The 521,007-nt window shown below is 28.1% G+C and overlaps 3 protein-coding genes across 3 annotated transcripts; all 3 read left to right on the top strand.

Moving 5' to 3' along the window:
- The first annotated feature begins 83,008 nt into the window (after window positions 1-83,008).
- On the top strand, window positions 83,009-374,570 carry LOC129962877 (lutropin-choriogonadotropic hormone receptor-like). The gene is made up of 15 exons (XM_056076877.1): window positions 83,009-83,187; window positions 260,552-260,626; window positions 266,610-266,684; window positions 267,980-268,057; window positions 272,561-272,638; window positions 288,147-288,212; window positions 289,384-289,452; window positions 292,764-292,838; window positions 298,174-298,493; window positions 306,327-306,515; window positions 334,110-334,481; window positions 347,049-347,454; window positions 365,781-366,162; window positions 369,473-369,596; window positions 374,338-374,570. Exons 3-15 carry the CDS (start codon window positions 266,674-266,676, stop codon window positions 374,568-374,570), a joined length of 2,403 nt encoding a protein of 800 aa, XP_055932852.1. The 5' UTR covers window positions 83,009-83,187; window positions 260,552-260,626; window positions 266,610-266,673.
- LOC129962879 (uncharacterized) lies at window positions 143,392-144,963 on the top strand. Its single transcript, XM_056076879.1, has 2 exons — window positions 143,392-144,225; window positions 144,568-144,963. The coding sequence occupies exons 1-2, from the start codon at window positions 143,392-143,394 to the stop codon at window positions 144,961-144,963; spliced, it is 1,230 nt and encodes a 409-aa protein (XP_055932854.1).
- LOC129962878 (uncharacterized) lies at window positions 145,273-146,211 on the top strand. The gene has a single exon (XM_056076878.1). It carries the CDS (start codon window positions 145,273-145,275, stop codon window positions 146,209-146,211), a length of 939 nt encoding a protein of 312 aa, XP_055932853.1.
- Window positions 374,571-521,007: the final 146,437 nt, after the last annotated feature.

The following is a 521,007-nucleotide window of genomic DNA, read 5'->3' as shown; positions in this document are numbered from 1 at the left end:
CTAATAAGATTTCATTGTTCACCTGAAATTATATAAATCTATGAACATGGTTTGGAATATTAGAAATGTAAATTAAAAATTTCTTATTTGAAGTTTTTATTAAAACTAATTAAAATACTTGAAGCAGTTTAAGTTAAAATTGGAATAGGCAACTTATTAAAATATTTAATATCCTTAAAATAAATGTCATTGCATCATTATAAGGGATTAAAAGTAACCGACTGCCATTACACATTCAAATATGAGTAAAGCCTGTGATTTCTTTTGTTCTGGGCTTTGATTTTTTTTTTTTTTTTGCAATAACATTGATTGCAACCTGAATGAACAATATCTTCCGAGTTTGTTTTGTTATTTCTTCCCCCTTCCCCATGTTTTTATTTCATCGGATAGTAGTGTTTAGGACTGGATTATCTTATAGATAACTGGCGCAGGACCCCAATATTTTTTGTTCTTCCATTTGATATACATTGCTTACGGGATCAAATTGATTCAAATTAAAATAGTTGAATTTCGGAAAATTATTCTTATATGAAATTTTTCGTGTTCAAATTCGTTAATAGTGGTTCACTTTTTTTTTGTATATTTGTTTAAAAATTTTTTGTTTTTAAATTAAAAAAAAGTGTGCAAAATATTGTAATAAACTATTAACGACAACCTACATTTATATTGATGGGGGGGGGAATCCCAACACTAAGAAAAAAATTTCTTAGCTTCTTATAACAGAATGATATTTCTGTTATACATTTCTCTATGAAACATATTTGATTAAAGTTTTAAAGTCAGGTTAATGTTAGAGTGAAGAGAACCATTTTAAATATGAAATGCTGATACATTAATAACTGGTGTAACTGTCAGAATTTTGAATGCAAAAATGCATGCATTCTGTTGTACAGGTGCGGACAGAACGGGCTAAAGGTTATCGGATGGAGTTCCACAAGCTGTTGTACTTAGTAGGTCAATACAGGGACGGTCAATGTTGGTTGTGCATGACGCTAGAGTTGTCTTCCAATGATGTCCCATACGTTGGAGAAAGATTGGTGATCTAGCAGCATCTTTCCCGAGTGCCAACATGTTGACACTCGGGAAAGCGTATTGTGTTACAACAGCGGTATGAGTGGGAGCTTTATCCTGTGGAAAAACGCACCCCTTGATTGCTGTTCGTGAAGGATAACACAACTGGTTGAATCACCAGACTGACGTACAAATTTGCATTTAAGATGCGAGGCTTAACCACAAGAGTGTTCTTGAAACCATACGAAATTGCCCCCCACTCAGACCATAACACCAGGTGTAGGTCCGGTTTATTTAGACCTGAAACAGGCCGGTTGCAAATGCTCACCTGGTCTTCAAACCAACACACGCCCATCACTGGCACCAAGGCAGAACCGGCTTTCATCAGAAAACGCAACAGATCTCCATTCCCTTCTCCAAGGAACTTTAGGTTGACACCACTCGCGTCGTAAAAGGTATTGGTTTGGTGTCAGTGAAATATACGATATAGAGCGTCTGTCTTGCAGTTGTCCTTGAAGTAACTGATTTGTATCAGTTCGTTGTGTTACTTTGGTGCAAACTGCAGCCCGAATTTTTACCGCAGACACAGTACAATGTGCCACAGCCATGTGCCTAATACGACGGTTTTCCCTCTGAGTAGTGCCATGTGGCCGCACGGAGCCCGGTCTTCTTGAGGCAGTACTTTCCCTTGATCACTGCTGCCAATAATCATGCCCATTGGATACATTCCTGCGAAGTCTTTATGCTACATCGCGGAAAGAAAATCCACCTTCTCCTAGCCCTACTATACGACATCGTTCACTCAGTGAGCTGTTGATAATGGTTTCTTTCTTTTTAAATGCATTCTTGACTAGCTTCAACTCACTACGTTAAATCTCAACGATAAATAACGCTCATGAATTTCATAGTAGGGTTTAGTTGGCACCAGGGGCAAGTTAGCACTCGGCTAATAGTGCTGTTAAAAACACTAAATGGCAGTAGAAGTGGAACACAGAGTGAGCAGGAAGTGTGACTTCATACACTCAAAGTTTTTTTTCAGTTTCATATGAATCTGCAGTCGCTAGAGGTTATATTGTTATTTTTTGCTTGAAAAGTAATTATTTACCACTTGATTTTTTTCTACATTATACAATATTAGCAATGAAGTTTATTGCTTGATACATTTAGTATTTTGACGTTCATAATCGCATTCATGAGCATGTCTTTTATTTAATTTAATATTTTTGAAAAAAAAAATGGAATCAAATTAATAATGGCATGATGGGGCACGTTGGCATCAGTGGGGCGGGTTGGCCTTGTGTTTTGAATGATATCGACGACTAATACTTTTTTTTCAGTCATTGTTAGAAATAAGAGGAGTAAGACAAATTGAGCATCGACTCACGGGAGGCCATTTTTGAAGCAGTGAAAGTGATATTTCGCAAAGAATTGTCGTATTCAAAGGTTGCTAACAGCATATGATACCTTTGCTTTCCCTAAAACGTTACTGTCAAAAAGCTTCAAAATTCGATAGTGCCTATCAGCTCCCTGTCAACGCTAAACTTTTCAGCTGTCAGGAGAAAGCATATCTCGCAGAATATGTAAAACGAGCTTCAGATGTTTATTTTGGTCTCAGTCCGAAACAAGTACGGACATTTACTTACCAGTTTGCTCTTTCATTCAAACGGAAGGTGCCTGATACATTTAAGTTTAGTTAGTTAGTTAATTTAGTTTAGTTATATTAACGTCCCGTTTTAAAGCAGTACTAGAGCTATTTGGATATGGGCTCGTAATGTCGTCCGGTCAAATGACGAGGACGACATCTAAGCTGGCACCCCTCTCTCTCCAAACGTCCATACCACGCCAATGGGAGAACGTTTGACCTAGACTGATTTAACATGCAGCAGATTCACTTACACGACAGTTCTTCGGTGGAATCGGGTATCGAACCTGAAACCCTCTTGTTTCGAAACCGAAGTCTTTCCACCAGGCCACCGCGGCCCTCCTGAATCCTGGAAGGGAAATCAATAAGTAGACGAGGATTGGTTCAGTTTATTTTTAAAAAGGAACTCTTCCTTGTCCATTAGAAAGTCTGAAGCAACGAGTCTCAGTCGGGTTCCTCATTTAATAAAACAAACGTTGTTGCATTTTTTTTAACGCAGTGTTACAATAAAAACAGTTTCGGATTTGGGGGCATATGGATCAGATATATTCCATATTCTATAGCCAAGTCGTACAGATTAAAAAAAATTGAAGAAAAGAAGATAAAAAACATGGGAAAGTGGCAAAAGATGAAATGCATGGAAAGAAAATGAAATTCAGGAGACAAATCTTTCATTCTGAATGGTGAAAAATGGGTGTCTCCTGATGAAGACGATTTTGATATCAAATGTGATTTGATTGAGAACTCGGCTTATTTGAATTTAGAAAAAAAATTCAGAGGTTAATGATTTTATATTTGTGAAACTGTTAATTGAAGATAAACAAAAATTTCAACGTTTTCGTGGTTAAAATGTTGAACCAAAAGAGCCCCCAAGAATGGCAAATGAGTTTCCTAAAAAAAAAAAAAAAAAAAAAAAAATTGAAAAATGACGAATGCACTTATTTTTTCCAATAACCCTGAAATAGCAGTTGTCTCAAGGGCTGATTTAAAAATGTTTCTGCCGCTACCTTAGAACATTGGGTAACATAGATGTAGAAACATTTTTGCAATTTGAAGCTAACCTCAGTTTATTGTATCTTGATTAAATGTTCCTAAATTCGTAAAAGAAAGTTAAATTTTTCGTTAAATTCAATTATTTAAACTTCAGTTCAATAAAAATTCCTAGTTAAAACATTTTTTTAAAAATTCTTTTTAAATAAATACCTACAGTAAAATTAAGAAAAGTACAAATATATAATGCCAACTTGCTCTGTGTATGGTGCCAACGTACTCCGGCCCCGGGGCATGTTGGCACCGATAGAGTTAGCTCATTCGACTCGAAATTGCACTTTTATTTTTTAACGAAATTGTTATTAATTCCATTTTATACTAACCAAAGGATGTAAGAATGTGTTGGAATACATATCAACTATTTAATCATCACCAAAATTTAAAAAAATGTTCAATCAAAATTGGTGTCACCCTTTCCCGGTCTCCCTTACGTATTTAATAAACCTTATTTGGATGTTCATAGTGGTACTACTGGCACTACATTTATGCGCCAGGTATTGAATTTGAATAGACGTCATCTTTTAAATGCATAAACATGCTTTTTTGTTATTTAGCTCAATTCCTTGGTGCTGGGATTTTTCTTTTTTTGTTCCTTCAGTGTAAATACTATATTATATCAATTTGTTTTAAGAATTATCAATTAAAAACTTATGTAAAAATAAAGTTTAAATCAGCAATTGCAACAAAATCCTGATTTTTTTCAGTTGGAAAGGCAGGGCAGGAAGAAGGGAAAAAATTACAAAATTACACGATTTAATCCGGTCCTGGTGGTGTCTTCTAGTGTGTTGCTTAGAAATGCAATGTTTCTTTTAATTTTTAAATTAAAAGAATTGAAGAATAGAAATTCTTTCCGGAATTTTATCTAAATTTTTATTTAAAACAAAATTTATGTTGTAATATATAATATCGAAGAAATTTAAATTATTTAAAGCCAGTCAAGCAACATTTAGTTTTGAATAGCACCAAAATAAAGATGTTAAAGAGAGAGATGTAATTTATGATGTTATACTAACATAGTAATGATAGAAAGAAAGAGAGAGAAACAAAACTCAAATTAGTTTTCGAAAAGTTTTATTAAATATATACAAAGCAATCTATGATGAAAGAAGCGTTGAATTCTCTAAAGAGTTTTATTCTTTGTATGTAAATAGTCAATTTTTATGCATTATTAAGATTTCCTTATTAAAGCCTTGATGAGAACAGAGCAGCGAACCGAATTGAAAGGCAGAAAGCAGGAAGGAAGATATGAGAAAGTATTTTTACCTTATGTAGTTTTTGTAAAGAATTTACCGACACAGTATTTATAATTATTATAAATACCACCCACCAAATTCAGAAGTTAAATTTACAGTGAAGCAGGATTTCGGTTTGATTAGAAAATTTTGTTGTAGAATGCAATTTAATTAGAAATTATTATATAGACATTTCGCTGAAATATCGTGTCAACTAATAAATGAAAGGAAGTATTATCTGAACCATATTTAATTAATTTCGTAATTTCTCCTACTATTCAAAAGAAAACACTGATTTTATTTTGATTTCATTTGTTGACTCATATTCCTCTAGTTTTGTTTCTGTCTACAACTGTTGTGAATGATTGTAAAGAGATATTTTATCGAAGAATTGAACATCATTTATTACTTTTATAGGCACAACTGATATTTGATATAGTATTCTATACAAAGAAAACAAAGTATTTTTTTGAACTAGTCACATATTGATTCTTCGCATAAATGGCTGCAGTGTCCTGGTGGTAAGGTATCGGTTTCGGAACCGAAGGCTTTCAGGTTCGAGACCCGTTGTGTAAGCGGGTCTGGTGCATATTATATCCGTTGGGCCAAATGTACTCCCGCTGGAGTGGCGTGGAAGTTTGGAGAGCGGAGGTGTCAGCTGAGATGTCGTCCTCGTCATCTGACTGTTGTTCAAAATTACGAGGTTCGTCCCAAAATAACCCTAGTATTGCTTTAAAACGGAACGTTAATATACTAAACTAATCTAAACTTCATATAAATTATAATAAAAACAACGTGAGGGGTTTCGCCCATACTCTCCAAAAAAGATCTTACCTCTTTCTCCTTCTCATAAAATTGTGGAACTTGGACTGCAAACGCCTTGCATGGCGTTATATAGATTTTCGCAGTGAGCATTTTTACTGAATCTATCGTGTGAAAATATATTTCGAACGGCCTTTTTTCTTACCGATTGAAATCAAAATTTGACGCGGAACTACAGCAATAGTCACAAGATCACACGCCGAATTTCACTGATTTAAAGCATTGCGTTTGTATAGATACAAAAGTATAGACCGGCAAACGATGAACCTTTTGACAGATTTGGTTCGAAATTTTCCTAGAATCTCTATTTTAGATGAATACAAGCATCAAATTTTATCTATCTAGCTCTTTATGTTTTGTAGTTTTCGAGTTTGCTTATTCGAAAAGCAAGAAAGACAGATTTAGTTCGTTCAAAATTTCATCGAAACCTACAGATTTCCAGTCCGTGTATCAAATTTCATTTGTATAACTCAAAACGTTTTAGAATTACCGTATTCGCAGATAGGCCACAATGCCATCGTACAGTCAATTTGTTGTGGCATATGTACAGTCGGCCACCACAAATCCTGTAGATACTGCTATGTTCAGTGGTGGCGGGGTGGTCGGCTGTACGCAAGAAGAAGAAGGCCACAATGCCAAAAGAGTGTTTGCCGCACTAGGAGATCTGAAACACAGATTCATCAAAATCTATATTTTGAGTTTTTTGATTATTGCAATGATTTCACTATTTTTATACGATAAAATAAAAATTGATTTCTTTTCTTGGGAAAGATTATAATTGTTTAATGACGTTTTTCAGTTATTATTTCAAGTTTAAATTTGTTATAAAAACAAAGCAATTAACTTTTTTTCTTTTAAATAATTAATTATTTAAAAGAAATGTTAAATAATTAATAATAATATCGGGGATAAATATAAAAGTAGTCCCGTTTTTATATTTGTGATGAAAATAATTATTATTTGATACGTTTTATATTTAAATTTAAGAAAAATTAAATAAAAGTAAGTTGAGTGATTTATTAAATTTCAAATGATCAACAATTATCTTGCCTTTTTAAATTAAAAGAATGCTGGCGTAGATTTTCCAGTAATTGTCGCTTCAGAATTGTAGAATATTGCACTTTTTATAAGCTAAAGGCTTGATAAGAATTTTTTAACTTGGTGCTATACCTACTTGAGCTTTTTAAATGCCCAAGCTATATAAAACAATTTTTTTACTCTTTAGATTGCTAGTAATTTCTGAAATATTTTTTCCCCCAATTTCGGTCTGTATAATGTTGTTTTTAACATTTAAATTTATGCTGCAGTTATACCGAAAAGTTCAATCACAAAGAGGAATTAAAAGTTTTAGAACTTAATAATTTGATTCTTGTGAAAATTAAATTTCAGACTTATCAACTAAAACCATGAAGAACGTGGAAATATTTTCGTAATACTTTTATAGTTGCTACAAACCTAAGAAATTATCAGTCCAATACGTATTCATTGTTAGAATATATAATAATTTAAACCTTTCTGAAACATCATTCTCTTACCAATTATCAAATATAATTCTTTTCAGAATATGGATTTTTCTCTCTTTATATATATACTAGCCGCCTTTGGCGACCAGCCGGTTCGCCAATCTTAATGTTCGTTAAAATTTTTATATTTAAATATTTTATGCAACTCCTACTTTAATAGCTTCTTCATCAAAATATTTTAAAACTTCAAATTTTGATAGGCATATAATTCACTCATAATATTATAAACGCCTTCAGTCATAAAGTAATATGTATCTCTCATTTTCTGTTGGCTCCCATAGAATTTATACTTTAAATTAAAGTGTAAATGATTAATCTGCAATTAATATAATAATATTTTTTACTGAAACAAAGCATTTTTTTAATACTATGATTACTGATAATAGAGTCAATGAGCGTTTAGACTTTATGGGCACTAAAGAATATCTTTCTTAATTTACGTAATATTTCAAAAATTTGTCAACAAAATTTTCTCAGATTCATCATGACCAGATTGATTCATTAACAATGTTTAATTTTAAATGCATCAAACACTAAAAAACAAAAAACAAAAACAAAAAACAAATCGTTTAAAATAATCGGTTGAAAACAGGTTAAAAAAAAACTACTTAAGAGACGATGGTCTTAAAACTATAAGCATACACAAAAAATATATAACTAACATAAATACACTTTAATTACAAAAGCATCCAACTAATCTAAAAATAATTTAAATCGTCCGTTGATATTGGTTGTCATGTCAACAATCAGACAACAATGCGCATGCGTGAATTTACAACGCTAGTTACGGTAACGCAAATGCGTGAGTTTTTCTAAGCCAGTTGGGGTAACGCTATGCAGATTAGAAATTTTTATTTCCTTTATTCTGTTTTATATTAATTCAAAAGTATTTCAGAATTAATCTGAAAGATCGATTATTTAACAATGTTTAATTTTAAATGCATCAAACATTACGAAAATAAACAGAATCCTTTGAAATAATCAGCCGAAAAATCTTAAGCCTAGCCTCATTACTGTTGGGGAAAAAAGAAAACGGAAGCCTTACTCATTTGGTGGTAGGGAAAATGAATAATTTTTTGTAGAGAAAGTTAGCTTTTAATTAATAATTAAAATTCTAATTAAAAATTCAAAAAAAGGGACCCCAGGTGCACATTCCCGACCTCTAAGGTATACATGTACCAAATTTGGTAGCTGTAGGTCAAATGGTCTTTTCTGTGGAGCGCCAACACACACACACATTGAACTTTATATATAAGTATAGATGTTTTTTTAAAGCAAGCGAAGAGGGAAAAAAACTATTCTAAAAAATTGGGTAAAGCAGGTGTTCTTATTAAATAAGTAATTTTTTTAAAAAATGACACGAAAAAGGGGAAAAGTTATTCTATAAAATTGTGTAAAGCAGATGTTCTATCTTAGAAACTGCTTTTCCCTTTCCAGCTGTGTTGCCATAGAAACCGGCTCACAGCTGTTTACACGTTTATGTTTATCTATTCAGATTTTATAACATCTAATCAGAGTAACGGTGAATATCAGTGTGTTCGTGTTCGTCAATAAATGTTAATAACATGATTAACGAAAACAGAGTCACTGAGCATTTAAACATTATGGGAACTAAAAAATATCTTTCTTAATTTATGTAATATCTCAAGAATTTGTCGACCAGCCGGTTCGCCAAACTTAATGTTCGTTAAAATTTTTATATTTAAATATTTTATGCAATTCCTACTTTAATAGCTTCTTCATCAAAATATTTTAAAACTTCAAATTTTGATAGTCATATAATTCACTCATAATATTATAAAGGCCTTCAGTCATAACGCAATCTGTATCTCTCTAATTTTTTGTTAACACCCGTAGAATTTATGCTTTAAATTAAAGTGGAAAGAATTAATCTGCAATTAATATAATAATATTTTTTACTGAAACAAAGAATTTTTTTATAATCTGATTACTGAAAATAGAGTCACTCAACGTTTAAACTTTATGGGCACTAAAGAATATCTTTTTCAATTTACGTATTATCTCAAGAATTTGTCAACAAAATTTTCTTAGATTCATCATGAGCAGATCGATTAATTAACAATATTTACTTTTAAATGCATCAAACACTAAGAAAATGAAACGAATCGTTTAAAATAGACGGTTTAAAACAGGTTTTAAAAAAACTACTTAAAAAACGATGCGCTTAAAACTATAAGCATATACAAAAAATATATAACTAACATAAATACATTTTAATTACAAAAGCATGCAACGAACCTAAAAAAAATTTAAATCCAGTCCGCATCCGTTGATAATAATTCGTCAACACAATGCGGAATTCAGAACACAAAGCGCATGCGTGAATTTTCAACGCCAGTTACGTAACGCAAATACGTGATTTTTTTTCTACGCCAGTTGGGGCAACGCTATGCGGATTAGAAATTTTTAATTTCCTTTATTCTGCTTTATTTTAATTCAAAAGTACTTCAGAATGAATCTGAAGGATCGATTACTTAACAATGTTTAATTTTAAATGCTTCAAACATTAAGAAAATAAACAGAATCGTTTGAAATAATCCGCCGAAAAATACTAACCCTAGCCTCATTACTGTTGGGAGAAAAAGAAAACGGAAGCCTTACTCATTTGGCGGTGGCGAAAATGGAAGATTTTTTTGGCGGAAAAGTTGGCGGTGGGGAAAAGGGAATATCTTTTTGGCGGGAAAGTTAGTTTTTAATTAATAATTAAAATTTCAAAAAAAGGGACCCCAGGTGCACATTTCTGACCTCTAAGGTATACATGTACCAAATTTGATAGCTGTATGTCAAATGACCTGGCCTGTAGAGCGTCAACACACACACACACACACACACACACACACACACACACACACACACACACACACACACACACACACACACACACACACACACACACACACACACACACACACACACACACACACACACATTGAGCTTTATTATAAGTACTAGCCGCCTTTGGCGACCAGCCGGTTCGCCAATCTTAATGTTCGTTAAAATTTTAATAATTAAATATTTTATGCAATTTCTACTTTAATAGCTTCTTCATCAAAATATTTTAAAACTTCAAATTTTGATTATCATATAATTCATTCATAATATTATAAAGGCCTTCAGTCATAACGTAATATGTATCTCTCTCATTTTCTGTTAGCACCCGTAGAATTTATGCTTTAATTTAAAGTGGAAAGAATTTATCTTCAATTAATATAATAATATTTTTTACTGAAACAAAGCATTTTTTTATAATCTGATTACTGAAAATAGAGTCACTCAGCGTTTAAACTTTATGGGCACTAAAGAATATCTTTTTTAATTTATGTAATATCTCAAGAGTTGGTCAACAAAATTTGCTTATATTCATTATGAGCAGATCGATTCATTAACAATGTTTAAATTTAAATGCATCAAACACTAAGAAAATAAAACGAATCGTTTAAAATAACGGTTGAAAACAGGTTTTAAAAAAACTACTTAAAAAACGATGTACTTAAAACTATAAGCATATACAAAAAATATATAACTAACATAAATACAATTTACTTACAAAAGCATGCAACTAACCCAAAAATAATTTAAATCATCCATTGATAACGTTGTCATGGCAACAATCAGAACAGAATGCGCATGCGTGAATTTTCTTCTCCGGTTACGTAACTCAAATACGTGATTTTTTCTACGCCAGTTGGGGTAACACTATGCGGATTAGAAATTTTTAATTTCCTTTATTCTGTTTTATTTTAATTCAAAAGTACTTCAGAATGAATCTGAAAGATTGATTCATTAACAATGTTTAATTTTAAATGCATCAAACATTAAGAAAATAAACAGAACCGATTGAAATAATCCGCCGAAAAATTTTAACCCTAGCCTCATTACTGTTGGGAGAAAAAAAACTGAAGCCTTTCTCGTTTGGCGCTGGGGATAATGGAAGATTTTTTTGGCGGAAAAGTTGGCGGTGGGGAAAATGGAAGATTTTTTTTGGCGGGAAAGTTAGTTTTTAATTAATAATTAAAATTCTAATTAAAAATTCGAAAAAAGAAACCCCAGGTGCACATTCCCAACCTCCAAGGTATACATGTACCAAATTTGGTAGCTGTATGTCAAACGGTCTGGCCTGTAGAGCGCCAACACACACACACACACACACACACACACACACACACACACACACACACACACACACACACACACACACACACACACACACACACACACACACACACATTGAGCTTTATTATAAGTATATAGATATGATATGTTTTAAAGAAGGAATATTATATGAAAAAAAAAAGGAAAAAAAAAAAAAAAACAGCAGGAAGGCTTTTCAGAAACTTGCACGCATACTGTCTAGTAAAAGTCTTATTGTAGACCTTGGATAAGGCCTTCCATGGCTTTGGCGAAAGAAAATTTACAAATATAAATCTTTTTGCGTGAATCTGGCATTTTTAATGAATCTGACATATGAATCTTTATTTCAGAAGGCATTTTTCTTCTACTTTTTGGAATTAAAATTTTGTGCGAAATGACAATTGTAGTCATAAGATCATCCATTGATTTAAGTCACTGCGTTTGCGTAAATATTTAAGTATAGACAGACAGATGATTAAACCTTTGTCAGATTCCAATTTTCAATAATCATATAGCTTTTTACAATATATATATAACTTCTCTAATATGTTTTAAGTAAGAAATGTTATATGAAGCGGGAGGTGAATGCTCCCCCAAAATTTTCTCAGTTATTATTCAATAAAGGTCTTATTGTGGAGTGGGTAAGGCCAATAATACCTTGCATGACATCCGCGAACAATAATTTACAAATATAGATCTTTTGGTATGAATTTGGGATTTTTAATATTTTTGGCCTGCGAATATGTTTTTAGGACGCATTTTTTCCCTACCTTTTGAAATTAAAATTTTGTGTGGAATTACAGTTGCAGTCATAAAATCATATGCTGAATTTCATCGATCGTTGCGTTTAACATAAATACGAAAGTATAAACCGATAGACGATCCTTTATTAGGTTCGAAATTTGATTAGAATCTACATTTTAGATGCTAAATTGTGTACCAAATTTTATCTGTCTAGCTCTATACGCTTTGAAGTTGTCGAGTTCATTTGTATTCGAAGAGCTGAATGGACCATTTTCTTACGAGAATTTTATTCAAGAAGATCAAGTTTTATCTGTCTAGCTTACAACGTTTTTAAGTTAGCGTGTTCACAGACAGATAGGATGCCAAAAAAGTGTTTTTCGTTTTCAATAAATGTCTGAAACAAAAAGATTTGTTAAACTCTCGAGTTCGAATTTTTTAATTATTAAAATGCTTTATATTTCGCATCCGAAAACGTGAAAAAAAATTTAATCTTATGTAACACTCGCACGCACGCACGCACGCACACAGGCAGGTAGACACACACACACATACACACCTAGAAGTCTGAGCAATAAACAAAGGAATATCATAGCATCAAAGCTATCTTTTCTTAATAATCTTGCGCCTTTTTCAACGCCAAACTCTGCAAAAATAGTTAAGTCGATCAAGTCTAGACATACATAAGGACTTAATAACCTATTCTTACCGTTGTAAGTATCTAAAGCGATTGAATTACTGGAAAGCGTTTTTGTCTGAGAATTCTAAGCGTCAGATGATCATGATTAGTCAGAAATGATGAAATCAAGAACTCGCAGTAAGCTTCTTAGAGGAATATGTTATCTGTCTTATAAGTAACGGAGATTTATTTATAGGAAAGGACACCTAGAATTAATTGCAAAATCATGAGTTAATTCTAAAAGAAGTTTTTAATATAAGCGATATCTTAAGGCAAGTCATATTGTGTTCTGAATATGAAAATCTAATTCTAAGAGTTAAAATGATGTTCATTTAATTTTTATATTGAAAAATATGGAAATAAGTGAACGTCAAAACATAAATTTTTTAAGTTCTTATTCGTTGAATTATTTAATAATTAATTTTTATTTGTGTGATATTTTGAAAAAATATACTGCATTTAATTTTGAATTCATTGAAGGAAATAAAAATAAAGGGATTCACCACTCAGTCAGTAAAGGGTAAATTTTTGCCTTATTATTTGATTGGGAAGATCAAACAATGAGATAAATTTTTGATCTGTTAATCACATATATGTACATTTTGCTTCCATTGAATATTCGGAAAAGAGTGTTGAATATAGAAAGACATGGTTAAACATTATAAATTATAGCGGGAATGGTCTGCCCATAATCCCCCCCCCCATACTCTCTAATAAAAGTCTTATCCCCTTCCTCTTGTATAAAGCTATGGATCTTGGATAAAGTCACAGATGCCTTGTATGGCAATGACAAACCATAGTTAAGAAATACAGAATTTTGGCTGAATATAGCATTTTTATTAAATCTTTGGCGATAATATGTATTTTGGATCTTTTTTTTTTGCCCGACATCAAAATTTGACTTGGAACTCAGTTGTACATCAAGAGTATCATCGAATTTTATTGTTTTAAGTCATTCCGCTTGTTAGTTATTGAACGTACAGATGTGTGAAAGTACACAACGACAGACGTTGAACACCACAGACTTGGTTCAAAATTTGATAAAAATTTATATTTTAGACGTTATACCTGTGTATTAAATTTTATCTATGTAATTCTTTGTTTTGTAGGTATTGAGTTCATTTGTATTCAAGCAGCCAGATAGATTTCCTCTGAATGAATTTCCTTGAAAATTTGAAAGAAACATCAATTTATTCTAATATCAAAATACCAAATTTCAATTGTACTTTAAAACATATATCCTTTCTCGCATATATAATATGGAAAAAAATATAGTAATCGTCAAAAAATTCGAACTCGAGATTTTGACGAATTTCCACGTTTTAGACCTCTCCGAGTTCGAAAAAGAGGTTTTCAAGAAATGTTCGTCAGCTGTGTTATCTGTTTGCGGCAAAGATAGCTCAAAAACCCTTTGAGCTAGACAGTTGAAATTTGGTCTACATTCCTTACATCCAATTGACAGATTTCTATCAAATTTTGAGTAAAATCTGTTCTGGGGAAGTCTAACTAGCTGGCAAATCTAATATAAGTTAGCACGATAACTAAAAAACGAAAGAAGCTAAATAGATGAAATTCGGTACATAGATTTAACATCTTTAGTATATAAACCTATCAAATTTTGAGCCAAATTCAACTATGGGTTAACTGTCTGTTTGTTTGTACTTCCAGAAACATGTAAAAGTAAGTTTGGTGTAAATTCAAAAACGCAATGTCTTAAATATATCGAATTCAGTATGAAATTTTGTGACTACAAGTGGAGTTTTGTATCAAATTTTTGTTTCAATCGATTGAGAAAACGTATTTAAAACAAAAAATTTATTTTTGGATGCTATTAACCACATGCCAGGGATTAATCGCCAAATAACTCGCCAAGGATGACACGATAGATTCAGTATAAATGCTAAATTTACACCGAAAGTTAACATTTCGTAATTATTATTATATAGTAGCTATTATATTTAAGGCATGGCAAATTTATTACAGAGTAAGCGAGAAAGTTTCTAGAAGACAACGCCTCCTGGTTGAATTATCGTGTTCACTAGCGGACGAACATACTGCCCAATATATATATATATATATATATATTTAAATCCAGGGGGGTCTGAAAATAGAGATCCTCAAAATCTCCAGTTGGAATTTTTTGAAGATTACAATACTTTCTTTATACTTCGTATATGAAAAAGTAAAAACATTAGAATCTTGAAAAGTATTCCTTTACAAAAATATTTTTGGTATACGTTAATGAATAATAGGCAATCAGTTTCTTATTCATAAATATATATACCGAAAATGGGAATGTAAGTAAAAAAACTAAGATTTCTTTTTAACATGAAAGCCCCTTCCCATTTCCCATGAACAGACTGAAATGCTGGCAGAGATTGATAACTTCAGCAGCTTGTGTAACAAAGGTTCCGAATTTTCAGTCCAGACACTACCCACTACTTTTGTCGATTCACTTTTGAAAGAGTGGCGAAACTAGTCAGAATTGCCATCATGATCTTCAGTAAGTGATTTTTGTTGTAGAAGGTGATTGAAGCTTTTAGATAAGAGTTTATAGTAGCAAACACTTTTCTATCGTTCCCAAACTTTGTTTCTAAGATCATATGGCGATGGAACCTTTATTTTTATTGTTTCTGAATGCATTTGTGGAATAAATAGGATTCTCGAAATAAGTCAGAATAAATTTCTTTTGTTCTAAAAGAAACAGTCTTTTATTAAATTAATTCATATCGAAATATAATTACTTGATTAATAATTCTGCTTATTATTAATAAAATTAGTATATTATATATACTTTGTTAACTAGACTTGTTCCCTGTTTATAAGGATACATTTTATTTTTCGATTTTTCATTCCTTTCCTGATGCGCTAAAGCTCGAAAATTTTGTATAGTTATTATATTTTGTTATGTATTCCTGATGACAATGCAATATTTTAATGTCCTCAGTACATAATTGTCATCCATAATTATATGGGGTGTCCACTTTAATCATGGTGCAATCGTTAATTTCCAAATCATAAGACATGCGTGTATATCCAATTAGGAGAATGTTCGAAATGATATAAAAATTATATTTTGTATTGTTTCATTCAATGAATGTACTTTTGGAAAAATGATGTCCCGATTGTGTCAATCGTATTTAATAAAAAATTTTTAGCATTAATATTCTAAATAAAAACTTTACATTTCTGCCACCAAAACAGAATTATGCACCCTTTGTTGAATGGCTGATCTTTCTCGAAGTGGCCATTGAATTGGTCCAAATGGACATTGAATTGGTAAAATAGCGGTTTTAAATGGTTTTAACTCGTTTAGTTGCTGAATGGTTCAGTTTTAGAAGGAAATTTTTATTTTTTAAACGTGTTAGCACGTGAAAAATATTTTCTTAAGTATGGCTTTTAGAATTGAATTCTGCTTAGAATTTAGATTTGTATGTCTTTCAAAATTACATTCTTTGCCTCAAACAATATAAAATGTAATTCTTTAAACTATTTAAAACAATTTTTTTTCTATTTGGAAGTATATGCCTATCTCACAAGGTTTAGAAACCAGCTATTTCGCAAGATCGATGCGTACACTCTCTGTACGCACTAAAGTGCAGAGAAATTTTACTTAAAATTTTTTTTTTTATCATCTTGTAGTTTGTGAAGTATACAAAAAAAAAAAAAAAAAAAAAAAAAAAAATGTGATCATCAAAAAACTCGATTTTGTAATTTTGAACATTCCTTAATTCGAAAACCTTTCTTCTGAAATTAAGTGTCTCTGTGATAATGATTATTAAAATACACTACAAACTACGTAATTAAAATTTGACATGTGTTTATATTCAAACTGTGGATATAAAGTTTTGGAGAAAATCTATCTGAAAAAAAAAATCCTATTAGTCCTTTTTTCTCTATGCATAGTGTAATGCAATTAAAATTCAGAGTCTGTACAAGCACGTGGACTAGAGTACCCCATTTGCAGCAATTTTGAGCATTCACTGCTCCAATTAAGATAAAATTCGTCTTATCTGACTACAAAGTATTCCAAGGCTATTCTGGACAGAAATTTGCAAGCAACTCTATATATTGTTCATGTCTTTAGAGTGCAGCTTTTGCATCAAGTGAACCTTGAATGTATACCATTCTAAAATAAACTTTAGAATTTTCATACCGTACACCAAAGGAGAGACACATCACATGACACCGCTCGTATATTTGTAGAAGAATAAACTCTCTTTTAATCACAGATTTCTTCCACACTTTCATTTGAAATCCATTTTCATCTTCTTCCAGGTAAGATGCTTAACTCTCCAGTCTTTTCAAATTTAGAAATAATTTTCAATCCATTCTTTGACACAAGCCCATTTCGCCATCCTCTTAAGCTTCAAAATTTTCACAGTGCAACTAAATCATTACTTCAGTTCTGATAAACCAATTTGTTCAGTAAAGCTAAAAAGTAAAGACCAGTAAATTTCTTTTATAAAGCCTTGGTAACGATTGATTTTATGGCACTGGCTATTGTTATTTTTAAAATTTAAATAACAATCCATCTATATTGCAAAATGAATACTACTTCTTTAGTTTTATTTTTCAAGGCTCATCTAATGCATTTATTAAATTTCAATGAATTCGTCAACCAGAAAGGGCTTTATGTATAACTGAATAGGATCACTTTAACTATGACCGCACTATATTTACTATACAAGACTTAATTATGTTTCAAATTTGGTAGTTTTACATTCCATGATTTATTCTGGAAGGCTTTTTATATGATTTTTTCATCGTGTATGTCGCATAATACTTGATAAAATTTACGAATATTATGCCTATAATCCTCATCATATTAAACACAGCAATCAAGCTTAATAAAATTTACCATCCCGTCTTGAAAGTAAAATTCCCGATCTATATTAAATTGAGAAATGGAACGGTTTCCAAATTGCATGATAGATTGTCTTCAATATACTACAGAACCAAACAAAAAAAGAAACCCGTCATATTGCATATTGTATAATTGATTGAAGATCGAGTATAGAGCATTTTTAGGTAATTTTCGAGAGTTCCGGCATTTCTAATCGGCTCAGAGAAGAGTTGATGATAAGTGGATCGAAACGTGACTGAAGATTGATTCACTCAGTGAATTGATTGAGTTTATTTTATTGTGATCGATCATACTTCGCTTAGAGAAGCGAACAACATAAGAAACAAGAAAAGACCAACAGAGAATGAAGAGTGAACAATCCCGCTGATTATTTTCCTTCACTAGCATTGTTAGAGCAGGCGGGGTAGTTGCAATTTTATCACCTCGACAAGAGATTCTTGGAGAAAACTTCTTTTCGCTTTTTCCCTTTTGTCACTAGACGAAAACGATCACATAGAAGATATTTCTGTCTGATTTGGTAGATTGATTTTTCGAAGTGTAAATTGGTAGAGTTCTATATTGGAATTTCTTGTATTGTTTCCTGATGAAGACGTTACTTGAAATATATGTACAACTTTTCCTTAAACCTCAGCACTACCCTATGTCACGTGGCTACTATCTGATTCAGTATAGATGCAGATTGACTATATTAAAAAAAGAAGAAAAATATAACTTTGGAATCAATTGCAAGCAGACAGATGAATATGACTATCTATAAAATTGACATAAATGATAAAAAGGAAAAATAGGGAACGTTTTAAGTACGGGAATACTGAATGAATGAATATAATAACGTATAATATGGATAGAAACATGAAACCTATCTTGTAATCTTATTTATAAAGTAAAATAAAGAATATGTGTCAAATTCAAATTTAAGGGAGAAAGTAATTATATAAAAATGAGTTACTACAAGGCAAAATATTGCGTTAAGTTAAATGAAAAATGCTGCATTATATGTTTAATCCAGAGTTTAAAGTGAAACCAGGTGTATAATAATCAAACAATAAAGATGAATTAAGCATAGATTGTGAATAAGGCGTGGGAATATTAAAACTCTCGCCCGAGAAATATAAGTTTTGCTTAGATACAATGTATTTAAACGTTCTTGAGTAGTTTCATAAGCGGATAGAATTTGTTGATGTGGGGGGGGGATAGCTGAATTTTTTTGGAAACTTTTACTTGCAAATTTCTATACATTTTGATTAGTCAGTCATTATATCTGAAAATAGTATAATATTTTTATAATAGTTTCAATAATCATATTTTTATAACTAATCACATTTAAGGACCATTGGTTCGCCTGGAATATTGATTGTGTTGAAATTTAATTAAATGTCTAATGTATAATTCTGGTCATAGAACTATAAAACATCGAAATCGTGTTATTTTAATAGCGTTGCTTTTCTGCCACTCTGTTAGACATGAAATCCACAAGGTTTTGCAATACTTCTTTCGGTATTTCTTGGTGCCAAACTTTAATTATTGTTTCCTGAAGTTCTCGTTTTGTTCTGGGATGATTCTCAGTTACTTTATTTCCTATTATACTCCACAAATTTTCAATGGGGTTTAATCAGGCTAGTTTCCTTACAGTGCGAGAACATTAATACCGTGTTTTAAAAATGCAGCCTTTAACTTAAAATAACGAATGTTTCGATATAAAGATCAGAATTGAATTGAAATGAAATTTAAAATTAATTTTAAGTTTTGTCTTACGTTTTTCGATGTATGGCAGGGTGCTAGATCTTGTTGAAATATCCATATCTGCCTTGTGAACATGTCGCGAGAACTACGAAGCAATTGATCCTTTAGCACTCCTACATGCATATTAGGCTCCCTATATGCATGTACAAAATGAAGTCACCCAGTTGACTGATATGACATGCACACCCACACCATTATGCTTTCTGAGTGTTTTTTGATGTACGAACTAGACATTCTGGTCTCGTGCTCTCCTTTGCTTTACGCCAAATGTGGCCAGGCTTGTCACACATTAAAGAAAAGGGACTTTCGCCACTGAATATAACTTGTCTCCATTCCGAATTACGCCAATTTTTGTGCTCCTTGACCCACTCCAATCGTTTTTTCCGCATTGCTTTCATCAGTACTGTTTTTTTATAGGTACTTGTGCCTTGTTATCAGCTTCACAGAGCCACCTGCTAACTGTTCTGGGACTGGCAATGACAGACATGGACTCATTCCATTCTCTTACAAGTGTAGCAGAACTTGCAAATCTATTTTTAAAGCATAATCGTAATCAATCATCAGCATATTTAGAAGATAACATTGGACGACAACTTATTGGCTTTTTATTTAAGGTTCTTTCGGTTTTAAATCTCTTTATGAGGTATGAAACAGTCGACTCACTGCAGTCGCACCGATGTGCAATCCTAACATTTGAAATGTTTTCTTGATGCATTGAAATAGCAGCCTAGCGCTTCTCACGAGTTAATTCAGACATTTTAAAAAGAAATGAGCAGTTGAAATTGAAAAGCAATGTGCTTCGAAACACTTCTACAGCGCAACAAACGAAATGAAATCCTTCGCAGTCGGAGCGACTTCATAATAAACTTCCGAGATGGCGCAATCGTTGTAGCCGATTGGTTCACAATGGATGATGCAATAGTTTGAAACTTCTATATCACATTTATACTAGAAAATATCACTTTAAATGAAAAAAATTCGAGTCCCTGTTTGGGCATGGTTATTCTTCTTTTGTTCTATGTGTGAGATGTGGGAATGTGCCCTCCTGTAAAAAGGGGTTGTCCAAGCGAATGAGTGACGTGTGAGTAGCAAAGTCGTACTCTTGGCCCTTGTTGGCGCTACTATAAAAACAAGAGACGCTCCCCCACCGGCTTAAAATCGTAACAGCGGGCTTGTCCATGGCAAGTGCCATAAGAAACAACAACAAATAGATAACTAATTTCATAAAATTAGTTCATAATAATTACATATTTTAAAAATAATAATTTAAATAAATACATAACAGATTTTAATAAGCAAATGGCAATTATCTCTTGAATTCAATGGCTGTACAATGAAACTTAAAATTATACAATACTATTATGTCTTTCGTTTTTAAAAAGAAAATTTATTGACGCAATTTATAGCTACGCAATTTAAGTTATAAACTACGTAGCTGGATTCTCAAGTTAATTCAAAGACTTAAAAGATCAATTATTTACGATCGCTGAGAAGCGTGGGCACATATTTAACTTGAAAACAATTAAGAAATAAAAACAGTTTTTTTACAGGTTCTTTTTATTTCAGTTTCAAGTTAACTTAAATAAATTCGGGTTTTAGGTGATGTTTTTTACCTTAAGTCAATTAGAAATTTAAGAGTCCAGGGAAAAAATGTTTACCTCAGAGAAAGTTTGAATTAACCAAGTCTCATTGCATTTAATTAAGTAGAGGTGCTTTCCATTAGAATTTTTTTAAGAATAGCAGAATTAATGAAATTACGTAAAAATATTTTCTAAATTGAAACTTGTAAAGACTCCTATTTGAACGGGGTGATAGATATATAAGCTTTTCTTTATTCGTTGAAAATATCTCATAAATGGGAGTCTTAAGTCGGCAGTATATTTTATTATTTAATTTTGAAAATATTACTTTTCTCTTGAGAAGATCAGCTGGAGTAGTCTTCCCAAAACTTTCTCGCATACTTTCTAATAAAGATGCCATCACAGTGTGCGCCTTACATGACTTTGTCGTATAACAGTTATGGAATATTAACCTTTAGTACGAATTTAGGATTTTTACTGAACCTATCGTGTGATTCTTGGCGAGCGTTTTGGCAAATTATCATTGGCATGCGCCAAACGCATTCAAAAATCGAATTTGAATTTCAGACGCTTTCTTCCCAACATATTGAAACAGAAATTTGACATAAAACTACACTTATAAGTGCAAAATCACATAACAAATTTGATATACTTAATTCATTGCATTTTTGAGTTATTACGTTTACATGTGTCTGAAATACAGACCGACAGACTGTCTATTCGTAGTTGGATTTTGCTCAAAATTTGACAAGCTTCTATATTAAAGATGTTAAATCTGTTTACCGAATTTTGTCTATCTAGCTCTCTTAGTTTTATAGTTATTGTGTTAACCTATATTCGAACAGTTTGGTGGATAATTTTTCTCAAAATTTGATAGAAATCTACAAATTTGGTATAATGACCATATACCAAATTTCCTCTGTCTAGCTCAAAGAATTTATGACCTATCTTTGTCACAGAAAGACAGACGGATATTTTCCAAAAATGCTTTTTCCGAGCTTTGGTGATCTAAAACTTGAAGATTCGTCAAAATCTCAAGTTCGAATTTTTTAATGATTGCTATACTTTCTCGATACTTCGTATACGGGAAAATAAAAAAAAACCTTTCTGCCAGTTTTATTAATGTGGTATTATTCCATGCTAGGTTTATTTAAAAAAAATAATGGAAAATTTGCTTTGTGAATCGTAGAATTGAAATCCTTCCCAACGGAGTAAGTGGAAGCGGAAAAATTGAAGATCTTCCAAAAATAATGCATGGGCACTTCAAACCTTAGTATTTGTCTGGATCAATATTTAAAAAAAAAAAGTTGTCGAGTGTGTAGTGTAAATATAAAAGAAATAACTTCGCCACCATTGACAGCTTTCATGCATTACTAAAATTTTCTTACTGTACAAAAATGTATTTTATGCACTAATGCACAGACTTCCAATTTTTTTTTTTCATAAAAAATTCTGCAGCATTTTTAGCTACTGAAAATTTTTTTAGATGGCTGTAAAAAATATTGCCCATTAGAAATAAAAAAAACTTAATCAAATAAAATATTTAATTTGAATTTCGTATAGAGAGTTTTACTATTAGGAGATAAAAATAAAATGGAACGTTCAAAATTTTATTAAAATTTCAGAAAAAATAGGTTAACCTGTTATTCATTATTTTTTTTACATATTTTCTTAAATATGAGTATTATAGCACATTGTCTGAAATAAAATGCACAAATTGTGCTTCGTTTCTTGTATAGCACCCCTAAATAGGTAATCTATTTCGGGGCTTATTAGAGATTCATTTTTATCAATGAGAAAAAATAGCTAAGAAAATCAATTTAAATAAAAATATTCTAATTAGTTGAACAACTATTTTAAATCGAATTCCTATTTGTTCATTATTAATTTATACTTGATTTCATATTTATTTTTCTATCACAGAAATCCTAATAAGTTTCTTCAAAAAATAGTGTAATGAGAGGAAAAATTTCTTCTAAGGACCATTTTTACTAGAAATAGTGAACAAATTATTTTTGGATTGATCTAAGAAAAGAAACTAATTCATTTTCTTTCATGGATAAAATTAATTCAGTAGTTTAATTATTTTGATTAATTAATTAATAATAAGCGAATCAAGGAATTTCCTTATGGTTTGAGATAGAAACTGAAGCATCTAGTCTTTTGTTTCGTTGAAAAAGTCGCGAGAATTGACACCAGTCTTCTTTCAGCTTTAATATTTGGTATAGTATTATCTCAAAATAATAATAATTAATTAATAAAAAATTATTATTTGAATTTCATTATGTGTCTTATTAACACTTTTCGAGGTTTATAATAAAGTTTTTAAAAAATAGTAGAGAATGCTTAACATGCGCATTTAAATATTAGTAAATTTGTAGTGAGCATATTTCTGACAGCGTAAAAAATGGTTTGATAGTAATTTACTACTTGTAGAATGCTTTCCTTTACAAAACAAATGAAACATAAAGAAAAACACCTTTGTTTGCAGAATGTTACCTTTAAAAAAAACAAAAACAACTGATTTAAAAAAAAATTTGTTTTGATTTTTTTTTGTAAAGAAATGAATTTATCTGGACAGTATTTTTACAGTTTAGTCTAACGTAGTGTATCTAGTATAAAATAAAAAACAAACAAACAAAAGAAATTAAACTAGCTATGTTTCGATTTCTGTTATTAAAATTATAAAAATTCATAGGAAAAACTTAATAAAAACTCTTTGAAAATTTTGTCATTATGTTCCAGTGTTTTATACGGAGTTCGTAAGGTTAGTGTCTGCATACTCCGACAAGCAACGAATGTTAATGATTCTTTTCTTCTTTCTTTCCTTTTCTCAGGAATAAAGATACAGTTTATTTTTATTCCTGATCATAGCAACTTTACCTTTATCATAGCAAATTAAATTTTTATACGGGATTAGAGCACGACACATAAAAGAAGTGACTGACAAAATATAATGAAATTGACTATTTTTAAAATACATCAGAAGTCTCACCAACTGATATTGTTACGATCTTATCTCAATAATTAGCACAAAAAAATTATGTGTTTCAATACTATTGAAATACTGTCATACATATTGCTCGATGCAAGTGTTATTTTTAGAGTTAAATTTACTATGTATAGAGATACTAGAGTCAGATATACTACATATGCAAAATGTCCCAAAAGAACGAAACAAGTGTTTACTTACACTTAACTATTGCAATTAAGCATATATTTTGAATTGCAAAATTTCAACAAATAAAGTACTATCTGTATGAAAATACTTAGACCTGTATATAGAGAAAATAAAAATGTACACAAATTAAATTTTTATACGGGATCCATAGCAAAAAATAAATGTCATCGTGTAAAATGTTTCTCTTACACTAATTTATAAGGATACTGAGTCTCATGCAGCTATGTGTAATATTTTCCGACGTCTTAAAAGATACGTTTATTGACATTTTTTTTCATACTCTGATCGATGTTTGGACGAGAGTTTCGTTGTCATTTTCAGGTATAATATGCATATTAAGTAAGATTATTCAAAATCAGAAATAATAACACATTTATTAATTTCCATTAAATTAAAAGATTGGTTTAAGCATTAGTTTTCGTGGCTTAAAAAATTGTTCAAAATGAATCTCTATATGAAGTTACATTTTTTTAACAATACTTGCATATATGTATCGAGTTCATTATTCGAGACTTTCGTTTTATCGTCCCTAAGATAAGCTCTTTTAAATTCGTCGGTAAATATCTATAGAGCGTGTACTGCCTAAGTCAATTCATCACTTTGTTCGAACTTAGTGTCAATCAAAACTAAGTGGATAGATTGGTCACCTTGAAGCATACTGTCATACAAAATAGAAATATGTCTTTCATTATTATAGAAAGCACACAAGCATTAGTAAAGAATTTTATTTTATTGTTCGGTTATTTTTTGTACTTCTCTGAGTGAGATATGTTAAATGTTCAGTCTTTCAAGTTTCTCTTCCCTTGTTTCCAAAATTGATGTTGCAATTCTTGGCTAAACAAAGTGGGTCACATATGCATGATTAGCAAATTTCTTTGAAATCATGATGATGGAGTATTGTACTACTAGACAAGTATTTACATATGATAGTTTTTCTGTTTTGAATAAACCTCTGAAATAAATGTTTTCATCTAAGTTTGTGATTAGTCCCTCGAAACTTAAAATAAATATATCTCTATAAATTTTGTAGAACAGAGATCTGAAACTGTGTTAGTGTACAGCTGAATGAAACTTATATATATTATGGGAGAGGCATAAAAATTGAATTTTTCTTAACCTTTTGCTGTCAACTTCCACAAAAGCCAAAGGGTTTTCATACAATTGTCCATCTTACTAAATGGAACTTTGTTACAGAAAATATATGTCTAGGTGCAATATTTAAAGGAATAAAATCTTGCTTAACAGTTTTAGGACCGGCTGTATATTTATTATTTAATATGAAATTCATCCGAAAGTCATCGAGATTAAAATCTGATGCTTCTAACAGTGCTACATCTGATGCTCCTAAAGCTTACATCTGTGTTCACGGATATTCAACGAATGTGACTGATATCATTTTGCGAAAGAATACGATTTATTTTTCTGTTGTTTCCTCCGGCACGTTCTTGTCTCCATACAAAAGAAGATTCTGTCACGTAATGAAGTGGACTATTTTTAGAAAAACCTCAGGAGTATTACCGGTAGATACCTGTTTCGTTTTTATCGTCCCTATTACTGCGAATAAATTACTTGAATTCTACTTTAGGATTCAATACATGATTTTATATGATATTTAAATTGTAAGTTAAATATAAATGTGTATTCATCATTCATTTATTATAAACGTTAATTAAACTTAAATACAAATTATTTTAAATTTTTGAAAATGTTTTTGAGTATTTTCAACAATTAAAAATTTAAAAGCCTTTTTAATTAAGTTTTAAACGACGTTTTTATCATTTTTTAAAATTTAAATTTGACATTTATAAAATGGTAGCAAAATAATGATAAAGTTCTATATGTTTATATATGTGATAAGTAAAATTATTTCTTCCATAGAATGAATTGAATTCAATAATAATTAATTGAATAATAAATTCAAGAAGAGATTACCATCGTCAAATTGATTGGCAATTTATTTATTTTCGCCTAAACCATCATCGATTTTGTAATACATATATCCGCTACTTTATTTTTGCAAGAGAGCGTTTCTGACATAATATTTGAAATTTATTTGTGACAGCTAATTTACTTGTATAACTGAAATAAATTCAGTTTAATTTAGTATTTTGATTGCCTAAGTTCGAAATAATTGAGAGGATAATTGAGAATAAATATCTCTGTTGATAGACTCCAGAAAACTTTTCACTATAATTGAAAAAGAAGGCAACACATGATTAATTCTCTTTTTATTTATGAAGGAAAAAAATGTTTATAGATTGTTTTCAGTATTATATTGGAAGATTTTCTTCATTTTCAATAAACGTGCAAAACATTTGACAAGTTACAAGTTAAAAAACAAACCATGTGAGATCAGCCATGCATCGATTGTTATTGAGCATTTTACATATTATTTTGTTTTAAAAAATTCAGAATTAATGAACAATGCCAGGTCAATAATAATAATAATAAGTTTATTAACTCAGTCATTTGAAAGAAAGACTAAATCGTGGTCAAACATAAAGCGTTGTTTACACAAATCCAGTTCCTTATAACTAGCAACTAGCAGAATTAAAAATATGGGAAAAAATTCTCTTTCTACACATAAAATCTATAAAAAAGTTATTTTTTCAACAGAAGCATTTTATTTACAAATTTGCTTTAATATGTAAATCTCCCCAGATCATTTTCACCTTTCAATAAATGGATATATAAAAATGCTGAAAAACTTAATTAAATGATTTATTCTTTAATTAAAAGGACATACGAATAATGGTCTATACAGTTAGCTTAGACTGTTATGAACTGAACTAAGGAAATTTATAATTTATTTTCCAAATACTTAAAAATACAATAGCGTAATTTTTTTCTCATATCGCTCATTTGATTATTCCTCTATTGTTAAAAATAAAATTATTATGTTCATTCCAAGATTTAATTATGTATTGAAAAATGCATTTAATAATTAAAGTAGTTGATATGTTTAGTAATTAAAATAATTAATATGTTTAATAATGAACAAAATTAAGCAATTTTCCATGATATATTTAATAATGATATAATTAAACTAATTTTTTTATTATTATAAGAAAAGAATAGAAATATTTAAGGTTTTAATCAGTCTCTCTTCTTTTAAATTATTTATTAATTAGGTACTAATTATTTATCTATATATCTATATATTCATTTGCTGAAGGCAAAGTGAGCCAATCAACAAAAATAAAAATTTTGTTATAAATTAATTTCTAGAAAAAAAAATGGTAATAAAGTTTTTTCAAACTCTAGAGCACTTTGCTTAGGATGACAATTTCTCAAATTTGAAAGTTAAAATAAAAGCTTATTTTTTATACTTTTTAATTTTAAGAATTGAAATACTTAATCCTTATAATTTAATTTACATTCTTTCATTTAACTTGACTATTCTATAGCTCTAAAGATTAAATATTTTATTCCATTTTTCCATTTAGAATTGTATTTTACCGATGACAATGAAATATTTTAACCTTTTTCAGAATGTGATTAGGAGAGTAAAAACATTCAGTGTTGGACTGATTCTCTAATTTAGCTCAAAGGTGTAACAGATCGCTGGTGATATTGGATAGTGAAGCCGATCAGCAGACTACTACAACCAACCAACTTAGTAAACAGTTCAAATTAAAGGCAGACTTTAAAACTACTTTAGAAATCAAATTCTCATAAAAAACTATTTGAATTTGAAAAATATCCAGCAGGATAAAATATGCAAACTTCTGACAGTTAGGCACAAGATACCATTATGTCATCTTCACATTATGGGAAAAAAAGGTACTGTGAAATTCGTGCCGCGTATTCTGCTTTCTTGCATTCAGAGCAAAATGCCACTTACAGGAAAATAATAAGGATGAATTGTAAAGATATATTACGCAAACGTACAAAATACCGCAGCTGCATTGCATATGTACCAAAGAAATCAACGGCTATGCAGAGGCTAAACATTTTATGAGGATTATCAATTTTGAATCCTAAAATATCTTGATACACTTGTTGTATTGATGAAAAATTTAAGTAGACCAATTATTTAAAGGAAATAAATAATAAAGCTTTAAAATGGCACAGGAGTATACAAATAGTAAGTAAGTATATAAAACAGTTACAGTAAGAACAACAGCCCATAGTGCTTCTGCTTGATGCAGAGATTTAATTCAAAGAAAATCTCGATCTTATGCAAAGACCATTCCTGTAAAACATAACAATTGCTTATTGAACAAATCCTATTCCGTCTTCCTGGCATAGGGGTAGTGCGTCTTCCCCGTGATCTGGGCTTCTTGGGTTCAAGTCCCGGTTTGAGCATGGTTGTTGTTCTGTCTGTGAGCTGTGTGAATGTGCCCTCCTGAAAAAGGGGCTGTGCAAGCGACTGAGTGATGTGTGTGTAGCAAAGTCGTACTCTTGGCTCTAGTTGGTGCTACTAAAAAAACAAGAGATGCTCCCCCACCGGCTTAAATTGCTGTCTTCGTAACAGCGGGCTTGTCCATGGAAAGTGTCATAAGAAACAACAACAAATCCAATAACTGCATTTCAAGTCATTTCAAGAATTCATCCTCTTCAACTAAAATTTTTTGCAGCAGAAGCAAATTATGTGGTTATAACCAGATTAAATAACTATGCAACTACATTAAATAACATGCATAACCGACTAGATTTTGTTAATATTCTCCTCATTGGATAAGATAACGAACTTATCATGTTATCCGATGAACGTATGAACTTATCATTATTGTCTTCACATGTTCTGTGCATGAACAAGGTCCATTTCTCGTTGATTGGTAATGTTAATTTGAAAACTGTGTGCACGGAGCGGGTAATAATCCTTATATTGTGTTTGCACTTCCGTTATTTGTAGAAAAAAGGAACTGCGTAATGCGGTATAATAAACTCCTTCATTCCTCCATCTTTACTTTTCGAAGAGGTTATTTGCTGAATCTACATACATGTACGGTAATGAATGCTTGCTATCTAGAAATATTGACTAATTACTCAATTGCCGAATTACAATAGCGAAGTGTTTATTTGACGTCGCGTGGAAGCAAGATGGCGCTCCTTCATATGTGGGGTCTTTTGTCAAATATTTTTTAAACACAATAATATGATGACAGAATTATCTCCCTCCATTTCACCTTTCCATATTTGCCAAAATCCCCCGATCTCACTTCTATGGATTTCTAACTGTGGGGATGCCTTATATTTCAAGTGTATGCATCTGATGTGAAAAATTCAATCCGATGTGAGGTTATGGTGTGTGTTGAAATGCTGTCCAGCATCTGCTGAATGTAAAGCACTATCGTGTGTAAGGGAAGGGATAAATTTTTTTGCTTCTATTGCTTCTCTGCCTTTATGGGTTATTTTCGCTTTTCTTTTGGTTTATATAGCATCGGTGATTTTCATGCTACAAATACCGTGCCAACTCTATGAAGCTCACGTTCCAATTAAAAAGTAATTGTAGTTTTAGAAATAATTGAAATTTTCGACTGTCGAATTTTGTCACTATAAGCGTAACTGTTAGAATTTAGTGGTTGTTTTTCATACGACTCTTGAGTGTTTACCTAAGAATATTTTAAACCGAAATTTCATTCAGTTTCTGTGAATGGAATGATTGTTAAGAACTCATATAACAGAACAGTACCTTGTATTCTAATAACTGTATAGTTTCATTGTACAGACGTCATAACAATTTGATTAATTTTTGGAAATACTGATACTTTTTAATCAATTCTGGTAAATTCTGCAAATCATGTTAAGAAGGGACGTCGAAAAAATTTCTATTCTCTTTTCCAGATATCTTAGAGCGATGAGGCAAATAAAAAAAAAAGGCTGGCTTTATACGGAAACAATCTTTCTATCATTTGATGGCCTGCAACATACATAGATCTAGGAAAGGGTTCAAAGAAAGAAAGGTTAGATCAGCAGAAACGGAGAAAAGATATGCTTTGCAATCTTGAACGAAAAAGAAAGTACGAGCTTCGAGTAATGTGAATGAACCCATGAGACAAAAGCCGAAATTCAGAATCTTGGAATAAAACGGTTCTGGCTTCATGTCAAAACATAAAGTATCATCAAGGGATGGATTATCAAATACACAAAGCTCGCAATTGCTTAGAGGCCCTGCAATTCTGGAGAGTATTGAGAGCACTTTTTGGATTATTTTATTTTGTGCATTCATTTCATTCACATGGGTCTTGTACTAGCTTTATTCGAGTCAACTCAAGTATTCTTTAAATTTCGGAACATTTATCTTATATTTTCATGTTTTGCAGACTAGTAGGTTTTATTTGTCTGCTACTGGCTGACTTATTTACAAGTGAAACTTCTGTAAGAGAATCTAAATTGTTTTGATACCTTAATAGAATAATACTCTAAATCTTCTTTGAAAGAGTATTTAGTTTTTTTCAATTTTATTTCAAAAAATCTTTAAACCTAAACGTTGTTTTTTTTATGCGTTAGATACCGAAATCCTTTTGAAAGTGGTCTTCAACTAAATTCTTCGTTACTTCAGTTTATCTCTGTATTTATTGGTAAATGTTTTTATATAAAAACAAAAATTATAAATATTAATTTATATTGTTGAAAATAAAAAAAAAGTTAAGAAGATGAAAAGAATCCACCGAAATTTACATCACACCTCTATTGAGTTCAATGTTGTTCTGGTGGCGGAAATTTAGTGATGGGAATATCAGGCTGCCAGCACCAGAATGAATTACCGGTTTTCAATAAAAAGGTGAAAGTGAATCATAGAAACTTTCATTAAGCTAAAGACTCTACAGAGTTTGATGCTGTTCTGGTGGCGGAAACTCAATGACATTGAATGATAAAAAGGTCGCCACCAGACTGAACTGCTGTCTTATAATAAGATGAAACAGATCCACCGAAACTTGCAGAGCACGAAGAACTCCTACAAAGTTTAACGCTATTTTCGAGGCGGCAGTTCATCGAGGGGTATGACTGAATTACGGAATCCGTACAGAGTTTAATATGTTCTGATTGTGGCAATTGAGTGAGGGGATAATCAGATGTCGGATGCAGTGAATCCAGATGTAGTCAATAAACAGGAGGAAATCAGGTATACTGAGGAATGGAATTGAGTACAAATGGCGAAGAAGACAGTTATATGAAATCATTCGTATACAGGCTACGCATTTTTTAATCAAGATTTTTTTTCGTTTTATTTTGCTTTTCTGAGCTTAATGATAATGCATCACAATTCTTGGTGATTATGTTGAAAAATAATGTAAATTTACTTTATGTTGGCAGAGTAAAATTTGTCTTGAATAAAAATGTCTCCTGTAGCATATTTGGGAAAACTATTATCCATTGTATCTTTTAATTAATTGCTTATTCTTCATCTTATTATACTTAAATTTTCCTCAAAATGACTTTTATATACAGGGTGATTATAATTACGATTTCAAAAAACGATAATATTAAAACTACTTGTCAGAATGGCGATATTTTAGCAGAAGAATTATGAGGCAATGAAATTTTGTTTGGCGAAGGAAAATAAATAGTTCCAAAATGTGATTATAGATGGCGCTGTCAGAGGAAAGACCAAAAATAGATTCGTTAAATACAGGAATATTGTTAGCCAAAAGGAAACAGTAGAGTTCAGGGGTTAACTAAAATTTTATTAGCGATAAGACAAGAATACATGTTTATAGCGACAGCAGTGATAATGACAAAAAAAAAAAAAAGCTTTATGGAACAAACACCTTACAGGTGGATGATTAAGGCATAAGTTGTTCGATATGTCCACCGCCATGTTCCACTACTAATTGGAAGTGCAAAGCGGCATGCTCCACAACAGATCAGAGGGTATCTGTACTAATGCAATGGATGTGGTGTGTCATGCTTGTCAAGATTCTGCTAGATTCTCAATCCTCCCGCTGTAAACCACATTCTTCAGGTACCCCCAAAGCCAGAAATCATACGGATTTAAGTCGAGGGAACGTGGTGGCCACGTTGTTGGAAAATAGCTGTTTATGATCCTATCATCTCCGAAATGAGCACTCAGCAGCTGCTTCACAGGAGTAGCAATGTGCGGAGGAGCGTCATTTTGCATGATTATTGTGCGATCCACTCACTGACGCTGCTGAAATGCCGGAAGGACATGGTTAAGCAAAAGTGCTTCATACCGCTTGCTAGTAACGATGCAGGTAACGGGGCCTGCAGGTATGATCTCCTCGAGGAAAAATGGACTGACGATAAACGCTGCCATTATTTTGCACCATACAGTGACCTTTTCAGACTGAAGAGGTAATGTCTGTAGCTGGAATGGATTCATGGTCGCCCATATCCTGCATATTTGGGTATTTATAGAACCGTGCAAATGGAAGTGGGCCTCGTCAAACCACATAATGTTACATAACCATCCGTTGTCCACTTCCATCCGGACAAGAAATTGTAGTGCAAAATATCACGTTTTTCCAGGTTAGCTAGTAGCAACTGCTGCACATGAGTTATCTTGTACGGATAACAGAGCAAAATGTTCCGTAGCACTTTAATTACCGTGCTGATCGGCATATACAGCATTCGGCCAACTGCTCGTGCACTGCTGATTCCAGCATCTCTGTTAGTCTGTTCTTGTAATGTTGTAGCCACATCTTCCACTGCAGCAGCAGAAACTGGTTTTCTTCCTCTACCCCGTTTCACATCAAATGAACCGGTCTCTTCGAATTTAGAAATCATTTTCGCAGACCATTTGTGGTTATTGGACCCGATTTTATGAATTCCAATGTCCGAAACTTCCCGATAGCTGTAAGTGCACAGTTATCATTCTTATAAAAATGCTTCAAGAGCAGAGCGCGATCCTTCATTGTCAGAGTCATGATGAAGCATTCAGGCAAAGAGCTGATGCTCTGCATTTTTATGGCAGCTATGTCTGCGGTGCGCATGTCACGTATAAGTAATTCGCATATCTCCAGATAATGTGAATCCTGACAGCGTCATCTAATGGCACATTTTGTAACTATTTTTTTCTTCCTTCACCAAACAAAATTCCATTGCCTCACGATTGTTCTGTTAAAATATCATGTCATTCTGACCAGTAATTTTAAAATTATCGATTTTTGAAATCTTAACTTTAATTATAATCACCCTGCAAACTGAATTAAAAGATATTTTCTTGCTCCTTTGTTAAGACAGGAAAGATTCATCAAAACTTATATCACATTTTTACAGAGCTTAATGCGGTCTGTAATCTGTAAGCCGATAGATTAATATGGTTACATGTTTTGTTCTAAATTTTATCATATGTTTTTTCCAATTCTTATTACAATTTATATTTTGTTTATCTGTCTGCCTTCATCCTTGTTACACATTTGGAAAAATAAAACTGTTAAATAAATAAATAAGAATTACCATATATGTAGAATGTTAATAATTATATCAACTTTCAGAATTATATGAAGTATTTTAAAACAATCATGTAGGGCTGATGTGAAGTACATAAAAGTTTAGTTGCCATATAGTTTTTAAATATATTTAACAATTCTAAATAATCTAAATAATAAATAATCCTCAACTAAATATTCATAAATATTTAATCAAAAAGTTGCGAAGAGCATTTTAAAGCAATATTTTTGTTCCTTTGGTGACATTTGGGAAGTTCTGCTGAAATGTTGACATTGTTACATTGTTTGACAGCAACTAATGAACTTATATAGATTATAAGAAGGATAAAAGATTCGAATTTCATCGTCTGAGTAAATAATAGATGAAATCCAAAAGTCGATTCCATTAAAAAGATTAATGAATTTATTCAATTCAACGTCTTCATGAATCACAAAATCAAATGCGAGCTTGTGATTGAATCGAATGAAAAATGGTCTTTTTAGTTAATGCTTGTCAACGATCTCAGAGAATTCAAATTTCTCATGAAAGATTTCATGCATGCCAACAAGATCAGTTCTTTTGAATTTCTCTCTCGCAAGGTTTCAGCTTACTTAATTAATTTTAATTTTCTTTTCATCTATTTTGCTTAATTTGACTTTTTTAATGTTTATAAAAATGGAGTCTTTATTATTCATGTTTCAATTACTTCATGACGTGATATAATAGTGAAACTTCGCGCATTTCATTGTTGTCGGTGAAAATGCACTATTTTACACACACACACACACACACACACACACACACACACACACACACACACACACACACACACACACACACACACACACACACACACACACACACACACACACACACACACACACACACACACACACACACACACACACTGTATTAAAATGTTGAGTACCTTTAATGTTAACCATTATAATTAGAATAACCTTTAGCATTAGAATGACATTGGCGTTCAGCATAAAACTTTCAATTTAAACTATCAAAAGCGAATGAAGTGATTCTGCAAGTAAGGCGCAAATTTCGACATTTATAAATTTGATTTTTTCCTTGAAAAACAACAGTCTTAATTTCATTTTTCATTATAAAACTTAGGAATGCTGGTATATATTGAGAGTTTCTCTAAACTCTTACAGGTGAATTTAATTCATAAGGACTGCATGTCACCGGGATACAAAAATGAAAAGAATTCCGATATTTCCATTTGTTTATAACGAATGAATGTCTTAGTCATATATACCTCCCCTTACGTTCATTAACAATTCATGGAAAGAGAGTCTGTAGCTTTCTCTATGAATGTATTCCATTATTGTTTTCAGGAAAACGATAACTATACTCGACAGGCGAAGCATTATTTTGTGTGGTTTTTCTTCCTCTGAAGTGGAGATGTCTTTCTTTGTCAATTTCATCCTTTTCCTCAACAGACGGTATTTATTAGGGAAAATTCTAATCAAAATAAACTGATTTTGTTTAATCAATGACTGATTGTGGTGACTCTGAACAATATAATTTATTGTCTGTATTAGAAAAATACTTTTATACTCAACACAGCGAAAATCCATTCAGTACAAGAAAATTAAATAATGCACATGCTCATAAAAACATAGCAACGGCATTTGCAAGAAAATTGATTTGACATACGTGAAATTATTTACTAATTTAACTACTAAAAATAGTAGGCAGTTTTGTTTCTGTTTAGTTTGAATTACTATTAAATTTCAGCAATCTCTCAGGGTATTAAAGTAATTTGAATGTATAGTATTTAATGTATTGTATAGAATATATCAAATGTGTATTGAATGTATAGTATAGAATGTATCAAATGTATATTGAATGTATAGTATAGAATGTATCAAAGGCCAATAATTGGCCGAAGTTGGCCAAGTATTAAACTGAAAGCATGAAAAATTTGCCTTTAATTGGATATCTTTATTAAGATTTTTAACATATATATTTTTTGCTTTATTGTTAAAGTCATTTTTTTGTTTTGGATGCCAAAGGTTTTTTTTGTCTTGTTTTAAATATAAATTTAATTGGTTTGTTCCATTTTACATATATTACAAAGGCGATATGAAAACATTAGAGTTAATGATGCTTTTATTGATGTAAAATATTTGAAAACTTAATAAATTATTAAATTGAAAATAAAGTTAAAATATGTAATAGACAACTATGAGCTTGATTTATTAATTTAAATGGCAATCAAACGTCCTCCCTCAACTTACTAAATTGATTGTTAAGGATTATTCACGGAAAATTCTTTCTGTTCAATAACTTAAATGATGCTCCAGTTGAAATTACTTTTTTCTTTTCTTGTACTTTTTTACTGCAGATCATGGAAACGTTAGTTTTTTTATTTGCCACGTCTTACAGTTAAAACTTTTAAATGCTTTTAATCATTTAATAATAATTCTAAGCAGTTTGATTGCCGATAATAAAATTTTAATGAAATAACTTTAAAATAAACCATTAAAATAACAACAATTTGAAACTTAAATTTGAATTCGAATAAGAAGGAGAGTAGTTTCAAAGCGATGGAAATGTTATTGATTTTCTTCTAGAATTGACAAAGGGAACAGTTGGCTTTTTTTTTTATTGTCAGCAGGAGGTAATTCAAATGAAAGACCCCGACTTGGGTTCTTGCCCATGCTGTATTTCTACTAAAACAAGCCTATTCATGGAACCCACCCATCACAATCGTCAGCGGGGGCATCCATTAGGTCCCTGTTACTAAGTCGAAGCAATTCATAATCCAAGTATAGCGTTTCCTGACTTCCCACCCACAATGCGATGACTTTTCCTAAGGATTTCGATAAGAGATAAGGCACCATGAATCATCTGAAAAGAGCATGCAGCAATTTACGAGACTTCCATGTTTTCTAAATTATGTTGTTGAGAATCAACAGTTCTGAATCATACGAATACTTTGTATTCAAAAAATGTAAATTTTTCAAATTGCTAGATTTCGGATTCATTTTTGGGAAATGAAATCCGATTTTAATTCCGTAATCTGAATTATTTTACTCCATACTTTTCTAGCCATGAACAAATTCTTGAATAGAAATAATAACATTATTCACTTGGAATGCCAACATGGTATATTAAAAATAACAAATAATTGGTGCAATAATATTTGAAATAATAATAATGATGGTTATCATTGTTGAATTTTTTTAGCTCAAAGCTTGCGTTTTGTTCTATTTCCGAATCTTTAATTCTTAAAATTAATATGAGAGGAAAAGAATGATTGGCTTAAGCAAAGAATTTGAAACTCTTCTATTTTAAACTTTCATAACATGTCATAATTCATTATTTACTAAATTGTTTTTTAATGCGATTCAATAAATTCAGTACTTTTGTAAGTGATCCTTTATCAAACAGTTTTCTTAGAGTATCAAACGTAAGCTTAGATAAAGCATTCTTTTGAAATTAATTGAATGATTTGAATCTTGTTTTCATTATAAAAACATCTTGGAGAGAAAAAGGATCCAAAAGGATCCAAATTCTAATGAATTTTTTGCAGACGATAATATTACATATGTATAAAAAATTATTCTTCTGAAATAATTTTTTTAAAAATTTTATATTATTTTAAACATATTTGAAAGAATCATTTTTGAATGTAATTAAGCTTTTTAAGAAATTTTTTGGTTAAAAAACAAAATCCTACTTAAATTTCATTTATTTTTCTTCAGGCGCCTGTTATGGATATAATTGTTCAAGTCATGACAAATGCCACCTTTCATTTATATCAACTACCCACATTTATTATTGGGTATTTAGAAGCCTTTTTGGGAGCTTAATGGTCCGGCCGAAAGATCAGCGAGTCAAAATCTAAGCCAGCTGCGCGAAAGAGAGCTTTTCCGGACACCTACGTCAGGACTGAAAGGAGCATGTGCCGGAATTTTCGGTCTCACGTGTTGCTTTTCAGTGCTTGCCGAGACCTCAAAGTTTTGAGATGTTCTGAGACCAATCGGACCTTTCGGATGTAAGCTCTAAGCTCTGAATTTCCCCCTTTCCCTGGATTTTTTCCGATGCCAGATTCATTGCTGATTCTCTGAATTTAGTGAATTAGAATGAAAACGATTTATTTCTACTCTGAGAATTAAATATTTTGACAAATTCTAGATAAAGAGAAACTTTAATAAACTTTTATAGTTTATTTGCTGTCATCGCGCGGAAGAAATTTTTGGAAGGTGAAGAGGAAAACATAGGAATATCAAGAATTTTAATATTTTTGGAATCAATTTTAGTAGAATATTATCAAACGGTGATAGTAACGAACAATGTTATTATTACTGAAATTTTTTTTTGGTATTAAGTATTTCGATTATTAAGAAATGTTCTAAATTTCTTAATTTGTAAAACCGCTCGGATTTATTTTAGTAGTTGCGTTGTCATTAAATATTTATTTATTAAATAATATACAATAAAACAAACTGTTTGTTAAAAATTATATTTTAAATTCGAGTTTGCCGTTCTATCTAAATATTTAATGTTATATAAATTTTCGAGTCTGTGTTCTATATTCATCAAGAAGAGTTCGTTTTATAACTTTTTGAAGGAACATGAATGGGAAATTGATCTAATCTATTATTGTGAAAGCTATTATTTGTGAAAAGGATAAAATAATAATTAAAAAAAAATTCGAAAAAATTCCGTCGAAGAAATTATCGTTTGTCTTAAAAGAAAATAGTTTGCACTTTGAAGATGAAGAAAATTCATTTACTGATATTGTGTGTACTTGTGACTTTCCTGCGGTGCGTAAACTCTCAGATATTTGAGAAATTCACCCTGCAATTTCGTGATGAATCAGGATGTAAGTGTGAACAAGACATGGATGACGTTTATTGCCACTGCAAAGGCAGAGATATAAAGGAATTTCCAGATTACTTACCACCCAACGTCTCAAAAATGTAAGTAGTTTTGCATTCAATTTTCAATTCTACAAGTAACTATGACAGTTATTTTTTCCCTTCATGAATGCAAACATATAAAAACAAGTTTTTGAAATTCATTAATTATTTTGCTTTTTACTTAGAATATTTTTGACACAAAATTTTCTTTCGGTTACATTTGAAGTAAAAGCCAGCTTTTTAGGTAATTTAGTAGTATTCTCGATGTGCTGAATACTAAATTGGCTCAAAGCTGAATTCAGCAGCTATTACAGTTTTAGTTTACATTAGATCTAGTGTCTTTTTAAGTACTTTTAGATAAATTTCAGAATATGTTTATACTTAGGAAATGAGTGTAATTAAATGATTTTATCCATATTAATTATGGTTTTATTAATTACTATTTTTGTTTTAACTTAGCTTGGGATTTCATATTCAAATTTGATTAAAATTATTTAAAAAATAGACACTTGCGATGCATATGAAGTTTAAAGTGATATTATATACCTGGGAACTTAAAATCACTTTGGATCTAAAATTAATAGGATAATAGCTATTATAAAATGTAAAGGGTGCTTATAAGTATCTATAAACATATGGGCATGAAAAATGAAAAACAGTTAATTTAATTTCAATGATCAGAGTTATTCTTTTATATGAATGATTCTGATCAAGATATACTAATTGAATATATTTCGATTGGAGAGCAAAAATCTTGGTTAACTTTTAATGTTTATCCCAAAATTAAATTAATGACGCAATTTTTTGCCACATGTTATCATAAGAAAGTCAGAAGGGGCTTAATATTAAGTAGCATAAAGGCATGGAACTTCGAATAATTGAATATAGGTTATAAAAAATTTCTCAAACGGAAAATAATTATGAAATTTAATATCTTTCTCAAGATGTTCAATAATATTGTATACAGTCATATGTACTATAATGTTTACATTTAATAATGGCGGTTTAAGGGAATAAAGTTGTTGTTGTCAAATACCTTTTTTTGTGTAATGTTAAGTTATGTAAAATGGTGATTTTTTTTAAAAAAGAAATTCTATATTTATATAAAATTTTATTTATACTATCTGTTAGTATTGAATTGCTGTAACTAATTTTTCGGCTCTGAGAAATAATTTCATAATTCATAATATAATCACAAACTGAAAATAAATTTAATCGCTTTATAAAATTTCACATTAGAAAATTTATAACTTCATATATCACATTAGCTGTTATGTTTTAAATGTATGAAGGTAATATCATGTCTATATGAAAATAAATTTTATAAGTTTATAAAGCCTAGTGTAGTGTTTTAGAGTATTGGTACCAAAAGCTGTTATCCAAGTTGTAAACCTCAGTTATGATCTCAGCCAGACAAATGTGTTGTCTGGCTGGTTGTATGTCTGTTGTAATAGACGGCAGACGCATTTAATTACAATATACAGTTGGAAACTGACAGATGCGAACTTCAGGTAATTCACCAGGTGTCAATTTATCAGGAAACTTAATTTGGTATTAAGTTGACAATTATATTTTGCATGTCTGCCGGATAAATTCTGTAAAGTGAAATTATTGATCGGGTAACAATTATTTATTTGAATTTTTTTTTGTTAGTTGTCGGGTAACCAGTACAAAAAGTAGCAAATTGTAGCTGTCTAAATATAATTGTTCACATTTGGTTAAATCAGATTTCAAAAAGTAATAACTTTTATGTTGAATTTTTTGATGTTCTGCTTTTTAACACTATTGATGTCTCTTCTTAATACATTGTATATTACAATGTCAAATTAAATGAATTATAAGTAAGCATGTGTTTCCACTTGGCAAGCATTGCGAAAGGAAGCTTGCATGCACTTACAACTCGAAAGCGGTAACTTTATCCAGGTTTACTGATGCCATGCATTTATACTTAAGTCAAATAATAATCTGTGAAAGAAATGCCAGTTTCTTAAAATGTAATAATATTATTATTATATAATTATATATAAGTAAATTATATTATTGGTATTAAAAATCAAAATAAATTATGATATATTAATTATTAAAATGATGATACATATTTAAGCCAATTTTTGTTGATAAGTGTAGATTATAGTGCAAAAAGCAAAAAAAAAAAAAAAAAAAAAAATTAACTTGCAATGCGGTTGTGTTTGAAAAGCTAGATATAATTGATTAAAAACATAAAAATTGAATAAAATAATTGAAAGTAATTTTTTTGAGTCCATAAGTATAATTCCTTGTATGCAAATAAGTATACCACAAAGCTTACAAACGTAATTCTGTACTCAGTCGATAGGGGAAGAAATTTGAAATATAAAGGACATAAGCACAAATGTAAAAAATGGAGGAATAAACTGCACAAATACAAACAAAATAGAAAATAATTGAAATAACTCTCAAAATTACAAATGAGGAAAGTTAAGATATGACTGATTTTGTCTGAAAGAAATTTTTTTTTTATCATTAATTCTAGTTACAATATTTAATCTTATATTGATGCTTATGCTGCTATTAAGGAATTCAACAAAAGTATTAATAGATATGGTCGTACAGAGAAAATTCCGAGTTCACATGTAAGGATTTAATTATTTTTACTCAAGCTAATAAAATGTAGAGAAACAAATTAAAAAAGCGGTTGATATTATGAAAAAAAAAGAAAGGTATCGAAAATAATATTTTCAGCAGAGAATATACATTATAATAGTCAATAGAGAATTTCATTACAATAATCCCCTATCAAATTAAGTGTTCTTTTTCTACCATTTCATACATCATACATCTATTCACAGTATTTCTAATTATTCATCTCAATTTGATGATGTAGTACTTCCACTTTATGTTTATTTTATGCTCTTAAGAAACCGTGAAAGTCTGATGATCAGGTCTCAATTTCGAGGATGGAGGGTTCAGGTTCTCTTTAACAAAAATCCTGAAAACAATTGGTCTAGTGTACGTTAAATTTGACATCGACGTTCACACGCACACCTGTTTACTTGGCTTGAAAGCTTGAAAAGGAAAAAAACTGATTGAGGTATGTGATATGGAAGCTTAGAAAAGGAATGCTGGCTAAAGTGCAATCCTCATCATATGATTAAGTCGGACGTGTAAACTCTCCTTTCGTTTCAAATAGCCATCTTTTTTCATCAAAATAGTATGAAGATAGTTGCAGTGATCACATACGGTTATAGCGTTCTTGTGAAATACGGCAGAAAAAAATATTGAGCAAATACAGAAAAAGTTTTGTTTGCGTGTCTATTAATGGTTCATTTTCACAATCCCTGGTCACGCAAAGAACATCTATTTTTTGGTATATTTGATCATCACGAAACGCATCTCAGATGCAGTTTTTTGTGTGCATGAACGTGGGATTAATACAGAGTCAACCATTTCATAAAATAAAGACACCAGAAGTAATTACAAAATATTTAGATGATCACATGCAGAGCACGTATGTATCCATCGACTCATTAAGAGCTGCGAATATGCTTCACGACTTATTTGCACTGAATTATTTATTGTATTCAAAATTTGATACCCACCAACAATTTTGGGGTAAAGATTGCTTGATTAACATTTTAAAGTCATTCTATTTTTGAATAATGACTTTCTCATGCATATGAATGGGAAAATAGAAAGACAACTCAGGGATGGATTTGATTTAATTTTAATATAATTCTGATCTTAATAGCATATACCAAATTTCATCTATCCGACTGTCTGCGTTTTTAAGTTATTGTATTCAGATCAATTAACAGACAGGCAAAATTCTCTGAGATTGATCAAAATTTGACTCTGAACTAAATTTTGATGTAATAAAACTACAATTTTCACCCAGTTTCTAAGTTTCATTCAGATAGTTAATTACGTTTTCGAATGATAGTACTTACCTATAGAAGTTTTATTTTCAGACTCAATGACATTTAATACATATAGATTCATCAAAATCTCATGGAGGAATTGTTTATCGGTGGCAACATTTTAATTTTATCATGCTTTAAAAATTAATACACAGCTGGTTTAATATGATTTCGCTGTTACATTAACAGATTCAAGGAGTTTTGAAACATGAAGATTCATTAAAATGTCATGATTGAATTTTTTGTCGATTGCTATATTTTCTTTTCTAATTTTCATTATACAAGAAAACAAAAGCATAATTAAATTAATATGCTTTCAACATTCCTGTTCATAAAAAACAGTCAACAATTCTAAAAGGAGAATTTTGTAAATAATTGTTTTTCATATTTCTACACTGAAATGTATAAGGCATCCTTTTTATAAAATTGCAAAAGATAATATAAAAATTACGCCCACTTCTTTTATTCTGAGAGATGAGTGGAACTTTTTTTTTACTATCAAAAATTTCTTTGTTAAAAGATATTCTTGCGTAATCAAGAACATAAAAAGAATCATAAAATATAATCGAGTTAGTTTAATGGAAAAATTATCGCTCGAAGAACAATGTTTATCCTTTGAGAAGAAAATTCTATTAGAAAATATCCTCATTGCAATGAATGATTTTTCACCATCTTTATATCAAGGATATAGTATCGATATATAATGTTCATAGATGATTGATTGTTTCTTTCTTTTCAAATTCTGTTCATTTAATGAGGCGGAGAATTCTTTTAGATATCTTTTCAAATAGTAGACCGAACAATTTTTTTTGTGTTCTTTGGCGATTATCTATATGCATTGTGTAGGAAAAAGGAAAAATGAAATTTGCGTGAAGTTTCAATAATCGAACTGCATTATTCATCAAAAATGAAATATAACTCAAGAAATTTTTTGCAACATATAAATGAATTACGAAATAAATATTCTTCAAGACCAAATAGACTGCGAAATTGATGGATATGATCAATTTAAATAGCGCGTTTTTTTCTTATATAAATATGTAGCTGAAATGAAAGATTTGTATCTCTATTAGTTTATTAATTTACTTTTTAGAAAATTTTTGAAAAAAAAGTAATAGATATAGTATAAGGGAAAATACAAATTAATTTCATCTGCATTAAAATAACTTGTGGATTTTTTTAATTTAATTTCTGGTTGCCTTTTGCGTCCAACTGATTCGCCGGGGATATATATTTTATTTTTGACTATTTTAATTTTCTTTTAAATTATTTAGATATAACTTCATGCCCATTGTCATGAAGTTATATCTAAATAATTTAAAAATTATGTCAAATTGTCAGACATTAAATCTGTGTTAATTCATTTGTTTTATATCAGCTGTATTCATTGTACACATGAAACTTTCTAATAGAAACCGTCCTATGGCATAATGGTCCTAATAAAAACGTTATGCAGAATTCATTAATATTCTATATTTCGCGGTATTGTAACCACACGTTTTTATTCTTCCTTCTAATACTACAGAATTATAAGCAGAACCCTTCTTGTTCTAGCTTTCAATAGTGGGAAGAAAATCATGCCATCAAATTTTTTTCTGAAACAATAAAAATAAGGTTAATTTCAGGGCAGCAATGTAATCTAATAGGAATGTTGTTTGAATATCTTTGGAAATAAAACTGAGAAATATATTTTAAAAATTGCTAAAATTGCACGACTATTAAATTGACATTATTAAAAAAAATCCATTTTAAAAATTTCGATACAGTTTGAAATTTATATTTGTACAGTAATATTTTTGGAGGATAAAGAGGAAAAACTTGAAAATTCTACCTAATTTGTAATTAATTAAACTTTTAAAACTTGTAACTTGTAAACTTGTAAACAATTAAAAAATTGTTTCGATGCTCACATTTTCACTCTTCAGAGTATATATGTGCCAAATTTGGTATCTCTAGGTCAAAAGTTCTGGCTTGTAGAAAGCCAAAACATTCATCTTTATTATTCGTAGAAACGAAGATGCAGATTGTTTATCGGTTTCAACAAGTGCCATATAGTAATTAAAAAGTGACATGAAATCTGAATTTGTTTTAACTTAATTGGGCTGTAAGCCGTTTCTGTCCTATAGATTTGATATTTATTTTATATAAGCTAACTGTATAATATAAATAATCTTTCATTGATTTTTAGTTATTATTCAAAATTATTTTTCAAAATGCATACAAAATTTGTATTAAAGCGTGATGGGCTTTGTTAAAAAAAGCTGAATAAACGCACAATCTATCTTTTGCATACACACAGTATAAGGCTTTACTCTATTTTATATGTTATAGATAACTCAGTTTAATTAAAACGAATTGATACGTATGAGACACTCAATTTCTTAAATGATGCATTTTAATTTCAATCGAACTTTCTCTGTCTCGCTGTTTTCATATAAATATTTCACTTTAACAATTTCCCAATTTAAGAGTGTCTGTTTGTGAAATCAAACTCTTTTTTTTACAAGAAAAAAAATATGCAGTGCTAATTTCTTCTCCATTCTTAACTTTCTATAAAAGTAATTTTCTGAACAATAGACTTTGTATCCTCCCCCCCCCCTCCAAAAAAATTAAGATCTGCTCTAGATAGTCAACACTTTTAAATATTATCTCAATATTTTATTTTAGAATGCGAAATATACAGAAGTATTACTTTCATCAGAATTAAAAAAATACAATTAAATGATTGCTTTTATCAGTACAATTAAGTGATTATTCGTATCAGTACTTACGAAATTATAATTAAATAACTACTTTTATTAGCGTTAACGAATTTACAGTTAAGTACCTTGCCGTCATCAAAACAATAAAAACGTTTTAATGGTTTCCTGTTCACTATTGATTCTCCGAACTTTGAAACCATTAAAATAGCTACTATCTTGAAATGGAATTAAAATATAAGAAAAGAGACGTTCATTCGAAGTTCAAATATCGGGCAGCAATTGAGTCACTACTGTGTAAAGGGGGAAAAAAGAGGGGGAGGGTGCTTTGAAAGGCTAAGATATTCCAACATTAAAAGAAGCAATAGTAAAAGTTAGGGCAATTTACAAAGTAAGAATGTAAGATTGTCTACGCTGTTGTCGGTTGATTAATACTTATCTACTACTCTCTTTTTCATTCATTGGAATAAATATTTATTTCCGTACTCTTTCTAAAGATGCACACTGTAATGTCCTGAATTTCAAGACAATTCTTTATTTTACAGCCCTATATATACAAAGAACAACTTGTTTTAATCTTGGTTAAATAAATAGTTATTTACACCTGTAGTAGGAGATACAACAGTCAAAGTCGAAGGTTTTTCTTGAAACTTAGTTCTCCATCACGTCAACACGACCACTCCAGGGGTAGTTTCTCAGACTCCGCACTCGTGGGCGTAGTCCAACCGTCTCCAGCAATTCGTTTCTTCTCTCCTCCTAAAAAAATCTCCGCGCTTTATCTCGGCGACAACCTCCGTCTCTTAATTTACTTTGGTCATTTGAGCTCTCTTTAGGCCAATCGGGGTTCAGAAATATGCTCTCTTAGCGGTGCCAGTGGGTCGTGGGAAGATCCGTTCACAAAGAGAAATATCTAGCACCCAGATGTTTGGACACCTCTTTCTCTTTGAAGGTACTATCAATACCTCTTGGACGTGGAATGCCACATGTGGTCTTTCATTGTAGTCGCTAATGAACAGATGCAAGACCACCTAGGTGAAAAGATCCATCATCTGGCTATCTCGAGGAGTTTAGTAAGTAACAGCGACGACACAGCTGGCTGTAAATGTCATATCAGTACTGTTAAACGGGGAATGTTACAACACATTAAGGCTTTCTAAAAATTTTATAAATAATAAAATGCAAGTTTAGAACTCAATTTTTTTTGACAATACTTTTTTGAAATTTCATTTTAAAATGAAATATTTTTCTTTTCCGCAATTATCTCAAATGATCATAATTGAATTCTTCGATTACGCTAAAAGAAACATGCTTTTTTCGCATCTTCAATTAACTTGAAATACAGCATGATTGTATTGTAAATTTCCAGGAGAAAATATATTGTGCAAAACCTTTATTTTTTGTGAAAAATATTTTCTGAAACTGGAAGAAGCTAGAGCAACTAATTTCTCTAAAATTTTCAACCTTTCTATAATTTTTGTTCATCACAGAAAATGTAAGAAAAAAAAAAGATTTATCGAAAGATTTAGGATGCTTAAGATATCTTCTAAATTTCCCGGAAAAATATATTTCTTCAATCGTTGAATACTATGCTAAACATTCTATTTCTTGTATCACTGAAAGAACTATGAAATATAAAACAACATTTTTTATGTGGCTTTTTCATTTTTTCCACGAAAAAGTAGATGGAAAGTAACTTGAAGTCACCTACGTGATGTCTAACTGTATATATGTTTTTTCAATGTATTCTAGTCTTGTAGTTTCATTCTGACTTTTGGTAAGTACGAAGCTCAGTTTATATTTCAAAAACTGCAGCGTATCATGGATTGTATGAAACATTCATCGTGTGTTTTATCTATCAATTTTCCACTTTCACTTCGAATAGCCTCAGGAAGCGAATGCTTCTGCGTGAAGATTTTCAGTTTTCGAACGCCCTTCAACCTTAGTTCAAATACTGTTTAGGTAGTTATTGTTTAGCAAATTTGCATTTCATAAAAATAATAATGTTAAACAAGCCAATTTAAAAATGAAAAATGCAGTTTTAAAAGTAATATGAGTTATGATTTACAACTAGTAGGAATATTCTCTTTGAAATTTTTTCGCATAATTGGAGACCCATCCTTCCCTTCACATGAAATTGGGTATCTTGGGCAAAGCCGCGAATATTTTGCATGAAACTGGTGAACGATAGTGACGAAATATAGATTTTTCTAGTATTTTCACTGAATCCATTGCGATAATATGTGTTTTGGATGCTTTTTTCATCGGTCAATTGACACCAAAATTTCATTCGAAACTTCACATTATAACATATGAACATACTGAGTTTCATTAAGTTATTGAGTTATTGCTCTTGCATGTAAGTGAAAGTATAGACCAGAGGTTCCCAAACTTTTTTTTCTCGTGGACCACTTTCAAAATTTTACTATTTTCGGTAGACCCCCTGCTGCTACATTTCTACTGTATTCTCAAAACTCCTAAAAAATATCACCCTAAATTGGGGGTGTTGAGAAGAAGAAAAAAAGTAGCACATTTTCAGTTTCAAAAAAGTAGCATAGCGCAAGTCGCATTTCATCCCTTTGCAGGTCTAAACAAGCATCCCGGACGAGTGGGCGCACGGGCGGCACTTTGGAAATCTCGACATGTGGTGTACACTTGTACTATTATCTATTGTTCTATTTAATTCTGTGTTTGAACTGAGTCTCGAATATTTCTGAGTACCTACCTAGTGAATGATGCTACCTACCTACGTTGATAGGTAAATCCAAGTCAAAATTTTTGTTCTTTATTATGAAAACCAGAACATTTTTCGTGGACCCCCACTTACAACTTGTGAACCCCTGTTTTCTTTTCACGTCTACGTGGACCCCCGTGTGGTCTCCTATGGACCCCTGGGAGTCCACCTGGACCACTTTGGAAACCTATGGTATAGACTGACAGGCAATCAACTGGTCAACGGATTTATTTCAAAGCGTTTTGGATGCTTAATTTGTGTACCAAATTTTATCTATTTATTTCTGTCTTTTTTCCATACTCCACATTCCAGGCGTGTATCTCAAAGCATTTTTGAGTTATCGTTTTCAAAGACAGGCATAATGTCAAAAGTGTGTTTTTCGGTCTCGGAGAATTTCGAGATTTTTCGACGATATCCATATTTCCATTATATTTCATATACAAAATGTAAAAATGGTGCCTTTGTTGAATGAGCTATTATTTTTAAGAGAAAAAGTTTGGTTTTCTTTTGAAAGATTTTCATTTTATATACAAGAATAATTATATTGCTGTTTATTAAATATATACCGAAGTTTTCATTTAAAAAGTTTAATATAATAACAAATTTACTATTCACCGCCATCAAGAAAAATTATCACAGGAAAAATACTTACAATTCATTTAACAACTGCATTAGAATTTCAATAACAGCTTAAGGCTCACGCTAATTTCATAAAACATTGTACAGTACTTTTGGACTATCGATATTTTTCAATTAAAAAGATAAGATCATTTTGCAAGGCATCTGAAAATTACCAAAAGTAAGTTAAGAATATTCCCTCATAAATAATTTTGTACTTGTTTTCGTAGATGGACCTTTTCTTGTGAGATTTTTGAGATTAAGAAAAGACATAGTTTTTGATATCGGTTCTGCCATAAGCACTATGTTCTAAACATCATATATTGAATGTTAATTTATGTTTTTTTAAATGTCTTTATCACCTATTCAAAGTTTGAACCAAGAGTTTTTAAACAATCTTATGGGTTTAATGTTAACTGAAAAATTCTGAGTATGAATGTTGTCAGAGTGAATAAATTTGCAACATACAAGAAGGAAAAATTAATCGTTACAACTTCCACGAAAAATTTAATCCGAAGATTCCTTACAGTTTTTTTATCATCATTTAACTCCATCATCATTAATTGCCTTGTCACTAATTAAAAAGATAGAATTAATTGTTTTGGTCATGTTTCATTTTATTTAATTTAGAACTAAAACATTTTTTTTTTTGCCCAGTGATAAATTTTCTTTATTTTTAGTCAATTTTTGATTTTTAATTTCTTAGGTTACTTTAATTTTCTATTTACTTTACTATTTATGAGTATTTAATTTTTAATATATTTGAATTTAGAACTCCGCTTGATTTTAAGCGTGAGTTTTTTTTTAATCTGAAATTCTACTTCGAATTTGTTTTATTTAATTTACTAAGACTACAGAAAAGTAGGGCTTATAATCTAGTAGTACATAAAATGTAGTGCATAGTGCTACAGAAAAGTAGTAGTGATATATATAAAAGTAGTGTATCGATCAATGTGATTAACTGGCTATTATTAATTGTAACTAATAATTATTAGAACTAACCAATTAGGCATATCAATCATAATATATATATATATATATATATATATATATATATATATATATATATATATATATTTTGTATATATATATATATATATATATACAAAATGGCTCTTTTCTATTAGTTAATGCATCTTTGTCTTTTAGTTTCTCATACACGAAGTATATAAAATGAAAATATTGTAGTCATTAAAAAAATCTCTACCACGAGAATGTGAGGAATCTTTACTTTTCAGACCTCTCCGAGTTCATATTTTTGGATCTCTATCTATCTGTTCATAAACATGGTAACAAATATAAAAAAAACCATATTGGTCTAAAGGTATGAAATTTGATTTGTGGTCCGAACCACATTTGTGGATGTCTCTCGAACTTTGAGCAAAGTACATTGAATAGAAGTCTGTCTGACCATGTGCATGTTGAAACGATACCTCAAAAAGGCAAAAAGTAAGAAAGATAAAATTTTGGGCATAATTTCTGCAATACGCATCTATATTTTTTGTGCAAGGAAATATAGATGTATGTTGAATTTTCATTAAAGCAAATTCACATGTCTGCATTATTTGTATGTATGTAAATCATGATAAAAATGGAATTTGGAATGTCTATTTTATGACTAAATTATAGCACCGTTTTAATAACTAAGCCTAATAGGTTAATAAAAAGGACGGAATCTAAAATTTATATGAAACTCATGAACTCGGAAGTCGAGTCGGGGCAAAGGACTTGAAGATTTTGCTGCCTCCCTTTCCACCCATTCTCAAGATACGACCAGGAAGTTACGGCATATTATGAAGAAAATTGAAAGAAAGTGCTACATTGGCTAAGTAATGAAGAAAGAAGATGGAGAGAATATTCTTTCTGTGTATCTGTTTAGGCATATACATGAATACTTATTTATATGTATGTATACTTAAAATATATTTATCGAGATCAAGTCTGGTACTGTGATGGATTAGAATAATTCGGATGAGATATTTTAAAATTCTAATATCTTTTTATTTATATAATGTTAAACGAAGAATTAATGTTGAATTTTCCTTATATATTTAACAAATATATAACCTCCCCAAAATTTTCCTTATATATTTAACACAAGGAATCATAATTTTTATATCCAAGTTCAAATAATTTTTTTCCCTATTTATATAATTTAATTTTTTTTGTAAATTTTCATGTTTTTTTTAAATGTTGAAAAAATCATTTTTCTTTCGATGCCAGTTTGATGATATGAGATACGTACAGTAGTGTTTGGCCCCAGGCCTTGAATTTTGGATTTCGCTTTCCGCAATACATTAGAAATCACGGTTGAGAGAAATGAAATTGTTGATACATGTCCTTTCATGATTTTTTCCTTGTCATGTAAATATCGCATTTTAGTCACTCCATAATGCTAATACTTGTGGTTCTACGGTATTTTGGTTTGATATCACATTTGCATATTAAAATGATAAAACTAAGTAATAATAAAAGATTGATAATGATGAAAGTGTCTTAAAGAAAGTAATGTTTCATACGTTTAGCTGTTTGTGACAGGACTTCACGAAGACCACTATTTAAAAATTTTAACAACGTTATAAAATAGCAGGAAATTTAATATATTTAAGGACCATATAATATATTTAATGCCAGAGTTTATTTTAATTAAATTTTTAGCTACATCGAGAATGATATCAGTAATCTGAATAGTAATTATGAAAAGTCTGAATGCTGATAAGTAATTTTAATTTAATTTTTAGAAATAAATATAGGTGATAAGGATATGTTAAAAACTCATACTTTAACTTTCGAAAAATTTTGATTTGAAATGACAGGACAATATGTCTTCTTAGAAGTAATTTTTGCAGACAATTGTATAAATATAACATTTCAAATGTTTATGAAAATTTCATTTCAGAATATTTAAAAAAAATATTTAATTTGTCAGAAAAATATTTTAGTATATTAGTAAAAAGGATTTTTTCTTATTTCACTCCAGCTTTAAGGGTGAAAACATTGAAATTTCTCTCATTTATGCATTATTCAAGACTTTCTGAAACTTGGACAGTAAACAAGTCATTAAACTTGACATTGCTGACGTAGAGCAGATTTGAGATTCTGAAATATTCGCGTTAAAACGTTAAAGGGAGAAAAGTTAAGAAGACTTCAATCAGTGATTCAACAGAAGAACTATAAAAAAAATTCAGTATCCTGTATTAATACTATAAAAATTTAATTTTTTTGCGGTGTTGATTACATTAAGAAAAATCAAAATATCTCCTGAATATTCTAAAACTTTTACAAAATAATATATCATTTTAAGGTCATTATCTTTTGATTATCAGACATCTTTAGACAAGAGTGTGAACTATTCAAACTAATTAGAATTTAATGAGGTTTTGAAGAAAATGCTAATTAGCCAGATTTTCTCAAGCCGAATTATCTGGATGAACAAGAATTCGGATGTTCACAGGATTTGAATCACTCATCTGTACTAATTATAGTTTAATTGCTTTATCCAAACCGATTAAAGTCTGACCGAGCGAGGACAGAGTACTGATTTTTCAGATTATTGAGACTATGGAAGGATAAATAGGGCCATTATAGTCTAATATAATTTGTTTTCCTCTGTTTTATTCCTATCCGAAAACCTACATTGCATTTATTCTTTAGAAAATGATACATGTATGGAATTCTTTTTCCCACATAATTTTCATTTGAATGCATTTATATAATTATCTGAAGTGTCGAAATTTATTGACAGTTTGATACTTGTGACTTATTGAAATTCTTACTTAATTTCTGGAATAAGGTAGGTAAAGAAATAAAAAATGACTCACATGCTTGAAATGATAATTAGGTTTTATTGAAACAAAAATATTGCAAACACCAACCAATAGATGTCTATCAATTTGATAATAAAAGCAATAATTAGCATAATAATAGATTTTTTTACAGACTATATTCTATATAACAAATGCACTGGGGGGGCACCTCAAATATGAGAAGCTACGGGTATGGTGGTTGGTTCTCGCCGTCTTGGTGGGTACAGATAGAGGTGGAGGTTGCTTACCTCCCATCGATGATGGGACTTATTTCCCTAGGAAAGGGTTTTGCCTTGACCAGTGATGGTCTTAAGGCCCCCTGTAGCTGTGGTCCGGAGACCTATCCGTGTGTCTATGGGCGGGTCGGAAAAGTCAATTAATGGTATAACAAATGCTCAATTTGTCGATCGTCATTCACCAACAATATCTATAGTCGAGGAATAATATTGTGAACAGCACTGTTCAGCATATATGAGGTACGATGAGAAACTATCGTCAGATGTTGTTTTTTAACATCCCTAATGAGGTCTGACGATTGCGATAGACTTGCGACTTCAGGTTATCTCACAACTAGCGTCAATCAATGAGTTTCCACGACAGTTTTAGAATTCTCGGTAACTCAAATTCTACATTTGTGGGAGTTGATAGACCCTAGGAATGTAAAATGGTTTTTGTCCGTTCACAGCATGTTACACAAACGATTATTATCTTTCTTATTTTATGAATTATTGAATTTTCAAACGTTTACGGACTTTTGAATCTCTCGGTATATATAATTAGAGCCGTGGATGGCGTCTCCGCTTTGAAATCAGAATAACCCAAATTTGAGAATCGATTTCAGTGAAGAACCTCCACATAAGCCGGGGCTGGTGTATAACGAATCCGCCGGAGAGAATGTCCCTCATCCCTGGCCGGTCACGGAAGCTTGGAGAGGGTGGCGCTAAACCCAGGTGATATTACCATCATCAGAATGTCTCCCAAATTTACGAGATCTATACTAAAACAATCATATATTGCTTTTTAAAGCCATAGTAGGGGGTTCTAATATGACTAAACTAACCTCTGTATAGTTATTCCTATATAAAAAGATTTGCAAAATGAATATTATTATTAAATTATTAGTTGAGAAACGTTATTTAAAAATTTTGAGGAATTTCTACTTTTTCGATTTTTCTTGAGTCCTAAAAATATTTTTGAAATTATATCTGTCTGTGAGCACAAAAACATAACAGGTAAAGTCATATAATTTGAAATCTAATTGAAAATTATAGATTTGCATCAAATTTGGACCAAATCGAGCAATTGGAAAAGGTAGAAAATGTGGATTATATTCTATTCATCATGCTACGAAAATAATCGTAAAATGCGCTTGTTTAATAATCACACTAGAAAATCGAGGGAGATGTTCTTTATTTTGATAGAAACAAGCATGACGATTTAGTTTCTTGTATTTTGCATATTCCAATGATACTTTTTTTTAAAAATTTCATTTTGCTTGTATCAAACTACTTTGGAAAAATCTTATTCGTTAAATCAGTTTAAAAAACGCCATATTTCAGAAAACGTGATTACAATTGAAGTTCAAACATCTCTCATTGTTTGATCAATGGATTGCCAATTCTTAATATTATATTTTAAAATGATTAAATAGTCTCCTTTATAATTTCAAAAACTAAATATTCACATTAATTATTATAGTTAAAATATAAAATAATGTTTATTAATTATTGGCTTCATGAGCAATTTTTCTAACTAAAGATCAAACTGCTCACGAAAAAGTAAATTACTGCTAACAAGAATAAAGTCTAACAAAGTGCTGCCAAAAATAATTCGTAAAAATCAGCATATGGCTTGGTACTAGTTTACTCTCATTTTTACTGAGCACTTTACTTTCACATCCCTGTTGCATATAAACAAGTAAAAGTCGATTTTGAAGTTGTGTGTTTCTGTGGTATGTAGAATAATTTACTATAATTTTTTTAGAAAAGTACTTGACATTTCAAGCTATGCATAATCATCTCAATAATGGAACTCGTTAAAATACTCTTACATCATCCATGAAATATATTTCATGTTGTTTAATTTTTTTTCAAATTTTGTATTCATTGAATGAAAAAAATTAGAATGATGCATTTTACTTATAAATTATCCATCATTTATTTTATTTTTAATTATTTTTCACATAAATGTTTTTTTGCATATCTTTGAAATCAATTTATCAGAAAATTAAAGTGAAATGAGATATTTTCAAATTTTCAAATATATTAATACTGTTGATTGCCAAAACAACTTTTCGATGTACAGTATTTAGTTAAATTATTATAAAAGTCCATAAGAATAAAGAAAAAGTTATTCAGTATTTATTTAATATTGTGTTTCTGAATTAAAAAAAAGACTTACCCTTTGTATTGATTTGCATATATTTTTTTTAATCAAATCGAGACATCCGGGAAGATTTTATCTTTGAATATTATTTACAAACTGGCATTTCGTAAGTTTTATTTTTCATATTCTGTTTTTTACCATACAATTCAAGTTTTTTGTCAAATCTTATAAAAAATTCTACCCTCATTCGGTGTAAAATCAGCAAGTTACCTTATCGAACTTTATAAGTTTTATTTTTAATATTCTGTTTTTTACCATTCAATTCAAGTTTTTTGCCAAATCTTATAAAAAATTCTGCCCTCATTTGGTGTAAAATCAGAAAGTTACCTTATCGAACTTTTCTTCGAAAGTTTGTCGTGAAATGTTTTTAGGAAGATTATGTTATTGGAAAAGAAACTAATAAAATGAGATAGTTATTTTCTTGCTCTGAATGCAATAACCTGACTTCTTTTGTTCAATTACTGTGAGACTAGCTAATTTATGTCATACAACAGAAGAGAAAAAAAAACTTATCACGAATAAAATAGTTATCAAAACAAGCTGCTTAAGAAAGTAAGTTTTTTTTTCTCTTCAAGGAAGGAAGTAAGTTCTCTTTCAAAGAAACAGTTATTATAGAAGTTTTGTAATAGCTATTTTTCGTGATGTCCTTTTAAAAATGAAACCATCATTTTTTCTAATTTCTTCCTATAATAGTCGATCAAAATTATTATAATATTTCTGATAGCTGAAAACAGAAGATGAAAATAAAGCAGTATGGAAAATATATTCAATGTTTATTTCCTGTGAACGATCTAGCTTCATTTTTCACATCCACGAAATTACTCTAAGGCTGAACAAATCAAATTACCTATGGATTAAATTAGCACGATTTAAGAGACAAAGTCCAAGAATTGACATTAAAAAATCGCAAAACGAAGCTGTTCTTTCACAGAATTCCCCGTGTTGGTGTAATACACAGAGTTAAAGTCCTTTAAAGGAAAAGTCCTTTAAATTTAAAACGGCATCTTGTATAGCCAAGGAAGTAACGCGCATTTACAATAAAGGAACTATGCTGAATTTATTGAGACAGGTTACAGCGTCCCTAGCAACGAAATAAGGAAGTTACAAAAATAATTAAAAAGATAAAGGAGATCTGCCAAAAAGCCAATTAGTAATATATATTCTATACCATAGTAAAACAATATACTAGAACAATATACAGAACTAATATTGTTTGCCAATGTCATGCAAAACATTCGTGGCCTTATCTAAGATAACAGTTTTAATCGGGTGAATATAGATAACACCTTTATTAAAGGGTAAGTTATGAAGGTTTAAGGGGACCACACCTGCTGGTTTGTCTTTAAGCAGGAAATTACTGGTTATTTAGTTTACCACCTATAGAATAAATGCCGTTGCCGCTGATGGTTATATTCTTTTACACTAACAGAAAGGATATCATGCTGTGAGAAGAATAATGGTTTCTCTTTGGTAATTGAGATTTAGAATGGAGTATTGAGCATTTATAAATTGTTACTTTATTCGAAGTTTTATTCTATAAGGCATTGTTTCAGCAACTCCAGAGAAAAAAAAAGTCAAATTTAATTGTGATTTAGCGCACAAATAAAATATGATTTCGGGACAAAAAAGAATTCGCCTTTGTTTTCATCTTTTTAAGCATACAGCCTTTTAATCTTTAATCATTTAATTATTATTTAATTTGAAATTTTTCTGACTTATTGGTCATTTTCTTTGAACCCTTCATAGCATAATGTATCATATTTTAAACATGGTTTATTACTCATATTAATACCAATTTGAAAAATTATTTTTACAATAGAATATTTTGGAGTTTTAAAAATATAAATGCAGAGTAGATTATAGAATAGAAAGAGGAATTTTTAAAATAAAATTTGAAATAGGAATAAAAAAAAAAAATCAAAATTTTTGTGATTATTTTTGTACATTTCTCTATTGTTATATGTAAATTTCCTATGAACAAAACTCTTTTTTCCTTGAAAGTTTTTGAAATTGTACTTTATAGTGTGAAAATGAATAACTCTCGAAATTTCACTTTCTTATGGAGCTACGTACATATCTGTATTAAAATTTCACCACATTTGTTACATTCGAAAGTCAATTGTCTTGTTGTTTAAAAATAACTGATAAAAATAAAGATAATGAGAATTCTGATTCTGCAATAAAGTGCAGAAATCCTGACCGCAATGAGCAATGGGAAAAAATATAGCAAGAACCAAAATAAAAATGTAAGAAAGAAAATCCAATTCTTCGATCACGAGCAAGTTGGGTAAAGAGACATTCTATCTTTTACATGGAATCTCTTTCTCTGTCACATGATAAAAAAATACTTTTACTTGCAGGAGTACATTATTTCTTAAATAAAATTAAATAAAAGCGCCTGCAATTTAATATCAACTTGCTCTATTTTCGAATGACTAATTGGTAATTTGAATTTCATTCAGTTAAGTAACAGTTAGGCAGAATTTGTTAAAACTCTGCAAGCACTCTCGTTAATAAGAGAAGTTTTCCGAGAGAGTTTTATATCTTTCTTTGATGAAAAATACTGCGGTGATGCAACTACACTGATGCTTTATGTACAGTGATAAAAATGATGGAAAAGAAAACGGAAAAACTGGATTTGAATTATGGTAGACTATCATGAGAAATTAAGTAACATTTATATAATACAGGACCCTTAAAAAATTATCCCATCCTAGCGAACATATAGTTCAAGGAAACGGAATAAAATTTTAAAGGAAAGTATTATATGGGCTCAAGAATGATGTGAAACACGGTAATCCTACTCCCACAGTAACGGTTATAATGACAAAATATCAATACATATATTAACACTTACTTTTTTCAAGGAAATGTGGTTCTTGCATTAAAAACTTAAGATGGATTTGAAATGTATTTTTAGTGCGGGAAATAAGACAGTAAAGGACGAAAAGTAAGAAAATACTTATTAAAAGACCGAAAAAACAATAGCAACAAAAACATTTTTATATTTCCGAAATTTTCGACTTGCTTGTCTTCATATACAAGGGAACTCGCATTTTGAATATTCCAAAAAATTTTTACTATGAAAATTGGTCTTTAATTTTTCATATTATTTTAGAAGGTATACCGTATAAAATTAAAAAAAAATTCTCGCATCCATTTTTCTTTAATAATCATACAGTTTTTCGTTTAATACGTGAACACCCGTTGGAGCACTGCAATTTAAACTCATTGACCTAGAATTATTAAATTTGGCACAATGTGCTTTTATGAGTGCAAATAAAAAACTTTATAATAATTTTAAGCAAAGTAGTTAAGGACTTGATTCCATTAAAAAGGTTCATATACATTATAAATAGATACAAGGTCAATTAAAATAATAAGTTAAATAAGGCCAAAAACATCACTCTTTTTTCAACTAAAAATTGCAAAAAATATTTAGTAACTATATTTAGACCTTTTCCCCGTCTTTAATTCAATAATACATTTCAGAATCAGATTATTAAACATGCTTTTGAAATTTATTGACATTTTTCATATTATAATTTAGCCATTGTGTTATAGTTAAATGAGTTTAACTTTTTGTTTAATTAAATTAATTTTTGGTCTCTTATAGGATTCTCTTAATTTTTTAAATCTCTAAATTTTGTGAATGAGTTTTTCTTTTTCCTAGCTACCAATTTGATTTCTATTTTTCATTGAAGACTGTTTCAATTTTAAATTTCCCTAGAGTTCCATATATTTATACATTAATTTTTCAATGTAATGTTTCTCTTCATCCTTGTTCGATATATTTTTGATTAGATTTATTACAGCTTCTCGTAATCATCATCAAAGATTCTAAATCTACAAACCGAAAATTAATAAATACGGAGTCGATATTATTCAGCATGTATTTATTGACAGGTAACTATTTCCTATCTTGTTTTGACCATTTCCTGCTCCTTGGATGTATTTTCATCAGAGCTTTCGGTTCTATTCAGCTTATAATAGATTGAATCACTTAAAAAAAATATTGATTAGCAAAATTTTAGAATTTGAAGCAAAGTGTTTGGTTTGAACGTTTAATGCCAGTAAATGATATTAAATTATAGAACACTAATGAAATTTAAATTATAAAAATGATAATTGTTTGTTGGTATAACGCACACACACTCAAGAAAATTGAGTCCCTATGAAGTGTAGTCAAAATGTTACCCGAGAAACCAAAATGTTCCATTTCTGAAGAAAATTAGGAACTTAATTTAGTTTGGATTAATGAAATGAAAAAAATGTAACAACTAGCATGTCCATCCTTTAAACAGAAAAAAAGTGTCTGCAGGCATTTCTGAAAACCTGTTGCGACTAATTAGATTATCTATATAAAGCGAAAAAATTCAAGTTTGTAATGACTTGAATTGTTATTATTGTCTTGACTGAAAGAAATGGCAATATTTGGTGAATTTTTCTAATATACAGGTAAAGAAAAATGCTTAGAGCATTTCTAGAATTCATTAAGAGAAGAAAAATATAATATATTATAAAATTTCAGATTTGTTGAAATTCCTTATTTGAAAAGTCATGGCGAACTCTACTATGGAAAATTAGAAATTCTTGGAAATATGCTCAAAATACATTTGTTAATACAATTTTTGGGAGTTAGAGCATTAACTCCCAAAAATGCCAGTAAATGAGCATTAACTCCCAAAAAATGCCAGCTCTTTTTAGAGAAATTCTTGGCGATTATTTTTAGAAACATTATAAGAAAATTTGAACATTGCAAGAAAATTCCATTGTTAAAAACGGCTAGTCATATAGAAATTAAATAAAGAGAAATGGGAGACGTAAATTCTTTTCAAAGAAAGATTTATTTAGTAACTTGTATTCAAAGTGATAGAAATATTTTTGAATTTATGCGTGAAACTGTGACAACTATCAAGTAAAGGAATTTGAAATTCGAGGCGAATGAATATCCACTAAATCTAACGGTATTTCAAGAAATTTTGAAAGAAAGAAACATACCACTAAAAAAAGAGATGCGTTTTATTCTGAAGAAGACTATTTAACGATAGAGAACTTGATAATATATTCTATTTAAAGTCTTTTAAAGAGATAAGAGAAAATTGGAAAAAATTATGTTGGAATTGCGTCTTAAACATCAAATTTGTAGGAAGGCTTTCTACACTCATGATTTTTTTAATGCAAAACATTAAGAAGAAAATTTTAAAAAATAGCACACGACTTTGGAAATATTCTTTACTGTTTAATAAATGAAAAAAAAAATTCTTGCGGAATTACAAGACTGCATAAACTGTTAATACATATACATAGAACGTAATGGAAAATTATGCAGCTAATTATTTATCTATCTAAATAGAATGAATATAATCCCCAGAGATCTGTACTAAATCGATAGTCGATTCCCAAGTATTGTCTAAGCTCGATTTTATTCGTTAAATTATAATGCACTGTTAACTGTGTTATCTTCATCATGCTTAGCAGACGTCATTGTTTAGAACTGTTTTGGAAATAGAATTAACAGAAGGACAAAATAACATTACGAATTACGAAATACCTCGAATAGTGTCTGGTATCAAGGTATTTAATTACTCTCTCGGGATTCAAAACTAATTGCATTAATTCGAAAAGGATAGCCAGCATTTTATTGTTTGACCAGCTGGAATACGCCCACTCAAAGTAAGCTAAAATTAGAATTGAGCAAACTGAACCTTGAGAACAGTACTAAGGATGCATCGGGCGCCCACACATTGTATTCGTTAGGCGTCAGTGATTCCGATTGCAAAATCAAATTCCAATGTGAGAAATAACATTTGGAGCAGGAAAAGTCTCAGGGATTACTCATTAATTTTAGTTGCCTCTGGGCATTGAATACTTATAAATTCAATTTGAAATATTCCTACAAAGCACCTATAGTGTGTTTTTCTTTGAATTTGATACCAAAATTTTTCTTTCTTTTACAAAATTAATTTGATGTCATTGTTTAAGCTTATCATAAAAACAACATAAAACGTTTATAGTTTTAAATAGTGCTTTTCTAAGTAGTCTGTTTAAATGAATTAAAGATTAATGAAATTTTCACTTTCGTCAATGAGCTTAAAATGTTGGTTAGCAGTAGTGACAAATGTAAGCATATATCCTCGGTATTAAAGTGTGGCTGATATTTAATATAAAGTGATTTTGATAATATGCTTCAAAGTAGAATTGCTTAGACTTATAACGGTAAATTCATTTTGATACTTACGTATTAACGCCACCGCAGCTGCAGATTTGGCGATTTTTGCGCTAATGCGCCAATAAAGAGCAATGTTTTGATTTTAAATAAAGTGTTTTATTTTATGATTTATCGCAAAAATTTTAGCTGTAGATTGGCGGCACTTAAAAACCGCCAAATCTGTAGCTGAGGTGGCGTTAATACGTAAGTACCTTCATTTTTTTTCAAAGTTAGAAATCGCAGTATACTATTATATGAAATTAATGATTTTTATAATTATTAATATGACGTCTTGTTATTTTTATAAAATTCATTGAAATTGATTTAAATTATAAGAACCACTTTTGTAAAAATATTTTATAAGCTTTACAAATAAAAAAAATACTTAAAAGAATTTTAAAATTTTGCTAGAATGTAATAACTGTTAATATTACCATCTTCAGTTACGTATAGGCATATTTTAGTTATATCAGTTTTAAAATATTTATATTAAAATATATTTTAAAACATCACAATTTATTTTAAAACCATTATTATTACAATTATTATGTACCATTATTGTAAAACTTCAAAGAAAATAAAAACTAAGAGTGTAATTCAAGATTTTTGAAAATACGTTAAAAAAATTTTAAGAATCCTTCTGACATGTAGAAGAATATGTAGCAAATCATTTATGAAACAAAACAAAAAATAAGATCGGAAATGCAAAGAGGAAGGGTCACTACTGGGGCGTTTTGTCAGAGTATTAAGTAAAAAAAAAGAATGTATCAATAAAATGTACAACAAATAATATGTGCATACAAGAGCAACACTACAATTCGTATGTAATATGGCGGATAAGATAATTGCAACTTGGAATCCGTGTCAACCACAATGGGAGTAAATAAAATAAGTGTTTAAAGGGCTTGCATTTGATATGATACACGCTTCTCATGTTGTCCTTTACGCAATTGGATTGTTGTGCCATTGTAAATTTTTATTCTATTAAACTTGAAATGTACATTTTACTTGATTTCCTTTTCTTAACTCACTTTCATAGAAACCATTGCAATGCCTTCTTCCTTTTCACGTTTTCATTCTATGCAAATGTGAAATAAATAAATTATATGAATATCTATAATGAATGAAATAAGCTATTTTTTTCTTCTCCAATGTATATAGAGGTTTTTATTTAGAATCCATATATAAAATTTAATTTTTAAAATATTCATCAGAATGCACTATGCGATAAAAATGCCCTATACGTGGCATGAAATCAATACATTTGTCACTGTAATTGCTTTTAATTAATACATTTTAAAGTAATGAATGCATTAAAATATAGGGCATTAAAATGTAATGCTTTACTTTATTTTCTATATGTGTTCATGGCAAAAATTGCTTCACATTTTCATTTTAACTATCACAGATTATTTTTTTCAGTGTCGCCAATATACGTGCAAAATTTTGATAAAGACATTAATACCTGAATATGAAAATATAATTTATCTTTTTGATAATGCATCATTCTGTCTGGGTGCTCGCGAATAAGAATAAGAAATTTATTGAATTTTATTTCTGTTGCACTCCTGAGTTAACCCAATTCAGCCACATATTTAAGACAAGGGAAAGGATAATCCATAACAGATGGTGTATTGACTTTTTTTTCAATCAGTATATGCTTTGTGCTGTTCTTAAGATAAATTGTTTTATCTCGATTTTTCTTCATGTTATACATCTCAATCTGTCACCTCCAAATGTCTAGAAATAATCACTGATTAAGTACACATCGCTGATTATAACTTTGCTCTCATTTAATAAGAAATATTGAAAAATTAATGAGGCCTGAAGACTAACCTATGATATGCATCTGACAATCTGTTTTCAGCACTGAACAAAATTTAGAATAATGCAAATGTTTGCCAATTGAAATCACGTTTCTTTGTTGTAATATAAAGTATCAAACTTCATAAATTTTTCTTTTCATATTAACGTACAACTTTATTTTGGAATGTTAAAACGAGTTTTTATCAAACAGTACTAAGAATTACTCGTGGTAATTCTCGAAAATCAGTACTTTCATGATCGATTTTCATTTACTTTTCAGTAGCTTATCCTTATCTGCGTCATTTATTTTCACTGTCATCATTTCCAGCACAGTAGACTAAGCAAATTAGTAAAACTATTGAATAGAATGTTTTTTCTTCTCGTTATTGTTAAAGGTAGAGATTTAAGTGCGATCTAGAAACAAACTTGATGAGTCTCTGAACTATGATTTAAGGAACGATTCAAATTAGTATACTGATTTCTATGAAAAAGAATTAATGGCATGTGAACTGAGAAATAAGCTATTCTGCTATTCAGCTGGAAGATGCAAGACGAAGCAAAATGATTTTAGAGCTCACAGTTCATTTAACTAGTTTTCTCTTTTGACTCAGAGTCATTGTCGTTTATTCTTAAAATGGACACATGAATTGTAAAATTGGATTCCTTAATTATAGTGAATATTGCCACTTTGGATGAAATCCGATTTCTTTTAATATAATGCAGATAAAAGAGTTCAAATTTGACAAATATCTCCGATGCAGCATTTGTACTCATTCAAGATATTTACAATTTAGGTTGGTATCGGATCAGTTATGCTGTGGGAGAAAGATGATTTACATGACCGGCTGAAGAGTTTGTGGTTATTGAAAATAACATTATAAAAATTATAATTTTGAGTTTATAACTAATATCGATGGATCATAAGGAAAAGATATTGAAGAAGTTTCCTTCAATATCCTGGCCACTAAATCTCTCAGACACTCAATGAAGTATTTGTGGGATTTTCATGGCATGACTCCTCAGTGTTTACGGCCTGCTGATTTTTAATGTATTCGAATTAATTAGCTACGCTTTGATTTTTTACAAGCTTTTCCTTTTAACATATACAAGAAACTTGTAACATCTGTTCTCACGTACTGAAAGCGGTTGTGGAAGCTTCAGGTGGGCGGCAATGCTTTGAGTTGGTGTTCATTGCATTTTAGCTCTTTAGTTTGTATGGTAAATCTAGAAATTAGTTTCAAAGTAGCTTTGTGAAAGTAAGTAAATAATTTGACAATAGTACATGCAGCACGAAAATATTACCGGCGCCGAACAAACTAAGAAGAAAAATGAAAAGCAACCAATAACCCAAAAAAGCAGAAAACATTTTGTTGTATTTCACAAATTTCTACGTGGTCTCCTTCACATAAAAAAGTTCTTTGCATGCGGCATATGGTGTATAGCGTTACAGCATGTACCATGACAAGAAGAATCTCTTGAAACTGACATCTGATGGTGTATTTCAAATCAGATGCAGTTTGCAAATTAAAGAATACAATCTAATTTTAAGCATCCTCAAAGTCAGAACTTACGTCCAATTTTAAGCATTCTCAAAGTCAGAAATCCTTTAAAGTGAGATTGGAAGCGTGAAATGGTGAGAGATAACTTAGTAACTAAATTGCTGTGTTAAGAAATGTTTGACAGAAGAACTCCACATTCGGAGAAGCACTAACATGCATTTTCACAACCTTCGATAGCACAATTCCTTGCTGCAATTCGGGAATGAAGTAATCATCCAACATTTCTAGATAGCGAACACTTGTTACATACACGTTTATAGAACTTAGGTAGCAACCTTTTCCCAAAAGTAAGTTCTGAAGATGAAGATGCTTATTATACTACACCACAGAATCCTTTTTTTTTGTTTCATTGCATTATCATGAAGTGAAATAACGTCATAGAGATTACTGTCTATCCAGTACAAGCAGTTCTTCGAATTAAAGTTACCGGTCAGTAAGAAACAGGTTTCATTCACCAACAGAATGCATAAAGACCAGCTGTTATCTTTGTTACGCCGGATTAGGAGTTCATTATCAATATCTATACGTAGTTAGTTATCACTCATTTGCAACATCTGAGCATGCTAGAACCGAAACGAAAATATATGAAAACGGAGCATAGAATTTTGTGAACCATAGAATTAGGCCGACGTAGAATGTGAGTAACACTGTGTGCATTCTCAAGATGAATTTTGTTTACTGTCTCATGGATTTATGAGGCTGAGATGAGTCGCAAATGCAGCCATTTTCTTCAGATTTTCATCCGGAGTCTCATACAGCTTTTACAGTAAACGAGCATTGGTATAATGTGTGACTTCTATGATAAACACTTAGTCTCTGCGGCATTTTTCTTGTTCAGAAAATAAATTTTCACCATTTCCCCATCCTTCTCAGGATTTTTTTTTAAATGGTGTGCTTCTCAGAGTGCAAAAACGCTAAATACGCAACACGCATTTCCACTGCCTTTTCTTTCATTTAAAGCAATGACGTCAGTCATGACGGTGTTCTAAGCCGAGCCAGGAAATTTGCTTAATTTGGTCTCTGAAAGGAGATCAACGTGGGATCAAAGTCAGAGACAAGGAGTGAAATGTGAAGCCATTAGAAAAGAAAGTCCTGCTTTCGCAGGCAAAACAATTGTTTTTTCTTTTCTTCTTCTAGGCCGGAGATTTTCAAGCTACAGATACCTTTAAAATACTCTTTATAGTTTTTCACTATGAAGATCACATTCCAATAAAGAATGGTGGGTGTTGAGATTTGAAATTCTCAAAATTTTATCACTGTAACTGTAGTTATTAGAGTTTAACTGTTATTTTACACATGATTCTTGAGCGCATATTTTAAATTACTTTAATACAAAATTTTATTCAATTTTTGGAAATAGCTAGATGCTCATACATCGGGATAGGTTTTTTTCTGATCATCCTGTGTATAATATCTACCAATAACACCAGAATGAATCAGATGAATAATACAATAAATAAAATTCTGCTTATGATTGAAGAATGTTTGTTTTACCAACAAAATTTTACAAACAAGTAATTTTATTGTTTCTGATTTACGTTATACTCTATCAGGGTTTTTAGTGCTCTGAAAATAAATTTAATTCAAATTTAATTTCTATGAAAGACGAACTGAAAAAAATAAAGTAAGAAATTTGCTTCAGCTCTGGAATCAACGCTATTCATACAAGTTGGAATAATGTTTTATTGAGAATGACTAAAAAGCGCAAATTTTTTAAAGCTTCTTTGGAACGAAAACAGTTTTAATGAAGCTTTTTCAGATCAATGGGAAATGTTTTTACCTATGATTTTCTCAAATATTTCCAGTCCATGATATGTCTTCTGTTTAAATTTACGGCATATTGAAGCGAAATAAATATGCATTTTAGAATAGTGCTTTTCCCCCATCGAAAAACAGGGTCTGAGATTTAATGCTGATTTATAATCTTAGTGCTATGACTAAAAACCGACTCTCATTGCTGTCATTATTTGCTCTTATCATTTGCCCTATTCACATACAAATGATTATGCAGATAGTGTACCTTTCAATGTTTTCATTCAAAAGTAACACATATTCATTTTTTATTAAAATTCTATAATTTTGTTTAAAATGAATAAATCACATGTAAACATTCCTTATTTTAATTCGTTGCAATTTTAAGTTATCATCTGTCTTTATACACACAGAAAGGTAATTTTTCGTTTTGGGGATTTTGTCCAAGACGTGATATATATACATTCTCAATCCCCCCAGAATTCCATCCCAATTTCTGCATATTTTTAATTAATCGAATTACAGTATATTGACAGACAGACCATTCCAAGAAGGTTAATTATTTGTTTGAAGATGTTCTAATAAAGCTTAGGTAGTCTTCAAAATCTTAAGATCGGGTTTATGACCAATATGGTGCTTTCTCTTTGTATATATAGTTTAAGAAAAGTGAAAATCAACTTCCTGACATTTTCTGACTTGCTGAAGAAATATTGCTCAGCTCAAATTTTATCACTGGAATATCTAAATTTATAGTTTTGTTGTTCTTGCATTGAGTGTTGAAAATTAGAGTATTATCAATTGCCGACATATTCAGCTTTCATTTGCTGAACAATTTGAAACATAAATAGCTTTCATTTGAGTTTCACTTAATATAATTTCTCAATCATCTGCTAATGGTATTACTTTTAAGTGACCTTCTCTATTGTCAAAATGGAGAATTATTATAGAATACTGCAACATTAGTTAGTATATGAACCAAAAGGACTTAATTATTTGCTATCCATGGCGGTTGAAAAGCGTTAGTGAGCAGGTAATGAAATTCTCCAATTTTTATTCAAATCATTCTTTGTAAGGAGAAAAGAAAAAAACATTTTCATAGTAAGACGAGAGAAAATATCTTTTCAGAACGATATTAAATGGCATCATTTTAATATCTCTTTAAAAATTTGTATAATTTATATCAGCTTATATCTACATATTCCAATTAAGATGACTGAACAAACTTCAGAAAATTTGTTAAATTACTATTTCTAGGGATTTATGGAAAATCTCTTTTTGATTTATGTATTTTCCCATATTTAATTGATTTCCTTACAATCCGAGAAAATGCTGAGGAGTATTTTACTTATCTCTTCCATGATAATTTCCAGAAATTGTTTCTTTAGATAAAATTAAAAGAATCTTGAAAATAAATTCTTAAAGTAATATATGAAAAGGTTTTGTTGTACTGCAACATTAAGAAAAACCATACATTAACCAAATATTAATGTAGATACTTTATTCGTTCCTTTATAAAAATCAGAGTAGATATTGTGCCATTGAATTTTTCGTATATTCTCATTTATTTGGATTTTTATCTTATTGTGGTGAGAATGCAGTATGGATTTTAGGAAAATACCACCTCCTTAAACAGCTATTTCCAAATATTTGATGCAGATCTAATTTTATGTGCAAGGGCCATAAACCAATTTTCATTCGTCTAGTCTTTTCCATTTTTGAATGGTATTATTATCAGAGATTTAGATATTCTACATTTTGGTTGATTTATTGCAAAATATAATGAACTGATGATAAAACAATTTGACAAATTTAATTAAGACTAATTGCATTTACACTAAATATAATTGTGTTGCATTGTTAAGGATTATTATTGTATGTACATGGAGATGTAGATCAGACTTCAATGAATTTTACTCCAAACTTGATACAGATAAAAAATTTAGTGTATAAGATCTATAAAAATTTAATTTGTCTGTTTTATTTCATTTTTGAAATAATTTACTTACAGATAATCGTCATTCGAAAAATAGCTTTTTTTTCAATCTCAGTCAGTTATAAACCTGGATTTGAAATTTTTTTGAATTTTTCTGTTATTGCGGCATTTATGCATACTTCGTATTATAAGAAATTGAAAAAGACCTAAACAATACATGTTAAAAAAAGTATGCTTCAAAAGATTTAGTGCATTAATAAAAATATCTATCGTTTTCTCCCGAAGCAGCATTCTTTCCCAAATAATATGACATATCTTTATTTTTCAACGTTCCGAAATTTGCTTTTAAGGATTTGAACAACAATTTGTTTCCGAAACCAGAGAAACATTTTTTCTGATGTTTGGTCTTATAAATTAGGGATAAAATGCAGATAGAAAATCATCAATTGCTATTTCTGAAATTGACAATTGTTCTTCGATAAATCTAGCAGAAATAAAAGAGAAAAAAAAAAGTAAACTAATTTTTTTTTGCACCAAAGACATTTCACGCCAATGTATAAATCTGAATTCCATTTCAGGAAGATATTAGCATTTTAAACTTTTCGCGTTTTCCTTTTTCTGCGATAAGTGATTTGAGATTCAATTCATTGCTTCATGTAAATTGTGTTGAATTTTTCAAATTATTTATATTTATTCTTTACAATCAGTTTCCTAAAACAAATTAATTATTTTAAAATTATTTAGTCAAATTTTTAATGTTTTTAAACGGTATCATGATTTTTAATAATGGAATAATGCATGTGAATTATTGTATTTTAAAATGTTGCCAAACCTAATTAATATAATTATTAGATCATTCTCTTTATATTACCATTTTCACCATGTTAAATTCTAATTGTAGAAGACCGATGTCTATATATATAGAAAATAAAATTAAATGCCTTAGAAAGGATTCCGAATTCTATTTATACCTATTAATTGAAGGATATTCTTTCTATAAGAAATGTTAAGTTTCTCCTTTGAATGTTATTTTTTTTTCTAAAAAAATCCACTGATTGAGGGATCAAAGACTTGATGCTGAGCGATATAAAAGGCGTCAAATTCTTGCGAAATTCAGCTGTTTTCAATCCAGCAGTTTAGTAAAGACGAGAATTCGTGACAAGGACTATTTATCTTTGAAAATTCCAACTAAGGCTTTCTTTCTGCTCTGAAGTTCTATATAACTAAGATAAATTCGTCGCTCCTTTATAGGGGTAGCAAACTGTGATTTTAATGTATTCTTCTTAAAAATCTACTACGCATATCTTTAATTATTTTTTTTTTGATTATCGAACTAAAAATATTGCTGCAAAATTATCCTTCGAAAAATTTCGCAATGGAAACCTGAAATATTTTTATGCATTAACGTGAAAAACCATCTAAAATACGAAATGCAGTGTTGGACAGATATGCTGAAAATTTTCACCACGTAGTTTATTAGATGGCATCTAAGTGCCCTGGAACTTAAAATATTTTTATTTCGCCATTTCTCTTTAATTATAGGCAGAGACGGAAATTAAAGTGTTCTTGAGTGAAATACTCGCAATTATTGCTGAAGTGCGAAATGCATCCGTAAGTATTGTCTTATTTTGTAAGATGCTCAAAATTAACATTACTTCTTAGGCACCTACATATGCAATATTTTAATCTAAGTACTACAAAATTTTATTTTCTTGTTGTATTCTTCTTCTTCTACTTTAATGTTTCACTTTGGCTTCCATCAAATTCCGCAAAAGCCACGTTCTCATAAGAATTTTAGAGAAAATATTGATATGAGATGCAATACATACAATGTATAAAGAACGTATATGATATAAAGAATTTCATTTTAATTCCACCTGAATTTTACTTAAAGTATGCTTTTACACATTGCAAATTAGTATAAATACCTTATGTGAATGCAATTGAAAGGTAATTAACATAAAATATTGCTGTTTGCTTTTGAAAATATATTAAATTAGGGTTACTCTTTCATTAATTTATCTCGAGGAGACCGGGACAAGTTGACAGCTGGCAATTTTAAATAAATTCATGGTAGAAAAAATTAATCTGGAGGCTGGTAATTCCAGTTCTTTGAATAAAATTTCAAAAATGTGATATATAAAGTATGCGAACCAAAGTGTATATCCGGAAAGAGGTTATTTGAAATTTTGTCGAAATATGGCATTGTTAGGAATTAAAAGAAAGAACGCTTTAAAAATCAAAGAACAGTTTAAAATTCTACTTATTTATATACTTGTGTGCTCTACATACATAACTTATCGGTCATTAAAAATATCATTATTGACATTACATTGAAATAACAATTATTAACAATAACATTAGATAATGTTACATTAACAATAATATTATTGGCATTACATTAACATAACAATTATTAACAATAACATTAGATTAACAATAATATTATTGGCATTACATTAACATAACAATTATTAACAATAACATTAGATTAACAATAACATTAGATAATGTTACAATAGCAATAACATTATCTAAGATTGCACACATCATATCAATAGAAATAAGAGACACATGGTTGATGATATTGGCTTTCAACTCCGTTTCATCAATTACTCACTCTTTATAAACGCTAATTTTAAGAAAACCAAACAGTCAGTAATCATGAGGGTCCTTGCTAGTCAGGTAAGTGGTAAGTTATCATATATATCTTCAATATATTTCTAAATATCTATACAAATAATCTCTTTTTCTTAATGTCAGAACAACATGGTCCTCCAGGAATCTTCTGTAAAGTTTACTTGTGATTGCACACCTAATCAACCCGTTCAATGTGACTTTTTCAAAGATGTAGTGGTCCAAAATGAAATTCGTCGTGAATCCGTACCATGCGATATAGGAATGCAATGGCTACTGTTGAAAATAGATACGGACTGGTAGAACACTTTATATCTAACATATCTTCAATATATTTTCTGGATATCTATGCCCTTTTCGTTTGATATGGAGCACTTTGTGAATCATGTAGAAAAATTAAGTAATAATGAATCTAAATCTTTGATAGAAAATAGTAAAATGCACTTGGGATAGGATGACGCTATCATGAACTTACTACGGTCATCTTGTCCCGATCGAAAGTTTTAAAACTCCTTGATTACTTGATAGGATTAACAAGAATAAGGTATAAATAAATATTGATTGCGAAAATATTTATTTATGTCAATGTAGTCGTGTATAGCAAAGAATAATTTAATATATTCCTTTTAGTATAAGTAATCTTGCGCTGAGGATTGTCAAAATTGCTACATTCCAGTAAAAATGCACGAACCTCCTCTAACAAATAATGAATTAATGCCAATGACTTCACTGTGTGAGACTTTTAGCGTCTAGTCGTATGTAGCACAAGAAATATCTTGTAAAATTTGAGTAATGCAAATATAGACTAAGCCATTCTTTACCTAGCTTTATATCATAAATAAGCCATTATCTGCCTTAATAATATTCCTTATTATAAATAAATTCTGCTCTTCCTTATATTAGAAATTTTATGCCACATTTATGTAAATATTAAGATTTAATTAGATATTAATGAAAAACTGAAATTATTTTAACCACCTTAACTACCAATTTGTAAAATCAATCAAGAATTCAGAATAAAATCCACAAAATTTATTGTTTACAAGATCTTAATGTTTGAAAAACCAATATGCTGTAGAAAATGATATATTTATATGTATTTTCTATTTGCTGTCTAGTTTGTAAAATTTTTCTCATTTTTTTAGATATTGCGAAGAACTTTGTACCTTCTCTGCTTTAAATAATCATCCTTTATAAACATGCATCGCATGATTTAAAATTTCATTTCTTCGTAAGAATAACTTAAGAAGATAACTAAAGCAGGAGTAACCGAAGAAAGAATTACTAAAGAAATTTGTTGCTTAAGACTAATGTCAGTCTTTCCTTTGGTCGTTGTCGAAATTAATAATTACTAATTTTATAATGCGGAATTATTAAATAATTATGTAATTTATTGATAATTAATTAAAATACGAAATAATTATTTTAAAATACGAAGTAATTATTTTAAAATACGAAGTAATTATTTTAAAATACGAAACATCCAGTTTCTATGTTATTGTGAATTCTATTTCTTCCGAATCATTGGAATATATGATTACTTAGTTTACTGTGAGCGCTACAAATATTCTTTGGAATTTGAAATATGAAAATTTGGAAATTGTACCAAATTTTACCAATATCTCTCTTTCTCTGTTTTTTAAACCGATGCGGAAAAATGATCAATTGCGATTCTTGAATTTGCAAGGCCTTATCGGAAGGCTAATGTGTACTTTCATTCATCATTATGGAAACTTAATTATTATAGGTTAGCGCATGTATCTCAGTAATTATACATTTATGTTATCATTTCAGCTTTATATATCATGTTATTTTATATTATCGTCATGTATTTCTGATTGTTCTGCCGATAATTTTCATACATTCAATACATTGAAAAACACTTCATGTTGCAAATTCATTCTGTGACCTTTATATTTAGATTTATATGCCAAAATATAAATATTGTATACATTAGTCTTGCACTATGCAATAACAATAGTTTGAAGTTTACTTTGTTGAGTCACTTGTCGTATTAGTAGTTATGGGAAAGAAATGGCCGTTTCGATAACCTCCTATCCTTATAAGCTTTCGAAGTACTTTGGCTGGTCAGTTTCTCTGTTTCTATTCGGAAAGGTGAACGAATTAAAACCGAACACCTCCAAACATACAGCATGCATGTAGATTTGATGCATTAAATCATGACACAAAGGGATGTGTGGAATGTAAATGCCAGTTTTAATTTTTTCATCTCACCATGCTTTGAAGCTTAGAAAATCTTTCCAAAATAATTCTCTTGTAATTTCAAGATGAGATAATTTGTCCAATTAAACTCTCTTTTCCAGTACGGTCATGTAGGAATAGAGCATCGTTGAGAGATTCCAAGCAGTAAGATGGCTAATAATGCAAATAAAGTTTGTTAAGGCTGATAATTGGATTTTCTAATATATATTAACTTCACCGTTCTACTATTAACCATGCGATTCCTCCAGATAGTCACTTAGCTGAAAATTTATCATACGTCATGGAACAAAAAGCATTATTTTTCAGAGAAACTATTTGTTCTATATATCAATGTCTCGTGCTTGTCAAGTATACACATTCCTATACCATGTCTTCGCTTCACTAATGAATATATTCTAGTACTTATCTATCAGATTCATCATCTTCACATGAGAGCTTGATGTGTTATATTTTACGTTTTTACTATACAGTTTTTTATTTTCACACTTTAACTGATTTAATTTTACACGCTTTAGCTCAACTATTTTATTTTGTTTTTAATAGTGTTATCAAAACGATATGTCCAGTTTTGAATTTCCCCGTTTTAAATTTAAAAATATTTTAAAAATTAATAGTCAGATTTTAAGTCGAATTAATTAGCCATATTAAATACTGAAATTTTTAACTTAATTTAACGATATTTTACTTTACAAATTCATTGGCAAATTACGTTCTCTGGGCCTGATGCGGCCGGCTTAGAGGCTGTATCCGATCTCTCGCAGATTTTAGAAGTATCGCAAAATAATTTAAAACAATATTTTATATCAATACATCTGGGTTAAATCAGATTATAAAGAACTAATAGATATGTAGTCTCGATTTCATTCATCGCATCGCATTTTTTAATAAATTGTATAGTCTCACTAATATTTTTTATCCCATTCCTAAAAGGATCTACTCAACTCTGGCATAAGCCATTCCTTAAAGCGAGTGGAGTGGAGGGCAGAAAAAGGCGAAGATCCAGATGGGGGCCGTTCGAAGCGAGATAAGAAGGGGAGGCTGAGGGGTTGCTTCTTAGTTCTTCGCCTCGGGACTCGGCTCTTTTCTCGGCTATCCTAGAATACGCCACTGGCAAAGAGCTACATAATGGAATCTAACAATTTCCATTATATTGCACACTTTCAATATGAATTCTCTTAAATAAAATTCCTGGTGTGGTGTGGTGTGGTGTGGAGAGGAGGGTGTCAGCTCAGGTGTCGTCCTCGTCATCTGACTGCGGTTCAAAATTATGAGGTCCGTCCCCAAAATAGCCCTAGTGCTGTTTTACAACGGGACGTTAATATAACTTAACTAAACTAAACTCAAGTAATATTCACTTAACTTTTTCTAGCGCCGTGGGAAGTATGCTTCCCACCAAATTTATCAATATTTGTATGAAATTATGTGGGTTGGCATAAGTTCTGACAATTTTTTTTACAAAGACAGAAACTTAGATGCTTCAGTTCTTTATCTAACACAAAGTGATGTGCCTTGATTTTTTACTTAATTAACCAAATTAATAAATTAATCAAATGAAATTTATCTAATAAATTAAATGAACCCCTTTCCTTATTCTAATTTCAAGCCTAAAAATATTTTAACTTAATATGACTAGAAAAGAATGGCCCTTTAAAGGGTTAAATAGAGTATGATCTGAAAATTATTTACGTAATTCATTTTGCCTCTTTTATGAATTTTTGATATTATTATTTAATCATTTAAAAATTATGATTGGAATAAAATACTTTGTGATTTTCTCGTTGAAATTGCAATTCTTGGGTCCCTTTTCTATTCCAGTGTATTTGTATGTTCAGTCATTAAATGGAAATTCAAAACAGATCCGCTTTAGTATTTTTGCCAAGAATATTTACTTTCTTTGTATTCAAAGTCTTCTTAAATCATATCCTGAAGCCATGTCGTAAGTACTTCTCGGAATCTTTCTTTCTTTTGCTTTATAAACTATACAAATATCTTCTCTGTAACTGAATATCTATCGTAAGAAATAAACTATCAAACTGTTTCTTTATAAATACACACATAACTTTCATTTTCTTATGAATTTGAAATCAGTATTTTCTTTACCTTTTCAACAATATTATAAAAATTTGTTACCTAAATTGAAATTTTTTTCTTTCAAAGAAATATTCTTTTAAGTAGATATTTACTTATGATAAGAAAGTTTTTTTTGTTTAATTAATTAAAACATTTTTTAAAAATAGATATATGGAAATTTACAGATGAAATAAATAAGGCAAATACAAATACAATAAAATAAAATTTTCATAGAAATTTATTTTTTTTACCACTTTCGTCATTTTTAAATAAGGAATTAACTTAATTCATAAGAGACAATTTTTTAAAAACTAAATATTAACTTTCTTTTTCTTTTAAACTTAGAATTATTGGGGAATTTTCTAGCGAAATTATTCCTTCATGAATTCAATTTCCCACTTAGTTATTAAATATTGCATACAATTTTGAAGCAATTCTCTAATTCTAAGCTGACATCAAATTGTTATTTTGATTAGATTTATAGTTGTGATAAAATTATTATCGCATGTTTTAATTTGAAGTGAGTATTTCAGAATATATTTCAATAAAATGTCTCTCCAGTTGCAATTAATTGAATTCTCAATTTTTCTTTTTTAAGAATGGCAGGGAATGAAATTACTTAATTTAAATAAATAATCCTGAAAACAAAAATGAAAATATCTGCGAATTATTTAATAAGCGAGAAAGATATTTAAATGGCACAGTTACCATCTGAAAATAATTTTTCGATATTTTTATATCAGTACTGAATATGAATAATGCTTACAGAAAGATGGACTTGAATTCTAAAATATCCTCTTTTAGTTTTTAAAATCATGCAATGAAAATTGACTTTAAGATTTTCAGAATATATAATTTGTTTCAAAACAGTGGCTTTTATTCTATAACATAAATCTGATAAAGAATAAAAGATTATTTTATTTCAATCTTTAAAAGTGGTTTTAAAAAAGCTATTTATGAAATAGAATTTTTATTAATATTCTAATTGAATTTGCAATTTATATACATTTGCATAATATTATTCTCGTTTAAATTCCACCGAGAATATCTGTTCTTATTTTAAGAAAGAAAACATCTTTTGAGCAGTCAGATTATTAAAAATAGATACATACATTTTTTTAAAGCATGTTGGATTGCTAAACTTGTTAATAAATCAATAAAATATGTTTGAAAGAAATAGATTTCTAATGTACTTGAATATAAATGCGAAAGAAATTTGCATTCAACAATATTTATACTAAAATAAGGCATATATGAAGAAATATAACACAAAATTACGAAAGAAATAACATCAAATTTATCTAAGTAATTAATCAAGAAAGGCTAATCATATTTATCATCATCATTATGCTCTTTGCCTATTACTTAACTTATTAATTTTACATATTTTATGTCACTTATAACATTTATTATTGGATTCTATATTTTTTATTTAATAGATAACAAAAATAAATCCGTGTCGAGGACCCAGACGACAGAGGTAGATTTCTTTTTGTTCGGAGACATACGGAAAAGAAAACTTCATTCCCCTTCCGCTCATAATATCATACGGCTTAGTAGACCTTTCCGGATGGGAAAAAGAAGAGAATGCAGCTACTGAGAACTTTCCATTGTGGTGTACCTTGTATAAGTTGAAAAATAGCAGATTATCCATTTGCTAGTTCACATTTATTTTATATTTCGAATTGATCGGACGGTTGTTTAAAACGCAGTCGAAGCAAGGTGTTGAAAAACAATTTAAAACCCTTTATGTCCATTGATTACAGTTATAGAAAAAAAAATTCCAAGCTGTTCTTTACGATAAGACATTAGATCGCCTAGTTTGATTCATCTTTCATTTTTCAATTGCGAAAGTGTTATGGGAAAAAACAAAAGGCTATTCTGCCTCGTCTCGAAGGCGCACTGAAAAATCTGAATGACGAAAATACTGTGGCAGTATTGGTGGAAACTGTTTTTAAATCTCAAGGGCCATTAACGGCCACGGTACAACTCCTCCCATAGGAGACAAGCCTCGTTCCCATTTCCCATTTTTGAGATGACCCCGGAGGGGATAGAATTTTAGGAAAATGACCGTTCTTTCATCGATTCTATCCCTTAGATCTGAATTATGAACTTTGCAAAGATTTTCTATCAACCTTACGCATGTTGAAATCCCAATAATTTTAGGTATTGTGTTCCCAAAATAGCATGATAAAATTGTTATACATATCTATATTTGGGTTCTAGAGACCATAATCGGTCAATATCTGCAATTTTTCCCAAATCCGTATTATGAAAACCATTACGATGCCATTAAGAGAATCATTATGCAGAACTTACATATAAATTATTATAGAGAAAGGGCAAATCATTTATTTAATCTTTCTTGCAAGATAGTCAACATTTTCTATAAATGATATCTGGCCATTTAGGATTGTTACTCCACACAAAAAAACTCACTGGTGTTTCAGCCAGAAAACTTGATCACGATTTGAAATGAAATAGATAATGGGAATCATATAGAATTTCTCTGTAAAGTGAAACTAAATTGTATATACTTGTGTAAAGGGAATCTTGTGTTAAGTACGCCACAACATTTCTTGTGTGTTCATTTTTATTTTATATAATAAAAAGCAAATCTTACGAACGAAATGACGAGAAACGAATGAAGCCTAAAACTCTTTTTTAGGATGTTTCGGTCTAGTGGTTGAAACCTCCTTACATTTATTTTATCTATACAATTTTTTTATTTTTAGCTTTAGTTTAGTTAATATGAAATAAATAGTTTGCGTTAAAAACGGTTGAGAATGTCCTCTGACAAATTAACGTGATGAGATCATTATTCTTTTGCTTTACTTTATTTCAAGCTTTTTTTCCAAGACAATCTGTCATTAACAGAAACCTGGATACGAGCTTGAGAAAAAGAATGGATCTTAAGCTTTTGAACGACAGAGAAGGTAATAAAAATGAGGTTAGATGAAATTTTTTTCTTTTCTCGAAGAGTGTTTTAAAAATCAATTGAACGGAAGAAGAAAGAAAAATCATTAAGGCGTATAAAATGTAGTTCATATAAAAGTAAAAGGGGAATCAAATTCCCAGTCCCAACAATTAATTTAATTTGACATCCAAAGTCTTAGAATCTTGCGGATTAACTAAAATAAATGAAAAATTGAGGAATGGAGCTAGGAGGTATTAAAATAATTTTTTGGTCACTGATTTCCAAAGATTTTGTTTTTTATTAATCAGAATATTTTCACCTTTTATCCGAGATTATGTTTAATTTGGAAACAAATCTCCGTTAAAATAAGAGTTCATTAATGCTTAAGTTTTCCTAATTTCGATGTGTCTTATTCACAGTTGAATGAAATATTTTTGAAGAGGCTTTTAATGCCGGCATGTGGAAATAATTTTCACGGAAATTGCAGTATTTTTGATGTTTAATAATGATATTTGAAAAGTGATAATGATCGCGAATTTGCTAAAGGATTATAAGAATATAGAAAATTGATCCATTCGTTTTGTAAGAAAAAAAAGTGATCGAGGATTCTGAAGTAGAAACGAAAAATGAAACATGAGAGAAATTCATTTCTATATTTTTCTCATGTTTCTTTAGAAGATTTCTGAGCTTCCATTCGATACCTTATGGGGTAGACAATTTTTTCCTTTCTTTATTAATAACAAACCAAACTCTCAAATATGTATGATATAAAGAGACAGAAGAGTAAGCTGATCTGTAGATTAGTTTAGTTTAGTTCAGCTATATTAACGTCCCGTTTTAAAGCAACACTAGGGTTGTTTTGGGACGGACCTTGCAATTTTGAACCATGGTCAGATGACCAGGACGACACCTGAGCTGACACCCTCCTCTCCAAGCTTCAGCACCACACCAGCGGGAGCACGTTTGACTCCGATTGATTTAACGAGCAGCAGACCTCTTACACGACGGTTCTTACCACCTTAACTTAGACTTCACCACCAGGCCACTGCGGCCCCAGCTAATCTGTAACCATTTATTGCAAAAAGTATCACTATACACAGTTTGAAATAAAGAATTTGTTTTTATGCAGTGACTTATTTTGCAACAACTAGCAAATTTTTTTTCCTGAAATATACTGATATAATGATTAATTTAATAAAATTTTTCAAGATAATGAATTCCCTTGCGAAATCCAGTTAAAATATTTTTGTGTTAATCTGAACCGTAATATTGATTTTGAGTAATTTCAATAATTAAAGTATATAGATTTTTTTTAAAAAAATATTTGTAGGTTTTCATCTTTTATTCTATTCAAAAGGACCAAAGCTAAAATTTAAAAAAAAATCATATTTGATAACACAGTCATTTTTGTTTTCTAGAAAAGTAAAAAAATTATTATACTTTTATACAATATTACTGAATCGGCTTAACAAAACAAAATTAATATCTTAAATTATTTTAAATATTTGCCTGCCTAAACATACACATTTAAAACGGTTGCATTCATTTTAGAAAACATTTGGAAACATTTGAAACAAAAATGGAGGATAATATCACCGACACAAAATAAATATGAAACAATATCAATTCTTTTCACGAATTCCCGAAAAAAATACTTGATTCAACAAAATGTTCTGGTATTGCAAAGTTTCTTGAAGGAAGCAATTTCAGCTTCTGAATAAAATTTCGAAAACGTCTCCATCGTGATATTCGTTTATCGAACAAAGAATCCAGAACAAAAGAATGAATTTTACTTCTTCATTATTTTGTAGCCCTAAGGAATGGAGATTTTTTGTTTCCACGATATTTATATCAAATGATAATTGCTGTAGATGCAGATATTTTTATGCACTGACAATTTTAGCGATCAGCAAATCTTTTTCATTACGCTAAAGTTAGTTTCCAAAATCTATCATTGGAATTAAAGAATGTTTGTTTATGGCACACAAGATGAATTTTATCGATCTTTACTCAAATAAAAGATTTTGAAAGAATTAGGTACTTTAGCAGAATATTTTATATTTCGCTAGAATATTTTACCTGTGAGACAAAATAAAATTTCCAACATCAGGGTAGAATTTATTATTTCTTCTTCTTTCATTAAAAAAATGCTTACATGTTTTGGAAAACAATAACATTATCAAGCTTTCGGTCATTAGCTTTCGAAAGAAATATTACATTCCTTTGTAAATGAGTGATTATTAAATAAATAACTATGTTTTTAATATAAAAAGAAGAAGAAAACGTTTTCTAATAATATACGTTTTCAATACTTTGCATTTATCTGTATAAAAAATATTCTTTATATTTCAAGCGAGTAATTTAGACTACTTAAGTCTAAATTTCTTAAAAAATATTTACTGATAAAATTTCGATATTTTAGTGCAACGATCATATGCCAATTTTTATTCATGTTTCATTAGTTCTTGTTACTGTTTATCGTATTCGCATATACCCGAAATAACAGACAATTCAGCGTAACTTTTAATGAATTATACAAAAACTATGATTTTTCTTGAAGTAATTACAGAGTTTCTTCATTTAGTTCGTTGCAATTTAGAAAGATCATATTCCCATAAGACACTTTTAAAGTCAATCTTCCCCTTGGTAGATTTGGAAATTCCATATTTCTCCCATTCGACTCATTCATTTCTTTTTGTTCATAGAGCCCATCTTCTATCAATGACTTCTTAAAATCTTGTTAAAATTACTATTACGATTTCACTGCGAACACTTAGTTTAAGATAAAGTAAAAATCCACTTCCTAATATTTTCCTTTGCTAGAAATATTCTTTTTGGAAATATATGAGAAATATTCAGATATTCTGGAAATATTCCATTCAAACTTTATAAATGGCTATCCGAATTCATAATTTTGTTATTCATGTTACTATTTAAATTAATTATGGATGTATTCAGGTTTCATTTATCATTTATTCATAAGAGGCGATAAAAGAGAATATTCTGAATGCTTTTTAAATTTACCCTTAAGTAAGATGATATTTTTTCATTTATTAAATGGTCTGCATGATCTGAGGAATGAATAGCTCAAATAAAGTTTCTTTTGAAAAAGTAGAATATGTTCCAAATTTTCTGAAATGTGAGCTTTTACTTCAATCAATGTTTATTATGATACTTCTTTGCTAAGAGATGAATTTTTCTTTTTGTGAAGAATATTGAATTGTTTAAAAAATTAAGATTCTTAACTTTATAAATATAAGTTAGTTGAAATATTTATGGCTTCACTAAAAATCAAATTTATATGTTAAATTATGGATGAGAATGAAATCTTGTTTTGACAAAAGAAGATTTAAGATTTATTTTAATTTATTTTTAATTTCGAAATTAAAACGGAAATTTAAAATATATTTTTGTCACCCTATTTCTTGCAAACAGTGTTAAAGATTTCTGCAAACAATTAATTATATGTTGATCATTGCAAAGATTGCTAAACATTTTGCCAAAGTAAAACTGGTTTGTAACCCCAAAGCTAATCTACAAAGGATACAAATATAAAAATTCTTTGAACTCGGGAAGTGTATTTTATCTATGTTGTTAATAATAGTCGAAGTAGCCGAGAAACTTAGCAATATAAATCCATCCTTGAAAACAATTAAAAAACTTGAATATTTTATCTATCGCAAAGGCACTTCAAATTGTCACTAAGCAATTTCTTATCTGCCACTCATCCTTGAAGTATCAGAGAAAAAAATGAGGAAAATTTAACAAGAACTGCAAACTGCAATAATAATAAAGCGGAACCTTCATAATTAATTTTAACCAAAACAATAAACAAATTTACCCAAAGCATGCAATGTAATACAACTTATAATCGTCACATTAACACGGAAGTAAACACATTTATTAATCATCAATGATTACGGCCCAACCCCTCCCGTAGGAAGTGCATTCATTTATAATAATGGAAGAGTCATATTGCAGGATATTACTATATTCCCTTCACCGAGAATCCGCATTATTCAAAGGGTTTTTCTAAAGGGTTACGTAATTTCTAAAACACCTGAATGACTTCCATCGTGATAGCACGGAGGCAGGTATTAATTTTGAGTCCTGACGGTCAGCACTGTCCAAGCTAGAAAGCTGCTTGTTGTTCCGGCATCGTATCTTCGAGTTACTTCCACAGGAAGACTGGGTGATGGAGGTCCATTCTGTCTTCGAAATGGAAGTGACTAGCTCCGGCAGTCTTACTGCATTTAACCAGGAAAAGAGAGCTAAACATCATATTCAGAACTTCTTCTCATCTGAGATGCCACCAGTGGGAGCATAATTAATCAAAATAAAACCAAGAGATTTTGTTAAAAATAAGAATTATACCAATTCAATCTGAAGCTCAATGAATATTAATTTACGAACCTTTCAATAATTTTTAAATATTTCAATGTATTTCATTAATATCGACTAATATTGATCTTTTTAATGACATCAAATACGTCACTTCTTGGGGGTACAAATTAAATATTTACATGCAGATCATAATACAATTTGATGCCTTTTTGCCCATTTCGAAAACAATTTATTGAGATATAAGACTTTACGGTAATCAAATAAGCAGGTCAAATCAAGCATATTATTAATTTCAACAGATAAATATTATCTTATGATTTATAAAATGTAAATTTGTAGAGTGCTAACAATTTCGAAGTTATATGTTTCTAAATTATTTGCTGTAGTTCAAAATAAGAAAAAGAAATGAGACTAAAAAAACATTAATAGGAATTCTTTTTATTTTCCACTTATTTAACTTTGAAAACATGCAAATAAATTAGAATTATTTAACCGATTGCTTTGGGAGTTTATATTTACGAAAACTCTATTCTGATTTGATTATTCTGAAAAAAAAATCAAAACGATATTTCGATATGATATCGTTTATTATCGTTATCGAAATGATATGTTGTTCCCAGTTTAGAAAAATAAGAAAAATGAATTTTTGCAATTTTGTAATATCAGCTTTTCTGTATATCGTTAGCTAAAGTTTTACGGTTCTTATCATCTCTTTTACTTTTCATTCCAAAGATTTCGATTTTTACTATAAAAAGCTCTAGTGAGCAAATAACCTTTTATATAGGTTTATTCAAAGTTTGCGACTTTTCATGAAAGCTCGCTGAGAAAATCAAAACCAGTCAAGCTTTAAAATGTGTTGATCGAAAATAAATAAAAATGTCACTGAATTTTCTACTAAGCTAATGGCAACAGTTTAGTTATATTTACATTTTATTTCGAAGCTACATATTTTGAGGTGGAGTTCGTAATTTTGAAATGTGATTTGCTGACAAGGATGTTATTTGAGACGCATTTTCTATGAATTGTGGGCCACAGTAAAAGAATACATTTAGAGTATTAATATGCTTAATCATTTTTCGATGAAATTGGGATTCAAGCCTGAAGTACTTCAAGTCCAACACCGAGATTTTACCACCGGAGTATTACAGCCAGGTAAGAGGTTCAAAACAATAATACAAATATAAAAGATACTCGAATTTTTTATTGTGTTTATAGCACTTGTCTTTTGCTTTTTTAAACGAAAGTATTTAATCAGTAAAAATTATACTTCAATCTATTATCAAAAACCTATGATTTAGTTCATTCTGTGAGCTTAAAAAATCTTTTGGATATAAAAAGGTAACTAATCCTTACAGACTTTAAAGAATGAAAATCGTTATCTAGTCTTTTTATTAAAACTATGAATTTCTATAAAATTTGGAAAAAAAAATCCGTAAGTGTTTGGAATCTGTTTATAAGGAAATACGATAATTCAATAATTCCACGAGTTAGATAGGAAAATTTATATATAGTTTTATAACTAAAACCATCTACCTATATTCTAAAATGAAAAAAAAAAAAACTAGATACATGCAATTTACTATGTGATATTTACACCAAAAAGAAGTATTTGAAGAAAAATTTTAAGTATTTTTAAGATTTTAAAATTAGTAATAATAAATGAAATAATTATTTCTTATTAATTAAAAACGTTGTTTCTTTGCACATTATTTAACAAATAAAATCTTGTTTAAATATAAAATATCCAAAACACGAGAAAGAAGATAATTAAACACGATTATTTTCACTTTATTTGCAATGAAAAATATATCTTTAAATTGAAAATTATTTAGAGATTTCTTGTTTAATTATCTGTTTTCAAACTTTTAAGTTAAATGAGATTTAAATTTACTATTGGAAATAGATATTTTTCTTTTTAATACAGTAAACCCGCATTTGAAATGTCACTCAAATATTTAATTAAGTTTTATATCATTATTTAAAATTATTCATAAACTACAAAATAATATTTTTGCCTTTTTTGGGACAGTTTGTAATAATTTTCTTTTAACAAGCTACGAGATTTTAAAGTTATTTGATGCAGTAACTTTTGCCAGTTTAATTAAAAATAAAATTGCAAAATAAAAACAGATTTTAACTAATATCAATATATTTAAAATTAGTATTTGTCCACCAAATACTAATATTAACTATATTTTCGTTTTCTCTGAAATATAATATGCATCTCACAGTTATCAACTGCAGATTTTTTTATGTAGTAACTTTAACCTAATCTTAATATATTCTTCAGATTGAGTAAATTAGTAGTGTTTATTATTGTTCCAACAAATTAGTTTTAAGCCTCAAATGGTAGTAAATAATTCACTTATTTTAATAGCCTTACACCTATTCAGTTTATTATGTACATAAACATAATTCGTAATAGCGTCATAAGTTTCTTGATATCGCAATGCCATTAAAAATTCAAATGAATAAGTAATCTACTTACACATTATTTTTAACGATAATTTCATTCCACATTATTTTAATTCCGTTTTTTACTTCCTCGTATCAATTGGGCTTATAATAAACCGAATCTTTCAACAGTGGAAGAAAATCAAGCAATGAAATATTTGTTGACACTATGAAATTGGTTAAAATTTCCTGGTTACAATGAGAATTGTGAAGAAAAATATGTGGAATAAATTGCTAAAATTTACGAAAAATTTATACTAGAAGTAAATTGGTAAAATTAAAATTTTTTTTTTTGAATTTTGAAATGGTGTAAAAATTAACATTCTACGATTTCTATTTTTGTGAGTTATCACAAGAAAATACGAGGATCATTAATTTTTAATTTATTAAAATTTAAAAACTATATTTCCTAAGAAAAATTGAAATGATTTTCTTCGTAAAATAATTTTTAAACTTTATTTACGTATTGTGCAAACACATTGATAAAGTCCCTGTCAAATTCACAAGATTAATTCTCTTTGCATAATACACATAGTTTCTGTTCTCTTAACCTACTCGCCTCCAATCTACTTTCTATGTTCACTATAACTTCGTATAGTCTACTTCTTACTTTTTTTATATAGTTTGTTCAAAGTTTCCTTTATAAAATAACATGATGATTACTTAATTAATGGGTGCAAATTTAAAACAAGTTTAGATGAGCTAACAAACATTTTCTGCGAAATTTCTGCACAAACCGTTGAATTTGACATATAATGGACAGTGATGGACATTCTTTCTGCTATGCAACAGCTAATATAATCAAGATAAATAAATGCAAACTAATTGAGCCTACCACATTATCATACAATAATATCTCGAACTAAAGGTTAGAAAACAATATTTTTTTTATCATAAAAGCAATTACAAAGAGGAGATTATTTTATAACTCTGAGGGTATCATTTTAAGGATATTTTTAAAACAATTTCCATTTAGTAAAAGAAATTTATGAATGAGAGCTCATCATTAAGCCATTAAGTATATAAATTATAGGGGCTAATTAATTTCCCTATTTTAGTGTCAATTAATTTATTTAATAAATTTGTCAATTAATTAATGGTAAGAAATGGTACGGATTTCCTTGGATTTATTTCATTTAATTGAAAACGATAATTGTCAATAAAGAGCAAAAATTAATTCCAATAGTTAATTATCCAGCATCTAATTAAAAAAATGACTGAACATTTTCAAGGTCGGAGTTAAAAAAATCACCGTGTCTTTCTTTCCATTTTCGAATGTAATGCTCAAAACATGCCTATATTTTGTAATTTACATTTCGATATGTTTTAGGAACTGTTTTGAAACATTGAAATTCTTAAAATTTAATTTAATTATTTTCCATTAGTTTTTAAATAGTATAGCCCAAGTTTTTGACTTCAGATGTCGCATCTGATTAAAAAGAAATTTATTTGCAGCTCTTTTAAAACATAGCAATTTCTTAACGAGATTAACTCTTTGCAGTCCACTATCCAGTGCTAATAGAATGGTAAATGAATGGTTGAACAGGACACTGTCTAGTACCTGCTGGAGATATTTTATTGATATGCTTATAAGGATTCTTTCTAGATTTCTTTTAAATTCCATTCAAGTCTACTGATATATTTATAATTTTAGCTGAATTTTCAGATTCATTTACCGTCTCTCTAATAATATCGATGTCCCGTAAAGGATTAAAGATATTTTTCTTTTTGATATAACAGACGTGATTAAAAAGCTGATTTTTATCTCTGAAAAACTGAATAATTGAGTGAAGATGGTGATTTGTCATCAAATTAAATGCTTTACTAATATCGTTTGCCTATCACCTCTAACTTTCAAATGTTTGAAACATTAAAAATAACCCATCTTTATTGATTTACAGATACTTTCAACAATTGTTCCTGAAAAAAATTTAAGTATTGCAGGAATTATTTGTTTGCCCTCTCCCTCTTTACCGACTAAGTTGTTCATCAATTTTTCTTTTCTCTACTGATTAAAATCTTGCTATTAGTGAACAGAATTATTAAAAGTATGGTAGGAATTAAAGAGAAGGACATCCTTTTATAGAGAATACAACAGAAATATTTGAATTCAGTATGGAGTAATCTAAAAAAGTCATACGAAGCATTAAGAAATAAAGGATTTTTATTTAAATCATGTTATACTCTTTAAATTACTGTTACTTTTAATTCAAAATCTTGTTCGAAATCTATTTACTCGGGAACACTACTTTTTTATTATCATATTTAATTCTAATGATACTCATGCCGTAAAAGGGATTTCTTTGAATTTGGAATCAACCACGAGGTTTTAATCGCAGTTTTTAATGATTTAGCTGAAAGGCCTTCCTTTTCAAATATAGAACTATTTTATGTGATCATTAAAAATTTTAAAAATCTGATGCTTACTTTTTAAATTCTATTTATCAGCAATATTTTAAAATATAAATTGTTTCTATATATATTAAGTTGTTACGTTCCTTGCAACTTTTTGTAAGGAGAATCGATGCATTTTTTCAAAGCCCTTGAGTTTCGCATTCTTTAACTAAATCCCTTCTCGTACATTTTGCCTTTTCTCTAACAATGTACTTTTCAGTTTTCGAGTTTTTATGTTTGGAACAAAAAGTTTGATCAATATAAATAGTTGTATATCAATTTCTGGAGGTAACATTCATTCAATAAACAGTTCTTTCTATAATTTAATGGATACCATCTAGTGACAGTTTGATCCCGCTTAAATTCTGAATAAAAGATTTTAGTTGGCAGTTGAATATGCAACAATAAATTAAACTTAGCATTTTAATATTGTCCTTCGAAATTTCAATATATTATACTCTTTAATAACATTTTTCCATCTATAAATTGTAATTTAAAATCTAACATACGGAAATTATGTATGGATATTGATATGAAGAAAAGATTTATAGAAATGCTTTATTATTAGGTACAGAAAAAATAAAAGCTTATAATTCGAAATGGAAACTCTTAGAATATTTATTTCTATTGTTTAGTAGATCAACTAACAAGCAAAGCAAATATAAGGAAAAGAAATATTAACCTAAAAGAAGTAATTCAAGTAATTTGAAAGAGTGTTCTTCTTCAAGGTCCTAATATATAATTTATTCCCACTTGTGTATTCGTTCCAATATTTCATCTTTATAATTTAATATATAGAATAATGTTTTGATTTTCAAATATTCAAAAATAATGAAATATAATACGAAATAGCTTTTTATAATGTACCACGATAATGGACCTTGTGATATAAGAATACGATCGATAGCATATGTGATATACGAATCGATAGCATTTGACTCGATTCCTTGAATGATATTTCATATGAATTCGTAAATTATTAGAATTTTTAAATTAATTACTAACATTAATAAAAAGAGACTGGGGCGATCCTATTTTTCCAATTTTAAAAGATTTGTAACAGTTAATAAAAATTTCACCTTTTTAAAGAAATAAATTTTATAAATTTTAGAGGTTATATTTGGTGCAATTGAATGTGTACATCAATATCTCATTTTGTTATAATAAAGTTAACTTAGAAAACTATAATAAAGTTATAAAAAAGTTATAATTTAAAAGTTTAAAGTTTAAAGTTATAATTTTGTTATAAAAAAGTAAAGAAAATTATAATAAAGTTAACATAACATAAGAGATCAAATGCGAGTATGTTTTATCAATAGAAAATTAAATTTCTATTCTATTAAATTTCAAATAGAATTTCCTTAATTTTATGAACTAAGCCGATATGTCGGCTTAAATTTTATGATTATCCCATTCCGGGGATTTCGTGGGGATCATTCAAAGAAACTTCTGATATAAGGACTTCTTATATTTTCTATAGTGATTTCCTTGAAGATTTTCCTTGAAGCTCAGTATGGAAATTTGCAATAGTGGTATGCCAGCTTTACTGATTCGTTTTTTAATCATGGTATGGATTTATCACATTTCATGCAGCTTTAAAAACGTGCAGTACTTTAAAAGTCAGACATTTTCCTTGCCCTTGAAATCAATATTTCGATTATGGCCTTTTGAAAACTAATTAGCAAATTAAAACTAATTAGCAAATTTCCAAAATTTATTAATGGAAATATTTGCACGAGATAACAAATGAATTAATTTTTTTCATTAGTTTAAAAAATGATAAATATAGAATACAGAGCAATTGCGAATATTTTTGAGATCATGACTGGCAATAAAGAAAAAGCAGATTTATTGAAAGCATGATTATTTTCATGAAGAAGAGATGTCTTTACATATTTTTTCATAAATAGCTGATATAGCATGATTTTAGTCTTAAATGTTCTTTAGACTGCTTATGACAGCGATAAAAATTAATACACTCCCTAAGTACGCACATATGGGAAGATATTAAAATAATAATCATGATATAATTAGAGCTCAATAGAAACGCACTAATGACACATTTTATCAATATGGCATTATAGATAGGGATCTATGGCACCTCAGATAGGGATCTTGATGGTGACCCTTGATAAAGTATTCAGGCCGGACTCATCATTTCTTTCTTTTTTTATTCAATTTAATTTATTTTTGCATTTAAACTTATTATTTATTTCTAAGTTGGCTGTTGAAAAAAATTAATTTTGATTTGTCATTAACGCATGGCTGTTCCATCATTTTTGGAGTTACATCATTTTTTTTAAATGACTGTATTAACCTCTTATATGACAAAATGTAGATTCGTAAGTTTTTATTGGTCACCATTGTATATGCGATTATTGTGAAGAGAATCTTACTTTTTTTTTCTTGTTTTAAAAGGGGGTTTATTTTCTTGGTTTTTAAAAATTCATAAATATTTTATTACATTAAGCTTAAGAATATCAATGCAATTGAAAAGAATTTCCAGAATTTAAGATACTTAATGATAAGAGAGTTCACAAAACCGAATATTTAAGATAATTTTTGATAATATTATTTTGAATGTGAGACGTAATATTAATAATTGTAAATTGTCAAGAAAATGGAAAATTAAAAACAGTATTTAGTTCAGAACGCAGCGTCCAAAATGAAAGGAAACTTTACGTCATATACTCATAATTAGTTTTTCTAAAGATTAGCTGCCAAATTTCATTCCTTAAAAATCGTATTTTCAGTATTAGTAAAGTTTTAACTGCACAATTTTAATTAAGTAACTGTAAGTTCAGTTTTCATTCTTTATTCAATAGACATGAAAAATTCTAATTTGAGAGCGCCAATTTAAACGGAAATGAACTGTTAGAAACTGTTTTTTTCCTGTCTAATATGAATGAAAAGTTTAAAACTTTGCGAACAAATGTAATAAAAAAAAGTTCTTTAAAACCCAAACCATTCAAGGAGATTGTTAATGAAGGAATATTAAAGTGATTAAAAGTTAATTGGGTCCAAAGCGTTTAAAATAAAAAGTACTTTTCTTGAAATATCTAATTGACGGGTTTGAAGAGTACTTACGGTAATGAATTTCATGAAGATCAATTTAAACCAAATAGTAGTAAAAATGCTATCGTAATGAAGTATTGCTTTTATTTAACATGACTACAAAATTATTTCCGTATCGGAACTAATTTAACTTGTCATTTATTTTTTTCTCAAAATATATGCATATGCTAATTTTATTGATTCACATGCTTTTGCGGTTTATTCTACTTCAGTGTTGAATTTAAACAGCAAAAATGGAATTGGCTGCTATAAAAATTAAGATCAGAACTTTCGCCTATTTTGCTATATAACTGAAACGATAGTTTTCGATATTTTATACAATGTTTATTAAAACTGATATGCTCTCTTTTTGGTAATTACTAATTCCTATTAATTAGGAATTATTGCGCAGTGCTTCGGTAAAATATATGCAAGAGATTTTCACTTGCCCTTTTTAAAAGTTAATTTATTAGCAGTAAGAGGATGAAAAGTTCAAGCCCAAGCAAATATATCAACTTATTGCAATCAAATTTCTTTAATATTTTAATAGTTTATGTCATTTATTTAATCCATCTAAGGATTCTGCTTTTGAAACCCTCATGCCACGAAAATTTGTTTAAATACCATGCAGGTTACATTTTCAGGTTCTGTAAATGATAAGAGATTTATTTAAGACGATATTATTTGCTCTCTTTATCTAAAAGATACGAAAATTAATAAAACAGTAAGAAATTCTCCCTAAATGATATAAAAATTCACCAGTTGTAAATAACTAACTTTCTTGTAAGCAAAGATAAGAAAATTTTGACACAATACAGAGAGGAACACGAAATTTTGTTTGCGCATATAATAATTTATATATGCGATTTCTCTTGATCATCGATGTAGTAGTCTGTTTTACAACAGACACTCTGAAGCAATCACTGTGTCGCATCCGATAGCTGCAAATATTTTCTGTTTATAAATATCTAAATATTAGAATTTTTTATTTCATCGAAGTATTGTAGAATATTTTTAACTCTTTCTTTGTCTGCAACAGTCAAATTGAAGAGAATAGCACATGTAAGTTTAATTTATTTATATTCATAGCTAGATTTTTAAAGCAGTACAAGGGCTATTTTGTAATACATCTCGCAATTTCAAACCGTGGTCAGATGATGAGAACGGCACTTGAACTAGTACATTCCCTTACCGAGCTTTTGTAACATACCAACGGCGGGCGGTCATTTGGCACCGACGGATTTAGTTTTGTTACACATTTCCTTTTCAGTAGAATTGGGTTTCAAACCTGATATCCTTCAGTCTCAAGGAACCCTACCACTGCTTCGAGATTAGTATAGCGAATGCTTTCCATTGTAGTGAAACAGAAGAAATGCAAATGTTGCACGTATGATGAAGGGAAATCATTTAGGACAATTTTATTAGCAAACATAATTTTAAGGTTCCTTTTGTTTAGTTTAGCTATACTTTCATTACATTTTGCAGCAACATTAGGGCTATTTTCGGAAACCTCATAATTTTGAACTGAGAGCAGACGACAAGGACAACGCCTAAATTGGTATCCCCCTTTTTGAATTTTCTTGCCACTCTACGGAAGAATATTTGGCTCTAATGGATTTTACGTGCACCATATCTACTTGTATACCGATTCTACTTGTATACCGATTAATAGAGTCTTGAACCTGGAACACTTCGGTTTCGAAGCCTAATCTTACCACCAGATCACCATAACTTTTTTCTTCTGTTTTATGGACAAGAATTTTCTTTCTTTCATTGTTTATAAAGGTATCATAATCATTTGTAATTATTACAAATCTTTTGAGCTATCTTATATTATTTCTTGGATATGTTGAATTTCCACTCAAAAATTTTCATTTAAATCATAATATAATCTCATATAGGTATTTTGTTTTCTTCTTAAAATTAAGAGATGCATCCTAGCTAATTTTGGCTATAATTATAATGTTAATAAAGAGTGCGAAGAACTGATACAAACTCTGTTAACTATTTGCTAACGGAAAAAAATTACAAATATGATAAATGCTTATAATAATGAAATATATAGACAATGATCATATTATTAAGAGGCATGCACAGGTTTTGACTGGAATCAAATATTATTTCTAATTCTTAATTTTAATTAAAATAAATAACAAAAATGTAGTTATTTTTGAATCTAGTAATTATAATAGGAATATTTCCATTGGAAAGTTTCTGCCATTTATTGCTTAGCAGGTTTCAAAGCCATTATAATATTTGAATTGCGTGAACTGAATTCTTGATGTATTGAATTCGGAAATTCTTTTCGGAAAAGATCTAAGAATCTTCGCTTTCCTTTTGAAAAGGAGGAGATTGAAAATATGATAGGGAGGCAGAATATAAAAAAGGAACGAATTTAAGACTTAAAAAGAAAAAAATTGATGGAAACTGAAATTTCAGAATATGCTTCAAAACTATTAATAGAACTATTTTATTTCTTTTACGGATTTATGTGTGCATTTTTTATAGTTTCTGATTCTTATATATCATTCTGATTTTATAGTTGTACCCATGAACATTATAATAAAGATTCATTATTGATTTTACTTGATATTTAACGGTGTTTTGTTTATGCTTAAATTTGATAACCAAATCTAACTGTCAATATAAATACATGTATGAAGTACTTATTTGGTAGGAAAGTAGCAGTGAAGTAAAAAAAAAAGTTATTCACACACACACACACACACACACACACACACACACACACACACACACACACACACACACACACATTGAGCTTTATTATAAGTATAGATGAAATAAAGTCTTTCTTACTTTTATACTGTATTTAAAATTAAAATTTTACCTCAAGTTTATGCCTACAGTTTTTGATTGTTTCTTTGATTTTTTTTTGTCCATAATCATATGCCCAAGAGCCGTTATTTGAAGAAATTTTAGGATTTTATTATTTTAGATAATAAATGTTTCTTTTAAAAATATGTCTCTTGAAAAAAATATTTTTTTTTTTAAATAAGTGACTTTTAACTATTTATATAGCAATATTAAACAACAGCAAAAAAAGATTTTCAGCGGCTTTATGATAAATTTTTTCATTAAGTAAAATGAAATCTTTAGTAAAATTAAATGCAAAAATGTTGGGTCTGCTATATTATCTAGTTATTTTGTCTCGATTTTAGGATTTAAAACACATAAATTGAAATAATATGGCAAAAAAAACAAAAAAAAACAACTTCCCTACAAAGCGTGTGATTACTTAAAGTGCATAAAAAAAAATGTAAGCAATCATTGAAATATTCCACAGAAAAATAAAAACATCATTGAAAATGAAAAAGGGATGAAACATTTTTAAGATGGTCGAATGTTTTTCATTTGTCTTCTTAAATTGTGCTTATTAGGAGATTCTTATTTTACAAATTTGTGCCACTATCGAGGAAACCACTAATTAATACTTTCTAATTGCTTTGAAGTTTTTCTAGCATCTCATAAAATTGATTTCTTTTCATCGTCTGCTCATTTATATTTTTTTGGGCTACTAACACAAAATACTTTGATATTTTATATTTTGTTAAACTTCATCCTTCTTGCATCAGAATGAAGATATTTTTTTTTTGAAAGTGAGAGAAATTCTAAATTACGTTAATTCTGAATTTCTATATAATTCTGAATTTTTGAAATAGCCTATGATTGCTCTCTATTGTAATTAAGAAATATCTGATTTATAAATATTATTTTTTTGTAACGAGGAAGAAAGAATTTTTTCTAATTAACAAATATGCTACAAAATTTACGTGTGAGAAAAAAAGAATAACTAAAAAATTTTTGATAAAAAAATTTAAATAATCGACTCAGTGAATTAATATGAATGCGATAAAAAATATTACTATATCATTCTTACTTATATAAATTATAAATTAAAATACTCATTGTTTTAATATAAATGGATAAGTGTATTTAGCTGATGAAAATCAAAATTCCGATGGTGGTTATAGCATATACAATTAAAATTATGAGCTCCTACTCATCTTTAAATTGGCTTTATATCCATTGGAAATGGAATTGATCAGCTAGCAGTATACAACAGCTGAACATTGTTCAATGAACAATTACTGCATTAACACATCCGTATGTATCAAGTCTATTGAGAAATCAGGTATCGAATATCACAACATTGCATTCGCATTTTCGAATTGGTGCATCCTAGTCACTACTAAGTACGAATACAACGGATCATATAGAATACTAAGAGTAAATATAAACCCAAATTTTGTAACCGAATGTCTGTAAAATATATTTATATTGTGTTTTAATTTAATATACAGTATAAAATTTATAGGAAAATAATACTTTTTTTACTAATGTTTTCTTTGAATTATTATTTTTATATAATACGACTTATTTCATGTTTGCAAGCGTGGAATTTTATAATTGTTTTTCACCATTTGAAATGAAGTTTTACATACTTATGCGCATGCGATGGTAAAACATTATTTTGATATCTTCAGAATTAAATTAAATTCTTTTCTTATTAAATTTATATTCCTATTAATTTGGGCCATCTAACAGTAAGTCTGATTAAAATAAATCGATATTAGATTTGTTTTTTTTTATAATATTGAATTATTAATTAAAACCTAAGCTTAATATAACAAGTTGTAAGTATTTAAAATAGCAATTTAAAGTTAAATTTTTTATTTAAGTTTATATTGCAAGCGACAGAAGCCACCGAGAAATAACTCTGAGGAAATTTGGTTACAAGATGCAATATTTATTATAGTGAATTTATCCATATGTAAAGAAACCAAAATAAAATAAAGTAAAACTAACTTAAAACAAGATTAAAGTGGATAAATAATGAAGTGATAAAAATAAATAATAAAAAAAAGCAAACAGACTAAAATGTAAAATAATAATTTTTTTAAAAATCCTAATTTTCGAACACTAGATAAAGTTTGTTCAAAGGATTTTTTTCTTAATATATTCTTCCAAAAATAGATAAATAATGAAATAATAAAAATAAATAATAAAAAAGCGATTAGACTAAAATGTAAAATAAATAATGAAATAATAAAAATAAATAATAAAACAAATAGACTAAAATGTAAAAATAATAAAAAAAATTTAAAAAAATTCTAATTTTTGAACACTAGCTGAAGTTTGCTCAAAGAGTTTTTCCTGATACATTCTCAATAAAATAGATAAATAATAAAATAAAAATAAATAATAAAAAAGCGAATAGACTAAAATTTAAAAATAAATAAAATTCTAATTTTCGAACACCAGATAAATTTTGCTCTAAGGTTTTTTTTCCCTAATATATTCAAATTTTAAGTTCACTTTAACAAATATTCTTCAATTAAATAAATTAAGAGAAATTATTTGAAAGACAATCAGGTGAAAGTGGAATTTGTTGTTAACGTCTCAGACTTTCTCTCATTCTTACCGCCATCACGATGATTTATTTGAACCCAGCTCCTGGAAAACCGATGGTGGAAGAGTGGCTTGAATCGATAATGTATTTATCGGACCAATGCAATCGTATTATGCGAATATTTGCTCAGACTGTCGTCAAGGGTTATGGATAAATGCTGCGCCTTCATCATTTCTCAAGAGCTTTAAGCTCACCGAGGAAGATTTGGAATTTCGAAGCCCGATCATTTACTGAGTAAATATGCTGACTTCAGATTGTTTGGATTTAACCACCAGGAAGTGCAAAATTTGAAATTTAATTCTAGACAGACATGCTTATTTCTGTCTGGATGCTCAGTACAAAGCGTGTTCTTTTTTTCCTTCCCATATCGAAAGTCTTTTATTTGTAAGTTAGTTTAATTTTTTAAAGAAAGATTTGATATGGGTTTATTTGTATTATTTAAAGCCTTCGTTGTTTCATTAGATACTTATCAAAATTTGCAAAATACTCTTAATTTTTTTTTCATTGCTTTACATCTCTATTTAATACAAATGTATGGGTTCAAATTTACATTTTTACATAACAGCCTTAAATTTCCATTTAATAAAAATGTATGGGTGTACGTTTACATTTTTACATTACAGCTTTAAATTTCCATTTAATAAAAATGTATGGGTTTACGTTTACATTACAGCCTTAAATTTCCATTTAATAAAAATGAAAGTCTTTTACATGTAAATTGCTCTAAGGTTTGATATGGGTTTATTTGCATTTTCATTGCTTTATTACAATTAGTGTTCAAATAAAAAGGTACGAAACGGCACTATGCGTAAAAATGAAGACTTTATTCAAAGTATATACCATAAGCCTCAGCACAACGATCCCATTGATTAACGAGCCGAAAGATAAAAAACGATAAAACGATAACGATAAAAATAGAAGCCTTTTACATGTAAGATAGTTTAATTGTTCTCAGGTTTGATATGGGTTTATTTGCATTTTAAGGCCTTTATTTCATTAGATATTTATCAATACTTGCAAAATACACTTAAAATAATTTTATAGACTTACATTTCCATTAAAAAAATGTAAGCCTCAGTTAGTCTCCGATAAAGAATTCTTCTTTTGATTCAAATTTTAAAAAGAGCAATCCTTCTAAAATAAAATTCAAAAGAATTTACACTACATATTATAAACTACACTAAATACTTTAATATAATATAAACTACACTATACTATTAAATGGCAAAAAATACATATCTCAGAGATATTTTAACTATAGGTCTGAAATTTTTGTACATCAATTCATTCGCACATGGAAAGTGTCAGAGAAAACTTTTGCATATCGGAGAAATTTGAAAATGAAATATTATATTTTCCAAAAGATTATTTCTTCGGACAGTTTAACAGATTCTGTAAACATGTCCTTTTTTGAATGAAATTTTGTATTTTGGAAACTATACCCGAAATTGTTAGTTAAAAATTAAATTAGAAGTGAATATTTTTCGATAACCTTATATTATTCCTCACATATTTTTTTCCTTAATTTTAAACTTACTTAAATTTCATAATAAACTGCCCATGCTGCATTTTCTCATACTTTTTACTTCGAGAGTTACCTATTTTATTTGGAAGACTAGAGATGCTGAACTCAGAATTCCAAAAGGCATTATTTATTTCCATTCTGATGTAAATCATTGAAATCACCGCATTAATGAATATAAATAGTAATCCCCTAGAGATATGAATCTATTCCTTCACCTTTTAACGCATATTATCACGAAATAAACGATATTCCACATTGTGTTGTTGAGGGAATTCGTGCATACATTATGCACATTAAACTCAAAACAGCATCACGGGATCCTTTAAAATTAAGATTGGAAGGAGGGTGTAGCTCTGAACAGCTTCCTAAATTTAACAATGGCGAAATTAGTTTCCATGGAATACAAAAGGAGTGTCTGAACTAAATTGAAATTCCCGTCGAAGAGCGAGAACATTCATTTAACATTTAGGTTAAAGCTGCACAGGACCTAGCAGTGTTTCCTCTTCTGGTTATTGGCTTTGCTGTTTCCTATCCAAGGATTAAGCATCTTGCATTGATTAAACAGTGAAGATTTAAAGTCAGGGAAATTAAGTGTTTTCGCTTTCTAACAATGGGCTAAATTAGTTCTATAGAAGATACATATTTAAATATTACGGGCAAGTGTGTACAATAGTTTGTGGGGATTCTTTTGGAACGTATTACTTCTGGTATTTGTAGGAGTTTCTGAATGAGAGAACAAAGGCGTCGATTGAATTGATTTGAGATATTCGGACGAAGCGGAAGTTTTATGGATTATTTTAGACAACAATTGATTGCTCCAGAATCAAAAGAGTATTCACAATATATTGATGGATCATTTCCAGTTTTCTAGGAAATAAAATGGAGCTTTCGTTGCAAGATATGTGACTTGTTAGGAAATTATTTTAAGATTAGGAAGATAAGGTTGCAGAATAATAGTTTTAATTTATGTTATTCTAAAATAATAGATTTTTCTCCTTCTATGAGATGAGAACTTAGAATATTCATTTCTGGTGTTTGTTACTGTGAAACATAAAACTACGCAATAAAATTTTCTATCCCATAAAATTTATTTTTTCCTTCGAGTATCTATAAAAATTCTTTTAAAAATTTGCTTCTTAGATTTAAGAATTTTCTTTTTCGATTGAAAAGTTTTGTTTTCATATTTTTTTTGAATATATACATGGTTAATAATTTTTAGATAGGCAAGATTATTATGTATGCATATCAAAAATAGTAGTAATAAAAACAAATAAATAAATCGTTTCGATTATTTATTTGATTTGAAATTGATTGATTATTTGATTGATTGATTGATTTTATTTGATTTGAAAGCGGTAGCATAGATGATTGCTAAATATGTTAAAAAAGAGAAATTGTTATAGATGTTCATTCCACTTTGTAGAACTTATGCTTATATGCTTTCTATTCTTAGCATTTTTGCTATTAGTACAAGATATGTTTACGAAGTTGTTCGGTACTTTAAATACTGTGCAATGCAGTGAAAATGTCGTAACAATATTGTAGGTTACTTTGTGTTATTAGGGTTGAATACGTATTTACCACAATTAAAAACAAGCTAGGAAGCAAATTAGAAAAAAATAGATACAAATAAATGATCATGTACTCTATGGACATTAGAAAAAAATAAATGAAAATGAATGATGCTGTACTCTATCAAGGAAAATTTTAATATTCCTTAGTATCAGTTAGATAGAAAGGTTTCCAAACTTGTGAATCCTATCACATATTAAGTTTTAACATTTCAAATTTATTCATTTATTTGAAATCCTTTTTATGTTCTTTGTCATAATGTTAGAAAAGTATTGCACTACGGAAATACATTTCATTAATTTCGATAAACTAATATTACTTTATGATAATTTAATGAAATGAGAATTTTGCTCAGAATTTTCTGTATCTATTTATTAAAATAAGAAGAAATTTATCTAGAATTATGGAAGTTATAAAGTTTAAAAAACATGCCTGTTTAACCCAAGAGAATAACATTCTAAAGAACGAAATGATACAACAGTTGTATCAAATCTATGGATTTTGATTATAATTATTATTTGATTTTTACGTATAGAAAAAAATTATTTATTGAAAAAGTTGGAAGGCATTTTTCGATTTCTGAATTCAATTATACAAATTTCTTAAAAGTGCTGAATTAGAAATTCTCCTTTAATTAAGTCTCGGTTTCTTAGGTAACTCTTCTCACTATCAAAGATATCGAAGCAATTATATTTTGGATGCTACAATTTAAAAAATATTTTGAAGAATAGAATTTTCTTGAAAGAAAATTCAAAATTAATAATTTTCTTTCTGAAAATAATTATTTTCAAAAGACTGATTTGAACCGACTCTGATATGATATGTGTTCAGTGTAAAAATTTTATTCAAAGATTTGTATTGCAGTAATCATTTATTTTTCAAAGAAATAATTAATTAAATTGTGATGAAAAATGTAGTAAAATACCCAGATATTAATTCAGGTTACACAAAATCGAAATTTTGAATGCTTACAAGCGGAATAATTTATCTGAAGTTTTTAATACAAAATAATTCAAATAATACTATGGTTTTAAAAAAGAAAATATTTTCTATTCTAGTCAGATTTGCTGAATTTTAAAAGTTTAAAGTCGTTAGAAAAGTCGTTTAGAATTTTGTATCTCTGATTTTAAATTCGCAGACAGAATTTTCAATTTCAAAACTCTTTATGCATTTCTTATTAAAGAAATTCCATGGAGTAAAATTTTTACTGCTTTACTTCGAATGATGTGAAATGATTTTTAGGAAATAAGTTATTTTTCAGAATTTTTTTAGATATTTGACAATTTTTATAAATAAAGATTATTGTAAAAAAATCTTTGCTAATTTATTATCAATTGTTACGAATTTATTTGGAAATGCTTATTTCTAGTTTATAATGTGTGACACAAAAATTGTATTCACCAGGAAATGCAAGAAAGTGCTTATTATAATTAAATATCAATCTAGAAAGATTTAAATTCTTTAAATAATAATGATAGGTAAAGATATTTATTAGTCTCTAAAATATTGTTTCTTATTAGTGTAATGAAATTAATTTTATTCGCAACAAACTAATTTATCACATTTTTTAAGCTAAATTATGGCGTTCAGTTCGCACTCTATTTTAATCTAAAACTATTTATGACGCATAAGACAATGAAATGTTTTTCATTATAATGTATGCTTTTGTCCAAAAATCGCAGAAAATCAGTTTTCAATTGCAAGTTTCAAACCATTGAATTTATGATTGAATTGGTATATTATTTTATGAGAAACTGCTTGCTGATTATAATGTATGTTTGCTCATTATTTCGTCATAATGTATGTTTTCATGCAAACATTTCACAAATCCATTTTTCTGTTGTAAGTTTTAAATGTTTCATACTTTAAAGAATTCACTATTTAATTTATATATTATTTTAATTGAAGCCACTTGTTTATTAAATTGATAAGGATAATAAATTAAATCAGTCAGTATCAGAGTTTTAGTGTAATGTTTCAAAAAATTTTGTAATATCTAGAAAATTTTTAGTTTCTGATTAAGAACTTTAATGCAATATAATTAGAAAGTAAAACATCAAGCTAAAAACTGATAATATAATATTATAGATCTAGTCTTATTACAAAGCAGAAAGTAATAATTAGAAATGCACAAACTATCAGAATATTTCATAATTGCTTTCTTTTGAAATTTAACTTTGTCATTAATCGTTGGAAACTAAAAATTATGAAAATGAATATGGAAACAATGATTTTGAAACGATATGATAGAAGAAGCTGCATATGATAAATCCTTTTCAGAAAGGAACAACGTAACTGCACTAAATTTTTAATAATAATATAAAAGCACCAACAAATAAAATTCATAACAATATTCAGAACAAGGAAAATCAGTATGATTAAAAGTTTAAATAGGCCAATGAAAAATGTATTAATTAAAGTTAATAATATAAAGTTATAATAGTTATGATATTTAATATAAAGTTATAATATTTGTGATGGTTAATATAAAGTTATAATAGTTGTGATGGTTAATATAAAGTTATAATAGTTGTGATAGTTAATATAAAGTTATAATAGTTATGTTAAAGTTATAATATAAAGTTAATAGGCTTTATGAATTTTTTTTTATATATAAGCGTATACTTGGATTACATCTCCTTCCAAATACAATTCTTATTCTTGGCGGCTGCACCAAATTATGTGAGGGTTAATACATTAAAAAAAAATAAACTGTTTTGGCGATTATAATGTTTCACCTCTGTATACTTCGTATATGAGAAAAAAAAAAGGAAGATAAACATACGAGATCCAAATAAAAATTATCTGTAAGAGAATAGAATGCAAATCTTTTCTTCCGAAAAAGTTATTGTACTTTTTACTATTGTACTAATTCAGTTTTTCCCATAATTACAAAATTTTCTCAACTTTCTTATCAAAACGGCAGAAAGATTTTTTTAAAATTTAAAGTTTAAGCTAATAATGAAACGAGTCGAATACCCATATTATTCTCGGATACCTTTTTCACCATGATCATGTCAGAGTTAAATAGAAGGGGTTTTGAGACTGTAGAGGAAGTGAAAGCAAAAGCGACCGAGGTGATGAAAGGACTTTCAGGAAATGACCCGAAGCATTTCTTCAAATAATGGAAAACTCGCATGGAACAGTCTAGAATGAGAGGAGAGAAGTACATTGTAGGTGATAATACCAAAGTTGGAAAAATAAAAATAAAATATTTTAAAGCATTAGTTCGGTTACTTTACTGTCACATCTCTTATATGGCTGTTAGTACTACTTCAAAAAATTGTATTGCCTGTTAAGTGCTATTTTTGCTATTTTCATTTCCTAAAATGTTACAATCAGAATAATATCAATTAATTTTTGATGGATTAAGCGGCTGTTAATATAAACTTTTTATTTTGTTTTTAATTGATTTATATCTTGATCAATAAACAACTATGCTTTCATAGTTGTTTATTGTAAACAACTATTTAGTTTTTACAAATTGATATCGTTATTGATTTCGATTTTTGAGAATTGATATCGAATACAAAATTGCGAGCATTAAAATTTTTGGAAAGATGTAATCAAAAGGTAACTTCAGCGACGAACAAATAAATGTTATCTAGAATTATTCGAATTACTTAAAGAAATTCAATTTCTATTTCCGAATAATAAGGAAGCCATGCTATTTGAAATGGCATTATTTGAATAATTGATTATATTACTTGTTTTGAGCAATAAATTAATTTTATTAAATTTTTCAGTCATTAATGATTACTTATTCTATTATTTAACTAAAAAATACAATTAATATTTATACTGGAATATAAATACCAAAATAGTAATGGCAGTTTATGTTTGGACAATCATTTCGGAACGATTTCATAATGTGAAAGTTTTCCGCATTCCTTGGAAAGAATTTCTACTGGCGGAATCTTAAATCGACGAAAAATGCTCCTCTCTGAACATTATTGATCGATTTTGCCAAAAATGGAAGATATGGACTAGAAGAGGTATTTGTTCTTTAAAGGAAGAAAACACACTTTCATCTGACTTTCTTATGGCAATGCTATTAGGCATTTGAAAATATAAATTGGCAATAAAATTTAAAAAAAAAATTAAATACCTACTTTTTTTTTACTTTACAGATAATAGAATATAATTTTCCAATCTAAAATCCTTGATTAAAACAAAAGTGATAAAGCATGAAGTTTCAATAGAAATACTTTATTTTAAATCATTCATATTTGAGGTTTTCTTATTGCTAAGGAATTTTTTTTTATAATTATTGTGGCTTAATTTATTTATACGAATTATACGTCCTGAAAATAGTTTTGTTATTTTTTTAGAATTGAAGTATTTTAAAGTGAAGAAATACATTGCAATCATAAAAGTAAAATCATTAGCTATATTATTGATACATTTGTCCTACCACAAAACCAATTTAAAGTAAATTTCACGTTAAAAATCAGAGAATTGTGTTTATAGAAAGCTCTTCACAATGTTTCACATTTCTTCGTTGCTTCCAAAGTACGTTCTGTTAATGGTGTCTACAACGCAAGAAAGATGGAAATATCTGTAAAAGAAAGACCGAGGATATAGGTTGAATGATTTAATTTCTCCTCCGATACCGCTAGTGTGTTCTGCAGTCCATTAGTATCATTTTCAAAGATGATCTGTAGGCATTTATGAATATATGAAACACTTGATCCATATACCCATTAACAGTGCACGACAGCACGAACTTCCATATGTGCTCATGCTTCCAGCACATGTCGTTCTCCCATACTTACCTGTATGCATAAATAAATGAGCCCGAGCAGGATGGTCTGCTGCTTTTCTCTCTTCTTATTACATTTGGTTATCGCTCTTCATCTACTCGTTCAGAATTAAGGGAAGAGTTTTTCTTTACGCCGATATCTTCTCTCATTTTGGTTTCCTCAGCCTTCCGATGGAAACAAGTTTCCGGAATATACCTTGCGATATTGTTTTCGGTGTCTCAAGTATTGACATCTTTGCTTACAACTCTAGATTTTTGATAAAAATACATTATACTTTTCAGAATAAAAAGCTTTAAATAAAAAAACAAGCATTGTTTATTGTCCAATTTATAGCCTTTAATTTGATATATTTTAACAAAAATTATAAAATGCATATTTTTTTTACAAATTCTTTCAAAAATTCCGCCATTTGTATAAAATCAGAATTTATTTAAAATGCAGCAAATAATTGATGATTAAATCCCAAAAATCTTAAAATTATACCATCGTTCAGAATACAGCTTGCACAGAATTAAAAAAAAAAAAAGACTCTAGCACGTCACTAAGAGAATGAAAATCCATTTTTCAGAATTCCATCATTTTACTTTCAAGATCTTATGTAAGAAGACGAATTACATAAGACCATGTAAATTTAATTAATCATTTCATGAAACGTCATGAAACTAATGTCGTAAATTATCACACTAAATTATAAACAATGTCCCTCGTTTCGTTATTAATGAAATTGTTTTAAAAAACTGGAATTATTCTTAGACGACCCAATTACATATCCAACGTACTGTACTTATAATATAATATTTAATTGTACATTATCTTGCTTTGTTCTGAATCTCTTCATTCCAGAAATATGCATTGTGGATTCTAAAATTAAATTGATTTCATAAGAAGGAATTGTTTGCACCTCCGAATTGAATTAAGAAACTTTCAGGTTTTCAATGCTGAATTAAGCTTTCTATTTCAAATTTTAGAGTGCTTCACTATATTTTAGCTGTTTTAGTTCCCTTTCAATAAAATTTACAATTTACAATTGATATTAAAATAATTTTATATTTGCTACCTATATGTAAATGAGAAACTGGCAAAAGCACATGTGAAATAATATCCAGAATTTAAAATAATGATATGGAATGAAAAGAGACGAGGCCGTTAAAAAGAAAACGATAATGAATTTTTTTAAATCAAAAATATAAATGTATTACGAAACAATCTCAGATTTTCAAAAAAATTTAAATTAAAATCTTCTTCCTTAGTATTGAGTGAAAGAAATGATTATGAAATTTTTTTTCTATCTTCTGTAAAAGTGGTATTTTAATGATTTATTTCTTTTCTGCAATTTTCGATTCACATATGGAATGCGATAAATAAGTGTTTCTTTAATAATTATGAGATGTAATGTGCTAAATTACTTTTTTTTGTCTTATCTGTGGAATTTTTCTAGTACAAAATAGCTATAATCTGAACTAAGTTCTATTCAAAAGTCTAAGCTATATTACATTAGGATCATATTCAGAATTAAAGTAACTCTATATGATAAAACCTCGTTTAATGATACACTTGCTATCACGCACAGTTGGTTTACATAAGCAAATGAGTCATAAATTGGAAATTGTCTATATCAGATACCAAATGAAGATGCCTTAAAAAATCAAATACCAGTCAGAATTCTCAAGAAAACTAAATTGCTTTTACTGCAGAAATAACTAAAAATAAGATATTTCTCTAAAGTAATTAGAAATTCATCCTTCTTATATAACCAATAATAAGGAATAAAAATAGCATCAAAAGTAAAAAATAAAAAAAGAATCCGGCCTGAAGACTTTCAAATTTCAATATTGCAATATTAATGGGAAATTCATTAGTAAAGTTTTTAATGAGATTATTTGTTGCTTCAATACAGGAAATTTTATTATTACAAACTCTTTTAATCCTGTTAAATTGTGAGAAAATTAAAATTTGGAAAATTTTGAAGTTTAGATTAGACTGATAATTACTGAGTTTAATAATTTTAAAGTTGAAATCATCCCTTTTATCGTAGATGCCAACTAATGTTTTACCATTAGAAATTTCGATTTTTAAATTCAGATAGGTAGCTTCAAGTTGATTTTTGTTTCAGTTAGAATTAAATCTTTAGGATAACAATCAGTAACAATATTAGTATTATCTAAGTTTACCAAAAGTAAACTCATTATATATTCAAGCGTTTATTAAATTGTGTTTAATTATTTTTTTTCTCATAGTAATGTAATAAAACATTGCCTAGAGCACTTTAGAATTTTTTTATACTGGTTATGTTCATCTGCGTTTTAGTAGTAGTAGTAGCAGTAGCATTAGCGCTCTCTAAATACAATTGTGCTTTTTTAGTTTGATTCAGAAATAATTTTAGTTTTTTTAGGTTGTTTCAGAAATAGTTTTTAATTGGAATTTTCATAATGCATATAGTTTTGTTTATATATAATATAGTACAGAATATAGATTTAATAAGTATTTGTTAGCATTGGTTTGTGACTTGTTAATATCTTCAATGTATACTATAATGCAACTGTTTTCGGGTGTAATAATGTAGCGTAAATGTGACTAAGTAGTTGATGGCTGTAAAAAGTAGAATTACAAATATACATCTGTGAATTAGCAACAAATTGCCATCTTCCTAGAATCAATTTGATTGCTAGATTATCTATGAGATATATGCACCTATAACATTTTAAGAAGATAATTAATTATAACAGATTTATAAAACTTGATGCTTATACAAATATAAAGCAACGAAAAAAAATTCTCTGAGGTTTTTATGAAAAAGTAAATTTTCTATTCATTTTGTGTGGCATCATAATTTCCCTCCCAGAATTAAAAATTTTATATGATGTTTTTGGAGATTCAAAAATGTATTGTGCTTTAAAATTATGAAATTATTTCCATCTCTCACCCGTAAATGATATCTTAATACGTCTATAGTAACATCAAAAGATCGATTTATTACAAAGTTTTTTCAATGCAGTATGTGGTTGGCAGAACAGCGAGCACACGAGTTCACTAGTTTTGAGCTCCCCCCCCCTCCACTTCGAATTTAAGAACAATGGCATTTATAGTCATAAAATTGTGCTGAAATATAGTAGAAAGTAAACGCAATACAAAGTGGAAATCGTATACCAACTCTCATATATCTAATTTTATACATATTGAAGTTTTAATGCTTATCTATACATGAACAAATAGGTAATTAGACGTATTTCTAAATCGTCTAATCTTCTCGGAGAAAATTAAAATATAGAAATTCATAAACATTTGGGGATTCTTTCTTCCTTTCTCTTAAATTACGATCTCCGTGTTCTACATGATCATTTTGATTTTATATCATGTTTGTTAAAAGTTAATTTAAAATTATTTAAATTTAAAACAATTTAATTTTGAATTGTATATTAGACATATGATACTATATATTATATTTGTAATTATTTAAAATGCCACAATAACGGAAGGTAATACAATAGTTGAAGCTGAAAATTTTTTAGAGATTAAATTAATTTTTTAATAGTTTATGCAATAATGTGAGTTATTCTCGTTTATTAACGTTAATTTTTGGAACAAAAAGAACAATTTGAATTCTATAAAATTGTATTAGTTCTAGTTCTATAGATTTTTATCATTTGGAATACATCTTTCCCGAAAGTACCAACTCAGTGTTGTAATTCACTTTACTTCACTTAATTTTTAAATTCTGAGTACTGATTGATGAGAAAATACGAAATGGCAGTGAAATGAAATCACGAAATGAATAAGTTGCATATAAATCCATCAATTCACTTCCACTAGTGGATCTCACTTTTAATCAATTAAGCTAAGATAAAGCCAGTTTTAAGAAAGAATCCACGCTCAGTTTTAACAAATTCCAGTGAAAGTTACGAGTACAATCGAACTCAATTTCAAATTATTGCTGCAGCTAACTTCCTTTCTTTGGGGAGTTAACGTCATTTGTTCCAGAGATAGGGACCTCAATGATTCCACTTTTCCTGGAAGAAGAAGGCGAAGAGAAAAGAACAGGAATTCAGGATCGAGATGGGGGTGGGGGCTACAAAGGGAGATTGCTTGTGTAGTATCTAGGCGCCAGCGCCTTGCTGTGTTCTGTCTCATTACCTGGGCAGTTTGTACGTTTCCGTTGAAATGAATGCTTCTTTTCTTATTTTTTTACTGTTGGTAAAGTGAAATGATACGAAAAGTAGGTTGCTTTGCCAGGAAAGCTTTATTCTGCAACTAATTCGAATTCGTAAAGTTGCTATTCTTTGAAAAAGCAAACAAATAACCTGGAATCAATGCTAGCGGAAATTATTTTGATAGCAATATGTAGGAACAGGTCATAACCAGTGTGTTCCTTTTTTTCAATTTTAAAACTGTTAAAGTAAAAAAAAAGCAGTTTAAGCACATATGAAAGTTACTAATATTTAAGAAAATTAAAAAAAAAATGGAATGTAAGAAATGCCATTATGGACAATAAAATAATAAATTTATTAAAGATTTACATTACTTATAGGATTGTGCGTTAAAAATAAATGAAAGGAAAGATTTAGGTATAAAAAGGTTATGGGGCTGAAATATTTAACTCTCAGTGTTGTTCATATAAAATTATTCGCTTTTAATATTTCATTTGAGAGGATTTTTAGATTTACTCTGCATTTAATGTGACTTCTATGTCCCCGATTGTATCGATTCCTAACGATTTCATGCAGCAATTGGCTCAAAAAATGTGATAAACTGAATTCAAAACAATTCCTTTATTGGTAAAATTTAAACCGTGGTTTATATTCTCCATTTTTATTGCTCCTTTTTCTAATGCGTTGTCGTGAAAACAAAGGAAGACTCCCTTTTTTGACTAGAATAATAAACAAACTTTAGTATTCTGTTTATAAACTAACACAAACTTTATTAACTACTTATTTTCTAACACAAACATATATTATGGTAAATACAAGCGCACAAAAAACGGTGAAGAGGTAGAAAAAAAATCAGAAAAAGAATGGTCTTTTCTTTTTTTCTTATCCGAATTTCTCTTATACAGAATTAATTTTACAGATGAAGAAATTATGACAGAATTTTCATAGTACAAATCGGAGTCTTCAATCTGTATTCAAATACGATAACAGTTTTTAATACTTTAATTCAAGCCAAAAAATCTTGAAATTCACTTTCAGTAGATTATCAGAAGTTGTTAAACATATTATGAAGTGTGTAATTGATGTTTAAGAAAACATTTGAGAAATTCAGCTCACAGAATCACATCAGATCTTTATATTTCCACCCCATCAGTGAGAAAATGAATGAAAAATCTTCTTATTACATACCGATGAAAAAATTTACAAGTTATGAAGCATTTTGTACTTTTGAAACCTTTTATTCTGTATGAAATCGCTGTATAAAATTAAAATTTTGAAAACTAGTTAAATATATAGAACTAACCGCCTTTGCCGATAATTTGATTCGCCGATAAGTGGTTGATAAAAATTTCATTTAATTAACTAGTGTAATTATATATTTATGGTTTCTCAGAAAAATATTTTTGATTTCAAATTTTAATGGATATATAGCTTATACTTTTTTTAATAAGATTTATACCGTTCAGTTCATTATACTAATTCTTTCTAAATTTCGTATAATATTGTCCCAATCATATATTTGCACAATACTACCCTCACACACAAAATACCTCTCCCCTCCCCGATACACATACACCCATCTTTATTCTTAGTACGAAAAAAGTTCTAGATTTTTTTCGTTTAAATTAGGATAAAGCTTTATTATTAAAACAGCTCAATTTTCCCTCCTATGAAGGATAAACAAGGTGTAAGGACAAATGTCTTTCTTTCAGTACGCTTAGAGAATTGGTATCACTCATAAAGTGGATTTCGGCTATATATTTAAAAATGAATTCCCAAGGATATCTGTATGAGATTTACTTTAGAGAGATTTATTTTTTCTCAACCAAATAAAATGTTTCCCTTCCATTTGCTTTTGATACAAAGAGATTCTATTCGGATCATTCATGTTTGATCAGTTGTTTCATTGGATGATGTTAACACTAAAGCGTATGAACATTAGTAGTATGCAGTCCACGATAAACAATATTTTGTTTCACGTAATTCCTAGAGGAAACATATAAAGATCAAACTTCAGATTAATGATTTATCTTTAGGTTACATTGCAATCATATTTATATGGGAATCAATATTTGATTTTCTTATACCAATCAAAGAATGCTATAATTATAAATCTGGTGCTTTATTTTTGAAGGTATAGCAATTTCAAAAACGATGTTTTTGGCTTTAATTCATTAAAAAAAATTGATGCTGACTGATTTCAAATATAATTAGATCTAGCATTTCAACTTATATGGTTTATAATTTGAGTAACAATGGTTACAATGAAAGGCGAATAAATGAATACTTAGTTATTTCACGGGAATTTATAAAATAGCTTTTTATAATCAACCATTGGAAATAAAGGGAATTGTTGAAGATGATAGAAGCCTCTAAAATCAAAACATCATTAAGATTTATGCTTGAGCTTTTAGAACACCAATTAAGATACTTTTCTTTTTTTCATCGTTGCTCTATTATTATAATTTATATCAACATTTCAGTACATTTTATTTTCTGTTTGTTTTTTTGTTCAGGATGAAGCGATTGAGTTTTCATTAAATGATGTAAAGGTCCAAGTGACCCCAAATTCGGAATGCAAATTTAGGGAAGTGTGATACATTTTAGTCGCCATCCCTTCATGAGATTCTCTACTTTTGTTACCACGCATTTAGTAGCAAAAATTGTATGAAATAACTAAAGTTATCTTTAGACAGACATTCTGATCATATAAAGTTTTACAAAAAAATTTGCATTTTTATCTTGTGATGATAGGAAATAGTACCAATAATGTTGTAATTGCATCTACATGTCGAATTGCCTAGCAAAAAAAAAAATGTGCTTACTTTTTACAATTACTTTCAAAAACTTTGTAATTTTGGTCTTTGCCTTACTGAAGCAGAAATACATACTTATGAAAAGCACTTTCCCTTTCCTTTGTTTACTATTCGAATGGACAATAATAAATCCCCCCCCTCCCCCGCGCACTCGAAAAAATCAATAAAAATGAATTTAATTAAAATTAATTAATTTAATAAAAATGCCCACACATAAATGTGCTCCTTGCGCGCACGTAAAACAAAGAAAAAATACGGAATATTTTCAGAAATATTTATTAAAATAAATTGCATTTACTTTTGTGCAAATTTAATTTTCAAATGATGAAAATAGATTGATATTAAATGTGGGAAGGTTTATTTTTTTAATATATATAGTTTAGTTTATATAAAAGTTTCAAAATAAATCTATTTTTCATTTAGCTCCAATGTGATTGTTTAATTTTATTGGAGATTTCGCATTTTCTATTTTTTAAAAGTGACACAAGGTATACTCAAAATTCTATCAAATAATGAAATATGTACACACAATGATTCGTGTGTTTCGTTAAATGATAATTTGAGTTATGATTCAGCAAAATTTTTATATTGCCTTTAAACGGCGACATGCTGTGTTTAAGTATCCAAAAATTTGTCGGCAGTATAAAAGAAGTATAAAATAATTCTATTTCCTTTATAGATGTTTTCATCATTCCATGTATCTTTTAAAATATGTTCCACTTCTTGTTAAAATACACATCATTTCTCATCAAGTCTTACAAGAAAAGTTTTCTTAGCTTATCCAATCATTTATATTCCGACTTTCCTAACTAAGAAGTAATGAAAGATGATGCCACATATTAAGAGAGATCAATTAATATCTCTAGAAAGGATATCATTTCATTCCCTAATCACAATTAAGTATAGTGAGAACAAAAGAACATCAGTCGATCGAATAAATCAAGTTCTCACTGCACTGATAATAAATTGCACAGTAGATTCCAGATGTACATAAAAACGCATTGATGACTCTATTTTCGTATTAGAATTTTATTATAATTACTGACAACTAAATATAGAGCAATCGACTTTATTCTGCTATTTCCAGTTTGATGAACTGTTTCAAATCTCTGAAAGAACAATATTGGAAAGAAAAAAGCTACTTAAAAGTTTCTTTTTATTACTGGAATTCAAAAGGAATGCAGCTAAATTAAAAAAGAATCAGTAACTGATTGATTGATACATACAAATAAGAATTATCTGTTATTTTTATCAATCCTAGAATATTTTTAAACAGAGATTTGCAAACTGGTTGGTTTAGTTAGAATAGTTTTGTCTATAAGAATTCTGAAGGGTTATACTGTGATTGATTTTGTAATTTAAATTCATGGTTGAATTAAAATCCTTTACCCACGCCACAATAGCGGAAAAACTTAGATGGTATTTATATGCACGAAATTCTTGTAAAAATAAATCTTTCTCTTTGTAAGAATAAAATCTCGTAACCCCCTATTCGCTCGCTCCCTCCCCTAGGTGAATTGTTTTACCAAGTCACAGCGGCACAAATAGTAACGAATAAGAAAAACCTCATATCTTGGTATGAGAAAGCGGAACCAAAAAATGGAACGAATGGAATTTGAATACGTACTGAAATTGAGGATACATATTAAATTTCCGACCATGTAACGTAAGGGTGTTGTACAAAATATATGCTCTATCTTTTCTTCAATGTATGAAAAAGTTAAAAACAAGACGTGTTATTTTATAGAAATATATGAGAAATATATTATTTATAAAATATATGAGAAGCCAAATTTCTTCTTCGGTAAGTTTTTAAAGGAGATGGAATTCTGAATATTAAACCAATAAGTAGAAAAGTTTCTTACTCAGTCAATTACTTTATCACTATCCTTTCATTAATAACATTAATTCTTTATTGTTATCATCTTGTTTTCTTTCAATTGTATAAACTATGTACAGAGTTGGCGTGAAAGAAAGCAATTCGCTTTCGCTTTATATTAATAAAATAATAAAATTTCCGTTTTTAGAAAAAATTATATTTGCATCACCTTTTTATTTATGCATTGTGTATTTTGGAAAACACTCATTTCATGTGTTTGTTTCTTTTATCTATACAATAGAAATCATTAATAGTAACACACGTTTTTCTTATGTACTTAAATATTCATTCTGCTTTACAATGCAAATATTATTTAGATACATGGACTGTTTAGAGAGAAAAAAAATTGAAAGCAAATATTACTCGGTAGAAACAAGATCCTGTTTATTCTGTAAATACCTGCTGATATGACCGTTAACTAACCATTACGTATTCTACGTATAGGTTTAATTAAACAATTAATTGATTTCAAAATTTACATTTTCATGTATTTATATCTACAAAATAAATAAAAGTAGTAAAATATGAATATATATTCTGTGTTTTAGGAATATAAGGAAATTTACGTGAAATTAAAAGACTCATTCAGCTTAAATGCTTAAATAAAAAAAAATTACGCAGTTAATCCTCTCTTTCTCTCTAGCGAAAGAAAAGAGCTTATAGAGACACTAGAATAATTAATTGTATATATAAAAGATAAATGAAATTGAGGTTTTAATCTGTGGTATTTTAATCTAGTTTTAGAAACAGTAAAAATACATTGGGATACTCAAAAATAATTGGAAAAATATTTGAAAATTTGTCAAATTTGTAAATTAAAAACCAAATTATATTTAAAAATTAAACTATTATTGCATAAATTAAATGAAATTTGCTAGTATATTTAAAAAAAATGAATGAGGCTCTGTATAACGCCCATTCGTTCCTGAAGGATTTTCTTATGGTAATATTTTATTGGTTGTTGGCCTCCTCTGACTATGTCGTCAAGATATTTGTTTTTATATAACCGGAAAAATGTATGATACGAATACAAACACGTTATGTAAAAAATTTTGAAAGTAAAAAGACAGAAGATACTTTTAAGAACAAACTTGAAATTCTAATTTATGCAATTCTCTGTTTTCGACTTTTATATTTGCCTGAAAATATTAATATAATACCATAATAAAAATCTTATTATAATACAAAGATAATTTAATGTATTTTTAAAGATAAATTAAAAATACATTAAGCAAAGGGATTAAATATTTATTCAAAAACAAAAAAACTTTTGGGCCGCCAGATCGCTATCATTTTTTGCGATTAAAGTTTATTCATTGCAACTTTGCAAGAAAAACACTTATCTATACTTATAATAAAGCTCAATGTGTGTGTGTGTGTGTGTGTGTGTTGGCGCTCTACAGGCCAGACCGTTTGACCTACAGCTACCAAATTTGGTACAATGATACCTTGGAGATCGGGAATGTGCACCTGGGGTCTCTTTTTTTGAATCCCCCCCATATGATTTTAGACAATTATGCTCCTTTTACCTCTTTTAGGATAAAGCTCAATAATGTTTTTAAGAGCAATAAAATAAAAAAAATATATTTATTTTGAAAGTGTGTTTTTAAATCTCAGTAAGCAGCATTTTTTAAAAATATATGTATTTAAAATAAACATTTTTACCTGCATTAGATATTTATTTATTCTTGATGCAAGCTCATTATGTGTTTAATTGAATAAATCTTGCTAGTTTATTTCTACTAAACTACATATAATTTACCATCTGATATCGAATATTTGAATGTTGGTTGGATGATTTATTTTTTCATCTTTATATCTGATGTTCCACTGATGATCTAATTTTCTGTACTACTTTTAGATAAAAAAAAATTGCTAAACAAAAAATATCTTAATGAATAATTGCACATAGTTACGATACGAGAAACCAGGATGAAATTGTCAGTTTTACTATATACTCTTTTCAGATACTTTCAGATAATACTTATAGAATGAGCTTTGGTTTCTAATTGCTAAGTTTCGTCTAATTATATAAATAACAATTAATAAATCGCCTGATAGACACTCCCTGCTGTTTTCGAATAATTTATTTTCCTCTCGAAATTTCAGTCATTTTTTGGATCCAAGAAAATTGGTAGCTAGGAATTGCTTTGGGGTCTTCTGTAACACACGTCTAAAGGATTTGCAGGTCAGATCCAAAACACCGTGAAAGGGCTTGATCCAAACACAGCAGGAACTTCAGACAAGCCGTGAAAAACTAATAGAGACAAGGGGTTTTGTTAAAGGAACGGAGAAAGGAATTGGAACGGTAAGAAGTGTCAAGAGACAGTATCGTTGTGATAAAAAGTGAACTCAACATTGACGTTTCATTACACGGTTAAAATGCCACTCTAAATGGAAAAGTTTTTCCAAATATATTCTGAGCTATGACAATAGGCGGAAATATTTGACATTTTTTGAATTTGATATCGTTATTCTGATGTACACTTAGCAAGACTTTTGTTCAAAATATATCAAAATACAAATGGGTATTAGTGTACAGATGTGAAACAATTCTGGATCGTTCCGGAGAAAATCATTTTGGCGTGTTTACATTGGAATTTAAGGCAATATTTCTTCACTTGTAAAATATTTCCATTTTATTTGAAAAAATGTGGGATGAAATATAATAAAGTTTCAGTAAGTCAATACCAATAAACGAATATAGAAGTTAATAAAATAAACACATTCAAACGAATAAAATTGTTTAACGAGTAACTGCTGTTTTGCATGGGGTCCATTAAATTGCTAAATGATTTTTATTTGAAATCTAAAAAAGTAGCTCTAAGTGAAGATTTGACTTATAAAACAAAATTAAATACAGTACACTCCCGATTATCCGCGGAATTGGGTGGCGCGGCCGCCGCGGATAACAAAAATCGCGGATAATCCGAAAAAAGCTATAAACGGGTATAGCAAAAGAGAAAACAGTCATTCCAACTTTGAAAAATCGTTTTATGTACAATAAAACGTAAAATAAACAGCAGGAAATGTTGAACTAACGCTTAATATTTTAGTATATCACTCAAAACGAACCTAAAATGCATTTTGTTAATGAAAACAGAAAAGTGCTTTGTATTTACGAGAGGCGTCAAGGATACACAGAAAAATTAATACATATGTACTGTTTTAATACTGTAATGTATTATGTAATTACAAAAGCATAACTGTAAAACTGCACCTTTTTGAAAAAAACAGTAAAAAAAAAAAAAAAAAAAACTTTGTGCGGTAGGCGCGGATAATCGGGAGTCTACTGTATTTGATTTTTATGTAAAAGTCTATATTCTTATCATTAGAAATTCTCTCTTCCAACACTTTTAAAGGCTACCCTAATCTGTGGTAAAGTCTTCAGGTAAGAATCTGATTTTTTTAATTTACGACTGTACAAGTGGGCTTGTGTAGGTTAAATTCATAAGAATTGTCTTTCAGTTTCTTTCATTGCATAATTTTAACTTAATGAAGCATGCAATCATACAAGAAAAACAAGTGATGTAAAGTTTTATGCTTTTATCTTAGAATGATATGTTCATTTTTTATAAATATTATATATAAAAACCAAAAAATACAATGTGATTATAATATTTTATAATTTTTTCCACAATGAGATAAAGATCATTACTTATTATATTTTAGAAAAAATTATTAAAAAGCAGAACATGTTTTGTTTTTAAATTCATTTGATAAAAAAAAAAAAAATCAATATATAATGTGTAAACTATTTTACAATTTATCATGAAATAAAGACTGTTATTTTTTTTATTCCTTAGAAAAAATTTTTTTATAAAAGAGACCGAATTGCTCAGAAGCAATTCAGAAAAGCCTTTAAAATTTTTATGCTTATAAAATGGGTGCCAAATTACAGAATTAAAAGATAGTTCGGCAATCTTTAAACAATTTAGTCTCTTGGGTTTTTTTTATTAAAAACATTATCTACAATCATTTATCTTCACTTTGTTTTTTTAAAGAGAATAAATGAATTCGGAGAACTTAGTGCGAATTTGAGATAATTTCAGTTTGTCTTACCAGTGTTTTTTAAGGATAGGTTTAGTGCGACGATTACATTCACTTTTTGAAGCGATAAGTATGGCATTTTGGATGAATCCGAAGATAAATGAGAATTTTATGCAATCTGGAATAACAAAAAAGGACACGAAGAAAGGTTTACATTATGAATGGAGGTCTTAAATCTCTGTATTATTCAATTTTAAGCTCAATTTAGATTCATATTTCTTTCGCAATTCGCTTTAGAACGCAAAGCATTTTCCACATCATGGAATTGCTTTCATTTGAGTTGAAAAATGGTTTTTATCGATCCGTGTCTTCCCAATTTCGAGCATCTGATTTTAAAATTCTTTTAGATATAAAAATGAATATATTTTTTATGCTTCTTGACTTGATGTAATAAAAGGTATATCATTAGTCATTAAATCCTTATTTACCTTTATTAAATAATTTATTTATGAAAATAATCCAAATATTAGATAAATAATATTGTAATTGCCATCTCTGCAAATAATAAGGGGGGATGTGTGTTCTACAAGACTATCCTGGACTACCGAATTGGACTAGATATACTTTGGAAAGCATATCTTGGCCAAATTTTTGGAACATATACAGAGTATATGCAGATATACGAGGCATATATGCACACATTAGGACATATATGCGGCGATTTTTTTTTTGAAAATTTATTTAATTATATATTAAGGGAAATTCTGGAGTTTTTCGCTATCACTCTCGAAAATATTATTTTAACAAAATTACCTTTACATTACTATAAATTCTGAAACAACGGTTTTTTCATAATTTTATTCCAATTCAATTGTTCAACGAAATTCTTAATTTATAATATATATATTTTTGAATAATTTTCAACAATAGAATTTATTGCTGTAATGAAATTCAATTAGTTTTCGTTGTTTTATAAAATATTTTATAGAGCGATTTTCTTTTAGTGTTGAAAATTAAGAAAGAAAAAAAAAATCTTCTAATTATATAGGCAGTTTCCATGACGAATCGGTAAATGAAATAACATTATCACAAATTGCAACTTGTTATATGAAACAGATTATCTAGACACGTGGATGTTTTAATAGACTTTAGGTAATTTCGATAATAAACGATTGTTATTTTAGGTTCAAGACATATTCCTTGAAAAGAGTGATATGCATACTTAAGGACTTTGTTAATTAAAAAAATAATGACGTATTTTTTCGAAAGCATAAATAATTTTCTTGTCAATATTTAATTTGTCAAAACTTTTAAGTTAGCGATATAAATTTGGCACTTGTTACGCAATCGAAATAGTTTTGTCAATATGAAGTTTTTTAAAAACCAAAGTTCTCAAAAGTTTGCAAATTCTTTTAAAAACCAAAAGAAGCAAATTTTCGAAATTTGTCTTTTTGATTAAAATGAAAAATATGAAATTTCGAATTGCGCTTGTATTGAATTTGAATCCAAAACATTAAATATTTTCGAATGAGATATTTATTTTTTCCCAAGGGAAGCCAGACTTCTTTTGTGAAAGATAAGAAACCTTGCGCCTGATAGTTTGCTATTTTAAACTAGCTTCTGAGAAATTAAATGATGCAATAAGAAATAAACAGAATCACTTTTAATAGAATCCTTGTTTACAGTATTTCATGCATACAAATCAAACTTTTAATAGGAACCTTATTTACAGTGTTTCATACATAAATAAAAATCAATTTTTATAATTCTCATTTTTAACTTTTTCTATTAAAGAGCATGTAAAATAAAATAAATCAATAAACTTAATAAAAATATTTTTTTCGTATATTCTTTGCTGCTAAAAAGAAAATATTTAAATCTCTATGGTTATCTAAAGAAGAAATTAGTTGACATGATTGTAAACAGACCTGCACCTGATTGCAGAAGGAAATTTTTCAGCTATATCCTGATTTTAAAGTCAGAAATAAAGAAGTATTTTTTAGAATTTTTTTTTCTTTATTCCAATATCATAACTTTGAGATTATATAAGGAAATAATTAAAGAAAACTTATATTTTACCGATTACTTCTAATTTTTTTCATATAAAATTCTTAAAACTATTGAGACATACATGTTCCTTGCAGCAAAATACTCAAGCAGAGGTTAATGAATTTCGTTTCGATATGCTACATATTTTCAAGCTTTCTTGCAACTTATTAATTGTTTTCTTATAATATCTGAAAACTATTTTCACACGAACTGTTATAAAATGTCAGCAAATAAAATTGATTTTAAAGAATTTAAATCTGACTTACTCATAAAAGATTATCTGGATTTTTAAATTGAGAAAAATAGATGATCGCATGAACTTTTTTAAATAAAATTAAATTGTTTTCTTTATTTCAAATTCATGATGAAGTTTCACTCTTTCTGTTCAAATGTTTTAAGCCCATTCTCAATAAAAAAAATCACATATTTGCATTTTATACTCCTAAAATTTCTTAAACTTATAAGTAAACAGGATTAAAAAACCGAGTTTTTAATACGTTAAAATGAATCCAATTCAGAATTTTTTTTAAAATTTAAATTTCCAAACTAAATATGTTATCTTATCATTTTATTGTTACAATTGAAAATTCCAAATTTTTTAAAAAATAAACTATAATATCTAAATATGAACTCGAATTTCCATTTTTCTTTAAAAAAATAGTTTTACATATCGTCAGCATTAAAAGGAAAGCAGAAAAAGACATCAACGACCAGAGATCAGAAACATGTGATCTAATTCACCTAAAAGATATTCAAATTTCTCCTCCAAATGTCGAATAAATTTTTAAAGGGATTTAGGAAACACATATCTTTAAGCCTACCCGAAATATAATACAAATGTAGACAATGTTATGAAGTCATCGCTAGCAGGACAGCCTTCTTCCACTTCAATTCGATTTTGCAAATTCCTTTTACACCTTCTTCCGGTCGTATTTCTCTCCCTCATCTGGAGCGACGGCGACCCACTTTCCGCATCAGCGCATCACCCATTCAAGTCACATCCGCAATTTCCCTCTCCTTCGTCTCTATTTACGACGGACCTTTTGTATCCGTCGGCTCAAACCGGGGATCAACGTTTACTGATTCATTAGTTGCAACACTGAAACGTCATAGGCCCCTGTTCACGGGATGTGGTTACTTTTTTTAGTCTACTGAAAGGTTTCGGATCGGCCCTAATATAAAAACGAATTGCTTTCTCCAAACAAAATCACTAGGGCAGTGTGTTTCTGTTGACATGAGTGAAAGAAGATATTTCACAGAAAAGCCACTTGTGTATGCAGAATGTGTCTGAAGGGCGATGGTCTGGAAACAGATGGTTGAGAATAAATCCAGGGAATGGGAAAATGCTTGACTGTTTTTAAACTTTGCCAATTCAGAGGAAGACGGGTACTTGGAGAATCTTTATGGTTTTATTCTGTTATCTTTTATGCAAGAATTTTAGTCAGTCCAATGTATAATGTTTTGGTAAGGTGACCTAACTATGTAGGTGAACTATTCTATGTATCGGGTGATCCAAAAGACCGTTAGCGCGTAAAAATTCAATAATTCATGGATTAATTTAGGTAGAGAGCTAAACATTGACACACTCGTTTGAAATGACATGGGATTTTACTGAAACCAAAAAAAGTACAATAACAGGGGAAGGTGACGATTGGTTGTCAAATGTATTGTGAACCAATAAAGCCTATTTCACACTCCGAAGGCTCTGTAAACTACCCCAGCTGCAAAATTTGGTCTACCGAAAATTCTAGAACTGTCCTGGAAACCCATTGCAAGACAGAAGTCACATTATGGTGTGGATTTACGACATTTATCCTGTTTGCACCCTCTTTCTTTGAGGAAATGTGTGGTTCTGCTTTTCAAACTGTGAACGTCACGAGTTCGAGGTACGCAGAAATGCTACAGAATCGCATCATCCCTAGACGGGATGATAAACAACTGCTGGAAGGTAGGACTGTTATTCAGGATGGCACTCCACACCATATTGCTATGCGTGTGAAAGATTGCTAATCAGCCGTTTCCGTCATGCTCGCTTTCTAGGTACCTAGATCTTAATCAGTGTAACTATTTAGTAGATTATTAGTCGTGGAGCTAACTAAAGGCGCAAATCTACTACGACAATCCGACCTCTTTAGGGATGCTAAAAGACAACATCCGACTACAATTCCTCTTCACACCTGCAAATATGATGAACAGTGGTATTCACAACAGTAGTTCTCGACTACATTGAACAGGTTCTCGACTACAGGTGATGTTCGACATGTTGATCATTTGTCATAAAGAATACATTCTTTGCTAAAAATCAATTATTATACTAACCATTGCCTTTGCTATCATATGAAGCGCCATCTGCTAGCCATTTTATGCACTTTTGGTCGCAATAAAACTGCATGTCATTTGAAGCATGTGTGCCAGTTTGTATCGTTCTACCTGCATTATTCCATAAATTATTGAATTTTTAAATGTAAATGGATTTTTTTAATCACGCGATAAATCTTTGCAACTTAGTTCACGATTCCTCTTTATGAATTTTTTTTATATATTCAAAATCTCATTGCGTTTCTTCCAATAAATCAACAATTCAAACTTCGTAAGTGGACTTCCTCTATAATTCCAATGTTTCTTGTTTCAGTATTTTTATAATAACAGTTGCAATCATTGAATGTTTTGGTTTCTATAAAAAATTTGTTTCAAGAAAGATGTCTGCAGTGAAGCTTAGATGTGGCTCCGGTATGAATTTACTGCATTTCTGTCAAAACCAATTATATGGGGTCACAAAAACACTAGGAATGTTGGGGCGTAAACAATGTTATGTCCTTATGCACATACAAATTTTTAGCAATTAATGTTCCACAAAAAGAATTTAAATAAATTTTGAACTTTAATTTAAAAGAAAGCAAGACAGAAACTACAAGAAACTGATGGCAGATTGCATATTAAACCAAATAGACAACTGATGGTAGGTTATGTATCAAAATAGATAAGTATCTGATAGAAAATTATGTATCAAATCATGGATCGCGGCATGCAATCAACAACTGGTTTCATTTCGTTAAACGTCAGTAAGATTTAACAAAATGGAAATCTATATTCGAAATTTAAAGTTCATCCACCTCGGTTTAGAGCTTAGCTACAAGTTTTCAAGAAAAGGGATTTCAGGTTTGAAATCGATTCTTTTAAAAGACTTGCCATCTGTGTCGGACTAGAGCACATTAAATCTGATGTCGAAAACCAAATATCTGCTTTTTTGATTTTCAAATTGGAGAGAGAATGCTAACTCAGCTATCGTCGTCTGATCATGGCGTAAAATTTCAAGGTTCATTGCAAAATATTCTTTGTGTTATTTCAAAACTGGACCTTAATATAAATAAACCAAGTTTACTGTTTCATGATGTGCACGCTAAGATAAACCACACCTAATTATAAAAATATTAAAATTAACGATTAATATTCACGCTCCCAAACGTGATTAATTTCAAAAGCACCTATAATAAATAAGTAGGAATGGTCCCCACTAATGTTTCTTGCTTACTTCTTATAACTATGTGATCCACTTTTCTTATTGCATAAGAATTACGGATTTGGGGAAAAGCCATGGATCTCACAAGTGCTCAGATTTTTATTTATGGAATTCCGCAAAAGAATGCTTTGTGTTTAGTAATAATGTGAAGAGATCTGGGAACATATTTTCAACTGATGGAAAGTACAGTTTGACGCAGAATTACAATCTAATTACAAAGTCACATTGTAAAATTGATTAATTTAAATTGTTGAATTTTTGAGTTATTGCTCATACTTGCAATGTAGTATCGCGCTTACGTGTAAGCTTTATGTAAGCGGACTGTGCGTAAAATTTGACAACTACCCTACAAATTTGGTGTTAAGGCAGTATAACCATATTTAATATGTCTATCTCAAACCATGTCTGAGTTATTGTGCACATAGACAGTGTGACATATAGAAATAATTTCAAAAGTGTTTTCTTCAGATTCAAAGGTCTTCAGATTCAAAAGTGCTTTCTTCAGATTCAAGGAGGTCTGGAACTTTCTGGGTCTAGAATATTCATCAAAATCTTGAGTTCGATTTCTTTGATGATGACAATACTTTATAAATTTTATATACGCGGAAATAAAAACCAAACCATGAATAACAAATTAGCTAGTATTTAATAACAACGCGTCACTATACCGAAATCACGTAACTTCACAAAGCATTCAGGAGAAGAAAATTAATTTGAGGATGAAGAGATGAAAACTTGGATTAATCAAATGGAGAATAAACCAGAGAAGTTCATTCATATATTTATCTTGAAAATTAACAAAAGTGTTCGTTGATATAGTATTAAAAAAAAGAAGCTGTTTTATGCTGCCGAAAATCTCATGATATGTATTAAGCAGCTTTCCAGGCGCGATTAATTAATTTTCACTTGAACTTTGATATTTCATCACCAACTATTTTAATTTAGTTTTGAAGCAGCTGAAACATTCCCAGTTTCGAAGTTATCGGTAGAAGAATTTTATATTTTGATCTAAAAATATAATAATGATATTTTAATGCTTTTATTCCACGATAAAAGGGGGAAAAATTGCTAATCAAATGCTATATATTACTATGAATAAATTTTTGCTCCATTATACCTCTGAAAGAAGCTTATTTTTAAAGACTGCTAAAATGGAAAAATATATTTATAATATATGCCATTTATGATTAATTACTAATGATATAAATCTAAATACGATTGATATGGAACTAGAATATATACAATTTATTTACTGTATTAAAATTTCGTAATAGTATTTTACGCTTATTTTTTAAAATTAATATGCTTCATTTTTGTTTCTTGTAGTGATTATTAACCAACTGGCTGGATTAATAGTTACATATAAATTTCATTTAAATATTTAATGCAAATACATTCGCAATTTCTTAAGCGAAGTGTTTTAAGATCGAAATTCTGAGAGGCATATAAATTTTATTATTTTAGAACCCTTGCTCCTTTCTATTTATTACTCTGTGCATATTCCTGATTTTCTGTCATATTATCTAAAGTTTAAACTTTAGTTTGAAATGGAGGTTAATAATCAAAATAGATTCTTTTTGTTTCTGTCTGAATATGCCTAAAAGAAGTGTAAAGATATAAAGTAAAACATTTTTCAGTGTTGATCGTTTATTTTCAGCATTTCACATCATAAATAATGCAGTTCTCAGATTTATTCAATAAATTTTCTCTGATTCAACAGCAACAAAAATTCCTTGTAATTTACATAAACTAATTTTCAATCTGTGAGAATTACATAACATAACGCCATCCTGTGCCCCCGGTGCCTATAACACTAAGTTATCTAACCAGTTGGATGTGCACAAGATGGAAGTGGAAAAAAAAGAAAGAAAAGAAAGAAAGAAAGAAAAAAGAAAGAAAATTGTTGATAGAAAGAAAAAGACGACAGAACATTCAGGGTTCTCCAGAGAAAATCCCATTGGTGTCAAATCCTACATGACTATATTCAATTTTTGGTGATGTAATAACTGGATAGAGGGGACAAGAATACTTAAACAAATGGTGACTTTGAGTTGAACTTACAGGGAAATGAGATTACTAACTGAAAAATTGATAAATTACATTGAGAATATCTGTATGACATGTATAAGCATATAAATAATCACTGAAGAGTCAGAAATCTGTAGCGTCCGTCTGATTCCTGTGGTTTTGATTTCCTTCGTGAGAACTGCACTTTTGAGGGACTTCTGAAGTTATAATTTCGGCTGATTTTGACAAGTGGCATTTTTGTCTCAGCTATTGTGTCGTCTTGAAGAGGTCTTAGTATTTATGAATATGGTTTACTATGGAGTGGATCTTGCCGCGTGAAAGGGTATTCGATGCAACTCTCCTGTACCATTCTTCCTCGAGACTTGTTTCTGGCTTTCTCATGTGCCATGACAGAGTCAGCAAGCATTCGGTGGCATAGTAAATTGGGGATCCTATCTCCCCACAGCTACAGTAAGGAGAGTTGGCCAGATGGAATATGTGTAGGTATGTCGGGAATGGGCCATGCCCAGTGAAGAAAAGGACATCCGCTCTGTTCCAGTTGGCCGCGTAGAGAGAAACTTTCGGTATTATATTGAATGTGGAGCGGCCTGTTTCGCCTTCTTCTCATTCCTTTTGCCATATTGTCATCATATCGGTTTGGAGGATGTTCTTCAGATGATATCTTGGGAGCTTCATTAAATTCCGATCTTGATTAGCATTAGCCGCTATTTTGGCTAGTTTGTCCGCCGCTTCATTCCCTTCATAGCCTACTTGTGGCTTGATCCATGAGATTTTAATGTGAGGATTTGCAAGAAGAAGGGTAAATGTATTTCTTGCTAATTGGCTATTGGATTTTGGAGAACTTGAGGCTTGTATACTTGCTTTATTGTCGACGTAAATAGTAGCTGGATCTGATGTAGGAAGAGAGGTTGCTTATTTGGCTGCTCTATTGAGTGCTAGTAATTCAGCTTGGAAGATCGTGTTTTCTTTCAATTGGCTGGTTGATGTGAGAATTACAGTAGTAAATTTTATATATTCAATTATATTAAAGAAAACAGCAGCAATGTTTGAAAATGGGTAAATTTTAAGATTTCTTATTATTGCTTAGTTGTGAAGTTAAACTTTAAGAAGCATACAAAATTTTTATTTATACTTCACTTTAAAGCGAAACAACAATATAGGAAATGAACTGTATCTCTCCTATCGACAATGAACGAATAATCCAGGATGAAATATTTATAGCTACAAAGAAAACGATTTGAGCTACATTGCAAATAATGCAGTATAATGTAGAAAAATACAGTTAGAAATGTCTTTTAAAATTAATATAAAATAGTAAAACTACTAAATAATTGTAAAGAAAACGTTTTGAATTTTTAAAAGGAATTCAAATTGTATTTAAAATTTTAGAGAGTGCACTTCCCCATCCTTCCCCATTTTAGAAAGTGCAAACACAAGATACAGTTATGTGTCAAATTTGGCAGCTTTTAAGTTGAATGAACTGACCAGTAGAGAATTAAAGTGTTATTTAAAATTTTAACTTTGAACCATTATTTTTGATTTCCGATGAACCACAAGGTTGTACTTTGTTCTACTTTCTTTAAATAGCCCTGAAATATTGGAATATTTATTTATGAACATCCTATACTCACACACGCTCGGGTTATTATGAATAAAAACTTCACCTAATCTCATATTATAGTGATGGTCTTTTAGGATATATGATTATGTTTTGTTCCATATGTATACTAAGTTAATAAAAAATAGAAATTCTCTCTCTTAGATTTGATCAATGGAAGAAAATTGCGCGATTAAATAATTGAAGCGACATTAAAGATGATTTGAATTTCATTACATAAATTATTAATATAAATTAGTATAGAAAGGTACCAAAATATTTTTTGAAAAATTATATAAAAATCTATAAAGATTAATAATTAAATTATTAATTATTAGTTATAAATTCGAAAAAATTTATCATGACTAAATTAGTATCGATAGAGCCAATTTTTTAAAATTTTAAAATAATGCAAACTAATTTTTAGGCTAAATAATTAAGGTTAAATTAAATTTAATCATATTTTAAAAAAATACTGTGAGCTGTGGGCAATATATATATACATACATACATACATACATATATATATATATATATGGTGAAAACAGTAAACGCAACCGAGTAGAAAATAGAAAACACTTTTTAATCCTTAATTTTCATTTATTTACCTGAATACATTTTTTTTTGCATTTTTTAAAACTTATTTTCAAAGATGAATAATTTACAAAACATTAAATATTTTTTCTAATTATATTAGTAATGACATAATCATTTTTCAGGGTACATTTTTTTATCATATTTGTTATTAAAAAATTATCATCTAACCAAAAAATGTTGAGAAAATGCAACCAAAGAATACTAAAACAAAGGCCATTCAACCAACAGAGAAAAGAAACAATCTTTAGAAATTCGAATAAAGTCTTACTCAGCTTTCCTTCTCAAATGCAGAAAAAAAGTTTTATTTGAAACAAAAAAAAGCCCTCACGACATCATACCGGAATTGAAACCGGAAGACAAACGCATACAATATTATGATGTCAATAATAGAATGAAGAAAACTTCTCCTGTTTCATTTCGATTTCGTAAATTCTCTTTATAACTTCATGCAGGTGGGAGTTCATTTCCCTCTTCTCTTCACTAAGGCGATCGACTTTCGCGTCGCGGTATTTTTCATCCCAGTCACATCCCCTATTTTTCTCTCTCCTGTCTCCATTTACGACCCGTCCTTTGTAACCAGCGGTTCAATCCGGGGATCAACGTTTACTGATTCATTACTCTGAACGTCTGGGGTGTCCTGTTCACAATTTGTGGTTACTTTTTGATTTTCTTAAAGGTTGCGGGTCGATCCTTGCAGAAACGAGGAGTGACACGTAAATAAAAATTGCAGCAGTAGTTTGTTTTTGCTGACGTGAGTGAAAGGAGATATATTAAGGAAGTGAGAACGTGTTTTGGACGTTATGTATCGGAATTACGTGCTTAAGAATAAAAGGGCAGGATGATCGACACATTTGAGAAATTTTATATTTTGGCAACAAGTACTCGAAAATAAACAAAAAGTTACTTAGCCATCGCATTAAATAGCAGAATATTGTAATAAATTTAAAAAGAAAAAAAAAAGCAATATTTTTAATTCTATCATTTACTGGTATGGGAATTTTTTTATAAGAATAAATAATAGAGTTAAAGACAAGAGAAATAATTAAAAATTATTTGCAAAACAAAAAATTTTATTGCAATTAAAACATGTGGAATAAAAATTACAATTATAGAAAATCATTTGAATGTAGTACATGTAGCACGATCACAGAATTCCACTTTCATAGCATTAAAATTTAAGGAGAAAAATCAATAAAAAATAACTTTTTCTCTTCTATTCTATTAGCTAGTAGCTTTTAGAATATTTGTATTTTAAATTTTCATATTTATTGCAAAATGGTTGTTTATTAATCGATCTACATTTAAGCAGGAAAGAAATCTTTAATAACTACAGATTTTCTGTTTTTAAAGAAAAATCTATGATCGTCAATAATTTATTAATTTTTAAGATTATAAAATAATTATATTACTAAATAATTATATTCATACTTATTGTAAAATAATTGTTTATTAATCGATCTACATTCAAGCAGGAAAGAAATCTTTAATAATTACCGATTTTCTGTTTTTAAAGAGAAATCTATGATCGTCAATAATTTATTAATTTTTAAGTAATCTATATACTTATAATAAAGCTCAATGTGTGTGTGTGTGTGTGTTGGCGCTCTACAGGCCAGACCGTTTGACCTACAGCTACCAAATTTGGTACATGTATACCCTGGAGGTTGGGAATGTGCACCTGGGGTTCCTTTTTTCGAATTTTTAATTAGAATTTTAATTATTAATTAAAAACTAGCTTTCCCGCCAAAAAATCTTCCATTTTCCCCACCGCCAAATGAGTAAGGCTTCAGTTTTTTTTCTCCCAACAGTAATGAGGCTAGGGTTAACATTTTTCGGCAAATTATTTAAAATGATTCTGTTTATTTTCTTAATGTTTGATGCATTTAAAATTAAACATTGTTAATGAATCGATCTTTCATATTCATTCTGAAGTACTTTTGAATTAAAATAAAACAGAATAAAGGAAATTAAAAATTTCTAATCCGCATAGCGTTACCCCAACTGGCGTAGAAAAAATCACGTATTTGCGTTACGTAACTGGCTTTGAAAATTCACGCATGCGCATTGTGTTCTGAATTCCGCATTGTGTTGACAATTATTATCAACGGATTCGGACTGGATTTAAATTATTTTTAGGTTCGTTGTATGCTTTTGTAATTAAAATGTATTTATGTTAGTTATATATTTTTTGTATATGATTATAGTTTTATCTACATCGTTTTTTAAGTAGTTTTTTTAAAACCTGTTTTCAACCGTTTATTTTAAACGATTCGTTTTATTTTCTTAGTGTTTGCTTGATGCATTTAAAATTAAACATTGTTAATGAATCGATCTGCTCATAATGAATCTAAGAAAATTTTGTTGACTAATTCTTGAGATATTAAATAAATTAAAAAAGATATTCTTTAGTGCCCATAAAGTTTAAACGCTGAGTGACTCTATTTTCAGTAATCAGATTATAAAAAAAAATGCTTTGTTTCAGTAAAAAGTATTATTATATTAACTGAAGATTAATTCTTTCCACTTTAATTTAAAGCATAAATTCTACGGGTGCTAACAGAAAATTAGAGGGATACATATTACGTTATGACTGAAGGCCTTTATAATATTATGAATGAGTTATATGACAATCAAAATTTGAAGTTTTAAAATATTTTGATGAAGAAGCTATTAAAGTAGGAATTGCATAAAATATTTAATTATTAAAATTTTAACGAACATTAAGATTGGCGAACTGGCTGGTCGCCAAAGGCGGCTAGTTTATAATAATAATAAAGATGAAAATGTGAGTATTGCCGCTGAACACAGCAGACAGTTTGGTTTACATCTATTAAAATTTGAGTCCATCTAGTCTTTAATGCAAATCATTACTAATAAAACAGATTTCAGAAAAGTAAGCGATATATTTAGTTAATTCTGGGAGGATTCTGGAAGAAATTGAAATTTATCAAATTCTATTAAATTTTAAAATACATGAAGAATAATACATTTTTAATACTATTTATTTTTTTCTTTATGCTAAAATACTATTAAAATGAAGAAAAATATCAAACTTTATATTATTTTAGGTTATAAATTAGGTTAAAACATCTGAAATAGCAAAGTTTAACCAATAAATTTGTTTAATAATTTTATGGGAGCTGCCAAAAAATAAGGGAAATGCATAGTAAAATTTACAGAACGGCAGAAATCATCTAAATCAGTATAAATTTATATATCTAACAAAATTTGAAGCTTAGAAATATTTTGCTAAACGAGCCATTATAAAAAAAAAAAAAAAAAAACAAAACCTAAGCTAATATGCATTTGAAATTAAAAATCTAAATTAATAATTTCACTTATTTGAAAGATACTGAGAGATATTGAATTGTATTTCTTAAATTTATAATTCAATTCAATTAATTTTGCGAAATTCAATTTAAAAATTAATAAATAATTTTCTGATTAATTTTACGAATTTTCTTTGTTAATAAACCTAAATAATTATATTTTCTACCTAAATATTTATATTTATACTATTTTAAATTTGTTTCTAATGCAAGAATATATTGTTTATTATTTTCAATGACAGGTACGTGGCAGTTTACTTATGACACAATAATTAGTTTTAATTATTATAATCGATAATTGCGCCTTTTATTTTTCGTAATTATTTATAAATTTCCTTGATAGTGATTTTAAGAAAATTGACTTAAATACGGTTTTTTGTAAACATTATCTTGGGCAAATATTTTCACTTTAAACTTTATTTGTTGGATCATTAACTGCAATGTTCAGTCGTTTGACCATTAATTGCAATCATGTTAAATCCATAACTAAACAGAAAATCAACTTCTGGAAATCCAAGCGCTATTAATCTCAAAATTAATTCTTTGGAATGTGTTGATTAAAGTTTTACTTGATACAAGAAAACATTTTCTTGGAAGAAAAAATTCCTCTTTATCATCTTTCTTACAGTCGACTTACTTTTCATCTCAAAACATCTCCCATTCCAGTCACATCTGTAATGTCTCTCATCTTGATCCCTATTTAAAGTAAGCCCTTTGTAAACATTACATTAAACAGGGATTCAACATTTGTTGATTTATTACTTTGAGCACTAAAGTTGGCCTGTTTATGGCATTCAGTTACTTTTTTGATATATATTTATATGTTTACAAAGTCACCTGAAACAATTTTGAAACGGTTTACTCCAATGAAAAGGGACATGTTGAGGAGGGAACATTTATATATGGAGAACACGTCCGGAATACAATGTACGGAAATTATATCTTTAAAAATCTTTAGGGATCTCCAGCAAAGTTTGTTTTGCCAACTTAGACGAGACAAGTCTCTTTTGGACAAAATTGATGATGAGATTTCTGATTGTGATAAATTGCTATGAAAGCTATATGAAGTGTAATACATTTTTTTCTGAACATGACTTACACATTGCAATTTATAACCAATTTTTTTACTTATTAAAGAATTTGCATCTGTGTCTTTATATTGCAACAACAAACGGGACCATCAGTATTGATTATGATATAAAAATGGAAAACATTCAGATGTGAATAATCGTAATCTGCCATTGAGAGACGAGAAATATAAGAATCGTTATTTAGCTACTAAATATATACAAGTATTTTTACATTTAGATAAGGGTGTAAACGAAAGGAAGAAAATATGAAAACGAATATTTTTCAGATGGTGCATCCTACTCTTTAACGATACTTTCCCATAAATCTACGAAGAAAGAATGGTTTATCACAAATATCAAATTTTTGTGTACGTACAAGCCCTCATTAAAAAATTTTTCACTAAAGATTATATTTTAGCAATTAAATACACAAATCAAAATTTTATTATTTATGTGTAATATTATTTATAGATTGCACTTTAAAAAACTTTATAAACTTTTACAAAATTTCGATATAATATTTATTAAAGCTTTTTCCAAAATATTCAACTTTTGTCTCTTCATAATTTCAATTAATTGCTGTTTCGAATATAAAAGAAGACTATTTGTGGCTGGTCGCATATTTTTAAATTAAGAACTTTGGCACATAAACAGATTTCTTATGCCAAGCGGTCCGGTAGTACGACGTTTCGTACAATGATGCTGCCTTACGCAAATATTAGTTAAGTAATATTATTTTTTGTATTTATATAATGAAATTTTTGACTTTTACTGATGAAGTTTTTTACTAAAACAATATATTCAAAAATTCGTTCAAATTTCACAGATTTTTGTTGAAAAGTTTTTATGTATTCGAGTGGTATTAAAACGAAATGATGATACATTTAAAAAGTCAAATATTATGCAAAATTCATTTGTTCGATTAGACTCTCTTATTTCTTTACCACAATATACTACCAAATTTAAAGAGCTTAGGTTTCCTTGACAGTTGAATGGTTATAGGCAAAAAGATCAATTGAAAGAAAAAAATGTTACATTTTTACGTTTAATATACAATATATCATTACGACAATTATACAACACACAATACAATTATGCAAGATAGATAATATTTTGTGTGGAAAATGAATTTATGGAATCTGATGTGAAGTTTAATTTGCTTGGAGAAAAGCTTGATCCGGGATAAGCAGAAAATATAATTGTCGTAATGATATATTGTATATTAAACGTAAAAATTAAACATTTTTACTTTCAATTGATCTTTCTGCCTACAATTTATTCTGGGGTTGAATACAGTGAAAGCAGAACTTCATTATTCTAGAAAAATTGCACTAAGTTTCTTGCTTTAATTTAGATAATTTTTGATAATTTTCATCTCTCTTCTTTACCTGATTGGTTCGAAGTCCCGAGTGGGTTTTCTAAAATAAAAAAATATGGAGATTAGACAACCAGTGGCATAATCAAATGGACCACTTACTTCCCCGCAGCTGCAGCGATCGTAACCTTTGTTATGGAACTGCTTGACAAATGAGGGGAATTCGCCGTGACCGATTGCAAAGTTTATGCTTTACCTGGTCCATGGTGCTGGGTTAACCAATATTGGACTATTAATAAAAAAAACATAGGAAAAACGTAAATTTTTAAAGACGTGATCAATGCAAGAATCTTACACACATAAAACAAAAATTTGAAATATTTTTTTAAAAATACAGACTGTCCTATAAATAGGACAATGGTCCAATACACTACTAAAATTTAGAAAGTTTGACTTACCTTACAAAAAAGATTTTATAAATGGAAATCCGAAAAATAGTCTGCATAGTGTAACATTACACATTTTTCAAATTGTAATAGGTTTTTTTTTTCCGCAAGTTTTTAATTGGCATCGTCTTTCACGACCATTTAGGTTTTTACTAATAAATGCTCACAATTTAGGAGACGAAGTTCTTTATTATTCTGCAGCATATTTCTTTGTCTAATGTTGGTTCTAGGAATTGTTTCACCAAGACAATTTATTGTTAATGACTTGAGAAATGTTAATGTTTTCCATGTGAAGTAAAAAAGTTATCTTTATATATTCTGTGAAACTTAGAAGATTTTTTACAACAGAGAGCAATGATTCCACAACATGTTGAGAAAGGGGGTCCAAAAAGTTTCTTGAGCACCTTGATAAGGAATAAAAATGAAGGGATATCCATTATAGGATATCAACATCCATAACATGTATCCAAATTTTATAGGTTTATTTTTCATGTACATCTTACAACCATGTTTGACAAAATAACGTATCATTCTTTCATAGATAGTTAGATTTTCTGAAAATATTCCTAATTGTTCAGTGAAATATTAAGTTCTTCTGAAAATGGACGAATTTTGTAATAACGATCTTTTTTGTTAATGGTTGAATTGTTGTTCAAACGTAGGTATTTTTTATGTCACTGTATTATTTCCTGGACATATAGCTCTATGTCCAGGAAATATCCTATGTCCGCTGACACAACCATATGACACTATGGTTGTGTCAGCGTCTGGAGCATTTTTCCAATACATTATTTCACGTAATAAAATGTGATAACCTCTGTAAAAAATCAAAAAAAGATTGCTTATAAACTTTTCGACAACACTTTGTTTGACTTCAAAAGAATGATCTTTCTTCTGAGCTGCATATTCATTGTCTCTGTATCTGCATACGATATCATATTAGCCATCATGCGAAGAAGTTCAACGGGAATTTTTCCTCATATCGTATCTGCAATATGTTGATGATCCTGAGAAAAAAAAGAACATAGTGAAAATGAAAATTCTGGTTCACGTTTTTTCCATTTAGGTGTTTTAGCAGTATTTCGAATTTCAAGATCGCCACATGTTTCATCTGTAACGCGTATTTCTTCTTCGTCACTGACCGCATCTGGTTCCGTTGGAATAATTGTCATTTTAGAATCATCAGATTCTTTATCGGATAATGAATTCATATATTTAAGAGATTCCTCCGCTGCTAAAAATATCCTGACCATTTTACAACAACAAAAATGTTCGCAAACTCGCAACTACAAAATAGGACAGCAGTTGAACTAATGAAAGACAAGAAAGCACTAAAATCAAGTTTCACAAGCATAGAAAGCATTAAAAACAAGTTTCACAAGCATAGAAAGCATTAAAAACAAGTTTCACAAGCATAGAAAGCATTAAAAACAAGTTTCACAAGCATATGTGCAATAGCGCACACAAAAGAACTTGTTTGATAAAGGGGACTGGTACCAAGGAACATCACAACTTTTTGTTGATTCGTGTCTCCAGTATGAATAGATAAAAAGATGCATTGTTCCTTGAATTTAAGGAACGCGATCTAGAGGTATGGATGATTTGAAAAAAACAAACACAAACGTGGTTTTCGGACCGTTGTCCTATTTATAGGACAGCTGGAAAACACATATCAAATGCTTGTAATATTTTTTTCATGGATATTTTTAATGTTTTGAACAACACTGATGATCTACCAAAAAATTACATATGTTTGTTTAAGAAAAATAATAGTTTTACTATCTTTTAAGGGATAAAAGCTTTGACATTATTTTTGGAATGAATTTAAAGCAATTTCTTTCAATTATTTTTAAATTCCATTTTTTTCCCACTAATATATTAAATTTAATCTATTTATAATAAATTACTAAAGGTTTTATGTAGATTTTGTTTCTTTCATTTTATTCATATTTATTCAACTATCCTATAAATAAGACAACTGTTCAATATGAGTTAATGGCTTCTTTAGGTTATGATTTGGTGACCATTTCTTCCAGTTCAGACGTTGTCCTAATCTTCTTGCTATCGCCGAAGTATTTTTTTGTGTGTTTTTAATTTGTTTGAAAAACGTCAAATCATGTATTGCATTTCCATGTCCATAAATAAGGAATGCTGAGAATTTGTGGGAATTAAGCCGAAAGAGAGTCTCTAATAAAAATCTATTTAATATAAAAATAAAGTACATGTGCCTGAATAATCAATAAAAGAAAATTATTCCTGGAGAAAGGGATGAGCGTACGTTTTTTAATAAAGGTTACAATGCTGTTATGCAGTATACAATATCCGGACTTGTTGATGAATTCGTTATTGAAGCAGACTATAGCATTTTTCAAATAAATTTTATAAGATATTCTTGAAAAGACCTAGGGAGAAAATGTTATGCTAAATTATCTAAATATTATATGCTAAAAAACTATAATTGCAGTTATAAGATCACGTGCCAAATTTTATTAACGTCATTGCGTTTGCCTGCATGCAAAAGTAATGACCAAAAGACGGTCAACCCTTTCACAGATTTAATTTAAAATTTGATAAGAATCTAGATTTTAGATGATAAAATTATATACCAAATTTATTTATCTATTTATAGATATTTATGTTTTGTTGCCATCGTATTCACCTGCACTCGGACAAGCGAAAATACTGACTTCCTGTAAATGGGTTTTGCTCAAAACTTAATAAATTAAATAAATGGAAACTAAATAAAAGGATATAAATTTACAAAAGTGCTATTAGATCCATATTCCATATTGTGGTGGAATGTAGATTATTATGAACCATGCAGGAAGCAACACGATGAATGTTTTTAGGAACATTTCTTTTAATAATCACATTCACACATTAAACAAGCACAAACGCAAAGACAAGACATTCACGCGCGCGGCTTCACAGTTCAGCATCACATCTCATTCTAATTACAATCGCAATGCACTATGGGATGACATATGGGATGGCCTAATCAGGCATCGCCATCTAGTATCCAAAAGAGAAGATAAGAGTAATGCAACTGCTACAATATTTCTTTTGAGTAGCTTAAATCGTATTTGAATTATTGTAGTGACAGACTGACAAACATTATTCCAAAAATGTGTTTTTCGAAGTGATGTCCGAGATATGGGGATTCATTAAAATCTCTATTTCGAATTTTTCACATTTGCAGTGCTTTCTTTTAGTATATGAGAAAATAAAAATAATTTTATTACGAATCATTAAGCAAGAAACGGAGTAAAGGTATAACTTAATATTTATAAATTTAATGTAACTAAAACTTTAAGCTGAGAAATATCATTTGAATATAAAATACTTATGTAAATTATGATCTAATTATTTTATACATGGTTATTTGGTCTTTTTAATTTTATCACCTAAAATAATAACAAATTATGAATAACCTATTTTAAACTCTTCTTACTGTTTAATTTAAAGATTTCTAAAATATTTTTAAAAAATTTCATCCCTTGGAAAATAATTGGGGGCTTTTTGATCACCCTAGAGGTATTGAGAACAAGAATATTTTATCTAACGATGTAAAGAATATTCTTATTTTTGTATTTCCATATTTGCTATCAGCTGTAAAAATGTTAGATATTTTGCCCATAAAGACATTTATTTCTGCGGAAATGGAGAAACCTTTAAGACTAACATAATTTTAAAAGGCTATATAAAGCTCATATTCAAAATTTAATGTTAATTCCTCTTTCATTTGAACAGTTTATTATGTTCAAAACATTCATTCATATGCCCACATTTCTATCATTATTTTATTAATGAAACACAGATTAATAAAATTTCCAATGCTAAATTTGTATTGGTTGAACTGCTTTGACAACATTAGCATGATATAACGGCCAAATTAGAAGTATACTTGTTTTCATGCTTCATGATAAAAGTATCGATGGACTTATAAGAGCAATATTTAATTTTTGTTGGCATTTTGAAATATGTTTCAGTATTTATTACGATCAATTCTTTTCTATTTTATTTCATTTTTTTATATTAAATATCTTACATTTTCAATTGTATATGAAATTTTATATCTCATCAAAAAAGTCGAAAAACTTTAAAAATCGCTTACTTATCACTTTAGGACACAATGCAGTGTGTTTTTATATTTCAAATAAATTATTAGAAGGAAATTAACAACTGAATGCAAAATATCTATTTAAAATTGTATGTTGATATTTTTAAGCTAAATTATTTAAAAAAAAAATCAGAATCAAAAGAGTAAAATTAGAAGGTGTAACCATAACCGGAAACTCCGACCCATCACTAAGGTACACCGATTTATCTTATTGATCGATCTACCGCGACAACAATACTGACGGGAACTGAGTTGAATCCTAAAGACCATCATCGGCCTTGGTACAATTCTTCACATGGGAAGCCTTATTATATAGAGTTACCTTCTACCGTCATCGGTAGAAGGTAACTGACCCCCCACCATTTCTCTACCCACTCGGGAGGCGAAAACCAGCTATCATGCTGGGAGCTTATCATCTTCATATCTGAGGTACCTCTCCCTGGTAAGTAATTAGAAGGTGTGAAATTTATCCCACAGCATAGTATTTATTTAAATTTATATATATATAAAAGGAACGAAATCTAAATAATCAAAGACAATCTGAAACTTTATACAAATTTCTCTTTTAAATGCCAAATGAAATAAAAGTCAATAACACAAATAAAAATAATACCACCATATTAGATATGTTTGGCTATAAACATTTATGCAATAGGTGTGACATAACCATAAGCCCTTGAAAATATCTTAAACAAAAAATACCTTTATATTTGATAAAGACAGTATTTGACCATGAGACGATACTTACAGTTTCCTTTCAAACAAAGCCTAAAGACATTTATAAACGAAAGAAAGTTTCACCTTTACTAAACCAATATTGAAATCCAAGACAAATGTATGCAATGCTATGAAGTCAGTGATAGCAAAGAGAAAACTTTTCCCGTTTCAATCGGATTTTGCAAATTCCTTTTGCACTTTCTTCCTGAAGGAAATTTATCTCCTTCATCCGAATCGGAGGTGACCCACTTTTCTAGCTACGGCATGTCCCATTACGGACACATCCGCAATTTCCCTTTGCTGTCATCTCAGTTTACGGCCGCTGTTTGGATCTGATGTTTCAACCCAGGGATAGACATTTACTGTTTCGTTACTGTGAGCGTCTGAAGCATCCCCTTCACACAGTGTGGTTACTTTTTTTTGATTTATTTAAATGCTGAGGACTTCATTAAGGGATTTGTTATTCCGAGTGATTTCACGAAAACAAAACCGTGGGGCAGTTTGGTCTTCGCTATGCAGTTATACCGGAATTCCCAGTTTGAAAGTGACAGAGTAGACAGTTAAGAATGTTCTGAGAATTTTAAAGTTCGATAATTGTTTTGTTTTTCCAGCAATATTTCATCAGTTTGGATAGAATATTGGTTTACATATTTTTATTTTCTTGAGTCGTCATTCAGTATAGGAAATAAAATGGATTTCAATATCGTTCAAAGAAAACATATTTGTGACACAAATATTGTAAAAGCGAAACGGCAAAAGAGAATGTACTCATTAAATTATCCGAAACAGAAAACTTCTTAATAAAATACATCATTATCTTATATAATCAAGATATTATTCCCACTTTAAGAGATAGAATCTCAGTAATAAAAGTAGTAAGCTAATCGGTTTCGAATAATAGCCTTCAATGTCTCTTTTCACTGAAAATTTAATTGTTACCTTGAATTAATAAATAAATCTTTCCATTAATTATTTTTTAGTATATGTATTGTGAAGTAGAATGTCATTAAATTACTTAAGGGTCACTAAAAAGCTTTTTGCTAGTGTAAAATTTGCTACGCTTTTTAAGATTGCAAATTATATCGAAATTTATAAATATTTGTTCTTAGAATGCAAATTTGATGAGTTTTCGTTATTTCTTAAATTTTTATTCATTAATACTTTTGTATAATATAATATTTAAAAACAGACAATCAGCAGCTTGTGTTCTAAATAAATACATTGAAATGCTAAATTTATATGTCCAAAGGAAATCAAAATTAGGGAATAAATTTGCTTCGAATTTAGTTAACTAATTGAACGAGGAAAAATTTAGAGAAGGTTATATTAAAATTAATTTTTATTAATTAAAAATTCTATGTTTTAGCTAACTATATAAGCCTGTTATTGTACATTTAATTAAATTATAAATACAATACAATAAATATAAAAAAATCAAGATTATATTTTACCAGGTTATATTAAAAGTATACACAAAATAAAGTACAAGAAGAGTAGACGCAGAAGAGATAACGCAGAAGAATGAAAAAAAATAAATTATATGTACTTTTTTTCATAACAACCAATTAATTAACGTGAAAAAATAGACTACTATCCTTTGACCTCCTTAACAAATTTAAAGAATCATAGACTATAAAATTTGCCCTGAAATCTATAAAAATTTGTGCACAAAATTTCTCGTACCATACAAACTATAAGATAAGGTAAAAAAATTGCTTACATCCATTACTTATGAACACATATTGAGGAAAAAGAATATGGTTCTAGCATTTAAATGAGTTAATTCGCAGAGATGTTTGTTTTATCGGGTGGGGTGGGGTAGTATTTGTCTGTTTTTTTAATATTGATTCATAGTCTGTTGCTCAAAAAAAAGTATATTTTTGGATAACATCTTGATATTACCACTTGTAGCAAATAATATTCTGTGATATTCCTTTCACATTTTATTTTCGTTATTTCATCAATGAAAATTCCATATTTAGAGGGTTTATTAAAAGAAAATAAAACAAAATATTATCCTTTTGTTCATCGAAAACTAAAAATAACATTTGCATATTTAAATTCCACACAATTGCAAGCGTTCAATGTGAAGGTCTTTCAAAAACATGAAGGATATTGAAACGATACTCATTCTTTCCTCCCATTAATTTCAGCATGTTTAGTACGATCTTTGAAAAGTTGCAGATATTCGTGTCTGAAATTCTTTAATATTAGTTCACAGCAGGGGAATAAACACATGTTGTTTGATGTAGAAAACGATTTACAGAGAAATATATGCAAACTTTAAAAGATTGAAGTCAAGCATGCAGAAAAAAGAGTGGAGTGAGTCATTTTGCCACTTTGATGACCTTCATGTTTCTGAAAGGACTCGCGTTTAATATTTTTAACTATGTAGAAGTTAAATTTTGAATCTTTATCCGATGAACCGCAAGCCTGTACTTTGTTTCCTTACCTTTTCTTTTAATAACCCTGAAAATGGGGAATATTCATTTACGAAAATTCTACACACGCAAGCACGCACACTAGTGTTTGAGGAATTAAAGTTTCAATTTTCATTAAGGTTTGATTGAAGACAACATATGTTAAATTCTTTTTTCATCAATATTTGGAAATTTTTTTCCAGTCTGCTATGTAATTAAAAAATACTTTTTTAAATAATAATCACTGTCGCGTCCAAAAGATTTATTAATCTAATTATTAATAAAATATACAATCTAATAAAGTCTCTTTTCCTGCCTTGACTATTACTTAAAATTAGTGATGGAACTTTCTTTTAAAATTCATATACCGTATATAGTACATGTAGGAAAGGCGAGAAAATGCTGTGATCAAATAACCATAATTTGCGCTTTAAATTTTACAAAACTGAAAGCAGTTGTTTTTGAGAATAACATTGAAGATCCAAGTCTTATGGTATAAAAGAACGATTCCTTTTAGCTCCATTGCGATTCTTTTGAATTTAATTAATTCATACATTTTTTTGTTAAGTTGTCTTATTTTGATTTCAAGTCTCTCATAAGTCAATAAAAAATAGCAAAATAGCATTAAATCCTTAAAAAATATCTAAAAAAATGGAATCGTGAAAAAATTACAAAGCATATTACAGAAAATAATTTAGGAAATTGTCAGTGTAATCACAATGCATTGCATCATGGAACAAAGAAAAATCATTTAAACAAATTAAGAATAATTTAAAATGTTTAATTTTTTTATTTACTGAAAAGTTAATTCCTGCCTATATTTAAAAGATTTCTCAGCTGTTGCTTAGAACATATTATTTCTACACACATCATATATTGAAGCACTTACTCTGATCAATAATCTTGTAATTATTACAAAAGCTTAATTTCGGACGTGACTGATTGGTTCTTCCGCAATGCGTGTTGATCCAGCTCTTCAATTTAGAAATATATTGCTTCCATGCGAGATAGAAACCAAATTACTTACCACGAATTCTCTCCTCATCCGTATATAACTCGGATATTATACGCATACCATAATGAGACCAGAGACCTAAATCCATTTTATGGATTGTAAATTCGTCAATACTGCGAATGACATATCAGTATAATAATATTGCGTAGCATCGACATTATAACAAAAGTAACAAAAAAAGTAATATTATAATTTCAAGAATTTTTCAAAAATATTTTAATTTTTTATGGAACAATTTTATTTCGAATGTTGTGCCGGAGTTTTTTTTAATGTACATCTAAGCCCATTATTTTATAAATGAATAATTTGTAAAAAAATCGTTAAAAAATTCTTCTGCTAAAAATAACAGAAGAATTTTTGTACAAACTAGACATATTCTATATATAATTACATACATACATAATTATACATACATACTTAACTATACATAATTTTTCAATTATACTGTGTATTTCCTCGAAGTATGAAAATTCTAAGTTACCGATATAGTATAGTTGTAGCAGTTGCATTACAATTCAAATTCTGTCTCCTTGCATTACTCTTATCTTCTCTTTTGGATACTAGATGGCGATGCCTGATTAGGCCATCCCATATGTCATCCCATAGTGCATTGAGATTGTAATTAGAATGAGATGTGACGCTGAACTGTGAAGCCGAGCGCGTGAATGTCTTGTCTTTGTGTTTGTTTAGTGTGTGAATGTGATTATTAAAAGAAATGTTCCTAAAAACATTCGTCCTGTTGCTTCCTGCATGGATCATAACTGTCGCGTTGATTCTCTATATCTATTAATATTGTCTATGTTTCAGCTTTTGTTTTGTTCCGAATGGCAACGGTGTTAAAAAAGATGTATATGTAGTTTGGAATTCATTAAAAGAGGTTGTGTTTTACTTTTGAGAATGGCTTTGAGTTTTATATTCACGCCATAAACAAATGCCCTTTCATCCAAGAAATCGAAAGCAGAGTCTTTAATGAAAGTATCTGAATAAGAATATTATCTGATTCGATGTCAAACCGTGACATCTGGCTTCCGCGACAGGACTCGGTTGCTTTTTGAGAGTAAGTACGAAACATTTCAGCATTTATTTCATTATGGAAACTGTTTTGAAAGATAGGAAGCAACTGAGAAGACTGTTTACTATAGCATGCAATTCCTTTGACAAGGCAGAAAATCGACTGAGTTGTGCCGATAAAATCAATAAATTAAAGATAATTGAGGAGAAAGCTTTATTAATGATGGCATGTGAAGAAAAATTTAAACAGTTGTTGTATTCCGAGAAGACTTCCGATACTGAAATCGAGAGAGAAGTAGATGAGCCGGAAACTTACATTGATCGCTGGAGATCTTTAAAACAAAAGTTAGAATCATTTGTGATTGAACAGTTATCCTCTAAAAATGAAAGTTTTAATATTGGTACGAATACCTTATTAAATTAACCAAAAATAAAATTACCTACTTTTGACGGTAATGTACGTAATTGGTTATATTTTTGGGGACAGTTTCAAAAAATTGATGAGGACATTAATATCGATTCTCACGATAAATTTTCATATCTATCTCAAGCAATGGAACGAGGTAGTCCTTCCGAAGAATTAATTAAGAGTTTTCCTCCAGGTGGTAATAGCTATGAAAAAGCTTTAAAACAATTAAAATTGCATTTTGGCAGAGAAGAATTATTAATTCAAGTATACGTTAGAGATTTACTAGCATTAGTTCTTCAAAAACAGAACTGTTCAAAAAATTCATTAAGAAAGTTGTTAGATCAACTCGAGAGTAAACTACGCTCACTATTAAGAGTTACTAGGGAGAAATATGCTGCTATGTTATTTCCTCTAGTTGAGTCATCGCTACCCGAAGAAACTTTGATTGCTTGGGAGCTTTATAGATCGGCTCATCGTAGAGTTCGTGAAACGAACACGAATGATTCCGATCAAAATTCAACTAAAATAGAAAAAAGTGATTTAGAATTTATTTTAGAATTTTTACAAGATGAGGTTGAATCAGAAGAATCATTCTTCTTGCTTCTAGAAGTTTCAACGCTTCTAAACTGAAAGCGGAAGTGAAATATAATAAATTTTCTGGTGATAAAAAAATGAGTGAAAATAAAACTAGGAATGTAAACTTTTAGGAGGCACCTAGTGCAACTGATCTTTTGACTTCGTCGCAAGTGTCAAAACAGTGCATATTTTGTTCTAATGCACACTATTCTGGAGATTGTTTTAAAGTAAAAAAAATGCCCTTGAAGCAAAAACAGGCAATTGTTCAACAATCTCATAATTGTTTTTTATGTTTAAAAACTGGACATTCTGTCAGAGATTGTAATGTCAGAGCTAGTTGTTTGTGTTGTGGCAAAAAACACCACATTCTTCTGTGTAGAAAAATGAATCCGATATCTGAGTCTAAAGACAAAGAATCGCTTGAAGTTGATAAGAGAACTGATAGTAGTTCTGAAATGGATCAAGCTCTTTCCAACTTGTCTACCAATCCAAACGTAGTCCTGCAGACATTCAAAGTTGTAATTAGAGGCAACGGGAAAAAACGTGTAGCAAGAGCTATTATCGATACTGGTTCACAGCGGTCATATTTACTACGAGATACAGCTGAAGAAATGAGCTATGAGCCTACCAGCTGTGAATATTTGCAGCACTCCCTATTTGGTGGCAAGCATACTGGGGTATGTAAACATGATTATCGAGTGTACATGAGAATTATAATTGTAATTTTGAAGTTCTTAGTCAACAAATTATTTGTAAAACTGTGCCACCTACTGTGAATGAGTTTTGCGTGAAGCAGTTAGCTGCTTATAATGTAAATATTGTGGATAATTGTGAAGATCCTATTGAAATCCTTATCGGAGCTGATGTAGCTGAGAAGCTCATGACAGGAGGTTATCGTGAAATTTCGTGTGGACTCGTAGCGATTGAAACAAAACTTCGGTGGTCTGTAATGGGACGAATAACTGATACTGCGAGAAGTGAATGTTCATCTTTATTAGTTCAGTCCATGTTATCTACAGCAGAGACAATAACAGACTTATAGTCCTTGCATACTCTTGGCATAACTGACCCATCTGTGAAGAAAAGCCAGATCGAGTTACAAGAAGCTGCTCGAATGCATTTTCTAAATACAGTTCATTTGGTAGATGATCGTTTTGAAGTAGATTTGCCTTGGTTGGAAGATCATCCACCACTCCCAGATTATTTTGATTTAGCAAAGGGAAGACTGAACAAGACTGTTAAATGTCTTAAAACCGAGTCTAATTATGAAGCTTATGAGAATGTTTTTAGGGAATGGCTTGAGGAGGGAGTAATTGAGGAAGTTGCCAAAAATGATCAGGCTTCAGTACATTATCTGCCTCATCGAGCAGTTATCAAGGAGAATAGCACTACAAAAATCCGGCCTGTCTTTGACGCTTCGGCCAAGGTAAAGGGATTTCCTAGTCTTAATGATTGTCTTGAGAAGGGGTCGAATCTAATAGAGCAGATTCCGAGTATTTTAACCCGATTTCGAAAAGAGAAGATCGGTGTTATTGCTGACATCCGAAAAGCCTTTCTACAAATAGGTGTTTCACCCACGGATAGAGATTACTTGAGGTTTTTGTGGATTGGTAATGATGGTCAGCTGAAAGAGTACAGACATTGCCGTGTAGTTTTTGGTGTATCGAGTAGCCCTTTTCTTCTAAATTCTACTATTCAGCTTCATCTACAAACTGTTTTGGAAAAAATAGGAACTGGAGAATCTTCGTATCCAAAAGATGTCATTCAAAAACTTGCGCATAGTTTTTATGTCGACAGTTGTGTTAGTTGCGTTAAAAATGAAAAAGAACTACATCGTTTTATTAACGTTTCGACTGAGGTAATGGCCGATAAAAAATTCGAGCTTAGAGGGTGGGAGTTCAGTGATGTCAATGCTGATACTTCTGCCGATACAAATGTGCTCGGCCTGGTATGGAATAAAAAAATCTGACACTCTACGAATTAATACTGCAAGTGTAAAAGAATTATGCTTTGAAAAGGTAACTAAGCGATTAATCTTATCTACAGCTCATAGATTGTTCGATCCTCTTGGTATATGTTGTCTTGTCATCCTAATTTCTAAATTATTGCTTCAAGAAACGTGGAAGCAGAAAATAACATGGGATGAAGAAGTTGATAAAATTACAAAAAATACATTTTTAATTTGCTAAAAGATATTGACTGTTTAGAGAAAATCCGTTTTCCAAGATATTTTGGTTCAGAGATTGCAAGTGGAGATATTTCAGTACATATTTTCTGTGATGCTGGTAAGCATGCTTATGCTGTCGCTGCTTTCATCCGAATACAGACTTGGGATTCAGTTAAAGTACAACTTATACAAGCCAGGAGTAGAGTTTCACCAACAGGAAAGGAAGGGATTACTATCTATAGACTTGAGTTACTTGCAGCCACTGTCTCAGCAAGACTTTCAACTTCTATTTTGTCAGAGATACAGAGTGAAGAAGTTTACTTCTGGACTTATTCTTCGACTGTCTTGACATGGATTATGAGAGAAGAAGACTGGAATGTCTTTGTCCAGAATAGAGTGAAGGAAATTAGAGCGTTAACAAATAAAAGTTCTTGGAGACATATCCCTGGTTCCATAAATCCTGCTGATCTCCCGAGTAGAGGTTGTTCAGCTCAAACTTTATTGAAATCTAACTGGTAGTTAGGACCAAGTTGGCTTTACTTGCCTAAAGAGGATTAGCCAAAAGGAAATCTAAGCTTAAATGAAAACGAGATTGTTCGGTAAAAGAAAAAGACCATAGTTTCATCTGTGACAAGATGTTTGATTTCTACAACTTTTGTTTCTAAGGAAGACTGGTATTACAAATATTTTTCGAAATACCAGAAAATAGTTCATCTAATTGCCTGGATTCTACGGTTTACCTTTAATTGTCGAGCTGAAAGGATTAAGAAAAGACATGAAGACCTTGATTTTAATAAAATTTTTGAAGCCGAGAAATTATTAATCAAAATGGTTCAAGAGGATTGCTTTGTAGACGAGAGAGATAATAAATTAAAAACTTTAGGAGTATTTAAGGATCAGAGTGGAATCCTCAGACTGAAAACGAAACTTACCTTTCGACAGGATTCAGAAGAGTTTAAAACTCCAGCTATTCTTCCGTCCGATCATGAGGTGGTCAAGAGATTAATACGATATTATCACGAGAAAAATGCACATGCTGGTACCCAAATTTTAATAAATATTCTTCGTGAGAGATTTTGGCTTCTTAATGCTCGAAAAACGGTGATATCTCTGATTAATAAGTGCACCGTATGTAGAAGATTCTCTGCAAAAAGAGTGCAAGTTTGCACAGCAACCCCTCCAAACGACAGACTCCGAGAAGCGGCTGTGTTTGAAATTTGTGGCATTGATTTTGCTGGTCCAGTGATCTTAAAAGGTAACACCAAATCCTGGATTTGCTTATTCACCTGCGCCGTATACAGGGCAGTGCATCTAGAATTGGTTGAGTCCATGTCTACTGAGAGTTTTTTACTAGCCCTTAGAAGATTTATATCCCACAGAGGAAGAAGTAAAATAATTCACTGTAACAACGGAACTAACTTTGTGGGAGCTTCAAATGCGCTACGAGATCTAAACGGGAAGCAGATTATTGATGATACATCTATATCACCAATTCAATGGAAGTTTAATCCACCAACTGCCTCATGGTGGGGAGGTTGGTGGGAGAGATTAATAGGTATTCTCAAGAGTTTACTGAGGCGAGTACTAGGAAGAGCTTCTTTAACTTCCGAAGAAATGATCACCATTCTCTGCGACTGTGAAGCAGTGATCAACTCCCGTCCATTGACCTATGTTACTGAAAATGATGTTACTTTGATTCCTTTAAGTCCATCTCTATTTCTTCAAGACATTCAAACAAGTGGTGTTCCTGATCTTGATGATATTTGACACAGAAGTCTGAATAAACGAGTCAAATACAGAGAAAACTTACAAAAGGATCTGCGAAAAAGATTTAGATCCGAATATCTAGGAGCACTTATTCAAAAATCGGATAAGACAAGATCAGTGAAAGTGAATATCGGTGATGTTGTATTGATAGGAAGTAACAACACCAAGCGACTGAATTGGCCACTGGGAAAAATAATAGAGATTATTCCAGGTCAAGATGGAGTAACAAGACTTGTGCGACTTAAAACGGCAAATGGAGAATTACTAAGACCGACTCAGAGACTGTATCCACTAGAAGTCTCTAATGATGATCTTATTGTTGAGAACTTTTCCAACTAAGAAGTTGGAAACTTGTAAAGAGTCTGGCTCTAACGATGTGTGTGATGTAAGCTTTGAGCCACAGTTTCAAAAGACTAGAACAGGTCATACGGTCAAAATACCTAAAAGACTGGACTTGTGAAAAATTTTAATTTTGTTATTTTTATATATCTATTATTTTATATATCTATTATTTTATACTATTTTATATTTATATATTTATATATCTTTCTTGCAACTATGTGTAAGTTAAAGTTTTAATGTAAAATGTTAACTTAGGTGGGAGGATGTCGCGTTGATTCTCTATATCTATTAATATTGTCTATGTTTCAGCTTTTGTTTTGTTCCGAATGGCAACGGTGTTAAAAAAGATGTATATGTAGTTTGGAATTCATTAAAAGAGGTTGTGTTTTACTTTTGAGAATGGCTTTGAGTTTTATATTTACGCCATAAACAAATGCCCTTTCATCCAAGAAATCGAAAGCAGAGTCTTTAATGAAAGTATCCGAATAAGAATATTATCTGATTCGATGTCAAACCGTGACAATAATAATCTACATTCCACTACATAGTACATTTTGAAACAATTTTCATACAAACTTTGTAAAATATTTCATGTTTATTTATGGACCATTTATTTTTGAGAAATGATCATAAATTTCCAGTAAGATACCAACGAAACACTTTGCTATTTTTAATGCATTGTTAATTTTGATAATCTTATTGAAGAAGCATTTCCATGAAAGCAAATGAATAATCCAAAAAGGGTTTAGAAATCTTTCCTATTAGTACAAGATATTGTAGGATTGTACGATATTTTGAAGGTCTATTAGTACAACATATTGTACTATATTTTGAAGGCCGTCTAACATCGTGGAGATATTGTAACAATGTTTTGATGCATTTTGCAGAGTTTTCTGCTTCTTAGGCAGAAATGTTATTCGACATTCATTTGTGTTTCTATGCGCGATTTTTCTATAAGCCCGCGAGTGCAGAAGGTACCAAGAAATTCATTTAAAACTGCTCCTCAACGTTATCGTAATTAAAAAAAATTGAAATGTTTATAATTCTACGTAGCATTTACAAGATATTTTTTGAGTGTGAAAATATATTTTAATTCGTGAAAATGCTGCTAATTGTGTATTAACTATACAATATTATTAACTAGTCAAAAAGTAAGCATATTTGAGAGAGAATATCTGAATAATACGGTATTTTAAGGTGTAAATAAAAAAAGTTTGAAGCAAAATTTAGATAAACTAATATCTTTTGAAGATTGGATATCTTAGTTTAATTTAGCTTCTGTTTATTGACATTGTTTGATTTTCTTGAAATCAAATTAAGCAGTGAGAAGAGGGGATCAAATGTTTGAAGAAGCTTTTTTTGGGGTACTAAATTAACTTAGAATGTTAATTCAAATGGTAACCTAACCAAATGTAATTTTTCAATGAAAATGTGGAATCGGTTTGATTCCTCGAAGATAAGTATGTTTTCAAGTATTGGAGTGTTTAATTAAAAAAGAAATATTTTCATTTCTTAAAAAAAAAACGTAAGTTGCATAAATCGTGTTACCACATACAATATTGAATATCCACTATATAGTTATTTTAAATTAATTCAAAAGATGTTATTTTCAATAATAAAACGGTAGATTAAATACAACAGAAACTTTTTAACATGAAGGCAGTAATAAAATATACATTTCAAACAAAATCTTAGCATTATTAAAATGAAAACAAGTCTACAATAAGTATATCTTAATGGTATTTTTTCCTGATAAAAGTAATCTTTAAAATCATTAATAAATAATATTGGGTAAGCAGTAAAACAAATTAGAATATTGCGGTAGGTATGTAAAAGCAATAATATGCTTAATATAAATAGTGACAAAATGAAAATAATTAATAAATATTAGGAATAAAAAACTAACGAATTCGTAACATTTGTATGAAAAACTCCTTCATTTTTTAAAGTGATAAATTCAATGTATTAAGTTTACAAAAAGGTTTTTTTTTCTCAAAAAACTGCCTGTTTAAAATAAACGCGCAGGTAAAATTAATTATACAAACTTGCAAAATTTGGTATAAAAATGTTTACTGTGTAATTACTTATTTTTACATTGTTTCAAACTGTGATTTTAAATATTGCATCGATTTCTATGAGTCACACCAGGATTTTTCTCAAAGTGAATTTGAATGCATCGGATATGCATATTTTATTTTCAAATATTTTTTTAAAGTTTTATTAATAAATTTACTGTTTGTGAACTATTGGAAATGATTTGGTAAATTATGTTACTGAAAGTATACCTATCCTGGAAATCATAGCTCCATACGTTGTCTTTTCCTTTTTCCCTAAAACTTCTTTTAAATTCTTTATCTCTTGTAAAGGTATCATACGGATTTTATCTTTACAGCATCCAAACATAATCCTCCATCGCACTGATATTTTGCATACCTTGGTATTTACGCTCCGTATCCTTGATACCTTGGTGAAATGTTTCTCCCTTTTCTTCACTAACAGCACAGAGATTTTCGGAAAAACAGTTCAAATGCGAATTTCAGAAATGTTCTTTCAAACACATTGAACTTTGAATTTCCTTAACATGCTTTCCAGGTTGCATTTAAAATTTGAGTCCTTAAAGCTATCGAGGAATTTTTTGAAGAATTTAAAAGCTCCCACCACATCGTTTCTATCCATTTCCATTTTACTTTCAAATACTTCGATTTTGAAACGTTTTAAATATCCCGACATTTCTGAAACTTATTGCCTAGGTATTTAAAGCACTCTACTTCTTTTGATAGAGCTTTAACAGATTGCTTGATCAGGCCAAGCTTGGTGTGAACTAGAGGCATGAAGATTTTACTGGGATCAACCAAAACTGATTGCATTTTTGCTTTTATGTTTGAATGCCTTTCGATGCGAGCTCTTTTTCTCATGTAGTGATTTTCCTTATCCTTACTATCTTATTCATAAAAGAAGCAATGATACATGATGTTTGATTACAGAGAACCATTACATTTTGTACTATATTCAATAAGTATGGACTACACTTTCAGATTGTCGCAAAATCTCCATACGAGGTCTTTATACTTCAGTTTGATGAGAATCACGGTTAAAATATGTTTTCAGGTTCAGAGAATGCCGCACTGATACTAAGGCATACTTGTTGCCATTATGCAGAAGCATTGTTTTGTGGTTTCTTTACGTTGACTCAATTAAGAGCCATTATATATATATATATATATAGAATTGAATGATAAATGTTTTCTTTTGGAGCAGTGAGATAGAGACCAGGATATAATAATCCCCGTCCCCTTTTAACTAGACGAATAAGAGACATTTTGAAGCAAATTTAGTCTAAATTTTTTGGGGCATATTATTAATTGAATAATATTTTTCTTTTTACTCGCATCCCAGACTGTTCTAAAAAATAATTGCCAGTTTCCGCAAGTAATGTTGACTTATGACATTAAATGCTCATCCACGTAATTAATTAAGATTATAACATAATGGATTGTTGTGGTCTATGAAAAATCAAGATTTTCAGTTTGTGCAAAAATGGTATATAATGGAATTTTTGGACTATTTTTTTTCTGAAATAATAATTAAAAAATCTATCACAATTAATTATTATTCTATTAATACTTTTTTGGAAATATGTAATCTATTTTTAAAGTAATTTCAATTAATTAGATATAGTTTTTCACAGGTTATTGGTAAAATTCAATCGGAAAATTATAATTAAATTCACTGTCAGGATGTATTGGTAAATTTTATTCTACAATAGGATAGCAATTTCTGTAGTTTTTAACATTAACACCCTGTCTTTGAGTAAGAATAAAAAATTTCAACACTTTACATCTCATTATTTTGCTAAAAATAAAATCAGGAAATTATATAATACACGCAAGTCCATAAATTGAGGATAATTCAGAGTTACGCGGAAATCGAACTCTAAAATACATATATCAACCGTAAAATGACTACACACATCTTCAAAAATCATATGCAAATTGCAGGAAGCCGCCAGATGACACCGATAGTGCACCACAACGACGAGAGTGTAAGAGAGTGATGCATAAGGAATACAGGCAAAGAAGTAAAATTGTTCGCAAGCGCTTTATAAGCTTTTCAGTGCAATAACCGCATAGTTATGACACAAAGGACTTATTTGGATGATTTTTTTACGTGGTAAAATTATCGGCTATCTGGAATGTGGGCGTAATCAGCAGGAAGTATCCGAGGAACTTAGAATCGCCCAGAGTGTAATCTCCAGGCTTTGACAACGATTCCAAGATGATGATAAGAGTAGACGTAACAGCACAGGTCGCCCCCGCGTTACAACGCCGAATGAGGACCGGTATTTGGCAGTTACTGTCAAAAGGAAGAGACGGAGCACAGCATCAGACCTGTCTTGTCAGCTCTCGGGTACGACAGTTTCAAGGCAGACCGTGTGTAGACGCGTAGAGTAGATTGGTCTATATGCTCGTAGGCCTTTCAGATGTGTTACACTTATTGCAACTCACTGTCACCTGCAGTTAGCCTGGAGTAGAGAGAACATGCATTATGGACACCGCAACAGTGGGCTTGTGTCATGTTTTCTAACTAGTCCAGGTTTAACTTGCAGTCTGATTCTCGCCGGACTTTCATATGCAGAGCGCCAGGTACCCATTATCACCAAGAGAACATCATTGAATGACAGCGTTACGATGGTACAGGATTGCTCGTTTGGGAAGGAATTATTCTGGGTTCCATAACTGACCTATTTGTTCAAATTGGAACCATGACAAGCCAAATCTATTGGGATATTATTCTGGAACAACGTGTACGTTTGTTTCGGGGCGCCATGGGCACAGAATTCGTGTTTATGGATGACAACGCCCGTCCTCACAGCGCAAATATCGTAAACAAATGCCTTCGATCGGAGGATATCACCCGTATGGACTGCCAGCATGCTTACCGGACTTGAATCCAGTAGAGCATGTGTGGGACATGCTTAGCAGACGAGTTGCAGTCTGTAAACCGGCTCCTACATGTCTACCGGAACTTTGGAGAGCATTGCTAGATGAGTGGTGTAATATTCTCCAAGATAAGATCGATAATTTGATACTCAGCATGCCTAGGCGGTGTATGGACTGTATTGCATCGTCTGGGAGAGAAACTGTGTATTAATCCTACCACCCATGTAATATTAGTTTTTCTAAATAGGTTTTTTTTTTGTAATTTGCTCCAGGGAGCAAAAAATCGCAATTTTATACGAGAATAATAATTAATGATATCAAACATATAGCCTCTTTTTTACACTTTACCTTTTGTTTAATAAATAGGCTTTACAAATAAGTGGCATTCGTTTTGCTTCTGCCTCTTTCTTTTTCTGAACTTGTATTATCCTTAATTTATGGACATGAGTGTACTAAACAAAAAGATATCAAAGAATTTTGGAGTGAATACACGAAGTCAAAAAAATGCTGCCTGGAAATAAGGATAACACTCTAAATCATTTTTTGCAAACGGGAAACCAATTTAACTTGCAACGCTTAGGAAAATTACCTGCTGAATCGGAAATTATATACATTCTGATGATATTTGTATAATTATTTTATAATTTGAAAATTGTATAAGAAGGAGCTCTTCCTGTATGAAAAAAAGCCCCATCTGAATCCCAATTGAAGGAGGATTACAAAATGACTACACAATTACTATTCCAGGATTAACAATAGTTGTTTTCAAAATTTTATTTCCTTATTTAAAGAGAATGTCTTGTACTAACAAAATATTGGATAATTATAACATTAAAATTTTAAGTCAAAGAGATTGAAATCAATAAATTTATATATTTAACTTAAACGCATCTGTAGAAACAGAGCAAATCAGCCTACACATTAAGAAAAATATATAAATTAATTATATTTGTCTTATTTTATGCATGACATTGAATCAGTCATTTAATGGTGCAATAGGTAAAATGTAATTTTGCCTTCCTATTACTAACCGATGTGAATTGCCTTCCTTTCAACAGCAATGTTTGCTCAATTCAGATTTTTAATGCTATATTAATTCACTGTGTTTCCATTCACAACGAAATGTAAAGTAAGCCGAATGCTGTATATTTAACTTTTAAAGTAGATGTTTACAATTGTACTTTTAAAACCCATTTTTCATATCTCATGCAAATCATGAATGTAGATAAAGAACGACTAGAAAATATAAATAATTTCGTAAAGTAGGTATCAACAATTGTAATTTTAATCCAATTTTTCTTATATCATACAAACGCAATCATGCAAGCAGATAAAAAAAAAGACTAGAAAATAAAAATGACTTCATTCAGAGCTTCTAAATATTATATATTGAAATTGATTCCAGTGTTCAATATTTTTTCTCTGAAAAACACCGTTTATTTTGAAATTAAATTTCCTTTCAATAGAGTTGTAGTTCACATTCACCAGACATATAAACCGTGTTCATTAAAGAAGTATGGCGCGTTTTTTTCAACTTCGGGCTACTCATTTTCTGCGATAGCATTTGATTTTAGAGTAGATTATATTTAACAAAAGGAAAGGAAAAAAAATATTGATTCTCATTATTTGATGGAGATTTATTATCCCAAAGATTAATTAATAACAAAAGTCGCTAGTTTCATACGCAATATCCTTAATTAAGTTTTCTGCAGAAAGAAAGCGATATTTCATTGAACATGCTTTATAAAAATGCAACATTTTAGTAGCGTTGGATATTAAGCTAGTTTTATGATTTTCCTCCCTATTGTTTTCGCATAAAATAGTGTTTATAAGAAACGACAATTCAGGCTGAAAAGAACACTGAAATGATCTTTAATTAAAACATTATCTCATAAGTTTTGTGAGAGCTAAAACCTTCCGTATTAAAAAAGAATTTTCATTTATTTATACCAAGCTGCCCTTGGAGACTAGCTGGTTTGTTGAATATTGATTAAGTTTAGTTTTAATTTAATCTCTACTGCATAGTTTGATTTTATGATTCCTTCAACAAAGCCTCTTAAGAATGAAATTGTAACGATCATATAACGGTCATGAGAGTGCCATTAAATGCTTAAATGCCTTGATGTTCTATCCTTAAATTCACATTGATTTTCGTAGTATTTTAAGTTCTTATTCTTCCTGCAAGTTGTGCTGGAAATTAACAGAATCTTTCTTCTTTAACATGTAACAATAGATGAAAATTACGCGATTAAATATTTTATGGAGCAATAAAAGTTATTGTTGAAAATCTTGAAAGGAATTATTTTTTTAAATTATCAAAATCCAGGAAAAATTTAACATAAAATCTAAATAAGTGTAATTAAAAAGATGTTCTTCTTATGTTGAAAAAAAGAAAGGTGAATATTAATTTTGTGCAATAACATTTTCTGGAATTATCTCAGAAGAAATCCCCAGAATCTCGATTAATTATTTCGAATTCTCAATTAAAATTTGGATGTGACAAATTGCTGTGATTTTCATCTTTCCATTCTTTTGTTTTTGTGCCAAGTTTCGTAAATAGTTGAAATGATATGGCTTTTAAGACTGTACCTATATGCGTTTTCTCTAGAGGTTTCTTTATTGTTTGCAAAGGTATAATATCATCAAGTGTCGTTTGTTCCTTCGCGCCTAGGTGGGGTTGCTCTTCTGCGGTCCCATCAAGTTTCCAGCAAGGCCACTGGCTTGTCGGGGGGGGGGTATCGTACAGTATACATACATGTAGCTTGAAATTATTAAAATGCATTCCTAAGTTTTCTAGAGTAACTTCTTCTTATTTATAGAGGAAATGTAATTGACAAATACTTAAAAAATGTTCAAACAAGCAATAAATAATTAAAAAAAAATGTATTGGAAGGCAGAATTTTGCTGAGATAGTTATGTCATCACAGATTATATATAGTAAATCAGGAAACGGTTATTTTGATATAGAATCAGAACAACCTTTATTTTTCTTTCCTTTTTTTATTGCATACAAAGAACATTTTCATATACTTGCCAATAAATGACTATATGCTGGAAAAATTATTTAAATAATTAGAAAAACTTCTACCTCAAAATTTTGATAAATATTTATGTTTAAGAAGTCCTTAGTTCGAAAAATTAACAAATCATTTTTGTGCGCGTGTATAAATGAGCTAATTCACACATAGATACGTACACATACACACGCGCACGTGCACAAAGAAACAGGTGATTGAATGAAAATCAACGTTTGATCCTAATTCTTAAATTGTACCTTTTGGATCAAATCGAGTACCGGAAAAGACAGAATATTTGCATAAGTACACATTCTATTTTCTGTATTGTGACTTGTGGCACTTTACAAACTCGCTGGCAGTTATCTTCCTTCGATTTAAGCCAAGTGAGAGTCCCTTGTTTTTTCAATAGCGCCAACTAGGGCCAAGAGTACGACTTAGCTACTTCATGCATCATATTCGCTTGCACAACCCCCTTTTTACAGGAGGGCATATTCACAGATAGAACACAGAAAAAGAACAACCATGCCTGAATTGGGACTCGAACCCGGGACACCCAGATCACGGGGAAGATGCGCTACCCCTATGCCAGGACGCTATTTCCATTTTCTTCAAAATATATGAATGACCGTAAAACACCTATTTATCATACAAAAAATACACCTAAAACCCATTCAATCAAAGTAAAACCTTTTTATATGATTGCATAATCAATACATAGAGGGGAATTTGTAGATGTGTGATGAACACTTTTTAAATTGGGGTAAGTTGGTTCACTTGAGTTTTTTGGCACAAGGCCCATTTATGGCCATACACATCATAAAGTAAAGTATTGTTAATTTTTAAAACTTCATATAAACTCAAAAGATTTTTATGTATGAACTAATAAAAACAGCTAAAATACGGATGAAACCAAAAATATGATCTTTGCTTTAAAACGACAAGGAAAAAAATTGAAAATGGAAATTGTTAAGTTAAATATATGGTAAAAGGTGTGTAGCAGTTAAAAATTTAAAAATGTTTGGACGGTAATTATTTCCCAGCAATTCTGGGAGTGTTGCATTTGATGAATTAAAAAAATGGTGGCGATGGGTGTCAAAAGCTGGACATTCAATCAAAATGTGATGAACTGTCAATTTAGTGTGGCATGTGGATCACATAGGTGCCCTATCACAGAAAAGTAGATACTCGTGGGTAATACAAGTATGCCCAATACGCAGGCGAGATAATTTAACGTCAGCTCCACGCATTGGCAAAACTGACCACGTGTCAATTTCAGGGTAAATAAAGTGCAATTTATTCTAGGTTTACATATCCCAAGTCTCCTGCCATAGAGAAAATTTTTTATTAGCAATGGATTTCTTTACATTGCAGTACGGTATTCTTTGATGCAAGAGAGAAGACGCAGTTTTTGCAGCATGATCCGCCTGCTAATTGCCAGTAATTCCCATGTGACTGAGTAGCCAGCAAAATAAGATGATAAAACCTCTATTTTGTAGAGTTTTGAAAAGTTCCAAGATTTTTACAACAACTAAATGTGTATGAGGATTTAAATGAGAGAGGATTTCTAAAGAACTCATACTATCTGTATAAATGCAAAACTGTCTCTCGGGTGACAATGAGATATTCATTAGACAATGAGAAATCGCCACTAATTCGGTTGACAAAACTGAAAAAGATGCATGCAGGCGGAGACTGTTTATGTCGGAATCAAAGACAATTAAACAACCAACTTTTAAATTGGGCAGCGCATGGCTAAATCTAGATATGTACAGTTCTGATTTTCATACTCCTTTATTTGACTTCCTGAATGTTTGTAATGATGAAATTTTGTAATTGATTTTTACTTACTTTCTATTGAAGTTTCTTGTAGTTGTGAGATTTCGAGAATAATAAATTTATATATTTTCAGAACTTAATTATAAATTAATTAATAAATGTTAATTTAATTTCGATTGCATAGGACTGTCGCCAATTTTTAATGAATTAACAGAAATTCATACAAAATTTCATAATATATGTAAAAAGGAATTAGAATATATGTATTAAACATTAAAATGTACAAAATAAAACAATAGTTTTTGAAACTTATTTAACCCTTTATTAAGAGTATTAAAAAGTAGAAAATAATTTTTTACTGAAAAGTATAATCAATAGAAAATAGCAAAAGTGGAAGAAGCATTAAAAATTAAAAATATTAATACGTGTATTAATATTTAGTAGGAGTATTAATACAAGTTATTTGCAGTATGGAATTTATTATCATGGTAGTTAAGGCCTATTTATATTCATTTAATGACAGGAATCGTCTTATTAAAGAAATTTTTTTCACTTTCTCACAAAAGAGTGAAATAGAAATTAATCCAACATTCGCTAAATTCTCTTCAGCTAAAATTTCTGAATTTTTAAAGCAAACATTTAAGTTAAGAAACTGCTGCTCGGGTTTTACTAATACGAAATCTTAAATGAAAAAATATTTTTAGGAAAAAAAAAATCAATATACGGATCATTTTACGAAGCGGTGTTAATATCCGTCGACTTTTCTGAAAAATTCGCGAAGGAAACTTTACTTCATATTAAAATCAACACATATTTCAATTTTTTTTCTAACGGCTTAGCAGCATCAGGATGTTTTTGCTAAACGAAAATGCAAAATATATGTCATCTAAAATTAATTCCGATAATTTACACTTCAAACTCCTACGTCTATTTTTGGCCATCCCCAGAAGAAAAATATTTAAAAGTAATCGAAAGTAAAACTTGCCTCACTTTAAGTTTAATGACATCGAGTAATTTTATTATAGCTCTTAAACTTTTGTAATTTTCTGGCAGAATGAATTTTATATAACAGTTAGCTAATAATAAATTTAAATTAATATATATTAGACTGAAACTGTCATAGTTTTCATTTTAATCAAAAAAAAAATTAAAAAATACTACTTTCTATACTTTTTTTGAAATAATATTTAAAAAAATTTTGCTTCAACGTATTTTGAGATATGCGCTGAAGAATCATATGAGAAACAACAGTTTAACAATTACGATTATAGTGAAAAACATCCAAAATTTTCAAATGGCAACACCAACTTCTTTTATTGGAATGTATTCTCCATAGCAAGAAACAATAAATAGCGTCGGAATGGTGCATGTAGCCGGTATTGCCTGTCTATTCAGCATAAGTGCTTTGGATCTAGGCACCATCTGCCGCATGCGTGGTAGAAATAGGTCAAATAGAAAATTTGTGATACACAATAAAATGTTTCGATTTCTATTCTTCTCTGCTGTTATTGGTTGTTTTCTCTTTTCTTCGTTTGTCTACCGTTGGTACTTTTCATGACACAAATACCGTTCCAACGCTATTTATTGTTTTTTGCTACAGATTATGATAAAAAAAAAACAAAAAAACTTTCGTATTGCCATTTGAAATTCTTAAAATGTTGTCACTGCAATTGTAACTGTTAGAATCTATTCTTCATACGATTCTTGAGCGCATACAGCAAAATATTTTGCACCAACATTTTATTCCGTTCCTGTGATTAGTATGATAGTTACGGTCTTATATATCAGGATAATTTTTTGTAATTACCTGGTATATATTTCATATAATTCATTTACATTATTCCGTTATTAATTACTATAAAAATGAACAGCGACAAGAATGAGAATCCTCTTATTCAGTCGTATTACATACGTAAATAGCTTACGGCCATATCATTTCTTTTTGAAAACTTACTAAAATAAAATAAATTGCTGTTGCTGTCCAAATAGTATTCATTTTTCAATAAAATTTGAAGTATTTATTTTTGTAAAGAAATATGGGCAATATTTTGATACAAAAATATCAACACAATAAAAAAATATTATTTTCTTTACCCTAACTGCTTGCAATGAAGCATTTTTAGATCCAATTTCTGTTTATTTTGCAAGCATTTGATTTAATTTGAAAACGATAATATTGTTGTACTTGATTGTTGTTGTAAGATTTAAAGCATTCATGTTCCATGGTTTGCGTTGGTTGTTCTAATTCTTAAGCATTCAACATTATCTAAAATTCTCCAGACAGATCTAATACATAAGCAACCGACTTAAGGTTTTTATCGTTTTTATGCTCAATAACAATTCCCTGAATAAAAATTGGTGCTTCGTTATCTTTTTGTTACTAAACATGCGTTTAGTTTCGAAATGTATAAGCTAGAAGCATCTGTTTTTGAAGTATAGAAATCCCTTTTTAATGGCGGAGGACTTCTTATCCGCATAAGGAAATAAAAAAATAATAAAAGAAAAAAAAATAAGATGAGATTAGATTCGTCTTATTGAAAATTCAATCATAATAGACCAAAGTTGGGTATCATCCTTATTCCATGAAGGATTTACCATCAATCTGTTTTTGTTTCATGCTCTTAAATCATATTTCATTCTCGGAGAAAAAAATATTCAATACCTGCTTAATCCCTTTTGCGACGGAAACAGATTTTAATAACCGCCAAAACCTTTATTTATATTAAAACCTTTTTAAAATCTGTGTAAAAAGGTTTTAAAATCTGTTTCTGTCACAAAAGGGATAGTCGCATAGATATAAGTATTTTTAGTCTTTTTTTTTATCTCAAAAAAATTACTGAAAGACAATATTAAAATAAAGACAATGTTAATAAAAATATATAAGAAAATAAAAATAGGAAATTCATAAACCAAAAAAGCTGCAGAATTTCATTGGTGAAACCTAAAGCGCTTCCGTAAATTGTTAATAAGAAAAATTCGAATACATTTCTGATATTTGTAATCTGTAGAAAAAATTGTTTAAATTCTGAAACTGTGATATTTTTTAAGTTGAAAGGAATTCATGAATGAATTATTTGTTCAGTTGATGTTTTCCTATCATGTAGATCTAAAGAGCATGCAATTCTCATCGAACGTTTGAAAGCATTATTTATGCAAATAATGTAATTTATTGATAGTTAATGGGATTTATGAAGGTTACTACTGATATAGAGGAATTGGCTGTTTGCAATGGATAAAAAAATAGCTTATGTGCATATTTTATTTAAAATTAATGGTTGTAGAGTTTTTATGAAGAAATAAAATAAATCAATCGATGTTTTAGACAAATAGCTATAAATTTGAATTTTGCTAAGAGTCTTGTTTTGTTTTATATTTATAATTCTGCATTAGTTTTTGATACTAAGTTGACATGGTTTTACATTTTGTTATTTTTCATACATAATATAAAATTTAGTGATATATTAAAAGTAAAATATTCTAATGATCTAAATTTTACTATTGCTTGTGTATTATATTTGAATTCTTGGTATACAGTTAAGTCTAAATAACTTTCCAAAAATTAATTTTTAAAATATAAGCAAAAACTTTGATTTTCAAATATCAACGTCGGCATAAGAAGAGGCTCCTTACTCTGTAACATTAAACTTTCATGGATATATTTTTATTTGAATTAATAATAGCTATGAATTTATTGCAGTATTAAATCGTATATTGGGCTATTGCGTTGAGGCAGACTTTGTGATTATTTATTTGTGGCCTTGTTTTTCTTTTTCAGAAGATAAATATAGGATTTTCTTTATTGTGAGTTAAGGGCTTTAAAGAAAATACGAACTACTTTTTTTGGAAGAACATGTATTTGTATGTTAAAAGTAATGCCATTCCACGAAGTATCAATGAAAGTTAGAAGCAAAGGTTTAGTTTTATTTCATTGTGGTTTCTAACCATTTATAAATTCAGAGTTTGCAGGGAAAATAATTAATATAAATGAAAAATAAAGTTTCTGATAATAGAGGTTTTATAGGAGCTGCAAATTCTTATTCAATTGCAAGAAATAAAAATTGGTTCTAGACAAATATTTCCTTATTTTCATTACTTGCTTTCTTCTAAACTACTTTCTGTAATTTAATATTTCAAAATAATATCACTTCATATTTTCATGAAAGAAGTACTTAACCGTCTAATATATTTTAATCAGTTTTGTTTTATATGAATTTTATACATAATTTATCTGAGAAAGTTAAATTGTTATTCATATAGAAAAATTATATAGATAAATAATCTATACTCAAATATAATCTGTGAATATTCAGCAATTCAGAATTAATTGGAAAGCAGGCATATCAACTAATGGTCTCTTATCATGACGGTACATTCGAATGAATATAATATTCCTTAACTATTTACATGCAACTATAATATAATTACTTCCTTAACTAACTACTAACAATAAAACTATAGCGGCAACATTAATCCTGCAAAACAAAATAACATCTCTCGTTCCCTGTAAAAATGGAATAACAGTATACCGAAGAGCTACATTTTAATTTTTGAAATTTTGCAAACATATTTTTTACAACATTGCTTCTTTCATAACTAATGAGCTGATGGTGTGATTTTTGTGTTAACATTTCAAAGATGATGACAGGTATGCAAACTCGCAGAGAGATAAAATATAGTTTGTAATTTACTCGGGGATTTTTACCAATTGACAAATATTTCGCTGAAAAAATAGATATTTCTATATGATATAAAACAAAGCTATTTTTTTCTGAAGAAATTTTCGTTGTGCAATTATTTTTGTGCAATGGTTTTTTTTTTCATGGCTTAGGATTACTTTCACAAAGTATTATACACATAATTCTAATAAAAAAAAATAATCTTCAAAACTTTAATAAGTTTTGTTTTCTAAAATATTCTGTATGAAAAAGGTTGTCATTCACTTAGTTTAATGATCTAACCATTGATTTATTTTCCTTTTACTTGCAATTAAATTAAATTTAGAGAAATGACATTTCATATAGAAATTTTTTTTTATTACAAATACTTTTTTATATTACAAATGAGAACTAATTTTGGAAAACGATGTTTCAGTTTTCCTGCCGACTTTTCTCTATACTTTAGTTTCTACAATATATTGTACTTTATTGGGATTTTTCTGTCATGTGGAAAAATATGTTTGTGTAATCTAATAGGATATATGGGATGAAGGCTACAATAAACTATTCACTGTCAGACTTTTTTTAACTTATGGTTCATTTTAAAGCTGACTCTTCTGCGAATTGGCAACATGCATTAAATGCATAAATATTTGCTATTCGGTGAGTGAGCCCTTATAGATTTAATCTTGGGTGCATTAATTTGGCTGCTGTTATTTTAAATATAATGTCCCCGTTTCAAATAACTAGTGAATAAAACTTATTAAAAATATGTTTTGAAATTAAAGACTTTATAAGTAAAAATCCTTAGCATAACTTATTTTCAGTTTTTCCAGCTATAGATTTTGTTCATTGAATATAAATTTTTAATGTTTTATCTTTGCATAGCGAGTTTTTAATCTGTTTTAATTACCATGCATAGTGTTTTAACCAATTGATATTTTATTCTTGATTTAATTTTTTTACATTGATATTTTTGCCCTGAAACTACAAACGCATCTTACATTACTTTTTTTTTCTTTTTGCTATTTTTCTCTTTAATGACGATGTCAGCTGAACTATGAACTGTAATTTTTCGGAATTTTTTCCTCCTTAGAAACTATAACACTTAATAATTTTCGAGTCCTACCTTAACTCTAGCAACAGGAAATGCAGATTATTAACTTTTATTGTACTGTTATTTCTAACTCAGTAAAAAATTTTCAGAACAAAATACAATTATCGTAAATAGTTACTTAACCTTCCTCATGAAATCACTAGTAGGAAAAATGTGATCAAGTATAAAATTTTCTATTTTTCCGAATTTATCAGTAGAATTCAAAGTTAGCTCTGAAACAATTTTGATTGCGATCCCTCGAGTGATGATTACATTCTTAAATAGAACCAATAAGGGATAGAGGGGATCTAAAAATGTCTGAGAAAAGTGCTCAACATTTCAGGAAGAAATCTTTCATTTTCTTTGGGAAACTCTTTTTATAGAAGAATTTATTTGTGCACCCGGCTACCAGCGCGTGTACCTGATTTTAGAGCAGGAGCTGATGCAGCAGCTGTTGGATTAATTACCCCAAAAAAATCAGTTAAAACCGGTTTGAAACAATTATGTGACTTCTAGATTACGCATGCGTCGATATTAAAAATAAATAAATAAAAACGATGTTTTTTTTTTTTTTTTTTTTTTTTTTAAATCTTAAAAGCTTTAAAACTTTTTCCCGAAGCCTGCGAAGTCGTCAACTTTTAGAAAAGCAATATATATATATATATATATATATATATATATATATATATATATATATATATATATATATATATAATAATTATTATTATTACAAAATTTTTCTAACACTAAAGCGTTTTTCCAGTTAGAAAAATTTAAAATGAAAATAAAAAAAAAGAACTATATAATAATAATTTCTTTTTAGTGCTTCTTCAGGCTGCATCCTTTATTTTCTGCCTACACATTTTGAGGCTTCAAATCCCCCAGATTAAAGCAATGTCACGTTCTCATATGATAATATCAATATAAGGAAAACCAATGTCTATGTATTCAGGAGGGGATGGACGAATTTAGTTTAGCAAGGGAAAATTTTGAGGTCAAGTTGTTTTAGTTGTTGTTTCATTTCATGTATTATCTAGTCGATGCAAGTCAAAAATATTGTAGCTTAATTAAAATTGAATAATTTTAAACCTCGATGTTTTTCTTGACGTAGTATTTCAATTATAAACAGTTTCAAACATTTTGAATTTGTAATGGTTTCTTAGATTCTAATATTAAAAATGCACGATCAAGAAATAGCTATAGACTAGATAATATATTTAAAACATTGGGTAGAATCATGGATTTGAATTGTAAAGTATTCCAGGCAATTTTTCCATGAATAAATACATATTTAGCATTTCAAAAAAATTAAATAATTTATCAATAAAATCATTTATAAATGTTATTTAATTTTTTTTTTGTTTTCATATAATGCGCGTTTGTTAGTGCAAAAAATACATCTACAAGAGAATAACCCTCTGGCAGGAAGTACTGAAAAAACTATCGCCTTTAAATTGAGCCAATATTATTTTGTTAACAGAAATATTTCGAAAAACTCTACTTTTATTTTTTTCCTATCTTTATGACCGTTCAGTCTAAATACCCATTTGTTAGCGCCTGAAGTTTGACTGACATTTTCCACAAACAATTCAGTCTTTATTGCTTTAAAAAAAAAAAAAAAAAAAAAAAATCCGGGAAAAATTTTATGAATGTATGTTTTTGTGCCCCGTAAAGAAGAAATTATATCGAGAAAAATACTTTAATACTTTTAAGTGAATATCAGAACTTTTCAGTTTTATGATTGGTCTCTTTTTATTTTTTTTAAGTTCATAATCATTTTGTTGCCAATCGTAATCAGTTCGTTATCCTAAATTGTTTTGGATTTTAATTAATATTAAACCAGCACTTAGTATAAATGTATTTGAACTTTCTTAATTTTTTCCTAATCAAATTTTATACGTTTAAGGTATTAAATAAGAGAAGGAAATTAAATAAGAAAAAATGTTTGCAAATTTTGGATTAGCATAAGGTTTTACTTAAGCATTAATAATTCAATGTTTTTCAATTCGGTAAAAAAAGAAAACAGAAGAGTTTAATTAGTTTTTAATGCAAAAAGCTTGAAAATTTTTCTGAAATCTAATAAAAAAATCACGTTTCGATAGTTGTGAAAAAAAAATCTTTTTAATTATGAAAGTTCACTTGAAATTTCTTTTATTGAAATTGGAATAACAAAAATAAAGAATTAGTCATCAAATATTCTTACTTTCTTTTCATAAGGGGAAAAAAACAGAATACCGCACATACATTGTATCTTTAAAATATTATTTTAATGAGACTATAAATTTTGTGGTAAAATCAATGATAAATTATTAGCTTATAACTTTATATAAAGATTATAAAATGATTTATTCATTGAAGGGCTTAATTTTTTGGTTTTTTTTCCTCTACAAAGATGACTAACTAGTTAGGACAATTTTGAAGGAACTTTTTTTTTTTTTTTTTTTATAAAAGACTTATTTTGCATCCATTAATTTTTAAATTTTTTGCTCATCAGAGATGAATAGAATGTAATGGTAACAACTATAATATGTGATTTGGTTACTAAATGAATAACGAGTACTTTTGCTTCAGATTTATATCTTTGTAAATTTCCCAGAATAAATACCAAAAGAGATGCTCTGTGTAAGTATTGCATCTTTTTGAACTTGATTGGTACAATTACTTGTAACATGGAAAGATTAAAATGAGACACCAAAAAATTGACTGGAACGTCACAGAGGTTGTCAGGTAAACTGATACAAACATGAAAAGTGTGAAGATTATATGTTTACGATTTTTTTATTTTTGGGCATTCGATAGTTGGTTATATAATCTTCTGGCATGCAATAAATGTTTATTCCTTTTTTTGAAACAAATTTGTCAATGATTTTTATTCCTTTTGTTTTTCTAAAGTGACAAATAATAGAAATAATGGAAGTTTAGTCTCAAATATTCCCATAATTAAAAACCAAGCTTGAAAACCATGTTTCTTGAAGATACATTAATAAATATTGTAATTGAATTAACTTTTTATCCTATAAGCATACATCCTATATTATAAATCAGTATTACGAAAAAGTAATGATATTGTTTTATATTTTGTATTGTTATATTAATCTTTTGAGTTAACAGGAAAAAAATTAAATTTTCATAAAACTTATAATACGTTGTTAACCAAAAATTTGGGAAAATTTATTAATTTGTATCCGTTTAACAACAAACAATGCTTCTGAACATATTTCATCCAATAACTGCTCACTCAATTTGATGAAATATTTCTAATAAAATATTTTATAATGAAAGTAAATATCACATTAACAGTATCTCTAAAAACTCTATAAAACCACAGATTCAGAGATTCTCAAAATATCAATAAATTATATTATTCATGATAAATATAAACTGAAATAATATTAATAATACAGTTCATTATTATTGTTTATTTTATTTACTAATATGTTCATAAATTTTTTCTATACGTTAATGGCATGCGGCTTATAGAAATAAGTATGAAAAAAACTTAGATCTTATACAAACAGAAATCCTTTAAACAAAATTAAGAGAGAGAATGAAAAACAAAATAAAACATCAAACATAATGCAATATGATCATACAAGATATACATAAAAAGAAGAAAGAAGATAAAATAGATATACCGACATTCATTCTATCCCCACCACCTATCCTTAAAAACGGAATTTCAGAGTATTAAAAATCAAAACTTTCTCAGAAGCAAAGAGTGAAAAATATTTAAAGAGTCGAAAAAAATAAAAATATTAATGGGATAAAATAAATGAAAAAAATGAAAACAAAAGTGAAAATAATACTTATTAAAGCATTTCAATAATAGGTGAAAAACTCTATACTATACTATATGAGCAACATTATTTATATTTATAAGCATAAGAAAATAAAAAAACCCAAGATTTTGAATTTAGAAATGAAAGCAAAGCGATAAATCCTCTGAATCGATCGAGGAAGAAAGGAAAAGGCATAAATATTCGCCTAAGAACATTAAAAAGATTTGATTCGCTTTTTTTGCTGCAAATAATTAAATCATACAGAATATCGCTTTAATTTGTAAATTAAGTTAATGAATATGAATTTTAAAGCATTTAACCAGGCATCAAATTAATATGAAAGTTCATTTTTTCATTCACTTGAAGAATTATTAATCCTTAAATACATATTCTTGCCAATTGTCTACATCCAGTTTCACTTAATTTTATTCAAAAAATCGAGTGTGTCCGTTTCCGAATGCATGTTGGTAACCATAGACAATAAATCATGTGTGTAAGAAAAAAGTTGACATTACTTTTGATGGGTAAGTTTATATATATACTAGCCGCCTTTGGCGACCACCCGGTTGGCCAATCTTAATGTTTGTTAAAATTTTAATAATTAAATATTTTATGAAATTCTTACTTTAATTGCTTCTTCATCAAAATATTTTAAAACTTCAAATTTTGATAGTCATATAATTCACTCTTAATATTAGAAAGGCCTTCAGTCATAACGTAATATGTATCTCTCTAAATTTCTGTTAGCTCCCGTAGAATTTATTTCTTAAATTAAAGTGGAAAGGATTAATCTGCAATTAATATAATAATATTTTTTTACTGAAACAAAGCATTTTTTTATAATATGATTACTGAAAACAGAGTCACTGAGTTTTTAAACTTTATGGGCACTAAAGAATATCTTTCTTAATTTATATAATATCTCAAGAATTTGTCAACAAAATTTTCTCAGCACATCACGAGCAGATCGATTAATTAATAATGTTTGATTTTAAATGCATCAAACACTAAGAAAATAAAATGAATCGTTTAAAATAATCGGCTGAAAACAGGTTAAAAAATACTTAAAAAACGATTTACTTAAAACAATAAGCATATACAAAAAATATATAACATAAATACAATTTAATTACAAAAGCATACAACTAACCTAAAATAATTTAAATCAAATCCGCATCCGTTCTCAACAATCAGAACACAATGCGCATGCGTGAATTTTCATCGCCAGTTACGGTAACGCAAATGCGTGAATTATTCTACGCCAGTTGGGGAAACGCTATGCAGATTAGAAATTTTTAATTTCCATTATTTTTTATTTTATTTCAAAAGTACTTCAGAATGAATCTGAAAGATCGATTAATTAGCAATGTTTAATTTTAAATGCATCAAACATTAAGAAAATAAACAGAATCGTTTGAAATAATCGGCCGAAAAATGTTAACTCTAGCATCATTACTGTTGGAAAAAAAACAAAAAAAACTGAAGCCTTACTCATTTGGCGGTGATGAAAATGAAAAAAGATTTTTTTGGCGAGAAAGTTAGTTTTTAATTAATAATTAAAATTCTAATTAAAAATTCAAAAAAAGGTGCACATTCCCGACCTCCAAGACATACATGTACCAAATTTGATAGCTGTAGGTCAAACGGTCTGGCCTATAGAGCGCCAACACACACACACATTGAGCTTTATATAAGTATAGATATATAAAATTTGAATGTAGTGGGTGATGAAATTCAGTGTTACTTGAAGAGATAGTTTCTATTGTCGAATTCCCTATAAAAGAGTGATTTATGTAATTGTTAAAAAATTACTTCTCATCAGTTATCAAGTAAACTATCAATATTTCACTCTGTATTTGTAAATTATACTAGATATTAACTAGATTTGTGAGAAATATTGTATGTTGCCAAAAGTATACTGATTTTATTTATATTTATTTTTCAAAATAAATATACCATATTATTACCTGAATTTTTTTTCGTAACCTATGACTTTTTTTCCTATAATAATATATTCCTTTAAAATTCAAAACAAATAATTCATGCATTTAAGGGTTAAATGTGAATAGTTAAAAATCATGTGTCATGGAAATAGATATACGATCTATGCTTATGGGAAAACAATTATTATTTTGTTTTTTATCTACATAAAAATAAAATAGGAAGTACTTTATATAATCTATTTATGTCGAAAAAATTATACTGTTAATTTAGCAATACTTTTAATTTTTTTGTTATTGATTAATCTCGGTTGATCTAGTATAACTGGATTGTTCTTATGCCAAGCATTTACAATACATAAAGGGGAAGTAGATCTACTTTTAGCTCCTAATCAATTCTCGGATAGAATTCTTGCAGGTCATTCAGGAAGAACTGGCCCTCATTCGCGTTTCGCTTGGAAGTAATTCCCCGACAGCCGACAAGAAGTACTTGGTTATTTTTACTGATAAGCAACGATTATGTCAATAGCAGTGGACGGCTTGTTTCCATTTTCGTAAATAATAGTAATAGACAATTAATAACAACTGGTTAGATAGATACATTAGGTATATATATATATATATATATATATATTTCGCTTAATTTCGTATAAGTCTCTTATATACATACATACATACATATGATATTTTTATAAAACAACCAGTTGAGCAACATGGCTCAATATATGATGATGATAATACTTCAAATGATGATATATTTTTATTTGTATTGAAAAGAAATTTGTTACAAAATGCAAATATATTTTGGGCTTGAAATCAATAACGCAAAAATCAATGCATGTAGTTATCACTTTATTGATACAGTAAGCTTTTCATATATTTTTTGCATTTTATATTACATCTTGCACTACACAGATATAAATTTTTTTGTTAAAATAAAGTAATAAAATACTGCTTCTGATTTTTATAATGTTTGTGGCAGTCAGGGAATTTTTGAAACAAATAATTAGCAACTAGAAAAATTTAAAAATAATGCCATTGAACACTTTTTTGCATCATTCGAAATTTAGGTGCTCTAAAATTAATTAGAAAATGTGTAATGATTAATTGAGTTTAATCTACATTTTTATTATAGTCATAAAATTAACCTTTTTTTGTTCATTGATATTTAGAAGTTTATTTTGCACTGTAAAAGCAGTCATAAATTAATCATACATATTTTCCCACCAGTTAATGTTGCCAATGAACGAAATATTTAGATGCATGCATTCAAAATGGTGATATGAATATTATACTTTACAGTAATAAACACATATTAAATCTGAATACATCATAATCATGAAAAGTTTCGCCATATGAAGTTTATTTAATCTATTAAAGAAAAGTAACATTCATCATGTAGAATAGTGAAAAGTAATATATTATACAACTAAATTAAAATAAAATAACTTTTTCAAAATACTTACCATTTCATTCATAGTTTTTGTGACAAAATTTGCATATCCTGCATTAAATTAAAATAGAAAAAAGTAAAAGTAAATTTGTGAATGACTAAAATAGTCTTTTCTTAAAGGGCGAGTTTTATTTTTTTTAAAAAATTTGTAATCGAATAACAACTGTGTCTTTTCTGCTTTAAATAAATTAAAAAATAATATCTGATTTCTAAATTTTTTTTTGCAAACTATTTAACAATATTAAATACATGCATAAAGTATTACATGTATTAATACATGTATAAAGTTTTGTAACTCATATGCATTACAGGAAAAAAAATTAAGACTATATATTAGAAATGTGTAAAACAACAACAACAACATTGGAAATGGAAATAAGTAATAAATATTTCGTTCTAACTGATACATATCTTGATTCATTTACAGCATCAAATGCTATTTAATATGCATTAAAGCTTAGTTTCTTAATCTTCTATTTTTACTTTACAAACTCTCTTGCTCATTATTTAGATAGTAAAAATTGATGATCTTTTAAATTTTAACAAAAAATAAAGTAAAAATTTACATTAATTTTTTTATTTTTGAAATATTAACAAAAATATTTCAGATTCACTTAAATATTTTCCATTCGATTCGCTGTTTTCAAGAATAAAACAAGACAATTACAGAACTGTATTTTCATATTTCTTTCGTTTTGAAAACTCGTTAATGTTCAAATAACATCAAACAAATTTTAAATCCACTTAATTATGCATATTTAATATGTTTAGTGGTTTTATTATAAAAGCAAAGACAAGAGTGAGAGAGAACATCTGTTGAAATTTGAAATAATTAAAAAAAAATCGCTTTATGAATTTGTTGATCTTAAAAATTCCTCGGTCGTACATGGAATCCCTTGTGGAAACGTATTGCTTGACGTTCATGAATTACTAGCAAATATTTCGTGGAATGTTTAGATGAAAATAATTTTACTGACATCTGAACAAGAATAGATAGATATCTAATGGATTTGGCCTGCAGCGAGCACTTTCGAGAAACAACTTTACCTGAAACAATGTCAATTTTTTTAGAAGTATATGGTAACAACAGAATTTATCCTACAGAGATATAGAAATAATTCAATTATTTTTCATAGTTTTAGTTAATTGCTAATGTATTCTACCATTTGATCGATATGTTTTTTTAAACGGTCATAATCTTTTATTTTTGGTATCAGAGCCTTCCGCATTCATGTGTAGGCGAGTGAGCATTAATGCGAGAAAGTGTTTAGCCTGTTTATTAAATGGAATAACCAGTAAATGGAATAAGTTTGCGATTTTTTTTCAATAATCTGTTCTTTGATTCGTTCCACATTCCATCTTTTAAACTGAATTTGAAAACATAACATGAAATGTATCTTATCATTTTCGTCCTAAAAGAATTTATGGGAATTAAGAAAAAATCCTAATAAAATCAATGATTAAGAATTAACCAATGCTTGATATTAATAAAAATAATGTTGCTCAGAAGATGTGGATATTTATTTAAATAAAGAAATTTTTAAAGCATAAAACTTCAGTTGATGAATGACTTTTTTTAAGTTATAAAGAGTAAAGTCTTACTATGAAAAGAACAAAAACATATCAGTTTCACAATTTATAAAAAGCTGTAAGTTCAAGTAAACGTTTAACATGTTTTATTGTTATATAGGAAGCAAAGCGCTTTATAAATAAATAATTGTACATCTCTCTACATGGCAGATGGTATTTTGGGCCGTAATCTGATAAAGTAGCACACATACAGATGAAATACTGAACAGAGCTGAAATCATTGCTACATAAAATTTCGACATATCAGTGTCTAAATCAAAAAGTTCAATTTACTTAATTAAATACTATTGTTAATTAATTATTACATTTCAATACTAAATATCTTTAAACAATAAATCATGCAAATTATATCTCTAATATAAATTTTAATAAACTGAAATGATAGTAAACGTTAAAAATGAAGATTCAAAAACTTCATTTCATTGAAAATTTAATTAAAAAAAGTAAGTTTTTCTATTATATTACCACAGTAAGTATACTTATTTGTGTTTTTTATTGGTTATTAAATCTGTGAAGCTTATCCAATTCAAAAGCAGCTGCAAAAGAAATGGCAAACTTTCTTCAAATAATTCTGATTTCGCAAAAAGATTGAGAAGAGCTTTAAATCTCATCTTATCTTAATACCAATGTTTACCTAACTTTAATAACATTGCTTCTTTTCTGTTTATGGATTTCATGTTCAGATGCTGTTTTGTAATTTCTGGTCTTATTCAAAGTAGAGCATTGTATATTGGTTTCTAAATCTGTATGATGTCAGCTGGAAAAGATAAAATCATTGGTTAACCCTTGATCTTTAATACATGCATTCTTTTTCTTCATGGATTATATATAAGAGTATAAGTGATACTCCATATACTATCTATATGTGCAATACCAATTACTTTAAATGTTTTACTAAACAAATGTGTTTAGTTTTTCCTTAAATGCACTATTATTTTTCAAAGAAATGCCTATTTGAAAATCTGAGATATGAACTTAGACTACCTTATCTATATATATAAAAAATGTTCTTTTGAAATGGTGATATGAAAATGGAACTTGTCTATTCCAGTATTTTTCAAATTAGTTATAAAAAGGTTAGCGACGATGCGCCTTTGACTGAAACACACACACGCACAATGTATTTTTAGTGATTCTTCCAAACAAACTCAAAACGAAACTGATGAGGCGTGGTTCTTAGTCTTATGCGAATTTAACTCCAAATGATGGTTCCACTTGCATGTTATATTGATAGAAATTGGTTTACAGAGCATAGCGCCTATTTGGAAGAATATGCGACGGGATGTGACTTTTGTTTCAGACAGAGATACATCCCCATTCATCGGTTTATATTTTGTTTCTCTTGACCTGCCTACCTGAAACTTATCATACACCCTATGGGAATAAAAATGCAAGATTAACACTTTGATTTTCATTTAGACGCGCTTTATGCATTATGTGTTAGAATATCCAATCAGCATTTTTTATGGAAAAAATATTTTTCTAGCTGATTTATGAAAGTACAGAAGTCTTATATTTTATTCTCGTGTTTATTTTAATATAACTAAGAGTAATTGTAATTATGTATGTAAAAATATGCATATAAATATGTATACTGTATACATATATGGTTCATATCTCCTCCTAAAGAACTGAGGCAAATTCAATATTATTTGACACACTCTTTATATAAAACATGAGAAAGACATTGCTTCTCAACTTACAAAAGTTAATTAAATATTCAGTTAATTAGAAATTAATATTTTTGCCATTTTACTCTTAGAATTACTTACAATACCATTATTTTTCAATTTCTTTTCTACTTTAATACATCTTTTGATAAAGTTTTTATAGGATTTAATGAAATGAGTTAAGTGTTCATAAAAATAAGCTTAAGTCAATCGTTCAAGCGAAAACAACCTTTCTTATATTTCGGCCCTAGCAAACAAAATTTGTAGTACTCATTTAATAAATGTTAATAATTTTAGAAGAAAATCAGTTATGGATGGTTTTTAAAAGTCGTCTGATTTAGTTCATATTCTAATTTGAATTAAAAGTTTTTTTAAACAATAAAAAAAAGTTGTTTTTTTATATTATGATATTTATGATTATGATATTGATATTTATGATATTTATATTTATAAATGAATAGTTAAAATATTATACATGAAAGGATTTTAATTCTAAGCAATGTCGGGCATGTAAATTAGTTTAAAATAAAGAGAAAAGTTAATAACTCATAATTATAGAAAACAAATGCAACTTAAAAGTAAAAACTACTCGGCATTCTGATTCAATTATTAAAATTTAAAGTGTAACATATTTTTTTTCTGTAGGCTTCGTTTTTCTTTATCCATTTATTTATTTTTATAGAAGAAAAATAAACTTCGAATACACGCTGTGTATGCAAATCCAAAATCTATCAAACTATTTTTCTTCACGTCATAAATAAAATTTTTAACTGAAAAACTACCAAAATTATTCTGATTATATCTTTGTATTTCTATCAAAAATAATATATAATAATATTTTTCTCAAACTTATAATATGGTTCTGAGAATAGAAAATGTATTTTTTTTAATTGTCTATTTAGTTTTTATCAAGTGCACACCGCATTCATATCTTTTTATTAGACAGAAAGGGGAAGAAAAAGTTTTGGTTTCAACGAAATTCCTTTTTTACCTGTTTTTGCTAAATTCATTAAATATTTAATTTTTTCGCATATTATTAATGATAATTTATTATATATTCTATCTGCCTTTAATGTTGGTAGCACTTATTAGAAATTTAAAATAAATATTTTCTAAACCATTACTCGTTAGAGATGGAATTGAAAATAAGTAGATAAATAAAATTAATTAAATTAATTAAAGAAATATTTTTTTCATCCTGTATTTGTTTGTTATTTCTAACTTAAATTTCATGAAATAGGAAATTTTTTTTTATCAAGTGATACAAATGATGAGATTAATTGAAACCAATAATATATAACAATTCAACTTTTAAACTGGTTTATGGTTTATATACAGCATGTGGTTAATTTGTTCCTATTACATGGATATATAATGTTCTACGTGAACTAAAAAATATAAGGACTTAAAAAGCAATAACGTGGAACTTGAAAAATATTAAAAAAAATATTGTATATATTAAAAATAATAAGGAAAACGAATAAGCAATTCACCTCCATCACCTTCCATGACCACGGATTTGCCGGTCCGATTTCGCATATTTTTTGCTTCCTATTAGTCCCTTTTCATATGACCTCTACCTATGTCATCAGTCATCTTCTACCTCTATGCACCCTCAATATTCACGAAAAAGCAAAATTAAGTCACTATACACACGACAAAGAAAACAGTGAGCTGATAATCATTGAGCTGATTTTGTCGTTTTTTCTTCACATGAAAGTTCCTAATTATCAATAATCGTTTGTCCTCTAATATCTTCCGTTTTTGTGAAAAATCGAAAAAGCAATACTTCATTGTGCATTCTATCTCAGAAAAGGCCACGGCAGAGTACCCCACCTGAAATCTTCAAATCGAATTCGATAAAGTTTATTTCATATAAATACTTACAATTTCTAAAATTATTGTCAATGGGCGTATACTCTCCCCCCCCACCATTTTTCTGGGAGATCAAAAATAGTCACTGTAAATTTTATATGAGTAAAAATGTCGACAATGGCTTCCCTGCTACAGCCAGTATATGATTAAATTTTTTTCATTTTATATGAATGTATCTTAATACCTAGATATGTTATCAACTTTTACTGCCTTCTTCCAATTTTTTTCAAGCAATACTGAAAACTGAAACTTTGAAAGAGTCCCTTGCCTGAATAACTGACCCGATTTTGAAAATTTTCCACTTTAAAATATAGCTACTGGATTAGAATGCTCTTTCATTATAGAACGTATATTATTTAAATTAATACTTTTGACCATTTTATTTATATTATTTCAATTTTAATGATACAAATATTTTTATTGTGATAAGATATAATTCATCAAAATTTCATTGACATATCTATATTTATATTAATACTAGTTGTTTTCGTCGCCCATATTAATAATATTACTGTAGTCATATCAAACAACTTATAATGAAATAAATTTTATCAAAACAAACTCAAGTATTATTTTAAATTACACTTCAACAATAATGATAATGTATTTTAATTGATTAGCTATACTTGCATTGTGGCGAAACTTTTCTAGATTTTGAAAGCCTGTCTTTGCAAAGTGACTTGACACAAGTGATGACACTTTTCTTGACGAGACAAGTTTATTTTATTTTTTATATATTAAATGTTCGATAACTATTTACATATACCGGATGCGGCATAAATTCATGCAAACTTCAAAAAATAATCATCAACTTCAATAATCATCAAATCAAACTTCAAAAAATTTGCATCATAATACAAAAAGTAATGCTCGAAAAAATTGCGGTTTGCGGGAATGTGTTCAGAGAGCCTTTGGATTTTGTATTTCCATTAAAAAAAGTGTATTTAGAAAATGACCGATAGATGGCGCTCACACGTCATACTTAGACGGTTTTTGCAAATCGGAAAAACAGAGCACAGTAAGATTATAGTACATTTTATTTTAAAGCAAAAGATGCTCAACATGACCGCCACCACAAGGTATTAAGCAAGTGAGGCTTGTAAGATGTCGGCATTGATGCCACCAACGACCAATTGAATGGCATCTTTCAGTTCCACCAAAGTGGCAGGAGAGCTCCGGCAGATACGAGACTTTAGGTATCCCCACAACCAAAAATCCACTGGATCAAGATCTGGCGATCGTAAGGGCCACTCATTCTTACATCCTCGGCTTATCACTCTGTCCTCAGTGAATGTGTCTAGGAGGAACGTCTTTAACGGAACTAGTAAAGTGAGGCGGGGTACCATCCTGCATGAAGGTGACGGAAGATAACGCACGTCTTTGCTACAAAGCATACATAATGTGGTCACACAAAAGCATAAGAGAGCGTTCTGCAGTGACGGAACAGGTTTTCCAACCGGATACAGGAGAACGCTCTTCAAAAAAGAAAGGGCCTAGAATGCGCAGTCAAACCGCACGAAACAGTCGCATGTAGTGGTTTGGTCGCGTACGCACGAAGGTTTGATGTCGCCCAGATACGACTGTTTTGCGTATTGACGTCACCATGCAATGAAAAGTGGGCTTCATCTGTCCACATGATGTTCAGTAACCACTCTGGGTCAAGTTCAATTTGTGCGAGCACCCATGTTGCAAAGGCTTGTCTTTCCTCGCAATCTGCTGGCGACAACTGGTGAAATGCCTCTATCTTGTACGGATGCAGTTTCAAAATTTCGTTCAGAATGCGTCGGATCGACCTTCCCGGAATTCCTGTTACTTTACCTGCTTCACGTACACTCCAACTCCCCGTTGAAGTCTCAGCTGCTACATTTCTCATGACCCTTTGGATAACAGGGACGGGTCAGCGCTGGCGGATGGTCTACCACTTCGTGGATGATCCTCTAATCTTCCCATTTCCTCAAAATGGCGAACTGAATTCAATATCTCATTTAATTAAATTGGTTTTTCTTCGCCTTAATTCCTTTCACCATTCGTAACTATCGCTATGCTTTAGTCGCGGATTCATCGTTATTATAGAGCAGTTTAACCACTAATGCGCGATCCAGTAGCGATAGCATGCTACTGGCATCGAATGACAGATCCATTTACAGCCTTGTGTTTTATAGCTATGCTGATTTGCATAAACCGTCTCGGTATGACATGTGAATGCCATCTATCCGTCATTTTTAAATACATTCTTTAATGGAAATAACAAAATCCAAAGGCTCTCTGAACATATTCCTGCAAACCGCAATTTTTTTCGAGCATTACTTTTTTTATTATGTTTTTTTGAAGTTTGCACTAATTTATTGCTGCACCCGGTATATTAGTAAATTCCAATTTAAGTTTAAATATATTTCTCGAAGCTTTTACCAGTACGCTCTTTTACCGATATCAGCTACACATGCCTGCGCATCTATTCTTCTCATTTCATTTAATATCCACATATCTGTTAGCCGTGAGGCCAGAAGAGATATGTGGAGGTTAGAGGCATGACAAAGCCTGTTTAAATTTTATTTTTCAATGTCTTGAAAAACGGAATCAGATGTGGCAGTCGTCATTTGATGTCATATTTAAGGATCATAATTTTTCAAATAAAATGGAAATTAGTAAAATCAGTATGTTAAATTTTTATTTGGTGATTGTGAGTTTGATTTGTTATAGTGAATATAAAGTGAAATAGAATATCTTAATTTTTTTCTCGAAAATAGAAATGAGTTAAAAGCAGATTACAACTGATGTCATATGCAGGCATCATAAAATTTCATAAAAAGTAGTCAAAATAACCAGTGGGAGTGGTCTCCTCTAAACTGTTCTGGTGACATGTATATTATTATGGAATTCGTGCAGTAAATGTATTGTGAGAAATCAATAAGGATAGTAAGTAGCGAACCTTTATTCCTCCAGAAACTTTCCAAACACAAGCAGTGAAAAATAACCAAAGTGCACCAAGGACAGTATTTTCAGAAATCAACAACATATACGAAAACTGCAAATCAATGCTAAATAACAGCAACATTTCAGCTAGAGAATCCAATCCATCATCAAAATTCCAAAGATAGAATTCACTCGACTAATTCATTTTAATTCTCTTGCGTTTATATGAGTTTTTCAACAGAGCACCGAATCTATGAATGTCGAATTTTAACAGAGATATCAACAAATTTCTTGTATTTTCAAGAACCTTCATTTTTTTTATCACCAAATGGTTGCAAAGTTCTGATGTTATTAAATTTTTATCCATTCAGTACGCATGGAAATATTTTTTAATACCTTCTTCAATAAAGGATTAACTGCGAAAGAACTTAGTATTATAAAATCGCAACAATATATTTTTCTTTAAAGTAGATTGAAGATTTTTATAGAAAATTCTATTTTTTGAAAAATTTAAAATAAATTAATTCCAATGAACAAAGCCTTATGGGATAAATCTTACAGAAGAAAAGTTGAAAAAAAAATATATCAAAGAACGTTATTTTTTATTGTACATATGTTAGCTTGACTCATTTTAAATATACCTGTGAAATTCTAGAGGTGTATCTAAATTTTTTATTAAGTTATTTAACAGTTTTTGTTGCATGACAGGTGAGTAAACGATGTCGCTACACTCGATTTTAGATTGCCTGCTAAAAAAAAGGGCCTGCAAAATTTTAAGTTTCAAGACACAGCTAATTTATTATTAAATCTTTTATGTTATTATTTGAATAAATAATTTCATGAATGAGATTAATTCCATGTTCAACTTTGACATAATTTACGTTTGAAATGTTTTTCTCCATAAGAATGAAAGTTTTAATTTAGTTTTTATTTAAAAATTTTACTTGCGTGTGATCTAAGGGTTTTAAAATAATGGAAATATAAGCATAATCATTTCTGCGCATATTGTTAATTTCTGTTGTCAAATAACCAAAATAAAAGAGAGCTTAGTACACAATGCGATTAATTTTTTTTGTTTCCTCTAAGTAAACTTATGTGATTTTTATGAAAAATGAAAAATTTAACTAATAAAATATACAATTATTCATATTTTTCAAAATATTTTAAGACATTCATTGAAAGTGATAAATAATGAATTATTTAAATGAAGGAGTATTTTAAGTTCTTTAAAATTAGTCTTATCCAATTTTCCAAGTAATTTCCAATTATTTCATTCTTAATCTGTGCTGTTCTTGTCTGTTAATTAATTTTGTTTTCAAAAAGACTTATGTGAAGTTCATTTTTTAAAAAATCATGACAGAGATAATAGCATTTTCATAATCAGCAGATTGTGAAGTTTTATAATAATTTCATTATTATAAAATCTCACTGCTTCGTTTTTATTATGATTTTCTTTTTGAGGTGAAATCAAACATGAATTACTGCAGACAAAGAAAAAGACATTTTTTCATCTGAAATTAAATTTCAACTTAGATAATTCAATTATTTCCATTAAATGCTTGTTTAATTATTTTATTGCATACGTTTTGATAAGTTGCTAAGCCTTTGTTCAAATAAGATGACTTAATTTCATTTTAAGCGAGAACAAGATTTTTGAAAGATAGAATAATTATTATTTTCAGTTTTTTAAGCTAATATTTTTATTTCTATTGCCTAATTCATTCACGTTTAACGACAATTACCTGTCAAGATATTTAAAACAATTTTTCTTTTTTTTAAGTATTTGCAAAATATTATTAAATATATCGGAATTAATGAATGAATAATAGGGATTTAAAGTGAAGCGAACACTTTACCATTCATCAGATGCTACCGTTCGCATGTGTTGATATCTCACATAAAACTTGTATCTTTTTATTAGCTGTGTATTGAAATGAATGATTAAATACCTAAAATATATTCAGTATCATATGTATTATTTTATTACCACTACTTTGTAAAAGTAATTCCAAATTTCTTTTAAATCATTCTTATTTTAAATACTGTATTTTTTAAAAACTATAGAAAAAGTAGAAAAAAAGGAGCGTATTAATTAATGATTTACCCTTTTATAAGAAATTTACTCACTATTAAATCATCTATATTTATATAAATCTCAATGTGTGTGTGTGTATGCGTGGGTCGCTTTTTTTGTATTTTTAATTAGAATTTTAATTATTAATTAAAAATTAACTTTCCCGCCAAAAACTCTTGTCATTTCTCCACCGCCAAATGAGTAAGGCTTCAGTTTTTTTCCCACTCTAAAGAGGATAGGCTTAAGAAATTTTCGACAGATTATTTCAAAAGATTCTGTTTATTTTCTTAATGTTTGAGGCCTTTAAAATTAAACATTGTTAATTAAGGATCTTTCAGATTCATTCTGAGGTACTTTTGAATTAGAATAAAACAGAATAAAGGGAATTAAACACTTCTAATCTGCATAGCGTTACTCCAACTGGAGTAGAAAATTCACGCATTTCCGTTACCATAATTGGCGTTGAAATTTCACGCATGCGCATTGTGTTCTGATTGTTGATCAACGAATACGGACTTGGTTTTGAAGGTTTAATATGTTTTCGACAGATTATTTCAAACTATTCTGTTTATTTTTTTATTGTTTGATGCATTTAAAACTAAACATTGTTAATTAATCTATCTGTTCATGATGAATCTGAGAAAATTTTGTTGAAAACTTCTTGAGATATTATATAAATTAAGAAAAATATTCTTTAGTGCCCATAAGGTTTAAATACTCAGCGACTCTGTTTTCAGTACTCATATTTAAAAAAAAATGCTTCCTTTCAGTAAAAAATATATTATTATATTTATAGCAGTTTAATCATTTCCACTTTAATTTAAAGCATAAATTCTACGGAAGCTAACAGAAAATTAGAGAGATACATATTACGTTTATGGCTGAAGTCCTTTATAATATTATGAGTGAATTATATAACTATTAAAATGTGAAGTTTTAAAATATTTTAATGAAGAAGCAATTAAAATGTGAGTTCCATAAAATATTTAATTATTAAAATTTTAATGTGCATCAAGATTGGTGAACCGGCTGGTCGCCAAAGGCGGCTAGTTTCATATAAAACAATGTCAACAGTATAAAATCTAAAAAAATTGAAAAAAGGAAAAGAAAAGGAAAACAATTGTGATTCCGGGTGTGGCGATTAGAGGGATAGAATTGTAATTTCTGGATTTTAGTGCTAGATGAATGAAACCGATGTTTAGTTAAACTACTCTAATCTTTACTAATTAGCTCTTCTAATGTGTATTAAAACCCTTTTAACTGATCTTAATGAGGAATTCAAAATGTAACAAAACAGTCTTTAGAATCTCCCATGCCTAAATGAAGAATAGATGTAAATAAAATATATTTACTCTAATAGATTATGCAAATAAATTTTCAATGTTAGTTCAGAATGATTTTGTATATTTGGTTGTCTATCAGCCACAGTAATATAGTTTATATATTAAGTAGAGAAGTATATTTGGAGTCTGAAATTATAGAATAGTATTCTGTAACTGAGCAATATTTAAATGTATATTATATCTCATTGTAACTGGCTGAGGCTATTCAATCTTTGAAACACTTTACAATTTCAGACAATTTATATTGAGTTTACATTACATTTTTATAACTTTAGTACTGTATAGTAAACTAACCGAAATACTAGAAAAAAAATAAACCTATCTTTTATTTATTATTCATAATTGCGCATCTATATATATAAAATGAAACACCACATTTTCTAACAAAAAAAAAGGGACCATTTGTGTTAGTTTAAATTTACTAACGTTTTTTTAAGTGCAAAATATTTCTTGTACAAGTCTCTGATTGATCAAGATTGATTATTGTATATTATATACTCCGTAATTATTGTATATTATATACCGTAATTATTGCATATTATATAATCACAAATGAAATAACAAGATTCAGGTATCAAAATATTATTTATTAAGCACTTATAATTTAATTTAATTTTGTTTTGATATGTATTTCTATCTATCTATCTATCTATCTATAAACATATATATTTAACTTGCTTTCAAATAAATTAAATCCAAGGATCATTTACTTATTTTTAACATATACCTCACTTTGACTTCATTTCAGATTAGCTAACTTTTATATAATATAATTTTATTTTATATGCCTTAACTTATAAGTTAAAGAAATTTTAAATAAAAATAAAAGCTTGATTTAATTTTACTATAATGAAAGAAAGAACGCCATTTAAAAGTGTGGGAAGCAAAACTAAGGAGTAAACAAATGTATTCAAATATTATCTTATTAATTGCACAGCTACAAGAACTTTTAAAATCGTTTTTTGATGTTCTTTTTATGTTATGAACTCCGTTTCCTCGCGACCATTTATTTCGAAAATACCTATCAATCATTTGCTGTTCACGAAATAGTAAAAAAATTATTGATGTGACAAAAAATATATAATAATAAATGAATAACACATAAATACAAATTATAAAACATTTCCGGAAAATCAGTTCAAGGAAACAAGAAGTAAACAAACTTTTTGAAATTGAAACTTTATTATCACTGTAATAAATGATTCTCTAAGATATTATCAAATATTGTATCAAAGAATGTCTATTTCAAACTGTCTGTTACTCCTCCCTTTTTATAAATTTAGAAAGTCGATATTTTTATGTCTTTTCGCTGCAGTTATTATTTATAAAGAAAGTGCAATCTTGCGTCCATAAACTGAGGAAAAACAAGGATAATAAGCTGTCGTTACTTTTGAGTTTATTTTATGAGGTCTCTCACAGGAATATTTTTGAACATTAAACTTGATGTTAACAAGTAAAAGGCGATTCATTTATATATTTTTATTAAAACCTTTGGGAGTGATCACTATGAAACTTCTCGCATATTCTTTAATTAATAAACAGGCGTATTATTAACCATATGCCACCGGCGAAACGAAAAAATCTATTAGAGAACGATATTTAGGGATTTATCGTTGAGATACGATTAATACACAAGTTTTGGACTTTTTATTTTTCCATTTTCCAACGGATTAAAGCCAAAATTCGGCATAGAATTTTTTTCACATAATGATATTCCAAACTTCATAAATTTAACTCATCGCGTGTTTGAATTATCTCATTCACATGTGTATTGAGGAACAGACAGACAACCGATCAACACCTTAATGGGTTTAGTTCAAAATTGATACACGTCTTCAGATGTTAAACCCATGTACCAAATCCTACCCATTTAACTATATTTGTTTTACAGTTATTGCATTTGTACTAAATTTTATTTGTGTAACATTTTATATTTGAAGTTACCGAGTGTCGTATTTAATGCATTTTGAGACTTCTTTTAAACTGTTTTCTTTCAAAATTTGGTAGGAATTTACAAATTTGGAATAAAGACCATATTCCGAATCACATACATCTAATTCAAAGTAATTTTGAGGTATCTTGTTTACAGGCAGAGAGATACCAAAGATACCAAGAGATATAATACCAAAAATGTGTTTTTCGAACTCAGTATAATCTGAAACATGGAGATTTGTCAAAATGTCGAGTTCGAATTTTCTAAGAATTACAATACTTCCTCTTCGCATGCTACATATACAAGAAAGTCAAACTGTTTTTTCAGGAAGTAACAAATTTTTTTAAAGTGATGCTCAGCATGTAAGAAAATGCTATAATTTATTAAAATGAATGAAACCAATGAAGATAGTAATTTATTTAAATTAACATGAAATATTAGTAAATAAATCAAGTTATAAACCAAATATATAAATAAAACTTTTTTTAAATAAATATATGAAGAAAGTTGTGAAAAACAAGTTTTCTTTTACTTATGTAGAATAGGATCTACTCCAAGAAGCTAATAATAACTAAAAAATTTAGAATTATAAATCTTAAATTTAATAAAATGAAAGAGGAATTTTTGCTATACTGAATTTGAAAGGATGCCTTAATTAAATTTTTTTATGTTTATACGATTTTATATTTCATTTAAAAGTATTCGACTAATATTTTGTACGTATTTATAAACGGAAAAAAAAAATTAGGTGTTAAGTATTTAATTATTAATTATTATTGTTTATAAATTATACGTTATTAGTTTTTACGTATTTATAAGAAATTCTTAAGTATTAAAAAAATAACATTAACTTTTTTGGCTTTCTTGCTTACTGCTTGGTTCCAGAAAAAAAATTATAATATTTTCTCATATGTATTATGCAAATAAGCTTATAATTAGTTCTCATTTTTTAAGAAAACATTCAATTATTTTGTTATAAAAACACAGAACCATAATGTGCTGGATAATTAAGTGTTTTATATATTTATTTTTATCAATGCTTCGTTAATTAATTAATAAAAATTCTGATTCATTTTTTTCTTGTATATTTTGAGGAAACTATCAGTTTTTTTATAAGTACAAATTTTAATATTGTCATAAATATCTTTTAATTTTTTCTTTGCCTAAGGTTACACATAATTCCATCACAGGACATTAAATTCAAATTTATTTTTTACAAGAAATAACGAGCGTTTAATAAAGTATATGAAACATACATATATATATATAATAATGGATAATAATATATATATATGGGTAATATATAATAATGGATAATAATATATATATATGGGTAATATATAATAATGGATAATAATATATATATATGGGTAATATATAATAATGGATAATAATATATATATATGGGTAATATATAATAATGGATAATAATATATATATATGGGTAATATATAATAATGGATAATAATATATATATATGGGTAATATATAATAATGGATAATAATATATATATATATGGGTAATATATAATAATGGATAATAATATATATATATGGGTAATATATAATAATGGATAATAATATATATATATGGGTAATATATAATAATGGATAATAATATATATATATGGGTAATATATAATAATGGATAATAATATATATATATGGGTAATATATAATAATGGATAATAATATATATATATGGGTAATATATAATAATGGATAATAATATATATATATATGGGTAATATATAATAATGGATAATAATATATATATATATGGGTAATATATAATAATGGATAATAATATATATATATGGGTAATATATAATAATGGATAATAATATATATATATGGGTAATATATAATAATGGATAATAATATATATATATGGGTAATATATAATAATGGATAATAATATATATATATGGGTAATATATAATAATGGATAATAATATATATATATGGGTAATATATAATAATGGATAATAATATATATATATGGGTAATATATAATAATGGATAATAATATATATATATGGGTAATATATAATAATGGATAATAATATATATATATATGGGTAATATATAATAATGGATAATAATATATATATGGGTAATATATAATAATGGATAATAATATATATATATATATATATGGGTAATATATAATAATGGATAATAATATATATATATATGGGTAATATATAATAATGGATAATAATATATATATATGGGTAATATATAATAATGGATAATAATATATATATATGGGTAATATATAATAATGGATAATAATATATATATATGGGTAATATATAATAATGGATAATAATATATATATATATGGGTAATAATTTTAATAGTTAAAATTAATAAATATTATTGTATAATATTAATAGTAAATTTAATAAATATTATCAGAAACGTGAATGAAAACATGAATTTTCAACTATATAAACGTTATTTTAATTTATAATATTTAATTATTTGAGAACTTCAATTATCCAAACAAATTAGAATTTCCCGGATTAGCTGGGAAAAAAAATATAATTATTCGGATATGCCGAAGTTCAATGCTGTATGAATTAATTAGTGTTTAATGGATTATCAGTGTCAATAAAATTGTGACATTACCTTGATGTTGTTGCGATTATCCAAACTATTTATTTCAATCATTTGCAAGATTTATTCTCTGCATTGAATATTTAGAATAATTTTGTTTTAACCTCTATAAAATCAATTGCTCATTTTCTTTGATAGTTTGATAATGATGGTTCAATGAAACATCTTGCATTAAATTAAAGAATCCAATTTTTATACTTTTAATGGATGTTATTGTATTCCAATTGATACAACCAATGATATTTCATTCAGTGTGTGTGTTTAGGGGGGAGCTACAAGTCTCATCGAGGTTGGTGTTATTCTAAATTATTAACTTCAGGAAGTTTGCCTTTTTTATTTTCCTCAACATTTAATTTATCTTGGTTAAATCAAGTGATAAAGGCATCTGACATCAAATATGCTGAAATGAAATGATAGCAGTCATATGACACCATAATTAGATCGCTTTTTCTTAGGGTAGTTTTCCTATGGAATAGAGATATGCTACGAATAAGTTTGTTTTGAAATTCTGCCTTCTGCTTTTACTTAAGTCATATGCCCACATTTCAGAGGAGTTTTAGAAAAGGTTCTTGCCTTCTACAGTTTTTTTAAATTTTCATGTAAAATAGACTAACCACATTTGAAACAAAAATATATCAGTTTAAAGCGTAAATATTTTGATAAGTAAAAAAAATGCTTATTTTGTACTAAAAAGTAGATCAGGAATTTATAATTTATTCTATATCAGGAATTTATGAATGATTGTTTTTCATTATTTTGGAAATGAGAAATATATTACCACGATTTTGAGCTAAGAAATTGCTGTTAAGTCTTTAAGTACTGGAATTCGACTGATAAATTACATGAAGTGTTTCCTTTTTTTCCATTATTGTCTATTTAAACAACTGTAAAATCTTTTTAAACGAACGAATTGTATACGAACTGTTGTTAAAAAACCGTAAAATATATTAAATAACCATAATACCAGGTAGCAAAATTATATGCAATAGAGACAATTTTGGGTGTTATTTCTTAAGAAAACTTTATCAATATGTTAAAAAAAATAGCTTTTTTGAATAAGCAATAAAAAGCATGGAAACGCTAATTTTACAAAAATAAAATTAAATACAATTTTTTAGAACATAAACAAAGAAACGGAATTCAAATAATTTTATAAAGTGTATAAAATAGTGTAAACTTCTTAAAAAATAGTTTGTAAATTAAATTTATAAATAAAAATGATGTCAGATATTTTCAAAGAAAATCAAAAATTGATATGAAAAATGAAAGTAGAAAATACTGCATTTTTCCAAATAAAACAAAAGGCATATGCTGCACGATATTTTAATATATGATAAAATTAATCAAACACTATTTATCCTAACTGTGAAAATATTTTTAAATTACTTTATCGATTCCTTATTGAGGAATTTGAAATATTTTTTAAAAATATTTTAAAAATTATTTCAAATTTTTAATTAAAATTATTAACATATAGATTGCAATTATAATGAAGATTCCGAATATTGTACTGTCAATTTTAAAACAATAAATTATTTCTCCGGTATAATAAATATACCATTACAAGAGTTATATTTACTTCAAAATATAATAGTTATAAAGTTATATTTACTTCAAAATATATTTAATTTCAATTCCGAGAACTTTGAAAAATAAATTCAAACATATGATTTCAATAATGAGGACTAGACTGATTACTTAGAGAAAATTTATCTGACACTCCGTAAAACACGTATGTAAGCTTTTTGTTTCAAAGAAATGAAATATAATTCTCCATAAGAAATATAGTCATTTTCATATTATTCCAGAAACTAATTATACTTTGTAATTACAATATTTCTAGGAAGATCCTCATTAAAATGAAAGACGACTGCTGAGTTTTCTGAGAAATAGAAAATTTCGTTTCAATTCTCAAAGACTTTATTTCAATCTTGCAAGAACGTTTAGACACACTAATTTCCATCTAATATTTGGTTTTATTAGTATTTCGATAATATTTTTAAAGCTATTTAGATTATATTTATATTTCCTTTACTTGCTTAAAGAAACTATAATCTTATAATTCTGATAATAAAAAATTTATGAATCAAAAATAGTTTATATGTTATACGAAACTTCCATGGCGTGATTTTGCTTCTGCACAGTTTTTGAACCAAGTAAAGAATATGGAGAAAAAGATATTCTTAAAAACCATTTTGTATCGTTTCTTAAAAAAATTGCGAAAGCTTAGTGACATTGCATTATCAACGCATAAGGACTTGCTTTTGTATTTTATTCACTGGTTTTTATTTATTTATTAGTTAATGGTTTATCTGCTTAGTTTAGTTATTAATTAATATTATCGGTTTAGTTTAGTTATATTAACGTTCCGTTTTGAAGCAAACTAGAGCTATTTTGGGACAGACCTCGTAATTTTGAACCGCAGTCGAGTAACGAGGACGACACCTGAGCTGGTACCCTTTCCCCAAACTTCCACACTACATCCGTGGGAGGATGTTTGGCCCCGACGGATGAAATATTATCGGAGTAGAATGTGTTACAAATATCAATTTCCTTGGAGAAATTACATGCAATTGTTACATGTATCACTGCAACTTTAGAAGATTTTTTAAATTCGTACAACAAAGAATTCTAATGGGAAAATGAGATGTCCTTTTAAAGTTGCAAAAAATCATAAATTTTTTTGTTATTAATGAATATCTTAACAGCTATAAGATAAAAATCAATAAAATTTCAAATAGTCATAATCTGGGTTCTGTTCATTCGATTGGCATCAAAACTTTTATGAATTTCTATTTAAAAAGTCTTAACCTATAAATTTAAAAGTTAATTAAAAATATAAAGTGTACTTTTATATTTTTTAAAAATACATAACTTTAAGTTTGCTTATTGAGTATTTTAATATAAATTAAGAATTATTGTTAAAGATTCATTATATCTTGAAATATATTGAAAAAAAAAACAGATTTAAACATATTGAAAAAAACATATTACGAATTAAAATTTTATTTATTTATAATTCATCAACCGTTTACTTATTTTACGTTTAAATTACGTTTATTTTACGTTATTTATGTTTATGTATTTGAACTAATTTAATATGAAGAATTGTGATATGTGTTCAAAAGCGGGTGTTGCTATTTGAAAAAGTTAAGTTTGAGCACATTGAAATATTGAGGCAGCACACACTGAATGTACTTTGTACCTGTTCTTGCGCCATCACTTTTGGATCACCATGTTTGGTATTGGTTATTTTCCAGTTACAAGCCAGATTAACAAATTTATTTTCAATATTTAAATATAAAAATTTTAAGGCCTTCAAGTTGATTCTCGATTGAATGTATAGCCTCATACTAGTTCAGAGTGCAAGATGAGATAGCGAGTGAAAATGCATACATTGTCATGCAATCTTAAATAGACGGATGGGATAATGGTGCATCCTGATTATATCACTTTCAACCGAGACGCAACTTGCAGTTCACAATTCTGGTACTTATTTTTTTAACTTATTATGAAGACTGATTGGCAAACAAGGTATTTAAGTCACTACAAAGTATTTCATTCACTTATATAGAACATAATTCTACCACTACAAGCATTTACAGTTTTATTAAACGGTAATTAGTTTCGAAATAAGGGGCAGTATCCTGATTTTTTTTGAGAGAACGTACTATCGTGATGCTTGTGAAAACAAGCTTAGAATTTATATAGATGAAAATTTTAAAAATTATCATATACTGGTAGAATATAATTAGCTTTTTTCATCATATCGATTCATTATAAGTTTATCAATTTATTAAATACTAATATTCAATTTAGAATTAATTAAAATCCCTTTTATTGTTTCAAATATGTTGAATCGAAGAAGATAGGAAACTAAAAATAGAAATATTTGTTGGAACTGGTATTTCTTTTAGAAATACGGTAACACTAAATACTGTGAGCGAAATCTTAAATCTATCTGCCAAATACCAGTAAATGAAACATTTTTCCATTTTAAGTTTTCAACGACTTTAATTTATTGATTTTCCATACTTAAATAATCTTCCTGCTGTTTAAAAAAACATGGACGACTTTTCAAATTGTGCCTATTAAGAAATGTGAGATTCTGACAGTGAAATATAAGCCTTACACCCCAAACGATAAAAAAACAAAAAAGCAATAGAACACAAAAAATCCATTCCAGCTATACGAAAAGTAACTATCGATTTTGCTTGGGGGAAAACATTCCAAATTTATCTGATATATTTTCCCAATAGATCATGTTTCTTGTGACATTCCTAACGATGAGCGATTTACAAACGTCAAAATCGAGAGAGCTGTGTCTAGTTCGAAAGAATAATCGGCATCATCTTATCTCGACTTCTTCGACAGGGTTATGCCTGCAGCATATTTTATGATTCAAATGTTCTGTAAAAGAAGAAAGAACACTTTATAGGCAGTATAAAAAAAGATAATCCGTATATACCAATAAAACTTCGAAAACTTTTGTATTGTTTTTTAATTATATAATAATCGTTCAATGTATTTAGAATTACGAAACAAAAACTCGTTTTGCTACTTTGTGTGAGTTCGTTGAAGATTGTCCGCATCCTCTTGATTGCAAAGTTACAAACTTTTCTATCTTCTTTCATTGCTCTAAGTTTCACTTTTATGAACTATCAATATTTTTTTTCTTACTAAGTTTTTAGATTTTAATTTCTTACAAAATTTATGAGCTAAAAATACAAGGTTGTTCTACTTTATTCTTATATCCTTACAAAATTATATTGAGAGGCAAAGTATTTCATTTTCTAAGGTTGAGAAATTAAGTCTTATAGATTGAAAATAGTTGAAGAGGCGGATAAGAGTAGAGTATGATTATCAATGTTTGAAGAACGTTAAATTAGATTAATCCTATTTATGGCCTTAGAAACAAACATATATCGGTCGTATTAGCAGTGTTTATATATATATAATATGTAATGCTTTTCGAATTCTGTCGACTAAATAATATGTAACATATTTTGGTTTAAATAGAATGCAGGTTCGAAGCAGTGAAGAGACTTGATATTTTTAATTTCGTTTTATTATCTCTTTAATATCCATCTCAGGAAAGCAATTTATTTACAAGCAGAGGCAGCGCAGCACAAAAGCAGAAGTAAGAAAAAATCGCGAAACAAATGATCACTACTCTAGGATTTCCGAACATAGGATTTCCGGCCATGCGCCGATGGAATACATATGATGACCTTTGACAAGAGCAAAGAAAGTATTACTTCCATTTGATACGTAGTACTGATGGTGCATTAGTTTTACAGAGGAATTAATTAAAACGAAAGTGGAATTGTATCACGAATTAAGGGAATAGTTTTAGAATGAAGTTACTATGGGCTAAATTAAGATAAAATCTTGGAAATTAATTAAATTGAAATTAGAATTAAAATATCATTACATATATATATATATACACCTCATTAATGCCAATAGATCTGGATTTTGATTATATTTCATAAGGATTCTTCTATATGCATGCCGAATAAAGTAAATGAGGTATGCAGAAAACAATTTCAGCAGGCTAATTGAAAGAACGTAAAATACGTAAAATTCCATAAAGCAAAACATTTTAATGTTGACTGAAGTATTTGTTTCATTTAAGAATAAGTGTTATACGCCTTCTGGCAGTTATCAAGGCAAGACATTTCTAAATCCCTCTGTTTTATTGATGGTTGATGCCATATGAGATGATAGTTATTTGGTAAAACTCGCTTCTCAGCATTGTCATTCTCAAAACCTTTTGACAGATAGGAAGGCGTTAAAATTTAAAAAATATTTAGAAATCAACAGAAACAATCTTTTTTCTCTAATTCGGAATTAGGAGATATTTTTTGAGTCATTGAGCTTTGAAATTGCATTATTATGTTGTATTTAACAATTCATTTGTTTAGAAAAAAAATTTCATCTATTAAAAAAAATTAACTAAATTATCTATGAAACATTTAGTTTTAGTTTACATACTTATTCTAAATACCATTTTCTTCAGCGTCTCTTCTTCTTTCTTAAACTAAACTTCACGAATTCAGATGGTTGTAAAGAGTTTTCTATAAGCCCAGATTAAAAAAAGATTGGCCAATAAATATTCGAAAGACTGATTTACATAGATTATAATTATTACATTGCATATGTTACATAAAAAATTTCGTCGGTTGATAAAACTGTAGGATTCGAAATTCACAAAAAATTTAAATAAAATAATTAATGATCTCACAGTGCAATAAAGTCATTGAAGATTTGATTTCTACAAGCGTTGAAACGTATTTCGTTTTCGAGTAACGGAATTTTGAAGCATTAAGTAAGGTTGTGTTCTAAAACCCTCAACAATGTGGACGCAATTTTATGACATAAAATTTGCTTCGAAAAATGACAAATTAAATTAAATGTTGAAAAACTATTTTATGACATAAAAAAGGCTGACATCCTCACGAAACTAGAGCTGCCGGTTTTTTTTACACCAACGACGAATACTTTTTTAAACAACAATAGTTTTTAATTGAATACGAACACTTCTTTTCAGTTTAAAAGAACAGATTATCAATCATATTATTTTGCCATAGTCTATTTTTTTTTCTTGCTTGATCTCCCTTCATATAACTACTTGCTATAAAATTTACTGAAAGAATAAGTATATTGTGAAAAGCATGTCTCCTTTTTAAACTTTTAAAAAATATTAAGATTTTTTTCGAATATTTGATGAATTTTCATTTGATGACAAGTGCATCATTTGAAATACTTGTGCGCAAATGCCATAGCATTTGGCATAATGGAATGCTGCCACAACACTCTAATTTGTTAAAATTTAATTAAAACTAAACAGAATAAAATCGTAAATTTATTAAAATTAAGATTCAGAATTAATGAGTAAGATATTATTCTAAATTTTCACTTTTTTTTTAAAATGAAAGTTGCGGAAAAAAATTCCCAAAATTAAATTGATCGGACTGATTTTTGAAATGAAAAGAAAGCATTAAATAGAAGTTTCAAAAATACAAATAAAATTATTTAAAAACTTTTTAGTTTCTTACATTTATTAAGATACAGTGTGCTTTCTTTATATAATATTCAATCGCTTTCTTTCTTTGTATAATATACAGAAAATAATTTTCTGTTACATTTTCATTGAATATTTGAAGTAAACATTTCTTGTTATTAATCTGAAATTGCGTTTAGAATTTTTTTGGTTTATTTATTTTTTTACAATTTGCAATTCAATAGAATATATTATATCATTTTTTTTGTCTCGAAAATTTCACATCTTAAGCAATCGAAGAAAATTTAGTTTTCCTTGAATTTAATTTAAATATTGTAAATTACAAAGGAAAAACTTTCTATCAGTTAATGTTTTACCATAACTGTATAGAAATTTTGAAAGCGTTTACATTACAAAATGACTTTTTTTGTTTAGGTTTAGCAACCACGATTGTCGAAATTAGATTATAAAGGTTGAATTGTTAAAAATTTTAACGAAACCTTTAATAAAATGAAACAATGATTCATTGTATTCGATACTTTCAATCTTGTAAGCCAAATATAAAGAATAAAAGGAAAAGAATGGGTGACGTTCCTAAGTCTTTTCTTCCTGACATAAGTTTTTGGAAAAATCTAAGCTTTCTATGTTCTTACTAAAAAAATAGCTCTTATTGATAGTAAGTTTAATCCATTAACTAGTTAGTTTTTTTTCAGTTTAGAATAAACAATTGATAATTTAGCATTAAGTAATTGCTGTATTTTAAATTGATTAAATAGGAAGATCAAAACATTTTTTTTTTGAATAAAATGTTTTTAAAATTACACTCAGAGCTTCATAAGATATATAATTTATTTCGCGAAGTCAAAATAATTATGATTTCTCAAACAATGCTGCTAATCTAAAATTTTTATCAATTTTAATTTCCTTTTGGGGTAAAAACATTTTATTAGCTAAAACTCCTACGACAGTGGCAAAAAATTAAGATTTCATTAACAATAAATTTAAAGGAACTATTTACATAAATTCGCTTTTTGGAACAAATATCTCAGTAACTATCAATAAAGAAGGAATGATGATCAATTTTAAAAACACTTTAACAAAAATCTATTATTAAATATTCAGAGAATTCTGAATTCTGTAGATAGATAATGTTGGTTAAATAATGCTCTGTAAAACTGTCTTCTATACTGAGGTACCTTCTTTCGGGTTATTCCATCGACACTTTCAAAATTTGAAATTACAAGATAATATAATTCTGGGCATCGTGTCGAAACCCATAACTAATTCTTGATGTATACAAAATTTTTTATTGGACAAGAAAGCACTTATAGCATAACAGCAGCAATTTAAATAATTTTAATAATATTTATAAGCATAATAAAAATAGAAACAGAACGCAAATGGTAAGGTAAAATTGATTTGAAAAGAAGTTTAAATTTTATTAAATATTTGCTTGATAACTAAATTGAAAATTAATGTAAAGACAGATAAAAATAATTTCGCAGATGGAAGGGATATTAAATTTTCAAAGCAGGATTTTTTTTTGTTAAATATGCTTTACAAAATAAGCAAAAGAATTTAAAATTATAGCTTAACATTTTTTTTTAAATAAAGAATTAAAAACAAATTTAGGAATTATTTAAAGCAGTTTAAATTTCCTTAGACTGAACCAAACAAATATATATAAGTATGGTACTTTTTTTTCCTTTTAAAAATTTTATATAACTGCTAAAAGTTTTCCTGCAGAGTTTTAGTTATATGAGCTTTCAGATTGGGTATTTTCCGAAACTTTCCAGGGATATGCACTTGAGGAACGGGATTTAAATTGAAATTCAATTCACCGTGTATATCGCAAGATTTAAAAATAGGATCTTAAAAGTGAAGCGTAAAAAAAATACCTTCAAATCGCTTTGAATGAATGACACGTATACTCCCTCCCCCTCGATCAAAATATTAAAAATCCGTTCTACTTCATGAAGTTAAGAGAAAAAAAATTGCAATTAGAAATTCAATCTAAATCTATTTAGCTAATTTATTGTGTTTTACAATATGTCAATTTTTATATCGGAAAAAATTATTACGATATTTAAAAAAATCTTTTATTTATCGTAATAATGGATTATATAAAGCATTAGAATATTTTTATATAATATAGAAATATGCAAATCGATATAATATATATATATATATATATATATATATATATATATATATATATAATATGTTTTCTTAATAAAAATAGAAAATTATGAACTTTCATTTAATTTTCGAAAAACTCATTTTTATTTCTTTTAGAAACAGCAATATGAATCATTAATTCACTTTACATAAAAGCTTGTATTGAATTTCTTTTATTTATAAAATGGGAATTAACCTTGAAATTTTTATTATATATTTTATCTTGATTTTTTCTTTTTTTATAAACGATGAAACAATTAAAAAAATTACGTTACATACATGAATAATAAAAGCATAGATAATAAAAAAATCATAATAATAATTCATATTTTAATTACACATGTTACAGAATATATCTTTTATCTAACAACTTAAGAACAATATTTTTATTGCTTATAACCAGAAATTTGATTTTTTTATAATAAAATTTATTTTGTTCAATATTGCATGAGATCATTAAATGAGCATACTTAATTAATTTTTGAATTTATCTTTTAAGCTCATAATACTGCTAAATTCATTTTAAAAAGCAGCATATACATACACATATATACAATATAATATTAGTTTATTTAAATATTACAGAAGGCAAGAGAAAAAAAGCATTTAAAATAATCAAGCGATTTGGAGTTTATTTTTCGCAGTTCCGTTTGAAGATTATTTGCTGAAATTGGAAACGGAATAATTGTAGTTAAAAGAAGGAAAGGGGGAATATTTTCATGTTTATATATAAAAAGTACATAAAAATAAATAATCTTTGGATATTTTGTCGAAAAGATTTCTAATGAGAAAAAATCATGGAAGAAAGGAGAAGAGAAGGTATTAGAGTTGAATCAAGTAATATAATGCTGATTAAGAAATATGGTGGTGAATTAATTTTAATAATCGTGATTTGTGAAATCTGTTTGAATTTTTTTTTTGTATTTTAAACAATCTTGAATAATGAAAAAGTTAATTTGTTTTTTTTTTAAAGTTACTTTAAATGGCATGAGAATGTCTTGATTCTTTGCAAATTGCTAAGGCATATATTGTGCATTGTCCGGTATGTATTGCTAAGCCAAATAAAAAGAAGTGAAAACCTGGCCACTTATCTAATCTCTAATTAATATCCTTCCACTTGTTTTGATGGATTCTTGACCTTCAAATAATTAATCTGATCTAGGGCAAGATACGTGCAAATTGGTATATGGCGCATTCCATATACCAATTTGACAATCATGAAACGTCAGAAAATTACCTCTAGAAAGAATAAATAGAAAAGAATAAATTTTTTAAAAAATCTTTTTCTAGTTATAGTATAATAAAATACTTTTATGTTTGAGAATGAATTGTGAAAAGTGATCCAATAAAACAATAAAGTTATTTGCTTCTCATATGATTCACAAAAGCTATTGCGTCATATTAACTTTGTCTATGTCTATTTTGTCTATGTAGACAAAAACACTTCTTTGTTGTCTATGTTGTTATTTCATTTTTTCTTCAACATTCAACATATTAACATTTCAACAAAGACAAGAAAAAAAAAATTGCTGTTGTAAAGCAACTTGGTGCTAGTTTCACGATGACCATAATAAAAAAAATAATATAGATGGCTAATGGTGATATCTTTTGTTCTTTTTACTCTGAACATCAAACAATTGTGTGCGTGGGCGGCGGGGATATCTAAAATTCAAGCCAAGCACACTTCAGATGGTGCAAGCTTTAAAAATGTCCAACAAAATATTTTGTGTGAATCTACTATATAAGCTGAAAATGGATCGTTTCGCGAATAAACTTATATTTAGTGATGTAGTTCCTTTCACTTATGTAACAAAATTAGTTTTTGAGGCATGGAAAATTTATAAAGAATAATAGAGCATTCACTTGATTTTCTAAAAGAGAATGTTTTCTGCTTCATATTAAACAGTTGTGTTTTTGGTCCTTTTTTCTTCAAGGGAAAATCTATAAACGGGCTTTTTTGTCACAACATATTTTCATAGTGGTTGTCCTCTCAATTAGAGGAAGTAGTTATTGGTTTTATTCTACAGTAAGACGGTGCAAATTAGCATAAAAACGTACGTCAGTACTTCAATAATCATTTACTCCCACTCTGGATTGATTGTGCTAGGCGAAATGATATATCGTTGCTGATTTACCCAACAATATCTCCAGATCCAACTCCTTCAGATTTCTTCTATACGTTTTGTTAAAGACAAAGTCATCCTAGGACTTCCACAAAGTTTCTCTAGGACTTACACAAATTGAAGTAGCGGATAATTTACCCATTAAAAGGTTACATTCTATTATTAGTATGGTACGAATTGACATATAGGAATGGTAGGAATTGACAATATCACATAGACATTTGCGATTTCAACAGAAGGGCACACACATAACAGCTATAGAAATCATCTCGTTATAATTTTCGTTATAATCTCGTTATAATTTTCAGAGTAGTATACACATCAAGAAAGATTATCAAACAAGCAGAATCAAGCAATTTGGAAAATTTCTTTTTAAAGTCAATGAATTCTATATAAAGGGAAATGAATTATTCCAATAATATTATTTGTTGTATTCCAATTGAAAAGCCATATTATTTTAATTAAATCAATTTTGTGCAAATTAAATACAACTTATCTGTACGGAAAAAAATACGATCAAAAGAGATGTTCTCAATTTTTGATTGCATTTTTGAAGTATAGTTTGCATTTCCATAAATTAAATGAATTTTATTTATGTTTCTGCCAAGTGATTATGAAGACAGAAAAATGTATCGTTAAAGCCCTCTCCTCAATAAAATTAAGTTTACGATGCCTTATCTTGAAGAAAATCTCTTATTTGAGGTCATAAATAAAATCACTTTTTTCTTATTGCAATTTTGACATTTTGTGTTGTTATTCAATTACTTACATCGATAAAATGATAAAGTGAAGCTAAAATAACTCCATTTAAAATACAATTCTGACTGATCTTTTTTTTATGAAAACCAGATAGAAGAAACAAGTTGAAGATATTTGAATAATGTCTGGCAACGAAAAAAAAAAAAAAAATAGAAAATTTAAAAATTTGATAAAAAATCAATAAAATGACACAAAAAATTTCTTCTTGAGATCGTTTAAACTGTTTTTACTTTAAATTATTCATTGATTGCTTTTAATCAGATTTTACTTTTATCAATTTTAATCATTTTCTTAATTCTATAAACCTTCTTCATTTACAATATAGCACATATCTTTTACTTTTAAAATTGGCAAGTATGAGAAATGAAATATTTCTTACACTTCTTTTTTCCATAATAATTACTTCTATTTTCAAAAGTCATTATGAATAAAAACGAAGCACCCAATTTTGTATAAAAAAAATGTTTACATATTTGAATATGTCAACTAATTAGAATGTTTCTGTTTAAGTAATTTAAAATAAAATATTTTACGCATCGTACAAAACGATATTTTATTTTAAAATTTCATATTTCTTTGTTACTTTCTTCTGTGCATGCTTCCAAATGATACGATTGAGATATACGTATCATTTCGGAAAACTTGAAACAAGGCACATTAGAGTTTAATTGATTGGGAAGAATCCCTTAGATCTGAATCATGTTTTACAAAGTTAAATTTCCATTTTGTAGTATTAAAGGCTTGTTTAAAATGCTATACTTATTGAAAGATAAAAGTAAAACAGTTTTTTCAACAGTTTATAGTTTTGAAACGTATTCCTTAAAACAAATATAAAATTTAATTCTGCTAGTATTGAATAAGCAAAAATAATTACAATAATCAACGGATTAGTATCTGTGAATCCTTAGAAATAAGTAGAAGGTTCCATACGAATATAACTATTGTGAAATGCATTGCGTAAATTAATTTATTTTCTAATTCACTATTTATTGAATGAGAAAATATACGTATTGATTTGATAATAGCAATCGGAATATCTCTTTAAAACAAATTTCATAAAGTAATCATTATTGATAAAAGATAATCTTACTAGAATAGAAATGGTGATTAGAGAAAGAGTGAGAGTCAACAACATCTTCTAAAATGTCAGCAATTAATTGCATATTTAATTGCTAACGGATACAATTGCAGCTTTACTGAATCATTATAATGTGGTTCTGAATTATTTTTCACCATTTTCAGAAAATATGAATACAAAGTAAATATATAATGTTTCAAATTCATTGAAAGTGACGGATAAAAACATATTTTTTCTTTACTTTGACGATTTGACATTGCAGCTTCTGATTATCAAAGGTTTTGATATTTCAGATAAAAATTGAAAATAAAATCCAATAACTCTTTTCATAATTAAACTCGAGTGAAGATTTTGAATTTCAGTTAAATTGACGCATATGGGGAATCATGTTGTTGTGTCTTATGTGCATGAATTAATTGCGACAGCATAAAATTCTAATACATAGGAAATGCGATGCTACCGTATGGTAAATACCCCTCGAATGAATTATTTTTAGGACCATTAAATTTATTACTCAGTTTTAGTATCGAGAGTGCAGGATTTGGTCATCATTCATCAAATCAGCCTTAACTGCATTCACAAGTAAGGATATTAAATTAGAAATTACTTTTGAAAATATGTCTATTTGAATGAAAGTTCCTTCTTTTGGGTACTTTTCTTTTTTGGAATTTTTGAGCTGTAAATATCATGTATACTTAAAAATTAGCTTAAAAAATTGTTGTAAATTATTACTAAACTAATTAAATACGCAATAATAAGCTTTCAACATAGTATACAGGCGATTATCAAAATAATGGAAACATCTTAGATTTATAAAGAATCCTTTATTAGTATGGTGTAGGACCGCCTTTGGCATGTAATACAGTTTGGATTCGCCTAGGAATCAATTTATACAAGTTTTGAATAGTGTTTAAAGGAATATTATACCATTCTTCCTGGAGATATTGTGAAAGTTAGGGGAAAGATGCCGGTTGAGAATATCGATTCAGTATTGAACGCTCTAAAACAGACCACAATGGTTCGGGTGATTGTATTGGCCAAAGCAGATCTTTAACTTCATTCTCGTGTTCCTCCAACCATGATTGGACAAGTCTCGCTACATAGTACATTATCGTCTTGGAAAATTCCATCTCTTGCAGGAAACAAAGTTTGCATCATAGGATGGACCTGGTCAACTAAAATTTATCTAAATTTCTTAATAATGATCCTTTCTTTCAAAGTTACGAATTGTCCAGCAGAAAAACACGACATGGCTGCCCATATCGTGACAGATCCATGTCCATTCTTGACAGCTGGAAGGAGGTGTGACACCACTATAGATGACTTTTACCATTTACATCTGTGACAAGTAGCTTGGGAATTGCTGCTCTGCCATAAATGTTCTGTTTATGAAAGTGCCTTCTAACTGTAATCAATGGGAAATCAAGATGGGTATTGAGCTCTGCGGTCACTTTTGCTGCAGTTGTTCGCTTTTTAGACATTCCAATCCGCTTTAATACCTATCGGTCTCTTTCACTGAGCTTCTCTTTCCGTCCATTATTTTACTTTGCGGAGCCTGTTTTTGGCGCTGTATGATGTTGTCATGACTTTAGGCACCGTACTTCTAGAAACGCCTAAAAGTTGGGATGTTTCGGTCACAGTTGTACCAGCTAGACGTGTCCCTACAATTTGGTCTCTTTCAAAATCTGAGAGGTCCGACATGTTACGCGTTTGAAAAAAATGTAAGAATTACAGAACTTTAATAAAGTTAACACATTACACCAGAATATATACATTGCTATTTATAAAAAAAACTGGTGGCTATTATTATATTTTAATGCTTATGAAACGCATTCAAAAATGTCACTTTTATACATAGTTGTTTCCATTATTTTATTAACCACCTTTATATTGACTAAATACCATCCCATAAACAACATAACGCCATGTTTCTTATTTTTTGTCTCAATACTCCTTTTTTATATCCTTTCGGCATATAATGGATGGATATTGTTTCTCCCCATGTAAATCGTAAATAATTATTTATTATTTTTATGTAATGTGTATCAATGTAATTCTGTATGAGAGCAAAACTAAAAATTTTTAAAAAAAGTGCCACAATTTTTTTAATGCATCAATTAATTCATGGTTATACTTCAGAATAAAATTGTCTTTATAGCAGAATTTGCTTTACTTCATTCCTTTTCCCAATGAATAAAACATTTAAATATCATCTTCTTTTCTTAATCTTAAATTATTTTTCTAGGTCTTAAGGCTCGACAGAAATATCTTTAAGGCCAACACTTTTCAATTACTTTGGAAGGAAGTCAAAGTTTTTTGGTCTACTATAAATATGATCAATGCAGTTCTTCCACAATTTTTCTTAAAATTTTCCAATTTAATTCAAGCTATTGAGTTGCAAACATTTGAATCATTAAAAAAAATTCGAACATTTAATTTTTCGATACTCTTTAGTTATTTTATGCATGACGGTTTTCTCTTCACGTCTCTTCAAAATCCATTCAATCCCACACAATTGGGCTTTCATTACCAATTTGTAAAAGACATTTTTCTGATCAAAAGTGTGGTATTTATTTTAACTGAAGCAATTTTTTGTTTAATTTTTTAAATATGTCTTTGAAAACTAAAAAATAGATATTTTTCGAATTTCCTTCTTAATGTTGATGAAATTTAAATGTTTTGCCAATAAAGCCTTAACTATATGAACAATAAGCAATCATGCATTCCAAACAATGATTGCAGATATTGCACATTTTTTTTTTCGACTATAGTTTAAAACTTTTCCATTGTTAGAATTTTATTTCCAGACTTAGACATTTATTACGCCATTCTTTCGCCTTACACAATGAAAAGGCGAATATTTGCTTTTGCATTTCTTTTATAATACATGGCGAAACAATACCCCAGTATATTTGCATTATCATGTTGTGATAACTTAAATGATAGTACTTATTTAGAATTGGCATTTGCTCATTTATCCAACATATTAGTAATAATTATTCCAAATAGAATTTTCCAACGAAATATAATAAAATAAAAATTTTTCAGCCAAATAACATAATACTTTAAAAAGACGAATACAGCATATAATAAATAAAATTGGATAAACTCTTAAAAAGGGAAGAAAAATTTACAATTGAGAGTATAAAGTGAAATCAAATTTTTAGAGAATAGTAGAAATAAAAAAATTGACGGAATAATGAATTAAAGGTCAAAAATAGGAAGTAACATGTGTAGTAATTAAACAATAGTCATCTAAAATATTATTATGATATTTTAGAAATATAAAAATTGTACTTATTTAAGATTATTATGCATAAATTCTGTTTCTTGCCTAATTATTAGAACAATTTAAAATTAAATTTCATATCCAAGTGAAATTAGTATAAGCAAGCTATTTGCTTAAGTCCTCCTTTCCTCCCTCTTAGTCCAATAGAATTTATTAAATTCTATTCTAAAATAAATGTTGTGATATCTGCATTATATCGTTTTCATAAAAAAAACTTCAAAATAAAAAAAGTAGAATTTTTTTTTTCACGTCTTAATCGAAGGTATAATTCATCCAGCAAAAATAGTTCTTTAAATTTTATCCATCATATCGAGAAAAATTGAAAAACTATTCGTTTAACATGAAACTATCATTTTGCATGTGTTTTTTTCTTTGCTATGCATTAATAATTCAGTTTCACATTTATTTGCACTGAATGCGTTTGAGTTGTATTTGTGTTTACTTTTATATTATGCAATAAATGCATGATGTTAGATTACTATTAGTAGTACCCAGTTTATTTCACTTTGACATCATACGTTTTAAACATATATAGAGAGAAATAAAATATATATTTAGTTTGAAATTCATTGAATATTAATAATGCCCTGCAATGGTTTATGTTGGCTATAAGTTTCGCAAAGAGGATATTCTTTATTCATATAAAAGATGGAATATCGGGGAGAGCCTTATTATCAAAATTGATAAGAGTTCTGTCAATTCAGAGGGGTACTTGATTTTCTTGAATTGACCGAGTATTTAGAAAACTGTATAAAGCTTTAATCCTATACTTGAGATGTGTTTGTGATTCATATCATTCCAAAACTTTCTACAAAGATTTAAATAAATATAGTTTTTTTGTATTTGTTTCTGTTCCTACGATTACATTTTTCATCTTTAATAGTTCGTTTCAACACTCACTTGTCGCTCTCAAATTAAAATCTGAAACTTATTTTAAAAATCATGATAGTTGTTTTCCCAAAACATTCTCTCATAACCTTTTAATAAATATATTATTTTTTCTCGCACATAAAATCGTGAACTTTGAGTAATGTCGAGAGTTTCGTGCATGATGTTGGCGAACAATATATACGAAATATAAATCTTTGGCGTGAATGTAGCACTCTTATTTGAATCTAGCGTAAGAATCATTCCTGGAATGCTATTAATGAACAAGTATTTGAAAATCTAATTTATATTGTAAGCCTTTTTCTCAACCGGCTGAAACCGAAATTTGACATCGAATTACAATTGTAGCCAAAGAATTCATACCAAATTTAATTTATTTAAGTCATTATGTTTTTGAGATGTTACGTTTTCATGCATTTGAAAGTACAAACTGACAGACAATCAACTCTTCAATAATTCTGGTGCAAAATTTGATATAAATCTACACTTCAGGTGCTAAAATTGAGAGCCAAATTTCGTTACCGGTTGTATTCTTGAATTATCGAATTTATATGTATGTAATAGTAAAGGCGGATAAACAGCCAATTCCTTCATAGATTTTGTTTTAAATTTGATTCGATCTGCCTTTTAGATAATAAACTTGTGTACAAAATTTTTCGAATCTAGTTCTTTCCGTTTTGTGACTATCATTTTCACTTATATACAGACAGCTTGAGAGACAGATTTCCTCTGAGTTGATTTCATTCAAAATTTGTTAGAAATCCCCAAATTTGGTGATATAGACCATATACCAAATGTCATAAATCTAATTGAAAGCGTTTTTGCCTTTGAATTTTTACAGACAAATATAATTTCAAAAATATATTTTTCGGATTCTGAAATTTGTCAAAATCTTGAATTTGTATTTTTCAACAGTCAAAATACTTTCTCTTTATATACTTTGTAAAAAGAGAAAGTAATATACAAACAAAAGACTCATTTTATTCTTGCTTGACTGTTATATTCGATTTCCAGTTGTAGTACAAAAATATAAGAATCCTGACTGTGAAAAGTACGAGACGATTTCAATATTACATTATTATGCTTAATATGTTCTCGTAGGCTAATTCTAAGAATTCTCAGAAACATATAGGCATTGCTTTTGTTAAGAAACTTGTAAGGAATGAAAAGTAATCTAATAAATAAGTAAAATAAATTAAACTAAATATATCGTAAGTTAAAAAAATATTTGATTTAGATGAAAATTATTTTAATAATTTTGAAAAAGACAAATTCTAGTTGTAATAACAAACGATATTTATTTAATTATTCAGATACCAAACTTATAAAAATAACTAGAAAATTAAACTCATTTATGTTGTAATACACGAATGAAAATTATATTAATGAAAAAAAGAAATAAAGCTTAAAAAGAATAATTATTTTTCAACCAATTAGTGAATTGCCCTTACCAATCAGAACAAGATGTGCACAATTTACACTATATTTCAAATATGAAATGATGCATTAACTGTACGTTTTAGCAAGAATTGATTATAAATTGATGTTCCCAAGCGGAATAGTGGAGTTTCCAACTTATATTGAATTTAAGCATGTAATGCAATTGATTTCATATTAATCTTCAACAAATTATGATACTTTGTAACAGCAGTATTAAACTTATATTTGCATAATCTGAATACATCTTGTCCTATTTTACCTCTGCTTTGCATGAACATTAGCGAATGCCTCAATAAACCAGTTTGTACGCTCTCATGAGCCTATTAAACCCCAGTTTGACTAGCTGCTATTAAATGGTTTGGATTTAATTACGCTCTTAAAAGTTTGCTCGTCTCAAATTCGAGATCATTAATTGGAAAGTTCTTGCCAAGTGAAGAAGGTAATTTCGGTTGCGTCATCTTTTCTTATTAATTAGGTAATTCTCAGATGAAAAATGGCGTAAACATCTGAGAATGCCGTGTTAATATCCAAAAGTGAGAAGAGTTTATTGAATACGAGGATCATAGTTATTTAAATCAGAAAAGTGGTCACTCCAAATCTTTCTCGCATACTTTAAAAAAACTTGTCATGCAAGAGAAAGCCTTTTGTGGCATTGGCGTACAACAATTGCGAAATATTTTTTGGCGAGAATTTAACATTTTTACTGAATCTATCATATGATCCCGGATGAGTGTTTTTATGATTTATCCCGGGCATGCATTAATAGTATCCAAAATTTGAATTTATGTTTTAGACATGTTTTTCTTTACTGATTGAAACAGCAATTTAACACAAAACTGCTATTGTTAATACAAATTCACATACCAAATTTGATATATTTAAGTCATTGAATTTTGAATTATTTGAATCAAAATTTGACTACACTTTACACTTACACTTACAAGGGATCTACACCTTAGATCGTAAATCTGTGTACCGAATTGTATCTATCTACCTCTCCTCTTTTTTAATTAACGTATTAATTTATATTCGAACAGCCGGATAGTCGGACTTTTTATGAACAGATTTTACTAAAATTTGATAGAAATCTTCAAATTTGGTCTAAAAACAGTATACCAAATTTCAGCCGTCTAGATCAAAGCGTTTTTGAGTTATTTTTGTCACAGATGAAAATTTTCCAAAAATGGGTTTTTCGAACTCAGTGAGGTCTCAAACGTACAGATTCGTCAAAATCACGAATTTCATTTTTGTTTTAATTATTACTATGTATTTCCTCTATACTACGTATACGATAAAGTAAAAATATTAGCCTTTTTATTTTAATATTTAAAAATATGTTCTTTGGAGTATATATTCTTTAAAGATTAAAAGCCCTGCATGTCCATCCCGAGTGCATATAGATTTAATGATATGTTTTGGTAGAAACTTGGAGGAGCAGAAAAAATAAATCAGAAGCCTGGAGATGATCAAATGAAACTTCTCAAAACAATCTTATCTAAAATGACAGTTAATTTTTGTAGATTTGAAAGCTTACGATGTATAAGAAAATTTCTAATTTTTCGCTTTTTTTGGAAATTTGACGATAATGTTCACGAAAGGTGAAATATTGTAAAGTCTAATCGCTCTATTATTGGCAGTGCTTTTTATAATTTTGAAAACTTATTTGTAATCAAATATTGTTGTTACATATAATTGTAATTATAACATTTGTATCAGTCAACTGTTATCCAATTAAATGTAGCAAAGGATAGCAGACCACTGATTATGATAAACCCTCAACATTGAAATTCGAAGAATATTTTCAAATAGTTTGAGAAAACTACGACTTCTAAATTGATAGATAAATTGTGTTTAAGTTAAGTTTGATAATTTTTAAATGTTTTTTTTTTTGGCATATATTTTTGCGCAATTCATATCGGTTGATTATATCATCTAAATTTGAATACGAATGTCAAATAAATTAAGATATATTCAAGAAATATGAAGCACAACAAATAAGAGTTATTGATCTTACCTTAAATCAATCTTTGGAATTGCTCAACTATAAAACTACTGTTAGTGACATGCATTGTTTATATTTCGGTAAACAGCAATTTTTTCAAATGTTCTATACAAATATGACTTTTTGAAACCACAAGGTACAACTGATTAAGCAGTTATTTTGGAAAGAGAAAGTAAATTCTGAATATCTTATTTATTTATTTATTTGTCTTATTTATCAAGAAATTCTGTTAAATACTACATATTCGAAAGTTGTAAAACTCTACCTTAAGAAATCAATCATATTTTAATCATGTAATTCTTAAAATAAATGAATCAAATAACAAAAATAATACAATATAAAAAAGGAATTACTTTTAATTGAAATATATCGTATTTATTAGAATATATTTAATAAAAATTTAGTGAACTTTATAAATGATTTGTTTCATTTCATCACTTTAAGAGATAAAGTCATGCCGAAAAATTTACTAAGATTTGAGATAATTAAATATCCTAATATTAAGACAGCATTTTTTTATTTACCACTGAACATGAAGTTGACATCGTTCACCAGTAATGTAGCTCTCAAAGTTTAGAGAAATAAATATTCCATCTTCACAAATAATTCGACAAACAGGGTTTCCTCATAAGGGTTAAGACATTTGGAATCCTGTATAAAATTATGAAGTTATTCGAAATCCTGTTAAATAATAAAGTTACGTAGAGCATCTTTCGTTATATTAGCAATTTGATCGATGTATTAAATAATTACTTTTCAGAAATAAATGAAGTAATGAAGAATGATTAAGCAAGTAAAAAAGTGAAAGACTGAAACAATATTGAAAACAAGTGTAATAAAATTCGAAGGATGATTAATAGAACAAAGGCAACATATTTATGATTCTGCTGACTAAAAATATTAAGAAATAAAAATCAAGGTAAAGAGTTTTAAATTTTATTGAAGAAAAAGATTAAATGCATTCAAATTCTATAAAACAATAAAGATTATTAACTACAAATCTTAAAACTTTAAGATTTTTCTATAAACAATTTTTATTCCTTAATTTTTTTTGTTGAAAAAAATATTTAATGTGTTTAAATTTTTTTTAATCAATTTCACATTTATACTATTGGGAATCAACAACTTTATAACTTTTGTTCTTATACATTTTGAAGTATTTAAAAAAATTGAAAAACTGTGTATGAAAAAGTTCTGACTAAGAAAACTATGTAATATTCTTCTTCTACCCGTGTTATTATTTTTTAAACCTGGTTTCCTAGACAACAAAGAAAGGAATTTTAATATGCGTCATTCCTAAAAGTTTGATATAGTTTTTACAGTCTGTAATATTATTTTTGAACTATATAATGTTGTTTTAGATTCGCTTGCAGTTAAATGAATAGCACATTGAAATAAAGACTTTGTATAAGACATGAAATAATTTTTACGATCAAGAAATTCAGTTTTGAAATAAATAGAAATAACATTTTCTTCGATTAAATATTGTTATATATAGCCGAGATTAAGAACGGTGTTTTAATTAAAAAAATTATATTAAAGAAGTAGGTTAATAGGGCTACTTTTTGCCTTTACAAATTTATGAAGGAAACTTATTAGATTCCATGGAAACATTATATGAATTATTGCTTCTTTAGCCTTAAATTAAAAGAATTTTGAAGGCTGACTGCAAATGTAAAACATTCATAACTTTTTCTAGGAAATGTATTGTCCACACATCTCAAAAAACTTTTAACCTTTGCCTTTTATAATATTCAGTTTATTGTAAAATACGAAAATAATTTTTTTTGACAAAAACTAGACATTAAACTTGCATCTTTCTTTGTACATCGTAATTAAGGAACTCATTTTTCTTGTATCATTTTGATAATTTTAAAGAAATTTTTAATACCTGAATTATATACAAAATTATGGATATTCAATTCCTTAGAAATTTTGGAGAATAATAAACCTAGTTTATTCATTTGGAATTTATTTCAATAAAAATGTGCATATTTGTGTGAAAATTGTAAAATTATTCAGAAATTTTAATTATTATTTATGTATAACTGATATTTAAAAAAATATTATGAATCAGAAGCTGAAGTTAATTTATTCATATGAAATTTATTTCTAATAGAATTTTGTAAGACTGTAATAATTTTAAGATCATTCAGAAATTTTAAATTTATTATTTTGAAATTTTAATTATATTCACATTAGAAAAATATAATCCCTTAAAAATTAGTTTAAATCAGATATTTGTCTAATTTATTAATTTGTTGCTTTTTTCTAATGAAAATTTTTAAAATTATTAAAAAAAATATTCACTTTAATGAAAAATATATGAATGAGAATCAAATATGTTTAAATTTCTTCTTTTAAGGAAAAAATACTTTAATTTAACTCTAATAATCTTATCGCTATTTTCCAAAACAATTCCTATTATTTTGATATAAATTCGAATTTCGTATTCTCATATAATAATCTTTGAATATAATTTTCATTGTTTTTTCAAAATAATTGCAGAATATTATTCAATTGTTTGTTTTTCAGAACAAATTAAGAATTAAAAAGAAACAGTTATAAAAGAATTTCTCATTCTGCACTATTAATAAAAATAAAGGCATTCATTGAATTCTAGATAATCATTTTCAAAATCGGCTTTCAAATCTTCGACACGAAACGAATAAAAAAAAAGAACTATTTTTAATATAACTATTTTATGCACATTTTCGAAAAGGGTAGAATCTTGGATATAATCATAAACATGATTTCTCTGATTAACCAAACATGTAGAAAATATCTTAGAATATTTCTGCACTTTAATTATTTTCATTCTGAGTTAATCAGCCGACTTAAATTTCAAAGGCGGCTGTCTTCCGCGAAGAAGCGCAGATTTTAATTGCTTTGCCAAATTACCATGAGATGTGAGGTTTCTCATTTCTAGAAACTGAGCATTATTAATGCAAAATAGAATATACCCAAATGAAATGGAAATGAGGTGTTACTAATTCATTATATTTTAAAATAAAATGCGCGAAAGGTTTAATGCATTTAAAAGGGAATTCGTTAAAATCTCTGTTGTATGAAAACAATCTCTAATGTTTTGAAAAATATGAAATGCAATAAAGTTATTCAAAGAATGTCAATCAGAATTATAATGGGCTTTCTATTTTTTTATTATAAGAATGGAGAGAATTCAATTATTGAATCTAGAAACAGCAACGAACTGTTTGCAATCCAATTAGAATATAAAAGCATAGAGTTCTGTTAAATCATTTATAATTAAATATTGTATATGTTGTGATTAAACAAGCCTTTCTTCCTTTCGTAAACAGTTTATTTTCTTCCTTGGATGTTAAACTATTAATTCGAAGTGTATTTATTTAGAATTTCTCCTAATTATCTTATCTCTAGTAATGTTTAAATATATGAATTTCATGGGACAAATTATCGCGAGTGTAAATAAGAACTTATCTTAATATTCTATGAAATAAAAGGGGAATTTTAAATCCTATATCTGAGCTAATGCCAAAATCAAACAATTTTTTTAAATTTAAGTTTCAACAAAACAAAAAATTTGAATCTTATTATAGCAATAAAAACCTTATTAGAGATTGTGTACCAACTTAAAAAAAATTAAAATATTAGAATTAGATTTTAAAAATGGCGCGAAAATTAATTTGGCATCATTTAAACGATGAATTTTTGTTTTTGAAAACAGAGTAAAAATAATTTTTGGGGTTTAATACTTTTTTACTTGATTTTTAATCAAATATATTTTAACTAATTCGCTTTCGGACTTCAAAAGAAAACAGTAGTCTTCCTCTTATTTCGAACAATGTGTATTCTAAGTTTCCACATACAGACATTTAACTTTATATATCTTTATATAATTTACTTAAATACATGCACAATAGATACTTCTAAGCTATTCGAGAAGGCAAGTCATTCAGATTCTTCGAATAACATAGGGCTAAGATGGAATGATTTAGTATGAACTGTAAACTGCAATATGCAACGAATTTAATAAATGACAATCGAAACGTTTTTAATCTCAAAACTACTTGAATATACTTTTACGAAAAAATCTTAACCAACGGGTTACTGTATGATGAAAAACTCCATTAAGGATAATGACGCTTTATGCTACATAAAAAAATAAAACAGCTAAAGTGTTTTTTATGTTTTTTTTTTCTACACAAAAACAGCACTTGAAGCAGCAAGTCTCTATAAAACAATACCGTCTCTCTTAGAGATAATTCGCTCTACTAGTCTCTCCAAAATCAACTGTATCACTACTCACTACTGTCTGCATTTCTGAGGTATATAAGTCCCAGAACAGGGCATCGAATATTCTAGAATGAATGCCTGGAATTCGAATTTTCATGTCGTTATAACCAAGTATATTCATGATCCTTAATGATCGCTTCTTATAACCATGGTGGAGTATTCATGGTATTCTCTGTAGTCAAATTTGTCAAATGGTTGACAAGTTAGTTGCCAGGTCCAGGTGCCATTGACTTGGTAAACATTCAGAAGTCACTACTACAACTATAAAATTGTCTTCCTTACCAGAACTTACAATTGAGAGAAGCATTACTATAAAATCGTGAAAATGTAATTATTGAACATTGTTAATTTTTTAAAGCGAATCATCATCGAAGAAAATTAAAAGTAACTTTGCATTATACTGATAATAAGAGCCTAATACTTTATTTACTACAGAGGAAAATATAATAAATACAATTATTATACATAGTTTCCATTTTATGAACTTTTCTTCCCTCTTTTACGATTCAGAATTTTTTTCATTGTACGTGAGGTCAGTGTTGCAGATTTTACTATTGACAATTATTTCAAGTTAATTATTATCTCAATAAACTTATACTTGCAATTTTATGAAATTTTTATGAAAAACTTGCCTTGCATTTTTTGTGAAAAAAAAGAAAAAAAATCTTTAAAGGAGCCATAGAATTAATGATTAATTTAAAAAATTATATATGTAATATACGAAGGAAATACAAATGAAAACTAAGATGACAATTTAGTTGTAATAGAAAACATGAATTACTATATGATAATTATAACTCTGTTAAGGGTCTAAGTTTTTTTCTTCAATTCTTATCATCAAAACAGTCGAATAATAAAAACATTTTAAATTTTACATTATTTAAATAATTGATTTGTATATAATATTTTTTCTGAATATTTTGATTGATTCATGGAATAATAGATCTTTTCATCTATCGTAAAAATCATCCGTACTATCGTAATTGTAATAAAGTATTAACGTTTTTTCAACTTTTAATTCCTTCCTCCTCTATTTAGGGAAATTTTTAAAAAAGGAGTTTTATCAAAAGGAGATATCATTGACATTCATTTAGTAATTAATAAAACTTACACATTATGCAGAAAGTCTCAGAGAATTTTATATTTAATTGCAAAACTATTTTATTTATTATTACAGAAAGAATACGTATATCCATGTTATAGATATTTGCAAACGTTTTCATGTATTTAAGTATATTTTTAGTATAAAGGAATTACTGATCTTTAATTTAATACTAAATTAAAAAAGAATGCATGTTCTTATTTCATATCCAGAGATTACATGTCGTCAAGATAATCAATTAGCATTAATATTTTATTCATGTAGAATTCGAATAGAGTACAGCTTAGGTTAAAAATAATCATAATTGATTTTCAACTTTTGCGATAAATCTGCATTAAATTATTAATATCTTTTAATATTTTTATTCAGTTTAGCCCCGGGTTTTTTTTAATTTAAAACCTTTAAACGTCTAATATACGCTAGAAAAATCGCTACCGAATTCATAGCAATAGATTTGTTTTGCACACGAAATTCACTCTTTTAATTTAAGAGTTTGTTTTCCAATTAAAATACCAATAGTATTCTTGGTTAATATGCAATTTATCATTATTGTTATCTTAGTCATTAGAGCTAAAAAGATAAATTTATTCTTTGATTATAGAACAATAAGATTACTGCAATTTATAAATACGTGAGAAATGTCAACATTTATTTTATGAAATAGCCATGAAATTTTTCCAATTCATGAAAAATTGGAATCTTTTTAAGAGTTTGGATAATTTATGAGAAAAATATTCAAAATTTAGAGGATAATTACTTGTATTCATAGAAAAGAATTTTCTAAAATTGAACGAATATTTTTTTAGAAAACTTTTCATTAAAACAGTTCCTGACATACTTCTATAAATTGAATTAAGGTCAGATAAAGTATTTCAGAGATATATCCATACTTTGAGAGGATAGTTATGGTAGCCATAATAAATGTATACTTCCAAAAAAGTTTTAGTTATATTAACGTACCATTTGGAAGCAACCGAGGACTATTTTCGATGGATCTCCTTAATTTTGAATCGTTTTCAGATGATGAGGACCTCACCTAAATCAGCCCCTCTTTCACCTCAATTCTTAACCATACCAACGGAAAGACATTTGGTCCAAGAACCAGAATTAGCTAGTACTAGACAGGCATAAACGATGAATCGATAAAGGATACAGGTGTTTTGGGATTGAAATCTTCAATGCGGATTATTACTTGGCCACAGCATCCGTACTTCAAGTAGAGAAGAAAACAAACAATATTTAATCAGACAAAAAAATTTTTTGTCATATTCTTGTTAATTACATTATATATACAATTGTGCTCGTATTTAATACTAAAACCATTTGCTAGAAAAACTTATAATCACTTTAATACCTTGTAGCGTTTACCACTATAAAAAACATTTCCTAAAAACGATGTTGTCAGTTACATGAACTTCTGGAAGTAGAATAGTAACTATATATTTCCAAAATGACGATCTGATATTCATTTGAATTAAATAGATCTTGGAATATTTTAGCTTGCTGTAAAATGAGTCCCTTGTTTTTTAATCTTCCAGGAATAATGAAATTAAAGTACATAATATTGATGAAATAATTTTAATTATAAAGTTAAACTGTGTTTTTTTTTACTTTTTCTCATAATAGTTTGCAATTAATTATAATATTTAAAATTTGCTTTACAAAAATTAAACGGCAGGAAATTTTTTAATAAAAGAAATATATTGTATGTATAAAACCGTAAGCTGTTTTATCGAATTTATGAAATAAGCAAATAATACCCCAGATTAATGATACAAAAATATAAAAATAAGCTTTCAACTACTTTTAAAAACTATTCTCAGTGATGAATTTAATATGCTATTTTTTTTTTTTACTGATCAGTCAAAATTCTGAAAATACTGTTTGCTGTAATTTTTTTTTTCTTTTTTGCTACCTTTGCTATTGCTTTAAAACTTCTCTCTCTTTATTCCTTAATTAATGTTTTACATTAATAGTAGCAGAAATTTCAATTTTACTGCACATTTTTTTGACTCGAATTTTAATTTTTATTATCCAAAAAATTATATTCTACTTGTTTTTTTACCCTATTTCTACCTTAATTTAAAAGAACAATAAGGAAAATCATTTTCTGTGGAAGACTAACATAAAAAATTATTTTATAAATTCATAGGAACCCTTGAAGCAAATTTTTTTTCGTAAAATCACTAATAAGTTACTTAAAAAAATCCTTCTTAGGTCAATTTATTTTTACTAAAATACCTTTAACTGAAATATTATTGATTGATTATTGTAATTGAATTTATTTATATGCATATTCATTAGATATTGTATGTATTACAGTTTCTGATATGCATGTTGTTGAATGAGAAGAAAATTATTTGATATATAATTGAAGAAATGAACAAATATAGAAAAAAGATTAAGTTGCTCTTGAAAATAAAGAGACATCAATTGAATTTTAGGAAACGATACTTCTGTAGAATACAAAAGAAATTAATACTTAAAAATATTTTTCATCACATTCTAAATTTAAAAAAAATATTCCCCTCTTCTTATATTGAATTTTTAGAAGAATTTTTGAAATGGAGCGTTGGGCCTTCGTAGGTTAAGCAATAAGTTTTTAAATAACAGTTTAAACTGACAATCAGTGCCCTCGATAAAAGGCCAACTGCTGTTCCAATAACATTAATAACCTGTAAAATAAAAAAGTATATTATTGTTCAAAATATTTTTTTTTCATATAATGTCAAAGATTTCACTTGCATCTTTTCATTACGACTTATGCATAATGATGAATATTTCAGCTCATATATTAATTCAATAATAGTTGTTTTTACAAGTAAAAATATCTTTGATCTAGTGTTAATATATTTCAGTTTGAACAAACAAACAAACAAATGCTTGAAGAGTTGTAAATGTGATCTGAATGTCTTCTTGCAGCTAGTAATTAACTCCTTTAATTGTTAATGTGAGTAAATATAGGTCTGGCAACTAAATGATCGCGAATTTTATCTAACAGAATTTTTTGTTTCTTATTGTTTAAAGCACCAAATCTACATTGTTTTCTTATGGATTAAACCTATCATATTGAATCAAGAAGAAAATTGCATCGAATTGCAGTTACTCTGTTTCGTTTTTAATCCTAATTTATAAATGGGAGAACAAACCAGCCCTATCAGATATATTTAATTATTTCTGAAAACGCAGGATCGCATCGCAAGCATATAAGTTATTATGGGCTATATAGGGGAATGAAACCTTGAACGAAAGGCAGTGACAAAAATGGCTTACCAAATGTCGTTCTAAAGAATATCCCCTCAAAAATATGCAATAATCTGAACGTTCATTTAAAATTGATGAGAACTATATCGAGGCCGTATCATTCGATTTAAACCCTCATAACCCAGTACGTGCGGATGATCTGAAGCTCAATATATCACATATATGTATTAACCCTTAACTGGGGACGTGCGGTCTGTGAGACTGCTAGAGATGGTTTTTCTGTCACCCCTATTCTATTTTTAGCTCAATTGAATGGATTGACTCTGTAGCGTTCTGTTTTGTGACCTTCAATACACGTGCACTTTTTCAACAGATTTCAGCAGATGCTATTTAAAATAATTCAGTTATTTCTTCGAGCGTGGTCTCTAAGACCGCATCTTCCTGTTAGTGTCCCATTGATAAACAATGCTTAGCAGATGGCGCTAAAACTTGGACCCCGAAATATCATCCAGTTAACTGATCCTATTATGAAGCAGTGCTCCAGACACTTTTATATGAAACAGAAAGTGATTTTAGTGATAAGGATAACTGTACAAAAGAGTTTTTCGATGAAAGTTCGCATTCAACTGATTTTGATATGTATGTTCAAACATAATTAATTTTTCTAATGATAATGTATTTTGAAAAATCTATAAAATGTATTAATATACCAAGCTATATATATACAGAATTTATAGGTTGATTTTTATACTAGTTCTTAACCTGTATGTTTAAAATGCCTAGAAAACCGTGCTATGAAAGTCACACAAGCCGGTAAAAAAAGTGCCAATTTTACCCATTGTTATTTTTTTTTTTATTTTTCACATAATTGTTGAATTTTACATTATATTGTATTCTATATACCTTCATATACTGTAAAAATAAATATGATTTTCAAGAATATTATTTATTGTAACGTGTGATTTGAGAAGAAAATGTATGTCCCAACGCATTTACTTTTTTTAATGACAATATATTTTGAAAAATTTCTAAAACATATATATATCACGAAAAATATCTGCAAAATATATTGGCAGTTTTTCATACTAATGCATAATTAAAAAAAAATTAACCTCCCCAGTTAAGGGTTAAAAGAAGTCATTAGATAAAAAAACTTGACAACAAACTGTGAATTCAATTTATGGGTCCTTCATCAGTTTAATGAAATTCATTTTAGCGACCCGTTATGATTTGCGATTTGTTTTTGAAACGCAACGAAATGGATCCGATATTTTAAACGATTGATTGCTGGCAATAAGAAGTGGATAGCTTATAACTACGTTAATAGGAAAAGTTCGTGGCTAAAGCAAGATGAAGGAGCCCAAACAGCATCAAAATTTAAGATTCACCAAAATACTAAAGTTGTCAATTTGGTGGCATTATATGAACTGATATCCGATGGCACACATAAAACCTGAATGACTGGATTTCTGTGGCTGCATTGGCGAGAACTAAGTTTGAATCCTAAGGGTTACGTCGATGGATGGCCAAGGTACAAGGCCTTCCGTAAGAAGCATGTCCCATCATCGATAAGGAAGTAGACATATCACACTTTTTTTGTATCTATCGGGTGATCAGAACCAACCTCTATTCCGGAAACTTCTAATTTCTATATTTGAGGTGCTCTCTGGGGAACAAGTTTCATGGAATTAAAAGGAATTCCATTTTGATCTTTAAACAAGGAATCAAATAGTTAATTAAAATATTTATATATTTAACAATTTTCCAAACCTATAGTTCAAGAAAGCGGACAGAATTGGCAAGTCTTAAAAGTATTGTTCTTCAGTATGATAATGCTAATTCCGATACATTTTTGGTCTCTTGAAAATATAATTGGAACTAGGTTAGAATGAATTGTCGCATTCACTAGTTAGTCTTGGCCTTACACCTTCACGTTTCTTTTGCTTCGTTCAACGGAGAATTCATTAAATGGTATAATTTTTAATGACGCTGATAATGTAAAATTTCATTTAATTCATATTTTGTGCTGCTAAATTGGGAAGTTTTATGAACATGGGATTCTGGAACTGCCTGATAAATGACAAAGGTCACCCATAAAAATTGAGAATGACAATTTTAATATACATATTTTTAAGTAAAAATTTTGAATTTCTCTCCTTAGTTAAAATTAATAATCACTTAGTTGCCAATTACTATACTATGTGTGTATGTTGCCTTTTTTACATTGCATTTTTGTTAGTAATTTTTTATCATCCAGAAAGAACATTTTATACTTCTTACAGATAACGTATTTATTTCAAAACCAATCTAACGGACTTATTTACTGAAAGTCATGAAAACAATTATTTATTAAAAATTCACGTTTATTGGAATTCAAAAAAATCAAATATTTATAAAAATCTTGGACATAATTTTCAAAATCGATTTTAATAAAAATAAATACTATTTATAAATAATTATAACGATATCATAGATTTTATATATGCTTATAGATCAGGTATAAAATTAGGCCTATAAATAAAAGAGAAAAAAATCCGAAACTACAGATATTTTAACAGTTTTTCGTTAAGACAATAAAGATTCTAATCAAATATTGAGAGGAGAAAAAGATCCGAGACTTTTTTTCATTCATACAATTAATAAGTATGAAATTTTTTTCAAGTAATTTTATGTAGCAATCGGAACTTATAAAATAATAATTTTTATTTTTATAGCAGGAGCTGAATAACTTTATTAATTTTTCTTTCAAATAATTAAACGTTGCTACTGACAAAAATTATTTTGATTGTTAAGTGTTCAAGCAGCTATGAAAATTATTCTAAGTAAAGCTTATAAATGTTTTGTATTGGAATTTCAAAAAATGAAATTATATAAAGACAGAATTTATTTTCAATTTCAATTGCTTTTAGTTTAAACAGATTTTAGTTTTAAGTGCTTTTAAAATATTAAAATAAATATAATTAGTTAAAGAACTGGTGACAATTTTAAATTCTTAAGAATTCCATACACCAAGAAATAATGCAATTTGATTATATGCCCAAATCAAAACTGTTCAAACGATGACGGAATTAAAATTAATTGCCTGTCATTTCTATAAATGTTATTTTCAAGATATTTTTTGAAATGGCGCTAAAGCGAATGTTTTGCCACAGGGAAAATATCTAAAAATTAAGCTTGTTAAAACGAAGTCACAAAAATGAATCGAATTTTATCTCTTTTGTAATTTTCAATTTTCAAAATGCCTCAAGTTCTAAAAATAGATTTCAATTCTTTTTGTATTATATCAGATTCAGTTTTAACAAAGAGAATATTATTTTAGATTAAGTTCGAATGTTAGCTGAATCTTTCGCCTATCGTTTGCTTACAATATTCGTAAAATATTATTTGAAAACTGCAGGACAAAATAAGTTTAAATTCTGAAATTAAGAAGAATTGTGAAATAATTTAAATGAATAATTTATCAATTCTGTTCCAATTTAAATGAATATATATTTTTTTTCTTTGGATTAAGATAATCACTAAGAAAGAGGTAGGGTTTTCTTTATATATTTATTAAATTTAAACAAAACGGATAAGTGATTTTAATGCTCATATTAAACTTGGCGTAGTATTTTATAAAAAGTGTGAAAATCTTAAAGAAAAAAATAAATATTTAAAAAATAAAATTTAAAGAGAAAATTTACTCTAAGTCAAGATATGAATATTTTTTACTTTTTCGTATGTGAAGTATACGAAGAGAAAAAATATTTTTTTGTAAACTTATGACAATAAAAGCATATTTTTGGAACTATGTCTGTCTATTATCGTGTCTGTTTGTGAAGGCGATAACTTAAAAACGCCTTGAATTAGTTGTATGAAATTTGGTATATAGTTTTAAAATCGTTTTAAAACTTTGTCAAATTTTGGAAAATAATAATAAATTCACAGGAAGTATATCCGAGTGCCTGCATAAGAATAAATAAATATGGTAACCACAAAAAATAAAGAGGAAAATGCATAAAAATTTCGTATATAGCTTAGATCTTTTTACAAATTTTAATCCAAATCTACCAATGGGTTGTTTATCTGTCAGTCTGGGATTATTCTAAACATAATAGTACAAAATAATTTGTATTACATGATAATCCAATAATTTAATCAACTGAAATTTTATATGTGGGATAACTAAAATTGTAGTATTTTTTACCAAATGATGATCTAAATTGGTCTACAAAGGTGTTCAAAATGCAAACTCGTTTTTTTTTTCATTCACAATATTACGAATCACAAAACACTCATATGAAGAATCTTGAACATAAATATATAAACACTTTTGGCATTCATGGTTTTATTCAAGGACTACAATTCTTCTTTTATTAAAAAATATGTAAGATACAATCGGAGAATCTCAATTATGGTTTAAAAAAGGGAGTTATTTAACATGCTTTACCAATGAAAAATAAATTTATTAGGCAAGAATTCTTTTATTCTTGTAATATTTTCTGAATTAATAATTTTGATCCTGCAATATACTAGATTTTATAATTTATTTAATTATTTAAAATTTTTCTTCTATAAATTAGATTTAATTGCATGCATTGTTTTTAAATCTTAATTCTACTGAAAAAATAACTTGTTTTTAAACATAAGAAATGTGATCTAAAATAATATTGTCGTTTGCTTATTATTTAACTGTTAGTTCCATTTTGCTCCTAAATTAGTAACTTTTATTCAAAATTGTTCATTGAAAATGTAAAAAAAAATTATTGCTATTATTTAAAATTACATTTATATAATATGGAATTTCAAGGAAAATTAGTAAATTTTATGAAAAAACTTTTTCATGAAGGGAGAATTCCAAGTTCGGGTAACTGATATTTTATAAGACAATTTTCCGCAATATGAAGATGTTTTCCTATGCTTTAAGCGTTATTTTATTTATAAACAGATTAAATGGTATAATAGAAGAACTCTCACAATATGTATACTGTTAAATATATATAGTTGATTTCTAAATATTTTATTTTGGTGTTAACATGAATTTTATTGAGGAACAACTACATTCAGTTTAAAAATTAAAGAACTGATAGGAATGCGTTTATTATATCAAAGTTTTAAAACTACCTTTTTTCACTTTTGTAAATTATTGGGATTCATACAAATCCTGAAATTTTTATTAAAAATAGACTGTGCTGTTAGAGGATAAATTCCATGGGAAAATCTTTGATGAAAAATTGATATTTATATCACATCATATCATTTACATATGCCATACTTAAAACTTAAAAGGAAAGTATGTCTAGACAGTGAATCAGCTCAAAGTGTTATTAAATGCAACTTGGAATGCAGATTTTCCATCTTTATTTAAAACTAGCCGCCTTTGCCGACCAGCCGGTTCGACAATCTTAATGTTCGTTAAAATTTTCATAATTAAATATTTTATGCAATTCCTAGTTTAATATCGTCTTCATCAAAATATTTTAAAACTTCAAATTTTGATAGGCATATAATTCACTCATAATATTATAAACGCCTTCAGTCATAACGTAATATGTATCTCTCTCATTTTCTGTTGGCTCCCATAGAATTTATACTTTAAATTAAAGTGGAAAGGATTAATCTGCAATTAAAATAATAATATTTTTTACTGAAACAAAGTATTTTTTTTTTGTAATATGATTATTGAAAACAGTCACTGAGTGTTTAAACTTTATGGGCACTAAAGAATATCTTTCTTAATTTATGTAATATTTCAAAAATTTGTCAACAAAATTTTCTCAGATTCATCATGACCAGATTGATTAATTAACAATGTTTAATTTTAAATGCAGCAAACACTAAAAAAAAATAAAAAATGAAACGAATCGTTTAAAATAGACGGTTTAAAACAGGTTTTAAAAAAACTACTTAAAAAACTATGCACTTAAAACTATAAGCATATACAAAAAATATATAACTAACATAAATACATTTTAATTACAAAAGCATGCAACGAACCTAAAAAAAATTTAAACCCAGTCCGCATCCGTTGATAATAATTCGTCAACACAATGCGGAATTCAGAACACTAAGCGCATGCGTGAATTTTCAACGCCAGTTACGTAGCGCAAATACGTGATTTTTTTTCTACGTCAGTTGGGGTAACGCTATGCGGATTAGAAATTTTTAATTTCCTTTATTCTGTTTTATTTTAATTCAAAAGTATTTCAGAATGAATCTGAAAGATCGATTAATTAACAATGTTTAATTTTAAATGCATCAAACATTACGAAAATAAACAGAATCCTTTGAAATAATCAGCCGAAAAATCTTAAGCCTAGCCTCATTACTGTTGGGAAAAAAAACTGAACTCTTACTCATTTGGTGGTAGGGAAAATGAATAATTTTTTGCCGAGAAAGTTAGCCTTTAATTAATAATTAAAATTCTAATTAAAAATTCAAAAAAAGGGTCCCCAGGTGCACATTCCCGACCTCTAAGGTATACATGTACCAAATTTGGTAGCTGCAGGTCAAATGGTCTTTTCTGTGGAGCGCCAACACACACATTGAACTTTATATATAAGTATAGATGTTTTTTTAAACCAAGCGAAGAGGGGAAAAAAACTATTCTAAAAAATTGGGTACAGCAGATGTTCTTATTAAATAAGTAATTTTTAAAAAAAATGAAACGAAAAAGGGGAAAAGTTATTCTATTAAATTGTGTAAAGCAGATGTTCTGTCTTAGAAACTTATTTTCCCTTTCCAGTTGTGTTGCCATAGAAACCGGCGCACAGCTGTTTACACGTTTATGTTTATCTATTCAGATTTTATAACATCTAATCAGAGTAACGGTGAATATCAGTGTGTTCGTGTTCGTCAATAAATGTTAATTTTTTTAATAACATGATTAACGAAAACAGAGTCACTGAGCATTTAAACCTTATGGGAACTAAAAAATATCTTTCTTAATTTATGTAATATCTCAAGAATTTGTTGACCAGCCGGTTCGCCAATCTTAATGTTCGTTAAAACTTTTATATTTAAATATTTTATGCAATTCCTAGTTTAATAGCTTCTTCATCAAAATATTTTAAAACTTCAAATTTTCATAGTCATATAATTCACTCATAATATTATAAAGGCCTTCAGTCATAACGTAATATGTATCTCTCTAATTTTCTGTTAGCACCCGTAGAATTTATGCTTTAAATTAAAGTGGAAAGAATTAATCTGCAATTAATATAATAATATTTTTTACTGAAACAAAGAATTTTTTTATAATCTGATTAATGAAAATAGAGTCACTCAGCATTTAAACTTTATGGGCACTAAAGAATATCTTTTTCAATTTGCGTATTATCTCAAGAATTTGTCAACAAAATTTTCTTAGATTCATCCTGAGCAGATCGATTCATTAACAATGTTTACTTTTAAATGCATCAAACACTAAGAAAATGAAACGAATCGTTTAAAATAGACGGTTTAAAACAGGTTTTAAAAAAACTACTTAAAAAACTATGCACTTAAAACTATAAGCATATACAAAAAATATATAACTAACATAAATACATTTTAATTACAAAAGCATGCAACGAACCTAAAAAAAATTTAAACCCAGTCCGCATCCGTTGATAATAATTCGTCAACACAATGCGGAATTCAGAACACTAAGCGCATGCGTGAATTTTCAACGCCAGCTACGTAGCGCAAATACGTGATTTTTTTTCTACGTCAGTTGGGGTAACGCTATGCGGATTAGAAATTTTTAATTTCCTTTATTCTGTTTTATTTTAATTCAAAAGTATTTCAGAATGAATCTGAAAGATCGATTAATTAACAATGTTTAATTTTAAATGCATCAAACATTACGAAAATAAACAGAATCCTTTGAAATAAGCAGCCGAAAAATCTTAAGCCTAGCCTCATTACTGTTGGGAAAAAAAAACTGAACTCTTACTCATTTGGTGGTAGGGAAAATGAATAATTTTTTGCCGAGAAAGTTAGCCTTTAATTAATAATTAAAATTCTAATTAAAAATTCAAAAAAAGGGTCCCCAGGTGCACATTCCCGACCTCTAAGGTATACATGTACCAAATTTGGTAGCTGCAGGTCAAATGGTCTTTTCTGTGGAGCGCCAACACACACATTGAACTTTATATATAAGTATAGATGTTTTTTTAAACCAAGCGAAGAGGGGAAAAAAACTATTCTAAAAAATTGGGTACAGCAGGTGTTCTTATTAAATAAGTAATTTTTAAAAAAAATGAAACGAAAAAGGGGAAAAGTTATTCTATTAAATTGTGTAAAGCAGATGTTCTGTCTTAGAAACTTATTTTCCCTTTCCAGTTATGTTGCCATAGAAACCGGCGCACAGCTGTTTACACGTATATGTTTATCTATTCAGATTTTATAACATCTAATCAGAGTAACGGTGAATATCAGTGTGTTCGTGTTCGTCAATAAATGTTAATTTTTTTAATAACATGATTAACGAAAACAGAGTCACTGAGCATTTAAACCTTATGGGAACTAAAAAATATCTTTCTTAATTTATGTAATATCTCAAGAATTTGTTGACCAGCCGGTTCGCCAATCTTAATGTTCGTTAAATCTTTTATATTTAAATATTTTATGCAATTCCTAGTTTAATAGCTTCTTCATCAAAATATTTTAAAACTTCAAATTTTCATAGTCATATAATTCACTCATAATATTATAAAGGCCTTCAGTCATAACGTAATATGTATCTCTCTAATTTTCTGTTAGCACCCGTAGAATTTATGCTTTAAATTAAAGTGGAAAGAATTAATCTGCAATTAATATAATAATATTTTTTACTGAAACAAAGAATTTTTTTATAATCTGATTAATGAAAATAGAGTCACTCAGCATTTAAACTTTATGGGCACTAAAGAATATCTTTTTCAATTTGCGTATTATCTCAAGAATTTGTCAACAAAATTTTCTTAGATTCATCCTGAGCAGATCGATTCATTAACAATGTTTACTTTTAAATGCATCAAACACTAAGAAAATGAAACGAATCGTTTAAAATAGACGGTTTAAAACAGGTTTTAAAAAAACTACTTAAAAAACTATGCACTTAAAACTATAAGCATATACAAAAAATATATAACTAACATAAATACATTTTAATTACAAAAGCATGCAACGAACCTAAAAAAAATTTAAACCCAGTCCGCATCCGTTGATAATAATTCGTCAACACAATGCGGAATTCAGAACACTAAGCGCATGCGTGAATTTTCAACGCCAGCTACGTAGCGCAAATACGTGATTTTTTTTCTACGTCAGTTGGGGTAACGCTATGCGGATTAGAAATTTTTAATTTCCTTTATTCTGTTTTATTTTAATTCAAAAGTATTTCAGAATGAATCTGAAAGATCGATTAATTAACAATGTTTAATTTTAAATGCATCAAACATTACGAAAATAAACAGAATCCTTTGAAATAATCAGCCGAAAAATCTTAAGCCTAGCCTCATTACTGTTGGGAAAAAAAACTGAACTCTTACTCATTTGGTGGTAGGGAAAATGAATAATTTTTTGCCGAGAAAGTTAGCCTTTAATTAATAATTAAAATTCTAATTAAAAATTCAAAAAAAGGGTCCCCAGGTGCACATTCCCGACCTCTAAGGTATACATGTACCAAATTTGGTAGCTGCAGGTCAAATGGTCTTTTCTGTGGAGCGCCAACACACACACACACACACATTGAACTTTATATATAAGTATAGATGTTTTTTTAAACCAAGCGAAGAGGGGGAAAAAACTATTCTAAAAAATTGGGTACAGCAGGTGTTCTTATTAAATAAGTAATTTTTTAAAAAAATGAAACGAAAAAGGGGAAAAGTTATTCTATTAAATTGTGTAAAGCAGATGTTCTGTCTTAGAAACTTATTTTCCCTTTCCAGTTGTGTTGCCATAGAAACCGGCGCACAGCTGTTTACACGTTTATGTTTATCTATTCAGATTTTATAACATCTAATCAGAGTAACGGTGAATATCAGTGTGTTCGTGTTCGTCAATAAATGTTAATTTTTTTAATAACATGATTAACGAAAACAGAGTCACTGAGCATTTAAACCTTATGGGAACTAAAAAATATCTTTCTTAATTTATGTAATATCTCAAGAATTTGTTGACCAGCCGGTTCGCCAATCTTAATGTTCGTTAAAATTTTTATATTTAAATATTTTATGCAATTCCTAGTTTAATAGCTTCTTCATCAAAATATTTTAAAACTTCAAATTTTCATAGTCATATAATTCACTCATAATATTATAAAGGCCTTCAGTCATAACGTAATATGTATGTCTCTAATTTTCTGTTAGCACCCGTAGAATTTATGCTTTAAATTAAAGTGGAAAGAATTAATCTGCAATTAATATAATAATATTTTTTACTGAAACAAAGAATTTTTTTATAATCTGATTAATGAAAATAGAGTCACTCAGCATTTAAACTTTATGGGCACTAAAGAATATCTTTTTCAATTTGCGTATTATCTCAAGAATTTGTCAACAAAATTTTCTTAGATTCATCCTGAGCAGATCGATTCATTAACAATGTTTACTTTTAAATGCATCAAACACTAAGAAAATGAAACGAATCGTTTAAAATAGACGGTTTAAAACAGGTTTTAAAAAAACTACTTAAAAAACTATGCACTTAAAACTATAAGCATATACAAAAAATATATAACTAACATAAATACATTTTAATTACAAAAGCATGCAACGAACCTAAAAAAAATTTAAACCCAGTCCGCATCCGTTGATAATAATTCGTCAACACAATGCGGAATTCAGAACACTAAGCGCATGCGTGAATTTTCAACGCCAGTTACGTAGCGCAAATACGTGATTTTTTTTCTACGTCAGTTGGGGTAACGCTATGCGGATTAGAAATTTTTAATTTCCTTTATTCTGTTTTATTTTAATTCAAAAGTATTTCAGAATGAATCTGAAAGATCGATTAATTAACAATGTTTAATTTTAAATGCATCAAACATTACGAAAATAAACAGAATCCTTTGAAATAAGCAGCCGAAAAATCTTAAGCCTAGCCTCATTACTGTTGGGAAAAAAAAACTGAACTCTTACTCATTTGGTGGTAGGAAAAATGAATAATTTTTTGCCGAGAAAGTTAGCCTTTAATTAATAATTAAAATTCTAATTAAAAATTCAAAAAAAGGGTCCCCAGGTGCACATTCCCGACCTCTAAGGTATACATGTACCAAATTTGGTAGCTGCAGGTCAAATGGTCTTTTCTGTGGAGCGCCAACACACACACACACACACATTGAACTTTATATATAAGTATAGATGTTTTTTTAAACCAAGCGAAGAGGGGAAAAAAACTATTCTAAAAAATTGGGTACAGCAGGTGTTCTTATTAAATATGTAATTTTTTAAAAAAATGAAACGAAAAAGGGGAAAAGTTATTCTATTAAATTGTGTAAAGCAGATGTTCTGTCTTAGAAACTTATTTTCCCTTTCCAGTTGTGTTGCCATAGAAACCGGCGCACAGCTGTTTACACGTTTATGTTTATCTATTCAGATTTTATAACATCTAATCAGAGTAACGGTGAATATCAGTGTGTTCGTGTTCGTCAATAAATGTTAATTTTTTTAATAACATGATTAACGAAAACAGAGTCACTGAGCATTTAAACCTTATGGGAACTAAAAAATATCTTTCTTAATTTATGTAATATCTCAAGAATTTGTTGACCAGCCGGTTCGCCAATCTTAATGTTCGTTAAAATTTTTATATTTAAATATTTTATGCAATTCCTAGTTTAATAGCTTCTTCATCAAAATATTTTAAAACTTCAAATTTTCATAGTCATATAATTCACTCATAATATTATAAAGGCCTTCAGTCATAACGTAATATGTATGTCTCTAATTTTCTGTTAGCACCCGTAGAATTTATGCTTTAAATTAAAGTGGAAAGAATTAATCTGCAATTAATATAATAATATTTTTTACTGAAACAAAGAATTTTTTTATAATCTGATTAATGAAAATAGAGTCACTCAGCATTTAAACTTTATGGGCACTAAAGAATATCTTTTTCAATTTGCGTATTATCTCAAGAATTTGTCAACAAAATTTTCTTAGATTCATCCTGAGCAGATCGATTCATTAACAATGTTTACTTTTAAATGCATCAAACACTAAGAAAATGAAACGAATCGTTTAAAATAGACGGTTTAAAACAGGTTTTAAAAAAACTACTTAAAAAACTATGCACTTAAAACTATAAGCATATACAAAAAATATATAACTAACATAAATACATTTTAATTACAAAAGCATGCAACGAACCTAAAAAAAATTTAAACCCAGTCCGCATCCGTTGATAATAATTCGTCAACACAATGCGGAATTCAGAACACTAAGCGCATGCGTGAATTTTCAACGCCAGTTACGTAGCGCAAATACGTGATTTTTTTTCTACGTCAGTTGGGGTAACGCTATGCGGATTAGAAATTTTTAATTTCCTTTATTCTGTTTTATTTTAATTCAAAAGTATTTCAGAATGAATCTGAAAGATCGATTAATTAACAATGTTTAATTTTAAATGCATCAAACATTACGAAAATAAACAGAATCGTTTGAAATAATCCGCCGAAAAATACTAACCCTAGCCTCATTACTGTTGGGAGAGAAAAACAAACAAAAACGGAAGCCTTTCTCATTTGGCGGTGGCGAAAATGGAAGATTTTTTTGGCGGGAAAGTTAGTTTTTAATTAATAATTAAAATTCTAATTAAAATTTCAAAAAAGGGACCCCAGGTGCACATTCCCGACCTCTAAGGTATACATGTACCAAATTTGATAGCTGTATGTCAAATGACCTGGCCTGTAGAGCGCCAACACACACACACACACACACACACACACACACACACACACACACACACACACACACACACACACACACACACACATTTAGCTTTATTATAAGTATAGATATAGTTTTATAAATCTCTCTCTCTCCTACTCATTTTTTATATCAAAAATGGATTATGGCTATATTGTTTATGGGCTTACTTCCTGATCAATATTTCAGATTCTGGATTCTGCATATCATTTAGGATACAAGTTATAATCGGGAGGCTTTGGAACATCATCTATAAGTTTTTATGTCATTTGTAAAACATCGCGCTTTGAATTTAGACGACAAAACTTTCTTTGGAAATATCATTTAAAAGCAAAAGGCAACTACGAACACTGTATGTATAACAAGTTCTCAATCATTTATTGGCATGTTTTATATAAAAAAATTCATATTTCCTCGAGTGCAAAATGCAGTGCTTATTGGATTATTCATATATGGAAAATTTCGAAATTTTACTGAGAGAAAATTCTTGCTTCTTGGAGAAAAAGGAATATTAAAACAATTGATGATTTTAGCAATCACTCGAAATCATCAAGATTCGACTCGGCTTATTTTTAACTATTTTCAAGTTAATTATTGATATAAGTATAGTAAATATAAATCTATTTTAATGGAGTGGCCTAAAACAGGAAACCAGTTTGATTATGATTGGTTTTATATATATATATGCATGCATGCTTCAAACTAATTTCTTTTATAAAAATGTAGTTTTAATATAAATTTTTATTGGATTCCAGGACATGTGATAATATCGGGGAATAAACGACAGATGCAGATGCAATAGCTGTAACTTTTATTAAAAATTACTTCGTTCCTCTATATAACATTGATTGCATTATAAAATGTAATATCAAAAAAAAAAAAACTGACAATGTTTCGGACAATCAGGTCCACATTAAATTCCTGAATATAATGAATCCATTTAAAGGATATCGGCAAACATGTTTTAATCGTCTAACGACTATAATATGTATAAAATATGTATGATGATACTTAGAATCATACATTTTGTACATAATCATATATTAAAAGTCGAGACGCCACCAATGAGCATGACATGTAATCCAGTGTTATCTGTGAGACATATTTGGATAAATGAAAGGATTTTAAAAATTTTAGGATGAAATATTTTAGCAATGCAGCCTAACGCTTAATCTTGCAGATTTATTGGGAAATGTCCCAAATAAAAAATTATTTCATTTTACCAACGAAATTTGTTTTGGGGATCATATCAGCTATAAAAATGCAATAAATTAATTGCTAAAAATGTATATATTTTTATTATTAAATAATGTGAATCATGATACTCACTCAGCTTGCTTCAATAAGAAAATAATGGACTTCTCGGACAAAATTGCAAAATTAATTTTTTTAGACAAATATTTTTCCTACAAAGGATTTTTTTTAAGTTTACACTATTGCTATTCACAAAAATTAAGTTTTAAAATTTAATAAATGAATTGATATGAGGAATTCCAAATTAATTATGGAAAACTAAATTTTGATGAAACTCTTGAATTTGGTTTTTAATTTTTTTTATACTGTCAATAATATTTTTTGACTTCATGAACACTGTAATTTAAAATAAAGTAATGGAATAATTCATTAACTTGTGGTATTATAACAAACGATTATATAAATATGATCTGGGGTCTATTTTTTCGAGTTTGTATTAAAATGAAACTGCATTTAAAAAGAAGGCAAGCATACATATTCCATCATAATTGTGGTCATATAATAGCGAATAATTCATTGATCTCTTGAAATGTGAATAATTCGACTCGAATTAAGTAGAAAATTATAAAATAAAACTCACATTTATTTTGGATTGTTTTTATTTTATAATAACAATTTAAATGCTTAATAGTATTCGGTATGCCCAAATGTTTAGTATTTGGTATATTAATATCTTAATATACAAATTTAATCAATATTTTAAAAAAAACTTTCACGTCTCTTTGAATACAGATTTGTTTAAATAATAGGAACCAAATTATTGATAAATTTGTTTAAAATAATATTAATATTGTTTAAATTGTGATAATATTACAATTAGAAATATTCTTTCATAACGAATTAGCATATTAATATGATAATATAACAAAAATAGGTAGCATGATATTTGAAAGAAGTTTTGCTAAAAAACATAATTTATTTAAAACGTTATATCTAAATAGATGGAAGAATTTAACGTATATTATATAAAATATAATATATTTTGAAAATTGATAAGTATTGCTATCAGAATAGTATATGATAAATGAAGTAGAACATCTTGTGTTGCGCATATGTATGATATTTTAGGAAATAGAAGTAAGAATTTTTGATTTAAAATTTATTGACAATCACATTAATCTCAATTAATCATTAATTAATATATTTATTATAAACACAGTTTAGAAGTTAGATATAAAAAAACTGTTTTTAAAAAACTAAGTTCTTTCAAGTAAGCAAAATTAGAAATAACACTGTTCTAAGCATTTTAACACTAATTTTATTTTTAATGCATCATTTGTTTAAGTTTTCCATTGCTGTTAAGACCCCATTATAAAAAAATGCATTTGAGAATTGTTGCTTTTATGTGTTAAATTCTCTGAGCCAAATTGTTTCATCAAACTTACTTTTGATAGAATAAAAAGTCGTATTGTTGAGTTTAACCATACAGAAACTGAACTGAGTACTTAGAAAACATCTTAAATAAGTTTTCTAAGACATAAAACACAAAATAATTAAAGAGAAATGTTTTTCTGCCACGGAAACATTAAAGACATAAAGAATTCATCCTTTAAGACTGCTATTCCTGTTATTTCTTTCAGTTGTATTGAATGAAAATAATCGGAGCGAAGAGAAAAAATGTTTTTTTCTTAGTTTGAAGATAATTTGCATTACACTATTGAATTAGTAATGCAGTTTTAATGGTACGAACTTTATCATAAAACAACTTTAATTTTTTAGTAAATGTTTTAACATCATTTAATGTAAAATAAAAATAAGGGAATAAATTGAGAAACATTGAAAGGTAAAATTGTAAAAAATGGAAGAATGCATTTGTTAAAATGGTCTCGTTCCAGACTTGAAAAGGAGAATATCTTTAGTACTGGAAATACTTTCTTTTGTCATATAAGGGTAAAGTGAATGCAATGCCTTTTAGTATTTATTTGTGAAATAAAACGAAATTAGCTAGCTTAATTAATCAATGATTTATCAAAAGATTTCACATGAAATAAAATTTTAATTTACGATAAGTTAATGTATGATGAGATCCAGCATATAATTCAAATGCATTTTAATTAAGGAAAATATTATTTATTACAAATATTTAAGATTTGTTAGTATAAAAGATTTAAACAAAACACAATTTAACGAAAGATATTTTACGCAATATTCTTGTGTAGAGTAAAAGCGGGTAGAATACCTCATACATGTTTAATAATAAATAATAAGAAATGTTTCGCTAAGATAAGGCTTATAAGTATTAATAATATTGTTTTTCACATTATAAAATGTAAAAGACTATCCCTTTTGTTATTCATGGTTTGTCGCCTCTGTGAGATATTTGGCTAACTTTATTTTATTTTATTTTTATGCGGTAACCGTGCATTAATAAATGATTTAAATAAGAATCTACTTATCTTGTAAGCAAGGAATTCGAGTAGCAAAATCTATTTACATCTTTAACTGTAAAAAAGTGATTTTTAATCAATTTTCTAAAAAAAAATTAACAAACTTATCACCCAAATTGTTAGTAACAAAATCATAATTTGAAAAGTTTATTTTCTTCTTCTTAATGATGAATATAAGATGGACATAACATTCAGTGTAAATTCATCTTTATAAAGAATGGCTACTAATTCAATAACTTGTTCCAGAAATTAATCAAAAATTTATAACTTTTATAATACTTATAAACGTTATGAATTGTATTAAACAGATGTAAAGTTATAAAACCTGATCTTTTCATTTTTTGACAAAAATCATCAGCTTTGTCATTTTCTTTGGTTCTTAGAGACCAAAATAATGCGGATTAATTGAGTAATTATAGTCGTTTGTTGATCTGATAGTAACCCAATTTAAAACTCGCAATTTATTTATTCTAAATAATAAAATTTGGTAATGCAAATAATCAACCATTATTTTTAAAGTTAGTGAAATCATAAAATTTAAGCTAATCGAATTTTGGCCAATAGAAAACCGAACAATTTAAGCTGATAAGTGCGAATTTCCAAATAAATCACCTCCTCTTTTCTTTTTTCCTAAAATTATGCATTCTACTCCTAAACAAAGTTTATATCATAAAATGTATATAACATCAATAAAATATAGAATAGTTCATTTGAATTGAAGTAACCGCTTTTTTCCTTATGGATAAATGCTCTAATAAACATATTTATCTTCTGCTTATTCTTTTTATTCTATTTACTTTTTGCTTTCCTTCATTCATCATGTGAATTCCATTCATACCCTTTTTTAAAAGCATATATATAAAACCTAGATGTTATAAACTTCATAAAAATCTGAAGAATGTTCTTAAATCATGCCGGACAAATAATTTCTCTTGTACAATTTGTATCATTTATATTTATGAAGCCCATCTGACGTCTCTAAACGTCATGATATTAAAGCCATCACCATTCAAAAGGCAAAAATCGCAGCTGCATCTCTTTGTAAGTGATAGCTTTCGAGAAACCGTGATTTGTTAGTGTTGTTCAGCTTTTCTATCGGTAGAAAATCTTTTTCACATTCCAAATGAAGGATTTATGAATGCTATTCCAACGAATTTGAATTTCAAATTCAGGCTTTGTGGAAAAGAAAAATAAATTTGGATTCAATGCTTTGCATATTTTGCCCTTTCCAGTTTGCAGTTGAATCGAATTTTTAAAAATTCGACTGGTTTTCCTGTTCGATTTTTATTTCAGCATCTTCCTTATTGTCTATATTCATAGAAATTAAGAGTTTTTTCTTCTTGATTAATAAGTCCATATGCTTATATTTTTGAAAATAAATGCTTGAAAACTGTCTTAATTGCTTGGTATAAATTCGTTTTCATAAAGCTGTTTCACAATCGTACGAAAAAAATATTTAATCCATCTTATTAACTTCATTTATAAGCTAATGATTGCTTTTCTTGCTATCATTTAAAGGCAATTCGAATCTAATCATCTCACAGTTGATATAATAAAATTTTAATGACTCTTATTTTTTGTAAAAACCTAAAAAAGCCTGAATTTTTTTATCTATTGATAATTTAAAGAAAATATTATTGAAAGTACCCATATATCTCTCCTTAATGAATTCATTATGTTAAAAATGTAGTGAATTCGTTAGGAAGTTTTGAAATTCACAATTTCTTTACTGTATTAAAAAAGTAGAAATATTTTTACTTTAACAATTTTTTCTCATCAGTCTTTAGTGTATAATTAAATAGGCGACGCATCCGCGACTCTACATGTGTTTATCTGTTTCATATACATAAGAACAACATATCATTTTACGTTGTGTAATTCTGGAATTCTTGTATCCAGCCCTTTAAGATACTTTAGAATTCTGATCCCTAATTTGTATAATATCAATATCTAAATAGTTGAAAAATGTATTAAACATTAAGAAAATATTATACAGTAATAAAATTTATGTCGGTGGAAAATTAATTGTTTGAAATTTAAAATGGTTAAATAATAATGTTTATGTAATTATATGTTCCAAAGTTAAAACGAAAAAATGTGAAATACTTCGATCCCCATTTCCTTCCCTTTAGGAGCAAAATGAATGCTTTGATATGCAGCTAATCCATCTAGATTTTAAGAAATATGTGTACCAAATTTTGTTCTATTTTGTGAAGAGGTGAATTGCGTAAATTTCAAAAAAAGAAACAAATTTTGAATTTCATATTTAGAAATCATAAATATTAAAATTTCTAAATTTTTATTTGCAACTCAGAATTAGGTAACTCAATAGCGCCAAAATAACATTTAATTAAATTTATCGATCACTAGATAATTAAAGTCTAGAAATGTTAAAATTGGATATACTAATTGGGAACTCATAAATAAATAAAATTTTAAAATTCTAGCTGACTAAAAAAATTAAAAAGGACTATGTTCCATATTTATAATTATGAAGTAAATCAAATTGAATCAAAGTTTCTAAAAATCAAATTTATAGATGGGTAGAAGTTTGGATATTTATTTTCATGTTACAAAAAAAAAATCCTGATAGTTAGAATTTAAATTTGCATAAAGTAGGAACTTAAGTTTGTTAATGATAATTTTTGAACAAATATAATTTCTTTATTTTTTAAAGAAATTTTTTCTTGACATGAATTCGCAATATATCTACCAAAATGAATACATTCTGAGAAAATTTTAAAACATGGCATTAATATGCGATGAAGGCAAATGGAATTCGCAGTAGAATTTCTTAAACTAACTGTAATAATTTTATTTTAATTCGCTGTAATAATTTAATTCGCATTATAAGAATTCACAAGTCTGAAATTCTTTAAAATCCATATATTTATAACATTTTATTATCATTTAAGATATTTATCATAGAAATTTATTCAAAATCTGATTTTGTTAATCTTGTGAAAAGGCTCTCTATTAGCGGTTAATTATTTAAATGAAATCTAGTAAAATAAGCTGCAAATATTACAGAACAATTAATATGCTTTTACATCTAAAAACTAAAGAGAGCTCAGAAGAGAACTGGTGCATTCTAAAAAGAAATAATGAGCAAACTATGATAATTTTTCGTTCAAAATATTAATACGTGAAGTTGAGAATTCTCATTAGTATGCCTCTTTGCATCAAAACGAAATGTGGTTATTGCTTTTCCTGACTCTGATCCTGAAGTTCTTAGTGATCGGAAAACATTTCCAAACCATATGGCAATGACTTTATGTATAGAATCTATTTTATGTACATATGAATCAAGCAAAAATGTTATTGGGCTCATTCTAATAGCTTTTGAAGTTCCTAATTAAAGACGTCAATTCTTTATTAAAATTATGTCTGATAGTAGGCTATAGTAAGCTTCCATAGAATTTTATAATTAAAGAATTCAATAACCTTCAATCCAAACGAAAGTAAAATTTGCAATTTGAATGAAAGAATTTTAGAGATATAGATTTAGAAGAATATATATTTTAATTTTTTCATATATAATTTATTTCCCTCCGTGTCGGCGATGGAAATAACCTTCTATTGGTTTTAATTTGCCATACATGAGACATGATAGTATTTTTATCAATTTTTTTTAGAAATAAAAGAATTATTAAAAGAACTTAAAAATAAGAATTCCTTTGTCATTTCTTTAACCAACGTGAGTAGTCTACCCGAAACTTTCTTGTATACTCTAGAATTATAGTATTATCCTACTCCCCTCGTATAAAATTATGGTCCTTGGGTAAGGTTACTAATGCTTTGCTTGGCATTGGCGAACAATAATTACGAGATATAAATCTTTGGCATGAATCTAAATTTTTTTTCTTTTGAAACTATCTTTGAATATGTATTTTAAACGCCATTTTAGCTGACCAAATAAAATCAAAATTTTATACGTAACTACAGTTGTAGCCACAAGAAAACATACCAAGTTTCATTGATTTAAGTTAATTATATTAGCGAATTATTTAATTTACATACATGGGAAGGTACATACCAGGAGACGGCAAACTGTTTGACAAATTTTACTCAAAGTTTGATAAAAATATAGATGATAATCTTGCGTACCACATTTTATCCACTTAGCTCTTTGGGTTTTGAAGTAATCGAGTTCAACAGTGTAATCAAACAGCAAGACAAATATACTTCCTTTTGATTGATTTCTCTAAAAATTTGTTACAAATTTACAAATTTGATCGTTAATCCACATACAAAATTTCACCCATTTAGCACAAAACATTTTTTGAATTATCTTTTTCAAAGATAGACAAAAATAGACTGACAGACAGAAAAATAAACATAGCATCAAAAATGTATTTTTCAAACTTAGGGAAGCTGAAGCATGGACATTCATCAAAAATTGGATTTGAATGTTTTGACAATTATAATATATTTCGAATACGAGAAAGCAAAACAGAAGACTTTTAAGCTTTTTTTGCCTTTTCTCTAGTTGTGCTGGTCTCATGGTTTAAAATTATCTTGGTTGAATTATAAATAAAATCTTTATCTTAAACAAATTTCATTCGTCAAAATTAGACATGTTCTAGTCAGATTTTAAAGGATTAATCTGAACAATTGATGGAATTAAGTGTGAAATTGATAATAATACAAAACATTAATTAGTCTTACATACCAAATGGGTTTGTTTAGTTTTAAAATAAAATATATTTTAATTAACATTTAAATTTAAGGGAATTTTAATTTTAATTCAAAAGGAAATTAAATCCTTTTCCTCTGGAGATAATTTCTGTCGCGCAAAAGTTTTAAGTTATTATGGGATTCAAAACAGTTTATTGATAAATATTTTCTAAGGGAAATTTTAATTATTTTATTAATTTAAATTTTCTTAATTACTTCTTCAGTTTTTCAAATAATGCATATTGCTAAAAATAACCACCAGAGATATAAAAACAAATACATGTAAATAAAGTCATCCATTCAAAGAATTCCTCCATTATTTTACTTTGCAGGTTCTCAAGTTTGATTCAATAGTGACTTATCTTTTAATTATATATCTATTTATATTATTCGGAAAAAGAATTTATTTATTTATTTTTGTTTCAGCATGTTTAGACCTTGATTATTTTATGAAAGCTGATTTATTTTTTGTAATTTGAATGAAACGTAAGAGCTCTTAAAACCGATATTTGAAATGGTTAATTAAATTATTAAAGAATAATTAAAGAAGCCAAATAATACCGAGTAAATGAACTTCAAAATTAATATAAATTAATTCAGAATATAAATTAAATAAATTAATATAAATTAATTAAATTAATAAATGTACGAAAATGAAAATCAGATTGTTTTTTGGAATCGAATAGTATTTTGAAATAGAAAAAACATATGCTATTTTTTATTATACATAAGACATTTATTATACAGATAACAAAAGCAGGTAGTATATATATGTTTTCTATCTGTTTTCTCAATACTTATATACGACTATACTCCTGTATTTAGTAAATAATTAAATTCCTATCAGTTATTATGCATTAATATTTACAACAATAAATATTAAAACTGTTCAAGAAAACTTTAGTGATATGCTTATTTTCAACATTTTCTTTGGCTTGAAAAGATACACATTATATAGGCAGTTAAACAACACTTCACAAAATAAGTTACACAATATGCAATAATGTTTCCTGAAAGGTGAATAGTTTTAACTTACAAAATTTTGATTTTTTTTTATTCCGAAATTCATATAATATGAAACAATATTATTAGTAATATTTATACTTATATTTGACGACCAGCTGGGTTTCCGAAAATACTGTTTATATTTAAGTTTAATTGTCTGTTAGTCAATATTGATGCTGGTGACTTCCTCGACTGAGTATCTTTAAGGCTCAAATTGGGATAGATATTAAAATTAGGGTATTTTTTAAATATCCTTACACTTGCTTTGTTTGGTATAGATGTAATTATTTAATGGAACCGAATTCCATGCCATAACAGTTTTATTGAAAAGATTGTTTACCCACACAATCCATATTCTAACTAATATTGTCTTTCGTGGAGCTACAACTTCACTTTTCTTTTCCTTATGTAAAATTTTCAAATCATGTTTTTCTCCCTTTGATTATATGTTTAAGTAATGGAATGTAATAATGAAAACAGTTTGAGTTTATTGGCACAATGAAAACCATTCTTGAAAATTATATTCAAATATTAATTCTAAATTGGAAGCAACGCCTCCCTAAACTTTCCCATGCATTCCCTAATAAAAGTACCTTACTCCATTTCCTTGCAAAAAATTTGTAGATTTTGTACAAGGCTGTCAATGTAATAAATGCTTACATTTTTTTTTTCAGAATCCCGCAAATGAATTATTTTCGTATTTTAGTAGAGTGATGAAAAATTGATTATGAATTTGTAATTTGTTTCGACTGATTGAAACCAAATCTTAATAAAGGAAGAAAAATTTTGTAAAAAAAAAAATCACATACCAAATTTTATTCATTTAATTCATTTCACTTTTGATTTATCACGTTTACATATTTACGAATATCGAGAGCAACACACGGTCAATGCGTGAACATATTTGGTTCAAAATCTTATGCGGATGTACAGTTACGGATCTACGTACTGCACAGTTTTAGCTAAAATGCTAAAACTGAGAGCCAAATTTTATTCAACTAACTCGTTAAGTCTTGGAATTATTAAAATTCATTGATACATACAGACAGATAAACTCCCTGTGAATGATTACGCTGTAAATTTGATAGAGATTTACAAATTTGATGTAAATTTCGCTATATACCAAATTTTATTGGTCTAGAACAAGGCATATTTTGAGATAACGTGTTTACAAAGAGACAGGTGTAATTTCAAATGCATATTTCTCTGACTGGCCTGAGACACAGAGATTCGTCAAAATCTTGAAATTTAATTCTTTTGATGAATACAAAAGCATTTCAAATCCAAAAGTGTATTTACAACCTTTTTTTAAAAAAAATTTTGAATTGAAATTGACAGAGAATAATAGTTTGAGTAGTGCCCTTTCAATAATTATTTGAATCGCTGATATGAATGCTGAAATGTTACTTTTTTTACTTTAAAAAAAATGATTTTTTTTACATTGTAAGTAAAAACCTGTAACAAATACATTCAGAGATATGAATTAAATATCAATAAAATTAAATATGAGAAATTAACTGAAAAAAAAACTTTTTTGCAAATACTTCCGAGATTATAAAGTATCACAGAATCTTAATTTATTTTCTCCAAGCGAAAGGGTCTGGCATGTTGTTTTAATCGAATCTAAATCTTTTGTGCCCGAAAACAAGAAGAGTTGAATTATTTTCCTTCCCCCGGCAACCGAGCGAAAAGTCCTTGAAATTGTTTTCTCTGCTGTGTTACATCTAATTTGCAACGGGGCGAATTGAAAGTGTGCCGAAATGACGTCTTTCGATAGCACTTAATGAAACACTGTCACCTCGAACTGCCAGGATTAAGTTCAAGATGTGGGGGAAGAAGATTACTCATTTGACTTTCTTGAGAGTTTCTTAAATAAAGTAAGGACACTTGTACATCTGAAGTGCGGTTCTATTTAATGCAACCAAACAAATATTGTTGTTGACTGAGAAATTTATGATAATATTTTTAGTATATCAATATCAACGTTTTGCATTAGTGCATCGATTTATAGTTATAAGTTAAATAATTTCATACATGTTGAAATTATTTAATTGATAAAATTTTGCCTTATTCTCATTGATAAAATTTTGCCTTATATATTTTTATTGATGAAAAAGTTTTATATATGCAATAAAGTAATATTTAAAATTTTACTTATTAGAATAAATAAATTTTAACAAGAAAATAAATTTACCATGAAAATTTAAGATCAATAAAAATTAAAATACGTTTATTTAAAATTAAAAAAAAATTGGATATAGATATATTTTACATCTATTTTCACGTGTTTTCTTTTCTTTTAGTTCATTAGCACTTGTTATAAATAGGACTAGCATATATATAGCATATAACTTAAAATAAAATATAGCATATTAACTTTTTGTAATAATAAAGATGAATATGATTTTGTTGACATTCTATAGAACATATTTGACTTACAGCTACCAAATTTGGAGCATATACATTTTGGAGGTATAAATGGGTAACTAGTATCGAATTTTTAAAAATTTTAATTAATTAAAAATTAAACTGAATTTTATTGTTTTTTAGAGGTCAATTCCGCGAATATTATTACACAAAAAAGGAATTTTACACCATTTTAAAATTAGAGAATTGTCTTTTGAATGATTTCAGTTAAAATATCAATCAAATTTGTACTAAATTTTGGAATATTTTTAAAAATATCTTCTTACCAAACTTTCAGCAACAGATTAATTTGTTTCTTTGAAATTGAAATCATTTTCATTATTTCATCCAAAACTTAATCGCAGGACTTTCTTACTTTATTAACCACATAGGAAGAAAGATTCTGCTTAATATCTGCATACTTTACAAGACGAATAAAAAAGTGAAGCTACAGTACTGAGAAATTTAGATGAACCAGAAATTAACATTTTCAATAGCTCTTACATGTTAATGGGACTTTTTTCCATTAGAAAGTTTCATGTATACAAAAAACAGAACTTAATTAAAGTAATTAAAATAACACGGATTTATTTTCTAACAGTTTGACGGTATCATGAAAGTGAAATATCTAAATGACTTATCTCAAACATGATCAATATTTCCAGCTCAAGCTTGTCGCTTGAGGTGACTAGTATGAGATATGTTTATTATCAAATGAATTCGTTAATAATGAATAACAAACTAGAGAATGATAAATAATAATAAATTAAAAAATAATAAATAAGCAAGAATAATAAATTAAAGTTAAACAAACAAAATGCCAGTTTTTTTTTTGGGTTTTTTTTTTGTCGAAGTAAAGCTCAAAAATTGAGCGTGAGACAAAATAAATTTCAGTTGTTTAGAGTAACATCTACCTCAAACAATCGTATTTAAATACATTATTTCTCATCTGTATAGTTCTATATGAGACCCATTCTCTCACCTCAAAGTTAATATAAACTATGGTTGATGTGAAGGCATTAGATATTTTTATGTAGAACATACAATTTTCAGCTTCCACACATCACATCTATACGCGTTCTTGTGTCCTTTATGCTTGCTTAATATCCATTACATTGATTACGTGAAAAATCGATGGGCATTTCATATATTCAGATGATTTTTATAAAGAAAAAGTATTATTCCATTTAAATAAATAGAATATTTGGGGTTTTCTACATGAAACAACTTATAAAATAAAGGCAACTCAATAATTAAGTAATTGTTATCGTTTAGCAGTTAAGATAAATAAATTAAAAATCTGAACTAAATATTTGAATAAAATTAACGCAGAATGCAGTTAATGTCAAAGAAATAAAATAAAAGTAATAAAATAACTGACTTAAAAGTGAAATATACTAACGTAAAGAAAAGAAGTAGCTTCTAAAATGTGGATAAAAAGCTTTTCTTTTAACGTGGGATAGCTTTTCTTGTCGTTCTGATATTTAAGATATGTAGCTGCATTACAATGAATTTCACATAATTTCTTTTAAACATAAATAAGAGGAATTACTTTCATTAGGAAGATTTTTTCTCATGATGATATTTTTCAGCATATTAAAAAAAAAATCTTTTATTATAAAATTTTGGGTTTTAAAATACCCAACTAATTATTGTATTATTTTATGAGTAAAACAACGTAACTTATCAAAACTGCTTTCATATTTTTATTAAAGATATAAATTTTTACAAAATGGTGGAAAATGATTCCGAAAAAAACAATTTTGCAGGACTTTGTCAAGATATCGAAAATATATTGTTATTTATTGAATGATCACGAGGAAAATAAAATCTATTCTCATCAAGCGAAAATAATTTATCCGAATCTCTTCTCGGGAAGTCGAAACGTTGAAAATCAAAGCCATAAAGGCCAACAGGCAATCAAAAAGCGGAAAAGTTCTAAATAAAATGCAGATACGTGTCCCTTCAAACCATGCTTCCTCAAGATGGTTTCGTCAGAAAGAACCACTTTTCGCAAGAAGCACTTTCTATACAAATTTTATGCTATAGTAGCCAATTCATATCCTAATAAAGAAAAAAAAATCTAATATTTCTTAATTTTTTTACTGAATCTTTCACCATCAAGGCTATTTCTGCAACATTGATAGCTATAAAAGCAAATCGTTATAAAAGCATTTCGTAGAATTGAATATTAGAATTGTTTAATTTAATTATTTTATAGTTTTCAGTCGTTAATTTATATTTATTATTATATATATTATGAAATCTTCAAATTTATTATTTCATAAATTGACCACCAGGTGGCACCACTCGCATGCATAAATTGCATTTCATTGCGACTAGTTAAATGTTTAAAATTTTAAAACCATTACGTGTAATAAATTTATTACAAATACCTTGAATACAAAATTTGTGCATAAGTCAAGTTTAATAAGTAATTACAATGATATTTGTAATTTAAACAACAAATTTGTATTTTCTTGAATGAAAAGGATGCATAATACGTTTTTTAAATATAATAAATAGGATTTATTTTTACAATTGTTGCTTGATATATAAAAAAATAACTAGAATAAAAATCGTAAAATTTTTACTCAAATAAAATATTTGTTTGAAATATCTTTATATGTTTATTAATAATATGTTATTTCTACATTTTTATTACTAATTCTATTCTATGCATAACTTGTTTCTAGTTTAAAGGAGATCTTAGACCCATTTGAATTATGTACCAAAAATTTTTATCATATGACAGCTTAATAATATTTTTATGCTGACCATCTGTATATTGTACAAAAATAATTAGATAAAAGAAATACCGTAGTACTTAAAAATTATCAGCGTATCTAAGTGCCTAATAAATAAGAAATTGACGTAAAAGATACAGCTGCCTTTATTTACAAACGATGTAAGTATTAAGTATTAATTGATAAACAATTCATTAAACAGTATAAAAAAAGAGTTGTAAATAGAAGAGTAATCGATAAATACAAAAACAGTACATCAAAAAAGTTAACATAAGAATTGCTATTTATGTAAATTATTTTTTATCGAATGTGCTTTCCTATGCCTATGGATATTTTTCAATCAGATAATATAATACAGGATAGAGAAATTGATTTTTTTAACTGTACTATTGATGATACATTTTTGAAACAAATTTTAGTTCAAAAGTCATCAGTCGATCGTGGATTTCATCATCAAATTTTACTTTCACGATATTTCATAAAGAAAAATTATATTTGTATTTATTTTTATTAATTCCGGAAATTTATTTTTTTTACTAATCGTTTGTCAAAAGAGCTTTAAAAACCTTAAGAAGTTATATATGAATCCATTTTACTGGCATTCTCTATACGTAATCAATTAATTTGTGAAATATTTTACATTAATCTAATTAAAATTACTTAATAAACTTCATTAAGTAATCGGTAATAATATAAGTAGGACAATGAATATATATAAGGGTTTTCTGGGCTTTAATTTCATCTAAATTGTTTGATTTCAAATATGAAATTAGTTTATTTCGTATATTTTATTCTACATATTTAGTAATAGGAGTGCAGAAAGTCATTTACACTCGTAGCTAATTTAATAATTTTCACATTAAAATAAACTACATTATTGGGGTGATGCGCCAGCTGATTTGGCAAATATTTTATAGCACAATTATTATTTCATTACAATTATAAAATTCTACAAAAGATGAATGGAGTCATTTACAATTTAGAGTGAATTGTAAATGACTCTGAATTCACCAGGGCTCTTTCTGCGTAACAATTCTTTCAGTAAGAACTCTTTTTCCGCTTGAGCTGAAACTCATCATTCGAACGACCGCAGGCGTGCTGAGAACGAATCAGTTCCGAAAGTTCCCTTATTTACCTTACAGCTCGAAATGATTGTTAAAAGAAAGAATGAACTCCCAGACATGCATTCTTTATTCCGCTTTGAAATTAAACCTTTTCCTGCATCAGACAGAACTAAAGATCACAGTGTCTGCGTTAATGGAGAAGGTTGTATTGATTAGTATAGGAACTTTAAACCTTGCTGACTAGAAGCGTAGATGGTGCTGTTATTATTTAGCTGCTTAAATTATGATTAATTGTATCTATAAACCAGTGGGAATTGTTTCCCCAAAACTTTCCCGCATATCCTGTCATAAACTTGTCGTGCCAGAGAACCCTTATATGGCTTTGGCGTACAATAGTTAAGACATATTAATTTTTAGCAAGAATTTAACATTTTTACTGGCTCTACTATGTTATCCCTGGCGAGTTATTTGGCGGTTAATCCCAGGCAAATATTAATAGTATCCAAAAATTGAATATGTGTTTTAGACTCGTTTTATTTTTCAACCGACTGAAACAAAAATTTGACACAAAACTGCACTTGTAGTTACAAAATCTCATACTGAAGTTGATATATTGATGTCATTGCGTTTTTGAATGATCACGATCATATGTTTCTGAAAGTACAAACCGACAGACGGTCAAAACATAGTTGGATTTGGTCTACACTGTAGAAGTTAAATTTGTGTAGTGAATTTTATCTACATATCTCTTTACTTTTTAATTACTCAATTAATTTATATTCGAACAGCAGCTCAGACGAACTTCCCCTGAAAATATTTTATTGAAAATTTGATAGAAATCGGCAAATTTGGTTTAATGGCCGAATATCAAAATTCAAACATTTAATCGCTCAAAGCATTTTTGACTTATCCTTGTCACAGTTAGACAGATAAAGAAACAGACGGACATTCTCTAAAAATGTGTTTTTCGAACTGAAGGAGGTCTAAAAGGTGTCGATTCGTCAAAATTTGGAGTTTAAATTTTTTGAAGATTACTATTTCTCTATACTACGTATACGAGAAAGTAAAATTGATAAGAGACTTCATTTCCAACTATTTAAGCTGATAAATAGATTCAGTTATATTGAAAGAGAAATGAGCTATATAGTAACGTAGTAGATGGAAATTTTTGTTCCTTTTCATATTTTTAAACCAAGCGTCGAACATTTAATATTTTTGATTACTTGCTAATGTCTGTGTACATATAGATCAGTATTTACCATTTTTTTAAACTTTGGATTGATAATGATTTCAAAATTATTCACAGAATTTCTAACAAAAGTTGGGATAAATTATTCAAATTTATTTAAAAGATTTCTATGAAAAGATTGCTTCAGTTTTGAAAATTTAAACTCTTTTTTTTATATCTTCAGTAAACTGTATATTATTAAGAAGATTTTAAAATTAATTAAATAAAAATATTTTGAAACAACTATGATTGAACGCCAAGCTATTTTTATAAAATTATTTTCGGCATTCTTTATTCAAGGAAAAGATTGAAAAAAATAAAATACTTTTTGATACGAGACGCAAAAGATGAAATTAAGCTGAAAGCTTTCTTTAAAACTACTGTACCGCAATTATTATATAGAGTGAATAATAATTAATAAAAAACGTAGTGAAATGCATTATGAAAATTTTCTTTTCAGAATTTAAGAAAGCTCTCAGAAAAATGTGTTTAAGGCACCGCATTACGATGTTCTAAGTTTTTTCATAATAATTTTTAAAAATAAGGCTTTCAACTACTTTCTTGTTTTTGGAATAAAAGCATCAAGCGGTCTCATTTAATATTTTTATAAGAACAATTGAGTTAGTACTAATAAGTTTAGGAAATGTATTTAGGTTAAGAAAGAATATTGCAAATAGTTTGAAATAAGAAAAATTGAGTTCCCTTTCTTGTAACCTTCTACAAATTCTTGAATTTTTTTTTTTTGTGAAATAACACACAACGCTAACAACGCTCATAAATTAACATAATATCGAGAAATTGCATTATCCAACATGCAATATGACAATCATTCTATGATTTCTTTTAAATGTTCAATAAGACAGACCAATTTAACTTAGAGCTTCCAAATCTGGTTCTTTTCTAGTAAGATAGGGTTTTTTAAATGCCAGAGAAGAAATATGTTCTCAAAATTTTAATTCAAAATTGTTCAAGAATTTAGCATTTTTATTAACTTGTTTCCTGCTTCGTTCTGACTGTTCGATACAAATTTTGCAATTGATTTTAGACCAACTTCTCGATGAGTTAGATATTTGAAACTTTAATCATAGTTCATAACTAGACACCAATCCAATATTAATTCGCCCTCTTGTCTGTCTGAATTGCAGCGATTTAATGAATTCTGCATAAATAATCAGAAATAGCTGCAATGTTATGGAAAATTACAGGTTATTGTCCTTAGACAATGTGCGAACAAATCCTCTGAATGATTCACCATTCGAGAACTCCTAGTCAAAAATATAATTAAAGCGATCTGCAAATTGACCAAGTTAGAAATGGACAGAAAACTACAGTCAAAATTATGAGCACAAGAGAACTCTTCGCATTCAGCTATACGTGCTGCGTCGATTTTGTTTATAGATAATTGAACCATAACATTTAATGAAGTGCAAAGTAAAACAGGACCTGCTGTAATGAAAATTATAGGTTATGATTCTTAGAATGATAACACATCCACGGAAAATTTCGTTACTCGAGAAATTCCAACTAAAAGTACATTGGAGAGTATTTTGAATAAATGTAATATCCAGTTTTCGTGTTCATAAACATTTCCATTCTGTGACTATATTTGTATCAATCTTTTCTGTATAGAGAATTTATTACAATAATTGCTCTCCTTTCATTTTCTAGAAAATAATATTTAATTGAAATATGGATACTTAAGAATTCAATATTTCTGAGCATTCATTATTGCCTCTTAATAACATATTTTCATTAATTTGTTTTCTGCTTTGTTTGTTTATTCTATGCAAATTTTGCAAACGATTTTATACTAACTTCCCTATGAACTAAAGATTTGAAACTTTAATCACAGTTAACTTTAAATATCATATGATTGTATTTGTGTCAATCTTTTCTGTATAGAGTATTTATTACTCAGAGTCTTTTCTTTTATTTTTCGAGAAAATATTGTATGATTAAAATCCGAATACTTAAGAAATCAATATTTCTGAACATTTTTCAAAATAATCTTTAATGATCAATATGGTATGTTAAATTCCAAAGTAAAATTGGGTGAAAATTTGATTAATTTTCTTATTTGAATTATTATTATTTTCAAAATAAAAAATCCATAGCGCTTATAGAAAAAAAATTGAAATATAATGCCCTTACGGTTACTGCGAAAATGAAATAGCTATAATGTTTTTGAAAATTCTTTAAAGAAGTAGAAGAAGAAAGATTCCAACTTTGCATATCTATTAAAAAAAATTGGTGAAAGCAGCAGTAAAAAAATCTTTGGGTATTGATTCGTAGAATTTGGAGTTCAGAATTCCATTTCTATATCAGCTACTGACGCGCTATTTTTGGTAAGCTTTCATGCAACCATTCTCAAAAAAAGATACAATAATCTTGATATTTTGCATCGGAACATAAACGGAATTTCAAAATAGGGTATTTGTAGAATTGAAGATTGGAATGTCTGCTGTTCTGAATAGACAGCAAATAGCTTTCCATTTGCTTCCGAGTTTCAACTAAATTATTTCCTTTCTATTGCTGCATACCATGATAGTCAAATATTTTTAAATCAAACAAAATTCGAAAAACAGTTCAGCTTTTTCAATAAGTTGTAAACTTTTTGTAAGTAGGAAAAGTAAAGGGAAATGAGAATGACTCTTGTTTTTAGAATTTGTATAAAATTTAAAAATATGTACATATATTACTAAATATTAAAAGTATTAAATTTATAAGTTTCACAAGCGTGTTTTAGGGGGAAAAAAAACTCTTCGTTTGATTCAGGCTTATCAGTCAAGTGCTGATTTAACATTTTGCGTATACTAAAAAAATGAAAACTGTCATACATCATATTCTTAATGAATTTGCCTTGTATAGAAAGTAATGTCTCGAAGTGCGTTTTCTTAAGATTCAAGTGCTTTCTATAGATTCACTGAGGGAATCGATTCCACATCCAAGGGACACAAAGAATGATAAAAAAATTTTGGAACATAGTTTCGTTCTATATTGCCGGGAGTCTTTTGTATTCGAAAGACAATTTTATATACAGCTGCAGTCTATTCTACTTATTTTGTGAAACATTTTTATTTTGATGGCAATTTACGTAAGCTATGTTTTTTATGAAAAAATTTGTATTTGTAAGATGCTATATAATATAAATCAGGGATTCAAGATTATATGGAGTTAGAACGACAGAGTAAACATTATTTTGTGGTGCATTTTTATTTTGATGGCAATTTTCGTAAACTCTGTTTTTATTGGTATATAAGTCATGGATTCAAGTTTGTATGAAGTCAGAGGAGACGAGAAAACTTCCAAATAGGTTTCAGAAACAATTATAAAATATAATTAACCCATTTATTAGAATTATATACTCTTTTTGACCATTGGATGTTTTACTTTTCCTTCATATTTTAAAAAAATATTTTACATTTGGTACAATAAAGTGAGAAAGTGAATCTATGTGCAATATAATTATTCACATAATTTTCTTTAACTCATTCTAATGCTTCATGGTACGTAGATACGTACATACATATCAACGTACCATGAAGCATGAAGCGTACATGCATATTATACGGTACGTGCATATTTTAAAAGAAATTTAAAACTTACAGATTTTTAAAATACATTTTTGAATTTTTCAACAGCAAACAGAAGGTCCTGAATTTAGAAACGTGAAGTCTCTTTAATAACCATACACCATATACTCAACTACTATTAGTGCTGCTTCGTTAGTAAGAATTTTTCTGTTATCAGTTTGTAAGCTTTTGCTAGTGATGAAATGTGAATATTTGCCCAACTAGCAGACAATGAATTATGAAAATTTAATTCTGAATATTTGATTCGGAATATTTAATTGCTGATAAAAATACCTTAATATCTTTTTTTACTACTATTAAATCTCAAACGAAAAAGTATTTTCACTTCAGCATTTGTTATCGAATTGTTTGTTAACGAATCCAAAGGAACTTTTCCCACTATTCGACCATTCTGTTATTTTCCTTTATTTTTCTGTTTAGATGACAAAAGTTGTCAAGATCTAGATTTTTCTGTTTAATTACCTTCGAAAATACTAACATTTTTACAGATTTTAACAAACATGGTGTAAAATATTGTCTTTTGTTATATTAAAAATAGCATTTCATAATGATGCTACAGAAATAGTATAAAGTACTGGTCGCTATTTATATATTCTAAAAGTAGATATTAAGTATCACTCTTTGTTAGTTTAAAATTTATTAATTGATTGACACAGTTAAAATGTATTTTTCTTCCCCTGGTATAATGTATTTTTTTTAATTTCATGGAAATAAAAAAAATAAAAAAATTCGGCATGTATTTAAGAATTTAGTATTTTTTCGAGCAATATCTTGTGATTTTTAAGAGTTTTCGCAAATATATCAAATTCTGCAATGCTTTATAATCAAAGCTATAAGTATAATACTCATCAGGGTTTAATACAAATACTTTGAGATTCTCTTTAGGAAAAACTAATAACAACTGTATTCTTAGAAGATTTTAAAATTAAAAAAAAAACCGTCATTGACGTCTTCCATTTTAATTTATAAAAAAAATTTCAACTTTATCGTTACATTTATGGAAGCGTATAGTAAATATACGAAAATAGTATATAAAAAATAGTCACTTATAAAATATATTAATGTAAGCAGATATTTGGCAGCATTAAAAGGTAAGCATTAAAATTTGTTAAACGAAAATAAATGTCGAAAATTAAATATTTAATGACGAATTCCTCTTCATATTAATATTTTAAAAACATTTCATCCTTTTTAATAATAAAGAAGAATTTGTTTGTATCTGCTTGTGTTTTGACGTTGTACAGGGCAGTTTATTTGTCGTTCAGTTACATAATTTGGCACAGATGTACTTGGGAGGTAAAAAATAATTAATTAAAAATTCAGCTAGATTTTGACGTTTTAAACCGATAATATCAGTAACTATTTCCATAAAAATTATTTTTCCACCATTTTAAACATCAAAACTATTAACTTTGATGATGCCAGTTTAGTTACTATAAAAGATTTATTTACGTTTTATTAACTTTTAAAGCATATTTTTAAATATTGTTAAAAAATATTTTTCCTATAGTGAATGGAGCCCGAATCATTTTCATGTCATCAAATATTTAATCACGTGATTTTCTTTTCTTCAAAGATCGGAAAAGAAGATCGTTTTAAATATATGTAGAGTTTACATGAGAAATAACAAAGTCGTATAATATGTCGAAAGTTAGAAAATAGATAAATCAAATATTTATGTTTTCAATGATTTTATGTCATGTACTTTGACTTAAAAATAGATCATACACAAATAAACAGAATAGATAAAAGATATTAAAATAAAAGCTTTTAATATTTCGGAAAAAATTCTGGACAAGAAATTATGTTTAAGCAATTCCATTGAAATTAAATACAACCAATATCCTCAAAGGCAGTTAGTTTTGGATATTAACGAAACGTGAATTAATCTTCATAGAAAAATAACAGCATTTTTATCAAATAAAAAAATAAATAATTAAAAAAGAAAAAATGCTATTATTATTTATAGAAAGATTATCACGGTTTTATCCGAATAAATCTACCCACACTGTATCCTGACGCCAGTTGCCTGAAGGCGCTTGATGGATGACAACATGTACTTAATGAAGCGAAGTCAAGGATCGCGGAAATAGAACTGTCTCGTTTGCTTTGTGCACAAGATTCATTGCTATTCTGTCAGAAGAAACTTGTTCAGCATTCCCTAAACTATAAGTTGGAGGGAAAAGGACAATGAATAAGTTACCTTGTAACATTTAAAATCATTCAGTATTAAGAAAATGTTATTTTTGTATTCTTGGATCATTATCAGAAAAACATTAAATTAGCTCTTTACAATAATTTTTTTTCATTTTTAGTTTGATCACTAAAACAGTCTGTATATGGACTTAAAACTAAACTTATAGATTTATAATAAATTTTGAACGATTCCATTCAAAAGAAATCTATTTGTTCGAAGCAAGATTAGTATGATAATTACAAAATGAAAGGAGCTAGATCGAAAAAAATATGATATACAATTTCAACATCTTAAATGTAGATTCTTATTAAATTTAGAAACTAAATCTCTTAAGAAATTGAGAGTCTCTCCATCTGGATTTTCACAAGCACGCAATGCTTCAGGGAGACAATTCCAGGTATTACTATTTTCAATATCAAATAAATTTTCTATGTTTTCATTGATTGTTTAATCATAATTACATTAATAGGATAACGTTATGATTGAAGTATGTTGAACAGTAAAGGATGTAAAAAATAAAAACACAAAATTGTTAGAAAATGGTTTATATAATGCATCTGATGGAGCAAATAACTTTGTTGACATAAATAACGCACCAGATGATTTTCAAAATTTTGAAGATTCTCGGAAAAAATTAAAAACAACTGTTTAAGTTACAAAATTTAAATAATTAAACACATAAAATGATTTAAAATACCTATAATGTTTTAATTCAGTCGGAATGAAAACTTTAATATAAAATAAACTTTTAAATAGATAAATGTATATATTTTTTTTGTTTTTCATTTTAAAAGCAGAAAATCAATATTCATACGTATACAAATTCTTGAAAATTTATGGATATAATATTTTTAATATTTTATACATATAGCTAAATACAAAAAAAAATATTGATTAATTCATATAAAAAACTGATTTTGCTAACCAGAAAACTATAAGTTAAAAATGATAAGATGCTTGCCCGACTAATTCGAACAAATTTAAATATCTAACTTATGGTCAAAACATTTTTAATACTTCCTAATATTTATGTGTAAAGTGCTAAGAAAGTATATTAAGCAATTTGAATTTCTAAACTGTCTAAACTGTTTGTGAATTTCTACTATTATTCGTTTAGATTAATGTGATAAAAACAAAAATTATTGTATGAATTACAAATTGAATTTATAAAAGTTAGCATTTGATTATGCACATTCAGGAATTAAGATCTTCTGTTATAGTGGCAAAATAACAGAGAAAGAGGGAACTAGCCTTCTCACTTTATAACCATAGTACTACGGCTCTTTGTAATAATCCCTTTAGACCATATCTCAATCTAATAATTGTTGTATTCTCTCATTAAGGAAAACGCATATCTTCACATATTATATAATAAGATAACAGAGCGATATTATACATAGAATGATTCGAGATTCAACAGGGAATGCACACCAGAGGCTTAGTGTGCATGTACCTAATAAACATATGGCATATATCTATCTAAGTCAAATAATTTCCAGCTACGATATTTGTACTGTATGAAATAATGAATATTATGCTTAAGCTGTACATTAAAGTGATGAATATAATGCCGCATATTGACTGATTATTGTTTTTGAAATATAAATTTACCTTAAGTGTTTAATATCAGAAATAACGGAGCATATTACTTTTAATTAAAATGAAATAAATGAAACGAACAGAAGCGGAACAAAACGGATGAAAAAATTGAACTTTTTAATTAAACGTAAATTAAAAACGTCATAAATAAATTCAGATTATATTCAATTTGCAAAATATAAATAGGAGATAAAATTTTTAACTTCACAGTTTTCCAAATTTAAAAAAGTTAAATTTAATTAAGTAATTTGTAAACAGTTATAAGTTATAATAATAAAAAAAAAGCAAAATTTTTGTTTAATTAAAAAAAAAAAAATAATGCAAGTTTTGTAACATGTACAATTAATATATTTCTTATTCACAATGAATTTGTATACCAAGCTATTTGACAGGGGTTGTGATAGATTCACATAGAATTTATTATTTAATTAAGAACTATTAAGGCATTTCTAGAAGATTGCTGCAGATTTACAACAGTATTAAAAATGCTCTTGTAAGTCTCTTTATAAAAGATTTTCCACTAAACACATGTACTTATCTCTAGTTAATTTGCAATTATAAACATTTTGTGAAAGAAGAAATAATGAGAGCCAATGCAAGAGATTTAGCATCCAATAGAATATGCAGTATGGCTTAAATTGACAGTTTCAATAAATAATTATCTTTTAATTGACAGATTGAGTTGCTAAAGAATTTTAATGAGTTAGAAAAGTTCAAAATAAGTAAATAAATTTAAATTTATATCGATAAGAAATAGTAATATTAAAATAATTTAATCTACTTTTAATTAGATAGACATGCTTAAAAAGTTTTAATTGAACAAGTGTAACGGTATATTTTTTTAAACAATAAATATATATACCAGCAAATTCGAAATTGTTATATAAAAATAAACATTATTATTAGAAAACTCCTACACACTCAATATTTAGACGACCATTAATGAGAATGCATACTTAATGAACTAGTGTTTAAAATCGCCATTTGGTTGAAAATCAATTAGTTTTTGTTGGGTTCAGGAAACGCAACTAATTTATTAGAAGAAACTTGGTTTGTATAACCAAAATAGAAATTCCTGATAAGGACACTGAATAAATTATCCAAGTTGGGATCCAAGATTACTATGCAACCATTTTTTTGTCGTCATAAGACTTGAAACATAAAATAATAGAAAAATGCAAATCTAGAGTTTCATTTACCCCCCTTAAGTAGGTTTTGTAATTAATTGTTTAATTTTTCGGAAGACAACAAAAGTTGCTTTCCTTATTATCACTCTGAGAACTAATAAACTCACCCAAAACGTTTAATTACTTCATCCAATTTAGCAGTCAGTAGAATAAAAATGCATTTTTTGTATGTTGAGATGCTTGATGAAATGAAAAAAAAAAAAAATGTTTCTCAACAGTTTTTGTTTACCATGAACTTATTCTTAGAAAAGAAAACTTCATGCATTTTTGATATTATTACTTTCATTTGTAAATACTTTTAAGATGAATAAAATGAATTTGCAATGTGAATACTGGCAAATGGAAACTTTATCTTGCAATATTGCGGAGTAAGTTGTAAGCAAATATATCTTTAGGGCATGGTCGTATGAGTTAATAAAAATATGAGTAAAGTTTTAAAACTATTGACATTTGCATCAAGCATATTTATTTTTCTCAAATAACATGATAAGCCAAAATTTCCTTAATAGTTTTTTAACATATCTAATAGAAACAGAAGAATGAAAAGAAGGATAATATCGAGGAATTATATTAAATATTTAAATAATTAATCAATGGAAAGGAAATCTATTGAAATGATCATATTTTTTGTGCTTTCCGACATTATAATATTAATAATTAAGTATTTCCTTTTACGTCTAGAAATTTTAAACTTTTTAAAACTTTAAAGAAATTTTTTTCGTGGATTAGCAAACTGAGCAGACTATTGAAAAAAAAAGAATGATATAATATTGTCTGCATTTTAATTATATGACTTATTTTGATGATTTATCAACTTGCACATTTTGATTATTTTTTCAAATCGTTCAAGAAAATTTGATGAACGATAATGAAGCTATAGAATTTAAATAAAATAAAGGCTTAAGAAAACCGACTTCCGAAAAGGGAAGAAAAATTAAACTTTTTAGTTAGCTTTAATAGTTAAATATGATTACATCATTACTATTTTAATGATGTACTTTTAGTGGTTTTTTTATCTTTTTAAAAATTTAACTAAACTTTTTAGTTAGCATTAATAGTTAAATATGATTATATCAGTATTATTTTAATAATGTACTTTTAGTGGTTTTATCATTTTTAAATTTTAATTAAATTATATTAACTTATATTTGCAGAAAGTTTCTGTTTCTATTGACCCATCTATGTTTTTTTTTATATTATTCAAAACTATATTATTAATTATAAACTATATTATTATTTATTAAAACTATATTATTATATTATTTTGAACTCTTAAGGTAGATATAATGGAACATTTTTTTAATATATTGGAATCATAACTATGAGAAAAAATATCAATTTTTAAATGAATCTACTGCATTAAATTTGAATTAAATTATCCATAAAACAATTGAGAAAAAAATTACAAAACATGATGAAAAAAAGTTTTAATCGAGAAAAACTTTAAATTTAAATTATGAATTTCTTCCTCTTTTCTCAGCTTACATTTCATTAAAAGATTTTTGATTTTGGAAAACGATAACTCTATTCCCCCTACCAAAGTTTAAGAATAAGATAGTTTTATTTGGAGTGAGAATTCGTTTTTTGGAACGGCATTGAGTTATTTCCCTGTATTTAAAGAAATATTATGAATCTTAGAAATTTCTCATATTTCTTCTCATTTATTTATATAATTTTAATATTAAATTAAACAACAAGACATTTAATGTTTTGGAATATTAACTTTGCTACTTTAATTATTATTTCCTAATACGACTTTACAAAATAATGCATGATTAACTATAAGCAATTCAATGAATGCAGATATATTGAAACCATTTCATTTTATTTATAGAGAAATTCTTTTAGCCGTAAATAAATAGTAAATTTCATTAAGGGGAATAACTAAAACTCAATGCCACTCAAGGAAAATTCTTAATATTTTGTTTATGTTTGATAATATTAATTTTGATTTCTCTAAACTAATGAAGTTTCATGTTTTTGTGTATCAACTAAAAATTAAAGCGAGGTAATTTTTTTCCATCAGGCAAAAATGAATTAAAACTACAAGCATTCCAATTTTATTGTTTTAATTGATGATTGATAAAGAAATATTAAAAAAAAATTGCATTACATTTCCAAATAATTAGCAAAAGATTAAGAGCTGATCGAGTCAACATATTCTAACCTATTTTGTATGGAAAATTATTTGCAATTTCGACATTAATTATTTGAAAATATCAGAAAAATTGTTAGTACAGCTAAATATTTTTCCAAAATCAAAGCATCGATTTTTATCAAGTAATATGCAGATGAAAAGCTTTAGAAAAATACATAATACGAATTTTAAGGGAATTTATAAGAAACTTTTTTTAAAAAGAAAGTAATAATATTTTTGAAATTGTTCTTTGATCATATACATAAAATTGGTACTTTTTAGAAGTACGCTTAACAGTGGAATAATATTTCCTAATTTTTTTTAAAAATTAAATAACATGCAGAATTATATAATATTAAATATAATAATTCAAATAACTTCCTCTGCCTCTCGATAATTTAGACAAAATATTTCTGAACAGAATTTTACAGAATGTTGCATTTTATCTAAGAAATTCTTCGATCACTAACTTAAATTTCATCTTGTAGAAGATTTTGAGTTTACTATTAATATCTCCAAAATCTGTTTCTGCCAAACAGATGAGGACAGTTAATATCTAATTGATTAATATAGCAGAAATTAGAATGATCAATACTTTAATATTTTTAAAAATTATTTTAGAAGGGAGTTAGTTTATCCATAACCTACTAATATCACTGACTTCCTATAAGCCCGCAAGAGCTATTAATAGATAGTTTATTATTTTTATCTTGATTCGCATCAGATATCCACTTTTAAATATATTTCCAATCCTTGCTTTGAATCATTGACTTCTCTCCTATCCACGAAACAGAAAGGGAATTATATTTACAGCAGTTTACTGTAGGAAAAAAATGCTGGATGTTAGCTTTCTAAACTATTCCAAATATTTTTAAAAATCCCAAAGTAATTAAGTTGTTTGAACGAAGATTCAAATAAAACTTTACTTCCTTTCCTTTTTATTTCAGCGAACAGCGTTTTGTCGTTGCATTTTATTTCGTCGCTAAATTAGTTTAATCAATTATTAAAACGAAAAGTCCGTTTAAGAAGCCATCGAAAAATTTCATTTTGTAGAAATTCTAAATTTATCTCTGTAATTTCATTTAAGTGCTTATATAGTACTTCTAAAATCCCATGAAGTTATTTTTTACTCCCTAGTAATTTCTTCACGCCATCGATCGACCTTCGAACTTCTCCTTAATTGCCGAGAAGCCTTAATTTCCTTCAAGTACTTTTCGGTAATGGCGATGATAATGGCTCCTTTTTTATTAGTTGGGAAATAGAAGTTAGACGCTAATTTGAAGTCTGTGCATGCAGTGCTGGTTTACATGCATTCATTTACAATTTAAATATTAGTATGTATTTATATATAATCTTTACCATGAGAGAATTGCAAATGCATCACATTATTAATTTTGTAATGAATATGAATAACTTGAGAATATCTATGGTAAATCAAGTTTGGTTTCCAAATCTAATAAATGGTTTCTACATAGTTTTCAAATAATCTTTTAATGATAAAATTTCGGGAATATTTTTCTTTCTTCAATACCAAATCAATATTAAACTAATAATTTAAAAAGAAATATGATGGTAATATGCAAATACAGGGTTAGCAAGACATAAGTTACCCACTTCAGAAGGCTCTAAAATGCGTTCTGCTGATCCAAATGAGATAAAATTTGAACTGCAGATTATTGAGATGATGTGCTTTGCATTTATTAAATAAAAAAAATTATTATAAAAATTCACCATTAGGTGACATTGTAATACACATAAAACAATTTAATATAGTTTATAATTGTTAAATAAAATAAAATTAAAATGGCTCAATATGTCCTCCTTTATTTTCAACAATATGCTCTAATCGGAGAACCATGCTTTCTATAGATGACCGGAGTGAGTCTGCCGGGAATATTAAGAATATCGCGCCGAATGTTGCCCTTCTGATCTGGTAGAGATGATGGCCTTTGACGGTAGATATATTTTTTGGAAATTACAATTGAAAAATTCCAAATATTTGTTTAAATTTAAAGTACTTTTCGAATTTTGGAATGTTGATTTCGGATTTTGGAATGATCTGTATTTGTCTTGGAAGAACACATGCGATATATTTCCTCATGGTTGGACAAAGAAAATATAGATTTACGTAAACGCATATAAAAATTCATCTTTATGTATCTTATATATATATCAAATTTTGATATATATATAAATTTGTTGATAATCAACCAGGATTGAGAACGATACAAAAAGGAGACATTTTAATTTGTTTCACAATTACTTCATGTATCTACTTTCAAAAATAATGACGATTTCCGTATGTAAAACGAGGGACAGTAATGATGTAATGAGCCATGGCGATTTAATATCCATATAATATTCTCATCTCATGAGAACTATATCATAATTATAGTTTACAATGTAAATCGTGGTCCAGAATTAATAATGTGCGATACAAGTGATTCCAACTGTATGTGGGTGGAACACAGAGGTATTCCCCCGCATTCACTGAAATGTTATCAATCTGTTGAATGGGGAAAACGTGCGAAAGTACTGATTACTAAATACGAAAAGGAAACTTCAAAATTTATGTATTTGTTGTTCCGAACCATCTTGTTTAATATCAAGATAATACTCTTTGATAAAATATAATAAATTAATTCTGGCTGCTTGTCTCTCTTAATCTAGTACCAAAGAAGATTCTGAGTAGTTAATATTAGAGACAGTTGAATATTAGATAATGCATAATATTTTTAGTTTTTCATATTTATTGTATATAAACTGTTTTAATCATTAAAAAAATTAGCCACCACCTCCTGTATTTACAAATTTTGATTTTTTTTATATTTCTCTGAACTCATGAAAGGCTATTTATCTACTTATGAACACGGTAGTTAAAACACGCTACAAACCAGATGGATAAAATCTAATATGCACGCTTTACTCTAAAGTCGTTATTTCTTATTTAAATTCTGTACGAAATCTATGAACGAGGAATCTATCTGTCCATACCTGTTTCTTATTTTACTTTTCCTGTAGAAGAAATTTAAATTCGCTTGCGCTATAGACAGATGGTTTTTATTTTAATTTTGTAAGCAATAAATAAGTAAACTGGTATAATTCTAACTTGATAATAAAGCATAGAACTGATATACATAGAACTTGTTTAAGAACTAATATGCCTTTCAGTATTGGTATCATCTATTTATGCTGCAGATGGAAAGCAGGCTGTTTGGTATTCTTGATAAATGATTGTTATTTCCTACATTCTTATTTTCTTCCATTGCTTTAAGTGATACACTTTTAAAGATAAATAAATACAAAATGTCGTTTGGTGGCCGTCAAAAAAGAGTACTTATTTTCAATAGACTTTATAACTATTAACGAATATTTCAGTAGACAATAGAATGTTTTCAATAGACAAACTGTTAACGAATATTTTGATCTTTTAAATTTGAGGATCACAATATTCGTTAACAGTTTGTGTACTTAGATGAAAAAGAAAACACAATAATATTTTATACATTACAGTGATTCTTTTTTCTCTTTCTTGTTACATTTATTTTATAATTTCCTATAAATGATGACCATAAATTTCTTAGTTGTCTTTCGTGAATCATTAAAGGATAATTATTTGCTTGAGAAATAGAGAAATTTTTATTATTCTTACAACGTAAATTTAATTCAAGGGAGATTGTCTAAATGAATAAAAAAAGATTCCATATGTGATAAAAACCGACAAAATGAAATTTGAAATTAATACTGATTGAAAGGTTTTCAAAAATCTTTCCTTTTGTTTGAAATTTCATTTAGAATTTGCTTTTAAATTTTAGCATTTCATAATCATTTAAAAAGAGAGAAATTTTACACTTCTTTCTAATCTCTAAGAGAATTAATTGTATTCCGAAAGAATTAATTATTTTCTTAGTTCACTCTAGAATATGCTCGCATTATAAATAACTTTTCTTTTCTCACCTTTTCAGGATTAGAAATCCGTTTCTTAAAGAAAATTTACGTCATTAAAAAGATATATGATCTCTTATGATATTTGATCTCTTATGATTGAAATATATTAAAAAAAAATGTCTGTAATTTGAAAAGAGAAAATTCGAATTTTTTTTGAAAGATAACTAATGTATATTTCGATGAAAATTAATTTAAATTACTAATATAACCTATTATATTATTATTTTAATTCTTCACAAATGAGATTATTTAATGTGAGCTTATCTTTTGCCTATCATGTTTTATCACTAATTGTAAAGTAAATTTCGCAACCTTTATCTTCATTAATTTCCATAAGAATACCATTATGAAAATTCTTTCTAAGAGTTCTTTTTCTGAATTCAAGTATTTAACTTTCTTTTTTTTGCTTGCGGAAAAGATGAAATCTCAGAAAAAGTAATACTTCTTTTTCTTTTTTTAATTAACTTTTAATGAAGTTAAAAGTAATCATTCAAAATCAACTTGCCTTTTTAAAATTACTAATGGAGAATTATAATCACTCTTTAGATCTTATTAAAAATTGAAATATTGTAGGATGGTAGATGGAAAAATGTAACCAACGACACCGAACGAATAGGAAATTCAACGTGCTTGCTACTCAGTTCTCGTGTAAAACGTTCATGTGCACTCATTGGAGTTTTGTTTTATTTTTACACTTTTCAAGTATTTAAAATTGCTTTAAAAAGATAGAATATCATAACATGATGTAGAAATAATAGATGATAAAGCTTCAAAAATATCAATATTAAACATTGTTTTATAAAGGTTAAAGGATTATTTGAAAATAACCTAAAGATAAAACAAAAAATAACGGATATATCGGAAACAACATTCAAGGGAATTTCTAAAAAGCTATTAATATTAAATCAATCTTGAATTCATGAATGAGTTCCATAAAAAAACCAGTTCTTCCTTTGTTGCGTTTTGTTTTTTTAAGAAATCAAATCCCGAAATATTAAAGATTAAAAAAAGAAAATAAACGACAAACTAAATACTTTTTCCCTCAAAACATTTTTGTCATTTTATTAAAATATAAAGGCGTTGTCAAAGTTACGTGAAATTGTGACTATGCCGAATGATTACAGCATTTATTCCATTTCTCAAAAGACAGTTTACTTTAATAATCACAGATATGAATTGTGAGAAGCATGGTGGAAAATAAATATAAGAATGGAAGAGATAAATATATATTATATTTTAAAATATTCATTCTGCCTTTTTTTATTGCCTTTGGCCTTTAAGAAATGCAATGTTCATTAAAGGACCTCAAGAGTTCGTAACATTGTATGAATATTTCATTCATTATATAGTCTGGGAAGCAAAGAAGTATACCAAGAAAGTTATTTCTTTGAATGAAACTTTGATCTTGAATGACAGAGAAGTTAAATCTTTAAATAGTTTTGCCATAATTTGTTATTATCATGCGTATTTCTTATAATTTACATGACCTTTTACTCCTTGTCTACTTCTATGAAGATGAATGTAGTTGATTTCATAACAAATTTTCTTGTACCAAATAATCATGGAATTTATTGTTTAAACATTATCATAATTTAAACATTGATTAACTGAATTTAAAATCTGTATATTATTAATCTAAATTTTTATTTATTTATTTTTCTTCCTTTTTTGCAGAACATTGACCTCCATTGGTATTGAGGTACTAAGAAACGATTCTCTGAAAGGTGTCGCCCCTACTCTGCAAGATCTGTAAGTAATTTTATTTTATGTTATTTTGATAAATAATATTGTGTTATTTATTTTAAAAACTCATAGTAAATCTCTGAACAAATAAAATTTAGAATTATATTTCTAGATGATTCAATAATGTTTTATTAATAATTAAAAAGTAAATATGATGCAAATACATATTGTATAATTGAATATTAAATGCATTCTCAACTAAAAATTTCGAAGTTATCCAAGTTTGAATGAATTAAATGAAAAAAATGAGCAATCTAAACAATAAATAAAGAAAAAAAAAGTTTTTTAAAAAATACTTAATTTTCTAGTTTTAAAATGTTTCTTTATAGAGAGCGGGAAAAATTGTAGAAAAAAAATCACTAAACATCTGATCTCTATCTTATTAATAAAAAAAAAAAAATATTGAGACTCTTTAAAAATAATACAAGAAATACAATAGGAACTTTTGCATGATTATTTAAATTCCGAGTCGCTTGATGTACAGAGAAAAATGATACAAAAAAGTAACATTGTATTTATATAGAAGATCTGTTGTAATTCTCCCCCAAAACTAATTTTTATATTTTTTTATATATAAACATATACTTCTAATTGCTAAAGCGCTAAAAATGGCACAAGAAAGATTTTATGGATTGAATCAGGAAATGTACAACTGAAAAAAAAGTGATGAATTAATGTTTATATAATTTTCCCATCTTGTTAGTAATATTTAGTAAAATAGTTTATAAACACTAATATATTGAGCAGGAAAATTCTCATCTTCCTCTGCTATAATTAGGTAAGGTAGGAAACATAGAATTTCAGTATTTTAACCAATGTGGCTACCACGAGGGAAATTCTTTCATCAAACTTTCTTCAGAATTTCTGATGCAGATGAACATAAAAAAAATTACACCAATCAAAACTAACTCTGCTAAATTTAATAAGAAAGGCAACACCTGTCTACATTAACATAATTACTTAGTCATTAACTAACTCACTGCATTAAAAGAATTTTACAAAAAGGAATAACTGATAAATCTTACTTTTTAAAAGTCCATTAAATTAAAATTAATCACCAAAATAAGGGAAGCTTCAAATGCAAATTTTGTCAATAAAGATAAACACAAAAGACATATTCGAACAACTTATATTATTAAGAATTTTTTGAGAGCAATTTACTATCAAAAGTTTCAGATTCTTGTGTAATTTCCAAAAAATATAAATATAAACACTATTTCCATAAAAATACTGCATTCTAATTTATGTTATTTAAAAGGATGGTACGATTTTAACTGTTATTTAAGTATTGTTTACAGGAATGTATTTGATTTAACAATTCATTTTCAAAAGTTTTTCACAAATTGTATTTAAAATTTAGACTCACTTTAATTGGCTCAACAAGAATTAAAGTATTTTCGACTTACTAAAAGGAATTGCAAGAATTAAGTTGCAAATCGAAAAATTGAAGCTACAGAAGACTGGATTTTAAAATTTAGTATTTTCATATATGGAGGGATTAAGGTTACAGAAGAGTTATTGAAGTCTTTCCTTTTAGTTTTAAATAAACTAACAATGTCTAAACTGCACTAAATTGACACAACTAAAATGTTGTAACATTATCATTTTAGAATTGTGTTTAAGGTATTATCGTTTCAGAATACATTTTGCAGTATCTAAATATAACATAAGGCTAAAAATGAAATAAATATATACAACCGTTGCAATCGAAAAACGGTTTTATGTAAATTGACAATATGTCAGATCCTATTGTATAAAGACAGTATATTCTTAAAATTTTAATTAAATAGACTCCATTGAATAAATAGAAAATATTTAAATCAAGAAAGATATAATAGAAAAAAAGGGGAAAATATTCAATAGATTTTTTCCCCATCTATTTGAGTATATAGGTAGAAAATATATAATAGGGTTTTTAATGAAAATATCTTCATTCTGTGAAGGAAATTTCAATGTTTAAAGAAGCCGTAGTTATCTAGTATCGAAGTTAATACAGAATTTTCGATTTCATGATCCTACATGAAGTTTATTATGAAAACAGACTTATTACGTATCTTAGCTGCTCAAGAAAAGTATTCATTAGCTAGCAAAGCTTTGAAGGTTCAGAGGGGGGGGGGCTGGAAGATCAGAGTGAAGTCTTAAGATTACATGCTTATGTCTGAAACTCTGTTATAAAGTTACTTTTATTTTATATGTCAAGCATTTAAAGTGTTTGCTGTATATTTCAGTTAAACGCCACTACCAAGGATCGACTCAAGACAAAAGATGTAGAAACTCATAATAACTTTAATCCCGGGAAAGTGAAACTAAAACACGAATTAGGGCTAAGAACTCTGTCTTCAAGCAACTCATCATATTTACATTTATATAATGTATAACTTAAGAACAAGGCTACATATTTCTATAGTTATCTACAGAACACCTTCAGAGACAATGACATATCATGTTGCGGATTATGCAATGCGTGGAAAATTTCTTTTATTTAAAAAACAAAGTTCCTTTTCCACGAAAAGAAATTTAAAAAAATTAAGTCTTATGATGCCGCTAATCAATGTAAAATCTTATTGGTTACGTAGTGTTCACCTTTGTTAAAGTAGTGGAATTCTAACAATGAAACTTATTGAAAGGAAATGCAGAAAAAAAATGTCATACAAACGATAACTTTTAGTAGAAAACCTACCACAATAGCAAAAATTTGTGAATTTGATTGCTAGTTTTGCTCATACTGTATAACTATTTCTATAAACATTTACTAATTGGCTAATTTGAAGAAAGATGCGACATTGCTTGTGGTAATACAAATAAAACTACGCTTTAGAAGAATACCTTTGTTTCGAAAAAGAAGTATTATGCATAGGAATAAAACGACATTCTTGGGTTCCTGAGTACATATGATTCTAAAATTTCAAAACCATGTTTTGAAGAATGATAGAATTATCAGTTTTTCTGTCCTTTTATTCTAATTCACACAATTTATTTATGATAATTTAGGTTAATCATTCAGAAAATATAGGCAATTAAAGGCTATAGGAACTTGCTCAAGATTTTCAAAATTAAAAGCGGGCTTTTTAAATTAAATAAATTATCTGGATTAAATCTGTCTTTCAATGGTCATTTTGCTATAAAATGAATTAGGAGAATTCCACGAACTTCCATTTGTACAAAAATAGAAAAAATCTTGCATCAAAAGCATAATGCCAGTCGTTATATCTAAAGTATTTATTCATACTCACACGTAAAAGAAATTTCACTTTTGTAAGTACTTAATGTATTACAGAAAACAATAAATATTAAATCAAATAGAAAATATTAATTAATAAAGAAAAATTAAATAGGAAAAATTATATTTTTTTAATCAAAAATGTGGTTGTTAAAACAAGCAAAAACAGAAAAACAAAACAAAAAATTCGCGAAAAAAAAATGCGAAGTGTTGATAGTTATAATTTAAACGAATTAAATTGCAATAAAAATTATAATTAATTTTAATTTTTATATAATTTATTTATTAAATTTTTTGATTATTTAATTGCTAGTTTATATCTTTCACGCTCTGTATACCACTCCTCATACTTATCGATTTTTGTTTAAATCTGCAGATTTTTGATTAAAAAAATTACCATTTTTTTCTTTTTTTTATCACACTGATAAACCGTTTTTAAAAAGTTTTTTATATTTATTATTTTCCGATTTGATAAGATCATGCTGACGCTGCAATGCCATACACAAACCAAAATTTCAAAACAATCCCATCTGCCGACATTGTATACTTAATCGAAATAGCCTATAAAATTTCACCATCAAACAAATGATCTATTAAAATTCTAGATTTCGAAGACTCATTATTTCAATTTGTATATAAGTTATTTATTTAACATTTTGTTAGAAGAGTAAATATTATAATTCGCATTAGCAATACTTCTATTTTAAAAAATACATTTTTAAATATTTTTCATATTATTTTTTGCATTAAAAAATATATTCTTTTAGAGATACATTAAATACTAAATTAGAGTTTCTATCTCACATATAATATAATTTATGGTCAATGAAAATCAAAAGATTTCGTTTTAGTGATTACATTGCGTTTTCATTTCTTAATAACAATACTTGATGTAGGAGGAAAAATATTGTTTAAAATTTTGATTACTTTAATAAAATATTGCTTTAACTTTTTAAAATTTTTTTTTCATATGTACTACTTTTTTTGTCCTTATTATATTTGGTAATTAATGGCTTCAGATGTTATCGAAACTAAAATTGAATATATCTCTACCTGGATAATGCCACTTCTATGAAATCTATTTTTAACTAACTTAATAAATTAATTAAAAATTAAGAGCTTTTATTTTTTTCTTTCATTTATATAATAATAAAAAATGAAATTGTGAGTGAAAAATGTATTTTAAAATATAGCCTTTAAAGTATGAAGTAGGCGAATTTTTTAAAAAATCTTTTTAAAAAACTGAAATGGCAGATACAATTTATTCGTCAGCAAAAATATCCAAACGAGTACGATTCCAATATATCGCCCTTAAGCATCCTTTCAGATATTTTGAAAGTAAAAGAATTCTCACATTTTGAAAGGGTTCGGTTTTTATGTTTATTTTGCTCTCAAGAGTGAATAACCCTCCTGCGAGAGCTTCAATGAATTGTGTTTACGCCAAGTTTTCGATTTTCTCTAGGTTTCGAAGAAAATATTTAATCGGTAGGCATCCATAAAATGTGGTAATAAGGTTAAAATACTTTTTTATTTAGATTGGACTACATCCAATTTCTAATAGGTCCAGCATGAATAATGTTTTTTGACAAAAGAATTTGTCTGCGTTTGTTTGTTTGCAAGAAATGCTTGTATTTTATACTTAGTTCTAGAATCTTCAAATATAAAAATTATCATGCATTGTTATTAATACTTATGCATGTCGTACGAGGCGACTAAAATGGGTACCCAGTGCCTGGGGGTACAGCCGGATACCCTGGAATTGGGGATTATATCAGGGGACTGGGCCTCCAGGTTGGGGGTTGGGCTTGGGACTAACAAACCCATCCTTTAAAACAAACCTTGTATCGAAGTCTAATGAAAGAAATTCACGTCCAGATTCTACGGAAATGACTAGGAAAAGGCCTTTTGGGGATGAGAGGGGAGAGAAATCAACAATGTTTGGCGAAGAAGATATAACTTTGAGCTATATAAAATCTATAGAGAGTCAGATATTATAAAGTTCATAAAAATAAATCGGATGAAAAGGGCAGCTCATATATTTAGAATGGATGATGATACCATAATTAAAAAATTCTTTTACTTAAACTTCTAACAAGTAGAAAAAGGGATAGACCCCAAATGAGATGGTTGGAGTCGGTGGAGACAAACTCCTTGGCTATCTAGGAAAGAAATTGGTGCACAAGTGTCAAAAATAGAATGCGGTGGAACAGAATTCAGAGGAAAGCACTGGCCCACCCTGGGCTGTCTAGCTAAATATGATGAGGTTATTAATGCTTACAATTCTTGGAAATAGGAATCATTTGACTCGTTAATAGTCAATGAAAATCACCTTCTTTACGTTTCTAATTAAAAGCGTTAATTCTAAATTAATCATAAATTTCGGATTTTAAATTTAAATTTCTGGCTTAGAAATTCTTTTAAAATAATCAGAATTTTTTTGAGGTTAAATCTAGATTTAAGTAATTAAATTTAAGTAGTTAGTTTATGTGAGTAGTTAGTAGCTTAGATTCAAGTCGTTTGGCTAAATTTAGATTCAATCTGTTTGGTATTCATATTTCCACCGTTGTCTCGTTTATTTCAATGAAATTATTTTCTTTTGCTTAAAGTTTATTTTTGTATTCCTTTCATTATAAACTTGACACTAATAATTTTTGATTTGAAATTTTGCTTTTTTTGGTTGCATTTTTTTGCTTAGCACTCGAACAATAGAATTCAGAATTTAGGCATTTTATATTAATGTAATTTTGTTTCTTCTTTTTTATCATTTAGGCACATTCAAGATGCTTTGGAGTTGCGAGAAATAGAAGTCAATGCTCTAAAAGATTGCAAAAAAATGCGAACACTGTAAGTATTCATTCTACTGAGGATTTTTAAAATTTCTTTGGACTTCATATGTTACTTTCTTTCATTTTAAGTTTATAAAATGATTTGAATTATAGAATAAATAGGAAAAAGTAAGAATTTCATTAAAATTTAAACAGAATTAGTACTGCAATATGGAGGAGTTTTTTTTAATCATATGTTCTTTAAAATTATTTATTTTTAATTCATTTTATCCTGGATCGAAGTCAGGCTTGATGGGCGAATTTCAAATGAGCATTTAAAATACTCGATTTTTTTTTTGTTAAAATACTTATTTTCAAATGATTGAACTTCATCTTTATTCTTAATTAAGATGTATAAATTGTGGAAATTAATCAACATTAAAGTATTGTTGAATAAAAATTCTTTTTTAAGTTAAAAGCTAAATCCAAAGTTTCTGCTATTTTTATTACTTTATTCCTAATATTCATATAAAATATTTTTAAAATTGCCTTTGAGCGTATTTCTATATATAAAATATTGAAGCGTAAGTTATTTAAATCAAGTTATTTTTTTAAATTTTATTAGGATGTGAAATGGTTACTTATTCAAATGAGATGCCAACACTCATAATGAGTATCTATAAACATTTTTAAACTTTCAAAAAATATATTCAAAAGTATCTTGTTTAAAATAATTTACATAAATTATCATAATAAGAATTGAAAGCAAACTTTAAAAATAATTTGTGGCTAGAATATAGTCTCATTTTTAGCTAAATGTGAGATTCTTCAATTGTTTATTATGAGAGAGAAATCACTAGTACCGACTGATTATTTTTGTTTAATTTTATTACCAAACTACCATTGAAATAATAATTTTTAGAATGATTATGCATACTAATAGAGAAAAACCAAAAAATTATTACAATTACAGCACTTGACGGTAATTCAAATTTCATTAAATAATAAAGGATAATTTAATTTTTATCTAACTTTAATTTTGAAATTAATGCCTCAATTTTGCTGTAATTATTATCTGTTAGTTAATTTTCAATTATTATTTTATTAACATTTCAAATTTTTGTTTAATAATCCTCTATTCTAAATTTGCATTTAAGCTAAATGTTAGACGTATAATGAATAAGTTTCAATATTAATAAATGTATTTTTAATATATTATACGCTTATTGGATTTCATGTATTTTCAAAATACACAAAATTGGTTCTTAAATAGTTTTACGTGCATATTTATTAAATAGCAAATCATTTCAAAAGCATGATATTTGCTGAAGATATTTGACAACTCATCTTCTATCTATTTTCTTATATTTTCAGACATATTACAAGAGCTCCAAAGTTAAAAGAAATCACAAATGGTGTATTTGCAGCTCATTTTCCTGGATTTAAAATGCTGTAAGTACTAAGTTAATATTTTCAAATAAATGAAGAATTGATTCTGATTTTCTCAAAAAAATTCATATTCATAACAATTTTTAGAGGAATAATTTATTACCGTAAATTTGCTTTGGATTAAACAGATTCTAATTTTAAAGCAAATTTAGTAAAACTTGAAAGAAAAAATTCAATACTAATTTAATATGAAAAAATAATAAATTTGGATACAAAACTCTACACATAAGCAGAATATACATACTCAAAAATTAGAATGTTTTTACCATATAAGATATAAATTTTATAGCCAGAAAACAAGAGAATATTGAATTTTAAATTAAATTTTAAAAAAAGAAGATAATTATTTAAAATTTTAATATATTAACTTTTTTTTTAGTTTTTATATCACCCAGAATTCATTATAAAAAATAGGGTTTTAATAACGAGAATTCAAGGCAAAAATGCATCATTTATGAAATCCGTAAAACTTAAAGGAGGTAACATAAAAGAAAAACAACTTTATTGCAATATTTAATTTAAAAATACATTTTTATCTAGCAACAAGTAACAACAAAATAAACATGATCAATTTCCGCAGTTACCTGTATCTGTTTATCAATACATTTTCCATTTAGTTACTAATCTAATACATTTTTTAATTCTACCTAAGAGCTGTTTTTGTTCCCACAACAAAGGGCTGCAAGGATCAAAGAAATGACAATCCATTAGAATTAAATTGGTTATGAGGGAGGGTTTCGGGTGAATTTTCTATTCACATTAAGTTAAAGATACTCCAGTTATATATTTTCTTCTGACATTGACCTCTCTACAATTTGCCTGTGTTAATGTGTGGAAAGTAAACTAATGTGAAATTCTTAAAAAGTAAATGAACAATATGAGATAGCTCCCACTATTTGATGTGTAACAAAATTTGTACAAATTTTTCTGTACATGAAATGACAGATAATATTTACTGTTTTATAATTATAAAGATAAACAGTCACTCAGATTTAACACTCATATAAGTGAAGGAGTAATTCGTTGTGGTAATCATAGAGATGTTATGATCAGTTTCAAAAGGGCATTTACCTGTCACAACTTCCACACATTGGCGACAAATTATGTCATTGGAAATACAGCCAACATTACAACAACAATAGCATTGTTGAATAACCAGAGGAAGAGAGCACCTGCCTGCTAAATTATCCATTTTTCATTCATGTACTTGCGGTCCCTACATGGGGGATAAAATTTCAATTTGGCAATATGAAAAGAAAGAACTGAAAATACTACGAAAAGAGCACTTGTCTAGTTTTAAAATGATAAGTACACTCAAACATAGATTACTCTGATCAAAATATTACTTTAAATCCTGATTATATAGAAACAACAATTTTTTTAATTTATTATCCCGAAATCCAAAATTAATGATAAGAATTGGATAAATACAATGATAAGATTTTGATAATTCTCAGCTCCAATTTATTACAATAATCATGAAAATCGTACTAGCAGATGATTTTATGTTCATGCTGTATCTAATGCACTCCGAGAGAATTATTATGCTCAGATTTCGTCAGAAGAATATTGCTTTTTTTTTTAAAAATGTATTCTATTATTTATAACATCTCTATTTTTCACATCATTAGCTTATGTATTTCTATAAAGATAATAAATATATTTAGGATTAATTTTGGAATTGGATACAGGTAAAGTCGACGAATGCATCAGCGTGCTAGCAATCAAATACCGAGAAGTCAAATGTCAGGGGATGTCTTTCTGTATATTCAATATGTTAGGAGAATATTAGGTATTAGGTATTAGGTATAGGTATTTCAATATGTTAGGAGAATATCTCTAAGGGGATACTGTACATTTCTTAACAAATCTTATTTTTTTTTATTATTGAAAAAATTCAGAATCTTATTATCTTATTTTCAGATTCCTCTTACAAAATTACGTTATTTTTCTTCCAAAATGTTAGCTTTCTTTCATACCGGACTTCAATCAGCATCAAACAATTGTTAATAACTAGCTTTCACACGTGAAAATGATTATGTATATAGATAACATAGTAGATTCTTTTAAAATATTGATTGTTAATTTGGAATGGAATAACAAATACTATTGGTGGAAAAAGACACAACCGTATTTCTAGAATAAATATCACTTTCTATCATATAAAAAAATCATCGAAATGCATGAAAAATACGTTTGTGTCTTTTCTCGCAATATTGCATGGAATAATTAAGAACCTTTTCCTCTTTCTTAGAATTAAAAAAAAAGTCTTACATCTTACTTGTAAAAAAGGAAATTACATCTTACTCGTAACAATTTTATCTTACAGATCACTTAATGTAACTTAGCAACTTGCCAATCAAATAACCGTTGTTTGAAAGGAATAATCACAGGAAAATTTTAGTTTCACTTTGTTTTACTATATTTGATACTAAAGTACACATCATTTGAACACTTTATTGTAGAAAGTGAGAATTCAAATGTCTTTTAAAGATGCTCCTCTAATATAAAGAATGTACATTTTCTCTAGCTCAATAAAGTTTAACCTGTTTGTACTATAGTCACTGTTCCAAGTCACTTTCACTCACCTTACTAAACAATTGAAATAGTCCAATCACTTTGAAATTACATTATTTTAATTATGGTTATCATTAAATGCAACTATGTAAGTAATCAATTATTTTAAATTTACTTACTTAATTGCTTTTATCAATTAAATAAATTTAAATTTTTGGAAACAGAAAATCTTCGCCTTTATATCCATACATGGTTCCGATTCCTTTAAGTAATTGTTCATACATCCAGTACAAAGGCATTTAAAACTTTATCTATGATAATCTTTAACTTCCGATTTCATGTTTAGAAATTATGCTCATGAATTGGCAACTGCTTTACATAACGACTTTAAAGATTTTGAAATGAAGTTCTTCTTGAAACTTCGATGCTTCAAACTTTAGATAGAAACAATTTTAAAACGTAAAAACGACCGTTGGGAACAAAGCCAAAACCAATAAAAATTGAGGTCAGCTTCATAAAACAGAAATGGAAACAAGTTAGCAGGGAAGAAAGAAATTTATGTTAGTTTCTCCAGAAACAGAAATTCTTCTCAGTTTATTTGAAAGTGTTTCATCACACTTTAATGGCATTGCTAACCTTGTTGTGCTGTTTATGATTTTCCAGGAAGTTTTATAATGATTTTAATTTAATTTTTTGACTCGAAGTTAAAATTTATACTGTTTAAATAGCTTATATATATGAATACATTTTTATCACGTTTTATCAAATATGCATAGTCCATTGCCTTTGTTATTTCTTTGAATTTTTTAAATTTATTAAGTATTGTGTAGAATATAATAATAAATATTTTACATGATAAAAATTAAAAAAAATGATTTAAAAAGTTAAATTATGAAATGTAAAATGGGTAAAGTCATATGATTTCCTGTCAGAAATATTACGCTGTAAATTCCCACCTTAATTTTAAAAATAGAGATTCAGTAAATATCTTTTAAATTATGTAAAGTAAAATTAAATTCCAAATTCCTTTTATTTTTGTTGAAAAATTATTGCAAAATTTATGAAACGCCCTTTAGAAACACCTTTTTATTGATATAAATTAAGAGAGTTTTAAAATATTTTTTAAATATTAAAAAAAATGAAGAATACTTTCCAATTTTTTGCATTACCTCAAAAATAAATCAGAAACAGAAAGATTTGAAATGATTATACTTTGATTTCATAATCTTCTTAATAGATGGTGAGTGACAATTGAAAATTGTTTACAAATTTAACAGAGGAAAGTTTAATCATGAAAGTGAAATATAAATATACTGTTAAAAAGACTTTTTGCATTAATAGGCAAAATTCTGATAAAAAAATGTGAGAATAATTAGAATATTTACTTGTTCTGTTATTAGCTTGCAAATTCTAATACGAATGATATATCCTCTAAGGTATTCATTTAAGCTTGATGGTCAGAATGCAGGGAAACTATTCCTTAACAATCGATTAGAAATTTTAAAAAATACAGAAAAAAATTTAATTTTTGTTCATTTTATTCAGAAATGATGTAGATTAAAATTGAACATATTACTACGAGACATAACTCTTAACTAAATACTGAAAAATATTTTATATTTGTTAAGCCCAAAAATATTTAATATTTGTTGTCCATCATATATATTTCGCAACTATCGAATATTTATTTAATTTACATATGCACAATAATAATTAAATTTGAAGGACACATATAGTTTTAATTTTTAACATCTGTGTATCAATATGCTATAAATAAGAACTTCAACAATACCTCAAAAAGTATTATAAAATTGATGTAGACTTCAAGTAATATAGATGAGACAGAAACTGTGGCAATAATTTCAGGTCTGATGCATTTGAAAATAGAATATTGCAAAGAGATAATGAATTAAAAAATTGAGCCATCAAATATATGAAATTGCATTCCATTAATAATTATTTTATATTTGTAATGTTTTTTTTTCACAGGAGAATTGCACATTCTGGTTTAGAAGTAATCCCGAATATGAATTTGTTGAACACTGATCCTACAATCATAGCTATGATGTAAGTACATATTTTACGATATCTCTTTTTTACCATTATTTTACATTTCTTCTAAAAAAATGAGTGTATGGATGCTTCTATGTTATATTTTCTGTATATTAGCTACTTTCAGGTCATATCATCTACCTAGAATTGCGGAAACACTCCTGGAGGACACAATATTATCAATAACTTTTGGTGTATAAGAGTTATATATAAAAGAGGTTTCTTTATGTGAGATTAATTATTTAAAAATTAAGCGAGATTTTGACTTTACCAATGATACTTTCTGAAAATAATACTGAACAAATTGACGAATTTAAATTTTCAGACCAATTTAAAATTATTTAAACCAATAAAAGATATTTTAGTGATGCCAATTAATCAACACAATTATGAATTATGATATTTATTTAAAAATTATTTTAAATGTTTCAGCAATGTATTTTATTGTTATACTGAAAAATACAAATCGTTTACATTGCCTCAACAATTTTTTAATAGCAGTATTTTTTTACAATATTGAAATTTAAAGAGCAAGATTTTGTTAATCATTTATGTAAGTTAGATGAAGAATATGACTCCGTCAAGCAAAATTCATTTGCCAAGAAATGTATAAGGGCATTAAAATAAGACGGGTTTAATATCTACTAAGGCACTTAAACAAATTTGTCGAGAAAATTATGATCATCTCATTATGCATGTGAGATTTGGCTGAAATTAAGCAAAGACAAAACTCTTGGCTATAGATTTGTCGCCTACTGTAGCTAGGCATTGAATAAATTTGCTTATTCAAGTGCTTACTTATGTTATATATCTTACAAGTATAGAAAGGTAGTACTTGATTTATCATTAAAATTTTCTGTTACATACGATTGTTAAAAACTTAAGTGAAATAGCTCTTGACCTGAGTCACATATTGATTCCAAAAAATTCAATCTTTAAATTTTTATAATAATTAATTTAAATACTTGGATATTTGTTAAAAATCTAAAACATATAAGATTTAACATTAATGCATTTTAATTAAAAGTGAGGAAAATATATTATACGATAAAAAAATCTAAATTTTATCTGATTTTATAGAAATTAAAAAAAATAGAAAATTTCACTAATACGTAGCAGAAACGCTGGGATTCGTTAAATTTCTTGACTTAGATTTGAAAGGTAGAAAATAACTGATTTTCATTTCTTTTTATATAAAGTATACAAAGAGAAAGTATTGCAATTGTCAAATATTTGGATCTCGAGTTTTTTGAGGGAACTTAATGTTTCAGGTCTCTCCGAGTACTTTAATTACTTTTTTTGGAATTATATCTGTCTATAAATCCTTCAGTGAGTGTTTGAGCACAGTAATTTAAAGATAAAGACATCGAGCTAAGGGGATGAGTTTTGTTATGTGGACCTACTAATGCATATGCAGATTTCTATTAAAATTTTGCGCAAAATCTATTGATAGGAAATCTTTCTTTTTATCCTTATGATGATAATTCAATAAAATTAAAATGCGAAATGGTAGATGGTTGATGACAATGCATTATCATCAGAAATATAGCAGTGCATTAAATTTCAATTCAAATACTTCAAAAAAGAGACCATCTGTTTGTCTATTTATAAGTATATAAGTGAACACTATAATTAAAAAAAAACACATAAGATTTAGATATAAATGAAATTTTAAATGCAGTGTTGTAATCACAACTGTAGATTCCTTTCAAATTCCAGTGTCGCAAAATCTATAAGTTGCATTCCACCCCGATTGCATTTTATTAAAGATTAAAGGCAATTATAGAAAAAATTATTTTTATACAGTATTATTAGCAGAAATTTGAAATATTACCAAACAAAGAGTTTAAAATGTCTTTTACTGGCTAAAAAGATTTTGTTAAGCTTAAAATTATTCGTTTTAATTTAAATTATTATGCTGTCCATTTTGATCAATGCGTGTTTTTATTTCTTCAGCTGTTTTAAAATAAATTCTTTAGTTTTCGTAACAGACATAAAAGAGATCAATCATTTAAAAATTCCACGTAAATTTCAATACACTCTGTTAACATGAACTAAATATTCATTCTTTTATTTTTGCTTAAATGACGCCGTATAATACAAGCTGAAAATTTTATACCGAAGCTTTAAATAACAATGGCAACGATTTTTCAGTGGTTGCAACGAAGCACCTTTTGTTTACTCACAGATTTTTAAGCATGAGTTATCTTTAATAGCATATGATATCTATAAAGATGGATCTGTTATTATTCGAATAATAGCCTTTGTGTCTTTTAAGTACACTTTTTTATGCATCGTTAGCTTTATTAATTTTTTTCATGCCATCATAAAACTTTTTGACGCAGCAATTAAACCAAGATATTAATCTCACTTTGTGAATTTTTGAATAAGGTTAGTTAAAAGGAACTAACTAAATGGAATACAATTTTTTTAAGAATACTTATGCGTAAACAAGTCATATGGAATAAAAGAACAAAACTATAAAATGGGTAATTTTTTGTGAAATTTTATAGGACGATTTCATTTATTTCTTATTTATTATCGTACCAAATCTAATTAGATTTAAACTTTTGCAATGAAAGATAATCCTTTTATTTCTCTTGATAGGAAATCTCCAATAAGAATGTGTGTGTCTATGTGTAGCACTTTATAATACAGACTGCAACTTGTGCTACCAAATTTAGCATTGATATACTTTGAAAGATGAAAATGTGCATCGTTTAAAAGCCATTTCTTGGAATTTGATTAGAATTTTAGTTAATAAACTTAGGAAAGATTTTGGGATTTTTTCATGATAATTTCTTCAAATATTATTGCATGAAATTGATTTTTACTATTTAAAATTTGAAATTTAAAAATTTTCCTTTTCATGATACTAATTTAAATGCCGAGTAAAGTTGGTTTTTTTTGAATATGAGTAATTTATAAAAATATTTTTTTGTATATTTTCTTACAATAGATTTCATATTTCAATTGAAATATGTCATTATATCATCAGAATGGACTCTTATTTGACTATGAATTACTAAAATAGTTTAAAGATAATATTAATAGAATTTTTTGTAACTGTTAAAAATTGCTTGATTTTAAACACATAAAATTGGACTAATTTAATCAATCTGACTATTATCTTGAAATATAGAAACAGTCAAAAAGAGCATTTAAAATACTCAGTAAAAGTGAAATAAATCGCAAAAAAAGCATTTTAAAGATATCAGATTAAAATGAATGAAATCTAATTCAATTTTTAATCCTATTTGAATGAAATGAAGGAAGAAGAAACAATAGTATAACTCCTATATTTAATACTTTGGATTCATTCATTGTGCACTAGTTTGAATATAGAATAAACTAGTTACAAATAAGTATGCTATTTGAAGTGCTGCGATGCTGCACATAGATATCTTCCAGTTATTGGATGGGCAGAAATATAAATTCTAACTAATATTTTTTATTCTAAAAAATAACCAAATAGTTTTAAAATACTTGACAAATCCAAATGAAAATTATAATTAGTAGTTCAAAATTTTAATAACAAGAAACTTATATACCGTTATCTTAGAAGTAATTACTTTAATGTTTGCTTTCCATAAAAATAAATGTTTTAAAAATTCCTTCATAAATCACTAGAATAATTAATTTTTAAATGTTATAGTATTTCGAATCTTTTTTTTTTTTGAAAAAATGTAGAAAAATATTAATAGTTTAAAACACATAAAATAATCTGAACGAATTCAATTACTCTATTCATTGTATAATAATTTCTTTTAATTTCAATGTTGTATTTCCGAAAATGTTGATTATTTTTTTAAAATAATTTATTCTTGATAAATGTAAAATCTACTTTTTTTTCCTTTAAAAATTATTAATTATATATTAAAAATATAAAGTTATTTTTTATTGTACCACCTTTCAAGCCTTATTATACTGGGTTACCCATAAATTTGTAAATACTTTAAAAATTCATAAAAATTGAAGGACTGGGTATATTTGAATGCGGTTTGCGAAACTATTATTCTCATGAAGGGGGATTTTTTTTTGATACAGAAAAAAAATTCAAAAATTTGTCAATAGAGTGCGCTGCACACAAGCAAATCAGTGGAAATATGCAAATTAAAGTCTTATGAAAGACAGAGTGAGCGATTGACGCATCATTTTTAAAGGTTTGCATAAGGTTTGTATTAAGATGTTGACACTGGTGGATAAGGCACTATTGGTAAAGTTGTTTTATGTCAGCAACGAATCGGCGGCTGAAGCCTTACGAAAGTTTAGGACCCAGAAAAGATTGAAGAAAGGTTCAGGTCCGATCACTCCTGCTGGATTTGTTTCCCTATTACGCCGTTTCGAAGAAACTGGAAGTTTGTGTCATAGGCCACGCAGTGGTGCACCTCGTTTAACAACAGTCCGTATCCCCGATGTCTCTTCGCAAATGGACACGCTAAGGGAACAGTCTACAAGTGCAGTCAGTAGCTCACGAGAAGTGGCACGAATAACTGGTATACCAAAGACTTCGGTGTACCGTATCCTTCATGGTGCATTGCAATTGTACCCATACAAATTGCAATTGCTACATCAGCTCTTACCAAATCATACAGCTAAGAGATTGGAATTCTCAAATTGGGCTTTGGCGAAAATTGATGATGATCCGCGATGGCTGCTGAAAATATTGTGGACAGATGAGGCTCATTTTGCTTTGCATGGAGCAGTTAATACCCATAACTGTAGAATATGGGCATATGAGAATCCACATGCTTACACTGAGAAGCCCCTGCATTCACCACGGGTTACTGTTTGGTGTGGTTTCACTGCATCCATTATTGTAGGCCCATTTTTCTTTGAAAAGCCCTGTAAAAAAGCAGGATGGAATACATGTTCAGTTAATGGAACAAGTTACTTGGAAATGTTACAGAAGGAAGTGATACCGTCCTTATTGGTACACGATGTCCTTGACACAGTGACTTTCATGCAAGACGGGGCACTTCCTCACATCGACACCGAAGTAAAGGCATTTTTGAGAAGAACTTTTACTGAAGAACGGATAATCAGCCGGCGCTTTACACATGAATGGCCCCCACGTTCACCAGATTTAACACCCCTTGATTTTTGGCTATGGGGTTACCTTAAGTCTCGGGTGTACCGCCATAGGCCAACTTCGTTAGTGCAGCTAAAGGAAGCCATTCGCTACGAAATCTCATGCATTCATCCGGATATGCTGTATGATGCAGTTACCAGTGTTGTCTCCCGCTTCCAAACTGTTATTTGTGGTGATGGCGGACACATAGAACAAGTACTGTAGTACTAGTGTGATACGCATGTAAACAATTGCTTGCATGCAAATAAAAGTATTTTTCCTGTAGAATTGTATGTTTTGCTTGTGTTTAGCGCCCTCTATCGACAAATTTTTGAACTATTTCTTTTTTTTTTTTTGGTATGAAAAAAAAATCCCCATTCATGAGAATAACAGTTTCGCAAACCGCATTAAAATATACTCATTCCTTCAATTTTTATGAATTTTTATTTACAAATTCATGGGACACCCGGTATTTACTACTATTACTGCTAATTTTATAAATGCGTAGTATGACATAAAAGAAATATGTTTTTAAAAAGTAAAAAAAGTTGCGTTATTAATTACGTTTACTCTTTCTCATAAAAGAATGTTCTAAATATTCCCAAAAATTCTTGTAATTTAAGCTTAATATTCTTGTATTTTGCAATATTATATATCAAACACTCATTTAAAACTACAGAAAGATCCATATTCTTTTTGAATATTTGAAAGATTATTAGGAGTTATAAATCAATCATTTTATTTCCCGAATTAAGACATTTGCAATGCATTATTGGACGTTCAACATTTTCTTACACAAGAAATCATAGAAATGCCATGTTATAATTTGTGCACAATATTTCCAATTATAGTGAAAGTGACGATCACAAGGAAAATTTGGGATAAACTAATATTAAATATGTGAATGCTGGAAGATTTTTTGATTATTGAATTTGGTTTTCATTCAAAAGAACGTTTGCAATAAAATTTGAGAGAAATTGATGTAATTGTAGAAAAATTATATTGAAATCGTGGAATTGATTCTGCTTATTTTCTTGTGTATCAATTCATGTTAAAAATAAGTTCAAAATATGTAAATGTAAAACAAAAAATGTAAAAATGTTTCTAGTAACAGATTTATGTGAGTCATATGATCGTAAAATAAATTACTAGAAATTAAACAACTCAATTTAAAAAGTAGAATTGCAATATCTGAAAAAATCTGTAGTTTTTATTTTGACTAAAATTCCTTTTCTGAATGGAATTTAATCAATATTGCGCAAACAGAAATTTATATACTTCAGCTATTTACAGTTAGTAAAGCTATTTAGCTATTTACAGTAAGTAAAGCTATTTAGCTATTTACAGTAAGTAAAGTTATTTAGCAATTTACAGTAAGTAAAGCTATTACAGTTCGTAAAGCTATTTAGCTACTTACAGTTAGTATGAATCATGAATATACAGCATTAGTCCGCTACTTCATTTATAGCGCTCGGGAAAGTACTCAAGACACTACATCTAAAATGGTTTCAAAGTTTCATCCGTTTCCTCGTGATAAAAAAAAAAAAAAATTAAAATGACAATAGCGCGTCACACTTACTAAATACGTTTAAATATATGAATATTTTTTTTCAGTTTTTCGCTAGATGTATCTAGTTTATTATTTTCAAATTAATGTACTGAAATCAAGGCGATAGTACTCTATAACAAATTATACAAAATACTTAAAAATTTCAAAATATTTTGTACTCTTAAATGAATACAAATGTCAAGAACCCGGAACAAAATATTTAATTAGTTAGTCCCATTAAATCTTCTAATTAATTAGTAGAAATAAATGATAAGTCAGGGGGCTAGAATCATATCTTCATTACATTTAAAATAGTAATTTAAGTTTGTAAAACGATTATGCACCGTTTGTGAGCGTTATTTAACTATTTAATAGATTCAAATCAACAAGATCTGACAAAAATGATATCTTCAAAACAGCTAGTCGTCTTCTGAATTGCTTTAGAATTAAATTATGACAAGTAAATGCTTGCCATAATTTAATTCTAAAGCAATCTCGTTAAGTAAGGGTCAGACATTGTATTAGATATTGTCTGAACTGCTGTCTTTTGAGATAAATACTGTTTATAAATTTTAATTCTAAAATGTGAAGAAAAACTTTTAAAATAAAATTTTGCAAATCTTGTAATATGGGACGAACTGTTAAAATTTCCCATTTTCCTGAAGATTCCTAAAGATGATGAAAAGATTACAGAAATATATAATTAATTTTATATCGATTGATTTTCATATTTTATTCGTTTTATTTTCTCAGGAAATGGATTTTAAATACGAATTTATCATATTTAAACTCCCTAACCATCAAAATATATTTTTGATCTCTGCATGAAAAAATGAAAAAATGAAATATGATTTTTTTTGTTGGTTTTGTTTTAAGCTGGTTGAAGAATTGGGTATCACACCTACGCAAAGTTCTATTTCCTTTTTAGATGATTATTCAAGTATTAATATACAAATAATTATTTTTATTTGTAAAAAATAATTTCAGTTTTTAACTCACATAAAGTATAAATGTAAGCTTCTCTTATTTCCTACACCATTTTTTTTTCTATTTTTTGACATTGATATAGTCTAATGGAAAGATCACTAAGAGTGTTAACACAATAAAATATTAATTCGAATTTAAGCATGCATTTATGATTTATTTTTACTATTTTTTACTTTTTATCTCCTACTGTATGCTTTTTAAAATAATTAATAATATCTCATTTTTCATATAAAATGAAATAAAGTTTAATGCTATCATCATTCAAATGGATTAATTCACTGATATCTATATGTTTCAAATAAATTCATGACACAATTTAATATGATTAAGGATATTTGCAGTTCTAAAACGATTCCCAATCAAATTATGCTTCTAATCAATCACGTAGTGGTGAATGGTTCCTGCATTGTACCATTCAGACATCGATTTATAATCATGAAACAGAATCACTCATCAATTTAGAGATTAGCCAGAAATATTGAAGATTTAGAGAATATCAATCGCAATCCATGCGACATCCTTAAACATAGTTTCAAAGGTATGGTTTTCATTAAAATTTCAAACATTCATTAACAAATGTTCTCATCGCATTTTATTTGCCCAGGGAAAATATAACTGCTTTGATGCCATTTCTTGCAAGTAAATAAATAACTTTGTAAAGTGTTTTTAAAATTTAATAAAAAATAATAATAATTTTTATTTGCCCAGGGTAAATACAACTACTTTGATGCCATTTCTTTCAAGTAAATAAATAACTTTGTAAATTATTTAATTAAAAAAACTAATAATTTTAATTTGCCCATGGAAAATACGACTGCTTTGAAGCCATTTCTTTCAAGTAAATAAATAACTTTATAAATTATTTTTAAAATTTAATAGTAAAACTAACATTAACAATTGGAAAAAACTTATATAATTTTCTAACAATTTGCTTGAAGAGGCGAGTTAACATGTTTTCATTGGGATGTTGCCAATTTTTAAATATTTTTCTCTAGGTAATAGATAGGAATAATATATTTTGTAATAAAATAACCTATAGAATTGTTATCATTTAATAAAAATATGAAAAACGAGATTAGAAAGACACATAAAGTAAATATATATATATATATATATATATATATATATATATATATATATATATATATATATATATATATATATATTATTTTATTTTATAATGCTCGAACTTCAGCGGTGCATTGAACTAAGTAAGATCTCAAAAGTTTCACTTACATTTCTGGATACAGATAACAGTAAGGTTTAATTGATTTTAAATTTCGCAGATTATGCGCTTTCATAAAAAGTATGCTGAAACAGATGGTGGAACTGGTAAGGAAAGACAGCAGTAATTGTCGCGAAATTATTCTCAAATATGCATACCACAGATTCTATTACTGAAAATGTCTTGCCATATCTTATCTCTTGCCTTACTTTTAAGAGCTAAAACACCTCGCCATCATACTGCTTCAGGCGATTATCAGGAAATATGTAGCGATTTAACGGCTATCTACCCATAAAAAGTCCTTTTCATATCCTGCGTTTTTTATTTTATTTCCTGTCCACAAACGCATATATAAAAGGCGTCAGCTAGCTACAAGTTCCTTTTCGGTAACTGCATAAAGAATAACAATTTATTACACCTTTACTATACCTTTAATGTTTCCTTTTTTCATAAATATTCTATCAGAAAAATTTCCGATACTGTGGTTTTTAACTATATTTATATTTATACTTGGGTATAGAACAGTATCATTGATTTAGGAGATCAAATTATATATATTTTATACTTTTTAGACATGTGAAGAAAACTACATATCTCATTTATGACAATAATTTACAAAGGACATTTTGTGTCTTTGAATTTCTGTAGTCCCACTATAAATAAATTTATACATTTCAAGATAATTCCATGTTAAAGAAAATGATCTTATGATTCACATGTTTAAATAAAATAATTAAAAGAAATAGAGAGAAAATGTTCGCTTAGCGTCTAAAAAATGATCAAAATCAATAAAATTGCGTTCATCTTACTAATTTAATTTAAATGTACATAAAACAAAAAAATTCTTTTTAATCAGCTTAAAGGAAACAACTGGTATGCCACAAAAGTAGCTTCACCAAAGAATTTCAAGACAAGCAACATTAAAAAAGAAACTTCTATAGTTTGACTTGAAACTTTCAGCATAGAAAGCATTCTCTCTTTATAAACCTATTTGTAATTTATCAGATTTCAAAGCTATCGTCACATCATCTAATGGAAATTCACGTAAAAGGATTTCTTCACATTAAATGCTCTGAAATAAATTGCTGGAAGCAAATTTTTTCTTGGTTATAATCCTCAAAGAATATCATAGAACTAAAAGATATGCACCTCAGAATCAAACATTGTGAAAAGGGGCCATTATTGAGAAGGGGGGGGGGCATTAACAAAACTTTTTAATTCCTTTTATGTGATTTCATTCGCAAGACAAAGTGCTTTTATGAATATGCTATGTTTTTCGTCATTCCTTATTACTAAGAATAAATTGTTTCATTTTCGAGTAGCCAATATGAAGAATTTGGTTATAGATTTTTATATATGATTTACAATAGAGTTACGAAACAAATTAAATTCTTCTGAAATTTAAATTCTTCCAGAACATAAAAATAATTGATTTTTTCATATTTTTTTTCACAGTGTTATATGAATTACCCTTTTATACTTATGCATCAATGAATTTACAAGCAAAAATTTATTTGAAATTCTTTACTATTTCTTTTTTAACTTTATGAATGAGAACAGTCTTTAATGTTCTTACCTTTGTTTCCTTACGGAATTAATAGCAGTATGAAAATGGATTAATGTTTAATTCATTTTATGAGGAGTTCATATACCAACTTTTTGGAAATGATTATATTGTACAAAGATATAGCGTTGAATAAAACTCAGCAAAATTTAAAACACACACACACACACACACACACACACACACACACACACACACACACACACACACACACACACACACACAACGTTTACAATTGCCAGCCGAACGGATGAAGAATCATACATGCACAATTACAAAATAAAATACCTTATAAAAAATAACTGCAATAAATTATTCACAAAAAATTATTCGTTATTAATTAATAGGTCATTCGTTAAATACCATCATCTATGTTGTGCATGACAAAAAATTCAAAATCGTAACTGTTTCTTTTTCTTGAATAAGAAAAATATCCAAAATTCAAATTCAGATGCATTTTATTTTCGCACAAACGAAATATACAAGAAGAAATTATTGTAATAATCAAAATACTAGACTTCGAGATCTTGACTGATCTTCAAGATTTAATCTTCTTGGAAACTGAAAAACCCAAATTAGTAATTATGCTTGTCTGTTTGCGAAAAGTATAAATTAAAAATGCCTTAAATTAGAAGGATTAAATTTGATACGTGATCATTATAATAATTTTGTAGATTCTTTATAAGAATTTTAGATGAAATCCAGTTGAAGGAACTTTGCCAGCCTAATTTAATTGATTACTACAAACAGCTAAAATGTGGCACAATTTAAGCACATCTTCTCAAAATTTAAACTAACTCTGACCAAGAATTGTCTGTCACTCTGTACATTCACAGGCAATTCATTACAGTAACTCAATAGCACAGGTATTTAGACAAATGAGATTTGATATGATCCTGTTATTAAAATTGTAAATCTGTGTGAAATTTAGCTTTCAATCTACAGGCAAAATAACATCGAAAATTAATATTCGGTTTTCTTTACTAAACCATGAAGCACAAAATGTTGATGTGATCGATTTTCGAAGTAAAATTTTGAGCACGAATTTGTCATTCACGAATGCTTAAGATCACGAATGCTTTTTTAAAATCGTAATGGGTAGATCGATGAAACTTTTGCCAGGAAGTATGCAAGAAAGAGTCAATTCGGGTTGACTGATTCTAAACAATCAGGGATTGGAATTTGGCATATTAGTTAGATTTGATATTAGTCTTCGGTTATGGCCGACAAATAAATCGGAGATATGTTGAAATATACAGGGTGTTCATTAATTATTGTCGGGGTTTCCGTACCTCATAACTTTCGAATAAAAAATATTACGCAAAAACCGGTTACGTATTCGTAAATTACAACTCAAAGAATTTTATTAATGATATTAAAGTGTAAAGCTTGCACAATTTGCACTTTGTAGGTATTCAGCTGAAGGCGATTCTTTGAGTTGTACTTTACGAATACATAATTCTTTGAGTTGTAATTTACGTATTCATAATTCTTTGAGTGGTAATTTACGAATACATAATCGCCTTCAACTGAATGCCTACAAAGTGCAAATTGTGCAAGCTTTACACTTTAATATCATTAATAAAATTCTTTGAGTTGTAATTTACGAATACGTAATCGGTTTTTGCGTAATATTTTTTATTCGAAAGTTATGAGGTACGGAAACCCCGACAATAATTAATGAACATCCTGTATATCTTTCCCGATATTGATATTCTTTTTTGTATTGCATTTTGTAAAGATGTCTTATATATTATTATTCCAGTTTCAATCACGGAATTAATTATACTGGTTTGAAGAATTTTATGATAATGACACTGTCGAAATAAAATCTGTACCAATGCCACTCATATATTTTTTAACGACTTCTATAGGAAGATCATGATATCCTAATGGTAAGTTTTTGATTTCGGACCGAAGAGTTTTCGTTCCATCAAAAATATGTCATCTAAACGGGCTTAATGAGTATTAAATCCATCAGATTCAAATGGCCTTTTACACACATAGAGAAAGATTGAAGAGACGGGGTGAGTTCAGATTTGACGTCTTCATTTGAGTACGGCTCAGAAGTACAGTTCTGAGTCAGGCCAAAAATAATTTTCGTGTTGCTTCAAAACAGTGTAAAACTGCAGCGAAATCGAACTACAATTGTATAGGAAAAATAGTGGGTTATGATTTTATGTGTCTTTTTTTATTAGAGAATTCGTATTTCAACAAAAACAAATCAGTTTTTAAGATTATTTTTGAGAGAAACTAATTAAAATACGTCACCCCATTTCTATGTCTAAAAGTGTATAGAGTGCATGAATTTCCTTTTCTTTTGTTCAATTCTATTATTAAAGTATTTTTTTTCTATAATTATTCGTTTATTAAGTGTAATCAATCCACTTTAAGCAAAATGACCCAAAATTTTGGTTTAAAAATATTAATTTGTTTTAAAACGTTTAATGCTTATAACTTCTAGAGCAACCATCTGTCACGCATTCCCAAAGAAGATACCATAATTCATATTATTATAACAATTTTTTAAATTTAAGTTATAGAAAAGTTCATTTCTTTAGTAAGAAATTACCATTACTTAGTATTTTTTTATGTAAACCATGTGTTGAAAATTTAATTGCAATTACAATTTTGTTTGGAAAAAAAATCAAAACTTTGTTCCTAACAAAAAACTGAAAGGATTCTAACGAGCTTCTCAGAAATGCCCTATTACTCCCAAACAGAAAAAATAAATCCTTCTTGCGCGAAATTCCGACATATAAATCACCGTTTTATGTGACACACTGTTGCACTATCAGTAGCAATTCTGGAAACAGAATCATCCATCCCCTTATCATCTTTCAACACGTCACAACCAGTTATCTGAGGGTAATTACTGATGAGGATAATTACACTTCTTGATGCGATTTTTTATAATCTCACACTTTGATAAAAGAAAAATGAAGTGAATTTAATATTATTATCTCAGTTTTTTTAACTGCACATATTTACTTTGAAAAACACAAAAATAAATTCCTTCTTTCGTGGAACGGATTAGGCTATTAAGTTTCTAGTATTGGCAATTATTTTTTAAAGGTGTTTTTTTTCCAATTATTTTTTTATTTTCCTGTATTTGTTTTTTATTCTTTAAAGGAAAGTTTTTTAAGTTTACTGAGCTGTGAAAAAAAATGAGTTTTGGTTTATGGTTTAATTCTTACAAAAAAGTTATTTTTATGTTTTTATTTTATCAATTAGATTTTTTTGCTCTTAAAATCTCTAAGAGTTTATTTTGAATTTCTTTAGATAAATTGTTATAAACGTTTAATAAACTTAAAGGTGCAAACAAATATTATCATCATATTTCAAATGTTTTTTCGAAGTAATTGATTTTAATTTTTTTCAAATGGATTAGATTTTTTTTATTTTGTAGTTTAGAAAATACAGATCGTATTAAGAAATTATCATAACAAATTTAAACTAAATTTACGTATTTCATTTTCATGTGGAATTTTTATTTATAAAAAATTGCACCATAATTCAAAATTTAAGAAAATAGCATTTTAAAGATGTAAATATTCTTAAAACGCTAATTCTGCAAGGATAAAAAACGATGTAAATTCCTACAAATTAAAACAAAAGCTAAATCTAAGTGGCTGTTTTAAAAATACCATGTTCGGAAATTAAGATTATTGCATAAAAATTTTATAAAATACTCTAAATTGTATAATTATATTATTAAACTACTAACTTTTACTACAAACTGGATTTTTGTCACAATCCTTTATCTTCAAATAAAGTAATTAACTTGTTAAAAAAAGAAAAAAAAATATTTTTATTGGTTTAGATGGATCTCGATCACTTTACGGGAGATTCCGTTTCTTCTTCAGTCTGTGTTCCGGTTTGTCTTCCGTCTGTTTGTGTAGCAATGTTTCCAATTAAAAGAATTGGCATGTAGTCAACGACTTCATAGGATGTCGCATTCATAGAATGAGCATTCTCGGGCATTCTAGCATTTAAGTCATCTAGAAATTTCATTTAGTTGTATAAAAAAAAGTCCCAAATGCAATAAGAGCATATCATTGCATTTTCGTATAATCTGCTGTACTATTAAATACAATATATGCGCATTAGTTTTGAATACAGCTGTCCACTTTTTAGAAATCTAAAATATAATTATTTTTCGAGACTTATTGGATACTTCAGAATTTTAGACCCATTAAGAACTATTAAAAATTTATTTCATATACTTTCGTATTTTTCCTCTTACAATAGGCGGAAAGCATTGGTTAATTTTTCTTGGGTGATAGTGAAAGTTTGCCTTATGATCTATTATTTTTATACTTTTTAAATACGTGTTTACATGATGTAAATGAAGGTCAAATCAATTTATCATGATTGTTTCTTTTGAAACTCGACAAATTTAATTATCAATGATTTTCTTGGAGGATAAATAATTATTAATTTAATCTTAAAAATTAAAAGAGAAAATAAGATGGAAAATTAATTTTTTTTAATAATGTATTCAATAATCACCACTGGCTGTAGTGAACATTAATTATTCCGAAATAATTTCTTCAGCGATCGATTGAAGGAAACTGTTTTTCATATATATGGGGGAGGTGGAGCATAATTAAGAATATAATACGACCATAGATAATAAAATAAGCGAAGTAAAGAAGAACTATATATAGTTGTGTATCACAAAACAGCAATTTATTACTTACGACATTTTTTGAAAATTGCATGGCATCAAGGCTTTCATCTGCATCAATACATTGTTGCAAACATATATGAAAGTGTTTGTATGCAGATCTCTGTATTTTTTCATCAATTACCATTATTTTACCAAAAGTCACTTCTTTCAGAAGTTCAATAAATAAGAATTACTCAAAAGTCTGTATTTTTCTCTATAATCTTAAGGCGCTTTTAGGCTGAGGGAATAAATTTATACAAATAAAGGAGTATATTGGTATGAATAAGAGCATTTGAAAAAACATCATATTTTTTAGATTTTAGAAAAAGGTTATAATTCATGTACTTAGCCACACAAACAGTCAGTTATGCCGCCATGCAGTCTTGTCTTCAATATATGAGCTATTTTTATTGATGTATCCTTCACATTTGATGTTAAGCCTTTTTTTTTTTCAGAGATTTTGACAGCAATAATATACGGAATATCACCTCTAGTTCTGTAAAAGTCAAGGCAGAAAACTTGTAAGTAAATCTTAATTATTAACATTATTGCTTATTTTTTTACTCTAAAATTAATTAAAAATACTTTTTTGAATGTGAATACAGCTGATAAATGAATTGTCTATGAATATTCTGTGTCCTATTAATTTAAACATTATTTCTTATTCATTACACATATTATATGAATTTATCGCATTAAAAAGTCTAGTAAGGGATAGTTGAAAGCATGATTTAACATTCAAGACCAGAAATTCGGCATAACAGTTTCCAAACAGACCAGCACAGTACCAAAGTACATTTAAATTATGTCAAGAAAAATGTTTTTGAATGTGAAAATGTTTCACACATTTAAAAAATTATATTTCTTGAATTAAAAAAATGTCCAAGGAAACGCAAAAAACAAAATTGAAACATTGACTTTTCTGGGTTTCTTTAATGATATATATGATTTTATAAACAAGCTTTTTTTTCTTTTACATTTAAATTTTATTCCTTTTTTGTATAGATTTATTTTTAAAGTATTGTGTTTTGTTTATATTAGCAGGTTGAATCAAATTTTTAATAAGTACTTTTTTAAAAGTATGTTTGAGCTTCTCTGATTATAAAAATAAAAGAAAGTTAATTCGTTATAAATATTCCTTTCATTATGAACATTTATCATCATTATGAACATTTGTTGAACATTGAGCATTTGAAAAGTCAATCAAGTTATTTTCATGTTATTATAAGATATTTTTCAATTTCAAACAAGATTCCTGTTTCGAGTATTTAAGAAATATTTTCCTTATAATTACAAAATATTAATTTGATGAGAAACATTAACCAGACTTGGGTAAAAAAAAAAAAGTTAATTGTATTTAAGTTTGTTGTTGCAAAAAGTGAGAAATTTTTAAGAATTGAGTAATTCTTAAAAATTTTATTTATTCACAAAATTGAGCAATTCACAAGTATGTTTAGGAAAGGTAGATAAATATATATCTTAACCATCCAATGAATTTCTTATGTTTTACTCCACAGTGACTTTCTGAAACGTCTTTAATATTGCTGCTTTAACAATGCTTACCTCTTTATTCATTTCGCAGTTTTCTTTAAACTATATTATTAAATTTAATATGATTCCATGATATTAAATCATATGTAAGTTTCTTAGAATTTTTAAAAAATATTTTCTTGATTTTTTTTTTTTTTTCAGAATTTTGGATCACAACGATATCGAAGTGATAGAAAATTGGTCTTTCCATGATTCTCAAATTGCGAATTTGTGAGTATATAGCCAATTGCATGGCTTTTTTTAATAATTATTATTCATATAATAAATATAAAAATATTAAAAAGTAATTTTATATCATTAATGTTTAATTTTTTTATAATTATTTAAAAATGATTCTACACTGGAAAATGAAATGATAAACATTATGAATGTCGCTTCGTGTTACGGTCTGTTACTTTAATTTCTATGATTCTAAATCTAATCAATGTCTACTTTATTGTAATAATATTTCATTTTGTTGAAAATGTCTAAGAAACTTCATCTAATATAAAAATATTTATGATTGCAATTGCAGATTGTTTGCAGTAAAAATCTAAATTTAACTTTACATAAACACATAATGTGAAAATTTATATTTATTAATTTAAAGGTATTTTCATTTCTCATAATTGCTCTTAAACTTGGTTTAAATAAATTAAATATATTTCATTTTGTTGAAAATGTCTAAGAAACTTCATCTAATATAAAAATATTTATGATTGCAATTGCAGATTGTTTGCAGTAAAAATCTAAATTTAACTTTACATAAACACATAATGTGAAAATTTATATTTATTAATTTAAAGGTATTTTCATTTCTCATAATTGCTCTTAAACTTGGTTTAAATAAATTAAATATATTTCATTTTGTTGAAAATGTCTAAGAAACTTCATCTAATATAAAAATATTTATGATTGCAATTGCAGATTGTTTGCAGTAAAAATCTAAATTTAACTTTACATAAACACATAATGTGAAAATTTATATTTATTAATTTAAAGGTATTTTCATTTCTCATAATTGCTCTTAAACTTGGTTTAAATAAATTAAATATATTTCATTTTGTTGAAAATGTCTAAGAACCTTCATCTAATATAAAAATATTTATGATTGCAATTGCAGATTGTTTGCAGTAAAAATCTAAATTTAACTTTACATAAACACATAATGTGAAAATTTATATTTATTAATTTAAAGGTATTTTCATTTCTCATAATTGCTCTTAAACTTGGTTTAAATAAATTAAATATATTTCATTTTGTTGAAAATGTCTAAGAAACTTCATCTAATATAAAAATATTTATGATTGCAATTGCAGATTGTTTGCAGTAAAAATCTAAATTTAACTTTACATAAACACATAATGTGAAAATTTATATTTATTAATTTAAAGGTATTTTCATTTCTCATAATTGCTCTTAAACTTGGTTTAAATAAATTAAATATATTTCATTTTGTTGAAAATGTCTAAGAAACTTCATCTAATATAAAAATATTTATGATTGCAATTGCAGATTGTTTGCAGTAAAAATCTAAATTTAACTTTACATAAACACATAATGTGAAAATTTATATTTATTAATTTAAAGGTATTTTCATTTCTCATAATTGCTCTTAAACTTGGTTTAAATAAATTAAATATATTTCATTTTGTTGAAAATGTCTAAGAAACTTCATCTAATATAAAAATATTTATGATTGCAATTGCAGATTGTTTGCAGTAAAAATCTAAATTTAACTTTACATAAACACATAATGTGAAAATTTATATTTATTAATTTAAAGGTATTTTCATTTCTCATAATTGCTCTTAAACTTGGTTTAAATAAATTAAATATATTTCATTTTGTTGAAAATGTCTAAGAAACTTCATCTAATATAAAAATATTTATGATTGCAATTGCAGATTGTTTGCAGTAAAAATCTAAATTTAACTTTACATAAACACATAATGTGAAAATTTATATTTATTAATTTAAAGGTATTTTCATTTCTCATAATTGCTCTTAAACTTGGTTTAAATAAATTAAATATATTTCATTTTGTTGAAAATGTCTAAGAAACTTCATCTAATATAAAAATATTTATGATTGCAATTGCAGATTGTTTGCAGTAAAAATCTAAATTTAACTTTACATAAACACATAATGTGAAAATTTATATTTATTAATTTAAAGGTATTTTCATTTCTCATAATTGCTCTTAAACTTGGTTTAAATAAATTAAATATATTTCATTTTGTTGAAAATGTCTAAGAAACTTCATCTAATATAAAAATATTTATGATTGCAATTGCAGATTGTTTGCAGTAAAAATCTAAATTTAACTTTACATAAACACATAATGTGAAAATTTATATTTATTAATTTAAAGGTATTTTCATTTCTCATAATTGCTCTTAAACTTGGTTTAAATAAATTAAATATATTTCATTTTGTTGAAAATGTCTAAGAAACTTCATCTAATATAAAAATATTTATGATTGCAATTGCAGATTGTTTGCAGTAAAAATCTAAATTTAACTTTACATAAACACATAATGTGAAAATTTATATTTATTAATTTAAAGGTATTTTCATTTCTCATAATTGCTCTTAAACTTGGTTTAAATAAATTAAATATATTTCATTTTGTTGAAAATGTCTAAGAAACTTCATCTAATATAAAAATATTTATGATTGCAATTGCAGATTGTTTGCAGTAAAAATCTAAATTTAACTTTACATAAACACATAATGTGAAAATTTATATTTATTAATTTAAAGGTATTTTCATTTCTCATAATTGCTCTTAAACTTGGTTTAAATAAATTAAATATATTTCATTTTGTTGAAAATGTCTAAGAAACTTCATCTAATATAAAAATATTTATGATTGCAATTGCAGATTGTTTGCAGTAAAAATCTAAATTTAACTTTACATAAACACATAATGTGAAAATTTATATTTATTAATTTAAAGGTATTTTCATTTCTCATAATTGCTCTTAAACTTGGTTTAAATAAATTAAAGAAGACCACATGTCATTGTATTATTGTACCTTTTCTGCACATAAAAATGCTTTTATAATGTAGATTATTTATTGATTTTTCAAAAAACTTCATTATTTTGAAATGAAATCTTCTGTATTTCATATTCGAAACCAATTGCAATTAAAAAAAAAAAAATCTGTATATATAAGGTAATGATGTTTTCTAAAAACTTAAATTTTTAAATTCCAAACTTATCTACAATATTCATGGCTACCTATTCATATGTATTTTGCTTCATTTAAAATAAACAATAAATGAATTTAATGTTTATTTAAATAAATAACATTTTATAAACAAAACAAATTTTCATTAGTTATTATTTTTAGACTTTAAAATAAATTGAAATGCGATTTTATAACATGCTGAATTAAAGTTTAAAGATTCGATCCCATGGGGAAAACATAGATTGTTAAAATGTGAATAATTGAATATAGAAGCTCATTATATATCATTATTTCATTCAATAAGTATCTTTATTTATACTGACACCTTTTTTATTTCTTTTGCAGGAGCTTGAAAGGGAATAAGAAACTGAGACTCATTGCGGAAGATGCATTTACTGGCCTCAAAAATCTCAGAACGTTGTAAGTGTACTTGTAAAACATCCTTAAAAATATATATTCTAAGATGAGATTTATTCCCTGGTTAAGTATTTAAAAAAGATGATTTTTTTAAATTAAATTAAACACAATCACGATTTGTATTAAATTACGATATTTCTGCAATAAATAGATTAATCCGCTTATGAAGATTCAAATAATATATTGATATGATAGAGATGTGTATTAAAAACATAATTTCTAAATACTAATTTGTATTAGGATTTGTATAAATATTAATTTGTATTCTGGATAGTTAGTTAACTATTAATCAAACAGTCAACAGCATTTTTTATCTTTTACACTTAAATATTTAAAAACTGCTTACTCGACTTCTGCTTTCAAGGTACATTTTTCACTGAAATAATAAACTAACGCAGAAATTATTAACATCACGTAATATCAATGTTTTTTGTTCTCTCGTGATTATATAATAGTATTGACACTATTAGTCATTAACATATAAAATTATTAAATTTATTTATATAATCAAATAAATTTAAATGGTTTAAGCATTTTTAGCACACTACAAAACATTTGGAATTGGATTAGAAACACCTTTGTTTTCACATTAAATGATGACTTTATTGTAAACAACGTATTCGTTAACATTAATTTCACAAACCAAATGACTTACCATTACTAGGTAATTGAGTTATGATAATGAACAATACATTTATTATATTATTCTTTAATAGGCTTAACATAATGAAAGAGTAATGAACGTAAAAACCTCCAAAGTCCAAGTGCTCTTAAATCTGAGTTAATAAACTTGTTTATGGCATAGAATGCAGTTAATAATGCTCTCTCCTCTTTATGTATGTCCCAAAGAATGAAATGAGAGAAAAATCAGCTTGTATTGAGCAACAATCATTCAGATAATTTTAAAAATATCTATGACAAATTGATGAATATCTATAACGAATGATTTAATTGATCTACAACAAAGAGAAAGTCATCCTCTACAGATGTTCAGTTCTTTTAAATATCCTTGCAGACACGCGCCGTGTTTTGTCTATAATATTCTAAAAACTAATTTTATTGTTCATTCGTTTCTAAAATTTTGTAAACTAAAATTTTACATATCATTATTATTTAAAATGAGCTGAATAAATGCTATTGATTACCATTCTAAATTGCTTAAATGACATTTTAAGCCATGCATTTATTTCTTGTCATATTGTGCATTCACATATTTTTGTGGATGTTATAAATATGAACTTTATCTTGATGGTTACAATGCCTAGTGCCGAAGGATTATCTTTATCATCACATCAACTCCCCAACGTTCAATTCGAAAATAATGTTTGGTATACTTACAGAACCAACTGATGTTCTTGTGAGATAAAGAATACTAAATAATTAGCTGAGGACAGGTAGATAATATAAATACTAAAAAGAACAGTTGCACTAGTCTTTCTAATAATTTTTTTAAAAAAAGGTAAGACCAATTTGGTTTAATTAATTGATAAAAAGACTTATTAAATAAGCACATTAAGCAAAAGTAAATAAAATAGACAACATTGTTGAAAGTCCAGGGTCCACAGCTCTATTATGAAAATTAAAAGAAATATGTAGTGTAACCTGAAAAAAATAGGAAAAATAATAAATTCTACAATTTTTTATAATGTTACTTAATGACTAAACTTTCCCTTATTTGCCCTGAAAGCAGCGACGCCTGGTCTGGTTACATTTGACCAAAATTTATAAAGATCCTAAAATAAATGTTTGAAAAAATGTTGGCTCTGAATCCAATCTCTCTCAGAATAAATAATAAAACTTGCAGATAATATTGTCTATAAGAACATTATATGTATGCTAAAATAAAATGCATGTCCGTTTAAAGACTTATACGTTATGAAACGAAAATCGAGCATTTCATAAAATGTTGCACTAAAAGGATTCTCTTGTTCCACGCTAATTGAAAAAAAAAACACTGCCACTTATAAGACTATGTTGACGGAGTTGCGAATGCTTCCCGAGTCTAAAGTAACTGCAGCATCGACATGAATAAACTTCCTTAAATCAGCTACTTTCCGTCAATCCATGAAAAATAGAAACATTACTAAAGCTCAAAAAAGCACTGGAATAAAAAGATTTTTCTCTGAAGATGCTTTCTATTAAACAAGCAGGAAGTAGAACTGAGGAAAAAAGTTACAATGAAAGGAAACATTCAAATATTAATATAGACAGTTAAATATAAGAAAAGCAGTCGAAAAAATTTGATAAAGAAAGGGAAAGGAAAATATCTAATTATTCCTTTCCGTATTTATAGTTAAAATTTGAATGTAGTTTATACTCATAAAAAATTAAATGTATTAGTAGGCAATATAACATTTTTATTAAAAATTATAAGTCTTAATATTTTCTCGGATACAAAAAATTAAAAAAAATACAAAGAAATGGTATTGTAATCCTTAAAAATGTACTAACAATTTTTTAAAACATACGAAAAAATTTGATTTTTTCCGATCTTTTTGAGTCTAAAATATACATTTTTGGAATTCTGCCAGTCTATGAACACAATAACTCAAAAATAGTGAATTAGATTATTGAAGTTTGGCTGATCTTTCCTTTAAATTTATAGATTTCATTTAAATTTTGAACGAAATCCATAAACAAACCTTTGTCCTAGTGCAAGTAACCATGGCAACCAGAAATCGTAATGAACTAAATGAATAAAATGTGCAAAACTATTTCAATATCTAATGTCTAGATTTGTATCAAAATTCGAACTACATCCGTCAACAGATTGAATGTTGGTCGATTTCTAAATTCATTAGCAAATAAAGCTCATAAATATAATGATTTTTCTTAAAATATAAAATGTGAATATTGCTTGAATGAAATTTAGGACTTTCCAGAATATGAATTTTATATTAGTTTTAAACGGAGAAGAAACTATCACATATTGAATTCCTATTAGGTAATTAGCATTAAAGAATTCAGATGACAAATGGAATGAAATTTTTAATTGGGAAAGGGTTTCTTTTCTTTAGCTTATAAATATTAAAAACTCAAAAATGAGCATTTACATAAGAATTTACAGAAATAAATATTGAAAAAGAAAATTGGAAATGTAAAAATACCAACTCAGTGCGAGATATTTGAAATAAAATAAATAATTAATATTCACATAATTATCACAATAAGGTGTGTTCAATTTCTGACTTTTCTGTGAGACAAGAAAGCACGCTTATGCAGAATTATCTTGCAATGAAAAGTAAAAATTTTAAGAACTTCCTATAAATTTCTTAAAGGAAGCTGTGCAGCAGTTCAGTATTCTACATTTTTTGTTAGTGTCCAAATAAAGGCAAAACAAATAACGAACTCATAACAAAAATATCTAAATCTAGCTTTTTTTACTTCCTTATAACTTTCTCAATGTTTTTCAAATATTAAATTTTTCCAAAAATATATATATATTTTTCTTTGTCTTTTCTTTATAATCTTATCTTCTTATCTTGCTATAAACCATAGTGAATTAGCAATATGAAAAAACAAGCAAGTAGTTTTTTTCTTAGCTAAAACTGAAGTCAAAATGAATCAAAATCACTCAAACAAAACCATTCCTCATGTTTTTCTCCTCTCATCAATAGTTAAAGAACCAAAAACAGAAATTCAGGTAAAGTCGATCTTACTGAGGAATAAAGAGATTTCCCTTTTATTTTTAAAAATATTTATTGTTTATTTAGTAAATATTATTAATTTTCTAAAGTTAATGGTGAAAATAATTATTTTTAATGCATTTTGTTTTCTTTTCAAGTCATTTTAAGTCTGTTACAAAAACATCCATATATTTGGTAATTTTGGATATTCATGATATAACAAAATCAAAGATGAATGATTTTATATTTTCAGTTAGTAATTCTGGTTTGTCTTTTCTTTACTTTTTTTTCATTTGCCATCTTTGATTTGAAATAGAAATTCCAAACCTGACAATAATTCATTTGAACTAACATACTCTGTAGGTCCTCATCTAATCTTATTGCAATATCAGATTTTTATACCAACGTTTCAAAAATATTATTAACACGCTTTTGAAGAACTATTATAAAACACATTATTGCAAATATATATTTGATCAAACTGTTCAAAAAAGTAAACTTCAAAAAAGGATAATGCAGATTTTATATAAAATTAAATAAATAATAGAGATCTTATACTGGGATAAAAAGCTGGGTAGTTGCTTCCTTTTTGCTATGTATTTTAATTACAAATCATAAAATTATGGAAAAATAAACTTTAGTCATTAACATTCATTACATTCAAAAACGTTGATCATTAAAGCCATTTTTGATTGTATTAGATATGTATCTACATTATTGTATGCTTTCTGTTTTTTGCTAAATAAAGACATTGGTTTCTTTTAGCATCATTCTTTCAAAAACTATTTTAGAACTTTTCAGTGTGTTTTATAATCAGTTTAAGTTACAATTGAAGCAGTCGATTTCGTAGGTTATTATTTTCAATACTTAATATTTTGCCTTATAGGGACACATAAAAAATATGGTAGAAATATTTGTCAAAAATTAATACGAAGTAACAAAAACCTATTGAAGTATCCTTTTGTCTTAAAAATCCCGTTGGTAGAATTTGATCTCTTCCTTACATGGTATGTGTAACAGTTGCAACAGTATTAATAGTTTCAAATGTCATATGCTTATTTATAATTAATGCTTGAAATTACATCAGACCTTTTTTAATTGTTCAGTATCCTTTTCTACTGTATTCAGTCAGGATGATGTTAATCAAACTTGCTGTCTTTTGAGCACAGCTGAGAAAAATAAAGACTGCTTATAAAATGACAAATATTGTTCGCATGCATGTTAAAACAAGAAAACAAATGTCGCGAAAACTTTTAGAATTAAATTATAAGAAACACAATTCAATTACTCTTTAAATAAATATAATTTTGTCCAAAACCATCTTATATTAATTCAATTTGAGTCTTTATTATTATTGATTATTAATGTAAACGGAATGCGACTGGTATAGAAATGAATGAATGTCAGAAATGATCTCATGTCAATTCCAATGCTATACATAAACTAAAAGTTTCAATGGCTAAAATTGTCAAATCTTTTGTAGATATACTTCTTCCGTTATTCCATTCCTTTTTTATGAAATTATTACTAAAAAGAATTTATTTTTTTTATAGTGGTCATCATTTATTTTTTATAAAGGAATTGTCACTGGAATTGTTTAATTATAACTAATTTTTATCGATATAGCAAAATTAATTTCTTGCAAAAGTAACTCAAATCTGCTTTGATATCCTTCATTTAATGCTTTATTTTCTCTTCCTTAACACCATAAGGGACCTCTCTGAGACTTCGATACGCCACCTACCAACCAGCGGGTTGAGCAGCCTGGAAGTGCTTAAGATGAAGGACACATTCGCCTTGTGGGAGTTTCCCTCCGTGCTGCACTTCCCGGATATCAAAGAAGCCCATCTCACCTATCCTTACCACTGCTGCGCCTTCAAGTTCCCAGTCACTCATGACCCTTGGGAATTCAGCAGACTACAGTCCCTCAGAAGGGATGTACACCGAAGATACTGCGCCTCCACCACACCGGAAAGCACGGAAGAGCACGTCACATTGCCCACTGTCCGCAAGAGGTCCGCAGATAACGAAGGTATTTATGCATAGATTGAGAACATTTAAATGCTAAAAGAGAATAGCATGATTCTGTTAGACATCTTTTTTTAATTGAAATAATATTTGCACCCTAAGCCAAGCAATTCTGTAAGAAGGTTTTACTCATATAAAAAGATAAAGGCATTTTAATTCATCAAATATTTTTATGTATAAAAATACGCATTAAAGATATTAAATAAGAGGGTTTTAGATAGCAGCTATTAAAATTCTCTGAAAGAAATTTTTGAGTGACAGTTACAATTGAAGGTCGACTAAGTCTTCAATAAGGCCAAAGAAATGTTTGACCAATTCAATTCTTGATTATATTTATACAAATGAAGAAACAATTATTGTTTTTAAAATATATAAGATAATCCGACATTTTTTTTACTAAAAACTACTTTTTAATGATTTCTTTTAATTCAGAAGTTTTTCATTAACAATCCATAGATGTGTAAGGTAAATAGGACATTTTTGATCGAAAAATATGGAATTTTCTTTGAATAATCAAGAAACTTTGTAGCTTCTGCCTGAATTGCTTTTGATATATTACAGTTATAAAAATAAAAAAAAAAATCTTATAAATATGTAGCCTAATAACAAGTTTCTAAATAATAAAATTACTTTTATTATTAAATCTTACTTTCATGAATCTCTAGTGAACACAAGTCATTTTTCTACCGAATAATTAGTATTCACAGAAAAGCTCCAATGACCTCATTTTTGATTTACCCTTTTGGAATTAATTTCAATATGAATTCTTCATCTCTATCCATTACAGGATGTATACGAAACAGATTTTGTGATGAAGGTTTAATAGATTTATTAGCTATTATATTATCTCTTTTATTATTAAATAAATGATACCGAATTGTTTTTTAAAATAATGATTTTCAAAATCTGGAACGTCCTAATATTTAAGTAAATTTCTTTATTTCCCACACATTTAAATTAATAATGATTGAATTGCAAAATGTTGGATAATTAAACATGACAGGTCAAACTTTAATATTTTCATTTTGTGTTATTATAATTGGGAGGATTGTTAGTTAATTAAGTCAAATTACTTCCGTAGAACTATCTTTCGAACAAGCATAATGCCGAGTATTAAGATAATTCGAAATTTCAGTAATTAATCCGGAGATATTTCAGGAAGAGAATAAATATTTAATAAACAAATGACGAAATGCATACCTGGAATCAGAATTTGGAAATCTGCCCACATCATTATACGCAGAGTAAATATTTAATTCATTTACTCTCTTAATGAGGTCTAATGAAATTAAATGTTCCAAATTTGGTTAAGGAATAAGTGGGTCATGATGCAACTATTTTTAAATCTTCATCGATTTTGACATCTGCAGGTGATGAAGTTGAAATGTAAAAGAACAATTTCTGCTTACAAAAAACATTTCAGTGTAGTTTTCGCTAAGCTGTAACATTTTATATTCTTCTTCTCATTAATTTTTACATTAGATAAGCTCTTTCTTCCTTTCATTAGTTGATGCATCAGTTTCATCTTCCTGTGATTAGTTTATGCATCATTTTCTTCTTGCTGTGTTTAGTTGGTGGAGTGAGTTTAGAAAAGTGAAAATATTGCTAGTTTACTACCTTCCTATATAAATTCCATTTTTGCTGAAATTCGATATAAATTTAATTTTTTATCCCAGCGTTGGATCAATTGGAATATTAGGTTCCATAGAAAGCTGTCGGCTGAGAATAGAATAGTTGTCGCACGGGCAGTTTCAGATCATTATGAGAAGGTAGCTTTTAACCGTCTAAAACCTCTTCGTGGGTTCAAATCATAGGTCAACGATGTATTAATGAATGGATAGAAATTTCAGTTAATCAAAAGATGCCAGGTATGTACAGCAGTTTTGAGATTATGGATGAGAATGCAGTATATTCAAAGAATGTAGAATTAGAATGTTCTATCAAAGCATGTGAAGGATTATAAAAATTTCACCCTATCACTTTTAATTATATTAAATCTAATCATATTCTGAAATATGACGATATACGACGATCATCATCTAAAATGGAAGTTTTAAGGATTCTAGTGAGCATACTTTTGCTTGGATTTCTTTAGCTTTATACGCGACCAAATGTTACTATCTAACTTTGAGATCAGAAACAGACATTGATTTTCATGGAAATAATAATGCACATTTTTTAAACTGATTATATAAAATATCTACTTTATTTTACTTTCTTTTGTTTCTTTTTTGGGTACACTTCAGTAATGAGGATGTGACCTTACGGTATGGTGATTGGGTTTCGCCACCCTGGTGGGTACCGAAGTGATGGAGGGGGGGGGGTCGGATATCTCCTATATTGATGATGGGACATGCTTGTCAAGGAAAGGACTGTACCGTGGTCGGTGATGGCCCTTAGGAGTCAACCTTAGTTCCCGCTTTCTGCCCTGGAGGTCCATTCATTTAGATTTAATCCGAAAGTTTAATTAGACGGACCGAAGTAACCAGTTTGTTTATTCTCGCATCTGATCAATTGAGGGTTCATAAAATACTAAGCATTCCAAGGATTCCTTGCTTAGGTTCCAACGATTCATTTAATAGCAGTTTAATCAGGTAACATCCTTAAAAATCCCCACAAAACACTGTAACGCACCTTGTGTAATAAATAAAATTAATCAGTGAAATAATCTTATAACAATATCAATTATTACTTAATCTGAATTTCTTTATCGATTCCACCTTTTTAAATATTATTAATTAAAATTTATAAATAACGAATACTTAACTTTTAAGATATTTTATATCTATTTATATTACGTCTTTACTTTATTATTTTAAGTCTCGATGGTCTGAAAATCAATTGAAAGTGAATAAATAATTAAAAAAAAAAGAATTTTAATCAGGTTTGAGGTGTTTTTATGCAGAGATTATGTTTAATCAGTGATCATGGCATCGATGGAAACTTATTTAAGTGTTTTTGAAGACAGAACATTTAAAACTCAATTTCTGATCTACCGTTAGTTTTAAAGTCATCATATTTGTAAAAATGAACCCATGAAATTGATTTTAAGGCTCTTATCATCGCATAATTTCTTGAAAATCAGTAAATATCAAGCGATTCATAAATATTTTGGCATTAATATCAAGTAAGGCGACTCTATTCGACATGAAATTGTATGGTACATCCACACTGCGAAGTATTTACACAATTAAAATTTATACCCACCTGATACATTTCTGTTTTCATCCTGCTATTTTCTGCATTTATTTTTCATCAAAATGTATTTCATGCTTCTGAAATTCATTTATTATTGAAGCAGTTTCTGTTGTTTGAAAAAGCAATTTTAAGATTTCACGAAACAATTGAAAGTTCTTCTCATCAATCACTTTAAAAGTACTTAGAGAAAAGAAAGGCAATTTATTTTGTAATTTATATCACAGTAAAGGCTATATTTAAATCATATTTCTTTCTATCATTCATAAAATTTAATAGCCAGAGTTCTTCTCAGACACCATTTGTAATAAACAAAGTGTTCATTCTTGTCCAGACCCAACAGCTAATTTCTAAAGCATTGAGATTTCCAAAAGCAATAAGCGAAAATGATATCCACTAATCTGTTTCGCATAATTTGTTATAAATGCATTTTGTAAAATGTATTATTAATCGCATCTAATAAATTTTATAAATGTATTATTAACCGTATACCATTGGTGAACAATAGTAACGAAAGTTTAACAATGTCATTGGCGGACAGAAATTATGAAAGCTTATTAGAGTGTAGTCTTTGGCGATTTGATTCAATAGCTGGGATGCAGTTCATGCAAAAATTCTAGAAAACCAAATGCGTATGTAGAGTTCTTTTTTGGCAACCAATTGAAACCAAAATTTGACACAGACCTACAATTGTAGACATACCCAATTTAATGAATTTAAGTCACCGTTTTTGAGTTATCCCATTGACATTGTGGCGGATTGGAATGAGCGAGGATAGAACCTGGGATCTTGTGGTTCGCAGCCCAGTAAACATGACCACAATACAAAAGCAATTGTTCGTGTAGTGTAGCTGTTAACTGGCTTATAAGCTTTCACCACAACATGCTTGAGAAAACACAGACATATAGTCACCCTTTTGATGGTTTTGGATTCAAATCTGATAAGAATCTATACATTAAATGCCAAATTTGTGTACCAAACTTTATCCGTGAACTTTTCTTTATTTTGTAGCTAACTTACATACTGATGGCTAAACAGATCGACTTAAACTGATTGGATTTAGTTTAAAATTTGGGGGACATTTACAAATTTGGATAAGAGATTTATATGAAATTTAATCCGTCTATCTCAATGTGTTTTTGAGTTATCATAATCACAGTAGACTGAGAAACATAACTTCAGACATGTCTTGTCAAGACTCGGGGAGTTCCGAAACATGGATATTTGATCTAGAGGTTTTGATTCAATTAAGAAGATTGTTTTGGCAGTTAAGTATCTTCGTGTACTAGTAAGCCAAAAGTGACTTATTGATACAATAAATCATGTTTTGAGTTGTGGAGTCAATTGATGTATTGTTGAAAAGATTAGACAATCTAACTTTTTGTAGATCTTTGATCCTATAAATCATATTTTGCAAAATAAATTTGCATCAGAACCAACTCAGACATGAAGTTTAGAATATTTTTTGTTGTCTCAAGAAAATAATCTAATCAACCGGCATAGTTTTCTTGAGTAGACCTTGATTTTTCTAAAATATTGAAACTAAGCTTTTTATACCGATCAGTTTCGATCATATGAGAACATAACCTTTAACGTTCTCATTTAAATGATAGACGGATTTTTTTCATCTTTCAAATTCTTCAGCTTTCTGCTGTCTTTTTTTCTGTTTTTGACTCTCTTTATTTCATTACATTTCAAAAAACTTTGATAACACTTTTTTAATCTAAAAATGAACTGATTGCTGCTTCTTCAAAAAGGTATAACGTAGCTTGTCTATTCGAAAACCCTGGGTTAAATTTTTGGACAGACCAGTTCGAATGTTTCCATTTTTTATTGAGGGGGTTTGTATTCAAACTGATTATCACTTCATTGAGTCATTATATTAATAATTTTTAATAGCCATTTTACTTTCAAAACGTGCGTAAGTATTTTTCAATTATTCTTTTAATTTTGTTCATATTATTGGCATTTACTAATAAATTCACCTAAACAAATTCAACTATGTTTTATGTAAATCATGAAAAAAAAAACGCGATGAGAAATTACATTTTTTATTTGCAGGCATTTGTAATTTGAATTTTCGATTATGAAATGTATGTTATTGAAAACATCGCTTCAAGTTTAGCCCATAATTTTTAATAATGCACGATAATTACGAAATATATATTTTGAAAGTTTCATTTTGTTCTTATATATAATACCATGATAATTTCTTGTCATTTCAAAATTTATGAAAAATATAAGTACTTTTGTTGGAGTGCCCGAATTAAAATAACATTGCTCTTTAAGAGTGCTCTATTTTCAAAATTAATATTGCAAAAAAGTTCTGGATAATTTCAAAAAGAATGGAGATTATTATCAAAAAGAAAATAAATTATTTTGCAGAATATCTTGGAAACTAAAATGTGATTTCAAAAGTAAAAATTAACTATCGAAATCCATAATAAGAAGCAAAACAATTGCTTGGATGAATGGAAAAGTAAATATATATTTCTAATATAAAGTATAAAAATAGATAAAATAAAATCTCACAGAATTTGTTTAGTTTGAAATCATTTATAAGAGAAAGTTATAAAAACACATTTTAAATATTATATTCACGAAGAACTAAAAAAAAATCTACCGTTAGATACTTTTGAAACTAAGTTCAAACCTTTATATTTATGTATTTTCCTCTCTCAGTTTTTAAACACTCTTGTTATCTATATTATCTCACACAAAAACTTTAAGATTTGCAGGAAAATTTGGAATAGTATAAAAGTGAACCACTATTTATTCTTATGACATTGTTTTCTAGTGGATTGCAAATTTCTCTTTTTTTTTTCAAATAATCATAATGCAAGATTTGAGATATTATTTTGAAATTTTCATCATGAATTTCAACATATCTGCAGACAGAAAAAATCCGAATTAAAGTTAAAACATCAAATTTCTGTCGACTTTATTTGTTTTGCTATATGTTCCAGATTTAATATTTTTTGTTGCCATTTTTTATATATTAGTTGCTAATTTCATATGATACACGATCCTAAAAAGTCAAGTTCTAAACTATTTAGATTGTTTTTCTTTGCACCGTGTCCCAAAATGATATTAAAATGAAAACAATTATTAATGACCCGCGCTCTTCAAAAGCGGAGGATGTTTTTCTACTTTTTTTTTTTTTAGAAAAAGAGGAAACAAATATTCTTTCAAACAAAAGAAAAAAAAGAACGGATTCTCATAAGCGGCCTTCAGCATCCCTAAATCGCCCTACAAAATAATTTTTACAAGAGAAGGAATAGTAAAGATACAAGCTAAAATGATTTTTTAAAACTTTTCATTAGATAATATTCGTGTAGTTATTATCATTTATTGTTTGCATTCTAATTGAAATATACGAGCTGAAACATCTGGATAAAATAAAGTAAATTATCCTTAAACTTTTAATAATATCTGAATGATAACTTAAATTAATTTCCCAAAAGAAAAGTTATTTCTCACATTTTAAAAAATTCACTAAAAGATAGAACCTATCGTGTTGTTTCATCTTCACGCTGTTGCAAAATATTGTTTTAATGTGATAGATGTTAAGATTATTAATGTGGCAAACACGATATGATCGAGAAAATCTAAATTTTATCACGGAATATGCATTTTTAATTTCTGGTATACGTAGAATAGAATGTATTATTTGTCAAGAAATTCGAATTCAAGTTTTTGATGAATATCCAAATTTTAGAATTCCTTGAGTTCGAAAAATCTGTTTTTGGATAATGTCTGTTTGTTTGTCACATAGATACTAAAAATCGCTTTTATTTTGATGGATGAAATTTAGTATACAGTCATTACACCGAATTTGTTGATTTCTATCAAATTTTGTTCAAATTTCTTTCAGAAGTATAATTGTCCGGCTGTCCGAATATAATTTAACACGATAACTTCAAAATGCAGAGAGCTATATAGTTAAAATTCGATACACAGAATTAATTTCTATATTCTAGACACCTTCTATATTTTGAGTGATATCCAACAAAAGATGGGTCATGTGTCAGTCGGTACTTTCAGAAATATGTAAATGTGATACTTCAAAGGTGCAATGACTTAAATATATCGAATTTAGCATACTATTTTGTAACTAGAATTTTAGTTCTGTGACAACTTTTTGTTTCAATTGGTTAGGAACAACGCATCTAAAACACAATTTTTTAGGATACTATTAACCGCATACTAGGGCTCAACCGTCAAATAACTAATCAAGGACATCACAATAGATTTGTGGTGGTAACTTCAAAAGCCAGATAACAACCTCCGGACTGGAGTTATCACTTTTGTCTAGTGGTTATGTTACTTGGCTATGAACCCTAACATTGCGAATTCGAACCTCAAACTAGCATAGATTCAATGAAAACGCTGTATTCAAGTAAAAGTTTAATATTTCATACTTATTGTACTCCAGTGTTTTGCAAGACGTTCTGTGAGATTTCAGCTTTATTAAAGAAAATGCGGGAAAGTTTTGAATTTTTTATTCTTTTAAGCTTTTTACAATTTTAACCGCTTTTGCATTTACGTATTTACTTTCTCCAGTTTTTTACTTTCTGTACTATTGCTCCTGTACTAGATATCTATTTTGGTGGTAAATTCACATATTTTTTTTTTTTCTAAGGAGAAGAAGAAGGAGATGTGGTATACGGGCGTATGGTGTACACTCCATCCTCCGATTTCAATCAAAGTGAAGGCTGGGAGACAGATCTCGAGGAGTTACTGCGAAAAGAAGGTTGCTTCCATCCCATTGAAGGAGACTATCCGACTCGACTGCAGCACTTGAGTGACACTGACAACCTCGAAATCGAAGGTAGTTTTCCAACTGAATTCGATAACGATGCATGAATATTTGATATACTTTAAATTTATTTTGAGTCAATATATGTATATGGGATAGTATCATGCACAGAGCAGATAAAAATGGATTTATTTCCTCGGGAAATATGGCACAAACAGTTTCCATTATATTTATAAATAAATCATTCATCTTCAATTTCATTTTTTTATTGCATTTAGCTTTAGAACAAACTAATGTAAACAAGCAAGGAATCTTTTTCTCCTAAAGGATACTAAACTCATTAAAAAGGTGCCGTAAGTTAGAAAAATTAAATAAAATTTTTAATCGTTGATTAAAATTAAATTTAATTCAAAATTTTCAAATAAAAGGCGAATTTTTATAGGAAGAAGAGAAAACTGCTTTTTTCCTCTCCAGTTTGATGGCATACTAATCTATAATCGTTTGCCTTTTGTACGAAAAATATATCTTTGTTATGCTATCTGAACAATAAATTATTGGTTTATTATTTGGTTTTATGGCATCAGACCATCATTTGGCTATGCAACACCAAATATATGGTTAATATTTAAGAACATAAAGATTCAATTTTGCAAATTAAAAAAAATTATAATGTTACTTGAATAAAAAAAATATGTTGAAATGAAAACTTGTAGAATATTCAATCAAATGATTAGAAATTAGAACACATAATGAATAAAGATATGAAAAAAGGTTTTTTCCCTTTAAAGGCTGCAAACATCTGTAATTTTAAAAAGTTGAAAAATAAGATTAAATGATTAAAATACGATTGTTTTGATCTCTGAAAAGAGTTGAAACTTTTAATCAGAAACCCCGATTAATTTTTTTTAGGCTCAGTTTAAAAAACGCCTTTCGGCAAAATAGCACACATATCTTTAAGTGTTTCATTAATATCATGCATGACTACATCATGGTAACGTATAGAATCGCACCTTTGTTATCATGATTCAATTTGATTAGTCATTTGAATCAGGTTGACCATGATCCAATTTGATTAGTCATTTGAATCAGGTTGACCATGATTCAATTTGATTAGTCATTTGAATCAGGTTGACCACGATTCAATTTGATTAGTCATTTGAATCAGGTTGACCATGATTCAATTTGTTATCATATTTGATTCTGTTATTATATCAGGCTGTTTTGTTATCATATTTGATTGAAGGAAGAGATGATAGTAAATTTTTTTAACAAGAAAGACTAGATTTTAACACTTTTTTTTAACCGTTTACTTCTTTTGAAGTTCACAGTTAATTTCGTATTTATTTTCCATTCTATAGATAATTTAGGGAATACTTAATTGATGATAATTTCTCTTTATAAATCTCGAAGAAACTAATCTAAATGAAATAAAAATAAATAGAATTCATATTAATAATAATAATTCATTTTGAATAGCGCCAGAACAATCTGGATAGTATAATGTGTTTCTAATCTTGCTGTAAGAGATTCTGGATTTTTCAGTCATTCTCAATGACGCTTAATATTTGTTAATTTTAGAAACAAACCATATAAAGATTCATATGAACTACATTGTCTTTTCAGATATAAAGTTTCAAGTATGAAATTAATCGATATATATCAAAGAAAGTAAGTCTAAATATATTTTGAATGTACGAAATATTACTTAGACAGCATTAAAAAAAATTGATCGATCCTATGATTGAATGCAACGCTTTCTTCTATCAACCCAATGGAATTGCTGTCGATGATTAAGAATGAGATACAGTTTTATGAGAATTGAATAACAGCTAGATATTAAATACAAAACCACAAAATTCGAAGGCTGTAAGAGCCTTTAATGTCTCAAACAATATTCAATTGATAAATTGCACAAAATGTCAGTTGTCTTCCTCTCTAATTATGGATAACTTAACAAGGAAACTATTTCATAAATTCTACAACATATAACTTTGGATAAGTTTGATTTTTAAAATATTCTATGCTGAAAGATGTGTTAAACAAATCAGAGAGTCAGTAGAGAAAGTTTGGTGACCCGGAAGAAGTGAAAGACAAAATCAGATTAGTTTTGCAATAAAAAAACATTACACCAAACTTTTTTTTAAAAAAAAATCTGAATTTAAACTAACATTATTGTTTAAATTAATATAATTAAACATTTTCTAATTTGTGATAAAGTTGGATAACATAGTTAGCTCTTAGCTTTGTCTTTCGACATTTTATAGTTTCTGAAACAGGGCGCTAAAGTTTGTAGAAGAAAACATTATAATTCGAATAGTCAGTCATTGCCACGATTTTAGCAGAAAATTCTTCAAAGGATCGCCAATTTTGTCACCAAACAGAATGGTCATTTACTCGTCATCTACTCAGAATCCATCACAGCTATTTGAAAAACTATCTTCTTTACCGGAATATTTACTGTTGTATGAAGTAACATTACAAATGTTTTAAAAGAAACTTTAAGAAAATGTTCAACATTTTCTTTTTGTTATAAGACGCAATATATTTCAGAACTACATACATTTCATGTATACTTAAAACATAACAAGTTAGAATTGAAATTTCGAAAAGTCTCAAAACGCTCCTTATCGGAATAAAAAAAAGAGAAAACTTTAAAACCCTTTAACAACCTTACATTCCGTAGAGTCTGAAAGCATTTTTCCCTATTTGTTTGCTGTCACGGTCTGTGTGATTTCAAATATTTACTTTTTGCTACCACTCTACAAAGTTAAATCCATTCTGTCATCACTAAATATATTTCGAAGAAATCAGGAATTCAGAAACGCCAGATTGGTACGGCTTTCAAGTCTGTAAAAGCATCTAAAATAAATGTCTTAAAATGCTCCAATTCCTAAAGAGTATTTGTGAATAACTCGACAAGAAACAGTATTTTACCACTTAAAAGCCTGAAGAATTTTTCCAAGTTTAAAGCGAAAACATAATGGGCAAAATGTATCATTCGCTGTTTAAAATATAAATTCAACAACCATTTTTTCCTTTATTCCAGGTTAGAGAAACAATCTAATTCAGAATTGTTTACGATACATTTTATTTTTGCCCCATCTACACAAATAATAAAGATGAATGTATGTGTATTGGCTTTCTACAAGTTAAATCATTTGACCTACAGCTACCAAACTTGACATATATGTGCCTTGGAGGATGGAAATGTGCGCGTCAGAAAGATTTCTTTTTGAAATTTGGATAAAAAATTTAATTAAAAATTAAGATAATATTCAATTTATTCACGATAACTTCAGAAAATATTATATTATGCAAAAAAAAAAAACCTTACGCCATTTCAAAAAATACATTGTCTTTTTTGTGACAACAATTTAAGAGTAAAGAAAAAAAATCCTAAATTTTGGAATTCTTAAAAAAAATTCATTTTTTTTTCAAATTTCTGCAATAGATAACAATTTTGCACTAAAATTTAAACTGATTTAATTTTTTCACCAAATATTGAATCGCATTATTTTATTCTATTGTTGAAATCTAAAGGAGGAAGATTCTATTAAAACTCTGCGTACTTTACAAGACAAATAAAAAAAGTGGAGTCACAATTTCACAAAATTGTGGCTAAATTTTGTTACAGTTAGGTAGAAATGTACATCATAAACAGAAGTTATGTAAGACAATTTGATGGAATCATGAATTACATAAAAATGTATGAAAATATTTTAAAGGTTAATTTTTATCGCCATTTTTATTTTGTCATTTTGATGCAATGCTAGAAGAGCAAAAACGTTTGGAACTATTTTTGAATCTTCCTATATAATATTTATTTTGGTTAAATTTCTAGCGATGCTAACATGCGATTAAAACTAATGTACATACATAAAAATAAAAGCAAATTCATGGAGAATTTTATTTTAAATTGCTTTTAATGCTTGGGATGAGATACATTTAGATAGATATAGACTATTCTGCAATATTTTTACAATGTTTAACAATATTTAAAATTCTTAATAATGTCATAAAATCGTTGAACATTAACTTTATACCACTAAGAAGAAAGTTAAGTTTGTCTGAAAGTTACTTTTCAGACAAAAAAATTTAAAATGTACTCTTTCTAGGAGTAAAATAGCTTAAAAATATAAAGAACTGTGTTTTATTTCGGAAACAAAGGTAGCTTTATTTAAAAATTTCTTTTGATTCTAATATTAACAGACATATTTACTCAAAACAGCAAAAATGAATTAAAAAAGACCGTATATTCGAGATATATTTTTGTCTCAAAATGATCCATACATTTATAAATAGTCAAAATAAAATAGAAACAAAAATAGAAATCCTGCGCATTTAAAAATAAAAGTATTTGCAAACTGTATAATTTGCTTTAAGACCCCGAAACCATTTAGTATTTCATACAATTAACCCCTACGAACTGCAAAGATCTCAATATTATAAAAAAGAATTACAATTGAAAGGTAAAATTAAATTCCATCTTTTATGAACGAGATTCCGTCTTTCTTTGATATAATTCTCTGAATGATATTTTGATGAAATGTTTTTCTAAAAAGTGCTTTGTGTTCACAATAGCAGAAAGAGACGAAGACATATTTGAATACTGCTTTTAGTGCTATGTTTAATAAGAAGAATAATGAAATGATTTTCAATGCTTTATTTTTATGTTTTTTAATCAAGGAAAATCTTCAGTATTATTCTTTGTGGTAATTAAAATATAATATTGCATCTATGTAAATCAAACTGAAAAGGTAAATAATTTCCCAAGGGCCATTGAAATATTTTAAGAGATTTTGCAATTAAAATGAAGCTTTAGAAATGTTTTAAGAAATAATCTGTGATTATTTTGTAATTAATTAGTCAATTTTTAATTAAATAAAAGCAATATTTCTATAATATATATACAGCAATGCTTATGTAAGAAATATGGTGCTGCTTAGGATCCATTTAGTACACAGAATATAAAATAGCTAAATAATGGAAATAAAGATACCCATATGAAGTGTTTTTTTTTAAATTCTCTGAAAGGGCCACGGTGGCCTGGTGGTAAGGTCTCGGCTTGTGAGCCGTAGTGTTTCAGGTTCGAGACCCGATTCCACCGAAGAACCGTCCTGTAAGGGGGTCTCTTGAACATTAAATCCGTCATGCCAAACGTCCTCCCGCTGGTGTGGTGTGGGGAGGGGAGGTACCAGCTCAGGTGTCGTCCTCGTCATCTGACCACGGTTCAAAATTTTCAAAATTAAGAGGTCCATCCCAAAATAGCCGTAGTGTTGCTTTACAACGGGACGTTAATATAACTGAACTTAATTCACTGAAGTTGAAAAATCTTTCTTGAACGTGAAACTTTTTTGAAATTTCTTATGACATAAATATTGATTCAAATTTATATTTGTCTTTCGCCGTAGATGAAGATTTAGAAGTACTGCTTAATGCTTTTGGCTTCATTTTCTAAACCGTATACACATATAGGTTTTACCTTGCAATGTTTAGTTGCATTTTTTACTTTTACTCAAGAATTTTTAATATCTTATGCAAAAAAAGCTTTGTTACCTTATGGAAAAGTTTAATACTTTATGAAAAAATAAATTTGCAAAGCATAACATGAGTTTGTACAATGGAATAATTTATAATAAATTAATTCTTACATTAAAAAGATTACACATATCTATATACATTTAAAATTTATATGTTTAGAAAAGCGTTAAGATTCATCTTAATAATATTTAATTATTCTACAGTCACAGCTACGGCATCTACTTCTGGTTCATTCCAAGAACTAATTCGATATGTGATTAATTGTTATAAATATACAGGAATCTGAAATCAGCTGACAAATACAAATGCATGAAACGTTTTAATGAAGATTTAGCGAAAATTAATTAAATATCTCGCATTAATAAGAAAAACATAATTTCATCACTAAAACCTATAGGCACTGGATATAAATAAAAACTGAACTATTGGTGTAAAACGCTGATACTTGTCTTAATAAAGATTTACAACAATATTTACGATATTTAATTGAATGTGAAAAGATAGTCAATTTTTGAGTGGCTTCTTCGATGCACCAGTACCGATTTCTACGGGGCCGTGGGGGCCTAGTAGTGAAGTCTCGGCTCGTGAATCGTAGGGTTTCAGGTTCGAGACCCGATTCGATCGAGACCGAATCGTCGTTTAAGGGGGTATGTTGCATGTTAAATCCGTCAGGTCAAATGTCCTCCTGCTGGTGTGGTGTGGAGAGACGGGTGCCAGCTCAGGTGTAGTCCTCGTCATCTGACCGTGGTTCAAAATTACGAGGTCCGTCCCAAAATAGCCCTAGTGTTGCTTTAGAATGGGGCATTAATATAACTAACTGAACTAAACTAAACCAAACTGATTTCTATGATCGAAATTAGAAACGGATTGAAGTGGTTTAAACAGAAAAGTTAGAAAAGATTTATATTCGAAAACTGTTTTGTTTACATAAATTATAAAAATAAGAAAAATCATATAAGGAAAGAAAATCTTATTTCTTTCCGTTAAAAAACTGGAACTAGAGAAAAATGGATTTTACAAACATATATATTTAATTTTCATGCCGGGACAAGAATTTCTAAAATTCTTACCTTTTAAAAAATTGTTGAATTCATTTTCATCTGGATGAAATGTGGTTAAAACTTTATTATTGCTTGAAGGATATTACATGGACTAATTCTCTAAATGCATGTCATGATATTAATTTTGTTTCGGGTATTTGATCCTTTGATCTTAGATTTGCTATAACTGTCATAAAGCTATAATTAATTCAAGTGATAATAATTAATTTAGCAAATCATTGATGTTGAAGGTATTTTGAGAGAGACAGAAGAATAGTTAATATAGTCCATTTATTTTAAACAGATTGGATAGGATTAATACAGCTGGGATTCAAACTTTTACCTGAGTAAATTCAAATAATTTTTATTTCATATAGCCGCTTTTAGTGCCAAACTGGTTAAATGGAAATACTAGTTGTATTTAATTTTAAATATATAAACATAACCTAAACTAACCGAAACTATCCAAAACTTTAACCTAACTAGATACCCTAAAAATTGTATTCTTTAGCTTCGAATTGTGATAGAGAATGATTGATTTTTGTGATACATTTATACATATTTTGCTTATTATTATGCACTAAGTCCAAGGACAACACGCCGTTAAAAACTTAACTTTCGAGGTAATCTACCTTCTAATTGCACTTTTTCTTCCGCGATTTTGTAGATTTTCTTTCTTTATTTCTGAAGTATGTCGCGGGCAAATTGAAGACAATATCTCTTCAGTGACATTCAGCAATAGAAAAAAAATAACTAAATCAAATACCATAAGAAACTATGAAAATAGTTCCAATTCTTCAGTTGAACAAGGTAATGTATTGTAGAAGATTGGGGAAAAATATTTTTTAAAAATATCAAAATTCAGAAAAAAAAGCATGTTAATTAAATTGGTCTCAAGATTTTTAATATTAAATTTTCTTAGTATTAAAATGGCAGTGAATTATCTTTGTACAGTCATATTTTCACAAATTATCCTACAAAGACGCAAAAATCTCGCTTAGTAGTTAATTAAATTTATACTAAAAATTTCAAAAACAATGCTTCAAGTTGCACATTATCACCGGTCAAAGCTTATTTGTTTTAAATTTCGTAATTCCGGATCAATTGGTCTTTTCTATAGATTGTTGAAACACAAGCAAACTTTCTCTTTAATATTTAAAAAAAAAATGAGATCTAAAATCAGTAGTAGAGGTTACTGCTAGTAGATGCAGAGTATATAGATATTCTAGCCGGATAAATAGTTTCAATAATTAATGAATCTTGATAAAATTTATAAGTTATAAATATATTATTTTGTATAAAGAAAATATATATATCTATATAAAACAATATATAAGTATATCGAATAATAATATTTGTCTATTTTTACCATCTTCTAATTTTCATAGCGATATTCAAGTTACGCCAAGATAGCCAGACTTAATTAAACATAAGATATCCAAATTATTACATTCGCAGGTTTCCATGGCGATCGATAGATTACTGTAAAAAAATCAAATTCATGGCATTTTTTAGACTATGCCAAGATCATTAAACCCCATTATACATAAGATGACAAAGTGGTTGGCAACTTGGGATGCAGAAGTTCATATTTGTTGGCGATTTATCTCGTTGTTCGTAAAAATGAAAACAAATAAATATGTCCTTTAGTTGAAGGATCAATTTAACTGGATTTGGATTAGATAAATCAGATTGGAAAAGGTGTAATGTTGAACTTTCGTTTCCTTGAATGATTAAAATCCATCATAGAAAAACAATGAAATCTTTATATTATGTTCAAGTAAACAACATATTTAAAGCAAAATCGATGCATCCAAAAGAATAACATACAAAATTGATAATTTTATTATAGAATAAATGTGAGAAATTATGGAGAAAAGCTATTGGAAACAAATTTATAAAAGATAAATATATGCTCTGTAAATAATTATATACATATAATAATGAATAAAAAATTAAAAATAGAAAAGAAACTCTGCAAAAAAAAATATCAAATAATTTTAAATAAATTAAAAACCAAGTAAAAAAACATTCTTTTTATGGCACCTTTTATATCGAAGGTAATAAGAATTTTTAAATTAAACGAATGTATCTAAAATATATGAGTAAAAGTCGAAAAAATGAAAATAAATAAATATAAGAAAAGTTCAAGAATAATAAATGCAAGAAAAAATTCAACTGAATAGGAAAGTGAAAGGTCTTTGACAAACTAAAATATTTTTCAAAGCCTCTTTCACTACATTTCTTTGACATAATTTTCAGCATGATTTTTTAAAGAAGTATTTTCCAAAACCTTTTCTTTATCATATCGATAGAAAGAAATGTTCGGGACAAAATTGACTTTTCGTAACACAGAAATATATTGAATTCAAAACTTGGACATTTTATCAGGATTCTAAAGACGAGGCTAATAATGGGAAGATTTATCTATTTCAAGCGTCTTTATGCATAAAACTATTCCTCCTTTATAGCATCTTAATGGAAATGAAATTATTTATGTAATAATATTTTTGAATAATATATCAATTTCAGTGATTAAATAGATATAAACTCAAAGAAGAAAAATATTTATAATTCAAAAAAAATTTGTGTTAGATGAAATAAAATATCTTAACATCACTTTTGGATCTTTATAAATAAAATACAAAACTGATAATATCTTGATGTTTACAAAAGATGACAGCATTTTGTTAAAATGCAGTAAATAATTTTATTTTATTTTATTTAAAAAAATTAATTCAACTTTTCTGACATTTGAAAATGCATATTTTTTTTATTCAACTATGTAAAATATATTTCGCTATTGATTATAATTTCAAAATTTCATTAATGTTTTGTATACATTTACCGTAATAATCTTAGACACCAGAATTACATGACTTTAATTTTACTCTGATTGTCTGCTATTGTATATCATAAATAAACGATTAAACACATGTTCATTAAAAATAAGCGAGTTTAAATAATACCAAAAATCTTATACATACTCGAATGCTATTTTTAAATAATATTTAATGAATTTATTTTTGTATTTTTAAATATTATGCTAAAATCTCAAATAATAAAAAAAAAGTTTTAAGATTTAAATATTATCTTCAAAATATTTGAAAATACTTGTATTTAAATTTGGATATAAATAAGTATTCTTATCGTTAAATTATATAAAAAAAATCTGAATAGTTTGCTCCAGATATAGCTTTCTTTCAACCCTTCCCATAAAAAACAATTACTAGAATGTTATTTACTAATGTATGTAATTAATTTGATAATAACTAGGAACAAAAATGTTTTTCTATATCCTACCCAGCATTTAATGTAATATTTTTTCATGAAGTCATGGTATTTGTTCTGGTTCACATTTGTAGACGGATCGATAAAAAGTCTGGCAGTTTTCAATTCTGTCAGAAATTGTTCTAAGATATGATACACATCTAGAGATCTGAGGATAGTATAATATCAAAGTTTATCGATCCAGTTTTTCAGCATCATGTTTTCAAGCACTTCGACATATAAAATTCCCGCTGATATTTCATGTTAGAGTTCACATGAATGTATGGATGGTTGCACCACGATACAAAATCACTTGCTCATTGGGTTTTTGAACTATATAGTGCACAACCAGTTTAACCCTATAAATTTTATTATAAATAAAAAGGAATTTTTATGAATTATTTTCATTATGCATAATTATTAGATGTGCAAATTTAATTAGTTCTAGCTTTTCATTAATAATCATAAACTAATTATAAAAATAAAAATGAGGAAATTTTGATATTGCAAGTTATTGAGGCTTGTTAAATAAAGAAAAGTGTAAGGACAAAATGGAAGAAATAGAAAAATGTTACTGCTTCATTACATACTGACTAGTTAATAAAAACATATTACATTGCCTAGTTAGAAAAATGCCACCGAGAATTAATTATATCAAAATTTTCAGACACTGCTAATGAGAAATATTTTTCTTACTTCTCTAGAGAGAGTTAATTTTATTTTCTACACTCGTCTTATCCATGATTTCTAGATAATAATATACACAACTCTTGTAAAAATACTTATGAAAAAATTCGAACTACTAATCTAAAACTTCATAGCATAATGATATTTCAGTCTGGATTCGTTAGTCGTTCATTTGAAAAATAGTAATTAATTATAATAATCGCAATGTGCAATACAAATGTTTTTACACAGACGCACTCTGGTATTGTTCGTTTCAGTATTTTGAGACGACCACATTTTGTCAATTCTATCTCTCAAAGGGGTGGTACAAGACATGATGTGTGCATTTCTGGAATTTAATTTATTATTAAATATAAACATTTCCTCCCTTTATCTTTCTTCGTACCCTTATTCTGTCGAATCAAACTTATCCTAACGCATGCGCAAAATCTTGGAGGGTTTTAGAATCCGCTGATAAAAAATATCTAGAAATGCAGCAAATAAAGTAATGAAGGGCACTGATGTGAAATACATTTAAGAATATATTTTAAAATTTATGAAATTACATGGGAATAAAAAAATTGATAGAATTGAAAGTTAATTTCTTGTTTTGCAAAACGGTGTGAAAATTAATTTCGCGCAATAATATTCAAAATTATTGAGAAAAATACATTTAAATTTGATTAAATCATGTTTTTAAAAATCTGTTCATTGCTTGCATCAACTATCCAAGAATTTTTACCTATTTGGTCGCTTTAAGCCCAAAATTTTATTGAGTATTTTTAAAGCTTTTTGAATCTTTTTTTGCTCATCATTTACAGATTGTATGTAATCTTATAAACATTATCATTTTTAAAGCAGAATAAAGTTATTACTTGAAACAAAAACATTTCAGGAGTTTTTCATTTACTATGTTTGCAAACTGATAGATGAAACCATTTTGAGCAAAAATTTATTTTTCGACTTTTTAATAATTTTGAATAATCTAAGCTAAATTATATCATAAATAAACGACATTTAAATAAAATATTTCCAATTCATATTGAAAGTATTTTCAGTATTCAAGTAAAAGAAATATTTATAGAAAAAATATGATAATATTTTCGATATGATTAATTTTCAAATTAAAAAAGATATAGATTAGATATCGGAAGATTAGGTTCCCAAAAATATACGATAGAATATTTTTGGGAATATCAGGTAAATTTTCTTTCGATTTCATACCTATGTAATAACGTTAAATCTGCCATTGATATAACGTCATGTTGTTCAAATGTATTGTAAGTATCCGAATCAAAATAAATAAATAAAAACTGGTAATAGCATCTGGCTGTAATACCACCTAAATCAATTAACTTTTGCTGTGGTTATATAAAAATCAGTTGTTTTCGTAGTAAATCAAACTACTACGGGATATCTGTATTTTATTTCATATAATCTTCGAGTAATTATAAAAAAAATCACTATTTTCTATTCTATTATTATTATTGCTGCTACTTTTGGAACCTTTAGTATATATTCCGCAGAAAATAGGAAGTGCTGTTACAGCTTGCATTAAGGATCCAATCAAGAATTTTAATCAATAAATGACCTCATTTGATAAAGTAAACCTAGGCTATTAAAATAGTATTGAATTGAAAATTCGAAATTGTGTCAACTATAGGTATATTAACTAACGCATTTTAAAAATATTTTTAATTGGAAATGATTGCAAATCTTAATGGTCTATGAAGTAGCAATTGAGGAACGTTTAGAGTGTATTAATATTTTTTCCAATATTTAATATATAAATTGTTCAATATTAAGTGAGATTTAATTGAAAAGGCTTTATGGAAAATAGATGCCCATTTAAAACGAAAATAATAAAGAAAATAAAAAGAATACATATAATAAAGATAATTCTTTTAAAAATATTTTTTTTTTATGATTCGACTCGGATGAAATTCAAATAAGATCAAATCACTGATTTCTGGTTAGAATATAATTTTATATTATTACTAAAAATCAGATATTTTTGCTTATATAGAAAATTCCAAGTGTTTAATTTTAATTTGAAACAAGGAATAAAAAAAAATAGCTCCATTGATGATCTATAAAAATAAATTAATTGGAAGAAGAAATTTTTCTATTTTAGTATAGTTAATTTTTGTTTTTAACGAGAAATATCGTGTTTTGAATAAAAATTTTCGAATTCTTCTTATCGAAATCTTTAAAGAGCTCTCTAATAAAATATAAATTAGTTTTTGACTTAAAGCCAAAAAAGCCTAACATTTTATTAGTTCAATGTAAATATTTTTGATATATTAAATTATATTTTTTCATCGTTCACTAAAATGTTTATATTCATACCATTTAATATGTAATCTGTGATGGCTTAAATGAAGAAAATAGATCAATATAAATACTGAACTGAGTCACTTATTTACACACATATACACATTTATTAATTTTTGTATACTGTAGAAATTTATGTTACTGAAAAGTTTTTCTACAAATTTGAAGAAATGACTATGAAGTATGACATACGAAATTTCGTGGCAGCAGTAATTTGCTATTTAAATTTTTTCATTACCTCTTTATACTGTTTAGCTACATCTGCTATGCACTTTGCTAGAACTGATACTTTCGAATTAAACATTTTTACGTTTTACTAAACTTTCATCCCTCGAGCCTTACCACTGACGCTATGGTCTAGTGGTAAGATTTCCTTCTGTATTAAAGAATTCTAAGCTTTCATCCAGTTCTATACTACTGTAATTTAGATCTGTTGTCATAGGAAGACCTAAAATTCCTGAAAGAGGTTGTAAATTTTATATTGCCATACATTTCTTAATATATTTTATTGTTTCATCTTTAAACTATTCCAATACCAATTTGTTTTATAAACACTACTAAAACATTATTGAATTCAAATTAAATTTTAAACATGAGCACTTCCCGATGTTATTTCATTAGAACTCAATCACAAACAAATGCTTAATTAGATTGTCTTGTTGAGGCATTTTAATAAAGCATCGAGAGCATTATTAGATGCTCATGTTGAAACTTTTCTGTCAAACGCTACACAGCAAGTGACATTTTGAACTCATTAATTAGTTACATTTTCCTCAGTATTAAATTTACCATCACGAACTCTGATATTTGGAATTTTATTTTACTTGATACATATAATGACAGAGAGTGAGTCATAGATTGAAACATTTATTATTAATATAAACTCCATCATTTCTCCTTTAAAGTTTTAAGGCACGCTTTGGAAATTGCAGCATTCATTAGAAAATTCTGTAATCCAAGCATGAAACAGTTAAATATAATTTTGATACTCATACTTGAAAAGGTTTTATGAAATAAAACTAACTATTAGATGCTTTGAGTATGAAAGAAAAATGTAATTCTTAAAAGATTCGTGAATTTTTCCCATTTTTCTTCACCAATTACATTTTCCGCAATAAAGATTTTTCCATTTTTTCGAAAATTAAAGAGTTGTACCTAATAATTCAATGCTACAAATCTTCATCTTACGTAAAAATAAATATTGTATAGAGGAGAATAAACTAAATTAATCTGAACATGGCATATGTCTTCCTATTCAGAAATAAAAGAAAAAGTGCTTTAATTGTCGTTAGACATGTCAGAGATTAGACCTATAATGATCCTATTTAGCACAAATACGTTTTGGAGGATTGGAATGTGCAGATATTAAAGTTTCTTTAAAAATTTGAAATAGAACTTATAAAAAAATCGGTATTTTCTATGATAAATTTAAAAATTTTACTGCTAGAAGAAAGAATTTTACACCATTTTAAAAGAATCTTTTTAAGGATAATAATGTAACTCTTGCACTCTTTTTTTAACTGATATATATTTTTTGCATAAATTTCATCAATACTTTTCATTGTTTCATTAAATGTTTAGGTTTTATTTTTCTGCTGAAAATTTGGAAAGACTGATTCTGTCAATTATCCATGTTGTTAGTTCACATGAAGAATAAGAAATTGATATTAAAACTGAAGAAGACAAATACTTTTAGAAGACAGATTATAAAGGCAATGTCGTTTCTTTATAAGTTTTATAATGTGATATTTTAAATTACTAAACGTTTAAATTTACGGTTAAGGGGATTGATAATTATATAAGCGATAAAGTGATTAATCGGATTATTATCAATAATTACTTTTTATTATTAACGTCAATGGCAGTTATTATTGATAACAACCGATTAATCACAGTGACTGTAGAATACATATGAAAATCTCTAAAATCTGTACACAAAGAATGATTGATAAAAATGAATTACAGTAACTGCAAAAAATACCATTATATATATAAACGGTGTTTAAAATTTTAACAAAATGAAAAAATGTAATATGATAGAAACTTTAAAATTTATCAAAGTGGACTTTTGATAGTTTATCACCAAGGCACAAAATTGTGAAATTCAATTGATAAATATTTGCTTTTGAAATTCATTACTTCTCTGTTTATCGAGCATTAAAACATTCCTTTAAATTACGACCTAGTTCCATCTAGTTACCATAATGAACCTTTCATTACTTAGGAATGAAGCAACAACTTTAAATTAGAACGTAAAAATCTTGAAATTTCATTAATGAGCTATTAGAATAGTTTGTGAGGAAATGTGAAATAAATTACCATCTTTTTCCAAATTATTAAAACAACATTCAGATCTCAAGTTACGCATGCGTAAATTAGTTATTTAACGAAGGCTTCCTTAGCTGCTTCAGTTTTAATTATTTGTTTTGCCTATATGGCTAACTTAATTGGTTTTCGCTTGAAAGGCTATTATCAAAAAGAAAGCATTATTTGTACACAGAAGATTAAGAGATATCATTAAATTTTACGTAATGATACTATATAACGAACTGTGTAAGAATGCTACAATACTTGTAATTGTGCTATTTATAGCTTATGGTTTCATTCATAATTGAGATTGTTTATCATTATGCTCATTCATATTTCATTATGAGTAACGAATCAGGGATATAATATTTTTGGATATTACAAGCTATTTGTTCTCATTATAGCATCTAATTACAGCTTCAATTTAAGGGAGTCATAAAAGATTTTTTTTAATACTTTGTTCCTGAAAAAAATTGTTTGAGATGGATAACAGCTTTCATTTAATTGCTTTAAAATTTCACTTTAATATTTGCTGCGTAACTGACTTTATTGTGTCAATGTTTTGGGATTATCTATTAGAAAGTGTATTTAGCAATGATTTAACCAGATTTTTGATTTGGTTCAGCTTTGTCTGGGGACTAAATCTTTTGCATGAAAAGTAGAAAATGTAAATTTAAGAAATCGTCTATGCTCATGTAGTTATTTTTATATCTTCTGCAAAATATATGGATACCATTGTTAGAATGTACTCGAATATATTTAAAAATATTCTGATTTATTGTTTTTATAGTTTTCAACATTCAAATCAATGTAAATTTTTACTACTAGTTATATTAACGTCCCGTTTTAAAGCCACATTGGGACGGACCTTGTAATTTTAAACTGTGTTTAGATGAAGAGGATGACACCTGAGCTGACACCCTCCCCCCCCCCTATTTCTAAACTTCCATACCACAACAGAGGGAGGACATTTGGCCCCGACGAATTTAACGAGCTTCAGACACGCTTACACGACAGTTCTTCGGTGGAATCTGATCACGAACCTGAAACCCTCCGGTTCCGAAGTTTTAGTTTAGTTTAGTTTACTTATATTAATGTCCCGTTGTAAAGCAACATTAGGGCTATTTTGGGACGGACGTCGTCATTTTGAACCGCGATCAGATGACGAGGACGACACTTGAGCTGGCACCCCCTCTCCACACCACACCAGCGGGATGACGTTTGGCATGACGGATTTAACGTGCAAAAGACCCCCTTACACGATGGTTCTTTGGTGGAATCGGGTCTCGAACCTGAAACTCTACGGCTCACAAGCCGAGACCTTACCACCAGGCCCCCGCAGCCTCCGGTTCCGAAGCCGAGACCTTACCACCACTCCACCGTGGTCCAATTTTTACTCAAAGGTGCCCTTAAGGTAAATAATATGATCGGAACATTACATTAAAATATACGTAAATACATTAAAATATACAAAGACTTCCCAATTCTGTTGAACACAAATAAATAGTGGGTCAGAATGTTTTTGCACAATAGTAAGTCGATAACTTGATAAATTAGTGTCAAAAATGAAATATAAGTAATGGTCAAGAGATTCGCTATTTATCAGAAGAATGCGATGTATATATTGTCCGGAATTTATTTTTTATTTTTCTAAGTAATTTATACAAAAGTTCTCAATAATTATTAACATCAGTTTAATATAATCTCTTAATTTATGAATAGACCTTTCAAAGCAAAGTTAGCGTTTAAATCATTACTACTTTCGGTTCTGTTTTAAAAATTTTGTGAATATTAGGAATTTATAAATATTATAAGGTTAAAAAAATAAATTTTCGAAGAGAAAAAAAATGAGAAGAATAAAATTGCATATTCCCATTTAAAACTTCTGTAATTAACTCATTCTTTAAGGTATATAAATAAAAAATTATAAAGAGGCCTTGTTTAGCAAAACTTATTTCAATGTACGGAAATACCTTTTATAAATCATTTCAAGTTTGAAAAAAAAAACAATTAGTTTTCTTGCTGCTTTATTTACCGAAACCAATTCAAACAGGTATTGGACAAAGGATTGGTAAGCTAGGACTAGATCCGGATCTTGATTTGGCACCATGCTTTAATGATCAATCTTCCAATTACATTTATTAGATCAATATTCTAAATCCTCAATAGATTATATCTATTTTGGTATAAAAGCAATAACTTTTACACATGAACAAATGACGAGGACGACATCACACTAGAAATACAATCGGCAAAAGTTTCATGATCTTATATCGTAACATAATTAATTCCAACTATATGGTATATATTTCAAAGAATTAAATCTCGAATATAAGATACAACAGAATAGCTTAATGATAACAAAATTAGCATATAGTACAACATTCAACATCAAATAATTTTGAAGAATTAGTTAAGGTGCCAGACAATTATTAAAAATAATTTGTTGGATTACGTCCATCCAGGATTTAATTGCAGTCGATAATCCTATAAAGGGATTGTGTACATAAAGCTCTTTTTGCATTTATTATGTCTGTTTTGAGTTTGCAGCTATCGAGTTGATGAAAGTACTGTGTCTATATATTTAAAATAATTATAATTATTTTTTGAAATCGTAAGATTTAAATTAATCAAGGCTATTGCTGTAAAAATATTGTGAAATCCATATTATAATTTAGACGCAAAAGTACAGAAATATTGTTTTTAAGAATTGTAGACATTTTATTGTTTGATGGAATACTTTTAGTACTTCCCGCGAAAGAGAGACACAGGAAATACTGTCTCTTAAATGCTATAGGTGTTTTCTTTTATTGGAAATTTTGAGATTTAAAGAAGAGATATTTAAAAAAAAACTTTTCTATGAGATTTTTAAGCCTCAAAAAATTTAAATAAATAAACATTAAATAAATTAACCATCATTCCGAATTCTTAAAAGATTCTTATCTGAAAAATCGTGACTATGCTGAAATAAATAAAATGTTTTATTACTAAGTTTTTATTTAATTAATTCAAGAAGTTAAAAATGTAAATAAATTAATTAGGTGTAGTAACTTGAAGTTCTGCTAGCATTTTTAATCACTGAAAAAATCCAGGAAATGCGAAAATAATGTAACTTTTAGAACGTCCCCTGGAACAGGACATACTGTCACAAATTGTATTACACACTGATCAGTTCAATAAGTTTAAATATAGAAACCAATATTGAAATCTTTACTTTTAATATGAGCAAAATTAAATAATCCAAAATTAGAATATACTTGTAAAATAAGCATCGAATAAGTATCTCGAAAAAAAAACTATTTAAATATAATTATTATTTATTCTTTCCCGAATAGTTAAGGCCGCGGTTGCCTCGGCTTCGGAACCGGAAAAGTTCAGGTTTGAGACCCGATTCCACCGAAGAACTGTCGTGTAAGTGGATCTGGTGCACGTTAAACCGTCCAGGCCAAACGCCCTCCTGCTGGTGTGGTGTGGAGAGGGAGGTTCTGCCAGATCAGGTGTTGCCCTTGTCATTTGACCGCTGTTTCAAATTACGAGTCCCTTCCCAAAATAACCTTAGTGTAGCTTTGAAAAGGGGTGTTAATATAACTAAACAAATATATCAAGGCTAGAAAAAAATGGTCTTTTCAAGCGTTAAATCTTCTTTACTTTTAATCTCCCAGCTGGTCCTCGATACTACTTCATTCAAAATTGTGGCAGGAATTATCTGTTCCATATTTTTCTATTTCACAGCGAAAAAAAAAAACGCTCACACTGTCTGATATGCTTTTTCAAGATGGCGAACTCGATGGCATTGGGACTCGACACATAAGACTCGGTGGGCCTGTTGCACGTTAAACAATCCGGGTCAAACGTCCTCTCACTGGTATGGGGTGGTGTGGAGAGGGGGTGCTGCCAGCTCAGGTGTCGTCCTCGTCATCTGACCTAGGTTCAAAATTACGAGGTCCGTCCCAAAATAACCCTAGAGTTGTTTTAAAACGGGATGTTAGTATAACTAAACTTCCTGAAATGTCTTCTTAAAACAATTAACATTATTCTGATCTAGCTATTTCATTCGTTGATAATTGCAGAATATTTTTATAATATTGTTATGAATTTATAATATGCCCCTTCCCTGCCTCGGCTGCGTCTTGGTAAAGAAGATAGTTTTATAGATAGTTCTAACGAATGCTCAATGTATGCAGATGAATGACGATCCATCTTAGCGACAAACTTGTTGACCGTTTGGTGACATGGCTACGAATTTAGCGACTTTGGGCAATAAAAATGATGGACACCGAATATTCAAGAGTCTCGATGATTAGCTCTCTTAGATCCAGTAGGATTCCAGTTATAATGATCCTTCTAGAAGCCTCTTTGCCCTGTCTTGGAAAATATAAAACGCCTAGAAAAATCACAAGCGTAATATTTGAATCTGCAAAAAAATTTTCTTCTTGCTTTAAATTCACATTTAGAAGCAAATACACTAAAAAAATTATTTATCCACCCACATTGCTAAAAATAGATTTCTGAGAAGAGACTGATGTAGAACCATGAATGCTGGAAATAGAACAAAAAAGGATTAATTTATTTCAATCATTCTGACAATTTATTTAATCATTGATTAAAGAATAAATATATAATTTAACCAGCCACAAAGAGACTTTATATAGGAAATGCGACGCATTTCCATGAATATTTAATTACGCATATGATTTTTCAATTAAATATGAAACGTATGCTGAATTTGCATAATAACTTTCGATTAACTTAAGAACTGCTGAATGAGACAGTTCCTTTCATTTGAGACACATCCATAATTCATTAGATAATTGATAATGGCTGCTTAAATCCCGACTCCTATTTCGAATTACGCTGTGTTAGGAAATGCAAAGAACGTAAAGAGAAAGTACTTTTCTAAAAAACAGGATGTGATCATTCAAATGTTAGTTTTCCAAAGGAAAAACCCATAATATTTCAATGGGGATTAACAAATCATTTTTGAAAACAGAAGTTATATTTACAAAAAAAGGAATACTTGAAAGGATTAATGATAGAAATGTGGTGGTTTTGATTTACATAGTTTATCGACTAGGAATTATAAGTGGTGCATTTTTTTTTTTTTTTTGCTTATTTAAATAATCAATGCGACAATCATAATATATATTATCGTTTAAAAATTGTTTAAAGATTGACTTAAAACAAGAATTTAGTTTTCAAAATCTGAAAATTGATACTGGGATTTATAAAACTAGAGGTGAGATAAAAGTTTTATTTCGTAAAAACTCTTTTTAAAGCTCTGGAAATTCGTATTTATCTTTAATAACTAAAGAATAGCTTGCAACATTCCGAACTATTTCAACTTGAACAATTCCTGGGACGTATATTTCCCTTAATAGTTCGGCTATCGCACAGCTAATAGTTTTTACTGTGTGTATTCCCTTCTTTTAAATGATAAATGATCAAATAGCCATGTCTTTTTCATTAATTACATACATTTTTTTCATTTTAAAGTAGATGATTTTGTCTAGTTCCCATAGACTAATGACGGAAAAAAAATTACAAAAATATTAACAAAATCAACCTTATTGAATTGAAATTTCAATACGTTTTTAGTATTATTAAATAATTAAGTTATTTACAAAATAGTATTTATGCTATCGAGTTCACCATCTTGAAAAAGCATATCAGACATTGTAAGCGTTTTTTTTTCGCTGTGAAATAGAAAAAATATGGAACAGATAATTCCTACCACAATTTCGAATGAAATAGTATCGAAGATCAGCTGGGAGATTTAAAGTAAAGATGTTTTAACTATTGTAAAGGGCATTTTTTTGGCCATGGTATATTAGTTTAGTTATATTAACATCCCGTTTTAAAGCAATACTAGAGCTATTTTGGGATTGACCTCGTAATTTTGAACCTCGGTCAGACGACGAGAGCGACACCTTAGCTGGCAGCATCCCTTCTCCACACCACACCAGCGGGAGGACTTTTGGCCTGGATGGTTTAATTTGCACTAGACCCGCTTACACGATGGTTCTTCAGTGAAACGGTCATCGAAACTGAAACCCTTCTGTTCCGAAGCCGAGGCCTTACTACCAGGCCACCGCAGTCCTTTTAGTCATGGTATATTAAAATATTCTTAAGACTTAGATTGGCTTAAAATGATTCATTTAATTTATTAGATAAATTCAATTTGATTAATTAATTTGATTGATAATTAATTAAGTAAAGAATCAAGACACCATTTTGTATGATATAACTGAAACTTTTAAGTATGTCAGAATTTATGCCAACCTACATAAATTCATTCAAAGATTGATGAATTGGGCGGGAAACATACTTCTGATGGCACTAGAAAGGGTTAACTAGTAGCTTTTCTTTGGTTTATGAGCTTTAGCATTTTAAATCTCAAAGAATGCCTTCAAAGTAGTCAGATGACACTGAATAAGTGATATGTCGAACGCCTGTAAGTTATATTGGCATTCAAAGGAAATATATTCTTAATTCCAACCCAACAAAGATCTTTTCTTGTCAGTTACCCAAAGGATGGTATCTCTATAAGATGAAGCTGCATGGAAGAGATTTACATACGATACGATCTACGAATTTTGTTCTGCTCACATCATGTCAAAAGAGAAAGTGTTTGATATAGCCATTTTAATAATTTAATCTCCAACCATGAGAATATTTCATGATGTTTCACTTTCAAGGCGATAACAAATGTTGCAAAAATTTGAAGTGAATCCAGTACCAGGCTATCATACATTAAACATCTGTGAAAGACGTACTTAAGATGTAAGATCCGTGTTTGGGTGATATTTGGTTTGGATATTAAACTAAATTATCATTAACTGAACCTAAGAATGTTTCCTAAGATATGGTATTATATATATCCAACCACAAACAATCGGTATCTTCTCAAAGTCGGTATTTTTCTCACTGCATCTGTATACCGTCGGGGAATTTTGGAATTCCCACAGGAATCGCGTTGATGTTCGATTTATTCCTCCTCAGGATATCACATACTTAAAGTAACTCTGTAGTACATTCCCACTAATTTTGAATAGCGATAATATATACAGTATCATCTTACGAATATATATGAACTTATTGTTTTATATTATATGAGGAAGGATTGATCGAATTTCACTCTGAGGATTATATATTATTTCGTGCTGGAAAAAGTATCGTCTGATTTATATTTGAACTAATTATTGAGACAAAATAGTTACTGTAATATGCATATTTGTGGATTTTTACCTTATTTTTTATTTTTACTAACCACTTATGGCGAGTCATTTGCTTGCCCAGATTATTAACTTTTTAGATTCTTAAATATTGATGTGGCGTGCATATAAAAATATTTTAAAATTTCATCTTTTTATTATATAAGACCGAAAAACGGAAAACATGAATTTAATTGAATAAGTCAAAACAAATCATAACGCTTGAACTTAAGAAGTGGATATACTACGAAATAAAAATGGATGTGAAAATGCTACACCGGACTTAACGTCGGAAAAGCATTTTTTTAAAAAAATAATTTTAACATTGTCAAAAATTTCTGATTGAATGTTTCGATGGATGAATTAAAATTTCATAACATTAAATAGTCACAATTTGGGTATTGCAATAAAATTTTTTATTAAAAGTAAAAAACTTTCAACTACAGTACAGAAATGAAATTTTGAGAAGCAGCACCATTTTCACGGGATACTAATGGAAATGACGGTCATCCATTTCCATCAGTCATAGCGAATTCCCATTTGGCAATAATTAAGTCTATTTTCGCAGTCGATAAAACTTTGTTTGACGTCTTTTTTTTAAATTTCTTTTCCATCTCTTTTCCACTGGGTGCTTTTTGTAAGCCATATCCAGAACATTTCTAATACCTTGAAACTTCATTAGTTGAAGAAGAATTGAAATTAAGGTTGGTGACTGCGTTGAAAAGTCGATTTATTGCAATATTAAGATTTTTTTAAATTTAATTTCTTCATAAAACCGTTATAATTTAGATTCTTAAATCTACTTTTTTGAAAAGTTACATGGATTTTTATATTTGCATTTACGTTTACATATGTTTTAATGATGTTTTACATTTTTAGATGCTATTATCTCAAATTATAATCTATGATAATACTTCTCACGAAAACCCTCATAAATTAAAAAATAGTGCATATTTTTCTTCCAAATTTAGAATAATAATTTTTCAATATGTTCTTCAGTTCCGGAACTACAAATTAAGTAATCTGTTCAATTATAAATATTTTATAGTTGTTTAAGTGCTCCACAATGTGAAAAAACTGAAAGTTCCATGTCCTGTATCAGTTAAATCCGAATATTTAAAAATTGCATATAAGTAGAGCAATCTTTAAAGGAAGAATAAATTCTTATGCATTTCGTTGACATGAAACCAAAGAAGAATTCTGGATCAAGGTTTGAAAGTTTTTCATGTATTTAACTTAAATGTATCAAAGCATTTTAATAATACAAATTTTTCTGTTTTATTCTCAAACTATTAGAATTAAAATGATACGGCGTTTCAACATCATGCGAATAAATAAATGAAAATTTTAACTTCAGTTTCATCTGTGCTCACATTAGATTAAAAAACTACGTTGAGGAATGAACATTCCAATTTTAGTAATTTCTAACGAGGCACTGATGTGAAACAAGCGATTTGTATTTTCAAAGGTTTATTCATGGAAATGAGATGATTCAAGCGGATAATTTGATTTGTTATTTTTCGGATGAAGGATCCTCGAATGGAATAATCTGAGCCAAAAACTAAGAATGAATATTAGAGCTAAATGTGCTAATTATTGAAACTGAATCAATGAAATAATAATAAGTTGACAATGAAATTATTAAAATAAGAATTTAGAAAACCGGAGCTAAAAAGTATTATGAAAAAAATTCATTGATTTTTTTAAATTTAATATAAGAGTTACCAAATGAAAAGTGGACAAGTTGAATGAAAAGAATACCTTTATTGGAAATTAAAAAAACTGCCTTCGGCATTGTAACATAGGTCCCATCGCTTAGGTAGCAAGTCTATGCCTTTGCTGTAGAAAGATGTGGTTGATTCTTGAGGATATCCTGCACAGATTCCTTCACTTAATCACCCGAATGGAAACGCGTCCCCTGTAATGAATGCTCTTTTAAGTAACCCAAGCATGTGGAAGTCACAGAGTGTCAAATTCGAATTGTACGGCGGGTGTTCTAATACTTCCCAACGGAATTTTTTTAAGGTCGTCTGGCTATTAAGGGGAGCATTGTCATGTTGTGTGAGAAGGCCTGGCCGTTTGCTTTTGATTACTTCCCATAGTTTCATCAGAGTACTGAGGTATTGTGTCGAATAGATAGTGTTCTTTTGGGCAGAAAATCAGTCAAGAGTGGTCCATGGCAATCGAAGAATCAGAAACTGTGTTACCGCGCATTGATCTGATCTGGGCGCATCCATGTATAGCATTATTTTAGTTTTGATCACTTTCTTCTACCATGAGCAGCTTTCATTGCTGAAAGCCTTATGCAAAGCACACCCCTCCTGACTCCCTTTATGTTCCTGCTCGGTGACGCTGCTAAAGCTGCAGTTATTCTGACGCAATCGCAAGAATCCACTTTTCATTTGGGCAACCCTTATTCATGAAGAAATGTGGATTTTTTCCTAAGAAAAAAGCCTAATTAAAACTGATTTGATTGAAGATACTTCAATCGGTGGCTCATAGAAGTTACACAATCTATTAGAATCTATTGAATAGTCAATATATTTTAATTAAAATTAAAGTTAAAGCAGACTAAAATTTCAATCCAATTTAAATTTTAAATCATTCGGAAAAAGTTGTTCAAAATGCATTATTGGTGTGTATTTCATTGCATTACGTAGCATGAAATGCCCATGCACTTAGAAAATAAAATTATAAAAATAACTCCGGCACTTGTGGCTTGTTTGATCACAGGTTAAGATCATCAGTCTTTATGCAGGAGATAGGGATAAGACAGCTTTATTAGGGAATATGCAAACAATTTCGGAAAAATCTCTCATTGTTTCATATTGCAATTGAATTTTCAATTAAAAACAAAATTGATTTAATTAAAGTGCTTAATTTTTAAATAAAAAAAAAGAAAAAATATACTGATAACTCATTTTAATTCCAATTGACTTGGAGAACCCAAAATCTGATTTTCCTTTTTTCAAAAATGAATATTTTCACTCACACACACACACACACACACACACACACACACACACACACACACACACACACACACACACACTCACACACACACACACACACACACAGTCTGTGTGTGTGTGTGTGTGTGAAAGAGAGAGAGAGAGAGAGAGAGAGTACGTATTATAAAATATATACACGTATTAGAAAATCTTTAGCGATATTTGAATATTTGTATTGATTCTTTGAAACCTTTCTACTGAAGACTTCTTGAATAATTTTTTTTCTTCTCCGTCTTTCAAAGTTCAGAGAAATAATCGGTTTTGAAATTTCATCTTACTTATCTCTAATGTCCTAAAACCTCACCATTGCTTACTTTTGTTTTATAGTACCATAAAAGCTTAATTTGTGAGGAAATGGGTGGTTAAATCATGGAAATTAACTAGCTTACCATTCTAACATTAGTCCACAAAAAAAGATCTTGAGTGTTGCACTCATACTAACTTGCTAAACTTGTAATTAAAATAGCATAATTAAATTTCTTTCTCTGAAATCTGATTAACACAGCAACAATGAAATTAGGAAACAAAAATAACTGTGCCTAATTTGAAACGCTGGTACGAAAGAGGCAGAAACGCTTCCGCATTTATTAAGCCTCTTGAATCATTACCATAAACAACTTATCAAACTTCTCATTTAACATCTCAGAAATATAATAAATAGTCAGCGCTTAAAAATTTAAATTTTATAACATAATGTCTCAAAAAATCTTATTTTCACTCTGAAACATTTTATTTATGCATGCTTATATTCTCTTTCTATGTTGTGTTCATAAAATGTTTAGTATTTAAAGAAGTTAATCTTTATCTATTTCAGGCATTAACAAATTTTTTATTGCAATGACGAGTTATTAGATTCAATAACTATTACAAATTAATATAATGTCCAACTTACGTATCAATTTAAAATATATAAGATTAAGGAATTGAAACTTTATAAGGAAATTGCATATTCTAAGAATACACCAAACATTATATTTACTACAAATTAAAAGTGAAAGAACAACATACTTTCAAGATTACAAAGATTTTATGAATTCTGTTGGTTAAAATAAAAAATTAAGTCCATGTAAAAGAGTTCCAACTAATAATAAGTGATGAATAATGATATGATTTTGTTGTTGAATGGGCATTTGATTATGATGAAATAAAAAGACGAAATTTAGTTATCTAAGATTTTTTTTAATGAAATATCTTCTCATATATTATTAATTTTAGCCTAATCTAATTTTATATATCTATAACATTGTTTATAATACCCATATGAAGAAATTGATTTGCGATTTACGCTAATCCCTTGTTAAAAAATTGGGATCTTTTCACATTAAACCACCGTTATATTCCAACAATAACTATGCAAGTTATTTAACATCTAATCGCGCCTTATATTCGTTCGGTTTCAGTTTAATTCTACAAGTATAAAAATCAAAACATCCAAAGGATCCTCAAAATAAAATGATACTTTATTACCTGAGAATGGATTGATACTTTGTTTCTAGAAAGATCATGTTCTTTCTTTTATACAATGTGACAGAGAACTTCCAACAGAGATGTTTTTAATCTTCAAAACTGACGGAAGCTATTATTTGATTTTATATAAATGAATTTCCGTAGGTAAGATCATATAAAAACGGAACTTCAGAAAAATATTTATAAATTCTTTAGATAACGAATGAAAGTATTTTTAAGATATTTGAAAAACTATTTTTCCCTTTCAGAACAAAAATGGTTCAATTTTGATATGCTATGATATCCATTCGTTAAACCTTTTATTACCTTTTTTTGTACACTTTGTTTACGGCCGATATTTAATTCTATTATCTCGCAATACAACAAAATAATATAATATTTATTATTTACTACTGTAAATAAAATATTACTTCCTTGAAAATTAAGATTTAAAATCTGCTCACAAACAAGGTTTCACATTAAATAGAATTATAACAAATATATATATTATATATATATAAATCCTAAATATAAAACTCCGAAAATATGATTTTAGCCATGAAATATGTAAAGAACTTGTTTCTTAAAATAATAAATAAACAGTAATGAATAGTTTAAATAATTACGAATTGATTATGCTCTCTATATTGAACTTACAGAACACTTATCATTTAAATACAGAAAAAAATTTGAAAAATGTATTAATTATAATATGATCTTATTTTATCTCATTTGTATTTGGTAAGCTTTAAGATAATGCTAATTTTATTTTTATAAAAAATGCAGTACTTTACATTATTAAAAATAATTTCACAATAAAGTACTTTTTCCTTTTTCCAGGCTACTTTCATCCCAAACCTGTCACCATACGTCCAGACGATCCGCTAAGAGCTGTATGTGGCAACTTTGCCAGAGATTTCCGACAGGTAACTTGTTATCCAGAGCCTGATGCTTTCAACCCATGCGAAGATGTCATGGGCCAGTGGTCACTGAGGGTGGCCGTATGGTTCGTGCTGATAGCGGCAATGCTGGGCAATCTCGCCGTGCTGCTGGTCATCCTGACCGCCAGATCGACGATGACTGTCTCTAAATTCCTCATGTGTCACCTAGCCTTCGCTGATTTCTGCATGGGTATCTATTTGCTGATCATTGCCAGTGTTGATGTACGCACAATGGGCACCTATTTCAACCATGCCATAGAGTGGCAACACGGTAAGTAATCGTTCATAAACGAGTCCTTGAATAAAATCGACAGTTCTGAAGAAATTGACAAATATTTCTTTTTAGAAATGTTTTTATTCATAATCCTGCATTTTTTTATCAGTACTGATTTAGATTGAATCAAAATGACGAGAACATAAAGTGAAAGCAATAAGAAAAATTAACGGTATTACAAACTTTATTTTGGAGAAACATTTATTTTTTTTTAGTTCATAAATAAAAAAAAATATTCAAACAGAAAATAATATAATCATCAAGAGATTTCACTTCATGTTTTTGAAAAATCTCATTTTAAATCTCTATGAATATGTAAAAATATATTTTGAAGTACACGAAAACAGTAAATCAAAGTCCTTACAAATTAAACAAATAACTTTCGGTATACTATCTTTTTACTGAAGTTTATTTCGTTATTATTTATTTTTGAGAAATTAGGATATAATTGAAAATGAGTCTCTTATTTATCGGTGTGCATCCAAGCACGATAATTCAAAAACTAAAAGTTCTTGTTAGATAATTTTTTGCATGTCTTATTAATATTAGAATAGTATTCCGCACCAGGTTTTAGATTAAATATGTATCCAAGTTCGTCCGTTTATTTATTTGAATAATTAGTCTAAAAAAAACTCGCAACGAACTATATAGATGAATATTATTATATGGCAATTTTTTTAGATGTTCGTCTAATTTTACATTAAATATATCAATGGTAATGCATCTGTTTCTTCGTTTCGCCATCTGTATGAAAACAAATTATTTAAATTCAAAAGAAGCTATTTGAAGGAATTCGAATGATCTTCATTTAAAATTTAAAAATGGCTAACAAAGAAATGGTAGCTCAATTGCTCAACAAGTTCAGATGGCCAACTGGAAGATGCAGAAATGGTTAACTCTATTCTCTTAACTATACCAAGATTCTAAATGGAAAATGAGTTGCATAGTATAAAATTAATAACGTTTATGGGATACACTCTAGCCGATTGCATATGATTGATTCTCGCAGTTTGTCAGGTGTTATAGCATGATTCTGACAAACTGACAGCATTTCTCCGATCTTACACAAGTATTTTTTCTGAGTATTAAACACAGTGCTGATCGCAGGGAGATAATCGGATTGTAATAAATGCAATTATGCTGAAATCGTCACAATGTTTTTATCTATTTCTGTTTTTAATTATAAAGATGTATGTTGGCGTTTTGGGCAGACTATATCGTTTGATCAAAAGCTGCCAAATTTCGCACACATCTACTTTTAAGCTAAAAAGTACATTTTAAGCTAAAAGTTATTTTGAAACATTAAAACATTAATAAATTTATGACTTTTATAATAAATAAATACGTAATCTAAAATATCTGCGAATAAAAATTTTAAAATTATCTTAAAGTTCAAATAAATATCTTTTCAATGACAGCTATTATTTTGACGTATAATTTTTCAACTTTTAATCAATTTTTTTAAAAAAAATATTTTATGTATATTTTTTTTTATAATTTTATCACACAAAATAAAAGCAATTTAACCTGCACAATCACATTATGCCAGCATAAAAGAAATCAGCCTTTATCAATATATTGTTATAACGTTTACAGAAATTCAAAATAATGAATTAAATTACTTCTTACTAGAAAATATCAATAAAAAAAAGTATTTTTTATGAAAGTAACTTAAAAGTAAATACTTCCAGAGTTAAAACTAACAAAAGATACATTGTATTTAGAGCGCGCTAATGCTGCAAAATCTAAAACACAAATGAACCTAACCAAGTTCGAAATAAATACTAACTTTAAATGCAAATATGAATTAAATGGAATGAAATAAGAAATGAGGAATTTGGCCTGAACACTTTATCAAGCGTCACCCTTAGGCAGGGATTCAAACTAGGAATATTTTTTTGGTGAGGAGACAGACTTTTGTCCAAATGCTGACCCCTCATGATCCAAAAAATTCCAAGAAATTGAAGCTCAAGAACATAAAAATTAATTAATATCAATAAAGCAAAACATTAAATTACACAATAATAATAAGCAAAATATTATTTAAAGGTCCAAATCTAAGCAAAACCACAGCAAAATAGAATCAAACCAAACTATTAGAACACCAACATCAAACCATGAAACATCAATAAGATATGAAAGTAGAAAAAATGAAAGTAAATACTGCTTACCAAATAATAGTAAGTAAATACTTACTTACCAATTGAAAGTAAATACTTCAAAAACTTTTATGAATAAAAAAAATCATTCTATTAGTGGAAACCATTATATTAAACTGAATTCAACTTTCCCGCGTTTAAAGCTGAAAACGCCTACAAAACGGCTTGCTCAGAATGCTTCGTCATCATAAGGAATAAGTTGAACAATCTCAGCGCCATCTATTGAGTTTAAAAATTAAAAAGAATAAACTAGAAAACATATCTTTAGTTGTGAAAAAATTGGTTAGAAAATAACAGAGTATACGTTAGAAAACAGATGAACCTTCCTTGATGAAAACTTCTATATTGGAAAAGTTTTGGGGAAAATGATTAGAAATTAAGTTTTTAATGAGATTGTTTATTGATTTAATATAAAAAATTGTTATCACAATTTTTTTTAAAATCCAGTTAAATTGTGAAAAAATCAAATATTTGAAAAATTTAGAATTTAAATTTGAATGGTCATTACTAAGTTTAATTACTTTGAAATTAATTTCATCCGTTTTATTGTAAATACTTATTAAAACTTTTCCATTAGAAATTTCTATTTCTGTAGCATTATATATATATATATATATATATATATACAAGTTATCCACTATAAATATAGGCCAATATTTCATTTTTAAGCCATTAACAGTAGACATATGCATCTAATAAGAAAAAAAAAATCTCAGTAAAGTAAAAAAAAAAAAACTTTTTTTAGTTTGATTAAAAAAATTCTTATGAATTAAAAAATAAATAAATTTTTACACAAACTATCTGTTTTATGACTGCCTTTGTTGTCCTATGTCCTGTTTTCATTTAATAAAAATATTTTTGAGGCACTATAATTTAAAATTAAAAAAAAATTAACATCCAAAACTTTTATGACGAAAACTGCGTTACGAAATTTAAATATTTCTATTTCATAAAATCGCGCTATTTTAGACCACTCCATTGACTGCCTCGAAGAAATTACATCTATAAGTGATCCGAGTTTCACCAAGATAATTTGAAATAAAATAATGAAATGTATTTGTTATATTAAAATAATGATATTCTTCATAACACGATTTGATTTTGCCGCAGAAGACTGGAACATTTTCGATTTAAAAGTTTGTGTTCCAAGAATAGTTTACTAAAGGCGATTAATAGAACCGATAAATTGTTTAATGTTGAATAAATCATAGATTTCATAATCTTCTCAGAAGTACATTTATTGACTGAAAATATAAATTATTTTTATTTAGCCATTTAAATTCTTTTGAAAGTAAAGCAGTATTATATTATGAATGAAGAAAAATTTTTTTTGAATGAGTCTTTAAAAATTTTTAAAAATTAAAAAAAAAAAAATATTCTATACTACATATAAGACTTCAGTGCTATTTGATAATATTTACTACATTCACAATTAAAAAAACACATTTAGTTTCAGCAAAAATGTTTTGTATTAATTGAAGCTTCAACATTTTGAATTTAAGCTCAAATTTCAGTAGACAGGATGAAAATGAAGGAAATGCATAGTATATAATGAACTGTGTAAGGCTTCTAAAATATCATGAGTGATATGACTATCAAAATTTGAAACTTAAAATATTTTTTTAAGGAAGCCATATAAGATCAGGTTGCATAAAATTTTTAATTGAAAATTTTAGCAACCATTAATATTATTAACCCGGCTAGTAAATAAAGGCGGTTAATTATTAATATGTGTTAATTAGCGTCTCCTGAAGGAAAGAAATGTAGCGAGAAGTTTGGTAAATTTTGATTTTCTATCGCCTCCTAACTCTTCAAAATAGAATTGTTTGACATCACCTATTATTTATGTTACTTCCTCCAACTCGTCAGAGTCAGCTTTTATTGTTATAATTTTTAAACTGATGAATTTATTAAATGACGTATCAAATTTCTAGGTGAGGAATCTAATTATTTATTGAAAATAATTAAAATAGAACATTTTAGCCATAAAGTTTATTATATTAATTTTATTATATTATAATTACCATTAATTTTATTTATATTAACTACTTATTAAAATTTAGACAGATGCACTGAGTATTGATATTAATTATAGTTGGAAGTAATAGTATATTTGGAAGCGAAGAAAATATATTCATTTTATTGCATCATAAAGTTATTTTGATTAAAAGAGCTACCTTAGGTGCTTGATATTTTATTAACTAGGTACATTTTTGAAAATATCTTATTGTAAAGAAAAATTGGCAATAAAAATATCTAGATAATTTATGCTTTTGTTAAATTGTGAAAAATATTAGTTAAATTAATTAATTATATAGTGTAAAAAGAGTGATATTTTCTGGAAATTTGTGAACATGCAGGACTTTTCTTTAACTAATAAATTTCTAAAGAATAAGTTATCTGAAATTTATATTAATTCCCAAAGTTTCGTTTCCAAATAATTAGTAGAGAAATTTTGAAGTTAAAAATCAAAATTAACTAATATAATTATCTCCATTCGAAATGAATAAATTTCTTATTACTATTTTTTTCGCATTAAATTTTATTCCAAATCGGTTGAGGAAATTAAATTATTAACTTAACTAAAATTATTTTTTTTATTATCGAGGAACTTTTCTATTTATATTTCGCCAATATTATCTAGCATTTTTTCTCGCTTATTTGGAACTTTCCGTCTAGGTGTTAAAATAATTATAAACAATATTTTCATACCTTTGATATTTCTATGATTTAATCATTAATTATCAAAAAAATTATATCTTTGGAAAAATTTATTTTGGAATTGATTAAGATCATTGTCTGACGTTGACATTGTCAAGTTTTTATCCAATTATTTTATAATTTAATAATATTAGCAGTTAATCTCAAATTATTAAACAGAATTATTAGTATTCTAATAACAGGAATCAGATTTATTCCATTTTATTTTTCCAACGACTGCTCGTCTAAGTTTTCCAGCTTTTTTTTTTTAATTAGGATGATACTAAAGAAGAAACAAGCCCTTTCTCATATAAATAAGGAGGGCGCAGTAAACTAAAGAAACACTTACAAATTGTATAAAAATAAAATAGAAACCATAGTTGTTTATTCCTTCTCTGAAATATGTGGCTTTTTTTTTTTTATCTTGAAGCTCATTGCATAAATGAGAGTATAAAATAGTTGTTTTAGTTTATTATGACTCAGAAAAAATAAATAAATATCATTTAATGAGATATATAAATAAATAATTATACTTATTTTTTAGTTTTATAGAAGAGATCTTTAAAAATAAAAAAATAGCACATCTTAGGAATAACATAATACATAAACAGCCAAATTTCTTTGTTAATATACATTTCATCTAGTACTAATTTTACAGTTCATTTATCCATTACGGTTAAAAAAATATACCAAAATATTTAATTGCAAAATGCATTCTTTATAGCATGTATTTTTTAATTGTTATTTGTTACTAAAATTACTAAATTTTATATACAGTTTTGAAATATATATTATATGATATTAATTATAATGTAAAGATATAAGCATTGAAAATGCATCTATCTCTTTATTGAAATCACATATATGTTTTTTTTTATTAAATAGTCGTCTTTGACGCCTAAATGATTTAGATAGAAAATTGATTGTATTTAGTTTGAGTTAACATTTTTTCTGTCTGATTACATGCTAATGAATTTCTCAACATAGTATATATGAATATCAAATTGTGAAAGCCACTAAAATCGTGTTCTTTTATAGTTTTACACTTCTTGCCTTCCTAATTGAGTAAAATCCACAATATTATAATTCCGTTAAAAAATGAAATGACGGGATAATCTGTAACTAATTGAACGTGGTCTTTAATATCATTATTATTTCATTATATGTTTCCTCATGCAAATTAAGCAAATAATTAGTAACCTCTTTTTTTCCTTATATTTCACTAAGGGAAGAAATCAAGTGATTGAATATTTAATGATGTATTGGCGTTGGATTTAATTTCCTTTCAACAATGAAATTTTTTGTAACAAACTGGAAAAAAATATTTTTAAAAAATCAAATTTTATTCATTTTTTCTTTCAAAATTTGGAAAATAACACTATAACAATTAAATTAACATTATTAAAAACCATTTTTAAATTTTCAAAATAATATAAAAATCAATTTTTACAATGATATTATACGGACCTATCCAGGAAAAGAAATCAAATTCTTTGGGGCTATTTTACACAAATTTTTATTTGAAATTTCAAAATAAATAAATAAAATAACCTATACAAATTTTTATTCTCCAAATATAACTGTATTATTTTTTTTTACTTCTGGTTCAAACTGATTCTCCTGCAAAAAATCATGATATATACACACTAATTCACTCATACACATAAGAACACACTCACATTCCTATTTATTATAAAGAGATTTCATGAAATTCAGAAATACGAATTTTCTCAAGCGTAACTTTCAGAAAAATATACATAAAATTGTCCTTATAAAATAATTACTTATGTTTTGAGAAATTGATATTCTAATTAAGTTTAAATCCTACATGAGCAGAGAAATATTTATCTAAAAATATTTCCAAATATATTTACTTATTCTATATGCAAATATAACGATTTCATATTGACACACTCTCTTTTTACCTTTGATAAGCTAAATACTTACAAGCTTTTAAATGAACTTTCCAAATGAATTTTATGCTTTCGTGGAATTTCATCCGGGAGGATATTCATATTTACTTACAAAGTGCAGAAATTGAAAAATCGTTTTCAAAGCTTTTCGAGCAATGAAATCGTCTGCAGACGGTTTTATTGACTATGGGAACGGTCGGCTTAATTATCTTTCTTTGTTGTTCTGGGGAATTACAGCTTTTATAATGATGGCAGGAAGATGTTCAAAGAGATTATTCCCTCCGAAATATTGCTTGAGGAGAAGCATAACAAAAAGAATTTCAAGTTTGCATTGAGTTTCTTGAGACTTTATTGCATTGAAACCGGTATTAGTTTCTTTTGAATATCTAGTTAGATGGTACAAATGGGATGATTCAGAGATAAATATTTTTTTAGGAAGTAAATTTTAAATGGGATTATAGACAGTAAAATTTGAGACATTTATTTTATTTAACAGATTGTATATACTATTTGATTCATTCGCTTGATTTCTTCATATGAAACGAAAAATAAATATGCAAATGAATCTATGAATAGACCACTTTATCAATTTGTTAGTTGTTAGAAATGCAAGCTTTTCAAAAGAAAAATATTTGAATAATTTTCAAGGCACGATATTCATAGAATTTAAACTCAATTGTATTGTATTTTATCCAATAAGAACAGGGCATAATGAAGATATTTTCATTTACTTAAGTGGTTTGAAGGAAGAGATTGCATAAAAAAAAGAAGTGATAATAAAATAGTAGTTTGCGCTAATATTAGTTTTTAAATAATAGATCCATTTCACCTTTGAATTTTACACAAATTTTATTCTTTTCAAAGCGACAAAATCTATATTGATGGCGATGCATTAATTCAATATGTGGAAAAGCTTTACTTGGTATATTTGCACTTTCATTTTTTGTGATAAGTACTGTAATTCCAATAGTTATTTAGATTATATTCAGTAGTTATTTATTATTTAGTTCATTATTATTTATTCACTCAACAATTTTTAGTTAATTATTATTTATTCGCTCAACAATTTCATTTCTCCGTCATAATTTTATTTGTTATGACAGTTATAGTGAACAAAAATGATCGCGGTGAAAATAAAGTTGTTATTTATGTTCTAATTTACGAATGGAATTTACAACTACATAATTTTTTGACGCATCTAGGGATCGAGAACAAGAAAGGATAGAGCGGTAATATTCATCCTGTATAAATGTTATTGTAATTTTTAAAAATATATATATTAGCTTCTCTAATATAATTCAGTTTTACTTTACTGAAGCGTTTGAAGTGATATAATATTTTACATATTGCTATATTAAGGTACCAGGTCCAATAGTTAATGTTATTTCGATGGTCTAACTAATTAAAAAATAAAGTTTCCTTTTATTCGAAAGAAAATTCGTATAAAATATACTTTATTCGAATAAATTTTCCTTTTATTTTTTTCTATTCATCTAAATTGATCTTTTTTTAATAAAAAATATATTTTAAAATAATACTTTCTTTCTAAATAAAAAAAAACTAGCATAGCTTTTTTATGATTTATAATTTTGAAAGCCTCACTAAATTGCATTTACTTTTGAAAAATAGAAAACTATCAGTGGTCCCCTCGAAAATGTGTTTGTGACATTCTTATAAATGTATTATCCATTCTCCACTTCATAAACTCCATGGACCTTGGGTTAGCTCATGGACATCATGAGTGTCCAGAAAACGTTACTTCCAGAGATCCTCACGGTATTTATTTGTGCTTCACCGCACACTAATAAAAGAATTGAGTATTTACTTACTAAAACTAAAATTTGACATATAGCTTTTGAGAAACAAGATCATATTCTAAATTTCCTTTATCTGAGCCATTAAGTTTTCGAGTTACCTTGCTTTCATATGTGCGAACGTGCCTACCAATAGACGGTTGAGTCTTGGATCTATTTGATCCACATTTTAGATGCTAAAACTGTGTAGCAATGATTGCTTCATTGATCTCTTATATTTTGTAGATATCTTGTTCACATATACTTAGACAGTCAGAGAGTGAAACTGCATGACATGAGTAAATTTTGAATAATAATTTATAGTAATAAGGACAAAAATATTTGTACTTTGCTTTCAGGCAGACGTTGTGTGATGACCACATACCAAATTTCTCCCGTTTAATTTATATGATTTTTGAATTATCGCTTTCACAGACAAACAGAGCAACAAACGCAATTCAAAAACTTATTTTTCAGACTAGCTGAAGTCTGTAACGTGAAGCTCGTTAAAATTTCAAAATCTATTTTTTTAATGATTACATTATTTTATCTTTTATTAATACAAGAAAGTAACAAACAGGTCTATAAGAAAAAACCCTCGTGCCAAAAAAAAAAAATTGCTTTTACCAGTATTAATAAAATTTGCGATTAAACGTTCGCTTTTTTCCGTAATAATAAGATTGCAGTTAAATGTCTGCTTTTATCAGTAATAAAAAGATTACAATTAAATGTTTATCGTTTATCTCGTCAGTAATAACAGAAAAATGGTATTATAGCATTATTATTAACTCTCCGCCTTTGGCGACCAGCCGGTTCGCTTATCTTGATGCTTCAAGGTACATACAAATGATGATTTCAAGGTACATACAAATATTTTATGCGTCTTTAATTGCTTCATCATCAAAATATTTTAAGTTTCAAATTTCGATAGTCATATAATTCCCGCAAACCATTAAAAAGGTCTTAAGCCATAAAGCACTATGTATCGCTCGAATCTATGCTCGTTGTAATTTTCTGTCAGCGGTCGTGAAATTTCAACTTTAAATTAAAGTGGAAAGGATTAAACTGCAATCAATATAAAAACATTTTTTTACTGAAGTCATAGGTTTTTTTTAAATATGAGTACTGAAAACAGAATCGTTCAACATTTAAGCTATACGTGCGCTACAGAATGATTTTCATAATTTATGTAGTATCTTAAGAATTATTCTACAAAAATTTCTCAGATTCATCATAAAATTCAGCTTTAAGTTTTATTTTCAAGAAGATTTAAATGAACTTAAATACATATTTTGTTCTGTTTTGGTCTATAAATATGCTTCAAAAAATTTTGAAATATAAATTTTATACAGTCTTTTGGCCCTAAGGGATCATATTCTGCTAAGCAATTTGGACGCTATAACTTTTAAATAAGTAAATGAAGGTTACTATCTTTTCCTATCAAAGATGATGGATTTATGAAGTTTTGAATAGAATAGTTTAGAACAATCAACATTTTCATAATCCTAGGCCAATCAATCTTAAGAAATCCTGGGCGCTGATTGGATTATCATTTTTGAGACAATCACTGAAGTGGTCGAAAATTTCCAGTTTTTATTGAATAGTGATATTCAAATATTCATAAATCAGTTAGTTTTAGAGACTGATTTATTTGATTGGAGTGCAACTCTTTATTTAAAATATTGGTGACTCAAAAATATTTTGTTAAATATAATTCACAGAGCAGAAAATCTAGATAAAAGTTAAACCTTCGTCATTTATTAGAGCATTTATAGATTCAAGTTACATACAGTTTAATTATTTACTTCATTTTACTACATGTATTTCTATTATGAAAGGCTTACAAATTAGCCGTTGTGCCTTGGATAGAAAAGAATATATTAAACCATGTTTACCTTAAATAAAACTGATAGATGGAATTAATAAGATAGATATTGTAAAAGATCATATAAATATTTTCTTTGCATTTACGTTTAATAAAATATCCTATTTCATATTTATGTCATTTCATACAGATATATGATGCAAATTATACCTTTATATGTTTAATCTGGAAACAGTGGATTTATTTTTTTAATTTGTGCTTTCGTCAGTAATACGGCAACATGTTGCTAAAAAATAATAATTAAATAATTTTTCTCATGCACGCGTAACGGGCTCGTAAAATTTTATTTTTATTTTGTATGAAATAAGTTGTTAAAAAATATGAATAAATTATTTTTTTAAAAATTCATCAAAAATATAAATTTAATTTCTTGGCCAAAACATTAGTATCATTAAAGAGATAATTTTTTGATCTTCAATATGATATAAAAAATAATTTTGTGCTGCAATATTTTCAGAAGTTATAGCGAAAAATATAAAAATTCGCTTATATTTTAATTAATAAAAATTCTAATTAATTCGATAAAATGGCTCCGAGGACCTCCAAGGTAAATAGGTACCAAATTTGGTAGCTGTAGGTGGACACACACACACACACACACACACACACACACACACACACACACACACACACACACACACACACATTGAGCTTTATTATAAGTATAAATAAATAACAAGATTGCAACAGAAAGCCGTCATATAATCAAAGTATTTAAAAGATTAGTGGCGATAAACTCGACACGATCATTGCATTAAAATGGCCATTTAAAAAATTATCCTTAAATGCGCGTCGTCTTTTGCGTGGCTTCATGGGTTATTTATCATATCCCAATGAATAATTCGTTTGATCGCGATTGCGCAATACATTTTCAAACAAATTGTTGAAATGCCAAACTATCTTAATGGGATAGGACTTCGTTTCGTTCGGCTAATAAATAAAGTTAAACTTTTAGAGATACATATCACATTAATTATTTTTAATGATGCATTGTAAAAAAATAATAAGAATTGAAAACAGAAATATTACAAATTTATTATTTTAGTGTCTCTTAAAATCGAAAATCGACATAGGTGCTTAAATGAATTGAATCGGATTTGATTTAATTAAATTTCTAAACTGGTTCCCATTTCACCTTTTTTAATTATACTATTTTAAATTTTACCCTGCAGAGATATTTTTTCCTGCTTCAAATTTATATGACAAAAATAAATTTTTTTGCTTTTGAATTCTTCCAGTTAAAAGATTATAATGGTTTTAAAATTCAAAACTTCATGGTCAGTAATATATGCTCTTACACAAAACTTAAAAATGTATAGTTTTTTTTATTGGAAGACTTTTCAAATTACGAATTTTTCCGTTTTAGAAATTATGGAAAATCGATAACATTGATGTTGAATTACCAGCTTAATTATCTTTTCAGTTTAAATATCTTTTTTGCTTTGCTGATAAATATTCGTGATATCTTTACACACAAAAAAATGCAAGGTTTCTTCATAGAAATTCTAGTTCCTACTTCTTTATTTTTAAACAATTTATTTTATTTATTTATTTTTTTGAGAAAAAAATATTCAACAGAATATTTTATTTCGACTGTTCATAAATGAGTAACCTTAAAGGAATGCAATGGAAATTTATACATTCGTTATTGTCGCTTAAATTAGCTTTCAAATTCTGATTTCTCTGTCAAGGCAACAGTATTTAAAATCATTACACATTAAATGATTACAATATATGAAATATCATTTTTACATTCATGCATACAATGTTCAAATATGTCTTTGGTTTAAATATAGGGTAAAAATCCTAATGTGAATGAATCCTTATTATGCTGATTAATTAAAATTTGAAAAATTTGAAATTTATTTGAAAAGAGAACAATTTATTAATTCTTTACAATGATCAAAAATAGATATTTCAATTCATATATAAAATATTTTTAAAACTGCTTATGTGCAGGATCGTAATTTCAATATATTAAGATATGCATTAGTTATATGCATATATTTAGAAGTAATTTATATTGATCATTTTTAATGAAATTGGTATTATTGGCTCGTTAGTTTGATTTAAATAAAGCAGAATCATGAAATTTTTAAAACACTTTTTTGCAGGGGCCGGTTGCCAGATGGCCGGATTTTTGACAGTATTTTCAAGCGAACTTTCAATTTTCACACTTACGGTGATAACTCTGGAGAGATGGTATGCCATAACTTATGCCATCCATTTGAATCGCAGATTGCATCTAGGAACTGCAGCGAAAGTCATGGCTCTTGGCTGGTTATATGCATTGGTGATGGCTGCCCTGCCCATTCTGGGAATCAGTAGCTATGCCAAAACATCCATTTGTTTACCCATGGAGAATCGTGGAATAGCAGATTTAGCCTACATCATCTGCCTGCTGAGTGCTAAAGGTTTTGCATTTTTCCTCATATGCATATGTTACGCCAAAATGTATTTGTCTATTAGAGACTCGAGTAACAGTGGAAACAGAGATACTCCTGACCTCCATGCTAACAGGTAATTAAATCCTTATGTTTATCATTCAAATTATCATTCATTTTTGCCAAAAAATATTTAATTTCATAGGAAAAGAATTTTATTAATTTTTATAAGCGATACGAATCATTAACTCTATACAATGACATGTTTTTAGATTATCTGACATTTTATTGAAAAACTTCCTTTTAAAGTTATTCTGTTCCAAAAAAAGAATGTATCAGTTCTGTCTGTACCAAGAATATTTGGTTGATTGTCTGATAAGACAAAAACTATGTAGTTTTGTAATAAACAATATCAAAATATTATTTAGAACATGACAGAATTTGAAGTTAAATAGCGTTCTAAATAAATGCTTGAAAATTCCAAATAAAGTACCAAATCAAAATATTTTTTAGAACATGACAGAATTTGAACAGATTTTGATTTTATACTATTTTGATTCAATACCAAATCAAAATATTTCTTAGAACATGACAGAATTTGAACAGATTTTGATTTTATACTATTTTGATTTAATACCAAATCAAAATATTTTTTAGAACATGACAGAATCTGAAGTTAAATAATGTTCTAAATAAATGCTTGAACATTCCAAATAAAGTACCAAATCAAAATATTTTTTACAACATGACAGAATCTAAAGTTCATTAGCGTTCTAAATAAATGCTTGAAATTTTTCCAAATAAAGTACCAAATCAAAATATTTTTTACAACATGACAGAATTTGAAGTTAAATAGCGTTCTAAATAGATGCTTGAAAATTCCAAATAAAGTACCAAATTTTGTGCTTCATCGATATGATCTCTCCGTATTAAACAAAAGAAAGAGAACAGCTTACTTCATTCATTTATTCATCTTATATCAAAGTTTACCCAACGAAAGTTGAATCATACATTGATACTTAATATTTACTGTTATATCTTACTTACTAATAATAATCAAAGTCAAATTTTGAAGAAAAAAACTGTTCTGAAATAAATTAATTTTTTTACATGAATATAAACACTTAAAAGAACGAAATATTTGAATAATTATAATAAATCACCTGTTTATTAACATCTCTTTATATATTTAAATAATGTTCGAAAATAGAAAATAGGAGTGCAGAAGTATCAGTAACTTGATGGGAAATGACTCTGTTCCATCAGCAGCGATTGATTCCATTCACAATATCAAAATAATATAATTTTTATTTTTAAAGACTATACCAGATAACAAAAATGCTTAGAATAGAGCTTTGGCCATTTAGCATGAAATGGTTTCCAAACACCTGAAAGCCAATGAAAAAAAAAACTGTTGCTAACTTATTGCAAGTAATTTAATTTTACGCCCAATTTGAACATACATATCGAACAAACTATTTTAAGAGCATTATTTATTATTTATTCTTTAAAATTTTCTGTTATACTAAGTTTTTAAAATTGATTTTATTATTTATTTGGCATTTTAATTTATTAAGAATATAATTTTATCATAACGTAGCTTTGTCGGTCTGATACAGAGGACATGTATTTCTAAATTTCCAAGAGTCACTTTTGATTAAATCAGTGATATTCTATGCTTTAGCCTCATTTTAAATATCTTTCATAATATTTTAGGTAAAATTACCAAAATTATTTTTTAGAGGTATTATAATGGATCTCGGTTAAAAGCCCATGTCCTCTTTAAAATACTATACATCTTATAACTCCATTCCTTGTTTTCTTCACACGAATGTAATTTCGCTTTACAAGGATATCTTTACAATTACTATCTTTAGTCCCCCCTTTATACATATGATTGAGAAATAAATAAATATATGTATTAGGTGCACACTCAAAATAGTTGCAAACACTTGTAAGTTATGAATACGAATTATTTTTGAGATTGATGAATTGAAGTAGATTGATGAAATAAAATACATTTCTTTATCTTAGAGAAGATATAGCTCGGTTTTAACAACAGAAGAATATTATAATATTTGGGTAAAATGTGACATTCCATTGTAATTCACAGTAGACAACTAAGAAATCTTAGGCTTAATTAACGCATAAATATAAATAGGGATATTTCTCTCGAAGAACTATAAAATTTTAAATATTTTTAGTTAGGTGCAAATCTGATTCACGAAAATGTCATGCCATCGAGATTTGTGAATAATATGAAATATCTCTCATATGATATCATATCTCTCATATCTCTAATATCATATCTCTCATATCTCTAATATCATATCTCTAATATCATATAATATCATATCTCTCATATGATATTTCATATCATAAATAATATGAAATATCTCTTGAAATTCTGCTTTGTGTTTTTCCTCAAATATTCTTTTTCAACCATTAGAAGGGTAGATGTGTGGTTTATTTTCTTAAAAAGGTATCATTTTTTCCCAGGACAGACATTTTTTTCCTTCACATGATGACGAGCTCTTATGTGTGATCCTAGAAAGGGGATATTTTTCAGCTGAAAAAGGGTTTTTTGATTATTCTGCTTTCCAGAATGCAGGTGTTTTTTGAATGTGTGATGGAAAGTAAAAGTGGAAAGAATTCCTGGCTTTAAATCCACCTTAAGAATTTTTTAGAACTATTTCCAGAATGTGGAATTTTTGAAAGAATTTCTAAATTTTGTCATTTTTAGATTTTTAAGCCTTCGCACTTTAAGAGAACTTAGTTTAAACATTTTATATTGTATTATTTGATTAATTCAGTTTAAGTGAACATGAAATAATTATTTTTAACTCTATGAATACATTTAGTAAAATAAATATGAAACAAAATGGAATAAACTGACATCATTATGTACTGCGTTTTCGTAAGGCTGGAAGATATGTGCATTTTACTACCATTATAAGTTAAATATTTTCTTGAATAAAAATAGCTCAACGCGCACTTCACATGCATTTTTCGAATTAAAATTTACTCTAATATTTTTTTAAAAAAATAGGAGGAATTAAAAAGAAAATAAAAAAAAATATTCATTAACAAACTAAAATATGAAATGTTAGCAAATTAATAGTAACTGCTAAATCATAACTTCGAAGAGAGCTTGTTATTACTTAACAAAAATGCTCTTGAAATTTTATGTTTCTTGTTCGTTATGAGATGAAAAATTTCGAATCGCATTTCTGTTCGTTGAATTGTAAACTCCCTCAGTTCTTATTTAAAGCAGTTATTCCTACTTCTATGAAATGCAGTTGAATAATTAGTGTTGAAAAAACTAATACATATATATACATATATAAGTAACCTATCTAAAGTTAGAAATATTTTGAAAACGAAGCTAAAATGAAAACGAAATGAAATAGTTTCAGTATCGCAATTAAAAATTATTTCTTATTCAAATTAAAACCAAAAAAGGAACAGGAAAAACTTCATAGTATTTAGAGAGCGCAAATGCAGCTACTTCTAAAACACAGATGAATAGAGACAAAAGTATTAAAATCAAGTTAATGTGAAAATCAAATAAACCGGATAAAAAAATAATCTGGCCTGAAGACTTTTTCAAGGGTTACCCTCAGACAGGGATTAAAAAAAAAAAAGGATTTTTTCTGTGAGGAAATGCAGACAAGAAAGTCTAATAATGATTCCTCGTGACCCGAAACCCCCCTGAAATTAGGCCTAAGAGATACCATTTTAACAGAAAGGACAATACAAAACAACAAATTAGAAGAAAATAACCACTAATAAGTAAAAATAAAATAACAACAAAAAAAACAATAAACAAACACTAAAACACTTAAACCACTAAAGAAAAACCAAAAGGAAAGAACATACAAACAGCAGGCAAGGGAATTTTAAGCTATCGATTGTGATTCCCGCTTTTTAAAAACACAAAGCTAACGTATTGAAGGTAAATAATAATTGTAGTCTCCCAGCGCCATCTATTGAGTGATCTAATATGCAAGGAAAGTTCTGTTTTTATTTTTGGTAAAGGATTAATTCTAAACCATACCTTGTTTAATTAAAAAGTTGACATTACAATAATTTTTAGGAAATTCCTTTTTAATTAAATTTTTAATGAGTTTATTTGATGCATCAATTTAGGAATTTTCGTTATTGCAAACCCTTTTGATCCTGTTAACTTGTGAGAAAATTAGATTCTTGAAAATTGAGTTTAGATTGGAATGATAGTTACATAATTTTGTAATTTTAAAGTTGTTTGTATTATATATATATATATATATATATATATATATATATATATATATATATATATATATACACAAAAGTATTAGAATCAAATTAATAGGAAAAACAAAAAATCAAATAAAAATTAAACCAAAAAAATTATAAAAAATATAAAAAAAGAATCCGGCTTGAAGACTTTTTCAAGGGTCACCCTCAGGCAGGGATTCAAAGAAAGGGATTTTTTCTGTGAGGAAATACAGACATTGTCTAATAATGATTCCTCGTGACCCGAAAATCCCCTGAAATTATGCTCAAGAGATATACCATTTTAACAGAAAGGAAATATAAAACAACGAATTAGAAGAAATTAACCACAACAAAGTAAAAATACAATAACAAAAATAACAATAAAAACAAAAAATAGCACTAAAATTAAAAATTAAAAACGAAAAGGCCAGAACATACCATCACCAGTCAAGGAAACTTTAAACTATCGATTGTGATTCCCTGTTTTTAAAAAACTAGCGGTAAATTATGTAAACAGATGTAATATATATATTTAAGCACTATTTTGTTTTGTATATATTATATAAGCATTATTTTGTTTGAAGCTTACAAGCAGAGACGCTGACAAGACACGTCCGCCACATCGCGGAACAAAAGCAGAAGTGGGGAAGAAGCGAAATAAATTATCCCTCGTCTTATATAACATGAGATTTTGACAGGGAAAATATTTCTTTACAGTGCTAATATATTATTAAGATTCTGATGGGGATTTCTGACGCATGTCAATTACATGTAAGGGAACACACAGGGATCTTTTAAAAAGAATGTGCTTATTGGACATTATTCTATATCTTGGACTATCATTATTCTATATAATGGACATTATTCTATATCTTCACGCGGAGCGTGAGAATGTGCTGGCGTTTAGCCAATTCAGCAATTTTATAAAGTTTCTCTTGAATTAATTAAGTAGAAAAAGTGGAATTGGATCAAGAAATAAGAGAATGAACTTATTATGAGCTAAATTAATATAAAATCTTGGAAATTAATTAAACTGAAATTAAAGTTTAAAATATATATATAACTTCCTTTTATTATAAAACATTAGTCCCAATTCCAAAATATCAGTAATTCAGAATATGATTTTTATTTCTGATTAATTGTGGTTTCAGTGAATGAAAATAAATGCGAGTTAATGAGATAAATGTGAGTTATGAAAATAAATGTGATCTTTTTCCTTATTTACATCTAGCCTGGAGTCATGATTTTTTCGCCGTCTTCTATTGACATTCGAAATAAAATAAATAAATAAAATCGGAATTTTTTACTTTTTTATTTTGAGTGAGTTCCATTCATCCTTTTATCTTGAGATGTATATAATGGTAATATCAAGCATAAATATCTTTCCTAATATTCATGATTCGTTTTTCAGAAACGTAGTTCTTGTTGCCAGTAATCTGTTTTACTGCCCACATATTCTTTTCTGAAAATGAGTCTTTTCTGAAACACATGTTATTCTTATTGGAAGTATTTAAAATTTTTACAGTTTCTAGTTATGATTGTCGAATGTTCATCACTTCCGTAAAATTCGATAAATAAAATTATTTTTTTTTCTTCACATAAATCAGAAAGATTAAAAATTTTTATTCTTTGTCTTTCATGCCAAACCAACAACGAAAAATATCAAGTTATTTAATAATATGACTTTTGTTATAGCTTATTTTGTTTAACACATGAAGTAATCATCAGATCAATCAGAAGCAATCCCAATCTTTTAATATAAACCCTTATTTCCCGCTCTCTAAATATGGAAGCCTTTCATTTTAAATTCTTTTAATTTTTAAAGAATCTTATTTTTATTTTATTTTTATTATTAGGAACTTTTTAAATTTTATCATTATTTATTTTGTTTACTAAGAATTTAAATTCCTTTTAAATATACAAACCGATGCCTTAATTTTGACTCCCTTGGCAACTGCGCCCAAGGCAAGTGCTCTGCTTGCCCCACCCTTGTCACTCCATTCCCTGCTAGACAATATTTTATCGATCAAGATATCACTATGTAAATTTGAGGTACACATTTTTATTAGAATTCACTAATCAAAATAAAGAAATAAATTTTAAAACGAATAAATCTGCTACAGTGAGCTTATTTTAGGATTTTTTCTATTTGAATACATTATTGAGTTTAAACAATTTAAGAAATTTTGGAAAAGCCATTTTTATTTCTTTACTTTTGTTATGAAACGAATCATATTCCTCGTATTAAATTGTACTCAGGTTCCGTATAAGATAATTTTCAAATTCAAAATGCTCAAAATGTATCCTTTTGTATAATTTTTAGATGAAACTATGCTGTATTCTGTCATAAATACAAAATTATTTCATGCTATGAAAAAAAAAAAACATGAAATGCAGCTATTAGAAGTATTGTCTTAAAATGAAATGAATATTTTAAAATTCACAACACTATATAAAATTCTATAACGTTTATGAAGTATAATGTTGAATATTCGCAATGATCTGTTAAATAGTGAATAAATATTGGGTAATGATTTGGATATATCTTCAACTATCGTTAAAGCTTCCCATAATCCATTTTCCTTGAATTTTATATTGTCATTGACCAGTTTTTAGTAATAACAACGTCAATATGCTATGCATTTTCAGTTTCTCATATTTAATGATATACTATAAAATATGATGACATTTTTACATTGTTTTTTAAAAAAAATTGATAAGAAAAGTAGCTAATAAAACAATTTCATGAAAGATCTAAATTACGATAATCCTTACTTTGCATATATAGGGCAAAAGAAGAACATTAATTAATAAACATATGGTACACACTGAGACATTTTTTTATAAAATAATTGCTATTATGTATTACGGAAATCTGATTTTTAAATTTTTTTTCACATGAAAATATATAAAAATACATGGCTTAGTCAATAGTATCAAGAAATTTAGCTGTAATGGATTTTAGCTATTTTAAAATGAAGTGGAAGGATATGGCAGGAAAAGCAATTTGCACTTTAAAGGTGTCTGATTACATCCGGAGAAAAAAAGCACTTCGTACTTCAGAGGTGTCTAACTACATTTGAAAGAAAAGCAATCCGCACTTTAAAGGTATCTGGCTGCATTCGAAAGCTTTTTTTAGATAATAAAATTTGAAGCAATATTTTTCTATTTTCAAAAGTTATTTAAGCAAACGTTTATATATCGGACAAATGCTTTATAATGTAATTACTTTTTTAATAATTGAGAAAGCAGAATTATTTATTACGAATTTGAACATTTTCAAAAGGTTCAATGAATAAAAAATAACCAGAATGATATATCTTTTGGCATATATGTTGTCATTGATATAATGGATAGGGCCTGAAGCAAGTTCTTAGGAATAATTTAAATTTCTTGTAAATTACAAGAGTTTTAATGAGATATTATATATTTGTGGGGAATTTTTATAATTTTTCAAATTTTTAAAGGTGCATAACTTTACAATAGTTCAGTATTGTACGTGATTTGATTAATTCTCTAAACAATATTATGAATATATTGATATTTAGACATATTTTTAACAGTATTTTAATAAATGTGTTTGAAAAAGAAGCATTTTTGAAAACAAACACACATTTCGAAAAAAATTGGTTAAAAGCTTTTGTATTTATATTTCAATTAGTTGAAGATGATTTCTTTTCAAATCTTTCAAAATTGGTCGCCTATTCCCTCTTTTTCTTCAACTCAGTTCATTCTTTTAAATTGAGATTTTTTTTCTTTTTCTTCATTTAAAGATTAGTATATTTCAGATCTGGTAGTAGCAGATTTCAATATTTCTTCAGTTGGTAATATTATTAATGCAGATACTGTTGATATTTGACATAAGTACAATTTAAATGCTTTTCATGTGTTTACGGTCATAAAATTGAAGCATCAGGAGAAAGCTAAAATGCTTTGGTGTTCAGGATTACAAAAATTGGCAACAATGCCATCGAAAACAAACAAACAAAAAAAATCATATTAAAAAAAATTCCAAAAAAAAAAAAAAAAACTATGGAATCTATCTATTATGAATAAAAGTCAATAATTTTAAATTATTGAAATAAGAATAACGGAAAGACTTATTTATAGTATTGTGTACAGTTGCATTTTCAGCTGTTAAATAGAAATTGCGATAATTAGAAATTATATTAGAATATCTTAAATATAATTTCTAATTATCGCAGACAATTAAAACAATATTGCGAAATGAAACAATAGACTTTCAGATAAAGTAATAGAATTGTGATTTTCCGTCAAAAGGTAGTTCGTATAAGGGAATTTCATTTATAATAGTATTGTTACTATCAAAAACCGGTAATTCCACATTTAATGTTTTGATGGTTAGAATAAATTCATTTTTCGAAAACCATTTTTTTATATTTAGTATGAAAGGTAAAGCATATATTTATTCAGATATTTTTTTCTATCATATGCTGTTCCACCTGATGGATTACGTCGTAATAAGTTCATCTCTGATTTTTACATCTAATATACGATAAATGAATTTAGATTTCTACAATAAATATTATGCATTTCAAAATAAATAAGTAATGTACTCCTTGTTTCTTTAAAATTGGGACTCTAATTTTAGGAGAAATAAAAAAAAATGTGAATCTGAATACAAAAGTTTTACGAATGAAATTTTTTTAATATAAAATATTAAATTTCATATAATAAAATAAAAAAAATAAAATAAAAATAAAAATACGAGGAATAATATTATTCAGAAATTAGATTTATTGCTGAATTTCAGAGACCTTAAATTCGTACAGAACACAACTTTTCCTTAAGCTTTGACATTACAAATTTATAGTGTCTCGTTTTATGAAGGGCATTCGAAATGTCAACAGATTCCCTTTCCATCGCACAACAGGTTTCGAAAGCTAATGCTTTCCCGGTTCATTAGGAACATATGGAGACATTCAAAATGACTCAAACATTAGAATGAGTTTGTCAAAACAAACTGATGGCTCTTAATAATGCTGTACGTCAAATATCTTTTGAGCTGCTTTTGAAATGAAGCTATTTATTTCATTCCTTCTAATATTTGAGTTTGTAGCCTTTAATTACATATTTAGGCATGTAATCCGCCTACTGGCTGGTTACTATAATGTTTTGCAATTTGTTTACCTGCAAATTAAGCTTTTGGATTACTTGTTGAGTCTCTTACAGATACCTCTTTTAAACTTTCCTAACAATCAGCACATAAATGATATATAGATATGATGCGATGAAAATGCTAAAAGTTCAGAAAATTTATGCTTTAGAACTTCCTACTCTCATCATAAAGTTATACTTTATGATTATCACTAGCCGCCTTTGGCGACCAGCCGGTTCGCCAATCTTAATGTTCGTTAAAATTTTAATAATTAAATATTTTATGCAATTTCTACTTTAATAGCTTCTTCATCAAAATATTTTAAAACTTCAAATTTTGATTATCATATAATTCATTCATAATATTATAAAGGCCTTCAGTCATAACCTAATATGTATCTCTCTCATTTTCTGTTAGCACCCGTCGAATTTATGCTTTAAATTAAAGTGGAAAGAATTTATCTTCAATTAATATAATAATATTTTTTACTGAAACAAAGCATTTTTTTATAATCTGATTACTGAAAATAGAGTCACTCAGCGTTTAAACTTTATGGGCACTAAAGAATATCCTTTTAAATTTATGTAATATCTCAAGAGTTGGTCAACAAAATTTTCTTAGATTCATTATGAGCAGATCGATTAATTAACAATGTTTAAATTTAAATGCATCAAACACTAAGAAAATAAAACGAATCGTTTAAAATAAACATTTGAAAACGGTAGAATTTTGCTTTAAATTAAAGTGGAAAGAATTTATCTTCAATTAATATAATAATATTTTTTACTGAAACAAAGCATTTTTTTATAATCTGATTACTGAAAATAGAGTCACTCAGCGTTTAAACTTTATGGGCACTAAAGAATATCCTTTTAAATTTATGTAATATCTCAAGAGTTGGTCAACAAAATTTTCTTAGATTCATTATGAGCAGATCGATTAATTAACAATGTTTAAATTTAAATGCATCAAACACTAAGAAAATAAAACGAATCGTTTAAAATAAACGGTTGAAAACGGTAGAATTTTGCTTTAAATTAAAGTGGAAAGAATTTATCTTCAATTAATATAATAATATTTTTTACTGAAACAAAGCATTTTTTTATAATCTGATTACTGAAAATAGAGTCACTCAGCGTTTAAACTTTATGGGGACTAAAGAATATCTTTTTTAATTTATGTAATATCTCAAGAGTTGGTCAACAAAATTTTCTTAGATTCATTATGAGCAGATCGATTCATTAACAATGTTTAAATTTAAATGCATCAAACACTAAGAAAATAAAACGAATCGTTTAAAATAAACGGTTGAAAACAGGTTTTAAAAAAACTACTTAAAAAACGATGTACTTAAAACTATAAGCATATACAAAAAATATATAACTAACATAAATACAATTTACTTACAAAAGCATGCAACTAACCCAAAAATAATTTAAATCATCCATTGATAACGTTGTCATAGCAACAATCAGAACAGAATGCGCATGCGTGAATTTTCTTCGCCGGTTACGTAACGCAAATACGTGATTTTTTCTACGCGAGTTGGGGTAACGCTATGCGGATTAGAAATTTTTAATTTCCTTTATTCTGTTTTATTTTAATTCAAAAGTACTTCAGAATGAATCTGAAAGATTGATTCATTAACAATGTTTAATTTTAAATGCATCAAACATTAAGAAAATAAACAGAACCGATTGAAATAATCCGCCGAAAAATTTTAACCCTAGCCTCATTACTGTTGGGAGAAAAAAAAACGGAAGCCTTTCTCGTTTGGCGCTGGGGATAATTTAAGATTTTTTTGGCGGAAAAGTTGGCGGTGGGGAAAATGGAAGATTTTTTTGGCGGGAAAGTAAGTTTTTAATTAATAATTAAAATTCTAATTAAAAATTCGAAAAAAGAAACCCCAGGTGCACATTCCCAACCTCCAAGGTATACATGTACCAAATTTGGTAGCTGTATGTCAAACGGTCTGGCCTGTAGAGCGCCAACACACACACACACACACACACACACACACACACACACACACACACACACACACACACACACACACACACACATTGAGCTTTATTATAAGTACTAGCCGCCTTTGGCGACCAGCCGGTTCGCCAATCTTAATGTTCGTTAAAATTTTAATAATTAAATATTTTATGCAATTTCTACTTTAATAGCTTCTTCGTCAAAATATTTTAAAACTTCAAATTTTGATTATCATATAATTCATTCATAATATTATAAAGGCCTTCAGTCATAACGTAATATGTATCTCTCTCATTTTCTGTTAGCACCCGTAGAATTTATGCTTTAAATTAAAGTGGAAAGAATTTATCTTCAATTAATATAATAATATTTTTTACTGAAACAAACCATTTTTTTATAATCTGATTACTGAAAATAGAGTCACTCAGCGTTTAAACTTTATGGGCACTAAAGAATATCTTTTTAAATTTATGTAATATCTCAAGAGTTGGTCAACAAAATTTTCTTAGATTCATTATGAGCAGATCGATTAATAAACAATGTTTAAATTTAAATGCATCGAACACGAAGAAAATAAAACGAATCGTTTAAAATAAACGGTTGAAAACAGGTTTTAAAAAAACTACTTAAAAAACGATGTACTTAAAACTATAAGCATATACAAAAAATATATAACTAACATAAATACAATTTACTTACAAAAGCATGCAACTAACCCAAAAATAATTTAAATCATCCATTGATAACGTTGTCATGGCAACAATCAGAACAGAATGCGCATGCGTGAATTTTCTTCGCCGGTTACGTAACGCAAATACGTGATTTTTTCTACGCCAGTTGGGGTAACGCTATGCGGATTAGAAATTTTTAATTTCCTTTATTCTGTTTTATTTTAATTCAAAAGTACTTCAGAATGAATCTGAAAGATTGATTCATTAGCAAAGTTTAATTTTAAATGTATCAAACATTAAGAAAATAAACAGAACCGATTGAAATAATCCGCCGAAAAATTTTAACCCTAGCCTCATTACTGTTGGGAGAAAAAAAACTGAAGCCTTTCTCGTTTGGCGCTGGGGATAATGGAAGATTTTTTTGGCGGAAAAGTTGGCGGTGGGGAAAATGGAAGATTTTTTTGGCGGGAAAGTTAGTTTTTAATTAATAATTAAAATTCTAATTAAAAATTCGAAAAAAGAAACCCCAGGTGCACATTCCCAACCTCCAAGGTATACATGTACCAAATTTGGTAGCTGTATGTCAAACGGTTTGGCCTGTAGAGCGCCAACACACACACACACACACACACACACACACATTGAGCTTTATTATAAGTATAGATTATTATAAGAATAAGTTCTAATTTGTACCCTTTACCTTGAACAAAATGAGATATTGTTCCGTGTTATGAATACATTTTTTTAATGTTTTTTTAAGAATTCGTATTTGAACATGTTATATTCCAAGTAAAAAAATAAATTAATAGTAATGTAGTGCACTTCAAACATAAAATGGTAAATCCTGATTGACATATATGAGTAGCCATGCCTCGAAAGATTCTCCTGCACAATTTCAAAAGTGACAGAATAGTTGATTAGTCAGAATGTTGTTATTTCCTGGAACCAAGAATTGCACCTAATTTATGTCAAGGTTTTGCCAGTGATTCTAAGAGGACTGAAACATATTAAGAAGATAGTTCAATATACGTTAAACGCGAGATGCAACGCCATAAGACGACCAGTATCGAAACTAAATTAGCAGACCAAAAGGAACTAAAATACTATAGCAGATCTATTCTGACAGCTGTAGGATTTAAAGGTTCTATAGATTTGAGACATATTGTAAATAGATGATTGGGGAAATAAGATGAATTCGTTCTACTTACTGCAGCTGAGTATCCTGGACTATAGCTTAATGAGTAAAACTTTAACTGCCCCCCCCCAGATCTGTGAGATTCTATGTATATCAGAAAACGACATGCAAGTGAATTTAGATCTAAACACAACAAAAACCTTTCCTCTCTTGAACAAGATAAATGCGATATTATCTCAAGCTTTATCACTTTCAGTTACCGAACTCTAGAAATGTAACTGTAACATATTTTTTTGAGTCCTAATGCCCTTTTTGAAAATGATTTTTAAATATTTTTCTTTGCCATTTTAAGTTTTTAATGAAGATTCTAGAAAGGAAAGAAACTAATATTCTTAGTTTGATCATTTTTAAAATTTTATTCCTAGGCATATAAACCAACATTTGTTTTAAAAAGTTTGCTAAATATTTATACTAGAAATGAAATTTTATTAATGATTAAAGTGCATTCAAATAAATCTATGAATTAAAAAGGCTCATATGGTTCTCTTGGATATTTAAAATATGTCATGGATTACTAGAAGTGGGATATGAAATTTGATATTTAATGCTAATTTCTAAAATTTAAAAAGTGCAGATTATCTCAGAATTCTACATGATTATATCAAATAGTGATGACTTTATTCGCTCTCATTGCGAAATTCTTTATAATGTTTTGGTTTGTCTTTATTTCAAATTTAAAATATCGCGGTAAATGTATATGAGCCACCAAAAATACATCTAGAAAGTAATACACGAATCAGAGAAAGTAAATATACTTCCAATACTAGTTATATATTTTGAATAACGTCTATTTTACGTCTTTCGAGATATCAAAATAGAATGAAGCATAAATAAAGAGAGCTATAATAAAACATTTCAATTAACTGTTTGTTTATTGGTTATTTAATGCCACAAATACAAATTCATTTAAAAGTAATAATTTAATATTTTTTAAAGATTGTACTAATATATTACTGTATAGGCTTGAAAACCATAATTAAATTTTTATATTAAGATTAGTTATAAAAGTGACAAAAGTTATACATTTATTACATTTCATGCAAGATCTAAATTACCCATTTCTTATTTTACATGTTTTTTTTTGTGTGCATGTAGGTAGTGGTGCGATTAAAAACAAATTTAATAGCCATTTTCACGCAGATTGTCTGTGAGCTTTAATTACATTAGAATCGGTGAAAGAAACAAGAATTAATTCTACTTTAATTTGAAATTCGATGCTATTTATAAATTAAAATCTTTATCAATAATTTTATGAAATAAGATTAGTTTCCTTATATTATTTATTAAATAGTAATCTTCGTTCCAGAAAGCTTAAGAAATAAGATAATAAGCTTTTTAATTTCACTATTTTATTATCCTTGTCTAATATAATCACCTAGCTGTGGATTATGTAAATTATTTGCCATTTTATTCTGGGCTTTCTTGCTTTCAGCATTTGGAGCACCTGAAAGCAAGTCTCAACATTGGGATTAATTTACGTTCAAGATTTATTTTCTTATAATAATTATTTTCTGAATCATGAGTTCCCATACGTATCAGAAAGTAAAGATGGGATTCAAATAATGCAGTTCCAAGATAAGGTTTGAATCCAATTTACTTAATTTGATCGTAGTTTTCAATATGGATATGGAAGAATTTTTTTTCCCATCAAGACATTTGAAAATGATGCGTCATATAAAGTAAAAGAAATAATTCCGAATAATATTATAATGCTTTTTTCTGAGGGTTTGTAAATAAGCTGATTAGAATTTTTAAAAAATTAAATGAGCTTTAGTTTTCTGTCTAATTAGAATTCTCATCATTTATTACTGATTTTAAGCAGAATTATTTTATTTGCTAATTAATTTTGGCAAGTTTTTTTTTTTTTTTAAATTGCATAGTTTTTCTTATATAATATAAATTGAATTCCTTTCTAAACACCATGAACGAATAATTGCATAAAAGAGTTATAGCAATTGCTATATATTTAGTTTTACAATGAATAAAATACATTAAATTAATAACTGTAATTCATTAAAATTTATTAGAAGGAAGTTACATTCGAGAATTTATGACGTGTATGGATTATTTTATTTTTTAAATCAGCTGTTTTGCGTATAAAATCAAATGCTTCCCTTCATTAAAACTGTATAAAACCGTTATTTTAATTGAAAGTAATAATTCTCTGAACATTTTACAATATATTGTGCTTTTTTACAAAATAGTTAATACAACAGAAAACTCTGAAAATTTTTCAATGCTTCACTAAACATATCTTTATGAATTTACTAGACTAATTTCTTTTAAATTTTCAGCAACTTAAAACAAAGAATTCTACATTACTTTTAAAAGAAACTTTAAGGAAATATTTGGTTTGGTTACAGGATGGTTTCAAATGATATTAAAGGTTTGCATTAGTTAGAAATATATTAAAATGTTTATTAGATGTTTAAAATCAGAAATATATTAAATGTTAAAATGTTAATTTAGATACTCGTATTCGTTTATTATTTTCACACTTTGATGCCACGTTATTGCATAAAAATTTGAAGTGATTTGCGAAAGGAAAAAACTGATATTGGTGATGCCAAAAACATTTTTAAAATTATATTTTTAACAAGTTTCTTTACCAAAAAAATTAAAAATTGGTTAGATTAATTTTTTCTAGAAACTGATTAATTACCTGGAGAACTTGCGGAGTCAATACACAGCTTACCTTTTATATAATATATATTTTTTTCTTGCTATTTGAAATGCGTTAAACATGAAAGAAATATATTTCGGAACTCAATATATTTTTCAACATTACTGAAAATGATATTACGTAACATATTTAACCTTTAAAAATATATCCTATATCCTCAATTTTTCTGTGGAAAAACTCTATTTTAACAGTAGCTGCATTCAAAGTCATTTGAAAGCTGATATATTATTTCGGGAATTTCCTTTATTTTTCTTATCTCAAAAAACAGATGTCCAGCCCTATAAAGCTCAGTTTGCTCTTTCAGGGTTATATTACATAGAAAAAAATCGCAAATGAATTTTATTTCGAATTTAGTTATATATTTTTTGTTATCATAAAATAATAATATTAATTTCGGTGTTGCAGTTCTTTTAAAGCTGAATTGAAATTCTTTTTAATCTTCCTTGTATCTTGAAAAATATCAGAAGTAAACAAAGAAAAAGAATCCATAAAAAAATCTTAATTACAATTACAATTCCGAAAAAATATTTTCGGTTGAAATGTTTGGGGAAATAAATGAATGTGTTTCTAAGAATTTTTTTAGTAACAAAAAAATCTGTAATTTATAAATTAATTATAAACTCAAATTTAGAGGCTTTATTTTAAAATTTTGATAAAAATAATTCACATTGTATTTTTAATTCTCTTGAAATTATGCCCAATAAATCTAAAAAAAATCAATATATATACATATTATATATTATAATTATTATTATTTTAATTTTTAAACTCTGATCTAATTGTAAATGTAATTAGTAAATATTGCTTATATATCAGAATGACATACAAGCAAACATAAGGAAATTAATGATAATACAAAATATATTTTATTAATGCAAACGATTAAATAAAAATAAAATTTGAAGTATTTATTAATAAAATAATCTGTAATAAACAAATATTATTAGCAGGCTATTGAACATTCAAAACTCCGCTGTGCAAATGAATTTTGTTCGTTGAATTGTTTATTTATAATTATCAAATATGTTGAAAATAGAGTGATAGGGATTATCAATATTATTTTCAAATAATCATTCTCAGGATAGTATTCTGATATTGCAAACCTTTATCTCATTCTCACAGTTCGTAATTACATAGTTAATCTTGTTTGTCTTGTGTGAAAAGAATATTAGTATTTTATCTATTTTTAGATGAGTAATTATCTATTAACGCTGGAAGTTAAAAAGGATATTGCATTTCTAATGGACAATATATTTTAAGAAAGTTTTATTTTAATTTTTCAGAAAATATTTTTGCTTGTTTGTTTTTGATTTTTTTTTTTCCTCTTTAAGGCTAATTTTTAAAAAGATATTATTACCATAAACAATATAAATATCAAAAACAGCAATATTGGACTTCCAACAGCTTTTCTGAGGTACTAAATTTATCCTTCGTTGGACAAAATTTACAATGAGTGTTCTGAGAGGAGTCAGCATTTAAAGGGAGATCAATTATTTTAGCAATAATAGAAAACTTGCCTGTCTCATAAGTCAATCAATTGAAGTACAAAATTGAATAACCTAATTGTTCCGAAATGGAAAAACAAAAATAAACTGTCATAATATGAATTGGTTCAAATCAAATAATTTTCTCAATGGAATTAGAGTTAGTAGGCTTAATTTTTCTTAGGCTCAGTTGTCATTTTTAGAAATAATTGATAAAAAATTATTCAGAAGATTTTTTCTGCTTCAATATCTACTGCTTACCCATAAAAGTTTTGTCATCTGTAGTACCACTATGTGATGTCTCATGAAAAATTAAACTTGGTGTATCAGTGATTAAGGATGGCTCGACAGAAAACTAGTGGGAGATTCATTGTTTCGTGATAGTGATGGCAGCGGTAATGAAATTTGACTCATATAGGCACTGCCAATTGATGACCGAATTTAAGATCAAAATGAATCGCCTCTAAATAGTGAAATATATTCTGGTTTAATTGTGATATCATAGTCACTAGACCAATTTTATTCATAGGGATTACACAAGTAAATTTGCAAGAAATGTCGGTAATGCATAGAACTGTTTAAAAAATGCATTAGCGATTTAACAAATATATAAAATGCTAAAGGGTATGCAAAGAAATTGATTTTAGTGTCATTTCTGTCAAGCCCTGGTTTTACTATTAATTGAAAACCATAGTTAAAGGAATTTTGTTATATTTTTACTGAACTAAAAATCAGATAATTATTTTTTTTGAGTAAACATTACTAGAAAATATAAAAGTCAAACATGGTTACTAAATTGAGAAAAAAAATTGTCTTTGTATTTTATAATTTAATAGCTTTGATTGGGACTAAAAAGGCTGGAGTAAAAAAATATATCTAAATAAAGACATATCTTTGTAATATTAACAATACATAACATAACGCCATCCTGTGCCCCCGGTGCCTATAACACTAAGTTATCTAACCAGTTGGATGAGCACAAGATGGAAAGGGGGAAAAAGAAAGAAAGAAAATTGTTGATAGAAAGAAAGAGACAACAATACAACCTTTATCCTTTTTTATTTCAGGGCTGTTCGTTCCGATTTGTCTGTTGCAAAAAGAATGGCCATGCTGGTCTTCACTGACTTTGCTTGCTGGGCTCCCATCGCGTTCTTTGGTCTCACTGCTGTGGCTGGAAAGCCCCTCATTGATGTCACCAACTCAAAGATCTTGCTGGTGTTCTTCTACCCTCTAAACTCGTGCTCGAATCCGTTCCTATACGCGATTCTCACCAAACAGTACAGAAGGGATGTCCTGGCCTTGATGGCCAGATTGGGCATGTGCCGTAGAAGAAGCTCTTGCGTTCATGGAAGAACACTCTCGACCAACACGCACCAACAGCAGAGACAGGTTTCGTCTGTGAAGACTCTTTACAGAAATTCAGTGGGAGTAACTGGAAATCAAAGACAGGTATGTCAATGCTCTTTTGAAATTTCTACAGAAAAAGTTCAAAAGTCAAAAAGCATCTGTTATGCTGTATATTTACCCTTTACGGGGGTTTCTCAGCTGGAGAAAACTACTTTTAAGTGTAAGATAAGTATGATATTCTTAAGTTTAAGAAAAGAACCAAATGAAATAATCGTTTATAATTTTTATTTAGTATTATTTGTCTTGGTTCTCAGTTTATCGACCCAGTGAAGGGATGAAAGGTTGAGTGGGCCTTGCTCAGCCCGTGGATCGAATCTCGGACCTGTGAGGACCAAGCGTTCTTGGGATCTAAACACTGGGGGCACCGCGTTAGGATGACCACCAATTCGGGCATATGCCTTGCACCCCAGAGCCCTCGGTCATGAAAGCAGATATGAGCACTGTAGGCATTGGCCCACATGGGCTGTCATGCCATTGAGTTTAGTTTTAGTATTATTTGTCTTACTTGACATTTGAATCGAATTTCCGTAAAATTTAAAATTATCCATTCGGAATTTTTCAAAGAGCATATGCTTTTTGATTTTTGAAATTTTAAAACATTTAGGATTATACGAGATGACATCAATTTATAAAGATTTAGCATTTTAGAGAGTATTTATCGACAAAGTGTAATATATTTTCATTTAGCACTTCACAAAACATACTTTTGGAATTGGACGGATTCAGAAAACAAAATTTCTTAACTGATTTCTTTTAAGGCTAAGCCGTTAAGAAAGATTAAAAATGTCATTATAGTTTACTCGTTTTGTACTTTCTCGTGTGACTTTTTCATTCTTATTTATATCACCGATCTTATCTTTTTGTAGAAAAATTTATTTTCTTCCATTTTATATTTATTATATATGAAATAATATTTTTTCAATAGAAGTCTTATAATATGGTGACTATAAGACATATGTTATAATATGCGGTGATGGTTATCGAATAAAGATCACTTAGTATAGTAAAATTTAGCACTTTTATAAATTCCTCCGCTATGTTAGTTGGTATTCAATTAAGGCTATCAGCGTTTTTATGGAACCGATTTGTCAAAGATATCCACTTTCATTTGCTGAGGCTGATTAAAGATTTTTTGGTACATTAATAAATTGATGACATTAACTACTTTAGTTTCAATCAGTCAATCTAAGATATCGCAAACTTACTTTTTCCTCGCATTTTTCAGAGGAATTATATGTAATGACTTTATATAGTGTCTAAACAAATTAGTAAAATATTAAAAAGTGAGCGGATGTTTTAAATTTTTTTGATGTCACATACTGCTTACCTGATAGACAATAAGCTTCTCATACAGTAATTGTAAATAAAAGAATTAATAAAATAATTCGTTGATTGAGTACAGATTGCAATTTAATACTGCAGAATCTAAATCTAACTTTATAACTTAATATCAGCAAATTCTTGAATTAGACTTAATAAAAAAATTATCTGAAATACAAAAGACATGAATTCTGTTCTAGAAAGGTAAATGAAAAAAAATTATAATATTTATACAGAAATATTTGATGATTTAAAAATCTTAAACTATAAAAAAATAAAAAATAAAGTAAGATAAAATCTTACAATCGGGCACCATTCCGATATATCTAATAGACAGAAGTTCTTTATGAGCTAATCAAATAGTTTTAATTTTGTAGAATTTGGGATGAGATAATAATGATAATAAAATAATTCTTAATCTAAAATACATAAAGATATCTTGAGTTTTATTATTATAAAAAAATTGTTACCTTATAATTATATGTGTATTTTATATCGACTCAATATTGCGTCTTTTTTTACATTAACAATAAACATAAATCATTGAAGATGATAATTATATTTATGCTCTTTTTTTATAATGTTCCTTTTATTACTACAACGAGTTCATCTTGAGACTAAAAGTCACATGAAGGGTAAAAGACAAGGGAAAATTATTCTTCAATATCATACTAAATTAAACAGTGCAATCTGAGGAATAAATTAGCTAATACTGCTCTCTTTTAGGGAACAATTAGATAATGTATATTTTCATTCAACTGTCTTTATAGCAGTTGCACCTGGTGTATTTTTAGCTCATACGCTGAACATAATTGGAATAATTCCATTACCGATTGGTATACATTTTACTGTAACGTATGTTACTTAGCTATAATTTAGGATATTGAATTATTAGTTTAATTTCTTACTTGAGTAATATGAACATCCAGTTCTGCCCTCATTAGATGGAGTGCATTTCACAATTTACGGACGAGCTTTACTGAATAATATTGGCAGACTTAAACGAGATAAGCGTAAAACTTTTTGATGCAATATCGTTCTTCTAACCAATTAAGGATAAATTACAAGAAAGCATATATAACGGATTCTAATCTATTAAAGACATATTATGACCGTGACTAGTACTATCTAAAATATCTCATCCTCTGGGAAGTGTTCTAACCATATAGCAACTCTAAAAAATTTAATTTTTTAAAAATTTGCATTCATTATTAATAAATCGATGACAAATAATTGTCTGGTTATCTTTTTTCATTCATTCAACATGTTCTTTTTTTATTCTTGCTGTAATTTGTTAAGACAAATTTTAGAAACATCTTTAATGTAGTTTGAAAATAAAATTTTAGCACGTTTTATTTTAAAATGCTCCAATCGCATCATATTTTTCATCTGAAATACAAGAGGGTGTTTCTGGCTTGTGCGCATACATTTTGATAGAATTTTACATTGAAAACAATTTATGTATAATATTTTATTACTGGAAGCAACTTTCATAATTTTGCTAGTTATTTTTGGGAATTCTTAAAAGAGTTTGAAGTAATTCTAAATGTGAAGTGCAATTTGTTACTTCATTTATAGTAAACAGACAAAACAATAAATCGTACAACACTAAAATATCTATTTACTAATAATATCTAATCTGGCGAAAACGCTTATATTATATTTGAATGGGAATGGAAAAATTCGAAGAGTTCAAATATTTAATGAATACCAGACGGAAACAAATTGAAAAGCTTTGGTAACAAATTTGTAAAAAAAAAAAAAAAAAAAAAAAAAAACCGAATTGTTACCAAAAGAAAGCAAAAAACTACCATGAATTTTGCGGAAATGTATTTTTTTCAAATTTAGAATAATACGATAAAATTCTAATATAAATTTCAAAAAAAAAATTAGGAATGAGAATTTGTGTACTGAATTTTACCCTTAAAAAATAATAATTAATATTTTTACAAAAGCAATCTGTTTCCAGAATATTTTCATCAAAGTGTTCTAAAACAATTTATAGATATTTGAAAGAGCATTTTACTTTTAGGTTGTTCTGCCTACTACAGCTCGACGCCTACCAGGAATGGCTCAATATGATGGAATGGTCAATGACTTCTACCTGCATGGACAACGGTCACCAGCTCATTATTCTGGAAGCATATCAAGAGAAGGTACTATCAAATTCTCAGAAAAATATGTCCAATTAAGTGATGAGTTTAATGATAATCATTTTGCAGGATTTTTATAATATACTCAGTCATACAATTATGCTATGGTATTTGCGCTCATAATTATATTATATCTATTTTTCATATCTTTTATTAAGATATCATATACAACTCCTAATAATTATAGAATTTTAGATTCGTTAATGTTCATATCATTTAATAAAAACTCCTTCGCTAAATTTATATATACCTCATCTCGAAAAGAGGCCAGTGATAAAATGAAAATATTTTTAAGATGTTAAAACATCAGTTATTTGTCTTTCTCCTAGTAGAGGACGATATCCCAGATCGCTTAGATACATTTCGCATTTCTCCTTGAAAACACTTGGCAACAGTGTTTCTCTCTTTCTGCTATCTTCAGAGAACTTGAAGAATTAGGAATCCACGAAGTTTCATTTTTAATCACCTTTCACCAAAGGCTAAGTCCATTACTCTTCTCTTTAATTTCTCTAACGAAATCGGCATTTGTTTTCCTTTTTCTTTACGTGTTCCCAGTCTTATAAAGGGTGTCCCAAAATTAATACAATATTTGAATTTACCCCATTCCTGTAGGAAAGTGTTGGCAACCATAGTAAAAACATTTGACAGGTAATTGTTTAGGGTTAGTAGAAATGGAGCGTTACACTATAGAAAAACGTGTTAACGCAAAATTTGAATTAAATAAATTTAAAAAAAACAGTTTTTTCATTAAATTGTTATATTTTATTGAATCGTAAAGTACATAGGATAGGGTTATGTATGAAATAACACAAAGGACAAATGACTTTCACGACTTTACTGGCACATACGCAGTGTTTTGTCGAAATTTTCCATGCCCATTTTGCATAAATGTGGCTGAATTTCCTCCTTCAATGCACACGTACTTGTGAGCATGCTGGCATAGACCTTTGACTTCAAATAACTCCATAAAAAGAAATCAAATGATATTAAATCCTACGATCTAAATAAATCAATTCTTAAATTTTCGAATTGTGGCCGTCAGACTTTCATCATTTTTGAAATATTGTTCAACAATGAAGACACCTTGTTCTATAGTGAAACGCTCCATTTTTACTAACCCTAAACTATCAAATGTTTGTTTTTAAATAGGTATGCCAACACCTTACTGTAAAATAGGTGGCAAATTCAAATCTTGCTTTAACTTTATGAACATCTTTTACTTCTTTAAATCTTTGATACAAAATGAATTTAATGCAACTAATGGTTTTGAAATTTTAATGATTATTCTAAATCAATAATAACATAATCAGTATTTGTAAAATGCACTTTTGAATTATACAGGTTATCGTTGCGAGTTTCGAAACATCGAAACACTATGGAAATATAATAGTTTGAAAAAATTCAATGTATTTTTAGTTTCTAATAAAAAACATTAAAAAATAATATATTACAAAATAAAAGAGATCTTATGAATTAACTATTTGCGCCTAATATAGCAATCACAACCACAAACCGGCTTCTACGGCCCTCCGGAAGGCACACGGAAAAAATTGAATGACTGGCCTGCCGCAACAACAACACTGGTTGAGTCCTAAGGATCAATTATTACTAATTATTACTTCAAAAGAACAGCAGTGACTTTGCCATTTTTGCTTAGCAAGCAACGATCCACATGAGAACCTTTTTGTCTTTTTAAAATTTGTAAGTTTTTATTCCATAATTTTAACTCACTAGTATGGTATCGTTATGACTTTTTGTAACTCATCATTGTTTTACCAATGATTATTTTTGTACCACTTTTATAGAAATTGTTTATATTAAAATTTGAATTAGAAATAAACTTGTTTGGCGCAGTATAACTTTCATATTGGTTTTTGTGCCATAAAATCTGAAACCAAACCAAACCTAAGGGCCATCGTCGGCCATGGTATAACCTTTCCCTAAGGAAGTACGCCCCGTCATACATGGGAAGAGCCAGACCCCCACCTTTTCGTATAACCACAAGATCGCCTACTATGGCAAATAATCACTCTACCAAACAAGTAATATATTATGCTAACCCTTCGAAAGCATTATTCCTATTTTTTTCCACAATCAAATGCAAATCAAGCAGTGGAAAAACAGCACAGTAAAATGAAATGCGACGGAGAAGATATTGATAAAGTCTACCGAAAAGAAATAATAATCTTCCCAAAGCATTACAAAATTGCTAGCTTTTCCCATGTTCCACTAGAGAAAAAGTAACATTTCATATATTTTGTACAAATCTGGGACAAGCCAATTCTTTTGTAAGAGGAATTGCGTCTATGAAATAAAATATTTATCTGTGAAAAAAATAAAAAAAATAACTTCTCCATATTTTTTTTTACTTATCTATTTATTTCGACACGCTCAAAAAGCCTAAAACGCTTTCCCCCGGGGTCTGGACTGAGATTTCGAATTTCGAATCGATTCCTTTTCCTTCCTTATTTTATTGTGTTCATCCTGGTGTCATGTCCTTGGAGATGCATTTCTATCAGAAGTCTACCACACATGCTTCATTTCTTTTTTTTCCGACTAAATGGCAATAACTCTTTCTCCAGGATGTTAAGAATATGAAGTACATGCCTTGAAGGTTTACCCATCCAATAATGTATTCTCTTTATAAGAAACTATTAGGTTTCTTTGAGCTCTTTGACGTATTTTGCATTTGTATAAAATGGCAAATATGGTTACCTCTAAATTTTATCAGACATTCAATTAAAACAAAACTTAAGTAAATCTCTCCTGTACATTTTTATTTTTCAAAAAATATTCATTATTGTTAAATGCTTTGTGAAAGTGGGGATAAACCCATTCAATAAATTAGATATGTAAGAAGAACACGTAATAAATCATACTGTTTTATAATCATAGGGTCATAAGTTTTAGTTAAGAGCTAGTAGATAATTCAAGTTGTTTAAATGATATTAATAAAAAAATAATATATTGCAAAAGGGCGACACTCTTTATAACTTCATTATGAGGTAGATGAAAATGACATACGAGTTTCAGGAACAGTTATTTAATTATTTTCTAAGCTCTACAATTCACAAGACAAAACAAACATGAAAAAACTTAGAATGCGATCTAATAATGACCCCCAAGAAGAATCATGGGAAATATACTTTGATGTTACTGAGGTAACGCCATCTGTGGTACCAAAGAGAAAGTAGTAAAGTTATGTAATCGCTGTAATATTTCTTTAGAGTTCTTTTTTCTCCGTTAAACAGTATAGAAAGCTAGAAAATCTAGGAACTTAAAATTTTAACTACAAATTATTTCATATTCTTATTATTAATGACTTTATTGAATTGAAAATTATTCAAATTAGAATGTATAATCGATGGATGAGTTTGACTTAATTAAGTAGATTTTATGATGATATTGTGAAGTTTGGACTTATAAACTACGTAAGAACAATCTAAAAGTTGCTGGATTGATTGCGATTTTATATGGTCACCAATTTTTTAGAAACAAAGTTCTCTTAAATAAAGCTGTTGATTTAATACTCACAATTACAGCGTCCGAGAAGACTTAAATTGAATTGTGAGACTCATTATATTTTTTTTCATTTAAAGCCGTTTTTTGTAATAGTTTCTTTAAAGACAGAAAAACACGTTTTAATGCATCTGTGCTGTGATTATATATATATGTGAATATGCATACATATAAATAAAAGTTCAGATAGATATTATACACATAATATCTGCATTATTTGTTATTAAAAATTCTGTCCGCAGTGCTTTCTAGAAATTCTATATGTTCAATCACATAAACAGTACACAAATTTTTTTTAGTAATTACTATATCTAATTTTTATTTATATTATATGTATGTATGTGTGTGTGTGTGTGTGTGTGTGTGTGTGTGTGTGTGTGTGTGTGTGTGTGTGTGTGTGTGTGTGTGTGTGTGTGTGTGTGTGTGTGTGTGTGTGTGTGTGTTTTAGTAAATGATTGGCCGAGATGAAGAGAATTTTGAAATTTTTGCTTCGATTTATTTCATCCGGGGAAGCATAACTTGTACAAGAAACAAACTATAATGAGAGATGCATTAGTTTACATCGCGAAACAAGAACAAAATAGACCGAAATTTTTCACTTCAGTGATTTTACTATGAGATTTTGACTGGGATTTTTTTGACACGTGTGGACTTAGACAAAGGAATCCTAGATATCTTTGAAAGGCATGTGTGGGTTTTAGAGATTTTTGTCCCTTTTGTCGGAACGTGAGAAAATGCAAAAGTAATCAGTTTTCCGACGCGCGTGTTAGAAATAATTAAATGAAAAGTGGGAAATTGGATCAGGAAATAAGAGAAATTGAGCTAAAATAAGATAAAAATTATGAAATGAATTAATATTTTAATCAGATTAAGAGATATTACATATTATATATATATATTTAGATATATGTATAAATATACATATTTATAGTATAATTAGCAATATTTCTCTGCAGTATATTCTTCATCTTTGGGAACTATTGATATTAATCTGCCTTTTAAATTTTGAGGATTGTTTTTATTATCTGTTTTTCTTTGATTGGTATTTTTTATCATACTAATTTTAAAAGAGAGGGCTTTTATAAAATTAGGAATCCTTTTATATTTCTCAGTAGCGTTGCTACTTTTTTCAATTTTTCTTTTAATTTTATCATTATTCCCAACAAAACATAATATCACAATTTATTATAATAACGAGCAATTCATAACATGCATGTCTTTCCAGGAAGCCCTGCCGTTCACAGAGGCTCACCACATCCCATAAAGAACAGTTTCACCAAAGTTCAACACCCTGATCAACAAATTATTCTTCGCCGCGTTCTGGATTACCCTCCATCCAATGGATCCCAGTCCACAACTCAAGTGACCACAGGTGACCAAACTACTGACAGCACAGCTGACGGGCCTATTTCTTTTGAAGGCGAGGATCAAGTGAATTTCTGCGACACAGCTGTCTAAGGGAACCTTATATCATTATCCCACAGATGATGTAATTTTGTTCACAAGGGCAACAGATCTCGTACGAATTATTTGGTGCATTTTCAAGATATCGTCGATATTTGTATGCCATGAACCTTGCCATGGATTTTATTGATACCATATAACTAAGATATAACCTTTTGTTTATACATATATATACTTAAAGGAAGTTTTCCTTGTTGATTTTGATTGAGTTGAGGCTCGTGAGCTGCATGAATTTTAACATGTGGGATTCGTAAAAATTTTCTTTATAAAGCAAATCTTGTTCTTGAAAATAAAAGATTCGTGTTTGTGTATTCTTTAATTTACATAAAAAATATTTATGCTTCCATCTCGTAAATTATCGCCAAGATCTTCTCTTTTCATTTTTTTTAATATTGAGTATTTGAAATATATATATATATATATATATATCAAATACTCAATATTAAAAAAAATGAAAAGAGAAGATCTTGGTGATAATTTACGAGTAATACGATATATATATATATATATATATATATATATATATATATATATATATATATATATATATACGAGTAATACGAATAATACGATTGAAGACTAATGCATAACTGGAAAGAAGATGGGTTTTTATACTAAATTTCGTGTCATATAAAGTGATTATTATTAAAATGATCACAATGTTATAAAAAGTATGTATAGATTTTAATGATTATTTAAAATTATATGGCAATATTTCGTAGAGGTCAAATAACAGACGAAAGGTAAGGAGTTTAGTTACACTATATTCCAGGTATATTAAAAATAAATAACGTAAAATGCTATAAAACAAGTTTATAGTTTATTTAAATTAAAAATTAGGATTGAAATTAAATGTTGAGATGATTTTAAAAAAATTTAAAGGGTATATTCAAATTAATAGAATCTTTAAAAATTCGAAATTTTAATATTGATATCTTTTCAATTAGGATTAAAAAATTAAAATATTTCTTTCATTTTGAAAAGAAAATCTTTTAATTTTCAAAAATAATTATTCATTTTATATAAATCTTGTATTTTCAATATATAAGCGTTTATTTATTTTAACCCTTTAATGGGCCATTTTTTTCTAATCATATTATGTTAAAATATTTTTAGGCTTGAAATTAGAATAAGAAAAGGAATTCATTTAGCTTATTAGATAAATTTAATTTGATTCATTAATTAATTTGGTTAATTAGTAATTAAGTAATAAATCAAGACACATCATTTTGTGTGAAAAAAAGAACTGAAGTATCTTAGTTTCTGTTTTACTAAAAAAAATTGTCAGAACTTATGCCAAACTACATAATTTCATAAAAAGATTGATAAATTTGGCGGGAAGCATATTTCCCAAAGGCCCTAGAAAGGGTTAAAATAAAATTTTGGCATATCCTTTTAATTTTTAAAAATTAATGATATTAACTATCAATACTATAAATTTAATTCTAATATTAAATGATAAACATTGTCTAATGATATACATTGAAGAAACAAATAATAGTGGAATATCTTGAAAAATTTGGCATTAGATTATGTATTTTTTTTAAAATTCATGTTCACAGTTAGTATTCTCTGCATTCTAAATTACAGAATGTATAGCGTACATTTTTTGCAAGAAAGTTTATTATTAAAATTTATTTTTTGATTATTAATTGATACGAAAGAAAATTAATCTCATCTCCATGTACTATTAAGAGAGATGTGACAATATCGAGCTTATATAGAAAGCTTGCATAAAGCGAAGCGAATGTTGAATTTGAATCATGGGAGTATTTATTTATATTCTAAAAGCAGAACATTTTAAAATTATATCCGTTATTTATTTATTTGCGTAAATGCATGTAATATTAATGATTTTTTAAAATTAACTATATATTGTGCATTTTTTACTCAGCTGTCATATTTCTTGAATAATCAAAATCTGAATCATACATAGTAATTCAGAAGTTCAGAGCAAGTTTCAAAATAAAATTTTTCAAATGAATAAAGATAATTAGAGGCCATTTGAATAGAAAGCAGAAAAATGAAATCGAATTTTTTTTCCCCCATGAAATTCCAATTTTTTGAAGGCATGATTTAAAGCTAAAATTTTTAGATGATACTGCAATTGTCGGAGTTACGTCTCACATACGGAAAAACAGTACACAAGAACGGCTCAGAAATATTCAGAGTATCACCTTCATTTATGGAACACAGTTACTGGAAGCTACAGGAACACAGTTACTGGACATTAAAATCATTTCTGATATCACTGTAGCTCATTTAAAATTATTTAATATTTGCGCAAATAATATTCATTGCCAGATATCCGAGTTTCTGAATTATAGGGAGACAGAAATGAAATTTGATTGACCAATTTGATTTGATTAACGACCAATTTTAAAGCAACAATAGGGCTATTTTGGGGATATACCTAGTCATTTTTAACTGCAGTTAGGTGACGAAGATGATACCTGAGCTTCCAACCCCTATCCAAACTTCCGCACGACACCAGCTTCAGGATATTTGTCCCCAAAGAATTTAAGGTGCAGCACACCCGCTGACTTGACGGGTTTTCGGTGGAGTTGGGTTTTAAACCTGGAACTCTACGACTCAGGAGCCGAGGCCAATGAAGGTTGGCAAGTCTTATTCCGATTTACTTTCGTGTGTTCAGATATTGCAAGTTTTATTTAATCAATCGGATGCTTATGCATTTGTTGCAGATATGGGCGGCGTACGTCGACCAACAAAGACTGCTCAGAAATGTTCTGTACATCGTCATCTTTTGAAAACACATATAAAGGACAGCAAATGACACTTTTTTTGCAGCATTAAGCCACATTTGATCATATTAAACAACCTTGAATGGTGTTTTGTTTTGTGAAAAGGGATTCATCTTCAGATAGCTGAACTTCTGAACTAGGGCAATATATTGACAATTTGTAAACCGTTATGTTGATGTATCTGCCCTTTCCCTATAGCGTGCATCCTTAATAGTTGCAGCATTAAACTGGTGGTTTAAATACTAGACTACAATACCATTAATATAAAGGATTTAAGTTTTGACTTCGCTAAAGAAACGGCATCTTTAAACCTTTTAATTTATAAAAGCAGTTTAATATAACTGTATACTGAGATTTTTTTACAAATGATTCAGTGAAAGGTCCATTTTACTGCATATTCTGTTTTTTACCACATAATAGGTGGGGGAAAGTCCCAACAGAGTCCAAAGTGACTTATATATTCCCCATTTAAGCTTTTATAGGTGTTGTTTTACTTTAGGCTAGATATTCTTATGAATTTTTCATAACCTTGTTAAACGGAATACAAAATTTTTTACGGTGCAAAATTCCTGCTTTTATTGAAAGAAAATGAGTCTGAGCATTTTTCGTGAATTATTATAATTTCTTGTGATACAAATTCAAGGCGATAGCATTCTAAAATAGAATGCTATCGTCTTATGCAACGTTTGGTCTTCTTTAGAAATTTAGGATTATATGTTGAACAAAATTAAGACATCGTTTTAATTTCACTTTTTTTTTTTGAGAATTACTTTTTAAAAGTTGCTCTGGACATTGAATCAGTTTGTAATTTGATTATTCTCAGAAATAGAACATTATCACAATATCTCATTGTACTTGTCGTAATTTGTGTGAGAGCATTTGAAATGTTTTAATTTAAGAATGTCAATATTACTTTGTAATGCCTCGTGTTGGTGTATCTTTGTGTATTAATGATATTCATTTCCAATATTGTAATCTGTCTGTCTGTCTATATGTGCTGTCGTATTTTTCACTATAACTCTTTCTCCGACTCTTTTGTTTAAATTCCATTTATATGAAATAAATTGTTTCATATTGATTTATATTTCCAGAAAATGTTAAATACAGTATGATATTAGTGATTTTTATCGAAATACTTTAGTTATTTTAATTTAATGATATTAAAAATGGATGAATTTTTAGTAATTGCTGTTAAAATATTTAAAAAAGTGATTCTACTTTAACATGTTCATATGGTTGCTATGTATTATATATCATTGTAAAGGTGTTGAAATAAAACTGTCTTGAAATTGCTGCGTCTGAAATTAATTTGGAAGTACAGCATACCATAATGCGTACAATTTCTTACAGCACTTTAGAAATCTTCAGTTAATAGAAAACCAAAATACAGTAATACAATATATACTGTCACTCATCTGAAAGACATAAGCAAACACATGTGTCAATTAAGCGTGAAATAGCAAACAAACACCGCAGATATTCTATGAAATAAATATGCAATACAATAAAAAAAGGGAAGCACCTGCATATTTTTCTCAAACGTTTTAATATTCAAATGTCGAATAAATGACAAGAAATTGTGAAAAATTTATATTTTAGCAATAAGGGGAAATACTGTTTTAAGGTTGAATTCTATAAATTTCATCTCCTTATATCTCATTATTTTTATTATTATTTCACTGCAGATTTAGTAGAAATTTTTCAATCTTCATTCTAAATTCGACATTTTTAGGTGTTTTTATACCTAAAAATGTTAAAATTTATCTTATGTTTTTTTATGTATTTGTATGCTTATTGCTCTTTTTATCTCGATATTTATTGATTCTTTATTACCATTTTATATGAATATACGGTATTTATGGTACTTTTTAAGAGCAGAAGTGTTATTTATGTCATTTATGTTTAACATGCTTGCCTTCACATCATCTATACTAAGACGTATGCTAACTTAAGGTATTACGTTTAAATGTGGTAGCCAAAGACAAATACTTAAAAAAGTAATTTACAATAATATTAAGATAAATAAGCTGAAATTGATATTTCTTATTTATTAAAATCTATTTTCTAATATATAAGAGGTGAAAATAAGGCAATCTTTCTTTGATACAATTGTTTTCACCTATATTATATATATTTTATTCATAGCAAATATTTGCAAAAATTAGGTCGCTAAATATTCATCGGCTTACTGAATTTATTGTTAAAGGATTTTAAAAACCATAATACCCCAATTTGCTTCTTTCATTTCATTATTTACATCTCCGGATGTGAGCTGCTTGCACTATAGAAAGTAATTAGCGTTTTCATTGAATAATTCCGAAGCATAATTTATAAAATTCTGACGAAAATACTCAAATTCATGAAATAAGTAATAGAAATCAGAAAGAATTTATAGAACGTGAACTGCACTCGAAATTTTGGCATATTTCTTATAGGAAAAAAAGTTAAAAGATGAATTTAAAAAATAATTTTACTAAAAAAAATGTATTCTGAGCTGTGGAAACTTGGAACTATTATTGCAAATATTCCTTAAAATGAAGCATTTAGTTTCCAGAGAACTCAAGAGACCTATTCATTGCTTCTCACTTTCTTGAAATTTAAAAAGGAACAAAAATTGAATATAGACTAAATTCCTTTGAAATCCTAAAATCCCAGCAAGTGCTTAGTTCTCACTTTTTCGATGTTTCAAAAAATATTTTTTTATAGGCGCAGCGGTGAATTGAATTTTTCCAACTCTGTATAGGATTATTACATCGAATGAATTCCATCTATTAAAGCATATAGTAGTGAGGAGACAGAAGCTTAACTGTCGGATTTTACGCCTTGAAGAGTGAAAGACTATTTGTCCAGTAGGCTTAGTCATGACAAGGTAGATTTTAGAATGGCGTAATAAAACTAACTATTTTTGATTTGATCAGATATGAACTGTTAGCTGCACAGATAATGTAATTTTGAATTCCAAAATTTATCTTATGATTTCAAAGATTTAAATGAGGGACAATCTATATTACAGTTAAATGGTTAGAAAACATTATTTAGGTATCTAGAAAGCACTTTGAAACATTCGGTTAAGTGATTGTTTGCATCAAACCTGCAAACTGCAGCTGATAAAACCGATTATTCAAAAAATAAAGACGAGTAAGTTATAAAAAATGAAAAGTACAATATTTATTAAAAAGCAGTTTTGTTAAATATCTGAAGCTTTCTTCACATCTATAAATAAACTTATCTTGCTTGTGTAAATATTTGTCGTATTTGGTCACGAGCTTCAAAATTCTCATTTTCTTATTCGTCAGGCAGTTCCTTAAATCAGGTAGTCACTACATTCAAGCAAATGATTTGGTGAATTTCATGCCAAAATTCACTACAATTAATACAAATCGCAATTGTGAACTGCGAATCATCCAAAATAGTAAGCGACGTTTGTTTTGGTTGAATTAGATTTCTACACGATACTGCTCCTCCTTGCACTGTTGCTGCAACTCAGGAATTATTAGATCAATTCGAATGATAAATCTTTGACATTCTACTCTGTAATCCGGAACTCTTACCTAAGCTGAAAGAATTTCTGGACGGTAAGCATTTTAGAAGAGATGGAGAGATCAGTGACTACCTGATTTAATGAATTATCAGGAGAAGAGCATAATATGGGATTTCTGAAGCTCGTCACCAAATAAGACAAATATTTAAATGTAAAAAGTGATTATCTAGAGTTAAGGAAACTTCAGATATGCAATAAAATTGTTTATTGTTCAGCAAATATTGTGCCCTTTTAATTTTATATAACTAAATAGGATTTATTTTCTAAATGATCCTCGTGATAATAATATAAAAAATAGATGGAGGAATAAACAAAAGAAAACATGAGTACTAAACAAATCCCCAAAGGTGTTATGCACTAATAAAATACTTCAAGTAGATCCAGCCCAAATATATTTTAGAATACATTTTTAATAATTATTTAGGGAATTTTCTTCTTAATATTTATGACGGATCCGTTTCGTTTTATCATCTCAACTTTTTATGAATTTTTTTGACATATATTGGATGAAAAAAAAACCGATTTTCTGAAAAATTTATAAACATTGGCTATAAAGCAGTTTTTTTTTATCTTCTATTATTATTTGTCACATTTCCAACACTAAATAGAGAAACATTCCATTGAGTGAGTGAAATACTCCATTATGGAATTTAATCTTTCATTCTGTTTTAAAAACATCAAAGCTCCAGTTCAATAAAACCGTATTTAATTACGATAATATAGTGATAGAGAATCTTAATTATTAAAAAAAATGTTGTAAACTTGGAACAGTTAGAAAGTCATCTAGTCTTTTTATCATCTGAAATTTAAAAAAAGAATGCAACTTCTAAATTTTTAATTTTGTTTTTCTATATAGCAAGTACAAATTCATTAAAAGAATATGTTTTATACAGTTGGTGCGATTTCGAAAAAAAAATCGCTTTATTTGTTGCTAGCGCGAATTCGTTAAAAGAATATTTTTCTGAATAGCTACTACAAATTCATTAAAATAATATTTTTCTATGATGAGAATACGATTGAAAATATCATTTCTACGTTAGCAGTATTAACAAGTTTATTCGAAAATGAATTGCTGTTTTTTAAAATTTCGTGAAATTAAAAACATAAAAATAAACAGAGCGATAAAATTTTCAGAATAATTAATTACTGGGAGAGCTTTATTTCCTATCATAGCTTCTTTGTATCTATAAGTTATTGCTTTCAGTTTGACAAAATATTGCATTTAGAAGATTTAATCATTTTCCATTTCATTTCTTGTCTTCATTTTGTTCATAAGTGTTAATTTTTTTATCAATATTAATAGGAAGCAACAGTGGAAGAATTAAAATTTTACACAATATTTTGAATTCAAATTTCGGGTGCAAAATATTTGCTGCCTTGAAATGAAGATTTAATTTAATTTTTAACTATTATTCTGCTTAAAGAACTGCATGCAACATTACTTGTATGTAATCCATAAGAGTTTTGAATATAATGCCTGTGGCATTTTTCTTTATTATTATTGATATTTCTTTATTTTATTTATGTTTCATTCATTAAAAATATAATTTTAATCAATATTTTCCTTTCTGTCTAAAGTACTAAAGTTTCGAAGTGCTGTATTTCTGCGTACATTTAAAGAAAATGCATTGCCAGATTTTAAATATTATTTAATAAATTAATTTAATTATAATTTAAATAAATAAATGGAAGTGCCGTTATTTCGTCAAAGGTCCAAGGAAATTTATTTTAAGATTAAATTTATTTATTATAAGTTAAAGAGAAAATTAATAAAATTATTAGAATGAAAAGCTCCGTTATTTAGAACAGTAAATAAGTTGGATTCTGAAAATTGAGTTTTATTCAATTTATTTCCTTCCAACTTTTGGAATTAATTAATTACATTTTCTATACAATTCTTAAATGTACATTTAAGAGTTTTTTTATATTTAAGTTCTTTGGGATTTAGAGAGTTATTTAAAATCATGAAATGAAATTTACGCTTTTAATTTAATATGACAAGAAATATATCACTGATTCTCGAAAAAATGTAAAATGTATTTTTAAAATATTAATAGTTTAAAAATAATTTTTTAATGTAAATAAAATTATAAAGAATGATAAAAATACTTTTTTTTCATTTAAATATGCAATTTGTTTCCATATTACTCATCAAGAATTATTTTCATTCAAATAAGATTACTGATAAATGATTTTTAATGCAGATTATTTAAAGTATATTTCTATTAATAAGTTTTATAATTATTAATAAGGGCATAATTACTGTGGTTGATTCATAAAAGTAAATATATTTGTAAGATTAATTTTTAACTGAAAAAACAAATAAATAATTAAATTTGTATGAAATATAAATTGTATAAATTATAATTATAAATTATTATTAATTATAAAATACAGGAATAGCGGCTGTTTAAGAAGAAAAATTAGTCAAGTTCTTCTCTGTTTTTTCATTATGTTTATATTCTTATTTCAATATTCATAAACCCTGAACATCTGGTTAAATAATACTGTTCAGAAATATAAAAATGGGCGTTATTCAGAAAAGAAAAATGGAAGTAATTTTTTGAATGTCATTTATACAATTTACTGTTTTTGCTGACTTTAAGGAAATTTGATACGCGTAAATTTCAAGACAAGAGAAAGATAGCTCTTAACTTTTGAAAAATCCAAACGTTATTTTTTTAAAAAAAATTGTTAATCAATAGCTAAACTAACTTTTATATATCTTTTAAAGTTATTCTCTAAGAAATCTTACTTTTCATACAATTTAAAAACCCAAGAGAAAGAATATTTTTATGATACCAATTTCGTTTGAATTGATCTAATAAGCTTCTGAAACTTTCTTACTCAACCTATGAAAATAGTTTTATCCTGTTGATAAAAAATTCAAAATAATTTCATAGTTTCACCAAACCTTTTAATGTTTTGCTTTTGCCAGTGTTAAAGCTATGATTTAAAAAAATCTTGGATTTTCTAATTTTGGAGAAAAATTCTATTTTCATTTTTATTTAATAAATATGAAGTTTCTAATAATTTTTTTAGTAATTTTAAACATTTTGATAGCATTAAATTCCTATTTTGAATCTATCAATTAAAAAGGTTAAATTTTAAATAAATGTTTTCGATATTGACAATGAAGGAGTAAGGAAAATCAATTTTCCAAAGATGGTTTGTAATAAGCAAATAAAAATGCATTTATATTTGAATCTTAGTTGGAATAAAAAAATTAATTTGAATCAAAGAATTGGCCTGCTAATCAAATTAAAAATCAGTAGAAATGTAAAACAAATTTGATCAAAAAGTGTAATCTCATAAATCAAGTGATATTAAAATTTTGTTACAAAAGATATTGTTTTTGCTTAGCTTGGTATAATAAAAAAATATTCCATAAGTTTGCTTACCCTAGGGATAGGATTTATTTCGGGCAAAATTATCCATTATCCATGTTAGTGGATCACTATTTCAGCAAACGCTTAGTGATCGCTAGAGGAAATGTAAATACCTACTAAAAAGAGATTTACGATATACGCAGTGAATTGTTAATATTTATGAGGAAATGATACACTGTTTTATGAGTCATAAATGCTTCTACTGTTCAGATAAATGGTTTTCTCGAAAAAAATAAACCTAACTTACTTTGGTAGTATCCGCATAAACTTTGTAACAATGTGTTTTGACAGTCGTATAATCAGTTATTATTCGAAAATTCATGTTTAGTGAAATTATACAAACATTTGCTGACATTTTTGAGAGCTTTAATATTATAAAGAATAATACAGAAAATAAAATTGTGTATCATAGTAAATTAATTATAATAATTGATAAGAAAATTAATATCATAAATTTTCTTGTCCTTTTAAAGCAAAAAAAGAAATTAAAGATTATAGCGGGACAACAAACAAATGATTGAAAATATGTTAGTATTGCAGGCAAGCTATATATTCTAGTGGAAGCTAAGCAAATTTTTTAAACTAAACTCATAATAAATATTTCAGTGGGGTTTTTTTTTTTTTTTTTTTTTTTTGTATTCTAAAGGATTTTATCTTAAAGGAAATTTTTCCAGGATTTTCATTTTTTAATCGAGAAATAAAGAATTCATTTTCAAAAAAGGAATGTGGCTTAACAAATTGTATGAATTTTTGTTTTGAATAGAAAAACGCTTGCAATTGCAAAAATATAACTAACACTAAATAAAAAAAATATTAATTTTTTTTGAAAATTAAATGAAATTTCATATGATTAGAATTTATTTACTCGTATATTATTAACTTCTAGGGATTCTACAAGAATTTAAGATCTGTTGTAGTTCTTATTTTTAAAGGAGAGAAAAATTCCTTTTATTATTTATTTTCAATTCTTTTATGTCGATTATAACAAAAAAAAGGATAATTGTTTCAAATAGAATCCGATCATCATGAAGAGAAAATCGAATTTTATACATTTTAATTTAAAAGAAAATCTATTATCAAAATTGGCAGACTTGTTTTATATTAGGTTTGGAACTTATAAGAAACGACGAATCTGAAATTTTCTGCTATATTTGACTGTTTTGAGGGAATTCCGCCGAATGTTTCCAATCATTAATATATCCATTATGAATTGGTCGAATTTCTTTATCTTGCATATTAGCCACCTTCAACAACTAGCAGTTTGTCCACCATCCACATATTCAAAATAAATACGAATTCCAATACAATCAATGCTCCATTTTAGGGATTTTTTCAAATAAAGGTTAATATCCTCTAGTTAAGTCATCAATGATCATCTCTCTCTCACTATCAACCCCTTTTTAAGAGATTTTTCATTATATTTATTTCGTTGCATGTTTCATACGAAAACGATCTGCAATAGAGGTCTCCATCCCCAACCGTGGTACGATTTCTCGACTATGCTGCATTTGAAAGTTTTATGAAGTTTCAAAGTATAAAAATTGTTCTGACTTTCAGTCTCCCGTCTATAATTTCAAGAGTTATCTCGAACTAAAAAAAATTAACGAAACTCTCAGTCTCTCTAATTATACTAATCTTGCTATTTCGTGTCGTAATTAATGAATCAGGAAACTTTAAGCTTATTGTACAAGTAAAAAGTAAAATAATTCAATTGGGTATCATAAATGGCAACTTCTCAAAGTTTGTTGAAATTATTAGATTTATGCTTCTAATATGATGGGCAAATATCTGGTCATCGAAAGTGGCGAGTTTTATTAATGTTAACAAAAGTAGTTGAATTAATCAGCTAATTGCATTGGATTGATTATATTTAAGTTTAAATTGGTAAAATCAGTATAGTTGTTAGGACTGGGGGCTGCGTTACATTTTTATTCTATGATAACTATTGAAAATAGAGAACGGATTGGGTCAAGCTGTCTTTGATGATAAGATCTTATATAAATAACAAATTCGTGAAATTCGTAGAGAATATTCAGTAAGAAAATATAGAAGTAGGAAAATAGTAGTAGTAGAAGGAGATAGACGATCAATGATAATATATTTAGGGAGTCAAAAATTTCCATGTGAAATTCACATTGGAGAATTTGGATCTTTGATTATGGATGGAAAAATATTTCGCGTGTTTTTCTATTGCAGTGAAGTAGAGTTTTTTTTTTTTTTTTTTTTACGATTTTTCTTAAAAATATAAAGCAGCGAAAGATAATCTTTAATGACTTATTCATAGGTATGATGAGTTTTAATAAAAGACAATAGTAGGCAAAATCGGACCAATGGTTGAAGCTTCAGGATTGGTCCTTTGGTGTTGCTTATAGTTTTAAAAATATAGACGAACTGAAAAAATAGCAATTTATCTGTAAAATGTTTGATTATATTTGAAATATCATGGTAAATGAAATTGAATATTTTAAAAGATGCCTTTTTTAATATGGAGCGATTTCTTAAAAGAATATTTCTATTTAAAAAATGAATAGTAAATACCTTATTAATTTGTCCAAAGCGAGTAAAAATAATATTTGTTACATTTTTTTCTAATTTTAAGTAAAATATGGCATCATTTTTTTTCTTCTTTTAAACAGCATCTATATGATAAATTTCTTAAACAGAAGTAACAAAAAAGTTGATGTAATTGCAATTTTTCTTTTATAGTAAATAGAATATTTGAAAAAAAAAAATTCCATTAAAAATTGTTTTTCAAAATAATTTGCTAACATGTTCCATTTAAAAAATTAATAAATATGAAAATAGATTTTAAGTTTTGAAGTTCGAAGCATCTTAACATGGTTTGAATAACTATTTCGTCTTCATCTAGCTTGATTCAAAAAGCCTTTACGGCTATGTTATGATTTTCAATATTACACAATTTATAGACAAATAATATTATTACGAATTTCTAATTATATTTCTAGAACAATAAGTCTGTTGTTAAGAATGTTAGTTTTACTGATATTATTATCACTGTTAAATGGATTTTGTGATCAATAAATTGTCAACCTTGTCTATAAATGAAGGATCTCGAATATTCTAGAATTTTGGCAGTGGATTCATTAGAACTAGAGTTTTGTAGTTTATTCTAGAATATTCGATGTCGTCTCACGAATGCTATTATCACGAGAGACGGCGTCAGTAGCGAGCAAGTGAATCAAGCGAATAATTCAGCAAATGTCTCCTTAAGAGATTTCTATCATTTAAGCGCAATTTTCTGCGTGTGATATCAATTTTTGCAATTACTGTTATATATATGTTTCAACTACATTTTTCTGCTTCGAATTCTGTTTTAGTAGATATGTTATTTGTTGGATATTTTTCTCTGTACATCTAGTTGAATTAAGATTTTTCTACAACTGTAATCTCTCATACAATAGCAATAGTTTTTATTTTTTTTTATCTCATAGCGAATTTTATATAACGTAATTTACAAATAATATGTTAATCTTAAATTTTAGACTTGCTAAAAACATTTCCTACTAACCATACAAAAAGTAAAAATAACTTTATTTAAATTTTATTAAACATAAACAATTATTCAAAGAGATTTTGAGATTCAAAAACTCCCTAAGCAGAACAAACTTATTCGAAATGAGTTTATATATGTAACTTAAAACTACACAAGCAATACTGCGATTGAATTAATCCCCTGCAGGCTGGTTAAATGTCACCTTTTCCGCTCTTATATCAATGGAACTGAAAAGCTCTAATGTTCCATGAACGGAAAAAAATATGATAAAACAAGTTTAATTTAAGTGAGTACTTAAAAAAATTATTATTTTTAAGTATTCTGCGATTTCCGAATTGCTATTAGATCCATCCAGTTTTTAATTCTAATCTTTTCGGATTATTTAAAATATCATGTTTAACAAATAAAGAAAATGTTATCGCGGATTAAAATTGAGTACGAGCTTAATTTTTCGTATTTTCTCTGTTTACTTTACTTGAAACGAAACAACTCGAAAATTATAATAAAAAAAGTTAAATGAAATTAAATTTAAAAGATTAGGTACGTTTGTTTGGAGGCCTAATTAGCGAATCCCTAAAGAAGTTAAATCGATGATTTATTTTTTTCCCTAATTGGAATGTGTTAATTAATTAGAAATTGCTGTTTCATTATTTATGCAGTTATTCAGTTTAAACAAGAAAAAATAAAACTGCGTGTGAAAGATATTAATGCTTAGTTTCTTTAAACTTAAAATAGAATTTTTATTAGTTTTCAAAAGTTGAGAATCAAATAAGTTAATATTATTAATCATTTTTAAAAGAAAATTTAATATTAATGAGCAAGTTAATATAATTTTTTAAAAAAAACGAATACATTAATATTCAATTCTTTAAAACTGTTCATTTTGTGAAGAAAAACTGTTTGTTTTACCAGTATCTTCAAAAAGATTATATTATCAAGGCTCTTGAATTTTGATTAATGATATAATTTGCTAGACTTTTCTAATTTAACGCAGAACGTTGTAATAACTTTGCTGTGTTTTGTCATTAGAAAAACGTCCTTTGGAAGTACAGTGAAAGAAGTTCGTCAATCTCAGTAAAAACTGGTAAACGAACATTAAAATACAATGGAATAGAACACAAAGAAAATACATGCAGAAATCAACATCTTAACAGACAGTAAATCGTTAGTTAAATTATAGTTTAGTTTAGCAGAATACAGCTTAAAACAAATAGAGAGTTCGCTCTCTAATGAACACTCAAAAGGAAGAATGTACATGATGGATTCGCTTTAGTTGTCTCGAGATTACATAGACATTTGAACAAATCATATAATTTCATAGAATATCACCGGATCGAGTCCTAACAGGTATCGACATAACTCTTATTTTTGGGAACATTCTTCTTCTCCTTCATTTATTTTATTTTATTTATTCATTTATTTTTGCCTATTCACCAAATAAGTTCTGAAGCCCCCAAACATTATCAAGATTGTCAGCAAATTAGGGGGCCACAGACCTGGTATCTACTTAGTATCCATTATGAATATCTGCAAATCCATTCCTTACATAAGAAAAACTACACAAATAAATTGTATTACAGAATCATTAAGTGTCTTTTTCTACAATGAATGAAATAATTTTCCCAATAATAATAATAATTTCTACAATGAATGAAATAATTTAATTAATGAATAATTTTTAATAATTTATTTACATAAATTCGAAATTTAAAATCAGTTGAAAAAAACTGCTTAGCTTTTGAGATAATAGAAGGAAATGAATTTGTAAGGATACCTGTTTGATTTGAAATAATATTAATATCTAATCTATTTACAGCTGTTGGCTGCTCATGAATTCGTGTCAGATAAATAATTACAGTTAAAGAATGTAAATATTTATTAATGCCTTAAAAGATAAAAAAATCTATCTGGGGTTTCATTAAATAATTTTTAACTTTTCTTTTTAGAAAATGTTTAAAGTATGTAAAATATGTATATATTCTAATTTAAGAAATATTTATTGTTCTAAGGAAGTCTCATCGTTTCACTCTTCTGAATCGAATCAATTTTATCCGTAGAATTGCTGTCATGTTTTATAACATATTTTTAGAATTAGAGTTTAGAAATGTAAATTTAGAGTTTATGAGCATTAACTGTTTATAGATACTTCTAAAATTATATTGAAAATTTTTAATTCAATAATTTCAGATATTGAGGTTAAGATAACGATGCCGCTGCCTAATATTTTAGATTAACATGGAATATGTTAATACAATATAATACAAAATTGTTTTTATGACCTATTAGTTTGAGAAAATATAATTTTTTCAGATTGAAGAATATATTCTTCTTCCATATACTATTTTTTTACTTTTTGCTTGACACATTAAAGACCAACTTAATTGAACGCATAGATTTCTGTAAGTTCATTTCATTAGAGTAAAGATACTCAGATTAAGATGACTAATAAAATTACATTTGTTGAGATTTCTAATTTTTAGTACTAAAATTTTTTTTTATTAAAATCGTTAAAAGTCTTTAAAATTTTTATAGATACAAATAAAAAAAATTTTTTAAACGTGGGAATTAACAAAAATAACGGTTATTTAAATAATGAATAAGAAACTGAAGCATCTAAGTTTCTGTCCTATTGAAAAATTTGTCTGAACTTAGGCCACTTCATACAAAGATTAAAATTCGTACAGATGCATTACACCAAAAGTAAAATAATAAATATGTTTAAAAATTATAAATAGCTCAAAGAAATTTTCAGACATTGTTATTTTTCTTTTTTAATTTTGTAGCACGATTTTTTTAGTTCAGTCCAAATCCGAATTTGGACCTTAACCTTAAAATGTTAGTTGATTATTAACTTTATAATGTGTGTAAGATGCTTTTCTGATCTGATGTGAAAGATGTTATATAAATATCACGTATTTTGTCATTTTTCTTTCTTTTGTTTGGTTTATTTTTAACTTAAAAACTTTAAATGGGAATTCCCGTTAGATAGCTCAGTAATTGGTCTCAATAAGTTCAGAACCTCTTTGATATAATTAGGCGTCATTTTAATGACTATACATGATGTATTTCTCAAGTAAAAAGGGAAAAATGAGCCAGGACATGAGTTGGAAACCCTCGAAAATTATTCGTTAAAAAAAACTGTTTTATAATAAAGATTGTCATTATATATGTAAATGTATAAATAATCTTTGGTATAAACATTAAAAAAACTTAGTTATTTTCTTAATATTTAACCATATAAAAATGAGTTTAAATAAATAAAGGAGATTTTAAACAGACTTCTCTAAATACAAACACAAAATAAGTAATGAGCTACGTTTTTCTCCAACGAACTCTTAAAACACATTAACAATTCAGTTTCAGTCAGATGCTCCAATTAGTTTCTTTCAGTCGTATGCAAAGAAAACTAAAGCAATGCTGAGGAAATATTTCTTTCTTAACAAAGACGACAGCATGCATTCTATAGTTACTTTAGTTGAATTAATAATATAGTTTTAAAAGAACGAATTTTATCTAAGATAACTTTAATTTCTTTGAAAAACTTTTTCCAGAAAATAAACTGAAGACAACCTGGAATAGTAAAATATTAAAAGTAGAATAAAGAAATTCCATCATCAAGGCTATACAAGAAGCTCTAAGCTTACGTTTATTAAAGAGAGCATTTCACGTATGAAATATATTTTCTTTTATTATGCACAAGTGAAGTGAAAGCATTCTTTAAACATTTATACACAAATATGCGAGATAAGATTTATTATCTCAACAAATCATTTCCATTTCTAACGTATTCAAAAATTCTGCACATGTTGAATTAATATTAAGAATAATATTTGTTATAAATATTATGTTTCTTTAAAAGTAGTGTAACTAAATCGAATAAAGAACATTTTTAGAAAAGAAGCAACATTCATTTTACTTGTGTATTACAAAATAGGATCGGATTACTTCCTGAAATTCTTTTCAAAATATACATTTCTTTATATATTTTCTGCCTCGCTTTAAATTGATTGTTAATATTTAGTTTATTCATGAGACATGAAAATGAATAGAATGGCATATTAATAAAGAAAAAGACTGAGTTTTAAAAGCTGTAAACAAACACAGCTTTTAAATGGTTTTTAATAAGGAACTGATAAAAAAAATGATGAATCCTCAGCTACAATATAGAATCCAAAAATAATTAGAATTTGTCATTTTCCTCCAGAATTTTTAAAGATTAAAGCAGAATAGAATTATTAGGTGGCTTAGTTTTACTTTCAAATGTACACATTCAAAAATTTATACCATATATAAACTTTGTTCTGTCCTGCAATAAATATAAGTATTCTTTTAGATTACTCGTAAACATTATAAATAAAATTTTGTCAATCTTATCTAAAATTGAAGCATTTGTAAAATAAAATCTCTGACGAATATCAGTGTAAAATCAAAAAGCAAATATAATCAAATCCGATTTCCATTTACACTCTACACGATCAACAAATATGAACAATTTAATGATTTGTTTAATTTCTTTGATAGAAAGATGATGCCAAAATTGAAGTCACGATAAGTTATTTATGCTTTTATCAAATAAAATTATTTATTTTTTTCAATTATTCTTATATAAATCTTTTGAATTTCAATTCGCACATTCTGTATATTTTTTGGAACAAATCATTTGTCTTCATTAAGAATGATAAACGATAAATCGGAACAAACGATAAAATGGTTCTGAAAATCCAATGCTATAAAAATCAAACCGATCTTCACAATGAAATCATAAATCATATCAGTAAATAATTATCTGGGTCGATGAAAGGAACACAATATTTCGTGATATTTATATTTATGAAGCACACTTTTTATTTAGTTTTTGTAAGAAACATGTTTTTAAGGCCATTTGCAAACTTTTCTAAGTATGAGAAATTTAAAACTGCATCAGTTTATCATTGTTGCTTGAAATATTCACCTCTTTATTGACAGTAAACCTTTTTTATAATCGAAATAAGTGATTTATGAAAGTTAATTCTAAGGATTTGAATATTAAATTCAAATTTCGTTGATGATAAAAGGCCATGCATTTTATACTGTATTTAATACTGTTCCCATTTCTATTGCGCTTACCTTACCTAAAATTTGGCTTATAAATATGACATGAATGAATGTGTTTATTAGACAAGAAAATTATATATTGAAATTAACTTATTCAATTCAGTTTCAGAATATCTTCGGTATGCCATTCTGACTTTATAATAATTACTAGTTAAATAAATAAATCCGTTACCAATTCATTTGCTTACTTATCCATTTTCACTTAGTATATATATATATATATATATATATATATATATATATATATATATATATATATATATATATATATATATATATATATATATATTATATTGCATACAGTTATATATGTTAGTTTTTTTTTAAATTCTTTTAAGAGATCTAAAACAATAATAAAAATATGTGAAATCATTATTTTTAAAAAGTTTCAAATTAAAAAGACTTAATCTATAAATCAATGTAAGTGTTTTCTAAATTGATTTTATAATGCAATTTAAAAAATTTCTTCCCATTATTATTTTTGATATGTTAGAATTAAAAACATATTAAAAATATAATTTTTATAATCAATTTTCAAATTATATTCCTTATGATTAAGTTTGCATTAAATATAAACTTTTGAAATCTACATAATTTTCGATCTGAAATAAAAAATTTACAATAAAATCCAACTAATAATGTTTTTACTTAATTTAAACTGAAAATAATTCATTCAGTTTATATGAAAACGAATGATGTGTTTAGAAAATGCTACGGCGGCGTCCTGGCATAGGGGTAGCGCGTCTTCCCCGTGATCTGGGCGTCCCGGGTTCGAGTCCCGGTTTGGGCATGGTTGTTCTTCTGTTGTTCTATCTGTGAGATGTGTGAATGTGCCCTCCTGTAAAAAGGGGGTTGTGCAAGCGAATGAGTGATGCGTGAGTAGCAAAGTCGTACTCTTGGCCCTAGTTGGCGCTGCTATAAAAAATAAGAGACGTCCCCCTCAGGCTTAAATCGCTGTCTTCGTAACAGCGGGCTTGTCAGTGGCAAGTGCCATAAGAAACAAACAAACAAACAGAAAATGCTACTATAGAATTGCTGGAAGGAATAATTAAAATCTTATTCTTTTAGCATGAAAGCTCTTTAAAAGTTCATGGCTTTTAGAATAATCTGATTATTCTAATAGTCAAGAAAATAATAATCTATAGAATGCAAGTCTTCGAAAGGTGATACTTAATCTTAATGAATTTCATTAAGATATTCCCTGAAGCAAAATTACAATTATCTATATATTATCAAGAAAAGGAAATATTTCTATAACACTGTAAATACTTAGAAAATTTCGGTGGCATTAAATATTGTTTAACAGATATTACATTATTTGTAAAGTTCTGATAAATGATGCAAGCATATAATTATCCTTTTCTCACAAAAATAATTCCTAGTAATTATACTTTTGTACCTTTATAAGAACTTTGAATTGATTCTCTTACTTCATATTATGAGCATGTTAATGGCACGATGAAATGGGGAACGACTTTTGAAATAACCATATTTCAGAATACAGAGTATTAGTTAAATACTTTTATTTTGGGATGACTAATCCTCAACTTAATTCCTTTAATAGAATGTCCTACATCTCAAAATAATGTATCAATTGTATTAATGTAGTATTAATTCTTGTGAGCGAGGATTCAAATTCGAATTAATTCGCTGATTTCTGAATAATAATAAATTTTGCATTAAGGTTTTTAGACGTGCAGGCACATGAAAATTAATTCTTCAAAATATGCATCAATATGCATGTAAATATAGCGTATCTTGATAAATAAATGTTAAAAAACAAAGTTAAGAATAAATAATTTGTGTAGAAAGTGATTTATATTATCAAGAAAATACATTGATACACGTTTATAATAAAATATATTGATAAGAAAATATATTGATACACGTTTAAAATAGAGTTCTTTTAACAAGTTAAATCATCACTTTCTATATTTCATAGTTTTATCAATTATACTGTTTGAGAAAGTTGAAAGAAAATTTAAACATTTTTTTCTTATTTATATCTATATAAATTCATGCAAGCCATAAGAGTATTTATACGATGTAGAACACACGAAGGAGATAACCAGACTCTTCTACAGATATTTGCAAAGTTTCTCACAATTCTTTTTGGATAATAAATAACTGTCATAAAATACCTAATATTTTTCGAAATTGGATTTGCATATACTGATAAACATTTTCAATCAACATTTAAATAAACATATTGGTTTTTATCTTCTTGGCCAGTTTAATCGCAGTTGTATTATTTCGATATTAGAAACACCTTTCTTCAATCTCACACCCAGCTATTTGTTTTACATTGTATTCAAATGGCATACGCTTAAATAACTGGAATAAAACCATCTTCCCTAATATTTCAGAGACATTTATGTAGTTCAGAATCTCAACATATCAACTTGATCAAGTTGCATGAAATATCATTCTAATCGATTCTAAACCTTTTCTGTTTAAACAAGAATTTAAATACTTTCCGTTTCTTGAATAACTGAGACAGACATCCTTGAAATGGTTCCCAGTCCTGTTCCATCTAAGCTAACGACGCTGGTAATTTAAAATGAATCAAAACAACTCATTCCGATAGTACCAAATGAAATAATCTCTCCTCACAAGGCAGGCGATAAATTCATGTTATGGGATTAGATTATTCCTTTAGGATCTTCTTAAATAGTTTATAGAAATGAAACATCTCTATAACATAAAGCAGTCATTTAAATATTGTTGTTAACTAAGTAAGTTATGACGATGAATATTTTATATTGATATATATCAACGTCAATATTAATGTTCAGTGAAACCAATAGAACTAGACTGTTTAAAATATTTGCCAAATATAAAAACTTTGGAAATTGTATCTCATTACTTTGCTGATAAAAAGTTCATATATTTATGTTTGTTTGATAACTTAATAATGGTAAGGAATTCTCTTTATTTTTATTTATAATAATAAGTATATGTTGGCACTACTCTCATTTAACTTACAACTACCTAACTTGTCCCCTACCTATATACTTTCGAAAGTGGAAATATACACCCAAGAACGATTTTTTTTAAAAAATAGAATTTTAATAAAGTAGTCGAAATTTTGAAGTTTTTTTTTCTTCTTTTTTTCACAAAAAGACTTTAAATCATCTCAAAAATTAAACAAATTATTCTTTCAACAATACCAATATTTTGCCATATAATTTTTATTTCTATATTAAATTAGTTTTAAAAATGTTTTAAGAACATTTTATAAAAATATCATTATGTAAAATGTGTCATAATGATATTTTTGTGTTGAAACTGATGATGAAAGAAAAAACACTATTCTATATAATAGAAGATAACGTTATCAAACTATAAGATTTGATCAGAAAAATATATAAAAATGCCAAATTATGCCTTTAGCCACTTTTTCGAGTATGTCCAGAAAAAGTTTGAAAATCGAATAATCAGTTTTATGTTTGTTAGTAAACAAATCGCAGTAACCAAAATAAAACCAAACAAATACAAACAATGAAAGTAAAAGAAAAGAATAAATCCCCTTCTAAAAATAATAAATTTAAGTATTGTTCCTTTTAGGAAAGAAAGGGATTTCTACTGAGAACTTATCGAATTGTTACATATGGCATTGCTGCATCCATAATAGCTAGAGATAATTTAGCTATTTTCTGTCTATAGCGCTTCATGTCTAGACCTACTGTCGCATTACAAACAAGCAGACTGATGTCGATGCTGGTGCTTTAGAATCTACATTGAGTAATTAGGAGTTTATGAATTTCAGGGAAGGAGGCTGTTTCAATTTCAACTATACTGTACAGTAGGGTGGAGCAAAAATGGCCTCACATTTTTTTCTTAATTTTAGTTTGGTAATAGTATGGAAAAATTGCCTTTTAGTTTCAAAAACAATTTTAAAAAATTTGGTTGCAATATTATATTATTTTGAGGTGCCGCAAAAAGCTTAAAGATTGTAAAAAATTGGAAAAAATATAAACTTTGATAAAATAATTTTATGAAACTTTCATTCATATAATGTTACAAAAGATGATTTTAAATGCATATATAAGCATTATAACTGAAGGAAAAGTATTAAGTACAAAATATAATAATAGAAAAAATATTTTTATGTCAAATTTTGCGTTTCTTATTTCTGTATCCTTAATGATTAGAGTAATTATGTTAGAAATGTTGCATTAATGATTAGAGTATTAGAAATGTTGCCGTTGCAAAATGTTTGCTTCTACTTCATTGCCACATTAAACTGTTTTTTTAAATTAAATTTGGCATAATCACAAGTGAATCAATTTTTGCTCTTATGTATCCTTCACTTGCGATTGAACCACAGACATTTTGAATCGATTTACCACCAGTTTCACCGCTCTTTCCATTCCCTGCGTGAGACAAGGAAGCCGGGGAAAGTCTAAAATTGAGTCCCTTATACTATTTCGTTCAGTATCAGATGCCTTCCTTATAAAATCTTTCAAAGAGTCACTGGAAACATGTTTTAACAATGGAGGTTCAGTTACGCCACTTTCAAGCCATGATATCATGTCGTTATAATCCTTTGCGTCGAAGTTTATCTTTGGATCACTTAACTTCCCGGCTCCGCATATATTTTCTGTTTTTGCTTTTAAAACACGTCGTAAACCAAGTTCTCTTTGAATTTTACGTTCACCACTTAGCATGGACAAAAGAATGGTTTATGAAGCAGCAAAATACGAATTTCTTTAAACTATCTGATCGATAACGTTCTTGAGATCCTCAGATAAATAGCGTGAATATAAGATAAGGTTAAAAAATGTTTGGTACCATAAGTACATAAGAGTTTTAACTTGATATTAAATCGCATAGGCACCTGGCTGTTTTATCTCTCCTTGTCTATTTGATGGATCTGCTTCGTTTGTCTCTTTGCATAAAGAACACTGTTGTTCTTCAGTGTTGCCATTGTCGCCTATAATCGCTTCTGCTGCACAGGAATTGTTTGTTCGTTCTGGATTAAACTTAATTATTCTCTACAGTTACTTACTATTTCTTGCTTTTTTCTTCATCGAAAGCGCTTATTGAAGCAATATCAATATTACCTTTAACCATTTTCCTCTTAGTTTAGAAATTTTGTTTCATAGCTGGCAATTTTTTATACAACTCAGCAATATCAAATAAACCTCTAGCTTCTTCTCTAAATTCTATGAGGGTGGAATCAAATTTTCTGCTTTTAGACTTTAATAAATTCCTCAATTAAGCATGATGGACATTTATCATTTGTGAAATTCTTTTGCAAGAAGCAACGGTAATAGAAACTCTTGTCCATATTGTTCTATTATGGGAACTGAAGTGTCCCATATTTCACTTTAATCCTTCTCTGAAGCAATTTTGAGTTTATGCCTAATATAACAATAGCACTTCATAACACATTCGTGACTTCAACTTCAAGCAAAACACTACATTTCTCAAAAGTAGAACGCACCGACATTTGTTTAGTCTTCACTAATTTAAACTGAGCCATTTTTACTCACAGCAAAGCGTTCAAACTAACAAGCGAAGAAGCCAACTCAATTGAACTCGGCAAAGCTACTGATTTGAAATCAGGCCTTTCCTTGTCACCGGACGCAAACAAATCTCCGCCTTACCTCAATAACAACCTTTTCAGCGACGACTCAGTTGCCATGGCAGTGTAATACTAAAACTGTTTTTATGTTTCTATTCATTTGACAACGCCTATTTAAAGCTTTTTTTATTTCATAATCGAAACACGCAAAAATCCCTAAAAAAGTTGCAAAAAATTTGTTATTATGAACTTTAACGTCCTTTGCGGCAACTCAAGATGTATTCCAATATTTTATATATTTTTTATTTATCTTATGTGTACCAAAAGGGAACTTTTTCGAGCTATTACAAATTAAAAATCAAGAATTAATTAAAATTGATTGTTTCGTAAAAGAACTTCAATTTTTTGAAAATTTAACGTCTTTGCGGCACCTTAAGACCTACTCCAATATTTTTCATATTTATAATTTATTTTATCTTCACGAAAATGCAACTTTTTCGCACTATTACAAATTAAAAATCAAAAATTGATTTTTTCGTCCACCCTAATGTACACCCTGATAAGATCTAATGTCCATCAGTCCATGTCCATGGTGGAGCTTAGATCAAATCAATCCTGGACCCTCCGATTCAGAATAGCATTGTTCATGTTACTTTAAATTTCTCATTGTCGATAAAATTCAACATAACTCATGAAGAGACTGTTGTAGAAACGAATATGGAAATATATGTTCTTAAAAAGGTCTTTTTCTTCTTCCGGTCAGGATTCTTTATGAAATAAATCATTCATAGAAATTGCTCATTCTATTTTAGACTTTCAAATCTCTTAAATCTATATTTTTAGATAAACCATTATTTCACAAATCTAATCTAAATTTTCATTTCGGAGCTTTCAACACAATTTGAGCATCCAACTGTCCTTGAATTAATTACAGTATGAATAATGGAAGAAAAACCTTGCAGAAATAAAACATGAATGAAAACAGTACTTTCAATAGCGCACTAATAAGTAGCTTTTTATAAATTGAAACATTTTGCACTTTTCATTCTGTAATTCATAATTCTTTATTATGAATATTGTGCAGCCTTGAAAACAATAGTTTCTTTTTTCTAAAATTTGCAAACATAGAGTTATTTAAAAGCCGAAAAATATTTTATCGATAAACTGAGAATTTTGAAAATCTTTAAATACTACCTGTTAATCGAGATAACTTAAGTGTACAATATTTCAAAACTCTGTCATATTAAAAAGGAATGAAAAATCTATTGTAATGAAATAAACATGAAACAAGAAGCGAATAGAGGTAAGTATAAGTATTTAAATGAAAAAAAAATACAATGAACAAAGAATTCTCTGAAGATAAATATATTTACATATATTTAATTTAATTTATATAATAAATTATTTCCTACCTGAAATCGTGCTATAGCTTATTCATTCGTATTGCATATTTTTATTATTTCAGCATTTATTTTAGTATTTCAGCATTTTATAAAAATAGATTCAACATGACTTTTGAAGAGTAAATATTTCCCCAAGGAACCAGAATCACTTTTTTCCCTTATTTTGAAATTCGCTTTAAAGCCCACGCATGACATTTATACTTAGACGTGGGTTGTTCTTTTATTTCCCTGGCATTCCAGAAGAATTAACAAATTATAGGCCCTCTGCATGCAAAAAAAAAAAAATGCGTCGAATAGCATAAACTAGAGTTGTTTTCACATGCTTTGCATTCAATTAAATTCAGTATTATTTTTGTTTATTCCTTTCAATGTTTGATGCTTTTGCCGCAATTTCATCTAAAATGAATTTTGGTGACAGTAAGTATTAGGATTTAGTTACAATTACTTTAAAAATTTGATAATGCTTTCTTAGAAGTTTTTTCTTTATCTTTGTAAAAAAATTATCCCTATTTTGAAGGCATTCTTTTTTATGCATTATAAATTTTAAAATGTAAATGCAAAATATTTATACCTGGAAAATTGCGATTATTTTAATATGATCTTTCCATGTAACAAATTATGAAAAAAAAATTCCTCTTCATAAAATAACGAATTATAAAATAATTCAGTGGCAAACTACTTACGCAAGATTTGAATTTGCCACCATTTGTGCTGTAAAGTGTTGGCAACCTGTTAAAAAAACCATTTAACAGCTGACAGTTTAGGATCAGTAAAAATGGAGCTTTACTCAATAGAACAACGTGTTTTCATTGTTGAACAATATTTCAAAAGTAATGAAAGTCTGGCTATCAGAGTACAAATATTTGAGAATTTGCCCCCTAGATCGTGTGATTTTACACCACTGGATATCTTTTTATGGGGTTACGGTGAAAGGCTTATACGCTATTTAAAAACTACGAAACACAGGTCTTTTGTCTTGAGGTCTTGTTACTCGGCTGCGAACCACAAGGTCCCAGGTTCTATCCTCTCTCATAACAATCCGCTACAGGGTATTTGAAATGAAAGGTCTATGCCGCTAAGACCACAGGAACGCGTGCATTGAAAGAGGAAATTCAATCACATTTATGCAAAAATAGTCATGGAAACCAAATGACCTTGACTTATGGCAATATACAATAGTGATTTTGATTATAATATAAATCAAAATTATCGATAATATGTTTTTAAAATTAGAAGAAATAATACAGAAAATATCATAAAGCACCCTTTAATATGAAATAATTGAAATATTTTTCTCCCAAATTTATAGAACATTTTTAATACAATCTGTCACACAAATGTAATGTTTGCTTTTGTCATGGAAAAGCTTTTTAATTAAAATTTTTTTATAATTATAAAGCGATAAATAAATTTTTCTAGCGTTCTTTATTGACTATATTAAAAGTCCAGCATCAATTAAAAATCACGAATATCATTTTATACATAATTTAATATTTAAAAAAAATCTAACTGTAAATGATCTTAAAATAAATTTTGATTTTTTTTATAACAAGAGAAGATAGCCTGTAATTGAATTTATTAAAAAGGTTTCAATGAGTATTTTAGTTTTACATAATTTAATTCAGTTTCCATATCTTCAGCAAATATTCTTATTTGATTTGTCCATATAACTAAAAATATGATTTTATGTAAAAGAAATTTCCATTTCATACATTATGATTAGATTTAGAGCTCCTTTTGTAAAATTAATTTCCTCGTTTTTTGTTCAAGAAAATGTTTAAAAGAAGGGAAACGCTTTTTTTTATAAAGAAACAAAAGATGAAATTACAGCAAAATCTATTTAAAAAATTATATAATGCAATTTTTACAAATTTCCAATAAAACAAACAAACAAAAAAAATTGAAAACAATAACTTGAAACAAACTGACAATTCTATTTATTTTCTTTTTATATATTTGAGTGCAGATTTTATTATTTAATTATTTTCTTTTTGCTTATTTGAGTCAATAAAAGTAATTTTGTTTGGAAGGAAAATGCAATTAACTCTAATAAATGAGGAAATATTTTTTATACTATGTGAGATTATTCTGATTTTTATTATTCTGATTCTGATAAATATTTTAAAATCACTATATTTTATTTTTGGAAATTAGCTCAAATTTTGTTGCACCTTTTAAACCTCCTAACTTTATATATTTTTATATATATTTTGAAATTTTATAAATACACTTCTACATTATCACCAATTAAGTTCTAAACAGGAAATTTAACTGGAAAATTGATGGATTAATTTTCAATAGCCAAGTTTAAAAAAACATTTTTTACAAATGAATATTATAGTTGCGTGGGATATGTTTTAATAAATTATGATCAGAATTTTTCATTTCTTAGTGAAAGAGGAAAAACAATTCTTGTTCAGATACATATTTGATTAAAAAGTGGATACCCAAGACTTGCGTATTAACAAATATGTTGCGAACACTAGACTTCTAATCAAAATTGGCGTAGCGTGGCCTGTTCTAGACCGTGCAACATAACAAAAAAATGAATTATTAGTTTTAGTTTAATTATATTAACATCACATTTTAAATCAACACTAGGGATATTTTGGAACGGACCTCGTAATTGTGAACCGCGGCCAGATGACAAAGACGACATCTGGGCTGGCATCCCCATCTCCACACCACATCAGCGGGAACACGTTTGGCCCGGACTGATTTAGCGTGAACCAGGCCACTTACATTCTTCGTTGGAATCGGGTCTCGAACCCGAGATCTTACCACCAGGCCGCCGCGGCCCCTCCCCAAAAAAGAATGAATAAATCAGTCTTATCACAACAGAGCATTAACTCACAAAATTAAATGTAATAATACAGTTTCTTTTAAATTTAAAGATGTTTCTCATTATTGAAATGAAAATTACACCTTTAGAAGAAATAATTAAAGTGATATATATTTACGATTGAGTGAGAATAACGATATCAACAGAGCGATGTTTCTTTCTCTTTAATATATTGTCACTGAAATGAAACAAATTTTTAAATTACCTTTGTAAAAATGTCTTTAGGCAACAAATCATAAGCTTTCGAAAATAAAAATATGTCTTTTCTATATTTAGAGGAATCATCATTTATTCATGTGTTGCTTCTGAATTCTCAAAAGAAACCATTGGTAGGCGTTTATATAACGATTCGAAAAAATGAATTCATAAGTGACACATTAGGCTTGGGGATATAAATAGAATTCCTAAAGAGAATAGTTCTAGAATAAAAGGGAAGTATTTGTGGCTGGAATCATGTTCAATTCCTTTCTATTTCTGGTTGGAATGGTAATAAAAAAAAAACGTTGCTAAGGTAAGAAACACGAGTTTCAAATACTGAAAGCTTTAGTTGCTATTTGACGTGTAGGATGGAATTTGGATAATATTATGTGGAAATTTCTATTCTTCTGAGACGAGTAAAAATGTGTATTATTACATTCTCTGCTTGTTGAGTTACGTGTAGGTTTCTATATTTTATCAAACTAAGTTGTTGAGGAATATAGAGAGAAATATTATTTAATATTGATTTTTCTAATAAAATATGAATCACACGTAGGAAAAACAGAAGCATTTAATAAAATAATGATTCTTTATAAATATTTAAACTATTTATTTTGGGAGCAAGAGAAACATACATGAATATACATAACGTAGCCATCGCTTTATTTAAAAATTAAAAGATTTCAACGAAAATAATGAATATTACAAAAAAAAATTAACAAATCGAAAAAATAACCAATTCTAATAAGATTTAATATATAAATAACACAAAATTTTGTTTTCAGGGCCATTAACGAAAGGATTTTAAATGTTTTTCAAAAGAAAAAAAAAGAATAAATTTTATTTAAAAGAAAGTTATTTTACATTTTTAATTTTGTTAAGATATAGTGATCAGTAAATTAAATCAAATTAATATGAAAATTTTAAATAAATGTATATCATCATTTGTGCAAATATTATTTCGTAATGTCTAATGCATTTTTCGAGGAAGACTTTTATTTCATATGCAATCGTTGAAAATTGGAAATCGGTTTACAGTTTTTCTCCAAATCTTTCTTTTATAGGTGACGATATAAGAATAGTTTAGAAGTGATCAATATCAGTTAATTTTTTCAGAAAATAATTTGTGGATTAAAATATTTAAATATTGTTAAAATTTTCATTTTCTAAAAACTTCAACCCTCTATCTCTACATTACGATATAATGTACCACATATACTGATGTGAAATTATAAAAAAAAGAAGTCAGATGCCCGTCAAACTAAGTCTACTCTACAAATTAGATGACGAATGTTTATTTCTCGGAAATCCACAACTTTGTCGAAAATAAAAGATATGTCTTCATGTAGCAGAAAATACATGGTTTTGGAACTCGAAGACGAAGGTGTATCCTTTATTAAACTTGTGAAAGAGCGCGTTTCTAATTTTCACCATATCTCTTAGCAGTCGGATTGCGGAACGGGTTTAAACAGAAATAATAATTTAAGTTTATTCTTGTAGACTCCCAATAATGATCCAAGAACGCTTACTGCTTCTATGGATCATAAGTTGCAAGTATCGAGATAGGTTATTTGTCAAATGATATGTTTTTGATTTATTAAAGCAGAGATAAAGTTATCAGAATTTATTTATAGTCGAGAGGAATGTATAAACTTATTTGTGATGTCAGAAAACAAATCAAATTCTCACAACAGGGAGAAAACAAAATCAAGTTTCTTCCCTTTTTTCCATGAACAGATTGGAAGATTGCATTTGAATATGAACGGCGATTTGATTTTGTTGGAAGTTATGATAAAATGGATAAACACAAAATGACTAAATTACGGAAAAATAAGTCAAATTCTATTTTATATTATGAAGCATTGTAAGATAATTTTTTATTCTATGAAAAATTTTTTTCAAATTCGGCTATAAAATGGAAACCTCCCAATTTGTTCAGTGTAATTCAGGAACAACTTTATCCTGACTAGGGATACATAATAAATTTTAATCACTGTTAGCTCCTTTTTTCATAGGCTGTTAAGAATAAGTATATTTATACAATTATATAATCAAATCGATTGTTTCAACTCCACTCAGTCAAAATTATCATAAATATTGAATTTATAAGCTATGATGCTAATTTTATTCGCAGTAAAAAATGACTTTTTTACTAAAAATTAATTAAAATTACTAAAATTATCCAGCAGGAAAGAAAATTTTACAAAATTAAATGTTAGAAAATAAAACAATATTTTTATTTTATTTATATTTAGTACATTTTTTTAACTTTCAGCATTTGCATGATAAATTTGGAAACGGAAGACTAGCTTATTTCAACTTTAAAATCAGGATAAAAGTACTTTGTAGCCTTTCTCACTCGTTTTCCAAAATTATTTCTTTTCAAGCAGCACACTCTATCTAATTGATTTTAATTTTCATTTGTAGGAACAATCATTTCTAAAAAGTGTTTTACAGTCAAATTATTTTTATGCGCTTTATATATGCATCAGATGTATTTTATCTTAATTTCAAATTAAAAAAAAAATTATCATTTGCAGCGTGTGATATACAAATCTAGTGGAAACAAAATACGAGCTTCTTCTGGGGGAAAAATTTTATTTGGAAATCAGTTTACAACAATTTTGCAATACTATCTTTATAGGGCAACCAGAGTTACTATTACCTTAAAGAATTTATAAGACTCCAGTACGATCACGAATAGGCCGAAAGAAAACTATGCAGGCTCTGAAAGAGTGGACAGTAGCAAAAGTTCTTAGCTCGATGGGACAAGTGTATGCGGCTGAATGATTTCTGTGTATGCAAGGTCTTACTGGATAGATTGATGCTGGTTGAATGTAAACCTTACATTTGAAACATTGTAAATAAAAAACTGAAAAATACAGGTAAAACAAGGGATTAAAGGAGAAAAATAAATCGGGCATATTATAATAGTCCCATCTCCAAGCATCAGCACAATGTCCAAGCAAAATTGCGTCTATTAAAACATATTGTTTATTCTCTATTGTATATTCCACTGCATTACCACCTATCCTTTACCCGTATTAAACGAGAGAATATAAGCATCAACAATGAAAGTGAAGTTTGGAAAGAATGTTAAGAAAATTGCAGAAAACAATCGTCATGTTTTAACCAATTTGCTTTATGACATTGGAATTATTTTGAAAAACTTTAGTTATTTACTTCCGTTTTGGTTGTTCAAGAGGTTTTGTGATGTGATTTGATAGTAAAAAAGCTCTTTTGCATTCTTAGTAAAATATATATTTTCTTACGCCGAAATTTTACTCGATCATTTTTTTTATATTAATTGAATATTAATCCATATTTACTGAATCCTCCTTTTATCTTCGTTGTATTAATATAAATGAATAAATTTCTGAAAGAAACATCTGAATATTAGCTGAACATTTTGAAATTTACTAAATTTCTGAAAGAACCATCTGAATATTAGCTGAACATTTTGAAATTTTGATTCAACTTTAAAGCAAATTTCATGTTTAAATCTTAAATTATTTAATCATTTATCGCTGGTTGTAAAATTAATTCAATAGCTGGTGAATCATTATTGACAAAAATTTGAAAAAAAAAAAATTCAGGTAAAACTAAAACAGGATTTTTAAAAATCATTATTTTCTTCTTAACCAATCTCTGCTCGTGAAATATAGTTCTAAGCTGCTTTCATTGACTTAATCCGGTAGTTAAAACTCTCCAAAATGGCTATGTTAGACAGGTACTTAGAGATTTATAACTACTTTAAGGCGCAACCAGCATTAGATCCGGTAATAAATATCTCCGTGATTGGTTTCCGAAACTGTTCCATTATGAAAAAATAGCGTTCTAAAATATAAATAATTTATAGCAGCAATTTTGAATTTCCAATTTCAGCTATTTATAAATTTGGTTATATTGAAAAGTAAAATGCAAACATTTAAAAAAATTAATAAAATTCCAGAATAAAAAAATATGCCCAGCTATATATTTACGTCATTATGAAATTAAAAAAATGACATTGAAATCTACTCTAATTAAGAAAAAAAAACGAATAAAAAATAGCCACATTTTCTTAAATAACCATAGTTAAATAGCTTAGACATTCACAATTAGCCATTAAATATTCATAACTTAAAAAAAAGCATAATTAATTGCAATAAGTAGCTTAAAATTCCTAGTCATTAAATAACCATTGTTTGCTTAAAATTCCTAATTAGTAATTAAATATTCATCGTTAGCTTAAAATTAATAATTAGCCATTCTAACAAAAGTAGTCATAGTAGCAATGTTTAAATAATATATTTCAATTTTTTTCTTTCATAAACATTTTTTGTCCGAATCAAAGCATAAGGGTTACAGCTTAGGATTAAAATTTCAGTCTTATAATGTGTCTTATAAGACTCTGTCTATAAACATAAAGCGTTCCTTATTCTTTTAGATACATAAAATTTTCTTGAAATATTAAATAATATTCCTGGATAGAATAATTTCTCCTAGAAACCTCTTTACAAATTCTTTTCTTAAGAATGATGTAGATTTTTTCCATTCAATAAATTGAAGGAGCTAGCTAGTACGAAATCTGCATCATTTAATTATTATTATGAGTGTTAATGTCCTTGAAAAAATGGGATGAAACACGAATAACATCATGAGCATTTCAGTAAGCAAGGAACCTTATCAAATAATCAAAAGAGGAGAGAAAAAAATTCTGTTTCTTCTAAAAAGCGCTTTATAAATAGTTTTGTGATTTCTTATAGCGTGTAAATGAAAGACACTCAGTCGAATTTTAATTCATTTAACTGCTACCGAATTGTTTTCCGTTGAAAGAGTTTTGTTTTATTTAGGGTCTATTTATTTTTATAAACTTTGTAAAGAGATGGATGAATATAACATAAAAATCTTGCAAACTTCTTCTTGCAGCACTTTTTTTACCTTTAATTAAATTCCTTGATGAATAATTTTGATACAGTTAGATTTTGATAGCATAATTATCTAAATCCTTAAAAAAGTGGTGTTTTTGATATATTAAGTGAGATATCGGCAAAGATTAAACATTTTTTTATTATGATTCAGAAACTTAAAAGATTTATAACTTTATTTTGTAATATTCCATATTAATTAGCTTAACTAGTATTTAGTTACTAAAATAAACAGAATACATTTACTTATGAAACTAAAACAATTATTCCAGAAGAATAGAGGAAAATTTTCTTGTTTCATGTAGCCCAAAAAATTTGATTCAATCTTTCTTTGTATCGTTTGTCACTAAAGACTCAAAGCAAATACGAAAATCCGCCTCTTTCTGAATCTAATTTGAAAAGGAAATCCCAACTTGGCGAGCTTTTACTTAAGATTCAAGTTCTTTGTGTAGCTTACTCGAACATTTCAATGCCACATCAAAGGTCATATGCCATGAATAGCAAAAGACTTTGAGAATAGTTTCGTCTCACGTTGGTAGTCTTTTGTATTGGAAAGATATCTTATGCCATTGGCTATCTATCATACATACAACTTTTGGAATGATGAAACGCAGTTCTTGGAATTGTGATTTTATTGTAAAGGTTAGGAATCCTGATTGAAAAAATGCAGAAACTTTTCAATTAAAGGCAAAAACTCGATAAGCTATTTAGAAATATTCATAAAATATAATAAAATTCTCATGAGGTTATTACTTTCTAGTGTAAAAAGAATATAGAAAATAATGAATTGGTAAAAAAATTCTAATTCGAAATTTTGTCATTTTTCTGCATTTTAGGCCTGCCTGAGTCAGAAAAACCGAATTTTTCTTTATGTCCGTCTATCTGTGTGTCTGTTATTGAACATGATAACTCAAAACCAGTTTGAGCTAGACAGAGGAAATTTGGTACATGTCTGTTTGATTAATTTCTATCAAAATTTGAACAAAATCCATTTACGGGAAGTATGTCTAGCTAGCAACAAGTGAATAATAACGAGCACTGGTGAACTCGAACTATAATACTTAAAGTACTTGAGAGATGAAATTTGATATACAGATTTAGCATCTGAGATGTAGAATTTTGTGAAATTTTGAATTGATGATATTGTCTATACATTCGTATAAATGTAAACGCAATGATTTAAATCAATGAGAATGGGTGCTTGATCTTGTGAATACAACTGTAATTCCGTATCTCATGTTAGTTTTAATCGGTTGGAAAAAAGATGTCCAAAATTCCTTTCTCGCACGCTAGATTAAATGAAAATTCTACACTGAATCTATCTTTTATTTAACCCTATGAACTTTGACCGCCCGATATCGCCCTATTCAACAGGGGCCTGACTCAGACGCTTTGGGGTGGTTTGATGATATCAAATGAGTTTAAATGAGCGCTCTCTAAGAAATGCCTTTCACACCTTAAACTCATTTAACTGGCCAAAAGCACCTTAAGTAGACCCTTGTCGAACAGGGCGTTATCAGGCGGTCAGGGCTCATAGGGTTAATTAAACCGTCCCTTATATTCTTTGATTGAATTATATACATACTGAAACATTTAAATATTTTTCTAATTTGAAATTTTTAAAAATAATAGAAATTAGAATAGGCTAATCAGTTTATTACATGTCCCCTCTCTATTAGCACAAACTTCTTTTCAGTATTGTTAGGATATCTATACGACGTGAATTCAGCACGGCTCTTTTCTGTAAGCATTTAAAATGCAGCTGATCAAAAAAAGGGGGCTTATTATTTTGAACTATTCAAGATTTATAACATACTTAAAAATATTAAAAAAATGTATGTATAAAGAAAATCTTAAAATTCGAGATTTAATTCTGCTACTTAAGCATCGAATACCACTTTTCATGTCAGTTTCGACGCTCTTCGAATTTTCTTGAGATATTCGAATTCCCGTGCATTACGTTCACATTGAGATGGATATTTGAACAGTTGAAATGTACTGTGGTGACCAAAATTGAGAACACTTTTTTGAGAAAATAAATTTTGAGATCAAATGGGTCAAAATAGTAATTTTATTACGAAAAATACCTCTAAGATCACATGTTATTTTCAAGCTAATTTAGTAAAGAATTATTTTTAGCTCGGTTAAATGTGTTGAAAAGCAGTTATAAAGAAGAAAAATGAAACATAAGTAAAATGGCATATAAAAATGTCTTCACTTAGGGTAATTAATTGTTGGGTAACTTGAACATTAACTGCAACCATGTAACACCATCCTAGGGAGTTCAGTAATGATATTAGCCATTCAGCTGTTATAATGCGATACCATGATTGAATTATTGCTTCAATTAATTGAATTGCATTGCTTGATTGCTTCTGAGTAGCAAATTGCTTTGACCAGGCACAAAAGATTTTTGATTGAGTTAGGTCTCGGATATTCCTATGCTATACCGCTATTTCTTTTTAAATTTTCTATCTTATTTGATTATAATTAGTCTTTGCTTTCTCTTGACAGTTCACAAAGCGGAAGAATGCAAACTTTCAGTAATCAACTTGATAGCAACCACATAAATGATGGAAAAATGACCATCTCATAGTTCTAAAACAGACTCAATTATTGAATCCCATTGATACCAAGATATTACCTTATTGGCAACCTAAGTTCTCATTCTCATTGGCTACTTTAAAAAAAAAACTGTTTTGTAGAGAAATCAAAGTGTGTTTTGATTGGTTAGCTACAGCAGTTTTAAAAAATGATAATTCAACATAATTTACTGCATTATATTTTTGTTACATTTTCGTTTGGCTTTAAATTATGTTTAACTATATTATGGAAATACTATTACAGTCATGAGACTTTAAATTTTCAAAATGTAATGAATTATGTAAGAAAATTAGTAAATTCAAATTTTCCAAAAGGTTTTCACAATTTTGACCATTATCATAATAGTAAAAGCTTCTAGAAGTCTTGTAATTCTTCTAAGATTTAGTATTTCTTAATTAAAATGTTTGGTTTTAATAGCTTTCAATTAAAATGTGATATAAGATTCAGTAGCTTATATATTCATTGGTAGCTTAAGATTTGTCTATTTTAGAGAAAAAAGTATATATTTTACTTTCTTAAAAATAAATGTAATGCATTATGTTACTGTCTTTTCTCTTTATGAATAAAATGTTCTTTTACTAAAAAATAATTTTTTTCTATTCTATAGCGTTTTAAATTATTCAGAAATTTTTCAGCTCTTTTACGTTTTAGTTGAGTTATATTGTAAGTGTATCATTAATCAGAAACAATTCGTGAAATCGTATGAATAAGGTGAAAAATAGAAATTAAATTTCACAGCCTTAGAATTTTGAAATCAAGACTTTTTAAAATAAAAATAATAATGGAAAGTGTAATGAAAGTAAAAATGCATCGAAATGTGTGTTTTATATTTTTATCTTAGAATCGATTAAACAATTGGTATCACAATTTATGTACTTATGTACAATTTATGTATTTATGTTTGTGATTTTTATGAGCTACTGCTTAAAAATAATACATTTTTCGGAAAATATAGCAGTAAATAAATTTTTTCGGATATTGTTGCAATAAATTTTGTTTAAAAAAATTAATCACTGATATGTCACAATAAAATATAAAATGATCCTGAAAGGAATATTATTAAGTCATTCTTTAGGAAATTATGAAATTTTGGTATTAAAACATTTAAAAGTAATTATTTACTTTCGAAACTATGTCTACTGAGTGCAGTGTCTTCTAACTAAACAGAACACAAATAAATGATGGAATTACTTGTAGAAAGAATGCTGTAGGTTTATGCGAAGAAATCTATTTTCTCAGTATTTAGTAGAATGACGCCCAATTGAGTTTGATGGTTGAGGAAATGCAAATGAAACGAAATCTAAGGTCAAGGATACGAAACTGTCTTGTCTTTGTCTATACAGATTGCATTTCCATTTTGCCTGAAGGGGAAAAACATTTCCTGAAGAATGAAAAAATGAAGTAGTTAGGGTGTAATTTTTGAGATTGGATTATATGTAGAAGTTATTTATTCTAGTTATAGCTTCGAAAATTGCACCTATTCTTTATTTCTTTTCCCATATCTTAGGTTGATTTTAAAGCTTAAAAAGTCTTATAATAAAGTAAAAAATTCATTTTTTAAAAAAATTTCTTCATTTTTAAATGGTTGTTGTTTTAAAGATTAATTTAAAATAATAATCAAATATGATAAAAATGCTTCGAAATTCATATTTTAAGCGTACTTTAAGGTGAAAAATGATTTGTTGCTAATCAGTTACGACAGGCTTAGGTTGAGAAAAATTTTTTAAGGAAATTCTATTATGTTAAACACGAAGGAATTTTAAAAACTTTGATTAGGAATTTCCATATTTTTTCAAAAATTAATTCATCTGTAATACAAATTCTAAAAATATTTCAAAACTTTACCAAAATTTGTCTGGAATACAAAAAAAAAATGTTTACTTTATGATTATAACAAATATAGGCACATATTTAAGAAATTATATGAGAATTTTCAAAACAAGCAAAATCCTCCAATATAAATATTTTGCACTAAAATGGCTTAAAGCAATGATAAATATGACCTTAAATATATTACTTATCAAACAGCAACTGCTTCAAACAGCAAATGTTTTATATAAGAAATTGGAAACCGGATATAAAAACTCACAATCTCCACATAATTTATTTAGAATTGTTAGAACTTTTTGATTAGCTTAAAATATTTATTTTTAAAACTTTTTTGAAATGAAAGAATTTAAATTCTTGAACTACAATCATGAAACATTAGAATATCCTTTAACATAAACATCAATAATCATTTAAATAGTCGCATGGATAAAAAAAGTGCTATTATTAATAATCATGATACAAAACTAAAAAAAGATTGTATCTATGACAACAAATAAAATATTACTTATTTCCATCAGATTGAAAATTTTTTTAGAGCTTATTCGTAACTGCGATATTTCTAATTCTTATTTACTTTTTGTATATTTTGCAAATAAATATTGAGAAATTTTAAATTTCATCTTAAATATATCATAGTACATTTTTTGAAATTCTTTTCCAATGAATATATTATATTATATCCGTGATTTAGGACTCCATAAAAATACTTTTAAATAATGTTAATTTCTCAATTATTTTTTATTTACGTTTAGAAAGATATTATTTTTATATCTATATTGACTTTCTTTGCACTGAATGCCAAAGAAGGAAGTCTCCTCAGATTCCTATATTGATTTTTATATTTCAAGAGAATTGTGATCCTGATGTGAAGGGGTTTTCTGAAATATCAACAAACATCTCGTTGAAGAGGGTTTATTTATTCACCATATTTCCAACATTCAATGCAGCATCAGCATTCTGAATAAAATTTCCAAAATGACCACGATAATTTCTGCATAATGATCCATGTTGGCGCAGTATAGCCAAAAATGGCTCTTGCGCCAATAAACCACACAACAACAACATAATGATCCATGTCAAAATATTCAGAGTGTAGTACAGACTGCAAATATTTAGATAGAGAAGGAACAGCATTTAATTTCGAAAGTTTAATAATTTAATATAATTCCCTTGGTAATTTTCATTTCAAGATACAAATTTTCTAGAGTTCGATAAGTATTAGATTCAAAATTCTGATTCGAGATTGAAATTTTAGTCGATATATCAGGTTATTTTGATTTTAAAACGACTACAAATATTTAAGGGATTATCTACAGGAAAACGGATATTTAATTTAGAAACTGTGAGCATCTTAACGATTTAATATTATTTTTGTCCTCTCGGAGGTTCAATTAATATTCTAAAATCAAAGGGGTGGTGAATCTCTTGGGTGTTGAAGGAATTAATGTTATTTTCGGAACAAATTTCCTTCCCAAGGTACAAGTTTGAATGGGTACTATAAGTATTAAATCCAAAATTGTGTTGCAAATATGAAACCTCAGTCAATATACCAAACAATTCTATTTTCAGTACAGGTTGCAAATATTTAAGGGATTATCAACCAAGGGAAAAGTTTTATATAATTTAGAAAGTGTAAACATTGTAAGGATTTAATGTATTTTGTGGCAATTTTAAAGATGACAATTTTTCTGCCATGGTAGGTTTGATTGGATTCCTTAAATATTAAATCCTGAAGTTTATTGTAAAGCTAAAGTTTTAGTTGATATGCCCGACTTTTCTGTTTTCGGTACAAAATGCAGATGTTTGCAGGGTGGGAAAGTACAATTTAATTTCGAACGTTTTTGCCATTTAATGGTTTAATGTTATTTGTATAGCAAGTTTACTTTCAAAAAGGGAGAAAAGTAATAAATCCATTCTTCTTTTGCAAAATTGAGATTTTAGAGCTGTTTATATGAGATTTATGTGAAGAGAATTTTTGAAATAACATCATTGGATAAAAGTCACTCTAATAGTTTTATACAAACACTAATTGCAAAGGGCGATAAAGTTTTTAAATAATTATATGAATGATTAGGTAATTAATTTTTGCAACAAATGTTTGCAAAAATTGAAACTTTTTGATTTTTATATATCCACATACTCTTATGTAAATATTTATTTTCAATTCAAATTTGAAATAAGAAATCGAAAATTCTTTACTTGCCTAAAAATGATGAATTGTATAAAGCACATATTTTTTTTATTGATTAACTTATTAAATGTTACTTAAAGTTTTTGACTAAATTATTTTTCATAACAATGATTTGAATTAAGGAATATCAATGTCAGTTTGCTAACGAAATCCCATTAAATAATTTAAATTTTTAAATGGCTCAAAAGATTTTCCACATACCTGATTATCAATCAGATTTTTCTGAATTTTAAATGAAATAAACGATAAAGAAAATTCGTAGGAAGAAAATTTCTAAGAGGAGTAAAGAACTTTAAATAAACTATTAAAATATGAAAATATCCGCTTTGCATTAGATTTCCATTGTAGTTAATCTTTCCATCATTCGAAAGCTAGTTTTTTTATAATATATTTTTGAAATATTTGTGGTACAAGACTACGAATGGATTATTGGTATTCACTTCTAGTTCCAATTTTTAAGTCTCGAGCTTATTTAGAAATATCTAAACTAAAAATTATTTGTATTAAACTGCAAAGATTTAAATGTTGAGCGATGAAGAAAATCAGATTAAAAGGCTTGACGATTTTCAATCTTCAAACTATTTTCGTTATATTACAAAAGAAATATAAAAAATTCACAAAACATGGCAGACAGTTCTGAATCAGAAAAAAGGTATAAACTTGTAAAGTGTTTTCTTCACGCCTTTCACATCGTAACTTTTATTTGATGACTGTTGTTTTTGAAAGCACATTTCAAACTTCTCTATCGAACCACAAGAGATAGAGAATTTTATTTTGTTTATGTTCTGAATCCAGAATTGATTCAGCTTTAAAAAGTTCATGAAGCAAACACAAAAGAAAAATCAGGATCCCGAACAATGAAAATTTTTTTCATTGTTTTAGTCGAGACTAAATTTTATTATATTTTCGAGTTGAAATAAGTATTTTTTTTTTTCCTTTATAGATCTTTTATTGTTGATTTTTATTTTTTCATACATTATATACAGGGTGTCTCAAAAACCTTGACCGCGACTTTTATTCCCGAAATATTGATCGTAGACATATACTGTAAATTACATAGATTACTAAATGGGGCCCATTTTACTCAATGGGAATTTTTTTTTTTGTGCGGGGTCCGTATAAAATTTTATTTTTATTATTTTTTTAAAGTTTAATCAACTGAAAATTTTCATCGATTTCATAAAAATTTGCACCTTTTTTTTACGCAACTTTGCAATTTATAGTATATATCTATGATCAATATTTTAGAAATAAAAGCCACGATCAAGGTTTTCTGAGATATTCTGTGTATTTATAATTATTACTATTTATTTATTTAAAAGTTAAAAAAAGCTACACTAAACATTGCAATTATATTTATTTATTCTATTCAAATTTTTATTGAGAAAAACAATTTTTTAATTATTTTAAAGATTAAATCTTTTTGTTTGTCAAGTTAGAAATGAAATAAAAGATTGCTTGTTCCAGAATCGCTTTAAATTGAATTTATCGCAATATCTACTTCCACAGTTCTAGTATAATAAGCGGATTATGAAGAAAGTTAAAAAGTTTAAAATATTTACAAAATATGACAGCTTTATGAAATAGCGAATTGTCTTAGAAATCACAGCTTTATTTCGTTTAATCATTGTTAGGCAAAAAGTTTCATTTTGGAAACAAGAAAAAGTTAAAAAATCTAGACAAGGAATATAAGTAGCATTTTCGTAGTACCTGCTCCACAATGACAAAAAAAAGTTTTTACAATTGAAATTATTTGCAAATAATATTGACAACAGTGAGGTTATAAATGCGCAGTTCCTATGAAAACTAATTTGAGCATAAGAACAAGTACCTAGAACTAGATTACTCGTAGCAAGTACGAGTATATATACTCATGTCCAAAATTAAGGTCACAAAAATGTTTTTCAAAGTAATTCCAAATGGCTACCAGTAAAATTTAAACAAATTATAGTATTTTATATATTGTGAAGGACCGGTAACGCGATATTAACCTTTGTTGTGGGAAAAAAATGTTGTTTAGCATTAGTTTATGAGGAACTACCGAAATTTGACCATTTAGGCATGTAGGATTTGTGCCTGCAATTTTGTGAATTTGCATTAAAACAAAACATTTAACCTGTTTCCAGTGAGAATGAGTTCTCATAATCGTTTAGACGATTCCTTCAGATGGAGAGCCGTTGGCAGGCTTGAGGCTGGGCAGTCTCAAGCGGAGGTGGCTCGGTGGTTACAAGTGGCACCGAAAGTGGTATCCAGGTTGTGGAATAAATTCCAAACAAGTGGTACTGTAACCAGGAAGGCCGGCCAAGGGCGTCACAGAGCAAGGGCACCTGCACAGAAGCGCTAATAGGCATTAAGCGCATGACGGCATAGGCTGACAACGGCTCCTCAACTTGCCCGTGACCTTGCTGCTGCGTCTGGAATAAGAATTTCCAGACAAACAGTATACAGACGTCTAGCACAGAGGGCCCTTTATGCCCGGTGACCAGTTGAGTGCGTCCCTTTGGCCGCATCCAACAGAAAAGCCCCGTTGTTGTGGTGCCAAACACATCAGTCTTGGACACAGCAAGAATGGGGGGCGTGTTCTTTTCAGTGATGAGTCGAGATTTACCACACAGAGTGACCCTCGTCGGATCTTCATCTGGAGAGAGCGAGGACCTCGCTATCATCCCTCCTACGTAAAAGAAATCGACAGATTTGGTGGCAAATCAATCCTTATCTGGGGTGGCATAATGTTGGCAGTCGTACACCACTGCACGTTTCGATGCGGATGCTGTCAATACACATCGCTATAGGGATGAGATCCTTGAAGCCTATGTGAGGTTGCTCCGGGGTGCTTTTGGCCCAGACTTCATGTTTATGGACGATAACGCGCTTCCACACAGAGCCTAGATTGTTGATTATTTTCTTGAGGAAGAGGATATTCGACGTATGGACTGACCCTCGAGGTCTCCGGATCCTAATCCTATTGAACATGTTTGGGATGGTCTTGGAAAAGCCATTGCACAGTGTAAAACCCCTTCTAATACCCTTCAAGAGTAAAAAGTCGAGCTTTTGGAAGAATGGGCTTTGTTGCCCTAAGCATTTATCGACGCCCTCATAAACAGTATGAAAGCTCGTCGTGAAGCCTTTATAGCAGTGCACGGTGGTCACACTCCATATTAGACAGTCTTTTCCCGAGATAAATGCTTCATCTCTGATTAATAATGTAACACTTTTTAATATACCCTGTTTCTTAATTCCCAATTAAAATCTTTTCCATGTTGTTATGTGTTTATGTTCTTCCTTCCATTGTAGTTTACATCTGTGCCAAATTTCGTGGCAACATAGTGAATAGTTTTTCATTTTTCGGAGATTTTATGCTTGTGACCTTAATTTTGTACATGAGTATATATATTGCTCTACTGTTACTTTTTCATATCGGCAAAGTGAAATCCGGTTCTGCCTAAACAGTTGTTAGATATCAAGTTATTGATAAACTCATAGAAAAGAGCGAGAAACAATATGTATTTGTAAAAGAAAATAATCTTATATTCGTAACTTATTTATCGTAACTTTATTAACTGTATTGGAACATTCTCTGGGAGTCAGTTCATTCGTAGCAATTGAAGTGGACTAACCATACAGACTAAAAACCTAATAAGTGTGCAAATTCGTCATACAGTTTGTTCTTTCTCTTGTTATATTTTGATAAAATCGTTAGGGGAAGAAAATTTTATCTTGGCTGCATTGACTTCACCAGACCGTGGTACCACAAATGAATACTTTATAAAAGAATTTTCTGAAATTATAGAACAGTGAAAAATAAAAATATAAATAAAACTATGCATCGATCGTTGCAAAGTTTTATTTCTGTCCAAAAGATGTGAGTAGAGTTTCTTAAATATTTCTCGAGCATTTTAAAATCAATGTCGTCCTTTTATACAGAAAATTCATGAACACTATATTTTTATGAACATAATTTTACGCCATTCTGAGTTCTTAAAATTTTTAATCAATTTTGGTGTAAAACATTTTTTTTTTAAATCTTGTAATTTCACCTCCCAATTATCATGCTTTAAAAAAATTTCAATTAGGATATTAATAATTTTTTTCAGTATCAGCGAATAATCTACTTTCAATTAAATGTTCCAAATTCTTACTTTTTTTTCTGCGTTTCCTTGTATGAACGATATCTTCGTTACGGTAATAAAAATAAATTCTTTTTGAATAATTATCAGTTATTATTTTTACTAATCAAGGTAATTATTATAATTAATATGGATAATCATGCTTTATTATAGATATTAACCTTAGTTATTAATAAAACTAAGTATCAGTAACAGTCTTAAATTATACCAGATGTCTAAGAAATGGCAAATTAATGTTTTATAAAATCATTAAAATTAATTTTAATTCTTGATTCTTTAAATTCTTGTTTATTATTTAATAAGAATATTGAACAGAATAATATAATAGAACTTGTTTATTACGTTAAGAATAATACTCCTGTATTTTGCAAATGGAAAAAAAAAAATATCAACTGCCAGATAACTAAAGTGCTCCTAATTTTCAAGAAATAATCATGTCATATTTTATTTATGAGAAGAATGAAATTAAATTTTACATGCTATCTTTGCACCATTTAGCTGAACGAACATCATTTTAATAATATATCATATTTCTCGTTGAATTTGTTTTATTAAATAAACAAAAGAATAAAGATTAATTTAAGAAGCTACTAAGTAATTCCACTTCAGACAATTTCTTCATTTCCTTATGTATTTTTTTCGACAGTTTTACATTCTAAGTATACATTCTAAGAAATAAGTTATACATTCTAAGAAATAATTTCACTGCCCTTAGCAAGTATTTTCTTCTACGCGATCGATAGACTACTAAATTATCTCTTAATTGCCGAAATAGCCTTATTTTGCTTCAAGTCCTTCTCGATAATGTGATTTCGCTGATATTGGAGCGAAAATTGTATTTATCGACACCTGTGCTTCTTTTAATGGTTTGTTACTTTTAAAGAATAATAGAATTACTTATCAAGATGAAGCTACATCATCCGAGTACATTAGCATTATTTTGCTAATGCACATACATAAAAATTGAATTACTTTGTTAATTAGAGGATATTTCATCTATTTTTAAAACAAATGTGTATGGTTGCAAATTTGTATTCATTTATACTATACCAAGAGTATTATAGATTTTCTATGTATAATTATTTTATCTAAAACGGCTCAAGAAGAAAAAAATACATTTAGAATTCGTTTGCAGCAAAATGTTGAGGCGTATTTGATTTTGACAATTATATAGTGTTCAAATTATTTATGGATTACCATCTTATTTAAAACTAAAAATGCTTGTTTATCACGAAAAAATAAATATTTGCGAAAAAGTGCATATTTTATATTAAATAAACAGGAAGATTCACGGTGATTTTCCCAGGTTCAAGGATCTTAAAAGTATTTTACATAAAATCGCTTTTTTAGTGAAAAAACTGCAATTTCACTTTAACAGCTTTTAAGATCACTTAGAAATTGGCCAAAAGCTTCATTTACTTATCTCTGAAAACCACATGCCCCTTTAAAGCCCGATGCGCTCGCTTGCATTTGTGTTGATTGATTAAATGGGAGGTCTCGAATTTATTTATATTTTTTTGTAATTTCCGCCTTGCACATTTGAATTTTCAAACTCACGGATCCTTAAAATTTGTTACTGTACTCCGTGCTTATAATATATTTAAATGTGAATTTATTTATTTATTTTTGATTTTTTTTTTACACACAATACAAGGAACACGTATCATTGACGGCTGAAATAGCATTTCAAATCAAGACAGTTAAATAAAAGTTTTATAGCTCATTCATTTGCTAAATGAGTCATTTATTCACTTTGTTTTCACATATTGCTTCGAAACATGCATATGTTACAAATCAAGCAGAAATGGATAGAATGTTTGTTTTTTTTACATTTCACTTTCTGTTTGAAATGCCAATAGCTTATTGGATCATAAATGCATTTTTAATATTAACAAACAATTCACAATTTTGGTCGACTTCAACGCTAAATTTTATCAGTGTTTCAACGGGTATTAACATACATATCAGTTTGACAGTAATATATATTTACAAACGGATTATTTTTTATTTTCTTTGATTTATATATTACTAAGGAAACTATAATTATAATTAAATACCAAATACTTTGATTTTTTTTATATCTAAATAAGACATTTTATATATACATAATATCTCACCTTCCATCTACTTTCTACAATTCTAAGTTTTAAAATCAATATTTTATTATGTTTCTTGTAATTTTATGAAATTCCTGAATCGGTAATTTTTATATTTATTCCACTTTATTTTAGCTTTTATTTAAATAAGGCTTTAGATTATGATGTCGCTGAATTTTTTTTATATTCATACTAAATATTTTTGAAATATGAATAGATTTATGTATATGTATTTTGTTTTATTGATTTTGGAGGATGCCCTGGATCGAGGAAGAAAATAAAATTGTTCTTTAATGGTTAGGGTTGTGACGCTCAAATTTGGAAATTTACAAGCGGCAAAGATCAGTTTTCTTCTCCGCTCATTAATAAATGTTGAAATACCCCATTAATGGCGTTTGAACGGGCCTGTAACCAGAAAAATTATTTAAAATAGATAACAGCCAAAAATCAACCGGAGTAGTATTCCCACAATTTTCTCCAATTAAGGTCTTATATCCCTCCCCTACATAAAATTATGGATCTGTTTATTTTTATTATTCTTTATTTTTGTTGTTCCTCTGAATAAACTAACCCAAATTTTAGCAAAGTTAACAGTAAAATTCTATGTCGAGGAGGCATAAAATTGAAAGTAGTTTTCTTAAAATAGCTTATTTATTATAAAGTCAATGTACTCATTACTGGAACAATCAAAATGATACGATAAATATCAAAATCAAAGTTCAAATTAACATTACCAGGCCTGGGTCAACAGATTCGAACCATTCATGTTTACTGTCTAAAATTTAAACAAACTGAAAGAAACCATCTGGAAATAGTGAAGCAACAAACCAGTTGCACACAGCAAACTTCGCCTCGACCGACCGACCGACCGACCGAAGAGCTTAAACGACTTCTCCTATTCCGTCTAAAAAAAATACTTACACGAGGCGAGTTTAAATAGTAGCCAAATTTGCATTGCAGTTGCTGCCAACCCCAAATCCCGAAACTTGCATTAAAGTCGGGTTCGAATCGGTTTGTTTATTTGAGATCATGGCGCGGAATTGGAAAAACAGAAAAACACCATAAAAATTCGGATCCGAAATAAATTTCTGTATAGATCTTTTCCAAATGTCCAACAAAATTTGTTTTAATATACTTCAAATCCTTTATAAGGCGTTAGTGAACAGTAGAACACCAGAAAATATAGATCTTTGGTGAGAAATTAACATTTCTATTGAATCTATCTTGAGAATATGTATTTTGAAAATCTTTAACTTTACCAAAAAAAAAAAAAAAAAAAAAAAAAAAAAAAAAAAAAAAACTGAAATTCGACTAGAAACTACAGTTGTAATCACAAAACTATATGTCAAATTTCATCTATTTAAACACATTGATGCAATTGCTTTTAAAAAAATATTAATTGCTACTTTGAAATATTTGCAAATTTAAACTTCCAAAATCCCCTATCTGAAATAGGCAAATCAAATACATTATTGTACGTAAAGGACCTCAAAAATAAATTAAGGTATAAATGTGTTTCTATGAATAAAAGCCCAAAGGTTTTTAAGTATAAAATGAATGAATTGGAGCTATCTTATAAATCATACCTATCATACACTATATTTTTATTTATCAAGTTTAGTCATTCAGTTAAAAAAAAAAAAAAAACTGTTAACTTTCTCGCATACGAAATGCAGGAAAAGTATGGTAATCAAAATCCGTGGAAACAGTCTTCCCTAGACTTTCTAGCACATTCTCCTATAAAGATCTTATCTCCCCTCCCCTTCCTCCGTATATAATTGAGTACCTTGAATAAGGCTGCGAATACTTAACATTCCATTGGTGAACGATAGTCAAGAAATATAGATCGTTGGAGTGAATCTAGCATTTTTACTGAATCTATCAAGAGAATATGTATTTTGGATGCCTTTTTGTCTGCCGATTGACACAATATTTTGACACAAAGCTATAAATATATTTACTAGATGACATATCTAATTTCGCTGATTTATGTTCCGCTTATGACAAGCTGGTTACATTCATGCAAAAGTTCAGATCTACTGACGGTCAACTCTGACAGATTTGAATCAAAATTCGATAAAAATCGATATTTTATATGCTAAACCTATATATTAAATTTTATTTCCTTAAACATTTGCGTTTTCGAATGATCAAGTTATAATCAAACAACAAGACAGAAAGATATTTTGGAATGGATTTCGTTCAAAATTTGATAATCAACAAATTTGATATAAAGACCTTATAACAAATTTCATCCGCTTAGCTGAAAGCGGATTTTTGTATTATCGTGATCACAAACATACCTACAAATAGACAGAACAACAAAAATTTGTTTTTCGAAATCAGGGAATTCTGAAACGTGGATATTCACCAAAATCTCCATATCGAATTTTTGAAGATTATAATACTTCCTCAATATTTTATGTAAGAAGAAGTAAAAAAAATGTGATTGTGAAATAATATTAAAGCAAATTTTTTTAACTACCTTCATTAACTTTCCAATTCCCTAAATTCACGCATACTTTACGCGAATGAAGCACGAAGCATGACAATATGATATTCACATGTTAGATCCATTCCACAAGTACTGTATGTTAATAATACGTTACTATGTATTTCAAGTGCTCAGAATAATTGGCAGTTCGAACCATTAATTTTAGCATTACGGAATCCAAACTGATTTCAATAATTCAGGTACTTCCACATATTCACGGAAAACGGTAGCTATATATCATTTGAATGGGAAGAACGTGCCAGCGCACCTATCACTAAACTGAATGGGCTTATTCTTACTTTTAACCTTATTGCTTATTGAATTTTTTAAATATTTATTTATTAAGCGATAATAAATTAGTTCTAACTGTTCATGTATCTAAATTTAGTACATTTTCCACGTGCCTCAGCAAACGCGCAAGGCAAAACAGAAAAAAAAATGTTAAGATATCTGAGAGTAAAGTTTATTGCACTCTGAAATTGTGATAGCTGTCATAATCTTGGGATAACAATAAAAAAAAATTGGTAATTATTAGAGTAATATGTCCTTTTTAAATATTATGAAGTCATCTCTTATTATTTTAAACTTTTTGCTTACTTTTCAATTTTCCTTACAAATTTAAAACAGAATATATAATACGGCTAATAAAAGTAATTTAATCGTTTTCTTGAGAAAATTCGTTTCAACTGTTTTATTTCAACGAAGCAAATGAAACAATAAGAAAGCAAAACCTATTCTTGTTTTGGAGTGAATTAATTATTTTAATTTAAAATAATATAAATATAAAAAAATAATTCCAAAAAAGTCAAAAAATTAAAAATACTGACAAATATTCAAATAATTTAAAAGTTCAAAACGTATTTTGAATATTTCGGATAATTAATGAAAAGGGCAGGTTCCGATCTTCATTATAAGAGAAAAGAAAATATTACGCACGAGTAAATATTTTTTTTATATCTGCAAGACTGATTTTTTTGCTGGTTTGCATGTTATTTTTTTTTTGTTTGTTTCCTATTTTCTAAAGGGAAAAATTTGGATTCGCATATAAGAAATGGCATGCAACTTTTTGTTTCATTAAAATTGAAATTTTACTTGATTAATTTAATATTTCTTTTTTTTTATTTACGTTACTACCATTCTTGCAAAAATAAGTGCTATTTAAAAACTAAGTTGACAGAAAAATAATTTTGAAAAAGCTATCCACATTATCTTCCCATTTACTACTTATTTTTTTGACTAAGCAATTTTCAAATTTCAAAAAATACTAAAGGTTATAAAAAATCCAAATAAAGAGATAAATTTATACAAACATGATTCATTTGATGGCGCGATAATCTGTCTAAAAATTATCCTTTTAATTCATTTATATTTTAAATAGGTTAACGAAAAATTCATCACGGTAAAAAAGATAAATCTCAAAATCTAAAACTGCAATATCAAGTTTTCAAAATGCCTGAATTCATATTTCTTTTATAAAATTGTATGAGAATTTTAATATAAAATGAATTGTACTAAAGTTTTAATATTAATTGCAAATCATATGTATACATTCTTCTACTAATGAACCTTCTTTTACATATACTTCAAGATATTTTGAAGTACTTGTTTGAACTTAAGTTTGAAATAAATAGTTTTCTTTCCAAAAATTTGCTTTAATTTCGGATATAAAGGCCTTAGCTGAAAGTGTATTTAAACGGATGCTTGATTAATTAATTAAGTCTTGGATGGGGTGACTTTTCCAGGGTATGGACTACTTCTAATTTTTTCAAGGTGTTGCGGTCCACCCAGTGGCATAATTGTATTTAGCTTTTTTGTATCGAATTGTATTGAATAATAAATGATTAGAATATTTGTTATAACTTAATAATAATAAATACGGAATATGTACTTACCTACATAACTACAAACATAATAATAATAGACACTAATATAATAATATCAAATGATGCATTTAATATCAAACAATTAAAAATACACTAAAAATTAAATCATTTTCCTCTAAAGTTAATTCTCATAGTTATAGTTAGAAGAAGACTTAGTTTGCATACTGTCAGCCAATCTTGAATATCTCGATATATAATTACTAACTGCTAATCTTACATTGGATTTTAAGTGGTCGTCTGCGAGACAGGAACAATATGTTGTCTTAATTATATTCATCGTTAAAAATGCGGAAAGGTAAAAAAAAAAAAGGTTAATAGAGCCAAACAACGACAAATGATGTACAACTTTTTTTAAATTTGGATACTTTACTGCGTCCATTATATTTCAAAAGGTATTCTAAGTTCTAGAACCTATTCTAAGTAAAAGTTCTAGAACCACTTGTTTTTAAAATTATAACATTTTGAAAGAGACAGAATATATAATTTATATTTTCAGTTATCCAACATTGCCAAATGAGTAATACATGAAAGTAAAAATTGGTTCTTTCATGTGTTTCATTGGTTGGTTAGTCTAATAAATTCTTAAAAATGTCCCTGGAATTCGGAGTGAACTTTATTATTTCATCATGATATTTCTCTTTGTTTTTAAAGAACTCGCGTGAAATATTTTTGAAATTATTCATAAGTGTTCCATAACTTTCTTTTCGTTTGCGCGTCTTAGGTCTTATTAAGGGTGGTCACCCCAAATGTCTTGATGATCCATCGCGATCGACTTAATGCCTACTCCTGTATTAAGTTAAGAATTGCAGCATTTAATTTTGTAGCTTTTGGACAAGTAGGTAAATTCAGATATCTCTGAAGTTGCTAAAAACATTAACTAATGCTCTAAACGATTTCAGAAAAATACTGATACTGGAAACATTAATCCGAAAGAGACTGCACTTTCGTTTTTCTGAAATGTATGGCTCATTTTCTTTTCATATTAATTTTAAAAAATCAAAGCTAATTGGTAAAATTATTATGAGAAATCAATGAATATTTTTTGATTAAAAAATCCTTATATTTCAACAAAAATAAAAGTAAAAAAGCTGTGAGTGTACTGCTAAAAATTTTATCGATTTCCAAATTTATCGAAAAATATATTTTTCCAGAATTAAACCCAGTGACCACTATACCGCAGATCATCGGCAGAGAATAATTTCGATTTTAAAGTCCAAACATTTAGGCACAACCAGTAAAGCAAGTCTTAATTATGGGAATAGTCTGAAAATATTTCCTGAGAAAGAATGGAACGCATAATTCAGAAAAATATGCTATTGATTTATTATTCATATTTTTCCAATAAATTGTTTAGTTAAAAATAGTTCTTGAATTATCTTCTGAATAATAAAATCTTCTGAATAATTCAAATTGAAATGGAAGTAACTAAACTTGAAGTAATACAATAACATTCTAATATAAACTAAACATATTCAATAAAAATTTAAGGATGAAAGGTAGAATCATCGACCATTGAAATTTTTGATTCTGCAGAGTATTTTAGTAGTTTATAACATGATATCAAAGTGTAATCCTATAAGAATTTCTCCGATTCAATAAAAATTTAGTATATCATAGTAAAGAAAAAAATGTAAGAAAGATAATGTATTTTTATACATATGATATTTCAGAACCAGCAGTTTCTAAAAATGAACACATTAAAATTTTTTTATCGATAATTACTTGATAAATTAAATCCTATATCTTAAATCTAATAGAGCAATAATATTTTCATGTATAAATTGTAGACAAATTTAGAAGAGAAAGCCACTCGATGTAGAAAGGCTGGTTCATATATTATTTTCAATACCCATGGGGAAAAAAACGAGGATGAAATATTTGTAATAACGATAGACATCGTTTGAGTTTTATGCTATAAATGAAATTCATCATTGTAAAATAAATTAAAAATATTTTTAATAGTTGCTGAAGATAAACATAAATGTATACGGCAACAAAACTAATAACCTTTAAAAGTTGATTTTTGCACTTTAAGATGTGTAAATTTGTGTTTTAATAATTTCCATAATTAAGATAAAAAAAATGACAAACCGTTGTTTAAATCCAAGTAACTAAAAGAAAAGTTGAGAAAAGTATCTCTCGAATATTGACATTTTTATCTTCTACAGTGTATTTATATCAAGTTTGATATTTGCAGCTCTAGCTGTTTGTCCTATAGAGATAATACACACACACACATAATCTCACATTTCCCTTTATTATTAATACATATATACAAGGGGTGTTCAAATGAAAATGTACGAAACATCGTAACAACGAAGCGTTAACATATTTGCCTATACCACTATGAGAGAACGTAGCGAGACATCTAGAGATGCGAATGGAATCTCCGGCGTAGATCGGAGCATGCACGGGCACCGACATGCGCAGGTGAGAGCAGAGGCTCTTATAAAGAGCGCCGTCCAATTGACGTGGCAGTGCATGTGAAAGACAGGATTCATTCAGCATAGAATAACCATTAACTCCGATGTGTACAGTGAGACATTCCGAAGACTACACAGGTCCGTCAAGAACAAAAGACCGAGGCTATCACGGAGGATGTGGTTCTGCTTCATGCTATAACGCACGTCCACACGTCTCCAGTGCCACACAAGCGGAACTGGCCAAGTTCAAGTGGGAGCAGCTCGATTATCCATCCTACATCCCGGGCATATCGCGGATTTTCATGTGTTTGTTCCCCTGAAAAAACTCCTGAAAAGAAAGCGCTTTAACTCGAACGGTGAACTCAAGGACGCTGTGAAGGATTGGGTCTCGTCACGGCCCCGGGAATTCTGGGAACAAGGAATCCTTCGGCTCGTTATTCAATGGGATCATTGTGCTCGAGCCTATGGTGTATACTTTGAATAAAGTCTTCATTTGTATCCACAGTTATAACCACACAGAAAACTCAAAATAACTGTTTTTAATTAATTCATTTTAAATGTAGATTAAAATTTACAGAAGATTTTTCAAAATGCATTAACACAAGTTTATTAACATCTGCATTAACAAAAGGGGCTAGGCTGGCCCACCTTGAGGCACACAGAAAATTTGAACAATCATAACGAAGTAATAGTATAAACAGGAACTATGGTTGAGTTTTAAGGATTGTCACCGGCCACTGTGAAATCTCCCCCATAAAATTCACGTCCTGTCATCAGTAAAGGGTAACTGATCCCACACAATTTCTGTGCATCTACCAGAACGACAATCAGCCATTAAACTGAAAGCATCTCATCCTTATATTTGAGGTACGATTTAGGGAAATAGATCTCCTGCAAAAAAAATGTTTTGAAATTGCAGCATATAAAATAAGTTATTTCCTATCAAAAGGTGTTTACGATTATTTCTGAGAATTCAATGCAAATACTATATCCTCCTCCATGGTCGGAACTTGGTCCAGTGCTGAACTTCCAAAATCTTTACAGACAGATTATATCCTTTCCATGTATTAGTGGTTGCAAAGTTTTCCCTACTTTTACAAATGAATGACAGAACAGATCTCATCAATCCTATCTTTCTTAGTTGGGACTGCTTAAGAATATCCCTAAATCCAAAATTTTCCCTACTTTTGTACAGTCAGGAATAAGCCGCAATAAATATTTTTTTCTTAAGGTCCGTATGAAGATATTATCAGAAGTACACTGAAAATTTAAGCTTCATTTGGGAAACATCGCAACAAATTTTAGAGTTCATGGTCAAGATCACAAGATTTTTTATCACGTTCAGAAGCCTAAAATAGGATTTCGGAAATGTTTTTTTACTACCGCCATCTTTATTTTAAAGGGAAATCGTAATGAACAAAATTTCGACAGAAAACACGTATTTCCGATTTTTGAATATGAACCTACGTGAAGAAATAAAAATAAGAAAGGTTAATATTATTAGAAATAATATTTTACTTGAAAATAATAAAATTGTTGCCTCTAATGGCTCTTGTCTAGACAAGCCCACTGACTTTATGAAGTCATCTGTGGTTTAATCCACGGGTACGTCTCTTGTTTCTTCAGTAGAGCCATCTAGCGCCAAGAGAACGACTTAGCTACATACACGTCACAACCTTTTTTACTGGGTGGACTTTATTCATGCATTTCATTCACTCATCCACAGATCGTAATTTTGACCTGAATGAGAACGATCACCCCTGATCCAGTACCCCCAGTGGTATTACTCTCGACATGGAGGACTTTGTGACCACGACAGAATTATACACGCGCCAGCCACCAAATATGCTGGGAGTCTTCGACATGCAGGCTTCGAACTCGCAAGTCAAAGGACGCGAATCCAACGCCCTACCAACCAGGCTATCCCGGCGTATAGTAAAATGCATTCTATATATATCATAACCTATCATAAAAGTAACATATTTTACACTGTTATGTCCTAAACGGCAAAATTCAAAGAAACATAATAGAATTTGAATTAAACACATGCAAACTTAATATAAAATATACATAATTTCTCTTTTGCCATTTATAAAAATATCAAAAGATTTTTTATTAATAAACTTGTAATATATTATATTTTGACCATAATGGAGAAAACGATTATATTAGGAATAAATACAACAATTTTTATATGTGTGTAGAAATTTATTATAAGAAATTAAGGAAGAAAATCCATTCATTTCCTCGAACAAGGTATCATTTTTGCCATCAGTCAGTGCTGATATATAAATTAAAAAAATAATAATAATTTTGCAATCAACTTGAAAGGAACAAACGACGTACCATTAAAAATCAAATGTTTCAATTCAGTTATTTAGACAATGCCACTTGAATAAAGGAAATATAAAATTTTCTACTGTGACTTCAAACATTCTGGGAAGAAAATGCCGTCTTATGCCTAGTTGCCTTTAATCAGCTTTTGAAGATATCATCATGTCATTTTTATGAAAATTCTTTCAAAAGGAAGTATTCTCACTAAGTGCTCGCAAATAAACTGTCATACGTAGATGGTGGCTTCTTGAGGGTCATAATTCGCTAAGAATATATCAAAATACAGCGGCATGCCTTTTAAAATACATCTGTCGCAATTGAGTCCATTAAGAGAATGTTATGATCTCATTTATGTAATTTAATAGGCAAGACGAGATGGTAATTGTCTTTATGAACAAGTGTTTTAAGAGCAGCACAATTTGCTTGCGTTTAAAGATGACCTTTTAAAGATTATTTTCGTGCTTCAGGTCTTTGGCTCTAATTAACTTTCAGAAGTTTCCCAACACTGCTTCTTGAAAGAGATGACTTCGTTTTGGTATAGTTTGTTATTAAAGTTGAAATTTAATTTTTAATAAGTGGTTTTCAAAAAAATTAAAATTTTGAAATTTAAAAAAAAACATTTTAAAACAGCTTGAATTGATTTTTGTAAAAGTTTATTAGTTTTTCTCTGTGATATCAGTTATCTTTTCAAACAAAGATATATTCTTTAATTATTGATGTTTTTGCAAGATCACTTGGAGTTCCTTTATCATTTCTTACCTACGGCTATAAGAAAAAATATTTTCATGAATATAGTTGGATCCTTTCCGAGTTCGGGCTTACACACATATTCCCAAGGACGATTATAATACCGGGACTACTGAGTCATTATTAGGATGTTTTTGTCGCAGGTGACAATTCCGGAGGTATTGTGTCAAATGAACAGTGCTGCATAAAACTGTTTACAGTTCTTGAAATATTTTAATGGTCAAATATAAATCAATTAATTAAAATAAGATGTAAAAAATGACTTACATAAATTATAAATTGCATAGGGCTGGGACAGCCTGGTTGGTAAGCGTTGGATTCGCATCCCTTGTGTTGCGAGTTCGAACCCCGCCGGCCGAAGACTCTCCATGTGTGTGGTGGCTGGAGCAGGTATAAATCTATCGAGGTCAAAAAGTCCTCCACGTCGAGAATAATACCACTGAGTGTACTGGATCAGAGGTGATCGTTCTCTGAATCAGGTCTAAATTACGGTCTGTAGATAAGTGAATGAAATGCATGAATGAAGTCCGTCCTTAAAAAGGGGCTGTGACGTGTGTGTAGCTAAGACGCACCCTTGGCATTAGATGGCGCGACTGGAAAAACAAGATATGCACCCTTGGCTTAAAATCACTAACTTCTAAAGTCAGTGGGCTTGTCTATCTCAAGTGCCAGTAGAAACAACAACAATAAATAGTGTTTTTAGCAGTTATAATACAGATTATAAATCTAGATACTAAAGAAAAACTATTTAGAATACCGAATTTGAAAATAAAAGAAGTATATACATGAAACTTTATAAGTGAGGCTGAAATCACAGAAAAGCATTTATTTTTTCAGTAAAAAATAATGACAGAACAAGTAAATTAGGTGCGTAAAAAAGCCTTTTGAAAAGGAAAGCAACGTGATAGTAAAATCATGGGACACAAAGTAGAACAGATATATCAATTTTTTCATCTTTCATTGCATCATAAAAAGACTTCAAAAATCTATTTTTGCTTTAGTTACGCCATTTAAGATTGTTCGGCAGTGCATCGCTCAGTTTTTCTATGTTTTTTGAAGATATAATTTATAATATTATCATAATCTATATAAAAATTTTTTAGAAACATATAAAGGAAGGATTTGTATTACATCTTTATGCCTTATAATAGTCGCATAGTAAGAAGACAAGATAGAATATTTACTTGAAGTGAGTATAATATTTTTTTTTGTTCCTATATCAAATTTAAAAATCTCTGCAAATGAATGTTATTTTATAATTTCTATTATTAAAAGGTATTAGGTGATATGCATCATATTAAGCACCTCTATAATGGCAATGTCTATTTTATAAACTGTTCATGAATTAAACATAAAGAAATCTGTTCATAACTACATAAAGAAAACATTTTTTTCCATTCAAAAGTAAGAAATCATTTGTTTTTAAAAACTATATGTATATCTATCATGTAAGTATAAAATTTAATATAGTAGCCAACAAATTTCGTGTATTTTATAAAGAAAAGGGTAGAGGAATTCACTGGAATGTTTTTAAATTTAAGACTTAGAAAATATTCGTGTATTTTACATCTTTTCATGTATTTTAACTTCTATAAACGATTTAGAGAATTCTAATATATACTTTTAATTGGAAACTTGACAGCGTTTAGAAGTTTGCTTGAAAACTGACGAAAAGTTTCTTCCTAACAGAAAATGAATAGAACTTCGATTGCCCTGCAACCTTCTGCGAATTGCACCATTATACCCACGCACAAAAAGCAAATTACTTCTAGCTAGAACTCTCGCCACATAAATCACTGCTTTATGCGACAAACTGTTGTGCTATCAGCTGCAGTTCTGGAAACAAAAGCGTCCATGCCTTATCTCTTTTCGCCACTTAACGGCAGTCATCTTGGGGTAATTACAGATGACCGTAATTACAACGCTGTGCTCAATTTTTATGGTCTTGTATTTTGATAAGAGAGAGGGAGTAATATTTTATATGTTTTCCGACAATGCATATTTACTACCGAATAAAGATGAAATTAAAATTCAGATTTTGAAAAGAAGCTTTTATTAAATCGATCAGACAATTAATACATCAAATTATTGCATATTCTTTTTGGGAATATTGATACACATCTGCTTTGAAATACGCAAAAAACTAAATTTGCTGTACGGTTTGTGAAATATATACTTTATCTCTATTAAGCCGACTATATTTTAATCTGACTGAAAAAGCTTCCTCAAGGCTTAAATGAAAAAAATGAGTATTTACTTAAACGTAAGGTATAAATATTTAATATTACCTCGTATTCAAAAATCTTTGTTTTCAAATGTAGAGAACATTCCACTGTTTCATATCATAGGTTTGCAAGTACAAATAAATTTGCCTAGTCAAAAGAAAATTAAAAATGAGTTAATGTTTATTCAAGCATTAAAATGTCGTATTCGGATAAAGAAAATTCAGATATTTCAATACATATACAATAGTATACAATTTAGTGTAAAACATAAGCTGTACATTTATTTATATGTAGAATTGTGACTGCCATGGAAATGAAATTTTGATACAAAAAGAATTCATCTTAGTTATAAATCTGCTTTTGCTTAATAATAATTGTCTTTTGGCTTGTCCTGTATGCACCAGTTTTATTTCGAGAAAAAGGAAAAGAGTCGAATCTCATCTGTGCGTTTGAAAGAACTTATAAGATATTTGGATGGAAAACAATTGCCTTGAGTAAAATTATTTTTAAGGGGTTTTGTATTGGATAATTTTAAAACGTACCTTGTCAATAATGTTCTTAACAATTCTTTTCCAAAATTTTTACTTACTTATATACGAAGTATAGAGAAAGTATACTAATTGTCAAAAATTCGAATTCGAGTTTTTCATGAATTTACATGTCTCCTCTATATTTAATAGACAAATCTTCCATAACGGTGGCAATGGCTAAAAATGATATCGTTTCAAAAAGAATGTACGATCCATAAAGCTTCAAAGTTTATTTCATATTCATTTATTTGCAACTCTACTTATCCTAAAGCATTATATCTGTTACACGTTTTCTATAGGAATATAAGAAATAATATATATCTTTAAATGCAATGCTTTAATGTTTAAAGGGATTCGTCTCTAAGACAAACAATGCAAAGCCTTGAAATGTTATTGATAACAATTAATGGAAATATCTTAATATTTTTTATTAATTTTTATTTATCACAAAATCCTATACCATTTATCATCTAATCATCCATAATTTGTTATATAATAAGACATATAACATAAAAAATAATCACTAGTGATATAATTTTAATCTCAAATTTTGTTTCAATATATAAAGTATTCTTCACTCTTACCAATATGTTTTTTTTTCTATTTCCGTTCTGAACCAAAAGCTTATATACTCTAGATATTTTCAGGGTATAAAAACAGGCTTAAATATGATTTACTTTTAAAAGCTGTTTTCAAGTGAAATACTCAATTAGGATAAGCAAATTTTCAAATAAAGTACTCAATAGTAAGCCAGATAACGCAATTTTAAGGATTGGAAACTAAAACGAAAAATCATAGAAATAATCTATATTATATTTTCAAAGGCTCTTTTGAAGAAAAATGCTTGTTAAAGAAAAAGAAATCATTATGAAATCAAATCAGATTTTATAAGATAACGTAGAAGAAAAAGCTGGTGACGATCCATGAGTAGAATTTTTAATCCACTTTCTTAGATGCAATGATAAGACATTTAAAGGAAAGGGAATGGACACTAAATTTATAGACGAAAAACTTTAAATTTGAATTGGATTGAAATAGTTGCGAAATAATAATAAACCATGGGAAAATAAATTTTGCATTTATATGAGAGTAAAAAATTTTAAATATTCAGATGAAGAGAAATTACATAATTTTATTGATTTCGAAATAAAGATACTATAAATTATTCTGAAAATTTTTTTAGATCATTGGACTGATTTTCCCTAAATAAAAAATAAACCAAATCATTATCTTCATTTGGATAGTATTCTTTCTTTTTTTCGTCGTGTCGTCCTCATCATCTGACAGCGGTTCAAAATTGCGATGTCTGTCCCAAAATAGCTCTAGTGTTGCTTTTAAACGGGACGTTAATATAACTAAACTAAACTAAATCCAAAATTAATTTAGATAATTATTTCAAAGATGTATACACGGTTCAATTAATTTTCAAATAATAATAATTAAATCACATTATACTCAACCACATAAAATCCTTTTTCTATAAATTTCATTCAAATAACATTGAAATGTAATGATTAGTTATTCAACTTTGTCATGGCATGATTATAAATAATATGCCAATATATTTTGGTGCAATAATTCTTAAACTGATTTGGTACAATAATTCTTAAAATTGAAATATTATATATAAAATTTATTTTTTAATGTATTTTAATCATAAATTTCGTATTTAGAGAAAAAAAATATTTTAATTATTAAAAACAAAAATGACTATTAATAAAAATAATTTTTGATAAAGTATATTCAAGAATTTCAGAAAAGAAGCAAGGAAAATTAAATAGAAACCTAGTTGACAACTCGAAAATAATTAAAGACGATTCGAAATTGTTACTTCAAACATCTTGGCATAACAATGCCTTCGGACTGATTTGGCCACTTTGACTTTAAGATTTTTCTCTTAATTATGCAAAAGCGATAAAGTGCAAAAAAGATTGTAATAGCATATAACTTCAGGGACAAAAGCAATGAAAGATGCATCGTAAAATATATTTTAAAGCATATTTAAATACATTTTCCAACAATCTTTTAAACACGAACATGGTCTAGGTTCTAATGCATATAATGCTCTTTAATTCTGAATATTTATTTCCTGCTGTTTATTTCACGATAAAAATTTAGAAAAAATTGAATTTATCAAAATATAATTTCTATAAGAAAGGTGTTCAAATTATTTTAATTTTGCAAACATAAAAACAGTTACTGAATTCTTCTAATTAAAATTTCCATCATTTAATTTTATTTAATTATTTATAGGAGCGATGCTTTATACTTCCTTGTGAATAGAATTGATTTTTTTTCCTAATGGGAGGAAAAATAAAACTAAGTGCATGTGATGCGCAGATGAATAAACCGTTAAAAACGGATAACGGTTTTTTTAATCGTTTATTTATTTTAATTAAATATTTCTTATACAAAGATACCTCAAAGCCCTAAAATAATTAATCTTGTTTCTTTGGTAATTCATTTTCGAAAAAATGGGTTACCAAATTTTCAGACATTGAAGATTCGCCTATGTGAGTAAGAAAGGTTAGTCTTACAAGAAGAAATAGAATCTATTGTACTTGAATAGAAAAAATTGTACTTTGAAAATATTCATTGTGATGGATAAAAATGTTACTCATCACAAAAAGGTGAATTTCTAAATGGCTAGGAAAATAAATGTATCAGTTTTAAAGCTTGCTGCAAATGAAAGTCTGTTAGCAAAGAAAATAAGAATAATATCAAGATGAAGATCTAACGCAATTGATTGATAAAATATGCAAAAGAAAAAAAGGATATGTAAAACTATATTGATATATATATAACTAAAGTGTGAGTCTTAGTCTCCTCGAAACTTTTCCATATACTCTATAATAAGTGTAATACTATATAAACAGACGCATGCTATTGACGAACAATTGCTACGAAAGAGCCTATGAGATCTTCGGCGATTTATCGCTGGTATATGGTTAATACACAAGTTCTAAAAAATCAGATGATTTTTTTTCCGAACTATTTAATCAAAATTTAATGAAAAATTACAATTATGATGAAAAAAAATCTCGTGTTAAATTTTATATATTTAAGTCATTAGGTGTTTAAGTTACCGCCTTGGCATGTTTTTGAAACTATGGACTGATCGATTGTCTATACTGTTGACAGATTTGATTCTAAATTGGTTACATATATACACTTTAAATCTTAGATATACATACCAAATTTTATTCGCCTCGGTCTCTTCGTTTTGTGGGTATTGTGTTAAATTATACCCGGGCAGTAGTATAAACATACTTCTCCTGAATGAATTTTTTTCAAAATTTGATAGAAACCCACAAGTTTAATACAATGATCATATATTAAATTTCGCAGATAAATATAATTTTAAAAAACCGAATTCAGAGAGATGTGAAAGAGATTCAGCAAAACCTCGAGTTCGAATGTTTCGAGGATTACAGTACTTTTTCTTTGAATACTTCGTACAGGCGAAAGTGAAAATAAACGATAGGGAATCTTTTTGCACAAGAAAAAAATCAATCTAATTGAACTACATGGATTTCGGTAAAAAAGGGTAATTTCCATTTGCGTATTTATACATACTATTTATGTATATTATTCTGAATTGCTTGTACATTATTTAATGTTTTTATGCCTTCTATTTTATGTATTTATTTTTAATTATTTTTATTAATATTTGAACCTCACTACTATTTTAAAACTTTAAATCGCACAGGAAATGCTCAGGCTATATTCATCCTTCGAAGGAAATCAAATAAATAACTTTCTGATTAATTTAATTTCAGTCATGTGGTAAATTGATTAAATAGGATACATGTGGAATTTCTCCTGTAACGTTCGTTTTATTATTAACAACATTTTGTAAAGCAGTTTGAATATTTTACTGATATACGGATAATTTAAAGCTCATTAATTATTTTTTGGAAAAGAATAAGGATTTTTCTCTCCCTCTGAATAATTAAAATCTTTTCATATAACTTTTAATTTTTTTCCTGGAATTATTTGTAAACAATATTATTTTTCAGATAGCAATGCAATTTTATTCATTCTCTAATTTTTTTAGGAAAGCGTAATTGCATAAAACAATTCGACATTGAAATAAATACCAATATTAGTTTTTTTTTGCGATGGGACATATTTTAATGATCATCGATTAGAAGTGGTGGATAATTCAAAATTAATTTTCTCTTTGAAACAAATAAGAAATGGAAAAATAGTTTCACTTTAACATTCCAAGTCAATGAGCATGCTGGGATGTGATAAAATTCCATGATTAGAAAATAATTATTTTAACGATTGAGTGAAAGAAATTTTCTTTCCCTCAACAAACTCATAAATTTATTAGAATTCTTATTTTTAATGTACTTTTCACAACTTTGAAAATACACCATATTCAAGAGCATTTATTTTAAAATTGAAACAAATGGTTTGATGCATTTAATATGTAAATATATTGATATTAATGTACTTTCCCGATGTCGTTGTTCTTGCAAGAATCGATTAAAGGTATTACTTTTTGGATTACAATAAAAATGTCACTTAATGGCAATAATTGTTTTTAAACGTATGTTAACATATAAATGGTCACTAAAATGTAAATCAAAGCTTTTAAAGACCATTTTAGAGATAGTTAAAGGCCAGAGCTAGTTAAAAAAATTTCTTAAACATTAAATATCAAAAAGACAAAAAAAAAAAAAAAAGAAAAGTTAAAACTAAAACATTTTTTGATGAAAATGAGGCACATGTCATAATTTTTTAAAAGAATGATTCGTCTTTTGTCTCCATTATAAAGTTAGTGACTCATTTCGATTGTGTTGAATTTAAAGGATCGAAATAATATCTAAATTTAAAGAATAAGAATAGTGAAACCTGCTTATATATTGAGAAAGTTCTACTCAAAAATTAGAATTATTCTTATTTTCCTGTTTTGCATTTATAATAGTTATGAATAATAAATGATTTTTTAAACAAATAGAACTCTATAAAAACCCCAATCTAAATATTTGCTTGTCATCACCTTTTCAAGGATTATTTTTAATGAAGTCAATATAGCAGTAGGAATACAAATCTTGAAAATATCAGTAACGTTACGATTATAATGATGACAAAATAATGTAACTCTGAACATTAATGTATCGATTGTTTAAAAAAATGGAAAATAGAACCCTTAATATGATACTTTATAACAAGATAATGTTTAAAACCTGATTCATCTATATTTGATTATAAAACTCCGTGCACACACACACACACACACAAATAAAACGTGTTTGATATTGTTGACAAGCACATGCATGATAATAATTGCTAAATCAATAAAAAATATTGCATGAAGAATTAACTGAAGAATTTTTAAAAATTACTCAAATTAAATGTTCGGAAATAAAATAAAATTGATACCACTAAAATGACTAGCTTTTAGATTGTAAAATTCTGAAAAAAATATTTATAAGAGGATTATAATAAATAAATAATAAAAAAATTAATTACAAAAACAATAAATTGCAAAACAAAAAATATATTACAAAATTATCCAGAGATCTTCAAAGTTTTAATTGATTTTTCTTTACAAATATAATTAAAATATTGAGAAAATGCATTCTTAATTAATATGAAACTATCAATCCAAAAATAATCAATATGAAAATTCACCTATATAATATTTTCTGAATCTATATAATAAAATATACATTGTATTTAGAGAGCGCTAATGTTGCTACAATTAAAACACAAATGAAATTAACCAAATAAATATTAAATTTACAGCCAAAGAATCAAAAAGAAAGATAAAATGAATCCGTTTTGAAGAGTCAAGTGTTTTTTCAAGGATCACCCTCAGGCAAGGATTCAAACCAAGGATTTTTTCTGTGAGGGTCTGACTTTCGTCCAACAAATTGCCTGCTCGTGACCCGAAAATCCCAGGAAATTGAGATTTTAGAGATAAAGTTAGTATAACAAAATTAAAGATAATTATACAATAACAAGTAAAATCATTTCCAAATGTTTTAATCCAAGCAAGAACACAGCAAATCAAACAACAAAAGATTATGAAAATAGAACCAAATTCATTTAAATAAGAAACCAAAACACTTACCAATTGAAAGTACAGTTCCAAAAGACAGTGTGAGGCAAAAAGCTTGTTAGTGCAATTGCACATCATTAAATTAAACTTAATTTAATTTTTCCGCGTTTAAAGCTATATACGCCTACCACGTTTCGTCATCATGCATCGTCATCATAATGAAGCGCCATCTGTTGAGTTAAATCCAAAGTAAATAAACTGGAGGAAGTCAGAAATTAGATAAACATTCTCTTATTAAAACTTCTATATTGCAAAAGTTCTGGGGAAATTCATTAGTAGTTAAGTTTCTAATGAGATTGTTTGTTGCTAAAATATAAGAAATTTTATTATTGCAATTTTTGTTAATCTTGTTAAATTGAGAGAATATCCATTTTTTGAAAATTTTGGAGTTTAAATTAGAATGGTAATTACGAATAATTATTTTAAAGTTAAATTCATCCCTTTTATCATAAATACCTATTAAAGTTTTTCCATTAGAAATTTCTATATTTAAATCTAAATAGTTAGCTTTAAGTTGATTTTCGTTTGTTTGAGTTAAAACTAAATCTTTTGGGTAACAATTAATAACATCATTATTATTATACAAATTTAACAAAATGAAGTCATCAATATACTCCAGCCTTTTATTAAGTTGTGTTTAATTATTTAATTCTTATAATAATGTAGGAAAATATTGGCTAAAACACTTTAAATAGCTGTTCCCATTGGAATTCCCTTTACTTGTTTATAAAAATTAATTCCGTTAAAAACATATTTTTCTTTAATATTAAATTTACATAACTCTAGCCAATTACTTTTTGTAATAATATCTCTATTTAAATATTCGTCATATATAATAGTACAGACATCTATTAATTTTTCATGAGGTAGATACTATATTTTGTAGATCTAAGTCCCAATACCTTCCTTCTCTGTAGAGTATTTTTTTAGTTTCACGTATAAAAAGTAAAGAGAAGATATTGTAATTGTCAAAAATTAGTAATAAAACTCTAGATTTTGACAAATATCCACTTTTCAGAACCTTATAAATTAGATAACACATTTTTAACATTACGTCTGTCTGTCTATCCGTCTATTTTTGACCATGTAACTCAAAAATGTTTTGAACTAAACGGATGAAACTGGTCAACTTCTGTCGAAATTCGATAGAAGTTTGCAAAATTTTGATAAAAGTTTGATAACGGTCTTCTTATGAAATCTATTCATAAGAAGACCGTCTGTCTTGTTGTTTGAGAATAGGTGAGCATGATAATTGAAAAAAATTAAAGAGCTAGATAGATAATATTTGGCACATAACTTTTACCCTTCAAAATGTACATGCTTATCAAATATTTTGTACCAAATCTTCCAATGGGTGAGCATCTATCAGTCAGTATTTTCACATGTACACTAATGCAATAATTCAAAAAAGCAGTGACTTGAATCAGTAAGATTTGGTATGTAATCTTGACTATAACTGCAGTTCCATACCAAATTTTGGTTATTAAATCGGTCTGGAAAAAAGCGTTCAAAATACGTATTCACTCAAATGATTCAACAAAGATGCTAAGTTCATACCAATCTACGTTTTATAACTACTGTTTTCTAGCGCCATGTAACATAATCTTGACTTTACTTAAAGTCAAGCGGGAGAAAGACGAAAATATTTTTATTGGAGCATATGCGAGAAAGTTCGGGAAATCACTCCCCCTGGTTTATCATATATTTTCCCTCATGTAATTTATGGATAAAATTGAACTTATAAATATTACCAATTTTGAAATTTCTGAAATTGGGTGTTTAATTATTTTATTATTAATGAAATTAAAATCCTTTTCTATATCAAAAATATAGAGGTATATGACAAAATCATGAAATGAATATATATAAAGAAAATCTAAGAAGATAAGTAAAGAAAATATAGTTTGATCGAATTCATAATATATTTTAATATTTAATTGATGCAAAATATTTTTATTGTGCTTTTTAAGTGTGGCGTATTCCTGATTGCACCATATCCACAGACTCACGCTACCATAATTCTTACTTTTACCTAGAAATTGTTATTGCACTTTAGAACATTTTTATTACTTCGCACATCATAAACTTTAATGTATTTCGTAAAACTATTATAATTGTTAAGAATATGTTATATATATTTCTTTTTCTCACTACAAGAAAATGATCTTCAAACTTTTCAGAAACTAATTAAAATTAGACTATTCATTAGCTATTAAACTTTAACTATATTAAAATATTCTATTGTCAAAGAAGCCACACAAATCTATAGAGCTCCTGAACTATAGAGTGTTCAGGAAAAAAGAGAACAATTTATTATTTCTTATGAACAGAAAACAAGCTAGGTTAACTAAAAGTTAATTAAAGTGAAATTCATAACTAAAAACAATATTAGCAGTGCACATTTTCTATCTTAATAGGGTGCCTAATTTATAAGGAATTAAATATGTATTTTTTTCTAACTCTAATGATGAACATCATTTAAATTATTAATAATATGCGCTTTTCTTATGTCATTAAACAACGTCACATTTAGTCTTCCTTTATTTCTTCAATCAAAAACTTGGAAGATGATAGCTCAATTAAAATGTATTTTCAGGAGCAGCCATGTTTTGATAAACGATAACTTTCTGACTTGTGGGCCAAAGATCTGGTAGCTTTTGGCATAATTCTCAACCGCATATTTCGTCGCAGTACAGTTGGCCAGATGATGAAATTTTGGAAAATGGCAAACAGTATCCATCTTTTTATGGCATTTGCACAAGTGGTACATCTCTTAAAGAATGGGACTCAAAAATTAATTCGATTAGAAAACGATTATAAAAATAGTTGCATGGTTACATAATGTTTTATATAGATTGGTATAATATATTTTATGTGTAATTTATAGTTAATTGCCTTTATTGTTAAAAGAACTTTTCTCTAACGAATGAAAGTAATATTTTCAGCAATTTATTACAGTTTCCCAATGTTTCATCCCTTCTACTTTCTAAAATTTTATCCTATGAAGAAAAAGGCAGATCTATTTCTGTCGAGAATACAGGATTTTTTAATAGAATTAATTTTTTTAATAAAAGTTTAATAGGATTTTTTTTTAATTTAAAGAATCCAAAGTTTTTTTAGATATTCAAGGAACGTTTGAGCCGTCGTCCTTTCATAGGGGTAGCGCATTTTCCACGTGGTTTGGGTCCGTCCCGATTTCGAACCCCGGTTCGGGCATGGTTTTTTTTTCTATGTGTGTGATTGTCCCCTCTTGTAAAAGGGGTTGTGCAAGCGAATGTGACGCGTGAAGTAGCTGTGTCCTATTCTTGGCCCTAGTTGGCGCTACTGAAAAAACAAGAGGCACTAACTCGGCTTAAATTACAGACAGATAATTATCAGTGGGCTTGGAAATTGTTAGAAGTCACAATAACAACAACACAGGAAAGTTTGAACGTAAGAAAAAATAACATTTAAATCATTCCCATTCCTCACCAATAGTCTGTCGTTTAAGGCACTATTTCCAACAGATGTGTCAAATTTCAAAGAGAGATTTATTTTAGCTGTTTTTCTTTTGTAGACAGGACGATGAGGAACAATGCCAGAAAAGGGAAGAAGAACGATGAAGATAGAAGGGAGGGAAGCAACATCCAATTTTTAACTTGGTTTTGTCTTTACTATTGTGTTTAACACCTTACCATTTTTGTGAAAAATACTATATAAATAAATTACCATGAAGAATACTACATAAAAATGTATATAGAATAATATATACATTCTTTCTGATATAGAATTATTTTTAAACAAATTAATATTTAAAACAAAAGAAAGGGGTAAAAGGTTCTTATAAATACCACGATATTGCACATATATGCAATATTAATATATAAAATGTATTGATTAAGATTGAACTGTACATTATGCATTTTTAAAAAATTATTTCTCCGGATATGCCATTCAAAATACTAACAAAAATACAACTTACTTTTCAAACACTTTCCAAAATCCGTTTTATAACAAGTTAATAGTTTTACTGCTCATATTGTATTGTAACGATAAATGCAATTTCTATTCGTCCGGAAATGCCTTCATTAACTTTTGAAAGATATTAATTATATTTTATTCAAGAAATTTATCTTGTTTGAAAATCATTAAATAAATACCCCATTGCAATGAAATAAATTTAATATTTGTATTCAGATTAAATAATTGATAAATTGGGACACGATTTTAAGAAAAACGTATAAAACCATTCATATATAAATTATTTGAAAAGTGATATTTTTAGAAATTGCCAGCACATTCATTTGTAATATCTGTAAATACATATTTCTTGTTGATTTACATATAAAATGTCGATAAATTCTGCTGCCAGCATTAGATAGAATTCTTTCAATAACAAGATTTTCAGAAAAACTAGTTTAAAACTGTCGAACAAAACTTGTCTGTCGGTTTAGTTATTTTGCGTTCTTAAATTATCCAGGGCATTTAATTTAATAAGTCCAGGCAGCTTTAAGTCCGCATTTAAAATCCATTAGGAGATTGGTTTCTGACTTCTTGATTTCTTTCAAAATTTAACATCACAATAACATAAGTGACGATAGCGAACTTATGAATACATATTCCATTAAATATTTTCGTAGCTGATATTTGAAACTGTACAGAGATTCAATTATACTTATTCCATATAATTAATCAGATTCCTTAATGACATTAAATCTGAAAATGAAAGGATATGTATTAAAACTGTTATTTGTTCATTAATGGTAAGTATTTTAAATTATTGCATTGCTATTCTCTAGTTTCTAATCCGATTAAAGATCTGATTCATTCTGTAAATGATATTTAAAACCTTTCATCCGATCACTTAATTTTGATTCAGTTAAAGGGTATGGTCATTCGCTTTGAATTTTAGCTTATGGGATATATTGAGTATCTAACCACTTTGCAAATTTGAATGTGGTATCTTCCTTTTCTTTTGAGCCATATGTTTACGGGATTACATGAAATATTTCATTAGAGGTCTCTAGAAATCCCACTATCTTTTTCTGCATGTGAAAGTATTGTTGTCATGCGCCTTGATACAACTTTATTCAGACACGAGTTTATTGCATTTTTTCGATTAAATATTAGATAATCATTTACACATATAAGTTAATTTCAAGTCTAATCTCATTTCTTGGAATTCCCACCGGAACTTCTGTCAGATACACGCTCTTACCGTATCAGCCACCCGTCACTGGTGCAACTATTCCGATACCTTCACTTCTTCTCTTTTACAGTAGGGGTTGAATAGCTAAGTGGAGATAAGTAGCATGACAATTGCAATGCCATTACCACCTTTTGATATGCTTGGTTTTTAAATGATATGCATTTGTACTTAACATTTACTGTCATTTTTAGAGGTCTAATATCTCTTTGATATGTTTACGAATGAACAACTTATGATAAAGAAAATTCTCGTATCGCTTGTGAAGCATCTATATCACCTACAATTAAATATGAGGAGCAGTTTATTTAGCTCAGATCTTTTAGGGGCTGCCTTTGAATTTCGTTTAGAAAAGAATCAGGAAAATCGGCCTCGGTAATTTCAGAACTGCATCTAGAGAAGGAACAAATAGTTTCTGAACAAACATTTCACCCTGGAAATCTAATGGTAGCCAATACTTGAATTCCTTTTTTCATTTTGATCAACAAAATACTGCAGATATCATTTAGCAGCAAATCTTTGCTGACCATTGTCAAAATTATCGTCAATTTAAACATATTTTTACAGATGGGTCTAGAGGTTTCGAGGGTATTTCTTTCGCTTGTATTATTACCCACATTTATTGATGGAGGACCCAACACCATTTTGCTCAATTTGTGACAGTCCTGTGTCTCTTTTACACATTCTTGTAGAATGTCCACGATTTTCTTTGCAGCGTCTTACATATTTTCAGAAATCTGACCCTGATTTTGGAGAGTTGCTTTCCAAAACTTCACATGTTAACCCTTTTAGTTTTCTAAAAAATATTGGTTTTTCTAATCATTTATAAAAATAAGCCACGTTTTTTGGTACAGTACCATTTCTTACATCATTGTACGCTTTTTCATTGCTTTTCTTACATTTGTACGCTTTTTCATTTCTTACATCATTACGCTTTTTCATGACTCAAATTTTTACGCTTTTAGACATTTGAATTTTGTAGAGATTCCATGTTTTGAATTTATTATAAATTGAATCAAATATTTTAATTTAATGAATGGGGCACAGCGTAGGAAAATATGGACTTTTTGCCATAAAAAATCTAGTACTAATTGCTTAACGCTGATTGTACCTAACTAGACAACAGATAATCCCCTACCCAAACAATTCCCATTTTAACCACTGTTAATTCAGTTTCATACCCTTCAGGAAGGATCGTGGCAATATATTGACCATAAGGCCTTTAATCTATTTTGTCTTAACCGGCCATGAATATATGGCAACGAATTATGTTATGAATTTGCCAATATTTGTCACTGTAATTTTTCAAATTCAAGCCATTATAAGATTCCTCCATCAGATTTTTGATTGTCAACGCTACTGATTTTCTGTATGTGTGAGTTCGACAACAATTCTTTGTCAAATACATATTTTAAATTATTTTTTTTGTGATAAAAAATATATAATTATTAGGTATATCTAAAGACATTGCTGTTGTTGCTACCATAAATACACGTTCTGCATGTTCTGAGTTTGATGCTCGTACTGAAATTTTGTGGCATTAAAACGCAAAATCAAAAATTAATTGTGCAGTTTTGTCAAACTAAATAATAATCTCATTATTTATTTGTTTTCACTCTTAAGTAGCCTCTTAGCCGATACAATTCCAGAGGACTGCACCGTTGCCCACGGAACACCACGTGGAGGTGGGCTACTTTTTTCCCCCGCCCACCCACCTTCCATCGCTACATCCGAAGACAGTTCTGATCTAAAAACTGCATCGGGTAGACGACGACAGTTTTGATGTTAAACTGCGTCCTTCTGCGACCGGTATATCACTGGAATATCCAAGGCTAAGCAGAACAAGTAGATCGCAAAGGATTCTCCAACAGGAGCCATCTGTGCAGACAAACCCAGAGCAGAACACAGCTTGTCGACCATATAGGATTCTACAACTTTGATATCAAACTTCTAAATTCAGATGGAGCCTGTTTCGCTGGAAGTTCTAAAGCCTGGAAAATCCTAAATACCGTGTAGGAGTGAACCACTGGAATGGATTCCACTCTAGTCGCAGGTGGATCAGATGGTGTATAAACATCTTGATCCAAATCGGAATTGAAAAACAGATATCCGATTGAGGGTAAGTGAGGGAACATGTAATGTTTCATCAGTTCCCAGATCGCCCAAAAGACGATTCATCCAACGATGGCCGTAGCCTCATTGAAATGTTCAAAAAACGCACTAAGCATAGCTCAGCAAAAAAAGTCACACAACGATCAGTTGCAAAAAGAGATGTGATTCTTAACAGAGCAGCAGAAGGTGGATTCATTGTTTCATCTATTATATTGTTTACATTTTGCGTGTTTATTTAATACTAAACAGTAAAATTTCTGTTAACAACAATAATAAGAGTGATTATTGAAACCTTCTACATCCACTAACAATTGAATTTTAACCAATGATTATTACTAAGTTAACAATGGAATAAATCTAATAATCAAGCATAGAATATTAGAGAGGTCGAAGAGGGGAGTTAATATTTAATTGAATTAGGTAGATTTTAATTTATATATATATTTTTGAATAATAGCTAGATTTTTCATGAGGGATTTAAAACGAATTCTATCGATATTGTATAAAATTTGTAAAAAAAAATGTATTAAGCAAAATTTGAGAACAATATTTCTTTTTCACTTAATAAGTTATGATATAATTTTCTGCTGTATGCGGTTTTCCAGACAAATTGTCATCTCATATTAGAAATATAGTAATTAGCTTAGCAAAAGAAATGGAAGGTAAAAGAAAAGTGAAATTAAAAAAGAAGAAATGCCAAAAACATACTGGAAAATAAAATACACCCCAAACTAATACATAAAAAGATGCACATTTTTAATGTCTCGTACATGAGCGTTTAGTGCTTCGTTGTATAAGGGAGAAAAACGAGTAAGCATTTTGGAAGCCGACTTGTCAACCAAATGAAACTCAAAACTCCACACCAAACTATTTTAATAATAAGATCAGTTATCGGATTTAATTTATCTAAGTGGCTGTTACCACGTTTAGACGCTTATGAACGTGTTGACCGACAGACAGCCAACCCTTTAGCGGATTTGGCTCCATATTTGAAACATATCTATACTTTAGATGTTAAATCTGTGCATCAAATATTACTGATTTAGCGTTCTTCGTTTTGTTGTAATCTTGTTAAATTATATTCTGACCACCGGATTAACAGATTTCCTCTGGATTCATTTCGTTCAAAATTTGACAGAAATTTAAAAATCTGAAGTAGAGACCATATAAAAAATTTCACCCATCAAACTGAAAACGCTTCTGAATAATTGTGTTCACTCACAGGCTTAATTTTTTAGAAAAATAGGTTTGTCGGATTTTGGGAGATCTAAAACGTTGTAAAATATGGAGTTCGACTTTTTTAAAAACTATTATAAATGCAAACTATAAAATTATATTTAAACTATTATATATAAACTATATTTTTAACTATTATAAGTCAGGGCTAGCCACCCCGTCAACCCATTCTTGATTCACTGTTGATTTTTCAATAGTTGGCACGATTTTGTCATGTACTGTACATTAATCTTAAGTCTTACAGAATCTTTAACTATTGTGCCTTACTATAAACAGCACGAAGCCGGGATAGCCTGATTGATCGAAGGCCCTCCGTGTGACCGGTGCAACTATGTACGGTATAAACTGTAAATCATGTAACTCCGTGTACATGGCATCAATTTTTCGTAGCCACAAATTTCTCCAAATAGAGACAATACCACTGGAGGTACTGGAAGAGAAGTGATTCTTCTCTGATTCAGATGTAAATTACGATCTGTGAAGGGAATGTATGAATGAAGTACGCCCCTGAAAAGGGCTGTGACACATGAGTAGCTAAGACGTATCCTTGGCCATAGATGGCGTTACTGAAACAAGAGACGCTAAAACTCGGCTTAAAATTGGTGACTTCGTCAGCTGACTTGCCTACACCAAGTGCCATACGCAACAACACTGTAAAAAGTATCCAGAAGCTGAATTGAATTTTCAAGTATCGCAAATAATGCTCAAAACCTGAAAAAGGAAATGTAATCATTCATTTTGTTAAAATTTAATAATATAGAATGTATTAATTTAATATAATTAGTATATTGTAGTTTTTTTATATTCTGTTAAATTAATCTTTAATTAGGATGTTTTGCACAGTAAAAAACTAATATTTTGAAAAATGCTGATATAAATAATTTATATACATTCTTCCTACAATTACCCTATAAGCTTTATACATGAATTCAGTGTTAAATCCTTAGAAACCACAAAGGAGTCAGAAAAATTGAATTTCTTCTAAGTAAGAGATTAAGAGCTACTGAATGTGTTTGTATAGCTGTTGTCAAGCTTTTTAATCACTGACGTTGTGAAATGTTTCTTGAAATTCTTTACCTACGAAATATAATCTTCATGATCCACGTTTACAAGACTTCGTATTTGGCGATTTTTCGACGTGTTTAAAGACATGTGCAAGCACATTCTTTAGCGTCATATAGCCGATTTTCCATGTGATATCGATGGCGAGGCAGATTTCGTGATTTGCTATTTTACTCTTTGTTTAACACTTTCATCACGAGGAACGAGATAACTCGTCTTCCAGGAATATTCGCTATGCGCGTGGGGTAAGATAACTCATCCTCTATTCAAGGTTTTTATGTATTATTGCAGCATATTATATATATATATATATATATATATATATATATATATATATATATATATATATATATATATATATATATATATATATATATATATATATATATATATAATTATTACATATAATAGAGAGAGGCGCAGACTCTTAGCGCAGAGGGTGGGACAAAGGCGCGTCATTGCCGCGATGAAAGTGTTAAGAATATATGCATGCACATTTTTTTTGGGTGTCAGTATTTCGGTTGGTCATATGATACGGTCACGATGGCGTAAAAGAATTTTGTATTTAGCCAATTATTTTCCACCATTGTAAAAAACATATGCATGCACATTTCTTGGCTTCAGATTGTCCACTGGCCATGCGATAACGATAGGGTTACATGATAAATGCATGATAACTTGATGTGATGCATTTCCAATTCCTATTAATTATTCCAACTATATTTCCAATTCCATTTAACTATTCCAATGTGGCCTCATAAAGAAATAAAACTTCCTATCTGATGATTTTTCACCTTATATAAGAATATATGCATGCACATTTTTTTTGGCATCAGTATTTCAGTTGGTCACATGATACACGATGGTGTAACATAATTTTGCATTTAGCCAATTATTCCCCAGCATGTGTAAAGGCATGCGCATGGATATTTCTAGTTGTCAGATTGTCAACTGGATCTGCAATAACGATAGGGTTGCATGACAATCGAATGATAATTTGATTATTATTTCAACATCACAATATAAGGAAAAGGATATGGACTACGGTCCACATATAAGCAAGCAGAATGCACTCCAGGCTTAATGATTAGCAGCAATGTAACATGGTATAGTTTTTTCCTTTATTATTCCTTATTGTAATAATTACATTGTAAATGTATAATGTAAATGTATTTGTAAAAGATTATTGTAAAGGTATTTGTAAAGGATTTCTTGTTTCATTTTAGCCAATTGACTGCAAGGACCCCAAATATTTTTCCCGTGCAAGATTTTCGTATTATTAGCAAGAAATGACAAACAAATATAGTTAATCCTTAGAAGAAATTTTGATTTTCAAGATTTAGCAAATAATAAATACTAGAGAAATATTATTTGCTAAATATTGAAACGTTTTCATTCAGAATTTCAAAATACTGTTTAAAAAGAAGACGTCTTTTTCGATTCATTCAATGAAAACAATTTTCAACTTCAAATAAATCAAGAGGTACAGAGTTATAAAGGCTGACGAAAAATAAATGATTGCTGAAATGCACGTATTTGCTTGTAAAATTTGATCTTTCATGTGTGATTTCCATAAAAATTGTGTTTATTTATTTCAGAAAGTAATATGATCTCATTAGCTAACGTAGGCAGGGCCGGCCATCTGAGGGGGTGCGGCAAATGCAATGCATCGGGGCCTTGAGGGGTGGGGGAGGGCCAATATGATGAAAAACCAAAATAATGCTTTATACATTAATAGCGGGATGAAAAGAATAAAGGAAAAAATTAACTAGAACAATCGATGGGTTTGTAAATATACGAATTTTACAGATATATTACAGTTTAGTGCAAATGTGCAACATATTATAAACATAAAATACCGTCATTTATCTCACCTACAAGATTAAATTGCATATATTACCTAGATAATTCATACTATAAAATGTTTAATTTTGTTAGATCTAATCATGTTCATACATGCCAAGGAAATATCCTCCTGGGTTTTAAGATTCTAGAATAATTGTTTTAAACCCTCTAAGACAATTTATGTGCCTTGTCTATAACACTCTTTTAATTTATTGTAACACAGCTTCCAGCTGTATGTATTATAATTTTGCTTGGATATTTCAAAGTTCATATTGTTTATTTTCTGTATTTGAAAAAAGGTTGAGAAATTCAACAAAAGTATTTAAATATTACTCTTAAATCATTATACGACACTCGTTGGGAAGCCAAAATAGATACGGTTAAAGCAGTGTATATACAGTTTAGACAAACTTGTTACTCTAGAAGAATTTATTGATACAAATAATGCAGGTATTTGAAGCTAAAAGTCTATTGGATTCATAGAATAAACGACATTATATGTTTAACGGTATATAACCATACTGTCAAACATACAATACTGTCAGAAATTAACACTTTCAATAAACTATTTCAAATGAAAACAATTGTTTTCGACTGGGATTTTAATTTGATCAATAAAATTCAAACTGAAATTCAAACTTTAGGAACACAATTTAACTCATTTTTAGACGAAGCAAACGCGATAGCATGTACTTTGAATCTTTCAAAACATTTTCCTGAAAAACGAATTCGGAAAAAAAAAAAAAATCTCGAAACAGCAAAAGATGAAATTATAGCAAACCCGGTTGAGGAATTTAAATGCTATTTTTATAACTCTGTAAATGATATTGTTATTCTACAGATAGAAGATAAATTTAAAAGTATTTCAAATTCATCACTGATATAAAAACTTTAGAAAAACATGAATTACAAAAATATATCAACTTGGTAACATTTATAATAACGATGGAGATGAAAATCTAATCCAAATAATTGTTTTGCGACGGGATTTGATTTTGAATAAAAGGGATGTAAATAACGCTGAACACATATTGCAATATATATTAATTAATAATTATAAATGTATTAACAGTGCTAAAACTTTTTCTTATATTGTCAATTACGATAATAAATGCTGAGCGCTCTTTCAGTAAATTAAATTAATAAAGAATTATCTTCCATCAAGCATGTGTACATAACGCTTAAATGCGCTCGTTATACTAAGCATCGAAATGAAATTGTAAACAATTGTAATTTTCCTGAAGTAATTAATAGTGAAAACAAAATCACGCATTAAATAAACATGCAATATTGATATTTGTTCATATATATATATATATTGTTACAAAATTTTTCTCTACAAATACCGCCAATAAATCGTAATGACGCAGCACATTTAATTGCTAGTTCAGCAGGTTTCTTGCTGTCAAATCCTCCAGTTTCTCTACGTGTCGGCGACTCCGACTACTCTCACACACCACTTCTGACGATACACACGACTTCTACGCAGCTTCAGATTACCCGTCTTTTATAGTTCCGGAAGGCGGGGCTAGAATCTTCAGATCAATCAGGACGTATCTGAGTGTATCTTGGTTCCTACTGGATGGATCGTGAAACTTCTCGAACTTTCCAGTATGATCCATTTAGTCGCCAAACTCGCCAAATTCGTCGCCAAGCTCAGCACACACAGGACAGATCGTACAACGGTCTTTCCTACGGTGATACTATTCGTGCCGGGTAGCATTATAATATATATATATATATATATATATATATATATATATATATATATATATATATATATATATATATATATATATATATATATATATTCACTTTGCCAAAAAATTCAGTGCCCCAAATTGCTTTTTGCATCTGGGCCCCTTCATAGAGATTGCTGGTTCTGACAGCACATCCAAATCGCAAAGGCCAGTTTGTTGTGAAAGCGCACATCACATGTTTGAATAATACTGACAGCTAGCTTCTGGCCTAAAAGCATCTACAATCATGAATAAGAAGAATGTGTTCATAAAGGTTTAACTAATAATAGCATGAGATTTGTTTTTCTTTTGACGAATTTGAATAAATACTTTCGTGATAAAAAGAAGTAATCAAAGCAATGGAGAAATTTTGCAAAAAAAAACTTTCATCATGTATTTGAAGACTGAAAACAAGTAGGATAAATCCGTTACATGTAATGCAAGTATTCTAAGAAAGAGTATCAAGATTTGAGGATAGATATCGATAATTATTTTTTTACTAATTTATGACACATCTTTATTAAACAGTTTACTAATTGAATATAAAGCTATATAAGTTACATTCAGGAATATTAAATGGATGATGCTTGTGACAGGTTACAGAATGGTCAACTTATCGATAAGCTGCAACTATATTTGTACATCCCTCAGTTGTTGCTAGGGATTGCAATACCGGTATACCAGGATACCGAATACCGGTATTTTGAGTCATTTGTACAATTTTGTAATACCGGTATTCACAAGCTTAAATACCGGTTTTTCGGTATTTACTAGAAATTTTAAAAATTGTCTCCTCTATATGTTCAGGTATCGCGAACATAGCAATATAGTATACGTTTTTGTTTTTATGTCTCCCTAACAGGCGAAATTATTTAGCTAATTAATGGCTTAATAATTTGCTTAAATCTAAATTAGCGAAACATGGACAATCCCTGAAAGAAAATATTGTATCCATAACGACTGATGGAGCAACAATTATGAAAAAAGTTGGAAAGCTGATTGGTGCAAATCAGCAGTTGTGCTATGCACATGGAATTCAATTAGGGGTAATAGATTTATTATACCAAAAATATAAAGAACAGAAGAATCCAAATACTGTAGATATAGAAACTTCGGATTCCAACTTTGAAAAGAGTAAGAGTGAGAGTGATATTGACAGTGAAGATAATGACAATGTATTGTTGAAGAAGATATTGCGAATGAGGATGAAATATTAACCTATCAAAAATTACTTCCTATAATTTATAAAGTTCGAAAAATTGTTAAAATATTTAAACGTTCCCCTATAAAAAGTATATATTACTAAAATATATACTAACTGAAAATAAAACACAATATATGTTAATATTAGATTCTAAAACACGTTGGAACAGTTTACTCCTAATGATGGAACGATTTTTGAAACTGAGAAATCCAATCCAAAAAGCAATAATCGACTTAAACCTGTAAATTAATTTTTCAGATAGTGAATTCGACTTAATATCCAGAACTATATCAGCTCTACTTCCAATAAAACTGACTATTGAGGCATTATGTCGGAGAGATTCTAATTTATTAACAGCTAATGCAACAATAAATTTCATGTTGCAGTCACTGAAAGAACAGCACACATCACTATCTGAAGAATTATATTTTACATTGAAAAATCGCACAGAAGAAAGGCATACCGAAATAGAAAATGTCTTATGGTATTACATAATTCTAATGATTTTAAAAATGAAAATAACCAATTCAAATCTGATTAAGTTAGATTAAAAAATTTTTTCCCACAAACCTATCCACCTAATGAATTCGGTTCAGTTATCGAAGATTATGATGTCACTACTGTCGATAGTGAAAAGGAATTGTCTCTTGAACAAAAATTAGAATTAGCGATAAATAAAAAAATTTCAACGAACCAAAATACAAAACAGAAATCAGCTATATCCAAAACCATCCAACGAGAAATCGATTTATTTGAAGATGTGGGATTTAGAGGGAAATACTTGGAAAAAGTATATCGCGCTCTGCTAATAGTACCACCAACTAGCGTAGATGCCGAAAGAGCGTTTTCGACAGCTGGTAATTTTTACACAAAATTACTTTTCAGGCTTAGTGACAGTACAATTGATGCATTATGTTTTTTTAGATCACATTTCAAAAATTTGTAATAGTACCACAAACTGAATAGTGATATTTACACTTTTTTTGTGATTTAAATAAATAAGATGTTTCTTTACTTTTTTGTGATTATATACTGTTATAATTTATAAGCTATAAATTATTTTTTGTGATATTTACACTCTCTAACAAAACTGGCTAATAAAAAAAAGAAACACCTGTGTTTTCTTTCTTTTTCCAAAATTTCTAATACCGGTATTAAAACCGGTATCCCGGTATTAAGATTTAAAAAATACCGAATACCGGTATTGAAATTTTGGTCCGGTATTGCAATCCCTAGTTGTTGCATACAAAGATTTGTTAAACAGCTTATATTGCGACAGATTGTAGAAGACCTCTGTGTATGATAAGCTGAAAATGTGCAAATAACAAAATATGAATAAAAATACATGTAAACATAAAACAAACTAAATAGTAAAAGCATTTATTACATATTTAAAAAAGTTTAAAAATGCATGTAAAAGATTGTCCTATTAAATAAAAAATAGGTTCAAGAATTTTGAATCAAAATCTGATAATACCAACTAATAAAGTATTTGGAAATAATATGATAAATAAATGTATATCTCAAAAATGTATTTAAATTTCTATCAATCACATCATATTTCTTCTCACAGTTCCATATAATCATTGCTTGTTAATATTCATTATCTGATATTAATAATTATTTTTTTAATGTTGAGGCACTAAAATGATTAAATGTTGAGGATAAATATAGTCTTTGTCTTACTAGGTGTGATATGAATATATTGCATAGATATTCTTCAGTGTGGAAAAAGGGTTAAAATTACTACACCTGAGAAATTTTCTGTTATTTTTAATGGGATGCTTGTTATCCTATAAGATATTCATTTAAGAACTTCTGAATACTTTATGGACAGTTTGAATATATTCGACTGTACAAGTTCATATATTTGTATTCTTAATATATACGATGTGATCAAATGCATTCGGGCACTTTACAATTTATGCATTTTAACCCAATTTGTCCAAACAAATTGCGTTTGAACTTAGCAGGTATAAAAAATATGTTTGGACTCACTTTCACCTCAACTTTTCCGAGGATATTTAAGAATGAAACCAAAACTTCATAAAGAATCAAAGGATTTTAGTATTACCCGTTTCTCAAAAAGCTGATAATTTTGAACATTCGTTGATGATTTTGTTTGTTATAAGCATTAATTATGTGCATTTTTGTGAAATAAACATGCATAATTGGGTAAATATAACGCTTTTTTCCAAAACTCAAATATTTAGGCTAAAGTTTTGCTTACAAAATACCTACTTTTCAACTAAATTATAAAGAATTTATAAAATATGTGACGAAGCATTATTGGGAAATGTTTTGAGTAATATTGAGATACATGAATTTAAAATTTAAATTCAATTTATAAATAGTCAAGATAATATGAGCATTTTTGTAAATAAAATATGAGTATTTTTATTTCCAAAAGATAACAACCTTTTTCTTTTCATGATTGTAAAGTCGAGGAAATTTATATTAAAATTCCAATTAAATACCATGATAAGATTCAATGATATCTTTTCTAGCAATGCTAGCAATTTGAGTCTTCGAATAGTTCTACTATACTCTTTTATACTATAAAAAGTTAGAAATACACTAGATACTCTTTCATATAACTAAGAACTTGACATAATTGCAGTAAATTAGACATCATAAATAATAAAAAATGTTAATAAATGTTTATTTTTATTATTATTATCATTTGTAGAAGCATTGAACATCTAACGCTAAGCAGCTTAGTTCCCAATATAATTAAAAGTTTCTGGGAAAGGTTTATGCTTTATACATCCTGAAGATATGTCAAGTAGTAATTTGATATGAAGCCACCGTTTGCTGATGAAGAAGAATATCCACTTCTATCAAGAGGTACCTACAGAGAATGCACGTCATTCTCGTAAGCGAAATCTGATACGTGCTATCCGTTATGTGAATTTTTATGGTCTAACTCGAATCCGAATATTCTGGTTCATCCCAAAAGGCATTTTATAGAATTGAGATCGAAACACGAAGCATATGAATCTCATATCACAACACCCAAATCAGCAAACAAACTCCTGCAATAAAGAATCTGAAAAACAACAAAGAAAAAAAATATTTTCAGTTTTATCTATTTCGCAAAACTTTCTACATTTGTAGAAATAAAAATAGGAACAGATTGTTGATAAAATCTTTAATTGTTTCCTAAACCGATGAGAGTTCTTCTTAGATTTTTTTCGACAAAGAGGCACCAAAAATAATATAACTTCTTCTTATCCATTTCCTCAGACTTTGCCAGAGGTCCTTTTAAACTACCGAAAGATAAACAATTAGATTTTTTCTTGCAGTTGAAACACTAATTGGTTTCTGTATCTTGATTGAAAAACGTTGTCTGTTATTGGATTTCTCTTCTTCCAAAACCATAAACCGTCTAAATGAAACTGGTAGCACAGAAAAACAAAACCTCGTTTTGGGCTTTCGACTCAATTATTACCGACGCTCTGGGTAAAGTAAATGTAATTCACACCGCGTTGAATTAATTAAAGGGAAATGGATATCTTTTTGTTCACAACATAATTTTCGGCTGCCTATCTGGTGTTAAAGTATGCATATTTATTTTATCCAAAATTAAAGAAAAAGTTGTATATTATTAAAATATGTTATTTCCGTTTTAACTTATTTTGTAATTCTGGTGAAAACCTAAAAATTAATTTAATATAGAATATCCATTCATTAACCTAAATAGAAATAAGTACTTTCATGTTTCTTGTCAAGCAATAAAACCTTATTTCTTTTGTTCAGTTATAAGTTCTGCTTATTTTCAATATCTTTTTAAATATTTGAAACAAACATTCTAACTTTAAAAATAATTTGTTTTTATTCATATTTTAAAAATTGTCTTGCTCTTACCGCATTTGCAGATTTTTGTAGAAATGTTTTTACTAAACATATCAAAGGTATTTTTTAAGAATTCATCCTACAATGTACATAATCTCGAAAATTTACATTCAATAAAACATTTCATCTGATAGAAGTATTTGGCTGTATATGGATACATGTAGGATTACAACAAATATTCTAACACAAAAACAACAGATTTAAATCCAATTTCAGTATTTTAAATAATCTTCAGAATTCGTAGTGGATTTTTTTTTAATTTTCTTCTTTATAGTCTTAATTCATTTCTTCATATTCTGTAATGCGTAACATTCATCTGATCTAAAATCTGACATTCATCTTATCAATAATTTGTCCTGTTCCTTATTCTAATACAAAGCGCCAGTCAGGAATTGGAATCAGAAGCTTTTGGTTCTTCCATTGATAATTAAAAAAAACAGATATTACAAATCTTACTTGAAATTTTACAAAAATAAAGAAGCAAAAATACTAATTAAAACGTAAATACAAATTTAAAACAAAAACTAATGAAAAAAAATGTTACACTTACATGCATGTACTTTATCTTTACAAATCATGTATGCATTTATTCTAAATAATATGATAAACATGGGAATAACATTCGAGATTCCCCAAGACAACATTCTCAAAATGTATTTTCTTTGGAAAAAAAAAAAAAAAGATCTCAGTGCCATTTTTAAGGGCGGGGGACTATTCTTGTTTCGGAAATAGATACAAAAAAACTAATTTTGAGGATAAATGCTAAGGATGGATGGTTCATTTCTACAGCACAAGTACATAAAGGAGGTACACCTCACCCTTTCCCACTCTTGTACCTTATAGCCTGCAATCAGTCAAGAGGCATAGTACTCCAAAGCAAGTACTATGGTTCTACTACATGAAAGTACATAGCAGAAGAACACAATACAATACCCATTATCCTGAAGTCTTTCCTTTTCTGCACTGAGGGGATCCTGGAGATAATGAATTCATTATCTCCTGCCATGGAGATAATGAAGGTACTTACGCTGAGATAATGGAAATTTAAGTATTTGTAAATTAATCATATTAAGTAATATTAAGCCATATTTATATTCTAAAACCATATAATGGTTTCTCTGAAAACATTTCTCAAAAGTGTTTTAAATATAAAAGAAATAAAAGTATTAAATTTATCAAGCTCCCTAGAATATAGAGACACGTATTTTAAAATTATTCATTAAAATTTCTTTAGCAAAATTTGCTGTGTCTTTGATAATATTAATAAAAAATGTACCATTATCCCATATGAATTGAAGTACGGTCTTGGGCGCTTCAAAAAGAATAAGGAAATGTTCGGCCAAAACATAAATTTTGCTGTATGTTTTAAAAAGAAAATTATCATATATATATATATTCATTTTAATAGAAGAAATAATTAATCTAATTTTCTTTACTAAAAATTTTCATTCATTTGTTTATTTTTAACAAATGGGAATTTCCCAACCTGTTTTAAGAAGTAAGGGAAATGTAGGGATATATAATAAGAAAATTTCATCGCAAAACATGGAAGTTTATTATTTTATGATGTATAATGTTTGAGTCTGGGAACTTAGAAAATTTAATACCTTTTAAATATAAAGATAATAACAAATATTTAAATAATGAAGTTGTTTAAACTGTATTCCCTAATTACCATGCATCTGCAATAAATTGCAGAAACTTATGAATGTATATAACAATAAGAAAATTATCAATAAATAAACACCTTTTGTAAGCACTAAAAAACCCTAAAGAAGGTATTATGCGCTTTTTCATTTTTGCAAATTATTACTACTCTTCCATTATCTACTACAAAATATCTGGAAAATATTTTATGGTCAAAACTTAGTATAAAAGCATAAAAATTATGCGACGTAATAAAATGGATTAAAAATTCCATTACAAAAAGTTAGGGCAAAATAACTTTATTGTTCCTTTTGATAATCTGTTTATGGTATAAAATTGTGAAGACATCATTAGAATATTGAAGAGAGTTTTATACTATCAAAATAGTTGCCCACGATAGGAAAGATTGTCCTTTGATGAACAGAAAATTCTGTGAATATGTAATAGCTCAGATATGTACATAAAATTCTGTGAATATAACAGATACTTGCAAACGATATCAATTATAAAAATATAATACTTATAAGAATGATAAATTTTATCTGAAAATTTATCTATAAAGGAATGTTGTATCTATTAAAATTACTTGAGTCTTAAAAGCTGATGTATTTCTCCAACTTTTACAATGAAGGCACATATCTATAAAAGTTATAAATATGTGCATTCATTGTAAACATGCATATCTTATTCATACAATCTCTAGAGCATGTAATGAAACATCAATATCTTCAGATAAAAATTAGGGCGAAAACTAAAATCTAAGTTGTTAATGATGATTAAAAATATATTTTTGAAATAATCTTTTGGAAATATTTTGTTTCCATTCATTTCTATCCAAAACTATCACCGAATGCCTTGTATTTATCTTCACCTGCGAAGTGAATGAATTACAGAAATTAAAATAATTCTAACATTATCAACGGAATATATTTGTAATAATGTCTAGGACATGAGATTTTTAAAATGATGAACTTCTGAGATTTTTAAAATTTGATTTTACAGATAATCCACAATGTGTATAGATAAAATTTTTAAAACTCTTTTATTATTTGAGTCTTATTCTTCTCCCTAAAGCCTTCTTTAACTTCTGAGTGGCAGCATCTGTAATCTTGAAAATGATATCTAGGTAAATTAAAAAGAACTGCTTATAGCGCAATTTGGGACGCATTCTAGATGTAACTTTAATATCTCGAAAACTGTAGATTATAAGGGAAAAATGTTATTTACAAAGTTGAAGAGAATTTTCGGTTTAATGCAAAAATTCAATAATATTGAGTTCACAATAATATTGAGAACATAATGCTAAATTAATTGTTTGCATATTAAGTACATTCACCTCAAAATGTTCTAAAAAGAGAAAATAGCAACTAAATATCCCATTTATTTTTTTCATTGTTCAAGCTACTCTCAGCCATATACAGTGCAAATCTGGGCCATTATACGTTTAAACATATTAAATGTCTTTTCACATTCCTTTAAATTTAGCGTAATGTGCAACTTCAATTATAAATTATTCATTTCTTCTCGAGAAAATTGAAGAAAATAAATATTTAAAGGTGTGAATATCGTTTAGTTTAAAGCGCACTCGTATCATATGCTTCAAATGAATATTTTATAAACTGAATTATCTTAATGAATTCTAATGAAATTCAAATTTAAGTTAATTATGAGCTAATGGATCGCAATTCAATTATCTTTTAATTATGATCGCAGGCGATTTCTACAACTGATGCAGATGAAATTTGAAAGACAAGTTTCATATGAAAAATTTCTTTGCTGTTTGTTATTAAGTGAATATAATTTTTATTTCCTCTTTTTTGGTTAACATATGGTTTCATTTATGTTTGGTTAGTTATTTTTATACTTATTTGTCATTAATTGAATTAGAAATTCATGATTCACTTTATTGGAATAGCTTGTAAACCCTTATTTTTGAGCAAAATGTGCATTTTCAGATTTTTTTTTCAATTGAATTAATTCAATTTTTTTTTTAAATTCTCTAATTCTTAAACTTATATGGATAATATATAGTAAATCAAACCATCCTCATCGGTTGTATCCTATCCGGTTGTTTAACAGGCCTCTTGTACTTTAAAATACATTTATAAATCATTATAGAGGACACGTAACATAGTTAAACAAGGAGATGTAAAGAGTTTGCAAAGAATTCTTGTAGTATAACAAGAAAACATACAAAATAAATAATTTATTTTCCTTAATGATGACACAAAGTAAAAATTAGCTCCACAACTGTAATATTATTTGTTATAATTATTGAAATGTTTCCTTAAATGTCTCTTCATCTTTATATGTTTTGTACATTCTTCATAATTTGCTCGCTGTCGGCAAATAATAATGCCGCTTTAGAACATATTTTTGCAATACCCTTGTACAGAAACTACAGAACCTTTGTACAGAAATTTAACAACTAAATCAAACAGAAACTGAAACAAATATTTTGAAACTAATTTTAGAAATATTTGAAATTTTTTTAAGAGCTGAAAAAAAAAGCTTTGTCATGTACATTTTACATTAGTCTATTCTAATTTAAATAAAAGCTGTTACGTGAAGATTATTATTGATGATTAGGAGCTTAAAATGATGTACTGAAGCAATTTCACACATTTTAATGCAATTTTTAAAAAAATGTGCAGGCGGAAGTTATTAACCGATTCTAATAAATAAGCTTTATTATTCTGAATTATCTTAGCTCCCTTTATTGCGGAAATGAAGTAATTGAAATAGATAGGAAAATTTTAAAATTCTATAAATAAAAAAAAATTTTTTTTGTTCAATTTTAGAACTTTTATGTCCTACGAAGGAGAGGACTCGCAACATTTCAACGATTTCGTGAAATGAAAATTAATTTTTTTTTGTCATATCCGTAAAGATAAAAAAGAAATCGATTTCCGTTTGCAGAAACAATTAAACATATCATGATCCATAAGTACAGATTCATGGTCTGTGCAGAGTAGATTTTATTTATTTTCTTTTTCAATTTGTATATATAGCCTTAAATCAACAATATTTAATATATATACAGGGTGTTGCCAAATTCGACCGACAAATTCAGAGGGGTGATTGTAGGCATCAAGAGGATAAAGAATCGCCATACAACATGGGGTCCCAAACGTCGTTTAGGGGGTGAAACTCGCAAAAATATAGGGAATCAGAGAACTGTTGGAAACTGTAAAAATTTAATACAAATATAGCAAATGGTGTTTCAAATATGAATTTTTTTAAAGTGAAATCACATTCTTAAAAGCTGTTTTCCATGTAAGTAACATGTCGATTTGATGAACCAGGGGGTCGTAAATTATTGAAAATGGAAAAGTAGTTTAGAACCCTTAGCTTCAAAAATATTTAAATTTTAAGAAAAATAAAAGTTTGAAAATATGAAGTATTTTATACTCTTTAATTTGATATAAGTCTGTAGTGTGAAAACTGAGTAGTTTTTAAGATATTCAAGAAAACTAAAATGTTTGCCGGGAAACATCGCTGCAACATCAGCACCGTTGTTCACAGAGGGTGTTGCCAAATTCGAAACGTAAATTTAGAGAAGTGACAATTATCATAAAACATTGGGTAGCAGGAAAATATTTACTTTCAAAAGTTCACAATGCTCATTTTTACATTAGGAAATAATATTTTAAAATCCTTCAGAAGTTTGCCTTTCAAAATACTGTCAAAACAATTTCTATAAGATATCTACTTTCTCGATCTTGGCAATAATAAACATTTAATTCATGTTTTCCCACGCAGTAAACTCTACCATTTTATTTCTTCACTGCCATATGTTTTGAACGAAATCAGACATTCAGAAATGCCAGAGCCGACCAAATTAAAAATATGCGGAAACAACATTTACAAAGATCTTAAAGTGTTCCAAATCTTAAAAACTGCTAATATACAACTTATTAAAAGGAAGAATTCATCAAAATTGCATTTAAAAACTGATGCATTTAAAAGACTTTTTATTTTTTACAATAAATCAATAAATTATTAAAGTGATATAAACGTATTCAAATGTAGAACATTTTCATTTATTATTAAGAATATTACTTAAGCGATATCTGTTTCGTTTTCTTAATTTGAAAAATTCATTTAGTGTCACTTTTGATTCTTATAGTTATTTTGAGACAAAAAAAAGATATAAAACTTTTGAAAATACTCAAAAGCTACTTCTTGTTACTCTTTGCACTATTAGAGTGCCATATGGTTTGTTTTGTTTTATTTTATTTTGAGCAAGATCCATGTTGTCCATGCTGCTCCAAGCAAATGGTAAAACCTTAAAGCAAACTATAAAAATACATATATTAAGATTTAAAAGCAAAATGTATCAACATAAAAATGCAAATATGTACAACTTAAAAAAAATTAATTAAAACCCTGATGCGGAAAAATCATTACAGTGAATACATGTAAAATGTCAAACATAAACAGAAGGTAAAAGGTACTAAATGCAAGTATAAAAGCTAACGGTTTAGAGTGCAACATTTTTTAAAAGTATATTCTATAGTAGACTAGCCGCCTTTGGCGACCAGCCGGTTAGCCAATCTTAATGTTCGTTAAAATTTTAATAATTAAATATTTTATGCAATTCCTACTTTAATAGCTTCTTCATCAAAATATTTTAAAACTTCAAATTTTGATAGTCATATAATTCTCTCATAATATTATAAACGCCTTCAGTCATAACGCAATATGTATCTCTCTAATTTTCTGTTAGTTCCCGTAGAATTTATACTATAAATTTAAATGGAAAGGATTAATCTGCAATTAATATAATAATATTTTTTACTGAAACAAAGTGTTTTTTTTTTTTGTTTTTTTTGTAATATGATTACTGAAAACAGTCACTGAGCGTTTAAACTTTATGGGCACTGAAGAATATCTTTCCTAATTTATGTAATATTTCAAGAATTTGTCAACAAAATATTTTCGGATTCATTATAACCAGAACGATTAATTAACAATGTTTAATTTTAAATGCATCAAACACTAAGAAAATAAAACGAATCGTTTAAAATAATCGGTTGAAAACAGGTTAAAAAAACTAAAAAACGATGTACTTAAAACTATCAGCGTATACAAAAAAAATATAACTAACATAAATACAATTTAATTACAAAAACATCAACTAACCTAAAAATAATTTAAATCATCCGTTGATAATGGTTGTCATGTCGACAATCAGAACACAATGTGCATGCGTGAATTTGCAACGCCAGTTACGGTAACGCAAATGCGTGGGTTTTTCTACGCCAGTTGGGATAACGCTATGCAGATTAGAAATTTTTAATTTCCTCTATTCGGTTTTATTTTAATTCAAAAGTACTTAAGAATGAATCTGAAAGATCGATTCATTAACAATGTTTAATTTTAAATGCAGCAAACATTAAGAAAATAAATAGAATCGTTTCAAATAATCAGCCGAAAAATCTTAAGCCTAGTCTCATGATTGTTGGGAAAAAAGACTGAAGCCGTACTCATTTGGCGGTGGGGAAAATGAAAAGAGTTTTTTGGCGGGAAAGTTAGTTTTTAATTAATAATTAAAATTCTAATTAAAAATTCAAAAAAAGGGCTATCCTATCTTTTAAGTTAGATCAAACTGCACACGGTGTGCAAATTTGATTAAAATCTGTTAAGTAGTTTAGGAGTCCATCGCGGACAAACAACGTGACACGTAATTTATATATATTAAGATTATTCCAGAGAGATACATTTGTGCTTTTATTTGCTTTTGTTGTTATATAGGAATAAATATTTCACTAAAATAAATATTCTCAGCTATATGTAAAAACAAATATATAATCGATAATTTAACTGCACATTTCTTCGCCATTTTAGTTAAACAAAATAAGTGCAAAAGGGCCACATTTTTAATCCTGAGAAAACGTATTATCTTTTATTGATTTGTCTACTTTTTGAGGTTTTCCTTTGAATTATAGGAACATAAATAAACACGGAGCTTTGTAAATAATTTTGCTATTATATTTTATTATTTAAGATACAAAAAAATGATCTTCAATGGAGTGAAATTTTTAGAAGAAATATTTTTTATTGATAAGAAAAGCTAGCATTGAAACGTAAAGGCAAGCAATCACTGGCATCATGTCACGTTTCTTCTCTACATTTTTCTACATATGTGTAATAAATTATCCATGAAATAGTATTATTAATTGGCACGAATATAAATAACTAAAATAAACAGTGGGAGTGGGTCGTCCACAAATTTTCTGCCATACTGCCTGATGAAGAATTTATCCCTCCCTATCTACTCTCAAGAATTTAATATTACTAAAACTAATGTATATAAATTTTCTTCAATGTATGAAATGAAAATATGTACAAAATGTTTATATAAGATATAAAAAGTGAAAGTCCTAAATTATAAAAAATTCAATTGAAATATACATAAAATGAAAGAATAACAGAAAAAAATTCTCATGGTATGTGCAAAACAACAACAACAACAACAAAAAAACTAATTTCAAGTAAATGTGAATTCTATTATGATTTTCATTGTTATTTTGATGAATATACTAAACTTCTTTCTTTAAATTTAAAATAATAAGCAGAATAAAAAAAAATTAAGTGAAAGTTTATAAATAAACATAAAGAAATTCAAGAATAAAAGAGAGAATAGCAAATGCAAACTCGCAGTTGAACGGCATATATGATTAAAAAAAACCTATAAAGCTCTGATTCCATCCCACTGGCTCAATGACTCAATTCATATAAGACTTTTTAATGAAAGGTTTTTTTCTAAAAAATGCTTTCTATTGAAAATGAATGAAAAGATATTGATAATAAGCAGCCTTTTTTATGATAAGGAAAGGTATTTAAATACATACGTCAGTATTGCTTTTTCAAAATACAAATGAAATGAGGAAATAATGAAGCCTCTTAAATCTCATTAAAATTTAGTGTATCTGATCCTTATTCAAAGAAATACTTCACCATTTTATATATATATATATTAGTAATGAAAATAAAAGTAAATTATATAATTATAAATAAAAGCAGGATTTCTGACTCCCGTAGGCACCTTATTATTTATTTTGAATGAATATTCATTTTGACCATCAATGAATTCAAAATTTATTTGAATATGCTTACAAAATAGAAGATAATTATATCCAAAAATAAATTTTAGTTATTTCTTTAAATTCCTTTCTTAAAACTATATCATCAAAATAAACAAAAATAAAAAATACCAATATTTTTCATTATAATATTTGAACTATAAATACAATGATTTCAAAAGTTTATTTAAAAAATATACGTAATTTGAGTTTTCAAAATAGTAATAAATATTTAAAACACTTAAAACTTTGCTGATTTTATTAATTATATTTTATTCTCGTTAATGGATATTTTTATTTAAAAATTATTAATTTTGTGAATCCAAATGGATTGAATGCTGTTCTCAACTTAGATCAGCCTGAATATTCGGCGTACTGTGAATGATTTTGGATATTCAACAATTTTTTCAATATATAATTAATTTGAATAATCCAGTAACTCTAATTAGTTTAGAGAATTGTCGCAGTAAAAAGTCATTATTTAATGGAGATTGATATCGAAGTTCACTATCAACAAAATCCCGTAATAATTGTTAAATTGTATTTTAGTTCTTTCTTTATTATTCGAAAACATAACTCTTATTGTTAGAAATAAAATAGCAGCTAACTAATAGGTACTGAGAATTGATGACATAACACATTCGCAAATAAATTTAGGTATTTGTGGTAGTTAATTATTAATAGTTAGTTAAAATTTAATTACTTTGAATAACCGATGCTTCGTTTGAATTTACATTTGGATTTGAAATGGACAGAATTAAGTTGTTAAAAATAATATTTAGCTTAATTTGTCTGATTAATCTATTCTTTAATCAGAACAACATTTAATATCTAAGAATATGTTTTTAGTAATTTCAATTTTTGATTGCAACTATTTCATATGAAAAACCATATATCTAAGAGATATGGAGAATTTATTTCAAAATAACACAAATGTAAGCGATGGAAGAAAACAACGAAATCACAAGTGATAAATATATCATGGAATTACTTATATGTACTATAGAATTGGTTCAAATGATAACAATTATACTTATAATCTAATAACATTTATAAATGTTATAAAACAGTAAGTACAAATGTATTAATAGGGCAAATAAATGAAATAGAAATGATATTAATTATAAAGTAGAACGAAATTTTCATTGCACATTTTTTAATCAGATAAAAAAGTAATAAACCTACTAAACGAATAAAAAAATATAAAAAAACCAAAGGTAATAATTTTCAGTCTTGAGCTGTGTCTAAAAAAATAATTTAATTTTATATTAGGAATATAACTGCATATAAAATTTATGTTATATACATTTTTAGCTCAAAATATTTATTTCGTTTACTAAAAGTTAAAGGAAATAAAATATTTACACCGATGTGGTAAATTATACATTTCATCTGTTGGATTTTTTTTAAAAACAAATCTAATTCTCTTGAAAGTTGCAGGAGAGATTTTCCCTGATGATTTTCAAGCTATTAATAAACTTAAAAAAACAATAAATTTGAAACTACATGAATATAAAACTGTAACTTTATAAATAAACTATGTTCTCTTAATTTTTTGTAATACTTTCTATGTTAAATCATTTTTAAGTCACTCATAAGAATTTTAAAATTTATCATTTTTTTTTTGTCATGCACTCCATTCTTGAAAATACATTGTGAAATTTTAAAGATTTTCATCAAGATTATTGCTTATTTTATTTTGTAACTGCAAAATGTAATTGAAGAGCTATAAAATATGTAATATAACTATGTATATCTTTTACAAAAGTAAAAATACTTTTGAAAATCAAATTACGTAACTCTTATGTATTGATTTTAATAATTTGTAATAAATTATTTTTTCTGTAATAATCAAAATAAATTACTGAATTTTGTACTATACAGTTATTGATAAGATTTATTCTTTGTTTCGAGTATAATTTGAATGAAATTAGAAAATGATCCAATTTCTTTTTTTATAATTTGTAAATGAAAAAAAAAAAAAAAAATCATAATTACTTTCTGAGGTTTTTTTTTCTCCTTTTCTCGCATTCTGTAATCAAATTTTTTAAAAATATAAAGGGTGCACATCTCTTTTCTTTTTTACATTTTTTTTGCACACACTTTTTTTAATTCTTGATTTGAGTAGTCTCCAATGATTCTTTAATACCATTTCGGAAAAAAAGTCTTAAAGAAGTCATGATATTTTAACTCAGTACTCAGTGATAATGGTTTCAGTTCTTATAAACAACAAGTTGAGTTTAAAAAATCACGTTTCTTTTATTTTATAAAATTAAACGTAATGCCGCTATTTTAAAAAAAATACTGGAAAATTTTTTTTTTAATTTGAAGTTAAATAAAAAATAAATTAATTAAAACGAAGCACTACCTGTCTATAATCTTAATTTTCTTTTTAATATTTTAAATACCTGAAAATGAATACTTTGTTTCATTTGTAAAATATTTCGACTCGAAGCAAATAATGTCGATCAGAAATGTTAGAAATTTATTTTTTTCTGCTTATTATTTACATTTTCAAAGTATCAAACATATTTGATTTATAAAATTGAATAAACAAATATCTTCAATAATGCTTAAACAAATTAAAGTATTTGCATAATATATTTTTACTTTATATAAAACAATTTTACCGTAAGAGTCTTTTATTCCTTCTCCAAGAAAACAATTTTTGTTTTTTGAAAAGAATGATAGTTTTTTTTTATTAGATAAGGGCCAATACATTTAATTTACCCTTGGATATGTACTTACTTTTATTTAGAGCGAATAAAATAAAATAAGAGATAGGCGTTTCTATTTATATGCAGTAATTGTTATTTTACCTTGGGAGTATTTATTTTGTAGCTTGTAGTTTTAGAAGTGAAATTCTTTGGAAATTGAACCCAAGCAGACATTGACACGTATACATATGTCATTTTATACATAAATTACATTGAGTCTTTTATCATCTCAAAAGTGTAACCGATTCTTAATTGAATCAATATTATATCTTTCTAAAATTAAAATGCCATCTTTTAGATAAGAAATCCTGTGGAAGCAGTCAGCCAGAAATATTTTCCAACACAGTTTTATAATAAGAATACTTATTCCTTCAGCATAAAAATTGATAACCGCATAAAAAAAAGACTGAGAATGAATATAAACTCAAATAATATATACTCAATAAATACGAAATATAAACTCAATAAATACGATATGATTGTTTAGCTATAAGTAATTATTTTGAATTTTTATAAATAAGAAAAAAAGAGTAAGGGATCTAAGGTATCACCATGCCTGATATGTGGCAGGAAAATGCCTAACAGATAGATTATTTCACATGATAATTATTAAACACTCTTATGTGAACGAGTAGTTCTACAAACGAAGGTATATAATTTCATACACTATTTCAATACTAGCTTTTAGAAATATTATGGACTATTTAGCTGAATTTTATCTCGTATTAACAACCAAATAGCGCCATTAGTGTATGATCAAAATTTAGTTAATCGAAAATGCTGGTCATATTAGAGAAATAATGTATTGTCATCAAAATGCAGAATATTGCAGAACTCCAGTGCATCAGAAAAAGAACGAAATGACAATTAAAACTGTTATCCTTACAAATACGAAACAACTGTAATTAGATAAATGGTTTTATAGGATGGAAAGATTATACTGTATACCATTTTAGCCATATTTTAGCCATGTATACCATAAAATACAAGTTCATTAAAATTATTGTAATTGCATTATTTTATTAAAATTAATGTGTTTCATTTTCCAAGATATGGTAATGTAGATTAAGAACAAAAGATAGAAATCTTAAAATTGTACTGCTTATTTACACTCATACATATTGAAATATAAAAAAATTATCAAAATTTGCGATTAGAAAAATACTGCCAAAAATACAATCACATTAAAATTAATGTGTTTCATTTTCCAAGATATGGTAATGTAGATTAAGAACAAAAGATAGAAATCTTAAAATTGTACTGCTTATTTACACTCATACATATTGAAATATAAAAAAATTATCAAAATTTGCGATTAGAAAAATACTGCCAAAAATACAATCACATTAAAATTTTCAGAACTATTTCCAAAAATATTTTTCTTAACTCACCAACAAATATTAGCTCCAGACCCCCGCCCCTTTCTTTCTCTCTATTATCAGCAGATTTTATCTTTCGAAATGAATCTTTAGCTAATGATACTTCATGAACCTTACAATAAAGCAGAAAAAAATATATTACTTCCAGGTTGATGTTAATATTATGCATAAGGTGTTTACTTGAAATAGTTGCTAAATTGAAGAGAGTGCCACATATTTGGCGAAAAGTTGTTTCTGGAAGATTTTAAATTTTGAGGACAACCAATCGCATTTCTAACAAATTAAATAAATAAAATCTAACTAATGTTTTCCTCGTTGATTAGAACTGTTTTTAAAGTTAAAGAAAAGAAAATACTTTCGATAAAGAGGTGCATCAGTTTCAAGATAATGCATTTTTAATTGATAAGAAAAATTAATTAATAAGCAACAAGAAGACAGTGTTATATAAAGGCACTCTAAATTCCAGTCACACCTATGCAAAAATTATACTGATAATACGACTGTTTGAAAGAACTTGTTACATAATTCTCCGTTGGAATGGAATGGTAAATTTACAATTCTCTAATTTTACTTCTGATACACAGCTAACAGGTAATGGGCTATAAAACAACATCTACACTTTAAGCATTTGATTTATTTTTTAATATTTGTGGAAAAAAGTTTAGATTTATATTTTCAGGAAATTAAAGAATTAAGTTTCTTCAGTTTAATATCAGGACCCATTCAAAACAATATTGGTAGTTATATATATAAAAAAATTATTAATTCTTTCACAATTTTTATCATATGATTGAAAACTTTCATTGTATAGATATTTTGTGAAAAGCTACAAGGATAGTCATATCAGTGACTCTCAAACCCGCCCGAAGTTACACGGATAGTAAATACTGAATGACAGAACCGCCTCAATAGCAACATTGGCGGGAACTGTGATTGATCCGTGAAGACCATCACCGGCCACGGTACAACCCTTCCCGAAGGAAGTACGTCCCGTCATCGATGGCAGGAGCCATCCTCCCCCACCTATTTATTTACCCTCTAGGATGGCGAGATCCAACCACCATGCCGGAATCATCACATCCGCTTTTTGCGGTGCCCGGGGGGGAAAGCAACAAGGATATTTTTAACTACAAATCAATATTCTAGGTGTAAAATATACGTAAAATCTCCTTATAAAATGTAAAATTATTTTAATAAAGGTACACAATTGTTAATATATAAAATTGCAAAATATAAAATAAAATCGTTAATATATAAAAGAAACTGTTGTACCTAATGATGGTTAATATATATATATAAAACATTTATTCTTTCACAATATCCTTATAAAATATAAAATAACTTTAATAAAAAGTAAATATTTTCTTCATGATTAAAATTTAATTACCACAAAATTAAATTTCTAGAAATTTTAAGGTAAAAAAAGTAGTGCATATATAAATAAATATATCAATATTTTTTCAAGCATGCTTTTTTCAAGCAATTGGAATTTTAGTAAGGAACTTTTCGCACATTCCAAATCTCTTTTTTATCCTCTCTCATTAACGCTCTCTAAAAAATATTTGCTTTAACCGACCTTCATTAAAATTGAAGCTAATGATTTCGAAAAAGTTTTCGCGTAGATAGCCAGACTATTTTTAGAATTTATTTGAAACGCAAATAAAAGCGCTTCTAATTTATTTTCGTTTAGAAAATATTTTAATACGCGAAGGATATATATTTTTAATTTTAAAGGAGATTGAATATTTTAGTTTTAATTTTAATGTAACGAACTTAATGCCGCTGCTGCTCTGAAACTACAAAAATAAACGGAATTAACTGGAGCAAAAAGTCTTCAAAAAACTATTAATTTCACTAAACTAATTTTTATATTTTAGAAACTTATTGTTTGTGTTATATTAATTTAACCATTTAGATTCAACTGAAATTGAGGTGTAATAAAATAAATCGTTAATTACCAGAATAAAACTCTACATCCTTATCTATATAATTAGTACAGTATAATTAATTCCTTCCTTCAATCCTTTAAAAAAATTTATATCTGCAATTTATGCGCACAATTTTTTATATGTATAGCATTATATAAAAAAAGTGAAATTTATGATAATAGTGTGCAAAAAAATGATGATGGTATTTAAATAAAAAATGAAATTATTAAAATAAATTGGAGAAGTTGAGCAAGATTAGGAATCTAAGGAATTTTATTTCATAAAGCAGCATTTATGCCTGAAAATTTTAAGATAAATTACATTTTATTGCTCTTTAATGATGTTTATAATGATATATAAATTGAATTAATTTTTATTTTTAATTGATAAATAAAGCTTTTTTCGATTGAAAAGGAGAATTCCATTTTCCCCTTCCTGGTGAGGGAATTTAAAATTCCATTTCAGCCCCGGATAAGTCAAAATTAAGCAAGTCATCATCTTCATTATCAAATGTTTAAGTAGTCATCGCTTGCACTTCGTATTCCAAATAAAGTATACTTTGAATACAAATAATAACATTAATGATACACATAAACAAACGCCACTAAATTTCATCAAATTTAACATTATATAATGAGTATTTTCATCAACAAAGGTATTCCTGATCAGTATTCCTTTCTTACCTATATCTGTTCATCTGCAAAATAAGTAAGTAAATAATAAGATTTAACAATAAGAAGGTAAGATAGGCTACTGCACAACAACAACAACAACAAAATAACCATCTTATCGCAGCAAAACCTTATTGGATTGTCCATGAATAAAATTGTCATGTTTTTAGTAATGTATTTATGAAATATAAAACTTATTCTTTCAGAATGCACTTTTTATTAGTTCGTCTGAACTTTTCTTTCTGAATAATAAAAAATATTGTTAATGCATGTGGTAATATATACATTCTAAGCTAAACTATTTAGCATAATGCTAACTTATTTTTGGCAATTACACTAGGAAAAATAAAAATATCACCTTCGACAGATTTTTTTTTAAAAAATATAATTAATTAAAAATCAATTGAAAAATTGTGATATTTTTGAGATTGTTGTCAGATTAAGATGTTTAGTTTCAATTAAGTTGTACAATATTTTTCCCAGAATGTGGGCTTTTATTTATGATTTTTTACATAAATTTTAAGCATGCATCAAGTGAAACAATTCAGTGTTACAATGAAATTCAAACTGGTTTTAATTATTTTTCCAAATAATAAATCGCTTTAATTTGTTGATATTATTGCAAACTGGAGATTCTGTCTATTTTCTGATAAACTGAATACGAAATCAGAAAGCGATGGCTCATAATTCGATAAACAACCTGCAGTTTTAAGATTCTTTATTTGGATAATTAAAACTTATTCGTATTGTAGTAACATAACACTGAGCCCGACTGCTTAATGATGTCCATGTATAATAAGCAGATAAATATAAGGCTAACATGGAGAACTAACATGGAGAAAAAGATTATTAAAATTTAATACCTCAAACTGGTTTGTTGAAAAAGAAAATATACCTAGTAAATAGTGTCCATCCAAAGGCAGTTATTGTGGAATACAAAGGGAAGTTATAGTCCTACAAATGGTTTTAAAGGCTACAGAAGCTAGATTATACAAAAAATTTGGTTATTTAATGCACTTCAATGTCATGGGATTCGATTCCACTAAAATAGTTCGTGTATATCATAAGAAAAATATATGTGACATTCTTATTAAAGCACTGCGGAGATATCTATCTCAAGCTGTTGATTAAATATATATCATTGAGGGAATAATGAACAAGAAATTACGCATGTGAGATGTGTTTTGTGGCGAAATAGAAGATGCCAAAGACGGTTATTAAGTTAAAAAAATAGTTTGTTTGAATATGAAATTGCAACGGCACAAGTAAACTATTTAAGAGAAACCAGATTACTTCATACAAAAGCACTTGCAGAAGCCAATGACCCCCCAAAAAATGGTTGCAATTTACTTAAAGGATTTGTCTTTAACTTTATTTCTATTACTAACTTTGTCAGCTTAATTTCATCACTAAATGAAACAAAATCTCAAACTACCTCGTCATATCACGATCTGGGCTAAGCAATAGGAGTTAAAATGAAATACAATAAATAAAGGTAATGGAGAAATAATAAGAAATGCTATTTGCCGAATGAAAATCATCATAGAATGCCAAAAGCCTGATATCTTAATTTTTTTTTTTTCATTTTTCATTCACATTGATATCTTTATTTCTCTTCATTATTGCTATAGAATTCTTTTTCCCATTCCTCTGATATATAAATAAGCTCAAATTTACGGAAGTTATAAGTCTCTGATATATAATTTTAAATATTTCCTAATTACTAAAAATTTCATATCGTTATATCCTTTGCCTTGTGCCGTAATCTGAAACGCATGCATTTAAACAAATCAATGACAACCTTATAAAAATGCACTATTCACTGAAATACTGACAACCACTGAAAATCCACATTGTACGTGGGCTTGGATTGTTTAAAATCTAATGTCGCAGACAAAAGATCTTCCTGTTAGTGTGGTATAGAATTTTTGTGAATGGAATGCTGAAATCCGTCCCAGAACAGCCTTAATGTAGTTACAAAATAGGATGTTAGTGAAACACAGAAATATATTAAATCTGTTAATCATTTCACCTTTTATTTATTCACTATGATATAAAATATTTTGTATTATTTGCTCATTTTGCATATTTATTCACTGAATTATTTCTTTATTCATTTTTATAAATATTAGGGCAAAAAAAAATCAAAGCGCGTTAAATACAGATAACAAATTGCGATTTAGCAGGTTCTGTCAGATATTATGATTAATGGAGGTTAAATATTTTTTTCCTCAGACTTAGTAAACAATGATTTTTTTATAAATGTTTTCTAATGAAAACTAAAATGGAATAAGAAGGCAATTTCTTATAAATATTTATGCTTATTTATTTTATTGCACAGAAACATACCAGCTATTCTATAATTAAGTTGTCAGTGACAAAGTATCCAAAACACATTTAACTCCTAATGCCGAAGTTTTTCTGACAAGGCAGTCAAACAGTCCCAAATAAGTGACATACTAAATTCATTATTTTGTTACATTTTACTGAATATTAGATTTTCCCTGATAAATTGAGATATTTAGAATTTCATTATGGACAACAATTTCATATAACTAGTTAAATATTCAGAACATTATTCATTGACAAATGATGTTAGTTTGTCCTCTGAAAATGTAGGGCTTGTTTTAATTACACAACATTTTAACACTAAAAAAATCGAAACATTTAAACTGCAAATTTTATTTTTAGCAGCTCAGTTTTATTCTGATATCTTAAACACATGTGCTTGCGTAATAATATTAATGGATGCTTGAGCTTCAAGGAGATGAATAAATAGTTAATAGTAGTTAACAATAGTTAAAACCATCGTTTAATTTAATTTTTTCCCCTTTTTTGGCTGGATTATATTAAATAATTCATAAAAATGTTTAAAAATATCTATAAAGTATATCAAATATCAAAAATTGCATTACTTAGTTAAATTTTATTTTGTAGTCTGGTGCGTGATAGTTAAATTTGAATGCTTTTTTTATTTGTAATTTGTAATGTATCTTGTACAATTATCTGGTTTTATATATAGATGATAAGAACAACACAGTCGTTTTGCGTTTCATCTGATGATCTAAAAATTCAGTTTCGAAATTCGTAAATATTTTAGGGTCTAATAACATCATATTATCTATAACATCTATTATCTATCTAATAACATCTATTATCTTAGTTTTAATTTTTTTTAACTTGACACAAGCCATATCATAGAAATTACTAGCACTGTAGCATCATTTTGACATTTCAGAAATTATATAGTTTAAAATAATAACTTAAAACTGTTTCCCGAAAAAAACTGTGCATTTTATGAATTTTTGAATTTTATTTTGGGAAAAATCAAGATGATCTTAGTAATTATTAAAATATATATTCTGATAAATGATCGTGAATAAATAAATTCTGAAAATGCTTTTTTTATAAGGAAAATTTTATCCGTCTCGAATAGCAAAACGAAAATATTAATTTTAGCATTGATTATTAATTTTGTGCAAGAATTCAGATTCGGTTTCAAAAAGAGGAAAATATTTCATAAAGAAATGCAAGGAAACATATATACAGAAATACAAAGCATTTGCTTTTTTGAAATTTCTGTGAGTTTTTTATTTTATTTTTTTTTTTATTTGAGGATAATTATTCTAGGATTGCAAATTATTCCAACAATGGCAAAACATTTCTTTCTTTTTTCAGATTAAAAAAATACTAATAGATGTGGCCCACATAACAAGAATAAAATTCTCCATTCAATTACAATAGTTACAAAAAAATAAATTAGCAAATGCTGAATAGGATTATTCAAGTTGTTACAGCGGAGACAATGGATGCGTTTTCAGTTCACAAGAGTCTGCCTTAGAAGAGAATAGAATACTTTCGTTGGATAAGAAAATTATTTCAGAAATAATTTTTCTGAATAAGAAAGAAAACTTTTTATGCAGGTATAATTTCTAGAAGCAGCAAGAAGTCAGATAATTTCAACAGAAATGTCTTAATAAATCCAAAAATTAAACGTCAAGCGCACGCACATGCATTGATCTTTATGGACTCTGGCAAGTGAGAATAAGAACAATCATTTGACTTGCTACCGCATTTACTTTTCTCGTCAAGCATTTCTCTTTGCAATTTTTTCTTTTCGTACTGGATATGTGCGAATCTTGACATTTTAATGTCTGTTAGGAACAAGATTTCCTTAGGAATCATATAGCTTTACACCTATATTTTATCGCCTACAGAGTCTTGGTAATAATTCTAAAGAATTGAGGAAATTCGGAGGAATATGAACACCCCAGCTCGGATGAAATATTTTTGCTGAAAATATATAAATAAATAGAAAAAAAAACAGATTTCAAAAATTTTGAGATACTGTATAAATCAGAATATCAAAATATGTGATAAATATCAGTTCTAGATATTGGATTTCACAACGTAGTTTACTTTTTAATATTAAGAGAGCAAAATAAACAAATACTTCAGATTTGCACCGGGACTTCAAGGATGACCCAGTAACCTCTATGCTGCTGAAAATTAATCATACTAATGGAACACCGGTATTGCTACCCAAAAAATAAATACTTTTGGGAAACTATGTTCCTGACTATTGGATTGGGCATTTCCTCCTTAAAAATTTGTCCCGAACTGTGTCGTTTTTATAATAATCACTTTTTATTCTGTTTTTTTAATATAGAACTAAACATATAAAAAACCACTGTTTAAATCGTATTGAAAGTAAATGAATATACCACTAACAAATGCTGAGAGAATTTCAGTCAGCAAAAATTGTGCTCCAAAATTTTTAAAGAATTGTTATGATCGCCAGGATAGTAACAACTTAAACAATCTTCCGAATTTTGTTTTACATTTATGTATTGTATAAAATAAATTCTTGTATAAGTTTATAGCATATTAAACGTGTGGTGAATGCTTATAAGTCGATTAACAACTACGCTGCACGAGCAATTGCTTTTGTATCATGGTCATGTTACTGGACTGCGAACCACAAGGTCCCAGGTTCTATTCTCGCTCATATCAATTCTCCACATTGGTAACCCGGAAGTGATCCTTCAACCTTCGTACAGCTATTGTGGCGCTATCTACCAACAGCAAACCAAAGTCGTCAGATTCACTTGATGTAGCAACAGCAACCACTCACCCACACACGCTCGCCATAACGCTTGGGGCTACTCAAATGGGTACAGGCGCATTAGAATCAACCGCTAATATATCCCCACTCAACAGCCATATCGTTCATCTCACCTCCGACTCACTGGAGGGAGAGTCTGTGGTGAAAGCTTATAAGCCAGTTAACAACTACGTTGCACGAGCAATTGCTTTTGTATCAGAGTCATGTTTCTGGACTGCGAACCACAAGGTCCCAGGTTCTATTCTCGCTCATACCAAATCGCCACAAAGGCATTCACATTTATTTGTGGGCACGGCATCTCTGATTAGACATCGGACACGAAGCATCCACACACCAACTGAGGAAGAATGAATTCATTGAAAAATGAATCTCATTGAATTGTATGTAGTAAATCCAGGTTTCTGACAGAATTTCTGAGAACATCGAGTCACATTGCATAATGCTAACTCAGAAATTACTTTGATAACGAGACAGTAAATTGCAATCTGTTGTCAACACTAAATTTGTAGTCATTTCTTAGAATTAGATATATTTTCATTGAATTGTTTTTTTTATGCAAACTCTAAGAACTTAAAATTCATCAAGAATTGACGTATATTTTTTATAACGGTATAGTTTACATGAATAGCATTCCTAAATTAGGATCAGGGCCTAGGCTGGGTTCCAAATGTTAAATTTGAGTCTGTTGATGCCCAAATTAAGAAATTTCATTCTGTTTCATGCATATGTTTTAAAAAAATGAAATCGATGGATGCATCTTACTGTTCAAAACGGAGTTCATGTAACACTGATAATCGATATAGAAGTTTTATGCAAAATTATTGTGCAATCCAAATGCGGGGACAAGTATATCATTTTTCAGAATCGAAAAAAATTTTAACTGATTACCGAAAGCAGTTAAAGAAGATTTTGGAAGAAAAATGCATGAAAAAGTGGCATTGAAGTTATTTCAACAAGCATTATGTTTGACAACATTCAGAACAAATAAGAAAAAGTTCAAAATAAAAAATTTTACGCAAAATACCATTTTTTTACTGAACTATTAAATGGAAGATATTTTACAAACAAGTGAAAACGATTAATCCTGTGAAAATAAACCGAGATATAATTTTTATCATGTCATTAATAATTCCCTCAATTATGAATTTCTATTATAAAAAACAAAAAAAAGAGACAAATTTTCATTTTTTTAATTGATACTTTTTTCAAATGTACTTGTTATAAATGTTAAATAAATATTTGAAATCCTCCTGGATGATTAAATTTGCAAATTAATTTTGTTCTCTCTTTCTTTCTTTAAATTTATTTCAACAGAATCAAACTTATTTCATTATGCTATTAATTTCAAAGGCTTTACAAAATTCAATTAACTATGTAAAAATGCATAAAACATTTTCTAAATGTCTATTTTTGTTTTGAAATCGGTAAACCACTGGGATTAAAAATGAATGTTTAAAGAGGGAAGTACAGTGAAACCCAGAGTGCATTCAACAGAACAAAAGGATAATTTAATTAGAAACGTCCTTACCTCATCTCAATAGTTAATTGAAAGAGGAAATGATCTATTAAGCAGTTCACAAAAGACTTTTTAAGGAAACCGCTTTGAATTTCCTTGAATATTCAATTATGTGTTTACTCTTTCAACTGTGCGATGTATCACATTTGTAATCAATTTGCATAATAGACTTCCATTAACTAAAGAGATATCGAATGGTACTTCTTTTATCTGAGATGCATTCATAATCTTTTAATAATATTATCCATATTTGAAAGAACTGTTTTTGCTACTGAAAATTCTGTTCGACTTTTGATATGAATTTGTACAATCATCATTATAATTGAGGTGTAAGAAATATTCTTACTTTCAATCAAAAATTTCATTTAACATGATATTATATTCCATTTCTAAGTTAATTTTATTTGCATTTTGAATTAGAAATTACTATTACGGATTATTACATCTCTTTTAGAAATTACTATTACGGATTTTGAGTCTGTAAAATAGGGCGTAAATGTTTTTTTAGAAATGCTTTCTATTTTATTATTTCTTTGTCTGTATACCAGAAGTTTCATAGAAAGCTTTCAAATAGAAACAAGATTTTTTTAGACAAAAACAATTGCAAGGTATTTAAAGAAAGGACAAAAATCTTCATGAGACAGGAAAAATAAGAACATCTGTAACAATTTTTGTCGTCGAATCTCATTTTGGACATTCATTCCATGAATAAGTTGGGGGAAAGCTAGTTTGAATTCATTGCATTCATGCATTAAAAGCTAAATCCATTTTTCATAAAATAAGAAAACTTTTTAATTAAATTTATAAAACTGAAATCTGTTAATACATGCGTAAACTGAACGAGTTGGTTTTCTTGATAATATACATTTTGGCAGAACATTTTGTAATTCATTTATCAAAATAAATTATCAAATTTTATAGTTCACTAGTACATAATTTCTTATAAAGGTGTACCTTGTTAAATAGTTTAATCTTTTTTGAATTTGCTTTTCTTTATTAAGTCGAGTGCATAAATGGAAATTATTGGTAGATACTAGAAATTTATTCATACTAATTGGATAAAAAAAAATATTTTCTATTTGACTGGCATGGATTATCTTTTATTATTTTCTTTTTTCTGTTTTACTAAATTTTTTTTATCTATTTTATTGAATAGGTTTCCATTGCTTATTATTGTTGAAATCCTTTTTGTTTTCATTTTCTCCCGAATCTAGTTTATTTTTATAACTTAGAATGCATATACATTATTAGTTCATAAACTGTTAGCAGATGTTAGAAATGAAATGAAAATTAATTGTTTAATTGCAAGCATAAAGTATGATCCTTTTCTTCCATTTCATTGAATAGGATTCTAAAAATAATTATCGTTCTTCTTTTCGAAAACTCTAGAAAATTTGATCTTTATACCACGTAATCTTTACACAGAAAATTTTAAAAAAATATCTTATCAAAACTGCTTTTTCTTCAATGGCACTATTTAAAAAAAAACAAAAAAAACAAAAAAAACACCTGAAGTTTTTTTAATTATATTTAAATCAATAAAACTAAGAAACTGTGAAAATAAAAATATTTAATCCACTCATCAGTGCACTTTTTTATTTACTCTCTTGACAGACCAGAAGCTTATTCATTCCAAACTAAACTTTCAAAATAGAGTTGATAACAACACCGAGTTTCAATATGGCCAATTACGTATATTTACTAGCGACATATGTAACGAAAACTACTTTTCAGAGCTTTTTACTTCAATGTGGGGAGATAAATTCAATGAATTGAGACAGTATCTTTGACTATAAGAGTGTCTGCACATAATTATCTTTCCAAGTGCACAGGGGATTCACATCGTTTTTAATGATGATGTGGCGGCGACTAATAATGTGCATTACATCCAAGATATTGCCCGAGAAAAAGTACAATGCGAAGATTTTCTATTTTGTTTTAGGTCCCAGGAGTCACTATTCTTCTAACATGAGTCTCGAGATGCTAGTATCTTATGAAGATTTTTGATACAAAGTGCAAGTGAGACGATTTCTAAATAAAAATTGCTTTTCCAGAGAGTTTGTTTTTAAAGGGATCTTAGCCAATAGAATTACTGTCATTTTCTATTTCTGGGGAACATTTTTTCTCTGATTTATTCTTTAAATATGTTGACGAGCACAAAAATGCAAACCAAGTTGAGTTAACAGCTTTTTCTTGAATTATTTAATGTTAAAATACAATTTTAAGATTTGCCAATATTTTCTAATCATAATTACATCGAATCTTGAATCTTATTTGTTTCATAGTTGATTAAATATAGCTAGTATATGAAGAGGATAACTTACAATAGGAAATGATATATTATATGGAAAAATTATAAGAAAGACAGAATATGATGTCAATGATTGAATACTTACTGCTGAAATTTTGTATTACAGTGATTTCTTACCTGTGAATTTAAATAAATATCACCATATGCTGACAATAATATCATGAATCATATCTTTATTCAAATGGGAGTATTATTTCTTCGCAATTATTGTCATGATTCGTTTTCATTATTGTTGTAAAAATGACTTTTTTCTAATCATTTTAAAGGCGATAAATAAAATCTGTATTACATATATTTAATTGGAATACACAGTTTATTATGCTTATATGTATATATACAATTTTATCGAATATATTTTTTACTAGTATTTACAGTAGGCATTCGTAAAGTTTCTTGCAAATAAAATTATTTTTGTGAAGAAAACAATAGAAAAATTGCAATTTCATAAAAATACATTTTTGAATAAATTAAAATTTCTATGCTTAATATCTCAGCATAATTTTTTTCTCTTTATGGCGCTTTATTAAATAATGTCATAATATCATAATTTTTTAAAGATATCTTTGTAATTTAACTTATATTGCTACAAAATATTACCTAGCAGATTGCACTGAGATGTGTAAAATCACAAAAATGCTAACTCGACAAGCTGTAGAGTTACTAAACTAAATGACATGCAACACGCGTGATGCAGCTCAGTTCTAATGGTAACACCGACCGAAGAACAACCCCTCCCTTAGGATGTATATTTCATCAATGGTATAAAAAGAGCACGTCCATATCATAAATTGACCTATCTGAGAAGCAAGAACTAACCATAAAACTGGAAATTTCTTATTACCATTTTTGTGTTACCACCTGAATCAGTTGTCGTTGAGGATTTTCAGTGCGAATCACAATAAACTTCTCCACTAGCCTGAAGGCATTTAGATCAATTTCAATGACCGGAACATTTCGACAATATTGGCGGGAACTACGGTTGAGTTCCAAAGGATCGTCACTCGCCATTATACAACCTTTTCTGTAGCAGGCACATCACTTTATCAGTAAGAGTTTGTCAACCCCACACCATTTCTATACCCAGGACGCCATTCCATTCGTTCGTTGAGAATCAACCACCATGCTGGAAATTTCGCATCCGTGGGGAGGTGTACAGTGAGAAGTCCAACAAGTCTGATAATGGATAATGATGCTTTCTTACATAAGAAAATAGGAAAGACAAGTAAGAAAAAAAAAGACCGAAAAGTACGCAAAAAGAGCATTTGCAGAAATAAACGACTCTCAAGCCATCAACAAATCTGCCTTAATAGATATTGAGAATACTATTAGGAAAGTTATAACTCGTTTGAGCATCTTATTATATATAGTCTCTAAGCCAAATATGGAATTTTCTTGGATGATTTTTAAATTAAGCTCCTACTAGAAATAAAGCCCAGTTTCTAAGATTTTCTAGAACTTTCATTTTTGTCGCGAAGTTCATACCAAATTCATCCCGTTAACTTGTGTCATTGACCTGGCATCAATCCAATATCCATTAAGAATACCTCTCTTTTTTTTAGTGATGAGGCAAATACGGCAGGGAAGCAATATTACTGATTATTAACAATATTTTCATGTAAGATATCTGTTTTATTTTAATGATTTGATTGCATTTTTGTTCCGTTGTAGAGCATTAATCATTTTAAACCCACCGTCTGGAGCAGGCGGTAAGTCAGATCGCTTAGATTTATTTTATGTTCCTTCTTGAACTCCTGTGCTGATTTTCATATCTTTTTTTTGGGACTCAAAGAAATAAATTTCTGCATTTAAATGGAAATATTTTAACATCTGAATTCTAAAAGGAAACATTTTTTCTAAATAAAATATATTTTCAACATATATTTCTTCAGATTTTTAGGATTCAGAAATTCGGAAGCTCTATCGCCTAGCAGAAAAAGAAATAATTTCGAAAATCTTAAATAAATATTTTTTCTCGTCTTTTTTTTTTTCTTCTTCTTTTTTTCTTGATAAGCGTTTAGAATATAAGAATAAATTCTTTTTGAGAATAAATTATTGATTAATAAATCTAAAATTTATAAAAATTATAATATATGAAATGCATAATTTAAGCGGTTTTGAAACAAAAATTTTATTCATTAAAATGTATTTCTATTCCCTTAAACACAAAATATTAACTTTATGCTATTTTCCGTTTTGCTTTCTGGGCAATTTAAATTCTTTTCGCTGTAAACAAGCGTAAGTTATGATTCAGTAACAAAACAATTCTGATTATGTAATTCAGTATCTAATTTCAACTTCCTCAGTTGTGGCATATTAATATTTTTATTTTAAATTTTGCATGAAGCAAATAATTGCCACTGTTTAAAAAAACACGTAACATTTATCTCTATCTTGCTCACGGACATTATAGCCATCCAAAATAATTTATTTATTCGGCTTTGCCAGTAGCATTATTTTTATAAAATTTAATTACTTTGCAATATAATTATGCAATCACATAGCTGGATTCTTTTAAACTATTATTCCTATTATCGATATATACGTATTTATATTTTATATTAAACCATGGTTTATACTAATTGGTGATGAATATATTTGTTCTTTTCGCACTATATATCCTAATTTCTTAACCCTTAAATACCTGCTTTCTCAAAAAAATAAGAAAAAAAAATATTTTTGACACATTTTTTGAAAAAAATCATGAAAAAAGAAATCACATTTTGTTTTACGCATGATCTACAACAAAGAAACTGCTAGTTGGCAACACTAGGTTTTTGTTTAAGAAAAATAACTTATGTGCAGTCTTACGAATTAACTTAAATACCTTACGTTTCTAATGTGTGAATGAAATGAAAGGAAAAAGCAATCACATGGAGAAAATGTTAATTTTATTTTTGTTTTCCATTAGCATTTGTTCTTCCATGTACATGGTTTGAACCCAACAACATTTTCAGTATGTACCCTATTGAAAAATATACATTAACAACATTAAATTGTTAAATAAAATTTGTAACTTACAGCAATCATATTTTTTTGCAAATGCAACCACAGATCACTATTGATAAACTTTTTCTTCAAATCTAGTTTTCTTCATTCTCATAAATATTTGGGGGTCGCGGTGGCCTGGTGGTAAGGTCTCGGCTTTGGAGGGTTTCAGGTTCGTGACCCGATTCCACCGAAGAACCATCGTGTAAGGGGGTCTGTAGCACGTTAAATCCGTCATGACCAAACGTCCTCCCGCTGGTGTGGTGTGGTGTGGAGAGGGGGTGCCAGCTCAGGTGTTGTCGTCGTCATTTGTTTCAAAATTACGAGGTCCATCCCAAAATAGCCCTAGTGTTGCTTCAAACGGGACGTTAATATAACAAAACCAAACCAAACCTCATAAATATTTGTTCCTAAATGATAAAAATATTAAAAAAAATATCATTTAGAATGAATAATTGTATTCATTCCGAACAAATTTAGAAGTAACAGCTACTAGTGCGACTAAAATATGAATGAAAAATATTCAACATGATTACTAAAGTTTTAGACTATGCTTCTAATAATGAATACAGTCTATCAGATCAAAGGTTTAATTCACTCTAGACGAACACTAACGTAACTGATTTCTTTTTGTTTTAGTTGCAATACAAGCTTACATCTAGAGAGTGGAAGACAATACCATAAACAATACCATAAGAAAAATATATTCACAAAGATATATTTCGTTAAAATATAAAAATAATATATCTTGTCTTTAAAATGTATGCATTTCCAAGCTTTGAAATTATAATGATATCTTTTGACATTTCAAGCGTGAAATCTCACTAAAAGTCAAGTCTCTATGCTTTTTTTATTTATTTTTGAGAGGGCGTCTTCCATTTTTTTCACTGAATTTCATTTTTCATCCATTAAAAGAAAAGAATCTTGGTTCTTTCTCAAAAAAAAGTAACATTTTTGAATAAGAATTTTTCCCTGAATTTAACCACTTAGAAAGGCGTGAACCCAAGTCCTATTGGGAATCTAAGCAAGTGGTTATTTTTTTACTTGAAAAGGAATTTTTGATTACTTTGCTTCCTAGAAAGGTAGGTGTTTCTAGGAATTCAGAACGCATAAGGCGGAATTGTGTTCAAAAAAATGTATGCCTTTTACACATTTATACAGAACATTTTGTATTATAAAATGTCATATATTTTATTATATTAAGTGTTACTTTTTTCAGTTACTTGTATATCTAAAGATAAGATTAGTTTCCTCAACTCATATACTTTGAAATATTAAGGGAAAATGGCTTTTATTTTTTAATTTGATCAATATAATTTAAATTTGCAAAATAAACTGTAAATGTTACTTTAATATGCATCCAATTTATGAACAAAAATTCTTAACCAAGTAGGTAGTGGAAGTGATGCTCAGGAATTTGGCAGCATATGAATCATTTTCTATGTTGCTCGCAGTAATTCATACTTTTAATTTTTATTTCATTTTGGGTAATTGAAAACTAACAACTGCTGTTTCTTTAAAAAAATTTTAAATAAAAAAATGACTCCATAAGCTATTTTTCTAAAAATATTTTAATTAAAAACTTTTGGTACTAATAATACAATTTTTATTAAAAAGAAGTAACATTTACTTACTTTCCCAAATATAACACAAATAATTATTTATGAGTTTCTAGATATTAATATGCAATTTAAATTTAATTTTTAAAAGTTCTTTTATATTTCATTTCCTGTAATCCATTACATTAGCATATGACTCATTACTTAAGAGAAAAATGTCATCAATAGACAAATTTAATATGAAGTTTACAATTATTTTCACTCTTTTGCGATACCATTCTTTTTTCGTCAATAGATATAAATAATGCGAAGCTCTATCTTAATAACAGTGTGGTGCATTTTATTTAATAAAAGATTTATGTTCGTAGATCTTCATTTTCTACCACTGCTTGCCCTTCTGCTATTCTTACTATATGAACATCCCATAAATGATTAATAACTCAAATAGTATTTATTTGTTATTCGTTTAGCTAAAGTATACTTATGTGCATTAAATTAAATATAAAACTAACTGTTAAATGGGGTTTTGAAGCTAGATTTGGTAGCTTTTGCTTGACACCTCCTCTTCCGTCAGAAATTTTTTGTATCTTCCTCCAAAATTTATGTCGCGTTCTCTGGTTAAGTTTCGATTTGATCTAAATAAGAAAGTTTAATTTGCCACCTTGCACTTCGTATCATTTGTTTTGAACATTGATCAATTAATATTAGCTAAAAAAATTCAATACTTTAACATTAATTAACATTATTTTGTTAAACTGTTTTGAATCCGTGCGTCATTTTATTTCATTATTTTATTAGTAATATTCAGTCAAAGGGGGAGGATAGAAAATCATAATATAATATCTAGAGAGAGGGTGCGTTCTTAAACTGCTTTAAGTCTCATTATCCGGTCCGACTTAAATTGAATGTAACATTAAGCTAATTGATGATACAGCACTGGAAAAGCAATTACTATTTTTTTTTCTCTTTGAATATTATATGAATAGAAATTTATAAAAGATAACCGGATGTGAATGGTCTATGAATTTTATTTAGTTTTTTAAGTAGATGTTGAACTCAAATAATTAGGTTGGTGAGGAATACGTTTTAAACTCATATACAAGACAGTTTTATGTTTATTTAATGATATAAAAAGATTATTTTACAAAATTATTTTTCAACTACTGAGATAAGCCTTTTTTCTAATTCGTAATTACCATCATGATAAGAATTTTATGATTTATATCCAAAGATTAATCATCGTATTCTAAATTGTGAAAGAATACATACTTTCAAAAAGAGAGAGAGAGAAAAAAAAGGACAATTCAATTACATGAATTTTATATTACCATAAATTCCGTAGTGTTTCTAATCTCATCTTTTATTATTAATTTATTTTTTATATAATTAAACGAGTATTTTCAATTTCTATGTTATACTACACTCGCAGTATGCGGAAATTTTACACGGATACACACGTACATACACCTATATACGTGTTCACGTAAAGCACGGATATACACGCATTTCAATAAGTCATTTTCACTGTAAAATCGACATTTGATTATAAAACGTATAACCAATCTTTTCAAATTAACTTCTACAGCAAAATTAGAAACATCCAAAATCTTCAGAAACTCGCATGATAGCCTGTATAATATAGGATGTTAAGAGTTAACTTAAAATTGATCTTTGTTTCCATCATGACAAAGACCTAACTATTGAAAATACGCAAAGTTTGGAAGACAACATCATGTGTATCTTAGTGCGCAATATTTCTGCTGTATTGTTTGATTTCCCATGAAGATCAAATAAAACTTTACGAGTCACACCGCTCCAATTTCGACGCACATCTAGAATGTTAAAGCGTTCTTGGTTCATTAGGCTCTAACGGAGAAATTCAAATGAATCCAAATATTTGAATGGCTTTGTCTAAATAAACTGCCGTCTCCTGTTATAACCTGATTTTAAACATATCTTGTGTCACTTTTCAATGAAGCAATTCAGTCCATTGCTTCCAATTCTCCGCTTGTTGCCATTAATCAATCCACCATTTGTTTAATTGTAATTATAAGGCTCAGTACATTACGGCTTTCGTTCATTTTTATACAGATTTAATTTCCGAATGGAGAATGATTTTATTTTTGAAGTTAATATAGCATAATGAACTTACTTTTGAATTAAGTGAACTTCATTTTTCGAATAACTGACATGCTCGATTGTGAAGTGAATAATTGAGAAACAATTTAAGATTCTAATTTCTTTGCAGCCATTTAATATTTTCTATTTGCAGCATATGTTTATTTATGCAAATATATTTATTTGCAGCTTTTAATATTTTATTTATTTATTATAATAAATATGTTTTTTTTTTGTTCTTGAATGGGTAGAATTTAAATATCTGAAAAGAATTTGTTCTACAGCAATATGTCATTGCTGATTGTGTGAAGAAAAATGTACAATTCAGTGCTCTATTTTATAAAATTGATTTGGGATGGTATTTTTTCAAATCTCTGTATCTGCAATTCATTAGTTGTATATTATTCGTCCGCGATTCGGTACTATACTAACAAATTATTGAAAGTAGGATTCAGTTTTGAGATTTTTATGGTTAATATATGCTGTATCTTTAGAAATTAATGCAATTCAAATACTTCATTATAAATTAGCAGTTTTTGGTCTACAGATCTTCCCATTTCATGAAATTCTATCTGACGAACAATAGTTGCAATTTATTAATTTAAATGATGTTTATACTTTCAACTGGAAAAATACTCAAGTGCTCTAAAAGAACTAAATATAATAACAACTATTCGACCGGAGCGATCGTTTTGGTATAATGGTTTAGTTACTGGACTACTAATCACAAGGTCCCAGGTTCTATACTTCGCGCATTGCATATCGCAACAAATTCAAAACAATTTTTTGGAATAAAATGTCCGAAAAACCTATGCCTATTATACTTTAATGGACCTATATGGATGACTAATATTTATACCTATATGAAGGAAATTCAGTGCCATAATACAAGAATTATGCATTTAATGAACTTTCTGTGCCGTTCTAATTACATAATGTCTGACTAATCCATCAGAAGAATGTGTGTTTCTTAATCCGAATATGCTTCAAGTTAGAAGAATGTCATTTGGATAAAATATAATAACCAAAATTCTAAATATTTTCAATTCTAAATATTATTATATACATGGTGAATGTCTGTCAATCGCTGTTTTCATTTAAATGATAATGCATTCTTCAAAAACAAAATATAGAATTGTATGACAAAAATACCTAAACAAAAAATTGAAAAGGAAATGAGAATAAGAGATTAATAAAACCTAATTGAATACTAATTCTTAAAAAGTTTCAAGCCAGAACATTCTTCAAACGATAATGTGGATTAATTAATATATAAACTTTGTTTATTTTTTAAAAAAATTAAACAAACCAAGTGATTAAATCAAATCGAAAGCCTTACTAAATCATCCAAATAAATATTGCATTCTACACATTTTTTTAGAGAGTCCTTAATAATTTTTTTATAAATAAGTTGTGTGCATATTCTATCTTTTTTCTAATTGAGGAGCAATTGTTGTTATCATCGAGTGCACCTGTTTCATACTCTAAGATAAAGGCATTTTTAAGATGAAATGCTTTCTGTAAAACGCATTCTCAGATACAAAACTTATCACGATCTCATTATCGATGCCCAATAAGATTTCAAGAAGAAATTCAGATCTGAGAGTCTCTGAGAAGAACTTAAAATTATTTCATGGGGAAAAAAGTAAGAAGAAAGAACTATGCAACTAAATCCATGCGTGTTAGCGTGCCATTTATTTAAATATATGGGCTTTGAATTTTAAACGTCTTTTTTTCTAATAAATAAACAATTTCAGTGCTGAAAAAGAAGAGCAAATAAAGAAATAAATCGAAACCGCATGGTTGGGTTGATTGAACTTTTTTTTCCCTCAAAAACCTATCTTAACAAAAAATGTGAATTTGAGTTACCGCAGAGTGAGTAAAGCGTCTGAAACAAATAAAGACGTTGTGAATGACAATCTGAAGAAAATAGTCTTTTCACTTCTGGAACAAAATAAATACGATGGAGTCTCCATCTTTATTACTTTTAAATGTTGTACTCTTTATTACTTTTAAATGCGGAAATGTATTTGCGACAATTTTTTTTATATTTTATGTTCTTCTATTGGAATTGCTTGAATAATTATTTCCTCATAAAACTGATTTCACCGATTTCATTTTTTTCAGGTTTAGAAGATGAATCTCTGTATGAAACCAATAATTCGTCCGATTATTATTTGACGACACACATATCTTCACTGTATCGATTAAAATTGTCTAAATAAAATATTTTCCTTTCTACAAAATAAGGTTTTAACTTAAATATAGAAGGCGTGTAGTAAATTAAACAAAAAGTATCCATTTTACTTTCTTATATATAAAGCGAAGGGGTTGTAAAGATTTAAAAAAAATTGAACTCGAGATTTTGATAGATCTTTTCTAAAGGTACATATCTAAGTCTGTACCTTTTGTTTGTTTTTGAACTCAATAACTTAAATTATGTGGTGAAATTTGGTATGTCTTCTTTATGTTACTTTTTTTTTGAGTTTATGCTGCTTACTTAGAAATCATCAATCTCTTCATGATTAAATGTCTAGGCCGTACAATATTGCCCATATCCCAAGACGCTTATATTAAAAAAAACGAAATAACTTTTTACCTTTTTTTGAAACTTCCCTATAGTTATTGCGCTTATGAACGATTACACCTTATTTTTCTCCTTGCTCAAACTGCGATGTTGAGTAAGACATTGGAGAAAAGCAAACACATCAGAAACTTGGGGATGGGACACATTTTAAAGGTGAAGCAGTCAGTGGCAAAGAAGATTAGAATCAATCCCAAGAGGAAAGGTGTGTGCTAGGGCAGAAAACATCAATCAAATTTCAGTATTTTTTTATTTCGTATTATCTTTCATCATATCGCAATTTTTCGAGAGTATGGCGCCATGAAAAATCATTTTATATCTTTTATGATCCATTTTGTTTGTGTAGCCTTTTATTCCTTAAAAGGACAGCATAATTTGCTTTAAAAATAGCCGATCCCGCTAAAATAATCTGCATAATGTAATTCTTAATCTTTTCCTTAGTAATAAAATTTTTCGTGCCGTATTTCGATATATTTTTTAAGTTATTGTTCTCTTATGCTGATAATTATTGCCATGTTTTTTTCCCTTTTATTTCCGGAATACTTCAAAAAGTAATGCGGTATTACTTGCATGAAAAGGACTTTTGCTTTTTTCTTTTTGCAAATAAAAAAACATCTTAATTCTTTAAAATGTTTTTTTTTCTATATTTATTGCATGACGTTTATTATTGTAATTTAAACAATGTTTTTCTGTAATTTAAAAATTCTAGATTCCTTGATTTTTTTGTGTGTACTTATAGTCTCATATTTAAATTCTATGTAGTATTTTCTTACATGCCTAGTACTTTTATATACATATTATATTATATTTTTCCTTACCTGAAATTAACAATAAATAATAGTAATGCTACCGTATTCTTCCCTTGTTTTTCCCGCAAGCAATAAAAATACAGTAACATCTTTTCGCTTTTATTGATAAAAGTCTGCATCTACTAAACGTGTCACTAAAGATAGATAGCAGGCTAATCTTCGAAGATCGCAGCTCATATCATAAACAGGATCCATCCGACTGACTTTCTCGTGTATTGACAAAATTATACTAGATTATATTTTTATTATTGAAATAAAAAAGCCCAAGTATGAAGTTTTGATCATCATGCATCGATTAAATGCATGTGAATTTCTCTATATATCGGTGAAAAAAGACTACGGTGACATAGTGGTAATGTCTTGGCATCGAAGTGCTCCAAGTTCAAAACCCGAATCCATTAAAGATCCTGTATGCAAGCCTGGTGTATGTTAAATTTGACTTTGTGAGCCGATCATCCTTCCGCTGGTGTGGTGGGTAGATTTGAAGAGGAAATGCCAGCTCAGATTTCGTCATCGTCATCTAGCCTGTTTCAAAATTAAGATGTACTGACTAAAATGAGCTGGATTTGTTTTCAAATGAGACGTTAATATACATATGTAATCACCAGAAATAAATATAGGAATCTTTATTATATGGTAAAAGACTAACTTTGATATGTAATATAGCTCGGATTCGCTTAGGAATCGAATCATATTAGTGGTGAATAGTGTTTAGAGAAATATTGTGTCATTCATCTTGGAGATATTGTTAAAGTTTAGGAAGACATGCCGGTGGAGAATATCAACTCCAGGTGGAGCATCCTGAAGTAGATTATAGAGATTCAATTATATCAAAGACAGTGTGGGTCAAGACAGATGTTTCCTTTCCTCATGTTCATCTGACCACGATTTAATAAGTGCCTCTGCATGAATAGGAATATTCTGATCTTGTAAGAATCCATTGTTTCAGAAAGCAAAATTTGCTTCGTAGTATAGGCTAGGTCAGCTAAAACTTCCTTATACTTTTCTCCAGTAATCCTTCCTTTCAGGGTTACAATTGAGCCAGCAGAAAACAGCGACAAGTCTGCTCAGACCATGACAGATCCATCTTCAAGCCTGACAAATCACTGCCGAAATCAGTATCATAGGCTTGTGCAGGTTTCCTCCTGACGTGTACTTGTCCTCTTATGGGGAAAAGCAAGAAAGATATTTCGTCTGACCATATGATTGATTTTAATTTATTAGTCAACTTGCTTTTGTAGTTATATTACCACTGCAAACTACGTTTGGCATAATCTCTGGCAAGTGGTTTGGTAATGGCGACTCTATCTTAAATGTTCTATCTATGAATATACCTCCTAACTGTAATTATAAGAATTTTAGAGACTAGATGTTGATTGAATTCTGCGGCTACTTTAGCTGCTGTTGTTTTCTTTTTAGACATTACAATCACTTCGTCAGTCTCTTTCACTCAGTTTTTCCTTCCGTCCATCATTTTGCTTTGTCAAATTTGTCTCTCAACATAGTATGTAAGCTGCCATGACTTTAGAAGCAGTACTTCTTGCTTCTGAAAGCTGAATGTTTCGGCCACAGTTGCCACAACATGCCGAGCTTCTACACTTTGACTTCTTTGAAAGTATATAAAGTATTAAATTGTGCACTTTTGACAAAACTCCAAGAAGATACAACTTCATTAAAGCTACCTCACAGTATCATGATATGCATATTTTTATATTTAAAAAAATGGTAGATAAAAATATATTTTAATTCTTATGAAACTGATTTTCAAATGTAAGTTTCATTCACAGCTATTTCAATTATTTTAATAACCATCTCCTACTAAACCTAACTATAGAGATTCAAATTTTATCCATAAAAACCATCTGAATTGTTACATTTTTAAGCCATTGCCTTCATTTACACACAAATATGCCGACAGTTAAATATTAACGTAGCTCGGGAGTTATTACAAAATTAAACACATAAAAGGAATTCTGATGATTTCCTCGAGTTACATTTATCTAGCTATTTGCATTTTTTGGTTATGGAGTTGACATGAATTCGAACTTCTCTCGTTCTTATTTCCTTCAAATTTGATAGATTTGGGAATATTGTTTTTGGACGGTATAACCAAATTTTACACTTCAGCTATATTTTTATAAATTGTCGCTTTTACAGAAAGAAGAAATTAAAAAATATATTTTTACGCCTTAATCCACACTATACTATATAAAAATATTGAAGTATACTATATATAAAAAAACTACCTTTTAAAATTCGGAATTCTATGCCCTGATAATAAAATATTTTACATCTTGCCTTTAATCTTGTCAAAGAGGTATGGCAATGTTTGTCCCATCATCCTTTAAGGTTTCGGTATAGTCCCGAGATCCCTTTGTGATTCAAATCGTGATTTGTTATTTCCCGTTAACTTCGATGTCGTAAAATTGGTTATACAGCCCATTTTGTCCAAATGCCTCGAATGTATTTACTTTTGATTATCATAGGAAGATTATAGCACAATAAGCACCGAAGTCTAATACCCTTTTACAGTGTTTTGATGGTTGTCATCTTTAGAGCAAAACTAGTTATTTTAACTAGATTTTACTGTTACTAAAATATTATACTCATACCATTTTTTTAGAAGAGAAGAAGTTATTTGTTGTCAATACTTGTGTTTCTGATAATGAGGTTAGAAACCAAGACCACATGTCGGCAGTAAGTTAAGCAAAAAACGTCAATAAAATCCCCCCCCTTCTCCTGTTATAAATTATACCATAAATAAGAGTTACATGCTGTATACTTTGAATCATACTTGGCAAGTTCACAAAATCAGTAAGAAAAAATAAACTAAAAAGGAATTCCACCATTCCAAACAACCTCAATACATTTTGCTAAAAAAAAAAAAAAAAAAAAATGGAAGCAAAAAAATTTGATTTTACAGGAAAAGTGAAGTAAAAACAAGAATATTTTTAATTTAAAAGTTCCGCTTAAAATTAATTCAAGTGTAACAAAATGCTAAGTGTAAGAAAATAAATTCAAGCTGCATTTTTGAATAATCCTTTTTTTTCTTTGAGAAATATATTTACAAGGTGATCAAAACTAAAACCCCTCCACTCTGAGCTCTCTATGCAGCGAGCTATTCAGTGTAAAGGCTCCAAAATTGGTGAACACACTATTCAAGACATGGGAGAAAACAATTAGCTCCAGAAACATCCATAGATCCCGCTGCACAACAGAAAACATGCTAAAAAGATACAAATAATCACTCAAAAAAACCCACATGCGGTATGGAATTTTTCCTTTCTCATTTCTATTGCTGAAATGAAAAAAAGAAGATAAACAAGTGAAGAAACTGAAACTATCATTATAACTGCAATTTCGCACTGTAATCACAAAGATTTTCATTTCTTTGGTTTGCTGCTACTGTTCTAGGCATAAAAGGGATAAAGCTAGGAAAATGGCATTCTTAACAGCGGCGGCTTCGCGTTTTACTTGTGAAGTTGCTTTATAAAAACAAAGGAAATGCTGCAACTGCACTTCGAGAGTTTCATCGACTTGAGAATGCACGCAACGGACCAGCAGATACCAAAACACGCTCGAAAATTTTGCTGTATCGCAAATGCAACAGCGTCAATGTTTTGATTCAATTACATTTCTGCAAGATGGAGCGCCTCCACACATTGGAGTCTGTGTGTTTCTTCTGCAACATTTACTGATGATAAAGTAATTAGTAGTGCGCTGCCGATAACGTAACTATCTCTTCTACATATCTTAATTTCTGTGATTTTTGTCTTTGGGGATACTTAAAAAATCTTGTTTATCGAAGACGTTTGGTATCCTTGACAGATCTGAAAGACAGTAGCACTCACTCTACAAGTGACAAGCATCTCAATCGATTAATTAGAATCCGCAGTTAAACAAGCTCTCAGCATAATACAGACTTTGCATCTGGAAGAAGGAAACCACAGTGAGCAGTTTCCCTTCCATCGATTGGGTCCTTGCAATTGAATGTTTGATACGTTCGAATAAAATGTGTTAAAAATGTGTATTTTGAGTCTTTTCAGCCTATTTTTTGTTGTACAGCGCCATCTATCGGTATTTCTGAAACTACTTTTTTTTTCTTCTTTAGCTTTTTGTCACTTCATTCCATTATTCACGATTTATCTATAGTCATAAAGTCTATAAAGGAGAAATAAATGATATCATTCTCCACTTTCACGAGGAGAAAAATCTTCAGTACACTATAAAATTCCATTTGATATCTGATAAAAATAACTTGTATTCATGCTTTGTTCTCTCGACATTAATTGATAAAATCCCATTCAGAAGACTTTCTATTTTTAAACCTCATTAGATTTTCCTCTAGCATTTCATTTCTTCTTTGCCAGTTTTCTAAGATATTACAACGGAAACCTTTTGACCTACCATTATTTGATAAATTCCATAAGAATTTTTAAAAATTCTTAATCATTTGATTTAGATGAAAACTTTTTTTCAGACAATATAAATCCTACTATACGTTTGATGCAGGGCAGTCAGAGAATGGGTCTTGAGTTAATAACTCACAAACCAACCAAACAAATCTTAAATATTAATTCTGGCAACTTCCATAATGTTCACCTTCATCAAAATATAACATTTATTTTTCTGTATCTTTATGGCAAGCTTCTATTTTTGTTTCCGTTATTTATTTTATTCGTTCAACAGTAATTCTTCTTTATGAATGTCTTTCTTACTGAACTTTAATTTTTAATGATCCGTCGTCCATTCATATGATGTCCTTTCATCTTTCCGATGTTAAATATTTTTGTTCCATGAAGTATTTCTGTTTCTATATGTGTTTTGTGTATTTTCACTTACGTGTATTATCATTTTAGTGCCTTTAGGCTTAACTGTTTCAATCATGTCTTTAATTTTAATATAATATTGCATAAAACTCTTGAATTTTATAAAATCTTTCTTCATTCATTTTCTTTTATTTTCTCCATTCTATCATTTCTCATAATTTTATAACGTCAGATTAAATCCTTTTGAATTCCCATTGGTGTTCAAAGTTTTGATTAATTTTCAAGTTGTACGAGCAATCCTGACACTGTACATCGTAAATAGGGATTGCAATACCGGACGAAAAGTTCAATACCGGTATTCGGTATTTTTTAAATCTTAATACCGGGATACCGGTTTTAATACCGGTATTAGAAATTTTAGAAAAAGAAAGAAAACACAGGTGTTTCTTTGTTTTATTTGCCAGTTTTGTTAGAAAGTGTAAATATCACAAAAAATAATTTGTAACTTATAAATTATAACAGTATATAATCACAAAAAAGTAACGAAATATTTTATTTATTTAAATCACAAAAAAGTGTAAATATCACTATTAAGTCTGGGGTACTATTGCAACTTTTTGAAATGTGATCTTAAAAAACACAATGCATCCATTGTACTGTCATTAAGCCTGGAACTTAATTTTGTGTAAAAATGACCAGCTGTCGAAAACGCTCTTTCGGCATCTACGCTAGTTGGTGGTACTGTTAGCAATGCGCAATATACTTTAATTAATTTACAGGTTTAAGTCGATTATTGCTTTTTGGATTGGACTTCTCAGCTTCAAAAATCGTTCCATCATTCGGAGTAAACTATTCCAACGTGTTTTAGAATCTAATATTAACATATATTCTGTTTTATTTTCAGTTAGTATATATTTTAGTAATATATCCTTTTTTATAGGGGAACGTTTAAATATCTTAACAATTTTTCGAACTTTATAAATTATAGGAAGCAATTCTTGATAGGTTAATATTTCATCCTCATTAGCAATATCTTCGTCAACAATTACATTGCCATGATCTTCATTGTCAATATCACTCTCACTCTTACTCTTTTCAAAGTTGGAATCGTAAGTTTCTATATCCACAGTATTTGGATTCTTCTGTTCTGTATTTTTTTGGTATAATACATCTATTACTCCTAATTGAATTCCATGTGCATAGCACAACTGCTGATTTGCACCAATCAACGTTCCAACTTTTTTCATAATTGTTGCTCCATCAGTCGTTCAGGATACAATATTTTCTTTCAGGGATAATCCATGTTTCGCTAATTTAGATTTAAGCAATTAATAAAGCAATTAATTAGCTAATTAATTTCGCTCGTTATGGAGACATAAAAACAAAAACACATACTATTTTGCTATGTACGCGATACCTGAACATATAGTGGAGAAATTTTAAAAACTTCTAGTAAATACCGAAAAACCGGTATTTAAACGTGTGAATACCGGTATTACAAAATTGTACAAATGGCTCAAAATACCGGTATTCGGTATCCCGGTATACCGGTATTGCAATCCCTAATCGTAAATCAAATCAATAAATTTCTTAATCGTTATTGAAAATTAAAATTTCTCTAAATGAGTTGAAATAGCACAGCTTTAATCCATGAATGTAATAATTGAAGGAAATCAGATTGTACATTCATTGTATGATAGTTGAAAGACGTTATCACTGATTAAGTGAAATTAACCATGACAAAGTATTTAAAGTTTTAAATCAAAGTCATAAATAATAGTCAGAAAAAAATGCTTCTGAATTTAGTTAGAAATATTATTTTGTCACAAAAATGATGTAATGGGATTCAAAATAATACCTTTTTGCAAAAGTATTTTCTATTTGCATAGGTCTGAAAGTTACTGTTTTGAATTTCATTATGATGCAATTAAATGTACTTAATTTGATATTCGATTTAATAAAAAAATATTCGAAACAATGTGATGTTGCAAATATAACATAAAAAATGATTGCTTAAAACGTAATTCTAATAGTGAAATATTATCATACTTTGCACAGAGTATTAGGGTTATTGCATTAAAATAAATACAATCTCCGAAAATACTCTAGAAGTAAATTAACTCTTATCATGGCATTACAGTTAATTTACTTTAAAAAAAAGCTAAAAAAAACTAATATTGGATTCTCATAAACTGCTAGTTTTATTTGGATCATTCTTTTTTTTTCATCAAAGAGTATTATTTGTATTGATAACAAATTAAAACAAATTCTGTATGCGGTCAAAATAGGCACGACTAACTGGTCTTGAGTATATTTCACTTTAATTTTTATGAAGATTTATCGACCTTCCATTTTCCTTCATAAGTTTTCAATTATTTTAGAAAAAAGTTTTTCATGCTATTTAGTTTAATGAAATTCATTTTTTACTAGTTAGTATAATGAAAGGAATATATTCCATCGCTTGTCAAATCCTCTAATGCCAATAAAATTTGTTTCTCTTGTTTTGATTAAGTTACGGCATATACGAAATAAATTTGCTTTAACACTTTTTTAAGTTAAAATATTTTTGAAAGTGACTTTAGAAAGTAAAAAAAAAATCAACCTATTATATTGATTATTGAAAACAGAACTTCGTTAGGTATAGTTATATGTAGCTTTATTTGCAAAATGCATCAAATATACGGCGCCAAAAGACTAAAAAGTGTCTATTTTATATTGTTACGAATTTGTAACATTGCTTCCATGTACAGAAAGTCTCCTAGATTTACAGATATAATAATGTTGTTAATTATATGCCGAATTTATGACCCTGAATGTTTGCAACCAATTGATAATTTTCCAATGAAGTTACAGAATTGGCATTGGATCTGGGGACTTTGGCAACGGAAATGGAAGATGCTGAATATTTGAGAATCTTTGCAGTAGCTTATTAGGATTCGAGTTCCGAAGGTTGTTCAAGATCATTTGAATCCCGATGGCTATTAAAACTATGAGTTTGGAAGAGAGAGGAAGAGAGAGGAATTGCGAATAGTTGAGCGAAATCTGTCTTTGGAATGTTGATCTCTGATTGATTTGTACTGTTATGGTTATTATTACCTGTTTGTTGCTGGTGTGCTACTGCTTATTTCAAGTTTTGTCTTGTGAAAAGTCCTCTTCTGCTTTTTGGTACCGTGTTTTGTGTTTTCATATATAATATTTATAAGCCATTTGTGTCTGTTGTTGTTGTGGCGTACAGCCAACCACCCCGCCACCACTGAACATAGCAATATCGACAGGATTCCATTTATGTCTTTATAAACTAATTGGACTTTTTTACCGAAGAACCCAAAGACGGAATTTAGATTTTTTAAAATTATTATTTTGGCTTAAAAAATATGTAAATCTTTGAATCTTACATAATATTCACTTCAAACGCCTGATTATTACTTTCCCGATGCGCTATAATTTTACGTTGTTCTCTTTAAAAATAAAATACCATAAAAATATTTGAAACTGTATTCCTGTCTGGCACTAAGCAGAAATATTTAATACATAAAAATGAACAGTATTTCAAAATTTTTAAAACATTTGGAAGTGCAAAATTGATTATGAACTCCATCTTTGGGAACATGAAACCGGACTAGATGATTACATACGGGATTTCAAACGTGTGTTTTGATCTTGCTCGGTTTTCTCACATACGTTTTATTAAAACTGAGCAAAGTCTCCTGTGGTAAAATAGTTCTTCTGCGATGTAAATGCGAAAGAAAAATATTGACACCAGGAAAAGTAAGGAAGAATACACCAGAAAATCAGATTTCAAAAGATCACAAAACCAATCACTACAAGTCCCGACGGGAAAATTTAAAAACAAATTGATAGAATACTTATTTCCTTGGAATCCTAAAATCTCCTATTTCTGGAAATCCTAAAATTTTTGTATGTTTTTATTTTTCAATTCCTAGAAATCGAAAAATCTGAATTCCTTTTCTTTTATATAGCATCAGTATAAAATTGAATTTTGAAGATTCCATAATATATTTTAATATTAAGTTTAAATTTTTTTAGTTAACTGAAACATATGAGAGTGATTCTATTCAAGTCTATAATTTCAGATAAATTTTAAGATTTTAATTAGCTTCATTACTATTTCAGCCATTAGTTGATAGATGGAAAGTTGTTTTCATGTTTACTAATGAAACTCAATATGATATGGAAAACAGTACAAAAAAATGTTGTACTAATATTGATTAATGAAATCCAAAATTTTTGCTATAAAGGAGAGAAATGGGCTAATTGAAATAATTTTGGGAAAAATGCTTATATAATATATAAATTATGTATTTTTAAGGGATTTGCGATTCCTTGATTATAATAATGTTTTAATAGCTTAACTATTCATTCATATTATACATTAAAAATCATTTAACGATTTTATTGTGAAAAATTGTCCTCGATATGAGAAAGCTGTAGCAATAAAAACAATAGTATTTAAAATTATTTTCTCTTTCCCATCATTTTATAAATTAAAATGCACTAGACATTTGGTAATTATTAACACTTAGCATAGTAAATATAAATGTTCTTCAATTAATTTATAGTTACTCAAGATAAAATTATTTAATCAATGAATATAATAACTATTCTGTATCAGAACTGCTTTTGATAATGCACGTGTACACTTAAATCTTGCGATTAAGCACTGAACCCATTTTACTTCATGCGAATTGTGGGTTTTGGTGTTCTGTTTTTAATATCATGTCTTCGAGACTGGTATGTCCCTAGTTCAAGATCTGATTTCTTCAATGAATGCCATGCAAACTTCTTGGTGTGCACTAAATCTATCTGGGCCGCGTATGCCAGTTGATATGACGTGGAGATTTAAAGAGCAGACCATCTCAGACACTATTCCCGTCGTCTGAACACTGTTCAAAACGAGGTATGTTCGAAAATAACCGCAATACCTATTTAGTTAATATAATATAGTATATTGTCGAAGTTTCTCTCGAAATTTGCTCAATCTAGGTGTAAACCCTTATTCCTTTTCAAAATATATACGTTACTTCAAAATTTTCTTCAATGTTATTATTTTCTGAACAGAAATATTGTTTTTTGAAACTCTCGTTTTCCATTATCATTTATCCTTGTTATTGTTTTTAATTAATTATGCAGCTGTATTATTTTTCCATGGCTTCTTTTTCTGATAGATCAATTAGGAGAAGATTTTTTTAAATTTAGTAACTCTTTGTTAACACTATTTCTTAGTTTCATACTTAGGGAGAGATTTGAATTTTCAGAGTACACTCAAATATTTAGCAGAAATTTGTAACTTGTTACAACTTACTCCGCCACATAAGTTCGTTTTTTATTGTTAATGAATAAAACAATATTGCGAATAAAATCGAAAATAAAGCAAATTTTCAAAATTTCATTAGTGAGCAAAATAAATAAGTAAAATTATTTTTGAAACGATCAACTAACTTATCTTAGATGAAAGATTACGAAATTTTTCTCCATTAATTAGCTGAAATAGAGAATATATTTCCAACTTATCACTACCCATATATAACTATGCAGATATAGTGGTGACAGTTATTTGAATTATATTTAGTGAAAAATCTGATTAAAAACATCTGCGTAAAATGAGTCCCTGCGAAAAATGCCTCCAGGCTCCTCAAGTAAAAAAATAAAATCATCGTTTCCCTGCTTTTAAAATTAATTGCTTTTCGAACCTCGTAAATATAGAAAAAAAAAAAAAAAAAAACCACTTTAACTTCTGAACCATGAAGACTTTTGTTTTTTCGCCACGTCTGACAGAATCTAATTACCGTAAATTTAACTGCCTGACATTGATCTGCCCGCTCAGGTTTTTTTCCCTAAGAAATTCGCGTTTCGAATGCATAAAACCTCGCCCTTGTGATTTTTATCATTATTTATTTCATTTAGATTCTAGACAGAGGACATGAAACTTTGGAATTGCAAAATAAGTTGTAATGTCAAGTAAAAATTCTTCTTTTTTTACTATGATTGTTACATTTTTACAAATCTGATTACCTATAACCTAACTCAGTTAACACAAGAAATTGTGCGATACCTCCTCGGTTATTTGCACAATATTCAGTAATCCGTATCCCACCGAGAAGCACTTCAGATATTAGAATAAGAAGATTCTGTGTTCTCTCCATCGGGTGGGCACAGAAATGGTGTGGGGCTGTCTTCCCCCTACCGATGACAGGACGTACCTCCCACGTGAGGGATTGTACTATGACCGGTCATGACCTTTTGGACTCAACCTCAGATCCCGGGTTGTCCTGTTATTCAGAGTTTTTGGGTGAGAATCAAGGAGGGTCGGAGTAGTCAATTTATGACGATTATTTTTTCAATATTTCATTCAATAGAAATGAAATTTAGCTATCTTAAGATATAGATTATTTATTAAAATATATAAAGTTATAGATACGAAAAAAATGTTCATTCATTACAATATGGGCATTATACAATGATAGAACACCAAAAGAAATGCTTAGTTTTAAAGATTGCCAGAATATATATTTCGATGTAGAAAACTTTAGAGTACTTACATTTTCAAGTTTGTGCCTAAATAGTAACTTTCATTTTAAAACATTGAAACACCTTTATTTTTAAGTTTCGTATTCAAACTTGGGTATGATTATTTGTAAATAGTTTCATAATTTTGAGTTAGAGTTAAAGAATAGCCCGCACTTAAACTGGCTGTCAACTCGCCAAACTGCTATTAAAACATTTCATTAGAACAACATATTTAACCCAAACAACCTCATATACCCTCAAGAGTTTATTTATCTCACCCTATCAAAACATTTGGGAAAACATTTTCATGCATATTCAAAACTTTAGCTACCAAATTATTACTATTTAAATTAACAGGCACCAGTTTTGAAGATCAGCACTTGAACAATTCACTTTCACGTTAATAATTTCACTTCCAATTAAAGGAACTTTAAAGATTATTTCCTTCATTTTCAAAATGAACATAAATGCAATAATAAGTATTTTCCTTTCATATATGAAGAAGAAAATTATAGAATCTAATTTCATTTTAGTACGGGGGAGGCATTTTATTAAACTGGAGTAAAAATATGCCAAAAGAAGTACAGTTATATATTTGTTTTATTTAAAGAAGTAAAACAATTTTTAATAGACATTTTAATGAAAACGAATAATGTTAAAATAAGGATTTCGTATAGTCAAAAATGAAAGAATTTCAAGTGTATTTGTTTTATTTAAAGAAATAAAACAAATTTTAATAGACATATTAATGAAAACAAATACTATTAAAATAAGGATTTCATGCGGTCAAATATGAAAGAATTTCATGTAGTCTAGACAAGAATAGATTAATAAAATATATGACAGACAGACATAAAAGTCCTCCCATGAGACATCACTGAATGAATTTATTCAAATGGAAAATGAAAAGCAATTTATTCGAATTTCGAATTTTCAGTTCAGTCTCTAGAGAGAAAGTTTCAAGTTCACAGAGGTTAGAGTTTGAAATATTACTATAAATAGAAGACATATGAGAAGAATAGAAGGCAAGAAAATATATTTTCTGCTTTCGTAAATAAATATTTTTTCCATACGTACAATTCTTCTTGAGAAAGAATTGACTGAGTTTAAAGCTTTAATAAATTAATATGATACGTTGATATTTCTTGTAAATGAATTAAATAGCTATGCAAACAATTGGAAAATATTTTTTTTATAAAAAGAGAGCATGTTTTTCAAATTGTATTCACTGGATTTGTTGATCTCTTTCAATAAATTTATGTAATTTTATGATTAAATTCTTCTCAACTTTCGTTAATAGCTCAAGAGTAGATTTATAAAACTGAGAAATATGATTAACTATTTTCTAAATACTAAAATCACCAACACAAATATTTTACTTATAAAAGGACAAATTACATGATTACACCTAAAAGTAATGTGAAATAGATTTTTAGAAAATTATTATTCCGTATGAAATAATTATTGACACTGGTGAAAATCTAGGGAACTGCTCAAAAATATATAAAGACATATATGCAATTCTTATATTAGTCTTAATTTTTTAGTACTTTGAGAAGTATGACTTTCAGTTTTGTTTTTAACACTTTTAAACACATCGGAATGGATAAATTGACTTTCTTCTGTAAATATCGGACGTAAAACACTCTTCTGATACCGCATTGTATTGATTTTAAGTTATTTTTTTAATTCTTTTTATTTCGAATTATAGGAGAACCTGTGACAGTCATAATTTTCTTCATGAAGCATTCTTTGCCGCATAGGAACTAGATTTGTACATTTTTTTATCTTCGTTTCCAATAGTAAACATACCTATTTTTGTTACAGCCATTTATGAATAGTCCAAACTTCATTAAGGATTACAACGTTTTTTTTTCATTTATTTTCTGTTAAATACTTATCATGCAGGTTTCTACAAACTGTTCTGCATTGAACCAAATGTCACTGCAGAAATTAGTGCAGTTAGTGATTCTTTGCGTTTTTTAAACGTTATATTTATACATTGGAATGGATAAATGGACTTTCTTCTGTAAATATCGGACGTAAAACACTCTTCTGATACCGCATTGTATTAATTTTAAGTTATTTTCTTTCTTTTTTTTTTCTTTTTTATATTTCGAATTATGGGAAAACCCGGTGACAGTCATAATATCCTTAATGAAGCATTCTTTGCCACGTAGGAACTAGATTTGTACATTTTTTTCTCTTCGTTTACAATAGTAAACATGCCTATATTTGTTACAGCCATTTCAGAATAGTCCACGCTTCATTAAGGATTACGTTTTTTCCATTTATTTTCTGTTAAATAGTTATCATACAGAGTTCTACAAACTGTTCTGCATTGAATCAAATGTCACTGCAAAAGCTAGTAAACTTTACGTTTTTTACACGTTTTAAATTGTAAATCTTAGTTTATTATTTAATTTATTGTTGCTATAGTTGAATTTTAAAAAAATTGCAACTGAAACATGTGACAAGAAGATTTCTGAACTTACCAACAATTTCACTCCACAAATATTTGAGACAGTACTTATCTTTTTCCCGATATTTGGGGCCTTCTATTCAAGTAAAAGTAATGATTGACAGTTTTTCCCTTTCCAATTAATAATGTTTTTTTTTATTTTTTTATTTTGCACTTAGAAATTTTAATATCATATTTTCCAGTTAAGGAATAGGAATATTTCTCATCGAAAAGTGCTAAAACACATTATTCAGTCCCCATTTTTTTATTGCGACATTTTTAAAGGAAAATAAGTTTAAAAGTTATGTATGGTTTTTCTTTTTTCAAATAAAAGGATGTTTACAGAAATGTTTGCTCTAAAACATTCTTTTTTTAAAATTCGTTACCGAAATCGTTCTAAAATTGTGCAAATGTCATCTGTAATAATTGTTTCGCAATAGAAAATTTTAAATCCATTATCAGAACTATATTTCTGGAGTTGATTGACATATATTGCTTCACTATGTTTTGCAATATATTTTTTGATCATTGATTTGGTCTACTCTTATTATAGAAATTCATTGCTGCTGGAATATGTCAAGTTGTGTTTAGAATCAAATCAAAATGCTTTTCATCACTGACAAGCCTCTTATTCTTCTCGCCAATTTATCATTTTTATTGCATCTTTGGATGTGACATGAGCAGAATTCGGCCTATTCATATTATGTGCTTTCAGGAATGTCTGTTTTTCTATTTCTACATTTCCGTAGGATCTCTTGTATACAAAGGCACGGAATAAAACATACTTTAACACACAATTCTGACATACCAGGAATGAGATTTCTAATTCCAATATATGAGGGATGACAGTTTCTTTTGTAAAATGAAACTTTTTCTTTATCAATATTTCTATTTGTAGAAAATCTAATAATGCAAGAAGTAAGGTCAACGTAGGTAAATGCGTCATTCAACTTTTGAAATTTCGAAAACATGCACAAAATACCGAAAAAAATCATTAAATTTATTTTACAGTATTTTTTTTCAAAGGAAACATGATTTAATCGATTTTATAGTTTAAGATTTGAAGTCTATAAAAATGAATAAAATGATATAAAAGTGTCTGACATAGAAATCCAATTTACAGAATTCGGAAACATTTTTGAATCCTGAATAAAAATATGACATTTCATCTGTCGATATGTTTTTGAAAATATATTTACTAAGTAAATAAAAATGATTTTGAAACTTATTGATGAAATCATTGCATTATTAGAGTATTATATGCTTGAATTTTATTTTTTACAAATGCGATAGTGATCTTATTAATATTCATTCAAAACTATTTTTGCAGTTTTTCTTTATTTTTATGCACTTTTATTTATGCATTGTAAAGTTCTCGGACGTGCCACAGATTAGAAAAAAAAAAGAAAAAACGTTTACTATTCTTAGTTTAGAATGTGATAGATATATTTTTAATGCATGTAGTTTTAGTTCAAAAAACGAATTAAACACTAATGAAATAATTGCGATATTAGGTTTGAAATTTGTTTTTCATCTTACATTTTTCCAAAGTTAATAGTTCTATAGTGATTTTAAAAGTGGAATGAGTTCGAAAATTAAATACAAAATTCGTGAAATTGTTTTTGTTGAATGTATTCTTTTCATAAATTTACTATCATATGAGAACATGTTGTTTTGAATTGAGATTTCTGAAGCCTCAAAATATAAGGTCAGAAAATTGGCAATCTATCGCTTTTGAGACATCAATTTTTCGCATTTAGGGCTAATAGAAGATGATAAAGAAGGTTGTCCCATTTGAGACATATCGCCAACAAAAAAAAAGTATGAAATGAACCCGAAATTAGTCTGAAATGAACCCGACTCTCCTGCCTGTCCAATAAAGAGTAGGGTCGTAAGAAGTTATCGGCGAAAAAAGCACAGAGATGAAAATGGGAATGAATGCAAAATAGAGAGGGTATTATATATATATATATATATATATATATATATATATATATATATATATATATATATATATATATATATATATATATATATATATATATATATATATATATATATATATATATATATAGTAACCAATCTAAAGTAAGAAAAAGTTTGAAAACGAAACTAAAATGAAAACGAAACAAAACAGTTTTGAAATCGCAACTAAAATTTATAACCTATTTAAACTAAAACCAAAAAGGAACTTCATAGTATTTAGAGAGCGCAATTGCAGCTACTTCTAAAACACAGATGAATTGATACAAAAGTATTAGAATCAAGTTAATAGGAAAAACAAAAATCAAATAAAAATTAAACCAAAAAAATTATTAAAAAAATATTAAAAAAAGAATCCGGCCTGAGGACTTTTTCAAGGGTCACCCTCAGGCAGGGATTCAAATAAAGGTTCCTAGAAATTACTGTAATGTCAATTTTTTAATTAAACAAGGTATGGTTTGGGATTAATCCTTTGGCTTAAATAAAATTAGAACTTTACTTGCATATTGGATCATTCAATAGATGGCGCTGGGTGCCTACCTCTGTTTACATAATTTACCGTTAACTTTTTTAAAAACAGGAAATCACAATCGATTGTTTAAAGTTTCCTTGACTGTTGGATGGTATGTTCCGGCCTTTTCGTTTTTAATTTTAATTTTAATTTTAATGCTGTTTTCGTTTTTATTGTTATTTTTGTTATTGTTTTTTTACTTTGTTGTGGTTATTTTTTTCTAATTTGTTATTTTGTATTTCCTTTCTGTTAAAATGGTATATCTCTTGAGCATAATTTCAGGGGATTTTCGGGTCACGAGGAATCATTATTAGACAATGTCTGTATGTCCTCACAGAAAAAATCCCTTTATTTGAATCCCTGCCTGAGGGTGACCCTTGAAAAAGTCCTCAGGCCGGATTCTTTTTTTAATATTTTTTTAATAATTTTTTTGGTTTAATTTTTATTTGATTTTTGTTTTTCCTATTAACTTGATTCTAATACTTTTGTATATATATATATATATATATATATATATATATATATATATATATATATATATATATATATATATATATATATATATATATATATATATATATATATTATTTAATTTTTCTGGCTAGCAAATAAAGTTTTGGAGCTCGAATGATTTTTAAATTTAAAAAAAAAACATCATTCTCTAAATATCGATGCATACATAATCTGATTGTTTCAAACCAGTTTAAACTGGTTTTTCAAGAAACAAAATTTTTACCTAGAGAAAAAAAAAATTCGAACTCGATTGATTTTGAGATGGTCATAAACCATCGCTTTTCTAAATGTTGGTGATTGCTAAATATGAGTCATGTGAGAACATGATGTTTTTATGTCAGATTGATACCATGTGACTTTAAAAAGTAATGTTCTCACATGTTAGCTTGAAGTCACATAGGAACGTCAGTTCCATTACAGTTTTCTCTGATCAGTTTCATTTCAGTTTTTTTAATCGATTTTTCAAATCATTTATTTAAAAAAATTTAATGACTGCCATTTTTTTCAGAAATATTTAATCTGTTCCTTTGTTTAATCACATGTATCCTTTGTCATAGATAAGATTTTGTAATGTTCATGATAAGATGCTTTTGCAGACTTTTCTTATTTTTACTTTTATTTCACGGATTAAATCGCTAGAAATCAAGGCAATAACGAAAGATTTCGTGCAATTACTTTCTTGAGCTCTACTTCTGTACTTACTCCTCCTTTCAATTCCGGGTTTTTACAGCATCCACGACAAGGTATCGAAGGTTCTAGAGCAAACACTCGAGTTCTAATCTTAATGGAGCTGTCGCCAAATTCGTCAGCAAGGCCGAAAGTCTTTGGCATGACATACATTTAGCAGCCATTACTATATCTATAAAACTAGCATTTTTTTCCAGCAGACTCGCGGATGTGGGAAGCAACGTAACAATGGCATCGGCGGTTCTAGAGCAGACACTCGAATTCTAATCCTAATGGAGATATCGCCAAATTCATCACCAAGGCAGAAAATCTTTGACGTGACATCCGTTCAGCAGCTATTGCTATATCTATATAACTAGCTTTTTCTACCATCAGACTCACAGATCTAGGAAGCAAGATAAATTCGTAAGGAATTTAAAGCCATTCACGTTCACCAATTGAATTGTACGAATTTTAATCTCAAATGTACTGTTGATGAAAACATTTACCTAATTACTTGTTTAAATTATTGACCCCATTCCACTTTTTCTGTTTAATTAATTCAACTAAAGCTATGTGAAAATGATGAGCCATCAGTTCCATATGCCGAGTGAAAATGATCCCTCCGTTGCCCTTGTCAAGGTCAACACGTGTATTGAATCGACACGTGGCTGAAATCTCATGTTATATAAGATCAGGGATAAAATATTCAGTTGGCCTTCATTTTTCTCTTTTCGCTCTGTGTCGTTGTTCTGTGTTGTGTGTTCGTCGCTCATGCTTGTACAAAATGCGGGCTTATCCTGGATAAAATAAAACGAAGTCAAGAAATCGAAAGTCTCTTCAATGTCTTCGAACCTGCCTTCTGCTTAAAAATTATATGCTTACACACGCACGCACACACACACACATATATAACTTTTAATAATCTTCTTCGTTTCTAGGCATTCATTCACATTTTCTTCTCTTACCCATAACTTCTTACGACCCTGCCCTTTATTAAATTGAGTTCATGGAAGAAAATCGCGCCAAGTTTGTTTGTTTTTTTGGTGATAAGTCGCCAAATATAAAACATTTTTATTGATTTCTACCATAAAAGCGAAACATTCGCCATTTCGTCAATCATTTTTTCAGGGCATAAAAGCGATAAATCTCCAGTTTTCTGCCCGTTAATTTTAGGGCTTCAAAAACTTCAAACCAAAACAAAATCATGTTCTCACTTAATAATAGCCAAAAATAATAATAATAAACTGAAGATTCAATAATTTGTTTGAAACAAATTATTTGTATGAATTTAAGAAACACATTTTTAACAGAAGAATTCTGCTAAAAAACGCAGGCGGCTGCTCATTTAACATATATGTCTAACTCGGAAAAATTCCAATTTTCCAGGGAAACATACTTAATATTAATTTCAAGCAATTAAATCAACGTAATAAAGACTAGATTGAGACAAATTATGCAGCGCTACCATGCAGAAATCATCCCATTTCTACAGAGAAACATGAAATCGATGAAATCCATGAGACGGAAAAATAAGTAAGCTAGCAATTCCAAAGAACAAGAACATCAGAACTCAACAGACCGGGTTATAAATACATCACCGAAGTGTTCGCTTCTGGGGAGTAATAACGCCTGAGATACTATCGCATTAATTTTGTTCGGGGAGAGAAATGATGCAGTTTTGTTTGGGCCAATATGAAGGTTGTCTTTGTTTAGTTCTAGAGAAATTGCTTTCTACTTTCACTGTGATGGCAACATAGATGAATATTTTCTCTTAAGTGAGGTTTCTAGGAATTGAATTCAAAGTACTTCCAACTCGATTTAATTATTTAAAAAGGTTAAAAAAAAGCATATAAGTTTACTTTTAAGTACGGCATGGCTTATCTATTCATTTAATAACTAATATTGGTTTTTAAATAGAATTAATTTTTTCAGACATTCATAAATTTGCCACAAATTCAAGAACATTAAGGAAAAAAGAAACAAAATAATTGAAACTTATATGAGGATAACCTTGCTCTAGATAATCTTCAATAATAATAAAACATAGTATGTGTGGGTGACTGATAAACGCTTGCCACTTTACAGGTCAGATTTTATGCCCTGGAGCTACTAAATTCACGCAAGTATTCTTAGATGGGTTTGAATGTACATTTCAGAATAATTCTATTTAAATTTAAATTAATAAAATCTTAGGAAATCTATTTTGGAGATTTCCGGCAGTAAATTCTGATAAACTATTGCATTGAATTAATTTTTTTTAAAGTATTGTGAAGAATAATTTTATTATGACATAGCATATTCTTAAATGTGACAACTAATATTGATTTTTAAATAGAAAATAATTCTATAGATATTTTTAGAATGAATAATTTTTTAATTATATAGAATAATAAATAATTAGATAGAATAATTTTTTCCAGAGATGCATAAGTATGCCACAAATTCAAGAACATTGAGTTAAAAAGGAACAAAATAATAGAAACTTATATGCGGATAAACCTGCTGTATATTATTTATACTAATAGCGAAGCATAACATGTTTGTCTGACTGATGAAATCTTGCCACTCTGCAGACCAGATCTCTTGCCCCAGAGCTATTAAATTCACACATATATTTTTAAGTGGTTGGGAATGTACATTTCAGAATGATTCTATTAAAATTTAAATTAATAAAATTGAAGGGAAATTAATTTTGAAAATTTCCAGCAATAAATTCTAAAACAGAAAATTACATTTAATTATGATTTTAAAATTTAAATATAATAATCGTCTTAATAATTTAAATTTTCCAGAAAATTTTTCCCAGAGATTTTGCATGCAATGTAACTAAAGAGAAAGCATAGTAATTGTCAAAAAAAAAAAAAATTAACTCGCATTTTCGACGAATTGCCATGTTTCAGACCTTTTAAAATTTGAAGAACATATTTTTGTGCTTGTGTCCGTCTAACTATGAACACAAAAACATTTTAAGCTAGACAGATGGAATTTGATATATGGTTTTTAAACCATATATCAAATTTGAACTGAATCCCTTCGGAGAAAGTCTGTCTATCTGGTTGTCTTAATTTAAATTAACACAATAGCTTGAAAATGTAAAGAGCAAGATGCATAAAATTGAATACACATATTTACACATAAAATGTAGATAAACAATCAAATTTGAAAAAAATCCATTAAGAGATTAACCATGTGCCTATCCGTACTTTCATAGGAATGTAAATGCTTTAACTCAAAAACTCAACAACTTACATATATATGAAACTTGGTAAGTGGTTTTGCAATTTTGAAAGAAGGCATCCAAAATCAACTTTGTATCCTGCAACTTATACTTAACTGCATCCAGGCTATTAATCGACAAAGTTGACCTTTAATAGCCACTTCTGTAATTTGCAAATAACATAAGATTAATATTATTGTGTCAGATTAATATACAAATATATTTATTAGTAAATATGCAAGAAAATATTTAATGCTCGATTTTTTTTTTCTATTATGAAGAGCTAAATAAGACGGATTTGGTTCATTACCTTTGCAATTTAAATGATGAATACGAAAATGATTTTACAATATAGCAAACGACAACGTGGCATTTTGAAGATAACTTAACCGGAGGTTTTAATGGAACTATAATATCATGTAACTTTACTTCATTAGGAGATTCCATGAACACATATACATAAATCATAAATACATTTCTGAGGGATTCAAATTATACGTTTTGAATTTTTGTCTCAATTTTAAGCTTAAAACAATTCATTTACTCTTAAAACATTTTGTTTTATTTTAAACAAAATTTTAAAAATATTTAAAAATTGAATATAATTATTTAAAGATTTTCGTTTATCTCGGAAGAGATTTCATAGAAACTTTTCCCAGTAGCAATTGTATTCCCAGTAAACCTGTTGGTAACCAAAGGTGGCCAGTATATATTATAAAGTTGCATTCAATTATTTAAAACTGATTAATTACTCATTGTCATACAATAACTGATAACTCATTCATCATTATAATAATTGATTAAATCTCCCGAAAGTCCAAATAATGTTCTTAATCCCAAAGGTTTAAACTTGTTTTCCTGGGTGTTGAACGAATGATGAAACATGTTCAAAGATATTGTCATCTATTTATACAAAATTGTAAATAAATGCATTATTATTTTACCTTTATGATTATTAGTGAAATACATTCAAAATGTAATTGTTAATAGTTTTTTAATCTAATTTTAGTTTCCAATAAATAAATATCCAATAAAATGATAGAAACTTTAAAAAAATAAATAATGCTATACTGATGCAAATAAATAAACTTAGTTAATTATGCACAAAATACCTTTAATTACACATTCCTTAACTACTGTTCCGATATTTAAATTCATTCATCTACGGAAATTTCATTTAAAAGTATTAACTAAAGTACATTTGATTTTACCTTTAAGTATGGGTATCTATTTTAGAAATACTGAAGGGTCACAAGGTTGTCAATCTGTCAAATAATTTTGTTTTTTTCATTGACTTTTCTAATAAAAGCTCCACTGAATGCTAAACAATTTTCGAATATATATTGTGATTTAGACTTTTTTTAAAAAAAATGAATTAATTAAGAATAGAAACTATTTCAAATTGTCTTTCCATGAGGTGTTTGCATTTATTCCTTTTTATCTCCTCTATTCATATATTTTTACTATATATTAGATGCATATAGTGGCCAACCCTCGCAACTGCTTTTATTTTTAATTGAATCTTATAGACATATATTCATTTTCATTATAATGTCAACAAAGCTCTTTTCAGCAACCAACTTCCACTGGAATTAAAACTATGCTATTTTAATAGTCTTACACCTGCTCTTTTCATTGTGCGTATGAACCGTTTCAATGGAGACCATTCCATAACATCATAGCGCTATTAAAAGTATAAGTATATAGCTCATCTATCTTCTAGTTTCTTCTCTCTATTTATATATTCCTCATATAAAGTACGTAAATACTTTCTCCTTGGGCTTTCAAAAATGGAAGAAAATCAAATTGGAAATGTTCACCAATTTCCATTCCTATACAAAAGGCAAATCTATTTTTTTAATATTATGTTTAAAAAATAATAAAAATGTCTTAAAATCTGGAAAAATGTTCCTCACATCTAAAAGATGATAAAAAATATTAAAGATACATTTTTTAATATTTAAAACGCAGTAAAAATCCATTCTGTGCAATTATATTTCCGGATATTATGTTATAAAAGTCCAAACTTTGTTAAGTTTCTAATTAGTTAAAATATCACAACTAGGTTCACGTTCTAGGTTTCCAGTTTGGTGTGTCAAGTGCCAACATGCATGCATTCCTCTTTATTATAAGTAATTCTTTTTTTTTTTGAATTTTTTATATAATCATGTTTATATTTTAATCATTTTTTCATAGTCATCATGTGAAATAAGAATGAAATAAATCATGATGAACGTATTATAAATAACTAACTCTCTAACTTATAATATTTAACTCCAAATCCCCAAAATAAAGATGATTGTCGTCATTTTTCCTGCATCAACTGCTTTAAACTTTGCTTACCCCTTCCCCCTTTCAATGGGATAGATCAAATAACATGAACAAACTTTAAAGATTTCCAGAAATATTTTGATCATGATGTCGAATAAAAAAAAAGCATATCTTGTTTTTTTGGGTCAAATTACAAGTTATTAATAGAACAGGGTTGTTGTTAAAATCGAATATCTGAGAGTTTACAGCAACTATAAAAAAAAAGGGAGATATTTCGCTCTCTCTGTATATACAATTATAATGAACAACAAAAAAGCAAGTATTAAATGTATTTTTTTTAATTTTAGCTTAATTCTGTCTAAAATCTATTTTAATGTAGCACGACAATTACTCTGAGACGAATCTTTTATTTCTTTGATAATTTTTTTTTAATTTTCCAGCTGGCATGCACCTTTGTACCAACATGAACGAGGTACTATTTCGTATATATTGGAATTATTTTCCAGATACACCATTGTAAAATATAAATTTTTAAGAAATTAATTGTTAACCTTCTGAATAACTTCAGTTTCGAAATGTGGTTCTTTTAATATCCAAAACGGTAGAAAGTAAAATCGATAGAAGATAAATATTTAGTTCCCTTTTCTAGCAATCAAGTTTTCGTTGACGTCGAGGAGGTTTTATTTGTTATCATGTTTCTAACATCGAAATTATTATCGTCTTTTGAGGTGCCATGTAGAAATTGTGATAACATTTTATAATTTCTGGAAGTTTCATTCCTTTTACCTCTGTATATATTTAGAACTTCTTAATTGATTAAATACATATTTGATGTGGGAACATAACTTTAAAATGATGCTTATATTCTCATTATAATATAACTGCGTTATATATTTTAATCATAGCTGCGTTATATATTTTAATCATCCAAAAGTTCTCTTTTTTCATTTTAAGAACAACTAATTAAGATAACTCACTGCAAATCTTTAATAGATTATTAAAAATTAAGATAATTCTTAATTTATTTTAACTTAAATAAATTTATTTCTAAATTTAATTGGAATTATTTATTTTTAGTATAATTATTAGTAGATTTTTAGATTTAGATTTATTTATTAGTATTTAAAGAAAATAAAGTTGAAAACTTATAAAGATATATGCATATACATAAAAATAACTTCATTTTTAAAGTAAATTAGCAAAATCTATTAAAAATATCAGAGTTTAAAACGACAGAATTACTAGATGCAACATAGGAGCAAAACTATTTGCTTGAACAAAATATTATCTTGCTAACTAACATTTACAAATATTGTTAAGCATGTTGCCTAACGTGACGAAGAGCTTCTCTTTCAAATACCTTTTGCAAGTTCGAAATTGTTGCAAAACACCTAAAGTGAACATCACAAAAAATATCTAATTATAAATATTCAGGCATTAGAAAGAGATTTTAATAGTTAGCAAGCAAAATGCTTAATTTAAATTCAGCATCTGCCCTGAAATACTTTCTGGGAACATCAATCAACAGTGACAGTGGAAGAGAAAGCAACCATTGTCAAAGAAATAGATAACTCCTCACTATTTTACGATCCTGTTTCAAAAAGGAGAAGTAAAGAAGCATATGGAATTTCCGCCGTTCTGTGGAAGAAGATTACAAAAAAAGTTGTAATTGAATAAAGGTTAATAATATCGATTATTTTAAAGAATTTTTAATTAAAAAGAATTTAACCATTAAATAATTTTATGTAAGAATTATAAAATACAAAATTGGAATAAAAGGATCGAAGAATTAGCTGAATGACATGAAAGTATCATTAATGAAATTGACCTTATTCCAATGAAATATTTACATTTGAAAAGTTATTGTTCTTATTACAATGAAATATTTACATTTGAAAAGTTATTGTTCTTATTCCAATGAAATATTTACATTTGAAAAGTTATTGTTCTTATTACAATGAAATATTTACATTTGAAAAGTTATTGTTCTTATTCCAATGAAATATTTACATTTGAAAAGTTATTGTTCTTATTACAATGAAATATTTACATTTGTCAAATAAAACTATAAAAACAACATGGGGATAAAAATAAACAATCGAAATTTAACAATAAAAATAAATAAGCCAGTTTCATATTCATTTCATTGATTCGTCGCCAGTGATACCAGTGAGCTTGTCGTTTTGGTAAATTTATGACTTGATGATCTTCGTTTATTTCTTCAAAACTTATTTCTAATTTTCTACTACTAATAATTACAGTTGCAGCTCGCTTTATTAAGTGGTATCTTCGTTCGACGTATTCTTCCGTATGAAATTTGCTAGCAGTCTTAGATTTGCATCTCTTAGTGAATTCTTCTTTATTTTGTTGAGTAAATTGCAGCTACATTATTTTTTAAACAAGGAAAAGAAGTCTTAACAAAAGCCTATTCCAATCATCACACCTATCTCTGAAATACAAATAGCAGATTCTCAAACAACTATTAACGTCTTGAAATCTAAATTGTGCCCAAAATTAATGCAAAATTTGAATTTGTCACCATTCGTATAGTAAAGTGTTGGCAGCCCTATGAAAAATCATTTGGCAGCTGATAGTTTTGGATTAATCAAAATGGAGTACTACAAGATTAAAAAAAAACGTGTTTTCATTGGTGAACAAAATTTCAAAAATAAGGAAAGTCTGTTCCACAGAAAGTCCACAGTTCGAAAATTTGAGAATTGGTCCCCCAAGAACGTGTGATTTAGCACCATCGGATTTCTTTTTATGAGGTTATTTGAAGTCAAAGGTTTATGGCAACAAGCCCACAAGCACATTGCAGGAAGCATGAAGAAAATTCAGCCACATTTATGCAAAATGGTTATGGAACTTTTCGACAAGAGGAGTGCGTATGTGTAAGCAAAGTCATGAATGCCATTTGTCCTATTGTTATTCCATACATAACCTTATCCTGTGAAAAATATAATAATTTAAAATAAAAAATTGGGCTTTTTTTTATTTAATTCAATTATTTCGTTAACATGTTGTTCTCTCTTGTAACACTACAAATCCTAAACTATCAGCTGTCGAATGGTTTTTGATTGCGCTTGCAAACACTCTATTGCATGAACGGGGACAAATTCAAATATTGCATTAATTTTGGGACACCCTTTATACTTTAACTAACAGTTCGTCGAAAGGAGCTGCAAAAATAGTATCAGTCATAGTTTTATAGTAAAATGTCATAGTTTCACATAGTAAAAAGATATGAAACGAAATTCTTCCTTCATGTGTAAAATTTTTGTAACGAACGATGCTATCTAATTAAATAATAAAAAAAAATATACAAAATAGATAACGGACATAAAAGCATTTGTTTTCTACTGTTCATGCGCTGATGAGCATATGTAGAGGTGGTAAAAAGGCATTATTTAATAATTCCCTTCCCTGCTGCTTTTGACAGGAAAGGAAATTTAAGAAACCAAGTTTCCGGTCGAGGTCTTATTCTGTGTTTCTCCTGAAAACTGAAAAATGCTGAAAAACAGTGTTAGATTTCTGATGGATATATTTTTATTTCATATGTTGTAAAATGATTCTGCAGTGTTTACATACACACAGTGTTTGCTCCTGTAATGTGAACCAATAGCCCTGGCAGTGAATTTAAAAGAAAATATATGAAAATTCGTATGACTAATTTGTTCTGCTTAATCTAGATATTTATGGAATATCACATTTCTTTTGCAAATATTCATTGGTAATATTAGCCATAAATAAATTGTAATTTACTTGAATCCGTTATCTGAAAAAGACATTATTACATTTAAACAGCTATGTTCATAGTTTGTATATAAATATGAATCTAATATTTACATAGTCAGAAATAAGTGGATTCATTATGCACAACTTTTATTTATTAGTTCAGTAGAGATGACATGTTTGGTATCAAAACTACTCTTAAAATTAATCTGTTTTATGTTGCACAAGATGTAACTGTGATTTCTGAAGTTTTCTGATGTTAAAAATATTTCTGCAGTCCAAAACGGGGAAAATTATCTTACTGTTTTAATGGCTTGCAACATGATATTGGTTCTTCTTCTTAATCATCTTCTGAGAGATTTTTGTTTTTAATGATTTTTTTAAAAATTCTTTTGAATAATTACTTCTTATTTTTTAACCGTACGGCTAACATATTGTTACAAACTTGTAATTTGCTTCCCATCACTGCTAGTATCACCTTAAGAAAGACCGTTGTAAGATCTGGGCTGAGCGGCTGCCACGTCAATGACCTGAGAGCTTGGCGACCATTTGGCGACTTGGCGTTGAATTTGGCGACTAAATGGATAATACCAGAAAGTTCGAGAAGTTTCATGATCCATCCAGTAATAACAGAGATACACCCAGGTACGCCCTGATTGGTCTGCAGTTTCTAGCCCCGCCTCCCGGAACTATAAAAGACGAGCAATCTGAAGCTGCGAAGAAGTCGTGTGGATCTTCAAAAGGTGTGTGTATCGGAGGAAGTGTGTGTATCGGCGGAAGTTGTGTGTGTGAGAGTGGTCGGAGTCGCCGACAGGTAAAGAAACTGGAGGATTAGACAGCAAGAAAGTTGCTGAACTATAGCAATTAAATGTGCTGTGTCATTACGATTTATTGGCGGTATTTTGTAGTAGAAGAAAAAAATTTTGTAACAATATTATATAGCCAGAGTAATCGATATCATGAATATTGACACACCAGCCAACCAACCAATCCGCAATGAAGTTCTTAATGAAATGAATGAATACAGCAATGTGCATGTCTTTTAAATGCATTGTAATTCGAGATACATTACCAGAATAACAGATAATATAAGAGAGTAAAACATTCCAAAAAATGGATTGAATAGTTCTTTGTGAAAGGATTATGAAAGACTGTCGAAGTCAAGCTGCAGAGAAGGCAGCAGTTTATTTCAATAATCATTGAAATATCTGATTTTTTATTTAATTTTCTCCGAATACTGTTAATGATGAAACAAAAATCAAAATCAAAAACACATTGCTTTATGGAGTTTAGATCAATCTACTCTGCACCCTTCACCGTGACTTATAATAACAGTGAAACTATACTTCAGAAATATTAGGGCTTAATAGAGGCTTAGATAATACTGAAGATATTGAGTCAACAGCTATTCACTCACTAAGGTAACTTGATGCTTAGATTTCGTCCTACTTTACTAATAACGAGTAAGTTTGTCTGCTTCCAATCAATTAAATCTAATAGTTGAAATGATACGAGATGTATTGAAACCCAAATGAACATGATGGTTATGTGGTCCGATGAGTGGTCATTTCGATATTATATATTGATTTCTAAATGGACATTAATAGAAGCTAATATCGAAATGATTCATACTTTAAATTGAATTCTAAATTGCTGCTGGCTTAAAGAAGAGTATTAAATTCAGGTTCATAAAAAAATGAAAAACTGAAATCTGCTATCGCAATTTTCAATTTAGCATGACAGAACATTATTTTTTTAAGTCACGTAGTATCAGTCTGACAGAATAAAAGGCGCTGAGGTTGGAGCTCATTTTACCACAGACATTCGCCCTGAAAACATCTCCCCTTTACAATTTTACAGAGGATAATCATCTATTTGTTTTTTTCTTGAGGCCGTTTTTTTTTTTTTCTTGCGAAAAACCAGTTTCACGCAAAACAATCACGTAACAATCAGATTGCGAATGTTTCGATATTTACAATAACAATGATTTATATATATATATATATATATATATATAATTTTTTTATGCTTAGATTATATACATGAATATTTAATGAATCGTATATCAGATTTTAATTCAAAGCTCTGAAAATAAAACAGTTAAATTAAGAAGTACTTAACCTTAGAAAAAAAATGCAAGTCTTCTAGAAGCTTTTCCCTTTTATGATAAAGGACAAAATTGTGAAAATATTTTGGAAAATTTAAATTTACTCATTTTTTTACATAATTTACTACATTTTGAAAATTTGAAGACTCATGACTGTAATAGTATTTCTATAATATAGTTATATATAATTTAAAATCAAACCAAAATTTAACAAAATTGTAATGCAGTAAATTATGTTCAATTGTCATTTAT

The sequence above is a fragment of the Argiope bruennichi genome, chromosome 3 (genome assembly GCF_947563725.1).
Source record: "Argiope bruennichi chromosome 3, qqArgBrue1.1, whole genome shotgun sequence".
Lineage (NCBI taxonomy): Eukaryota > Metazoa > Arthropoda > Arachnida > Araneae > Araneidae > Argiope > Argiope bruennichi.
This window is presented reverse-complemented; position numbering and strand designations above follow the sequence as displayed.

Coding starts and splice junctions, on each gene's coding strand:
- LOC129962879 (XM_056076879.1), top strand. CDS start 143,392: ATGCATTTTCTAAATACAGTTCATTTGGTAGATGATCGTTTTGAAGTA. Junction 144,226..144,567: donor ATACAAATGTGCTCGGCCTG/GTATGGAATAAA, acceptor GATGCTGGTAAG/CATGCTTATGCTGTCGCTGC.
- LOC129962878 (XM_056076878.1), top strand. CDS start 145,273: ATGGTTCAAGAGGATTGCTTTGTAGACGAGAGAGATAATAAATTAAAA.
- LOC129962877 (XM_056076877.1), top strand. Junction 268,058..272,560: donor TTTCCTGGATTTAAAATGCT/GTAAGTACTAAG, acceptor TTTTTTTCACAG/GAGAATTGCACATTCTGGTT. Junction 289,453..292,763: donor GATTCTCAAATTGCGAATTT/GTGAGTATATAG, acceptor TTTCTTTTGCAG/GAGCTTGAAAGGGAATAAGA.